General features: G+C 45.6%; 9 protein-coding genes, 11 long non-coding RNA genes, 3 other non-coding genes and 3 pseudogenes across 49 annotated transcripts; 13 read left to right on the top strand and 13 right to left on the bottom strand.

Annotated features, from left to right (window-relative positions):
- Nucleotides 1-453: 453 nt before the first annotated feature.
- Nucleotides 454-19,090, top strand: LOC140616178 (uncharacterized). Of its 5 annotated transcripts, none has more exons than XR_012016706.1 (5): nt 460-956; nt 1,245-1,304; nt 8,153-8,238; nt 16,019-16,178; nt 17,315-19,090. It is a non-coding gene; the product is annotated as an uncharacterized lncRNA (long non-coding RNA). The 5 variants fall into 5 exon arrangements; XR_012016705.1 differs by lacking the exon at nt 17,315-19,090 and adding an exon at nt 17,164-17,308; XR_012016707.1 differs by lacking the exon at nt 17,315-19,090 and having other exon boundaries at nt 454-672; nt 16,019-16,325.
- Nucleotides 19,091-45,693: 26,603 nt separating this feature from the next.
- NCL (nucleolin) lies at nt 45,694-55,316 on the top strand. The gene is made up of 14 exons (XM_072796661.1): nt 45,694-45,972; nt 47,122-47,238; nt 48,421-48,904; nt 49,373-49,579; nt 49,796-49,882; nt 50,075-50,216; nt 50,720-50,844; nt 51,383-51,506; nt 52,185-52,342; nt 52,820-52,943; nt 53,189-53,322; nt 53,909-54,035; nt 54,420-54,643; nt 54,834-55,316. Exons 1-14 carry the CDS (start codon nt 45,955-45,957, stop codon nt 54,908-54,910), a joined length of 2,148 nt encoding a protein of 715 aa, XP_072652762.1. The 5' UTR covers nt 45,694-45,954; the 3' UTR covers nt 54,911-55,316.
- Nucleotides 49,929-49,994, top strand: LOC140616692 (small nucleolar RNA SNORD82). Its single transcript, XR_012017092.1, has one exon. It is a non-coding gene; the product is annotated as a small nucleolar RNA SNORD82 (small nucleolar RNA).
- Nucleotides 53,454-53,532, top strand: LOC140616695 (small nucleolar RNA SNORD20). The gene has a single exon (XR_012017095.1). It is a non-coding gene; the product is annotated as a small nucleolar RNA SNORD20 (small nucleolar RNA).
- Nucleotides 54,107-54,241, top strand: LOC140616688 (small nucleolar RNA SNORA75). The gene has a single exon (XR_012017088.1). It is a non-coding gene; the product is annotated as a small nucleolar RNA SNORA75 (small nucleolar RNA).
- An 11,929-nt stretch (nt 55,317-67,245) lies between the features above and the next one.
- On the bottom strand, nt 67,246-68,099 carry LOC140616375 (protein SET-like; annotated as a pseudogene).
- Nucleotides 68,100-72,730: 4,631 nt separating this feature from the next.
- LOC140616517 (26S proteasome regulatory subunit 4 pseudogene) lies at nt 72,731-74,191 on the bottom strand (annotated as a pseudogene).
- An 18,593-nt stretch (nt 74,192-92,784) lies between these two features.
- Nucleotides 92,785-99,032, bottom strand: B3GNT7 (UDP-GlcNAc:betaGal beta-1,3-N-acetylglucosaminyltransferase 7). The gene is made up of 2 exons (XM_072796660.1): nt 98,941-99,032; nt 92,785-95,272 (listed from the first exon to the last, which is right to left on the bottom strand). Exons 1-2 carry the CDS (start codon nt 98,949-98,951, stop codon nt 94,078-94,080), a joined length of 1,206 nt encoding a protein of 401 aa, XP_072652761.1. The 5' UTR covers nt 98,952-99,032; the 3' UTR covers nt 92,785-94,077.
- A 939-nt stretch (nt 99,033-99,971) lies between these two features.
- LOC140616174 (uncharacterized) lies at nt 99,972-119,929 on the top strand. Of its 3 annotated transcripts, XR_012016700.1 has the most exons (6): nt 99,975-100,330; nt 112,480-112,606; nt 118,902-119,067; nt 119,179-119,291; nt 119,392-119,469; nt 119,592-119,929. It is a non-coding gene; the product is annotated as an uncharacterized lncRNA (long non-coding RNA). The 3 variants fall into 3 exon arrangements; XR_012016699.1 differs by having other exon boundaries at nt 99,972-100,330; nt 118,902-119,291; XR_012016701.1 differs by lacking the exon at nt 118,902-119,067 and having other exon boundaries at nt 99,983-100,330.
- Nucleotides 119,930-122,078: 2,149 nt separating this feature from the next.
- ARMC9 (armadillo repeat containing 9) lies at nt 122,079-269,551 on the bottom strand. 6 transcript variants are annotated; one of them, XM_072796654.1, is made up of 25 exons: nt 269,449-269,551; nt 262,041-262,126; nt 260,497-260,622; nt 255,662-255,832; nt 253,921-254,076; nt 246,706-246,798; nt 244,951-244,975; nt 238,904-239,061; nt 234,894-234,992; nt 223,100-223,134; nt 218,655-218,766; nt 215,860-215,952; nt 211,233-211,323; nt 209,476-209,599; nt 206,407-206,546; nt 204,635-204,711; nt 201,895-201,969; nt 197,642-197,732; nt 192,615-192,670; nt 153,395-153,499; nt 142,340-142,449; nt 136,681-136,817; nt 131,581-131,692; nt 124,162-124,334; nt 122,079-122,878 (listed from the first exon to the last, which is right to left on the bottom strand). In XM_072796654.1, exons 2-25 carry the CDS (start codon nt 262,089-262,091, stop codon nt 122,856-122,858), a joined length of 2,433 nt encoding a protein of 810 aa, XP_072652755.1. In that variant the 5' UTR covers nt 262,092-262,126; nt 269,449-269,551; the 3' UTR covers nt 122,079-122,855. The 6 variants fall into 6 exon arrangements, with proteins under 6 accessions (XP_072652755.1, XP_072652757.1, XP_072652756.1 ...); XM_072796656.1 differs by lacking the exon at nt 255,662-255,832; XM_072796655.1 differs by lacking the exon at nt 262,041-262,126 and having other exon boundaries at nt 269,449-269,525.
- LOC140616175 (uncharacterized) lies at nt 177,321-196,321 on the top strand. The gene is made up of 2 exons (XR_012016702.1): nt 177,321-177,388; nt 191,746-196,321. It is a non-coding gene; the product is annotated as an uncharacterized lncRNA (long non-coding RNA).
- A 32-nt stretch (nt 269,552-269,583) lies between the features above and the next one.
- On the top strand, nt 269,584-272,257 carry LOC140616170 (uncharacterized). 2 transcript variants are annotated; one of them, XR_012016697.1, is made up of 2 exons: nt 269,584-269,667; nt 269,930-272,257. It is a non-coding gene; the product is annotated as an uncharacterized lncRNA (long non-coding RNA). The 2 variants fall into 2 exon arrangements; XR_012016696.1 differs by lacking the exon at nt 269,584-269,667 and adding an exon at nt 269,674-269,855.
- A 382-nt stretch (nt 272,258-272,639) lies between these two features.
- Nucleotides 272,640-279,733, bottom strand: LOC140616168 (uncharacterized). Its single transcript, XR_012016694.1, has 3 exons — nt 277,192-279,733; nt 275,771-275,921; nt 272,640-272,923 (listed from the first exon to the last, which is right to left on the bottom strand). It is a non-coding gene; the product is annotated as an uncharacterized lncRNA (long non-coding RNA).
- Nucleotides 279,409-289,966, top strand: LOC140616166 (uncharacterized). Its single transcript, XR_012016693.1, has 3 exons — nt 279,409-279,567; nt 280,014-280,164; nt 289,590-289,966. It is a non-coding gene; the product is annotated as an uncharacterized lncRNA (long non-coding RNA).
- Nucleotides 289,967-290,134: 168 nt separating this feature from the next.
- On the bottom strand, nt 290,135-383,074 carry PSMD1 (proteasome 26S subunit, non-ATPase 1). Its single transcript, XM_072796652.1, has 25 exons — nt 382,884-383,074; nt 377,745-377,788; nt 377,031-377,104; nt 376,672-376,841; nt 371,330-371,535; nt 368,871-369,014; nt 366,392-366,618; nt 362,218-362,278; nt 360,982-361,110; nt 359,554-359,642; nt 358,795-358,873; nt 358,098-358,271; nt 355,927-356,038; nt 355,186-355,382; nt 353,678-353,773; nt 352,584-352,648; nt 319,724-319,838; nt 315,811-315,927; nt 308,335-308,437; nt 302,336-302,505; nt 301,164-301,256; nt 299,058-299,144; nt 298,401-298,547; nt 291,949-292,104; nt 290,135-290,347 (listed from the first exon to the last, which is right to left on the bottom strand). Exons 1-24 carry the CDS (start codon nt 382,897-382,899, stop codon nt 291,958-291,960), a joined length of 2,862 nt encoding a protein of 953 aa, XP_072652753.1. The 5' UTR covers nt 382,900-383,074; the 3' UTR covers nt 290,135-290,347; nt 291,949-291,957.
- Nucleotides 328,357-344,705, top strand: HTR2B (5-hydroxytryptamine receptor 2B). Its single transcript, XM_072796653.1, is given in 5 exon segments — nt 328,357-328,831; nt 329,792-330,391; nt 339,302-339,502; nt 343,388-344,090; nt 344,092-344,705. Coding segments are annotated over 4 exon segments (1,437 nt in total). The 5' UTR covers nt 328,357-328,831; nt 329,792-330,042; the 3' UTR covers nt 344,276-344,705.
- LOC140616169 (uncharacterized) lies at nt 332,117-348,096 on the bottom strand. The gene is made up of 3 exons (XR_012016695.1): nt 345,301-348,096; nt 338,011-338,126; nt 332,117-335,676 (listed from the first exon to the last, which is right to left on the bottom strand). It is a non-coding gene; the product is annotated as an uncharacterized lncRNA (long non-coding RNA).
- Nucleotides 383,075-391,822: 8,748 nt separating the features above from the next.
- On the bottom strand, nt 391,823-401,809 carry C24H2orf72 (chromosome 24 C2orf72 homolog). The gene is made up of 3 exons (XM_072796651.1): nt 401,164-401,809; nt 398,115-398,228; nt 391,823-394,457 (listed from the first exon to the last, which is right to left on the bottom strand). Exons 1-3 carry the CDS (start codon nt 401,771-401,773, stop codon nt 394,318-394,320), a joined length of 864 nt encoding a protein of 287 aa, XP_072652752.1. The 5' UTR covers nt 401,774-401,809; the 3' UTR covers nt 391,823-394,317.
- Nucleotides 398,101-414,673, top strand: LOC140616163 (uncharacterized). The gene is made up of 4 exons (XR_012016692.1): nt 398,101-398,260; nt 408,427-408,488; nt 410,252-410,376; nt 414,254-414,673. It is a non-coding gene; the product is annotated as an uncharacterized lncRNA (long non-coding RNA).
- On the bottom strand, nt 410,951-411,713 carry LOC140616162 (cofilin-1 pseudogene; annotated as a pseudogene).
- Nucleotides 414,674-423,510: 8,837 nt separating the features above from the next.
- SPATA3 (spermatogenesis associated 3) lies at nt 423,511-451,153 on the bottom strand. Of its 3 annotated transcripts, none has more exons than XM_072796649.1 (4): nt 446,157-446,615; nt 442,481-442,655; nt 439,729-439,874; nt 423,511-423,715 (listed from the first exon to the last, which is right to left on the bottom strand). In XM_072796649.1, exons 1-3 carry the CDS (start codon nt 446,476-446,478, stop codon nt 439,769-439,771), a joined length of 603 nt encoding a protein of 200 aa, XP_072652750.1. In that variant the 5' UTR covers nt 446,479-446,615; the 3' UTR covers nt 423,511-423,715; nt 439,729-439,768. The 3 variants fall into 3 exon arrangements, with proteins under 3 accessions (XP_072652750.1, XP_072652749.1, XP_072652751.1); XM_072796648.1 differs by lacking the exon at nt 423,511-423,715 and adding an exon at nt 432,323-432,437; XM_072796650.1 differs by lacking the exons at nt 423,511-423,715; nt 439,729-439,874; nt 446,157-446,615 and adding an exon at nt 450,784-451,153 and having other exon boundaries at nt 442,516-442,655.
- LOC140616160 (uncharacterized) lies at nt 446,659-450,016 on the top strand. The gene is made up of 3 exons (XR_012016690.1): nt 446,659-446,940; nt 447,288-447,390; nt 448,993-450,016. It is a non-coding gene; the product is annotated as an uncharacterized lncRNA (long non-coding RNA).
- A 1,740-nt stretch (nt 451,154-452,893) lies between the features above and the next one.
- Nucleotides 452,894-521,349, top strand: GPR55 (G protein-coupled receptor 55). 12 transcript variants are annotated; one of them, XR_012016687.1, is made up of 5 exons: nt 452,894-454,384; nt 476,629-477,024; nt 487,395-487,546; nt 491,173-491,231; nt 493,330-493,528. XR_012016687.1 is itself a non-coding variant. In XM_072796646.1 (3 exons), exon 3 carries the CDS (start codon nt 515,838-515,840, stop codon nt 516,801-516,803), a length of 966 nt encoding a protein of 321 aa, XP_072652747.1. In that variant the 5' UTR covers nt 477,100-477,475; nt 515,093-515,183; nt 515,830-515,837; the 3' UTR covers nt 516,804-521,349. The 12 variants fall into 12 exon arrangements, 5 of the variants coding, with proteins under 5 accessions (XP_072652747.1, XP_072652744.1, XP_072652746.1 ...); XR_012016683.1 differs by having other exon boundaries at nt 454,155-454,384; nt 491,102-491,231; XR_012016684.1 differs by lacking the exons at nt 452,894-454,384; nt 476,629-477,024 and adding an exon at nt 477,154-477,475 and having other exon boundaries at nt 491,102-491,231.
- LOC140616516 (uncharacterized) lies at nt 459,721-470,177 on the bottom strand. The gene is made up of 4 exons (XR_012016987.1): nt 469,967-470,177; nt 467,073-467,148; nt 460,558-460,658; nt 459,721-459,790 (listed from the first exon to the last, which is right to left on the bottom strand). It is a non-coding gene; the product is annotated as an uncharacterized lncRNA (long non-coding RNA).
- A 64-nt stretch (nt 521,350-521,413) lies between the features above and the next one.
- LOC140616157 (uncharacterized) lies at nt 521,414-531,918 on the bottom strand. The gene is made up of 3 exons (XR_012016689.1): nt 531,393-531,918; nt 529,204-529,277; nt 521,414-521,721 (listed from the first exon to the last, which is right to left on the bottom strand). It is a non-coding gene; the product is annotated as an uncharacterized lncRNA (long non-coding RNA).
- Nucleotides 531,919-542,635: 10,717 nt separating this feature from the next.
- ITM2C (integral membrane protein 2C) lies at nt 542,636-555,531 on the bottom strand. Of its 2 annotated transcripts, none has more exons than XM_072796640.1 (6): nt 555,302-555,531; nt 547,887-548,027; nt 545,975-546,193; nt 544,885-544,995; nt 544,155-544,305; nt 542,636-543,823 (listed from the first exon to the last, which is right to left on the bottom strand). In XM_072796640.1, exons 1-6 carry the CDS (start codon nt 555,419-555,421, stop codon nt 543,732-543,734), a joined length of 834 nt encoding a protein of 277 aa, XP_072652741.1. In that variant the 5' UTR covers nt 555,422-555,531; the 3' UTR covers nt 542,636-543,731. The 2 variants fall into 2 exon arrangements, with proteins under 2 accessions (XP_072652741.1, XP_072652742.1); XM_072796641.1 differs by having other exon boundaries at nt 546,005-546,193.
- Nucleotides 555,532-573,714: the final 18,183 nt, after the last annotated feature.

The raw sequence follows: 573,714 nt of genomic DNA, 5'->3' as shown, positions 1-573,714 counted from the left end.
GGAGCGGGGCCGACTGCGCACCCCGAGCCCTCCCGCGCCTCCGACTCGGCTAAAAAGGGCGAGAGGACTCCCACCTGCCCCGCCGCGCGGGCTGCGGCCTAACCGCCTCGCCCACGAGCCCGCGATGAGTGGCGGCTTTTATGACCTTTAGTCACGTTTTCCGGACCCACCGCCAGGTGCCTGAACGTAGCAGGAGCCACACCTTGCCCCCACCAACCGAGGAAACGCCGCACACGCCGCACACGAACCCGGACGAACCGACCAACATGTCCGCCCTGCGCGCAGGCGCAGCAGCGGCGGCCGTGACTCGAGGCCCCGCCCCCAGGCGCGCGCCTCTCCGTCCCGGCTCGGGATTGGCCCAGAGGCGGCGCGAGCTCTGATTGGCCGAGGCGGAGTTACTAGGGCAACCGTCTCCTTCCGGAGTGTGCGCCGCCGGGGCCTCCATCCCGGGCCGCCGCTGGGAGGGCGCTCTCGACCTGTCGGCGCCTGCGGGCAGCGGAGGGCGCTTCCGGGGCCTCCCGCCCGGCTCCGCCTCGCGCGGTGGCTCTGGGTGGGCGGGGCCGTGCGCCCGCGGTCGCCTCTCGGGGGAGCGGCGAGACTGTGCGGGTTTCCCCGGGAAGCGCGGTTCTGGGTTCTGGTGTGCGACTCCTAATGTGTGCTGCACGTTTGCATGTGGGTGGGGATGGGCGCTGCTCCACTTCGCCCTGGGTTCTCCGTCTGCAAAGATAAAGACCCTTGAACTGTTGGTGCTGAGTTTTTACCGTCAGGGGGCTTTATTTTGGCCCTCTGTTCCTTCATTTGAGCACCTGGTGGTGGAACCAATTTTTTTAAAAACGAAATTATTTGAAAACGCGTGTTGAAGGGAGCAGAATGAGAGGGAAAAGGGAGGAATTCTTGGAAGCTTGCCTGATAACCTCGAGGAGTTCTCCATTTTCTAGATCGTGGCAAAAGACAAGGTATGGGACCTCTGACCTACAGACATAGGCCAAAAATGATCTTTTTCTCTATATTTTGATGCTCGGTGGCATGGGTAAAAGATTCCGATCGAAAGTAACTCTAGGATGAAGCCTAACGTGTTTATTATAAATAGAAACTTAATCCAGATCCTAGAGGGAAAACATGGATAGTATGGAGTGTTGAAGGCCTCTGATGAGCCTAATAATTGTGTCCATTTTAAGCAGAGGAAAAAAAATCCAGGTGAATTGAAGAAAATGAGTTTTTTTTTTTTTTTTTTTTCTCCAAAGGAGTTAGAAGATGGGGAAGATGAGATGTGGGAAGACAAGGACCGTGGAGGTAGAGATGAGGTAATTGTATATACGGTGCAGAGCACGACTTAACTAAGGTCAACAATCAAAATCCAGAGTAAAACAGTTGGAACTGCCTTGTTTTAATCGCCAAAGTGGTATTGTGAACACTTTCTGACTAGTTTTACAAGCCCACCCTAGACTCTACCAAAATCGGACACCGTCATTTTTATGGGGAAAAAAAAAATTGCAGACCACTGCCATGAAGGTAGATGCAAGAATTCCAAACAGAACGTGAGCAAATTAAATACTAGTATCAAGTAAGAAGAATAATACATTGTGAGAAGTGAGTTTTGTTTGGAGGGAATGCAAAAATATTTTTTTGTTTGAAAAGTCCTTTAAGATCCCTGGGTGGCGCAGCGGTTTGGCGCCTGCCTTTGGCCCAGGGCGCGATCCTGGAGACCGGGGATCGAATCCCACGTTGGGCTCCCGGTGCATGGAGCCTGCTTCTCCCTCTGCCTGTGTCTCTGCCTCTCTCTCTCTCTCTCAATCTCTCTCTGTGTGACTATCATAGAAAAAAAAAGAAAAAAAAAAGTCCTTTTGGTTGCCTGGAAATACTGGTTTGAAAGAAACTCTAGATTCTTAGAATTGCCTCATTAAATTCCATTAGTTTGTGTGCCTGTCAAACATCTGTGTTTCCATATTTATTCTTTTGACAAATATTTAGGTCTCTACTATGTTTTCTGCTTCTGGCTGGGAGCCTTTGTGGTAGTTTTTCTTTTTGTTTTTTTTTTTTTGTTTTTTTTGTTTTTTAATTTTTTATTTATTTATGATAGTCACAGAGAGAGAGAGAGAGAGGCAGAGACACAGGCAGAGGGAGAAGCAGGCTCCATGCACCGGGAGCCCGATGTGGGATTCGATCCCAGGTCTCCAGGATCGCGCCCTGGGCCAAAGGCAGGCGCCAAACCGCTGCGCCACCCAGGGATCCCCCTTTCTTTTTGTTTTTTAAGATTTTATTTGACAGAGACAGAGAGAGAGCACAAGCAGGGGGAGTAGGAGAGGGAGAAGCAGGCTCCTCACTGAACAGGGAGCCCAATCTAGGGCAGGATCCCAGGATCCTAAGATCATGACCTGAGCCAAAGGCGAATGCTTAACCCACTGAGCCACCCAGGCGCCCCTGTGTTAGTATTTGAATATGGATAGGTTTGAGATGAGTCCTAAAAGAACTGGGATGGGTGAGTGGGTACACAGCCTGTGAACAGTGAATGCTTCATGTGTGTAGCCACTGTGGGGGTTTAATGCATCTCATTTCATTTTCCCAGTGACTGTATTAGGCAGGTATCATCAGCTCTGTTTTCTACGTGGGAAAATAGATTTAGCCATTAACTTAATTGCTCATAGTTTTCTTCTTTTTTTTTAAATAAAGATTTTATTTATTTATTCATGAGAGACACACAGAGAGAGGCAGAGACACAGGCAGAGGGAGAAGCAGGCTCCTCCAGGGGAGCCCAATGCGATCCCTGGACCCCAGGATCATTACTTGAGCTAAAGGCAGATGCTCAATCATGGAGCCACCCAGGCGCCCCTTTGCTCATGGTTTTATAATTAATAAGTGACAGAGCTGGGATCATACATAGTTCTGCCAAATCCAAAGTCCCTACCCACTTCCTGATTCACATTTTTGGTTTTCCTCCTGCCTCCACCCGTCCCCTCCCCCGCCCCAAGCAACTTGTTTTGAGAGGCAGCCAGCATGTTATTTATTGTTTGCTTTGAACAGCCAGTTGTATAATAGAAACTTTCTTCAACCCCATTCAATCTAGTAGTTGTAATCAAAAGTAAATTACCCATACATGCCTTCTGATTTCAATTTAAAACATGTTAAATGTGTATTCATTTACCAATATTTTGATGTGGGACTAAGGCCTTGTTTTTTGACTTGGGGTTCAGTGTTGGGAGTAGTTTGTCTTCCCAGTACAGAGTACACTCATAAGTGCATCTTCTGTAATTTGAAGTTTGTCTGTTTTTGAGTTTTTATTTAAGTGATCTCTGCATCCAACTGTGGGGCCGGACTCATGACCCCAAGATCAAGAGCTGAATACTCTGCTGACTCAACCAGGCAGGTGCCCCAAAGTTTGTTTCTTTAAGGCAAAACAAAACTTTAAAAAACTAGTAAAGGGGCAGCCCTGGTGGCACAGCGGTTTAGCGCCACCTCTAGCCAGGGTGTGATCCTGGAGACCCAGGAATCGAGTCCCGCGTCGGGCTCCCTGCATGGAGCCTGCTTCTCCCTCTGCCTGTGTCTCTGCCTCTCTCTGTGTCTCTATGAATGAATAAATAAAATCTTAAAAAAAAAAAAAAAAAAAAAAAACTAGTAAAGCAATTAGAATACTCCAGCATTTTTACTTTTTTCCCCATCTTTTTATGGTTGCTCACCCACACCTAATTTGACTACAGTGGCATTTTTAAGCTTTATCAAATATGTCTGAAACATTCAAAGTGGTTTTCACAGATTAACTTACTTTTTGCATTAATTTGATTGGTTTATATGATTTTATTATGCAGTTGAAACCGCAAATACAACAGTCATGTACAGGTTTGGAACAAACACCACTGATGCTTATTAAGGATATACTTTAGCTTATGGAAACAGAAATGGCCAGGTGTTCTGTGAATACCACAGAAGAACCTGCTAGCCACATGTACTTAGCATTTCACAGACATCAAGTTAGTAAGTCTTGTTTGGAAATGAGACTGTCATTCAGTCTAGCCATAAATGTAGGTTAGTATGAGTTGGTTAGATAGACATAGTTAAGACACAGTTAAGAGAGCATCTACTGTATTGTGATGTTCACAATATGTTGCATTAACTTTTATAACAATCAGAAAATTCTTGGTGAATGCAACTTTTGCTTTGGAATCCAGACTCTGGTTCTTGGAAGAAAACAGGAGTAATCACATTATATTTTCCTTAGGTTGGTATGTATGTGATGTTCTAGACTGTTCACACTGGTTACCTTTGGTCATTCCTCTTTCTTTCTTTCTTTTTTTTTTTTTTTTTTAAAGATTTTACTTATTTATTAATGAGAGACAGAGAGAGGCAGAGACACAGGCAGAAGGAGAAGCAGGCTCATGCAGGGAGCCTGATGTGGGACTCCCATCCCAGGTCTCCAGGATCAGGCACTGGGCTGAAGGTGGCGCTAAACCGCAGAGCCACCGGGGCCGCCCGGTCATTCCTCTTTAAATTGTGATTCCTATAATGGTTTCCTCTGATTGGTGCAGCATAGAAGTACTCCCACAGTTAAATGAACTTTTAGAGTAACCAGACTCTAAAGTTGGCTCATTGAAATTATTTCATTAAAACCCTTGTCTCTTGGGGTGCCTAGCTGCTTCAGTTGGAAGAGCATGCTACTCTTCATCTAGGGGTCATGAGTTTGAGCCCCACATTCAGTGTAGGGATTACTAAAAAAATAAAATAAATAAAACCCTCATCTCTTTCCCATAATATCCCTGATCCCATATCATTCCCATGCCAGATGAACTGGTCCCTCATCTGCTTGCCTGTAAATTGTGTTCATAACCAGTAATGCTAATCACATTGTAGTTACTTATCTCTTCCTGTGATATGGATTGAGAGCTATATATACCAGTTATATTTGTTTGCTAGGGTTGTCTTAGCAAAATTTCACAGACTGGGTGGCTGAAACAACAGAAATTTATTTTCTAACAATTCTGAAGACTGGAAGTTGAAGATGAAGGTATTGGTAGGTTTGGTTTCTTCTGAGGCCTCTCTCCTTGGTTTGTAAATGTCAGCCTTCTTGCTAAGTCTTCACATGGTCATTTGTCATCTGTGGCCTAATCTCTTAAAAGGGCAGCAGCCATATTGTATTAGAGCCTATTCCAATGACCTCATTTTAACTTAATTACTTCTTTAAAGGCCTGTCTTCAAATACAGTAATATTCTTATATACTGTGGATTAAGACTTTGACATATGGATTTTAGTGGGATATCTCTCAGCCCATAACCAGTAATGCCTTCCCTCCATTATGACATTCTGAATTAACACTGGCAAGATAAAGACACTGGTTTTATTTATTGCCCATGTTTCTTCATTTCGTCCTTTTGTGTATGGTGAGACTTCAGTGTTTTGCTAACTTTTTTTTTTTTTTTTTAAGATTTATTTATTTGAGAGAGAGAGAGAGCATGGGGGCAGGCGCAGGGGCAGAGGGAGAAGGAGAAAATCTCAAGCAGACTCTGTGCTGATTGTGGTGAAGCCAGATGCAGGGTTCAATCGCACGACCATGAGATTATGACCTGAGCTGAAACCAAGTTGGATGCTTAATTGACTGTGCCACCCAGGTGCCCCTAAAATTTTTATCTTTAGTTATTTAGTTTTATAATACCATGCCCAGTTATTAATAGCTGTGGGTTGGGAATTGATGATATAATTAGGAAGCATGAGGCCCAATCTTTGGGGCTTGGCCTCTTGTTCCTCTGTATGTTCCAGTTGCCTGTAATGGGGGGCTCTTCACTTTGGTATTTATTTGTATGCAAAGAGTGGGTATAGAGATTACTTAAAAATAAAATCTTTAAAACAAAAACCAGGGGGATCCTTGGGTGGCGCAGTGGTTTAGCACCTGCCTTTGGCCCAGGGCGCGATCCTGGAGACCTGGGATCAAATCCCACATCGGGCTCCCGGTGCATGGAGCCTGCTTCTCCCTCTGCCTATGTCTCTGCCTCTCGCTTTCTCTCTGTGACTATCATAAATAAATAAAAATTAAAAAAAAAAAAAAAAGGAATGAGGCCTGGAACCTCCTTTAAAAATAAAAAAATAAAATAAAATAAAACAAAAACCAGGGGATCCCTGGGTGGCTCAGCGGTTTGGTACCTGCCTCCAGCCCAGGGCATGACCCTGGGGTCCTGGGATCGAGTCCCACTTCGGGCTCCCTGCGTGGAGCCTGCTTCTCCCTCTGTCTGTGTCTCTGCCCCCAGCCCCATGCCTCTTATGAATAAATAAATAAAATCTTAAAAAAACAAAAACAAAAAAAAACCCAAAACCAAACAAAAAAACAACAAAAAAATAAAACAAAAACCAAAGAGCACTCTGATGGTGTGTGGAGCCACCTAAACAGTAATTGACTTGGTATATTTTCCTAGGGCAGTAGCTTGAAAACTTCTAGTAACCTAGTTCTAGTTCCTTCCCTGTAAAGATTCTGATTTGATAGCTCTAAGTGAAGTCTAGGATTTTTTTTTCTTTTTCTTTTTCTTTTTTTTTTTTTTTTTTTTTTTTTTTTTTTTTTTTAATTTTTTTTTTATTTATTCATGATAGGCACACAGTGAGAGAGAGAGAGGCAGAGACACAGGCAGAGGGAGAAGCAGGCTCCATGCACTGGGAGCCTGATGTGGGACTCGATCCCGGATCTCCAGGATCGCGCCCTGGGCCAAAGGCAGGCGCCAAACCGCTGCGCCACCCAGGGATCCCTTCTTTTTCTTTTTCTTTAGGTGAGCATGGCAGGTGGTGCTGGGAGCTCTCTTACTACACATTGAGAAGTTCACCTTAGAGAGAGCAACATAGACATTGACATATGTGCCTGACCAGATCTTGTACTCGCTGACTGTACAATGTGGTTGTAACCCCCGTGGGCACAGGGAAGATGTGCTCTCTGTGTTGCCACTTCTTTCCAGATTGTCATCCCCCAGAAAAGTGGTGGGAAGATTACTACCACTCCAAAAAATAAAGTAGTGGGGGGGAAAGTTTCTGGCTCCCAAGTTTTCTGAGAAACTGTCACCACACAGGAAGACAGCCACCAGGGCCCAATTGCCAAAAGACAGGAGGGGTGCCAAGCTCGAGGACCATGAAAAGAGAATGGGAGCTATGAGGAAGAGGAAGATAAGAACGCTGAGTTGGGCCAGAATACAGAAGGTGATGAATTCTCTTCCAGGGCTGTTCTGGCTAGCAACTGGCAGATGGCAAGGGTCGGCCCTGCTTGCCATTCCATATGCCGTTGGGGGCGGGTTCTGTGAGTATACCCACCCTTCGGAAAGTTGCCTTGGCAATTGCTGGCTGACTTTTCAGGTGTGGCTTCGTCGATGAGGAATCTCAGTGGACCTTTGACCTCTGCTGTCCAAGTGATCAGAATCAGTGTTTTCTCTGAATTTTCTACATTGATTATTTCTGTCCCAGTGCATAGGAGCCATGCCAGTTAATTGTCCCCCAAACTTAGTTGTCAGTGATTTTGTTTTTGTCCTGATGGAGTTGAGTCTCTGTAACATTTTAAATGATACTGCTTCCAAAGAAGTAATTATTAATAGTTTTACTTAAATACAATGGCAGTACCTTTAAAATTATTTCAAAAAAGGAGGTTAAAGTGGCATTGAATTTTTTCCTTAGGTTTGTGTATTATAGTCAGATTTATGAGCAGTTTCTCTGAAAGAATAATTTGTTATTCTCAACAAGTGTGTGGGAGCCATTGGTTAGGTGGGTTTTCATTTAGATTCTGAAAAAGGTGTATGTTCTGCATGGGCCAGAGGGAGAACAGTCCTTCCTGGGGGCGTCAGGGAAGACGAGCAGGACAAGGGCAGTGATGACAAAGGATGTGAGGAGGGAGAGAAAGAGGAAGGCCAGGATGGCCTAAATCAGCTCAATTGAAGGATGGTCCATATCAAGGAATTAGAGTTGTAAGGGAAGCCCTTGGGCAGGGGTTGTTGGATGTCTTTTAGGAACTTGAAGAATGTTCTAATTAATTTATAAATGCTTTTATAAGTACTCTTGTCTAGAGCTAATTTGTATGTCTTGTGAAGAGTAGGTATTACCATAGGTGTGATATTTGTGGATAGAGTAAAAGCTTCCAGTTAACTCATTAGTGATACAGACAGATCATTAAAAATATAATATTCTGACTTTTGCCCACAGAGCCTATCAAAAAAACACCTGATAAACAGAAGAAGGAAATGGCCAAACAGAAGGCTTCCATGAAACCAAAAAACAGAAATTGGAAGGTAACTTCTTTGCTGTGTGTGGTTTTTTTTTAAGATTTTATTTATTTATTTATGAGAGACACAGAGAGAGAGGCAGACACATAGGCAGAGGGAGAAGCAGGCTCCATGCAGGGAGCCCGATGTGGGACTCGATCCCAGGACCCCAGGATCACGCTCTGAGCCAAAGGCAGATGCTCAACTGCTGACCCACCCAGGCGTCCCTTTGCTGTGTTTTAAAGCACAAACAAAACATAGAGAATTTCATATTAACAGAATAGATGTAGTGTAGGTTTGATACTTGTGGACAGAGTAAAAGCCCAAGTGGCAAACAAGGGGATTTTTATTGCAGTTTGGTTATTACAATATGCCAGAATCTTTAATGGAATTTTCTTGTAGCATCATTGTTTCTGAACAGTTTGAGTTCCTTTTTTTCTTTTCTTTTTTTTTAACCTTTCATATGGCAGTTGAACTACCTGTAACTTTCAAACTGTTTGTTGGAAACCTGAATTTCACCAAAACCACTGCCGAACCAAAAAAACTGGTCTCAGTGAATTTTTTGCTAAAAATGATCTCATAGTTGTTGGTGTCAGAGTTGGCTTGTCCAGGTAAATTCCAATAAATTAAGAATATCAAGTTTATCAGCCCAGCATTATTATCCCTGGAAGAATTAGGAGTTCCTGTAACTTTCTGTTTCGTTGTGGGTTGCTAGACTTTTGTGTTGTCAAATCCTTTTGTGACCTGCTCTTTACCCTTTGGAGGGGTTTTACCTCAGCCTCTTGCAGTTCAGAGTGAGTATAGTAGTCTCGTATCCTCGAGGATACATTATAAGACCCCTGGTGGATACCTGAAGCCACAGATAGTACTGAACCCTACATGCACTATGTTGTTTCTTTTACATACATATCAGTGATAAAGTTTAATTTATAAATTGGCCACCATAAGAGATTAATAATAATATAACAAGTAGAATAATTACAGCAATATCCTCTAATAAAAGTTATATGAATGTGGTTTCTCGAACCTCACAAAATATCTCACTGTACCATATTCGCCCTCATTGTGATGATGTGAGATGATAAAACGTCTCTATGATGAGATGAAGTGAGGTCCATGGCATAGGCATCGTGACCTAGCATTAGAGTACTATTGACCTTTTGATGCTGGGTCAGAAAGAGAATCATCTGCTTCCAGACCACACAGTTGACTGTGGGTAACTGAAGCCATGGATAAGACAGACTAATGTATTTAAAACCCTTTGGTGACCCTTAGAAAACCCATTAGATTAAACTCTGCTATCCCATTTTTCCAATTGAAATGTTAACATAATCCTGAGATTTTTCCTTGTCTTCACAGAACCATAGTTTCGTGATTTTCCACTGTGAGCAATGTTATTTGCCCCAAACTACTTTAAAGCGAATCACACCTTTAGTCACAGCCCCCTAGCTCTGGTGGCACATATGGGTCCTGTATCACTCCTCCTTTTTTGCTGATTCGAATTTTATCTTTCTCACTTCTTTTGTATCAGAAGCATATTCTTGGATGTGAGCATATAGTACTCAGACTGTCCTAGGTAAAAACAAAAAGATAATGATAATAGTGAACTCACTGAGCATTCACTATTCCAGGCATTGTTTCTAAATTCCTTACTTAGACCTTCCTTATGACCAGTTCAGAGTGAGTCACTGGATCTGTTAAGACAATCCTCAGTGGTAATCACTGACATTATCCCCATTTCACAGAGGAGAAATTTTAGGCACAGAAAAGTTAAGTAATGTGCCCTGTATCACATGGCTAGACAATGGCCAAGCTAGGATTTAAGTACAGCACTCTGGCTCCAGAGCCTCTGCCACGACTTTTGTCACATTGCCAGTACGGTTTTTGTTAACTATATTTTGTAATACTGTTGCATTTGCAGGAAATACGAATTTCTTTTGCATTAAAAAATATATTTGTAGTAGCCCTTCGGTTTGCTAACACATTCCTCATTACGAGTGATATTTTTGTTCCAATTCGCAAATGTAGATGGCTGTTTCTTAAAACAAAAATTCAAAACCTCATAATTTCAAGCTTCATTTTCTATAGCTTTCGGTTAAATTGGGTCAGTTGGCTAAACAGAAAACTAATAAAGATTTCAACAGGTGAATTTGTACTGACTCTTAGTCCTTGCTCCAGGACAGGGTTTCTCGATTTTGTCACTGTTAACATTTTGGGCCAGATAATTCTTTGTGGCGGGGGACTGTCTAGTGGATTGCAGGCTATGGATTCCACCCACTGCATACTAGCACTCCTGCAGTTGTGACAGCCAGAAATGTCTCTAGCCCTTGTCTAACTTGCCCCAGGGTGAGAACCATTCCTCTCTGGTTTCTTTATGACATTTATATTGCTAGCTGGTGGAGCCTTGGTTTTAAATTGTAATGACTCAGTGCTGACTTCCACTTTCACATCCAGTGTGACTAGCCAACTAGAGTCGTGCCTCTACATCTTACCTAGGTGTTTTTTTTTTCCTTTTTCTTTTACATCTCTGTAGGAAATTTGGTTATGTAAATTTTAAATCTGCTGATGACCAGAGAAAAGCCTTGAAACTTAGTGAGACAAAGGTCCTTGGGTATGAAATTAAATTGAGAAAACCAAAAGGAAAGGAAGTAAAGAAAGGTATACAAATAAGGTAATTGTTTATAGATACTTGTGTATCTAGAAGACTCTGGGTCAGGAAGGAGTCTCGGATTTTTACTCTGTGCAAGTAGTCAGTTACTACCAGGTCACCTACTTGCACAGCACAAACTATCTACATTGCTATCACCCTCTATGCTATAGCTGTATGGCTCACCTTCCCTGTCATAATGTTCTTTGTCTACTGTACCTTACCTTCATTATGTCATTATGTACCTTACCTTCTTTGCCATAATGTTGTCTCTGGGACTCATTCCCTGGCTACCTGAAGCCCATCCATGGAATCACAGCTTAAAGTTCATTTCCTCAAGATCAGAAAAAATTTCCCTTACTACCAGACTAGGTTAAGTCCTTTTGGGGGGCGGGGGGGGCGGTGGTGGAGTCTAGGTGGGACTTTTTTTTTTTTTTTTTTTGAGAGAGAGAACATAAACAAGGACAAGCAGAGGGAGAAGGAGAGAGAGAATCTTTAGCCAGGTTCCATACTGAGCGTGGCGCTCAACATGGAACTCAGTCCCACAACCCTGATGAGATTATGACCTGAGCCGAAATCAAGAGTTAAATGCTTAACTGACTGAGCTGCCCACGCACCCCTGTTTGTTTGTTTGTTTTAACTTTATTTATTTTAAGTAATCTCTTTACCCATCGTGGGGCTCAAACTCACAACCCGGAGATCAAGAATCACATGCTCATCTGACTGAGCCAGCCAGGTGCCCCTAGGTTAAGTCTTTACTAGATGCTCTCATTTCCCTTTTTACTTTTCCTTCTTGGCACTTTCCAGAGTTTGTAATTATGTGACTGTTTGCTTACATAGCCTTTTCCCCCAGTAAGACCACATTCCCGAGAGTAGAGGGTAAGTCTTTTTTCATGTAGCATGTAGCATAGCTGTCGCCCAGATATGTGTCCAAATATTTGTTAAATGAAGGAATATGTATTGCTATTAACGCTCTCTAACTCTTGGAGAAGTGTTTTTTTCTCTTTTAGAGAATTTTCGATGCTTGTTAGATCTGAAACCAGACTAAAAATACTCTTCTGTGTTAATGTAGATCTGAATGCCAAAACACTTTTGATCAAGAACATGCCTGACAGCCACTCAACATGACTCAAAAGATGTGTTTAAGGATGCCTTTCAAATCAGATTGGTGAGGAAGAATAGGACAAGTAAAACATGTGTTTTGTACCTATATTGAAAAAGAGTGTATTTCTACTGAATTCAGACATAACAGAATTACATTGCATTCTCCTATATCACTTAATGCCTGATTTTAGGGAAGGGAAGAGTAGTTATCCAACCTTTCTACCAGCAGGCATAGAAACTGAAGGGAGCATCATAAATGGACAGCCAGAAGCTTCTAGAAAACGGTGGTAGTGTCATTGAGAAATGAACATTTATTCTACAAAGTTTAAGATTGAAGATTAGACGAATTCAGTAATAGATTACCTCCATTCTTCTCTCTCCAGGGTTGACGCTAATGAAACACCATGTTTGCTGACTTGCCTGGACAGATACCAAAACAGCACTGAATTGGTCCATTAGAACTGTGTTGTAACAATCAATGAAACACTAGCACCATGTAGCTAGGCTTTGGTAGAGTAAGAGGTGAATGTGGTAAAATTAGAAAGGATGGAGTGGGGATCCCTGGGTGGCGCAGCGGTTTGGCGCCTGCCTTTGGCCCAGGGCGCTGTCCTGGAGACACGGGATCGAATCCCATGTCGGGCTCTCGGTGCATGGAGCCTGTTTCTCCCTCTGCCTATGTCCCTGCCTCTCTCTCTCTCTGTGACTGTCATAAATAAATAAAAATGTTTAAAAAAAAAAAAAAAAAAAGAAAGAAAGGATGGAGTGGGATGTATTTTGAAGGAATTTTTTTTAAGATTTTATTTTTAAGTAATCTCTACACCCAGTGTGAGGTTTGAACTCACAACCCCAAGATCAAGAGTTGCATGCTCCAACGATTGAGCCAGCCAGGGGCCCCTATTTTGAAGGATTTCTTAATGAGGTGCAGCTTGCATATCAGGATTACAGATACATTTAAGTGAAAATTGTTGGTATAGGTGAACTCTAAAATAGTCTATTTTAGACTAGTCTACCAGTATATTCTGAATAACATAAGCTCTAGAAAAGAATCCTGCCAATTGAGAAAACAAGTCTGAAAGGATAAATCCCATATTGTTAGCAATTTGCAATTGTCAGTGGTTAGTGTGAGGGGATTTGGGGCTCTCTGCCATGCATGTAGTCAGCAATACTGGAAAATGACAAAATGAAAAGTTGCTGCAAAAGCCATAGAATTTCTCTAATGTTAGTTACCTTTTGATTAGATATACTTAAGTCTTTAGAATCATTCCTTTACATAAAGAATTATTACAAAAGGAAGATAGGAGATGCCAGGGAATCCATGACCATATTAAATAAAAGCATAATACCTATGTCAGAAGAGAGTGTGGTGCATTCTTCAAGAATATGCTTACTCAACAGATCCTTACTCCATATCTTTTTTTTTTCTTTTTTTTCTTACTCCATATCTTTCACCAAAGTAAGTTACAGGTTCGTGAAGGATTACAATGAAAATATGAAATGATAAAGTAGTAGAGGGAGATGTGGAGAATGTTTTTGTTTTGTTTGTTTTTAGTAAGCTTCAAGAAGGGGAAGCCTGTTAAGTATGACGCAAATCCTGGAAGTTATAAAAGAACAGATAAATTTGACTGCATAAATATAAAACACTTCTACATGGGGCGGGGTGGAGTAGAGGAAATCCCATAAGCAAAGTCGAAAGACAAGTGACAAACCAGGAAAGAAAATCATGATTTCTTTTAAAACTGAGGGCTAATTTTCTGATAGATAAAATGCATCTCACAAATCAGTAAAAAAAAGACCAACAGGGGCGACTGGATGGTGTAGTCTGTTGAACATTTGACTCTTGGTTTTGGCTCAGGTCATGATCTTGGGCTCATGGGATTGAGCCTCATGTTGGGCTCAGTGCTCAGCCTGGAGTCAGCTTGAGATTCTTTCTCTCCCTCTGCCCCTCCTGCTCATATTCTTTCTGTCTCTCTCTAAAATAAATAAAATCTTTTAAAAAAGAATAACAACCGCGTAAAAATATTAGCAAATTATGAACAGGTAGGTCACAGAAAAGGAATTTTCTTTTGAGCATAAAAAAATACTCATCCTCACACATACTAAAAGAATTGTAAGTTAAAAGGCAATTTTAATTAATTTAATTTAGTTGTAACATTTTACCTATTACTATTAGGTGTTCAGAGATCAAAAAGCATTACCATAGTATTGAGGAGGGTTAGAGAAACTGGCAAACTCAGACTTCGTTGGTAGAAGGAAGATTGGTGAAGTGCCTGTGGAGATGAGTTGGTATTTCTTAGTTATAGTTGCATGTATCATTTTATCCTGCAATTACACTCCTAAGAATTTATCCCACAGATAGACACGTGACATAATGTATTACAAAGTTGGTTGATGCAAAATTAGAATTAACCTGAATATCTATCAATGGAAAACTGGCTGAAATTTTCTGGTACATCCAAAAGATACTGTACTATGCAGTTGAAAAAAGAAGTGAAACAGCACTTTATGTACTGATGGAAAATAATCTCCAATATAAAGGCAAGATATAGAACAGTGTGTTTAATATTCTCTTTCATGTAAAAACATAATGGAGGACTTAACTCTACAAACATTAACTCGAAATCAATCAAAGACCCAAATGTAAGAGCTAAAACAAAACTATGGCGAAAACACAGGAGTAAATCCTTGTGATCCTAGGTTGGGGTGTTGTGCTGATGATAAAACAGAAGATTGACAAGTTGGGCTTTATCAATATTGAAAGCATTTATACTCCAGAGGACACTACACAAAAAGTAAAAAAGAACCCTCTGCAGACTGAGAGAAAATATGGCAAATCATATATCTTCTAAGAGCCTTGGATTTGGAATTTGTGAAGAACTCTCCCAACTCAATAATAAGACTAACTAATTAAAAAATGGGCAAAGAGCTTGAATGGACATTTCTCCAAAGTATATGGATGGCCAATAAGAACATGAAAAGATGCTCGACATGAGTTGTTAAGGAAATGCAAATCAAAACCATGGTGTGATCCCACTTCACGCCCATCTGAGTGGCTGTAATAAGAAAGGCAGGCAATAATAAGTGTTGACAAGGCTACAGGGAAATTGGAACCCTTATTCATTGCCGGTGGGAATGTAAAATAAAATAGTGCAGTTTCTTTGGAAAACTATTTGGCAATTTCTCAAAATGTTAAACAGTTGCCATATGGTGCAGCAGTTCTACTAGGTGTATACCCCCTCCAAAATGAAAACAAATAGCTGCACACTTCTAACCACATGTTCATATCACCTTCAGTCATAATAGCCAAAAAAAGTGGAAACAACCCCAAATATCAACCAGTTGATGAATGGATAAACAAAACATGGCATTTCCACACAAGGTAATAGTATCCTGGCATAACGAGGGATGAAGTACTGACATATGCTATAACTTGGATGAGTCTGGAAAACATTAGGCTAAGTGAAAGAAGCCAGTCACAAAAGATTGCATATTCATATGATCCCATTTCTATGGAATGTCCAGAATAGGCAGGTAGCATAGTAGTTGGGCCAGGGGATGGGAATGAGTTGGAGGGAATAAGGAATGACTGCTAATGGATACTTTGGTGGGGGGATGATAAATATGTTCCAAAATTAGATCATGGTGATGGTTCTAGAATTCTGTAAATATACTAGAAACCATTATACACTTTTTATTTTTTTAAGATTTCATTTTTAAATAATCCCTATACCCAATGTGAGACTTGAACTCATGACCTTGAGATCAAGAGTTGCACACTCCACTGACTGAGCCAGCCACGAGCCCCTCATTGTAAATTTTATGATATGTAAATTATATCCCAATCTTTGAAAAATAGAGTGTGTATATATATATATGTACATTTGCTTTTATATATATGGCATGCTGCCCATAAGGAAAGAAATTGGACAGAAGGCACACTTCATATCCTTTTCTACCTTTTGTATTTTGTCTTGTATGTGTATTACTAAATCAGAAGACAAGAATACTAAATCTTGACTATTCTTTCTTCTCTCCCTGATCCCACCCCCACAATTGCAGGATTGCCTATGTTGACTTCAAGTCACAGGCTGATGCAGAGCAAGCCGTAGAAGAGAAGCAAGGAACAAAGACCGGTGGGCTTGCCATAGTTCTGGACCATGCTGGAGAGAAAAGTCAAAGCTAAGAAGAGAGAGGCAGGAAGAACAGAATGTGTAGAAAAGTAAGGGATGCTAAAGCTCTATAGACTGAGACTTTCCAGGGTTGTTAGCAAGGTTCCCCAGAGAGGCACTAACAGGAGGATAGACACACTTAAATAAAATTTCTTATTCAAAACCTTCTTAAATAAAATTTCTCCCTGTATGAAAAACGTGTAAATCATCCTCCTATCAAGTGAATGAGTATTCTAATTAACTATAACCTTGAAGTCTGCAAAAACATGCGCTTTGAGATACATCAGCTTAGCTCCCCTCTTTGGGTACCTTCTAGGTTTCTGTTTGGACAGGCTTTTAAACCTGTGGTTTCAGAATCAGCTATTTAATTCTCTTTAGACATTTCATTCTCTTCAACTAGAGTTTTTGTCAGGTTTGTTTATTTATTTAAAAGATTTTATTTATTCATGAGAGAGAGAGAGAAAGAGAGAGGCAGAGACACAGGCAGAGGGAGAAGCAGGCTCCCTGCAGGGAGCCCGATGTGGGACCCCATCCCAGGACTCCAGGATCACACTCTGGTCTGAAGGCAGGCGCCAAACTGCTAAGCCACCCAGGGATCCCACTTTTTGTCAGGTTTAAACAAGAGACCCCCAAACCAATGTCCCTACTCTGCCTAATCTGAGGGATAGATGTTGTAGCTTAGATAGTATCTATAGGGGGGAAAAAAGCCCAATTTATTATGAATATTTTTAAGAATCAAGGAATTTCACATAGAAATCTGGATTCCCAGCCTCTTTCGGTACTGCATCAGGAAACCAGTGCCCTAGGGTTGCATTCCTACATGCAACCTACCCAATTCCTAGAGTTGTGTGCACTGGAGAATCAGAGGTTTCTTCTTAGCTGTTTCCTATAATCCCCGTGATTCTCACACTTCTCCACTTCTAAGGAGTAAACACACTTAGACTTTGAAAAAATAGAGCCAATACTTTTCTCTTGCAAAGTAGTACTTTTTGTAAAGGTGACATTTTAATATTATGCGTTTGTGTCTTTCAAAAGTGGGAAAATGAAAGCTAGAACAAGAAAGCCACACGTTTCAAGAAAAATGGGAGCAAGCTTATTTCTTTGTGGAGGTCAAGAATGTTCCTACATGTTTATTTTATTTTATTTTATTTTATTTTTTTCCTACGTGTTTAATATGCAAACAAAGAGTGTGTTGAAGAAATTTAACCTCAGGCGCCATTATGAAACAAACCATAGTAGGAACCACGATGGATATACAGAAAAGATGCGTGATAAAAAAACTTAACGAACTGAAAAAAAGACAGAAATTTCAACATGACTTAATTTTGAACATGAATAAAATAAATGACGCTGCTATGAAATGCAGTTATATATTAAGTGAGAAAATTGCCCCGGCATCAAAACCTTTTACAGATGGCGAGTTTATAAAGGAATGTCTGTTGAGTGCAGTGGAAATTATGTGCCCTGAACAGAGACAAGCATTTGCCAGTCTAAGACTAGGTGCTGATACTATTTCGCAGCATGTGGGCCACATGGCAGAGAACTTACAGGGCAAGCTGCAAGAAAAAGCTAAATCATTTGTGGCTTTCTCCATTGCTGCTCCTGAAAGGGCTGATGGAGGTAATCCCTCCCCACCCCAGTTGGCTGTATTTTTTCGTGGTGTTGATGAGACTTTGGATGTGATGGAAGAACTTTTAGACACAGTTTCCATGACAGGCACTGCATCAGGAAATGATGTCTGTGTTGAGAAAAATCTTAAAAATTTTAATGTAGACTGGTCACAGTAAATGTTAGCACAGATGGCAATTCTACACTGGTTGGGGTTGAACAGCTTGTTACAAAACTTAAATCTAGAGTGTCAGGGCTTTGCAAAGACACAGAGCTCAGGTCCGTGCATGGCCTCATTCTCTAGGAATCACTTTGTGCTTAAAAGTTAAAAATGGATCATGTCATGTACGTAGTGATTCATACCATAACCTGGATATTTTCCCATGGCTCAGACTGCAGCAAGTTCAGTGCTTTGTTCAGTGAGTTAGATGCACAGTATGGAAGCCTGTTCTGCCCCATGGGATGGAAGTGCCCATTTTTTGAACTGTTGGAAGAAATTGATTATTTTCATGTCTTCTAAAGGAAAATCAGCTCCTCAGCTTACTAGCAAAGATTGGGTCAAAGACTTACCCTTTTTGGTTGACATTATGACTTACCTAAAGACACTGGATATTTCTTTGCAAAGGCCTTCACAAGTGGTTACACAGATGTAGGACTCAATTCACTCATTGCTAATGAAACTGTGTCTTTGTGAAACTCATTTGGCAAGGAACAGTCTGGCCCACTTCCCTACGCTGAAATTAGTTTCTGAAAATGAAAGAGATGGCCTGAACTATATTTCCCGAATTAAAGAGTTGAAGACTGAATTCCAAAAACGGTTCTCTGATTTCAAACTTTATGAAAATGAACTGACATTGTTCAGTTCACCTTTCTCAATATTAATAATGTGAGCGAAGAGCTATGGAAGTTCTTGAATTGCAGTGCAACACTATACTGAAAATGAAATATGATGGTGTTGGGATCCCAGAATTCTACAATTATCTTGGGAATGGTTACCCTAAATATAAAAACCACTATGCAAAGATTCTGTCCATGTGTGGAAGTACCTACATTTGTGAGCAGCTCTTTTCTGTTATGAAACAACATAAAACTAAATCTTGCTCCTGGTTAAAGACTCGGAGATGAATTCTCTGCTGCATGTTGCTGTGCAAGATTCACAGCCTGACCTTGATTGACACCTTGGGGCTTGAGAAGGGAATATGAGGTGTTGGATTTCAAATCTAAAGAGAAAGGAATCATGAAACTTTAATTATTTCTACTTCCAAATTCTATTTGTCCAATGTCAAAGTACAATCTCTGGCATCATATGTTTGTGCTTATCACATATAAAATAAAGTTTGATTATATCTTGGTAGTTAATTTTTCCTATTCAGGGCCTTTCTGGCCCTTAGAGTGATTCAGGTTGATAAACCTCTGCCCTAAAAGCAGCCACATTTTTCCTAAAGGCACTCATGAACTAGGGATGTGAACCAGGGTGTGAGCCGGGGGAATGAGATGTTTAACTGCTGAGCACAGCTGTCTCCCCAAGAATGACAGACTTGCCATTGTGATCTTGGGGCTCAGGTCAGAGTAACCCCCCTTCTTGGACAGAGCTGGGACAGCATAGCCAATACTCCCCTCTGGGCTTCTTTTGTTAGTGTTTCCATTTTTTTTTCTTAAAGATTTTATTTATTCATGAGAGACACACAGAGAGAGGCAGAGAGAGACATAGGCACAGGGAGAGGCAGGCTCCCTGGAGGGAACCAGATGCAGGACTCTATCCCAGGACCCCAGGATCATGACTTGAACCAAAGGCAGATGCTCAACCACTGAGCCACCCAGTCGCCCCTCCATTTTGGATTTACACATTTCTTTGAAATTTCAACATTGTTGGTCAGGATTAGAATGAGTTGTTGCTAGCCCCAGAGCCATCCTGCCTCCTACAGGCAGGGAGGGGCATTTTCTTGGCATCAGGGCCACCCCAAGGGGATGCAGAATGAGGTGTCAGTATGTTTAAGAGTTTATGAGCAGGGGATCCCTGGGGGACTCAGGAGTTTGGCGCCTGCCTTTGACCCAGGGCGTGATCGAGTCCTGCTTCGGGCTCCCTGCATGGAGCCTGTTTCTCCCTCTGCCTCTCTCTGTGTCTCTCATAAATAAATAAAATATTAAAAAAAAAGAAAAAAAAGAGCTTATGAGCATTCTTCTAGGGAGCAGGCCCATAGCTACCATCAGTGTCTTAAAGAGGTCTGTGACCCAAAATGGGTTTTTCCACTATGAAATTAGGACATGACTGTCACTGCTACAGAAACTGTATCCTAAAAAAAATCAGTTCAATTATAAAACTGATATATACTTATTGTGGAACATCTGGAAACTATAAAGAAATAGAGGGGAAAATCTATAATCTCAACAATCAGAGGTTACCCCTGTAAATATTTAGGTATATTCGTTTCTTTCAATTTTCTATGTATTATTTTATATGGTTGAGTGTAGTAAGTCTGAATCATTTTGTATTCTGCTCCCCTCTCCCCTCCCCCGTTGAACAGTGAAATCTTGGGGTGCCTGGCTGGCACGGTTGAAACATGCACTTCTTCATCTCCCGGTTGTAAGTTCGAGCCCCACGATGGGTGTAGAGATTACTTAAAAATAAAAAATAAAATCTTAAAAATAAAAAACAAAACTCAAAACAAGAACAGGGAAATCCTAAATATCTGTCAGTCTTCCAAGCTCAAGTTGGGTTTATTTGATTGCATCACGTGTGTACTGATGGACCTTTGCCAGCCAGGGTGAGTCTCTTGGCATCATGTAAGCCATAGGCTTGATTTCCAGGTGTGGGATCCCTTTTCTGTTCTGCCAGGTTCTGAGAAGACCAGAGGAAAACCCTACTGTCCAGGGAAGGAGAGGCAGAGTGCATCTGATGACACTCAGGACAGCCTTTGGGCAGAGGTTCCAGGACCATTAATGAGTGTGAAGAAGCTCGGCTTTTTAGATCTGATGTTAATCTCTGCAGCATTTGACACCACTACCCACCTCCTCCCTCCCCTTCAAATCTCATTCCCATTTTTCTCCTTCCTTTCTGAATGCTGCTTACCAGGCCCTTTCCTTCCTCTGTCCCTTAAATACTCATTTTTCTCCAATGACTTTTTCTCCCTACAACTTACCAGTGACTTTTAACCTTTTTGGGAGGAAGGGGACAAGGGAGGTCAGTCAGGGCTCTCTTAAAGTATCAGTTAAAAATACCAATCCTCTTCCAAGAATCATGCGTGTGTATACCTACATGTGTGGGGTTTTTTTTTTTTTTAAGATTTTATTTATTCATGAGAGACAGAGAGGCAGAGACACAGGCAGAGGGAGAAGCAGGCTCCATGCAGGGGGCCTGATGCAGGACTCGATCCTGGGACTCCAGGATCATGCCCTGGGCCGAAAGCAGGCACTAAATGGCTGAGCCACCCAGGGATCCCCTACATGTGTGTTTTTATTGCACTTTCAGAAAGTCCCCAGACCCTAGAAGCCTTAGGACCATCTAGTCCCATGGATTTAGTTATGTGCAAAGCTTCCAGTGTGGAATCTCCAACCCTGCACTTCCTTTTTTTTTTTTTTTTAAGCTTATTTACTTGAGAGGGAGAGAGAATGAGGAGAGGGGAGGGGCAGAGGGAGAAGGAGAGAGAATCTCAAGCAGATTCCATGCCGAGTGTGGAGCCTAATGCGGGGCTCAATCTGAAAACCCTGAGATCATGACCTGAGCCAAAACCAAGAGTCCTGCTCAACTGACCGAGCCACCTGGGTGCCCCAGCACTTCCTTCTAAATGCCAGCCTGGAAGCTGCTGGACTTCTCCATTGGGATGTCCACAGGCATTTTCAATGTGTGGTGTTGATGATTGAATTAATCATTTCTCTCCCCATCTCCTAAACCAATCTCCCCCAGTTTTCTTTATTTTAGTGAATGGTACCATCATCCACCCAGTTCTGGCTCAAGGCAGAAACCTGGCAGTCGTCTTGGACTCCTACTTACTCATTTCCCGTTTCTATTTAGTTGCTAAATCTTGTTGATTATACTACTTAACTAAGGTTTCAAGTCTTCCCACTTGTCTACAATCCCATTAGTAGTGAACACTCCTCTAGTTGGGACCATCATCTCCTGCTTGAACTTCTACAAACCCCCCAACTGGTCTCCCTGCTTCTAGTGTCTCCGTCTACAACACTTTGCCTTCAAAACATTCTCCACCGGGGGTGAAGGGATGAGGTAACTGGGGGATGGACATTAAGGAGGGCATGTGAGGGCAGCCCCGGTGGCTCAGCTGTTTAGCGCCTCCTTTGGCCCACGGAGTGATCCTGGAGACCCGGGATCGAGTCCCGCGTCGGGCTCCCTGCGTGGAGCCTGCTTCTCCGTCTGCCTGTGTCTCTACCTCTCTCTCTCTCTCTGTGTCTCTCATGAATGAATAAATAAAATCTTAAAAAAAAAAGGAAGGCATGTGATGTAATGAGCACCAGGTATTATATAAGACTGATGAGTCGCTGAACTCTACTTCTGAAACTAATAGTACACTGTATGTTAAGTAATTGAATTTAAATTAAAAACAAACAAAAAACCAAAACATTCTCCACCCAACAGTGACCAAAAAATAGAGTCAAACAACTCAAATTAGGTCACATTACTCCCCTGCTTAACATTCTCCAATACTTCTCTTCATCATTTATAGTAAAACCCAAACTCTTTTAATTCAACAACAAAAAAATCAAAGAACCCAATTTAAAAATGGCCAAAGGACTTGAATAGACATTTCTCCAAAGATGTACAAAAGGCCAATAAACACATGAAAAGATAATCATCACTGATCAATCAGTAGGGATACGCAAGTTGAAACTACAATGAGATGCCACCTCACACTCATTAGATAGCTACTATAACACAAACAACAATGACAACCAACAGAAAACAAGTGTTGGAGAGGCTGTGGAGAAATTGGAACCCATGTGCACTGTTGGTGGAAATGTAAAATAGTACAGCCACTGTGGAGATCAGTATGGTGATTCCTCAAAACTTAAAAATAGAATTACCCTATGATCCAGCAATTCCACTTCTGGGTGTATACCCATAAGAATTGAAAGCAGGGTCTTGAAGAGATATTTGTGTACCTTGTTCACAATAGCCAAAACATGGACACAACCCAAATGTCTCTCAACATATGAGTAGATAAGCAATATGTGATATATACACACAATGGAATATTATTCAGCCTTAAAAAAGAAAATTATACACCTGCTACAACATGGATGAATATAGAGAACATTATGCTAGGTGATATAAGCCAGTCACAAAACAAACAAATACAGGATGTTTGCACTTATATGAAATACTTAGCGTAGTCAGAATCCTAGAAACAGAAAGTAGAATGGTAGTTGCCAGGTCTGTTGGAGGGGGAATGGGAACTTCATGTTGAATGGGTGTAGAGTTTTAGCTTTACAAGATGAAAAGAGTTCTGGAGATGGATGGTGGTAGTAGCACAACATTATGAATATATTTCATACCATTGAACTATATACTTAAAAATAATTAAGATGGTCAATGTTGTTATGTGTAGTTTGCCCAGTTCAAAAACAAAACAAAACAAAACAAAACAAAACAAAAGCCCAAACTCCTCACCTACCATGGGACTACAAAGCCATATATAACAGGGGGGTCTCCTGTCTCCCTGATCTCTTATGCACTTTGTTCTTCACTGTATACTTGATACTTGCCTTCTTTCTGTGCCTTAAGTCCTTGGACAGAGCTGTTCCTGGAATATTCCTCTCCAAGTCTTCTGACCACCCAGGTCAGAGCTTCAGTGTTACCTCCTCAGAGAAACCTCTCCTGACCCACCTTAAAATGACCACCCCTCCCTCTCCTCTTTTGTTTCCACTTATGTTATATCCTTACCCCAAAAGGTTGTATCCTCAGTGTGTCATATCAGGAGGTGTGTGGTGTCCATTTGCCCCATTCCTGGTGATGTTAACTTTGATCATTTATTTAAGATGGTTTCTCTTAGGTTCCTTCACTGTAAATTACTTGTTGATAAGTTACTTCATGGAGATCCTAAGGGACTCTGTAAATATCCTGTTCCTTATTCTACTTTTCCCTAGTAATTTTACCATCTGTTGCTGATTCTTGCCTGAAACAATTATTACTGGGGTATATGCCAAGTGGCAGTTTTCAATTTTCCTCATTCTACATTGATTGGTTGGAGTTCTGTGGGGAAGACTTTTCTCTTCACCGTCATTTATTTAAGTATTTATATCACTATGGACTCACAGATTATATTTTATTCTATAGCTTCTTATATGAGTTATAATCCATAATGATCCTTATTTATGTTGTCTGTCAGATTGTCCCAGATTTAGCATAGGAGCCCATTCAGGTTGCTTCCCATGTCCATTGACATGGTCCACATGTCCCCATTAGTGCTTGAACCCTTCCTTACTTTCTGGCATCATGAGATGTTGGAGGCTCATCTTATAATTTCCTTGCCACAGCCCTGAAGATATGGCTATTCCCCCAACAAGCCTTGGTGCCTTCCATTGCAGAATGGCATGAGACACCAAGACCTGGGTGCTGAGTGAAGTCATTGGTGTTGGGCATTAGGACTTTCTGGCCCTCTGAGTGGACAGTCAGGTAATGTACATGTACATACATGTATCTTCATACATGTAGATACCAAAAGCTATTTTGACACATCTGTCTGTATTTTGAATACCATGAGTTCACAGTGCATCATGTTCATTGATGCCTCTTCTTCCAGTCCCAACACCACAGTGTTTATTCTAGCTGACCCCCTCTCTGTATTTTTTAACAGATTTTTCTGATAGTGAGAAATCTGGCTTCTTTAGTCACAGTATATTTACTTACCTGTTTAATACTAGAATATGCATATTTTCTGATTTTATTTTTTTAAAGATTTTATTTTATTTTTAAAAAAATTTCACCTAGGTGGCTCAGTGGTTGAGCATCGCCTCTGGCTCAGGTCGTAATCCTGGGGTCCTGGGATCGAATTCCCATCAGGCTCCCCGCGAGGAACCAGCTTCTCCCTCTGCTCCTATCTCTGCCTCTCTCTGTGTGTGTCTCTCATGAATAAATAAATAAAATATTTAAAAATAATAAAAGATTTAATTTATAGGAGGAGGGGCAGAGAGGGAGAGAGAGGGACAAGCAGAGCACAGAGCTCAGAGCCTGAGGGGGCTCAATCCCACAGCCCTGAGATCAGGACCTGAGCCAAGATCAAGAGTCAGATGCTTAACTGACTGAGCCACCCAGGTGCCCCTTAAAGATTTTATTTTTAAATAATCTCTATACTCATCATGGGGCTTGAATTTATAATTACAAGATCAAGAGTTGCATGCTCCACCAACTGAGCCTGCCAGGCAGCCCCAGTATTTTCTGAATTTCTAACATACACCTCTCTGAAAAATAAACCTACTACTTAGAGTAAGACACTATACAGTTTTTCTCCTTTAGTCTTAGAGCTTATGGTCAAAATACTCCTTAGTAAAGCAGCTTAAGTGATGCTCCTGGTGTCCCCAGGGCTATTACTCATTTGTGGTACACTTATGGTCGTTTGTTCCTGTTGATATTCCACTTTGGGCCATCTCCTCTCCCCCCTCTTCCCCAATTCAATGTTAATTAAAAACGTGTTCAGGGGGTGCCTGAGTGGCTCAGTCAGTTAAGCTTCTGCCTTCAGCTCAGGTCATGATTCCAGGGTCCTGGGATCAAGCCCTGAGTTGGGCTCCTTGCCTCAGGGGGAGCCTGCTTCTCCTTCTGCCTCTGCCTCTCTCTCTGTCTCTCATGAGTAAATAAAATCTTAAAAAAAAAAAAAAAGGACAAATGTTCAGAACTATGAAACATAGTCCTGATTCTAAAAGTCAGAACTATACAGCTATGTCCAGAGAAGTGTTGCTTCCCCACGCCTTCCACTCCTCCTTCCATTCTCCCAACTTCATACCCGTCCTCTGCTAAGTAACCGATGTCAGTGTCTGCTTTATCTCTACTGTATTTCTTTTTGCACGCATTTATTTTCTGGCTCCCCTTCTTTACACGAGAGAGAGCCTACTATAGATGGCTTTTGCACTTTGCTTTTTACACTTAACAGTTTCTTGTAGGGGCAGCCCCAGTGACTTAGCGGTTTAGCGCCACCTTTGGCCCAGGGTGTGATCCTGGAGACCTGGGATCGAGTGCTGCGTCGGGCTCCCTGTGTGGAGCCTGCTTCTCCCTCTGCCTGTGTCTCTGCCTCTCTTTCTGTGTCTCTCATGGATAAAAAAAAATCTTAAAAAAAAAAAAAAAAGTTTCTTGGAAATCACCAGGAGATGTTTCGAGCTATTATATTGTGCCGCTTAGTCACCAACAGTGTCATTTCAACAAGTTCACTGTCATCATTTGTGAAGTTGTTGAATAGTCTTGCCTCTGGCACATGCAAAACAGCTGGGACCATTTGGGGGAAGCGCAAGGCTCTGAGGGGGGGGAGTAGGAGGCAGAGGGAGGTGAGGCCCAGAGACAGGCAGAGGCCAGGCCAGAGGAGGCGAAGCCCCCTCCCCGCTTGTGGCACCCTGGGGTGGGGTGGAAGCAGGGAGACCAGCCCAGAGGCTCCTGCAGGGGTGTGGGGGAAGGGCCAGAGGAGGGCGACATCTGGATATGGAGGGAGGCCTGACAGAGTCAAAGACGCCTCCCAGACTTCTAGCTTGGTGACCAACGGAGAGAATGAGGGCAGAGGAACCGGTGTGAGGGATGGTGAGGGCCGCAGTGGTAAGCAGTGGGTGTCATCAGTGGAGAGCAGTGCTTTAACCTCTGTGCCGTGGAACGCCAAAAAATATTCAGCAGTCGGAGTGGCCTGATGATGAGTGAATGAAGCCAGGCTCCAGAGGCTACCTACTACATGGTTCCATTCCTGTGACCTTCTGGAAAAGGCAAAACCATAGAGGCAAGATGGATCAGGCGTTGTGGGTGCTGGGAGTGAGGGGGGATGACTGCGAGGGAAGCCTTGGGGGGCTGGCAGTGTTCTGTCTGGATTATACCGTGACTGTACTGTTTACTGAAGCTCGTTGAACTGTACGCCCCAAAAGGTTGAGTTGTACTGTGTGTAAATTACACCTCAGTAGGTGACTTTTTAAAAAGTGGCAGGAAGGACAGCCCTAGTGGCTCAGCGGTTTAGCACCTGTCTTCAGCCCAGGGCATGATCCTGGGGTCCTGGGATCGAGTCCCACGTCGGGCTCCCTGCGTGGAGCCTGCTTCCCCCTCTGCCTGTGTCTCTGCCTCTCTCTCTCTCTCTGTCTCTCATGAATAAATAAAATCTTAAAAAAACAAAAAAACAAAAAAAACAGGTTTCCAGCAGATGTAGCAACCAGGAGGCCACTGATGACCTCACTGACAGATTTATTTTTCCCCCTGTAGGGTCCTTGTCACCCCCTTGTAGGGTCCTCACCCTCGCCCTGTAGGGGCCTCTTCCTTTCTAGGCTTCCCTGTAGACAGTGAGCTGCTGGAGACAAGCATGAGCAGCAGCCCCAGGGAGGCCAAGGAAAGGCCCAACAAAGGGAAGGGCCCAGCACATTTCTGAGAAAGAGCAGTGAGGGGGACCTGAGGCCACATGAGCTTTGCCACCCAGCACCTAATTTGGGGGCCAAGCGCAAGATGAAAACGCAGGGCTCCCCATTCAGCAGTTGCTAATGTTTCAGGACAGCAACAGCAGAGCATGGAACCAACCCCAGGGCCCTTCCAAGTGTGGGTCACACACCCATGAAGCTGGCCCTGCTGCCGCCTGGAAGTCGGGGATCCCAAGAAAGCACAGCAGCTGTAGGATGTGGCAGGAGAAGCCAGTCGCTGCGTCTACCAAGAACAGGTTAGGGGATCCCTGGGGGGCTCAGCAGTCGAGCACCTGCCTTCCGCCCAGGGCGTGATCCTGGAGTCCTGGGATCGAGTCCCAGGTCGGGCTCCCTGCGTAGGGTCTGCTTCTCCCTCTGCCTGTGTCTCTGCCTCTCTCTGTGTGTGTCTCTCATGAATAAATGAATAAAATCTTAAAAAAAAAAAAAAAAAAAAAAAAGAACAGGCTCGCGGGCTTGGCCGGACCAGGAAGTGCCTTGGCGCTGCCACCTGCTGGCCACATCAGGCCACTGCGCCTCGCTTCCGAGGCAGGACCTTGGAGAGTGGGACGCGCCGCTCTGACGACCAGGTGACCTAGCCCTTCCTTTCCCTGAAGAGAAACAGCCCCAGCGGGCGTTCTGCCAAGGTCACTCCAGCCACAGCATCCCACTGATGATGGCAGCACCTGTTACATTTAAACATCTGAGTTCTTTACAATCCCACAAAGTAGAGATTATATCCCGCATAGATGAGTACATGAATTTGAGTTTTCGGCTACTCTGGTTGCCCTCCATGACTCTTCTCTGTTGTCTTAGTCCCCTGATCATTTTTGAGGCTCCCCTTTGGCCCAAGTGCTGACTCACCTGGGCCTGGGCCTGGGGTAAGTGGTCTGGGCCCACACCGATCAGCATTATCCCATTACCTAGCCACAAGGTAGGCCTCAGGCCAGTGGAGATGACTTTTTTTTTGGCTGGGGCTGCTGGAAAAAAATGTTTTCTAGTTCCCACTGGACCCCAGGTTGTAGAGACAGGAGGAGGTTCATTGGTTGGCTGTAGCGAAAGACATTTTTCCACAATGCTGAAAGCTACCACCATGCTGAAAGCTGACATAGAACGATGAGGAAAGAAGGACAAATTAGTGAGTATGGAATGCCATTTTTTAAGGCAGCCCTGGAGTGCTGAGGGTTGGGGCTCCTAGGACTTTGCAGTGCTGAGAACCAATGAATCCCTTGGATATTTATTTATTTTATTTTAAAAGTTTTTTTTTTTTAAAGATTTTATTTATTTATTCATGAGACACACAGAGAGAGAGAGAGGCAGAGACACAGGCAGAGGGAGAAGCAGGCTCCACGCAGGGAGTCCGACGCAGGACTCGATCCTGAGACTCTAGAATCACACCCTAGGCCGAAGGCAAGCGCCAAACCGCTGAGCCACCCAGGAATCCCTCCCTTGGATATTTAAAGGTTTTGAAAAAATAAAAAAAATAAACGGTTTTGAGCAGCTGCTTGTAATGAAAGGCGTCTAATCCCCATCTGCCTCTCTAGCCCCATCTGCTATAGATTTTCTTCCTCTCCTCTTGATCAGGAGTCTCCAAGTCCCTCAGTCTCTCTTGATTCCTCAGCACTGCACCAGCCCTCTCTCTCCAGGGCCTTTGCCATGCTATTGCCTTGCCCAGGGCACCCTCCCCTTACTCACCTGGCTGACAGATCCCACAGGCCCCACTCTGGATGACATCTGCTCAACAAGGCCCTTCCTAACTCCCAATTCACTCTAGAAACATTTGCTGAACTCCCACTCTACCAGGCACGAAGCAAGGCTCAGCACCCCATGGGAGCTCTGGAGATGCTGGTGATCTCAGGGGAGTCAACGTGAATCGAAGGCTCATGCTCATGTCCTCAGACCTAGACCAGGAAATACTGGGAGAATCTGGACATTTCAGAGAAAGCCAGTGGGGCTGGAGAGTAGAACTGGGGACCTAGGAATGGATCTTACTGTCATGGGAGTGCTGATGTGGTGAAGTTAGGATTCTAGATAGATTGTGAAGATTGTCAACTGGCCTCCCATGTTCGGCAAACTCTCTTCTGATTTAGCTTCCATTGTGACTGTAGAAATAATACAGTCCTGGTCCAGTGCGAGGTGTAGTTCTCTTGAAGGTTAATATATTTTTGTGTGGAATTTTTTTTTATTGCAATGTAATCCACATACCATAATATTCACCTTTTTAAAAATTTTTATTTATTAAAAAAATTTTTTTTATTTATTTATGATAGTCACAGAGAGAGAGAGAGAGAGAGGCAGAGACACAGGCAGAGGGAGAAGCAGGCTCCATGCACTGGGAACCCGACGTGGGACTCGATCCTGGGTCTCCAGGATCGCGCCCTGGGCCAAAGGCAGGCGCCAAACCGCTGCACCACCCAGGGATCCCTAATATTCACCTTTTTAAAGTATACAATTCACTGTTTGGTTTGGTTTTGGTTTTTGTATATTCACATTATAACTATCTAATTGTAGAACATTTTCATGATCTCAAAAAGAGACCCCATCCCCATTAGCAGTCACTTCCCATTTCCCCCTTCCCTTAGTCCCTGGAAACCATTAATGTCCTTTCTGTCTTTAAAGATTTGCTGATTTGGGGGGCACCTGGCTGACTCAGTTGGGTGATCATGTAGCTCTTGATTGTTTGAGCCCCACGTTGGGTGTAGAGATTACTTAAATAAATACATGTTAAAAAAAAAAAAAAGATTTGATAGGGCACCTGAGTGGCTTAGTCAGTTGAGCATCCAACTCTTGGTTTTAGCTCAGGTCATGATCTCAGGGTCATGGGATCGAGCCCTGCATTAGCCTCCCTACTCAGTGGGGAGTCCGCTTGAGATTCTCTCTCTCCCTCTCCCTTTGCCTCTCCTCCAGCTGGTATATGCTCACCCTCTCTCTCTCTCTAAAAATGGATAAATAAATCTTACAAAAAAAAATATTTGCTGATTTTGGATATTTCATATAAATGGAATAATAAAATATGTGATATTTTGCATCTGGCTTCTTTCACTTAGCATAATGTTTTCAAAGTTCATCCACATTGTAACATAAGTAAATACTTCATTTCTTTCTTTTCTTATTATTTTTTTAACTTTAGCAATATTTACACCCAATATGGGGGTCAAACTCATGACCCTGAGATCAAGAATCGCCTGCTCTTCTGACTGAGCCAGTCAGGCGCCCCACTTCATTTCTTTTCATCACTGAAAAATATTCCATTGTATGGATATACCACATTTTGTTTTATCCACTCATTAGTTGTTAGACATTTAGGTGGTTTTGCTTTTTTGTCTATTATAAATAATGCTGCTACGAATATTCATGTTCAAGTTTATGCATGGCCGTAAGTTTTCATTTCTCTTGGTTATATACCTAAAAGTGGATTTGCTATGTTATGTGGTAACTCTTTGTTTAGCTATTTGAAGAACTGCCAGACTATTTTCAAAAGCAGCTGCACCATTTCACATTCCGCCCAATAGTGCATGAGGGCTCGTTTCTCCACATCCTCACCAACACCTGTTATGATCTGAACCACCCAGGTGTCCCATGATCTGACCTTTTGTTTGTAGCTGTCCTAGTGCTTGTGAAGATATATCTCATTGTGGTTTCCTTTTGTGTTTCCCTGGTAGTTAATGATGTTGAGCATCTTTTCTTTTTTTTTATTTTTATTTATTTATGATAGTCACACACAGAGAGAGAGGCAGAGACACAGGCAGAGGGAGAAGCAGGCTCCATGCACCGGGACCCCGACGTGGGATTCGATCCCGGGTCTCCAGGATCACGCCCTGGGCCAAAGGCAGGTGCTAAACCATTGCGCCACCCAGGGCTCCCTGAGCATCTTTTCATGTGCTTATTTGCTATTTGTATATCTTTGGAAAAACGTCTATTCAGATCTTTTGCCATTTTTTAATGGGGTATTTGTTTTTGTTGCTCTTGTTAAGTTGCAGAAATTCTTCATATATTCTGGATATTAACCCTGATCAGATATATGATTAGTAAATATTTTTTCTCATTGTGTGGGCTGTCTTTCAACTTTCTTGATAATGTCTTTTGCAACACAAAGGCTTTTTTAAAAAAAATTTTTGCTGAAGTCCCGTTTATCTATTTTTCTTTCGTTGCTTATACCTTTGGTGTTATATCTAGGAAATCATTGCCTCCTGTAAGATCAGGAAGACTTATGCCTATGCTTTCTTGTAAGAGTTTGATAGTTTTAGCCTTATATTTAGGTCATTGATCCATTTTGAGTTAATTTTTGTAAATGGTGTGTGAGGCCCAGTCTCTTTTACATGTGGTTAATTCATCTGTCCTTGCACCATTTGTTGAAGAGACTGTTTCCCTGCCGAGTTGTCTTGGCACCTTTGTCCAGATCAATTGACCATAAATGCATGGGTTTATTTCTGGATTTTCCAATATATTCCATTGATTCCTGTGTCTATCTTGATGCTGGTATCACACAGTCTTGATTACCACAGCTTTGGGCTAAGTTTTGAGGTAAGAAAGTATGTCCTTCAACTTTGTTCTCTTCCAAGGCTGTTGTGGCTATTCTGGGTCTTGCATGTTCACATGAATTTTGGAATCTGCTTGTCAATTTCTGCAAAAATAGTTGGAATTTTTTTAATAGCTGGAATTTAAAAAAAAGATTTTATTTTTTTATTCATGAGAGACACAGAGAGAGAAAGGCAGAGACATAGGCAGAGGGAGAAGCAGGCTCCATGCAGGGAGCCCAATGTGGGACTCGATCTCAGGACTCCAGGATCATGCCTGAGCCGAAGGCAGATGCTCAACCATCTGAGCCATCTGGGCACCCCCACAGCATTCCTTTTAACGTTGTTTTGTGGTTTTCAGTGTACAATCTTACACTACTTTTGTCAAACTTATTCCTGTTTTATTTTTCTTGATGGCAGTGTAAACAGAATTCTTCTTTTTTAAAATATTTTATTTGAAAGAGAGAGAGAGAGAGAGAGATATCATGAGCAGAGGGGAAGGATAGGGGAGAAGCAGGCTCCCCACTGAGCAGGGAGCCCAATGTGGGACTTGAACCCAGGACCCTAGGATCATAACCTGAACTGACAGCAGATGTTTAACAGACTGAGCCACCCGCCACCCCAGAATTATTTTCTTAATTCCGTTTTTGATTGGGGTGACTGGGTGGCTCAGTCAGTTAAGCATCTGACTCTTGATTTCAGCTTAGGTCATTATCTCAGAGTTGTGAGATCGAGCCCCATGTCAGGCTCCTCACTCAGCACAGAGCCTGCTTAAGATCCTTTCCCTTTCCCTCTGCCCCTCCACCCCACCCATGCATATACATTCTCTCTCTCTCTCTCTCTCTCTCACACACACACAAAATGGCTAATTCCATTTTTTATTGTTCATTGCTATTTTATAGAAGTAACCTTGATTTTTACACACATATCCTACAATCTTGCTGAACTTTTCGTTAGCTCTAATAATTTTGGGGGAATCCTGTTGGATTTTCAATATATCAGATAATCTCCTCTGCAAGTAGGGATAGTTTTACTTCTTCCTTTTCATACCAGATGCCTTACCTACTCTCATTATCCTGCATAGAACTCTCCAGTACAATGTTGAATAGAAGTGGTGAGAGTAGACGTCTTTGTCTTGTTTCTGATCTTAAGGAAAAAAGCTTTCAGTCTTTCACCATTGAGCATGATGTTAGCTGTGGAAATTTTGTAGATGCCCTTTATCAGACTGAGGAAGTAACCTTCTACTTCTTTGTTGAGTGTTTTTATCATGAAAGAGGGTTAGATTTTGTAAAATGCTTTTCCTGTGTCTGTTGAAATGAATATATGGTTTTTGTCCTTTATGGTTGACACATTTTAAAAAGCAGTTACCTGTGCAGGGTAGAGGAATAGGAACCAGGAAAATAGGAGACAGGAACGCAAGAGACATTTTTTACTGTCTATCCTTTTAGATTTTTTGGTTTCTTGACTGTATTTCTTTATTCTTTTAAAGATTTTATTTATTTATTCATGAGAGACATGCAGAGAGAAGCAGAGACATAGGCAGAGGGAGAAGCAGGCTTCCTGTGAGGAGCCCGATGCAGGACTTGATCCCAGGACCCCAGGATCATGACCTGAGCCAAAGGCAGATGCTCAACCACTGAGCCACCCAGGCACCCCTTGACTGTATTTCTTACTTTAAAAATTAAATTATCTTGGGGATCCCTGGGTGGCTTAGCGATTTGGCACCTGCCTTTGGCCTGGGGTGCGATCCTGGAGTCCCAGGATCGAGTCCCCGTCGGGCTCCCGGCATGGAGCCTGCTTCTCCCTCCTCCTGTGTCTCTGCCTCTCTCTCTCTCTCTCTGTGTGTGTCTATCATAAATAAATAAATCTTTAAAAAAATTAAAATTAAAATATCTTTTTAAAAATTGTGCTTAAATAAACATGAAATAGAATTTACCATCTTAAACATTTAGTGTACAGTTTAGTAGGGTTAAGTATATTCACACTGTTGTGCAACCAAGCTCTGGAACTTTCTCATCTTGCAAAACTGAAACTCTATACTCATTAAACAATAACTCTTCACACACACACACCCCCCACCTCCCCAGCCTCTGGCAACTGCCATCTTATTTTCTATTTCTATGAGTTTACTCTGGTCAACTCATGTAAGTGAAAGCATACAGTATTTGTCTTTTTGTGACTCTCCTATTTCACTTAATGTCTCCAGGGCTTATCATGTTGTAGCATGTGTTAGAATTTTTTTTCTTTTTTAAGTCTCAGTAATATTCTTGTGTGTGTGTACCACATTTTGTTTATTCATTCACTTAAAAATTTTTTCTTTAACATTTTATTTATTTATTGGAGAGAGAGAGGTGTTGCATGAGCAGGGGGAGGGGCAGAGGGAGAAGGAGAAGCAGGCTCCCCGCTGAGTGGGGAACCTGATGCAGGGCTCAATTCCAAGACCCTGAGATCATGATTTGAGCTGAAGTTAAGACACTTAACTGACTGAGCCACCCAGGCGCCCCTATCCTTGCACTTTTGATGGATATTTGGAAACTTTTGGCTATTGTAATAATAGCCAGGCATGGCTATTGAATATGAGTGTGCAAATATCTTTGAGACTCTGCTTTCAATTCTTTTGGATATACTCCCAGAAGTGGTATTGCTGGATCATATTGCTGGATCATGGTAATTCTAATTTTTTGAGGAATCATCATACTGTTTTCCATAGCAGCTGCACCATTTTACATTTCCACCAACAGTGTATAAGGGTTCCAGCTTTGCCATATCCTCACCAACACTTTTTTTTTTAAGTGTGAGGTATAAATTATCTCTTTAAAGTTGATTCCTGAATCTTCAAAACTGAGGTCTACACCCTCATCTATTTTCAACCTCTGTCCTGCTCTAGACCCAGGAGGACAATTGGAGGACTGGATGGGAATAGAGGCTTAAGCCAAGTGTAAGACAGTCTCCACTGTACTTCAGGAAAGACAGTACTTGGCTAGAAAGGTCTGACAAGGTGGCTGACAAGGTGGCATGGGTTGGGGTTAGACTGTAGAACTTGGAGGCAGGTGCCTGGTTCTCTGGAGTTATCTGGGATCTCCATAGTCTTTAGAATATCCATCAGAGTTCTGGGGATCTCCATGGTTAAAAATGAAGTTCCTCTGGTTGGTTGCTCTAAGGCATGTGGGCATCATTCATAGAATCAGTATTTATTGAGCACCAATAAAAGGATGAATCCTTTTCAGATAAATTCTGCATAACCTCAAGAAGCTCATTGCTGGGATGCCTAGATGGCTCAGTGGTTAAGCATCTGCCTTTGGGTCAGGTCGTGATCCCAGGGTCCTAGGATCAAGTCCCACATGGGGATCCTAAGATCAAGTCCCACACTGGGCTCCCCACAGGGAGCCTGCTTCTCCCTCTGTGTCTCTGCCTCTCTCTCTCTCTCTCTGTGTCTCTCATGAATAAATAAATAAAATATTTTAAAAAAGAAGCTCATTGCTGAGTAGGGAGACAGACATGTAAGCATACTCACCCGTACGTGTTGTGGCAGCTTGTATTTTAGGGGCAAAGAGGGGTAATCAACCCAATTCAGGGATAACAGGAGGACTCCTAGAAGAGATGGTTGAGTCCTGAGGGTTGACCAGGAGGCCAGGGATGGGGAAGGTCATCTCACGCTGGGGGCCTGCTGAGAAAAGGTCAGTAGTTCAATTGGCTGAATCCTGGAGGTCATAGCAGGGTACAGGACCATGACTAGGATGAAGGCAAATGAGGCAGTTCGGTGCAAAATTTAAGACTGAAACCATAGTAATCAACATGATATTTTAATGCAAGATTTAAAAATCAAAATTAATGCAAGAAAATACATGAACAAAATATCATTTTTATTTTTAAAATTTTTTAAAAGTAGGCTCCACCATGGAGCCCAGTGTGGGGCTTGAACTGACAACCCTGAGATCAAGACCTGGGCTGAGATAAGAGTCATATGCTTAACCAACTGAGCCACCCAGGCACCTCCAAAATATCAAATTTTAAATGAAGACGGGATCACTAACAGTGCTGTACCAACCATAGTGGAGCCTAAGGCAAAAGTAGTATCAGTATTACCCAACCTGTTTTCAGTGGTGGGGCTAAGGCACTGGATTTTATCCCGCCTACTCTGAGAAGTCATTGGAATCTTTTAATTAGAATGTATCTTTTATCTATTGATTAAAAGACCAACATGTCTACTGTGTAAGTAGATCAAGATACAGGGCAAGACTGGTGTCAGGGAGGTGTTCATCCAGGCAGAATGTGATGGGACTTGAAGAGAGGAGAGCTATGGGAAGAGTGTGGATTGATTCCAAAGCGACCTGAAGGCCAGGCCTCGGGAAGCATCAGCTGAAGCTGAGGGAGAGGGTCAGGCCAACAACCTGTCTGGCTCCTGGCTGGGAGTGTCATTTCCTGAGGTATGAAAGATGGAAAGCCGAGTTCAGTTTGTGGTGATTTGCATTTGAAGATTTATAGGACACTGAAGGGAGATATCTAGCAGGCCAAAGGATTAACGAGTCTGGAGCCCAGGAGGAAGTTGCTCCTGGAGAGACCCCGGTTTGGACACCATCAGGTGGCAGTCATCCACTGGGAGGTGGAACCATGATGGCAGAGCTGCCGCTGCCACCAGAGAAGGTGCCCCAAGCAGAGGGGCCAGAGGATGGGCTAGACACAGAAGGAAGCTGGGGCCATGGTGGGGACATGAAGGTGATCCCAGGAGAGGATGGAAGGGAGGAGGAAGGGAGGCAGGGGAGAAGGTGTGGTCAGGAGAAAGAACCTGTGGAGTGGTCCAGAAAGATAAGATCTAAAGTGTCCTTGGGGGGTGCCTGGGTGGCTCAGCGGTTGAGCATCTGCCTTCAGCTCAGGGTGTGATCCTGGAGTCCCAGGATCGAGTTCCACATTGTACTCCCTGCGGGGAGCCTGCTTCTCCCTCTGTCTGTGTCTCTGCCTTCCCTTTGTGTCTCTCATGACTAGATAAATAAATCTTTAAATGAATGAATGAATGAATGAATGAATGAATAAATAAATAAATAAATTGTCCTGTGGACCAGCTACCAAGAGGGTGTGTAACCCCAGTGCGCGGGGCTGCAGGGCCTGAGGGGGACTGATGCATCAAGGATTCTAAAAGCTTGCTCCAGTGAAGGATAATAGAAGAGAGGAGGTATTGAAATGGGAGGTGTAGCAGAGGGAGATCATTGCAGTGGGCCCCCAGGAGAGCCGGGAGGGCTCTGGTGAAAGGGTGTTATTTTAGAAAAGATTCCAGCTTCCCTGGAGCCTTGTAGGGGAACTTGGGACTTGGCTGGATGTAAATCAGGCTGGGGGAGGGCCCTGGGGAGGTCTGTTTTCCTCCGTGAAGTAGAGGGTAGGATGACAGTCCAGAGGGAGAGGAGGGGGAAGGGAGGAATCCCTGGAGAGAAGAGGCGAGTAGGTACTAGGGAGGTGGGAATGAGAACCCTGGGAGCTCGGAAGATTTTCTGGGAGCAGGATGATTGTCATACAGGATTTTTCTCCTGGGGAGCAGGCCTGGCTACTGGTGCTGTGGGGAGCTGAGGGCTGGCTCCGGACTATGAGAGAAGACAAAGGCTAGGTGGCTTCCCTGCTCTGGTCGCCTCACACATGGGAACACTGGCCTAAACACCAGGTGAGGCCTGGCGAGGGAGAAAGAGTTCTGGACAGCATCTGAAGGCCCACGGAAGAGAAAAAGAAGCAGGGTTGGGTTGGTAAGGGGAAGTTGGCTCTGCCCATCTTCACCGCCTCACAGCAGACACCCCAGGCCTCTGGGCTCAGGCAAGCTCGGTGCCCTGGAGTTGAGGCTGGGAATTCCTCTCAAGGCCAGTGGGGTGCCCACTGCTGCCTTGCATCTCTCCTTCCCCTGCCCCTGCCCAGAGTGCTGACCCTCTGCTTGGGGCAGCTGCCCTGAAAGCAACCCTAGTCCCTCCACCGTGGCCTTACCTTCAGTGGACCAGCCTTCCACGGGACCCTGGTCTGAGGGGGGCAGCAGCTTCCTGCTGGTGCCTTAGGCCCCATTTGGCTTCTCAGCAATTCTGTCCAGTTCTATCAACCAATTCCCTGCTTTAAACTCCGTTTTAAATACTCAGGCAATTTTTCTCTGCTGGTTGCAGCATAACTGAGGCGTTGGGTTCCTAGAGGCCTGGGAATTGGAGTTTGCCCTTTTGAAGATGCACAGACTTCCTCCAGGGGGCCATGGGGACCGCCCCCCCCCCCAAGCTGATGTGAGGCCCATTGTGGCTGACTGGGTCTCGGGGGTAGAAGTGCCCTCAGATGCCCAGAGTGGGCACCTCAGCACAGACAGGTGCAGTGGGTAGTGGGGGCTGGCAATGGGGCTGTGCCAGGCAGTGGGGAAGAAGAGGTGGCCAGTGGTCGTTCAGAGGCTTGGGCTGGTGCCAAAGCTGCTCAGACTCCCAGCATGAAAATTCAAGGAAAAGTATTAGAGTGATACCCCTGTGGGTGTGGCAATGTCACACCTCTCCCCCATCCCATCCCTTCTCTGCCAAAATGTTCAGCGCTGTCTCAGTCCTGGAGCTCTGGGGGCAGCAGATAACTCCAGCCGGCCAGGGCAGGTGGGATCACCCTTGGCTGGATCTGCCACCAAAACCCCAACCAAAGGCCACTCTTGGGAGAGCATCTGTTGAAATGTGAAGGACCATACCCTGTGACCCCACTATTCTACATTTAAGTATTCTACAGATGTAACTGTATATGTACAAAATAAAGTATGTAAAAAGTGTATTTACTATGGCAGTTTGTAGTAGCAGCACATAGCAAAGAAACCCAAATGTCCAGAAATAAGGACAAATAATTAAATAAAGGATCCTTCCACGTGAGGAACGCTTTGTAGCTATTAAAAAGAATGAGGCAGGGTGGCTCAGTCAGTTAAACATCTGCATCCGGCTCAGGTTGTGATCCCAGGGTTCCTGGGATTGAGCTCCCCATTGGGCTCCCTGCTCAGCAGAGTCTGCTTCTCCCTCTGCCTGCTACTCCCCACTGCTCAGGTTATGATTTCTGAAATAAATAAAATCTTAAAAAAAAAATGAGGCAGCTCTGCACACAGTAATGTGGTTACAAAATAAACCTAGTTAATAAGAAAAAAGGGCGAGTTCAGGTGAGTGTGTACTATGTACATAGCCTTTGTGTTCAATATAGTAAACATACATATGTCTATTTGCAAATACAGTGATTGAATCTGGAAGGATATGCAAGGCATGGTCCTGGGACATGATGGCCAGTGGACAGGGAGGGAGGAGGCCATTTACTGTGTCTTTTTGAACTTTTTGAACTTTATACCATGTATGTGCTTTGCAGTACAACACAGAAGTTTTCGTGTTTAGAAAACTGATAAAAGGGGGCACCCGGGTGACTCAGTGGCTGAGCGTCTGCCTTTGTTCCAGGTCGTGATCCTGGGGTCCTGGGATATCCTGCTGGGAGCCTGCTTCTCTCTCTGCCTATATCTCTGCCTCTCTCTCTCTCTGTGTGTGTCTCTCATGAATAAATAAATAAAATCTTAAAAAAAAAAAAAAGATGCAGGGAGTCCAATGTGGGACTCGATCCTGAGACTCTAGGACCACGCCCTAGGCCGAAGACAGGCACTAAACCGCTGAGCCATCCAGGGATCCCCAATAAATAAAATCTTAAAAAAAAAAAAACTGAAAAAAAAAAAAAAAAAGGTAGCATTTGCAAACAAAAGGCCTATCTTGCTGCCACTCTACTCCGTGTAGACCCTGTGGTCCTGGTTACAGGTTAAGGATAGAGAAGAGCACTGGAATCCTGGCAGCAGAGAATACCATGGAAGGTAGCCTTAGTTAAGTTTCTGGGCCTTTGGGGAGCCACCTATGGTTTCCCTTCCAGAATCTCAGATTTAGAACCCCTGCGGATGTAGAGCTGAGCAATCTTTGCTTTACTCTTACTACTTAGCCACATACTTGGAAAAGGGAAAAATAATTCCTACCTTCATTGACTAGATGAAAAACACAGAGGCTGAAGGTCATGAAGAGGCAATATTTCCTGTTTAGCACCCATTATATGCCAGGGCAGGTTCACACGACAATTTCCCCTCATCCAAGGCCCAGTGCCTTTGGACCTTGCCAAGGAGGTCTACCCTGAAGGGCATCATCCTGTTCAAAGCAATAATCTGGTCTTCCCTGTTCTGACTATAAGCAATTGTTTTCATCTGGTGTTTACTCACCTTTTATTTATTTTTAGATATTCTGTGTTTGTTTTTTAAATTTCAGCTTTGAGGTGTAATGGATATTTAAAATTGTAAGATAGGGCACCTGGGTGGCTCAGTTGGTTAAGCGTCTGCCTTCGGCTGGGTCATGAGCCTGGGGTCTTGGGATGGGGCCACTTCAGGCTCTCTGCTCAGCGGGGAGCCTGCTTCTCTTTCCCCCTCCGCCTGCCGCTCTGCCTACTTGTGCACTCGTTCTCTCGGTGTCAAATAAAAAAATAAAATCTTTAAAAAAATTGTAAGATATTTAAAGTGCACGCATTGTGGTGATTTTATATACGTAGAAACTGAAAGGATTCCCTCGTTAGTTAATTGGCACACCCATCACCTCAGATATTTATCTTTTCTGTTTTGGTGAGAACACTGAAGTTCTACTTTTAGCAAATCTCAATTAGACAATACCGTATTATCAACTGTAGTCACTATGTTTTACATTAGCTCCTCAGTCCTTATTCATCTTATAGCTCAAAGTTTGCACCCTTTTACCAACCTCTCCCTATTTCCCCAATCCCCTAACCCCTGGTAACCACTTTTCTACTCTGTTTCTAGGAGTTTGATTTTCTTTTCTTAGAATTCTACATATGAGGGATAACCTGCAGTATTTGTTTTTCTCGTTTATGTCACTTAGCCTAATGGCCTCAGGTCCATTCACATTGTCCCAAATGGCAGGATATCTTTTTTTTTTTCTTACAGCTGGGTAATATTCCAATTGTGTGTGTGTGTGTGTGTGTGTGTGTGTGTGTGTGTGTGTGTACACCACATCTTTACCCATTCATCCATCAACAGACACTTAGGTTGTTTCTGTATCTTGGGTATTGTGAATAATGCTGCAATGAACATGGGGATGCAGATATCTTTTCGTAAGACCCTGTTTTCATTTCCTTTGGAAATATATACCCAGAAGTGGGATTCCTGGATCATATGGTAGTTCTATTTTTAAAATTTTTTGAGAAACCTTGATATCATTTTCTTTTTCTTTTTTTTTTTTTTTTTTAGTTTTTATTTATGATAGTCACACACAGAGAGGGAGAGAGAGGCAGAGACACAGGCAGAGGGAGAAGCAGGCTCCATGCACCGGGAGCCCGACGTGGGATTCGATCCCGGGTCTCCAGGATCGCGCCCTGGGCCAAAGGCAGGCGCTAAACCGCTGCGCCACCCAGGGATCCCGATATCATTTTCTATAGTGGCTGCACCAATTTACATTCCCTTGCATACCTTTTTTTTAAAAAGATTTTATTTTTAAGCAATCTCTATACCCAACATGGGGCTCAAACTCACAACCCTGAGATCAGTTGTATGCTCCACTAACTGAGTCAGCCAGTTGCCCCAACCTTTGTGTGCCTTTTAATTCCATCCTTGGGCATTCAAGAAAGTGTCCCCTCCTTTTCTCCTACCACTCTGTGCTCAGTAAACTCCCATCCAGACCCCTTCTTTCCTTCCAGAAGACAACCTCCCTTCTTCTCAACAGACTGGAGCTGCCATGATTCTGACGCTCACACTCCATTCAATGAGAGGATGCTTACTGGGCAGCCAGGGTAGCAGTGGCTCAGTGGTTTAGCGCCGCCTTCAGCCCAGGGCATGATCCTTGAGACCTGTGATCGAGTCCCACACTGGGTTCCCTGCATGGAGCCTGCTTCTCCCTCTACCTGTGTCTCTCCCTCTACCTGCCTCTTTCCGCTCTGTGTCACTCATGAGTAAATAAATAAAATCTTAAAAAAAAAAAAAAAAAAAAGAGGATGCAAAAAAGAGGATGCTTACTAAGCACCTTTCGTGCATCAGGCACTGTCCGGGCACTTAGGAGGCACTTACTGAGCCAGACTGACAGGTAAGCCTTGTTGCTGCCGCCCTGTCCCTCCACCCCCTGCCCCAACCACATTCTGGCATCCATTTGCTGGTAACTACACAGGTACCCTTACCTTTAGTCTCAAATTGGCCTGGATCAAGGGGTGACCCCTATATTCAAGAATCCTTCCTTCCTTAATCTTATCCCCCCGTTTCCTTTCTGACCTTCCAACTCTATCTCCACTGACTCCTTCCCCATAGGCTAAACTGTTCATCTTCCCCCTTGAGTAGCATCAGTAGAAAGAACATTCCCTCTCCTAGGGATGCTTCCCACAAGGGCACCCTGCACTCAGTATCGCCAATTTTTCACCACAGCAGTGTGGTATCTACCCCAGCATGATGAAACAAGTCTTGCCAAAATCTACATCATTTCTCAATACTGGATCTAGCAGACCCTCCCAGACCTCACCTTGTGACGTTTTTGTGGCAGTGGACACTGTTCTTTCTTCCCTTTTTCTTGAAACCCTCTTTCCTTGGCTTCTAAAACTATCAGTGGCTTAGTCAGTTAATTGTCTGACTTTGGCTCAGGTCATGATCTCAGGGTCCTGGGATCCGGCCCTGTGTGTAGCCCCACCTTAGTGGTGAGTTAGCTTCTCTCTTTCCCTCTGCCCCTCCCTCCCTGCTTGTGCTCTCTCTCTCAAAGTAATAAAATCTTTTTACAAAAACAAAAAATAAAACTCCCTTCTCTGGCTCTGCTTCTGCCTCTGGGCCTTCTTCTACTCCCAGCTTTTTTCCTCTCCTCATTCTGGCTGCTGTTCTGGGCAGGTTCCTCATACAGCCTGTGTCTGTGGCTCTGTGACCATCTCTTGCAGAACCAACTGCCTGAAGCAATGGATATCCCTCATGCACTCAATATGTCCAACACTGAACTCATTAGCTTCCCTGAAAACCTGCAGCCCTGCTTGTGTCACTCCACTTACATACACACTCAACAGATAATGGAATGGAAATAAGTTGTCCTTTCTCCCTCTCTAGTCAAGTCACCAAGACTGTCAATAGTAACAATGGATAATATTGAGGGCTTAGGGCTTATTATGTGCCCTCAAAAAACACACCCAGCATCTCTCTTAATACAATTAGTGATCCAAGAGGCTGGAACTATTATGACCCCCATTTTATTTTACTTTTTTTAAGATTTTTTTTTATTCATGAGAGACACAGGGAGAGAGAAAGAGAGAGAGAGAGAGGCAGAGACACAGGCAGAGGGAGAAGCAGGGTCCATGCAGGGAGCCTGACGTGGGACTCAATCCTGGGTCTCCAGGATCACGCCCTGGGCTGAAGGCGGCGCTAAACCGCTGAGCCACCCGGGCTGCCCAGACCCCCATTTTAATAAAGAATCTTGAATAAGGGCACTTAGGTGGGTCAGTCTGTTAAGTGTCTGCCTTCTGCTCAGGGTCCTGGGATGGAGTCCCAAGTGGGGCTGCCTTCTCAGTGGGGAGTCTGCTTCTCCCTCTGCCCCTCCCCCCTATTTGTGTGCATTCTCTCTCAAATAAATAAAATCTTAAAAAAAAGAAAGAAAAGAACCTAGAATGATAGAGTAGGGTCCTAGCTCCTCCACTTACTAGGTGTGTGACACCGGACAAATTGATTTACCTCTGTATGCCCTAGTTCTGTAAAACACAGGTAACTTTCTTGTAGAAGTAAATGAATCAATATATAAAGAACTGGAATACTGCTTGGAACTTAGTAAAGCGTTATATAAATATTAAGCATTACTATTTTTCTATCCCAGACTAACTCCACAGCAAGGGACTTGAACACTGAATAATACTGGATCTTCCCACTACCTCTTTTACCTTAATCATTCTTTCATTAACAAATAATTTCCACCTCTATGGGGTCTGCCAATGCTTTAGGTGCCAGGAATACTGCAGAAAACAAAATCCATGTTCTCACGACTGGGGAGGGAGTAAACAGACAATAAACAGCCAAGGAAAATGCCAGGTAGTAATAGGTGCCTGCAGATGACTCAATTAGGGTGATGTGATGGGGAGTCCCTAGGTGGCTTTTCATTCGAGGATCAAGGAAAACCTCTTAAGAGGTGACACAAACAAATCTGAACAAGGAGCCAGCCATGCCAATATTTCTAGAATATTTTCAATTGATCATGCCTACTGCTCATCTCTCCAGCTTCTTCCTACGAGTGCTCTAATCGTGCTCTGTGCCAAATTGCTTGAAAACACCAGGATCGTCTTCTTCCACCATGCCTTGGGCCCAGGCTGTTCTTTCGGTCCCCTATAACCGAGGAAGTGTCCCCTTGGACCTCATCGGAGTTCAAAATGTGAACTTCCTCAAGGGGGATCTCCATATATCAGAAAGCAGGGTGCTGGCCCCAGACTCCTCCCAATTCAGAGCCTCCTTGGGTAGCTGTAGATTTCATACAGGCTCAGTGCCAGGTGTATGACAGTTAAGAATTGCAAAGTAGGGGATTCCTGGGTGGCTCAGTGGTTTAGCGCCTGCCTTTGGCCCAGGGCGTGATCCCGGCGTGGAGCCTGCTTCTCCCTCTGCCTGTGTCTCTGCCTCTCTCTCTCTCTCTCTGTGTGTTTGTGTGTCTATCATGAATAAATAAATTTTAAAAATCTTAAAAAAAAAAAAAAAAGAATTGCAAAGTAACTGGATGGTTCACAAGAATATCCGTGAGCCCCTGTTAAAACACAAAATCCCCGTCCCCAACCCAAACCTCTTGAATTAGAATCTCCACGGAGGAGCCTCTAAACAACAGTTCAATTGTGGAAATATACTGATAGCTGAAGGGATCCTGGTTTTGTAGAAACATGGTAGGTACTGGATGTCCAGGTTATGTCGCAGGCGGGCTCTGTACCGAAGGAAGTGCTCTGGGATGTTCGGCACTAACAAGTTTGCCCACAATGACCCATCAAAATAACTGGCAAAAGCAAAAGGCAAAGGCCCTTCTGTGCCTCCGCCATTGAGGGCACCTTTCCTTTGGCTCTTGGGACCCTTAGGTGACACGGAACCCTCCTCAGTCAGCACACCTTAAGGTATGCTTTAGTCCCAAAAAACAAAAAGGGAACTTGCGCGGCCAATGGGTCGGTGTTTGGCCTGACCAAGTTCCTCCCCCCGCCGCCGTTGTAACACCCGGTGACCACCAGAAAGTTATTCCTCCGGGCCTGTTCCTCGTTGGGACAAAAACCTAGCGCATGAGGTGGCTGGACATTAAATGTGGCGTTTGTGCGGCGCTCACAGACATCCGCGACCGTCTTTATTAACAGCCCTCAGGAGGCAGCTTCGGACACGTGGCCCGAAAGAGAACCACCTGCAGACGGCGCGGGGGGGGGGGGGGGCGGAGGCGGGCCTCCAACCCGGGCGCTTTGAACCTCACGGTCCCCGAATTTCCGGAGGTCTCGGGCTCATCCGCGGAGGGAGAAGCGGGCGAACACTTTCTCCTCGGCCGCCGGGCGGCTCGGCGTGGAGAGCGGGTCGGAGCCGCGCGTAGGGCCGCCTGGCATCTGCAAGGCCTCCGGCGTCGACAGCACCCTGGACACTTTCGGGAACCGGAGACCACCAGTACCCAGCCTCCCGGGGCTCGGGAACAAGCGGCGCCAAAAACGGCCGTCTTACCGCGCAGGCGTCGCGAGCGCGGGCCGCGGAGGGGCACTTCAGGAACCGCGCGCCCACTACCCAATCAGCGCGGGCCCTGCACAAAGCGAGTCCCGCCCCCAGGGCGCCGCCACCGAATCCCCTCCCCCTCCCCTGCCCGCTTCGGCCCGCCCACTCCCGCCTGCGCCCCGCCCCGCGCCGTTCTTGGGTAGAGGCTCGCGATTGGCCCACGGGATGGGCGCAGCCTCTGATTGGTCGAGACGGAGTCACGAGGGCGCCGTCGTCGCCTTTCCAGAGGCGATTACTGGGCAGGCTCAGTCTTTCGCCTCAGTCTCGAGCTCTAGCGAGCAGCCAAGCGTACGCGCTCCGGGAACCTCTCGTACCCGCGGCCGCCATCGACGTCGCTTGGATTCTTCTGGGCTCGTCTGCGCCACTCGCCCGCCACACACTCCGCCGGCATAAGCCGCCATCATGGTGAAGCTCGCAAAGGTAAGAAGACGGCTTGCGCAAGCATGGACGTCGAGGCCTGCTTTCTGAGGAGCGCGCGCGCGGCGCCGCGAGGAGGAGGGCCTGCGCGCCGTCCCGGGCGCGTTCGAGGGCGCCATGCTGCGGGAAATCTCGCGCGATCGGCGGGGAGGTCTCGCGGCTTTTGGCTATTTGGTAGCGAGGTGAAGAGCTTCGGCAGGTTCCGCGGGTGGTTGGTGCGGCGCCGAAAGACTTAGGGACTGAGTGGGGAGGGGGCGCTGGGCCTCGGGGTGGAGGGATGATGCCGAACTCCTGCGACGGGCCCAAGCGGGGCCCCGCCCCCTGACGCACGTGCCTCAGCGCGCTGCCCGCCACGTGGGCCGCGCCGCGTGTGTCCCGGCGTCTGCGGAGGGGACTTGGAGGGGAGGCGGGGGGCTGCGGGATGGTTTCAGATGGAGGCCCCGTGGCCTGTGGGCCCCGGCCAGACAAGCGGGCGCGAGGTGGGCTTCAGGAGGAGGCCTTGCCTCGTGCTTTCTGCGCCCTGCTGCGCGCACATGGTGACTACGGGGTATCCCCACGTGGCTCTGCCGGGTCTGGAAGGGGCGGGGTTTTTTTCCACGGGAAAGAACTTAATGGGGAGACCAAAGGTAGTAAGATTAAGGTCTGATTTTCTTTTATAAAAGTTGTCTTGAAGATCCTGCCCCCAAATTTGGATTCAGGCGACTGTGTAAGATCTGGTGCTAGAATTTACCAAAAGCTTTCCCCCCCCCCCCCAGGTGTGGTTCTCCGCCCCCGGTGAAGGGCTATGAATTGTTGGCCGTTAAAATTGGCCAGTTGTAGTCTATTAAAATCATGCGTGATGTAATGGTCGGTTTTGGAAGTATGGTTTTAAAAACGGATGTGCTTAACGAAGGCAAAAGGAGGAGGGAGATAATATTGTTGTAGTTGCATTTTTATCCTTGAGTTTTTGTAAAACCTGACAGGAGTAATGGGGTGGGGGTTGGCAGTTGCTGTTTTGACGTTGGCTTCGATAGTGTTCATGTTAATTTTTATATCTAGCATTAGGAAATGTGGACTTTATGTAGGGAGACGGCTGCTTTTTACTCTGAAGAATGATGGCATAATATGAACGGTCAGATGTTTTAGGTGTAATGTGCTAAATGTCTATTTTAGGCTGGTAAAAATCAAAGTGACCCCAAGAAAATGGCTCCTCCCCCAAAGGAGGTAGAAGAAGACAGTGAAGATGAGGAAATGTCAGAAGATGAAGATGATGACAGCAGCGGAGAAGAGGTAATTATATACAACTTTATGGAGACGTGTGTTAAACTATGAAATGGAGAGCTGAAATAGCTGATACTGGATGTATGAAAATATTGGCAAAAATAAGATTATATTCATTGAGTATGGCCTGCTGAGACTGTTTTCCAAGCTCTTCATTAACATGTTGATATAGGTAAGTATTTGAATTTGAGAGAAAAAATTGGGAGTCCTCTTTTCATGTGCATTTTTTGTAGGGCTTGGTGTTATATTTGTGTTCAGCCATGACATTTTTCTAGTTTGAGTATGTTAACCCCCACCTTACTAGATAAACAAACAGCCTGGACTATTAACTGTTAAGTAAGTGGCATTCCTGTGCATTTATTCAGGTCTGAGGTTAGCTTTACCAGATTACTTTCCTAGCCTCCAAGCAGGATTGATTTGTCTCTCATTGTATAAGAGCATCGTGATACTGGTTACTGAACATCTTGGTGTGGGTTGAGCGTTGCCACCTCACTTTGTGTTAACCTATTACTGTTTGCTTACTGTAAAGACAACTATTGTATTTGTGTTTAGATTTCTTGTTTAGGATGTAATGAATATTTTACTGATGATATGGTACCCAGTAAAACTAGGAGTGAGCAAAAAAGTATAATTTTAATGTAGATGAACGATGGTTTTTATCAGGTTTAAGGTGCTTACTCTTTACTAAACTTAGGAAGAGCTAACTATCCAGTGTATTTGATACTCATTTACTGGTCTTAAGAACAAGCCTTCAATGAACCACTGCCCACTGTAGGACCTCTGAATGATTCAGTAGCATCTAACAAGTAGAGCTTTCTTTGTGCAAGACTTCTAATTACATATATATGTCAACTCCTAATCTAACAATATGTAAGGTTGGTGCTGTTATCCCTTACAGAGGAGAAAAAAAGTCGAGGCTTAAAATTTTCTTAAAGCCTGTTTTAAAGTTGCAGTTATAATGTGTGAGGTATTTTAGCTGTTAAAAAGGGGCTCTATATGCTTGAGTATTTTACCTGAAGATGAAGGCTGTGATTTCTGGCACATGGTTCTGTAGTTTAGCATGCTAACATAACATCCAGTGCATGTGGGTCTGAAACCAGAACAGTGTTAGAATTTAGTCTCATTCATGGGACCAAGGCTGTCTTTTTGGGTTTGGAAGAAGACTTACCTTTGGTTTTATTTGTTCTTTAGGTTGTTATTCCTCAGAAAAAAGGAAAAAAGGCTACCACAACTCCAGCAAAGAAGGTAATGGTTTCCCCAACAAAAAAAGTCGCAGTTGCCACACCAGCCAAGAAAGCAGTTGTCACCCCTGGCAAAAAGGCAGCAGCTACACCAGCCAAAAAGGCGGTTGCACCAGCCAAAGCAGTAGCAACACCTGGCAAGAAGGGAACCACACCAGGCAAGGCATTGGTAGCAACCCCTGGTAAGAAAGGAGCAGCCACCCCAGCCAAGGGAGCAAAGAACGGTAAGAATGCTAAGAAGGAAGACAGTGATGAGGAAGAAGATGATGACAGTGAAGAGGAGGATGAGGAAGATGAGGATGAAGATGAGGATGAATTCGAGCCAACAGTGATGAAAGCAGCTGCTGCCGCCCCTGCCTCAGATGAAGAGGAGGATGATGAGGAGGACGATGATGAAGACGACGACGAGGAGGATGAGGATGAGGATGAAGATGGTGAGGAGTTCTTTGGCTAGTTTTTAGGCTACTTTTGTAAGATACATCAGGGTAAGGTTTTGGCAGTAATGATACGTATACCATGACAACCTGGGAGTTAGATGAACATCTTTCCAGGGATTTTCCTGAGGTATTCATGGTACACTAAACTCAGGTTCTCTAAAATGATTGCCTGCCCCTGTCCCATGACAACCTGGGAGTTAGATGAACATCTTTCCAGGGATTTTCCTGAGGTATTCATGGTACACTAAACTCAGGTTATCTAAAATGATTGCCTGCTCACTGGATAGTGAGTGTTTTTCATAATGGCAGATTTTGCTTCCAGCTGATCTGTTAATCCTTTCCATAACTGCTAAGCACAGTGGCATTGATAGGATTGTATTTCCTTTAAGTTTTCCTGGACTAATGTTGGTTTTTGGGAGGATTCTCTTGAGTTTTTGACTTTTCAAACTCAGACTTCATTTTCAGACTCCGAAGAAGAAGCTATGGAGACTACACCAGCCAAAGGGAAGAAAGCCCCTGTGAAAGCTGTTCCTGTGAAGGCCAAAAGCACAGCTGAAGATGAAGATGAAGAGGAGGATGATGAGGATGAGGAGGATGACGACGAGGAGGAGGAGGACGAGGATGATGATGAGGAGGAAGATGAGGAGGAGGAGGAAGAAGAAGAAGAGGAAGGTAATCAAGTTTTCATCTGAAGTACACTGTAAAAGTATTATTTAAAGGAGGCACTTGAAGGGGCATCTCTGGCTCAGTTGGCAGAGCATGCGACTCGATCTTGGAGTAATTAGAGCTGCATGTTGGGCATAGTTGAGTTTAAAACCAAAAAAAAAAAAGACACTTCAATGTGTGTGGCTGCTCACTAATAACCAGATTGTTTGAAATCTTGTTCAGAGCCTGTTAAAGAAGCACCTGGAAAACGAAAGAAGGAAATGGCCAAACAGAAAGCAGCTCCTGAAGCCAAGAAACAGAAAGTAGAAGGTAACTTGGAGAATGAGGGATTGGGGAGAGGGTAATGACACCTCACTGCACAAGTGATGAACAACAAAGGGACTTAATACTGAGACCTGATGTGATACGAGGTCTGATGTGCTCTGTGTAGTAATGGCGTATTGGAAGTTGAAGTTCATACCATACTTCACAAATAGACTAATTTGAGTTTGTTTTATACAGCTACAGAACCAACTACGTCATTCAATCTTTTTGTTGGAAACCTGAACTTCAGCAAATCTGCTCCTGAATTAAAAACGGGCATCAGTGACCTTTTCGCTAAAAATGATCTTGCTGTTGTAGATGTCAGAATTGGTGTGTCTAGGTGAGTATGAGGGAGTTCTGCACATTACTCCTGGGTTTGGAAGTCTTCAAATAATTAGACATTAATGTATTAAGTAATGAGATTTGATGTTTATGTTCCTAGAAAGATCTAAAACTGGTGGAATTGAAGAGCTATAATAGTGAATGATTTTATTAGGTTTTTTTCTTGGTGCTTATAAACAGGTTCTTTGTTGGTTAATATCGATGGTTACTAAATAAATAAATAAATAAAAATTAAAAAAGTATCGATGGTTACAAACAGTATGGCTAATAAGACCTCAAAGGTGAACTCAGCATCATTTCCCCGTACTTAGACCTTGCTCTGTAGCAACAGTTTACAGAGCCTTGACTTCTTTTAATACTATAGGTGCATTTTTATTTAATCCTTGTTTGCATCCTGACATTAGTGTAACTGCTCACCCAGTATGTGTTTTCTAGCTTATATTTTTGTGAGTTTTTTCCCCCTAGTCATAATTTTGCCTTTTTCATCTTCTCACTCTATAGGAAGTTTGGCTATGTGGATTTTGAATCTGCTGAAGACCTGGAAAAAGCTTTGGAACTCACTGGTTTAAAAGTCTTTGGCAATGAAATTAAATTAGAAAAACCAAAGGGAAAAGACAGTAAGAAAGGTATGTAAGGCTAGGGTAATTTTGATACTAGTCTCTTACTTGTTAGTAGATATGTATCTAGTTGGGAGCTAGGTGGCTAGTGTAAATAAATAATTTAACTTTTTTCCTTGGTTTCCTTACAAGTTGAGAATTGAATGAGTTCACCTGTTAAATCCACAGCTTGCTGGTGTTATAAATTCCTGAGTTAGGTAAGCAAGAATAGACCCTTTAAAAAAAAAAAATTGGTTGTTATAGAGGGAGCTTTTCCTTGCTGGAACTGGGTTAGATCCCAATTACACTTTTTGTATCCTTTACCTTCTCTGTATTCACTTGCCATATTTAAAAATGTTCATATGTTTAATTCAAAAAAACATTGAGCACCTATTGATTTCAGTTACAGTAACTTGTGTTTTTGCCGTTGTTGCATCTCCATACTAGCAGAGTGCCTTGTATATTGTAGGATCTCAAATTATTTGTTGAACAAAACTTTTCCATTAGTTGATTTTTATGGGGAAGTGTCTTTTAAGCCATACGTTTCCTATTTTGTCTGTTTATCTAGATCGAGATGCAAGAACACTTCTGGCAAAAAATCTGCCTTACAAAGTTACTCAGGATGAATTAAAAGAAGTATTTGAAGACGCTGTGGAGATCAGATTAGTCAGCAAGGATGGAAAGAGTAAAGGGTATGTTTTGTCTATGGATTGTTGAGTTTTATTAAAACCAATGCATTTCCTTGATTTTGTAAAAAATTTTGATCTCACTTTCCAAAGTGTGTGATTTTGGCCAAATTCATCTTCAACCAGTGCCTCAATTTCCTGTCTGCACAGTGGGGCTAGCATACTTAAATCCATAGGGTGATTTTAAAAGACAAGCTAACATGTATAAAGTGCTGTGAAATGTGCCTAGCTTTGTAAATAATAGCAGTTACGCAGTGAAGTGGGGTTACTAGAAACAGTTCTTCGAGGTGTACTTGGCAATCTTGGGTAGTACGGGAGGAAAGTTTTAATTGAAACACAGAACATAGCAGAAAACCAAAACATTTCAGTTTATTTGAAACTTTTTTATTGTACTCTTTGAAATAAGGTTCTGTTGCTCAGATTAAAACATTTGTTAAAAGACTGGTTTTTAAAAATGAGTTCTCGGGACGCCTGGGTGGCTCAGCAGTTAAGCGTTTGCCTTCAGCTCAGGGCATGATACTGGAGACCCTGGATCGAGTCCCACGTTGGGTTCCCTGCGTGGAGCCTGCTTCTTCCTCTGCCTGTGTCTGCTTCTCTGTCTCTCATGAACAAATAAAATCTTTTTAAAAAAATAAAAATAAAAATAAAAATGCGTTGGTTATGCCCCCCCCCCCCTTTTTGCAGGATTGCTTATATTGAATTTAAGACAGAAGCTGATGCAGAGAAAACCTTCGAAGAAAAGCAGGGAACAGAGATAGATGGGCGGTCTATTTCCCTGTACTATACTGGAGAGAAGGGGCAAAGTCAAGATTACAGAGGTGGAAAGAATAGCACTTGGAGTGGTAAGAATTTATAGAATTCCAGGATTGACAGAGGGAAATCTTTGCATCTTTGAACTTTCCTAAGTTAACTAATAAATTAGATGTATGTAGGTATCAAACAAGTTATGCCTCTGTAGTGATGATCATTCAGTTCTTGAGTAAAAGCTATACAAAATCATTTTGTTTTAGAACACAGACAAATCTAGCTTTTGTGTGTTTTATACTTTAGCTTAGATGGTGTGCATTTTTAAATTATAATCTAGATATTCTAGGAGGATGTAGACCAATATTTTTTTACATCTCTAGGTAACAGGGAGGAAACTGCATGACAAATACTTAGTAATAAATACTTAGTAACAGGTGGAAGTCCACCTGCATCGACATTGTCATGTTGATAACTCTTTGCAAGTGTAGAAGTTCTTGAATAAGGTATTCTAGTTGTGTCTAAACTTTAGGACCATTGTTTCAGTCTTCATTTGGCATTTTTTTTCTTTGTAGGTGAATCAAAAACACTGGTTTTAAGCAATCTGTCCTACAGTGCAACAGAAGAAACCCTTCAGGAAGTATTTGAGAAGGCAACTTTTATTAAAGTGCCCCAGAACCAAAATGGCAAATCAAAAGGGTAAAATAATTACATCTTTAGGTTATCAACTATGGGCTCTAAGAATGTTTTGCATAGATCTAAAGAAGGGGGGAAGGTAAATTTTTTCCTGGATGTTACTGGAAGCTGAATCCTATAAGCCTCCACAAGTTGGTTTAAAGAGTATCATTTAGGTATATTCTTGAGGTAAAAGGCTTGGTGGCATTAGATAATATAGGAACCGTGTGCTTGGTAACTTGCTCTGAGTATTGATTATTCTTCCTCAGGTATGCATTTATAGAATTTGCTTCATTTGAAGATGCTAAAGAAGCTTTAAATTCCTGTAATAAAAGGGAAATTGAAGGCAGAGCAATCAGACTGGAGTTGCAAGGACCCAGAGGATCACCTAATGCAAGAAGCCGTAAGTTATATTTATTAGGGTGTGGTGGTGTGGGTCAGCACTCCTTAGTGTGCTATGCTGCATTGGTTGTTTTTTTGTCCAATTTAGAGCTGGACATTTGTGTTTTCCTCTTGTTGCTGAGTGAAGGATACTGGATATGATGACTGATTATCTGAGAAAATAATTGATGAAATCAAGAAAATTCCTCTAGATAGTCAAGTTCTGATCCAGCTATGTCTTCTCTGAGCAGCACATCTGCCTCTGGTTACTGCCTTGTGCGGTGATCATAAAAGCTGTCTGCTTAGAGATTGCCACTTATTTGCATTGCTGCTCCTGCTTTCCATAAAGGATCTGAGACCGGATCTCTGCTGTTTTGGTAATCATTGTAAGCTTAAGATGGTGGTGATCTGTGACTTATATTTTAATTAAGCACTAGTTTGCTAAGTTTCTTTTACCTGTTTTTGTTTCCAAACAGCTTTTGGGTGAAAAGCAAGCTTCTGCTAAGATGAGCATTCTTGGCCTGTAGTTCCATACTGGACATTATTGAAAGCCAGCATCCAGTTAAGAATTGTGGCTTTAGGTAAAATGTACAATTTTTCTTCCGTAGAGCCGTCCAAAACTCTGTTTGTCAAAGGTCTGTCTGAGGATACCACAGAAGAGACATTAAAGGAGTCATTCGACGGCTCTGTTCGGGCAAGGATAGTCACCGACCGGGAGACTGGGTCCTCCAAAGGGTAAGATGATCAAGGAATGAATGTTCAGTGTCTGCCTAAGTAGAGACACCCCCCCACCCCCCATCTAGCGTATCTTCTCATTGAGCTCCTTTCTGTCAATTGGTGGCAGTTTATGGATTCGCACGAGAAGAAGAGACAATTCACAGTTAGCATTATTTTACCTTCTGTCTTCACAGAGGTATATGTTGCTGTTTTGTGAGACATCTCTGAGGTTCAAGCAGTCAATAAAACCAGTTTTGATCTTCTATGGGGAGCTACTATTATTACTTGTGTCTTAGTTGAGCAAGTTTACTTCCTATGGGATCACTATTCAACATGTGAGGTTAATCTTGGCACTTGTTTTGGTATGTGTTGTATAATGGGCAATTTCATTTTGCATTTTAGGTTTGGCTTTGTAGACTTCAACAGTGAGGAAGATGCCAAAGCTGCCAAGGAGGCCATGGAAGATGGTGAAATAGATGGAAACAAAGTTACTTTGGACTGGGCCAAACCTAAGGGTGAAGGTGGCTTTGGAGGCCGTGGTGGAGGCCGGGGTGGCTTTGGAGGCCGAGGTGGTGGCAGAGGAGGCCGAGGTGGATTTGGTGGCAGAGGCCGGGGAGGCTTTGGAGGTAAGGAGGCTGGGGGAGGGACTTCCTTGTAATATGCATTGAACATTGTGTGGCATATGCACTTCAGAATGTGCTCAGAACTCCGGGTTCCCTGGATCAATCTCCCAAGTTCTCATATGATCACTCTGGGGAGGGGAGGACTCCTGGCAGCTTTGTACTCATTCTTTAATGATGTTTTGCTTTCCTATAGGGCGAGGAGGCTTCCGAGGAGGCAGAGGAGGAGGGGGAGACCACAAGCCACAAGGAAAGAAGACGAAGTTTGAATAGTTTCTTCCATCCCTCTGTCTTTTCCTCTTCTGTTTGAAAGAAAAGGACTCTGGGGTTTTTACTCTGTTACCTGATCAATGACAGAGCCTTCTGAGGACATTCCAAGACAGTATGCAGTCCTGTGGTCTACTTGGAAATTCGTATAGATAACATTTCAAGGGAGATACCCTGTTGGTTTTGACTGGATATTCATATAAACTTTTTAAAGAGATGAGTGATAGAGCTAATCCTTATCTGTAAGTTTTGAATTTATATTGTTTCTTCCCATGTACAAAACCATTTTTTTCCTACAAATAGTTTTTGTTTTTTTTTTTTTTTTGCGTTGGGGGGTGTAAAGGAAAGCAGAATGTTTTATCATGATTTTTGCTTCAGCAACTTTGGGACAAATTAAAAGTCCTAAACTCTGGTGCCAGACTTGTACTTCCTCCTGGACTGTCCCTGAAGGTGGAGCATGGCAAAGCCAGCTCTGCCACTCCAGATCCAGCCCACCACCCCTGCTGGAAATAATTAGTTGGTTTCAAGCATCCTGGCTACAAGTTTTGGTGAAATGGCTGGTAAGGTAACATGAAAGGCTTGTATTTTTTGTAAGTCCTCCAACAACTTCAGGTTAAACTAACGAGAAGGGTCTTAGATATTAACACTATGTTCAGTACGCCCTCATTTAAGTACTCCTTGTCCCCTCTGCCTCTACTAATAAAAGTTAGGGGCCACATGAAAAGTCTTTGCCAAGGGATTAACAGGATTACTAAACAGTGCCCCAGATGCTACAGAGCAGAGATTTTTTTTTTTTTTTTTAAGATTTTTATTTATTCAGAGAGAGACTGAGGCAGAGACATAGGCAGAGGGAATAGCAGGCTCCATGCAGGGAGCCCGATGTGGGACTCGATCTGGGGTCTCCAGGATCACACCCCAGGCCATAGGTGGCACCAAACTGCTGCACCACTGGGACTGCCCTCAGAGCAGAGATCTTAAACCTAGCTATCCAAATCCAAAAGCCCGTGGATTGTAACCAACTGTTTTAGAATCATACTAGTCCTTGCCAAATCAAGTTGTAGAAGGGGCACCTGGCCAGTAGAGCATGCAACCCTTGGTTTCAGGGTTGTGAGCTTGAGCCCCACATTGGATATAGAGGTTACTTAAAAAAACTTGAAAATAGTGTAAACACACACTCTACACTGGGAGGATTTGTTCAGCTTAGAAGGCAGTCTAAAGCAAATAAATGGACAGTTGATTTTGTCCTGATTTTCACTACGGGGTGAGGAAATCTAAGCTCCACATACCTGTGACTCAAACCAGTTCTGTTGGAAGTACTGTGGGAGTAGACAGATGGCCTGCTTGGAGGGTGAGAGTGCCAGTGGAAGTTTGCTGCTGGGAAGAAAGGTCAAACTAGCAGAAGGGTATTCTCTGAGCAGTCAAACCTAGGAAAACCTTGGCATCGTGTTTCTCCAGATTCAGAAGTTTGAATTGGAGCATATCAAGGATACTTTAAGTCTGTTAGCTCTTAAATGCTAGCAAAGCTGAATGGAATTCTGACTGCCATAATGACAAAATAATGTCCCACAGCTGAACTTGTTGGAAGGCCTGTGAGGTTGGTGTTAGGATCTCACACCAAGGAAAGGATGACTGTAGGGCTTTCGTGACCCTATAGTCTTTTCTCACATGGGTACTTGCCCCGATAAGCTTGCAGGTTTAAGTAAACCTGAAAAGGTTATTTGGCCAATTAGGAACATGAATTAGGGTTGCCATTACTCCAGGCCCAGCACAGCCAGTGCTCAGGTCTCAAATGCTGTTTGCATAGAATGACCACCCAGAGGTGGGGTTTTTGTGGGTTCCTTGCTAGAGGGAAGGGAAATATACTCCATTCCATTAAACTTGCTCATACCTCTTTCCTTAATGCGAGAGCACGGAGAGGGAGCAGCAGAATGCAATGTGGGACTCAGTCTCAGGACCCTGAGATCATGACCAGAGTAGAAGGGAAATGGTTAACTGAGCCACCCAGGTTTCTCTGTGAATACTTAAAAAAAAAAAAGATTTTGAGGAAAATGAGAGCATGAGCCAGGGGGAGAGGGAGAAACAGGCTCTTCTCTACTGAGTAGGAAGCCAGACATTGGTCTCCATCCCAGAATCCTGGGATCATGACCTGAGCCAAAGGTGCTTAACTGACAGCTGCCCAGGTGCCCCTGTATTTTAATATAAAAGAGCTAATGTGCCTGGGCTATGCCAGGCATTTACCTCATCCCCTCTGTAAACCTGCTATGGACAAGACATTTAAGGTATATTTTCACTTTTCTACTACTTGATTCATCACCATTAAAGAAGGGTGACGGTCAAGCCGTGTTCCTACAGGTTCAGAGGTGGTACCCTGACTTGTGTGGAATGGAGAGGAAGTTGGAGGGTTGTTGGTAACCCCAGAAGGCCAAAGGGGAACATTCAGGCTTTTATTTAGGGACTGGGATCCTGCAAATTTCTTAATCCTAGGCCTCCCTGATGAGTGGCTTGCTGTTGTGGATTTGGTGGGTTGGGTGAAGATGTTGCAGCCATTTTAGAAAAGTTCTCTACCAAATGGTTGTCCCCACTTCTGTCATTCTTCCAGCAGGTGGCAGCACATCCACAAGGATGTGGAAATCTGAGGCTTCGTTTTAGGCCAATGTGTCACTTCAAGCTTAGCCTCAGATTAAGTGCTGGGGCTTGGGAATCTAGAAGCCCACTCAGCACATTTTGGAGAGATTCTGTAGAATCCATGGAGAACTCCATTGTATTGAATGCTTGTCTTGTGCCCTTTCTCAGTTACCCCATTTTTCTGTGGTTAGTTCACTAATAATCTCTTGTATCTCAATGTCTGTTCCTCTCAGCCTAAACAAGTGCCAAAGCTTTTCTCATTAAAAAAAATTGTCCCCTGACCCGACCTCTCTTCTCAGCTGTTGCATTTCCCTTCATTTCCAAACTTTGAGAAGGATCAGCGTCTGCTTCCCCCTCCCATTTTTCCAGCATTGTGGCTTCTGCCTGCTTGCTTCCCTGTAGCATCTAATAGGTGATCCCTCCTTCCAGTCTGAAACTCCCTTTAGAAGATGGGCACAGTAGAGTGGTGGCTTTGTGACACTGGGCTGAGGTGAAGAGGGAAAGAAGAGGACAGCTCTGGGATTAGATCTTTTCAACATGCTCATTCAGGTCAGGTAACACAAAAGTCACTTAGGGTAAAGGCCTGGAGAGTTCCTTTTGCTGGCCTTCCCATGGAAACGTGAACACACATGTCCCTGCCAAGCTCTTAAGTAGAGGGGCTTGGTTTTGTTCATTGTTCTGTCTTTGTGGACCCAAGACAATGCCTGATGTATAGTACTTGGTTAAGTGATGAATGAAGAAACTATGGGGAAACTCCTTCCCTTAAATGTAGGGAAAGCTGTGATAGCAGGAGAGATCTAGGCTCAGAGTTCTTAACATTTGTGTGGAGGGGATTCTGGTAAAGCCTTTGGATCTCAGAATAATGTTCTCAACATTATTTATTTAAAAGGATTACAGGGGTGCCTGGCTGAGCAGGTGACTCAATCTCAGGGTTGTGAGTTGGACCATGTTGGGTGTAGAGATTACTTAAAATCTTGGAAAAAAAGATTGTAAGGGAGACCAATTATATTAAAGTTAGTTTTTATTAAAAAATTTAAGCACAGTATTTGCAATAGAATTCTATGTGTCCACTATGCAATAGATAAAATGTATTTGCATTTAAAATAGGGAATTTGCGGCAGCCCCAGTGGCGCAGCGGTTTGGCGCTGCCCACAGCCTGGGGTGTGATCCTGGAGACCCAGGATTGAGTCCCACATCCGGCTCCCTGCATGGAGCCTGCTTCTCCCTCTGCCTGTGTCTCTGCCTCTCTCAATCTGTGTGACTATCATAAATAAATTTTAAAAATTAAAAAAAAAAATAGGGAGTTTGGTTCCAGTAATGATGAAGTGGCTTAAAACAGACTAACCCTCCTGTCGATCACAACTAAACTGTACAAAATATAAATCAACTTTAAAGGCGTTGGACAAATACTACCAGTTAGAAAGTGGAACAGATGTCTGTCATCCTTCAAAGGAGTACTGTGTGAGATCCATCTTTAACCAGCTTTTCCTCTGGAGGTATACCCCAGTTAGTATGAATCCTCAGAGTTTAAGCAGAAGGGGATGGTGTGTGTCTTACCCCACTGAGGAGTCAGTTTGGAGTTTGAGTCTGGAAATTTTCCTGAAAATACAGGAGATGCAGAGCCATAAAATCTGCACACTTACTTGCCTTCAAATTCTCGGCCAAGTCCTAAGTTATGTATAGGGCAAGTTTCTAATGAGCCCAGGGGAAAACTGGAAAGGTGAAAGAGCTGGGTACAGATGCCAGCAGTTGACTGGTGCTAGGGAGACATTTGGAATTCAACTTCTGTCCAGTTAGAGGGTTTTGTTTTTGTTTTTTTACTTAAGATTTTATTCATGAGAGACAGGCAGAGGGAGAAGCAGGCTCTCCATGGGGAGTCCAATGCAGGACTCCGACTCCATTCCTGGAATCCCAACCTGAGCCAAATGCAGATGCTCCACCACTGAGCCACCCAGGTGCCCCAGTTAGAGTGTTTTGATACGCACTTCAAGCTTTTCTTTGAAACTTAGAAGGGTTATTCTGTAGAAAGAACAACCACGTTCCAGGCATTAGGACTAAGGGCAAAATCAAAATAAGCCCGCCCTAACAAAGCCTAAAGCTTGAAATTGAGCCCCGATATGGTCATGGTGGGGAATTTAGTTGCCTACCAGTACAAAATTGAACAACAAAATTGTTCAGAGGAGAATAGAATTCAAACCCTACAGGACAATAAATGCCATGGCCAGTAAGCAAAAAATTACTAAGGGTGCTTGGCTGGCTTGGTCTGTAGAGCATGTGACTTCATCTTGGGGCCATGAGTTTGAGCCCTATGTTGGCGTACTTTTTAAAAAAACTAAGCATGCAATAAAGTATGAAAATGTAATCCACAATCAAGACAAAAGGCCAATAAATGCAGAACTCACATGTTGAAATTTGTAGGCAAGGACTTCATTACAAGTAGTTAAAGATAGGGATGCCTGGGTGGCTCTGTGGGTGGAGCATCTGCCTTTGGCTCAGGTCAGGATCCCAGTGTCCTGGGATGGAGCCCCTAGTCATCGTGAGCCCTGCTCAGCGCGGAGTCTTCTCCTTCTACCCCTGTCCCCCGCTTGTGCTCTCTTTCTCTCAAATGAATAAAATCTTAAAAAAACCAAACGTTAAATAATTTTCAGGAAGAGACACCTGAGTGGCTCAGCAGTTGAGAACATCTGCCTTTGGCTCGGCATGATGCTGGAGTGCCAGGATTGTGTCCTGCATCGGGTTCCCCGCAGGGAGCCGGCTTCTCTGCCTATGTCTCTGCCTCTATCTCTCATGAATAAATAAAATCTTTTAAAAAATAATTTTCAGGGAAAGATGAATACATTTAATAAAGAAATGGTGAATTTCTGGAGAGATACGGAAACTCAACCAAATGGAAAGCCTAGAATTGAAAAAAATATCTGAAAAAATTTTAAAAGGGCTTAACCACAGAAGGGATCAGTTAACTAGAAGATCAATAGAAAATATTGGCAGAATTCAGGACATGCTACCTCAAAACATAGCATCTTGGCATATTGAATATTTCAAGCTGAAGGAATTTGAGAAGCAGATGTAGGACTCTGACCTTCCTGAAGCAGCTCATAGACCTTCAAGTGTGAGGTGCCCTCCCTATACCCAGAGGAAAGGAGCACCCTTATTTCTGAAGATGAACACTGAGGAATTTGAGGAACAAGCCTCGCTGTCTCCCTGTTTAATGAACTTAGCTCATACCTATGACCTGTTCCCACAATCCTCCACTCTCCTACAAACCTAACAAAGACCCTCAGGTGACACTTTTCCCCCTATGTTATCCAAACTGAAGCTCAAAAAAGATCGAAGAACAAATGAAAAAGAGCCTCAGTGACAATAGTGAATTGCCTTAATGTGTAATTGAGTCCATGAAGGAGAGGAGAGAATAAATGGGGCTGAAAAATAATCCTTGAAAATTTCTAAATTTGGGGATCCCTGGGTGGCTCAGCGATTTAGCACCTGCCTTTGGCCCAGGGCGCAATCCTGGAGTCCTGGGATCGAGTCCCACATCAGGCTTCCTGCATGGAGCCTGCTTCTCCCTCTGCCTGTGTTGTGTCTTTGCCTTCCTCTCTATGTCTATCATAAATAAAATAAATCTTTAAAAAAAAAAGAAGGGATCCCTGGGTGGCGCAGCGGTTTGGTGCCTGCCTTTGGCCCAGGGCGCGATCCTGGAGACCCGGGATCGAATCCCACATCGGGTTCCCGGTGCATGGAGCCTGCTTCTCCCTCTGCCTGTGTCTCTGCCTCTCTCTCTGTCTCTGTGTGTGACTATCATAAATAAATAAAAATTAAAAAAAATAATAAAAAAAATAAAATAAAAAAAAAAGAAAATTTCTAAATTGATGAGAATCCACAGAGCTCAAGAAGAAAGCCAGATTTCTGCACATCATAACTGAATTGTTGAAAAAAAATAATACAGCCAAAAAAAAAAAACAAAAAAACAATCCTATTACATGCAAAGGAACATCTGTAAGAATGATGGCTAAATTGTTATCAGGAAAAATGTAAGACAATGGATGATTATATATATATAATATTTATATATGTATTTCTTTAAAATGTATTCATTTATTTTAGCATGAGTGAGGGGAGGGGCAACAGGAGAGAATCTAAGCAGATTCCATGGTGAGCACGGAGCCTAGAGCCCGATGCCAGGCTCAATGCCATGACCCATAAGATCATGATCTGAATCAAAACCAAGAGTTGGAAGCTTAACTGAGCTACCCAGGCACCCAACAGTGGACAATACCTATAAAATGCTAAATGAAAAAAAGCAATCCAGAATTCTACGTCTACAAAAGTATTCTTAAAAAGCAAAGGAGAAGTAAGTCACTTTCAAATAAGTGAAGATGAGAAAATTCATTAGCACACTTGAAATTCAAAAAAATGCTAAAGAAAAATTTTAGCTGAAGGGAAATGACTGAAGGGAAATGATGTCAGATGGAAAGCTAGATCTACAGGAAGAACTAAAGAGCACTAGAAGTGGTAAATAATACTCTTTGAAAGGCTACTGTCTAAAACAAAAGCAATACATATGGGGTTTCGAATATATGTAAAAGTGAAATATATGACAATAGCACAAACTAAGTGAAATTATATGGTTTTGAGATTCTTGTATTACACTTAAACTAGTATAATGTTAATTCACAGTAAACTGTCATAAGTTAAAGATGCATATTGTAATCCTTAGAGCAGTCATTAAATAATACAAGGAAGAATAGCTGAAAAGCCAGTAGAGGACATGGAATACTAACTTCAGAGAGAGGAAATATAAAAAAAAAAAAACAAAATAAGGCAGGATAGAAGAACAAAGATTAGGTGAAATACTAGAAAACAATAAGATGATAGACTTAAACTCAACCATATAAATAATTACAATAAGTGAAAATGGACTAAGCAATTGAAAGGCAGAGATAATCAAACTGGATGGAAACAACAAGAGCTAACTATAGGCTATTTACAAGAGATGCCTATTAAATAGAAAAAGGCAGAAGTAAAAGGATGGAAAAGCATATACCATGCAAACACTAGACATAAGAAATCTGTTGTGGCTGTTTTTTGTAAGATTTATTATTTATTTACTATTTATTATTTTATTTATTATTTATTTATGAGAGACAGGGAGAGCATGAACAGAGAGGGGGAGAATCAGGCTCCCTGCTCAGCAGGGATATGGGGCTCGATACCAGGACCCTGGGATCATGACCTGAGGCAAAGGCAGACTCTTAACCAACTGAGCCACCCAAGTGCGTGTGTGCATGTGTGCGTGCTTATCTATCTATCTATCTATCTATCTATCTATCTATCTATCTATCTATCTATATCTATCTATCTATCATCTATCTATCTCTCTCTACATCCAACAGGGGGCTTGAACTCATGACTCTGAGATCAAGAGTCACACATTCCTCTGAGCCAGCCAGGTGCCCCTGTTATGGCTATTTTTAATATCAAAGTGATTTCAAGATGAGGGGTATAACCAAAGATAAGGACATTTCATAAAGAAGAAAAAAAAATCAGTTTCAGATAGACATAGCAATCCTAAGCATGTATCCTCCTAATAAAAAAGTTTTATAATATGCAAAACAAAAATTGATAGAACCAAAAATAGAAATAGATACATTGGGCAGCTCCGGTGGCGCAGCGGTTTAGCGCTGCCTGCAGCTTGGGGTGTGATCCTGGAGCCCTGGGATCGAATCCCAAGTGGGACTCACTACGTGGAGCCTGCTTCTCCCTCTGCCTGTGTCTCTGCCTCTCCCTCGCTCTGAATAAATAAATCTTTTTTTAAAAAAAGAAATAGATACATTCACAGAGTTGGAGATTTTTTTTTTTTAATTTTTATTTATTTATGATAGTCACAGAGAGAGAAAGAGAGGCAGAGACACAGGCAGAGGGAGAAGCAGGCTCCATGCACCAGGAGCCCAATGTGGGATTCGATCCCGGGTCTCCAGGATCACGCCCTGAGCCAAAGGCAGGCGCCAAACCGCTGCGCCACCCAGGGATCCCCAGAGTTGGAGATTTTAACATCATTTAGTAATAGATAAAGGAAGTACACAAATATCAGTAATGATAAAGAAGGACTGAACGTTGTCGGCCAATTAGACCTAACAGCTGAAAAATACACATCCAAGTGCACATGGAATATTCACCAAAATATTCTAGGCCACAAAACAAATCTCAAGAAATTTTAAAGATTGATTGAAAAACATGCATAGTATATTCTCATGTTGAAATGACAAAAATAAATTAGAAATCAATAACCATAAGATACCTTAAAAAAAAATCCCTAACAGGGTGCCTGGGTGATTTGGTTAAGGTCCTGACTTTTGGTTTGGGCTTAGGCCATGGGATCCAGCCCATATCTGGCTCTGTACTCAACTCAGCAGGGAGTCTGCTTAAGATTCTCTCTCTCCCTCCGCCCCTCCCCACTGTACTCTCTCTTTTTTTTTTTTGTACCCTCTCTTTCAAGTAAATAAATCTTTAAAAAAAAATCTCTAAATATGTGGATATTAAGTACACTTCTGAAAAAAACATTCTGACTGAGTTAAAGTAGAAACCCCAAGGGAAATTAGATAATATTGCAAAGGGAATGATAAAACATTTTGTGATGCAGCTAAAGCAGTGTGTAGATGGAAATTTATAAATTTCAATACTTTATAAAGGAATGGAAAAAAGCTTTAAAATTAGCTAAGTTTTTAGCTTAAGAAGGTAAAAAAGGAAGAGGAAATTATGCTCAAAATATGCAGAAAAAAGAAATAATAAAAATGAAAATTGCTAATATAGGAAAATCAAGGTAAATGTTAATTCATTAGAAAGACTAAAAGGATGAGTATAATTGATAGCAAGACTGATGAGAAAAAAGAACTGAAGCGCTCCTGGGTGGCTCAGTCGGTTAAGCATCTGCCTTTGGCTTAGGTCATGATCCCAGAGGCCTGGGATTGAGACCCAGTCAGGCTCTCTGCTCAGCAAGGAGCCTACTTCTCCCTCTCCCTCTGTCTGCTGATCCACCTGCTTGTGTGCTGTCTCTGTCGAAAAAAAAAGCATCTGTCTTCAGCTTAAGTCATGATCCTGGAGTCCGAGGATCCAGCCCCATGTTGGTCTCTCTGCTAGGTGGGGAGTCTGCTTCTCCCTCTCCCTCTGCCCCTCTCCCTGCTCCTTCTCTTTCTCTCAAATAGATAAATAAAATCTTAAAAAACAAAAAAAGGGAAAAAGATCTGAAAACACAAATAGCCAATAATAGGAATGAAAGAGGAAATATCACCACAGATTTTACAAATATTAAATATAAGGAGGGATAGTATGGACGGCTCTATTCCAATATGTTTAACAGTTTAGCCAAAATGAGCAAATTCTTTGACAACAAAACTTTGCAAAACTGACACAAGAAGAAATGGAAAATCTGAATAGCTAGTCCTGCAACTATAAAGACACTGAAGTTATCATTTAAAACACTCCCACAAAGAAAACTCCAGGTTCGGACAGCTTTTAAGTCAATTCTATCAAATGTTTAAGGAAGAAATAACACCAATCTTACACAAACTACTTCAGAAAATAGAAAAGGGAATGCTTTCCAATCTGTTTTATGAGCACTGGTTTATGATATGACGAGGACTTTACAAGAAAAAAAAAAAAAACAATATCCCTCATTAGCATAAATAAAAAATTCTTTAGAAATATTAGCAAACTAAATCTATCAATGCGTAAAAATGATAATACATCATGACTAAGTGGGGTTTATCCTCAATTCGAATTTGATTAATATTTAAAAATTGGTATGATTCACATTATAGAATGAAGGAAAAAACACAAATGTCCAAATGAAAGTAGAAAAAGCACCTGTCAACATTCAATGATCAATATTCATAATAAACAAAACTCAACAAACTGTAACAAACTGATGAACACCTATGAAAAACCCACAGCTTGTATCGTACTTCACAGTGAAATGTTGAACGTTTTCCCCCTAAGAGAATGAACACAAAATAGATGTCTGCTCTCACTATTTCTACTTAACACTGTATTGGAAGTCCAGTGCAATAATAAGCCAAGGAAAAGAAATTAAAAATCATAAAGATGAGAAGGAAGAGCTAAATCTTTTTATTCACACATGATACGCTCTGTCTACGTAGCAAAATCCTAAGGAATCTATCAAAATAAGTACTATCGCTAAGAAGCAGAATTATAATGGTTACAAGGATGTAAGATCAATATAAAAATCAGTTCTATTAAAAAAATCAGTTATATTTATGTACAAAGCACCAAGCAATTGGAAAATACAAATTAGCATTTATAACTGCATTAAGAAAAAATAAAAATACAAAAAAAAAAAAAAAAAGAAAGAAAGAAAAAAGAAAAAATACAGACAGCCCTGATGGCCCAATGGTTTAGCACCACCTTCTCCCCAGGTATGATCCTGGAGACCCGGGATCAGGTCCTGCGTCAGGCTCCCTGATAGAGCCTGTTTCTTCTTCTGCCTGTGTCTCTGCCTCTCTCTGTGTCTCTCATGAATAAATAAATAAAATCTTTAAAAAGAAAAAGAAAAAAATACTTAGCAATAAACTTTTTTGTGTATATATGTACACACATTTAGTTTTATTCTAACAAAGAGACTTGTATAATTTTTTTATAAAGTGGGGCTTGAACTCAGAACCCTGAGATCAAGACCTGAACTAAGATGAAGAGTTGGATGTTTAACTGATCAAGCCACCCAGGCCCCCTGCAACACTTGTACTTTAACTTGTAAAACTGAGCAGCCTCTTTCCAGAGCAACAAAAAGAAAAATTTTAAATAAATAGGAACAAAATTACGATCGAGAATGTCAATTCCAAATCCTACAGGTTCTTCTGTTTATTTTACCAAGTGACAGGGCTCAAGTGATCATCTGGAGAAAATTTTATTTTGAAAGTGTCATTTTAAACTGCAAAGACATCCATTAAACATCACCATTAAACATGCCAAAGGAGAAGCCAAATGTCAAAATGCCCACTTAACCCACCCAAACATCTCAAACACATCCTTTGCTAAACTTTCATAGCCCCATTTTTTAAAGTCAAAAAAATTTTTTTAAACTAAAGAAAGATACATGTTGGTAAGATGCCAACTGTCCATATTCACATGGAGATAGAGTGTAATCTCTCAACCCATATACAGACATAGGAGGGAAAAAACTAGAATTCTATGCACTGCTGCACAGGGGCCCAGCACCTTCCAGCCTCCAGGGAGCTAAGGGAGCAGAAGGGCAGGTTTGTTTTGCATCCCCCCTACAGACAACAATGGTGTTCTTTCTATAAAGTTTTTGTTGAGATAGGAAGGGATGGAAATGGATTTGGATCAGAAAGGAGCAGAGATTCCCCCCTCCCCCAATTATTCTGCTTAAGGTTTTTTCCTCTCAAGGTAGTTGAGAACCTTTACTGGTGTTAAAGAGTAAAAAGAGGGTGCCTGGGTGGCTCAGTTGGTTAAGTGTCTGCCTTCAGCTTAGGTGACCATCCCAGAGTCCTGAGTTTGAGCCTCACATTGGGCTCCCTGCTCTGCAGAGAGTCTGCTTCTCCCTCTGCTGCTCCCCCTGCTTGTGCTTTCTCTCTCTGTCAAATAAATAAATCTTTAAAAAAAAAAAAGTGTGAAAAGACACCTCAAAAAACAGGGCGACAGAACACAAGAGGAGGGGGGAAAAAGACTGCAACTTGCTCCCAGGAATTGGAGAAAATTTAGAAAGGAAGGCTGGAATCCATGTATTCCATTACGCAGCTTCTTCTTCATCCTCTTCTTCTTTCTCCTCCCCTACATCTTCTTCATCTTCATCCTCATCCCCGTCTTCATCAATATCTTCCAATTCTTCATCATCATCACCTTCTTCTCCTTCCTCTTCTTCACTACCCACGTGGGGAGCCGTAGAGTGCTGTCATGGATTGGCCACAGACCATCTCGGACAACCTCTCCTCACTCACCTGCTCATGCGTCTGAGTGGTCAGTAAACCAGGCAAAGATGCTCTCTGGCTCCCCACGCTGTGTCCTCCTGCTGGCTTTATTCTTTATTCTGACTTGAACGGTTTGTCAAATCCTTTTCCGATTTCCACTTGACTTCAGTGGACTTTGAGGATGGATCAACACTCAGATAAAATTCTTGGGAAAGCAGTTTATTTTCAAAGTAAGAGTTTTCACCAGACTAAAAATCTATTCTGTAACCTGATTTAATATCTTCAAATTTCTGTCACTTCTACTCTTGGCAAACAATGCAGTGCCTCTTCATCATCCTCCCTAAGCAATGCAGACACTTGTAGATGGTCGTCAAATGTTGTTACCCCCAAAAGGTGAGATTTGGGCCATCGTTTTGAATCTCTTCAGAGAAAATGGTTGGTAGAATTTGTAATACTTCTATTCTCCTTTCAAAGTCTCCTCACTAGCTTGTCCATTAAGTCTGTCTATTGCATTTTGTGCTTTATCGATATGTTCAGTTGTCTCTTGCTCTTCTTTTTCTGAGGCACACCCCAGGTTTGTGGATGTTAAGATGTCATCCTCTCCAAATTTATAGACTCAAACCAATCATCATATCGTCAGCAAACTTTTTAGTAGAATTGACAAGATGGTTTAAAAACTTATATGGAAATGCAAGCCGAATAGCCAAAACAATCTTGAAAAATAAATGATTTCAAGATTTATTATAAAGCTGCAGGAATCAAGGCTGTTTGCTCTTGTAAGGATAACTATATAGATCAATGAAACAGAGGAAGCGTTCTGGGAGTAATTCCTTATATACATAGTTAATTGATTGGTTTATAATGGTAGTAAGGCATTCAATGGGGAAAAGACAATCTTCTCAACAAATAATGTTTAGAATCTAGGTATTCAATGTTTTAAAAAAAATGAACCTTGGGGTGCCTGAGTGGTTCAGTAGGTTAAGAGACTGATTCTTGATTTCGGCTCAGGTCATGATCTCACGGTGGTGAGATCCAGCCACTTGGAGGGCTCTGTGCTGGGTGTGGAACCTGCTTAAGGTTCTCTCTCTCTCTCTTTCTCCATTTGCCGCTCCCCACTCTCATGTGTGCATGTTATCTCTCTCTTTCTTAAAAAAAAAAAAAAAAAAAAAAGAACTTCAACTTTTACTTCACACTACATACAAAAATTAATTCAAGATGGATCACAGATCTAAATACAACATGTAAAACTTCTGGAAGAAGCTAGAAAAAGCTTCTAGTAAAAGATTCCAGAAGAAGATGAAGGAGAATATCTGTATGACTTAAGGGTAGGGAAAGATTTCTTAGGATACACAGGACATTAAGTATAAACGGAGGGGAAAAAAATGCTAAGTTGGACTTCATCAAAATTAAAATGTCTGCTCAGAAGACACTGTTAAGAAAATGAAAAGACAAGCACAAGTTGGGAAAAAATATTCACAAAATGTATTTCCAATAAAGGATTTGCACTCATAAGATATAAAGGATAAATCCATAAGAAAAAAACAACCCAATAAAAAGTCTAGTGTTAAACAGACCCTTTATAAAAAAAAAGAAGGTATCTAGATTTGGAGAAAAAGCACACAAGAAAAAGTGCTCAACATTAGTCAGCAGAGGAATACAAATCAAAACCACAAGAAGATACTACATACCCACCAGGGTGGCTACAATGAAAACTACTGACAGTGCAAATGTCAAGGCTGTAGAACTAGACCTTTTATTTATTGCTCGTAGAATTCAAAATGGTAGGCCATTTTGGAAAATGGCCATCTGTTATATAAAGTTCAATATACAGCTATACCAACAGTTTATAACACTGTAAAGTCAAACATATGCCTACCCTCTGACTCCAATTCCACTCCTAAGTATTTATTCAGGAGAAATTAAAGCATAAAATGTCCACACACACAAAGATTATATGAAAATATTTCTAGCAGCTTTTTTTGTGGTGTAAATCCTGAAAATCTTGATCTGTGTAGATACATATGTCAGCACCCAGGGCTTGCTTTACTAGATGAAGACATGGTTTTCTCAAAGAATACTAGAATTCTTCAAAGCTCCTTTAGTTAAATTCTACTTGTAAAAAATATTTTTGTCCTGCGAACAATGAGCTCATCCTTAGCTGGGTCACAACTCAGAAATACATTATCTCAGAGAGGAAAGAATTGTGGATTTATGGTTCAATTTTGATGCCCTAAAGATTGAAATAACTTTTGATAGAGTTATGAAGTATTTCCAGTTGTTAGCAAATGGCTCTCTGCAAAGAAATTGCTAGAGCATCTTGTGTCTGCACTCTGTCTGGCTAAAACTCTTCCCCAGCTTTTGATCATTTGCAAGGATATTGCTGGCTCCATTTTCTTCTTCTGTATTGGCAGCAACCAAGAAAGCTTGTAAATTTTCTAGGAGCATCACAAATGGTCATTTCAGGACTTTGGATAGGAGGACATCTTCATAAGGTTAAAGATAGCTGCTGAGTAAACCAACCCAAGGATAAAATCTTTTCCTTCAAAGAGTTTCCAGAAGTGGGCTTGCTTTCTCTCATTCAGAAATAGTAAGGGACCCCTGGGTGGTGCAGCGGTTTGGCGCCTGCCTTTGGCCCAGGGCGCGATCCTGGAGACCTGGGATCGAGTCCCACATCGGGCTCCCGGTGCATGGAGCCTGCTTCTCCCTCTGCCTCTCTCTCTCTCTCTCTTTCTCTCTCTCTCTGTGTGTGCATGTGACTATCATAAATAATTGAAAAAAAAAAAAGAAATAGTAAAACTTCTGCAGTTAGTTTGAAGAAATGGTTTAGGAATTGTCCTTTGAAAGCCAGTGAGAAGCGCTTCATATACTCTTTTCCCATTTCCAGGTAAACTCTTTCAAATGCAGTGATGGAGAGGCCTGCTTCTGATAAAGTTAGTGACTTTTATGAATGTTGACAAAACATCTTTTAGGGATGTGGGGCAAGTATTGTCTGCCTGTCTATGTAAAAAGCATTGAACGATGATGACAAAACGGAGAGCTTTCTCTACCACTTAAGTTTGCAAAATCAGCTTTGCAGGAGGTCCATCCGGGCAGAGAATGAAGCGTTTCTTTCCAGGCAAAATTTATTTGCGAAAAGGCCTTTTTACCACTCCCAGAATACTGACAGACTTTGTGGTTTGCAGGGGCGAGTCACAAAGTAAGAAGTGTCAGCACGCCCATAGCGACCCCAAGCAACTCCCTTGAGAGGCGTCTGTGGTTTCATCCAGAATGCAAGTCTGCTGTTTCCTCAACGACCAGCTCCCAATGTTAAAAGAAATGGCATCTATTCTAGAACATAACACACCATTTGACAAAGGAACTGCATCCACTGTTTTCCTCTGATCGAATCCAGAAAGTAGCTCAATCATTTCTGTGTACAAGTCTTTGCCTTCTAAATGTCTAACAGTGTGGGAAATTCCTCTTTGGCTAAGCAATTTCAGAGTGCGCTTCAATAAAAGCTTGTTGTGAAATAGGCCAATCCAAGTGTTGGGACTGTTCCAGCTTTTTTGAATTGAGCTTTCCTTAAACAAAACCTCCTGCATCTTTAAATGCATTTGCAGGAGGGACAGACGTGCTACGCCCTTTCAGTTTTGCTGGTTTCATTGTTCCTTTCACTGGCAAGAATTTTCCAGCACAAAAACACTGGCTCTTGCGTTGTCCTGTTCATTATTAAAAGTGAAACTGGATAATACATAGTCTTTATCACACTTCTCTGTCTTCAATGTTACAACGGCGGCGTGATTTCGTCCAATGACTTTTGATGTGTCCACCTGGCTAAGCTACAGACCTCTGTTTTTTCAAATGCTAACCTAGGTGTTGCCCGGACGATGTTTTGTGGAATGATGCAAGTTCACAGGCAATTGATTTTAAATAAAGGAGATTATCCTACATAATCGGAGCCGGCCTAATTCAAAGAGTTGAAAGGCTTTAAAGAGCAGGGTGGAGGATTCTGTGAAGGATCCCCCAGAGAAAAATTCTGCCTGGGTACTTCAGCTCGGGTCTGTGGAGAGTTCCAGCTCGCCCCTCCTGACCGGCTGCCCTTGGGGATTCTGGGCTTACCAGCCCCACAATCGAGAAAGTCAGTTCTTGATGATACATCTCAATCTATACAGCAATCCTCATTATTGTTGGATTTCATATTTGCAAATTCAGGTATTTGCTAAACTTTAGTATATCCATACAATGAATAGGAAACGAAAAGGAGCTACAGAGTGTGCCAGGCTGGCTCAGTGGAGAGGGCATGTGACTCTTGCTATCCAGGTTGTGAGTTCAAGTTCCGTGTTCAGCGTAGAGCTTATTTAGAGGGGAAAAAAGATGGAAAAGGAGCTATTGATGAAAGGAAGCAGATCAGTGGTTGCCTGAAGAGCAGGGAAGGAGGGGAGAGAGGCAAAGAACGAAGGAAGGGAGAGATTAGATGGGGGTATGAGTGATGGATAAGTCACTCTCCTGATTGTGGTCATGGTTTGACATGAGCGTGCATGTCACCTTTATGACATTATACACTTTCAACATGTGAAATTTATCATATGTCAATATATTTCAATAATGATGTAAAAGACCCTCCCCTCATCTTGGTTAGAATTGTATTAAGGGGCTCCTGGCTGGCCCAGTTGGTAAAGTGTGTGACTCGTGATCTCGGGGTAGTGGGTGTGAGTCCCATATTGGGTGTGGAGATCACTTAAAAAAAAAAAAAAAAGAGTTGCATTAAAACCTGTACATTAGCCTGGAAAGACCAACATGGTTACAATACTTAGTGTTCTACCCTGGAATGCATGTTTCACACCCACTTAGAGAAAGAAAGACATTTACGGGGGCTCCTGAGTGGCTCAGGGGTTGAGTGTCTGCCTTTGGCTCAGATCATGATCCCGGGGTCCTGGGATTGAGTTCTGCATCGGGCTCCCCATGGGGAGCCTGCTTCTCTCTTTGCCTGTGTCTCTGCCTCTCTCTGTGTGTCTCTCATGAATACATAAATAAAATCTTAAAAAAAAAAAAGAAAAACATTTACATTTTTCACACATCTCTTGCATTTATTATTAAGGCTCCTTCTAGCAGTTTTTTGTTTTTTACCCCTTTTTTCCTTTAGTATTTTCCCTCAATTTTTATTTATTTATATTTTTTTTTTGGAGAGGGAGCACGCTTTATTGGGGACAGAGTACTGCACATGACCCACAGATGAAGGCAGGCCAGGGGGTGTCCTACACATCACAAGCAAAAAGGCACATGGGAGGTTTTGCTAAGAAAGATCGACTGGAACATGGTTTCCTCCGGGAGCTTCCCCTACCTCCTCCCTCGGAGGGGTCGGGATATGCCCAACCATCTCCTTGAAGGCAGCTCTGGTCCGCTAGAGATACAGTCCCTCGGGGGTGCCCTCTTGTTTTTTATAAAGAACATTTTCTTTAGATTTCTTGAAGTCTTCATTTGTTACTTTCATCCGATGCTCTCTCAAGGCCATCAGACCAGCCTCTGTGCAGATGGCCTTGATGTCGGCACCAGAGAGGTCATCCTTAGCCATGATCAAGTCCAGGGTCACATCATCGGCCAGCGTCATCCTGCTTGTGTGGATCTGAAAGATGTGCTTCTTAGTCTTTTCGTCGGGCAGGGGAGCTCAATCTTCCTGTCAGTGCAGCCTGGTGTGATAGTGCTGGATCCAGGGTTTTTATCCGGTTTGTGGCCATGATGACCTTCACATCCCCCCTTGAATCAAATCCATCCAGCTGGTTCAACAGTTCCAACATCGTTCGTTGAATTTCCCTCTCCCCACCGGAATTTGAGTCATATCTTCTTGTTCCAATGGCATCAATTTCATCAATAAACACAATGGATGGTGCATGTTCTTCCGCAACTCGAAACGATTCCCGAACGACTTTGGGCCCATCGCCTAGGTACTTCTGAATAAGTTCAGAGCCAGCCACTCTCAAGAAAGTGGCTGAGGTTCGGTTTGCTACTGCTTTGACTAATAAGGTTTAACCTGTGCCAGGTGGACCATAGAGAATGACCCCCTTTGGGGGCTTTATACCCATCTCTTCATAATTTTCAGGATGAGTGAGAGGAAGCTCCAGGGATTCCTTAATTTCTTGGATTTGGTTGTCCAACCCCCTGATATCAGCATAGGTTTCCTGGGGGGCCTTTTCTACCTTTTCTACCTTCATTACTGTGACCAAGGGATCTGTGTCATCCATGAACACCACTATGACAGCATGCAGCTTGTGGTTGAGCAGGTTGGAGCAGCCTGGTTCCAGGAGATCCTTGTCTACAAAGGAGAGAATGCTGACGTAGTGTTCTGAGCCCACAGATGTAGACACAATGACATGATTGCCATCAATGATCTCTTCCAAGGTTACTACTGACATTGAGGTCCCCCTCAGATCATCCACCTTAGATCTTTCCTCCTCTTGCTTTTCTTCTAAAGGCTTCATTTGTTCCTGATTTCTAATGAATTCTTCCACCATGAGAAGATAATCTTTAATTCTCTCTAACTTCAATAATTTTAACCAGCATTGAGTGTGAGGTGTCACCAGTGGAAGCTTGCTCGCAGCATCTGGTCCCTTTGTTTTCTTCTTCTTTTTCTCCACTCTAGTTGATACAGGAGGTTCGTATTTCTTTTTCTTGTCCTTGTCATCCTTGTTGCCACCTCCAGGGCCATGACCACCACTCTGACTTTGACCCATCTTGCTTCGGCTGCTCGAACCACCCCCCTCCCCACAAATTTTTATTTAAATTCTAGTTAGTTAGGGGCACCTGAGTGTCTCATCAGTTGAGCATCCAATTCTTTTTTTTTTTTTTTAAGATTTTATTTTTTTATTTATTCATAAGAGACACAGAGAGAAAGGCAGAGGGAGAAGTAGGGTCCTGTGGAGAGCCCGATGTGAGACTTGATCCCAGGATCCTGGGATCATGCCCTGAGCCAAAAGCAGACACTCAACCACTGAGCCACCCAGGTGCCCCAAGCATCCAATTCTTGGTTTTGGCTCAGGTCATGATCTCAGAGCTGTGGGATCAAGCACTGTGTCAGGCTCCATACTCAGCAGGGGGTCTGTTGGAGATTCTCTCTCTCTCTCCCTCTGTCCCTCCTCCTCTCCTTCTCTCTCAAATAAATATATAAATCTTTTTTTAAAAAAAGATTTTTTAAATGTATTTATGAGAGACACAGAGAGAGAGAGAGATGCAGAGACACAGGCAGAGGGAGAAGCAGGCTCCCTGAGGGGAGCCTGATGCAGGACTCGACCCTGGGACTGTGGGATCACGCCCTGAGCCAAAGGCAGACACTCAACCGCTGAGCCACCCAGGCATCCCTAAATATATAAATCTTAAAAAAAAATTTAAATTCTAGCTAGTTAACATTTTTTTTTACTCCTAATAATTTTTTTCTGGTTATTTTAATAGGATCTTTCCCATCATTTTATAATTTAATCAATTATCAACATATAAGAAAGCATGTCTGTTCTTCCTAATGAGTGCGAGTCTTGCATTCAATCTCTTTGCTACACTGTCATAAATTTGAAATATTGCAGTTGGTTTGGGTTTTTTGGAGTAGTCAGCTCTATAATCTGCAAATCAAATAACATCCTCTTCACTAGTCATACTTCTCATGTCTGTTTACTGTTCTGTGTCTTTTTGTATCATGACCTTCCAGCCCTAGTTAGCACATGATTGTGGGTGTGCATGTATGTTTTGCCTTTGATCATGATGAGAACCACCCTAGTGTTTTATTATTACACAGGATGCCTACTTTTAGGTTGAAATGGATATATTTTAAAAGTCTGATATTAAGGACATTGTCATGTATATATTAAAGTAGAAAGATCAGAATAATGAACCTGCTAGCGTATGACCCCCATTTTTGTCCACCTTTGTTTCATTTGCCCCTCATCCTTCCCCCAACCCTTGGAAAATTTTGAAATATTCCAATTTTCTATTATCTCATCCATATTTCCAATATTCCCAATATTTTGCCCATATATTTCCACCATTATATTAATTTTTTGAGATATTTCAATATGTATCTTTAAAGGGTAATGATTCTTGGGCACCTGGGTGGCTCAGTCAGTTAAGCATCTGCCTTCAGCTCAGGTCATGATCTCAGGGTCCTGGGATTGGGCCCTGCATCATAGGGCTCCCTGCTCAGCGGAGAGTCTGCATCTCTCTCTCCCTCTGCCCCTCTCCCTGCCACTACCTGCTTGTGCTCTCTTCTCACTTTAAAATAAATAAGTAAGTAAGTAAATAAATAAATAAAAGATTTTTTTTTAAGTTAATGATTTTTTTTTCCTAATTGAGTTTTTGTTAGTTGTCCTAAGAGTCAGTACAGACATTTTAATTTGTACACAATTCTTAAGGTACGTACTGAAAAATCTAAAAAGTCATGTAGTTGTGATTCTTTTCTAAATGTCATTCCCATGACCTTTCAACTTAAAATTTGGGGGCAAATTTTCCTTAACAGTATATCAAAGTACCAATATCTTCAAATGTTGATATGCTGTTAACTTTGTCAAGTCTTATTAATTCATAGTTTATTTATTTTTTTTAAAGTTTTTTTTTTAATTTTTATTTATTTATGATAGTCACACAGAGAGAGAGGCAGAGACATAGGCAGAGGGAGAAGCAGGTTCCATGTACCGGGAGCCCGACGTGGGATTCGATCCCAGGTCTCCCGGGTCTCCAGGATCGCGCCCTGGGCCAAAGGCAGGGGCTAAACCGCTGCGCCACCCAGGGATCCCAATTCATAGTTTAATATAATATACACTACGTACTAAAACTAGACCATTACCAAGATGTTACAGAGTGCACAAGAATTCTGACATGGAGAGCCAAGATCTAGGAGTGGCTTTCTTTTCTTTTCTTTTCTTTTCTTTTCTTTTCTTTTCTTTTCTTTTCTTTTCTTTTCTTTTCTTTTCTTTTCTTTTCTTTCTTTTCTTTTCTTTTCTTTTCTTTCTTTTCTTTTCTTTTCTTTCTTTTCTTTTCTTTTTTCTTTTCTTTCTTTTCTTTTCTTTTCTTTTCTTTTCTTTTCTTTTCTTTTCTTTTCTTTTTTCTTTTCTTTCTTTCCTTTCCTTTCCTTTCCTTTCCTTTCCTTTCCTTTCCTTTCCTTTCCTTTCCTTTCCTTTCCTTCCTTTCCTTTTCTTTCCTTTCCTTTTCTCTTTCTTTCTTTCTTTCTTTCTTTCTTTCTTTCTTTCTTTCTTTCTTTCTCTTTCTTTTCCTTTCTTTCTCTACTTTATTTATTTATTTGACAGAGAGTGCACACAAGCAGGGGGCATGGCAGGCAGAGAGAAAGGGAGAAGCAGACTCCCCATTGAGCAGGGAGCCTGATGTGGGGCTCTATTCCAGGACCCCAAGATCATGACCAGAGTGGAAGGCAGATGCTTAACTGACTGAGCCACCCAGGTACCCCCAGGAGTGGTTTTCTTTAGGAAACAATTCTACCAAAACCAACATGGAGATAGAAGTAATTTAAAATGTTCAAGATGTATTAAATACACGACTGACTCCAAATTGTCATTTAGTATGGTTTGTTATTACAGGATATAAAAATTACCCCATCTATGGAATGTTGAGCTGATGCCCAAGACAATCAAAGCCTCCCAAACTCAATATCCCACTATATTCTGGTTGTATAAAAAATAAACGACCGGCAAATGATTTCACCTCTTTATTTTTTTTTAATATTTTATTTATTTATTCATGAGAGACACACAGAGAGAGAGAGAGGCAGAGACACAGGCAGAGGGAGATTGATTCAGGACTCAATCCTGGGACTCCGGATCACGCCCTGGCTGGAAGGCAGGTGCTAAACCACTGAGCCACCCAGGGATCCCCTGATTTCACCTCTTAAAAAAAACCATTTACATTTTAAAAAATGGGCTGAGGTAGGATTCCCTCCTTCTTAAAAATGTTTCTAGAGGGGCACCTGGGTGGCTCAGTTGGGTAAACGTCTGTCTTTGGCTTAGGTCATGATCCCAGGGTCCTGGGATGGAGCCCCTGCTCAGCGGGGAGCCAGCTTCTCCCTCTCCCACTCCCCCTGCTTGTGCTTGCGCTCTCTTCCTTTCTGTCAAATAAATAAATAAATAAAATTAATTTTTTAAAATGTTGCTAGAACTACTAAAAACTTGCATTTACAAAATAGTTGATAAAAATATTCCTCTGGATTGTACAAGAAGGGAGACAGGGACTACTGTTAAGACAAGGTATATGATAATAATCAGACTTGGCTTCTTTCTCTCCTGCTTCATCCAGGGCTGGACTCTCCTTATTTTTAGTTTTCCGTTTTCTGCAGGTAAGTTTTCTTCTATTTCTTGGTTAGCCACTTCAGGGTATTTTCCCTTGGCTTCCCCTTTTCCCCTTTGCACTTTTTGTCTGAAGATTTATCCTTTCCTGCTGCCTTTTTTGGGGTTTGTTTCCACTTTTACAGGAGCAGGTGTAGCTGACAACCCCCCCCCCCACCTCCTCTTGGGCTCCTTCACCTCCCCCTCGAGGGAGCTGACCTTCCTCTTGGGCATCGTGGTAGCGAGGTGGAGATGTGTCAGGTGCTTGCTGGGTGTGTGGGGGCAGCAGTGCACCAGAACTTTCCCGAAGCTGGGCTGCGTGGCTGCTGCTGTTCCATGTTAATGATTCTTTAAAAAAAAAAAAAAAAAAGTAATGCTGTTATCATATCTTACAAATTACAAATTAAATGTTTAATTAATTAATGTTTAATTAATTTAATTACAAATTAAACATTAACCCCTTCATATCATCAAATATTCAGTGTTCAGTTTCCCTTGATTATGCCCTCTTTTTTTTTTTTTTTTCTCCTGACTTGGCTTATCAAATTTGCATTCAGAGGAGCCACACACGGCTTTGGAGTCTCTGTCAATCTGTGAATTTTCCTTCTCACTTTCATTTTTCTTGCTGTTTGTTCCTTGAAGACATCAAGTAATTTGCCCTGCAGAATGAACATCTTGGTTTTGCTGATGACATCCCTGTGGTGGTGTTTACCGTGTTCCTCTGCCCCCTAGTATTTCTAGAGAACAGATCAGATTGAGGTTCAGGTTTGGGGGCAAGTATAGGTGGTGTCACAGGACAGGCAGCCAGGACCCAGCCTCTGGGAGGGAGATTTGCAGAAGGAGGTTTACTGGGCAGGGCTCTCAGGCTCAGAGCCTCTACGGAAGTAGGGGTACGTGGCAGGGGACAGAGGAGCAGCTGGACAGGGATGAGCTGAGAGAGAGGTCTCAGCACCCTTAGGAGCTCTGGAGCTGGGACAACCCCCACATTGTTCCTGATGGAGGCGATGGGCGAGGCTTTTGTACCCTCTCATTGGCCTGTCTCTGGGGGTGGGAGTACAACCTGTGGACACCCCCAGGGAGGGACCCAGGTATAACAGCTGGGGGAGTGCCTGCTGCAGTCCTAAAGGCAGAACCTGAGCAGGGCTTCGATGGATACTTCTAGGGCATCACATGGGGAAACACTCTGTCTGGTTGTCTCTCTTATGTTAAGATTGATCAGGGGGTGTCTGCTGCTAGCCAGCCTGTTCTACCCATTATAGGCTCCCCCATCAGCTTTTCCATAGTAGTTGAAACAGTCACTGATGATGATCATATTCGGTCGTTTTTTTTTTTTTTTTCATGAGTTACAAAATAATGATATTCTAATTCTCCTATTCATTCCTCTTTAATCAGCTGGAAGTCTATAAAGAGTTTTTTCTCCTAAACTCTGGTTATCCTGAGGTACAGTTCATACAGAATGGTCAGAATAAGTGCTTGATTCTTTCCCTTGATTTTCCAATTAAAATGTATCTAGTGACGGTGAGGCTGCTGATCTGTGGACCACACTTTGATGAGCAGGTCAGTATTGCTAGAGATTTTGTTAGAACTGCTGACTCTCTCGGACTCCTGGGTGGCTCAGTTGGTTAAGCATCTGCCTTCAGCTCAGTTCATGATCCCAGGGTCCTGGGATGGAGTCCCACGTAGGGCTCTCTGCTCAGTGGGGAGTCTGTTTCTTCCACCCCTTCCTCTGCTTGTGCTTGCTCCCTCTCTCTCTGGTTCACTCTCTCTCTCTCTCAAATAAGTGAATAAAATTAAAACAAAATAAATCATGTGATTAAAAAAAAGCAAAAAAGAACTGCAGACTCTCAGGCCTATACCAGGGTCTCATTCCACAAAATCCCCCATTATTTGTGTATTTCTATCAAAGGTGGAAAAAGACTGGAATATTCTGCCTTACATAAAGTAATATTCTGCCTTACATAAAGTAATATTAGTACCTTACTCAGTACTGTGTATTAAATTTTGCCAAACGCTTTTTCATTACAAAATCCAGATGATCACTATTGTCTGCTCAGTGTTAAACTATATACACATTTTCTTGTTCTGTGTCTTGGTAGCCTTTTTTTTTTTTTTTTTTATCTCTGGGCACTATATCATGGCATGGATATTCCACACTTTATCCATGGATCTGTTGATCGACACCTGTGTTGTTTCCAGTTTTTGACACTGCAAGTAAAGCTCCATGAGCAAGTGTGTATAAGTTTTGGGTGGACACATGCTTTCATTTTTCTTGGGTTAAGTACTGAGATGTTGAATGAGTGTGCCATGGGTGTATGTTTTTTATTTCTTTTTTTTTAAGATTTTATTTATTTATTTATTCATAAGAGACACAGAAGAGAGGCAGAGACATAGGCAGAGGGAGAGGCAGGCTCCGCACAGGGAGCCCAATGCAGGACTCGATCCCCAGACCCTGGATCACTACCTGAGCCAAGGCAGACACTCAACTGCTGAGCCACCAAGGCTATGTTTAATTTCAAAAGAAACTCTCAATATATTTTTTCAAATTGACCCTCCGAAAAGATTGTTCACATATGAATTTCCACCAGCACTGTATAATGGCGCCCATTTCACTACACTGTTGTCAATACTGGGAATGATTTCTTTTAAAAATTGACAATCTGGGGACACCTGAGTGGCTCAGTGGTTGAGCACCTGCCTTTTGTTCAGGGAGTGATCCTGGAGTCTCGGGATCGAGTCCCATGTCGGGCTCCCTGAATGGAGCCTGCTTCTCTCTCTGCCTGTGTCTCTGCCTCTCTCTCTGTCTCTCTCATGAATAAATAAAATCTTTAAAAAAATTGATAAGCTGTCTATCACCTATTTATCTCTCATCTATCTATTATTGTGGTAAAATATGCATTTCACCAAATGTATCATTTTTTCCTTTTTAAAATGTACAGTCTGGTGGCACTAAATGCATTTACAATATTGTGTGACCATCACCACCATCCATCGCCAGAACTTTTTCATCATTCTTTTTTTTTTTTTCATCATTCTTGATATAAATTCTGTGCCCATTAAACACTCTCTCCCTCCTCTCCTCACCCCCATGGTAACCTCTGCTCTACTCTGTCTCTATGAATTTGACTACTCTATGTACCTCATATAATTGGAATCATACAATATTTGTTCATGTCTGTTTTCTTTCACTTGGCATAATATTTTCAAGGTTCATCCATGTTGCAGTGTGTACCGTGTTATTACAATTCCATTCCTTTATTTGACTGTATGGATAGATCACACTTTGTTTATCAGTTCATGTACTGATGGACATTTGGGCTGCTTCCACCTTTTGGTTATTATGAATAATTATTCATGAACACTCATGTATAAATATCTGTTTGAGTCCCTGCTCTCAGTTCTTTTGGGTATATACCTAGAATTAAAACTGTTGGATCAAATGGTTTCTGAGAGGGATGCCTGGGTGGCTCAGCGGTTGAACATCTGCCTTTGACTCAGGGCGTGATCCCGGGGTCTGGGATCAAGTCCCATATCGGGCTCCTGCAGAAAGCCTGCTTCTCCCTCTGCCTGTGTCTCTGGCTCTTTCTCTTTCTGTCTCTCATGAATAAATAAATAAAATCTTTTTAAAAAATGGTTTCTGAGAAACCACCAGACTGTTTTCCATAGTAGCTACATCATTTTACCTTCCCACCAATGGATGAGGGTTCCAATTGCTCCATCCATATCCTTATCAACACTTATTATTTTCCTTTTTTTAAAAAGTAGGCCCTACGCCCAATGTGGGGCTTGAATTCACGACCCTGAGATCAAGAGTTGCACGTTCTACCAACTGAGCCAGCCAGGCACCCCTTACCCCTCTCTTTCCTTCCTTCCTTCCTTCCTTCCTTCCTTCCTTCCTTCCTTCCTTCTTTCCTTTCTTCTTTTCTTCCTTTCTCTTTAGAGAGAAAATCTTTTTTAAAAAAGATTTTATTTATTTATTTGACAGGGGTGGGGGAGAGCATGAGAAGGGGAGCTGCAGGCAGAGGGAGAGGGACAAGCAGACTCCCCACTGAACAGGGAGCCTGATGTGGAACCCTGGGATCATGACCTGAGCCAAAGGCAGACGTTCAACTGACTGAGCCACCCAGGAACCCCCCCTTCCTTTTTTTAATAGCCATCCTGATGGATAATAGCCATCTTAATGAGATACCTAAGTGATATCTCATTGTGGTTTTAATTTGCATTTCCATAATGACTAGTGATGTTAGATATTTTTTCATGTGCTTATTTTGTTTATCTTCTTTGGAGAAATATCTATTCAAACCCTTTGCCCACTGAACTATATATATATATTTTAAAGATTTTATTTATTTATTCATGAGAGACACACAGAGAAAGGCAGAGACACAGGCAGAGGCAGAAGCAGGCTCCATGCAGGGAGTCCGACATGGGACTCGACTCTGGGTCTCCAGGATCAGGCCCTGGGCGGAAGGCAGGCGCTAAACTGCTGAGCCACCCAGGGATCTCTGAACTATATTTTTAATGTGCTACTAAACTGTATTGCTGGAATGCCTCAGTGGCTCAGTGGTTGAGTGTCTGCCTTTGGCTCAGGGTGTGATCCCGGGGTCCTTGGATCGAGTCCCGCATCAGGCTGCTGCATGGAGCTTGCTTCTCCCTCTGCCTGTGTCTCTGCCTCTCTCTTTGTGTCTCCCATGAATAAATAAATAAAATCTTAAAAAAATAAACTGTATTACCTAATATTTCATTTAAGACTTTTGTGTCCAGTGGACCCAATAATCTACTCCCAAATTGCTGAGGTATTTTTTGTTGTTCTGGGTTGTTAAGGTTTGATATAATTCGTTATGTAGCAATTGGTCACTGCACAGGTTCAGTTCTGGAAAGCAGGCCCCCTTCTTGTGCAAAGATAATGGAAATTCCTGCTTCCTTTTATCTGCCCTGGGTTCCTCTTTCCTTCACTCCAAATCTGGGGTCCAAGCCGCAATTCCAGATTTGCACAGACCCAAAAGCCCCATGGGAAGTTCTGGGAACTTTATTTAAATTGGGGATCAGCCACAAATAATCCTGATGGATTTTGGTGGGTAGAAAATGGAATCCAGACTGCTTGCAAGAAGGATCAGTGCCCAAGGGAGGGATGCCTGGTTAGCTCAGTTGGTAGAGCATGCAACTCTTGATTTCAGGGTCATGAGTTCAAGCCCCATGTTGGACACAGAGATTACTCTTTAAAAAATGCCTGAAAGAAGAACAATCTCATGAGGAAGAGGTTTGGTGGAGGGCCCAGGCTCATCTTGGGGCCAAGGATGGGAAGCATCAGACCCTGAGCAGAGTCTATCATTTTTGTCTTCTCATAACCCCTTCCTGTGGGGAGTCCATCCTTCCTTGAATGCCCCTTTCCATTGTAATCTTCTTTAGGCCATGGATCAAGTAGGAACGACCCTGGGCCCCGCTCCTTGTGATGTCCTGATGAGTGGATTCCATTCTCCTCGCCATAAACACTGCTTCTGGCTTAGACATATGATACATGCGAGCCTAATGGACTCTCTCCTTGAGTTTTTGCCAGAAATATCAGAAAGATACTCATTTTGTAACTGAACGGTGAACTCACTCTTCATTAAGGTACAGATGGACGACACTAGGTGGAGCTGTCCCACAGAAAGGAACATCTATTTGCAGCAAATAAGGAGATGATGGGGGTAACTTCCTGGCCCAGACTCCCTGAGCAGGGGTGAGTGCATTTCTTTTATTTAGGGTTAGGATGAACATTTAGAAAGGGGAGCGTTGTCATCGTGTGTGGAGGCGGGCACAAGGGCGTGCATGCATCTTAAGGAAACATGCCCATACATGATGTGTTATGTTAATGAGGTACGTGTACCTTCTTGGGGGGAACTTGTACATTATAAAGAGGCACAGTTGGATAAGAAGAAGGGGCTGTGGGCATGTTCTAAGATGCAATATCTGGAATAATCTGGATGGGGTCTCCTTACCCAAGAGGATAAGGAATGCAGGCCTTTGCCTACCTTTGAAACAGGACTGGGAGTTTTGCCTCTGATGTATTGTCTCTGGTATGGTTAGGCTATTGCTCAGCTTGGTAGAGACTGTTAGTTGTTTGCATTCCCTTTAAATCCTTAACTACTGAGGTTTTCGCTTTAAAAAATTTATTTATTTATTTATTTATTCATTCATTCATTTATTTTAGGTTTTTGCATTTCTTGCAATTCTGACACCTCCTAGGAAAATGTGTTTGGGCGAGGAGGGCATAAATCTCAGAAAATATCAGGGAATCTAAAATGACTTCTCTTGTGTCATGAAAGCTGTATCTCCTCTTTCTGTTTTGGAGACCCTTACCTCTTTCTGCTGACTTTTTTCTTTTTTTTTTCCCCCTTTTGGAAAAAGATCTCCTAAGTCTGTTGCTGCCTGTTAGAGAATCAAATCAACTCAGAGAAAAGAAAAGCTAACAGGTAAAAGACAATCATTGAAGCATCTGGACCCAGCCATGCCTCAAGGCCCAGAGATTTGTTACATCCAGTAAAAGTTCTTTCTTTTTCTCTTGATCTAGCTGGGAGTTGAGTTTCTGTCAGTTACCAGTGACTGCAACCAGAATAGGGGAAATCTTTGGGGCAAAACGGAATGAAACATATTCCTCCAGGGACTTGAGCGATCTTACTGTGGGACCCACTCCCCTGGTAAGAGAACAAGATATGAGAAGGGGAGATGTGTCTCAGTAAGGTGCAGATATGGAGGTGCTGGTGAGAAAGCTGCGGAGTGGAGAGAGAGGTGGGGGGAGCAGCTTCCCCTGGGGAAGGATGGACACTGTCTAGTCCAATCTCTCTAGCAGAGACCTAACAGAGGCAGCCCTAGCTTGCAAAAGGTCCCGAAGGGGGTCTTACGGTCCACAGCTGAGCAGTACTGCCCATGGGTTGCTAGAGAGTCAGAGGCACTCAGGGGCAGTGTGGGCACAGGTGGGTGAATAGTTAAGCCGTGTCTAAGTCAGTAAGAGTGATGAGGAAGGCAGCAAACAAAACCCAGCCTTGGGGGCACTGGGTGGCTCAGTCAGTTGGGTGGCTGCCTTCAGCTCAGGGCGAGATCCCAGAGTCCTGGGACAGAGCCCCTTGTGAGGCTCTCCGCTCAGCGGGGATTCTGCTTCTCCCTCTCCCTTTGCCCATTGCTGCCCATCTTCTCTGCTCATGCTCCTTCTCTCTCAAATAAATAGAATCTTTTTTTTTTTTTTTAAGATTTCACTTATTTATTTGAGAGAGAGAGAGAGTGAGAAAAAAGAGAGCGCACAAGCAAGAGGAGGGCTGAGAGAGAAGCAGACTCCTTGCTGCATAGGCAGCCCGATTTAAGACAGATCTCCATCCTGGGACTCTGGAATCATGGCAGATGCTTAACCAAATGAGCCACCCAGGTGCCCCCAAATAAAATCTTAAAAAAACACAACACAACACAACAAAACCCCAGCTTTGGTGAGAATTACCCAGAACACAAGCTCCTTGTGGGTCCTGGAGATAGGGTGAAGGCTGGGTCTGCCCTGGACAAAGGGGACTATTGATCAGTGGGATTTAGGGACATATGGGCGAGCAAGTACCTGGTTGCTCAAGGCCTGGAGCTGGGAGGGGGTTCTGGCTGTGTGCAGCCTGCTGGAGTCCTGGGCCATGCGGCGTGCTCTCTCTGCTGGGTTGGGCGCCCAGTTTATATTTATTTCATACAAGGAGCTGGAGAGTTTGTCTTTCTTGTTCACATCAGCAACAGCTTATATTGATTGCAGCGAGTTATTTCTTTGGAGGTTGAAAGATCTTAACTGCCCAAAGGATGTCCAGAGACTTTGGGAAGATGATTCTTTGATAATACTTTCAAATTCTTCCTCACTTATAGGAACATAAGGATTTTCTTTTTTTGAATCTGTTTCTTAATTTGAACCATACTTTTCAATAAGATTTAAAAATCTATTCACATATTCATACGGGAATTGTAATTCTTATAATCTTACGTTATAATCTGCATTAATACCTCAACTTGCTAATTATATTTGTCTTTTCTCTCCTTTTTTAAAAATTTGACATAGATCTAATGCTTTCTTTTCTTTTTTCTTTTTTTGTTAAGATTTTATGTATTTATTTGAAAGAGAGGGAGAGTAATAGTGGGGAGGAGCAGAGGGAGAGAGAGAAGGAGGCTCCCTGCAGAGCAGGGAGCCAGATGCTGGGCTTGATCTCAAGACCCTAGGATCATGACCTGAGCCAAAGGCAGCTGCTTAATTGACTAAGCCATTCAGGTGCCCCTAATGCTTTCTTTTTTTGTTTAAGAATCTACTTTTGGGGCAGCCCCGGTGGCGCAGCGGTTTAGCGCCGCCTGCAGCCTAAGGCGTGATCCTGGAGACCCTGGATCGAGTCCCACGTCGGGCTCCCTGGATGGAGCCTGCTTCTCACTCTGCCTGTGTCTCTGCGCCACCCCCCCCCCATGAATAAATAAATTAAAAAAAAAAAAAAAGAATCTACTTTTGGGGGCACCTGCCTGGCTCAGTTGGTGGAGCAAGTGACTCTTGATCTCGGGGTTGTGAATTCAAGCCCCATGTTTGGTGTAGAGATTACTTAAAAATAAAATTGTAAAAAAATCTACTTTGGGGTTTCTTTTCTTTTCTTTTTTTAAAGATTTTATTTATTTATTCACGAGAGACAGAGAGAGAGAGGCAGAGACACAGGCAGAGGGAGAAGCAGGCCCCATGCAGGGAGCCCGATGTGGGATTCCATCCCAGGTCTCCAGGATCAGGCCCTGGGCTGAAGGCAGTGCTAAACCACTGAGCCACCCGGGCTGCCCTACTTTTGAATTTCTTTATCAATTCTACTGCTTTCATATTCACCAATTTTAACTTTCATTTTTACTATGCCTTTATGATTTCCTTCTTCTGGCTTTGCTTTAGTCTATTTTAAAGTTCTTTCCCTGAAATTCTGAGTTGAAATGTTAGCTCAGTTATTTTTATTATTTTTTAGATTTTATTTTTATTTTTTATTATTTTTTAGATTTTATTTATTTGAGTGAGTGAGTGCCCCTACCCCTGCTCGCTCTTTCTCTCTCTAGAATAAATAAATAAATCTTAAAAAAAAAAAAAAAAAAGCCTTATACAGATAAGCCAAGAGAAAAGAATAAAGCCTAGGGAATCTCACTACCAGGAAACAATTCCTGTTAAACAGTTTGGTGAGGAGCTTTCCAGCGTCTGTGAGGCTCACATGCCCTTAGGTAACTGCGGGGGGAGTTGGGGTTCAGCTAATGCAAGTCACAGATTTCCACAAAACCAGCCCAGGGGAAAAACAAAAAAACAAAAAAAAACAAAACCCAAAACACCGGGCAGCCCCGGTGGCGCAGCGGTTTAGCGCCGCCTGCAGCCCGGGGTGTGATCCTGGAGACCCAGTATCGAGTCCCACGTCGGGCTCCCTGCGTGGAGCCTGCTTCTCGCTCTGCCTCTCTCTCTCTCTCTCTAAGCCTCTCATGAATAAATAAATAAATAAAATAAATAGGATACAAATGTCGATACAGAGATAAACAAACCAATAAACAGAAGAGAAAGCTTAAAAAAAAAAACCAGCTCAGAGCCTCCCCCCCCCTTCCCGTGGTCACGATACCCCACGTGGTCAGTAGGGGGCGCTCCCCGCCCTCTCCCGCGATCGCTCAGGAGCCGGGGCCCCGCCGCTGCGGAGCCGGCTGCCGCCGGCAGGTGCGCCCCGCGGGAAACCGGGGTTCGCCGCGTTGCACCCCCATCACCGCCCTGCTCTCCGCGGCGACCTGTGACCGTCCCCACTAGAGCCCGCGGCGGTTCCGGGATGGCCTGTGGGTGGCCGCCCTCGGAGCCCCGCGCCCTCCAGCACCTCCTTTCGGCCCCGCGATTACGAGCCCCCGGGGGGGCAGCTGCCGAGCCTCGGGGCGGCGGCGAGAATTCCGGGCATTCCTGTGAGATTGGGCCGCAGCGGATTAAAACAAAGCCGGAGGAGGTTCCTAATAGGTCACCTGCTGCGCTGCAGGGTCAGTAAATCCCCGCGCGGGCCCCAGGTCCCCGCCTTGGCGCCCGTCCCAGTCGCCGGGGCCGCGGTTTGAAACCCCAGGACTCGCGGCTCCCGAGCTTCAGGCTCCCGGGCGCGAGCATCTGTCAACGCTCCCTGGGGCTTTGCACACCAGCTGCGGGGCCGAGCTCCGGGCCCCGGCTCACCTGGAAGGGGGGAAATGTGGTCCAAGATGCAAGTTTTGTATTAGAAGTACATGCAAAAGTTGCATTCCGCTCCATAATATGTGTGTTCGGTTTTTTTTTTTTTTTTTTTTAAGATTTTACTTATTTATTCATGAGAGACACAGAGAGAGAGAGAGAGAGAGAGAGAGGCAGAAGCAGGCTCCATGCAGGGAGCCCGACGTCGGACTCGACCCCCGGACTCCAGGATCACGCCCTGGGCCAAAGGCGGGCGCTAAACCGCTGAGCCCCCCGGGGATCCCCTGTGTTCGTTTATAATATAAAAGCAATTGTTAAAAGAATTCTCAGAAAGAGGTACATTTATAATTCGTACAGATAGAAGAGTGACCTTGAAGTATAAACATTTATTTAATTCACCTGAGGGCAAGCAGATGCTACAGCCGGTTCCCAGGAGACGTTAAAAAGCACAAAATTATCTGGAGTGAAGGAATTGAATTGCAAACGGAGGCCAAACTGGTTTTTCCACACGGGGGGAGAGAGAGGAGTCAATGGAAGCTCTGGGGGACGCCTGCTTCCATGAGCCATCAGTACCTGCAATTTAAAAAAAGGTACAAAATAGCTCAAGGACCATGACCTGGGCTAGGAGCGCACAGCTTGGGGGTTGTGCTTTAAAGCTTAGTGTAGTTTTGAAACACGTTTTTCTTCACAATATTTGAAGTTAACTATCTGGAAAAAAAAAATTTTTTTTTCCCTTACAGTGCTAATACTGCTGTGCTCTCCCCCACCCCCACCCCCGACACCAAAAATATCTGATTTCAAATCACTCCTTGGATATAACATTTTCCTACTCTTTGGGCTTTGGGGCAAAAAAAAAAAAAAAAAAAAAAATCCACAAATATACCCAGAAGTGACTACTAAGGGAAAAAGGAGGGATTGAAGGTCTTGGGAGACAGTAGGTTGAGGAGTTAAGGAGCACAGACCGAAAAAGTTCCAGTCGCACCCTGTCACACAGTAGCTGTGAGAACCTTTCCCTGGGAACCTGTTTCTTCACATGACGCTGGTATAATGGGGTTCCAGAAGCTCCCCTGCCCACTCCTTCTCAGCCTAAGTGGACAGAGCAAGTCACTGGGGAACAGGCTTTCTTTGTTCAGGCTCGGGTTCTTTGAGTGGTCTCCTATAGTTATGGAAACGAGGCCCAGTGGGTGCCCGTGGCTCCCCCTTCTCAAGCCTCCGGGGAAGGCAGAGCTGGCGGCCAGGGATGAGGGGAAGCGTGTTGTACTGGAAGCTCAGAGCCTTTGTAGGAGGAAAGGCTTTGAGACCCATCTCTGCAGCCTGCTCCCCAGGATCAGGGCGAGGACAAACACTCCTGTCAGGAGAGGCCTGGAAGTTTGCCTGCCCGGGACAGAGAGCCTGAGAGCAGACTGTGTACGTGACTGGGAGCCACAGGACTCAGCACCCAACTTGCTACCACTCTTTGGGGAAGGATGGCTGTGCTGGTGACGGGGGTGGGGTGGGGTGTGGGGGTGTGGGGGTGGGGGGGTAAGGGGTGCAGCCCGGGGTCCCCCCACAGTTCGTGCAGGGAAGGCAGCATCTACGCGGGGGCCCGACCCTGCAGGCTCCCGTTCCACAGCGCCACCGCGTTGAGGGACAGGCACCAGTGGCAGAGGCCGGCTCCAACTTTCCAGACTCGCTGGACATTTGGACTTTGGACTCAGGAGGTCCTTGAAGTTCTGGACAACCTGGGAGTGAGTGGGCTCCAAAAGGGGGAGAAAAAAATAATTTTTCTGAGATCCCCCTGGGATAAAAGACTGAAAACAAACAGAAGTTTAGTGGCATGTGTACCTCCTGTGTGCATGGGAGATCCCCAGGACCACGGAGTCACACTCTACAAATGGCCAGAGCCATGGCCCTAAATACCATCTTCAGTGGAAGATTAAAGAAAGAGGGCGCCTGGGTGGCTCAGTGGTTGAGCGCCTACCTTTGGCTCAGGGCCCGGGATCGAGTCCTGCATCGGGCTCCTTGCAGGGAGCCTGCTTCTCCCTCTGCCTGTGTCCCTGCCTCTCTCTGTGTGTCTCATGAATAAATAAAATCTAAAAAAAACAAAGAAAGATTAAAGGAGGATGTTGGAGCGAGTTGCCTGTGTGTGTGTGTGTGTGTGTGTGTGTGTGTGATGCGGGGGTGGTAGTGACTTATGGGAGGTCACCAGGAAAAGCACAGCAAACAAGTGTAAGGTTGCTACTCAGATTTGTGTGTGTGTGTGTGTGTGTGTGTGTGTGTGTGTGATGCGGGGGTGGTAGTGACTTATGGGAGGTCACCAGGAAAAGCACAGCAAACAAGTGTAAGGTTGCTACTCAGATTTCAGGCTCTGCCTTCTGCACTGATGCTCCTTGTGACTTAGAGCTGTCTTCCTCTTCTTGGTAGAGAGAGAGGGAGACCCCAAATGGAGATTTCTTTTACAGCTTTGAATGTCCCTTACAAAAGGGTAACCTCTAACTCAGGTTTCAGAGCTTCTCCTGTGTCTGCTGTTCCTTAAAAATAATCAGCTCAAGATAATTCTTATGCGAAAGAGGCATATTTTGGAATGTCCTTTTCCACTTCAATCTTCTGCCAGTAAGGGTACAGGAGGGACTCAGACTCCATCACCCAATGAGAAACATGAAAATATATCTGTGCTTGTGCCGTGAGTAACATACATGTGAAACGTCAGGCAGACTGAATAGGCTCCATAAAATGGTCATTGCCGTCACTGTTAGCGGGAAGCAAGACCGTCAGACTTAAAGGCCTTTGTGTCTGTTTCCCAAAATTGTCAGTAACAGACCTTGGAAGGGCCAAGGTCAACACTCCTTGGAGGCAGCCAGGTCACACTCCCAGGCGGATGGAGGAAACCAGGGCCGGCTGAGCAGAAGGGCCAGAGCCAGGCCAGGAGCTGGCGGAGGGCTGGTCAGCTGGGCCGTTCTTCTCGAAGCTGGCTGAGGGCGGGCAGGGTCTCAGCAACTTTCCCAGTCACCAGCCCCTTCTTTGGTGAAGTCCTGTTCCTGCTGAGGGGACAGAGGAGCCAGGGACAGGCCTTGGGGCCATGTTTCATGTTTCCAGCCTGATGTTCCTGGCCGCCTCCCCATGTGCCCCACAAGGGGGACTGGGGTCAAGAACATGTTGCTAGGGTTCCCATCTGATCTTGCTTGTTCCTGGCTCTGGAAGCCGTGCGCAGTCCTCAGTGCCGGCAGAAAGCATCCTCACCCTTAGCCAGGCGAGTATCTTTACCAGGACACCCCCGGTCCCTCCCAGCTCCAGCCCTGTCCACACCAGGGACCTGGCCGCTCCCCCATGCCCCGCTGTTTGGCGCTTCTGGGCTGTTGCACATGCTCCCACCCTGGGCTGACCTTCCTTCCCCTTCTACCACAGGAATGCCACTCCTCCTTTAAGACACAAGTGGAGCGTCAGGCCCAGGGCTGGAGCCTGCTCCCCACCCTGTGCTGGGGGTGCCTGTTACACTGTTCCCCTTCGGCGGGCTCGCCGACCTTCCTCCTTTCCCGCTGCGGTGTGAATGCCGGCTCTGGCAGCCCAGGCCGGGGCCCCTGAGCTCTGAAATGGGATCGGGCCGTCCGTGGGGCCCACGGAGGAGGAAGTTCCCACGCCAGGAATGTACAGTCTCCACTGAGAGCTCCCAGTGCGCGGGGCCCAGCTGGAGACACCAGTGAACCCAGAGGAAGGGGCTGCACACCCAGGTCCCCTGCTCCTTGCCTCTTGGCTCTCTCAGGATCAAGCCTGAACACATTCCTGAAACCCAGAAGGCTGAACAGGCCTTGCCTGCCTCCCTCACGGGGAGGCAGTCCCTTCTCTCACGGCCCTCGCACCCCCTGTCTCCCACCCCCCACCAGGGAGGCCCTCTTTTCTGCTTCTGGTTAGACGGGAGGCCCCACTGCCCTACTCTGCTTTCTGGAGTCCCTGGCTTCCCAGCGTGAGAGGAACAAACAGGGCTGACAGCTTGGGTCTGTGACCTGTGCTCAGAGGACCGTGTGTTTGGCTGAATTCTCTGTGGGGGCAGTCCTGAAATTCTTAACTTTCTAAACCCAGGGGCGCTGCGTTTTCATTTTGCACTGGGCCCTTCAAAGCCCGCAGCTGGTGCATAGAGAGGGAGACACGGGGCAATCCGTGCTGAGGGGGAAGAGCAGCAAGGTTCCTTTTCCTTCTGAGGGTTTGGACCTGGGCAGCCGGGGCCACAAGGGACACCCATGCAGTCTCGTGCCCCCTTGTGCCCTCTCAGATGTTGCATTATATGAGGACCCAGCCATTCCTTTCACTTCCCCAGAGGAGAGGCCCAGGGTGGACATGTGGGGGCCTCTGACCTACTCTGTGATGGCTTGAGCTGGGTGCAGGGGGAGCCGCTGGCTTGCTCACTATATGGCCCCATGACCCTTCTGGGGCTCGACAGCTGTTCTCCCCACCCTGAGGTCAGCCACTTAGGTTGAGGTTCCCCGTGCACTACATCCTCCGGACCCCCAAGGCTGCCCCACCAAGCCACTGTTTCGGGGCTTCTTGTCAACCCTATCAATGCTTCCAGGATAACTGGAGGGACGTCAGGGAACCCCCCCAGAACCCTTCACACCGCCCGACCCTACCCACTGTAACGTCAGGCAGCCCCCACGGGAACGCACCATTAGCGGGCACATTTCTCCCCCGTACCGCCTCTTCTGGGGGCAGCTGTCTGGACTCCGGCCCTTGTGGCCTCTGCTTTGATCCTGGCACCCGCATCCCCTTTAAGTTGTGCACCCACCAGCCAAGAGCAAGGAACAAGCAGTGTCTTCAGAAATCTGGCAACCCTGGCCCCAGACTCTCTCTGATGGACATGGTGACAGGAAGTTCCACACCAGAAAAAAACAGCCCCCTTTTATTGAGAAAACAGAGTTGGTCCCTCCATCTTTTCCCGGGTGACTCCACCTGGATACGAGGTGGCATCCTTCTGCCCCCATCCCCAAGGACGCCTGAGCCCGGGTGAGGTGGCACACAAGGTTCACTTCATCCCTTCACCGGGGCAAATGCTGGTCTGCTCAGGCCCTGGAGAAGCGGGCAGGCAGGTAGGGCAGGGTTCCAGAGGGGGCCGTGACAGGCATGGGGGTGCCCCGGGAGGGGGGTGAGTGGCTGAGGGAGGTGGTCTCTTGCTGGAATGAGGGTAGGGAAAGGAGAACACCACCAATCTCCCGAGGCCTGGCACTCCCTCCCTCCATAAATAAAAACTTCACAGTAATAGAGGAATGTCCATCTCCAGGGCCAAACCGGCTGGTTTCCGGCCGGGGAGCCAGGCCTCGGTGGGGCTGCGTGAGGGCCCTCGGCGGGTCGGGCAGCACCATGACTGCGTGGGGCTGAGCACTGCTCTCTGGCCCTGTGTCGGGGGAGTGGGGTGGGGAGGGGGCGCAGCCCATCCAGAGGTTCTGAGGATTGCTGAGGTAGTCAGGGCGGCCAGCCGCGCTTCCAGACAGGGGTGGATGGAGCATCGTAGGGACACAGCCAGGAGGGAAGCCACCTGGTTGCAGAGACTGAGCAGCAACTCTAGGCAGGTGTGGGGGTGAGGATGGTGCTGAGGGCCTTCTGAGGTTCCATCTCCTGGAGACCCAGGGGCATGGGCTGCGGGGGGTGGGGGCCTGTGAGCCCGCACAGGGTTGAGCTTCTCCTGAAAGGGCTGCCTGGGCCCATGGGGGGAGACTGAGGCATTTCATGGGGGAAGGAGAATCTTGTCTGTGAAGACAAGAGGGCCGCCACGGACCCATCCAGGGCCAGGCCTAAGCCGGGTACCTGAGTACAGAGTTCCTTCAGAGACCACCAGGGCCTCCCCCCAGGTCACCGGGAGCCAAGCAGGGAACCCAGGTTAGGAGGGCTACCAGTGGCCAACGGCCCCGCTCCCAAGACGGCCTTCAGCAGTCAGGGCAGTTGCAAACGTTCCTGGGCCTCAGCTCCACTTCCTGGGGAATGTGCACACCGGGAGGCCCCCTTCTGGCTAACTGCGCCCCATCACAGCCCGGGGCATGGAAAGCCCGAACCCCCTCCACCTCCCTGCGCGGGGGGACCACGGTCCATGTCCTGGCATTGCCGCTCCAGCCCCTTGACTCCCGGGGCTCAAGGACAGGTGCCCTAGCCTCTCGGGCGGCCTGGCCGGGGTCAGAGCAGCTGCAGCTTGCGGGAGCAGGTGAGGTTGCCGTGCACCAGCCCCCACATGGCCAGCAGCTCGGCGGGCAGCAGCTTGTGCACGACGAGCATGGAGCGGAAGAAGCACGGCTCCTTGTTCATGCGGCTGTTGCGGTTGCGGGAGATGCCGAAAGTCTTGAAGCCCTCGTGGGCCGTGGGCTGCACGCCCAGCACCTCCAGGCACATGCCCAGGAAGACGTCGTCGATGGGGTACAGCTCCAGGGTGTCGCAGGCGTGGTGCAGGCGCCGGGCCAGGCCGCCGGCCATGAGGAAGCCGCCGCCGCCCGCGTACGGGGGGTAGCTGGCCTTGCTGTACAGGACCCCCGGGATGTAGTACTTGTTGTCCTTCTTGCGGATGGGCCGGGCGTGCTGCAGGACGTCGCCCACGAACAGGTCTTCCCGCGGCTGCCAGTCAGCCAGGAACTCCAGCAGGTTGGTGGGGTTGACAAAGACGTCGTCGTCGCCCTTGAAGATGAACTGCACGTTGGGGCAGTAGATGTCAAACCACTTGAGGAAGTGGATCTCCTTGAGGGTCAGGTTGAAGAAGCTGTCGAGAAAGTCCCACTGCAGGATGTCGCCGTAGAGACGGTCCTCGTAGGCCAGCAGCTGCTGGTAGTGGGTCCGCTCCTCCTGCTTGGAGGCCGTGCCCAGCAGGAAGAGGGTGCGGATGGCGCCGCGGCCGCCGCTCACCGACTCCTGCTCGCGGCCCCACGTCTGGCGGATGGCCTCGCGGCGGTCGTGCTGCGTGATGATCGACTTGACCACCACCAGCAGGTGGACGTGGCCGCCGCACTTCTCGGGGTGGTTCAGCAGCATGGGGAAGTACCGGCAGTGACGGTAGGTCAGGAACTGCCGGAAGTGGGGCTCCAGGCCTTGGAACCAGGGCTGGTGGGTCAGGTTGACGTTGGCCGAGCAGTTAGTGGTGCTGACGTCCCAAGTCTGGGGCCCTTGCGGGGCCGCGGGCGTGGGGGCAACCACATCCTTCGGGTTCTTCCAGAAGCTGTTGGGGTTCACCAGGTGTCCACTTGATTTCTGGGCCTTTTGCGGCTCTGGAGTGGGTGGCGGGGGCTCTTGCAGGAACTGGTTGGGGGTCAGGCTACGCTGGAATACTGTTACGGCCACAAGCAGGGCCAGAGACAGGCACACGCTCTTGTAGACGGTTTTCTTCCTGGGGGCGAGGGGATGGAGGGTGGTAGAGAGGGGGGAGGAAAGGATGAGTCGTCCGTGATTCTCACAGTCGCCTTGTTCCGAGCCGCGGCCCCACATGGGCGAGTGGGGCCTGGGCACGGACACAAGTCCTGGGGCCCCCCCCACCCCGAGTGGTTAGAGCTGGGTCCTGCTTCCTCTCCGACCCTGACCTCTCTCTTCCAGGACCAGGGGACCCACGCGGCACAGTTCAAGGACAAGCACTGCAGAGTCCGGCTGCCGGGGTTTAAATCTTGACTCTGCCACTTACAAGCACAATGACTCTCTAAGTGGGTCCCCCTTAACGTCTCCAAACTGTGATTTCTCTTTCCCCCTCAATGAGGATAACGAGGTATCGGAGCACCCACTTGCAGTGGGTATGCAGGAATGCCAAGAGTCTATAAGGACGACCTCTGGTGGAGATTTCTGCTGGTTTCCCAACCCCCCAGCAAGCCACCCCATTTGCTTTCATTTCCTTGTGGAAACCTGGGGAACCACTGGGGTGAACTGTTGTGGGGGGCAGAGATAGCACTTGCTCTACAGCCTGGGGGCTCAGTCGCCTGTGGGTATATTGGGGAGAGGCTCTAACGTGGGACCTGAAGAAGCCTGTCCCTTCCCTTCCTACTCATCCATCTGACCCAATGCAAAACTGCCCACATGGCTGGTGGAGGCTGGAGAATGGGGCAGGGACCTCCTAGCATGACCGCTGCCCTCTATCTATTCCCAGGGACCCTCCTTGCCAGAGTCTCTAACACACCCATTTATGAAGCAGAAATTAAAGCCTTTTGCAGGAGGTGCTCACAGGCCTGGGGCCGGGTGTGTACGTGTGTCTGTCCCAGGACCCTCTCTCCTTAGCTCATCCTCTGGAGGTGGCCAGGCCTCCTGCCCTGGTCTCTCTTGAGGAGACACAGGGGCCGAGGGCTCTTGGGGGAACACGCAGCTAGAAGTGTGGCCTCACAGGGCCGGGCCAAGAGGGAGCCAGCCCGGACCTCAGGAGCGAGCTGCAGGGTCAGGAGGAATGGAAGAAACAGACTAAAGTGTACCCCACTGGGACCCTGAGGTGGCCCTGAGACCCTGGGTCCCTGAGGCCCTGGGACCCTGAAGCCCCGGGGTGGCCCTCAAGACTGGCTGGTTGAAGGTTCAGGCACCCAGGGCAAGTGGATGTTGAGCCCCCCGAAGCACATTTTCCCATGGGGGTCCCAGGGTTTCCTGTGTATAGGGTCGGAGGAAGACTGGGTCAGCCCAGGTGCTGGAGTGTGTGTGTGTGTGTGGGGTGACTCGAGAGTTGACCCTCCCGAGGGAACAACAGAATGTTCCAGATCAGGGTCTCCTGCCCTAGGGAATTCAACGAAGTACCCCTTCCCCTCCCAGCTCGGCAGGTGGGTCCTGGAGGAAGTTCTGCGGGGGTCACCCCAGGGGAGGGGGATGCTTTGGGGTGGTGTGGGGGCCCCAGGCCAGTCCACTTGCACTGTCCCACTCACTTGTAGGCCAAAAGTCCCTCAGGGGAGGAAGGAGAGGGGCGAGGGGGAGAGGTGGGGGACTCCAGCTCCCCGGGAGGGAGGAGAGCCCCTTGGGGGTGGAGGTAGAGGATGGGGGTTGCCCTGGACGCAAGAGGCCCTCGGAATGGCCACGGGACCCAGCTGCCCGGAGAGCCCTGGGGTCCCCAGAGCCCGGGGTCCCGGGGTGGGGTCAGGGTACCTGGCAGCCTGGGCCCAGGGCCCCCTGCGGTCCCACCCTGACCTGCTGCTCCAGGTGCTGGACCCTGCCGGGCATCCCACCGCCACCAAGCCCGTCCGTCCCGGGAAACTGAGGCCAGCCCCCAGGTGCCCCAGCCCCGGGCACCCCAGCCCCGGGCGCCCCATCCCGGGCACCCCAGCCCCGGGTGCCCCAGCCTCCGGCACCCCAGCCCCGGGCACCCCATCCTGGGTGCCCCAGCCTCTGGCACCCCAGCCCTGGGCACCCCAGCCCCTGGCACCCCAGCCCTGGGCACCCCAGCCCCCGGCACCCCAGTCCCGGGCACCCCAGCCCCCGGCGCCCCAGTCCCGGGCACCCCAGCCCCCAGCGCCCCAGCCCCAGCACCCAGCCCCAGCACCCAGCCCCCGGCGCCCCAGTCCCCGGGCGCCCAGCCCTGGCACCCAGCCCCCGGCACCCAGCCCCGGCACCCAGCCCCGGGCACCCCAGCTCCGGGCACCCAGCCCCGGGCACCCCAGCCCCGGCACCCAGTCCCCGGCACCCAGCCCCGGCACCCAGCCTCCGGCACCCCAGCCCCGGGCACCCCATCCTGGGCGCCCCAGCCTCCGGCACCCCAGCCCTGGGCACCCCAGCCCCCGGCACCCCAGCCCCGGGGACCCCAGCCCCCGGCGCCCCAGTCCCGGGCACCCCAGCCCCCGGCGCCCCAGTCCCGGGCATCCCAGCCCCGGCACCCCAGCCCCAGCACCCAGCCCCAGCACCCAGCCCCCGGCGCCCCAGTCCCGGGCACCCCAGCCCCCGGCACCCCAGCCCCGGGCATCCCAGCCCCCGGCGCCCAGCCCCCGGCACCCAGCCCCCGGCACCCAGCCCCCGGCACCCAGTCCCCGGCACCCAGCTCCGGCACCCAGCCCCGGCACCCAGCCCCGGCGCCCAGTCCCCGGCACCCAGCCCCCGGCACCCAGCCCCCGGCACCCAGCCCCGGCACCCAGCCCCCGGCACCCAGCCCCGGCACCCAGCCCCCGGCACCCAGCCCCCGGCACCCAGCCCCGGCACCCAGCCCCCGGCACCCAGCCCCCGGCACCCAGCCCCGGCGCCCAGTCCCCGGCACCCAGCCCCCGGCACCCAGCCCCCGGCACCCAGCCCCGGCGCCCAGCCCCGGCACCCAGCCCCCAGCACCCAGCCCCGGCACCCAGCCCCCGGCACCCAGCTCCAGCACCCAGCCCCAGCACCCAGCCCCCAGCACCCAGCCCCAGCACCCAGCCCCCAGCCCCGGCACCCAGCCCCCAGCACCCAGCCCCCGGCACCCAGCCCCGGCACTCAGCCCCGGGCACCCAGCCCCCGGCACCCAGCCCCAGCACCCAGCCCCGGCACCCAGCCCCCGGCACCCAGCTCCAGCACCCAGCCCCAGCACCCAGCCCCCAGCACCCAGCCCCAGCACCCAGCCCCCAGCCCCGGCACCCAGCCCCCAGCACCCAGCCCCCGGCACCCAGCTCCGGCACCCAGCCCCAGCACCCAGCCCCCAGCACCCAGCCCCGGCACTCAGCCCCGGCACCCCAGCCCCCGGCACCCAGCCCCAGCACCCAGCCCCCAGCACCCAGCCCCGGCACCCAGCCCCCAGCACCCAGCCCCGGCACCCAGCCCCAGCACCCAGCCCCCAGCACCCAGCTCCAGCACCCAGCCCCGGCGCCCAGCCCCAGCACCCAGTCCCCAGCACCCAGCCCCCAGCACCCAGCCCCGGCACCCAGCCCCCAGCACCCAGCCCCCGGCACCCAGCCCCGGCACTCAGCCCCAGCACCCAGCCCCCAGCACCCAGCTCCAGCACCCAGCCCCGGCGCCCAGCCCCAGCACCCAGCCCCCAGCACCCAGCCCCAGCACCCAGCCCGGCGCCCCGCGCGGCATCCTGCTCGCATCCCGGGAGCCGCCCGCGCCCGCGCGCCCCACGGCCCGGCCGGACCCACTCACCACAGGGACATGGCGGCCCGGGCCGGGCGGCGGCGGAGCGGGGCGCGCGGGTCGCAGCTCTGGGCGCCGCGGCTCGGGGACGGCGGGCGGGGACGCGGGCGGGGCGGGCGGGAGCGAAGGCCGGGCCGCGCCCCCGCCGCGACTTTCCTCTTCCCCGCGGCCGGAGGAGGGGCCGGCAGGGGCGGCGGCGGCCCAGGTGCGTTAACCCCTTCGGCCCCGCCCGCCGCCCGCCCATTTCGCGGAGGCGGACCCCGAGGCCGAGGAGGGTGGCCTGGCCCGGCCGCCGCACCCGCGAGGGTCGCTCCCGGTGCCCGCGGACTCGGCTCCCCCCGCGGGGCTCCCTGGGGCCGCGGCCCCCCTGCGCGCGCGCCCCGGGCCGCCACCCGCCACCCGCCACCCTCCGGGGCGCCCCGGGTCCGCACCGTCTCCCGCGGGCCCCATTCGCGACTTTTGGGCGGTGGAGGCGGCAGATGAGCACAGGGCTTCCCTTGCCCCTTTCCCACCTCCCGGGCAGGCCTCCCTGCTCCTCCCGCTGGGCCAGCTACCTAGGGCCGGTCTGCAGAGAAGAGGGAGCCTCTGGGGGAGCAAGGGCCCTGGGATAAGCGCCCCCCCCCCCCAAGGAAGCTGGGCTGCCTGTGTCCGGGGTCCCAGCTCTGGAAGCCTCTGTGCCCCAGAGTGAGGCCCTCACTACTGAGGGAAGGCCTATTTGCAGGGCCGCCCGCCTCCTCCTTTTCAGCCATCGACAACTATTTCACTCAAGACCCTTTTTGTCCTCGATCTTTATTAATCTGTGTGTGTGCCAGACCCAGCGGTTCCTGGGGAGTGGGCTTGAGCAGACGGAGGACACAGAGGGGCATTCCTGGGGTGGTAGGTGACTTCCAGAACCCTCTACCTGGTAAAAAAAAAATCTCTGCCCGTCTGGCTGTTGTCCACATGTCTGTTCCAGTCTGGTTCCATGTTGAGGTCCCGTGGCCGAGCTGACAGTAGGACCTCAAAAATGCCCAGAGAATTGAAATGGAAGCATTTCACGGTCCAGTAAATACCAGCGAACATTCACCAAGAGGCTACAATATGCCAAGCAAGATTCCAGGCTCACACTTGAATCACTTAATCTTAGAGGCCTGTGCCATTCTTATTCCCACCTTACAAAGGAGGAAACGGAGGGGGAAGGCCCAGTGGGTGAGGACTCATAGTTGGTAAACAAAGCCAGAAGGCCTGCCTGGCTCCAGAAGGCAGGCCCTGAGCCCTTGGAGGACAGCAGTGACCCGGAGTTCTTTTCCTGCCAAGTGGTCCCTGGGGAGGCCAAGAGGTCCCTGAGGGCAGAGGCTGGTGGTAGGAAGTCTAATGAGGCTGCTCCTGCTGAGCTGGACCCCAGAACACTGAACCTGAGGTGAGGAGCTTCTTTCAACTCTTTCTCTAAGGCTCAGGGGCCCCTTGGGAGGGAGGAAGAACCCAAGGTATAATAAATAGAATTTGCTAGGATAGGATAAGCTCTAATCCGGGAAAGTCAAAATTCTCCCAAGCAGAATTCCAGAGAAGCAGCCTCGAGTCGGGCTCTCTCTAATGGTCCTTCCCAAGCACCAGAGCAGGAGGAGGGTCTGACTGGCAGCTCAAAGTCCCCCCTTGGCTTGGCTGCCTGCCCCCAAGGGCCCCCCGCAGCCCCACTGGCCACCTGTCCCACAAGGCACCCGGCACTTCACTCCACTGCCCAGGCTGCTGGGTTCTCCTACTTCCCCCTAAAAGTCTGGCCTGGAAAGAGGGCTGGGCTGTCTGACTGAGGACATCCCACCAGGCCTCAGCTCTGACCCCTCTCCAGGAAGCTGTGGGGTTTTCTCAGGTGCCTGGGAGGGGCACCTGAGAAGGGGGGAAGGAGCCCAGGTTGGAGACTATAGAGGGATGGGGGCTGGGTCAGGCCTCTGCCCTTCCGGGCTGTCAGTAGGGGCAGGTGGCTTATCCCCTTGAGACCTCAATTTCCTGCCAGTGCAGGGTTACGTGGGATGACGCATGCAAAGTGCGTAGACTAGTGTGTCCCACACGGTGGCATTATGACACGTTGGCTACTGTGGATATTATTATTGTTATTTGACCTAACCCAAAGGCCCCAGAACCTACCGGGGCTGGGGGAGGTGGCAATGGGGGAAGCTGCTAAAGCGCCAACTGAGTGTTTGCCAGTGGAATCTGGTCGATCAAGAGAAACAGTTTGTCATCATGGATTCATTTGATCTGTGCCTCGGTGGACAGGGGACAGAGGAAATGGATGAAAATTAGATACTCCGTCCCTGGCTGGGGGGTGGGGGTGGGGGATGTGGGAGCTAGGACAGCCCCTGCTCAGTTCTCACGGTCACTCCGGTCACTCCGGTCACTCGGTCAGGCTCCGCTGCAGGTGGCTTGGGCCAGGCCCTATCAGGAAGCACTCTGAGGCTCCTAGAGTCTGGCCCCTTCCACTTGTCCCAGCGCCTGCGGCCCGATTCCTGCTCCTTATCTCAACCACAGCCAGGGTGGTTGAGCAAGGCCCCGAGGAGGGGGAGGTCAGCCTGCAGATGGAATCTGCCCTCCACGGAGGCACCCCGGCGCTGCAGGACCTCAGATCCCAGGGGGTGGGAGTGGGGGCAGGGTGGGGGTGTGGGTGGGGGCGGTCTGTCTCCTAGCCTGGAGGGAGGGCGGAAGATTGGGAAGCGCAGTTGGGTAGGTCACCGGTGTCCCAAGCAGTGGTGGTTTAGCAGTCCCCGTCACCAGGTAGCCCCTCTTCCCCTGAGGCGGATGTGCTGCCCTGGATGAGGGAGCCCAGGTGTGGGCTCAGGTGTGCCTTCTCCACACCTCCTTGGCACCTTTCCTCCTCCTTCCCATCCCTGCTCCCTTGTTCCTCTTCCCTTTCCCTCTCTCCATCCCTGTTCCCACTTTCTTTCCTATCTGCCCCACCAACCCTCTAGAACTGGTTGGAATCCAGAGGCTGCTGGGTTGCTGCAAGTGCCGTGTGGCCTTTCCCTGGGCCAGCCTCCCACCTGGGCCCCAGCGCACCTGAAGGAGGGTGTGAGGAGCCCCGGGCGCCTTTCAGAGGCTGGTGCTGGGAGCGGGGCCACCGCCACCGGGTGGAGAGTCGCCCTGGCTGTAACCACCTCAGTGCAGCAGCGCCGTGTTTGAGAGCGTGGGATGGAATTCATGTTAAAGACCCTGAGGAGAAGCCTACACCCCGGGGCAGCTACACGACTCTGGCAGCCGTGGCCAGTGCTGCAGGTGTGGCCGTCTACACCTGCAGAGGACTTGTTAATTGGCCGTGGGGTGTCAGAAGTCCCTCTTTAGTGAAAAGAGCATCCCTGCAGATAGGTGTGTGCCTGGCAAGAGATGCTGCACAGTCCCCTCTCCCCGCGTCTGGAAAGTCCAGCAACCCAACAGAGCAGTACCCTGTATCCAGAGCTTTCTCTAATTGGTCCTGGATGCCCCACACGATGATCGGACTGGAGGGTTAGCCTGTCTTTGGCCACCCCATCCTTGAATCCACCCAGAGAGAAGCCTTCCTGCACAGGATGGAGAGTGGGGCTCCCCCAGGCTCTTGGGCAGTGGTGGGAGATCTGTTTTGTGCCTCTTGGAAGTAGATGCTTTAAGTGGGGCAGCACTGATTGCACTGTGACGTACCACCTGGGGAGGAGGTGTGGGGTGAGGCTTGCCGTCTTCACCTACCTCTGGTCCTCGGCGGCCACCCATACCCACCGCAGTGAATGACCTGCCCTGCAGGGCACCCTGGGAAGAACTGCCCGGTCAGGAGGACATGGTGCAAAGAAGGAAGGAAAGAGACCAAGAAGCTAGCAGAGAGGTGCAGGGCTGCAGGAAGGGAGGAGGAGTTCAGCGGGGTAGGGAGGGCAAGGTTTTCAAAGCATGACTGGTCCAGTCTGGGGTCTGGAGGTCCCCTCACCCAAGGGAAGGTTGGGCCAAAGAGGAGCTCAGATCACTAGGGGGTTCAGATGAAGATGGAGGTAGGTCTTCAGAGAAGACCTTGCAAGGTCCCCATATAAGCAACACAACAAACATCCTGTTGAGGGGAACCCCGAGATGTCTTTCTGGGGCCAAATGCTGACAAAGCCAAGACTGTCCCAACAACTGAGAGGGCAATGTTGCCAAAACCAGGGAAGGTGTGTTAAAATGATGATTTCAGGGCCTGCCCGCAGAGGATCTGATGGAACCTGGGAAATTGTCTATTTCCAGTTTCCCAGATGATTCTGAGGTACAGGCAGGTTTGGGGTCCACTGGTGCCAAGCTCTCCAGTTCCAGGGATCTGGGTCAGCTGTGGGCAAGGGGGCAGAGGAGGGACACAGAAGGAAGACAGGATGGGGAGGCAGCTCTGGAAGAAAGTCAGGGCAGAGCGGGCAACAGCTGACGGATTCACTTTACCCAGCCAAGCAGGTGGCAGTTGAGGAAGCATAGGTGGGTTTGTGAGTTTGACAAGAGTAGGAAAGGGTGGCCGCGGCCTCTGTGTGGCGTCTGAGGGAGCCAGGGCGAGACTTCGAGGAGTGTTCAGTGCCAGGCGAGGGCGTTCCTGGGCATCCATGGCCGAGGCAAGGATTATCTAGGGCTCTTCTGGGTGTGAGTGACAGAAGCCCAACTCACAGCAGCTCAAGCAAAGGGAATGTATTTGCTCCTATGACAGGAAACCCCTCTCTCTTGTTCTCTCCCCACAACCCACTGCTCCTGGACAGTCGGCCTACCTCTTGGCTCTTCTACATCCGCAGGCTCCTTCCATGAAGAGTAGGAGAAAAGCAGGTGTGCAGATGGCCTCTGGCATTTATCACTCTATCTTGAGGATCCCAGAGGAAAGGGTTATTTTTCCCCCCTCCCAACTTCCCAAATTCCAGGGAAAGGACTCTTATTGGTCTTGCCTCAGTCACATGGCCAAACCTGGGCCAGTGCTCAGGTCTGAGGGCCTGGGTACTATGACTGGCTAGGCCTGGGTGTCCCTTGTGGTGGTTGGGACAGGGCCCTGGGACTCGCAACCCTACAGGAACACCCCAAAGGGGGGCGGATCTCTCAAAGGAAGCTGCTATTTTCAAAAAAGCGGAGGAAGGGATGCTGGGCCAGTCCTCCCACTCGTGTTAAATCCCCTTGGTCCTCCAAATTGCCCTCCAAAACAAACCCCTAAGACTCAGAGCCCCAGAACGAAGAAGGAAGGGGTGGGTGGCCATGTGGGAAATGTTCCCACATAGTTTCTCGACAAATCCTTCTCTCCTGGATGGGAGGAGCCCCCAGGCTGGCCAGTGGAGGTGGACACAGCTCCTTTGAGGCCTGGCCACTCTCTGGCTCCTTTTCTTCACTTGGGCCCCTGCTGGCTGGTCCGGGGGCAGCTGTGGGGTGTGGGACCCAGTCAGGTGAGGGTGGAGCCGGGCTGGAAAAAGCAGCCAGAGTTTAGAAATGCCCAGGAACAAGGATCTGGGCAGGCTTGGGAGCAGTGGGGTGAAGAGGCCCTAGACCAGCTGGGCTGCACCCCAGGCTCCCGTCAGCAGGGTGTGGTGGGCACACGCACATAGACACACGTTCTCTCTCTCTTTCTCTCTCTCACACACACAGACAAGTGAGACAAATGCTCCTAGCAGAGCAACACAGGCATACAGATGACACGCACCCAGGAACTCACATACACACATGGACGTGCATCTAGATACACACACACAGAGCACTGATACACACAGGCCAGATGTACACACACACTCACTCAGAAGCATGCACATTCAGACACACTCACATAGCGCTCACATCCGCAGCCACACGAGATATATGTACACCCAGTAAAAAAGATACATAGACACACAGACACCTGCCCCTGCAGAGATACACATTTCTAGAGCGGTGCGTGTGTGCTCACACACCTAGACATACCCACAGACACACATACACAGGTACTCATCACACACAGAGACACACTTGGAGAGACACATACCTTCACACACATACACACACAGGCCCCGGGTTTCTCCCAGGCGGGAGGGGCCTCCCCTAACCACCTCATGTGCTACCACTGAAACCCTACCTGGCAGGCCCCATAGGAACTGGCTCAGGACCAGGCAGATCCCCTACTCCATCCATGACCAGCCTCTTTTGATCTGCCCCCAGGTCCTCGAGTCTGTGCCCATCCCTACCTCCAGGAGCCTCTGGGCACCGCCCACAGGCCCCAATACCATCCGCATCTACCCCCAACCCCTATTCCAGCCATCCTGGCCTTCTCCCATGTACCACGATCCCAGCCCTTTTCTGCTCAAGTGCATCTCCCACCCCCACTCCCTCGCCTCCTGGATCGAGTGAATTCCTGTTCATCTTTCAAAACCCAGCTCAAATATCCCCTCCCTTGGGCTGGATGCTCCCTCCCTTGGCTGGCATCACATCTGTCTGTCTCTCCTCCATCTGTCCCACCAAACTGGATACAACGAAGCGCAGGGCACGGGCCTGTTTTCCCGGCAGCACAGGGAGGGCCCTGGCGCCTCTCGGGTGAACGGCCCAGGGAACGAATGGCCACCTGGAGGAGACCCTGGCAGGGACGCCGTCTGGCCTTGGTCATATTCAGGGGATGAGAGGGTGTGCCCGCCCCGGGGAGGCTTGGGCATCCCGGACGGTTTTTGCAAGGCCTCAGCCCGGCCCCCAGCGCACACGTTAGAATTCACACTGACGTGCATTCACACGCGGGTGGGCACTGCGCCCCCTTGTCCTGGGCAGCTGGGCTGCCGCTCCCCCGGCCACCGATGACTCACGTCCCCACCCGCCAGGCGGTCGGCTTGGGCACACACAGCCTCCTTTCAGCCCCTCGGCCTCAAACACTAGCTCAGTCTTCCCTCCCGGCGCCGCCCCCTCCCCGGAGCCCGCCTGCCCTCCCAGCCTGGCAGCTCGGCCCCACGGGAGGCCACGCAGAGGCCTCCTTCCTCTCCGGAGCACAGGGCTCCCTGTCTCTCGTCACCCGGCTCCTGTCCAAGCCAGCCTTGAACGGCTGCCTTTCCGTGGCCCAGAGCCTGGCCAGGTGCATTCTGGGCAGCTCTGCTCCCGCCAGTGTCTGCCAGGAAGCTGTAGGGCCTGCTGTGGCTACCACTGAGGCGCGAGAGCCAGAGGGGGCCGGTGAGGCTCCGCTTCGGAAATCTCTCCCAGGCTCCGGGCAAAGGCCTCCTCACACCTACAAAGACTCTTCACACACCTCCCGTCTGCCTCTTCGGCTGCCCTAAGTAGTCCCGCCAGGCACAGCTTACTCTCATGCCCATTCTACTGAGGGAAGAGCTGAGGCCCAGAGAGAGAGGTCAGCCTGCTGGTGAATGGTGGGGCTGGAACCCAGTCTTGGTGAAGAGGGGAGACTAACACATTGTACCTCAGGGGATTGCACTGGACATGATGAGGCAGCCGAGCCAGCACCCTGAGGGGTTCCTCCTATCAGCACCACATGATGATGGTCACAGAAGTGGTTCTGCGTTTTATACCCAGCACACTTCCTTTCATTTGGTAACGGACATCCCCTCTTTAGTTTTGGGGTGGGTTCTCAACCAGGCTGGGCCAGTCCCAGTCCCCGACGCGTCCTCTTGCGCCAAGAGTGGGCTCAGTCCAAGGGATAGGCGCATGACCTGCATTGGGTCAACTAGGGCTTTTCCCTGGGGAGTTTCAAAGTGGAACTAGGAGAGGGACACCCTTTTCCCCTCTGACCATGGGGATTTTGAGGGTGCAACTCATCATATTGGGCATATGTGTCACATGTGCCCCATGCCCCCTTCACTCTGCAGTAGGAGAGAATGAAACAACACACAGAGCAAAACAGAAACAGAGTCTGAATGGGGCCAGAGTCATCAGAAGCCTTGTGGTCAGCAAAGTAGACCCCCTCCCCCAAAGATATCCATGCCCTAATCCCCAGAATTTGTGACTATGGTAGGTTACAGGAAAAAGGATACAGATGTAACTAAGGTTAGAGACCTTGAACTAGGATGGCTAGCCTGGACTACCCAGGTGTGCCCAATCTAATCACAAGAGCCCTTGAACATAGAGAACTTTCTTTAGCCGAAAGCAGAAGAGATAGAGCAGAAAGGAAAATCGGGGAGATTCCGGGCTCAAGAGGGATTTGGCATGCCTTCACTGGCTCTGAAATCTAGGGAGCCATTTGTACCCCAGAGACCAGAGCAAGGTCTCCGGGAGCCAAGGGCAGCCTCCCGCTGACAGCCAGCAAGGATGTGAGCATCTCAGTCCCGCAAACACAAGGAACTACATTCTGCCCCCAGTCTGAATGAGCTTAGAAGCAGATTTCCCCGCAGAACCTCCCAGTAAGAGCCCAACTGGCCGGCACCTTGATTTTGACCTTGTAAGATTCTGAGCAGTGAAACTAGCTGAGCCAACCCGGGCTTCTGATCTCCAGAGAATAAATCTGAGTTGTTTCAAGCCACTAAGTCGGTGGTCATTTTGTTACAGCATAGGGAAGGTAAGGTAGGACCTAAGAACTAGTGCGACACCGCCTCCCCTGATTTGGTTACAGGTGCCAATAATTTTTTGTTGGTGTTTTTGGTCTCCAACTAACTAATGCCATTACTGTTAAACTACTCCTTCACTGTTTCTCCCAATAGCCTGCCCTCACAGGCGGGTAGGAGACATCACCTAGGACTTGAGATCGCCGCCACAGCAAAAGCTTGAGGACAGCAAAGAGGGTGGGAGGGACAGGTCCTCTTGGACCTCACATTCTGTACAGGCTTGAGGAAGTTCTTCTAGAAGGGTGGACTGGCTCTGCCCCTTCCTCTTCCTTACCAAGCTGGATCCCTCCCTTCCCCACGGCAGAGCTGAGGTCAACGAAGAGAAAGCCAATGCATAGGAGCCAGGGAGAAATGACTTGTTTGAATACTTTCTACATGGCTTGGTCAAAGCTTGTAAAGGCTGTCAGGGTCAAAAGACACAGAGGTGGTTCTGGTCCAAGATGGCAACATAGGAGACTCCTGAACTCACCTTCTCCATGGATGAACTGACTCTCCAGCTACACACAAGCAACCTTCTCTGAAGGAAGTTGAGAAACTAGCTGAGCGATTACCTACACGTCAGGAGAATAACAAAATATCTACATTGGAAAGGTAAGAAGGTCTGAGACACACTCTCATCATATACCTGGCCCCCAACCCAGTGACACGCAATTAAGAAGGAACTCACATCTCCAGCTCCTCCCTGAGGAGCCAAGTGGTTTGACCCAATATCTAGCACCCAGCTTTTAAGACTTCTACCTGAAGGATGGAAATACCTAGCTCTGAAAGCCTACAGGGCTTGTGTTCCTGAGACCCACCAGGCCATAGCAAACAAAGAAAGAGTTCTTAACCGGCTATCCTCCCTGCCCCCACCCTAAGGGCTCTACTATCAAAATTCTAATGATGTTTTTCACAGAAATAGGAAAAACAACACCAAAATTTGTATGGAACTATAAAAGACCCTGAAATGCCAAAGCAATCTTGAGAAAGAAGGTCAAAGCTGAAGGCATCACCCTTCCTGATTTCAAACTACACCACAAAGTGATAGTAATCAAAAAAGCATGGTACTGGCATAAAAACAGACACCCAGCTCAATGGAACAAAACAGAGTCCGGAAATAAACCCACATACATATGGTCAATTACTTTATAATAAAAGAACCAAGAATATACAACGAGGAAAGGATAATCTCTTCAATAAATGGTGTTGGGGAAGTTGAATATCCATATGCAAAAGAATGAAACTGGACCCTCATCTTACACTATATCCAAAGTCAACTCAAAATGGATTAAAAGGGCAGCCCACGGGGCTCAGTGGTTTAGCGCCACCTTCGGCCCAGGGCCTGATCCTGGAGACCCGGGATCGAGTTCCACGTTGGGCTCCCTGCGTGGAGCCTGCTTCTCCCTCTGCCTGTGTCTCTGCCTCTCTCTCTTTCTCTCTCTCTGTGTGTTTCTCATGAATAAATAAATAAAATCTTGAAAAAAAAAAACCCCAAAATGGATTAAAGACTTGGATGAATTACAACCTGAAATCATAAAACTTCCAGAAGAAAATGTATGGGGTAACCTTCTCAACATTAGTCTGGGAAATTTTGGGGATTTTTTTGGGACTTAACTCCAAAGAAAAGGCAACAAAACAAAATTAAACAAATCAGGACTACATCTATTGAAGAGCTTCTACACAGCAAAGGAAACCATCAAAAATTTAAAAGGCAACCTACAGAATAGGGGAAAGTATTTGCAAATTATATATCTGATAAGAGGTTAATATCCAAAATATATAAAGAACTCATACAACTCAATAGCAAATAATCTGATTAAAAATTGGGCAAAGGAACTGAATAGACATTTCCCTAATGAAGACATCCAAATGTCCAACAGGTACATGAAGAGGTGGTCAACATCACTAGTCATCAGGGAAGAGAAAATCAAAACCACCTCATACCTGTTAGAATGGCTATCATCAAAAGCAAGAGATAACAAGTACTGGTGAGGATTTGAAGAAAAGGAAACCCTTGTGCAGTTGGGTAGGGATGTAAATTGGCATAGCTACTACGAAAATAATATGGGGGCTCCTGGCTGGCTCAGTAGGTGAAGCATGTGACTCTTGATCTTGGGATCATGAGTTTGAGCCCCATGTAGGGCACAGAGATTAATAAATAAATAAATAAATAAATAAATAAATAAATAAATAAATAAAATAGAAGGTTAAAAAAATAAAACGTGGAACTATGATGTGATTCAGCAATCCCACTTCTGGTTATATATTCAAAGGAAATAAAAATAGGATATCAAAGAGAGAGATGCACGCCCATGTTCATACAGCATTATGTACAATAGCTAAGATATGGAAACAACCTAAGCGTCCATCAGCTGATAAGCGGATAAAGAAGATGTTGTATATGTATACAATGGAATATTATTCAGCCATGATGAAGTAGGACATCCTGCCATTTGTGACAACATGGGTGGAATTTGAGGGTATTGCACTAAGTGAAATAAGTCAGACAGAGAAAGACAAATACTGTATGGTGTCAATAGGTGAATTCTTAGAAAAAAGAAAAAAAAAGTCAAACTCAGAAACAGAAAAGTGGTTTCCAAGGCCTGGGGAGTGGAGGAAACAGGCAGAGGTTGGTAAAGGGGTACAAACTTTGAGCTATAAGATGAATAAGGTCTGAGGATCTAATGTATGACATGGTGATGATTGTAGGTAACACTGTAGTGTGTACTTGAAATTTGCTAAGATAGTAGAATCTAAACATTCTCACCAAAAGAAAGATAAATGTGTGAGCTGATGGATGTGTTAACTCACTAGATGGAGGGGAAGCCTTTCACAATGTCTATCTATATGAAATCACCATTATTTATTGTTAATTAGTTTATTGTAAGATTTTATTTATTCATGAGAGACACACACAGAGAGAGGCAGAGACACAGACAGAGGGAGAAGCAGGCTCCATGCAGGGAGCCCAAAGCGGGACTCGATCCCCAGACCTGGGATCACACCAGCTCAACCACTGAGCCAGTCTATTTATTTTTTATTTAGAGAGAGAGAATGTGAGCTGGGAGGTGGGGTGGGGGCAGAGGGAGAGAGAGGCTCTTAAGCAGGCTCTACGCTCAGCATGGAGCCCAATGCGAGGCTCAATCTTATGATCCTGAGATCATGACCTGAGCTGAAACCAAGAGTTGGATGCTTAACTGACTGAGCCACCCAGGCGCCCCAATGATGTACATTTTAAATATCTTATAATTTTACATGGTCAATTATATCTCGATAAAGCTGAGGGGGAAAACATAGGCAATCATGATTCAGAGGAAGATTTGTAGCAACAGGACAGAAAGGCTGGTGTTTTATTGCATGCAGAGATTACCCAGATAGAAAAAACAGGAAGGCCTAAGGAAAGAAATGAGGCAAAGGAAATACGCAAGGTTTTCTCAACGGTGATGTAAAGCTAACTCACAGACAGATGAGAAAGAAACAAAGAGGAGGAAGAAGGAAGTAGGAAGGAGGAAAGGGAAGGAGTGGAAGAAGGAAAGGAGGCAGGGAAGGAAGGAAGGAATGAGGGTTTTCACTGAATGGTGGGGGGCATTGGCATCTGAGCCTCTAAGTTGCCAGCTTCTCTGCCCCAGGCTGCCCTCCTTTGGCTGCACGTTGCTCCCTCTCAGTTCCTTCTAGAAAAATACCAAGGCACCATCAACATTTTTTTGTTGTTCCCAGTGGGTCCTTAGCAGCTCTCTGGAACCACATTTTCTGGAATCTACCTCTAGGTAGAGGCTCCTCAGCCTGCCGTCCTTCCCCCTCCCTGGCTCTGCTTTTCACAAGCACTGATTGAGCAACAAGGGCATACGGGCTGGCTGCCAGGTGCTGAAACGGGAATGAACATTTCTTAGCTGCACCACCAAAAGCAGGGTCCATAAAAGGAAAAATTTGATAAGTTGACGTCATCAAACTTAACTTCTGCTCTTTGAAAGACATTTGGAAAAGAATTGAACAGACAAGCCATAGACTGGAAACAACTTTTTGCAAAGCTGGTTTCTGATAAAGAGCTTGCATGTGGAGCACAGAGAGAGAACTCTGCAATGTGATTATTAGAAAACAGAGAACTTGGAATCAAAAATGAGCAAAAGATTGGAACGGACTTCTCGCCAGGGGAGGTCTACAGATGGCAAGCGATCACATGAAAGAGGTTCAACACCATCAGTCATCGGGGAGCTGTGAACGAGGGTCACGGAAAGACACATCGAATACGTTGTCTGAATTAGCAAGACTGGCTGTATCGAGTGTTGCGGAGGACGTGAAGCCGCTAGAACTCCCGTACCACGGTGGTGGGAGTGTATGTGGGGGCGTCAACTTTGAACAACAGTTGGACAGTTTCTTTTCTTTTTTTTTTTTTTAATAGGCTCTGTGCCTAGCGTAGAGCCCAATGCAGAGCATGGAGCTCAGTGTGGATCTTGAATTCCTGATCGTGAGATCAAGACCTGAGCTGAGATCAGGAGTTGGATGCTTAATCGACTGAGTCAGCCAGGCCCCCCCCTAGTTGGACAGTTGCTTAATAAGTTAAACATATGCCTACACGTGACCCCGCCGTTCCATTCTCAAGTATTTCCCAAAGTGAGATACGTCCGTGTGAACACTTACACGTGAAAGTTTACAGCATTTATTTGTAGGAGACACCGGGGGTGGCCTATCTATCCAATGCAATTCTACTCAGTAATAAAAAGGGCTAAGTTACTAGATGTTACACAGAGATAATCTCAAACTAATCACGCTGAGTGAAAGAAGCCAGACAAAAAGGGATACGTACTGTGGGATTATATTATATATATATAAAACTCTAGAAAATGCAAACAGATCCACAATGACAGAAACGTAAGTTGCCTGACGATGGGGGCGAGGCACGGGGGGAGATTACAAGAGGGCACGGAGATTGTTGGGGGTGCTGGGTTGCTTACTCTGTTGCCTGTGTTGGTTTTATGGGTGCTCACATCTATCAAAGCTTATCGCCTTGTACCTTTTAGTGATACCTCAGTAAATAGTGCTATCTCAGGAAAGCTGCTGTTTTTTTATTGCTTTTTTTTTTTTTAAGTAGGCTCCATGCCCAACCTGGAGCTTGGAATCACAGCCCTGAGATGGAGAGTTGCACGCTTTATCGACTGAGCCAGCCAGGCGCCCCGAGTGATACCTCAGGAAAGCTGTTGGAAGGAACGAGAAATAAGGTTTGCACAGGCTCCCCGAGGGAATCTGTGGTTTGCAGGAAGGCAGTGGACGCCCAGCAGTGGCTGCAGCCAGGAGTGGGGCGGGGGGGTGGCTGCTCAGGACAGAGGCCTGAATTGAGACCCAAAGCTCTGGTACCCAGGTGACGCCCGCACCGGCCAGGACAGGACACTGTGGGGAGCAGCCCCGGCCCTCCCTACCCTCTCGGAGCTCACGGCCAAGGACCCCAGAGTGTGCCTGTGCTGTGACGGGATGCTGAAGGATCTTGGGAAGCAGGGACAGAGGTGGGACAGGAAAATCGTCCTGGGAGTTAATGTCTCAGCAGGGGTCCAAGGAGGAATGGGTGTGGGGGTGGGGAAGGGCAGGTAAGGGGGCCTAGGCAGGTAAGGGCCACTGCAGACAGGAGCTGTAGCCAGGAGGAACCTGACTGTGTGTTTCCTGGGGGCCACCCTGACGCCCCAGGGGCCTGCAGAGCCTTCCCTGAAGACGTGGGGCCTCCCTGATCTCAGCCTGGGGTCCACTCGGTCCCCACATCCCCCATCCCCTCCATCGCCTGGCTGCTGGTCTTGCTTCCCTCTCCCTGCTCCCCAAGGCAGCATCTCAGAAACCAGAACTCTGCCCAGAAAGTGGTCACCCAGATGCAGGGGGATACAGGCCCCGCTGGGGCCCCCAGGCTGCTCCGGTCACTGTGGAAGGCCATCCGTGGGCCAGGGATAAGGAACCATACGATCCTGTCTGGCGCTGAGAGGTGAGAAGTAGACAGAGTTCAAGGCACCAGGTGAGGCAGTTGAGGGAAGAAGAGTGGGCGAGACGGGCCCTGGGGTGCCTCTCCACCACTCCACCACTCCGGCATTGCCAAGGGAGCTGGGTGCAGACACAGGGGCGCCTGCAACCGAAAAGGTGTCTGGGCTGTGGGCAGCTGCCTACCTGCGGAGCCTCCTGGCTGTCAGGGTGCGAGCTTTGGATTTTGGAAGGGATGAGGCCAGGCCATGTGCAGTCTCTGGACGGGGCAAACCAGGAGTGTGGCGCTGCCTTCCCCGCCCCCTCTGACGTGAGCCTGCTTGGGCAGGTAACATCCCCACATCCAGGCCTGCCTGACCAAGGAAGCTTTCAGTGGGAAAAGGAGAGCTGGCCTTGGGCCCCCTTTCCACCCTATTCCGCATGGGCGGACATCTGTCTGAACAGCCCTGGGCTCCCTGTGGGTCCACTTCCAGAGGAGTCTCAGGGCCAAGGGAGGCCACATCCTCATCCTCCTACCCTGTCCTGCTCTTCCCATCAAAATGGGGAAAGGATACCCTGATGGAATAATTTTTCCTTTGCCTGGAAGCTTCCTTCTGGGTTTGTGTCAAGGCACTTTTGCCCCATCGTGGGCTAGCGTTCTGAAACACAGTGGTCCCAGTCTGAGGCTTACACAGGATGACGTCTCTCTTCCAAGATTTAATGGAGCCAGAGGCACCCAGAGAGGAGGAGAACACAGGCTAGGAGGCCCCCCTCTTCTCTACTTAGACCCTCTTGTCTATGTGCGCAGTCCCTGGGGCCCTCCCTTCGAGAACTGTCATCTGATTGGGGACTGGAGGGGAGCCCTGGGTAGATGGGAGCGGAGGGGCTAGAAGGAAGCAGGTCAGTGAGCAGATGGGGTGAGGGGCAAGGGGCAGAGAGCCAGGGGATCCAGGATTCTGGAGACTGGGCCCCAGGATCTTTCCTTAACCTGGTCACTTCAGGTGGGGAGTCCCTGGTTAGAGGCGTTAAAGAACGACCCCCAAAGGGGGGGTGCCTGGGTGGCTCAGTCGGTTAAGCGTCTGCCTTCGGCTCAGGTCATGATCACGGGGTCCCGGATCGTGTCCTGCATCGGGCACCCTGCTCCGCGGGGAGCCTGCTTCTCCCTCTGCCTCTGCCTGTGGCTCTGCCTGCTAGTGCACACGCTCTCTCTGTCAAATAAATAGATAAGTAAATAAATAAGTAAATTCTTAAAAGAAAGAGAGAGAGAGAGAACCAACAAAGGAGAAAAGAAAACCCAGTCCTGGATCTGATGGCGCAGTAGCTGACCGAACAGGGCTTGAGCGAGGGCAGGGGGTGCAGGGGCGCGGGGCACCCGCTCCAGGGCGCAGGGGGAGAAGCCAGAGCTGTTCCGGGAGGGGCGGATCGCAGCACCTGCCGGCCCCCACTTAGTCAGCAGGCACGGGGGCTCCCATTCTGGCCCTAAGATTTTTTTTTTTATCGGGCTCGCCACTGTGTAGGGAAGAGATGGTGGTATAGTTGGTGCCTGGGCCAGTTTCTGAGAGGTTGTATTTAACTGTGAACCATGACCTTGAAATTCTTGGTCTCATCTGTTTGGCCGGCAGGTGTTCCTGCCTCGTGGTGACCTCAGAATCCTGGCAGGGACCCCGACTCTCATGACACAGGCTGTGGGGGGAGCCAGGGCCCCCAGCAGAGCCCAGGGCGGATCTGACCACCTGTGGGCACTGCAGCAGCGCCCACGTATCCTGCCTCTACTGCCACTTCTCACTCCCCCGCACCCCGACCCGACCTCGAGGTCACCTCCCTTGTCCCCTCTAAGCCTTATTTCACACGCATCACAGAGGGGCCCCTCAGCATTTTGCAGTAACAACCAAGGTGGAAAGTTGTTCTCTCCAAGAGAGGAGGAGGGACGGGTCTGGAACTTCGTGAGGCTCGTGGCTCAAGAATCCGAAGGGATCCAGCGACACAGGGGTTCCCGGGAAGGACCAGAGGCGGAGCCGCTGGCGCTGACGCTTCCTGCTGGCAGGGGGGCTGGGGAGCACGTGGGGTGGGAGGGGGGATTGCGCTGCACACAGGTTCGGAGCTGGAGTACGCTTGTGCTCAGCCGCTGGTTCAGGGGGCTTTGGAAGGAATATCGGCCCGTGTGGCTCACAACCCGAAAGGGAAGCGACGGCCACTGTTTCACCCTCGAATCTTTTGGTGGCTACTGACCTCTAACTTCTTAAGTCATTAGGGGGAAGGGGGAAGGTGGGGATTTATTGGTTCAGATAAGCAGAAAAGGTGAGGGTGTGGCTGGAGAGAAGTGTAACCCCGGACGCCGCCCGGCCAGCGTCGCCTCTGCTCCTTCCTGGGTGGCACCTCATTCTCCGCAGATGGGGACGTGGCCGCTGGCACCAAAATTTCAGCTTCGCCAGCAAGAAGGAAGGGGCTCCTATTTCAGGCTGGAGGCTCAAGTCCACCTCCTGCCCTGCCAGACCCGGGCGGCCTGGGAGGCGGTGCGGGCCGCGGATGGGGCTTTATGCCTCCCTCGGAGGGAGGTCAGCTCGGGCTCCCAGGGCAGCACCCTGGGGTCTGATTGCCGCGGAGTCCCAGGCCCTGCACAGTGGTTCCCATGGATGGGGCCCGTAGGGTGCGGTGGCGCCTTAAAGCCCATCTCCGGGTGGCGGGGTGGCGGGCTTCCTAGGACGTGGCCTCTGCAGCCTCGGGGCTGGGCCCTCCGACCTGCTGCAGCTCCACACCTTTCCTAGTAGTAGATTGTCCCTGAAGTCGGGGTGATGAAAGCACCACCCCACCACTCACCTCCTCCCCTGCAGCCACCTGACAACACCCAGTCATCTGGTCGCCCAGGTGCTGCCTCAGAGGAGGGGCTGGCCCAGCCTGGCTCAGCCTCCTTCGCTGTGAAGGGGGAGCTGGTGTCCTTGGGGTTCCAGGACAGGCAGGGGACAGCCGGGTCCCCGCCTCCCTCACTGTTTTCAGGTGTTCCTTCGGGACGGTCCCACAGAAGCTCAGAAACCCACTCCTCTTTTGCCTGGCTTTTGTGTTTTTCCATCTGCTGGCCACTCCATGTCATTTGCAGAAGGAGGCCTGTGGCCTCCCTGTCCAGGGTTTGTCCCCACTGTCCCCTGAGCCCATTGCTAGTACTCCCCTCGCCTCTGGCCTCTCTGCCTTGGGCCGCCCGGAAGCCTGTTAGTGCTGCTCTGGGCACAGAAGCAGGCTTCCCCCCGAAGTGACCCACCAGGAGACCCCCAATGCCAGCTCCAGCTGGGACCCCCATACCAGGCCATGAATGGATCCTCAGGCCACAGGGCCCGGGAGCTCCTCTGAGGCCCTGCAAACCCTATGATCACGGTGCTCCCCTGGTGGGCCCCCCGAAGACTGGCTTTTGGGAATGGTGCTGGTGCCCCTCACCTCACACCCCAGCCACTGTTACCTCTGCTCTTCCTGCCTTAGACTCAGGCACTGAATCCAGGCTCGATGCCCTGCCTTCTGCTCATAAGCCCAGTGTTCCCAATAAACCCAAGGCTCTGCCCTTCTGGACCTATTAAGTCGCTGGGGCTCTCTGCCTGGCTTTTCCCTAGAAAAGCCTGAGTTCAAGGCCGGCCCGGGCCCTGCCCGGGGACCTGCCAGTGTGAGGAGGGCCCCCTGCTTATCTCTTTTCCGCGTTGTCAGTGCTCCCACCCTGATCAGAACACAAAGTTCTAGGAGTCTAGCTGTCTCCTCGGTGAGGTCTCACTCCCAGGGAGTGGTGACGGCCACTGGTGGCTCATAGACAGAGCCGCGCCGTGTCTAAGCAGGTGGGTGGGCTCACTTCTGGGTATCGCAGGTAGTGGAAGTGTGAGTGGCAGCAGGATACCGAGCGGCACACCCCAGGGTAACCAGATGCCACCCTCACTGATCACCTCACCCAGGAGCAGGCTCTGTCCAGGCTGCTTCAGGTGAGGTGAGGGCCTGGAAGTGAAGTGATGCACGTTGGGCCAACACCAGGGATCCCAGGCTGTCGAAACAGGTGTGGACGGAGGCTTCTGGAGCAGCTGCCACTTGCCCCGCACACATGCCACCCTTTGGGGGCACCCCCTACCCTGTTGTTTCCCAGTCACCTGTACAGTCCTGGGTCCATCCAACATTCTTTTTTTTCTCTAAGATTTTATTTATTTATTCATGAGAGACACAGAGAGAGAGGCAGAGACACAGGCAGAGGGAGACGCAGGGAGCCCGGTGTGGGACTCAGTCCTGAGACTCCAGGATCACGTCTTGGGCCAAAGGCAGATGCTCAACCACTGAGCCCCCAGGCGTCCCTCCATCCAACATTCGGCCTCAGGCTGCACTTCTCTGCACGCTCCTGCCATTGGTGTGCTGGCAAATGCTTAACCACCAGCTCTCTGGGTAGGGGGAGGGGAGAAGCCCTGGGAGGCACTGTTTCTGGTTTCTGGGGTGTAGGTATTCCCAGCACGGCCAGTCCCCAGCGATCAGAATGATATCACTGAAGACAGAGTTGGGAAGAGAGGCCCAGGAGGCACGATTATGTCCTATTTCCCCCACCGAGCTACAACGTGTAAATAACCTCCATGACATAGGCAATAGCCAACGCAGTAAAATAACTCAGAAGGGATGTTTTGGGATCCCTGGGTGGCGCAGCGGTTTGGCGCCTGCCTTTGGCCCAGGGCGCGATCCTGGAGACCTGGGATCGAATCCCACGTCGGGCTTCCAGTGCGTGGAGCCTGCTTCTCCCTCTGCCTATGTCTCTGCCTCTCTCTCTCTCTCTGTGTGACTATCATAAAATAAAAATAAATAAATAAATTAAAAAAAAAGAAGGGATGTTTTGAGTATTTATTACCCTTTAAAAATAGAATTTATTTAATTGTAAGTTTATATATAAATTTAAGGTTTGTTAATGGTTATGTTTAACTTAGGGATCAGCTCTTGTGAGCGGGCACACACTGGCTCGGGGACACCGCCGCCTCCTGCCCAGATGAACCCCTGCTCCCCAGCACCCCTCAAGATCGCTGCCCCGTGGCCTTGGCGGCGGTCTCCCCTCTGGGAGCTTGGGCTGTCATCTTGCCCCCACTTCCCCCTCCAGGTTGTTCTCCACGGGCCCCTGGGGTCTTCACGGCCTCTCCCGGCACCAGGCTGACCTCCAGTCCTCACCTGCGGGGTACAGCTCTCTGGACGGCGGCCTCAGCAGCCAGCCTCTCCCTCGTGTCCTCCAGCTCTGACAGCAGTGACCGCCCGCACGCCCTCCTTTCCTCCCTGGGTCCCGGAGCGCGTGTCGCCTGTCCTCCTCCCAGAGGGTCCCTTGCACCAGCCCCTCTTCTTTCTCTCACCCCTCGCTCTGCCCACAGGTTCTTACTTCTCTTTTTTTTTTTTTTTTAATTTTTTTTATTTATTTATGATAGTCACACAGAGAGAGAGAGAGAGAGAGAGATAGGCAGAGACACAGGCAGAGGGAGAAGCAGGCTCCATGCACCGGGAGCCCGACGTGGGATTCGATCCCGGGTCTCCAGGATCGTGCCCTGGGCCAAAGGCAGGCGTCAAACCACTGCGCCACCCAGGGATCCCTAGGTTCTTACTTCTCAAGTCCTCTCCTCTGAGATCCCAGCCAGACCCTTGGTCCTCCACTGTCACCTTCACCAGGGACCACTCTATGTGGGTTGTGTGAGGCCTGACTTCCTCTCGACCTCACGACCTTCCTCCTGGATGTCTGCCCCTCGCTTCACTCGGGCACCTGGTACGGCCCTTAGAGAGGACCCCTGTTCACCTGTTCATCTCCCGGAGTTCACCGCCCCCTCCCTGCCCCCTGCTCTTTTGGTTTGGACTGACCAGCCCGGCCTTCACCCAGGGACCCTAGAACCACTCGGCCCACCGGCCCTACCAAAGGCAGACGGCCGGGAGCTGCTGCCCACACGCCGCCTGCCGTGGCTCCCCTTGCGGCCTCTCGAGGCGTGAGGGCCGGTGAGTGACGGCCTTCCCTACTTTCCTGCTCCGCTGTGGGAGGCCCCCCCGGAACAAATGTAAATTCAACAGAATCACAACACCCCACATCCCAACACAGAGCAGCCTCGCAGGATGTTTGCCGACCTGAATCAAAATGGAAAAAACAGCCCCGGAAGATCTGGGCCCGAGCCGCGAGGTAAGTTCTGGATGCCTCCTATGTGGCACGTTGTCTGGGTCGTGCCCCGGGCTGGTTGGGTTTCCCTGCTGCCTCACCTCTGCCTCACCTCTGCCTCACCTCTGCCTCACCTCTGCACGCAGACTTTGGCTTCGGTGGTGTGACCTGCTTTGGCTGACGGGAGAAGAGGAAACACGGTGCAGGTAGAAACTCGAGCAGCGCCTGGGCTTCGTGTCTCTTAGAGCAGTTGGGGCCTGGAGACCACTGGGGAAGGAGCCCAGGCGAGCTTGGTGCGGGATGAGAGGCCTCCTGGGGCAGAACTCGGACCCGCCAGCTGCCGGCTGCCAGGCATGAGCCGGGCCCTTACTGCCCTCTGACCACAGACACGCATCCAGGTCCAGCCAAACCCAACAGAACTGCCCGTCCGAGCCCAGCCCCATCGCCGAGCCACTAACTGTAAAGCTAATAAATACTTGTTCCAAGTCGCTACGTTTGGGGGTAGTTTGTTATGTGCAAAGTGAACCACCCCTTAGCCCAAAGCACCACGCAAAGTATCTGGAGAGATGAAGGTGGTCCGGCCACGAGGCTGTGCTACCGGCACCGGGGAGGGCCCAGGAGGATGCCCCAGGTCCCGGGCAGGGATAAGGGTAAAGCAAGTGAGGCGTTCGCCTTGCACACAAAGCGTAAGGTGGCACCCCAAAACTCAGCAACCAAGATAAACAATATTTTAATGCAATAAAAAAAATCAGAAAACTATGGCTTATGAGCTGGCCACCCTTTTCCATAAAAAAAAAAAAAAAAAAAGTTTTGTTGGAATTGGGGCTGGGATCAGGATGTAGCAAGCAAGGGTATGATCATAGAACCCCAGGGTCAGAGCTTGTTTTTATTAAGAAGTCTGATTTTTTTAATCACGGAATTTTTGCATTAATCTTATTTGTGCATTTGTTTTTTATTTTAGTGTTTTTGATGTGGGCTAAATCCTTCCCAAACTACTGCGTGAGTGAGCGTGGTATCTGATTAGATCCCAAACCTCTGTGTCTATTATATTCCCACCAAGGGTCATGATTTAAGCTGTTGTCAGACGTTTACACCGTACTGTGAATGAACCGGAACAAGATCCAGTTTGACTCAGGAGAAATTAGGGGGCCGGGCAGCCAGAGCGCTGGGGTCAGCTTCCGTGGGAAGAAGTAATCTTCCTGAAGGCCTACCAGCCTCAGGATGTCCTCAGCGTCTCCACCGTGGCTCCCTGGGGAGGTTTCATGGGCACATCCCAGGAGCCAGTTGTGTGACCACATGTCCAGGTGACCTTTGAGACCGTCTGGCTTTATCCCTGTCCTGGATTCTTTCCCTCACAGGTCGTGTTCGAGTCCGACCCCAGCCACCCGGGGGAGGCCAGCAGACGGCTGGGATATTTATGAAGGAGTTGTTGGGATCTCACCAAGGCTCCTGCCAGCCAGCAGCTCGGGCTGTGGACGTGTGGGGGGGTGAGGGGAGTCTCCCAGGGCGTGGTGCCCAGGCCGGACGGTGTTTACTTTCCCCAGGGACCCGCCCTGGCTGCACCTGCTGACTTCAGTGTAGTTTCTCCGGATTTGGATACACGTCAAATCTCTCAAAGACTGTCTTTTCTTTTCCCAAATTGTCAGACGTTTACAAACCAGACTTTAGCTCATCTGTGGGTCTGAGGGAGAAACAGCAGTTGCCTTTGCACCGTGGAGAAGGCGGGGGGAGGGGGATCCCGATGACTCTTCTGGATTTCTGGAGATGGGGCTGCTCCCACACCAAGGCAGGGGAAAGGCCGTGCCAGTCAGTGGCATCTGAGGAATCTGAAGGGGAGTGGATTTACTGGGGAGAACGGGAGAGATTTTTCCATTACGCTGCCCTGCCGTTCATCCGCAGCCACTTTCCGAAGTCTCACCGCGCAGTGATCCCGTTTCAGGGACGCAGGCTCTGCTTTTCGTGTCTGTCCTTACCTACAGCACTCGTGATTAACGGCGGTGTTTCCTCCTAATGCCTCCACGTGGGGAGCTGGACGGTCCCTGAGGTGGACATTCCCAAGAGGCGGGTAGAGCCTTGCTCTCCACAGCTTTCTCCCCAGCAGCGCCGAGGGCGCACATCACGAGTCTGGATGTGGCCTCTGGGCCAGTCACGCAATCGCCGAGTTCTAACGTGCCCGGTCTCGAGCCACTGCCAAGAACTCACAAAATGAAGCCAGGACCCCAGCCGGTGACGAGTTTATGGGGAGCTCGGGGATAACCTGGGACTTGCCTGCTCTGACCTTCTGTTTGCCTCCTCTGCTCGCTCTCTTGAGGAGTGAGGGGGCCGATGCTTATCCTCTGTGTAGGTCCAGCTGGACCCCAGAAACGTCTTCACTAAGGGCATAGTCAGGGCGGATGGAGTGCCTGGGGTATACTGCGTGATTTTATCCCCCCCCCCCCCCCCACGTACTATCTATATTGATTACTTTGGGCAGCCCGAGTCGCTCAGCGGTTTAGTGCTGCCTTCAGTCCAGGGCCTGATCGTGGAGTCCCAGGATCGAGTCCCACGTCAGACTCCCTGCATGGAGCCTGCTTCTCTGTCTGGGTCTCCGCCTCTCTCTCTCTCTGTGTCTCTCATGAATAAATAAATAAAAATTTTAAAAAAATTGATTACTTTTATTTCAACAGTCATATTTTAGGAGAGGTCAGATCTTGCTCCTAGCTTGGGTGACATTTGCTGGCTCTGCAGGCAAAGTTCTCACCTTTGTCCTAAGACATGAGCTCTGGTGTCACCCCTCTGCAAGGGGCCAGCACCCCTCCCGGGCAGGGTCCAGTCATTTTGCCAGGGGAACCATTGTGGGTATAGTCTAAAGGCGGGGGGGGGGGGGGTGTCACACTGGTTAACGCTATGAGGTTTTAAAGAAAACACGTGTGCAGAAGATTAGGAACGGCTTTATGTTCCAAGCTATATACGGGACTATATCGTATTCTTACCAGATTTCAAAAAAGGACAAAAATATCAAATTTGTTGCTCGGGAATATGGCTGGAGAATGAGTCTCCCTTGCTATTTATTCTAAATCCCTTCAGTTTTCTCCTAGCTGGACGGAGACGAGCGCTGGTTTCCAGCGAGGCCAGGGCCCCCGCCCCTTCGCACGGGCTCCCGAGACAGGGCCCCGCTGCCTGGGCTCGCCCCGTCCACCCGGCTGCGGTCCCCTGTGCGAGGGGCAGGGACGGAGGCGCGGGGACAGGGGCCCGCGTCGCGGGGGCCGCGCTGGGCCTGCTCCCGGGCCTCGCCTCGGTCCCTGAAGCCACTTGGCGGCTCGCAGACCACGTCTCTCCACATCTGTCACCTGCAGCCGCCGGCGGGCCGAGACGGGGAAGCTGGCGGGTCCTCCGGCAACGGGATGGGGACACTGGCGACGAAGCCACCCTCACTTTCTGTGAGACTGGCTGCCTGGAGAAGAAAAAGCCAGAGCGTGCTGCCAGCCCCGCGGCAGCGCCCGCACAGAGTCCCCTCTGTCCCATACAAGCCCTTCTTTCAATTGGCTCCGTGCGAACAGAACACAGAGGACCTTCCCTCCCGGGTCACCTGCTCCGGGCCGGGGCACGGCTCACGTGGCCATGCTCCTTCCTCACAGGAAGCAGGCCGCTCGGCCTGGGGCCCTCCGTGAGCTTTGCTGGCAACAGCTTTGTTGTTTGTCGAGGCCACAGGACACGAGGCTGCTGCAGGCTGAGCTCTCTCTGCGCGGGCGCGGGGGGCGCGGGGGGCGCGGGGGGCGCGGGGCTGCACCCCTCTCCGCGGCCAGGCCTTCCCGGGGTCAGCCGGGGTTTCCTGTGGGCCCGGCTGAGGAAGCTGCTAGACCTGCGCTGCTGGGGGGACACGGGGCTGGCAGATGGGCCCTGGAGGTGACGGGCCAGCGCGCCTTCCAGCCTCGGCCCATTAACCACATGCCAGCCCCGGGGCCTTGGCTGACCGGAGCGCCCAGGGCCGGCAGGAAGCGAGGGGGCAGGAGTCGCAGAAACGCGTACATCCTGGTAGGGGACGGGTTTTCTGTTGCTTGACATTCTTTTGTCCTGCTTCCCTTTATTTTTCATTTATTTATTTTTAAAGATCTTATTTTTTAAGCAATCTCTGCACCCAACATGGGGCTCCCACCTACAGCCTTGAGATCAAGAGTCACGGGCTCCGCTGACTTTGCCAGCCAGGTGTCCCTCCCTTAGTTTTAGTTAAGCCGCCTTAGAAAGGTCCAGGCTCAGCTGGGGAGGGGAGGGGCGTGGTCAACTGGCCAAGCCTAGCAGGGGATAGAGGGAGGAAGTGGTCTTTACAGTGACCACAATGGCAGGAGGGGGGCACCTTGGGCCCACCCCAGCCTCGGTCCCTCTAGTGGCACCCCCTCCAAGGCACGTGCTTCTGCTTGATTTCCAGGCTGCCTGTGTCGCTGCCTCCCACCAGGAGCCAGGGCCAGGTTTCAGGGCCCACCACACAAGTCCCACAGAAGTGGGGGGATCTTAACTCTGAGCACTGCCTGGCTGGTCTGTCTGCCAGGTTGTGCCTGAGCCCCCGAGGCCCATGGCAGTTGCACAGATAGAAAGATGAGTGAAGAACTGGTCTCTAGGGCAGAAGGGGACACCGGCCGTGGCTCTGGTCCTGCAGGGAGGGGACGCGGCCTTTTCCCTATTTCCCTGCAGCCCGCTGGGCGCAGAGAGCACGATGCTCTTCCCTCTGGGCTGACTTACTCTGTGGGCCCCTCGTGGAGGACATCATGGAGCTGGGGCGGCTGGCCTGCTGGGGGCCGCACGAAGAGAGCTGAGGGGTCAGGGCTGATGCCCTGGCCTTGGGAAGGTTCAGGTCCAGGATCTCCGGGGTGCTGGGGGTCCGGGCCTTGCCGGTGAAGGCCGATGTAAATTCCCTGGAACAAGACATGCAACCTAGGGTCACAGCTACTGCATGGTTAGGAGTCGCAGGAGGAAGGAAAGAATTTCCCTCTGAGCGCAAAGGTGCCTGGCAGGCACTGTCCTTCCTGGGCTCCGGTGGGGCTGGGGTACAGCGGGGTGCCTGGAGGCATGCATCCCTGCCCCCATGGAGCTCACACTCCAGGGGAGGAGGAAGAGAATAAAAAAGAAATAAATGCTAAGGAGGAGCTGAAGCAAAGGGAGACAGGGAGCTTGGGGGGATATCGAAGTGTTAGGATGGCCCAGGGAGGTGTGGCTGGCAGAGGAATGGTCCTCCATTCTGTCCACATCCTACTCCCTGGCACCTTTTATTTTTGTAAAAGATTTTATTTATTTGAGAGAGAGTGAGTGAGCAAGAGATAGAGCGAGCGAGCATGAGTAGGTGGAGGGCAGAGGGAGAAGCAGGCTCTCCACTGAGCAGGGAGCCCGACGCGGGGATTGATCCCGGGACCCTGGGACTCCAGCCCGGTGAGAGCTGTGTGGGACTTCTAACCTACAGGACTGTAAGGTTCTAACACATCTGTGGTGTTCGGGTCACTCCATGTGCGGTAATCTGTTGCAGCAGCGAGAGGACACTAGTTTTAGGTGCGGTGGCCAGGGAAGGCCCAGAGAGTCTGGCAGGCATCACAACCCCATTTCTCAGATGTAGAAACTGAGGCCCCAAGTTTGTGAACTTTGCCACGGTCACATGACAAACAGGTTGTGAGGCCAAGATTTGAGCCCAGGGGAATCTTACAGTCAGACATCCTCCAGATGCCATCTGGACCACAGCCCCAGGGAGCAGCCTCACAGAGAGGTGGTGGAGGAGTCCCAGAGCCAGCACCCTCAGCTCGGGGCTGTTGGACAAGATGTCCTGGGAGTGGGGGGCACCTGAGTGGCTCAGTTGAGTGTCTGCCTTCTGCTCAGGGCGTGATCCCGGGGTCCTGGGATGGAGTCCTGCATCGGGCTCCCCGCAGGCAGCCTGCTTCTCCCTCTGCCTATGACTCTGCCTCTCTCTCAGTGTCTCTCATGAATAAATAAATAAACTCTTAAAAAAAAAAATCCTGGGAGGGGGCCCCTGGCTCTGTGACCTCCCAGCCACCCTGCTGGGTTTGGGGATCCCCCAGTAAACCACCCAGCCATTTGCTGTCTGGCTATCAGAGACCTGTGTACACGTACACACCTTGCTCCTACCTTGACTTCTGGGGTCCTTGCTACCTGTGTACCCATTTTCCTGACCATAACTCTAAAGATCAGAGTCCCAGGCTGTCATCATCACTGAATGAGCTAACGTACAGATCAGCTCAGCTACCAGCCTGGCACATGCTCTGTACGTGGCAGGTCTGTCTTCCCTTCCCTGAGTGGGTGTCTTGGCCTGTGGGCTTCACATGGTCGGTGCACAGCAAACACTGTGTGAGCCTGGAGAGTGAAGCTCCTCTCGATAACCAATGGGGAGAGTGTGCATGTACGTGTGCACACAGGGGTGGGAGCATAGGCAGGTAGGGGTGGGGGAGGCCAGGGGGGTATGCTTCCTGGAAGGGCCCAGGCCCTCCGTCCTGCTCTGCTGCTCTCTAGCTGGTGACTGAACATAAGCAAGTTTGCTGACAGTGGAGGAACCTCAGTTTCCCCACCTGTAAAATATCTACAGGACAGCTGTGATGATTCTGCAAGGGAGGCTGTGCCCTGAGGCCAACTGTGGGCCCCATAAATGGGGGTTCTGGTTCTGGGGAGTGGGACTTGGGAGGAAACTAGAATTTATTTGATTCACTTCTATATTCCCTTAGGCCCCTCTTTCTTTTTCTTTCTTTTTTACAGTGAGAATACTTTAATCTTTAGAAAAATAAAAAACACCGGAAAAATTTTCAAATTCAAATTTAGGAGAAGACTGGCATAAAAACTACCCATACTTTAGGCAAGAAATCTTTGATGGATTGATTGATTATTGTTATAGCGTTGATTATTTTTATATTGTGGTAAAATAGATAAAAAATGACCATCTGTGGTCATATATATATATATATATATATACACACACACACAATGGAATACCACTTAGCATCAAAAAATGAAGTCTTGCCATTTGCAACGATGTGGATGGAACTAGAGGGTATTATGCTAAGTGAAATAAGTTAGAGGAAGACAATTATCATATGATCTCACTCATATGTGGAATTTATGAGACAAAACAGAGGAACCTAGGGGAAGGGAGGGAGAAATAAAACAAGAGAAAATCAGAGATGGACAAACCCCAAGAGACTCTTAACCATAGAAAATGAACTGAGGGTCACTGGAGGGGAGGTGGGTGGGGGGATGGGATTACTGGGGGATGGACTTAAAGGAGGGCACACGATGCCATGAGCACTGGGTGTTATATAAGACTGATGAACCACTGACCTCTACCTCTGAAACTAATAATACATTGTATGTTAATTAATTGAATTTAAATTTTAAAAAGTAATTCTAAGAGAAAAAAAATTATCATCTCAACCATTTAAAATGTAGCCATGCTACATTTTAAGAAGGCACAACCAAGAGAAACTAGTGCAAACTACTCGGAGAACACTGGCAGCTCTTCCTGGGTTACCCGGGGATGTCCATCACGCGGTTGCAGGACAGGGAGGCCAGGATGGCAGGCCAGCTTTGCTGCAGGGGACCTTAAAGTCAAGGCAGCAAGATGAGGTTTCGGGGATGGGGGACGCTGAGGTTAGTTGGTGAGAAGTGAAGGGAGAAAAGGTCTGGGTCCCAGGGCCAGGAATCTGTAATCTCCCAACCCCAGTGCAACCAGAAAAGGGCCCCGTCCTTTGGGAAAGCAATTTGTTAATGGGTATGAAAACTCTTAGGTGTGCGTTCATTTTATGTATCAACTTTGCTGGATGCCTAAATATTTGGTCAAACATTATTCTGGATATTTCTGTGGTGGTTTTTTTTGGATGAGATTAACACTTAAATAGGTGGATTTTGAGCAAAGTAGATTGCCCTCTATAGCCTGGGTGGGCTTCGTCCAGTCAGTTGAAGGCACAAGCAGACAAAGACTGATCTCTGAGCAGGAAGGAACTGTGCCAGCAGACGGCCTTTGGACTCCAACCGCAACTCTCCCCTGGGTCTCTGGCCTGCTGGGCTACCCTGTAGGGGTACCCTCGCCCAGCCTCTGCAATCACGTGAGCCAAATCCTTAAAATAACCCCTCCTGCCCATCCCCACCTCCCCTCCCCCGTTGGTTCTCTTTCTCTGGAGAACCCTAACAGGCCTTACACTAGCCTCCTCTTTGCCCCAGGGCACGAGGGCAAAGGGCACTTGTTTGCCCACAGTAGTGTGGTTGCTGGTGAGAAGAGCATCCTCAGACAAGGGGGCCCCTCCGGCCCCTCCTCCGGCACTGGAGAAGGCCGCCCTTGGCAGGGCACCAAAGAGCCATCGCTTGGCTTGGCCCGGCCCCAACCACACTGGGCGCTGCTGCGGGAGGTGGTGGTGTTGACTGAGGATGCTGGCCGCTGTCACTGAGCTCTGCGGGGGGGATGGCTTCAAGGCCCTGCGGGGGAGGGACACCGTGGGAGGCAGAGGTGGAGGCTCAGCGCGGCCTCCAGGACCCTCGAGTGGGGAGCCCAGCAGTCTGAGCAGCGGGGACCCGGGGCCAAGAAATGATGATGAGGCCAGATTAGGGCAGGGCAGGAGAAGCGCGTGGGCAGGAGAGTCAGGACGCAGCGACCTGTGACTGCGGGAGCGTAAACCGCCACGGGCAGCGTGGTGCCGAGCCCCGGGCAAACTTCACTCTACGAGAGTGGGGGGTGGCCCGCGAGATGGACAATTATCCATTCCCGGGGCCTGCCCACGGAGGTGTCCGGGCTCGTCAATGGGAGCTTTGTGCGGGAGGGAAGAGCCAGCAAAGGCTCCCGGCGATATTTAATCTTTGCTCGTGTTTGGAAAGCTGCTGAGTCATAATCTCACAGCGGCGCCTTCCCGGGGCCGGAGGACCCCGCGTCGCTGTGGGCACGAAGGTCCGATCCCCCTCAGCGGTCTCCGCTCCTCAGGGCCCGCCACGGGCTCTCGGGCACCGCCACGGAGGTTGCACCTGCGCCCTAACAGCGCAGAGGGGGCGAGGCGTGGGGTGACCGGGGAGAGCACACACGGGACGCAGGCAAATGCACAGACTGTCAACTGTGCACGCGAGTGTGTGTGTGTGTGCGTGTGCTCAGGGACACGCAGGGCTCCTGGCCTCATTCCCCTGACGTCCTTGTTCTTAGTGTCTAGTTACTTTGAGCTGGAGGCACCTATGTGTCATCAGGCGCTGCCGCGTGTCCCTTGGGGACAGATGTGAGGGGGATAAAGCGCCCGTGGAGACGGATGTAAACGCTCTCTCTTCTTCACTTTCTAAAAGCCATGAGACTTGCCAAAGAGTCATACCCTGTCTGCGGCGGGACGGGCGCCCCGACACTGCTTCCGATCTGATCTGGCCTGGAGCCCACTCCCCGGGGTCCTCGGCCTGGGGGGCACCGTCCAGCAGATGCGCCGGGTTAACTGTGTGCTCCCCCCGCCCCCCCTCTACCCCCCGCTCCCGAAGCCAAGGACTCTAAGGAGCAGAGAGAAAAGAGAACAGGAACACTTGGGGGTGCGGGGGGGACTTCGGGGTCTGAAGCTTTTTCTCGTGGCTTCCAGGGAGGCAGCTGCACGGCCAGGCGGCGGCTGGAAGCGGGTGCAGCCGCGCTGGGGCCTCGCTATCTTTGAGGCCCCTCCTAGCTGGGGTCAAGCCATGAGAGTATCGCTGGGTCTACCGTTTCCCCAGACCCGCCGCTCCAGAGCCTTCCATGGGAAGCCAGCAGTCAGGCGGCGCCCGCCCGGCAGTCTTCTGGGGCAGGGGGCTGTCCTCTAGGGACGGAGACAGAGGGAGAGGGAGAGAGAGGAGCTGGGGCGAGCCGAGGGACGAATGTTCCCCAGGCCTGAGTCATCGCGGAGCCGCTGTCTCTCCCCTTCTCCCGGCTCATCCACCAGCGACTTCGAGAGCCTGCGTGGGGCCAGGGAGGGACACGGACACCGTCGGCCGAGCCGCCGGCCCTGTTCCCTCAGGACAGTGGGAGCCGGGCCCAGGCCCAGGCCCAGGGACCCCGGCGCTCTGCGCCTCCGTGCCACGGGCCCTTGGGGTCGGGGGCGGGGGAAGGGGTGCTTGGCTGAGACGTGGGGCAGCCGTGAAGAGCAGGCCGGGGGCAGGGGGACAGTGTCACTGGCAGCTGTCACACAGCCGGTGGGGGAGCCAAGAGCCGGGGGTGGGGGGACCAACTGTCTACTTCTCCCTCTTTTCTTCCTCCTCTTCCTCAAACAGAACCCCCCCAGCCCTCGCCCCTACTTCTCCCAGACTTAAGAGATGAATGCACATGACTGACATTAAGGCGACAGTCCCCTGAACTTAATTAACCCCAAAGGGGCATTTGTGCCCTACAGGAGCTTGGGGGGATCCCTGGCTCACCCCACTTGGCATAACCGGGGGTATGTTCCTAAGGAGAGCCAGTGGGGTCCCCTGCCTACTATGAACACACTTATCCTGGCGAGAGACAATTGTTCCTGGTGGCAAGCCTCAGAAATGAATTCCGCCTTCCTGGGAAGGAAGAAGGAACGGTCCCAACCCTGGAGGGCCGGTGTGGCCTGGCTGAGACGTGCACTGTGCCTGGGCCCGGCCCGGGGAGCAGCACCCCCGGATCCCGGGGCCCAGCCCTTTCATGTCGCATCCTCGCTTTAGGAGGGTGCCCAGAGCGGGGGATCCCCTGGCCCCGGGACCAGCCTGTGGGCCTCGGGCACTTCTGACCCAGGCCACATCTTCAGCCAGGAGGGGGAGGTGGGCCCCTGGGTCCCCAGCGGGTCAGGGGCTGGGCCGGAGGAGACCAGAAGCTTGGCCTCCCTACCCCAGTCCAGGCCCAAGTCCTCGGCTCGACCCCACACAGTGCCGCTGCCCCTGGGAGCCCCAACTGTCTTTTTACCCCGTGCCCGCCACAATCTCTGCCTAGTGGCGCAGGTGAGAAAGGTGGGGGGGTGCTGCCCAGTGGGGGTGGGGGGCTGCAGCACCCTTTCAGCCTTGCTGCACGCGCTATGGGAGCCGACTCTGCTAGGCCTTCGGCCCGTGGAGCTCAGCAGGAACTCCCGTTTCTGTGGCTTCCACCCGTGGGACGGCAGCCCGGCCTGAGCCAGGGGAGGGAGGGCCATGGGCTGGATCCTCTGCTCCCTCTGCACCGTGAGGGGTAACGTCTGTAGGGAGGCGGAGGCTTCAGGTCTCAGGGGTCTGAATGTAGCCCCCCTCCCGCCCCAGCTCTGCAAGACCCTGCTGCTCAAAGAGCTCCTGAGGGGGCCAAGGTCAGCCATCCCCACGGCTGGGGTCCCGGCCTGCTCACCGCAGACACGTTGGTGGCAATACTTCCTAAGTCTATAGAAAATTCTATACACAGGTGGAGACACAGGGGGCCTGCGCAGTCACCATAGCAAAATCCCTCCAGTTCAGGGACTCCAAGGGTGTGGTCACGTTAAACACGGCTCTAGGCCAGTGTGGGAGCCCAGGAGGCTGGCTTCTCCGTCTTGAAGTGACTCAGGCTGCAGGGCCCTGCGTGGCCAGGAGGAGCGGCGGTGGTGGCAGCCGGGGTGCCCCGCCGTCGGGTCGGGGCTGAGACCAGGGCTAGGCTCCTCTCCCGGAGCAGACTTCCTCGGATCTGAAAGAAGGGGCCTAGACACCCAGACTTTCTAGACTCTAAAGGACCCCGAGTGACCTATGGGAGGCCCGTCTGTACGCATTTGGTGCAGAGGAAGAGAAAGGACCTTTCTTTCCGTGCAGGATCCAGTTTCTATTTCAGGAAGGTGACATCTGAGCCAAGCCGTTCCACTCATCTCGTTCTCCATCCTTCTGCCCTCCATCCCACCTTGTCCAAAAGCAAACAGCTAAGACAGGAGACAGGAGCAGCTAAGACTGCTCACAGGTCACTCCAAACCACCCCGGCTCACAAACGTGCTCAACTCACAGTTCTCGAAACGAGTCCCCTGGGTACGTTTAGAAGTTTCTTCTCCTTCCGGTCTGACAACCGAGGGTTCCCAGGTGGCAGGTCCCTCCCCTTGGGCTCTGAGGTTAACAGGTGCCATGGCCACATTCCCCCGGGGATCTCGTGGGCTGCTTCAGGCCCAGGTGACACGCTCCTCTGCTATCACAGTCAGAGGCTGGACCGAGAGGAGCCCTCCCAGGACACCTCCCCATTCCTACCTGCTGGGCTCTCCACTGCCTGGGGCCTGGCTGGGGACCCCCGCGGAGGGCAGGCGAGCTTCTCCCTGATGTCCTGCTGGCCACCATTCTCCTGGCTTGATGTCCGCGGTGGCTGGGGAGGAGAGACATTTCAGTTACCTCTGGCTCTGGAACCTCTCTGAGGATGCTCCTTACTGGGCTGGGCCAGAAAGCCAAGGAGAGCACAAGCCCAGGGTCACCCCCAACAGCCCCCTGGAGCCTTTGGATGAGGACCTGTTTACGTAAGCAGCCCGAGAACATTCCAGGCGGCTGCTTGGTGTACTTAGAACCCGCGGCTGCAGCGTGAGCACTCTGGCCAGAACACACACAGCACAGAGAAGCACAGACCTTCAGCCCTGTTGCTTCTGGCCTCCCCCTGCCTCTCAAGGAAAAGCCAGCAAATGTGGAATTGTCTCTCTGGGCCACTGCCTGGCACCACTGATCAGGAGCACGAGGCACACTGAAAAACTACTAGTTGTTCATCTGAAATTCAAATTCAGCTGGGTGTCCTGTATTATTTAAAGAAAAAAAAATTTAAAGTTCTATTTATTTAAGTCATTTCTATGTCCAATGTGGGGCTCGAACTCACAACCCTGAGATCAAGACTGAGCTGAGATCAAGAGTCGGATGCTTAACCGACTGAGCCACCCAGGTGCCCCTGAGTGTCCCGTATTTTTACTTGTCAAATCCAGCAACCCCAGAGGTGGGGCTCTCTCCCCACTGAGCTGCCCCAGACCCTTCAGACCTGAATCTGTCAATCCACCCAGGGGGGTAGTGCTGCCCCAGCTCCCAACCAGCAGTACTCGTGCTGACATCATGGTCAAGGCCCAGGACACCTGCATCATCCCGGGGACCTTCAAAGAGAAGTGACAGTCCCAATGACATTGCCAGCGAGCTCTCCTGACAGCCTATTCTGTGCTTCAAATGACATGACCCCCTCCTTCTCTGACCCCACTTCTCTTCCTGTTCTACAGCCAAGAGGTCCATGCCACCGTCAGAGCAATCCTGTGATAGAGTCAGGATCTGCTGCTGCCTTAAGCCAAGCTCCTTCCAGCTCTTTTTTTCTTTAAGATTTTATTTATTTATTCCTGAGAGACACAGAGAGAGAGGCAGAGACACAGGCAGAGGGAGAAGCAGGCTCCATGCAGGGAACCTGACGTGGGACTTGATCCTGGGACCCCAGGATCACACCCTGGGCCAAAGGCAGATGCCCAACCACCCAGCCACCCAGGCGCCCCTCCTTCCAGCAACTTTTAAAAACCTCCCTGGTGCCTTTGCAACGTGCCCTCTGCTTTATCTTAAATATAAACGTTCTTTGCCCGTGTCTTCAAACCCACAGCGAGAGCTGCAGCTTTGACTTCCTCTGACTTCTTTTGACCCAAACAGGGAATCTGTTTCTGGCATGGAACCCAACGGACGCCTTTATTTATGGTCCACACCAGATGCTCTCCATGTGGTGCTGGGACTAGACCTGGAAATTCAGTCTCCTCTGACCTGTTCTCTGGTGGACGACTGGCCTGCTTGTCTGTGCTCTCTGCTCAACGGGCTTCTCGTAAGGCCCAGGAGATAGAATGTAGGTGCATGACACAAATAACAGTTGTGTGCTGGGCTACACACAGAGAAAGCCCCATTCCAGTGAATGGTGCCCAGGGGAAGGCAATCCTTCCAGATCAGGAGCTTCCTCAGGGGTGGGGAGGTGGGGGGGGGGTGGAGGGACAGGTCGAGGGTGGTGGGAAAGCCCCCTGGCCGGAGGGGAGGAACTCTGCTGTGCTCTCCTGAGACCCTCTGAGGCTTTCTGGTCCTGTCACCAAGTAGCAGCCCCCTCCCCATGCCCCTTCCCATTTCCTCCGCTGAACGTCACAGTGCAGGTTTTCTGAGCTCCCACCACAGAAAGACAGGCCCACTGAAAGCTGAGAACAGTGCACACTCCAGGTGCTCCCTGAGCCCAAGGACTGTTTCCTCGCTTGTGGATCCATTTCTTTTTTTTAAAAGATTTTATTTATTTACTCATGAGAGACACGGAGAGAGAGGCAGAGACACAGGCAGAGGGAGAAGCAGGCTCCATGCAGGGAGCCCGATGCGGGATTCGATCCCGGGACCCCAGGGTCATGATCTGAGTCGAAAGCAGACGCCTAACCTCTGAGCCACCCAGGTGCCCCTGTGATCCATTTCTGACAGGACCAGGCATTTGCGCTCCAGGCCACTGACAAAGTACATGACTTTGATGTCCGAGATAGCCCTGGTTTGATGGGGGAATGGGAATATCTTTCCTTAGGCCCATGTCTTACAAAATTCTAAGGCACATTCTTGGCTTTTTCCTTTGGGAACTATTTCCTTTTGGCTCTGTGGGGCCCAGGCCCTCTGCTTAAGAAGAATGTACCATCTGGGCCCGCGGTCAACTGATCAAGCAGTTGGAGGATCCCAGCTTCCTCAGATTTCACCTTTGCTCTTGACCGAATGCGGAGGTGTGAAGAGCTTTCTAAGCAAAGACGCTGGGGCTGCAGTGGTGGGTTCTCACTGGGTCTGTAGTGGGCATGAGTTCCCGGCATGAGTGAGGCCAGGAGGCCAGACTCAGCCGAAAATCACACATGAGGGGCCTCAGAGGAGTAGCTTCGTGAGGCCGGCCTGGGATGGGGGCCAGGTGGGCGGGAGCACAGAGGCAGGAGAGGGGGCTGCAGAAGGACTGTACGGACAGAGGGGTCCAGAGGAAGTCAGGTCAGGCTTCTGGAAGGGAAGGAATAACACAGAAGACCATGAGGCCAGGTGCCTGGGTGGTTCAGTTGGTTAAGTATCTGCCTTCGACTCAGGTCAGGATCCCAGGAGCCCCACATTGGGCTCCCTGCTCAGCGGGGAGCTTGCTTCTCCCTCTTCCTCTGCTGCTCCCCCCTTCTTGTGTGCGCTGTCAAGTAAATAAATAAAATCTTAAAAAAAAAAAAAAAAAAGACAAGGAGACAGACTACCTGGCTCACCATTGTCCTCTTCCTCTCGGGCCCTCTTATACCTGCCAAGCCCAGATGCAGCCTCAGAACTAGTCTCAACACTGGTTATGTGCATTCTGAGCACATAATAAGCCCAAGCCTACTTGCTATCCATCCTCACGCAGAGGCTGGGTCAGAAGAGGGATTGATGGCGGCGATGAGACCAGCTGGGGGAGCTGACACTGGTCCAGGGACATGGGTCCTGGGGTGGCTGCAGCTGGGCAAGCCTAAAAGAGGGTAGAAGGAAGAAAAGAATCTGTACCAGGAATGTTCCCTACAGTCTCCCTGAGTGACAGAGGGGGAGCCACTAACCCAGAGGGCTGGCTTCTCCAATAGGAGGCCCTTAGTCAAGGATTTTAAGGGAGAAGTAGGAGTGCTGCCCTGAGGCTGAGAGCAGGCTGGGCAGGGCAGGGCAGGGGAGAGTCGTTCCTATGGCTGGTTTCTGGCCTGTGGAGTGAGAGCAGTTAGTTCTGGAGCCCAATGAGGCAGATGGGGCCCAGGTGGGGGTCCTGGGCTCCAGGCAGGCCTGGAGAGCCTCCAGGCAGGGGAGAGTCGTTCCTATGGCTGGTTTCTGGCCTGTGGAGAGCAGTTAGTTCTGGAGCCCAATGAGGCAGATGGGCCAGGTGGGGGTCCAGGCAGGCCTAAGCTGAGAGGTATAGGTCAGAGGAGGGGACATGTGGAACATGGTCTCAGTGTTGAGGGCTAAGGGGGTACACCTGGCAGTATGGCCCAGGCCAAGCAGCTGCCCTGGCTCCAGGGACTGCATTTAGGGACTCCTACTGCTCACCCACCCTGGGTCCCCTGGTGGCTGCCCGCTGTTGTCATGCAAGGAGCCAGCATTTGCCAGGGCCTCACTTTGTTCTCAAAAATCACAGGGACATCAACATCTCTAGGAATATCAGCTGCACGCAGCTACTCCATCAACAGCAGCCTCAAATGCCTCCATCCTAGAGGTGACACATGCTAAATCTTTCCAAACTAGAGGAGGACCGTACTGATAACCAGCACAAGACAGAGGGCCACCCTGGTGGGCACTTTGGCCAAGCAAGGTTGTTCCTGATAAATAAATTATCCTAAATGCCACGTTTTGGAAGTCCAGGTCTCTAGAGCTTGAAATAATTTTTAACTCAATGGCATTAGGTCAGATTGGCAAAACTGGTCAGACCACCTACAACCTCCACCCTGGCAGCAAAAATCTCTGGACAAATGCTGGAGCTAATCACCTTTTAGTGAAGGCATATTCATGTTTACAGCTCCAATAACACATGTAAAATAACACACGATCCCAGCTGGCAGGACCCCTAAAGCTGTGCATCACCAGGAGACCCTCCCCCAGACTCTCAAACAACCTGGCTTTCCTCTGGCTCCGTGACCAGCCTACTGCTTTGAAACCAGGGCTTGGAAACATTGGAATCCAATTGTGAACAGATTATAAAAGTTCTCAGATGTTTCTCATACTGGAATCTGACCTGCTCCTCTGTTGTTTTTCTTCTCTGAATGGATATTACAGTCTTATCTGGCTTGCTCATATCCTTTTAATTTCCTCTTGCAAATTAAAAAAAAGAAAACAACTTTGGACATTTCTGATTCAAAGCATATATATTTTTTTTCTGGCATCTAAAAAATCCTTTTCTCCCCCGTCTGTCTCCGGTGAACCCGACTAGATGTTTCCGAATGCCTTGGCTCTGGTGGCCCTTTCTGCTTCTATCGGCACATTTCTGGCTCAGACCAGCCTTCGAACAGGTGGTCGACCGCCTCGGCACCAGAGTTTGGGGCGCCAAAGTCTTAGTCATAAATCTACATCCTTCTGAGACGACTACTTTGAAATTGCCCAATAAACGCAGATTTCTGCCAGCAGAAATCTTGCCCGACTGGCTTGTGGACATGAGCGGTGCACGCGGTGCTCCGGGAGGAGCCTTAGAGGAGAAGCCTGCGCTCAGGTGCGGCCCTGTGGCTGCAGGCCTGTGCGCCTCCGTGACGCAGGGCCGTGGTGGGGCTCAGGGGTGAGGCCGAGGCCTTTCTGGGGCTCTCATGCTGCGGCTTCCTTAGATTCTAGGCATCGCCAGCCCCAGGGCCTCCGGCCCCCTGCGGCCAGCCTTCTTACCTGAACAGGAGGCACAAGGCTCTGAGGCGTTGGGCTCCCCGCCCTTGTACCCGGGAGGGTGGGTGCTCATCAGCGACGAGACGCTGCCCTTCCTGGCATGTTGGGCCATCTGGGGAGAGATGGGGTGGTCTTCCAGGCTGGAGGAAAAAACCCAAAACAGCAATCAATGCAGATGGCCAGGAGGTATTTGCTGACTACCACGTAGCATCACAAATATGGGAAGTGGAAGTACCTGAAATTCTTTTGTTAAGCTGGTATTTGCAGATATTAAACCTTTTTAAGGGTGTTGGCAGAAACTAGAACGTACTCTGTTAGCTGCTACAGATTCACAGTGATACATGGCTTCGCAGCCTTCTAACACACGGTGATGTCTTCTGGGCCTTGGGGGACAGGGAAGCATGACATTTCATCCAAACGTTAAATTTAAGGGACCCATCTCCTGGCCTTCCCCTCAGAGGGTGAAGCAGATTAACGAAGGGGTGAATGCAGTCGTGCCATCAGGGCGGTGGCAAGAGCCGGGCAGGTGCGGGCCGAGGAGGGGCTGGTGGGCCCCAATGGCCCAGCAGACTCGCACTGGGCACCCCAAGGTGTCAGAGGCCCGGGCAGGCGCCGGACACAGGGGCTCCGGGCAGCAAGGCACCGGGAGGAGGCCGGATGGAGGCGGCTCAGGCCGGACGACAGGCCCCGAGGAAGGGTCTCCAGGCGGCCCGGCAACACAGCACTTGCTTCCCTTCGCCAAGGAGACCCGCCGCCTGCCCAGCAAGGGCTTGGTGGGACACGCCACGCGAGGATGTGGCGCTCGCGGGGGCTGTTCTTGAGGGTCGGGCCCAGGGGCAAAGACAGACACTGAGCCTGCCTGAAGGGCCGGGAAGACTGTGTGTGTGTGTGTGTGTGTGTGGTGGGGGGCATCCGGCTAGTCCTGAACCCTGAACTAGGCCTGCCTGGGCCAAAGAGGGAGAATTTTCCAACAGAGGTAACAGCAAGGCAGATGGAGAGGCAAAAAGGGAAAAAAAAGGTATAACTTATGCTGCATGCATCACAGAAAGATTTAAGGCGTCACAAAAATTGTGGACTGGAAGGGAAGGGAACAGGGTGTCCAGGGGAGCTTCGAGACACGAGGTGGTGGTGGGGGGTGGTCCACTGAGAAGGACCTTGTCAGCCAGGGTTTGATTAGATTTGACCCCTAAGGGAAATAGCTGCAGAAATGACATTCCGTGATGATGTGCTAGAAACATCCTTCTAAGGTGGTGGAGGGTGGACTGTGGCAGGGGCACTGTGGGGAGAAGAGATGGCTCGGGGGGCAGAGGGCAGGGCCTGGGGTGGGGAGAGCAGAGGGAGGAGGGGGCTCGGCCACAAGGTGGGATTCTGGCTCGGGCCTTGGGGGGTGTCAATGCCACTCCCTGAGGCCGGGGGCTCGGGAGACACTGGTGCTCACCTAGGAAGTACTGACACGGGGTGCTGTGGGGAGCCCCTCATGCTCTGGGCTGAGATTTGGGCGTCTGCAGTGTGTAGGGAAGCCCAAGTACACGCAGGATGGGGGGGACCAGAGATGGGGGCATTTGAGAAGAGGGGCGAGTTGGGGACCAAGCCCACACGGCAGCTGGACGTGGGGGTGGGGTGACCAGGAGGGTGGTTAGCAGGGGCAACCGCAAGATGCTGAGGGTGCTCTAGGGTTGGAAACTGCGAGGTCACGGGTGACCCGAAGTCACGGCTGGACCACGGGGGCCGCGGAGGACGGGGCCGGGGCCGGGCAGCCGGGAGACGGCCTGGGGATCTGGGGGCCTGTCGGGAGGCCCGGGAAAGGAGAGCAGTGGAGTCGGGGTGGGTGGTGGTGGCGCAGGTGGAGCATGACGGGGTAAAGGGTTGTTAAATGATGGTGCCAAGTGTGGCCAGTGAGTGCAGGGGAGGGATCCGAAAGCCACAGAGGGGTGAGGCTGGGAGGGATGCGGAGGAAACAGGCCGAGGGAGGGCTGGGGTGACGGAGGGCACAACCCGGAGTTGTGCAGGGTGACTGTCATTTTATTTTCAACCTTTCTTTTCTTGATTAAAAAAACCAGTGTTTATCATGAAAAAGTAGGAAAATACAGACTATAAAGAATGTCCTGCCCTCCCAATGCCTAGATACGACGACCATCATTAACATCTGATATCTTTTCACTTTTGAAAAATGCAAATATATACTTTAAAAAATAAACTTGGGGGCAGCCCGGGTGGCTTAGCGGTTTAGCATCTGCCTTCAGCCCAGGGTGTGATCCCGGGGTCCCAGGATCGAGTCCCATGTTGGGCTCCCTCTATGGAGCCTGCTTCTCCCTCTGCCTGTGTCTCTGCCTCTCTGTCTCTGAGATTTATTCATCTCTCATGAATAAATAAATAAAATCTTTAAAAAATAAATAAATAAACTTGGGATCACTGTGAGTGGCCAGCAGGCTAGATCTATCCTGTTTTATAATTTGCTTTCTCACTTAATATATAGAGGCTCTCCCCTAGTCTTTTTTTTTTTTTAATTTTTATTTATTTATGATAGTCACAGAGAGAGAGGCACAGAGACACAGGCAGAGGGATAAGCAGGCTCCATGCACCGGGAGCCCGATGTGGGATTCGATCCCGGATCTCCGGGATCGCGCCCTGGGCCAAAGGCAAGCGCCAAACCGCTGCGCCACCCAGGGATCCCTCCCCTAGTCTTATATATATTCTAAAACATCACTTTCAGTACTGTTTAGTGTGAATGTATAATTATGTAAACAGTCTCCTGCTTTGGGCATTTAGATTCTTTCTTTTTTTAAATGAATAACTTTTTCTTTATTTTTTGAGAGAGGGGCAGAGGGAGAGAGAGAGAAAGAGAATGTAAAGCAGACTCCTTGCTAAGTGCAGAGCCTGACACAGGGCTCGATCTCACGACCCTGAGATCATGACCTACACTGAAATCAAGAGTAAGATGCTTAACCAACTGAGTCACCCAGATGCCTCCATTTAGATTATTTCTAATGAATACCGCAATAAATACCCTTGTACATGTATCTGTGAATATCTGATTACTTCTCAGCATATAACCCCAGAAATGTGATTACTGACTCCAGGAGTACTGGTACCTCGAATGTGTGCAGTGCATATTGTCAGTGTCTCCAAGATCACCGGGATTCTTGATTCGCACTCCTGGTGACTTTAGGTTATCAGCGCCAGTTGGATTCATGGTGTCACAGAAACTTTTTAAAGAGGCTAAATAAAGATCCTTGAAAGTTACCTTTCTGCCAACCGTGGGGAGCACGCTGCGTCCACCACAGTCCATTGACCACAGTCCATCAATCATTTCTCTCCCCCGCAAGGCGGCCGGGGACAGGAATCACATCTCATTTATTCTGGTTTCCCTGGCAATTAGCACACCATCTGGCACCCAGGAGTGATATGTTTGTAGAATTGGCCCAGGGGAGGCAGTTGGTGATGAGCAATTGTTTCACCAGTGTGGGACGGTCCATAGTCAGGGCAGTGAAATCCTCTCACTCCTTGTAGGGGCTGGTCCCACGAGTCAGGGGACCGTCACCATGCTCCCCAGGCATGGAAAGATGTCCTCTTCTTCCTCTCCACAAGGTAGAACACCTGACCCCAGAATTAACGGAGCCAAGTGGTTAGATCTTATATTTATTAGATTCCTTTTATCCAGGGCAGCCCGGGTGGCTCAGCAGTTTAGCACCGTCTTTGGCCCAGGGCGTGATCCTGGACACCCGGGATCGAGTCCCACGTAGGGCTCCCTGCATGGAGCCTGCTTCTTTGCCTCTCTCTGTATCTCTCATGAGTAAATAAATAAATCTTAAAAAAATATATAATTAAAAGAAGGATTCCTTTTATTATTTCTAACTAAATATCCTTATGCCATTGTTGCCTCTCTGGGTTTCAGTAACTTTAAAAGATAATCTTGTTTTTTAAACATTTTATTTATTTATTTATTAGAGAGAGAGAGAGAGAGAGAGAGAAGCAGACCCCCTGCTGAGCAGGGAGCCTGATGCAGGACTCCATCCCAGGACCCCTAGATCATGAGCTGAGCCAGAAGCAGATGCTCAACCGACTGAGCCACCCAGGTGCCCTTAAAAAGATGTATTTATAAACTAGAATTACTAGTAGTTAACACTTGGCTATATTCTAGATCAAACAAGTAAACACAAAACCTGATATAAATGACATTTTGGGGGCAATTATGGGAATACTGATATACTTTATAATATTACGTGAATGTTAACTTTCTGAGGTGTGATAATGTGGTTAAGTACAAGATGTTCTTACGCAGGGGATACCTGTTGCAAGCCTGCAACCTTCTTTCAAACAGTCCAACAAAACAAAGTATATGTGTGTAAATCATATATTATGCACATAGAAGGAGACCGAGAGAGGAGGCAAAGTGGCAAAATGTTAATAGCTGGAAGCTAAGTTAAAAGTACTGGTAGTGAGGGGCATCTGGGTGGCCCAGTTGGCGTCTGTCTTTGGCTCTGGTAGTGATCCTTGGATCCTAGGATTGAGTCCGGCATCAGGCTCCCTGCAGGGAACCTGCTTCTCCCTCTGCCTGTGTCTCTGCCTCTCTCTGTGTCTCTCATGAAAAAATAAATAAAATCTTTTTAAAAATGCATATTGGTAATTTAAATTAAGAACCTTGAAATATGAAGCACGTGGTGTCTCATTTTGAAATAAAATCTAAGAGACCATCAATCCGTGGTGTGGACCTGGAAATCCTCATAGGTCAAGTCCCACGTGGCAAGAGCACTTGGCAGGATCTGGGTGCCAAGTGCTGGCTCAGCATCCCCAACAGCCACACATGGAGCAACGCCAGGGCAGGCATTTCCGTGTTTGGTTTATGGCTGTATCCCAGGCACCTGGTTATTCATTACAAATTGCTATAGAGTAAAACTGGAAACAAGCGAACTGCTCAGCTATGTGGGTTAACTAAATAAAATACGTCCCGCTCATTTCAAGTATTTTATGGCCAATATTTGTTGAATGAATAAACATAGGTTTTTCTCCTGCTTTCTATAAACCTCTGGCTCGTACCTGTTTCTCTCTGCAATTTTCTCTTGACAGCTGGGCTGCCTGGCCTGGGGCCCCTGAGAGCCCACAGGGGTATAGGCCGCCAGCCCCCCAGGTCGATCAGAGGTTCTGGGTAACCACACTAAAGTTTTGTTCCTGTAAGTGGGGTAGGAGTAAGACTATGAAGAAAGCTAGGCTGCTAAACATGCACAGACTTGCTTTTAAAAGTAAGTTGATTTGGTGCCTTGACCTGTGACCCCCCCCACTCCAACATAAGTCCTGGTACAATGGTGGGGGTGGGTGGGGGCACAGAACAAAAGCAACCAGAGTCCTGTCTGAGTGGACACACTGCTCCTTCTGGTCCTTTCCTTTGAAATTACATTGGCCAATAGTTGGCTTCTTCTGGGCGAAGGCTGGAAGTGCCTGGAGATCCTGAAGGCCAATCACTTCTTTTTTTTGGAAGAAGAAAGCCAGGGTGAAGAAGACAACTTCTTTCCCGGCAAAAAAATCCCCAAGAGATAAACAACGAAGAGGTAAATGCTTTCCAGTGCGAATGTTTTATTTTGAGTTTTTAAATACACGCATCTTACACTGCAGTTAAAACAAAGCTTAAGCATAGATATCCCCGCCTCCGTTAGCCCGGACTTACACTGCGGTCCTGTGGCCGCCGGGGGTGACGGGCCGGCGCAGGGGCTCGTGGGCACTCTGCTGCACACCGACCAGGCCCTTCCGCCTCGTCTTCCCCGTGTTCGTCATAATCTGGTGGAAAGAAAGAGGAGAAAGGGCTGGAGACGCTGTGTACTTGTGAGCTGATCTAGAAGTAGAAGTTCCTGTGTGTAATAAATTAATCTGTCATAATCAAAGGCTTTGCAAATAAATGAGTAAGGATCATGACACAGATTATTCAGATAAACAGAAATTGGGGGAAAATTTCCCGTGGGCTTGCATATTATACTATTTGACAGTATAAAGTAAAAAAATAAAACAGACCATGGAAAAGAGAAGAAAACAGTTGAATACAGTAATAATCACATCTCTGGGAAGACTGAGTTTTGAAAGTGAGAAGGAAAAAAAATTAGCAGATTTGGTTTCATAAAAAAGTAACATTTCCACTTATATATTAGAGATAAACCCAAACTACAGGTAAACAACAAGCCGGGAAGAAATATTTGCACATATTTAATAGATGAAATGTTGAGGTTTTCATTAGATAAGCAGCTCTCACAAATCAAAAAGCAAAACAGTAGATTGTGTTGAGCAAAGAAGTCAAATAGCTAAGTCATAAACAGAAAAGATCACCAGTTAATAAATGATGAAAAAAATGATCAACTTTACAAGTTATTGGAAACTACAACTTCACAAAACAGGTATCATCTTTCAACTATTACATGACCATTAAAGCAATGATCCACCCACTGCCAGCAGGAGTCATAAATGTTAGTGCCACAGGAAGCCGAGTCATTTCTAATTACTCTGGGAAGTAATCTGGTGTTTTATATCAGGAGTCATAAAAATGTTTACATCCTTGGGTGTAAATCCTAGTGAAAGTACTCCAAATATGGAAAATATTAATAAACAAAGTTGTTTGTTACAAAATTGTTATACAGTAAAACTGGAATAATCTGAGTGTCTGGTAATAGAGGAATAATTAAGTGAGATATGGCATGTTCATTTGAAATATTAACTGGTCATTTACAATGATAAAGACTTGGGTTATGAAGAAAAATGTTTCTTTAAAACATTTAATAAAAGGTTATAATACTACATATAAATGATGCTTTCCATTATGTTAAAAGTACACAAAAGACCAGAAGGAAATGAACACTACAATGCATACAGTGGTAAGCAGTATAGTAGAACCAAGGGGGATTTTTTCTCCCCTTTATTTTCCAAGTGTTCTGTAAAATGGTTAGATTATGTTAACAATTAAGAAAAACAGTTTAAAAAATAAATTACTGTAAAACTGGTGCAATCTGAATGGAGTTTCGATTGTGTCAGGACGGACTGCCCATATGACAGGGCACTGCAATCATTTGAAACAGGGCTATTACGGAGACTGGGGGAAGGGTGCACAGGACCTCTCTAGGCTACTCTTCCAAATTCCTATGAATCTAGAGTTATTTGGAAATAAAAATAAAAAAAATTGGCATGTACAGCAGCAAAAACAAACTAGAAATTTTTTAAAAATTGGAATTACATCTTTGATTTCTTGATTTTTGCTGAGAGGTTATTTGGGTTTATCTAGCGTTTGAGGTAGGGAAAAGAAAAAAGGGGCCCCATTGTGTTGTAGGGACAGCTGCCAGCTGGGTGAGTGGACAGGGTGGGCCCAAACCCAGGCTGGTAAAGGTGGGGGTGGAGGGGAGGCAGTGTGAAGGGGAGTGGGGCGGGAGGAGAAAGAAGGTGTGAGGCCTTCAGCATGGGGAGGAAATGGCACAAACTTCTAGGTAAGCACTAAAATGCAGTTCCAACTCCCTTTATATCTCTTGTGTGATGTGCAAAAAAGGGCTGTTTTAACTGCAGTCAATTCTCACACCTGCTGCTTTTACTAGGACTCCCCTGTGGTCACGTTGCCCCGTCCAGTCCAGTATCGAGACTCAAATTTATTGGCTGTGCTACTCATCAGGGGAGCAGGCCCCTTTTGCCCACCCCAGGAACACCCATACTGCTCTTTCTCCCTCCATTATTCCAGACAGAACACCTGAGTCTTGCCAAAAAAGGCCTAGAAGGTGGGGTCTTAAGGTACTAGAAAAGGAGGGAAGGTGAATATATGGCTTCTTGCCTCCTCCTCCTCCACTCACCCTCCCAACTCCTTCCTAGAAGACAGAGAACACTTCACTTACATGTGAGAGTGTTTCAGATTTTGGAAAACCCTGTCAACCATACCATTTCCCTTTTATCCCCCAAAAAAGATTTTAAGTAATCTCTACAACCAACATGGGGCTCGAACTTACAACCCTGAGATCAAGAGTTGCACATTCTACCAACTGAGCCAGCCAGGCACCCCTGCTGTACCATCTTCTTAAAACCTTATAGACTTAAGAAATAACTTAAGGTGGGTGGTATTCATCGTCTCCAGTGGATGAAGAAACGGAGTCTGGCCTGTGGGCTGGAAGTGTCTGGTCTGTTACCCAAAGGCCTGAGGAAAGGTCCTTGGTGGAGGGAAAGTGCAGGACCCAGCACTGTTCTGGGTACACCCAGCGTCTCAGAGCAGCCGCTTTCCCTAGGGCCTGCTTCCTGCTCACCTTACAACCTGCTGTGCTTGTGGGTGAGCCACATGGGAGTCCATGAGGTCTCCAGGCTCCTCTCTGGGCCCCTCAGTTTCAAAGCAGCCTTTTTGGGCTAGAAAGATCTGAAAGGTTATCTAGTCCTGCTGACTATACTGAGTTCCACAGAAATGCCTCAGGGGCTACTGGGAGAGAGCAGAGAAAGGGTTCCTGGCAGCCACCTTACTCAACCAGAGGGACTCAGCCTTCATCTGTGTGACAGATGGGGGTTTGGTTCGAAAGAAGGTTCTGCTACTTAAAAAATGCAGTGGATGATTTAGCAGAATATAATTTATTCAGTAGTAAAAGATGGTCAACACATGTCAATTTAGGTAAAAAAAAAATGTTATTTCCTATTGACTAGTTTTCAAGGACTGGTGAATCACATAAAGAAATTATGACATCTTACTATAAAAAAAAAAGAAATTATGACATGTTAATAAAGCAGTATGAGTTTTTATAAGAAAATATAGGTATTCTTACTATCTATCTTCTATTGGTCCACCCGTTTATCTACCCATCTATCCATCCATCTACCCACTCACCCATCCACCGATCCATCGATCCATCCACCTATCCATCCATCTAGCTACTCATCCATCCATCCATCCATCCATCCATCCATCCATCCATCCATCTATCCATCCATATAGAAAATTACATGCAAGCTAGAGCAGACACTGTTTGCTGGCTACCCAATATTCATTCTCTCTTGACCAATGGTGCTCTAATTTTGTTGGCACATAAATGTTTCTACTTCGGGCCCTAGGTGGCTCAGCGGTTGAGTGTCCACCTTTGGCTCAGGGCATGATCCCGGGGTCCTGGGATCGAGTCCCATATTGGGTTCCCTGCATGGAGCCTGCTTCTCCCTCTGCCTATGTCTCTGCCTCTCTCTCTCTGTGTCTCACATGAATAAATAAAATCTTAAAAAAAGAAAAGAAAAGAAAAGAAAAGAAAAGAAAAGAAAAGAAAAGAAAAGAAAGAAAGAAAGAAAGAAAGAAAGAAAGAAAGAAAGAAAGAAATGTTTCTACTTAAAAATACTCCCTTTCCCAGATTCCCTTGCAGCTAGTAGTTCTGTGACCTGGTCCTGACCAGTAAGAATGGAGTGGAGGTCGCTAGCTGGAGCTTTGGGGAAAAGCACTGTAGACAGGTAGATTTGGCTGGTCTGCCAATTTGGCCTTCTTCCTGACTTTATCGTGGATTTGTGCCAGGAGCTGCATGGGTCACCTCATTACCACGAGGCAACATGCCTGGGAATGAAGGACTGATGTATGGAGGCAGGACTACCATTGAGCTGACGAAACCGGAGCTTCAAGGCCCCAGAAGGGGCCCAAGCAATGTGTTCATGTGGGCATATTTTTTGTAACATTTGCAAAAGTAAGATATTTTAATTGCAAGCACTTTATACTGCTGTTTCTTTCCACTCTGACTTCCCTTCTGCTGTTTCTTCCTACTCTGACTTCCCTTGTCACACTTCCCTTCATGTTGGTGACATGATGCTGGAACAGCCAAAGGCAATTTGGGATTTAGGTAAGGGGATGCTGAGTCCAGGTGACATTTAATTTGGGTTTCCTGAGATGTATTCATATGATTCCCAATCACCTGGGTGCACAGCCAAACAATTGCTGGCTATTCTGGGGCAGGAACGGCTTCTAGGAATTCCCTATGTTGTTGGAGTATTTATGAATAATCCATATGCAAGAAAACTTGAAATATCCCCAAATTTTGCAGCTTATTTGTGGAAGAAACTTGAGGAAGGTGTTCTCAAATTTAGTGACTATCCTAAAAATGTAGCCAGCATCACCAAAAACTAAATGTGAGGCCAAAAAGTTTTCTAATCTTGATCAAATCTGATTAAATTTGATCAAATATGTTATAAGAAGGACTAATTTCCATTTCTCTCTGTAGAAAATATTAGGAACTCATTGTCATATATGTAGAGGCAATCAAAGGCATGAAACAAAACTAGACAAAAAAGCCCCCATGGGGTGTGCAAAGCAGCTAACTAATAAAAACATTATTTTTCTCTTTGTGATATCTGTCAATTCTTTTTTTTTTTTAAGATTTTATTTATTTATTCATGAAAGACACACACACACACACACACACACACACAGAGGCAGAGACACAGGCAGAGGGAGAAGCAGCCTCCAAGCAGGGAGCCCGACCTGGGACTCGATCCTGGGACTCCAGGATCACCCCGGGCCGAAGGCAGGTGTTAAACCACTGAGCCACCCAGGGATTCCCTTGAGCCACCCAGGGATTCGCTGTCAATTCTTAAAATGTGAATTTCACTGTGATTTCTCATTCTCATTCTAAATCAGGTGTTCACTTCCATAACTAACTTTGTATTCCTTTATTTAAAGACCTCCTAAACCCCATAAGCCAGAGGACCCATGCAACCTGGGTCTTTCCTTCATATTGACAGGCAGAGTGTAGAAAGACATGGACAAAAAAAAAAAAAAAAAAAAAATGGATAGAGCCTGGGGTCTGATGTCCCACAGCATCATCAGCAGGACTGATAAGTCAGGACTCTCCGCTATTAGCCGTTAATAAAGCAAAGACACGACACAGAGATAAATGGAAGAGTAACAGAGGGAACGGTGGTTATTATGGTTGTTTGTGCTGTTTTCTTTGGACTTTCGAGTAATACACATGCATTTCTTTTGTAATTAGAAAGAAGAATACAGGGGGTGCCTCACTGACTCAGTCGGTAGAGTGTGTAATGCTTGATCTCGGGATTGTGAGTTCAAGCACCAAGTTTGGAGTAGACATTACTTAAAAACAAATACACATTAAAAAAAAAAAAGAATACAAGAAACAAATTGAAAAAGAAATGCATTTGGAGGGACACCTGGGTAGCTCAGCAGTTAAACGTCTGCCTGGCCCAGGGCATGATCCTGGAGTCCCGGGATCAAGTCCCACATTGGGTTCCTTGCATGGAGCCTGCTTCTCCCTCTGCTTGTGTCTCTGCCTCTTTCTCTGTGTCTCTCATGAATAAATAAATAAAATCTTTGAAAAAAAAAAAAGAAAAAGCATTTGGAATATTTAGGAGTCTGGGATTCCCACTCCCCCTGCTTGTTCAGTTGTTTTCACACAAGGATATGGATTTTTAACTCCAACCCAATTCCTCACTCTGTAGAAGGCACTGAGCCTTCAACCATTAGTCAGGCAGAGCAGGGATAACTGGTTGAAAAGTGATTATAAAAAGGTCCAAAGTGGAGACACATTAAAAAAAAATTTAAAGCAAAAGTTGTAAACCAAGGCTCTTCCTTCTCTGATTTTGGTTTTTGCTGCAAGTAAAGCACAGCCAGCTGCAAGCGCCTCATACTCCCACCAGGGCAGTGGGATGGTAGGGGCCCAGAGCCCTGTCTTTCTCCAAGGGGCTCAGCCCGGCACCCTGGCCAGCTGTGCCCACCACCCAAGTGGCAAAGTTTCCATGGTCCAGACTCTGGTTTCAGGACCACAGGGCGTGTGCGTGTGTGTGTGTGTGTGGGTGGGTGTAATAAAGATGCAGATCCCCTCTTGCACCTCCATACACACATTCTCTGGAGGCAGGGCTGACCAGTCCTTCAGGCGATCTCCAGAAAACTGAGTGAATTTGGGTCTTTGTCGGACAGGGGGAAGAAAGTGTGGAAAGTGAGTAATTAGCTTTTACAATCAGCCTCCCCCCTGCCCCCCAAACTGAGTCTGTGCTTAACACAGACCATATGGAAATTGTGAATATGCCACTCAGTGGGACTTCTCTCAATTTGCAAATACAGCATGCAATTCACTGGAAAATTGACAGCTTTTCCAGAAGGTGGCACAGCTTAGTGGGAAAGAACACAGGCAAGCAGGCTCAAATACACTTGAGAATATTCCTTACCTTCCTTAGTCTCAGCTCTCCTGTCTAGAAAATGCTATACTATCAGAATTTCCCCCATAGCTTGTTGGGAGGACCAAATTTACTGGAGTCAGGTGTGTGAAGCCCTCAGCACAAAGCTTGGCCCGTGACATGTGCTGAACTCATTTAAGACGTGCCTCTTGCTGTTGTTGAGGGTAACTAACGATACATTTAAACTGTGAAATAAAAACAAAAAACTGAGATCCTATGGTAAATATCTATACCCCTTTAACCAAGGTGACAAAGCTATTTAAATCTGGGCATTCTTTTTAGGAAGAATTAAGTGATTATTCAGCATAGTATGGATGACACAAACAAATTCAGAAATAACCAAGCGAGGAGAAGTTGGCAAATCATCAGTCTTGACCTGCTGACGGTCACGGCCTAAGGAAGAAACGAAGCATGCTGCTTTCCACCAGAATTACGAGTAAGCAACACATTTCATGTGACCACTGCCACTCTCATGCAAGCTTAGGAAAAGTGACTTGTTCTTTTGTCACCAGCTTTCTGAGTTCTCTGTGGTCTGCAGCATTTCTTGCGGCCAGGACTCTGCAGTGCACGGGGTCTGTATGCTTTCAGTTGGGAGGAAGAGGACCAGCAAGGGGGCCTCGTGTGGGTGTGGCTACAAATGCCCAGCTGGAGGCGAGCTTCGGGTGGTGGTGCTATGTGTCCAGGAATCCTGGTAATGGCTTCCTTCCATCCTCGAATACCTTGGTGGGCTGCCCCTACTGTACCTCCACCCTCACCCCAAGCCAGTAGTTTCCAGATCATTGGTGTGTACAAGAACCGATTCCTAAAAAAAAAAAGAACCGATTCCTGGGATTATGGTAAGGAGGTCTGGCGTGGGTCCCAGATTCTATCTTTAAGCCACATTCCACGTTCTGGGGCTTTGAGAGACCCTGGGCAGCTCTGTTGTGCAGGATGTGCAGGACAGTCTCTGCCAACCCACTCACCACCCCTTGCTGTTATCTGCAGTCCTCACCAATGGCACACTTTTGTCTGCTCTGTGTCTTCTTTTGTAAACTTCTCGAAGGTGACAGCTAGGTCTTAAACTTTTTGGCATTCTGCTATGTGTTAGGCAAATGCCCCGAGTTCAAGAAAAGCATTTTGCATGATCTAATCCAATGTTTCAAAAAGTCAGTATCTTCAAGGGATTTTGAAAAACCTACAACCTATGTAGGATGTCAGAATAGGATGTAGGAATCCTGACTTTTGGGCACATACTCCCCAGTGAGAAAAATCTACCTGTAGCAGGTTCCCTCGTCTGCCATAAACTGTTGCGACAATGTGAACTGAAAGCCCCTGCTCGTACTGGAGCCAAAGCACAGCAAGTAAGACTCCTTGTTGAAGTCAATGACCCTGACAGAGAGGCTGGCTGGCTGTCAACTTCAAATCAAGACCAGGGGATGGAGGGCAGCTTAGCATGGGTGACGGACAAAGACAGGAATGCTGGGAGTGTGCACACCACCTCTGTGACTACTGCTCCACATACCGTTTTCTAGTGAGACTGTAAAATCCCTTCTATTATGAGATCCTACAGTGACCTGTTGCAGTGGGCTGAGGGGCATTGGCCCCAGATAGACATGTCCATGTTCTAACCCCAAGAACCCGTGAATGTGACATTTGGAAAAGCAGTCTTGGCAAATGTGATTAAGTTATGGATCCTGAGATGAAAAGATCATTCTAGATTATCTTAGATCCAATGATAAGTGTGCTTATATGATATGAAAGAAAGAAAAGGGGGAGAAGACCCCATGGAGATGGAGGCAGAGTTCAGGAGAGACGCAGCCACAAGCTGAGGAAAACATGGAACCATCAGAAGCTGGGGAGCATGAAAGCTTCCCCTGCAGGGCCTTTGGAGGGGACGTGGCTGTGTGGACATCTTGATGTTAGACCTCTGGCCTCCAGAACTGTGAGAGAATAAATTTCTGGTGTTTTAAGCCATTCGGTTTATGCTCATTTATTACTCTGGTCCTAGGAAGCTAATACGCTTGGTCTTCACATTTATATAATGAATTCTTTCTGGATGTCATTTGTATTACTCATGTCTCCACCAACGACACAAGCAAACATGCAGGGAACTTTCCTGTTGGATTCAAAATCTCTCCTAGTACATAGGATAGTATGTACATCCTAGGATAGTACATAGACATTCAGGAGATTTAGAACTGCATGCTACGAGAAAATGATACCATTTCCAGATGCCATGACACTGGGTGACCCGTCGATCTGCAAGCTCTGCCATTTTGTGCCTCAGTGAAGCTGCATGAGGAAGCTGGGAGTCCCAGATATTCTGCATCTGGGACTTTTTTTTGGTGTTGTTAGAAATCTTCACCACTATCAACATAAGATCTCACCCACACCATTGGACTGTGTCGCGGTACTGCAAGTCATTCAGCTGGGGGCTGCATTTAGGTTTCTTATTCACCAAGCTGCGTGACATCCTTGCTGACCCTCATGTGCCTGCGTGGTTGTGTCTGTGGGCTGTGTGCCCGATGGCTGGTGCTTCCATCCTCCAAAGAAGCACCACCGACTGCCTCTTCTGTCCTCCTCATCTCCCACCCCTGAAGCAGGAGTCTTGCTTTTAAACAACGCACAGCCTATCAAATGGAGCCCCGTCCTTCCCTGACAAAGCCAGCACTCTTCCAAAGGGAAACAGAGCCTCGTCAGGGCTCCAGACTCCCATCAACAACTTGGAACCTGGCTCCCTCACTTCCAACCTTACTTGACCTAATATAAACAGAGCCTCCACAGTCAGACTCCTTTGATCCTTGAGGCATTCTAAGGACTGTGGCAGGCTATTGGCCTTGATGGTGGCCAGATGCAAGGGGCGGGGGTGTAAAGGTGGCACCCTGGCCCAGCCTCCTTGGGTCATCTCCCTTCTGTCACTTTTCCTCCTTACAGTCTATTCTCCATTATGCAGCCAGAGTGAAAATAGAAGGTCGTATATTAAAACAAGTCAAGGGATGCCCGGGTGGCTCAGTGGTTGAGCATCTGCCTTTGGCTCAGGGCATGACCCCGATCTGGGGATCGAGTCCCAGGTCAGGCTCCCTGTGAGGGGCCTGCTTCTCTCTCTGCCTGTGTCTTTGCCTCTCTCTCTGTGTCTCTCATGAATAAATAAATAAAATCTTTTAAAAATAATAAATTAAAACAAGTCAAACGGAGTCACTCCCCAACTCCAGGATGCTCCCAGCTCATGTAGGATAAAATCCCAAACCCTTGCCTAGGAAGCTCCCACAGCTGGCTGCCTCTAACCTCAAGTTCCACCAGCAGATTCTGTACTCTGGCCTGGGGCCCTGGAAATTCCTCAAAAAGTGAGGATGACCGGGGCAGGTGACTGGGGAGACCAGTGCCCAGGATGAGATGAGAAGGGCCGGGACGGGGGTGGCGCTGGAAAGGCACTTTCTGCTTCTAGCCACTCCTACAAGGCTCATGTCACCTGCATCCACATCCTTCTCCTTCTGAAGTCACTGTCCCTGCTGGCCGACTGTTGAGAGACTGGCTCCCGGCTTTCTGCTCCAACAATAACCTGACTCATTTGAGGAGAGGTCAGACTCTGTGTGACCGACTCAGTCAACCACCAGCTTCAAAATTCCAGGAGCTCCTCTTGATGCCATGGCCATTGCTGCTGTGCACTCTGCTGTCCGTCTTGGAGCTCCAGTCCCCACTGGCTCCCAAACCCTTGCAGTTGCTCCTCCCTTCGGAAACCTCACATTCCACCACTCCCCCTGTCCACTGACGTGCCTTCTGCTCATGGTTTCATGAGAAACCTGTGGGTCCGTGGCGCTGCCACCCTCTCCTGACCAATCGGCAGCTCCCTCCTGGCTAATACCCTTCCCTGTTTAGCTAGAGGAGCTAAGCATGGGCGCCCAGAGCTGGCCGGGCATCAGAGTCAGCAGGGAGTTTTTAGGGCTTAGATTATGGCCTGATCTAGGACGTGTGACTCCACAGGCCTCTTGGACGCTTGGACTGACCACTCAGTCCATTCTGAACCACTCCTCCCTTCAGTTAGCATGCTACATTCTCCTGGTTCTCTGCAATCCTGATTATCCACTTTTCTGCCTTTCTCAGAGGCTCCTCTTCTTGCTTCCCGTCCTGACACATCTGGTCTTCCCATCTGGCCTCAGCCCACCACCCTCTCCCCCCGGCCCTCCACTTCAGTGAGCAATCACACCTGCTTTGATGGTTTCAGCCATCACCTGTGTGCTAGTGACTTCCCTCTTCCCCTCTACTAGATAAGGTGCACAAAAATTCAGAAGCTGGGCATGTAGATGATTACTACTAAAGATGGGCACAATGTTAGACATTAGGAAGGCTTCTGGCATGTGCCCTCTGGTTATATTCTAATCTTTTCCTGTTCACCCACAGCCCTGGGGCAGGTAGCTGGGACCACAGTGCAATGCACTTCAGGACCATTGCAGGCAAACAGGCCAGCAAAGAGTTTCTCACAAACACGGTATTGTAGCAGACCATTATGTGTCACTGCAAAAGCTCAATGCATCAATGGCCCATCTCTCCTTTCCCCTTTTCCCCCGCACCCTCATGTGGTACTTACTCCCAAGTACTCCGTGGTCAGAAGCTTCTCGCCTGAGAGCTCTCCAAGCTGGGGCTGGATCAGCTCATCTTTGTCCAGATCAGCTTCCATAGTGTCATGGTCCTCCTGTTTCAAAGGACACATGGGATGAGTGCTGTGAACCCCCAGCCATGCATTCTCAAAGAGGCTGCTGTTCCCTAAGTGGGCACCTACCATATAATGACAAGGTCTGTGCCCAACCCTGACAACTGGTGGGTTTGCATGTCAAAGGGCTTTGGGGGCAGTCTGTCCTCTGCTTATAACCTCTGCATGAAGATGGAAGGGAAGATGCCAGCCTCCTCTTTCGGAAGCTGGGCACCTAGGGAGCACTTCCACGGCCACAGAGTGAAGAGGTTCAACAGGACACCCAGCAGTCTCTCTTAGTCAGTTCTCTAAATTTCCCTCTGTGAGTTTCAGGTGCCATGTGAACAGCCAAGTCAGTCTACCAACAACTATTAAGCATCTTCATATGCACATATGCCTTCCAGGGAACACAAAACTTGTTCTCTCTAGTAGTTTACAGCCAGTAAGTAAGGAGACTCCTCAAAAAGAGAAGAGCTGTTTTGCTTTTGGGAAGATGGAGTAGATATAATTTTCACTATTCCTCCCACTAAATACAACCCAAACACTGGATGTTATGTATAAAATAAACATAAGAGACCCTGAAAGATGGAGAGAAGGAGGCAGACTGGCTAGGTCTCTGAAGATGCAAGGAATGAAAAGTGTTGAGTTCCCTGGGTTTCCTTTGTTCTTATAGATTCCACACTTGGAGCAAAAGAAGCCAGCAACCTGGCAATGTGAATGGTGAAGGCAAAAAATCCCCCCCAAAGCCTCTAGCCAAAGGACCAGGAAAGGGATAGCTTAGCATGACAGAAGTTTTAGAAAATAACCAAACACTACAGAAAATATCATGGCCCTGTCCCAACCACACCAGCAAGGGCCTCAGGGAGGGGGCCAGACTTCTACTCATTAGGTATCATCAGGCACCCCTACATCCCCAGCTGGGGTGCATGAGAAAAGAGCAAGTAGAGAGGGGGAGCTTCATCCCTGCTGGGCAGTAATGAGGTCCTCATCCCCAGGTGAGAGTGGAGACCATGTGGAGAGCCTAGCCTCCACTTGGCAGTAATAAGATATCTCCCTCTTCATGTTCTGAGGGTGTCAGAGGAGCCTGGTAGAGAGAGAATCAAGGGCTTCACCACTACCCACCATGTCCCTGTGGCATCAGGGGAGGCAATGTGGGCAACACTAATGAGGTGCTCCTACCTGTTCTGGTTAGGGAGATACTAGTGGAGGCCTAGAAGGTATCTGGGGAATTCCCATCCCTGCCCTGCAGTAACAAGGAGTCTCCTCCTCCCCAACCTCCACCAATAGGTGTCAACAGAGGCTGAGTGTAAATCCTGAACTTTTATTCACACCTGGCAGTAATAAGGAGGAGCCCCTGCTCCCTCAGCCAGAGCAGGGTCAGGAGCAGCTGGCTAAAACAGGTTTAAATTAGATCAAAAGTCTTATAATACTCAAAATATCTGGGTTTAAATAAAAAAAAAAAAAATCACTCATCAGGGGCACCTGGGTGGCTCAGTCGGTTAAGCGTCTGCCTTTGGCTCAGGTTGTGATCCCAGGGTCCTGAAATGGAGAACACATTGGGCTCTCTACTCATCAGGGAACCTGCTTCTCCCTCTCCCTCTGTTTGCTGCTCTGCCTACTTGTATGCTCTCTCTCTGTGTCAAATAAACAAAATATTTTTTTTTAAAGATTAAAAAAATTTTTTTTTTTTTTTAAATTCATGAGAGACACACACACACACACACACAGAGGCAGAGACATAGGTAGAGAGAGAAGCAGACTCCATGTAAGGAGTCCAATGTGGGACTCAATCCCAGGACTCCAGGATCACGCCCTGAGCCAAAGCCAGATGCTCAACCACTGAGCCACCCAGGCGTCCCAATAAATAAAATCTTTTAAAAAAATCACTCGTCATACCAGGAGTCAGGGAGCTCTCAAACTGAACAAAAAGAGACAATCAGTAGATGCCAATATCAAGATAACAGAGTTGCTAGAATTATCTGCCATTGATTTTTAAAGCAGTCATCACAAAAAGGCTTCCATGAGCAATGCACATTCTTGAAACAAATGAAAAAAAAAAGAAAGTCTCCAGAACACAAAAAAAGACTAGACAAACCGAAAGCAAGCAAAAGGAAGGAAATAATAAAGAGCAGATATCAATGAAAAGGAAAGTAGAAAACAGTAGAGAAAATTAGTCAAAAAGCTGATTCTTTGAAAAGATTAATAAAAATGCCAAGTCTCAAGCAAGACCAACAAAGAAAAAGGTAGAAGACAGAAATTACCAATGTTGGGAATGAAACAGAAGATATTACTACAGATCCTACAGATAAAAAAAAGATAAGGGATTATTATGAATAACTCTACACATACAGGTTTGACAACTTAGATAAAAACACAAATCATGGGGCGCCTGGGTGGTTCAGTTGGCTAAGTGTCTGCGTTCAGTTCAGGTTATGATTCTGGGGTCCTGGGACTGAGCCTTGTATTGGGCTCCTTGCTCACTGGGGGGCCTGCTTCTCCTCCCTCTGCCTGCTGCTCCCCTTGCTTGAGCTCTCTCTCTGTTAAATAAATAAAATCTTAAAAAAACCCACAAATCATCACAAGCCTGTCAATATGAAACTGTGATATAAGACTATTCAAGTAACCTTAGAATTATGACTATGAGGGAAATTGCTTCATAATTTATTTTATTTTTTAAAGATTTATTTACTTATTCATGATAGACATAGAGAGAGAGAGAGGCAGAGACACAGGCAGAGGGAGAAGCAGGCTCCATGCTAGGAGCCCGACGCGGGACTCGATCCCAGGACTCCAGGATCGCCAAAGACAGGCGCTAAACCGCTGAGCCACCCAGGGATCCCCTGCTTCATAATTTAAAAGTTCCCTGAAAAGAAATCTTCAGGCCTACATGGTCTCCCTGAAGATTTCTATCAGGCTTTTAAAAAAGTAACACCAATTCTGTCTTCAAGAAAACAAAACAGGGGATGCCTGTGTGGCTCAGTGGTTTAGCGCCTGCCTTTGGCCCAGGGCATGATCCTGGAGTCCCAGGATAGAGTCCCATGTCAGGCTCCCTGCATGGAGCCTGCTTCTCCCTCTGCCTGTGTCTCTGCCTCTCTCTCTCTCTGTGTCTTTCATGAATAAATAAATGAAATCTTTAAAAAAAAGAAAGAAAGAAAGAAAACAAAACAGGAAGGAACACTTCTTAATTCATTTTATAAAGCTTTTATGTTACCAAAACCAGATAAAGACAGTACCACAAAAAAAAAAAAAACAAAACAAAGACAAATGTCCTTCATGAATAAAGATGCAAAAATCCTTAACAATCAAGTCAAAAGAAAAGGGAAAAAAATCCTTAACAAAATCTTAACAAACAGAATAGAGCAATAGATCAATATGTTAAAAGAATTATATGCCATGGCAAGTGGGGTTTGTTCTGTCAATGCAAGTCTGGTTCAATATCTAAAATTTAAACATTGTAGTCCACAAGATTAACAGGTTTGTGAAGAAAAAAGTTACATGATCATATAAATGGATGAAAAAAAAAAGACCAAACTCAACAACATTCATGATAAAAACTCTAAAAAAAAAAAAAAAGAAAAAAAGGAACAGAGGGGTACTTGATAAAGAACCAATAGCTAATATTGCACTTAATGATGAAAGACTGGATGCTTTCCCCCTAAGACTGGGAACAAGGCAAGGATTCCTGCTTTCACCATTCTTTTCAACATAGTGCTAGAAATTCTAGGCAGAGCAATAAAGCAAGAGGGAAAAAAAAAGGAAGTAAAAAGCATATAGATCAGAGAGGAAGAAACAGAACTATCTCTGTTTGCAGATGCCGTGATTGTCTATATAGAAAATCCCAAGGAATCAACCCCTCGAAAATCCTAGAACTAAGAGAGTTCAGAGAGTACACGAGATACAAGATAAATTCATGAAAATCAATTTCTATATACTAGTGATGAGCTTAAATTAAGACACTGAAATAAAAATACATCATTTATAATTGGTCAGAAAAAATAAAAATGAAAAATACTTAGGTGTCAATCTAGGAAGACATGGATGGGACTTGCATGCTGAGAGCTATGAAATGCTAATGAAAGAAACTGAAGATCATATAAATGGAAAGATATATCTTGTTCATGAATTGGAAGACTCAACATAGTTAAGATGTCAATTCTATTCAAATTGCTAGATGAATTTAATGTAATTTCTATCAAATACCAGCAAGATTTTCTGTAAATACATACAAGATTATTCTAAAATGTAGAAAGGGTAAAGGGACTAGAGGAGCTAAGAATATTTTGAAAAAGAATACGGTGGGAAGAATTAATACACCCAATTTCAGGAATTACTATATAGCAACAGGTTTCAAGACTGGGTAGGCTTTCAGAGGGCCAGAATTGAGAACCTCAAAACAGATGTACACAAACAGAGTAACTGGATCACTCCCACACTGAGAACACAAAACTGGTATAGCCACTGTGGAAAACAGTCTGGCAGTTTCTTCAAAAGCTAAACCTACAACTACATGTGGCTCAGCGATTACACTCTTGGGCATTTATCCCAGAGAGAGGGAAACTTATCGTCATATAAAAATCTGTACATGAATGCTTACAGCAGCTTTACTTGTCACAACTCAACACCGGGAATGTCGGCTGTCCTTCCACAGGGGAACCATTCAACAAACCATGGTACATCCGTACCAGGAACTACTGATACACAAACCTGGATGACTCTTCAGTGAATTATGCTGTGCGAAACAAGTCATTTCTCATGGTTATAAACTGTACAATTCTATTTACATGACATGCTTGAAGTGACAAAATGGTGGAAATGGAGAACAGATTAGTGGTTGCCAGGGGTTATGGAGGAAGTGTGGGGGGAGGGGAAGTGGGTGTGGCTATTAAAGATATCCCAGTGGTAATGGAAATCCTCAATGTTAATATCCTGACTGTGATATTATACTATAGTTTTGCAAGATGTCATCACTGGATGGAACTGGGTAACGGCAGGGGGTGGGAGGGTGTCCTGCAGTACTCTTTCCCACTCCCTGCCAAGACTTCAGAGATCATGTTGTCCTTTGCGGTTTAAATTATAAAGATAACACCAAAACAGAGCAGACCTTCACCTGACAGGTACTAAGGAAAGACTGTGTCTATGATGGGAGCTGGCTGGCTATGGGAGTGAGAAAGGGGGAGGACAGGGGCCTGAGGAAGCTGGCAGTTCAAGTGCTGGTCCAGCCCTCAGGGTGTAGGGGTGCCTCAGGCCTGGTGACAATGGTCCCTGAGATCACCTAACCAATCCTTCCCCTGATTCCTTGCCCACTCAACAACCTGTCATTTGGCTCCTCTAAACTTCCCAACAGGAAGAGAGGCCCTATTCTGCAAATAGGTGTTCCCTGCCCCTATTCATTCTGGGTACCCCAGTCTTCTGTGAATTTGATTTATGAGTCAGTGTCCAAGGGATCTGAGGGCTCACATTCCTGTGGGGCCCGCGTCTGGGCAGGGCTGTTTCAGGGAGGACAGGCCGTCTAAGCTCTCTTTAGCACACAGATGGGTAACGCCATCTGCCATCACTAGACAGTGCCACCCAGGATGGGATGTCTTAAGGCGGTCTCCAAAGGCAGACTAAGAGGCAGGTCCCAGACCAGCACAGAGCCTTCTCTAACCATCAGGACTGTCTTCTTTGGGGCACGGGCAAGCTGAGCAGATCCTCCTCTGCCAGCTTACATGTAAGAGCATCACATGGTGCCTTCTGATCACAGGATCACTGAGGAACCCACCTTACATGGATTTCCATGGCACTTTGTGTCTTAGCTGGGGGTTCCCTTTACTTTACCTATTGTGTCCGGTGTGGACTGAGCCCGAGAGAAGTGGCCAGCCCACAGTGACAGGTGGGTCTGGAGGCCAGGAGTCCAGACTTAAAGCTGGAAGCAGCCCTCTTCTGCCCAAATCTTTGTGATTCAGCCACTTGGGACCTGCAGAGAACCTATTTCTGAGGAGGCTGGGGCTGAACTGTCTTCGAGGCCCAAGGATCCCCACATCTGGCTAAGGTAGAGCTCAACAGGCCAGAGAGGGAAGAGCAGGGCTGCAGCGGCATTCCAGAACTCTCCGTCTCCTCTTTCTCCTTCCCGTCCCATCTAATTCCAAACAGAGGATCCACTCTTGTGCTGCTGGTGCACCAGGTTCAAAGGCAATCTAACCCCCAGTCCTGACTCATCACCACGGTCAGGGCAGCTGCCTTCTCCTGCTGTTCACCGGAGGCTGTAGCTCGGCTGGCCAAGGGCTAGTGTACCCACCATCCTGAAATTTCACTCGGGGCTCCTTAAAGGTAATGCTATCTGCGAGGCCCTACTTGAGGTCAGCTACCTGAGGTCAGCTCTGGGACAGCTAGGAGGAGTTACAGTGCCACCATGGCTTAGAGTTTAGTTTACTTAAAGCCCAACATCTTAGTGATCAAGTATAGTGTGTACATTATGGATTATTTTAGGAAAACAACTGTTCAGTGAACAAAAGCAGCAGGCTCTGTGGTAAGAGTGAGTGGCAGGGAGCTCTGGGCAACGGGGTAGTATTTCAATTCTTTTCCAGGGGCCGAAGCCTTGGAGGCACGGGCGGGAAATGGGCTTATGAATCACAGTTTCACGGAGGGATTGGTGATACACCACGTCCCTGCCAGGGTGGAATATAAAACGTTAAGAAACTAAACAAACGTCCACATTCCATTTCGATGAAAAATAAATGGTCCATGGCTAACCTCAGCCAGTGCTAGCCAGAGTATTTCTTTACCCTGGACAACAAGCACCTCTGTAAGACACTCACAAATCAACCTGTACACACGCTAGCAAATACTTTTCATTGCAAGTTAAAGCTTGATTTAATTTGTTCCAAAACTAGTAAGGGATTCACTGAAATATTTAGCCAATATTCTTTTTTAGTTAAAACAAGTTGAAGATTTTTTTTTCCTTTTTTTATTACAACTACTTTATAGTTAAATTCGTTGGTAATGGATAGGCCCTCCCTAACCTCCAAAAACACAGGACACTTCCTGCATTTGGTCTCTAACATATACAACTGTTAATGAAAGATAACTTGAATTGCAGTGTAGTATGGGAATGTGGGGCCAGAGAAAGAACCAGGGAACTATGCCCCATCTACCCACCACCTGAAGAATTTGCTTCCTCTGTCATTGCTTCTCTAGTGGCAGCATGTGGACAGACACTCTCGGTGCTTTCAGGATATTATGTTAGTGTAAATGCACAAAGGCAGGAAAATGGACGTGAAAAATCATTATTAAATTGATAGTTCTTGGTTAAGCAAGTTTTGAACTGAGGCTGTAATTTGGAAAAACAGGACTCTTGCCAGTAGGTCTCAGTTTCTCCAGCCAGCAGACGGGATCCTCTTGCTTCCTCGTTGGAAATCATGACTTACCAACACAGGAAATTTCTTAAGTTCTCTGATTTTGAAAAGCCATATGCTGGAGAGACATAGACAAGTCATAGTCATGGTTTTCCTAAGAAACACTAGTATCAGTGGAAAGGAAATGGAGGCATGTTGGGACTTCTGAAATGTAAAGAGCAAAAGTAAAATGAGCTGTACTAGCTGAGTTGGAAAATGCAATGTAACAAAGAGGAGCAAGAGCTTAATTCAATACTATTCAATCCGCTTCCAGCAGCACTTGGGAAACTATGTGCAGAGAGAGGACTGGGAAGGCAGAGGAAAGCACTAGATGCGGTGGGAAATGTAAGCAGAGAGCCTACCAGAAATGATGCTTGCTGATAGCGGGGCACTTGCTCTACTTTTTCAGTTGGGGCCAAGTGGATTAAAACAACTGAGGACGTATAAGAACTTTCTGAAATGGATGAATGTGGGAGGCATTCCGCGACAATCAGAGTTGATGCCGTCGATTGGGGAGAGAGGCATCTACTTTTCCTTACTTTCCCCCAGTTTAGATGGGAAGGATTTTACTTGCCCCGCTCAAGTGCAAGTGGCTGAGCACAGTGGCGCCCTGGGGCCAGAAGGCACCGTGTGAAAACAGCACCAGCCACCCTGCTAACTTTCCCCAGCTGCTTCTGAATTCCAAATGAAACATATTTTGAAATCTACTTTGTGAAGCAAGGAGGTGATGGATAAGAAAATGGTTCAACAATAAATGCCTCATAAGGGTGGGTTTTAAATACCATTGTTGGGAGGAATTTTACTAAAATTACTGGTCTTTATGTGCTTGAGCAGAATGTATCAAATTACTAAAGGAACAGCTCCGTGATAACTGATTACTTCCAGAAATTAAGAATGCCTCCTAAAAAAGGCACTTGAGCTGAGATGAATTTAGATGTTCTAGTACGAAGCTTCCCCACAGCAGCTCGGTGATCTTATGACACTACAAGATTCTTAACTGGAGGCTTTAGATACATAATACTCCAGACAAACCAGATTCGAAGCAATTGGCCTGAAAACAAAACTAAGGTTGACCACTAAATGCATTTGAAAACTCAGATTCTTCCAGATATAATGTGGAGAGCAGAATGTATTCGAGTGGTTTTACATACGACAAGTGAAAGTATCAAATGTGTTTTCCACTTGAAATAATTACAAGACTTCTACCAGCAGTTTAAATTTGAGACACATTCTCAGAACACTGAATTGTAAAACTCACTCTTTGTAAAAATAAGGGAAAAACACTCCACATGGGAGAGAAAGGGTGGACCGAGGTGACCAGGCAGGCAGTATAATCAACAGATTTCCCGCTAGTAGAATGGATCCTTTCCACTTCTGTAGCTCTGAGTGTGTGTCCAGGACTGTGGATGCAGACAGGTCCTGGATCCTGGAGGATTCATCGTGATGCTGAGTTGTTCTAGACAGCAACTTCTTCATTCACAGAATGCGTCCAGGGGTAATGACAGCTGGTCTAACCAACCCGGTTCATAACTAACCACATGATAGAAACCAGAAAAAACTCTTATAACCTTTACTTCCTCGATTCTTTTAATTCATTGCTTTAGTTGCTCAACCTGTTTGCTTCAACTTTTTCTGACATCTAAGTGAATATGGAGAAGGTGGCACAGTTGCTCTGTCGAAAGTGAGCTTACTACAACATGGAATACATAGTACCAGAAGAGACTTGGAGGCTTTATAGGACCAGAAGCCAAAGACAGTAGCCAACAGCACAGCAGGGTCCAGAGACCATGCCTTACACAGACAATAGGATTCTGGTAACCCAAATCGTGGTTCCTTCTAAACAGGGGTTCCTATGAGTATGCTCAGGAGACAGCGGGGGGGTGCCTCAGGGGACCAGACAGACCCTGGGACCAAACCTGGATGTGATGCTCAACCGGGAATGAGCAGAATTAGGGCTAGCTAACAAGAAACCACCACCTGAGAAGTGGGAGCCATGCCCCTGACGTAATGAAGGTATTTTCTTACGTGTCAGCAAGAATATCATAAGGGAAAACTATTATTCAATAAAGCACAAATGCTCTAAACACTTAGAGGAACCTCAATGTTCTCACAGAATCTAGATAAAGATTTGAAAAGTAAGACTTGGGGCACCTGGGTGGCTCAGCTGGTTAAGTGTCTGCCTTTGGCTTGGGTTGCGATCCCAGGGTCTTGGGATTGAGCCCCGCATTGGGCTATCTGCTCAGCAGGGAGCCTGCTTCTCCCTCTCCTCCCCACTTGTTGCCTCTTTCTCTCTCTCTCTTGAATAAATAAATAAATCTTAAAAGAAAAAAAAAGACAAACAAAACTCTGTGTTTCTCAAGTCCCCAGGGTAGGGTAGGGATGGAGGGCAGGAATCTGAATTCATTGGGTTTTTCAGGGAAACTCTCATAGGCCTGTTGTTACTGGAATTTGCACTGGCAATAGCTTCCTTCCCTTCCTTTACCCCTTTACCCGCTAAGGGTGTCCAACTTCTCTTCTCCTTGCTCTCCACCCCCAACCCCACCCTGGCCACCCACTTACTGGCCTCAGTTCTAGCTCTAGCCAGACAACCTGGGATGTACCTCTACTCTAGAAGACTCTGGATTGCTCCGGTCTAGGCTGACTCTGGATTACGAATTAAATTATTAAATTCGTAATTAATAAATTCGTATTTAATAATTAAATTATTAAAACCAGCTAACATGCAGGTGCCTGGGTGACTCAGTCAGTTAAGTGTCTGCCTTCAGCTCGGGTCATGATCTCAGGGTCCTGGGATTGAGCCTCATGTTGGGATCCCTGCTCAGTGGAGAGTTTACTCCACCCTCTCCCTGTGCCTCTCCCTATTGCTCATGAATGCTTGTGTGTGCATGGGCCTGTGCACACTCTCTCTCCCAAATAAATAAATAAATAAAACCTTATACAAAACAAACCCCCCCCCCCCAATGCAGCTAACATGTATTGAATCTGTGCTAGCATTTTATAGGTATTATGTCATCCGATCCTTGCAACCACCTGATGAAATGGGTATTTATATTCTTACTTTTTTTAAGATAAGGACACTGAGGCCTAGAGAGGTTAACCAACTTAGCCGAGGCCACACAGCTGGTTAAGTGTGGGGCAGGACTCAAACCCAAGCAGTCTGATTCCTGAACTCCTTTCTTGGGGTTTAGGTTCAGCCAATCACTATCCAATAATCATCAGGTGTTGTCAATTCTCAGGGCCTCTGCAGGAGTAGAGAGAGGCTTCTGTGCTTAACCCCATGTCACCTTGGGCTTGGAATGAGGATATGGGCAGCACACATGACATGAGACAAGAATTTGATCCAAGACCCCAGTGAGATGCAACAATAAACCGACTTGCCAAGAAGATGTCTATTGGGGAGCAAGATAGCATCCTAGCCTTGGCTTTAACACCCAACCCTTCCCCAGCATTTCTAGATTAGATTTACTCTAAGTGCATCCTTCTTTAGAAGGAGGAGCAAGCAGATACTAACTGGACAAAAGGAAGAAAAGGAATGATCATTTTTGTGTGTGTCCATTATGTGCCATAGATTGACTCCCTAATCTCACAATGGTTCCGTAATGATAATTTATCCTTATTTTTATGGATGAAGAAATAAAGCTAACAATGTGAGCTCCAACCCTTGGTTTCGATTCAGGTTGTGACCTTGTCATTGTGAGATTGAGCCCTGGGTCAGCCTCCATGCTCAGCACAGAGTCTGTTTCAGATTCTCTCTCCCTCTGTCCCTTCCCTCACTTACACACATCCTCCCTCTCAAATACATAAGTAAATAAAATCTTAAAAAAAAGATAAAGGTAGATTGGGGTCTCACTGAGTGGGGCTTTGAATGTCATTAATCACTTAATTTTATTAGGTGATGGAAAGCATAGCAATGTTTTTTTTAAAGGGAAAGTGTATGAGAATCCTTGGGTGGCTCAGCGGTTCAGCGCCTGCCTTTGGCCCAGGGCATGATCCTGGAGTCCCGGGATCAAGTCCTGCATCGGGCTCCTGGCATGGAGCCTGCTTCTCCCTCTGCCTGTGTCCCTCTCTCTCTCTCTCTATGTCTATCATGAATTTTAAAAATTTAAAAAATAAAAGAGAAACTGTAAATTAATCCAGCCACTCTGAAGAGCAGCAGGACAGGATCTAGAGTAAGGATAAGACCCTTCTGTGCATTCTGTGATACAGCAAGCCCAGGTCTAGGTGTGTACCTGAATCATTTACACATGTGAGGAAGCTCGTCCCTGCAATGTGGAAAATATAGGACCAACCTGCTGTCCCTTGAGTGAGAATGGATAACAGCATATAGTGGAATGCCATATAGCAATTAAATGGATGAGCTAGGGCAGCATGCACTGGTGTGAATAAACCTCTTAACACATAATGTTAAACGGAAAAAGCAAGTTGGTAAATGATTCAGAGAGTGCTATGCCATTTAAATAAAATTAAAAGCTGTAAAACAATCGTGTATTTGTTTATGGAAACATAATGGTATTATAAAAGTATAGAATCTTCCATGAAACTTTACACACCAGCTACAGGACAGCGGTTGATTCTAAGGAGGAAGTGGGGAGGGATGGAGGCTGAAGGGATAGAGCCACAGCTGTTATATTATTTTCTGTACTTTCTGGAAAGATTAAAATGTTCCCCAATTTGAAATTAAGTGCTCATGTCCCTGCATGCCCCAAGCCCTGCTGGGGGAGGATGGTCTGGTGGCCACATGCAAGACAGGCTGGGAAGGAAAGAGACCGGGCAATCGGCAGGGCATGGAGACAAGCCTTAAGTGAGGATGTGGAGCAGAAAAGGAAATGAACAGGAAGATGAAAGTGACTTTCAGAAGGATGAGCCACAGTTTCTGGAAGATGATGACAAAGTATGAGTGGTAAGGAATGATCACAGGTCACTTAGCAGTTTAAAGAGCACCGGGCAGGGGCGGGGGGGGTGGTGCCTGGACAAGCAGGCACTTTGCAAACCTCACAGTTTGTTGGTGCCCATATGCGACTCAGATCTACTTACTATGTATCACATGAGTGAGACACTGGGTTGAGTACTGCTCTCATTCAGGGCACTTAGCAACTGGCCCAAGAAACCGACTCTTGTATGCGGCACAGTCAGGACCCCAACAAGGGCCCCTGGTTCTAAGCTGGGTGATGGTTTTTTAAGGCCAAATGCCTCCTCAGCCCAGAATTCATGAGGCCCACGGGCTATCTGGTCTTAGTTCAAGTACAGGAATGTCAAGCCCCATCAATGACTGACTGAATTCCCGGGGCAGTTTTCTTTCTCATTGGGAAGCTGTAAGTGGGCACTCCTTGCACTTAATGCAAGAGGAGTGATAGTGTCCCTTCTCATAAAATCCCTTCTGACAGCTTCCTTTTTTTCCCAGAATAAAAGCTAATGTTCTTCTCAGAGCCCTGGGTGATCTGAACATCCCTCCCCATTTCTCCTTGCTCCCAGAACACCCAATATGCTTCTACCTCAGGGACGAGACATCTGCTGTCCCCACTGTCATGGGGCTCGCTCCCTTGCGCTTGTCCCACTTGCCTGCTCTTCAAGGCACTCACCATCATTTGACATATTATAGTTCAAGTTGCTTATTTGTTTAAGGTCTGATTTCTCCCAATACAGTGTCTATTTTACTTACTGTTCTACCCCCAAGGCCTAGAATAGTGCCTGGTGATGTCTGGTAATAGGAACACAACTTAGGCAATTCCCTTCTATAAAAATCAAGTACAAAATGTGACACATTTATTAAAAACAATCATTTCAGAACACTGGAGAGTGACCAACGGCAGGCAGCAACTCAAGAAGTGTTTGCTCACTGGGGAGGCCCTCCTGCAGCTGGGCAAGAATGGTACATTTATGGTCCACTTGCCTGGGGGAGTTTCCATCTATTTTCAGGCAGTGAAAACCCACAGCTTTACCAGCTAAAGGTGGACCTGGTAGCACACAGGAGAGCAGCCAGGAGCGGAAGGGGGGATATTGGGAAATAAGGGAGCCACAAAAAGACTGAGGTAATAGAATCTCCATGCATCCCTGACCGCCTGCTAAACTGTAGATCCAGGCAGAAAACCCCAGGGGGCCCAGAGAAAATGGAAAGTTTGAGGTGGAACTTGCACATTTTTTTTATACTTTTAAATGTATTTCTCAACCTACACACGGTTCAAGTGGCAGCAGGTGGAAATCTTACTGAACTGAGGTATGTAAACATAATCTCTGACTGGCAGTCAAACTATGCAGGGAGGCCTCCAGAAGGGGTAATAATAAGCAGAGGCGCCACTGGCTGTATACCACAGGGGAGAGAGATTGTATAGCCAGAGACCAGGCAGGTTAACTGTTTACTAAGACAAACAAAACAACAATCAGGAGAACAAAACATAATCCAAAATCACCGCAACATACTACATACAATTTATAGTTTTCAACCAAAGGTATTACTAGACATGGCAAATAAAGAGAAAAGCCTGGCCAGTACTCAGGAAAAATAAAGTCACCAGTAGAAGGATCTTTGAGTAGGCTCAGATGTTGGACTTAGCAGACAAAGAACCCAAAGCGGCTCTTATAAAAATGCTTAAAGAGTTCAAGAAAAGCAAGGTTAAGAGTTAAAGGCAAAATGAGTTTAAAAACCCAGGAAATTTGGGAAATGGGCATTATAAAAAAGAAACAAATGGAATTCTAGAACTGAAAAGCATAATAACTGAAATGGAAAACATAGTGCAAGGCCTCAAGATCAGATACAAGATGGCAGAAGAATCACTTAACTAGAAGATGGAGCAACAGAGACATCTGGCTCAAAGAGAGGAAATAAGAACAATGAAGAAGAATGAGGAAAGCCTCAGGGATCTGTCAGATAGTATCAAGAATTCCTATACATGTGTCATTGGATTTCTAGGAGGGGAGGAGAGAAAGGGGCAGAGAATACTTGAATAAATAATGGCTGAACACTCCCCAAATTCCAAATTTGGTGAAAAACTGTAACTTATAGACCCAAGAAACCCAATGGACCCTAACAAAGAGACACACAAAGAAAATCACACCCAGACACATCACAATCAAATTGCTTAGAGCCAAAATCAAAGAGAAAATCTCAAGTAGCAAGGGAAGAAGAACCCCTCTGGATAGGAAAACCATGATCAATAAAACAATCAAGAGCTGGTTTTTCATCAGAAACCATGGAAACCAGAAGACAAAGAATGACGAATTCAAAGTGATAGAGAAAAGCCTGCTGGCCAAGACATGCGCATCCAATGAAAGGAGCCTTTAGAATGAAGGTGAAAAAAAGGCAATTCCAGGTATTAAAAACAGAGAGAATTTGTTAATAGACCTGAACTACCAGAAATGCTAAAGGCAGAGCATCAGATGAAAGGGAACCTGTTAGATGGTAACTTCACCAGCAGGAAGGAATGAAGAGCTCTGGAAATGGTAAACATGTGGGTGGAGACACAGATAGATTCTTTCCCGGAATTTCTTTCAAAGATGTGTGACTATTTAAAGCAAAGAGTTACACCACTGTGTTGATAATAAATATAGATGTAGTATATATGGCAACAGAGCACAAAAGAGGAACAGAAATGGAGCCATACTGGTGTAAAGTTCTCCTATTTTACCAGAAACAGACCTGTATTGACCAGAAGTAGATTGTGTTAAGTAAAACATGTATATTGTAATCCCTAGAACCAACTTAAAAGGAAAAAGGCAATTACAGCAGAAAAGCTAATGGTCACTAAGACGGTACACTAAAAATTACTTTAATACAAAAGGCGACACACATAAAGAGGGCGAGAAGAACAGAGGAATAAAAAGATGATGTAACTAGAAAACAGCAAGTAGCAGAATTAAACCTAAGTAGATTGGTAATTACATTAAATGTGAATGAATATTAAACACATTAAAAAATTTTTGAAAAAGAGCAAAGCTGGAGGACTCCCATTTCACAATCTACTGTAGAACCACAGTAACTAAAATCATGTGGTGTCGGCACAAAGACAGACAGACATCAAGTGAACAGAAATGAGAGTCCAGAAATAAATGCCCATGTTTAGGTCAATTGATTTTTTTTTTTTTTTTTCTTAACAGAGGTACAATTTGATAAAGTAATTCAATGGGTCAAAGCATCATCTTTTCAAAAAATGATACTGGGCCAACTGGATATTCATATGCAAAACGATAAATTTAGATCTTTATCTCATACCAAACATAAAAATGAACTAAAAATGGTCCTAGATCTAAGTGTAAGAGCTAAAGTTAGAAAACTCATAGAGGGAAACACGGGAGAAAATCTTTGCAATGTTGGTTTAGGCCACTGGTTTTCAACCAGGGTCATTTTGTCCCCTCCCAGGGGACATTTAGCAATGTTTGGAAACATTTTTAGTTGTGACAACTCTGGAGTGGGGTGGATACTATTAGCATCTAAGGAACAGAGGCCAAGGATGCTGTGCAACATCTCGTAACACACAGTACAGCCCCACAACAAAGTGTTAGCTTTCCCAAAATGTCTACAGCGCCAAAGTTGATAAACTCTGAGTAGGGCCAAGACTCTTTAGGGGCAACAATAAAAACACAGACACAAAAAAAAGGCAGGGTGCCTGGGTGGCTCAGTGAAGTGTCTGCCTTTGGCTCAGGTCATGATCCCAGGGTCCTAGGATGGAGCCCCTGTTCGGTGCGGAGTCCGCTTCTCCCTCTCCTTCTGCCCCTCACCCCTGCTTGTGTTCTCTTTCTCTTTCTCAAATAAGTAGACAAAATCTTTTTAAAAAAAAGAAAGGTAAATTTGACCTTATCAGGGTAAAAAACTTCTGTGCTTCTAAAGATGACATTAAGGAGAGGAAAAGACAGGACACCTGAAACTAATTTAACACTGTATGTTAACAATACTGGAATTAAAATAAAAAAATAAAAATAAAATGAAAAGAGAAGCCACACATTGGGAGAAGATACTTGCAAATCATGTATTAAAAAAAGGACTTGGGGCAGCCGGTGGCGCAGAGGTTTGGCGCTGCCTGTAGCCTGGGGTGTGATCCTGGAGACCCGGGATCGAGTCCCTCATCGGGTTCCCTGCATGGAGCCTGCTTCTCCCTCTGCCTGTATCTCTGCCTCTCTCTCTCTGTGTCTATGAATAAATAAAATCTTTAAAAAAAAAGGACTTGTATCCAGAATATATAAAGAGTTCTCACAACTCAGTAATAAGAGAAACGATCGGGTTTTAAAAATGGGCAAAATGTTTCAACAGATATCTCACCAAAGATCACATACGAATGGCTAGTGTTATGGGCTGAATTGTGTATCTCTAAAAGATATGTGGTGGTCCTAACCCCTAATACCCCAGAGTGATGAGAAAAACGTTTGTTTTTCTGAATTGCTGCCTATGCATCTTATAGTATAATAGCCCTACTCACACCCAGAGTGTGGAGATTTAGATAAGGACGCAAGTTTAGGACTACTGCAATAAATTCCTGCTTTGCTTTTCCTAGACACCTTTAAAAATAGCCACTTAGAATTAAGTCTGAGAAAAGTTAGTGACCTCTGCCCCAACTACCTTACAAGTAATAGGTGTTTATCACCCTGCCCTCTACCCCTGCCCTCTCATGACCTGGGACATAGAACTGCCCTTCCCCGGCTCACTGTCCAACTTAACCCCACCCTCCCACCTCTCCCCCCTCAACAATGTCTGGAATCTGTAAGCAATAAATCTTGTGACTCTACTTCCTTGGTATGTGTGCCTTAAAACAGTGCCTTCAATCAAAACAACCTTGTGGGTTTCACCTCCCCAAAGTGGGAGTTTGGATGCTGAGGGAGCTTCCTGTGTGCGGCTCGTGTCCCTTCATTCAGCAGGCTATAATATGCATATTCTTCATTCAAGACACCAGTTCCAGCTTCTCACCACATTCAGAGGGTGACCTTCATTTGAAATAGGGTGGTTGTAGATTTCGTTAGTTAAGATGAGGTCATCCTGGAGCAGGACGGGGTCCTTGACTCAATATGACCGGTGTTAAGAGGACGATGTGGAGATAGGGTAGGTGTGAGTGCCATAGGACAGGGGAGGCAGAGACTGGAGGCACGCGGCTACAAGCCAAGGACTGCCCAAGACTTCCAGCCAAACCAGGAACTGAGAGAAAGGCCTAGAATAGATTCTCCCCTAGAGCCCTGGGGGAGTACAGCCCTGCTGACCCCTTAGCTCGGGACTCCTAGCCTCCAGAACTGTGAGACAACACATTTGTATTGTTGTTTGAAGCCACCTAGTTTGTGGTACTTTTGTCACAGCAGCCTTGGCCGGCTGATACAGCTGGCAGGGACATGAAAAGATGCTCAACATCATTACTTATTTGGAAAATACAAATTAAAAAACACAGTGTAGTATCAGTTCACAGCCACTAGTGTGGCTCTAAGTAAAATAACAGACGATAACAAATACTGGGGCTGATGTGGAGAAATCGAACACTTGTACGCTGCTGGTGGGAATATGAACACGGGCACAGCCACTTCGTGTTGAAGAAGTTTGTTCAGTCCATCAAAAGGTCAACATAGGGCAGCCCGGGTGGCTCAGTGGTTTAGCGCTGCCTTCAGCCCAGGGCCTGATCCTGGAGTCCCGGGATCGAGTCCCACGTCAGGCTCCCTGCATGAAGCCTGCTTCTCCCTCTGCCTGTGTCTCTGTCTCTCTTTTCTCTCTGTGTATCTCATAAATAAATAAAATCTTAAAAAAAAAAAATCAACATAAATTTGTCAGATGACCCAGGAAACATAAGACAACACAAAGACTTGTTCACAAATGTTCATAGCAGCTATGAAAATTTATTTATAATAGCTAAAAAAAAAATGGAAACAATGAAAACATCTAGCAAAGCAACCAATGAACAGGCTAAAAAGAAGTATTTTTATATAGCTCAATACTAGTCAGCCACAGAAAGGAATGAATTACTGCTGCCTTCTATAATAGGGTTAAACCTCAGAAGCATACTAAATGAAAGCCACCAGATGCAAGACTATATACCATAAGAAACGTCCAGGGGTGCCTGGGTGGCTCAGTTGGTTAAGCATCCGACTCTTGATTTTGGCTCAGATCATGATCTCAGGGTCATGAGATCAAGCCTGCTGGGTGTGGAGCCTGCTTGAGATTCTCTCTCTTTCCTTCACCCTCTGCCTCTCCCTTCAGCTCTCTCTCTCTAAAAAACAAACAAAAAACCTACTACTACTACTACTACTACTACTACTACTACTAATAATAATAATAATAATAATAATTAGGAGAGAAAGAAAGGGAAAGATCCAAAAAGGCAAATCTATACACACAGGAAGACTTGGTAGTTGCTTTGGGCTAGGGGGGAGAAGGAAGGTGGAGAGAAATTCTACATTTGGGGATGATGGAAATGTTCTAAAACTGCATTGTGGGGATAGTAGTGCAACTCTGTAAATTTATTAAAAATCATTGAGTTGCACACTTAGAAAAGATGAATTTTATGATTTGTAAATTATACCTCAATAAAACTGTTCAAGTGTTTAAGGATGCAACAATCTAATCAAAGGCAGAGATTGTCAGACTGGATAAAGAAGCAGAATCCAGCTCTATCCTGTCTACAGAGAAGTATTTTATTATTATTTTTAAATTTTATTTATTTGACACAGAGAGAGACTGCATGCACAAGCAGGGGGAGGAGCAGAAGAGCAGAGGGAGAGGGAGAAGCAGGCTCCCCACTGAGCAAAGAGCTCAGTGTGGGGCTCAATCCCAGGACCCTGGGATCATGATCTGAGCCTAAGGCAGATGCTTAACTGATGGAGCCACCCAGGCACCCTGAGAAGTCCTTTATTATCAAAAAAGTTTTTCTTAAGTTTATTTAAGTAATCTCTATATCTAACATGGAGCTCAAACTCACAACCTCGAGATCAAGAGCTGCCTGCTAGTCAGGCACTCCTAAAAAAATTTTTCTGATTGAAGTATAGTTGACATAGAATGTCATATTAGTTTCAGGTGTACAACACAGTGATTCAACAATTAGACACCTTATGAAATGCCCACCATGATAACTATATTACAGTATTAGTGACTGTATTCCGTATGCTGTACTTTTCATCCCTGTGACCTATGAGAAGCCCTTTAAGTTCAAAGACTCAGCTAGGTTGCAGTAGAAGAATGGAAAAAGCTATATACCAGTAAACCATGCATAAGAGAACTGGAGTGGCTACATTAATATTAGACAAAACAGTTTAGGGATGCTAAGAGAGATAAGGAGGATATTTTATAATGATAAAAGGGTTAAGGCTATGGGATGATACAACAGGTACACATAAATATGCTTAAAACAAAAGATCTCAAATAGATGACAATGAGTGGCTCAGTCGGTTGGGTATCTGCCTTGCTGAGTCTGTCTCTGTGTGGTTTCCAGAGCATGAACAACTGGGATGACGCAGGAGAAAACAGAAGAGCTACCACTCCCTGACCACAGACGGTATGGGCCAGGCACTTGGCTCAGACTACACACAGATACTCATTTACTCCTCATGGCACTGCTCTCTGGTTGTTAGAAAAAAATTAAGTTTCTGAAATTAAAAGCCGAAGGTGAACCCCAGCAAGACTGGAAAAGTGTGAGATTTAGACTGTCACAGGCGGCTGGATTTTCCCATGTGGGGTTAAGGTTTCAATGGTAATAAATGTCAATTTATTTTGTTAAAACTCTTAACCTCATCTGGAAAGAACTTCTTGGTTTATTGTCTTTTGTTTTAGGGTTGTTTTGTGAAACCACAAAAGGTTATTTTGTTTAGTACACAAAGGCTATCTTAAAATGCTTTGTTCTGAGATGAATCTCACTATGGTGGATTGTTCAACACACAGAAGCTCCCCCCTCCAGCAAGCACCCCTTTGCAACGTGCTTTGCAAACCCTGTCTCTTGCAGGTGGAGTGTGTGTCTCTGGTGGCGTCTGCCTTCGACCTCTGGGAATTTGGCAACAGTAGGCTGGGAAGATGCCAGGCAGGCTCACTGGATGGGAGGCCACATGACGAAGGACAGGCCCCTCTGCCAGCGCCAACTGTCAGACTGTGGGACTACCTCCAGCCAGACACAGCCATGCGAGTGAGCCCAAGTGAAACCAGCTAAGGACCTGCCCAGCCAACAAAGTATTATGAGCAAAAGACTGTGGCTTTTTTAGGCCACTCAGGTTTGGGGTGCTTTGTATCAGGTAGCAAAGCCTAACTGGTGCACCCACACATATAACATTGAGCAAAGGAGCCAGACTCAGTGTGTCATACTATATGATTCCATTTAGATAGATTTCAAAAATCAAACCAGATGCTGAGGGGGCCTATGGGATGTGGGTTCTAATGAGCTGAGTGGTTCTGACAGGCTTGTGTACTCTGTGAAAATTCTCCAGGGCCTGGAGCAGGTGCCTGGTTACATTCCTCTGGAGGATCCTCTGCAGCCAGAGACTATCAGCACTCTTGCACAATTATCTCTGCTGTGAGCACTTACTCACTCAGTGAATCCCTGTCCAGGAACCTGCATGTACCATGTATTGTGGTAAGGGGTGGGGGGTGTCCTGAGAACCAAGCTGACACTGTCCCTGCCTTGGTAGCACTTACAGTTTATTACCGGAGAATAAAAGGCAGTGCAAATAAATAGCAGTTAAACAAATATGATTAAAAAAAGAAAGATGACTTAAGCACGAAAGATAATATCAAAATAAATGCCAAAAAATAGCACACAGGGGCGCCTGGCTGACTCAATCAATGGAGCATGTGACGCTTGATCTCAGGGTTGTGAGTCTGAGCCCCATGTCAGGTGTAAGGTTTCTTAAAAATCTTAAAAAAGAAAAAGTAGCACACGGTTGGCTGCTAAGTGAATTGCATAACTAATTCTCTGTAGTGTGGCTTCTACAGAACAACAAAGACTTTCACTTTGTTTCTGTTTTTTTTCGATTGCAGGTGAACTTGCCTGCCTTTTCCTTTTAAAGATTTGACTGACATCTGCTTGACTCCTCTTAGCAGCACATCATTAATACACCATGCCCAGCAACCACATAATGACTGTCAGTTCTGTAACTCTTGTCATTCTACGAAATTGAGTAGGGTGCACTGCTCATTTTACTCACTATACCAGAAAATTGCCTCTATGTTTTACAGAGCAGCCATTGTCAATATTTTATGTAACATTTGTGGTACATAGCATAGAATTTAGATACCAACTGACTCAACTGGAATCAAACAGATCCTGAGCCCTTACGACCAAGCCACAGTGATGCAAGCAGAGGCCTCAATTACCACTTGGGCCACAGAAGACTAGAATTGTGAAGCTAGAAGCAACGGCAGGATCAGGCACTATTTCTTCTTCGGTCACATTCCCAGACCTAAAACATTTGTGTTTCTTGAATGTCGAGTGATAGTGATTTGATGGGGTAAGTAGAAACACGTTCATTTACTGAATAAAAATTATAAAATGGAATAATGTGGAGCAGTATTTCAGCACAAGGATTTATCCAAAGGTCACGATTAGAGATACACAGGCCTCATTATGGATAATGTACTGCTATTCCAAAACTCTGTGATAATAGGAAAAAGCCATGCACGGGTTTCATTATTTGAAAAAATTAGATAAGAGGAGGAAAAAGTCTATTGTGGAGCACTGGTTGATCTTCTCTGCATCTGTTTCCATGGAAACAACATTGGACAAATAGGGTTTGTGAAAGCCCAAGAATCATGAGGTGTCTCCGAGCCCTCACCTTGTTTTGAGCCTTCTGATGTCTATTTCCATAGAAACCAGAGTGGAAATGAGGGCAGGAGCCATGAGTCAGCCTGTTGGGTGGTTCATCCTGGCCAAAGTCTGAGCGCACAGGAGGCGTGGTATAGAAATAAACGAATTTAGAACCAGAAAAAAGCAAAATCCTTAATTGGGAAACACTGGTTTCTTTCTTGACTTGGTTAAATAATGGAAAGACCCTGCCACTAATACAGACATAGACATTTCTCTGCTAATTAGGTAACAAGGAATTAAAAGCATATCTGCACCATGCCCAGCAAGCTGACCACAGCGGGTGAGCCATCAGAGGTGATTTGTGGAGAGTGGCTTGCTCTTGGCTCTTTGAATGCATATGGCTTCAGTTGGGTCGGCCATCTCACACATTATATATGAAGGTGGCAGAAGAGAAAGGAGGTTGTGGCCCAAGCACTCAACAGTATGCCTCTGTCTGTGGAATACAAGGTCACTTGAGGGAAACCTGTGTAGAAATTGAGTGGTTCTAGGTCCCATCACTTTCTATTGTAGCTACATCATGGTATGTACCTCTCCGTTTGAAGTCAAGTTTTACCCTGCATTGATATGCCTCCCCAAGCCTGTGTGCCCCATTTTTGTTAAAGGCATCACCATCCTCCCAAAGTCACCTCAGTCTTCAGTTCCTGATGACACACCCTGGTAGTGAGCTCCACTCAGAAGATACTGCCTGTTAAGTAATTCTAAGCTTTCTGGATCTTCAGTTAACTTGAACACTGAGGCCAGATGAATCTTCTTGGAGCACAGCTCTGTTCATACCCCTCCTGGGCATATGACAATTCAGTGGTCCTCCATTTCCCGTAGCCTGGCCGCAGAGCACCATTGCAGCTTAGTCTCCCACGCTCCTGCTTGCACTGCCCATACCAACCCAAAGTGACCCATCCTTGGCTGGGTCAGGCCTGGGTTCTGGGCTTACACCACTTCTCAGCCTGATGTCCACATCTCTGCAATGGAGCTCTGCACCCTAACGGCTCTAATACCTCTCTTATTTGCTAAGTTTCTTCCTCTGGTTTTAAATAAAAGTTCTTTTTGAAAGACTCTGGCCTTTATTAGTTGGGGTGAATACTAAGTTGGGGTGTCAGTATGAATCTGACAACCAGATATGATGATGGTGGTAACTGTCCCAAGCCTGGAACCTGGGTGGCAGCAATGGTGGGTTGATGGAAGTGGGAAAGGTTAAGGGGTAAGGTTTGAGACCATGTTAGGTCCCTGGAGCTCCTGTACTTAAAGAACCCATTTCAGGGAGAACAGGGAGGTGGGGACAGAAGTTCAGAGGAGCCGGCCTGTGGAAGCCTCCTGTATCAACCACATCTCCTGGTTTCTCTATCGCATGCTCTGACATCTGGGGCCTTGCTGGCCCTCGGAGGACTGCCTCTCCCACAGCTAGCCAATTCCTAGAGACAGTGAACAACTCCCTTACAAGCACACCTTTCAAAGGCAAGCTAACCAATCCAGAGCCCACACCCCAACCACCTCCTGTATCAGACTGTCATGCTCAGGGCCATAATCCACCTACCCTCATCACCCCAGGACCAGGTGCCAGACAACCAGGGACAGCCCCTAGGCCCCGGAGCCCAGTGAAACTATTCAAACCAGCCAATCCTAAACCTGCTTACCCTGCCTCACTGGATCCTTCCTGCGGAAACCACAATAAATGTTCTTGGCCACATTTCCTTTCTCTTCCTCTGCCTCCTGACTGACTCTGGTGCTCCCTGTATAGCTCCCCAGGTTGCAGCTGCCCTTGCCTCTTGGGAACTGTGAGTAACTTTGTTAAAGTTAACTTTCTTTTTTTTTTTAATTTAGTTTTTTAAAATTTAAATTCAATTAACATATAGTGTATTATTAGTTCCAGAGGCAGAGTCGAGTGATAGATCATCACGCGCCCTCCTTAATGCCCATCACCCAGTTATTCCATCCCGCATCCCCCTCCTATCCATCAACCATGTTTCCTATAGAGTCTCTTATGGTTTGTCTCCCTCTGATTTTGTCTTATTTTTCCCTCCCTTCCCCTATGATCCTCTGCTTTGTTTTGTAAATTCCACATATGAATGAGATCATATGATAATTCTTTCTGATTGACTTATTTTGCTTAGCATAATATCTAGTTTTATCCATGTCATTGCAAATGGCAAGATTTCATTTTTTGATAGCTGAATAGTATTCCAGTATATGTGTGTGTGTGTGTGTGTGTGTGTGTGTGTGTGTGTATACCTCATCTTTTTTTATCCATTCTTCTATCAATGGACATCTGGGCTCCTTCCATAGTTTGGCTATTGTGGACATTACAAGCTATCTTTTCAAAGACACTTGTCTTCTGTTAGCCTTACTGAACCTCAAATTTTCTACTAATACACTATATTTTAAAACACCTGAGGCTAGGGGTACCTGGGTGGCTCAGTGGTTGAGCGTCTGCCTTTGACTCAGGGCATGATCCTGGGGTCCCGGGATCGAGTCCCACATCGGGCTCCCCGCAGGGAGCCTCCGTCTCCTTCTGCCTGTGTCTCTGCCTCTCTCTATGGGTCTCTCATGAATAAATAAAAACTAAAATCTTTAAAAACAAACAAACAAAAAAATAAAACACCTGAAGCTATATCTTTATCTAGGATTCCTCTATGGCATCCATCTGCCACCAGAGTCAGAGACGGAATGCCAGGTGCAGAAATACCAATATAGGGCAGCCTGGGTGGCTCAGCAGTTTAGCGCCGCCTTCAGGCCAGAGCGCAATCCTGGAGACCTGGGATTGAGTCCCACGTCAGGCTCTCTGCATGGAGCCTGCTTCTCCTTCTGCCTGTGTTTCTGCCTCTCTCTCTCTCTCTCATGAATAAAAAAATAAAATATTAAAAAAAAAAAGAAATACCAGTATATGTGGTTCTCTGTAGCCAGGTGTGGTGGGCCCTGGGGTTATGCTGAGGGCTGAGGTGATATTGATGTTGTTGATCATAATTATCACGCCAATAATAATGAGAGCTAACATTCACCAAATGCGTAGAATGTTGCAGAAACTGTGAAAAGTGATTTGATGTTAATTATTCCCTAGTGATGCCAGAACATACAGGGATGTTATAAAAGCTACTGATTCAATTTTACTGCCTGCTACCTTTCTTTGGATACTCATGTTTCTACCCAAGGCCTTGTTTTGGTAAAATGCATCTAAAGAGAGTATCATATTGAGGTCTATGTTGAAAATTATATGAATTTTTATTTTAAAGGAACAAGACCCGATTTTCTGCTTTCTGCATTGATGCTGCAGAAATATGGTTTCAAAAACAGAAAAAGAAAAAAAAAACAACAGAAAAAGTCTAGCTCTTCTGTGTCACAGTCAACCACATGAGATGGTCACTGGGTCTGAGTTGACTGCAGCTATCTGGGGGTGGGAGAGGTCAACTGCAGACCCGCCCACCAGCCATCTTCCTTCCTGTACCTGACCAGCTTCATTTCCTCAGGAGAGTATGTGCATATGTCACTGGGCCACAAGGAATGGGTTGGGGCAGAAGAACTGATAAGATAAAATAAAACAGAATTAACTCCAGTCCTTAGGAAAAGATGAAAAAACCCTCTTACTGATTTTATGAAGTCAGAGTATAAATTGTAATACTTAAAGTCATAAAGACTGTACAAAACCTGTAAACCAGTGGTTCTCAAAGTGTAATCTGGGGAAACTTTGGAAGCCTTAAGACCTCAGAGGGTCTATTAAGTCTAAACCATATTCACAACTACAATATACTTCTACATCAAAATACATAAAATATAAATAATATATCATCATTTTAATAGTAATAATACTTGCCTTTTTTACTCTCATTCTCTTATGATACAGTGAAGCTTTCTAGAGGCCACATGATATGCGATGGCATCACTCTGATAGCTAATATAATGTATATTTGAGTATTCTTGGATTTTCTAGAAACTTCTAAGGCTTAGGGTATAAATACGTGTTCTCTGTTCTCTTGTGCTTTTGCTAGCTGTCTTAGTTGCATCTACTATAACTGATATAACTTCATTATCACTCAATATATCATTATTTTGAAATCAGATCTTTCCTTGCTCCTATGTGGAAACAGTCTATGAGTACACTTACGGTTTTATTTTGGAATAGTATTTTTATAATTTTTCAAGAACTTTTCTAAGATTTCTCTAAAATTGTTACCTTAGGGGTGTCTGGGTGGCTCAGTCAGTTGAATGCCTGCCTTTGGTTCAGGTCATGATCCCAGGGTCCTGGGATCAAGCCCTTCATCGAGCTCCCTGTTTAGTGGAGAGCCTGCTTCTGTCTCTGGCCCTCCTCCTTGTTTGTGCACTCTCTCAAATAAATAAAAATCACTTATTCTAAAATAAAAGATAACTTGTTTATAGTATTATTTTCTTATATTTGTAAGGATGGATGATTGGCTTAAAAAGAGAGATCAGAGGATCCCCTTTCTCAGCTCAAAGCTGTACCATTTAGATGAAAAGATGCTGAGAAAAATGAAACTGACTTATCAGGAAGTTCTCTGACTCATGGAAGGGAAGGATGTATTCCAAAAAAGCTGAGCAGACTGCAAATAAACGGAATTACACGGAAGCTATCTTTCCCACAGTTTTATAGATGTCAACAGTTTGCCTTATTGTATTTTATGGAACAAAACTTTTTTGGATAATATTATTATGCCACTTAAGCTGAGGTATAATTTTGAGACTAATCAATGAGAATTGAAAAAGGATTTGAAAATTTTAAACATAGATGCAATGAGTTGTTTTTTAAGATTTTATTTATTTGAGAGAAAGAGAGTGAGTGGTGGGGACGGGCAGAGGGAGAGGGAGAGAGGGAGAGGGAGAAAGAGAGAGAGAGAGAAAGAGAGAGAGAGAGGCAGACTCCCTGTTGAGCAGGAAGCCAGATGTAGGGCTCAATCCCAGGACCTGGAGATTATTACTTGAACCAAAGGCAGATGCTTAACCACCTGAGCCACCCAGGCACCCTGCTATGATTCTTTAAAAGTCAAAAATTGAACATTTGTTTTGACTTTTTTTCAAACTAGAATTAAAAAGCCTCTGCAGCTGTGTGATGAGTATATGGGAACTCTGTATTATTTTTTTCTGTAAGTCTAAAATTATCTCCCCACCCAAATTATTAAGAAAAACAGAGCCACTGAGGAACCCTGAAGGGTAATTATTGTCTTGGTTGAAGAAACATACACAATAGCCTTGTAGAGGTTATACTGCTGAATGCCTGCTGAATGGAAAGTTAACAAAAGAAATTATAGCATGCTACATTCCAATGAAACAGTAACTTGTTGAAGCAAAGATTAAGTTGCAAACATGAAGCTTGAATTAATTAATATCTCATCTGCAGAAGTATACCTGGACTTGCTATTTGACTTGTATTCATCCGGTATCAACAGTTAACTACTCATCAAAGATTGTTTGCATAGAGATCTTTTTTGTTGCTTGGCAACAAAACATAAGTGCTGCTAGATGAAATATTAATGTATTGACTTTCATGGTTTGTCCTGTGATAACTATACTGATATTTACATTGATGGTACAGATGCAACAGAGGGTAAAACCACTGGTGTTCTAGTGTCAATCAGGCAGTGCTAACAAACATAAGTAGCAGTCATTGTATTCTCCATTGCCACTACAGGTAGACAGATAGGTAGATGGATGGATAGGCAGATGGTAAATAGATGGACAGATAAAAAAAAATGACAGATAAATCAATGATAGAAAGATGCTGCATAGAGTTTCATTTAAGAAGGTCTTTGATGATGACCACCTTGAATGGATTAGTAGGCTAAGCATCCAACTCTTGACTTCAGCTCAGGTCATGATCTCAGGGTGTGGAACTGAGCCTCGTGTTGAGCTCTGTGCTGAGCATGGAGCCTGCTTAAGATTCTCTCCCTCTCCCTCTGTCCCCCGCATCCCATCCCCAGCTCATGTATGCATGTACTCTATCTAAAGAAAAAAAAATGTCCTGTTGAAGCAGCAGGAATTTGATTAAGTCTTGACTCTTGTGGTCTGCCTTTTTACCATTCTGTGTAACAACGTGGGATATACATGATGATCATCTTGAAAAACATTTGTGAGATAATCTGAGTTACAAGTCTAAGCAGGCAATTTTTTCAAGGAGCACCATTTTTAATTGAAAGAATGATAAACTATGGTTTTTCAGACTTGGGTGTTTAGTAGGTATTTTCTCAAAAATTAATGAGGTGAGCTTGTCATGTCAAAGAAAACAACTGATAGTATCTATTATCAATAATAAAATTTGAACTCTCAAGAGAAAACAAAAATTAAAAAAAAAATTTGTTCCTGCCACTGTGAGCTTAATAGCTTTCTAATACTTAAAGACTTTTCTGATGAGATCAGTGGGGATATTAACTAATGCAATATTTGGATGTTTTATAATGAAATATGGCAATACATGGAAGAACTGCAAAGCTGAAAAACCATTATTTCTCAAATGATTTATGCACAAAAATACAAAATCATGCATGGGTAAAAGAGCTATTGAAAGTATAAAACAGAAAAAAAGTATAAAATAGGATGTCAGCAAGAATGGTGAAGTGACTTCTGAAAATCCATTCCTCCATAAAAGCAAGGAAAATACTGGCAAAAATTGTCCAAATCAAATTTTCCAGAACTCTGGAAATTAACCAATGGCCTGTGACAATCTGAAGGGTACTTATTCAAGAAAAAAAAAAAAAAAAAAAAAAAAAGGCTAATTGTCAGTATGAACAGCAAATGTTGTGGCATTTAAACTTCCCTATTCCTCTCTGTCCCTAGCTCATTGAAAATTACCAGCCCTGCAATCAAAGTGAAAACCAGCAGCCAAGCAGTCACTGAAGGGAGCAGATGGGCTTTGAGCTCTCCCCAAACCCCATTCTGAGAGAACTGTCATTATTTAACCTATCTGTCAAGACCCTGGGATACACCCCTCTTACAGGGCTTCTATTTATTTGATCTGAGAGCTTGCTCAGTTGTCAACAGCCTTGTCCTCAAAGGCTTATTGAAAGCACACACATAATAAGCCAATGGGCTAAAGAAAAAATCACAAAGAAATGCAGAAAATATTTTGAGATAAATGAAAATTAAAACGCAACTTTCCAAAACCTATGGGATACTGCAAAATCACCACTCCGAGGGAAATTTATAGGGTTGGTTGAGGCTATGACAGTCCATGTTAGGTGAGCCTGGCACACACCTCTGTCAGGTAGGTCTCCTTTTGTTTTTATTTATTTATTTTTTTTTTGTTTTTTTCCTTTTGTTTTTATTTAAATTCCAGTTAGTTAACATACACTGTAATATTAGTTTCAGGTGTACAATATACTGATTCAACAATTCCATATATAACCCAGTGCTCATCACAGCAAGTGCACTCCTTAACTCCAATCACCTGTGTCCCCCATCCCACCCCCTCCCCTTCTAATAATCATCACTTTGTTCTCTCTAGTTAAGAGTCTGGGGGATCCCTGGGTGGCTCAATGGTTGACTATCTGCCTTTGGCTCAGGCTGTGATCTCGGAGTCCCAGGATTGAGTCCCGCATCAGGCTTCCTGCATGGAGCCTGCTTCTCCCTCTGTGTCTCTGCCCCTGTCTCTCTCATGAATAAATGGGTTAAATCTTTAAAAAAAAAAAAAAAAAGAGTCTGTTTCTTGGTTTATCTTTTTTTTTTTCTTCTTTGCTCATTTGTTTTGTTTCTTCAATCCGAAATAATGAGTGAAATCATAAGGTATTTGTCTTTGGCTTATTTCACTTAGTATGACATTTTCTAGCTCCATCCATGTCATTGTAAATGGCAAGATTCCATTCTTTTTTATGGCTGAGTAATATTTCATTATCTTCTTTATCCATTCATCAATTGATGGACAGTTGGGCTGCTTCCATATCTTGGCTATTGTGAATAATGCTGCAATAAACATAGGAGTGCATATATCCCTTCAAATTAGTGTTTCTATATTCTTCGGGTAAATAACCAGTACTGTGATTACTGGATCATATGGTAGTTCTATTTTTAAGATTTTGAGGAACCTCCATACTGTTCTCCACACTGGTTCCACCATGTTGCATTCCCACCAACAGTGCAAACCTACCACATCCTTGCCCACTATAGTATATATATTTAATGCCTACATTAGAAAAAAAGAAGGCATTCAAGGCAATAACCTAACTTTACACCTTAAGGAACCAGGAAAAGAAAAGCAAAAGGAAGGAAATAATAAAGATTAGAGCAGAGAATAGAAAAAAAAAAACAGAGAAAATCAAAACAACAATATGAAAAGTTGGTTCTTGTAAAGATCAACAAAATTGATAAACCTTCAGCCAGACTGGCTGTCTTAGTCAGGTTGGACTGTAATAACAAAATACCACAGACTGAGTGGCTTAACCAATAGCAATGTATTTCTCACAGCTCTGGAGGCTGGGAAGTTCAAGATCAAAGTGTGGGCTGTTTTGCTTTTTGATGAGAGCAGAACTCTCTTCCTGGCTTGCAGACAGCCATGTTCTCTGTGTTCTCACATAGTAGTGAAAATGTTCTGTTGTGTCTCTTCTCATAAGGGAACTATTCCCATCTGATCAGAAGCCCACCCCTATGGCTTCCTTTAATCTGAAGTACTTCCTTGGAGGCCCTGTTTCCAAATTCACCCACACTGCAGGTCAGGGCTTTAGTATAAGAATATGAGAGGACACCATTCAGTCCATAGAGCTGACCAAGCAAAAGAGACAAGACTCAAATTACTAAAATCAGGAATGAAAGGCAGAATGCTTCTGATCTTACAGAAAGAAAAAGGACCATAAGGTAATACTATGAACAACTGTATACAAATCAACAAATTAGATGTCTTAGATAGAATGGACAAATTCCCAGAAAGACACAGATTATAGAAACTGACCCAAGAAGAAATTTTAAAAATTTGGATAGATTTATAACAAGTGAAGAGATCAAGTCAGTAATTTAAAAAACTTCCTGCAAAGAGAAGCCCAGGTCCAGAAGGTTACACTGGTGAAATCTAACATATGTTTAAAGAAGAATTAACATAAATCCTTCACAAACTCTTCCAAAAAAATAGGAGAACATGTTCTAACTCACATTATGAGGACAGTATTATACTGATATAGAACTAGAGCAGGAGATGTATATAATTGTTGATCACTATGCTATACACCTAAAACTAATATAATATTGTATGTCAACTATATTTCAAGTGAAAATAAAAAAAAACTAAAGATATCATAAGAGAAGTCACACTGCAGTCTGATATCTATTATGAGTACACATACAAAAATTCTCAACAAAATACTGGCAAATCAAATCCAGTAACATATAAAATTATAAATCATGATAAAGCAAGATTTTTCTCAGAAACTCAAGGGTGGTTTAAAATATGAAAATCAATGTCATACACTTTATTAACAGAATGAAAGTAAAAAAACCTCACACGATCATCTCAACTAATGTGGAAAAACGTCTGGCAAAATCCAATACTTAAATTCTGGAAAGAATGGCAGTGTCTCAGCCTGATAATGAGCCTCTATGAGAAACCCACAGCTAATATCACACTGGATGGTAAAAGACAGAAATCTTTCCCCTACAATCAGGAAACTGACAAAGGTGTCCACTCTTAACCACTTGTATTCAACACTGTACTAGAAATTGTAGCCAGAGTAATTAAGCAAGAAAAGGATATAAAAGACATCTAGATTGGAAAGGAAAAAATAAAATTATCTGTATTCACAGATAACATGGCATTGTGTACAGAAAATCCTAAGGAACCCATGACAAAACAAAAGAAACAAAAACTCTCCAGAGTTAATAAATGAGTTCAGTAAGGTTTTGGGATACAAGATTGAAATACTAAAATCAATTGTATTTCTATACAGTAGCAATGAACAATCAGAAAATATGATTAACAAAATACAAAAGAGAAAAAAATACAAAAGAGACTAACAGATTTTAACAGAATAAAAAAAGATTTGTTGGTATGGTGTTTATGTTGCAACTAACCTTTAATAAACGATCACTTGTCCAATTTTGAAGTAGTATCAAAGAAAAAAATCTCTATCCAAAAAGGCTATTAAAATACTCCACCCCTTTCAACTACAATGTATTACAACAGATGGAATCCAGAAGAGGATTTGAGAATCCAACTATTTTCTAATTCAGACATAAAAGAGATCTGCAAATAAAAAATACAATGCTATCCTCTTAACACTTTTTTTAGGAAAGTAATTTTTTTTTTATAAAAAATATCTTGTATTAACAAATAATGGGTTGCTTACTGTCTTTTAAAAAGTAATAAATACATTTCATCAGTTTTGTTCTTTCTAATTTAGTAAATGTTGATAGGCAAAATACACATAAGCAAAAGCTCTTTAGAATCTTCAGTAATTTTTAAGAGTGTAAAAATGTTCTGAAACCAAATTAACTTCAAACCTTATGTAAATATTATATATATTTTTCTATGTATAAAATATTTAATAATTGGCTCAGAAGGGCATGAAACTCTTGATCTCAGTGTCATGAGTTTGAGCCCTACACTGGAAGTATAGTTAGTTTACTTAAAAACAAAACAGGACATGAAGACTCCTAACTCTGGGAAACGAACTAGGGGTGGTGGAAGAGGAGGAGGGCGGGGAGTGGGGGTGACTGGGTGGTGGGCACTGAGGGCTCAGGGTACTTGATGGGATGAGCACTGGGTGTTATTCTGTATGTTGGCAAATTGAACACCAATAAAAAATAAGTTTATTATTAAAAACAAAACAAAATGAAACAAAACAAAACAGGGTAGTCCGGGTGGCTCAGGGGTTTAGCGCCACCTTCGGCCCAGGGCATGATCCCGGAGACCTGGGATCGAGTCCCATGTCAGGCTCCCTGCATGGAGCCTGCTTCTCCCTCTGCCTGTGCCTCTGCCTCTGTGTGTGTGTGTGTGTGTGCGTGTGTGTGTGTGTCTCATGATTAAATAAATAAAATCTTTAAGAAAAAAACAAAAAACAAAAAACCAACAACAGGGGTGCAGTTGGCTAAGCATCTGACCCTTGCTTGATCTTGGCTCAGGTCACGATCTCAGGATCATGGGATGGAGCCCTGTGCTGTTGTCAGGCTCTGCGCTCAGTGAAGAGTCTTCTGGAGACTGGAGACTCTCTCTCTCTCCCTCCAATCCTCCCCCTGCTCGTGCTCGCTCTCTAAATAAAATCTTTTAAAAAACCAAACCAAAACAAAAAAAATTTAATAATTAAAATTTAAATGAAAAAATAAAGTCTTAGGAGTAAATCTAGGAGACTACACATCAAATTCAATGTTCAGGGAAACCTTAATCAGGATAGAAACCCAGAAACTGTGAAAGAGTCAATTTGTTTAGCTTTTAAAAAATTTTTAGGATTTTTGGCAAAAGATATTAAAATAAGTCAATGAATAAAAGATATCTTTCAGTTTTTTGCAATGAAGGTGAAAAATGGTCTATATCTGTAATGTACAGAGAATTCACATGAAGTGACATGGAAAGACAAACACAATTTTAAAAATAGGGAAAGGCCATGAATAGGAAATTACAACATATCAAATTCAAATATCCAATAAAATAAACATAAAAGACACTCATACTACGCAATGGAGATGAAAATTAAGATAACAATGAGATAGCACTTTATCAAGAGATTGGCAAAAAACAAAGAGTGATTGCACCTATGGCTGTGGAGATGGAGGGAAAAGTTTCCTCCTCTGCTCTGCTAGTGCAATCTGAATTGTACAGCCTTTTTGAAGAGCAATCTGGAAAAATCTTTTACAATCAAAAACACACATACACTTTTCTTGCAACCTAGCAACAAAAGCCCATTAAATAAAAGTACCAGTAAATAAGGATCTACTTACAAAGATATTTACTGCAGCATTGTTTGACAAAGCAAAAATCTGGAAAACTGTACATCTATGTATGGCATTAAAAAAGAATCAGTTTGGCCCCTGGCTGACCTAGAGGGCTTTTCAGAAATTAACAAGAAAAAAAAGGCAACAATGTATATGTGTGTGTCTATATCTATATCTATGCTATCTCATTTTGTAAAACCAGTATTGATGAAAAGATACGTGGATATGTGTACATATATGTGTATTGTGTGTATGTATCTTACAAGAAAAATGTGAAAGCACATACACATACTGATGTGGGTCAGGGGAGCAGCAAAGGATAAGCTTATAAGCTTATGCTCTCTCCTCTGGAAGACATCTCGCCTGCTTTCCTGACCACACCTTTCTCTTCATCAAGCCAGTCCTCTTACCTTTCGCCTAGGCTAGGGAAGTCCTGTCAAGACAGGTATGTTCCAATATTCTTGCTGTACTTGGAATTCGTATAGCACTTGCCGTTTCTATCATACCCATGAATCTATAATCATATATTTGTTTTCTATTATTGGTTAACTGTATGTTTGTCTACATCTGTCTCATGAGAGACAAAATCGTGCAGTGGTTAATGGCATGGACTGGGGAATCAGACCACTGGGTTTGATTCCAAGGTTACTTCTTACTTACCACTTACTTAGTTCTTAGCTGTGTGAACTCAGCAAGTGCTGTATTTTCTCTGTTACCCCATCTGTGAAATAGGACTAATAACAGTACCTTTCACAGGCCTGGTATGAGCAAATGAGTGAGCACATGTATGGCACCTAGAACACTAGAACAGTGCCTGGCACGTGGTGGTGCTACAACCGGGAGCCGCTGTTATCAGAATCACAATGATCTCACCTATCCAAATTTTAAACTCTGGGAGGTATCTTAAGCCACAGAAACTCTTTTAGATTTCTTTTGTATCCCTTCGTCATTATTTCCTAGAATAAATGTTATTTCAAAGCGCTCAAATATTTGTTGAATAAATAAATAAAGGACTCATATTTGAGAAATCTCTAGAGAAGGAAATTGCTGAGCATTTGATTGTCACTTACGTGGCAACCAGCAAGTAAATGTCTGTGGCTGATCTCACCTAGCACTTAAGTCTGTTTTGTCAAGAGGAGAGAATATTTGTCTTCAAACCCGTCTTCTCAAACAGCACAGGAAGGCCTTTCTTCTCCACTTACGAGCTGCACACCTCACCTTAAACTGTCATAAGGAAACAGGCCATTTGCGGTAGAAACCCAGGCCTCAGGGTTTCCTGGGGCCTGTGATTTACTGGCAGCTCTTTGGGAACATATGACATATGCTTAATACAAAAATAAATTGTATTAGATGATACGTTTGTTTCAAGTCCCTGGTGGGATGCATTCAAATGCTTACACTGCAGTGGTCATCTCCCTGTTCTTGTGTCTGTACTGGCCAAGCTTATCTAATGATGCTTGTATGTCTTTGGAGGTTTAAATGGGTCTAAGGGCTTGTGGGCCAGGAGAGCAGAGGAAGCAATTGTGAAAATAATGAAAATGCTGGTCCTTCTGATGCCGCCCTTTCTCTCTGCCTCTCGGCCGGATTCTTCCCAGCAGCATTGTAACATGCTTAGGCTTCTCCCCCATCAGAACACAGGAGAACGAGAATGCCCTGCTTAGCTGCTATCTATCTGCCCTCTTGCTCTTGCTCACATCAGATTTGTAGGAAGAGCTGCATATACTTGCCAGCTCCGTTATCCCACTTCCCACCTGCTCCCCAACTACTCAGTTTGGCTTTCGCCCCATTAGTCTTCAGAAGGGCTCAGCAACTGCCCTCTGCCCAGCACCCTCTCACTTCTCATTTCACGGGTCACTCTGCAGCTCTCTACGGCTGACCAAGGCCTCTCCACGGCACCCCCACCCCACTTCCTCCCCCTGACCTCCAGGTAGCTTTTAGTGTCAAAAAAGAGGGCGTAACTTTCCATGCCTTTCTGCTACCTGTACATTGAAGCATATACATTATTCATCAGGATGCGTATTTATGTTTGTTTTTTTCTGAAATTGAATTGTAGTGTTCACAGAACTTTGCGAGTTCCTTTTCCTATTTGACTTTGTACCCTAGACAGTCTTGGAAGTCAAAAAAGCAATTTTTAAATTTTTGTAGGTAAATGTATATATGTCACACATGTCCAGCACATCAGGACAAGTTGTCATACTTTTAGAAATTAGAAAAATAAGATTTTGCATCTGGAAGTTCTCTTGAGTTTCCAGGGGACTAGGACCAGAGGCCACAATCACAAATGCACAGATATTAACTTGATTTAGGGCAAAATGAACATAATTTCCCTTGGCTTCTGCCCACACCCTGATAGAGCCATTTTATCTTTGGAAGAACGGAGCAGGTCACTAAAAACACTGGCTCTGTCACCTGTGTTTTGGGTTTAAATATTAAATTAAGAAAATATTTTACATAGCTAAGCAAAATGACATATGATCATTTTATATGATCATATAAAATAATTTTACTTGGGAGGTGGTAGCCACATTCCAACATCTTGGATGGACTTGCTCAGATGATCTCTGGAAGTTTCTTTTAGTCCAAGTCTAGGCATCTTTCACTTTCCTTTTTCTTTCCAATTTAAAAAGTCATATCTGCCCTTGGAGAAGGGTGAGTGTAACACAGACAGCTTAGCCTTTCCCATGTTGCCCTTGCTAACAGTGTGGTAGGCCATCAGGGTCACGAGGGCGGGAGAGTCCAGGACCTGCTCACCAGAGTTCAGCCCAAAAAGTCCTGTTTTGGCCCCAAATGCCGGGTCCTTTCCTTACAATTTCCCAATTAAACGCCATCTAAGAATCCTCTGAAAATTCTAATGATCACAACCAATATCTTCAAACACTACCCTTTTAAAATAAAAATCTGCACAAGATAGCCAAAAGTCCAGAAAATTAAAAGATCTTTATAGGGGTGCCTGGCTGGCTCAGCTAGTGGAGCGTGTCACTCTTGATCTCTGGGTTGTGAGTTTGAGCTCCACACTGGGTATAGAGACTACTTAAAAATCAAATCTTAAAGTACATAAATAAATAAAAGATCTTGATCGTCCTTCATTTTTAGTAGACTATAATTGCTTCCACAGGTATAGTTCACAAAGTTGGAATTCCCATCGTTAACAGAACAGTTAAATCAAATGAATTTCCCCCTGTGATACAAAGGGGTTGACAGCAACAGAACAAAACAAAAAATCCAAAGCAAACAAAAGGCCAAAGAGGTAACACACAAGGGGAGGAAAGATAGATCTCAAGAGGGGGACTTGTGGACATGATGACAAAAACTCACTGGAATCAAGATATTAACTTAAAATATAATTTAAAACAGAACTGAAGGGCCAGGCACAGAGCAGGTGTCTTACCACAGTCCTGAGAAGACAGAGTCAGGGAGCTGGGTTCCCTCTGGCAGCTGGCAAATAATGGCCCAGAGGCCAAGATGCTTGCTTTTGAAAGGCCAGCAAGCTGAGAGTAAGTTTTACATCTTTAAACATTTGAAAAAAAAAAGTTTAGTGACCCACAGAAATCAAATGAAATTCAAATTTTAGTGTTCATAAATAAATTTTACAAGAACACAGCCACATTCATCCATTTACGTATTGCTGGCAGCTCCTTTGTGTTACAGTGGCAGATCTGAGTGGCTAAAACAGAGATGGGGTGCCCTACAATATTTACTACTTTTTACTACTTTCCTCTTTACAGAAAAGTCTGCCAATCTCTGTTCTTTTTTTTTTTTTTTTTCAATCTCTGTTCTAAAGCAGATTTTACTGCCATCGACTTTGTGTGACCTTAGGCTGGTCTCCTCCCCTCTCTGGACCCACTTTCCCAAAGGAAGGGGCCTAGAGAAGGTGCTGGCCAGGCTCCCCAGCAGAGGTCCAGAATTGCACTTGCCCGAGAAGGTGGACGCAGCAAGAGCACCCGCTGGTGCCACCTACAGCTCAGGAAGAAGGTGGCAGGTGGAAGGCTGTCCGTGGGAGGGACAGTCACCGGCAGACCTCAGGGCTATGGGTGGGTGGGGGCAGGGGTAGAGGGGGCGGCTTCGGTAGAGGGCTCATGAATGACCTATCTCCCCCAACTGGTGCCATCAGTGGACAAGATCCTGACTTCTACACACCTTTGAAACCCAGAGGTCACAGCTCCAAGTGGAAACCTATCCTCCACATTCATTTCGGGAGTCATTGCTCCCCACAACCCAGAAGGCACGCAAACCAATTATTACTACTGAGAACTGAAGAGGATAATGTGTATGTTTTTTCTAGGTCTGAAGGAAAAACAAGGAAAAAGCTTATCACCTGAGAAATCCCTCTACAGCCAGTGAGTCACCATTCTCTATACTACTTCATGAGACTCACCCACATTCATTCTGAACCTTCACGCTTTAAAAAAACCAGGTAAGCAGATTTTTCACAACTGAGGAAACCCGTATGAAAACAATGCAAATAAAGGAGTCAAGCAGTTGCTTCTGTCTGCCCTGAAGCAAGACTTTCACTTTAGAGATTCTCACAGGGAGCCTTGGTGCCCAATCTTCCCAACCAGGGGAGGCTCGTGCCCCTTCAAAGCAGAAGATTCATGTTGAAGAACTGCTGTCTTTGAACCTCCCATAAAATCCAGGTGCTGTGAAACGTGGCACCTGTGTGCTGGCTGTAGCAAATCCACCCATGGTGTGGCTGGTGGTCTTCAGAGGTGGCCACCCACAAGTCCTCCCACCTGGAGCCCTCCTGTTGATGGAGTCTAACTGCCACCCCCACAGTCTGGGCTAGTCTTGTGATGTGCCCTGAGCAGAACCCAGCAGAAGACATGCTCTGATACTTCTGAGACTGGAAAAGAAGACTGGAAGCTTTGCCACCAACTGGTAAGGAAGTGTAGGCTAGACGGCTGAGTGATTAGAGGCCACATGGAGAGGCCATGGAGGATGTGAGGCCAACTTGGACACAGAAGGCAGCCACATGACATCCCATGTGAGACCAGCAGACACCCACCCAGCTGAGCTCTAGCCAACTCTCAGAACTGTGTGAAATAAAGCAGCAGGGATTGAAATATCCATTTCTGGACTACCTCTTCAAGGCAGGGAAGAGACGCAATAGTTTCACGCAAGTTTTTTATGTGGTGTCAAGAGCCTCCAACTTACTTCATCATCTTCATCTTCATCATCGTCAGACTCAAGAACACCATCCAGTAGCTCTTCTATAAAGAAAAAAATAAATGAATAACTGAGAATACAGCAGGGAACCTTGGCCAACAAAATCCTTCAGCTGCTGCAGAGACATGTGAACAGGCTAATGAGGATTAGGTGGCACCAGAACATTCAGGTTTCTGGTGCCCGTGCAGCCACAGACTGAGATCATCCTAAGCAGTTTAAACCTCTTTCCCTGTTTTTACCAGAATGCAGTGTTAGTGGCATGGGAAAAGTTAAAAGTCACCATACAATTTGAGAGGAATTTTTTTTAAAATTTTTATTTATTTATGATAGTCACACAGAGAGAGAGAGAAAGAGAGGCAGAGACACAGGCAGAGGGAGAAGCAGGCTCCATGAACCGGGAGCCCGACGTGGGATTCGATCCCGGGTCTCCAGGATCGTGCCCTGGGCCAAAGACAGGCGCTAAACCACTGCGCCACCCAGGGATCCCCAATTTGAGAGGAATTTAGAGGAAAGAAAGTAAGTGAGTATTGCTAGGCACCATGATGAATACTGTCCCACATGTTATTTATTTATTCCTTACCACGATTTTGTTGACTCTTATCCCCATTCTATAGCAAATAGCAAATGGAGGCATAAGGGACTTGTTTATGGTCGCACTCCCATAAGTGACAGAGTTGAGATTCAACTCAAGTCTATTTCTAAATCTCATGATTTTTCCACGGAGACTGAGGTAGGGGCCATGGCAGGTTGGGTTCCTGAAGGCTCCTGTGGTGCACCATTAGATTGTAAAAGAGTTCATAAAGGAGGGATAATAGCAAAATGGAATCAGAGAAAGAATGAGCCTCTGTTTCTTCATCAGTGAAAGGGGTATCAGAGCATCTACTTCCTAGGGTGGTTGAGGGGATTTTTACAACACACCAAAACTAAACCACCTGGCCCAGGGCCAGGGACATAGCAGGTTTGTTTACTTTCTCCTCTATGAAGCCTTCCCTGATCCCTTACTGAACAGTTACCTCTCTCTCCACTGAACATACTCAGCATTTTCTCTAGTTAGCACTGTACTAGAGTAGTACTAGACAGCACTGTAGTAGATAATAGTACTAGACAGGCACTACGGTAGATAGTAGTACTAGATAGTACTATAGACAGAGGTACTAGATAGCACTGTAGTAAATAGAAACCCCAGGACACCCATCATCCTTGACACGACCGTCATTTTAAAGGAAAGGACTCCATTGACTTGGCTGGATCAAGGCCAGTAGGACACCACCATCTGGCCCCACCTCAGAGGGGCCTGCACGCTTCCGTGCATATCATGGCCCCACTGCTGTCAAGAAAACTACACTGCAGGCAGGGGGAAATGATGTCATCCTGCATTTGAGCTGAAGCTCCGTTACCTGGCTTCTATCACTTCCTGGCACACGAGAAGCACTACTCCATGCCACCTGCAGCAAATGCCTATCAAACAAGTGGCTTTCAGAATGAGGTAGCTGCTATATTCATCAATTACAAGCATTTCTTTTTCAAATATGGAATGCCCTCTCTCACTTTTTTAAAAAAAATCTTATATGTTTTGTGAGGCCCTAGGTTGGTCCAGCCACATCCTTTCCCCCGAGCCCACTGGCTTGGATTCATCCTCTTCCCCGAACAATCCAGTCCTGTGAACTGACGTACCTTATAAATCTCAGCTCCAAACAAAAACAAAAACAAAAACCAAACCCCAAAACAAACCAAAACAAAAAAACCTCAGCTTCTCCTCTAGAGCATGATGGGGCCATCATCAGCCCTGTTTCCCATAGATCCCTGGGTTGCAGCACAACCAGCCACCCTCATTCCAGTAACTGACAGCACCTAGTGCTGGAGCTGCCAGTATCCTTCCTTCCCTGAGGACCCAGCTGGTGAAGCTGGCTCTGCCCTGCTCCTATCCTCTCTTCAGTGCCTGGCTAGGATCTGCTGGGCCCCCCTCGCTGGGGGCCACCATCATGGATATACCTCCCTATTGTTGCCGGTCGTCTCTGCTCGTCATGTCACCAGCTTTCCCTTAAGTTTCCCGGAGTAGTTCTTCCCCACCTGTGGGGTTAGGTTCCCAAAATACTAGAATTTTTCCATTTGGAGACCTTAAAACTTTGTAAGAAAAATAGTGCTAGAGAACTGATATGTTTGAATGTATGGAAACCCATATACATGTTTTAAGTGTATACTAAAACAAGAAAGTCAATCAATAAAGACTGGCAATGCCATTTTTGTCTCTTAAACCAGTAAACTGCTACTAATTCAGACTCTCCTGTTAATATCCATTTGAGGATGAAGCCTGGACTGGGTGGAAACTCCAGCTCTCTCCTCTCTGGCTTTCATCACCATGCTGGTACATTCATTCATTCTGAGTCCATGCTCATGACACATATCCTTAGGTATTTGTGTGTGTATGTCTGGTCCTCCATCCAAACATTCAATGACTTTCTAATTTTGTTTCAAAGTAGCAGACTCCTAAGGAATCGGCTCTGGGGACCTACCACTTTCCCATGGATCCAGAATAACTTAAGTGCTTGAGATGAAAAAAGAAATGCTTTTGACACTCTTTATTTAAACAGGAACGTACTGAGAGAGGCAGGTATATCTGAAGCCTTTCCTGGATACACAAGGTTATAAAGCTTGAGCTCTGCCCATGATAACTTCTTGGCAAGCATATCCCTCACGTAAATGTCAACTGACCCTCCCTCTTCACATTCTTCAGCATGCTGGCTCAAGGACCAGTTTTAAATAAGAGAAAGATGGTTTTGGACAGAATGCAAGACAGAACCTCCCTCTGTGTCTTGGCTCCCAGAAAGGAGGGAAGACTGACAAGGAAATGGAGGTGGGTGTGTCTCAATAGACTGAAACACAGAGTTAGCTCTGAAGAAGATTCACAGCCCAAATGTGCCCCTGAAGCTGCAGGGGACCCCTGGCCTGAGAGGGAGGTCTCAGCATGGCTGATGAGCATGAAGCAGATAGGGACAATGGTACTGCATTCCCCCTCTTCCCAAACTGTTGCCTACTCAAAAAAGGTTAAGGAGCAAGCTCAGCCCCAACTGAGGCTAAGTATTTATTTAGTGTTATTTTGTAAATACGCTTGCCCAGCAGAATTGCTGGGCAATTGGGCTCAAAGTCAGAAATGAAGCTGTTGCAGGGGCACCTGGGTGGCTGTCAGTCAAGCATCTGCCTTGGGCCCAGATCATGACCCCAGAGTTGGGCCCAGGTCATGACCCCAGGGTTCTAGGACCAAGCCCTGTGGGTCTAGAACCTCCCCACTTCTCCCTCTGCCTCTGCACCCCCCCCAACTCCTGCTCTTTCTCTCTACTGCATGCATGCTGTCTCAATAAATAAGTAAGTAAGTAAATAAATAAATAAATAAATAAAATCTATAAAGAAAAGAAAAAAGAAATGAAGCTGTTGCATAGGCTCAGTCAGTTAAGCATCTGTCCCTTGATCTCTGCTCAGGTTACGATCTTGGGGTCCTGGGATGGAGCCCTGTGTCAGGCTCTGTGTTCAGTGGAAGGGTGGGGTCTATTTGAGATTCTCTCTCTCTCTCCCTCCCTCCCTCCACTCATGTGCTTTCTCTCTCGCTCTCTCTCTCAAATAAATAAATTTTAAAAAAGAAAGAAAGAAAGAAAGAAAGAAAGAGAAAAAAGAAAAGAAAAGAAAAGAAAAGAAATGAAGATGTTGCAGAAAATAAAGTTCTATTCCTTGCTTCCCTGAGTTTGGGATGAATCATTTTTGCTCTGTAAGAGCCAAGGGAGAAGATGCTCATATGGAAACTGGCCCCAGGCTGAAGGAAGCCGGGTTTCCCACCTCACTGGCTGCTCTCCCAGCTGCTTCCAGTTGATTAGGAACCTCTGATGTCCTCTCTCTGCCTCTCCATTTCTGCGAAAGTCAGAGGCAGGGATATGCCACTTTGGCTGCATGTGGGGATTATCTGGGAGTTTTAAACACTATTCACACCTGGAGTGTGAATCCAGTTTTACTAGCATGGGGTGCTGCCCTGGGGATTTAAAAATCTCCTCAGGTGACTGCTACATGTGGCTCAGGCTTCTTTGAGTGAATGGCTTCTGGCCACTACCTATTTCTTGGCCTTGCTTAAGCTGCTGACTTGGGAGTAGAGATCAGGAGACTCATTTTTCACCTTTGCTCATGTGCTGAGTGGGACCTGAGCACCTGGACTTATAGTGATGTGGACTGCAGAGTGTCGGGAAAGGGCATGTAGAAAGACAGAAGTGACAACCTTAGCCCGGGATGCTGGCAGTGCTCATGCCTCTGACATGTGAGCATGTGACATGTGAGCATGTGAGCATGAGTGACATGTATGAATCAGGACCAAGATGTCAGGAGTCCACAGAAGAGCCAGAGCTCCCCGTCTATCCTGGTCCCATCCAAGGTTTCCTGCACCTTCTTTTCCTGCTTACTATGGGATGTAGATTACCAATGTGATGGATCAAAGCCAGAGAGAAAGAGGATCATATTCTCCCGTGGAGCCAGTAGGCAATATAAATTTTTCTTTTTTTTTTTTATTTTTTTTTAATTTTTATTTTTATTTTTATTTATTTTTTATTTTTTTTTATTTTTTTTATATAAATTTTTCTTGAAGGAATGAACACATGCAGGAGAATGATGTTTTATGTAGTGGTACTAGGGAGACCGGCATTTGTTTTCCTTATCCGACCCTAGGACTCCAGGGAAGCCTTATGAGGTGAGGAAAGAATTAGGAGGGGGAGGCCCACACAAAGAGAATATAAGGTTAGAGCAGGTTGTTTGTGATTGCTTTTGAATTATTTTTGTTGACTATAAGCCTAACGTGTGATGAGAGATAGCTGGTCTTGGGACAGACTGGTCTTGACTACCTGGTCAAACTTTTGTTGGTGGGTTCACTTGGATCTCCCACCTCCCTTAAAACCTCTTGAATGAATTCCAAGGCATGACAAGCCCATGTATCTTTCTGGCACATGTGAAAGATGCAAAAGATAGATTATAGATGAACGAACCTGAATTAAGTTGCTTGATGATAAATTCAATCTGGCGGACCATTTCAGCATTGCCTTCTTTGATGAAGCAGCGAAGGATGTCCTCCATTCCCTAGGGGCATTGGAGAGAGTAAAAGTCAATATTTCAGGGTTATTTTGTTTGTTTGTTTACAAGAGAAATTAGTTTCCAGTGGAATACTCTCACTGAAACAACACAAAAAATCCTTTTTTTGGGGGGAGGGGGGGTATATACAATAAAAATTCCTCTGCTCAGTTCTAAATATTTTTTTAAAATTTATTTATTCATGAATGAATGAATGAATGAGAGACAGAGAGAGAGAGGCAAAGACACAGGCAGAGGGGGAAGCAGGCTCCCTGTGGGGAGCCCAATGTGGGACTTGATCCCGGGACCCCGGATCGTGACCTGAGTCAAAGGCAGATGCTCCAGCAATGCACCACCCAGGCATCCCAGTATTACATATTCTGTTTATTCTTTTTATAATTCACAGTTAAATTATTTTACTCTTGGTTGAGTATCTGACCTAATTATAAAACATTTAGCAAACAAAAAAACCTATTGTACAGAGAACTGGGGATTGCCAGAGGGTGGTGGAGGGGGGATGGGTGAAATAGGTGAAGGGAAATTAAGGGGCATGAACTTCCAGTTAGAAAATAAATAAGCAGCATGGAGATAAAAAGTACAGCATTGGGAATATAGTCAATAATGCTGTGATAATGTTGTATGGTGACAGATGGTGACTGTACTTATCTTGATGAGCACTGGCTCTTGTACAGATTTGCTGAATCACTATATTGTACATCTGAAACTAACACAACACTGTATGTCAACTACACTAAGATAATAAGTGAAAAAGAAACTATTGTAAAATTTTACTCCATACGTAAGTATTCCCTTTAGTTTGGGCAGTATGTTGTTTTGGGAGGTGGCTTCTTTCTTTTGATTTCTTTATACTCTTCCTTCTGGATTTAAGCACAAAATGAAGAGTGAAACCATATCTGTAGAGAAGTTAGTAAGTGGAACCTCTTTTTAAACAGCTATCATTCTTTTTTTTAAATATTTATTTATTCAGAAAGAGAGAGAGAGAGAGAGAGGCAGGCAGAGACACAGGCAGAGGGAGAAGCAGGCTCCATGCAGGGAGCCCGATGTGGGACTGGATCCCGGGTCTCCAGGATCATACCCCTGGCTGCAGGTGGCACTAAACCGCTGTGCCACCGGGGCTGCCCTATTATTCTTTTTCTATCAAAAGAATTACAAAGTTACTACACTGTGCATTATTTATTTTGTTACAAACCACTAGCATCAGAACTTTCAGTACTAACAGAAGGACAAGGAAATGTAGAGGTAAGATACTGACTCAAGCACAGATGTCTGTTTCCCGTCTTCCCTCTTCCTCTTCCCTCTTTCCGGGAGAGAGATGTGGATGAGCATGGATGGCAGGAGCTGATGAGGCTTCTTGCCACCACAATGAATCCAAAACAGAGGAAGCAGAGAGAAATGGATCTAGTGACATGTGAACCCTGATCAAGCTCTGCCTGAATCTTATGCCTGAACTTTTCAGTGGAATGAGCCAGTATTTCCCTCTTTTAATGTAGGCCTGTTTGGAATCAATAGCAGAATCTGAATCAAAGACAGGCCAAGTACAGTTTTGAACATGGTGAATTCCTATCGTCTAGAACAGAGCATTACCTCCTAGAGGGTTAAGTTTGGATTGTATCCGAGCTCCCTCAGGAAACTGTGTGACCTTGGTCAAACTGCTTAGTTCCTCCCAGCCTGTGACTTCAACTCTAAAATAAGGATGTTAACTCGAGTTAACAGGAAATTTTTAAAAGATAAAGAATGTAAATTGGGTACCGGTTATGTTGATGCATGTTTGTTAGATGCACTGAATTGTATACGTAAGGCCTGTGCATTTCACTGCTCATAAATTATACCTAAAAAAGTCCTATCTAGTCCAGCTGCTGGCATATAACACATGCTCAATAAATAGTGCTTGCTATTCTCAGAAGAATTTGGTGGCTCAGAAGAGAGATCTGGTAGCTGAAGCCGAGGGAGTAAACAACATTCAGAAGAGTGAGAGGCTTAGGACTGCATCTTGAAGAACAGGAGCATTAACTGATAGGCAGAGCTAGGTAAGCGCACAGAGAACCTGAAGGACAGCTCTGGATGGTCCTTGGATCAAGGAAGAGGGTGCCAAGAGGGCTGCAGTCTCCTCTAGCTCAGGGCAGAGTGTTTGGCTGGTGTTTAAATTTTAAGAAAGAGCTTTGTGGCCGACAACTGCTCCAGCCCTAGATGCAGGAGGCTTTGGAGGAGGCCTGAGGGCAGCCCTACTGACCGAACTGCTCCCCTGCCCCAGACCTTGGCAGTCTCTTCAAGTTCAAATGAGGCTCAGTGCACTCATTTATTATTTCCTCCACTTTGGGAACTATTATTTAAGACCACCACAATAGCATTCGGTACTGATATAATTTTTATGTATTCTTTGTCATCTTCCACAAGCACACAAATGTTTCACACAGTTGCAAACACACAGTTCTTATTATGCCATATACTCCTTTCCTTGGACTCCAGGTACATAAGTGTGAGACCTCTGGGTATCGTTCCCCCAGGTCTCTGAGGCACGGTCCCTTTCCTCCATATTTTTTCTCTATGGCCTGGATGATCTCTAAGGGTCACACTCTCACATCCTACAACCGTGAGTCTTTCCTCCCCACCCACGCCCTGTCCCTTTACTGCTGTTCCCTCCTCTCTTTTCCGCCCCTTGCCCTGGATGTCCTTCCTCCATGCTGCCTTTCATGCTACTTGATCCATACCACCTCTGCTCATTCTTTCTCTTCAGCCTACATGTCTTTTTCCTTGTTTCTGCTTTGGTTGACAATTCCTCTCACTGGAATGACCATAATGCAGAGGTTAATCAAGTTTAGTTCCTCCATTCTGTATTAAAATAGCAGATTTTATTTTATTTTTTAAAGACATAGGCAATTAAGTTCTATTGTTTACTATGACCACACAGAGTGGCTCCTAATTAAGTTTTTATCTTTGGCATAACTGCTGATACAATTTTAGATGATTAATTAGGAGATTTAGCAATTCTTCTAAGGAAGCAAAATTAAGTGGAGAAACATGTTTCTTTCATTGGTCTCAAACTGAACTTGGCCAGTTTTTGACTGGAAATATTTAATCTCTTCATCATAGCATTTAATATGTACACTGTTAACCTAGTTTCATGTTACAGGAAAAAGGACAAAACTTCAGAGCTTTTGCTGATTAGATCTAGAAACACTTGTCTCAAAAGATGCTAATCACCTGGAGCTTGTTTTACACTCCCAATACAAACACTAAACACATTAAATATTGCATTTACTCTTTGCCAGCCAAACCAGGTACCAGTTTTGTCATCTTTAGGAGAGTTTCTGGCTCCTTTGGCTGCTGAGCACCTGCAGGCTGTGTCTGGTCTGCATCAGTTCTCACTGTACCACAGGCCCTCTGGGAATCCTGGGAGTGCATTTCAGTGGTGGCTTTTTCCATTTCACCATTTAAGCTCCCCCTACTATGAAATCCATAGGCTTTCTCAAAAGCCTCCAAATTAAAATAAACCATTACAAAAAAATGTCTCTAGGGGATCCCTGGGTGTCTCAGTGGTTTAGCTTCTGCCTTTGGCCCAGGGCATGATCCTGGAGTCCCGGTACGGAGTTCCACATTGGGTTCCCTGCATGGAGCCTGCTCCTCCCTCTGCCTGTGTCTCTGCCTCTCTCTGTCTCTGTCTCTCATAAATAAATAAAATCTTAAAAAAATATCTCTAACTTTCTAAAAATAAGCCTGCTGGGAACTTTCTAACATTAGTTTTTTTCTTTTTGTTGTTAGAGAGAGAGCATAAGCGAAGGGGAGAGGGGAGAGAGAATCCCCACACCCAGTGTGGAGCCCAATGTGGAGCTCAGTCTCACAACCCTGAGATCATGACCTGAGCCGACATCAAGAGTCAGATGCTCAACTGCCTGAGCCACTTGGGTATCCCTCTAACACTGAAGTTCTTAAGATTTAGGAGTTAGGGATCCTTTGAGAATCTGATAAAAGCTACAGATTCTCTCCCCAGAAAACTGCAAATGTGTGCTTGGCATACAATTTCAGGGAGTTCACATGTGCAAGCCATGGAGCCCAAGGTGTACGGAGCACAGTCTGAGAGCTCCTTGCTCTAATAGCTTCTGAACCGTGGCACTGACGGAAGCTTATAAATTTCTCAAGCACATTTTCTTACCATTGCTCTTGCTTCCTCACGAATGGATGGAATAGAGAGGATGCTGTACAGAGCTCCATTCACATACGGCTGTATCTTTAAGGGGAGAAAGAACAGTCATGTGCAAGTTCTCAAATACTGTACAACTCAACGATCAAACACCCTACTCAAGAATAACCTGGCTACCGAGGAGAGTGAGTGCCATCTTCCTGAGCTCCAGGATGCGTGTTTCCAAATGACAGATATCTCTACTCACATGTCCTAGTGACAGCTACACTACAACTAAGAGTTCAAAGCCAAGTTCATTATTGGCTCCTAAAGCTCACTCCTGTGTTTCACTGCTTAACTAATGTTGTGCTGATCATCAGACTAGAACCACTGAAGTCGTTATTGAATGCTCTTGCTTTTGCTTTCCAGTGATGAGCTGCTAAGCTGCTTTTGATAGGAACTCTTCTTTCCCACACATACTGTCACTGTCCTTGTTCAGATATGGTCTCTGACCTGGGTGACACTGAATCTCCAAAAGGGTCTCTGTCTTTGATGTTCACTCTTTAGTTCAATAATCATATCATTGCCAAAATTCTGCAACATGGGCCAAATCATCCCTCTTCCTACCTTGGAAATCTTCTCTAGAGCCTACCTGGAAAGTCCTAACTCCTTGGAACAGCACACATGGCCCTTCAAGGTTTGGCCTCACTATCATGTCCCCCTGCTCCTTCCTGCCTGCCACCATGTAGGCTACACTGTACAGATCAATCCCACAGTACTTACGGGGCCCCTCGCCACACACCACACTCTGCTCTGCTCCCTGTATATCCCTCCACTACCACACTGGATTCAGTATATATTTTTTATTTATACTTAAGTCTCCTCTGTTGTGAGCTCTTCAAGAACTGGGCCCATGTTTTATGTACATAGGTAACCCCAACATCAAGCCACCCAGGACATGGTATATGGCAGGTACTTGATAAATGAGAGCTCCCTTTGGAGCACACTTTATGCTCCACTTTCCATGGCAATGGAGGAGGGCCCATTCCCACCGTTCTTTCCCAGCACTGGACTTTATTACCCTTTAATTTTTGCCAATCTGATGGGTAAAGAAAAAGTCATCTTATTGTTGTTCTTACTTTAATTTTCTGGACTACTGGCAAAACTAAACATCTTGCCTTTGTCTACAGGTCATCAGGATTTACTGTTCTGTAAACTGCCCACGTGTACTTTATCCTTTTCTTCTTTCACTTATTAATTAATAGGAGCTCTTCATATATAAAGAGTATTACACCTTTATCCTGTGATGCAAATTTTTTTCTCAGGGTATCATTTGTCCACTGACTCTCATTCCTCTTTCTACATAAAAAGAAATTTAATGTTCACAGAGTTAAATATGTGCATCTTTCCGTTTATGGCTCCTGGGTTTCATCCTTCAAGACCACGATTATCTCACACAAGACTGATGTATGTAGCATTTATTTATGTAGTGAATGCATTTCTAGGTTCTAACATGTGTACAGGTAGATTTTCTAGCTCACCTTCAAGGCAAATATATTTGTAACAATTATAACAAGATTTAAGTCCTCTGGTCTAGTCTGTAACATACTGGTTCCAACACCTGAAACCAACATTTACTATTAGAGACAGAATATATTTCCTACAGGCTTCAACTGCCTTAATTGAATAAAATGGAGAACAGAGTCTAGAAGTTAAGAGCTCTTGATTTTAAAATATAAAAAGCATGCACACACTGTACTAACCACCAACTCTTCAACTGCTGAAGCAGCCCGGGGCACTCAGCTGGTGGGGCCAGAGGGATGGAAGATGTGAGAGAAATGAACAGAAGGGGAGCTGCTTGAAATGGGACCGGATGCAGGAATACTAAGTGCCTCACTCTGACCCAGCAGTACTCAGTCCTGTCCTGCTAAGATACCTCTGCACCTGATCTGGCTAACGAGATCAGGTTTTGTTTGGGGTTTTGGCTTCAGGTGCAAAGTGATGCCATGGTTTTTGTGTAAGCATCTGTAGAAAACCGGGGAAAGGATACTCACACTGTTTAGAAGTTTCTGTTAGTTTATCAAGACCTCTACTTTATTTTAAAAGGGCTTGCAGCCCATAGGTTAGATGACAGAAAATCACACCAGTGTTGGGGAGGCCACAGAGTAGGAGCTGGTACAGCCATGCTGTAGGACAGAGTGGCAGGACTCCGACCTGAGACTGAAACACGGGGTGAGCCAGCAGTGACGAGTATGTCTGTACCCCAGGGACCATTAGGGGGCCAATATGGTGGTGTCCTGAGGCCTGCTGTGGCGACTGAGAGCTGGAGGCACTGAGGTGGACAGGCCTGGGGATCTGGGTGGGAGGGCTGCAAACATGGGCTGTTCTGCAGTAGCGAGAGTTAAGGAATGAGATGTATACAAAGCAACACAGAAAAGTTCTAATAGGATAGTGAAAAGGCAAGAAAAGAATGAGATCTAGAGTGCAATACAACTTACACAATTATACATGCAACCCAAAATGTTAACTAAATTTTCAGGCTACGTACCACCATGGTGAGAGTGGATGTGGGGGAAGAATGAAGAAGGGTGAGTGACAAGGAGGAGAAGGCCTGGGAGGGAGCTGGCACAGACCCATGGAGGCAGGGCAGTAGGAAATGAGGAGTCGGGGATCAACTCCAGCTTCCCAGTTCCAGTATTTGGAGGAGTGAACTTCACTCACCAGCTGGGCCAGCCCTCCCCCAAGCCCAAGGCTAGCAGCGCTGGCCCAGTACCTCATGGTTCTCATGGCCAAGTAGGTCCGAAAGAACTTTCAACACCAGGCCTGCCACCTTGGCACACATGTTCTTCCCTTGAGAAAAAACAACAAAACAAAATGTGACATGTTTAAACTCCGAAGCACACAGTTTCAAGTCGGGCAGACCTGAATGCAAATCTTGGCTCCTCTGCTTATGAACTGCGTGACCCTGGGTGAGTCACTTAACCAATCTGGGCCCCAGTTTCCTCCTCCTGGGGTTCCTTAAGGACTATTAACACCTATTTCAAAAGGTGATGCAGAATGAAGTAACTCAGTATAGGTTGTGCACTCCAGGTACTCAGTAAATGATGGTGCAGAGAACAGAGCTATTCATGACAGCAAAAACACAATAGATTAGAGAGTTATGTTCTGCCTCCCAGGTGTGCAGACCATCATCATAAAAATCATACAGATGTTTTCGCCATCCAAACATCATAACAATCACAGCAAATACATTGATGATATTAAGAAAAGCTGATTAGAATCTGATAAATGTTTTAAAGTTAGGATATTTGCTTTGCATATGCTGTTTTTTAAGAGAAGACTGGAATCACATTTGCTCAGTAAACAGCACATGAGTGGTTCAGATTACAAAGCATCCAAGGGCAAAAAAGCTTCTAACTTATACCCCTGAGCTATTTATTCATAGAACCTTCTCCCAAAACTGGGGCTGCTCAGACTGGTATCAGCCACAGGCTGCACTTGGCACCTCTTCTAAAGACACTTCTTGGGCAGCCCTGGTGGCTCAAGTGGTTTAGCGCCACCTTTGGCCCAGGGCCTGACCCTAGAGACCCGGGATCGAGTCCCACGTCAGGCTCCTTGCATGGCACCTGCTTCTCCCTCTGCCTGTGTCTCTGCTTCTCTCTCTCCTCTCTGTGTATTCTCAGAAATAAATAAATAAATAATCTTAAAAAAATAAATAAAATAAAGACACTTCTTCCAGTCTAGGTAACAGATCATTTAAATGGGATGAAATCTATAGAAAAGCTGCTATCACTACCTTTATTGATCAAATGAGATGTGCACATGAGTATCTCATCTCCAGGGAGTGAAGTGGGAGAGACTGCTGTGGTTAGGAGAAGGGAGCACAGTCTAACATCCTTGCTCTGCCACCAACTTACTTATCCCTGTAGAATTTTGGAAACATATTTCTCTGTCTTTGGACAGAATGGATCGTAATTCTTCCTAACTTCGAAGATGAAGATGAAGAAAAATGTAAACTGTTTTAATTTCCTCTTAATTCAGACACTGCATACATATAAAATGCTCTTTCCAAGGCCAGAATGGTATCTGGCTTCAGGGATTCAACAACTGTATTACTAGTTGGAAATGTTTTACACTCTACTTCTGTTTCAGTTTTCTTTCTTCTTTCTTTCTTTCTTTCTTTCTTTCTTTCTTTCTTTCTTTCTTTCTTTCTTTCTTTCTTTCTTTCTTCTTTCTTTTTTTTTTGTTAAAGATTTTATTTATTTATTCATAAAGACACAGAGAGAGAGAGAGAGGCAGAGAGAGAAGCAGGCTCCACACAGGGAGCCCGACGTGGCACTCGATCCCAGGTCTCCAGGACCACACCCTGGGCTGCAGGCAGCGCCAAACCGCTGTGCCACCGGGGCTGCCCCTGTTTCAGTTTTCTATGAGAAAGACTAAAGGCAAACCATGTCAGGCTGGGTGGTCATCAAGGCTTGAGGACCAGGCTCTCTTTCCCTCCCCCACACCAAAACCTGAGGGCACGGGGACAGGGGATTCTGAGACCTGCGCTCCTGAGGCAGAGGTTCATGAGCAAAGCCACCGAGTACTCCAGCGTATAGTCTGACAGGCAGTCAGGGTCCTTCAGAATATCAATCAGCCAGAAGATGAGGCCGTCTCGAATCATTGCCGTCTGCAGCGGGCGCCTAGGAGGCAAAAGCCTACAGGTTAACAAATCTGGCAAGAAACCTTCCCTGTAAGAGTACATGGTGATGTACATGCTGATCAGAAAAGACAAATTGATGGGGTGCTTGGGTGGCTCAGTTGGATGAGCATACAACTCTTGGGTTTAGGCTTAGACCATGATCTCAGGGTCCTGGGATCAAGCACCCCCATCGGGCTCTGTGCTCAGCGGGGAGTCTGCTTGAGGACTCTCTCCCTCTCCTTCTGCTCTCTCTCAAATAAATAAATAAATCTTAAGAAAAAAAGACAAGACAAACTGTGCAGAAGGTACAGACTCTGAAGAATATTTTGTTGTTAGACTCACACAATTGAAATAACAAATTCTTTACCTTTTGCGGGTATCCCTAAGGATTTAGAGGGAGATAAGGCAGTCAGGAGGCCTTCTACTTTGAAAGTTTCTTTTTCAATATTTAAAGTTAGCAGAGAATTACATCAAATATTTAATAAATATTTACTGATAGCTTTTGGTTCACTTCACCCAGGAGACAGCCATAGAAATAGTTCATCGACAAATAGATTTTTAGTAAACTCTAGTCTGGCTAGGCACTTTTGAGCTGTGTAAAAATGAAGAAAAGCCAAAAACCAGCTCAATTTCATTTTGATTCAGGTCTCTGTAAAGTACGGATAGTTTAATGATGTGGGCAATACAATTTATACAGAATTATATTCCATCAAAGTCCAGGTATAATTCTTACAAAATCTAACACTCATCAAAATGTGTTATGGTGAATGTCTTCATGCCAGCTTTAAGAATTGATGAGATTAGGGGCATTTGGGTGGCTCAGTTCAGTGCAGCATCTGACTCTTGATTTCAGCTCAGGTCATGATCTCGGGATTGTGAGATCAAGTCTCATGTCTGGCTCTACACACAGCGTGGAGTCTATTTAAGATTCTCTCTCCTTCTCTATCTGCTCCTCCCTGCCCTGCAAGAATTGATAAGATTAGGCATGATGATATCACCAGAGAAGAATTCTTTGAACATCAAAACATCATGGGGGAACCATCACTCACATCTCCTAATCAACAGGTTATGGTAGGACTCCCACCCAGGACAGTATCTGTTTATGCTATATATATATATATATATATATAGCATATATGTATATATATGTTTTAAGATTTTATATTTTTAAGTAATCTCTACACATATCATGGGGCTCAGACTCACACAACCTGAGATCAAGAATCATATGCTCTATTCACCGAGCCAGCCAGGTGCTAGTTTGTGCTTTTCTGAAATACCACACTCACCTATTCAGTTAAATTTACTAGAATACAATGAAGGCTACATTCTCTTGGTAATCCTAACTATTTTCTACATTCATTGTACAGACCCTAGCAAATGGTGAAAACATTAAGCATATTTCCAGAACAGAATAGCTTATTACTATTTGAAGCACAGAAAAAACTGGCAGTAAATATCTGTATTACCAGGAGGAAGCATGTCTTCATTATATCTTACTACAGTTACCAAGTTTCCAAAAATTTTCCAAATATGGTCAACATCAAGGTAAATTATAAACAGAAACCAAGTGTTCATATGATCTGAGGAAAAATAACTCTGGAATTTACTATTTACAGTTCACATAGTTAGAACAAGAACTTTTCATTGGCAGGGACTCAGCAAAAAACAGGAACCAAACACCTACCACTTTCCTTCACTAAAAGTGCACACTTAGAGTAAGTCACTTTGCAGGCTTTGGGTTATCGAGAGTCAATCGAATGTTAACCACATTGGACAGGAAGAAAAGTATGTCCAGACGAGGACTGATGGTCAGAAAAAGCTGAGGACTCAAGGTACTAGAATTCTTATTAATGCAAAAAGAAAGTGAAGTGCTCCAGAAGGAACCCACATGCTGGAAGAATGTCATATGACTCAGCTATTCTACTCCTAGACACGGACCGACTCCAGGTCCACACAAAGACTTGTAGGCAAATGTTCAGAACACAATTATCTGTGATAGCCCCAAAGTAGAAACAATCCAGATGTCCATCAACTGATGAACAGATAAACCAAACATAGTCTATCCATAGAATGGTGCATTCTTTAGCATTATGAAGGAACAAAGTCCTGACACAGGCTACAACTTGAATGAACCTCAAAAACACTATGCTAGGCGAGAGAAGCCAGTCACAACAGAACACATATTATATGATTGCATTTATCTAAAAATGTCCATTATGGGTAACACTACGAAAAGCAAATCCGTGGTTACTTGGGACTGGAATGAGGACAGGAAATGGGCATGAGGCTTCTTTGTGTGCGGATGGAAACGTTCTAAAATTAGCTTGTGGTGATGGTTGTACAACTCTGTAAATCTACTAAAAAAATCACTGAACGGCACACTTAAAAGGGGTGCATTTTGTGCTATGAGCATACACTTCAATAAAGCTATTAATGAAAACAAAGCTCTAGGTGGATACAAGATCCAAGTCCTGACATGGTCCAGATGGAGACCACGAACCACAGGGTGGACAAAGAAGCAGGAGTCCCCCACCCTGTTTTCCACAGAGCTACCCACCACACCCATTGTGGCCATTTATTTACAGGCAGTGAGCCAATTGCAGGCAGTGAGCTCTATCAGGTTTTATTCACGCGCTCGTCTCTATACCATGCACGTGGCCTGAAACACAATCCAGCCTCTGGCCAGCACCAGCTGTGTTCATGAGAAGACCATGACAGAGCTTCCTCCTTCCGCAGCAGCTGGAGCAGGAGGGTGTCGAGGATTCAAGATAAGCTTTCTAGTTCTATCTTGGAAAATTACCCAACCTCTCCTAAACATTAACAGAAAATGTCATCTGGATCTTGGACTGCCACAGGGACTAAGCGGTTCTCACAGAAGCCTTATTTGGTTTCACAGGAGCCACTGTGACCTCCTGCCTGGTCAGCACCTGAGGCTGAACTTCTGCAAGGCCCCAAGAACGTTCTCACGGGTGACGATGTCCTCATCCTCCTCCTTCAGCCTTTCCTCCAGCATCCGTAGCACCTTTGTGCTCTGGGCCAGGTAGAGGCGACCTAGTAATATAACCAGAGATGCACAAGTGAAAGAATTTATCTTGTTAGGTGTATGTTCCAAAACCACTTTCTTTTTTTTTTTTAAATATTTTATTTATTTATTCATGAGAGATACAGAGAGAGAGAGAGGCAGAGACACAGGCAGAGGGAGAAGCAGGCTCCATGCAAGGAGCCCGACGTGGGACTTGATCCCGGGTCTCCAGAATCACGCCCTGGGCTGAAGGCGGCGCTAAACCGCTGAGCCACCCGGGCTACCCCAAAACCACTTTCTAGGAAAACTTTGCATGTAACACATGTAGAGACTGGGTAATTTTAGGTTCTAAAAAACTTAAAACATATTTCTTCTGCAAAGTTGGTTTTATTCAATCAACTATCTAATGAAGAGAAAACCACTCTACTTATAATAAAAACATAATTCATCATGGGGCACCGGGGTGGCTCAGCTGGTTACATCTCCGGCTCTTGATTTCAGTGCAGGTCATGATCTCAAAGTTGTGAGATCGAGCCCAGAGTTGGGCTCTGCACTTAGGAGAGAGTCTGCTTCTCTCTCTCTCGCCCTATGCCCCATCCCTGCTCACATATATACACACTCGCTCTAAAATAAATAAACAAAAAATATTTAAACATAATTCATCACTATGCTTTTGTGGGGAGCCTTGCCAGATCTACCAGGAGAAAGAGAATAAGGAATCTCTAATGTTTTGGGTCCCTTAGTCTTTATAATAGAGGCAGCCAAGCAGTAGTGCTTTCTGGCCACACTCCTTGCTCCTTCTAGACACACCCTGTGGCTTAGAGGAGTTGGGAACCATAGCTGCGACCCTACAAGAAGCCCTGAGTTATCACTAGCCTGTTGTGGACGTGTGTCTTGATAATGTTAATGCATGCACCGTCACTCATAATAAATGTCTGCTAAATGGATGGAAGAATAAGCACATGAATGGGTGAACCAACTTTTGGAGTATCGTATATTCATAATTTGAAAACTCCCTTTATTTACATTTAAAAAGCTGAAACAAAGTAGAACTTATAGAAGATAATGATGCTCCATAAAATCATTTTGAATTCAGCTTTGGTATGTATTATCTTTGGAATTCAGATCTTCTTGGTTATCTACTTTTTGTTTGAGATTTTATTTTTAAGTAATTTCTATACCCACTGTGGGGCTTAAACTCACAATCCCAAGAGATCAAGAGTCACACATTCCACCAACCTGACCAGCCAAGTGTCCCAAGAGGTTGTACTCTTTTGAAGGAAATGGTGCAGTGCTTTGGGGATCAGCTTTGATTATTTCACTAACCTTATTTTGCCTTAAGCAAAAAAATATAGAAAATGCATCACCTGTTATATACTTGAAAACAATCTAACTAGTACTGTTAAAAAAACCAGAAAGCTTTAAAATAAAATAAGAAGGCTTATGGAATAAACTCTAAAACCATCAAAATTTGCTCTGACTAAACTAAGCAATATGACAACAACCAATTTGCAAAAGACCCCTTCGATGCACTGCACAGGGATCTCTTGAAGAAATATACAGTGTCTTTAAGAAACCTGAAGAAGAATGTCTGCTTTCAGAGGAACAAAATGCCTTAAATAAGACCTAGCTGTTCTCTTTGAAGAAAAGCTAATGATTTACCTCCTGCCAGGGATGCAAAAGCATTGATGAGCCGGGCCATGTACTGCCGTACTACCTCGCTCTTTGAATGCAGCAGCTGGAGCACAGTCCTCTGGGGAGACACATCCAAAGAGGAAAATGATGAGGTTAAAGAAAACAGCCAAACATACATTTCCTCTATGGGTCTGCTGTTCTCTGCCTCTGTGCGAATTTATTAGAGGTGAAATAAACAGACTAAAGTCAACACTTCATTTGGAAGTCTCAATTTCCAACGGATTTTTTATGAGAGTTGACAAAAATCAGTTATTCAGACTTCTAAACTGAAAGACTGAATTATACTGAGCACCTAGCCAGTGGCTGGCACAAGGGAGGCAATGCTGTTTGCTATTATTGTTGCTCATGTTTTTCCAGGTTAATGATAGGTCCAATAGACGCATCTAATTTTGCTCCCTGCAAACCACAGTAAAACTACAGTGAATGGATTTTTTTTAAAAAAAGATTTAAATTCTGAAGGACAGAGAGACAGCAGAAGAAATGTAACAACATAATTTTGGAATCAGGAATATAGGGTAAAAGACTTAGCAGAACCAAGAATGCCAAGTCTCAAAGGCAGCAACAGGCAATGAGAAATTACCCAATTTGCGGCACTTAATCCTCAAAAGGAAAAAAAAATAAAGAATGAATACAAGCTGTTAAAGCAGCAGCTGGATTCCACTCTTGTTGTTCCTCCACAACTGTCCTCCTGCATATTCCCACCATCGGTCTGGGGGTGTTTCCTTGCGAGGGTAACACAAAAGGTCTCTGGATGTGTTAGTAGTTGGACAGGTAGGTGGTCAGGGCCAGGGTCCCCAACAAGAAAATATGGAAGCAGGACGGCTAAAACAGCACTAACATCCTGTTTTACAGCTTAGATAGGACCACACTTGCATTCTGTTTTGCAGCCTTTGCAAAAACGACTTCTGCAAAATGTCCCAAAATAAGATGATTAACCACAAACCATTTGTCTCTATCCTGGGCAAGGGGCAGCGAAGACATAAGCCCCCAAGTGTCAGCAAAAAAAAAGACCATCAGCACAGAGGCATTAACCCTAATAGGCAGACAGATACATGATCAAAGCTCTGACTGGTGTGACTCAGCACACCCTGATTGCTTAAGAGAGTTCTGTAAAAGAGCTCATAAAACCCTTTAAATTTAGAAACTCTGGGGGCAACCCACTTGGGCCCCCCTCCCCTCTCTGGGAGGTTTATACTCCTGCTCAATAGACTTTGCTGCCCACTACTCTTGGTCTGATCTACCTCTTCATTCTTTGAAGTGGCGTGACCAAGAACCACGGGCGCTAAGGGGACACAGATCCTGTAACAGAGGGGATACCTGGCACAAGTGAGCAGAGCTTCCACGCCCAAATGGGGAAAGGGAGCAGTGCCTGAAGGTAGAATGAACACTGCACAGAGAGTACCCCCTCCTCTTCTCCTACTTGGCTCCCAGATCCTCATCCTCTAGGGAGGAGATAAGACTCTTCTCAGAGGAAAATGACCAACCCAAGAGAAAAGAACCAGAGTCCTCCACATCAGAGGTTCCTACTCAAGAGCCTACTTGGATCACCCTCAGTGGAGCTCTGCGTGGACAGGCCCTACCCTCATAGTCAGAATTTCTAACTAGCTTTCATTCCCGCCCCCTCAGAACATTATGAGATAACCATGGTCTACCGGAAACCTGAGGCAAGTTCCCAATATGGGAGATAAGTTCAAAACAAATGTGGGGGAGGGAGGGCAACCTGAAGGAAACAGGCCTGTGCAGGGAGAAGAAGACCAAAGATAAGCAAAAACATGTCATTCATAGCAGCTCAGAGACTCAAGAGGCTATACTGTATCCATGAAATACCAGGTTACCATAAAAAGGGGGAGTGAAAAACTGGACAGGAAGGTTGGAAAATAAAGATAAGGAGATCTCCCAGAAAGTAGAGCAAGAAGAAAAATATGGAAAATATGAGAGAAAAGACAGAATTGGAGAACCAGTTCAAGAGGTCCGACATTCAGAGAGAAACGAGAACACAGAGAGGAAATTATTAACAAAATAAAATCAAGGAAAGTTCCCAGAACTGCACTTGTCAGACGGAAAGGGCTCACAATGCACTCAAAATGGTGAATCAAGGGGCACCCAAGTGGATCAGTGAGGTAGGAGCCTGCCCTCAGCTCATGTCGTGATTTCGAGGTCCTGGGATAGAGCTCCAAAGTCAGGCTGTCTGCTCAGTGGGGAGTCAGCTTCTCTCTCTTCCTCTCCCCCTCCCCCTGCTTGTGCATGCTCTTTCTCTCAAATAAATAAATAAATAAAATATTTAAAAAAAAAAAAGAAAAGAAAAGAGAAGACTCAACAGGCTTCTAGGGAGAAAACACCAGGCCATATACAAAAGCTCAGGAATTAGAATGGGTTTGGACTTCTCAACAGCAACTCTGGAACCTAAAAGGCAATGGAGCAAGGTCTTCCAAATAATAAAGGAAAATTATGTACAACCCAGAATTCTGTACAAAACATAAAGACATTTTCAGACATACATAATTTCAAAAAATCTACTTCTCACCCATCCTTTCTCTGAAAGCTATTAACTATAAGACATGTTCCACCAACAAGAGAAGGAAAAACAGTAATGCTCAAAAGTGTGGTTCTGGACCACCAGCAGTAGCATCACATGAAAACTTGTTGCAAATGCAAATTCTCAGGCCCCATTCCAGATTTACTAAACAGAAAGCACAAGGGCCCAGTAATCTGTGTTTTAATGAGCTTTCCAAGTGATAAGACTGTTGCACGCTAAACTCTGAGAACAGCTCAGCTAGGAGAACTCACTAAACAACCAGTCCAATTTCTTGGCTGAAAGAGCCATTTTATCTTGGTGTCATGGTGACAGGGCATCCATGTTGTATGAGGAGATTTCCTGCTCTGCAGGTTCTCTGACCTTTTTTTTTTAAAGATTTAATTTATTTATTCATAAGAGACATAGAGAGAGAGGCAGAGACACAGGCAGAGGGAGAAGCAGACTCCCCACGGGGAGCCTGATGCAGGACTCGATCCAGGACCCCAGGATCACACCCTGAGCCCAAGGCAGACACTCAACCACTGAGCCACCCAGGAGTCTCAGATTCTCTGACATCTTAAGATAGCTCCAGCTCATTCCTTACTTAAAATAAATCACAGCAATTAAATATAATGACATGGGGAAGAAATAACATGTCTTCAGTGGCTACAGAGATCACAGCATTGTGACAAAACCGAAGATGTCTTTCATTAGAGGACACGTTATTTTTTTTTTTAACGTTATTTTTTATATATACAACCAAGAAAGAAAAGAAGCCAAATAAACTACAACAGGCCATCAACTATTACATATGCTCTAATTTCCCAGAATCCTAAAATAGGGGAGAAAAATGCATCTCAGATGAAATGAAATAAGATAGTTTCAGAAAGATTCAATATAGAATTTACTCTTTGAATTTGAGTTTGTAAAGTCACAATATATTTTTCAGCTGCTTCATGCCTGATAAGTCGGTTTCTGTGCCATGACAAATATAAGCAGAAACAAAAGTAAAAGGAAATAAGTAAAAAATTTGAGAGACCATTTTGCAAACTTAACACACAACTGTCTCATGGGGACAGTAAGACTACTTTCAAAGAATAAACTGGCAACCCCAAATTCTTGAACGTTACTACTTATGTGCATGATAGGTTAACATGTTGGGTCACTGTTGGGTGCTGTTTCATCAATGATCCTAAGGGGTATTGATATTTCACCCAATGTACATACTGTGAAGCTTAAGAATAGGGGAGCAAATGATCTAAATAAGATCATTTTAGATAAATATTGAGTGGAGATAATGAAATGCAGTGTCAATATATGTGCCACGTTCAAGATCTTGCTCCTCCTCCTATCTAGCAAAGCCTGGTACTGATAACAGGTAAGGCGGGGCAGGAGTGGGGAGGGGAACCACCATGTATTGGCTACTCTGTGCTAGGCACTGGGTTAAGTACTTCCCACATGTGGCCAAACACAATCATCCCCACAACCTCAGGAGGTAGGTAACGGCTCCTTCTCAGACATGGGAAACACCCTGAGACCCAGTAACTTACTTAAGGTTATCTGGCTCACAGGCAGTAGTGTAGAGTTTTGAAAACTATTAATCTCATTCCAAATCTCATACTTTTCCCACTGCATCATCAGACCTATCTGGTCCAAAGCTGTATATAAATATAGTGTTAACATATCTTAATTCAGATGAAAAATAGAGCCAAGATGAAAAATAATTGAATTAGTTCACCTGCCTTGCCTGTCATAAGTCATGCTGAACTCATATAGGACCTCATATAGTCCTATATAGTCATATAGGACTCATGGTTAAGCAGTGGAGTGAGGGAAAGAGTTGGGATTTGGGGGAAAGGAAAGATGACAGCAAAGAGCGCCAGAGTTCAATCAAGCAGTTCTAATCTGTTTAGGACTCTATTAGAGGTGAAAAGGGGGCCAATGTCTGGGGCAAATAGCAGATCTCACCAGCTAACAGAAGGTCAAGGCTGATATACGGTTGCTAGGCTGAAAATACCATATAAGATCATCCCCTTGAAATGAAGGCCGTGGCTGGGCTCTGGCCCATTTCTCACAGACCTGGCTGTGGCTGTGACAATCCAGGAGGTCGTTGCCAATGTAGGCTTCCAGAACGGTCTCCCTCTGCTCTCCAGGATGGGATGTGGTCAAGCGCTAAAACGAAGAAAAAGAAAATAGACCCACATCTTAATATGGAGAAAAATGTTCATATAGCAGTATCTTTTAAATGACAGTAGCAGTAACTACACATTTAACCAAAGTAAATAATATACCGTTGGGTGGTGGGGGTTGGGAGGAAATGGTTACCCAGGCAACCAGTCAACTAACAAAAAGTTACGATGTCATACTTCCTAATGGGTGATGTAGGAGTCAACTTACACACATGAAATCTCCAGAGAAGTGGTAAAATGCCCAGACTGTAAGTGTACAGATAAGGGAGAGGCCGGTCACCAACATCTAGTGAGGTTTTCTCACAGGAAAGGGCTTAAGAGCTGGCCGCTGAAGGATGAGCAGACTATTAGCCAGCATAGGGGAATACGAGCATAGTGGGGAGTGGGGGGGGGGGGGCGGGAGCAGCAGTGTGTTATGGGTCAGGAAGGCATGAAAATACATGGTGCATGTGGTGGAGCTCAATGGGGCGTGGAAACAAGGCAGGTTGTGGAAGACTTGGAGCAAATGCACTGCCAATAAATTAGACTTTATACGTCAGGGCCTGATGCAGCAATACTGTGTGTGTGTGTGTGTGTGTGTGTAAGGAGTAGGTGAAGTTGTATTTTATAGATTTTGAAAGTCCTACGTCTCTTGTGTTAAGGAAGAATTTACTTAATGTCCCTAGAGCTAGGAAAAAAATTTTGTATGGGGAGTGTGTAAAATGTGTGTGTGTATATGAGTGTGCACAGGTGTGAATTATGAGAAAGTGACATAACTAAAGCGAGCAAATGTCCTTGCTTTTCCAGGAAAATCCTACTAACGATGCCTGAGATGGCAGGCCCCGCTTCTGGCCGAGGAGGAGCTGGAGGTGTAAAGAACAACATGGCAAGAAGACAAGAGCAGCAGACCACCCCCAGAGTGAAAGGTGGTGGCCTCCAGAGGCGGGGTGTCGCTGACAGACTGGATCCCCAGCGGCCAAGCAGGGAGCCCTGAGGGGAGAGGGTGTGTCAAGAGTGCCACATGTGGGGGCTGCCACCCTTCTGTCCAGTTCACTGAAGCTGGGGCCCGGATGCTAGAATGAGGTGGAGGCGTGAGAAGCTGGAGGGGGATACAGACAAGATCTTTGGACACCTGTTTATTTTTTCTGGTGATTCTGTGACAACATCATTCACTCAGCAAAGGAATAGCCTGTCTCACCAAGATGCTCAGTAGCACGGGCTGAGAGGAAGTGCTGGGCGGACAAACTGGGAGCCAGAGAATGAGTCGGCTAACCTGAGCAGAGACAGGCCAGGTGCGGGGCTGGGATGGTCCCTCGAGATGACTCATGCTGCCCACTCAGCCTAGTTAACTGAGGCAGGCATCACCAACTGACCCCAGGACTCTTTCTGCTGATGTGAGATGCATCCCCAGGGTATTCCTTGGGACCATATTCCAGGAAGCCTATCAACCATCAGAAATGCAAGCAAGGAGACCTTTTTCTACAGAGATGGGGAAATTGCTCAAAGGCATTTTGACGCCAACATACCCTGAAATTCAGGGATCCGTGAAGGGCTCTGACACTATTACAAGCTACGTTGGAATGGATCATCCAGTAAAAGAGCCAACTAGTGTTGGCCTAGCCCTGTAGGTCACAAAGTGTAGTCTGGGGAATTCTAGGGGTCCCCAACTCCTTTTCAGGGAGTCTGCAAGATCATGATTATTTTCATAATAATACTAAGATATGATTTATCTTGTTTTTTAAGATTTTATTTTTTTTTTAAGTAATTTCTATGCCCAGCATGGGGCTCGAGCTCATGACCCTGAGATCAAGAGTTGTATGCTCTGTCAATTGAGTCAGCCAGGAGGCCCTGATTTATCTTTTCCTTGGTCAACTTCTCAGAGGCTATACAAAGTGTTACACTGTGACGAATCAAATGGGGAAGCAGATGTGAGAATCCAGCTGTCCTCCATCAGGCCAGACATTAAAGAAATTTGCCAATATGTAAAACAACGTTGCTTTTCTTACTAAGTTTGTTTGGAAAATAGTTATTTTTTATATCTTAAAAAATATATATTTATGCTATATATGTTCTAGCTTCATGACTATTTATCTCACATGAATTAATATTTAAAATGTTCTCAGTTTTCATTTCTAATACTGGTAGATAAATATTGGTAGATAAAATTCACATAAAGCCTCTATGGTTCTCAGTAATTTCTGAGTGTAAACAGGTCTGAGAACTAAAAATCTTGAGAACCACTGGCTTAACTGGGACCAGTCTGAAGAGTTGGAAGAAAAGCAATAATTCAGATGAGGTTTTATTTCCCTCAAAGACTGGTTTGTCATGCCCACCCTTGCTATCTGCTCAAGTGGCCCCATTGTCACACCTGAATGCAGATGTCTTCATGAAGCTGTCATGTGGGGATGACTCTGGGCTATCACACACCAGCCCTGCTGGCTGGGAGTGTAGCTCACAACTGACCACAGGGATGGGCTTGAAATGGCACAATATCAAACGACCAAGGGAAGGCAGTGGCAACACAGGGGTTTTTATAAAGAGGCCAGGGCTGCTTTAGAAGCTTTTTTTTTTAACTTTAGCTCTTGGTGTTGGCAGGCAGCACGAAGAAGGATTTTGTAGATAGGTTACAAGATACAAGCAAGGTAGCCAGCCAAAAAGACCAACATGGCCTTTTTTGCCCCTTAACTTCAAGAGAAAGGTACGTACCCAGCGCAGAGCCTGCAACAAGAAGGCTTTCAAGCGGTCACTCCCCAAAATCAAATCCTTCTTCAGCTTCTCATAATCCAAGGAAGGCAGCAATGGGACATCCTTCAGTTTCCTATTCAGCAACACAAGTTCAAAGAGAGAGAAAGGGCAAAAGGGCACGTCCATTAGACCTCCTGAGTCCTGGGACACCAGCAGCAGCTCCGCTGTTTTCTCTACTCCTAGAACTAAGTACAGGCTTCCACAGAGAGGGCTTTCCAGGCTGCCCACCCCCTAGCGTTAGTGAGCTCCGCTGTGCCTTTCCTGCGGAGGTACTGGGGTTTTGTTTAACACCTTTCCCAAAATCAGGAGCCCATGCCTAACCAGGTTTAGAAAGCGCTGTGCTCACATTGGGCCAGAGCTCCATCCAACGGGAATGGAATCACCTTGGAGGCACCAGGACTTGCCATATGGCCAAAGTCCTATTTAGAACCTGGAGCAAAGCCTGAAGACCAGCAGTAGCAGCAGGCAGCAAGAGTTCTTCCCCAAAACCTGAAGCTGCTGGCCCTCTTAAGTCCGAGGGACCAACTGAGGGGATGCTAAGGGCAGACCAGGGTTAGGAAACCATGAAGAGGAGGTGCACAGTTGATCCCCCCCCCCAGGACAGTAAAGGATGTATCAGGAAGTAGGGAGGGTTCAAACTCTGGAGAGAGTAGCAAGAAGAAAATTTGCAAACTCTCCTCAAGAGGGGAATCCCTGGGTGGCTCAGCGGTTTAGTGCCTTCAGCTCAGGATGTCATCCTGGAGACCCGGGATCGAGTCCCACGTCGGGCTCCCTGCATGGAGCCTGCTTCTCCCTCTGCCTGTGTCTCTGCCTCTCTCTTTCTCTCTGTATCTCTCATGAATAAATAAATAAAAACTTAAAAAAAAAAAAAACCCTCCTCAAGAGGACTTGAGTGGAGCCCTCCAGGGATGCCTTACATAACTCGTAACTCACACACACACACACACACACAGCCTCACATATATACCTCACATCACACACACACATACCACACTCATGCATCTATCCCACACATGTATTCCCACAACTGTGGTGTGGTGTATGTGTTTGGGATATGGTTATGATTAGTGACTGAGGACTTGCTTTCATGTTTGGAATTGCAGGTTTGTGGACTGGACTGCTCCCTCATGGGGCAGCACTGAACTGCCTGGTCTTCACAGTTTGTTTTGTTCAACAGGAGGGAACTGGAGTGCATGGGAGAATCAATGAAAAGGGAGCAAGTCCTGTGGTCTAGTTAACAGCGCTGTCCCCATGTTAACTTCTTCGTCATGGAAGATGTGCTGGGGGTTTAACTTCCTGTGAATCTATAGTCATTTCAGCATAAAACAAGTAAAAAACAAAAGCAAAACAACAATCTGGTTTTTTTGACACTCTGCAGGGAATATTAATGTTAAGATCAATACTCCTGGCACAATACTAAATAGGGGCTCATGAGGACATGGGTGAAACGATGCAAGATAAAGGGTTCCTGGGGCACCGAGGTGGCTCAGTGGGTAGAGCATTTGACTCTTGATCTCAGGGTTCTGAGTTTGAGGCCCATATTGGAGGTACAGATTACCTTAAAAAATAAAATCTTAAAAAAAATGATGAAAGGTTCTTTTGTTTTTCATTGACGTGTAACTGAGACATATTACATTAGTCACAGGTGTACAGCATAATGACTTGACACCTGTATGCAGTGTGAAGTGGTCACTGCACTGAGTCTCTTTACCCTCTGTCACCATACAAAGTTTCCACGTTTTCTTTCTTGGGAGGACAATTTAAGATTTACTTTCCCACCAACTTTTGAATTTGTAATACAGTGCTATCGACTATAGCTCCCATGCTGTCCACTGCATCCCAGAGTTTTTATTTTACAAGTGGAAATTTGTACCTCCCAGTCTCCTTCACTCATTTCACTTATGTCATTAGTTTTAAAGGGTGGAAGAGAGATGGAGGTGAGACCTCTGGGGAGCAGCAGTGAGGATACTGAAAATTTTCTTCGTATGTGCCTATAGCATTCAACTTTTCTGTAATAAGCATGTTTTACATTATAAAGAAATATTACATGCTAATTTTCTTAATGTTAGTTTTTAAAAGACAAAATGAGATCTTCTCAGAAGGCCCAGGAAAAAAGGCTAGAGACAGGGCATCAGATGAGATCTCAGTAAACACTACTGGGAGGCAGTTCACCTGTCCTGTACGTTAAACAGCAGTGCCTCAAACATGTGCACACTGATTATTTTGAGACTTATTTCCCTGAGGTAGATACTACTGTTTTTGAAAACGAACACAGATACCTTAAAAATTCCAATTCCAAATAACTGGCCAATATTCTTCAAAAGCATCAAGGCCATGAAAGACAGAGACTGAAGAATGATTTCATATAAAAGGAAACATAGACACGACAACTATGTCAACATGTGATCCTGCACTGAATGCTGGACCAGATAAAGGACACAATGGAACAACTGGGAAAATGTGAGGAAGGCCTGTACATTATGTGATATGATATCAGCACTGATTTTCTGATTTTGATAACTGTACCAGGCTTACACAAAATATCAACACCAGGCATCTGGGTGAAGGGCATAGGAGAATCCTGTGTTCAATATTTGCAGCTCTGAAATTATTTCAATGAAAAAAAAGATTTTTCAATTTAAAATTTAATAATCTATTTTTTTAAGATTTTATTTATTCATGAGAGACAGAGAGAGAGAGATAGAGAGAGGCAGAGACACAGGCAGAGGAAGAAGCAGGCTCCATGCAGGGAGCCCAATGTGGGACTCGATCCTGAACCCCGGAATCACATCCCGGGCTGAAGGTGGTGCTAAACCGCTGAGCCATGCGGGCTGCCCGAGAGATAATCTATTTCAATTTAAAATCTAAACCAGGGATCCCTGGGTGGCGCAGCGGTTTGGCGCCTGCCTTTTGCCCAGGGCGCGATCCCGGAGACCCGGGATCGAATCCCACATCGGGCTCCCGGTGCATGGAGCCTGCTTCTCCCTCTGCCTGTGTCTCTGCCTCCCTCTCTCTCTCTCTGTAACTATCATAAAAAAAATAAATAAATAAATAAAAAAAATAAAATAAAATCTAAACCAGGTCTTATTCTAGATAAGAAAGTTCTGGGACGCCTGGGTGGCTCAGTGGTTTGGCGCCTGCCTTTGGCCCAGGCCATGATCCTGGAGTCCTCGGATCGAATCCCACGTCGGGCTCCCTGCACGGAGCCTGCTTCTCCCTCTGCCTGTGCCTCTGCCTCTCTCTCTGGGTCTCTCATGAATAAATAAATAAAATCTTAAAAAAAAAAAAAAAAAAAAAAAAAGAGCTCCATTTGGAAAGCCAAGTCTGAAATTGTTCTATAGCTGGGATGCTTCTTCTGGAGGAAAGAAAAGCTATCAAACGTGGGCCATAGTTTCTTGTCCATAATGGCAACATGAGCAGCTAACCTTACTGCCAGCTGAGTTGCTGAGCAGCCCCACGTTTCTGTGGCCCAGCCACTCTCCCATTTTCCAAAAAGACTGAGTCATACCTTCTCCTTTGTCCTCTGAAGCCCCTTCACTGACTACCCACCCCCTCACTCTTGGCAGGGGACCTTGCCTCTTATACCCCTGGGAATAACATTAGCAAACACTCAGAGAGTTTATCAAGCCCCCAGCACTGCCCTAAGTGCTTTGGACACATTAACTCATTTTTATCCTCACAACAATCCTATAAGAAAGTTATTATTGTCTTTATAAGTGAAGGAGCTGAGACAGAGAAGTTACATAAGTGGCCCAGGTCACAGAGCTGGCAGCAGAGGTGGGATTTTAACCCAGGCAGTCTGTGCTCATGGGTCAGTGTCAGACTTAGGCAGGACTGAGGAAGGAAGTAGGCCGTGAGTAATCTAACAGCATCCAGTGAACCCCACAGAGGGTCACCAGAATGCACCCTGTCCTCATGCCTCTGCCGAAGGTCCTCAGCTTCCTTGTTATTGCAACATATTCACCTGAAGTTCCTGAACATCAGACATCCACAAAGGTGACAACCTCATTGATTAGGATAGGAATGCTCAGGCATGCACAAAGCTACTCTGTGGCCCTGCTCACATGTGAGCCAGCAGAGAACATAACATTTAGACACTGCAACACTCTGTTGACTGCCCTACGATGGAAGATTAATCTCTAGAGAATAGAACACACAGGTACAATTTAACATTTTTTTCCTTTTGATGCTATCTCTCCAAAATAAATAGAATTAATACTAAAAGATACTTCTAATTTAACAGTGTCACTTATAATGACTGGTCTTTCCTTTAATATCCACGTGGAGCTCCAGTAAATCAAAGGTACTACTCTAAGCTAGGCTGTTAAGTGTTTATGAAAGTTACTTTGAATTCTAGTTTTACCTAGAGCTGTTCCACATAACAAATCCTAAGAGCAAGTACTTACCCAGGTGCCAAGGAGGCTCTTAACATGGTTGAAGCCTGGAGATGGAGGAGGGGAACAGAAGAAGAGACACCGTGTTAAACAGTGGAAGCAGTGCATTAATCTTAAATCATTGTGCTCACACAAAATCAACAGATTTGTAAAGTTTTTTATCCAGCAGTATTCTCTTATCATAATCATATATGATTTAAAAATTAGTTCAAACAGGGGTGCCTAGGTGGCTCAGTCAGTTAAGCATCTACTTTCAGCTCAGGTCATGATCCTGAGTCCTGGTATCAAGCCCATCCGGCTCCCTGTCCCTCTCCCTCCTACCCCTCTCCCCATTCATGCTCTCTCTCAAATAAATAAAATTTAAAAAATAAAAATAAATAAATTAAAATAAATAAACAAGTAAAAATTAGCCCAAATAGGGGTGCCTGCATGGCTCAGTTGGTTAAGCATCCAACTCTTGATTTTAGCTCAGTCCCTCGTCTCAGGGTCCTGAGATGAGCCCTGTGCTGGACTCTGTGTGAAGTCTGCTTGTCCCCTCTGCTCTACCCTCTCCCCACCCCAGGCTCAAAGGCACACTCTCTCTAAAACAAATAAATAAATAAAATTTAAAATAAAATAAAATTAAAAAATAAAATAAAATAAAGTTAGCCCAAACTGAAGTTAAGCAACACACTACTCAAGTATTTCCCAAGCTGCCCACCACCCTTCTTGGTTCATTGCAACTCTGCTCCAAGGAATACTCCATGAAAAAATGAGTGGGCTCTCCCCAAACTCCCAGGGGCACTTAAAGCTGCCTAGTCAGATGTTACAGAGAACAAAAGCAATGAAAATCACTTTATTATCCTGATTTTTTTCTTTATTAAGATTTTCTCTTTGAATATAAAAATAATATGCACTTTGTACCAAGCCAAACACTATAGAGGTGTTTATAGAAAAATCCCCCTCCAATCCCACTCTCTTTTAATCTCACTTAGAGGCTTTTAATCCTACTTACAGGTCAAATCACTGCCAACTTTATGGATATTCAATGTTCCACTTATTGTTTGTTTTGTTTTTGTCACTACAAACAATGCCATATTAAATATGTATTAAAATAGACTTGAGAAACAAAAAACCAAATGCTGTAACACTTGGTTAGACCAACTCAAACCAACTGTAAAAAATATCTTGAGAAGATAAGCAAAATCTAAGTATGGGCGGCACTGGTACTATATGATACTAAGAATCTGTGTCACTTGTATTTGGCATTGTGGTTATGTTTGGTTACTGTTCTGTAAAGCCTTTATCTGTTAGATGAATATAGTGAATTACTTACAGGTAAAGTGATATGTTTGGGATAGGTTTTAAGGAACTCCAGGAAAATAAAGTAAGGAGAGGAGAAGGAAGAGATCTCAGCCCTCTGTGGAACCCTTCCTGGAGGGGCAGGCAGTGGTTCTCAGTCTGCTGTGTGTCACCACAGCTCTTGAATGGTCATTATCCACACATTGATTGCTATTATCCACACATTATCACATTGATTGTGATTATTTTGCAATTATTTTTGTGCCTTTCTCCTTCAGCAGACATTGAGTTCCATAATGAGTGGAGATGTAGTACCCTCAATATATGCACCCAGCACCTGGTACAGTGCCTGGGCAGAGACATGTGATCAACACTTAATAAATGAATGAATGAATGAATGAATGAATGAGGATTGACTTCCCAAGATGGGCTCTCCAGAATCCTTGACTGATCCTAGTTGATGATTCCATTCTCTACTGCTTCCATCTGCAGTATTTATGGGTCACACAGATTCCCACCTTGGAGACAGCAAACTGTACTTTTAAATGGCTCATGATCATGTGTGTTCTTATATTTTTTAATCCTTGACTTTTTTTTTAAATTAGAGGCAATGCCTATTCCTGTTATTGGCTTAAATAGCAAGAAGTTCAGAAAATAAATTTGAAATGTATCTAAATTACTCATCTAACACATTAAGAAGGCCAAGATAGTAAGTCAAATGAGTCAAATAAGGGTATTAGTCATATTAAAATATTAGCCTAATATAAACATAAAATAAAAATATTTTTAAATTAGTGTTATTGGCTAATTCATATATCCACAAATAAAATTCATCAACACCTTCCTTTTTTTTCAATTAAAAAAACGTTTCCTGGGATCCCTGGGTGGCGCAGCGGTTTGGCGCCTGCCTTTGGCCCAGGGCGCGATCCTGGAGACCCGGGATCGAATCCCACGTCGGGCTCCCGGTGCATGGAGCCTGCTTCTCCCTCTGCCTGTGTCTCTGCCTCTCTCTCTCTCTCTCTCTGTGACTATCATAAATAAATAAAAATTAAAAAAAAAGTTTCCTATCATTTACTTATAATCTTAAAAATAAATAAAATTTTAAAAATATCTTTTTTAAAAAAAGTTTATTTATTTTAGAGCATGGGGGTCGGGGGGGTGGGCAGATGGAGAGAGAGAATCTCAAGCTGACTTCCGGCTCAGCTCAGAGCTCAATGCAGGGCTCGATCCCAAGACCCTGAATAATCTCTACACCCAACGTGGAGCTCAAATTTACAATCCCGAGATCAAAAGTCCACGCTCCACCAACTGAGCCAGCCAGATGCCCCTTTCGATCTTTTAAAACACTGCCTCTGTTTTGCTAAACTTTGTATCATTCTATCTACTCTGTAAGAAATTAATTAAAAAACACTAATAACTAACCCTTTTATAAGAAGAGGCAGCGTATTAAACATTACTGAGCTTTTATTATCCAATCAAGTAAAAAAAAAAAAAAACCAGAACACTAGAGCTGAGCTGTGGGAAGAATGGGCCAGCATGCTCAAAAGAGAGGAGCGTGTGCTATTTCATTCCTTCAGTACGTACCTACTGATTGTCTCCTATCTGCCGGGTCTCTATGAGGCACAGTGATACCAGAGTGACCAACGCAAAGCCCCTTTCTCAAAGAGCTTACAACTCAGTGGGGGAGAATCAGTAATCAGATAACTCTCTGTGCCTCATCTGCAAATGGTGGCAATAGCAGTACCAGGGGTGTGGACCCCTCTGAGAGCACCCAGAAAGTCAGCCGCTTCCCCTTCTTTTCTGCCTATCCACGCTGAGCTCCCCTCCCCTGATGGGGCTGCTGGAGCTGAAAAGTCCCGAGCTCCATTCTAAGTTATGAATTTGATGTTGACTTTAACCCTGATACTTGAGTATAAATTTGCTCAGAGAATAGAGAACTCACAACAGGCACTTCCTACCCACTGCATGAAGGCAGTTAATAGTAGTCAAACTAATAGGCAAATGTTAATAGTAACATTTGAACAGTCAGGGGGCTGCTCCGATCTTTTGGCCAAACCTTACTTTGGACTAGATTTCTTTCTTTTTTTTTTTTTTTTAAGATTTTATTTGAAAAAGAGAAAGCACAAAAAGGGAGCAGCAGAGGGAGAGGGAGGAGCAGGCTTCCCACTGAGCAGGGAACAGGACAAGGGGCTTAATCCCAGGATCCCAAGACCACAGCCTGAGCCCAAGGCAGACACTCAACCGACTAAGTCACCCAGCCATCCAACTTTGGACTAGACTTCTAAAGGTCATTGCTACCAGCTGCAGGTGCTGTTCTGTGTATGGGCAAGTGGACAGAGCTACAACATGCTGGCAAAGAGTAACTCAAGAGGAGAAAGATGGGAGAAGTTCCAAAATCATCAGTCACAGTCAGAATAATAATTTCCCTGCAAAAATAAATAAATAAATAAATAAATAAATAAATAAATAATAAAAATTTCTCTCATGAGCTAACAATGAATTTTGAACATGAATGGACCAGCCCCAGACTGGATCCCCTTGCTAAGGAGCCACCAAAGAGGCCCTGACTACGGCCCCATAGGGCACTGAGTGATTCCCAGATTTTATGCTGGGAGCTCAGGCAAAGGTCTCCATGGAAGCCATGTGCTTCACTGTGGATATGTAAATGGACAAGTGCTTTCCTGAGAGGCACAGTGAACGCAGGGCAACCTTTCAAAGTGCCAGTAGAAGACAGAACAATGAACATAGTGACCCATCAATTATTCATTGAGCACCTACACGGTGCTGGGCTCAGGGCAAGGCTCTCTGGACCACTTGGATACCGAGAAGTGAATTTCTACCTGAGCAGAGAGTGAAATGGAAGCAAATGCCTCCATCACTGCTCAGCTACAGGCAAGAAACCTGAGCTTGGCCCTCGGCTGTTACTGCTCCCCAAAGCCAGTAGTCATGGGGTGGGGACAAGGATGAACAGGGTCCACATGAGTGGGCCAACAGCGAAATGAGGAGCTTTGCCTATGATACGTGAAACATCAGAAAGTGTTTTAAGAAATTGGTTTAAGGTGTCACGTGACAAAGTATCCCTGACCAAAAGCATCTGCAGATGTACCGGGTTGGACTCTTCAAGAGTCTTTAGCACTGCTGAGTGTTGTGAATCTCAGAATATGACATGTCTCAAACTTCATACATCAGCGGTTGGTTTTGGGGATGGGGAACCCCTCTAGGATTAGTGTCCGTAGGTACTGGGTTTGGAAAAAGCTGCTGTATAGGAAGGCAGCCAGGTGTGTGCAGCCCAGGAGGGTCAGAGAACAGCAGCTGTCACGTCCTGAGGTCGTGGAAGGCGCTGTTTGGGGCTGGAAACCTAGGACTAGGCCTACTTGTTATCAGCCTCCCTCCCTGGCCTTGGGACTAATGCTGAACCTCTGTGGCCACCTGTGCTGCGTAGGAGAAGAGATGAACAGTGAAGGCAGGCCCCCTCGGCAAGCGAGCTCAAGGGGAGAGATGACCTAGAAGAGGTTAAATAACCACAGTGGGAGGAAATGTGCCTTAGCCATGGGACAGAAGAGGCCACAGCAACTGGGAATCAGAGGAACAGCCCCACCACGTAGAGAAGGGACGTTGCTACAGCCAAGTCTGTAACAGGGAGGGGTAGTTGCATAGCAGACTGCCGGGGTAAATGCAGGAGGGGAGGGCGGAAATAGAACCCTGTGCACATGGCATTTGGAACTGAAGCTAAGTTAAGTGGAGGGGGAATACCGAGTTCCTGAATGTGCTTCTCGGGCTTCCTGGGCCACCAAGGGCACCACTCGTGGCCCTGCCTCCACCCTGTAGCCTGTGGGCACGTGAGAGCCTGGGGCTTGGCAAGGTACACAACAACATGGCCACCTGGGGAAGTGCTGAGGCCTCCTGGGCTTTCTGTGACCAGAGCTGAGCGTAGAGAGACAGATGGGCATTAGATCACAAAAGGCTGTGGACTTCAAGCTGAGTACTCCAGACCTAGAGTAATGACAGGTATTAAGCAAGACAGTAATGTAGCCGATGCCTGTATGTACCTCCATCCCTCCCCAAACTCGAGGGCATAAATGAACATGACCCAACCAGAAAAGTCACCACTGCTCCCATGTGCATGAAAAATCAGACAGGTAAGAGCTTTGAGACCGAGATCAATTAGAAAATGTTGCTTTAGCCAGGACAGAAAGAGGAAGAGCCTGAACAAACACAAAGGAACAAAGACGTGGGGCAAGAGGGAGGAAGCCACTCAGATCCCTAGGGCTGCCTGAATGTAGGGCCCCAAAGAGGGAAGAGGCTCAAATGACTTGCAGGTGTTCTCTGGAGGATCATTCACCAAGACAGGAAGTACAGGATGGGAGACCACCTGTTTGGAGGAGGAGAGTAGCCTGTTTTGGGACATAGAAATGATGTGCGTATCAGACATTCACAGGGAGAAGGCTTATAAGTCTGGGTCTGGAAGTCAGCAGAGAAATCTGAACTAATGGTACAGTCACTCTCTGCCAGTCATGGTCTCACCAACTGGTTGAGATCAAAGGTAGTCAAGCCTCAAATCTCAGTGTAAGTTCAGGTATATGATGGGTGCGGGGGTAGCAGGCGTAACAGGGAGAGACAAGCTAGGTGTGCAACTCCTCCTCAGTACATAGAGCACGAGGCCCAAAAAGGCTGCCTTGAGATGTAGTGGCAAGGCAGACAAAGAGCAGGCCTCTTGCCGAGACTTAAGAAAGTGACATAATGGACAATGTAAGGACTGAAGGCATTGAACTTCAACCCAGAGCCATGGTCCACACAACAGCAAGCTCTAGGAAGAATCCTCCTTAGCAGAACAATGCCACGGCAGTAGTCTCTTGAGCAACTGCATGAAGCCATCCCGAGAAAGGGCTGCCACCATCAGCCCCAGCCCACTGCAGGTTTTTACTGCTAAGAAAGATGGCTGATTTTGAAGTAAATGCTTTCTAAGGTTCACATGTTCTGAGCCTTAAATGTATATAATACAATCACACCTGGCAGTATTTTAACTTATTCCCAATGGGGTCTACTTGGGAGTTGCTGAAAAGAGTTAATTCCCAAATGGATAATTTTCCCAAATAAGGATGCATTTAAATGGAAACTTCCCCAGCCAATGAACCCCCAAACCACAGGTCCCACTAGGTGGGACTTGGGAATCACCTAAGGAGCTATGTTTGGGTTTCCACTTTTAGAGTCAGCACTGGACTCTGTTTTTTTGTTTTTAAGGTTTTATTTATTAATTTTTTTCTTGAGAGACATAGAGAGACAGGCAGAGACACAGGCAGAGCAAGAAGCAGGCTCCCTGTGGTGAGCCCGAAGCAGGACTCGATCCCAGGACTCCGGGATCATGACCTGAGCCAAAAGCAGATGCTCAACCACTGAGCCACCCAGGTGTCCCAGCACTGGACTTTGTATCACAGTCAGCCTGCCTCCTCCCCACTCCTGCCCTAGGATGGACGCTCTCCATGGGTAAAAATGGTCACTCTCCTCCATCAGGCTCTCCTTTCCTGGGGTTTCTCTGCATTGTGCTTGCCCAGTACAAACAGAGAGCTAAGAAGACAGACAGACCATGGTGCTTTCACATGCTATCTGTAGCATACAAATATGTGTGCTGCATGATTATTAGAAATAGCAAAATACTGAAAAGCAACCTAAAGGTTTGCTAGAGGAATGGTTAAATGTACCATACTGCTCTTAACTTAAAATTCTAAAAGATAGGGCAGCCTGATGGCTCAGTGGTTTAGCGCCGCCTTCGGCCCAGAGTGTGATCCTGGGGACCCGGGATGGAGTCCCACGTCGGACTCCCTGCACAGAGCCTGCTTCTCCCTCTGCCTGTGTCTCTCATGAATAAATAAATAAAATCTTTAAAAAAATTCTAAAAGATAAGGAAAATATGAATAAATCCAGAAGGACACAGAAAACTCTTTAAAATGTACTAAGTTCAAAGAGACAGTTGCAGGGTGATGTGTATAATAAAAACCTTAATTCTACCTGATCTTTAAAGTCTGGAGGGATGAATGTGAAATAGTCAACAGGGTTACCTTTGGAGGGAGAGGAGATGGGGTAAATGTGAGGGAGAGAAGGGATTTGTGTTTACCACTAGTCTCTTACATATTTTCCAGTGAGAAAATATTTGTGTATTACTTGTACAATCTTAGAAAACAAAAAAATCCCCATCTCTTCTGCCCTGAGGGAGAAGCCTCTCTTCTTACAATTATCAGATTGCCAATAATATAAAATCAGATTTATCTTGTATCCCAGTAGATACTAAATCCCATGGTTTGGAACTTGAGTTGGTAAGGACTAAAGAATGACAAACCAGGGGTTAGGGTGGCAACAGGCAATCAAACTGTAAGAGGCTACCTGAAAGAATTCTCTTTTCAAAAAAATCAATCCCATCACCATTAATCTTTCTGGGAACATCCAAATTTGACCATCAGCTCTGCTAAGGGGAGTGGAGTTTTGGACATAGTTACCTGGGAATGAACTAGGCCCCACTCATGGCATTTCTTCTGCAGGGCCCTGTACCAGCATAATTCCCCTGCTCCAGATAGTAAATTCCTGAATTTGTAGGTTTGGGAGAGATCTGGACACACATAGCCCTGCTCCCTGTTTCCTGGGAGGGAACGAGTGCTCCCAGGGAGCAGAATCAGTCCTGCATGCAGCCCTTTGTCCCTGGCTGCTAGTGGTGCTGGTCAGGGGAGGGGTTTGGCCAGAGCTGGCTGTGACTGGGTGGCCACATTTCTTTAATCCCAGGATTTAAATGTAGGAAACCCACTTGTCTACAAATGAAATCCATACCTCAATATAAGTTTCAACAGAGTTGATGGCAATATTGTCAGCTCCTTTTTCCTTTATTCTTTTGTCCTATTTTTCAATTGACTCAGAACTCAGGCTCAGAACTCAGAAGTGTGTTATTTACTGAGTTCTTCTGAACTTTCAACAGTGAGGGTGCAGAAGGCCAGATTCTTCTTATCAGCCAGTTTTAAAAACCAGTATCAAACATAAAAACTTTATGGATACCAGCAGCATTTTGATGGGCCCGGCCCAGGTCCTTTATAGGGTACAATGAATGGAAACACTCAAGGTCAACCAAATAGAAAGTTCCTGATCAAAGGATCACACTGAAAAGGAAACTGGTCTATGCCCATTTTTTTATCTTGAAACTGATGGCGTTCTGTTTGGACCTAGCATTGACTTTAAACCCCTGGCAAATAGGAAAGCGGCCCTCCTCTCCTTCTAAATCCTAAATATAAATAAATAAATAAATAAATAAATAAATAAATAAATAAATAAATAAATAAATAAATAAATAAATAAATAAAATAAATCCTAAATCCTACTGTTCAACCACTAGATATCCCAACTAAATTATACCCTAATTTCCTCTTCACACATCATAAATCCAATGTCATACATTGACCGTAGGCATGCCCAATCAACTACGTTCTGTTATAGTTTTACAAGGGTGTTACAGTGACTCATATCCACTTTTTATCATCTTGCAGAGAAATCTATGGGACTAATGCAGCTTTTATTGCCTGTTCCTAAGTCAGTGACTCACAAGAAAAAAAAAATGGTTAGGAACTAAGATAAACAGAGCTCATCCTCTCTCCTCTGGTTTCTAAGGCCTAGAATATGTACCTTAATGCCACCATAATAGGGAAAGATGGTAGCACTAGCCTCTTAACAAAAAACATTAATGTCTAATGGGACAAAATACCAGATATGTTATGCCCCCCTCCCTTTTAAACTGCTCCTTATTAACATATCCATTGTAAATAAGCTGGATGCATCACTCTGCCAATAGAAAGTGGAAATATAAGGATGCTTATATATGCAATATAGGATGGGGTTTTATAATACAGACCTTAGAAAACACTAAGTATTTGCTGAACTAATAAATAAGTGGAAGGGAGGAAGGGAGTGTCCTATTAGACATAGATCCAGCAACGCTAATTACTGCTAGAAAGCCATCATTTTTGGTAAACACTCCTTAACAGACTTCTAGCTAAAGGTACAGTGTACACAGAGGATCAACTCAGCCAGTCCTCAGGGATGTGGCTTGAAGCCCCTCATCCTGGAGGGCCCATGAGGAAGTTAATTTTCTGAAACTCAGATGTCTCTGTGTGCTTTCCTGACATTTCAAAATAGCTGATTCCCTAAGATTTCTGCACGCTAAAACTACGGTGGCCACATTCTAAAGCACAGACCCTACAGCTTTTATTATCCACGTGTCCATGTGCGGCAAGGCCACCACCACCAACAGCTCTATAATGCTTCTGCGAGCAGCTGGGTGATAGGGTCAAGGACATTTGCTTTCCGTCACATTGCTATGTCCTTTCTGTGAAGATCCACAAAAGAAACTGGAAGTCTAAAGGGCCCAGAGAGAGTGTCCGTGGCCCAGGAATGGTCTGTGGGAATGTGTGGTGGGCACCGGGGCATTTACCTCACTGCAGTGCTTCCTAGGCTGTGTGTGTAGCATGATGTTTCAGACAGATGCAGCAAAACTTAGATAATAAACATTATGTAACCATCTCTCTTTCCCTGGAAGCAATTCATGCACCTGCTCACTTGTCCCTGTAGCATAGGCTGTGATGAAGATCAGAACCGGGTCCCTGCCTCCTTCTGTAGGTGTACGTACAGCAGCTCTGACATGCATGTTTGGTACTAGCTTAGCCATGGCTTCCTTGTATTGTCCTACCTTCATTTTCCTTTAACTACAATTTCTTCCCCTCTCCCCAGCATTATTGAGATGTACTTGACACAGGACACTGTGTACATTTAAGGTGTATGAAGTGCTGCATTAACACACGTATATATTGTGAAATGATCATCGCCTAATAAGGTTAGTTAACACGTCCATCACCTCACAGTTCCTTTGGGGGATAGGTGAGAGCATTTAAGATCTGAGTAACCTTCAAGTATATAATATTGTTAACATTAGCCACCACGCTATGCCTTAGATCCCCAGAACTTATTTATCTTATAATCAGAAATTACACCCTTTCACCAACATCTCCACTTCCCCCACCTCCCAGCCCCAGCGAACCAACACTCTACTTTCTGTTTCTATGAGTTCTAACCACAATTTTGTTCTTTCCATTTTCTATTTTTATCTCATATTTTGTGTTTTCTCATAAGCTGCTTCAAACCTACTTGAGAATGAAGTAGGGTATAAATTTTTGAATATTAAAAAAGGCCTCTGTTGATGAAGATCCTAATATTAATGTGCAGACCCTCCCCCTTAATCAAAGCCATGGCTCTGACCTATGGGGTTACCTCAGGATCCCCTGGTGCTTCCTTCTGAGCTGAATATGCTTGGCTCTACCATTTAGCCTGTCGCCCAGGTGGTACATTGGGGTGAGCTCCAGGGACATGGGTTCAAGAACTTTGAAAATGTCCTTAGGAGACACTGGTGTATTTGCTCCCCTGGTTAAGAACCCCAACCCAGGGGCACCAGGGTGGCTCAATGGCTGTCTGCTTTCAGCTCAGGGCATGATCCCGGGGTCCTGGGATCAAGTCATCAAGTCCTGCATCGGGCTCCCCCATACGGAGTCTGCTTCTCCCTCTGCCTATGTCTCTGCCTCTCTCTGTGTGTCTTTCATGAACAAATAAATAAAATCTTAAAAAAAAAAAAGAACCCCAACTCAACACCACATCCCTTTGGATGAGCTATCCTTAGAAGGACGCAGTATCACCTACATAATATTTTGCCCTGGGATGCAAACCCTGAATCTAATCACGAGAACGTAAGAAAGACAAACAGAGAAATGCTCTGTTTTCTTAAATGACGGAACAACTATAAAGGACATGGCTCAACTGACAAATTGGAAAATGCCCAGATTAGATAAGAGTATCATAAAGATATTAAACTTACTGAAGTTGATCACTGTATGGTTACATAAGAGAACACTCCTATTAAGAAGTGAACTCTACATGGGAGTAAAAGGCCATAACATATGTAATTTATTCTCAAATGGCTCAGAAAACAGACGTGTATGTGTGTGTGTATGTGTGTGTCTGTGTGTGTGTAGAGAAAGTAAACACATGAGTAAAATGCCAATAGTCACTGAATCTGGATTAAGGGTATACAAGTGTCCTTTGTGCTATTTTTACGATTTCTTTGTAAGTTTGCAATTATTCTGAGTAAAAAGTTAAAAAAAGAAAAAAGAGAGCACCTGCCTTTGACTGTACAGCTTCCAATATGGCAGTTATTTTAAAGAAGAGAATGAAGTTTCCTTCCTTTCCTACTGATTTGCTAATTGTTACCAGTTCTTGGCACCAAACAGCTCCAACTGGCACCTCTCTCCCACCACCCCCAGGACGCCAGCTCCCAGCTGCTCACTGTTCAAAAACAGCTTTCTTTTCCTTCTGGGACTTTACAGACTTCTGAAGCCAGCTGAAATGCAGACTCCTGAATGTTATTTGCCCATGCTCTTTTATTTTTTTTAGTTAGGCTACTTTTAAATTTGGGGGGCAGCCCCAGCCCTAGGGCACAGAGCCTCACCGTCCCAGGTCTCGTGAAGTCCACACTGTGCGCCAGGCTCTGTCGCATCTGATCACTGAAGAGGCGGACACACACGCTCTGGAGGTACTCCGGGGTGATCTGCAAAGAGGACACGAGGATGGCTGGTGCAAGGCACAAAATGCCCCCTGTGACATTAGGGCCCCAGAAATTATCAGAGCTCTCAGCAGTTTTTCTGGGAGGTATGCAGATGGAATTTTGCTTTAACATAGGACCTTTGGGAGCTAAAGCACTGAGTCTGACAGAAAAAAAACTGCTAACATTACTGCAGGTATGATAGTGGGGAATCATGTTTTAAATTATGTAATTCCACTAGATATACTCCCAGTCATATAAAATAAACTGATTTTAAACCATTTGTGTTGTGTGTGTGTGTGTGTGTGTATGTGTGCATGTGTATGTGTGAATTCAAGCAATAAAGTCAATTGGGTAGCCAATGTGTGGTGGAAAGAATAGTGGGCTTAAAATCTGAAAATCTAACCTCAAGCCCTGGACTCAAGAAAACCAACAGCTTTGCCCCTTGCCTTCTGACCTGCTGAATGAAATGAACAATGTCTGCCTCTGTGGTTCACAGTGACAGAGTGAATGAGATCACACATATGCCTGGCACAGGCCAGCTCATTACGGAATGAATGATGGAGGCATTTTTTATTGCATGCCTGCCAGCGTGAGGCTGCATTGCTGTGCCCACCAAAGCTGTTCAATTCTTGCCTTTTTTTAGTGCCTTCTCACCCTCTTGTTAAGCAACTGCAACTCAGGACTGGTATATAGCATCTCAGGTGGTAGTCTCTGAATGTTGTCTTTTCATTTTACATCTTTTCTTTTTATACAAAGAATGAACATTTAAATTTTACAAGTGCCCCAACCTCTCTCCAGTCCCATCCTTTTCCATACATCAATCTCTGGAGGTAACTATTAACCATTCTTCACCCACCCAACCTTTTTTTTTTTTTTCTATGCCTGATTGCTGGAAGAGAACCTCCCTTTCCTCAGCCTCATGATTCCATGTGGTGAACTCCCACGTGGTCATATAACGGGCCCCTCTCCACATCCTTACTCAGTTGTCCCCATGTGAAGACTACTCAACTGATTCATAAGTTAGAAAGAGATGCACCATCTCCTCTCCTTGGAGGACTCCATCAACCCACTGGAAATTTCTGGTCTGCTTCAGACATGTGAAAGGCTATGCATCCATGGCAGATGTCTGTGCTCATCCCTTGACACTCAGCTCTATGTGAAGTGACTCAGACAAGTAAGTGCCCCATCTCAGGGCTGCACTTCCCACATGATTCTGCATCCTCTTCCTCTGAATTGTGATAGTATCAAAATGTAAACATTCCTTTCTCATCCTGTATTTTTAACCTTTCTTTACATCTTTTCATTGTCTATAACATAAAAACACAATTATAGTTCGTATTAAAAAAGCACCTTCCCCTTCCTCTACCCTAGGTCCTCATCTTTCGACCACCCACTCAGGATTCTTCTGTCACAGCCAAAGTCCTTGAGAGAACTGCCTCCATTTGCTGTCTCACCTCTCCTGGATCTCTCTACCTGCTACAGTTAGGCTTCCAGCTGCATCACTCCATAGTTCCCATGGCAAAGGCCACCACCACTGATCTCAATGTCAAAAATCATTGGACACTGTTCAGTTCTAGCATTTTAAAGTTTTCTGTGGCTTCTGAGACTCTACATCAACCTCTTACTCCTCAAACTGTTTCCTCCTTTGACTTCTGGAACTGCTACCAGAACCATATCTTTAACAAGCATATTTGATTGTGTCACTTTCTTGCTTAAAACAGGTGAATGAGGAAAGGACACACATAATCAGTAGACTAAAAAGCAAAATATAAATGGCCAACAAACATGAAAACATATTCAGCCTCATACATAATTAAAGAAATGCAAATTGAAACATTTAGAACACCAAGTTTTACTTACCAAGCCAGGAAAGGGTTCAAAGTATAATGAGTTCAAAATATAATAGTGTCTGATGTTGGCAAGTGTGTGGAGAAATAAACACCTTGATATGGGTAAACTCCTGGGGGGTTTGGGTAAACAATTTTGAAATCTTGGGAGAAATGATTTGTCAACATCTATCAAAATGTTAATGCCTATAACCTCTGACCTAGCAAGTCCACTCTTAGGATCTTACCTTACTTGTTTTCAAAAGTATACACTATATACAAGAATGTTCATTGCAACATTTTTTTTGTTCTAGCAAACAAAAAATCTAAATGTTCACCATCAGAGATCTAAAAAATTATGGTTCACCCTTAGAATGGCATAATGTATAAGCCTAGAAAAGAACGAAGGTAGTATGGTCATGTGGAAAGATTTCCAAGATATACTGAGAGTAAAATAGCAAGTTTCAGAAGAATAGTGGGTCATAGGATCCCAAGTATATGTAAGCTGCATGCAGACACATGCATATGCATAGAAATTTTTGGAAATAATATGCAAGAAAAGTTAATCTTGAATGCTATTAAAGAAGAGACACTAACAAACTGTACGGGAAGGGGCTTTTGCTCTTCACTATACATTACTCAGACTTGTTCTAATTTGTTACCACAAATATGTATTTTTTTACATTAAAAACAAGCCAGTTAGGGGCACCTGGGTGGCTCAGTGGCTGAGTGTCTTCGGCTCAGGTTGTGATTCTGGACTCCTGGGATCGAGTCCTGTATCAGGCTCCCTGAGAGGAGCCTGCTTCTCCCTCTGCCTGTGTGTGTGTGTCTCTCTCTCTGTCTCTCATGAATAAATAAACAAAATCTTAAAAAAAAAAAATTAGAAAATTTTGGGTGAAATAGAGTCAATTTTTGTAAAACAGGTATATTCAAGCACTGAAAAAAACACAGAATGTTAACAAGTGTTATTACTAGGTAACACAATTACAGGTAATTTTATTTTTGCATAGTTCTCTATTTCTAAAATTTTCTATAATACATATTATTTCATAATCATATTTTAAGTCATTTAAAAAATTATTTTATTTAAGTGATGTCTATGCCAAACATGAGGCTCAAACCCACGACCCTGAGATCAAGAGTCACATACTCTACCCCCCTGAGCCAGCTAGGAACCCCACTAAAAACAATTTTAAATACACTACCTCTCATTTGTGATAATATAATACAGAACTTAATATATGTACATGAGTAAAGAACTGGAGAAATCAGAATAAGATCAATAGACTGGGTCAATGTCAATGTTCTGGTTGTGTGATATTGTACTATATAGTTATGCAAAATGTTACTATTCGGGGAAACTGTGCAAGGTGTGCAAAGACTCTTTGCATTATTCCTTAGAATTGCATGTCAACCTATAATTATTCCATTTTTAAAGAAAATGTATATTTCCACAGAGAAATTTTATTATAATTTCTAATTTTTTAGTAAGTGAAACACTAGAGTCATTCTCATTAAAGTCAGGAATAAGTCAAGGAGGCCCATGACCATATTTTTCAACAATGTTCCACAGTCTTAGCCAGTATGCTAAGAAAAAAAGAAAAGTCATTATAAATAATGAAACAAAACAAAAATATCATTATTTGAGGATATTATGACTGCCAATCTAGAATACAGGAGAATCAATCAAAAGAATCTATCAGATTAAGAGTTCAGAAGAGTAGTTGTATCAATATGTGAAAATCTGTAACTTCCTTTATACCAGTAGCTTATTTCCCCCTCATTTTTATGCCACTCCATATTATTTTTTCCTGTTGCCAGACAATTTATTCTTCGCTAATGTTAAGAATAAGGTAGAGAAATAAAGATGTGGTCAATAGTATGTGAGGAAAAATGGATAAAATACTGTAAGCAGCACCATAACTGGGGTGGAATGTCAGTGTGGTCTTCTTTCTGCACTAGGCTTTGTGAAGTACAGGGGCAGGTGTCACTGGCTGTGAGCAGCCAGGAATCCCATTATCAACACACCCCATGCTCTTAACACTTCTTTAGCTCCAGACACACGGGCAACTGGGGAATCTTCCTTACCATCTTGCCACTGACTGTGGCCTCCAGAGAATCCACCAGCTCTGCTGTGACCCCAATGAGATTGTGGTAGTCCGCCTGGATCTTATTGTACCGCTTCAGGTATGTCATTGACCTTCGCTCAGCTTCTACCAGCTGCTGGTGGAGCTGCTGTGACGTTTCTAGGAAGACAATTTATATTAAAACAAAACAACAGTAAGAAAACCCCATAAAAAAATAATGATGTTCTTCCCAAGCAAGGATCATTGTCTCCTTTCAGAAGATTTTGCTATGACGATGAGCTTGACATTATTTGTGTTTAACACTTGGCTGCTATTTCTTGACACATTTAATTTTTTAAATATATATATAGAAGCTTGATTTGCCAACATATAGCATAACACCCAGTGCTCATCCTATCAAGTGCCTCCCTCAGTGCCTGTCACCCAGTCACCCCATCCCCCCCACCTCCCCTTTCACTACCCCTCGTTCGTTTCCCAGAATTAGGAGTCTCGTGTAATAAATGGTGCTGGGAAAATTGGACAGCCACATGCAGAAGAATGAAACTAGACCACTCTCTTGCACCATACACAAAGATAAACTCAAAATGGATGAAAGATCTAAATGTGAGATAAGAATCAATCAAAATCCTAGAGGAGAACACAGGCAACACCCTTTTTGAACTTGACACATTTAATTACCAAGTGCTTAATGACCACTGATTTTCAATTTCTTGTCTCTGGTTGTTCAACTGAACCATCATTGGTTTTCCTCACACAATCTATTTTCTTGACTGAGCTCCACACAATTTCTTTCAGTTTGTTCTATGTACAACAAACAAACTCAGTGTTTCTACAGTCAGCCCACAGACTGGATGAACCACACCTGCATCTTTTCCTGTTTTTTTTGTTTTTTGTTTTTTGTTTTGTTTTGTTCGTTTTTTTTGCCGTGTGAAGTTATCTGGGGAACTGTAAGTACCTGCAGGACAGTTCCTCGTGAAGATCATGCACAAATTAGATTTAAAAACCTGTTTCATGATTATGTGTAGAAAAGTAAAATATTTTAATTATTAAGACCCCAAATATCACATTATAATGAACTAAAATTATTGGTTAGCATCCTTCAAATTTCAGTATTGAAAGTTAACTTTAAAAACTCTTCTGGCATGGGGGCAGCTCGGGTGGCTCAGCGGTTTGGCACCGCCTTCAGCCCAGAGCGTGATCCTGGAGTCCCAGGCTCGAGTCCCACATCGGGCTCCCTGCATGGAGCCTGCTTCTCCCTCTGCCTGTGTCTCTGCCTCTCTCTCTGTGTGTCTCTCATGAATAAATAAATAATCTTAAAAAAATAAAAATAAAAAAAATAAAAACTCTTCTGGCATGAACTTATATCCAGTACTTAAAGCTTTGGAGAACATCTCTGGAAATCATTTATTGAATTTTTTCTTAAATACCATTAGAGAGAAGGAGTCACTACCATATTCCTATGTTAAATATTATTTTTTTTAAGATTTTATTTATTTATTATCCATGAGAGCCACAGAGAAACAGGCAGAGGCATAGGCAGAGGAAGAAGCAGGGAGGTCACAATGCAGGACTCGATCCCAGAACCCTGGGATCATGACCTGAGCCAAAGGCAGAAGCTTAACCACTGAGCCCCATAGGGTGCTCCCCATGCTAAATATTAAAGCTTTTTATATGTACAAAACTCTAAATTACCTAACTAGAACTTCCAATGATGAAAATTCTACAGGATGGTTCATAATTTCATTTTGTGGTAATGAATATTAAAGAGCATCTGTATGGACTTTCTCAATGTGTATCGAGTGCCAGATGATGCATGAAGTACCGAAACCCATTAACTGGGGCAAATGACCTCAGAAATCATCAATATAAAAGTCACCAAAGTAGTCCCTCTTGAAAGGAGACTGCACCAAGGAACATATCCCCTCAGAAACTCACTGTACAATTAACTAAATGTAAGGGACTACTGGTGGCACCTCGGCCTCAGGAACCCAGAATTGGAATTTATGACAATTTCAAAGTATGGTACACCTGAGGGAAAAGAGGCCTCATTGCCAGCAGCCACAGGAAGGAGAGAAGTGGGCAGTTGGGGTGGAATACTTGCCACCAGTTCAAATACACCATTTAGCAGAACAGCCTGCTGTATAAAGACACATCACCTTGTAAACACCTTAGCTGGCTACAAACAGGACTTGACCATTACTGGAATCTTTTGGGGTCTCAGCTCCAAGATCTCAACTTTATTTCTGAGCGTTAAAAAGGATTTTGACTCTTCTTTCCTTCTCAAACATTTTATGAGACAAGGACAACTGAGCCAAAATCCCTTGCTGTGCAAGAGCTCAACCTTTCTTTCCTTATATTTTTAAAAGATTTTATTTATTTATTTGAGAGAGCATGGGGAGGGACCTGGGCCCAAGCCTTTGGTACCAGTGTGCCCCCCGGTGCTAATCTCTGGTCTCCATGGCAATTCTGCATTGCTGGGGGGGAGGGGTGTTTATTCAGCCACAGACACACGCTGTGCCTGCCAGCCTCAGTTCCACAGACATTCTGCTTGGCTTCCTCGGAAAACTCAATTAAAATCAAACCTAAAGAAGGCTCAAACACCGTGGTCTCCTTGGTCTCCTTGGTGAAATCCAAAGGAAAGATACATAAAAAACCACAGGCTCTTCCCTTTGTACTACCCCTCCCAGATTTATTTTATCTGTAAAGTTGGGCCACTTCTCAGAGACATGACTGGATCCTAGCAGAAAGTTATCCTTAAAAGCCGCAGGGTATGTTGGGGTGACAAGGACTGGCTGAGACTCAGGAATCAGGGAGGTTTCCACCACTTTCTCTCTGCCAGCACCAAGATCAAAAAGCGAATCTGAACAGGGACTACACAGATTCAGTCAAAAACTAAGGTGATTTTCTGAGACTCAAAGGATGCGGGTGGGATAGTGGTTTTAAAATGACTGCCACATCTTTGACACTCCTTCCTATCAAGAGGTAGAAGGTCACTCTCCTTCCTTTGAATGTAAGTTGGCCTTAGGAATAGCTTCTAATGAAGAGAATGTAGCAAAAATGACAGTGAGTTACTTAAGAGGCTGGCTTAGGAAAGGTGACACAGCTTCCACTGGCTCTATGTGGGGACATTCACCCTTGGAACCCAGCCACCAGGCCATGAGGAAGCCCAGGCCACATAAGTGTTCCTGTCAAGGGCCTCAGCACTGGCCACCAGACTTGTGCAGGTGGGCAAGGAAGCCTCGAAGATGGCTCCACCAGGCTCCATGTGCCTCCACGAGACACCGAGGGAGAACATGAGCACATGATCCCCACACCATGCAAGATGATGGCAAGAATAATAAATGGACATTGTTGCTTTATGCCACTGAGCTGAGACACTAGACTAGGTTGTAAAAGAAATAGAAATAGTGGCACAAAGGTGCATTTCCAGGAGTTGCAGTGCAGGACCCAAATGCCTAGCACAGTTTATGAATTCCCATTGGGGAATTCTGGAGTGCCTGGGTGGCTCAGTCGGGCAAGCAATGACTCTTGGTTTCAGCTCAGGTCATGATCTCAGGGGGCTGGGATTAAGCCCCATGTTGGGCTCGGTGCTCAGTGCAGGGTCTGCTTGAGGATTCTCTCCCTCTGCCTCTATCCTTCCCCCTGCTGTGATCGTTCTCTCTCAAAATGGATAAATAAATTGCTTTTAAAAAAAAATTGCCACTGTTCTGAATATGAGAACACTGGCACAGGACCTACCCCAGCCAAGGCCCAAGAATTATACTTGAGGAGCTGAAGAAATCTGCTCAGACTTATCCTCAGACATAACTATAGTGGGGGCAGAGCAGCCTCAGCAAGCTCCAAGGCTATAGCCTGGTGACCCTTGGAGCATTCCACGTGGACCCCATGAAACCACACCTATAGCCCAGCTCCTCCACATTCAGGCAAGGACTGATGCTTCCCCATGAAGGCTCAGTGGGGCCGGTCCCTCTGAGCTACGGGGGTGGGACAGCCGGCAGAGCCATTCACACACTTAGAACTGCTGGGTTGGGGAAATGCAAGGTTATACAAGGCGGAAACATTCAGACTTTCTGCATCTGAAGCTATTGCCTCTGTCCTTGCATGTCAAATCTAAAGCATCGCTCCTCTGTCAACATCCTGGAAAGCAAAGAGCTAAAGAATTTACTAACGCTTCCATTCTTTACAAAACTTTAACTCTCTTAAAAAAAAAAACAACACCCCAAAAAACAGGGGATCCCTGGGTGGCTCAGCGGTTTAGCGCCTGCCTTTGGCCCAGGGTGTGATCCCGGAGTCCCTCCTCGGGTTCCCTGCATGGAGCCTGCTTCTCCCTCTGCCTGTGTCTCTGCCTCTCTCTCTCTGTGTCTCTCATGAATAAATAAAGAAATCTTAAAAACAACAACAACAACAAAAAAAAACAGAAAAACAATGGCAGGAACTTTTGAGATCCTCTCTAACATTACCCTGCCGTGGGAAGGGCAACTGTGCTGTTTCATGTGATAAAACTCCACCTGCTGGGGACTGAGGATTACGCCACCAGAATCTACAGAAGGCTAAGGCTTCAGAGGTTTCATAATAGAGCATCAAAGCCAAAACTCAGACAAAGAATCACAATTGACTTGACAGTAACTAAAGTTTTTCTCACCTGACTGAAAAATGAACAGTTCTGGTAGAAAATGGTTAATAATGGAAAACCATAATTTTATTCTAAAAACTTAATGTTGGAATTCCTGCTTTGAATGCAAAAAAACAGAAATGCTTCTAAGATGGGTGCTCCAAATTGCTACGGAAATTAGACCGCCCTAGACTAATGCAGGGTAAAAGTGAAAGATACTAAAATGCTTCTTGCCCCACCCACCCTGACGGTGTCCCCTGGCTGTGCTGCTGCAGTTACATCCCCTTGGGACATGGTTTCGATTCCCATCATCGCTCCACAGGCTGGTTACCTGATCTGCAAGACGAAGCTAACGCCAGCCCTTCTGCAGGGTGGGCCTCAAGGAGTCACAAATCTGATTGCAAAGTGCTTCATAAATACTTATTCTGGTTTTTAATTTTTGAAAAAAAAATTTAGACTTTTAGAGCCTTCGTTCACCAAGTGCACCAATTCTCTCCGTTTCTTTTTCTTTTTCTTTTTTTTTAAAGATTTTATTTATTTATTCATGAGAGACACAGAGAGAGAGAGAGGCAGAGACACAGGCAGAGGGAGAAGCAGGCTCCATGCAGGGAGCCCAACGTGAGACTCGATCCCAGGACTCTAGGATCACGCCCTGGGCCGAAGGCAGGTGCTAAACCACTGAGCCACCCAGGCATCCCCTCCATCTCTGTTTCTATCTCACTACTCAAAACTTGAGTTGGCAAAATTGTTCTTTAAAAAATGTTAATCTAGGGATGCCTGAGTGGCTCAGCGGTTGAGCATCTGCCTTTGGCTCAGGGCATGATCCCGGGGTCCTGGGATTGAGTCCCACATCGGGCTCCCTGGGTGGAGCCTGCTTCTCCCTCTGCCTGTGTCTCTGCCTCTCTCCCCATGTCTCTCATGAATAAACAAATAAGACCTTTTAAAAAATAAATAAATAAAAAATAAATAAATAAATAAAAAATGTTAATTTAGGGCAACCTGGGTGGCTTGGCGGTTTAGTGCCGCCTTCAGCCCAGGGCGTGATCCTGGAGACCAGCGATCGAGTCCCACGTCAGGTTCCCAGCATGGAGCCTGCTTCTGTCTCTGCCTGTGTCTCTGCCTCTCTCTCTCTGTCTCTCATGAAGAAATAAATAAAATCTTTAAAAAAAAAATGTTAATCTAGGGGTGCCTGGGTGGCGTAGTCGGTTAAATGACTGACTCTTGGTTTCGGCTCAGGTTGTGATCTCAGGGTCTATGAGATTGAGCCCCACATCAAGCTCCGTGCTTAGCTCGTCGGAATCTGCTTTGAGATTTTCTCTCTCTCCCTCTCCTTCGGTCCTTCCCACCTGCTTGCTCTCTCCTCCTCCTCCTAGTCCCACTGAAATAAATAAATCATTTTTTTAAATAAAAAAAAAATGTTAATCTGGATGATTTACCTTTGTTACTTTGTCCATTCTCCTTCTGGGATGAGAAAGAAGTTGAGGAAAACAGGCATTGAGGATAAAGCCCTCAGGGTCCCTCACATTGTGGGACCAATCTGAGAAAGGTACAAAAGAGACTTCTCAGGGCAATAAAAGCCTCTTCTTAATGTTGCTATCAAGAGCTGAGACTATTACTGACTTCTCAGTAGTTGGATGGTTCACTCTCAAGTGAATCCTCTCCTCTCCAGCTCAATTACTCCGGCATGTGTGCAACTCTTACACTATTTCAACAGGCCTCTATGTGGCCTCCTGAGCCCCTTCCAAAGACCTTCTCCACTGCTGCCAAATGTTCTACTAAAAATGCAAACTGAACTCATGCCTTTCATTGAAGGTATTCATTGAAGTGAATTGTCACCTCAATTTTAAAGCTCTATCCTAAGGAAATTGAGGTTGGAATGGTGACAACAAAGCACAGTAGCTAAGACCATAGACTCTAGAGCCAGACTGCCTGAGTTTAAATCTCAGCTCCTACACATCTGGCCACATGACTAAAGGCAAAATACTTAACTTGGTTGATTTGGGTTTTCTTAATTTTTTTTTTTTTTTGGTAACAGTCTTACTGAGATATAATTCACATATAACTCACTCATCTCAATCTTATATTTCAGTGGTTTTCAGTATATTCAGAGTTGTGCAACCATCACTACAATCGATTCTAGAACATTCTTATCACCCCAAAAAAGAAACTCTATACCCATTAGGAGTCATCCTCATTTTCCCTACCCTCCCTGGGCCTAGGCAACAACTAATCCACTGATTAGTCTCTACTGATTTACCCATTCTAGACCTTTCATTCAAATAAAATGATATCATAAGCAGCCTGTCATGTCTGGCTTCTTTCACTCAGCATGACATCTTCAACATTCGTCCACGTTGCAGCATGTGTTAGGACTTCATTCCTTTACATGCCCAAGTAATATCCTATTTTATGGATATGCTGCATCCTATCTCTCCATTCATCCCTTGGTGGACATTTGGGTTGTTTTCACTTTCTGGATGTTTTGAAATAATGCTGTTGTGTGGACATATGGCTCCAGTTCCCTTGGTATATAGCTAGGAGTGGAATCCTGGGTCATATGGTAACTCTATGTTTAAACTTTTGAGTTCAAAAAATTATTTTTGAAGCATATTTAATGGTATGGGAAATGCTCCCTCCATTTGATAAAAAATATTAAAAAATACACAATGTACAGGTATCTGTTTAAACATTACATACTTTTGGGTATATGTATGTATACATACACAGAAAGTGCATTTCTATGCTTTCCAAATTTTCTATGAGGAATATGATCAATTTTAAAATCACAAATAAAAAGGAGTGATTTTTTTTTAATGTAAAGAGCACGGTATTAAAATGCTTAAAATGTGCTTAAAATGTGCTTAAAATGCTTAAAATGTGTCACAGGCTGCTCCTGACTTACAAGACCTCACGCAAACCTTTTTGTCCAGGCCTTGCCTAGTCTCTGACTCTCTCTATTCTTCTGTTCCAGCAATATTGAATTCCCAAATATGCTGTCTCAGTCCTTTTGCATGACCTGTCCCCTCTACCTGGAATTCTCTTTTTGGACCTTGACACACCCTCCTATTAATGCTTAATTTATCTCATCAATATGAAGGCAACACTAACAATCATCCTCTATCCATGAGGCAGCCCAAGCCAGGGTGCTACTCCAGCACCACAGGTGGTCTCCATCTGCTTCAAAAGGATACGTATAATGTTAAAAGCTTTGGCGTGTTACTAGCTTTAAAAATTAAAGCCAAAAACTTTTCCAACTTCAACTTTAATTCTGGAGTCCAAGAATCCTGAAATAAAAAAAGAAAAGTAATAAAAGCTCTAGATCATTAAATGCCAACAGCATTGTCAAATTGTGGTCTTTGGTTTAAATAACCCTATCTAACACAGTTATTGAAATCAAAAGCAAGATGCCTTGCCTGTGGTGTGATGCTGTGAAAAATAGGTTTTAGGACATCTGACCAATTCATTTATAAAAGATTCAAATAACCACAGCAGGAGGAAAGAACAGAGTTCTTTCATAAACAAGGAAAAAAGAATCTTGTACATGATTTGAATATTTCATGTGATTTAAACACAAGCATAACAAATAACCTTATTAGGTTGAATGCCAAAAAGAATTCAGCAGCGTTGAAGCATACATGGTACTGGCAGGCATACATAGTTATCACTAAGTTACTGAAAGTTTCCCAAAGAGAAAGACTCATTTCCATAATCCTCATCTAGATAAGAAAAAAAAAAAAGACAGAAGCTGTTATCTGCTTTAAAAACTCCATCATATCAAGAATTATGATATACTTTCAGTTTGATTTGTCCCTTAATAAAACATTACTTATCTCAAATAATGCTTATTGAAAGGAAAAAATAAGACTTAAGTAGTAAAAAAAAAAAAAAAAAAAAAAAGTAACAAGCAATTATCTTTCACAGGACAATTTTCCTCACAGACTTCATATAAAAATATCTACCATCCAAACCAAGCAGTTTCTCAAGATCAGCAAGATCAGCAAGATCTCTAATATTCCTGCCTACTTACCTCTTAGGTCCTGCCCCACCCCAACAGGCCCCCATCCTTCCCCTGTCCTTCCCTGATTCCCCTCCCCAGTTCTGTGTCCTTATCCACACCTCCCACTCCACCCATTCTATCCAGTGCATCATCTGGCTTTTGGAAAAAATACTGTCTTATATTTTTAAAAGATTGTGTAATTCCCTGACATGGCATGACAGCTTTAGTTATAATGTGTGTGTTATGGGTTGAATTGTGTCCCCTAAAAAGATATGCTTAAGTCCTAGCCTCCTTGAAATGTGAGGTCATCGGAACAGGGTTGCTATAGATGTAATTAGTTAAGATGAGGTCATACTGGAGAAAGACGGATCCTTAACCAACATGACTGGTGTCCTTAGAAGAAACAAAATTTAGACACAGACACAGAGAGAAGGTGGGCCTGTAAAGACGGGGAATTAGAGTGATGCTGCCACAAGCCAAGGTACACCTGAGGCTACCAGAAGCCAGAAGAGGCAAGGAAGGATCCTCCCCTAGAGGCTTGGCAGGAAGCATGGCCCTGCCAACATCTTGATTTCAGACCTCTGGGCTCATGAGCTAAACGAGACAGTAAGTTCCTCTTATTTAAGCCACCCGGTCTGTGGCCTTTTGTTAACAGCAGCCCTGGGAAACACTACAGCTCAAGTATTCTACGCTCAGCCATATTAAAAAAAAAATTGCAGGGAAGGACTACTATGTTGGCCAATATAAAGGAAGACATCTTAAAAAACAAACCAAAATATTTGGGACATGTAGACTTCCAGTTAAATTGCTGTTGCTGATTACTATTTTGTATAACCAGCAAGTATTTATTTTTCAATTTAACTGTTTACCTTATGATGTTCTGCTAATAACAAGAATAAGACTGGGATAAAACCTCTCTGGGCAATGAATCCCTTATATTTTTCTTGACTGCTCTTATTTTTCTGTGCTTTCAGCTTTAGAACAAGAACATTTCCCAAGTCTGAAAGACACATGACTGCCCAGATCCCATGGGATAGGGGAAGCACTGGGCTGGTCCTGCTGTACTGCCTGCATGAAGTCACTCACCCTCTTTATATCATAGTCTCTCCACTTGTGGAACATGACTTTCCATGAGTGATTGTCTGACTTGTTTTTCCAACAGCAAAACCTTGCTCAGAACCCTAATAGATGAAATGAATAAAAGCAGGGTATTCTTGTTATGTGGTATATATGTACGTATACACAGCGATAACATTTAGTAAATGGTGCTGCTATACAGAATATAATCATTTTTGTGTATTGAGTTGGTATCTGGAAACTTTTGTTAAGCTCATAATCATCAAAAATGTAGTGGTTAGGCATCTGTCTTTGGCTAAGGTCAAGTCCCAGGGTCCTGGGATTGAGTCCTGTATTAGCCTGCTTCTCCCTCTGCCTATGTCTCTGCCTCTCTCTCTGTGTTTCTCATGAATAAATAAAATCTTTTTAAAATGAAAAAAAAAACAAAAACAGGGTATTCTTGTGGAGGAAGGGGAGAGCTCCATGCTTGACTCCCCTGCCTCCTCTCTCTCTCTTGCAGAACCCACGAGAATTCCTTCTTTCAATTTTCACTAATTAAGCTTGGCTTGGTCCTTGGCACCTAAGCACCCAAAAGTTTTTCTGGAAGTAACCAACTAGAGAAGTATCTAAACATTTCTGCAAGAAGATATTCACTGACAAACACTTTGCTGAAAAGAGCTCATTACTATCTCTACAAAGAAATTTCCTTTCCTGACACCTCAGCAGAAAAGATAACCTGAAAGAGCAATGAAAACAACTAAAAAAGCTGGATAAGTTAACCATCTTTTAAAACACATCCCCAAGAAAGGAAAAGCAGAGACTAAAAATGACAGTTTTTCCTCTAAGGACAAGTTGGAGACTAGAAGACCTCACACCTCCTAAGCTCTAAGAGTTGTTGTGGTGCAGACGACAGAAAGCAACAGGATCTACTCACAGTGAACAGTCTAATAGGGGACCTTAGCACAGAACTGGGAGCCCTAAGGGCTATACTATCAGGAAAAAGTCAAAGACAAACCAATTCACTGCCTAGAAGGTGACAGCAAGGATATTGACCTGTCTTGACCTTAACATTAGGTAGAGGAGAGGAAAAATCTCATTTAAAACTTCATAACCTGGGGATCCCAGGCTGGCTCAGCGTATTTAGCACCTGCCTTCAGTCCAGGGCGTGATACTGGAGTCCTGAGATCGAGTCCCACATCGGGCTCCCTGCATGGAGCCTGCTTCTCCCTTTGCCTGTGTCTCTGCCTCTCTCTCTCTCTCTCTGTCTCATGAATAAATAAATAAAATCTTAAAAAAAAAAACTTCATAACCCAAACTAGTCCCATTAAAGACTGTAACTGAAACTGACACTATCTGTGTGCTTCCCAAAGCCTTGAGCAAAGATACTTAATTTAAAATTATCGTGGGCTGGTAATGCCCTAGAGAGATGCAAATGAGGATCTTCTCTGAAAGAACCAAACTCCACTCGGGCCTCAAAAAACTCTCACAGGTCCCAAGTAAAATAAACTCATTGTCAAAACTCAAAGTAACAAATTAAAAAAAAAGATATAAGGCACCGTGAATGAGAACCAGCAGAAGTAAAACACAGCAGGATCAAATCTACAAAGGCCCTGATATTAAAATTAATAGATAAAGAATATAACACAAATGTTTAATATGGTAAAGAAATTTTAAAAGAGGCTTGAAAATATGAGCAAAGAATAAGAGACTATAAAAATGACCCAGTAAATTTTTGTTTTGTTTTTTTTTAAGATTTTATTTCTTTATTCATGAGGGACACAGAGAGAGAGAGAGAGAGGCAGAGACACAGGCAGAGGGAAAAGCAGGCTCCATGCAGGGAGCCCAACATGGGACTCGATCCCGGGTCTCCAGGAACATGCCCTGGGCCGAAGGCAGCGCTAAACCACTGAGCCACCCAGGGATCCTCCTGACCCAGTAAATTTGAATGAAAAACAAAAAGAACTTCCCTCAACAAAAGCTAATAAATGAAATTATAAATTCAATGAGGAGATTAAAGAACAGATTAGACATAGTTTGACAGGTGAACTTGAGAACTAGAAAATAAGTATGAATAAATCACTCAGAATACAGCTGAGGCAGAGATCACAAGATGGAAAATACAGGATGGCAAGAGACATGGAGGGCACAACACTGTGAACATTCCTGACTCTACAAAACTGTATAGTTCATGATGGTTAAGATGGTATATTTTATTTTATCACAAATTTTTTAAATTAAAAAAAATGGACAAAATAGAAGAAACAAATCTAATGTAGATTTAATCAGATATATAGATTAAATGTAGATTTAATCAGACATTTATAAAAAGATAATAAAGAGGATGGGGGAGAGGCAATATATGAAGAGAAAACAGAATCTTCCAGAGTTGTTGAAAGACACAAGAAGTCACAGTCAGAAGCCCAACAAATCTCTAGTAAAAACAGAAATCTAGGGGCACCTGGGTGGCTCAGTGGTTGAACGTCTGCCTTTGACTCAGCTTGTGATCCCCGGGTCCTGGATGGAGTCCTTATCAGGCTCCCTGCAGGGAGCTGCTTCTCCCTCTGTCTATGTCTCTGCCTCTCTGTGTCGCTCATGAATAAATAAATCAAATATTTTTTAAAAAGAAAAGGAAAGAAAAGAAATCTATCCCTAGACACACCAGAGTGAAATGACACAACCTCAAAGGTCAGAGAAACAAGACAGATCACCTACATGGGAACGGTGATTAGACTCATGGCTGACCTCCAACAACAACAATGGGAGTAAGGTGATAACATCACCTTCAATGTCATAAAACAAAATAGCTGTCTGGGACGCCTGGACAGCTCAGTCGGTTGAGCGTCCAAAACTTGGTTTCAGCTCAGGTCAGGATCTCAGGGTTGTGAGATCCAGCCCATACTGTGGGGTCCGAGCTCAGCATGGAGTCTCCTTGAGATGCTCTCTCTCTCCCTGTCCTCTGCCCCTTCCCACACATGCATGTATGCTCGATCGCTCTCGCAAAATAAATAAATAAATCTTTAAAAAGAAGGAAAGAGAAAGAAACAGGAAAGAAAGAAAGAAAGAAAGAAAGAAAGAAAGAAAGAAAGAAAGAAAGAAAGAAAGAAAATGGGTATAAATCTATCACTTTGGACCCGTCTGAGAAAGCGACAGACACATTTCAGACGGGTGAGGACAGAAAGAAGAGATCTTCAGCTACAGGAGGCTCGGCTCTAAAGGATGTATGTGAAGCAGAGGAGAAAATGATTACAGATGGAAGGTCCTTAATGCAAGATAGAACAGCAAGCACAGTTATGGGTACATAGAAGAGTAAATCCATACATACACAGATTGCATAAAATAGTAAGAATCAGTAACATGTGGGGTTAAAGTATATAACTGAATACTTGACAAGAACAGCAGGTGAGCTGGGAAGGGGATGAAGGAGGTGAATGCATTCTATGGTCCTTGTGATGGTCAGGAAGAGGAGGAAGACACGAACTTTATTTTTTTTTTTTTAAATGTTTATTTACTTATGATAGTCACACACACAGAGAGAGAGAGAGGCAGAGACACAGGCAGAGGGAGAAGCAGGCTCCATGCACCGGGAGCCCGACGTGGGACTCGATCCCGGGTCTCCAGGATCGCGCCCCGGGCCAAAGGCAGGCGCCAAACCACTGCGCCACCCAGGGATCCCAAGACACGAACTTTAGATCTTATTTTGCACACATACTCAAGTATCTATCATGTCCACTGAAAGGACATAATGTAGAGTAGCAAAAAGGGGAAAAAATGGAATAAAAGGACTCCCCATGAGTACTGAGCTCTGCAGACTTGGAATGCCAAGCCAGAGCAGGCGAGTTGCCTGCTGCAACCTGGGTCGGACCGTCCCTGGCACCTGCACCCCGCCTGACCTCAGCTGCAGCCACACTGCTGTGCCATCATCTTCATAAACAGAAGCCATCACGATGAGAAAATCCAACATTTCTTTTCAAGTTTCACCGCCTTCCTTAACCATGATGTATTTTCAACCTTCTCAGAGAGGAAGGGAGCAAAACTAAATTTGGATGGGCAAAAAAATCAAGCATAGAATTCAACTTAGGCGGGACGCCTGGGTGGTTCAGCAGTTGAGCGTCTGCCTTTGGCCCAGGGCGTGATCCTGGAGACCCAGGATCGAGTCTCATGTCAGTCTCCCTGCGTGGAGCCTGCTTCTCCTTCTGCCTGTGTCTCTGCCTCTCTCTCTCTGTGTCTCTCATGAATAAATAAATAAAATCTTCAAAAAAAAAAAAAAAGAATTCAACTTAGGCTAATCTACAACAAACCTGCTGTGATGAAATCAGCCAACTCCCTGGACTTCAATTTAGTGGCTACTATTCAGGAGTGCTGACAGGTGTTTGACTAAATTATAACGGAATAGGGGACGGAGATATACCGGGTCTGGAAAGATAAGTGCATCTGTTGTTCAGTGGCACAGGAGTACTCTCCAAACATGCTTGGAAACAGTGTGAGATCTTTCTTTAGAAAAAGCCACTGCATCACAATTATTTCAGTCTCTTAAACACATTTTCATAAACTTCTCAGGGGACATCTTAATTTTATTAAGTCCACAAAAATTACCAGAATGGATAAACACTGATAACAAATAGTATGCTGAAATGTCAATGATGGTGAAATGTAACAATTAAAGGAGCTCCAGGCAAGCAGTCTGAAGGAAGTAATAATAGTACACAACCAGATCATCAGACATATGCCAAGTGAGATTCTGAATACAAAATAAAATGTGCATGGCCAGCAAGTCTGTAAAATAATCTAGTTTTTTTTCAGGCTACCAATTTTCTTCCCTTTTTTTGTTTTTAAGATTTTATTTATTTATTTATCTATTTATTTATTTATTTATTTGAGAGAGAGAGAGAGAGAGAGAGAGAGAGCGCGCACATGAGTGGGAGGCAGAGGGAGAAGCAATGCTTCCTGCTGATCAGGGAACCCAACGTAGGCTTGATCCTAGGACCCCAAGATCATGACCTGTGCCAAAGGTAGATGCCTATAACCAACTGAGCCACCCAGGTTCCCCCAGGCTACCAATTTTCAATGAAACTGAATAAAAATTATCCTTTCGATAATGAAAAAGTATGCATGGAATGGTTTTAAGAAGTAAGGACATTTAAAAATAGTTACATTAGTCTGGATTAACAAGTCTTAATACAACCCCAAAAAATCATATTTTATGGCACAAGCAAAGTTAGTCAAAGAAAATTATCTGAAAACAGAAGCAATTTTTCATTTTTTTCACAGCATCATTCAGAAACGACTAGCATTGACAAGGTGAAACCGCAATGCCGCCCAGGGTCCGATCCAAGATTCAGAGGCCATCACTCACCTGGAAGAGCTCTTTAAATGAGGGGTGTACCATGGGATTGGGAACAAAAGGCAGAGCATAGAAAGGAAGAAACTCCGTAGTCTGGCTCAACGCTGCCCCTTTGGTCTCCAGGTAGGTTCTGAAATAAGAAATCCTCTCATCCAGGTCCTCTTTGTCCTGCAAAGAAGGAAAGATGCTCACTTGGGGTCTCCTGCTGGATGCCCAGTCCCCTGTCTATCCACCCTCTCTCCGAGGCTCCTTCAGTTCCAACCACGTGCCTGGTATCCTCCCCACCTGGCTGAGCAAGCACGCTATCTCCAGTCATTCTAACACCGCCCCTGATTTCACCCCAAATTTTGTCAGGAATTTCAGAGAACTAGATAAATTGTTCGATCTGTGTCCTTTTACTTTATAATTGGCATGGCCTCATGTCCTTAAAATTCTTCATAAACATCATTTCTACTGGCAGGACAAAATCTCACCTTGTGGGTCTATCACAATTCACTAAACCAATTCCCCCAGTACTAGACATGTGCATTGTTTCCACTTGGCACAGGTCATGAACATAAGCCTGCATTCCCAGGACTCCCTCAGGAGAAGTGTCTACGGGTGAACAGGTGGACCTTTATAGTTTTTTGAAACAGAAGCTTCCATAGCATTCCTCCTTTCCTTTGCAAAGCTAACTAAGGACTGATCTTGCAGGCTTCACTGGTTCCACGTGTGATCTGAGGCCACTCAACCCCTCTCAGGTTTTGATTGCCTCCTGTGCCTCAGTGAGGTCGGAGGACTTGAGCTGCTCAGCCTGGAATCAGGCACTCTCCCTCCCTGACTACCTGGCTGCACCAGATATGGGCACCCTGTGTATGTATGCTCTTCTAATCAACACAGCTCACCCCGTCTACAATGTGAAGCCCTCTTCTGGACACCAGGCTTAAAAAATACATGATGTTCATTGACTTTTTTTAATCTTACATCAAAATAAAATAATTAGAAAACAGAAATAAATAAAGTGAAAATCCCCCATGATCTCACTCCTCATGACCGCTGTCTTGAAGAACAGGAATGGCTACCATGACATACTGTGAAGCTGCTCTGTCCACCACTGACCTATTCTGAGGCACCACCCCCCAACATCTTACTAAGTGAAAACAGGTGCTTGGGGGCAGTAGCTAATGCCAGTAGAAGCCACTAAAGAAATGTACGTGGTCAAATGTCAACATGGCCCTGTTCCCTTCTCTCATTTGCTCTGCTCCTGGAGGCTCAGCGGCCACAGCAGCAGGTGCTCTCAGCCGTGCCTGCTGCACCTCTGTGGAAGGACTGCAGAGGCTACGTTCAGCCCACCGTCAGACAGACCTTCACAAACAGGCACATCTCCACAGCTTAAGCCTACATTTCTCTTCTAACAGACTAATATGTGGTCTCAGTGGGTGTTCTCTTAGACATGTATTTATGTTAATACATGTACATGTATTTATGTTAAGTTGCCAAATAAGGAAACTATTTTGCTGGGTTTTCAAAAATTTGAGGCATTGAGGAAAACCATATAGTTTTCAGTACAGAAATTATTAACTTTCCATATAAATGAGAAAATAAATTTCTGGGAATGAGACAGAAAATCATGCACAGAACACAAGACGTCTACTCCTTGGATACAATATGATAAAATGGCCACAAAACTAAATTAATGCTCATTTACAAAACAAAGCTAACATTTCCCTTGAACACACCACTCAGACCCACCCAAATCACAAAGGGAACCTACAGGTCTCCCTATGGAGTGTTTCAGAAGATAGATGGCAAAATGGATATGAAGATAGAATTCCAACTTCTGGGCAAGGGAGTCATGATCTCGGATGGAACTGGGAACGTGCTCCTCCCACAAACTGAAGAACACCTTCTGGTCTCCATTGTCAAATGCAGTAACGAGGTTCTTCTGTGGAGAAGATATCAGTCTGAGCCCCAGTCATAAGAGATGCCCATTCTCCCAACACCCCAAATTCTCACAGTCTACCCAATACCCTGGATACCCCACACACTCCATGCATGGTTCCAGTGTGATGAAAACTCAGTTTCCTTCTCAAGACAAGAGACAGAAAAACATAGAGCTCAATGGCTTCAAGTATCTTAGGCTGAGATTCCCACAAACCAACCCTGGTTGCAAAAACAAGTCTCGGCTTTACAAGGAAGAGATAAAACATTTAAGTCTCTGAAGTGGAAGGTGCCAGGCATAGGCCAAGGACTTGAGGCCAGAAAACTCAAAGGCACATAAACACACTGAAGTCCCCCAATAGACTTGCTGACCCACAGCCTGTGATCGATAAAAACCAGGCCAGACCCAAAGCACAGCCAGGCCTCAGCAGAACTCACCTCACATACAGAAGCTTGCTGACGCCCAGCTGAGTCCTGGAGTGACAGCTCCAGTCAATCCCAGGCCTGGGTGGTGGGTGCTGCCATTTGCTCCCTGTCGTTAAAGCATGTCCCATCAAGATGGCACTTGGGAAATGATTACAGATCCCAACACACCCATACAGGACTGTCTATGTCCACCAATTACAGAAACAGGGACACATAGGCTGGAGATGGAGGAAGGAGCAAAGGCCTGGTACTCTTCCAACCTCAGGGCTCTGTGAGCCTGACTATGCAGGGCAGTTTCCAAACTTACTATGCAAACGCTGAAATAGAGAATTCTGGGGAAAGGAGGGGGCAACTGTCATGCCACCAGCCTCACAACAAGAATGATAAGTGACCCACTGAAAATACCTGCTGCATAATTTTGCAGATTTAGGTGTTAAGGCAAAATGGACAGAACATCCTAACAATCCCAAACCATGTGATCCATATTATTTTCCTTACTGTATCATATGCCCAAGATACTAAGACCTACATTTTGTGTTCATTTGCAAAAGCTTTTCTTGGACTGGATTTTCTGTAGAACCTCCAATCCACACCCACCCCCCACACACACACAAGGCCATTATGCATCACCACTAATTGGTCATTGTTCTTTTATACTTTTTTTAGATGTCTTTATAGTTTTCCTCCTTTTTTTTAGGTTTTTTAGAAATAAGCTTGTTAATATTATAAAATGGGAACGTACCGCACAAAGTTGTAGTGTCTGGTTATGCTTAAAAACATTCATTAATAAAGAATCTTCGGGGGAATGCCTGGGTGGCTCAGCAGTTGAGCGTCTGCCTTCAACTCAGGTCGTGATCCCGAGGTGCCAGAATCAAGTCCCACATCAGGCTTCCTGCATGGAGCCTGCTTCTCCCTCTGCCTGTGTCTCTGCCTCTCTCTCTCTCTCTGTCTCTCATGAATAAATACATAAAATCTTTTTTAAAAAAAATCTTCAAGGTGCCTGGGTGGCACAGTCAGTTGTCGACCAACTCTTGGTTTTGGCTTGGGTCATGATCTCAGAGTCAAGAATCTTTAACTGTGATTATTACAGAAATGTTTTCTACCATGTGATCAAGAACAACTGAATATTACCCTACTCTGGAAGGTCTTGGCTCCTCAGTCTTGGAAGAAGTAAAGGACAGCCTGTCAACAACCATGGGAAGGGAGGTGCCCAAATAAAGTACAAACAGTCAAGCACTGCCACCTCTGAAGAACTAGGAGAAACCCCATTACTGACTGATACAAAGGTGAAGGGGATCTTCCCAAGTGGCAGTGCTGCTGGGGCCTGACCCCACTCCAGGCTCACCTCTGCTGAACTCTAAGCAAACCCTGCCATCCCTGCAAGCCACTCTCCCCAGAGAGGGCTAGTGACCAAGAGTTCTTTGTGTGAATGAGTTGAGTATTAAGTATTTTAAGGCTTCGAGTCAAGGTATTTTCTTATGTGGCTTGGCAAAGTCCACATGTTCAAATGGACCATGTAGAGTTTGTTCTGAATTCTTCATTTGTAGACCTGGGACCACAAACCTTCCCTGTATCATTATAATCACATCTAAAAGCCGTCCTACGGGCAGCGGTGGCTGCCTGCTCAGCGGCAGGGTGGCTCAGCGGTTTAGTGCCGCCTGCAGCCCAGGGCATGATCCTGGAGACCCAGGATCGAGTCCCACGTCAGGCTCCCTGCATGGAGCCTGCTTCTCCCTCTGCCTGTGTCTCTGCCTCTCTCTCTCTCTCTCTCTCTCTCTGTCTCTCATGAATAAATAAAATCTTTTTAAAAAATTAAAAATTAAAAAATAAAAGTCATCCTAACTTATGATTCATATTCTGTACCTGAAAAATCACTGCATTTAAAATAATATCGACATACAAAGCAATCCAGTGTTATAACTCATACAGTCAGAAATATTAGTGATCTTCTCTAATATAAAACATGATCCCAGCCAGAGTCACCAAGATTAGAATATTTACACACTATCAAAAATAACTTATAAACACACACACACACATCTTACAGAACTGTGCTTAGGGAAATTCTCCATTTGTTGAGTGCCACTGACACGATATTTTGCTAAGCTGCTGTTTCAGGTATTTTTGTTCAGAAGAGCTATCATAGTAGGCACAGCTATTTATTGAATGAGCAGAAAACATATGTTTGTGGCAATCAGAAAGTTTCGAGGTCTTTAAAGTTATAGAAAAACAGACCCAGGGCAGCCCCGGTGGCGCAGCGGTTTGGCGCCGCCTGCAGCCCAGGGCGTGATCCTGAAGACCCTGGATCGAGTCCCACGTCGGGCTCTCTATATGATGCCTGCTTCTCCCTCTGCCTGTGTCTCTGCCTCTCTATCTCTCTCTCTCATGAATGAATAAATAAAAAATCTTTAAAAAAAAAAAAAAAAAAGAAAAACAGACCTGAATACATCTGAGAAATGTAAACCCAAGCCACAAGATATCACTTCACATCCATTAGGATGACTACTATCAAAAAAAAACAAAACAGAAAACAACAAGTATTGGTAAGGATGTGGAGAACTTATAATCCCTGTGCATTGTTGAAGGAAATGTAAAATGGAATCACTGTGGAAAATAGTATGAAGTTTCCTCAGAAAATTAAAAATAGAAGTACCATATGATCCAGTAATACACTTCTGAATATATATCCAAAATAACTGAAAGCAGAATCTCAAAGAGGCATTTGTACACCTACATTCACAGCAGCACTATTCATAATAGCCAAGAGGTGGAAGCAACTCAAATGTCCATTGGTGGAGGAATGGATAAACATAATGTGGTATAGACAGATAATGAAATATCCTTCAGCTTTAAAAAGAAACACTGTCACATGCAACAACATGGATAAACCTTGAGGACATTATGTTAAATGAAATAAGCCAGTCACAAAAAGAAAAATACTGTATGATCCCACTTAATATGAAGTATCTTAAGCAGTCAAATTCATAGAAACAGAGGTAGAATGATGATCATTAAGAGCTAGGGTTGAGGGCAGCCCCGGTGGCTTAGCGGTTTAGTGCCGCCTTTGGCTCAGGGCGTGATCCTGGAGACCCAGGATCGAGTCCCACATCGGGCTCCCTGCATGGAGCCTGCTTCTCCCTCTGCCTGTGTCTCTGCCTCGCTCTCTCTCTGTGTGTCTCTCATAAATAAATAAGTAAAATCTTTTTTTAAAAATAAATAAAATCTTGAAAAATAAATAAAATAAAAAATTAAAATAAGTAAAATAAACAGAAATGCATGTATGTTAAAGATACTATGTCACAACACATTTCCTAGGGAAGGTACTCAGATTAAAGATGACATTACTGGGGCGCCTAGGTGGTTCAGTTGGTTGAATCTGACTCTTTTTTTTTTAAGATTTTATTTATTTATTCATAGAGACAGAGAGAGAGAGAGAGGCAGAGACACAGGCAGAGGGAGAAGCAGGCATCATCATACAGAGAGCCCGACATGGGACCCGATCCAGGGTCTCCAGGATCATACCCTGGGCTGCAGGCGGCGCTAAACCTCTGCGCCACGGGGGCTGCCCTGAATCTGACTCTTGATTTCAACTCAGGCCATGGTCTCAGGGTCGTGAGATAGAGCCCCTAGGCAGGCTCCTTGGTCAGTAGGGAGTCTGCCTCTCCCTCTTCCTCTGCCCCTCCCCCTGCTTGCACACTCTCCCTCTCTCTAATGTAAATAAATAAATCTTTAAAAAAAAAAAAAAAGAATGACATTACCAATTCACACAAAAACACCTGAGTATCTAAAAGTCACTCTGGGGGTGCCTGGGAGGGTGCCTGGCTGGCTCACAGTTGGTAGAGCATGTGACTCTTGATCTCAGAGTTGTGAGTTCTAGCCCCACATTGGGCATAGAGCTTATTTTAAAAATAAATCAATTAATAAAACAAATAAGGGCAGCCCGGGTGGCTCAGCGGTTTAGTGCCACCTGCAGCCCAGGGCGTGATCCTGGAGACCAGGGATCGAGTCCCACGTCGGGCTCCCTGCATGGAGCCTGCTTCTCCCTCTGCCTGTGTCTCTGCCTCTCTCTCTCTCTGTTGCACATGAATAAATAAATAAAATCTTAAAAAAAAAATAAAACAAATAAAATAAAAGTCACTCTGACCAAGTTACCAGAAACAATTCCAATATTCTGTAATAGCATTTCTTACAAGTTGGGAACATCTCGATTATTGACAGAGATCAAAAAAAGCAAAATGTTACCTGGATGATCAATGATTTGGAGTCCTTTAAAGAGCCACCTGCTGTTTTAGATAATGGCTTTCCTTTCATTTTGCATTCTTTTGAAAATGTTTTCAAGGTGTCTTCAAATTCGGCAAAATCTAAGTACTATAAAAAAAGAACATAAATGTATATACATTTCTCTATTTTAACATCAACAAAGCAACTGTCTTTGATGTAATTGTACAGGCTCAGTGTTATCACCAATTTATAATGGGGTTAATGAACTGTCATCTTTGGGAGAACCTGGGATCCAGCTTATAATTTACTTAATTGACACACATACCAAAAGCCTAGAAAGGCAATCACAGAAAATGCTTATTTACAGAAAATAAATTTGTTTTCAGAAAGAAAATGTGAAAAAAAAAAGAAAAGAAAGAAAATGTGAGCTGCATGACTCATTTATCAATGGAAATAAACTGATGTCTTCAGCAGTCTGGAAAAGGCAGAAGTGATCCTCAGAAGGCCGGCTTTGGGTCTGCTAGGTCTCTGGGAATTTGCTGCTGAAACAGGCACTGGAAAGAATTCCTGTCCTTAAGGACAGAAGCCACGCCACATTAAGAGACAGGTACCATCATTGGTGATCCTTAAGCACAGCACTCATGCTCACCACCTGTCCCGGGAAGACCCTCTCCCTGGCTTTCCCTACCATGCACTCTACTTATGCTCCCCATGCTCTCCCGCCCTCCTTCTGTTTGTGGTAGGCCCATCTTTTGGTTTCCACCTCCTCCGAGTGGCCTATGTCCCCAGGCCCTGTCCCCAACCCTTTGCAGTGATGGCTTTAAGGATTTATTCACGATCACAACAATGAACTCCAAAGCTGCGTTTCCAGGGTAGATGCCTCACTCCACTGCCACGGCTCACAGTGCCTGGTGAATGGTCTAGTCACAGACTAAAAAACAGCACCAGCAGTTTCTTTAGCACCAACTATGTGCTAAAAAGTACGTAGAGAATATAAACAAGCATAAGGTGTGGGTCCTGTCCTTTAAAAGCTTTCAGCGTAGGAAACCTAAATGTCCACCAGGCAACAAGTTAAGTAGATACGGCCACTCAATGAAAATTCTAAAGCATTGAAGAGTATGAGGCAGATCACAGGAAGATATTCACACTGTACTATTGATAGAGAAAAGCCAAGTTTTGGAACAATGTGTGCAGCATTGTTCCATTTTGTAAAACAAATTATAGATGTGTAAATATATTTTAAATATTCATGGGGAAAAAAAAGTCTGGAAAAATAGATTAACCCACTAATGGTGGTCACTGCAGGAGTGGAACAGGGAAATGAACTTTTCATACTTCCACATTGTTTGAATCTTTACCATGAGCATATGTTACTATTACAATTTTCTTTAAAGAAATTTTTACAAGGGGCTTTAAGATTTCAATTAAGTTAAAATTTTTTAAAAAGTATCATGCTATATGATAAGGATAGAAAACACGTTATAAGGCACTATAAAATTTGTTGTATTTTAAAACACAAGTTTTCAAGATCTCTTTTTCTGCAACCTGTGTTTTGTAGAACATACCTCTTTCACAAGTCCAAGTAATTCTGATTCATGAGCCAGGATATCCCCCATATTGAACTGTTACTGTTAATTCTCACAGCAGAAATCTGAACAAGGCAAAAGTATAAGAGAAAAGCTTTCATTTCAACCATCTGTGAAATCATAAAAAGGTGGCTGTGGTGGGCTGAATGGCCGCCATCCTAATCCCCAAAACCTGTGAATATGTTACGTTGAATGGCAAGAGGGGATTAATGTTGCACGTGGAATTAAGGTTGCTAATCAGCTGACCTTAAAATAGGGAGAGTGAGTATCTAGGATTATCTGGTGGACCCAGCATAATCACGGGGATCCTTATAAGGAGGCGAGAAGGTCACTATCTGAGTGGATGCACTGCTTGCCCTAAAGGTAGAGGAAGGGTCCCAAGCCAAGAAATGAATGCAGACAGCCTCTAGAAGCTCAGAAAGACAAGGAACAGATTCTCCTCTGGAGCCTTCCCAAATGAACAAGCCCTGTGAACACCTTGATTTTTAGCTCAGAGAGACCCATTTTGGACTTCTGACCTCCAGAACTATAAGATAATAAATCTGTGTTGTTTTGGGGCACCTGGGTGGCTCAGTGGTTGAGCTTCTGCCTTTGGCTCAGGGGGTGATCCCGGGATCCTGGGCTCAAGTCCTGCATCAGGCTCCCCAGAGGGAGCTGCTTCTCCCTCTGCCTATGTCTCTGCCTCTCTCTCCGTGTCTCTCATGAATAAAGGGATAAAAATCTTAAAAAAAAAAAAATCTGTGTTGTTTTAGGTCACTTATCTGATGGTAATTTATCACAGCAGCACTAGGAAAGATGGAGGCTAATGTCCAAAGTAATTCCTTCTTCCTTGACAACTACTTAAAATGAATATGAAAAAAAAATGAATATGAACATGGCTAGAAGGTGGTGTCAATGAGAATCGAGGATTGTAGTGAGACCGGGAAAGATTATTCTTCTTATTTGGTTTTCTAATATGCCATAACATGTTATGCGTAATTCAAACAGTCAAGACCACAAAGTGCATTTTAGAACAAAACAGAATTTGATAGGGTTCAATCGTTTACCTTAAAGAAGGATATGCATTAAAATTAATCTGATAGAAATGAAAAGAACCTCCAAGTAAAAAAATAGTAACCATTCAGGGGATCCCTGGGTGGCACAGCGGTTTGGCGCCTGCCTTTGGCCCAGGGCGGGATCCTGGAGACCCAGGATCGAATCCCACGTCAGGCTCCCGGTGCATGGAGCCTGCTTCTCCCTCTGCCTATGTCTCTGCCTCTCTCTCTCTCTGTGACTATCATAAATAAAAAAAAAAAAAAAAAATAGTAACCATTCACAAAAAGATATGAGATACTACTTTTTTGCAAGAAATCTTTAATGTTTTCCAAAGACCACAATCATTTAGCCTTACAATAATGGGGGAGGAAGTGGTGTCCATTTACACAAGTGTTAACATACATACGGTCATGCAACAGAGAATGCATTATGTCAGTTTTTGTTTTTTGTTTAGAGAGAGAGCGTGTGCACACAAGCTGTGCAGGGGGGGGTGGAGGGGGCAGTGGAGGAGGAGGGCAGGGGGACAGAGAGAATCTCAAGCAAGCTCCACACTGGGCATTCAATCTCATGACCCTGAGACCATGACCTGACCGAAAACTTAGAGTCGGATGCTTAATTGACTGAGCCACCCAGGAGCCCCACAGTCAAGTTTTTTAAAGTTATATTTATGGATGGACAACATCTATATACATTTCCAAACATTTAAATAGATAAAATATCACGAACTGGAGATCCCCGGGTGGCTTAGCAGTTTAGCGCCTGCCTTCGGCCCAGGGCGTGATCCTGGGATCCCGGGATGGAATCCCACGTCGGGCTCCCTGCATGGAGCCTGCTTCTGCCTCTGCCTGTGTCTCTGCCCCTCTGTGTCTCTCATGAATAAATAAAATCTTAAAAAAATATATCGCGAACCTTTTTATTTTTTTTAATTTTTTTAAATTTATTCATGATAGACATAGAGAGAGAGAGAGAGGCAGAGACACAGGCAGAGGGAGAAGCAGGCTCTACGCAGGGAGCCCGACGTGGGACTCGATCCTGGGACTCCAGGATTGTGCCCTGGGCCAAAGGCAGGTGCTAAACCGCTGAGCCACCCAGGGATCCCTCGCGAACCTTTTTAAAAAGCATTTCCTACTTTTTCTGTCCCCAGGTGTGCCCAAAGCAGCTACTCCTGGTGCCCCACTCCCAGGCTCTTCACCCACACTAGCTGCCCATCACACCAGAGGAATGAAAAGGTCTGGGCACTAATACTAACCTTCCCATTCACTGGCACCTGGTCTGGGGCAAGTCACTAAAACTTGGGGCCTCTTTCACATGCAAAAAGTGGAGAATCATCAGATCTCTTATGGTTACAGGAACATGATTCTGTAACATTACATTTGATCTGCCCATTAGAGTCCATTGACTTATTTGAGCACAAGTCAGGGAGATTAAAAGTAGTAATTTCCTCCTTTTCATTCTCTTTGTCTCACTATCATTTGTGGCTTCATCTCCCCCAAGGTTCGGGGACACAGTCTTCCATCCCTTCTATCTCCACTTGAATTTCTATCCTATTACCAAGTGATCCTTCCCTTCCACACTTTCTCCTCTGCTCTGTTAACTTGAGCCACAGTGGCTGCCATGTGGCTGCACTCACTGGATGTCCACAGCACATGCCTGTCCTCTCTCTCTCGAGGACTTTGCACTTACTGCAGACACCCTCCTGACACCCTCATCTCATTCAGGTCACTTAAATGTCACCTCCTCAGAGAGACTTGCCCTGACTACCCTTTGTAAGGGGTCAGCCCCATCACCTCCTAGTCTTTTGTCCAGCATTATTTTTCTCAACAGCACTAACCACTACCTGACTGAACATCCCTACATTAAGTAGTGCTCCCTGTGGATTTAGGAGGAACCTCCATTTCCCTGGCATGGCCAGTGCCTGGCATGCTATAGTTGCTCAAAAATACTTACTGGATGGAAGTAATATCAGATACGGGGAAAATAAAGCAAGGAAGGGGACAGTTTGGAGAAGAATGGCATAGGGTCACTTTAGATGACGTGGGTGAAGGCCTCCTTGAGACCACATGGGCAGAGACATGAGGACCTGAGCACTTCTGGGTCTGGGGGAGAGGGAGCTGCAAGTACTCAGGCGGTGGAGTGCTGAGGGACAGAGGTGTGGTGAGGGAAGCCAGGCATGGAGGCCATGAGGGCCCAGAGCAGGTCAGATAGGCCTTCTGTGAGCTAGCAGCTTCAGGGTGACAGGAAGCCTGGAGAGGGGACTGGGAGGGGCCTGCCACCATCAGATCTACGGTTCTTAACAGCAGGGTCTGCTGCATGGGGAAGCCTGAGGGAACACGGTGGTAAGGAGGCCACTGCAAAGCCCAAGCTGGTGATGAGGGAAGTTTGGAGGAGCAACAGGAACTCTGTGAAGGGTTTTAGGGTTCCAAATGCAAAAGGGAGGTGGTGTGACCCACTGATGGACCAGAGGTGGATGATGTGAGGGGGAAAAGTGAAGGGCGATGCTAGGGCTGAGACAGATACCGTTTGCTGAGGTGGGAAAAATGGGGGGGGGGTGCATCTGAGAGGCCAGTGCAAGAGTCCTGGGCCAGTCACAAGAGTCCCAGGCCCATGAGGCATCTGAGCTGGGTACTGAGAAGGTCGGGGCATGTGAGTCCAGAGTAAAGGGAAAGGCAGGAGCTGGAGGCAAGCATTTGGGAACTGTCAGCATAAAGATGGCATTTCAGGAGACAAGGATCCCAAACAGGACTCCTAAGGAGAAGGCCTGGGCCTGAGCATTGGACCATTCAGGGACCGAAGAGAAGCAGCCAGCAAGAGACGAAGCAAGAGCAGTGACCCGTTGGTGGGACACAACCAGGAGACTGTAGCACCTGGAAGCCAAGGAAGGTGGTCCCCACATCAACTGCGACTACTTGTGGTCAAGTAACACGAAGGCAGAAGACTGAAGCCCTGGATTTGGCAACACAGAGGTACGAGCAGTGATGAGAGGTGCCTACCTTGAAAGGACTAAAGAGAGCAAGAGAAGTAACAAAGGACAGACAGGGAGATCTGTCACAAAAAGGAGAGGAAAGGAGGGGGAGTGGTGGCTGGAAAGAGATGGGAGGTTTTTTAAGGTGGAGGATGTTACAGCAGCAGGTTTTTAAAGTGATGGGAATGACCCAGTTAGAGAAGGACAAATTGAGGCAGAGGAGGGGAGATGGGTAAGGAAGCTAGGTCCTTGCCGCATCCAGAGTCCCACTGGAGGGCCAGGCTCTAGATAGGGCAGGGATGGTCCACCCCCCAAATACAGAGGGAGGGCAGAGGACATGGGTACTGACCAAAGACACAGACAGACTCAGTGATGAGGAAAACAAGAAACAATGTCATGAGCTGACAGTCAGAAGCATGTGACAGCCGAAAGAGAAGAGAAGGGAGGAACCAAAGTGCCTACGGACACGTGGCAGGATTTCTGGTATTGAGAGTCTGCTTAAGACTCATGGACTAAAATCCAAAATGGAACCAGTCTGCATGATTTTGTAGTCTTTCTCCAGCCACTCTCAGCTCTCTGAGTTAGGCTAGCCAGGGTGAGGTTTTTCCAGAAGACAAGGGAAAGAGAAGACAAGTGCAACAGTTATAGAGCAGCAAAGGGAGAGGAGGGGAAGCACATGGGGGGTTGTTGGGCAGTGAAAAAGCAACAGTGTCAAACTCCTGCCTAAGAGGGCACTGGGCCTAAGATCTGCTTCAGAGGCACATCCACGGGCGCTTGAAAGATAAAAAGCATGATCAGAGTGGAATGGGTGCTTGATTTAGGGGGTGATCCAGTAATAAAACATTCATGATCATGGGAGTGAGTAAAGAGAATGGGACAAAAAAGATGCCTAAAAGATGAAGAAACTGGAGCCAGGATGGTGAAATCCCTAAAAATGAAGTAGAGGAGGTGGAGAGGTAGACAGCAAGCCAGGCAGCCAGGCGCTATAGCCTTCGCGGGGTGACAACTGCACTCCCAGGAGGTGTCGGCCTCAAGGTGGGGCAGCAAGTGGTCAAGACTGGGGTATGCACTTCAATGGAGCTGGGAGTTTTGAAGAAGGAAGGCAGTGATCTGCAAGTAGCAGGGAGGACACCTACCCTTCTGGCACCTGCAGACCTGCCAGATACAGAAGAAGAAAGGCCGCCTGCTGTTAAGGACCACCATCTCTGCAGCCCTTCTCTGGATCCACACCACCCCTGCCCCTCTCACTGCTGCCCCTACCCCTTCCCCACATGAGGCCCACCAGTGGTAAACCCCCAGCATTCCTCTGTACCGCATGCTCTTTCACAAATCCCAAAACTTCTGTTTGATGTACTCGCCCCACCACAAACTTCACTCATTGTGCTAACTTAACCCAGAACTGACCTCCTTCAGGTCTTCCACGAACCCCTTCCCTTCCTTCCCTATCAAGGCAATTCTCCTCCTCCTCTCTGAACTCTACGTTTACTTCTACTGCTACACTTATTACCCTGTTTACAAATGCAGGGAGGTAGATTTAAATGTGATCCCTCCCGGGGTACCTGAGTGGCTCAGTTGATTAAGCTACCGGAGTGGCTCAGTTGATTAAGCCGACGTGATTTTGGCTCAGGTCATGATATGAGGGTCGTGAAACTGAGCCCTTCCTTGGGCTCCACACTGGGTGTGGCATGTGCTTAAGATTCTGACTCTCCCTCTCCCTCTTCCCCTCCCCAAGCAGCCCCCTACTCATGCACTCTCTCTCTCTAAAATAAATACAATTAAATAAGTAAATTTATTTAACTAACCACCTGGAAGGCATGATAGACACCCAAGATATTTACAAATAGATCAAGTCCAAGCAGAAAGAACAGCATTTCTGAAGACCCTAGAACAAGAAAACTTTGTTGTTTTTTGAGAACTCAAGCTCCTTCCTACCTCAGGGCCTTTGCACATACTCTTCTCTCTGCACCATTTTCCTTCTCTTTTTTTCACGTGGCTAACCCTGGTGCTTAATAAACATCAATTCCTTGGAGAAGTTCTTCAAGACCTTCATTTGAATAAGAGTCTGCCCTTATCAGTGAATGTGAGCCACTGTTGGGTATCCCATTACTCTGACATTCTCAGAAATCAGAATTCTCTCTAAACCTTTATATCATAAAAGTTCATTTATTAAGATTTTTTAAAGATTTTATTTATTTATTCATGAGAGACAGGGGCGGGGGGCAGAGACACAGGCAGAGGGAGAAGCGGGCTCCACGCAGGGAGCCCAACGGGAGACTCGATCCTGGGTCTCCAGGGTCACATCCTGGGCTGAAGGCGGCGCTAAACCACTGAGCCACTCGGGCTGCCCCCTTTATTAAGAATTTATTGTATGCCAGGCAACGTGCAAAATGCTTCACATTTGATTTTCACAATAAACCTGAGAGGTGAATATGATTTATATTCTTTTATAGATGAGGTAACTGAGGCTCAAGAAGACCTTGATGCTCCCAATAATCCAGCCAGTAAGGGCCAAAAGCCGGAATTTAAATCCAGACCGCTGTTAACCACTACACACCATTACTCCAAATGCGGGCACCACCTCAATCGGAATCACCCGGGATGCTTGTGCAAATGAAATTCCTAGAACCACCGTGATCTTACTCAACACCAGGGTGGCATGATGCCCAGAAACTGTTTTAAACAAGCTGCTCGGCTGATTTTTTTTTTTTTAAGATAATACTTCTTTATTCATGAGAGACAGAGAGCGAGAGGCAGAGACACAGGCAGAGGGAGAAGCAGGCTCCATGCGGGGAGCCGGACGTGGGACTCGATCCCAGGACCCCGGGGGTCACGACCTGGGCCAAAGGCAGATGCTCAACCACTGAGCCACCCAGGTGGCCCCCCGGGGGTGATTTCTATGCACACGCAAGTTTGCGAAGCACTGCTCTACTGCTTGATGCAGGAACTAGAGAAAACTTCAGCCACTCTTGGGGGGTTGCAGTGTGGCGGCTTCGTTTCTACACGAGGGGCTCTAGGACCGACGAGCTGGCGGGGAAGGGGAAGGCTATGGGATTTGCCTGGAGGACGAGCATGCATGGCTGGCATCCTACTTTGGCTCAGGTGGGATGAAGTCTGGGGAGGCGGCGCTGATGCGGGTAACGGAGGCCACCCGCTCGCCCCGCGGGGAGACGCGGCCCCTCACGTTTGGCCCACTGAGGCACAGATCCGGGTCGGCTTGCGGGAAGCCGCGGGCCGCTCCTCCGTCGGTCCAGGAGGCGGCCTCGGGCCCAGGGCGGCGGACCAGACACGGGGGTGTCGGGGGGCGGCTGCCACGCCGGCTTTCCTGCGGCCCTCGGGCCCCCCACACTGCTGCTTCCCGCCCGGAGCTGCGGATTCTGCGGCCGCGCTTACCTGCTGCACCGCCGCGGGCATCCGCGCCGAACCCGCTCGGCCGCCACCTCTCGGGCCGTCGCCCCGGCAACCGCCGCCGCCGCCGGCGCAGCGTCACGTGGGGGCGGCGCAGCCAATCGCGGGACGCGCCGGCGCGGAGCATGCTGGGAGGAAAGGCGGGCGCTCGGGGCGCTGGGGCCGCGGCGCTTCCTGGGCGCGGAAGTGAAGCTGCGGTTTGCGGTTCGGTGGCCGCTGCGGGCCGCGTCCTGGGCGGGGGAGGCGACCCTGGCTTCCTCACCGCGACTTCCCCGTCGTTCATGCCCCGAACGACGCGCCTGGCGCCGTGCCCGGCTCTGGGGATGAGCCGAGGGCGGCAGGAGGCCAGCGTACAGGCTGGTGGTCGTGGAAACGCCTAGCTGTTGTTCTCGGTTCGATTGATTGATTGATTGATTGATTGATTTATATTTATTTATTTATTTATTTTGTTATTCTCATTTTACAGGAGCGACCCAGAGCTACCTTAGAACGAGCGATGTCGCCCAGAATCTGCCCGAAGGCCTCAGACGTCCACCCTGGTGCAGCTAGCAGTTTCCTGGAATTTTACAGAAATTTCGTTCTCCGAAACACCCGAGATTTTGGTTTTCAAAAATGATTAAGGAATGCAGATCCTCCCTCTCCTTGCACGCGGTGCTTGGGAGCTCAAGTCCAACGGCACTGAAAGAGGACTTGCCAGTCCTCCCCCCCAATTCAGCGGGAGGTCGGAGAGGTGGTTAGAGACCACACCTTCCCTCGAGGCGGTACCTTAGAGACCGAGGCTCTTGAGTGGCAATCTCTGTGTTACCACCTCGTGCTTCCAAAAAGATGACCCAAAACAAACAAACAAACAAACAAAAAAAAAACAAAAAGATGACCCGAGGCCAGAGTCAGGGAAGAGAGCATGGAGAAAGTAGGTGAGCTTTACCCTGAAGCAGCCCTAAGATGGTCTGTGGCCACCATCTCCCTAGCTCCCAGCGCTGCCAGTACTCTTCTGGGACTTGAGATTGTCTTCAAAAAAAGAAAACAAACAAAAAAACCCTGCCATTTAGCAGGAAGAGAAATCCTGTCTTTGTGATATATATTGAAAATGAAAAAAAAAAAAATGAAGCTCCCCAATTCCAATAAGTTAACATTTGTGACCTCACTGTGTGCCAAAAGTTGCCAGACAAAATATAGAACATTTAAATTTGTGGGTTTTTTTACTTTTTCTTTTTTAAGATTTTATTTATTCATGAGAGGCACAGAGAGAGAGAGAGAGGCAGAGACATAGGCAGAGGGAGAAGCAGGCTCCATGCAGGGAGCCCGATGTGGGACTCGATTCCAGAACTCTGAGATCATGCCCTGAGCTGAAAGCAGATTCAACCGCTGAGCCACCCAGGCTTCCCTAGAATATTTAAATTTGAATTTCACATAAGTTTTTAATATAAGGACATCCTGAGATCCCTGGGTGGCGCAGCGGTTTAGCACCTGCCTTTGGCCCAGGGCGCGATCCTGGAGACCCGGGATTGAATCCCACATCGGGCTCCTGGTGCATGGAGCCTGCTTCTCCCTCTGCCTATGTCTCTGCCTATCTCTCTCTCTCTCTCTGTGTGACTATCATAAATAAATAAAAATTAAAAATATATATAAGGACATCCCAAATATTGCCTTATTGTATGGCGAATACAGAACATTATATTGTCCTGTATTTTTATTTGCTGAATATGACAACCCTGTATGTGCCTAGCACTGTGCTAAGTGATAACATAGATTATTTAACTCACATCACATCTATGAGATGGGTATTTTCAGCATTTTATAGATTAACAATGTTGTGCTTTACCTGAGGTAATGTGCACGTTGATGTCTGAACTGGGATGCTCTCCCTATTGCTGTAACCTGAATGAAATCAATCTCCTTACCCGTCCAGGTTTTGTCTTTGACAAGGTAAATAACATGAAGTACAGCAAGGTTAAGAACTCAGAGTTCACACAGCTGGGGAGTGGTTGTGGCATCAGATTTGAATCTAGGCCCTGGTGCCTTTGGGCCCTGGGCTCTTAGCTATGACAAAAACTACAACTGGGGCACCTGGGTGGCTCATTCGTTTAAGCATCAGACTCTTGGTTTCAGCTTAGGTCATGCATGATCTCAAGGTGGTGAGATTGAGTCCCACATTGGGCTCCAAGCTCAGCACAGTGCTTGAGATTCTCTCTCCCTCTTCCCCCTTCCTCTGCCCCTCTCAGTTGTTCTGTCTCTCTAAAAAAACAAAACAAAACCATTCCTGCTCTGCTTTGCCTTCTGAGGGCATTTGCCTGACTGCCAGGATTATGGTCATTGTGCTGGTGATTATCTTTGCCCATCACCTCTCTCCTGGTGATAAACCTGACCATAGGGCTAGGCACCCAGCCCAGAATGGACTAATCTTACCCTATCTCTCTCACCACAGTGATTGGCCCAGGATGGGCATGTGATTCAGGCTGAGCCAGTGAGTCTTACCTTGGGATTGTTCTGTTGAAGTACAGATTATTGTAAAATGAAACTCCAGGGCAGCCTTGTAACCATGTCCTTTATCACCTAAAAAAAGCCTAAGAGGGGATCCCTTGGTGGCGCAGCGGTTTGGCGCCTGCCTTTGGCCGGGGGCGCGATCCTGGAGACCCGGGATCGAATCCCACGTCAGGCTCCTTGCATGGAGCCTGCTTCTCCCTCTGCCTGTGTCTCTGCCTCTCTGTCTCTCTCTGTGTGACTATCATGAATAAATAAATAAAATCTTTAAAAAAAAAAAAACCTAAGAAAATGAAGCTGTCACTCAGAGAGATGCAAAGAGAGCCTGTTAGGGGTATCAAATCCTTGGGCCCAGATTCTGAGTTCCATGGAGCTGCTCTCATTTCTGCAGCAGCTCTGTCCTTTGTGTAAACCATACCTCCCTCCAATCAACCATCTTTTTTATCTAAGTTGATTCACGTTGGGTTTCTGTCACTTGCACCCCAGAGAATTATTAATTGTATACATAATTTCTATATATGTCATATCAACTAAAAGTAGCTTCAACAATGGAGTTTAGGGCAGCCCGGGTGGCTCAGCGGTTGAGTGCCTGCCTTCAGCCCAGGGCATGATCCTGGAGTCCTGGGATCGAGTCCCACATCGGGCTCCCTGCATGGAGCCTGCTTCTCTCTCCGCCTGTGTCTCTGCCTCTCTGTGTGTGTCTCATGAATAAATAAACAAAACCTTTTTTAAAAATGGAGTTTATTATTAATTTAAAATGTTACGTTAATTTTATAATCCAGAGGTAGCTTCTTACCAGTACTTTAAGTTGTCAAACACTTAGGTTGGTTTCTGACATGTAACATCTTTGTGATTGTGGCTGATGCTGGGACAAGTAGATATTTCTTGATAAAGTTAGTAAATAAACTGCCATCATTCTTTAATTATAGTGTAAAAATTCCTTCAAATCCTTGAACATTTGTGGGATACAAGCATTAAACTGGAAAAAAATATATCAGATTCAGTATATTTAACCCATTTGATATGTCATGATAGGTACAAAGATTACTTTTGTCACAAACGCAAACTGCTTCTATCTGAAGCTTCATCTTGGCCCTACCTAGCTGACTCTGCTCTGTAGATTCGTAAGTTCAGAGCAGCACACTGAACCAACTGCCTCGCCTTCCCATCTCTTAGGCTTACCAAAGCACCCCATTGGTTTTTGCTTGGCAAGTCCAGTTTTCCCAGAGACAAGATGGACCCAAAATGACTTTCTAAAACGTTTAAGCATGAAAATTTCAAACACAAATCTCCATAAACCCATCACTCAGATTTTAGGATTATGAAAATCTTGCTGCTGGGGAAAACTCAACCTCAAATTCAATTTTTGGAATATGCACAATACTTCAGAGGATCTAACCAGGCTTTCCCTGGAAATAAAAGGGACTGGCTGAGTTCCAGGTTCAAGGGACAAATCTGAATCTTATGAAGTCAACAGCCCTCTCTGGGCCTCAGTCCTTGAGCACCTTGATGGTGGGAGGCCATGCATCTCTGTGGCATGCTATGTAGTTCTCTCTCTCTCTCTCTTTTTTTTTTTTTCAGTTTCAAACATTTTATTTTTTATTGATTTATAATTGATATGCAAGATAGTGATTTGATATTTTTATACATTACAAAATGCTCACCACAGTAAGTCTAGTTACTCATACAAAGTTATTACATTATACTTTTTTTAAAATTTTAAGTAAGATTGAGTCCCACATCAGGGTCCCCTTAGGGAGCCTGCTTCTCCCTCTGCCTGTGTCTCTGCCTTTCTCTCTGTGTCTCTCATGAGCAAATAAATAAAATCTAAAAATAAAACTAAATAATTTTAAGTAATCTCTATACCCAATGTGGGGTTCAAACTCATGACCCTGAGATCAAGAGTCACATGCCCTACTGACTGAGCCAGCCAGCAGCCCCAAAGTTACTACAATATTATTGACTATATTCTTCATGCTATACATTATATCCCTCTTACTTACTTCATAACTGGAATTTTGTACCTCTTAATGCTTCACCTGTTTGGCCCATCTCCCCACCTGCCTCCCCTCTGGCCACCACCAGTTTGTTCTCTGTATCTATGAGTCTGTTTCTGTTTTGTTTTGTTTCTTCATTTATTTTGTTTTTTAGACTCCACATATGAGTGAAATCATAAATCATGAATATTTGTCTTTCTCTGAGTTATTTATTTTGCATAATACCCTCCAGGTCCATCAGTGTTGTCACAAATGGCAAGATTTCATTCTTTTATGGCTGAGTAATATTCCATTGGCTGATATATATATATATGTGTGTGTATATATATATATATATATATATATATATATATATAGTCACTTCCTTATCACTTCCTTATCCTTTCATCTGTCAATGAAAACTTAGGTTGCTTCTATAAAAAATGCTGCAATAAACATAGGGGTACATATGTCTCTTTAAATTAGTGTTTGCATTTTCTTCAGATAAATATGCAGAAGTAGACTTGCTGGGTCATATGACAGTTCTTTTTTCAATTTTGGAGGGAACCTCCAACATACAGTTTTCCACAGTGGCTGCACTAACTTTTACATTCCCACCAATGATGCACCTGGGTTTCCTTTTCTCCCTGCCAATACTTGATATTTCTTGTTTTTTTTTTTTTATAATAACCATTTTGACATATGAGGCAGTATCTCATCTCATCATAACTTCGATTTGCATTTCCCTGATGATGAGTGATGTTGAACATCTTTTCCTGTGCCTATTAACCATCTGTATGTCTTCTTTGAAAAAATCCTATTCAGGTCCTCTGCCCATTTTTTAAAAATATTTTTTAAATTTATTTATTTGAAAGAGAGAGAGAGCATGAGTGGGGGCGGGAGGTGGAGGCAGAGGGAGACAGAGAGAGAGAACCTCAAGCAGATTCTGCTGAGAGTGGAGCCTGACATGGGCCTGATCTCACCACTCTGAAATCATGACCTGAGCCGAAATCAAGAGTCATATACTGGGATCCCTGGGTGGCGCAGCGGTTTGGCGCCTGCCTTTGGCCCAGGGTGCGATCCCGAAGACCCGGGATCGAATCCCACATTGGGCTCCCGGTGCATGGAGCCTGCTTCTCCCTCTGCCTTTGTCTCTGTGCCTCTCTCTCTCTGTGACTATCATAAATAAATAAATAAATAAAAAGAGTCATATACTTAACCAACTGAGTCACCCACGGACCTCTCAGCCTATTTTTTAATAGGGTTGTTTGCCCTTTTGTTATTGATTTGTAAAAGTTCTTTATATATTTTGGATATCCACCCCTTGTCAAGTTTGTAAGTATCTTCTCCCATTCCATAGGTTGCCATTTTGTCTTGTTAATGGTTTCCTTTGCTGTGCAGAAGCTTTTTATTTTTACACAGTCCCATCTGTTTATTCTTGCTTTTGTTGCCCTTGCCTGGGGAAACAGATCCAAAAGGGAAACAGCTCTCAAATGAAGTCATCCTTGCCGCCGTAGCAGGCAACTGTCTGGCCACTATCTCTACTGAAGGACGAAGAGCTGAGACCACACAGAAAGAACACTGTAAAAATCCTGCAGAAGAATGAGTTGGATGAGAGGGTAAAGCCCTTAAGGCCGACCCACTCAGACAAAGCTGGCAGCCAGCTAGACTGAGCTTATCGCTAGAGCTCCTACAGGAGTTCAGACCAAGAGCATGTCTCTGAGGAAGCACAGGGCCTGGATCTAATCAGCAGGTAGGAGGAGGAACATACTGGAATACTAGGCACAAATCAAAAGAAGGACTGCTGCAAGACGCTGCCTAGACAAAAAAAAAAAAAAAAAAAGTCCTACCAGGAAAGTTGGGTTCTGGTCACTGTCCAAATCTCATGTTGTGTGAGGGATTCAGATCCATCTGTTTTCCCAATTCAGAGTCCATGCAGAGGTGAAAGCACTGGATTTTGGTCTCCCAGGGGCTGCTTGATTTCATGAAAAGAGAGCATACCTGGGTGGGAAGACACATCCCCCAGGGGAGCTATCATTGAGCAGGAAAGCAGGGGAGGCCTGAAAATGGGGGAGGCCAGAGTCTCAGAGTCCATCTTGGCCTCAAGTGCCATCCTTCTTTACCTTATCCTGGAGATGTGAGTCACATCACAGCCCCCAATTGTTCTGTGGCCTGAATGAAGTTGCCAAAAAGATCCAGGCCTTAAAATGGACTTCCAGAAGAGCAAATTTGGAACTAAAAATCTTTTTTTTTTTTTTTAGTTAGGTTCTGTACCCAACATGAGGCTTGAATTCACAACCCCAAGATCAAAATTCATGTACTCTACCAACTGAGCCAGCCAGGTGCTTCATGGAACTGAGATCTTTCCAAACCAAGTATACTTCTGCAAGAGACTGGTGGGACTCTCCACTGGTCATGTTCATAGATACAGAGATACAGACACTTAAGGTTTTTAGTGAGGAATATCACCAGCTTCTAAGCAAGCTTAAAAATGCACATTGAGGGGATCCCTGGGTGGCTCAGTGGTTTAGCGCCTGCCTTTGGCCCAGGGCATGATCCTGGAGTCCCAGGATAGAGTCCCATGTCAGGCTCCCTGCATGGAGCCTGCTTCTCCCTCTGCCTGTGTCTCTGCCCCTCTCTCTCTCTCTCTCTCTGTATATCTCATGAATAAGTAAATAAAAAAAAAAAAAAAGAAATGCACATTCTCAGAGCCCCACCCCCACCCCCCCGCTGAATGAGCTGCGGGTGGGGGGCGGCGCGAGGTCCTGCCCTGCGGAACTGGGGCGGGGGGCGCCCCTGGGTGGCCAGCAGGGGGCGCAGGGGGCGGGGCGGAGCGAAGAGCGCCCGGGGGTGCGAGGGGGGGCATGCGGGGTGCAGCGGTCCCCTCCACCCCCCGACCTGCGCCGGGCGGGGCGGAAAGCTGGCTCCCGCCGGGCCGCCGCCTCCCCGCCCGCGGGCGGTCACTTCCAGGCCCCCGGAGTCCGGCGGTGCCAGCGCCGCGGAGGTTCCCAGAAATTGCCCGCGCTCGGGAGGCGGGGGGGGGGGGGGAGGCGCACCCGGGGGGGAGGCGCACCCCCGCCCGCGCAGCCCGGGAAGGAGTGGGGCAAAGCTGGAACTGCCTCTGCACCGCGCCAGGCCCGCCTCGCTGCGAGCTGCCCGGGTGCCCTTGCAAACTCTTTCTCCCTCCTGCCTCGGCTCCCTCCCTCCCTCCCAAGTCAGACGGGGCCCGCCTTCAAATCCGGTGCCGGGAACCTCTCTCAAAATAGCTTACCTAAGGGGCGCCGGGCCGGCGGGGTCGGTGGAGCGTGCGCCTCTCTGGGTCCTGAGTTTGAGCCCCACGTAGGGTGGAGCGCTTACTCAAAAATAAATAAATAAATAAGTGAAATATTAAACAGTTTAAGGCAAAGGGACTTCGTTGGCTCACATCACAGGTTAAGGCAGAGGAGGAGCTGGCTTCGCCCAGAGCTGCAGGACTCCAGCGATGAAACCCTTCAGCTCCGCACTTGGGGCTCTTTTCCTCTGGGCTCTGCCCTGTGGCTCTGAGTGGGAGCGACTGGAAGTCAGTTCCCTCAGTGGCCAGGCCTGGAATGGGTGGCCTGCAGAGAGCTAAGCCCCAGGGCAGGGTGCCCCCTGAGGGTCTGATTCCAGTCCTCCCAGGGTGGCTACACGCTGCCCTGGGCTTTCTAAAATACCTCTGCGAGTATAGAGTAAAGGCCCCTTCTTTGCTGAGCATGTGCACGCTGGTCGCTTTGCTAGCATCGAAGAGTCTGGGCTCACACAGGCTCGCTGGGCAGTGAGTGAGGGCTCAATCCCAGGCCTCCGGGCCTGCCCATGAGAGAGAACTCTCCAGCAAGGAGGAGAGGTGGAGGGGCACAGATACGTGCCCCAGCTTCTGGCTCTGTGACCCCCCTCTTCCCTCGTTCAGCATGTCAGGGGAATGGCCTGGGTCTCTGACTCCCTGGGCCAGGTCCCAGGATCCTGCCAAGATCCTGGGGGGAGGTGTCAAAGCAGGCAGAGATGTGGAGTATGGTGCAGTGTGTACATATCTTGTCTGGGCTCAGAAGTTTCTGGTAAATAGAGTTAAGTCACCCCTCCCCCTGAGTATTTGCAGCGCCTAGGGGCTGAAAAGCTGTCCAGGAAAAGTGACATGAACCTTGTCCATCCCCTGGGCTCAGGCAAATATGGCCCAAACAAGGAGTCAGGGCAGAGCTGGCAGTGGTAGTTCCAGGAAGCTGAGGCCAGGACACTGGGTGCACACAGTAGGGGCCTGGACAGCTGCTCTCTGGAGCTGCTCCCCTCCCCTCCATATCCCAGCAGCCGAGACTAACATGTCAAGATTGTGCTCTCCACTTTGCAGGTGACACTTGGCAACCTACAGAATACAGCAGGCCCCAGCTCCGAGAGGGGCTTTTAACAGCAGAGTCCCAGAGTCTTGGAGCCAGAGCTCTCCAGGACTGCTGAGTAGGGGCTCGGGAGTCAATGAAACCACATGAAAAACACATGGAGAGTGAGAGGGGGACCTCCTGCTGCCAAGGGACCCTTCAATCCAACCCCTCTGGACACCAGGCCTATTGGCTAGTGGCCTGGAGGGGTAGATGTTCTGAATTTGGAGGTTTTCCACCTGGGCCATGTGTGGTGACATCCAACGAACCACAGCCAGGCTGGAAATTTGACACAGTCCCGTTTGTATGGAGACGAAGGAAATTTCTTTCTGTAGGTTTTCTGGTAGGCTGAGCACTGGACTGGTTTGGAAGAAATACTTGGATAAGTCCTTCAGCACACTGGTGGGGTGAGGAGCAGACAGGAGCCCCCGGTCTCAGTGTGCACCTTCCCAGGAATCTGGGGGCTGGCCCCAGGGCCTTTGCGTCTGAGTACCGAAGTGGGTGTGGGCTGTGCCGTTCAAGGGGGAGCTGCGGCTGACCTGAAGTGCCCTGGCAGAGAAGCGTATTTGGAGCCGGGAAGGAAGGGAGCCAGCAGGGCAGGGTGCTGCTCCGGGAAAGGACGGTGGTCTGGCTTCATCAATGGGGCATCTGGGGGCCAGAAACATGTAATGGAGGCAAAGGGAGACAGATTGTGTGTCCTGAAATGAGCAGTATTGTGCCCGATTACCCTTCTCGTCTTTTCCCACAGCAATAAAAGCATTCTTAGCTGGCCGCATGCTCCTCGGTACTTCATCTACAGCCCAAGGGGATGAGGGCAGAAACGATGGCCCGACATCTGGGATGTGTCAGTCAGGGGAAAGTTGTGTCTTTGTTTTCTTCTTCCTTCCTCCTTCTTTGTGGCTGGAATGCAGATGGTTCGTCTGAAGCGCAGGCACCACGTGAGACCCGGAGGTGACCTTGGGAAAGGAGTCCAGCCATCGAAGCCGTATTAGTTTGGTGGAGCCACCATAACACGTTATCACGCACTGGACAGCTTAACACAACAGAAACGTATTCTCTCTCTCTCAGAAGCGCATTCTCTCAGGAAGTTCCGGAAGCCAGAAGTCTGACTGGTTCCTTCTGGAACCGTCCTCCTAGCTTCTGGTGGTTGCCGGCCATCCCTGGTACACCTCAGCTTGTAGAAGCTTCCCTCACTCCACCTCTGCCTCCGTCATCACATGGTCTTCCCTCTGTGGCTGTGTCTCTGTGTGCCCTCTCCTCCTCTTGTAAGGACACCGCTGGGTTTGAGGCCTCCCAATACTCCACTTTGATCTTGTCTTAACTAGTTACATCTGCAAGGATCTTATTTCCAAATAAGGTTACATTCTGAGGTTCTGGGTGGGCGTGAATGTTGTGGGGACACCCTTCAGCCCAATACAGGGCGCAACAAGATAGAAGGAGCACGGGGCCCTGATGCCGCGGTGTCCCAGGCCGGCCCTGCACTAACTAGCTACAGACATGGTGAACTGAGGGAAAGGGGCTTCTCCTTATTGAAGCCACTGTCACTTTGATCATTCAGAGATCTGTGGTCAAATCTAATTCATGCTAATTCAAATTTAATTCCCTCTAATTCTGAGGGAGCCCCTCAGAACCCCTTGTGCCATCTACACATCTCTCTGAGGGGGGATCCATGGGTGGGGCACTTGAAGGGACGCTGAGTTCTTACAATCAGGGACAAGGTGAAAAACTGAGAGAGCCTGGTTGCTGGAGCCTGAGGAGGAGGAGCGCTGACACTTGCCTGGATGACATATGTGCTGAGCAGCACTTCCTGTGCTGAGCGCTCTGGTGTGAGAGGACTAGCAAAGGAGTCAAGCATCCAGGGGGTGAGTGCCAGGGGTGGCATCTGGGGAGGGGTTGTCCTGGGAGCTGGGAGCATCAGGAGGTTGGCGCTGCTCAGGGACCTGGCTGCCCTGGAGATGGTGGGGCTCTGGGGTCTCTTAGCTCTGTCTCTGCTGCCCACTCCAGTCCACATGGCCCCACAATGTTCTTTGACCTTCTCCATGCATGACCCTGGGGGAGACATAGGTTCAAGGTCTCTGTCCTCATCCCAGGCTCTCAGGGAGCCCAGTGGGCAGCAGTGTGTGCCCTGCCTGTCTAGTCACACAGACCAGCTCACCTAGAGGTGAGTGGGCCCACACAGCCTGTCCACTGCACTCTACCTACAGCAGGTGCTAGAGCGTTGTCCGGGGGCAGCTCTGCATCTGAGCTGTAAGGATGGAATTGGAAGTCTGACCTTGCCTGTCCTGTCAGTCTTGACCAAGGTCAAGGCATATCCAGAGGTGGTCCAGCAAAGACTCCTAGATCCCTAGTTCTCTGGTGGCTGCAAGAGCAGCATCTTCAGAGGTGCTTAGCAGGGGTTGGAGAGTGAGCAGGGCCCAACTGACTTCTGGAAGTGAGGCTCACTTTGACATGATCTGGACCTGGGCTTCCACACATGGTCGGACTGGGTAAGGAGGTGCAGGATGACCTGTGATGAATCACCACCCTGTCCTGTGCCTCTATTTCCCCTTTAGCCTGCCCATGAAGACCCCTCCTTGGAGGAACTACCAAAAGGCTGGGAAATAAGCATTTTTGGTTCTGAGAACAGCTGGAGAAAAAGGGGGCAGGGGTAGCTCCTTCTCAGCCTTCTCCCTGGAGCTAGCCCAGAAGTGCCCCGATAGAATGCTGGGGCCTGGGGAGTGGCCTCCCTCTGGGAAGGTAGGGGTGCTGGGTAACCCACCACTGAATCCAGGGGTACTCCTGGATGATGGTGCACTATGGCAGCCCTCCTCTGCAGTGTGCCTTTGTCTGGTCCCCAAAACCCCTCCAGTCTAAGCTGTTCAGGTCTTTGGAAGGCCAGGTCTGAGGCCAAGCCAGCTGCGGCCACACAACTTCCTAAGCAGGAATTTTGCATGTCCACCATGGCACCAAACCCAAAACACAGGTCTTGGGAAGGAGCCAAGACAGGGATAGACTTCCCTCCTTGCCCCAACCCCCCACCCCATTCCACCATCTTGGCCCCAAGAGCCCTTAGGGCTCTGGTTTGTCCTAACTCATATTTCCTAGAACCATCTGTGTCCTGGAAATGTGTGTGCATCTGTCTGGAGGTAAGTAACAGGGGCTGTAGACACGCAATGTTCTTTACTTGCACTTGAAGTCTGGTTTGCTCTGGATCCTCTAATTAGAGGCTCCCAGAGCCAGGGGCACAGTGGAGCCCAAGCTCTGGGAGGGGCCTTCTCTTGGGAGGCTGCATGGCCCCTCAACCTCCATAGCCCCCACTCCCTCCTTCTGGGAAGCTGTGAGAGCTGCAGGCGCCAGCCAGAAGGGCCCATTCATTTTCTCTGCCTGCTCAGCCCTCACATGTCCTTATAGGGTAGAGGCTGCAGCCAATGCAGCCAGCGGCGGAGGCCAGGCTGCTGGGAGTAACAGACAGGGAGGCCTCAGAGGGGCTCCCTGCTGAGGGTGCCCAGCTGCCCTGGGTGATGAGTCTTCATCTTCCCAGACTCCCTCTTTAATCACATGTTTTGTAATACCTTCTTTCTTTTTTTTTTTTTTAATTTTTTTAATTTTTATTTCTCTACAATAGTCACAGATAGAGAGAGAGAGAGAGAGAGGCAGAGACACAGGCAGAGGGAGAAGCAGGCTCCATGCACCGGAAGCCCGATGTGTGATTCGATCCCGGGTCTCCAGGATCGTGCCCTGGGCCAAAGGCAGGCGCCAAACCACTGCACCACCCAGGGATCCTTCCCCCCCTCCTTTTTTTTTAATACTTTCTTTTCTATCCTAAAATGAAATTTCCAGATAATATAACCTACTTACCCACATGATTTTAAAATAATCGTTATAATGCCCTAACTGTAATAAAAAGAAGAGATCAAAGGGAAGGAATTTATAAAAAAATAAATCTATTTCCATATGTAAGCACTTGGGTTGGCTACACCAGGAGACATTAAAAGTTGGATGGGTGTGGCCTTAAGGCAGCCACTGTGACTGGCCCAGGTGTGCCACGCTAGCAACTTAGTATTGCTGGTGGTGGTGGGGCCATCTTTGATGTGAGTTTTCAAAATGATGAGCAGTTTTTGGTCAAGTTCTGAACTGGACCAAGACCAGTCTTATCCCAGACACACACTGCAGGACATCCAGTGTGGCATGGTCCCACCAGGAATGCCTCTTGGGTTCCCCAACCATTATGGAAATGCCAGATGCCCCCACCAATGTGTGAAATGCCTCCTTCCTTGGGGCAATTGTGCCCCTACTCTGAAAACCATGGCTCTAGGCCATGGAAGTAGACAGCATATGAATGTGAATTGACCAAGTCCAGTCCCAGGAGCTAAAACCTGCTGTGACAAGAACATATCTCCTCTTGAAGTACTCTTTTGGTGTCATATGCCCCAAATTCAACTCCAAGTGGCTTGCTTTTTGCTTACACACAAGAAGAAAACTTGTTGCTCATGGAACTTCAAAATCTGGAGCTGCCTCTTAGCTTGGCTTTCTCTGGGTTGACATCATCTTCAGGCCACATGAGGAGTGGAAGGGAGAGCAGTTCCCAGTAGCTGGAGCAAATGTCCCAGAACTGGGTCTTATTGGCTGGGATTGGCCTGATGTGAGTCATGGCTTTTTCCCTGACCCAGTCACCATGGCCATGGGTGGAGGGTGCTGCCTGATGTCTGGGCTGAGCCCTAGCCTCAAGGAGAAATGAAGACAAAGGCACCAGTTACCAGAAGGAATGCAAGTGGTGGCTGGGCTGCAAAGTTTATAGAAGTTCTCTAGAGGATGGGTGATAAATGAGTGGATGGGCTTCTCCGATCTTCTCTCATGTGGTGTAGAAGTATGAGCTAAATCTGGTCATTTACAGATTTAATTTCCACAGTTTGGTTTGGTCACACTGGCCTCCTCTCAAATGCAGTGCTTTTCTGTATTCCTTATTAGTATCAGCTCCACCACTAGAGCATGACAATTTTGAAGCAGAGGCTTGAGAATATGAAGGGACCAAGCACAAAGTACATGCTCCCATTTGGGCCTGGATTAGACCTTTACAGACTCCAAGCACTAAAAAGGTTGTGGTGCTTTCACCCACCACTTTCCTTGCCCTCATTAAAAATAAAAAAACATTTCTAAGCCACAATATAAATGGAAGGAAGTTTAACAACTTACTAATTTTTCCCGTGAGACTGCTTCAACTACATGTTGATCGAATTATTTTAAGAAAAATGGAATTATTTTGTCCTGGGCCTCTGCTAGGCTGGCTCTAGCATGTGATGGGAAATCTGGTGCTGCCGGTCTCCCCTGACCCTGGAGCATGATCCTCTTGCTTTCCCCCTGGCCACTGGTTGAGGTGCTAGAGCACTGAATGATCACAGGGCCCCTGAGAGCACTCGAGAGAGGAGAGGCTGAGGTACCTGTGTTCAGGCCACTGTGGGTCTGGCCTGCAGCCTGGAGAATCCAGGGTCAGGATCGCCTGGATGGCATCTACTCATAGGCACTGTCTGTTCAGGTACTGTCAGGTCATGCGATGTCACCACAAGCCACTGTCTCAGGCTGGGGGCCACAGTGGGGTATTTCCCAGGGTAAGTGGCCTCTTGGCTCCTCAATATGCTCATCTCAAAAGTTTCTAGGAAAGAGAGCAAGAAGGATCTCATAAAAATGGACTACTACCAGTTAGACAAATCCCAAGTCGTTTTTGATGGTGAATAGCAATTGCAATAGTGCGTGTAGGAGAGCTGGAGATAGGAAGCCAGTGGGCCTGGTACTATATAGCACTTGTACTACAAAGAGAGACCCATCCAAGGGACCATTGCAGGAAAGCATTACTGCTTTCTGCCACTTGGTCCATTGGTTTGGTTTCTGAGGACTTTTCCTTTGGGGAGTACATTCTGTCTCTAGGTATATTCACACTCTATCGATAACAAGGTCCTGCATTACCCTTGGAGACTTCCATCTCCTCAGGATGGCTTTTGCTGATGGCTATGCTGCTGGGAGGGGTCCACACTATCCCCGTATCCAAACTCCTTTGAAATGGCAAGGGGATGCTGGTCTTCCCCTTGGGGGGCAGCTTTGTACAGGACAATGTTTCTCAATGTGGTCCCATATCCACCTGTATCACAGTCATCTGAGTCTGAGCTAAACTTGCTGGATTCTTAGTTGGACTCCAGATCTACTGAATCATTGCCATAGTGATGAAAATATAAGCAAAAGCAAAAGCAAAAGAAAAGACAAACTCTGTTGTCACCCAGATCTGGGTTTGAGTTCCATCTCATAACGTATGATGTATCCTTATCCTCTCTAGGCCCCATTCCCTGGGGATAGTAATATATTTACCTCACAATATAGCAGTGAGGATTAAAAAAATGGCAAGGTGAATAAAGTGCTAAATATAGTGCCTAGCCCATAGGAGAAAAATACAGGTTTGCCACCATCTGTCCGTCTATCCAATCATCCAATACTTACGGAGTGCCTTCAATGAACTAGGAACTGCTCTCGGCAGCAAGAATACAGCAATCAGAAAAAATAAGCCCCTTGTCCTCATCAAGTTTACATGCTAATCGTGTAAGTGCCATGGAGAAAAATTAGTATCACCAGACTCCCCAAGCTAAAGCAATTATAATTGAAGAATTATTATTTTTAAAGATTTTATTTATTCATGAGAGACACAGAGACATGGGCGGAGGGAGAAGCAGGCTCCCTGTAGGGAACCCAATGCAGAAGTCGATCCAGGACCCCAGGATCACGACCTGAGCCAAAGGCAGATGTTCAACCACTGAGCCACCCAGGCGCCCTATAATGAAAGAATTATTCAATCAGAAACAAATACGCTTTATTTATCAAACACTGTAACAGGGACTTTGGGAGATACTTTGAGGCTTGCCCTTAAGGGGCTTATTTATAGACTGGCTGGGAAACAAACATCCTACAAACCACTGAAAAACAAATCGCCTTGCTAACCCTGTGGTGTACATGCCCGAGAGCTGATTACTGGGACTGGCAGTGAGGTGTAAGTGAATAACCTCTCCTCCCACCCCACAATCTTCTAATCCAAGAACGAAGGAAGGACTTTGCTTAGGGATGCATCAGCAGCCCTTATTTCAGACAGGCTGATTTATACTCAACATAAGCAGAAAGCTTTTGATGCTTGTAAACCTCTTAAATCTTTAGAACATGAATCAGGGCTTCCGAGAGAATGGCACAAGAGTCAGAGGCTGCTCACTCCAGGTCATGGGAATGTGACTTGGTGGGAAACTATCTCTGTTCAACTTTTGGCCAAGTCCCAGCTCTATGTTAATGCCTGAGATCTTTGAAGGTAATTATCTCCTGGATGCAATTTTATTATAAATACATAGCCTACTGATTTGGAAAACACTGAATGCATGCACCAAAGCTGCTGCCTGGATCCAAGCAAATGGATGGGAAATGTCTATCAATAGTGGGCTGTGTTGTAGAGTCTCTGGGTATTAGAAAATACTGCTTTTGGAAGACATCCAAATGGCCAACAGACACATGAAAAGATGCTTAACATCACTCATCATCAGGGAAAAAGAAATAAAAACTACAATGAATTATCACCTCCCACTTATCAGAATAGCTAAAATTAATAACACAGGAAACAACAAATGTTGGTGAGGATGTGGAGAAAGAAGAACCCTCTAGCACTGTTTGTGGGACTGCAAACTGGTGCAGCCACTCTGGAAAACAGTATGGAGTTTCCTCAAAAAGTTAAAAACAGAAGTATCCTATGGCCCAGAAATTGCACTGCTAGGTATATAACCAGAGAAATGAAAACATGAATTCAAAGGGATACCAGCACCTTGATGTTCATACATTGTAGCACTATCTACGACAGTCAAATTATGGAAGCCCAAGTGTCCATCAACTGATGAATGCATAAAGTAGATGTGGTGTATACACACAATAGAATATTACTTAGCCATAAAAAAACAAAATCTTGCTATTTGCACTGACATGGATGGAGCTACAGTATTATGCTAAGTGAGATAAGTCAGAGAAAGACAAATACTATATGATCTCACTTATATGTGGATTTTAAGAAACAAAACAAATGAACAAAGGGAGAAAAAAGAAAGACAAACCAAGAAACCGGCTCTTAGTTATAGAGAACAATCTGATGGTTACCAGGGGGGAATTGGGTGGGGAAATGGGGGGGAAAGAGGTGATCGGAGTTAAAAATGATCTTGTGTTGATAACTGGGTGTTGTATGGAAATGCTGAATCACTATATTATACACGTAAAACTAATATTACACTATATGTTAACTGGCACTTAAATAAAAACTTAAAAGAAGAAAATATTGCTTTTGTTGACAAAAGTACACCAGCCAGTAAAACAACCTTTCTGAAAAGGTGTATTAGCTTAAGAATGTGGAGGACACAAACTAGGAACAGAATCTGAGTATAGGATAGGCATAAAAAAAAAAAAAAGGCTATTTGCCATCTGTCTGTTGCCCCTTTGGATCAAATAAGGTAAGGCCAGAAAATTAATAGGCTGGAGACTAGCTTAGTGGAAAGGTGAACTGGAGACATAACTATACAAATGGGTCTTGATGTTGAACAGGTCATGTCACTGTTACAAGTGTCCTCATGTGTGAAATAAAGGGTTAGGCCATACTGTTCTAATTCAACTAAAATTTAGTTAAGGCCTACTTAAATAGGCTCTAGGGGATCCCTGGGTGGCTCAGCAGTTTAGCGCCCGCCTTCGGCCCAGGGCGTGACCCTGGAGTCCCAGGATCTAGTCTCACATCAGGCTCCCTGCACGGAGCCTGCTTCTCCCTCTGCTTGTATCTCTGCCTCTCTCTCTCTCTCTCTCTCTCTCATGAATAAATCAAATCTTTAAAAAAAAAAGTGCTAGGCTCTTTAATATAGATCTACATTTAAGATCTATGTTTAATATAGATAATAGCATCTATCTCCGAGGGTGGTGGTGAGGAATGAGTACATCAATACTTGTGATTCTTAAGTGTCTGGTGCCTAGTAAGGATGTAATAGTTAGCCATTATCATTTAATCCCTGTAACAACCTTGAGGTGAACGTTATTTCTTCTGTACAGATAAGAAAACCACTAAGGGATAAGATCAGGATACGAACCAGCCTGAAGCCAGAGCCCAAGATCTTCCTGTTACGCAGTTTGGCTCAGAAGGGCCCCTATGGCTTTTAATTGTAACAAAGGAGAGAATAGAAAAGGAATTTGAACTTTAGAAAATATCATGCTAAGCACCTTCTAAAGAATTTTCTGTGGACAGTGGAAGTGTTGTCTCATTTATGATAAAGATAAGGAGGTTGGGGAGTGGTTTGGGACAAAGCTACAAAAGCTTCTTTGCCCTGGCGCATGAGCCCAGGCTCATTTCTTCTTGTCTCATGGCAATGATAGATTTCAGACACGATCTTCCCTATACACCCAAAGCCTGGGTTTTCCAAGAATAAAACAATTGAAAAATGGTCCTTAGTAGAAATGCTTTGTCACTGCAGAAGAGGAATGAGAAGAGACAATTATAGATCCCCAGAGAAAGCAGCTCTGAGACAGATAATCACCAATCACTCCAATGAATTAATCACCTCTGATGTGCTCATGGACTCTGTCCCAATTGTTGTTAGTGCTCTCATCTCACCATTCCCAACACAGGCAGTCAATGAATATATGATCATTCTGTATGTGCTAAGGTTATAAAAGTAAGCAGTACGAATGAGGGGGAAAATAAGTCAACTCGGCAGTGTATGATTAGTGTGAGGAGGACAGCAGGGGGCAACGCAGGGCACTGGGGAAGCAGAAGGAACCAGTCCTGTTCGGGTAAGGGAGGGTAGATGAACTGGAGATACTTGAGGCTAAACATCCAGTCAAGGGTGAAGCGTGAGTTTCTGGTGTAAATTATCAGACGGAGGGGTTGTCATTAGCTCCAAGTAGAGGAGGCTGGATGTACGTTGGATATACTGTTTCAAGCACCTGTGAGGCACCCGAATGGGGATGCCCAGGTTGTGGCTGGATGTGCCTGCCTGCCAGGAGCTCAGATGAAAGGATGTGGATCAGGGAGTCGCGTGGATCAAGTGGATGAAGGTGTGGGATGGATAGGGCTGCTTGAAGAGTGGGCTGACTGAGAAGACCAGAGACCCAATTCTGAGGAAGGCTGAAGCTCCAAAGCAGTCAGAGGGAGTGGGACCTGCCAAAAACCCAAGAATCCCTGCATGGAGAAATGCTCAAATTAACTATTTTTTTCAATTTATGGTCTCATCATAATCTGATCCAAGTGGCCATTTTACTTCATAGCTTACATTTTTTTTAGAGTTATAACCTCAGTATTTCAGACCCATTTACAAATCCTAAATTGCACTGCTTACCAGGAACTAGGGCCGACTGCTCCCTGAAGTTCAATATGCTAGTTTGGAAGGAATTTAACCACTTTGGCCAGAGGCCCGTGAATGTACCACCTCTCCTGAACTGCTCAATTTTGGACAGTGACATCATTGAGAGACTTCTGTTTTATCAACATTTCATATATTAAGGGAAATGTTAGAGATAACTGTCTGAAATGCAAGCAATGTTAAGAGCTTGAACAGGAAGGACATAGCTAATGAGAAACTAGGAAATGAGATAATCTCTTTTATAGAATCATCTGATACTGAGGAAACAGGAATTTGCAAAGGAGGGGATACAATGAAATTAACCAATGAATGGAACCATCTTTTGGGATCAGTAACCTTTGGACCTGAACCTAGCAAAAAAGTTGTGGTGGATGATTATAGTAGGGCTAATCTATCTGGGCGCTGGTTTCCTTTAACGATAGTTCTTCCCCCACAGACTCAGAAGGCTATAGCCTAAATTAAAAAGTATAAGGATTAAGGCTAGAGCAAAGAACCATTCATGTATAAATGCTGGAAATAACCTACCTTTATTTTACATGAAGACCAAAACACACACAAAAAACCCCCCAAACTCCTCAAATTTAGCTCTTATTGCTATGTCCTAGTACATGAGAGATCTACTTTCATATGCCAAGAACAAGAGATGGGGTGGTTGTCAGAATAATGACCTGGTCTGCTTATTTCAAAAGCCCAACATTTAAGTAAGGCCTAATAATACAGAAATCAAAATTGTATTTGTCAAAACTCATCAAATTGTATACTCTTCAAGCCTCTGCATTATTATATTTAAGTTATAACTCAAATTAAGAAGCACATGGCAAAAAGAGATAGAAGGAGAGAGAGAAAAAAAGGGCACATTATCAAATGCTGTAGCTAAACAATTTTGTATCTCTTGTCCTCCACAGGGTCAAAAGCAGGAAATAATAGGCAAAGCTGACTTCTAAATAATGCTTCCGAGCTGCCTAAACAGACATCTCCCTTGGGCACTACAGGGACTTCTTCAGTAAATGATGGCACCCTGTGCCCTCAGTCCAATTTTAAAAACTGCAGAGAACTCTTGGAGTGAAGAACAAGGGAGGGGTACCTCGGTGGCTCAGTGGTTGAGCATCTGCCTTGGGCTGAGGTCATGATCCTGAGGTCCTGGAATCGAGACCTGCATTGGGCTCCCCGCAGGAAGCCTGATTCTCCCTCTGCCTATGTCTCTGCGACTCATGAATTAAAAAAAAAAAAAAAAAAAAAAAAGTGTTGATTTTTATTTTTTCCCATTATTTTTCAAATAATTGACAAACTATTTTTTTTTCATTAATATAAAAATCATGTCCACTCATCCTAGCCATCAAGGATTTAGCTCCTTGGGTTTAGGCATTTCATGGTGAAGGAGAAAGGGTATTAGGTCCATTTATTTAAAATCAAGGCTGAAAAGCAAATGAAAAAGTCCTTGTCCATCTGGTGATTTTAATATATTTATTTGAAAACCAAGTTCTGTGAAAGAGCACACTAAATAATCATATATCTTCTCTTCACCAAAGACTTGGAGACAAGGTTCTTCGGGTCAGCGCAGAGGCAATGGTACATGCAGTGAGTAGCAGGTCTCAGCATGGATTTCTTCACAAGCATCTCCAGTACAGGCCTGGACAATCTTCTTCAGATGAGCAATGAGATCCTTGGGAAGGAAATAGGGGGGACAGCTAGGGTCATTCTTTGTTAAAAAAAATTTTTTTTTCTTCTATCACTAGCTGTTGAAATCTAAAACTAGCTCCTAACCCTGCCTATGCAGTCCTAATATGCCAGTCTTTGCTAAGACAAATTATAGTTTTTACACTCCTACTAAACTGAATATTTTATCCTTTTGAAAATTAATCAGAATCCAATTTCTGGGGTGTCTGGCTGGCTCAGTTGGAGAGCATGTGACTCTTAATCTCAGGGTTGAGAATAGAAGTCCCCGATGGATGTAGAGTTTACTTAAAAAAGAAATCCAATTTCTACTTCTAAGCCATCTTGTAGTTAGTTGCCTTGAAAGACTTAATCAGGGGGTTTGCAGTAAGGAATGGTGAAAGGTTTGGGGGGCCAATGTGAGTCTGTTCAGTTGCACATAGAGACTGAGTGCTTATGTATCGATACCACCATGTACTGGTTGGGTAAGGCTTAGGAAATCATCAAAGGCCTAAAGATAATTCTCAAAAGCAATTTTACATAGAGAGAAAGTTAGTATAAATCTCCCTCTCTCAAAGGTCCAAACACTTTCAGAGGCTTGAATACATTTTCCTACTAATGGCAAGGTTTCTGCCTGAATACTTATCTGAGATTTCTGTAAAAGCTTTCATTAATTGCTAATCAGTATGTAACACTCAAGGTGCTAGATTTTCAGCCCAGCATTTAAATGTATTTTTCTTTTGTCATAATGTAATAAATGATACTATTCTTATTTTCTTTAAAGAGTAGAAGAGTAAATTCTTTTTTGTTTATATTTGTAAAAGGGTGGAATAAGAAAACCTTGCTTATATAGTTTATATGCATCTTCAAATATGTGATGACTATTCAAAAAATGGGTGAAAATAAGAACGACAATTTTATGACATTAGATTATTCCAATCTTTTGCATCGAAAGACCTACTTGAACACTGTTAGAACACTGGCATAAAATTTTTTTTCAACTGGACAAAGCTTTATAGTCTAACTGACTCCAAAGTACCTTTAAGCACCGTGTCTTACACACATTACATGTTCAATAGCTACAGTGAATAAATGGCTATTAAGGCTTTTAGTGCCAAAAGCCTTTGCCACCAAAGGGAAAGGAGAGAGAGATGAGTCAGTGATCCATAAACTAGTACTGGCCATAAAGGTAACTGATCTATAATAAGGGGCTCATGTCAAAGTGTAAATCAACTCTATCATGAGCAAACTGTCAGTTCAGTTGAGTTTTTTTTACGGTGAGGGAGTAAGCCAGTTTTTTCAACGAAAGAAGCATTGAAAAAGTAGACTAACATTTTGGAGCAAGCTCCCTACCTCTTCAAGGACTCAGGAGAACAGTTTTTAGCTACTTTGAATAGCACTGGTCAAACACTAGAGGGTAGAGAGAGAGTCAAAGGAGAAAAGAAAAAGGAATTGAAGGTTATATATGCAGGAAGAAGTCAAAAAGAGGGGAAATTTTAATACCATTTAGGTACACAGGGTTTAAGCACAAAGAATGGAAAAAGTAACACAAGGCCATTTATGATGTATTGACAGATTTCCCTTGATAATACAATTTCATTCCACACATACCTCTGGTTCTTAATCATCGATATACTCAAATGGTTCTGGAGGTTCTGGCTCTTGTTCTTCTTCCTCGATTTTTGGGCCATGGGCTGCCACAGGTTCCACCAGCTCTTCAATGTCTTCACTGGTATCCTTCAGGATGATGATGCCTCCAATGGAAAGCTGTAAATACAGAGCAGGGAATGAAGAAGCACAAATTCCCCTCATATTTTCAGACTGCTCCAGAATCTAGAGTACATATTTATTAAATGATACCTTAATACTACTTAAATGATTTGGAAGGAAACAACTGAAATAGAACTACACCTCACTAGACAAGGAAACCTGGGCATGTGTTCCTGTGTGACGCTACACCCATGACCAACTGTTCAACTGTGAGAAGCGGCTAGTAAGATCTTCCTCTTCCACTCCTTCAGGTTAGTCTGAGGACTAGATGACGAAAGCAACACCAGTATACATTACAAAAGATAAAGAAAATTGTAATCTATAAGAAATATTTATAAACTTAACCCAGTGGCTCTGGATGGTGGAACATGTGGTGCTGTTCTATTTAGATGATGCATCCCAAATGGGGAATAGTATGTCCAGCACTGCCTTGGTCTGACTGTAGGGAGAATGTTTACTGTCCAAATATGGCATTTTAATGTCTTGCTACTCAACACGTGTTCCTGGATCACTAGCATCATTATAACCTGGGAGTTTGTTAGAAATGCAGAAAACATAGCAGGACCTAGATCTACAGAATCTGCACTTTAACAAGATCCACAGGTGATATGTATGCACATTAAAGTTTGAGAAGCAGGGCAGCCTGGGTAACTCAGTGGTTTAGCACCACCTTCAGCCCAGGACGTGATCCTGTAGACCTGGGATTGAGTCCCACGTCAGGCTCCCTGCATGGAGCCTACTTCTCCCTCTGCCTGTTGTCTCTGCCTCTCTCTGTGTGTGTCTCTCATGAATAAATAAAATCTTAAAAAAAATTTTTGAGAAGCACACTACTCTAATGGATACTTTATTACTTGTGAGATAACTATCATTTTGGACACAAAAGATAATCTACAAATGAAAAGCCAATTTCTCTCCAGTGAATTCAGAATGACAGAGTGAACAATATAAATATCACAGATATACCCAATGTTTTCTACTTTAATCTACAAATCCTTGTGATACAAGATGAGGTAGTAGATGAGAGCCAAAAAAGAACTAGACTGTAGAAGCAATTTTTGTAAGCCCTCTCCCAAACATGTTAGCAGGAATTCACACACCAAACTATTCACCCATCTCTGTGTGCTAATCTTATTCTATTTGCTTGCCTGTGTCAAAGGAAATGGAAAGCTGCTCTTTGTAATTAAATCAGTCAACAGTGGCAGGGCACATCTGGAAAAACATTATTTCTACCAAAGCAAATTACTGGGAAGGAAAAGAAGCATAAGCACATTAGTCAAATGATTCACATATATACAAATAGCTCTGCAGTAAACCTAATCTGATTTTTACTCATTGGAACTCTGTCCTGCCATGCTATAGAACTGCTATGCCTGCATGAATTTCTGCGCTATTTCCCTTCTCTCAACACACACATATCCATACACATTAATTTCTAACTCTTTCCTGCTTTCTTTGAAGAGAGCCATTTTATGAATGGACCCGCCTTTCCTACCAATATTCACTCAAGAGCAATCACAGTAGAAGGCCACTGTCCTAATCCTCCATGGCCTAAAAGTTTACCTGAGCCTATAAAAGACCAAACGGAGATGAATGATCTACCAGAACAGAAGATATACCTATGTACACAAAAAGGACTTCCTATATTTTTGGAAACAGATGGTTCCAGGTTGTAACAAGTGGAATGAAATAATACAACTCAAATCCTGCAATATAAACAACATAAGGAAAGAGCCTTATAGCTACATAGTTCAGTTTTTGTTTTTTTATAAGTAATCTCTATACCCAACATAGGGCTTGAATTTACAACCCAGAGATCAGGAGTTGCATGATTGACTGAGCCAGTCAGGTGCTCATGACCTTTTTACCATCGTAAAATGTTTTCTTTGTCTCCAGCAACAATTTTTCTCTTAAAGTATATTTTGTCTGATGTTAGTACAGCTTGCTCTAGCTCTCTTTTAGTTACTTGTTTGTATGGAATATCTTCCCATCGTTTTGCTTTTAATCTACTTCAATCTTTGAATCTAAGGGGTGTGTGTGTGTGTGTGTGTGTGTGTGTGTGTGTTAAGATTTTACTTTTTAAGTAATCTGTTGAACTTACAACCTGGAGATCAGGGGTTGCATGCTCTGCTGACTAAACTAGCCAGGTGTCCCATAAAGTGTGTCTCTGGTTGAGAGCATATAGTTGGATCATTTTCTTTTTTATCCATTTGACTCATCTCTGCCCTTTAAGTGGTGTGGTTAGTTCATTTACATCTCATGTGATTAAGGGCCTCTGGTGGCTCAGTTGGTAGAGTATGAGACTCTTCTCTTGGGGTCGTGAGTTCTAGGCCCATGGTGGGCCTAGAGCTTATTCCAGAAAAGACATCTCATGTGATTACTAAGATTTACTCCTGCCATTTTGCTCTTGATTTTTCATGTCTTATATTTTTGTTCCTCAATTTGTCCACTGCTGGCTTCTTTGGTATTAAATAGATATTTTCTAGTGTACTAGTTTAATTTCCTTATGGTTTCTTTTAGCCTGTTTTTTGAATTATTTTGTCGGGTGGTTACCTTTGGGTAACAATTAACATCATCTTAATTTCACTGAAAAATAGCAACTTAATTTCAACAGTATACAAAAACCACACTTTAAGATAGCTGTGTTTCCCTACTCCTTTGTGTTGTTCTGGATTGAATGTTTGTGTCTCTCCACCTTGCCATTCATATGTAGAAATCCTAACCCCTAAAGAGGTAGTATTAGGAAGTGGGCCTTTAGGAAACAATTAGGTCATGTGGGTAAAGACCTCATTAATAATGAAATTAGTGCCCTTATAAGGAGAGATGCAAAAACAGCTTGTTTTTTTTTCTCTCTCTCCCTCTCCTCTCTGCCACATGAAGATACAATGAGAAGGCCATCCCTAAAGTAGGATGAAGGCCTTTACGAAGAACCGAATTGTGTTGGCACCCTAACCTTGGGACTTCTAGCCTCCAGAACTGTGAGAAATGTCTTCTGTTTAAGCCGTTCAGTTTTATTTTCTTAAAGATTTTATTTATTCATGAGAGACACATAGAGAGAGGCAGAAACAGGTAGAGGAAGTAGGCTCCCCATGGGAAACTCGATAAGGGACTTGATCCCAGGACCTTGGGTTCATGCCTTGAGAGCAGAAGGCAAATGTCCAACTGCTAAGCCACCCAGGTGTCCCTAAGTCCTTAATTTTTTTTTTTTTTTTTTTTTTTTTTTAGTCCTTCAGTTTTAAATGGTAGGTGGCAATCTGCTACAGCAGCCAGAACTTTGACATTATTTAATGCATATTTTAACTTTACATTTTTATACAGTGTGTCACATCAATTTATGATTTATACACTTTATACACTTGTCTTTTAAACCAGACAGAAAAGTTACAAACAAAAATACATTTATACTATCTTTCACATAGTTTACTTACATAGTTATATTTGTCACAAGTGCTCTTTGTTTTTTCATTGTGGACTCAAATTATTGTCTAGTGTTTTTTCATTCCAACTTGAAACATTCACTTTAGTATTTCTTGTATGGCAGATTGGCTAGCAAAAAATTCTGATTTTTTTTATCTGGAAAGGTCTTAATTTCACCCTCATTTTTGAAGGATAGTTTTGCTGGATAGAGAAGTTTTGGCTGAAGAGTCTTTTCTTTCAGCACTACAAATAATGTCATCCTACTGTCTTTGGCCTCCACGGTTTCTGGCAATAAATCAGCTGTTAATCAGTGAGCATTTTTGATATGTAGATTACTATTATTCATAAAATCTGTTAAGTTTCCAGCCATTATTTCTTCAAATATTTTTCTACACTTTTCTCTTTTTTTCTCAGTTACCCACCATCCCATTTTAGGTGGCTTGGTATGCCTAATATTGTTCTACATGTCTCTGAGGCTCTGTTCATTTCTCCTCACCCTTTCTTTAAGTTGTTCCTCAATTGACCTATCTTCAGGGTTGCCCAAGTCTGCTCAGAACAGCTGCTGAGCTCCTTTAACAATTTTCATTTCAGTTACTGGATTTTTTTAACTCTACAGTCTCTACTTGATCATTTTTTATGATTTCTATCTCTTTGCTGATATTATTTGTTGATACAACATTCTCATACTTTCCTTTAGGTCTTTAGACATAGTTCCTTTAGGCCTATGAACATATTTTACATGGGTGATTTAGTCTGCCTATGAAGTCAAGGTTTTTATTTCTTTGGATGTCTTGTAATTTTCTGTTGAAACTGGACATTAAATTAATATAGTGTGGCAACTCTGGAAATCAGGTTTTCTCCCTTCCCCACCTTTGTTGTTGTTGGTTTGTTTTGTGACTTTTCTGAACTTCTTGTATAAAGTCAGTATTTTCTCCTATTTGTGTCCATGGAAGTCGCTACTCAACTGAGTGGTCAACTATGATTGGACAGGGATTTCCTTGAACACCTGGAACCAAAAGGTCTCTCAGTCTTTGCTGAGGGGCTGTGTGTGTATTAGGGAAGCACACATTCAACAGTTAGCCAGGGAGCTGGCAACTCTTCCTTAGCCTTTACTTCTTGTTGCACAAAGGCAGTCTTTTGACTTATAGAGAGATAACTGTTACAGTGTCTCCTTATTCTGAGCAAAGGCTTAACATTTAATTTCCAACCAAAACATACCAGTCTCATATGGCCTCATGATATGTAGCATATACTCTGCTGTCTTTAATTCTTCATAATTGTCAAAAACATCAGGTATCTTGTACACTTAAAGTATTCACTAGTTGTGCACTAACATATCTATTCTCAATATACCCCACTTCAGTTGGCAAAAGCAGTTTCTAGACACTGTTAGGATACATTCTCTGTAAACATTCCCACTTGGATGAACTAGGCTCCAGAGAAGACACTGACTACATTTAAGGTATCCATTGGTGATTCTATCAATTCATTCATTAAACACTACAGATGAAGCAGTATTAGGTCCTTGCAACAACAGAATTAATAGGAGGTGAGAAAAGATCTTCAAGCTGTTCTTGCCTTCCTGGCCTAGTTGTCTTGCTACCTACAGATGTGTGGTGACTTGCCATCACCATCAAGAAATATTTATTGAGGATTTCCCATGTGCCAGACATTGTTTTAGGTATTTTACATATAATGACCTATTTTATCTTTACAACATTCCTAGGATGTGGGTAGTACAATGGCTCATTTAATAGATGAGAAAATTGAAATATGAAAAGATTAAATGACTTGCCTCAATAATATAGCTAAGAAATGGTAGAGCTGGGATATAAACTCAGTTCCACCTAACTCTAGCTTTTCACCACTAAATACAGCCATATTCCATCTCTGTCCTTGTCTTCTCTAGCTGATAATCTAGTCAGGTAAGATCCTGGCTCGCAAGTATAGGTGAGAGATGCCTTCCACTCGCCACCATCAGGGACCACTTTCTGATAAGAATAGTTTACTTTTTAAAGAAATCTCATCTATGACATTTTAGGCAGGTCCAAGATCTGGATGTATTAAATGTGCTTACTAATGGCTTTTTAGTTTTCCAGTTTCAAGAACATAGAAATTACTGATTTCTCAAATTACTGATCAGCATTTGTTTCTAACCTTAAACATTCTTCCTTAGAAAAAAATTAAATGTCAGGAAGATTCAAATTGTAAAATTCAATACTCCAAGTACTTGTGTATTAACTGTATTACCTTGTTCACTCTTTGTCACATTCTTTTTTTTTTTTTTTTTTTTAATTTTTATTGATTTATGATAGTCACACAGAGAGAGAGAGAGAGGCAGAGACACAGGCAGAGGGAGAAGCAGGCTCCATGCTGGGAGCCCAACGTGGGATTCGATCCCGGGTCTCCAGGATCACGCCCTGGGCCAAAGGCAGGCGCCAAACCGCTGCGCCACCCAGGGATCCCTCTTTGTCACATTCCTGAGTTAGGTATAATTCTTATTTTACAGTAGAGGAAACTGAGGTGGAGAAAGGTTTAGTACCAGACCTAAGATTATGAAGGCTGTAAGTGGTAGAATCAGGATTCAAACTCAGGATGTCTGGTCCCAGAGTCTATGCTCCTAATCATGATGCTCTATTAGGAACTTCTATAGTGTAAGCTTCTGGTAGATAAAAGGATGTTTGTAGGGTTACCCACAGGAAAAAAAAATCTCTTCCAAATCTATATGAAATAGAAGGGAATAATACTCTTTTGCTAAGAGATTTATTTGTACTAAAGAGCTTTCTCCACTGCTTTGGATATTTATCCTCTGTCAATATACCACTGTCCCATGAATTAATATCCCACTAGTATATAGCTAAGGGCCATTGATAACTTACTGGTTTGAAAGGCTGGTATCTACAGGTCTCTGGCATGGTCAGGACCTTAAGCTGGGCAGGCATAACTCGGGCTGGATTATCCAATAACTGGAAGTTTGGCTCAGGTTCTTTTTTCTTCTCTTTTTCTTCCTTTTTCTCTGCTTCATCCTGGAAAATATTTTAAAATGGCCCAACAAAGGTTCACTTCTCTTCCATATCACTGAATAATGTTTTACAAGTTTACTAAGCAACTCGTAGGTACAAAAGGTAGCTAGGATTAGATATAATGAAAGTACAACCAAAGTCATACTAGATTCAGAGGATGGAGAGGATAACTGTGCTTAGGGATGAGAATGTTATATAACTAACTTGGTTTTAAAGCATGAGGTTTTTCTAACCAGAAGAGACCAGAAAAAGAGGATATTCTCTTTGCTTGAAAGGGCCTTTTTTCCTCCCACCATTATCTTACTATCTGAAAATTCTACACTGCCCTTTAGTTGTCATTTGCTCCAAGAACTCAAGTATCTTCCCATTAAAACTAGAGGAATCTCTACGCTTGCAATGGGATACTTATTTAAAGGAAGCCAAGAGCAAGGTATGGTAATGTTCACTTCAGGAAGAATCTGGACCATGACAGTATAGATATATCAACCCACATGGCCACCAAATTATACCTACCACTTCCATTTTCTCCTCCTCTTTTTTCTCTTTTTCTTTTTCCTTCTTTTTAGCCTTGGCAGTAATAGATAACACAGCAGTGGAAACCTAGAGGAAGTGAACAGAGTATATCATAATCCCTTACCTATATATGAAGGTACAAGCCCAAAAAGAACTCAGTTCTACAGTACTGCTTTGTTTCCTGGCATAAGTATCATAAAAAATAAAATTATTAGGGAATAAATGGGAAAAGCAAGTAGCACACTTATTTACATTATTTACTACTATGGTCCTCAGGTGACTCTTGAGTTCCTAGAGGCTTGAGTCAGCATATCACTATATATATAATTTTTTTTTTTTTTTTTTTTAATTTGTAGCCTACCTTGGATGTGAGTTTGCGATCATGAGATTCTGATATATATAGGTGCTGCACCCTTTTTTACTTCATAGGGAAAGTACTAGAGAACATAAAACTTTTCTCCAAACCTGGTCATAAATACATTCTTACTGAATTAGATGTCCTACAGTTGTAACACACAGTGAGTGAGTGGTTAGTGTAGAATTACCTTTCCAGATGGGTCTCACTGAAATTGAGGGTGAAAAGGGACTCTGAAAGACTGGTAGTATTGATTTTGTTTCTGATCCAAAAGCTGAGAGTTTGTAACAGAGCTGATGAAATGAGATGTTGTCACAGGATATTCATCATCCACCACCCTCAAATTTGGTCAATTATATAAATTTCCCCATTTACAAAGTTTATAGCAAAAAATCAACAACTGGCTAATATGGAACACTACCTTGAGGGAAAAAAAAAGCATTTTTCTAAATATACAGTATCAGAAAGGATAATTTTACTGAGAAAACATTGGGGGGAGTGCGGCTAATTCACTATGGTTTGATTTAACATACACTGATGAGTGTTCTCATACATTGCTGATAGAGGAGTAGAAGTTGTTAAATGTATTTTGAAAGGAAATTTAGTTAATACCTATGAAAATAAATAATGTACATTATTTTTTATCATATCTAATATTTAACCTATAGATATACTTGCACAAGTTCACAAATATACATGTATAAAAAAGCCTTTTACTGTAGTCTCATTTGTAATAATAATTAATAGAAATCACTTAAAATGTCTATCAGATGAAGGAGGAATTGAGAAGAAAAATAATGGTATATATACATAGAGGGATTGCTCTGCAGCAAAAAACGAGATCCATATACACTGACATTTTAAAAATTTTATTTATTTAAGATTTTAATTTATTTATTCATGAGACAGAGAGAGAGAGAGGCAGAGACATAGGCAGAGGGTGTCCCTACATCGACATTTTTAAAGACCATTATTTTGTTTGTTTTATATTAAGTAGGCTCCATGCCCAATGTAGAGCTTGAACTCATAACCTTGAGATCAAGAGTTGTATATTCCACTGGCTGAGCCAGCCAGATGTCCCTTAAAGATTAATTAAAAAAAAAAAAAAAAGATTTTATTTATTCATGAGACACACAGAAGCAGAGACACAGGCAGAGGGAGAACGCCCTGACCCAAAGGCAGATGTTCAACCACTGAGCTATCCAGGTGCCCTAAAGATTAACTGTTAAAGTAAAAACAATAAGCTGCAGAATAGTACACCAAAAGTAATTCTATCTGTGGTATAAACAGTATTGATATGTGTGGAGAAAACATCGGGGGAGGGGGGATGTTCACAAATTATGATTCCTGCAACATGGGACTTGGATGACCAGGAGAGAAAAAAGGCTTTTACTTTATATTCTTGTATAATGTTAGATTTTACCATAAGAAGTATTACTTTGAAAATACCTAATTTAGGGCAGCCCAGGTGGCTCAGCAGTTTAGCGCCACCTTCAGCCCAGGGTGTGATCCTGGAGACCCAGGATCGAGTCCCACATCAGGCTCCCTGTATGGAGCCTGCTTCTCCCTCTGCCTGTGTCTCTGCCTCTCTGCCTCTCTCTCTCTCTCATGAATAAATAAAATCTTAAAAAAAAAAAGAAAGAAGAAAATATCTAATTTAAAACACAAAAATATTTAAAACAAACCCAAGTAAAACACTAAGTAGCTTCTATGTGTAAGTATAAATGCTGCTCAAGAGAACACAAACCTACCTTTTCCTTTTCTTTTTCTTTTGGTACTTCCAGAGGGGCAGGATATGCAAATGTAGATGGTTTACAGTTTGATTTATACTGAACTTTTGGCATCTGAAGAAATAAAAGAATTTTTCTCCTTAGGTTAAAAGAAGCCAAATAAAGATTTAAGAATTCTATGGTCTTAAAAAAAAAAAAAAAAAAAAAAAAAAGGAATTCTATGGTCTTTGACAATGCAAAGGAATGTCAGAAGTTTCAATCCAGGCTAAATGTTCTCTTACAGTACTCCCTTATGAGTATCTCTCTTCTTACTCTGAATTTGTTATGAGGTGTTTTACAGAACTACCTGCAGCACCCTAAACCTTCCTAAAGCTCTGTGTTTGTTCACAGGCACCCCTTGATCTCATCTTTACTGGCCGTGCACCTTGCTTCAGTGGATTAAGTCCCACTCATGTGTGAGTATCTGATCAACTGTTACGTCCTTTATAAAGTGTTATTTATCTAACCTCAATACCTAACTTTATGCCACTCCAACCAACCTACACAAGTCTGTACAGTTTCTACACCACATCATGATTCCTCCATATTAAGAGTCTAACATGAGCCTAATGAAAAAGTCGGTTTCATATTACTTAATTGACTAGGTGTTAAATACACTAGTCTGAATTCTTCTCTATTTATCCAATTCACACTGATAGAGAATGGTAACAGGCATCACATTTACTAGGATAAGGAATCTTGTCTCTTTCATCCCACTTTCCTTGTAAAGAATATAAATAGAGATCAGAAAATTATGTGCTATAGGAAAAAGTCCCTATAGATCACATAGGACATTTAACCACAATGTTAAAGGTTAGGGATTGGGAAATCTAAAGATTCTTGTTTTGAACTTCAGTATTAAATAAAATTGGTGAGAGTGGTATATAAAGCCTTTTCGTATTTTTGTATTTGCCCTCTCTCTTACCATTCCCTCTCAATTGCTTCATCCAAGGTTACAGTTAGTAAGGAGATTTAATTTTCAAAACTTCCACTGACACACCCCATTCAACAAGGTGATGACTCAGTTTAAAGGGGAAACACAAAACTGGTAAAATGCCAACTCATCTTTAAAATTTCATGAAAAATCCTTGTGAGTGGGTGTTTAGGATACAGTGAAGAAGATACACTATAAAACTAAGGTGTCACAAACATACCTTTAAGTCCTTGTTAAGGCCAATGACACAGGTAGGGGTATAAGCCAATGACAGGAAGTGTGAAAGAGGAAACCAGAACCAGAACTGGGTAAAGACAAGAACACCAACTACAGAAGGCATATGGGTGTGCCCAGTCCTGGACTGTAAGGAGATTGTGACATTATGACCACCTGTAGAAAAAGAGAAATCATGAACATGAATCCAGTAGGGCAGTATAAAGATTCCTAAGTATTACACTAAGGAAACATTTGGTGATTATTTTAAGCATACAGTTCATAAAACTGATACGGAGTAGATGGAATTTGTTAGCCAGTGAACTAAATAGAGTCTCCAAGAATGGAAGTGCTGTATTTTAATTGGAATCAGTAAATCTAGACTTCTTCCTACATAAGTAGGAATTTTCCAAAAACAAAGCCTAGAGGATATCAAAACTGAACACTGAATTAAATATTAATCTATATTATACAGCGGGGTTTTTAATGTGCTAACAAAAAGTAAAATTTCAGTACACATCATATTTGCAAACAACAGCAAAGAGGCAAGAGGTAGATACTATTTGCTTAGTTTACTCTTTGTGCTTTAGTTATGTCCAAATGCAGGCAGCTCCAACATTAACTAGCCTTGTGGACTTGGACAAATCACTTTACCAGTAAAAAAGTCTCTTTTCCTATTGATAAAATGAGGGTTTAGGCTTGAGCACTTGAACTAGAACACTACTAACAAAAGAAAACTTTTAATCTCCGATCTTTGATTCAAATGACTTTTTTTTTTTTAAAGAAGCACAATATGTGAAACAATGAAATCAGAGCTAATTCGATTTAATTTTAAGTTTGGGCTGTTGGCTGAATGGCTCAGCTTGTCTTGTTCACCCACCTCCTGCCACATCCCCTCGACTATCCCTTTTGGGAGTGCAGAGAAACACAGTTTGAGAACTAGTTGAATAAGAGCTAAGATCTAAGCATCAGTTAGACAACTGGATCTTTACTGGGCCCAAGAAAAGCTGAGTTTCTAGGAGGCTATTAGGGGTTGCAAACTTGAATGCCTTTAGGCACCAGTCAGGCAAACAAATGAGAACATTTGGTCTGGAGGCAGTGGGGAATTGAAGCAACTGGAAAGTTCATGCTGTTTTTAAAGAGAACATGCTACTAAGGGTGTAGGTAGATTCAGTGTCACTAGGTAATTTTGTTTTTAAAAGCAGACTCTAAACTGGATTTTGTCCAAAATTTTGCACAATTTGTGAGGCAGGCAAACATGTTTAAATCTGATTTGGCACATGGGCTGCTCTATTGCACCCTCTGGTCTATTTAAGTGTTAATGCAGGAGCCCAGAACTCAAAGACACCAATCTTTTAGTTTATACAAGACAGCCTATAAAAACGGGGCTTGTCTGTGCCTCGTTGCCATCCTAATTTGTTTTTTTTTTTTTCCACCATCCTAATTTGAATTCCAATTCTGGATCCCTATTGCTCACATTTCACTGCTTTTTTTTTTTTTTTAAAGATTTTATACACACACACACACACACACATATATATATATAGAGAGAGAGAGAGAGAAAGAGAGTGAGCGTGTGTGTGCACACAAGTACAAGCAGGAAGGGGGAATAGCGGAGGGAGAGGAAGAAGCAGGTTCCCCACTGAGCAGGGAGCCCAATGTGGGGCTCGATTCCAGGACCCTGGGATCATGACCTGAGCTGAGGATAGACGTTTATTTTTTTTATTTTTTTTAAAGATTTTATTTATTTATTCATGAGAGACACAGAAAGAGAAAGAGTGAGTCAGAGACACAGGCAGAGGGAGAAGCAGGCTCCATGCAGAGAGCCCGATGTGGGACTTGATCCCGGGACTCCAGGACCATGCCCTGGACTAAAGGCACACACCAAACTGCTGAGCCACCCAGGGATCCCTGAGGATAGACGTTTAACCAACTAAGTCACCCAGGCGCCCCACATTTTACTTCTTTTAACTTTAATCTCTCCTAGGTGCCTCTACATTAGTCACGGAGTACTAATTTCACTAAACTAAAAAAGCACTTTAATTTTTTGTAAGAATCAGGGTTCTACTGTTTAACCAAATAATCTAGATTTTATTTGGAAAAATTCAGGTATACTTTGTTTTTGCAACAGGTCTGAGTTATATATGCATTTATTGTCTGCTTGTACTCTAACCTCCACATTCACTGAGTGCTTACTATATATTGAATTTTGAACAAAATACTGAAAGGGATCCCAAGAAGCCTCTAATCTAGTGGAGAAAACAGATAACTAGATAATTAAACTAGGGCATACACAAGCATTATGAGAATGGAAACCCGGGCACTGGTGAGAACATACAGCTAAGCAGGGCACTAACCCGGGGCGAGGCGGGGTGGGCAGGAGAGAGGGAAGGCTGCTCAGAGAACGTGATACTTGATTTAAGTTTTGAAGCTGAATTCCCTTTAATTCCAATGAAATCCATTTTCTTCAGACTTAGAAACTAAACTAGCCTTTTGTTCCAACAGTCTGTGATTTAATACAAAACAAGAAAGAGTTTATCCTATTGATAGTGTTTACACAGTTTTACAAACCTCGATCATAAACCTTAATCTTTGGCTCTTCTCCCTGAAGAGAACAAATCACTGAATGAATTTTCATAAACTTCAACTTCACTCACTCCTTTGAAGTTGCCCTCCAGATTTCCTCCATTAACACTAACTTCTGGGAGCCAGACTGCAGGACTACATATTTTTTCTAATGCAGTTACAGCAGTTTGTAGGAGGACAGGATACTGACAAAGTGAAAACGAGTGAGAGAAAAATTATGCCTATAATAGTGAACACGACAGTACAGAACTTTTATGTACTATAATAACACTAAAATAAGGCAAAAAAGATTATAAATAAAAAAAGAAATGGAAAGAAGCATCAAAACTTGATTAGTCCACAGCAATTCAAAGAGATAACTTCCAAAAGGAAGTGAAGGGAGAAAGGGGCTGAAAGGGGAAGGAAGGGAGAGAGAGGACTTCTCATGATGATGGTAGAATAAAGCTGAAACAGAGAAGGATCCTCCTCCCCTAATTCTTAACAAATAACTAATATAGCAGAAACCAGCAAAAAACTGTAGTAATACTGAATGAACAAGTAAAGTGTTGTACGTAAAACTACAAACTTAAAACTGGCAGCTAAAAGAAATAAACAGAAGATCATGGAATAGTAAAATGTTACTCCTAAATCCTATTTAAAAACCAATTACCCAAAGTAGCCAATCTAAAATGACTACATACTGTATGATTTCAGCTGTATAATACTCTGGAAAGGAGAAAACTAAAGCCATGGAGACAGTAAAAAAACATCAGTGGTTACCAGGGGATTGTGGGGAAGGAGGGAGATGAAAAGGTGGCACACAGAGGATATTTAGGGCAGCGAAACTAGTGCCTATGATGTATTGTGGGTATATATTTAAGCATTTGTCAAAATCCATAGCAAGTGAACCTGAATATAAACTAGGGACTGATCAAATCCTTCCAATTCAGTGTCAGGTCTTAGTACAGATACTCAAGAAAAATAAGCAGCAATAAAAGAAATGGTGATGAGCACTGAATCCATTTAAAAATGAAATGAAGACTAAACTGTGAGAGGATTTCACAAAAGAATGTAAAGGTCATAAATCATGACAACGTAATATAAAAATATTGGAAGGTGGGGGCACCTGGATGGCTCAGCCAGTTAAGCATCTTGCCTTCAGCTCAGGTCATGATCTGAGGGTCCAGGAATGGAGCCCTAGCTCATGCTCTCTTTCTCTCAAATAAATAAATAAATAAAATCTTAAAAAAAAAATGTATACAAAAATACTAGAAGGTGGTGTAGAATGAGGAAGGAGAAACTATGACATGTGAATATCTGTACTGTTTATATACAGGAGAGACTCAATATCACTGAGAACTGAAATGTTTTATTCAAGTACCTGTGGAGTATTTACCTTATTTATACACAGCTTACAGGGAATGTCTTTATTTATTTAAAGTTTTTGGGGCACCTGGGTTGCTCAATTAGTTAAGTGTCTGCCTTCGACACAGGTCATGATCCCAGAGTCCAGAGATCGAGTCAGGCTCTCTGCTCAGCAAGACATCTGTTTTTCCCTTTCCTTCTGCCCCCTGTCACCCCTGACTTGTGCTCTCTCTCTTGAATAAACAAAATCTTAAAAAAAAAAAAAAAAGCAATTAAATTGCATCTTAACTCTAAAAATTTAAGCAAAAAACTCAATCTCTTGAAAATGAAAACAAAAGAAAAACCCCCACTAGACAATGGATTAAAAGAGAAGACTATGGGAGCACCCAAGTGGCTCAGTGATTGAGCATCTGCCTTTGGTTCAGGGCGTGATCCCAGGGTCCTGGGATCGAGTTCTGCATCAGGCTTCCCGCGAGGAGCCTGCTTCTCCCTCTGCCTAGGTCTCTGCTTCTCTCTTGATGTCTCTCATGAATAAATAATAAAATCTTTAAAAAGAGAGAGAAGACTATGTGCTTCAAAAATTTAAGGAAAAAAAAGCCAACATCCTAAGAAAAGAGAGAAATAGGCAGAAAAAGATTCCAGCAAGATGAAAGAATTTAGAGAGAAAAAAAAGCATCAGCATATAAACAAGAGAAATCTCTAATATACTCAAGGAAAACATACAATAAATCAAATTAGAAAGATGATAGAGATTAAAAAAAAAAAAAGCCACAAAGGAGATTATCTGAAACTAAGAAGACAAAGACACTGAAAACCTCAATATGGTTAAAAAAACCCCCCTCTTAGCAAGAAGAACTTTAAAGATATAAAAAAAATACAGTTTCTTTTCCTGATCTCCTTCACTAGAAACGGACATACATTTCTAGTTGACCAAGAAAAGAATGCGATAAATATGGCTAGGAGTATTTTTATTAGAAGAAATCAGATGGCTAATAAATTTGAGAAAATGCTCACTGAATAATAGAGCTATTATGAAAAGCTTGAGATATTATTCTTCACATCTTTCAAATTAGCAAAGATTAACATAAAAAGATTATATTCTATATGGCTAGGGTAAACAGAGAAAATACATGAAAAATGAAATAAATATGCTTGCTTTCTTCTACCTATTGGGATGTCACCAATAATACCAGTTAAAGAATATGTCTAATGAGCCCAGGTTCAAGGCAGTAAGAGCACACCCTTTCAACTTGGAAAGGCAGCCTGTCTCAAAAATAAATCACAATGTAGTGGTGAGTAGTGTGAATTCAGAAGCTAAACGGCAGGCAGTGTATACTATGTATTTATTAGGTAAATATTCCATATATCTTATTTTTAAGATGATTTGGTTGCTTGAAATTATCTAAAAAACTATTTTTTGCTTCAAAATATTTTCAATGTCAACCTGTTTAAAATTGATATATACTAAGAAAACTAAAGAAAAAAAATCAGCCAGCATTCACTGAGCACTTTTATTTAGTGGCAGGCACTGTTCTCACAGCTTTACATACATACATGTATTTATTTATTTATTTAAGATTTTTATTTATTTATTCATGAGAGACAGAGAGAGGGAGGCAGAGACACAGGCAGAAGGAGAAGCAGGTTCCATGCAGGGAGCCCGACACGGGACTCCATCCCGGGTCTCCAGGAACATACCCTGGACCGAAGGCAGCAGTAAACCACTGAGCCACCTAGGCTGCCCTTTACATGCCTTTATAACTGTTCAAAAACCACAACGTAGACTTTAGAAGAAAATAAATACCGAGAGGGGAAAACTTCTCAAAGTTCTATAGTTAGTACTATAAAGGGACTGGGACTCAAAACTTAACAGTCTGCACACTTAACAACTCTACTAAATTATTTTTCTACGAACTGTAGGTCCCACATTTTCTCCCAGAAATAATCTCCCCCCAGAAAATTTCCCCAACAATTCCCCAAATAATTTCTTCAATTTCTACTATGTCATATAGTTAAAGCAGAATAGTTACTTCATTAGTTTAGGTAGATAAATGCATCTAGAAGTATAACATTTACCTGCATCCAGGATGCCCTGTGCCAAGATAGCACCAAACTTGGCCATGACATCATCATGTTTATCATTGATGACTTTGGAATACAGCTGTCTGAACTGATTCACCTGAAGGAACAAGCAAAAGAATTACAGACATATCATATTTATCTGTGGTGTCATTTCAGATCAGGGAACAGATTGTTCAAATTATAATGAAACTTGAGCTCTGAATTTCACAACATTCAAAAAGAGAGCGATATAAACCAGATTTGAAGGCAGAAAAGTTCCATGGTTGAAATCATGGGTGTTATGACTTTTCTGATGTGGGAGTGAGCACCAGTTCTGTTTTCAATCTTCATTCCACGGTGGATGATTCAGACTCTTGGGAATGTTGAATGCGATTTCATATCGCACTACTGTTAGTCAGTAGGCGTAAACAGTCCAAGCAAATGCTGAGGCTTTCATTGTACTGTGAATAACATCTCTTTTGCTTACCACCACCTTTACGGATTTCCTAGCAGACGTAATCCTTCAATTCTATCTTCAAGTAACTATCCTTTACTGAAGATGTGTGAGGCATATTTTGGATTTAATGTATATTCACATCAAGATTTTCCTTATGCACATGTATTAATGTTTTGAGAACATGTGATGATAATCACTTGTCAAAAAAACATACCAAAATGGAACATGTCCTAACTTACATGTACCAGCCTGGGATGACTGGTAATTTTTGCTTGCTTCTTTATTCTTTTCTGTATTCCTAAAACTAATATGTATTCCTTTTATAATTAGAAAATAAAACTTAGGGCAGCCTGGGTGACTCAGCAGTTTAGTGCCGCCTTCAGCCCAGGGTGTGATCCTGGAGACCCAGGATCGAGTCCCATGTCAGGCTCCCTGTATGGAGCCTGCTTCTCCCTCTGCCTGTGTCTCTGCCTCTCTCTCTGTGTGTCTCTCATGAATAAATAAATAAAATCTTTAAAAAAAAAAAAAAAAAAAAGGAAAGGAAACTTATAAAATACACGTTATCAAGATATCTGTGACTCCTTTAAAACTATTTGAGAGACAATAAGGGAACTATTGTACGCTTCTTCCATGTCTTACACTTCTCAGTTTCCCCAACAGCGCTTTTTCAAGTGAGAAGTACCCAGGAATAATTCTGCTTGTTCAAGAGGCACATGACCATGGAGCTCCCCAAATCTGCCAAAAGCAGAAAATATCGAATTTGAGTTTCCTCATATAATGACCTTATTTGCATGACATACTCTTTCAGAATCTCTTCCCCTCTTCACCTGTCTTGGTCTTGGAGGCCACGCTGTACAGTGCAGGATAATAAAGAATCAGACAACCCTGGCTTACAAATATCTCTGCTCCAATAATCTGTTTAGGGAAATTACTTAGCTTTTATGAGCTTCAGTTTCTTCATCCCTACAGGAATTGCAGCACCTATCTTATGGAGCTGCTGTAATATGATGCAGTGTATGTGTAATGTAATGTACAAAAGACATTTTATAGTTCAACAGGCATGGCTATCCTACCATACTATGGCAGAACCCCACCTGTCCCCCTTGACTATTATCTCTGTAACTTAACGCTGCTAATAAAATGTGATGGGGAAACCAATGAACTCACTCTGCCATTACCTAGCATATAACCAACCATTAGTGAGCCACTTCTCTAAGTCTTACTTTCTCTAACTATAAAACCAGCATGACTAGATCATCATAAAATTCCCTTCTAGGTTTAAAAATCCTAAGGTTTAATGCTTTAACTGGTTCAACAGGTCAAATTCCTTTGATTCTGAACTTATTTTAGATGAACACTTACATTACCTTATATAGGATGGAAATTTTATGTGCTTAAAGGTTTGTGAAATATGTCATGAACTTATAAAAAGAAAACAGTGGACAAAGCAGTGTATGTACATTATGAGGAAGAATTTAAATATAAAATTGTGCCCAGAACAACAGGAAAACATTCAGTGAAACTGAAAGATGGGATTTAAAAAAATCAGTACAAATATGTAATAGGATTATCCAACTACTATTAATTAAACTACTTTAGAGAGCTATTTCTTGTTTATCATTTAAAAATTCTTTTTTGGGGCAGCCCGGGTGGCTCAGTGGTTTAGTGCCACCTTTGGCCCAGGGCGTGATCCTGGAGTAGTGGGATCAAGTCCTATGTTAGGCTCCCTGCATAGAGCCTACTTCTCCCTCTGCCTGTGTCTCTGCCTCTCTCTTTCTCTCTGTGTCTCTCATGAATAACTAAATAAAATCTTTTTAAAAAAATAATTCTTTTCCTCACATTTTATTACTTATGCAGCAGTAACTTAATTCTCATGTTTATGATTCTTTGTAAAGAATCATTATTTTTGTAGGTTAGGATAGTATCTTATATTTGAAGGCAAGTTTGAGATCACGTACTCCCTGTATTTTACAGAAGTGAAACTGAAGTAGGACAGGTGAAATGAGTGGCTTGTTTGTGTCCATAAACAACTAACTGCAATCATGGTGAGGATCATGATTTCCTGATTCAATTTCAGTTATGAACAGTAAGGCACCCTCATATAAAGCACAATTTGTTGGAAAAACTATTTCCCATTTTGTATTATGATAGTCTCACAGAAAAGACAATTAAATTTGAGGCAATCCTGTAATCCATGGATTCATTCTGCTGTGCATTATTATTATCTAAAAACCTACTTTCCCAAATTCATGCATTTTTAACATTCATACTTTTAACTCTACCCCTTATACTGCTGGGGGGGAAAAAACCACTCTCGGAAAAAAAAAAAAGAGGGCAGCCCCGGTGGCACAGCAGTTTAGCGCCGCCTGCAGCCCAGGGCATGATCCTGGAGACCCTGGATCGAGTCCCACATCAGGCTCTCTGTATGATGCCTGCTTCTCCCCCTGCCTGTGTCTCTGATCTCTCTCTCTCTGTCTCTATGAATAAATAAATAAAATCTATAAAAAAAAAAAAGAAAAAAAATAAGAAGGGAATAAAGTTCTTTGGGGTCATTTCTGTTGGTATTTATCACCTAAGTGTATCTCCTTTAAATTTTCTATTTTCCTGCATATAGAGCACACTTTAAGTTGTCTTTCTTTTTCTCTTTCTCTGCCATTACAAATCTGCTCTTATAACTTCAACTAAAGGCCTACAACTCCTACCACGAAATCTTTGAGGTCAGATGAATTTTGGAATTCAGAATTTATAAAGATAACACGGTCCATATACCATACATTATGCAATATTCTCAATGAAGTATGGGGGCAATAACCTATAATCAAACAAATTAATATTTCAGAGGCAGCAAAATGACTGAATATTAACACTAACTGGGATACAGATTATAAATGAGCTCATATTATAATGGTCAAGTTTTATAGCCAAGTGAGTACTTAAAAATAAACAAATCTCTTTTTAGTTTTCACAGGTTTTTGGATTTGGAACTGCAGATAAGAGGCTATGGACTTATACAATTTCTTTGTGGTTCGTTCCCAAAGCTCCATCTTCAGTTCTGACTTTTTTTCCCTATGCACTCATCTGATTTCCAGCTGACTTGCTATCATCTCAAACTCAACATGGCTTAAAAAAAATTATCTTTCTTCTTCTTTTAAAATATTGTCAATGTTATCATGATTTCCCCATTATCAATATACCAAATGATATTTTTAGCTTCCTTTCAGTTTTGAGTATTATTTTGTTTATGGTAGTTGCCTGCAGCCCTTTCTTATATTATCACTGGCACAAAGTTCCTACCTCAAGGCAATAGTATGGAAATATAGATTACCATTTATAAATGTGTTATACTATAAACTATCACCTTATAATATAAAATTTCATTCTTAGTAATTTCATCTTATAGAAGTTCAAAGATTTCTCCACAGAAATACTTCTAGATCACCATGATGGCTCACAAAAGCCTAATCTACTCAAATTGTGATTTTAAAACTAGAAAAGCTTATCAAGCTTGGCCAAACATGATCCTTTTGCCAAAAGAGCACCTGTCAGTTGTGGTTACCTACCTACAGCAGGTAAATTTAAGCCAGATGATATCAGGCAAGGAGGAGCATCAGAGATTTTATTTTTACACTGTAATATTTTTATCCGATTCTATATATAATTATGTACATGTTCAAAAATGCTAAAGGTGGATTTCATTTAACAAGGAAACAAAAGACAGACCCTTCATAAAGGATCTTGAGAGGGTTCTTGAGAGAAAGTAGTTCCAAGTAACTACAAAAAGTACATTATTCTAGTTAAATGGTTCTGAATCTCTGGTATAAGGGTTTTCTAAATTGGGTTTGTAATCACCCAGGGACATATACATGTTCCTGGATCTACGTTGTTGAGACTGAGTGAGCAAAACTTGGCATAATAAAAAAACAAAGATGCAATGGAATTACTTAAACCAAGACCATAGTGTATAGAACTAAGCATTAAGACAGCATTCTGTAAAAGGATGTGACATACATCATGCTTATTTAAATATTTCCTTTGGAACTTTCTACTGTGAGTTTTACAAACTATCTGAGAAATGTCCCTTTTGGATTCCTCTGAGGAGTGGCTATAGTCTTAATGAAATGAGCACTTCATTTCCATTTTATTTCCACTTGATTTCATGTACCAGTTTGCAACCTTGTGACTAGGACTCTGCAGTCTTGCAAACTTCTCTCTCTCTTTTTTAAAGATTTTACTTATTTATTTGAGAAAGAGAGAGAGAGAGAGAGCGAGAGTGAGCATGTGCACAGAGAGGGGCACAGGGGGAGGGAGAATCTAAGGCAGACTCCACACTCGATCCCATGACTGCTCAGGACCTGAGCTGAAACCAAGAATCAGACGCTTACTTAATGGACTGAGCCACCCAGGTGCCCCTCTTCAGCCTGTTAATAGCTTTTTCTTTTCAGCAAAATGTCACATACCATTCCAAAAGAATATCTTGTCTTTAGCAATTATCAGATAAAAGACAAAGGATATAAATGACAGTCCACAGAAGTCTTTACTGCATGCTTAACAGCAGAAAACAATGAAACAGAACTCAAACTTTTAAGAATTCATGAGCTGAGTAACAATTTCCCTCTAAGGAATAGTGTTTCCTAAAAAAAATACCAGAACTTTACACACTGGTACACAGTGTTAGTCTCATAGTTGGTAAGATATACATTTAAGTCTCTCCATGGAGTTTATGTTAATGGCAATGGCTAGCAGCAATAACTGCATTTCAACATTTTAAATTAATACTCAAGATTCTGATATAACCTGAAGATGGAAGTGCAACCCATGAATTCACATCAGCTAGGACTTGGTTCAACAGCATTTTATGGAATGATTAAAAAATAATAATTCTTTAAATTCTGTATTTTTTCACTTTTTCTAAATGTGAAAAAGTTTTATTTATTAGAATAAAGAGTTGAGGGGATCCCTGGGTGGCGCAGCGGTTTGGCGCCTGCCTTTGGCCCAGGGCGCGATCCTGAAGACCCGGGATCGAATCCCACATCGGGCTCCCGGTGCATGGAGCCTGCTTCTCCCTCTGCCTGTGTCTCTGCCTCTCTCTCTCTCTCTGTGACTATCATAAAATAAAAAATAAATTAAAAAAAAAAAAAAAAGAATAAAGAGTTGACTGTTTTTTTCAAACTACACAGCCTACCCTACTCCACTCCCATTCCAAAGGACCCTGCCATTGTTGGTGCAGAGTTCATGCTTGAAAAAAAAAAATCAACAAAATCCTACAGCAGAGGGATGGAAAGATAGTAATTTATCTTATTCACAATACAAATAATATGAAAGCAACATGTGAGGTCTAAGTGAGTAAATATCTATATATTATTGTTAGAAGAGGTGCATTCCATGGCCTAAACATCCTTCTTTAATGACATTACTCAAGTGGATAACCTCCAGCTGATAAAGCTCAGAAGATCAAAAGCAGAAATAAATGCAAAAGCTATTCATATTACAACTGCTATATTTAAAAACAAAGGCCAAAAAGAAATGTGGACTCTCTGAAAAGATGTTTATGTTCTAGAAGATATAATATATGAATATATTATTAAAACAGAATGAGAAGCTAGGCTTCTATTTTTGGCAATAATCCAATTTTTGGAAGTCTTACAGATGATTCTGACAGAGTGAGCAGCACTGGATTAATGAAATAAAAATGATAGCGACTATTTAGAAATGGGACTCTATTAAACAAAATTCCATAAAATGAGAATGAATAATCAATGAGTTCTGGAAATTCTTCTCTTCTCCACCCTCCCATCAATCTACTTTGCTGAAAATGAGGATGTTCTACATTTGTTTGATGAGGCAAAAGACAGTATGCTAATGGTTTTTCCAACTGTCAATTTTTTGACTGTTTCTCAAACAGAAGCAAAATCAATACAAAACTATTAAATGCCCCAATTTCAAGTTAAGAATAAAAAAGTTCTGAAATTACTGCCTTAGCTACACACATCTACTTAATATAGCAAAACTGGTAATTTTTAGTACATGTGAATAAGATCTATGCATTTTCTGTTTCTCAACAAAATGAGAAATTTTGGCTGAGATGCCAAGATACATTAGATATCATACTCTAACATGATGTCTGGGAGACTGTCACAAGGAAATTTTAAAATAGATTATCTCAAAATCTGTGCTGGGAGTCATCCACAGGGCATCTGTGAGAAGTGGACTTGCAGAAGGATGTGTGAAGGGGATTTCTGTGGGGGAAATCTGGGCTTCAGAGGGACCACGTAGAGAAGTTAATATGATCGATTGTCACTGTGCACTGACATCTGACACGAAGAGTTAAGAGGCATTAGATATCCACTGCAGGACTAGCAGAGAAGCAGAGGGAGATGGAGGAGAGTAGGGAGAAGACAGGAAAAGGGAGAGGGACGGGGCCAATAAAGCTGCATTGAGAACCACATATTATATACTCCTAGCTACAAGGGCAAAATATGCAGGACCACTTTTGTGAACAGATGTGGGCTAGAAAGGAAAGAAAGCTGTCCATGAGCCATGTGAAACCCTGCCCAAAAGATCACCCCCGAGGGCAGTGACATTCTAACAGAGAATCTGGATACACTCATTTCTAAACTGAGAATGTATATACCATGTAAAGTGAACGTAGGACATTTTATTACCTCAGAATGATGGATCAAAAAAGTCGCGAACTGCCTGAGTTCACATCCTGTAGCATGGGAACAAGTTATCCTACTAAATGCATTTTAAGAGGACAGCAAGAGGCAAAAATTAAAGTTCATTTTTATGATCCCATCAACCTGTAAGTTCTAATTTTTCAAGAATGGCTAAATAGCTGAATTAACAAAGTGACTAAAAATCTGTAAAAAAAAATGCACTTAAAGAGTATTATAAAGTTATCTCTTTCTCCCACTTTTTTGCTTCCTGTGAGTTTAATGCCCACCACATTTGGGGTAAAAATGTCCTTAAAAGAAGATAAGTTACTAAAGAAAAGCCTAAACTAGCTCTTTTGGAGAATTTTTTTATTTGCTCACCTTTGGACAAGTGATTTCAGTCTGCTGGATCATGATGAGAGCTGAAGCTATCAGAGCTCCTTGCCTCACATAGTTCACAGGGTCATTTGTCATCGGTTCTAACAAATTGATTGCTTCCTGAAAGCATTAAAAAAAAAAACAAAACTTTAAGCTGTTATAGCTGGATTTTCAAATTAGTTACTATCATTCTAAGTCAGTATTTTCATTTAACTTTGTAGTAAGTTCATTAAAGACTACTTGCAACTGAGTATGTCTTGTTTCAATATAATTGATGGTAAGTGAGAAGGAAGCTTGTAGAAGGAGTGCTCCTGTCTTGAGATAAAAGTAAGTAACAGAAAATGAGATTAATGTTTGATAACAACTATTATTTTCCAGGCACAGCATGTATTTTATACGTTATATCCCATATATTTCTATTAATCCTAAAACAAAAACAAAAATAACAATATAAAACAATCTTTATAAACAAAGAAACAGGTTAAGAAATTCATCCAAAGTCAGACAAGTAGAGAACTCAGGCCAATCTGACCCTAAAACCTGGATTAATTATCCAACTTCCTTCAAATACTAGGGTAAAGTAATGGCTTCAATGATTTTATAAGACCTAACATAAAAAAAAAAAAATTAAATCGACATTTAACAGGATTTTCCCAGTAACACATTCTTCAGAATAATCAGTTCTATGAAAAAAGGATTCCTTGATGAAATAAGTATGGTAGTTCCTATGTACTATGTAACACCTTGTTTCAGAGATTCAAAATATATATAGAATTTGATAAGCTATACATCATTGATAATGATATACATTATGGCAAAAGATCCAGAAAGCCTTATTAAAGAAATCACTCAAACTCTGCTTAACCCACCACCTGTTCACTGTATTTGACCAAGAACTCTTTGGTCCTATATAACTTCTGTTAAGGACATACAGGAACTTTCTTAAGTGCCACTTTGTAACATTCCTTATAAGGTCTTTGGTACATATAAATCCAGAGGAACAGAGAATGGGCTTACAAGATTATCAAATTTCTTTCTTTTTTTTAAGATTTTATTTATTCATTCATGAGAGACACACAGAGAGAGGCAGAGACATAGGCAGAGGGAGAAGCAGACACCCTGTGGGGAGCCCAATGTGGGACTTGATCCCCGGACCATGGGATCCTGACCTGAGCCAAAGGCAGATGCTCAACCACTGAGCCACTCAGGTACCCCTCAAATTTATTTCTTAACACGATATGCCATTTCTTAAATATCCTATGTTTCAAGGACAAGGAAAGACAAAGTTGCATCCTTTTTTAAAGAAAACAGCTTCAGATTGCTTTACATGAGGATTTATTTATTTTAAAAATCAGAGCTGGTAACAGATAATATACATACCAGATAAGTGTATTCTTTCTCCCCATTTCACTGAAAAATGCCATGACATTGTGCAGAGTTTTCAAACACTATTCATAGTATTGTCAATATTGTTTATGAGGTAGTCATGATAAAAAATATAACCAAATTTCCAAGTTATAAGTTAAAAGACACTAACTGGGACGCCTGGGTGGCTCAGTGGTTGAGCATCTGCCTTTGGCTCAGGGCGTGATCCTGGAGTTCCAGGATCGAGTCCCACATCGGGCTCCCTGCATGGAGTCTGCTTCTCCCTCTGCCTGTGTCTCTGCCTCTCACTGTGTTTCTCATGAGTAAATAAATAAAATCTTAAAAAAAAAAAAGACACTAACTTGGTCTTTGAAGTATGTGATATAACCTCAACCTTAAGATAAATTTCAGAATAAAAAAAAAGTTTTAGGTTTTTAAGAAATAAAAATAAAGCACCGGGATCCCTGGGTGGCGCAGCGGTTTGGAGCCTGCCTTTGGCCCAGGGCGCGATCCTGGAGACCCGGGATCGAATCCCACGTCGGGCTCCCGGTGCATGGAGCCTGCTTCTCCCTCTGCCTGTGTCTCTGCCCCCCTCTCTCTCTCTCTCTCTCTGTGACTATCATAAATAAATTTTAAAAAATTAAAAAAAAAAATAAAGCACCAAACCTTGGTCAGATAGGTATTGTTATGTAGATCACACAAACTGTCTAGAAATTAAGCAGATTTGCTTAGTATGAGTAACAAAAATTTTTTACTGAATTAACTTTTCAAATGCTGTGTCTCAAAGAACACTTGCTCCTAGATATCATATTAAGTTTACAATAATCTGGAAGGAAAAAAAAATCTAATGTACATTTAACTTATGAGGCTTGACATAAATGTCTACTGAAGACCTGAGGGGAAAATACCTCATAAGACATTCAACTATAATTTACCTTTGTTTACAGAACAGATGTGTTCCAGAAAAAAATGGACAGCCAATTTCTACATAAACTGTATTTTATATACCCAATGATATTCCTAACAAAACTAAAGATACAGTCTCATGTTAAGAAATTCCCTCCAAAAGAAAACACTTTAAAAACAAATCTCTGTGAGAACAGAGAGTATGCCCAACTTGTTCACTATCATATCTTTCAATGATCTTCCCCCGCCACCATTGAGTTGACAAATATTTACTGAATGCCTACTATGTGGCAGTCCTGACACAGGTTCTAGCAGTGAACATTCTGTTCTTAGGGACCTTACATTTCAGGGCAGAGGAGACAGACAATAAATAAATAGGTATAAAAATATGTCAGGTGGTGATAAGTCCTATGAAGAAAAAAAAAAAGCAGGGTAGGGAAACAAATGAGAATATTGAAAGGGGATGTCTCTATAAATTTTTATGCACTTTTTATCACAAATAGTGAAAATGTCTATTTTAATTCCTAGCTTCAGTAACATTTTATGTGACTAGAAAAAATTAAGCAAATTAAAATTTAATTCCTGGACTCAAGCAATAAATGTTTTATTTTATTTTGGATGAGAGGTTAAAAAAATTACTCTTCTGATGAAAAAACACTGGGAGCAAAACTTAGTTATGCTCTTGTTCTTTATGTTCTCATTCTCATTATGTTTGTGTTCTCTCTCTCTCACACATACATACAACCATGCACACATGCACTATTAAAAGAAAAGTTCATATTTTGGGGGGTGGTCAAAGTGGTGTGCATTTGTGCCATGAAAGGCAAAAACGTGATGATTATGTCATTGTTGTGAATCAAGAATACTTGTTTAAGCAACAGAACATTTCATTATGAATCTCATGATGAACTGTATTTTCCAATCATCTATTTGGAACCCAACTCTTCGTCATTTTTTTTTTAGATTATTTATTTGAGATAGAGAATGACAGCAAGCACAAGTCAGGGGGCAGAGGGAGAGGGAGAAGCAGGTTCCCCACTGAGCAGGGAACCCAAATGGGACTCCATCCCAGGACCCTGAGATCATGACCTGAGCTGAAGGCAGACACTTAACCAATTTAGACCCTCAAGTGCCCCTGTTTTGTCACTTTTGAGGACTTAACAAATATCAGGTTGTCTATTACGTTTATGAGGAGAGATCAGGCAAATAGCAGGCGATTTGCTTAAAACAAAACAATCAAAGTTAATTGATTTTGGTGGTCTCATATGAGAATCTTGATTTCCACAATACTAATCATGTCAATTAAACATGTAAATTACCATGTAAAGGGAACAGAGTAATTCTTTAAAGAAAAAAGAATATTTTATCTTTTTTTTTTAAAGAAATCAACGCTTTCAAAGAAAAATTCAACAGCATTGTTTTCATTAGAATCACCCATGTAATGTGGTAGTTCGTTCTTCTTAACTGGCTTTGAGCAACCCAGCACAGTAAAATGAGGAAGTTAGTTCTGAGAAGCTTTGTGAGGCAAGTTAACTCTTATAGATCACACCATACTTGCATTTTTACAGTGGTTGTATAAACTTTCCCACAAAGGAAAACAGTGTGGTGCCAGGAAAGAACGGACCCCACTGGCTTTGGGCTTTACCTTGTTTCCTGTACCAGCACAGCAGATGCCCAGGGCCATAGCAGCTCCATAACGCACATGAGGATTGTAACTCTCTGACAACAATGAAACAACGCTGGGGCACTGTTCAGGGGTCCTGATAAGAAATAGAGAAAGTGAAGACAGTGTTATAGGTAAAATATTTTAAATCAAGATGGAAGAATTTTAACTATTTTCTTAAACTTATGGGAAATAACAGATATATTCACACAGAAGTTGGAGAATTATTATTATTTTTTAAAGATTTTATTTATTTATTTATTCATGAGAGACAGAGAGAAAGAGAGATCGAGGTGGGGAGGGCAAAGACACAGGCAGAGGGAGAAGCAGGCTCCATGCAGGGAGCCTGCGGGACTTGATCCCGGGACTCCAGGATCACGCCCTGAGCCAATGGCAGGCGCTAAACCGCTGAGCCACCAGGGATCCCCAGAAGTTGGAGAATTAAAAATCGCCCATGGAATTCTAATTATTGATATTAAAACTCTATCTTCAATATTCAGAGAATATACACAAAGCAGAATATATCAGTAATTCCTCAACCACAGCTTTGCATTATAGTCCTTCCCTCGTGCCTCCTCCATAGTGAGTAATAACCATGACGGTGTGGGAGGCACACAATACCCTACATCAATTCTTATCTTTCTTACTTACTTTGTGTTTTGTGTCAGAAGACAGAAACTGACGTACATCTCTAAATCTACTGATGTAGAGACTCCGGCATGTTTCCAAAGCTACATAAAAGATTTGAATCACCCAGTATAACTCTGATTCAATATCAAATTGGTAAATATGCCTTGATAATAAAAAAATTCTGGTTTTTTTCTTTAGCAATTATTGGTGTTGATAAGAACAGAAATTGTTCTTTTTTAAAAAAGATTTTATTTATTTGAGAGAGAGAGAGAGAGTGCGAATGTGGGGAAAAGCAGAGGGAGTGGGACAGACTCCATGCTGAGCACAGAACCCAAGATGGGGCTCAATCTCATGACCCCGAGACCATCACTCCAGCTCAAATCAAGAGTAGGATGCTCAACCAACTGAACAGGAAGGTACCCAAGAAATTGTTATTTTCTCAACCTCTTCATATTTCAGCAAAGACAAAAACCAGGGCAATGTTGACTAATGAAGTACCTGACCTCATCTTTATAGTGGTTACTCCTTAGGGGCAGCAGAATGGGGGCAGAAACTAGAAGAGAATGTAGAGGAGTGTGAGGGTGGCTGACAAAGATCTCAAACTGGGTTGCTGGTTACACAGTGTGTGTTTAGTTGTGAAAATTCATCAAGCTGTAGGTTAATTATGTGCATGTTTTTGTTTTTGTTTTTTTTTTTTATGTGCATGTTTTTGGATGTATATTACGCTTCAATAAAAACTTAAAGGAAAAAACTAGCTATTGACTACATTTATTCTTTTCTTTCTTTTTTTTTTTTTAAGATTTGTTTATTTATTTATGGTAGACATAGAGAGAGAGAGAGGCAGAGACACAGGAGGAGGAAGAAGCAGGCTCCATGCCCAGAGCCCGCCGCAGGACTCGATCCCGGGACTCTAGGACCACACCCTGGGCCAAAGGCAGGCACTAAACTGCTGAGCCACCCAGGGATCCCCCTGACTACATTTAATTTAAAAAAATTTTAAAGACTTTCTTGTTGTGAATGAAAGCAGTTATTACCTACAGACCAATTTAAATCTGTAGCTCTTTGTTGGAATTGTCCTCTAGCCTCAAACTCTAGTAAGTAGTAAATTCAAATTTCAAATGGAGTAGAGCCAAATTTATGAAAATTGTCCTGAAAAATGGAATTTTGCTACAAGAGAAGGTTGGATTTCCTCCTTACAACAGAGTCCATCATTCTTTCTTGAAAATATTCTCAGTTTGACTAAGCTTCCTAATAACTTTTCTTGACTCTTTTGCTGGAATATAAAAAACAAAATGAGCAAATAACTGAAAATGTAGTAATAATATACACCTTCTGTTAATGCACACTGACATAACTATACATTATATAAGAGGAAGCCATGAAGTCATAAACACATGTTCCAGTTCTTGTTTTGTGTCTAAATAGCTGGGATAATTTAGACAAGATTCAATGAAGCAAAGACTTTGGGATCCCTTTCTATGTATGAAAAAAGAAGGAATGGGACTAGAAGTTCTGTAATATCTTTCCCACTTTACAATTCTATGGCTTTTATTATATTTTATTTTTTAAAGATTTTATTTATTTATTCATGAGAGACAGACGGGGGGTGGGAGGAGAGAGACGCAGAGACATAGGCAGAAGGAGAAGCAGGCTCCCCATAAGAGTCTGATGTGGGACTTGATCCCGGATCCCAGGATCAGGACCTGAACCGAAGGCAGACGCTCAACTACTAAGCCACCCAGGCAGACATACCTGGGTTCTTTGTAAAAAAGGAAAGGTAACTCATGCCCAAACATTCATTTAAAATAATATAAAGTGAGTTGGATATTAAACCTAGAAAGTTGGCTATAATCAGGGTCCTGACCTCCAGATCTCCTCACCAACTTTTTAAGAAGCTAATGGCACACAGAACACTTACCCACTTGTCCCTCAGCAGCAGCAAGGGCAGGACATTCTAGGGAAAACTGACTCACACCAAAAAGCTTTTTCTAAATATATCTTAAAGCTTCATTTATTTTATGATGCTCACTTATTAAAAAAGTATTATACTTCAAATAGGATTAATAGTTTCATGAGATTCAGCGAAAATTTTGCCAGGGAACATAAATACTGGGAGCTTAATGCAGAGCTTTACCTAGCTGATTACCATAAAGACTAAAATAGGTTGTGAGGGCTCTAAACTCAAAGGACATAAAAAAAATTCTTGTTAAGTTTCTTAGTCTATAACAGTTCCAATGCTGACACATTCTTCAGTAAAGTGTTAAGACAAGAAATGATAAATTATTTAATAAATTAGCTTAGACATTCAGCTTCTTCAAGAGTACAATAAAACCAGAATATTCTATGTTTACTCTAATTCTTAGCAAGTAGCTCTAAAAGGACAAAAGAGTCCTTCTAAGCAATGACTGGAATGTAAATATTCACTGAAAGCAAAGCTTCTGCACATTAATCTTTGTCTAAACATGTAACACACATAAAATGTATGCATAAATATAAAAATTTTAAAGTAACAGTTATTAATAAGTGAATAAATGGCAAAACAATTATCGCCATCACTTGGAGGCTTGAAGTGAATTAATAGACCTCAGCATAATTGTTACAATGGCTGCTAACATAATAAAAATAGAAACAAGTAGACCTTATATGCACTGCCAACCCTGCCTCTCCATAAAACAGAGACAGAAAGAGAGAAATTGAACCTCAACGTGACCAAGCCTCAAGATCCAACTATCAATTTACAGGAAATACAGAAGACCAAAAACATATTATACTACACATAGGGATATAGCACGCAATTAGTAAAATCCATACTGTGCAAACTAGACAGTAGTAATGACCCGGTTTCTTCAACAAATAAACTGCAAGGTGGAAACAAACAGAGGTGAAGAAAAAGAGAGATTAAAAGAAAATACACCAAATCTTTAATAATAGCCCATAAAGCTTCCTTTCACTTATTTTAGATAATTCTAACACTACTTGAATCTTAGCTTTTCTATGCAAACATTTATCTCTTAGATAATATCGCAAAAATAATTCATCATTTGATATAACTCCCTTAGATTAGCATTTATAACAAAGTACTTAAATGACTAATCCCTGATCTGCAATAAATGATCTTTGCACCTGCATGAACATATTTTTTTTTTAAAGATTTTATTTATTTATTCATGAGAGACACAGAGACATAGGCAGAGGGAGCCGGATGCGGGACTCGATCCCAGGACTCCAGATCACGCCCTGGGCCGAAGGCAGATGCTCAACCACTGAGCCACCCAGGCATCCCATATTTATTTATTTATAAATATATTTTATTTATTTGTTTATTTATTGGGGAGGGTAGAGCATGTGTGAATGAGGGGAGGCGCAGGGAGAGAGACAAGGAGACCCCTCCTGAGCATGGGGCCAATGATGTAGGGCTGGATTCCCCCTACCCCTACCCCATGACCCAAGACAACAAATGGAGCCAAAATCAAGAGTTGGACACTCAACAAACTGAGCCACCCAAGCACCCCTCCATGAACATGTTTAGAAAAAATAAATGTCTAAAATGATCAAGTCACAGGAAAATAGTATGCTTTGTTTTATTTAATAGGGAGAGGTAGTAAGCAAGGAATTCAATAGTTTGGAAACCACTGTATTAGCATAAAATGCGTTACATATGACAACTTTTTCCATGTATTTATATTTTGGTATGTTAAATTTAAAAGTATATTTTCTCGGACAATTATAAATGTGCTAGCCACATTTGTTTTAACAATGGAGCTACTACATGTGGTGAGAACTGTACCAACTTTCTTATTCATTTTTTGGCTAGTTTGTAAAACTAAAAAAGTGAATATCATTAGGTTAAAAAGTGAGAGATATATTTTCTGAATGTTATTTTCATTACAATATAAATGAGATGCATCAAATATTCATCATTAGGAAAATAACTGAAAAAGAAGACAGGTTTGTTTCCCCAGCGTACTTTCTTTAAAAAAAAAAAAAAAATTTATTTATTTATTCATGAGGGGGAGGGGATAGAGAGAGAGAGAGAGAGAGAGGCAGAGACATAGGCAGAGGAGGAGAAGCAGGCTCCATGTAGGAAGCTCGATGCAGGACTCGATCCCAGGATTCCGGGATCACACCCTGAGCCAAAGGCAGATAACCACTGAGCCACCCAGGCATCCCAGCCCAGTGTACTTTCATCCCACGAGCCTCTGTATCCCAAGCTGCTGCTACATATGAATTTTCACTTGCTCAATTTAGATCTATCAACTACATGTAAGGTACCATTAAGAAAACAAAACAAAATTACACAGATCCTGCCCTAAATTGTACAAATTTAGTCCTACCTTTAATATAAATATACATACATATATATATTTTAAAGATTTTATTTATTTACTCATAGAGACAGAGAGAGGCAGAGGCAGAGGGAGAAGCAGGCATCATACAGAGAGCCTGACGCGGGACTCGATCCAGGGTCTCCAGGATCATGCCCTGGGCTGCAGGCGGCGCTAAACCGCTGCGCCACCGGGGCTGCCCTAATATAAATATTTTGAAGTCATTTTACTAGACTTCATAGAACTAAAAATAGCCAGTTTTAGATAAGTTTTTGCTTTATTTCCAAACAGATTGTTTCTTTTAGATGTTACCAAAATAGGGTGAAAATATGTCAAAAGGTGAGAAGAAAGTAGATTCGTAAGATTTATATAAAGAACTCTACTTCACCCTAATAAAAAACATAGCTCTTAAAAATATCAAATTGGGGCAGCCCCAGTGGTGCAGCGGTTTAGCGCCACCTGCAGCCTAGGGCATGATCCTGGAGACCCTGGATCGAGTCCCGCGTCAGGCTCTCTGCATGGTGCCTGCTTCTCCCTCTGCCTGTGTGTCTCTGCCTCTCTCTCTCTGTGTCTCTATGAATAAATAAATAAATAATCTTTAAAAAAATATATCAAATTGCATTCCTGGATCTAGAGAAATCTGTAATATTCAAATTTGTAAATTTCAAAAAATAATAGTATTATTAGCATGTTCCTTCCCATCATTCCTTAAAATGAGCAAACAAAGGAAAGACTTATAGTATGAGTGCGATGCTATCAACTTGTAGATTATTAAAGTATCAATATTTCCTTGATTTTATAAAATGAACATAAATATACTTCAATTCTCAGAAAGTTCAATTCATTTCTGATATTTAAATAAGTATCCTGATAATAGAAGTTTACCTTTAAAGCTGATTACAGTAATTACTGAAGACTTGCAGAGCTGAGCAAATTTACATCAAATATTTGCATCTTTGAATCAACTTTTATAGAAGTCTGTAATCTAGACAAAAACTCACAACAACCAGGGGACAGCTTAATGAAGCATTGTAAGAGAGTGCTGTGATGTTTTAAACTGCCCATCTACCACCTCTCTACTCCTGAGACTGGTGGTGTCAGTGGAGAGGGCAGTCTGTGTCCTAAACACTTGTTAATGAGCAGGAGCAAAACAGACTTTATTCTCACAGTACTGAGAATAAATTGGGCTTCAGCCTATCTGGTGGTTCCCTGAAGCACCAGTGCAATAGTCTGCCCTTGTTTCACCAAACTTAGAGTACTCCCAGGGTTGGAGCAACTTCCCAAGTGACATTTGTCAAAAACACTTAGAAGCAAAAAAAGTAGGGGTAGCCTGGGTGGTTCAGCCATTTAGCGCCTGCCTTCGGCCCAGGGCGTGATCCTGGAGACCCAGGAACAAGTGCCACGTCCAGCTCCCTGCATGGAGCCTGCTTCTCCCTCTGCCTGTGTCTCTGCCTCTCTGTGTGTCTCTCATAAATAAATAAATAAAATCTTAAAAAAAAAAAAAAGGCAAAAAAGTACTGGCCATGGGAGCCTGGGGCAAGGATTAATTAATTGGCTAGGCAATAAGCAGACCGAGAAGCACGGGAGTCTGGGTGGCTAAGTCAGTAGGACAGACAGAGAAGCTTGGAAAAAAAGAGACTAGGAAAGGAGATATGTGTAGTTAATAAGGGTTTTAAAAGCTGCTGCATATACTGGGGGAATTAAGAATACCACATGAATACTCAGGTTGGACACACGCTCAGGAAAGCCTTAAGAAGACTAAACTTTCACTTCAGCCTCAGCACACGCAAGAAGTGAAGGCTAAAGCACAGTGATAAACGACCTGGCTGAGCGCTAATGGAGTGTTCCAACACAATTTGCAAAGACGGAGAGAGTCTTTTTCCTTTTCCCTTTCCTTGGCTCCAGGCATTTAAGGAAACTCTTGTCACTAGCTAACCACTAGGCTAATGTAACACAGACTTCAGTGGCCATTCATGAGAAAGAATACAGACTTTATAAAGCTTCTTTTAAAAAGTCACCAAAGGGCGGCCCCGGTGGCGCAGTGGTTTAGTGCTGCCTGCAGCCCAGGGCGTGATCCTGGGGACCCGGGATCGAGTCCCACGTCAGGCTGTCTGCATGATGCCTGCTTCTCCCTCTGCCTGTGTCTCTGCCTCTCTCTCTCTATGTGTCTCTATGAGTGAATAAATAAAATCTTAAAATAAAATAAAATAAAATAAAATAAAATAAAATAAAATAAAATAAAATAAAATAAAAATAAAAACAAAAAGTCACCAAACAACCATAACAAGCAGCAATATAAATCCCTGGAAGCAGGAGGGGGCAGAGAATCTGATTTCCTTTGTTTCTCACATTGTAATATTCAAAACATCCAGTTTTCAACAAAAAATTATGAATCATGCAAAGAAAAAAATGAAGTATAGCCTATTCACAGGAAAAAAGAAATAGAATCAGTCCCTGAGTAAGCCCAGGTATTGAACTTAAACTATCTTAAATATATTCAAAGTGAAAAAAAAGAAAGGCAAATAACTAAAGAAAACAGAACAATGCCTTATCAACTCAAGAAAATCAAGAGATAGAAATGATAGATAGATAGATAGATAGATAGATAGATAGATAGACAGACAGACAGACAGATATAAATAAAACCAAACAAATTCTGGAACTGAAAAACATAAATGAAATGAGAAATTCAGTAGAGTGTGTTCAATAGCAGAACTGGGCATGCAGAAGAAAGAATCACATTAGGTAAACTGACAATATGTTTGAAGCTGTGGAAAAGAGTAATGTCAACAAAGGGTAGGATGGATGAAAAGAAAGACATTTTGAGAAGGCAAAAGGTGGTAGCATTTTCAGATTGGTCTAAATCTTTCATTAAAATAGAGGTAAAAATCAGTCATGGGAGAGTGAGTGGAGTCTAAGATTAAGTTTGGAAGAGCTATTTTTAGAATTTTAACTCTTTCACTGATCTTGTCAAAAAGAATGAGTAAGAAAGGAATAAAAAAAAAAAAAGCCAAGAAATATTTGAGCTGGGCTGTGGGACCTGTTAAAAGTGAGCTAGTTTGGGCAGCCCGGGTGACTCAGCAGTTTAGCGCAGGCTTCGGCCCAGGGTGTGATCCTGGAGACCCAGAATCAGAGTCCCATGTTGGGCTCCCTGCATGGAGCCTGCTTCTCCCTCTGCCTGTGTCTCTGCCTCTCTCTCTTTCTCTCTCATGAATAAATGAAAAATCTTAAAAAAAAGAAAAAAAAAAGAAAAAGAAAAATCTAAAAAAAAAAAAGTGATCTACGATCTTTCAAAAAGGACATTTTAGAAATGATGTTCTAATGCCAAGCTAGTCTTACAATTTAGGAAAAAACTTAGCATAGCTGTTAAAATTTTTATACCAACTTTCTGAAGTAAGGCAGAAATATATTTTCATTACATCCTGTATACTTTTCCCAATATATCTGTGAAACAAAACAAAACAAAACAAAACAAAACTGCTAATGAACCAACCCCCCTCAATCCCAGAAGCCATCTGTTTAAAAATGAGCAATGAAAGTTTCTGCTAAAACCTATGTATACATGTAGAATTCAGACCTTTCTGTGCTCTTCTATATAAGGTTGCAACCAGAGGGAATTAATTGTGCTCCACAGCAAACACATAAAAGCTGAGTAAGAATCTTGTTCTGAAATTAAATTCTGGGAATCACCATAAGGCTCACTGGGCACATTCTTCACAGAATGAAAACTCTAGAATCTCTAGATTATATCTTATTTTTTTCAAGTGGGAGAAACAGCTCAGTGTTAATCCAAAGCAAAACTATCTTAAGCTAAAAATGGCAGAGTTTATTTCAGTCCCTCAAATATCAAAGAGAGCTCTTAAGAATACAACAAAATAGGGTCATGAACTAGTTCAACATACTTAACTGGTAGTTTTATGAATTATAATGAATGCTGCTACTCTTTAAAAATGAATGTATCAAAGAGGAAATAACCTCATTGGCATGCTTGCAGCTATACGACACATTTGTTTCATTGCTTTCAAGCAACAGAGCAGGAGACTGAATAAGTCAATGGGAGGACTTCTTCAGTCAGAGCAGCAAGCAGGTCTACTGAGCATACAAAATCACATGCTTGGGAGATTAACAATAAGAGGTAAGTGTTTAACAAATAAATATAAAGTAAATCTCATTTTTTTTCCTTCAAAAAAACTGCTACCATAATCTTTTATTTCTATTCAGTAGTTTAAAGATCAAAACAAAAATTTTACCAATGTTAAAGGAGTGATACTTAATATGGGATTTATAGATTTTATGATTAAATGGTTTAATCTTCCTCTTAGCTTATACTCTTTCCCCACCAAACTGGGCAGGTTAAGGAAAAAAATGATTATTACTTAAAGCAAAACAAGGAACTGTTTCAAATTTGGCATAAAGTGATAAATTTAGAAAATATCTGTGGCGGTATAGGCTTTCTTTGAAAGATGAAATTACCAAAAAACAATTATTTGGATCCTACTAATACCTATTTTTTTCCTTATCTCAAACTAAAAGAATTTTAAAATGTTGTATAAAAATGGCAATTATATCAGTATTAAGATAAACCTGATCAGACAAAACCCAATTACAAATAAAGATTCCTAGCTGGTAAATAATTTATTTGGACCTTAGCTGGGCTTGAAGAATTTCTAAGTGGGTAACCAGCATGTACCAAAATGTTCTATTCACAACTATTTAGTGCTTTGATGTTTCTATTCTTCTATACATATTCTAAGGTAAAGGTAAAAAGACATTCGAGGGTCAGGAAATACCTAGACTTTTTTTTTTAAATAACCACTGAAAAAATAAATATATCTCGTTTCGTAACCTGAGACATATCAGGAATATGATTGCGGAAATAGGTTGCATTGCCACAAATGCAAAAGAGATCTATTGAGATGGGAAGGGCTACTCTAAGTTCAAGTGTTTTTTTCTGTTTCTTGAAAATAACAAAATAAAATAATGTAATCTACATATTTTATATCTAGGGGGAACTCTTGGGACTCATTGGCATTCAAATTCAAACATGAATCTACCACTACAGCAGAGAAACTAATAAACAGTTTTTCTTTCACAGCTACCAGTTTCTTTCACTAAACATTCTGAAATCAGAGCGTCTGCAGAAGGCTAAACCCTTGGGCCTTACCTACAGAAAAGAACAGATGCATGCACGCTCTCATTTTAGAGAACCTGAAAATTTTTTTAAAAGAAGGAGTCAACTTTGGTTTTGAGTGTTTGGCCTGGGTACAATGTCTTTAAAAAGCAGATGACCAGCTTAGCTATCGACCATGCTGACCAGAAGTGGATCATATCACACAAAAACAGCGAATGGCCATCTCTTATAGAATATCAGAACAGAGCACAATTCCTGAGCACATTTTGCAGAGCTCCTTTCATCACTTAATCTTTGCTAACTGGTCTGGATTACAAACAGAATCGATACCAGAGGAAATGAAACAGACTGGTGAGCAACAGGGAAAGAAACCACAGTGGGCAGCTCTTCTGATACTCACGGTGATAATACCCACAATTGGTGGGAACATCCTGGTTATTCTGGCTATTTCACTGGAAAAAAAGCTGCAGTATGCTATCAATTATTTTCTAATGTCCCTAGCAGTGGCTGATCTGCTAGTTGGATTGTTTGTGATGCCGATTGCCCTTTTGACAATAATGTTTGGTAAGTATTTCACTTTGTTCCTGATATCAAACCAGAGAACTAAAATATACTATTAGAGAAATGAATACTCAGTCTTTAAAGATGGACCATTTAAAGATACAGTGAGTGAACAGTCCTTTGTTTCCATCATTTTCTATAGTTAATAATGTATTAAAGAACAAAAAATAATTTCTTAGAAACAATTCTACTCCTTCCCTACTCATCTAATGAAAGTCTAATCAGTCATCTAACCATTTAAAAAGTTATCCAGGTTAACATTATTCATAGATTCTGTGTTCGTCACTTAAAAATTATAGTGAAGAATGGACTTATACTTTAACTTTCCCATTATTAATACTTTTTCCCCTTGATAAAGCAACAACTAGGACACTCCCATGACAGGTATGCTCTGGGTTATTTATTAACGAAAAAAATCTTTGAAATCACTCAATTCCAATTTGAATCACTAAACTCCAATTTAAAATTGGAATTGTTCTAAAAATGTGTTATATTCCTTTATTGTTTGTGTACTTTAAACTTAAACCTAATTCTTACATATGTGTCATATTAAGAAAATATTATGTTTAGTTGCTAAAGGAAATGGTCTGGTTCACAGTGTCCTAAGAGATGATTCATCTATTTAATTTTTATGATTTCTAACCATTCACGTCCTTGATACAAGAAAACTGACCTAAAAAAAATTATTAAAAATAATTTATTAAAAATTATTAAAACAAGTGACCGAAACCAGAGTTATAATAATGTAGCTTGATATACAATATCAAGATATATATAGCTTTGTTATAATAAAAAAGATAATGAAAAAAAAGATAATATTAAAATTAAGTAGTTTTCATTTATGTGTATTCTTGCTAGTTATAGAATTTGGGTAAATACAAATAATTGCTGATAAATTATGAGGGTTTCTAAGAATAAGCAGTAAGAGGATACTTAGTCAATGCTCGGCAAAAATTGATATTCTATTCTTTAACTGCTTAAGAAAAATGATTATTTGCAGAAGATAGGGCTTCTTGAAATTTATACGGTGAGGAAAAAAATATTTCAGGTTACAGAAATAAAGTTTATTTAACTAGAATACATATTAGAAGGAAAACAAAAACTCCAATAAAAATATTATATTTAGGTTTAAATCTTAGATTTTTAAGTGTAGAATGATATCTAAAATTAAGTATTTGAATCCCCAAATATCAGATGGTGACAGGCTGAAACTTTCCATTCTAAATTAACATCTAACCCAGGCTTTAAATTCTGTAGCAAAAAATAAAAAATAATAATAAATAAATAAATAAATAAATAAATAAATAAATAAATTTTGTAGCAGAACAAGCAGTAAGGATCTATAGTTTTAATGGTCTCTTTAATAGTACTATTTATCCTCTTCTCTTTTATAAATTTATAACTTTTTGAATAATTTGGTACAACATGATATGACCTAATAAAACACAAAAACAGGTAAGAGAGATAATTCCTGTAGTCCACAGGAAAAGAGTAGGTATTTGGAGCTGACAACTAAGCTTATATTTAAGCTGGGAGTCTGGGGCCAGGGGGTCCCTGGGTGGCTTAGTGGTTTAGTGCCTGCCTTCGTCCCAGGGCGTGATCCTGGGGTACTGGGATCGAGTCCCACGTCGGGCTCCAGGCATGAAGCCAGCTTCTCCCTCCTCTGGTGTCTCTGCCTCTCTCTCTCTCCCTCCCTCCCTCCCTCTCTCTCTCTCTCTGTGTGTCTCTCATGAAAAAATAAATAAAATCTTAAAAATAAAATAAAATAAAATAAAATAAAATCCTTTATAATCCCAAACACTTTTACTATCAGTAACTAAGCTCTACAGGGGGATTCAATTTTTAAAAAATAACCTGGGAACTTAACCACTATTTAAAAATTATTGCATTAAATTCATTATTAAAAACATTATCCTATTTCTATGAAAAACTGCATACTCTGCCCTCTAAAAAGGTCCAAAGGAAGCATTCATAAACTAGAACTGCATATATTATAAATTCATACTAACTTCAAATACTAAGGTTTAAAGCCCTTTACATGTTAACAAATACAAAGACTTTCTAAATTAATGCATTTATAAGAATTTCTGATAACTTTAAAAGGCAGGAGATTTTATATCTTTTTATCTCATTATAGAAATAATCTTATGAACTTCTGAAGTCTATACAAACAAACAAAAGTGTCCCTGATTCTGTAAACATAAAAAATTAACTACCACTGAGTGGTATGAGTGATTTTAATGATCTCAGGGAAATTTAATGAAAGGAATAAAAGAAACTTTACATAAGCTAATGTTTTAATAAAGTTAAGTTTTAAAAAAAGAGCAGTATAACTTTAAAAACAGAATTTCCACTTTTTACCAAGATTATGATAAGAGGCCTAACATGGTCTCTCAAATGAACTCTGATATCTGTGTCAGTTTTTCTGTCCCTTCTTTCACTCTGGGAGCACTAGACCTAACCTTTATTCATAGGTCTAGTTTTAACTGTCTTATGTATAATTTCGAAAATTCACAAGTTAGTAGCTTATAACATAAGGCTCGAAAATGCCTACTCAGAAGGCATTGAGAAATACTTGAGTAGGATGCAAAGGAAAACAGAACAGCATATGCCAATATAAAAAAGACAGGATGTTCACAGTTTAAGAACTTCTCTGAACTTTCCCTTCTCTCATTAAATAAATGATTAAAATGTGAAAGGAGAAAATATAGTGTTTGGTCATTACTGGTTTATTTATAACTTAAGTTTTAATCCATGTTTCAGGATTAAAGTTGAAACAGCATCTGTGGTAGCGCTGGCAGAGGGTGTATAAAATAAAGTGGCTGAAAGATAGAGGTCTGAATCAAGACACTGCAGGCATTGAATCCTGGTTCTCCTGTGCTGGCTTAGACAAGTCACTTAACACATCAGGTTCAATCACCTTGTCTGTAAAACAGGTATGATGAATCTTACACATTGCAGGCTATGCAATGTGAAATGGTCAACTAAGGCCCAATACATAATAGGCACTAATGACTGGCAAGTATTAGTAGAGTATAAAAAGAGTATATATGATTTAGTTTTTTTTTTTTTAATTTTTATTTATTTATGATAGTCACAGAGAGAGAGAGAGAGAGAGGCAGAGACATAGGCAGAGGGAGAAGCAGGCTCCAAGCACCGGGAGCCCGACGTGGGACTCGATCCCGGGTCTCCAGGATCGCGCCCTGGGACAAAGGCAGGTGCCAAACCGCTGCGCCATCCAGGGATCCCTATGATTTAGTTTAGATGTGAGTCTGACCAGAGATGAAACATGTACAGCAGTAAAAGAAAAAAAAATCAGTTATTTAAGCAGTGAAATGCTGCTCTACAATTCTTAAATAAGGGAGAAAAGCAATTAAAGGCACTTCTTTTTGGAAAGTAGAAATTTAAAAAATCAAGAAAACAATTTCTTAAGTATTAATCACTTGAAACATTTAAAACACTATCATATTAGACATTTACTCCCAAAATATTTTATATGCTCAAATGTAATGGGAAAACGACAACAAAAAGAAAACAGAAGCTTGATAATAAAAACCGAAGCACTGATGGGTCTCTTTTTCTGGAAGATAAAGATGAAAAGAAATGGGCATGGGACGGACGCCTGGGTGGCTCAGCAGTTGAGCGTCTGTCTGCCTTCAGCTCAGGTTGTGATCCTGGAGTCCTGGGATTGAGTTCCGCATCAGGCTCCCTGTATGGATGGAGCCTGCTTCTCCCTCTGCCTGTGTCTCTGCCTCTCTCTCTGTGTCTCTCATGAATAAATAAATAAAATCTTAAAAAAAAAAGGGGGGGGGGCGGTTTGAGAACTATGTCCTTTTTGGATATTAAGCTATTTAGGATTTGTCCTACTCTAATATATTCATTTACCTTGGTAAACTCCAGGCACAACTCTCTTAGGATAGCTAAAAATACAGTCATTTAAATCCTCAAAAGGCAAATATCTTAGGTCTCAGATTTACAGACCAATTTTAATTATTTTCTGAACTAATCACATTACTCAGCTTTCAAACTAAAAACTTGCCCAAGAGAAAGCAGGTTTCAGATCACATGAGTCCATCTCACTAAGAAATGGGAGTTTCTGGTTAAAAAAACTCAGGTTTTTATATCAGTTAAAAAGACAGCAAAATAAATAATTAAAAAGTAAAAAGACAAGCATGGCAATACATACAGATATTTATGTTTGCTATTTATGTGTATATATATAAAGAAAGAGAGTAAAAGGCATACTTTCATGACAAATTAAAAGATAAACATGTTTTCATGCCTTTTTAAAAAGAGTACAACTTCAAGTTCAACTGGATACATGCATTCTTGCTACAGTGGGCAGGAGGTCAAACATACTGATTTTGCAGTGATAATATGACTTAACATTTCTAAGTAGGAGTGTTTTAATGGGTCGGCTAGTTGGCCAGTTTCTGTCAAACAATATTAGTAATAAGAACTAACATTTATTGAGTGCTTTCTCTATGCCAGACATTGTTCTAAACACTTTATATTATTGCATTTAATCTTCAAAGCAATCCTATAAAATTGGTTATCATCATCATTATTCCTAGTTTACAAGAGAGGACATCGGAATGAGAAATTATATCAACCAAAACAGTCATATTTGGCAAAGAGCCAACATTTACCTCAAAATAACTCTACCTAACAAGACAGCCATAGAGTTTTCTCTTGGGACAAGGCAGAACAAAATATTTTTTAAAGTTATATTTCATATTAAATGATACAGAATACTCGGTTCTTAACCAGTACTTGTATGACTCTTTGAGATGATTGCAAGATCTCTTTGCTGAGAAAGATATTGGACCTAGGCCCATGCCTATGAAGTTGCTGAACCCTGTCTGGAGACAAACAGAAAGTGATGTAACTGAATGGCAAAATTACCACTTTTTATGTATGGTGGTACCTGAAGCATGCAAGTTTTCATTTTAACAACAAAACATTTGTGCTATTAATTTTTTTGGATAAATAATGATCTATAACCCAAGACTCACAAGATTTGTTTTCCTCCTATAATTACTGATCTGTCATTATTTCAGGCAGTCATAGAAGTGCTATTATTCAAATCTTATTGAAATTAAATTCCTCTTTAATTTGGGAGGGACTTATGGGTGGCTCAGTGGTTGAGCGTCTATCTGCCTTCGGCTCAGAGCGTGATCCTGGAGTCCCGGGATTGAGTCCTGTATCGGGCTCCTTGCATGGAACCTGCTTCTCCTGTCTCTGCCTCTCTCTCTCTCTGGTGTCTCTTCTGAATGAATAAATAAAATCTTAAAAAAAAAAAAAAAAGATTAATTTGGGAGAAGGTAAAGGAAGAAGTAGGTTTTTCTTTTTTTTTTCATTTTTTAAAAATTTATTTATTCATAGAGAGAGAGAGAGAGAAAGAGAGAGAGAGAGAGAGAGAGATAGGCAGAGACACAGGCAGAGGGAGAAGCAGGCTCCATGCAGGGAGCCCGACATGGGACTCGATCCCATGTCTCCAGGACTGCACCCTGGGCTGCAGGCAGCGCTAAATCGCTGCGCCACTGGGGCTGCCCTGAAGTAGGTTTTTCAAAGAAATTTTGTGTACTTTCTGTGAGACAACAAATACTATGTATAATTTAATAGTTTTCCCTTTTTTTGTCTTAGCTTTTATGAAAAAAACAAAACAAAACAAAAAACAAAACTCAGAGCCCCAGAACAGCAGTAATTAATTTAGTTCACGTACCTGATAACTTATTTCTTATACTGACTCTCATATATATGAGAAAGGTATATACTTTTCTTTTTATATAAATTTGTAACTGGTCCATTTTAAATAGTATAGTAAACTCTTATGGAAATAAGCTGGACATAATACATTACAACAAATAAATGAAATTTTAAATCCTTAAAACAATTAAAACTCCTAATAAAAGGGATGCCTGGGTGGCTCAGTGGTTGGGCATCTGCCTTCAGCCCAGGGCATGATCCTGGGGTCCCAGGATTGAGTCCCACATCGGGCTCCCGGCATGGAGCCTGCTTCTCCCTCTGCCTGTGTCTCTGCCTCTCTCTGTGTTTCTGTCATGAACAAACAAATAAAATCTTAAAAGAAAAAAAAACTCCTAATAAAAATAACAAAGTTTTGGAAAGTTACCCTACTCACACCAAACCAACTAAACCTTTTTTAGTTATTCTGAATAGTAAGAAACTTTTCTGACCTTGAGCCTATCAAATTAATACTAACTGAAAAGAATTATAGAAATGAAAGTATCTGGACTAGGGAAAATCCCTTTATAACCTGAGAATGTCTAGAACTGTTTTTAATTTGTATAAATTCTTAGATTACCTCAATCTATTTAGGCAGACAAGCTTTTTGTTTTGTTTTGTTTTATAGAAAAGGTTTCTATAAATTTAATGCAGTTATATTACTTTTATGTTCTTTTCATAAAAAGTCTATTGACTAGTATCTTCACGAAATTTGCAATTATAAAGGTTAATCATGAAGATCCATCTCTCTCAATCCTAAACCTCATACCACAGTCTCCTTACTTAAAGATCAAGTCCCATGTCAGGCTCCCTGTATGGAGCCTGCTTCTCCCTCTGCCTGTGTCTCTGCCTCTCTCTCTCTCTCTCTGTGCGTCTCTCATGAATAAATAAATAAAATCTTAAAAAAAAAAAAAGAAGAAAGAAAAGAAAATTCTCTATCATGTCTCAGTATTTCTACTGTTAGCAGTAAGTACTGACCAAAATAATACAATTCTAGTAATCTGCATTAATTTCAGAATCTACTTTGCATCCCAAAATTGGGAGTTTATAAACTAAACTGATTCTGTTGGAAAGTAAGCCTAATCAAGCTTCACAGGCTTAAAGAGCACTAAAGAGCTTTCTCTATTAGCCCACAATTAGGAATATATAAGTCATACTATTTTCCAAAGACATGTACTTCTTACATGAGAGTTCTATTGTGGCTTCCTGCTCATGGCTACTAGATTTATAACTAAAATTTTTGAGATCTTAATTTAAAAACAAACATAGTTAGAAAAGCTAAATATGCCAGTTTAAAACTATAATCAGTATCTCTTGTAGCTCTAGAGATGAGTATTTTTCTATCTTCTGCTCAGTCCTAAATGTAGAACTGCAGGACAGTTAGAAATGTAGTCTCATTTCAAGTAGTTTCCACTGCGAAATGCTATCATGTGTTTTTTTTTTTCACTCTACTTGAACTGTTAGTTTGCTTAAGCTGAGGTCCATTGTTGCCTTTCACTGTCCAAAGTCCTTTTCTACTTATCAACAGAGACTCTGAAAACTATGACTAAGAGGAAGAAAAATCTAATTGATTAGATTCTTTCTGGTTTTTTTTTTTTTTTTTTTGGATTAGATTCTTTCTAAAGATTTCTCTGCCATAGATTTATTTTGAGATGTCTCTCATATATTCCTTTCTATGAGGCTTTCTAAGTGCTTATCCTACACCAGTGAACAAATGTAGGTGTATCTTTTAAGACCCAAGACACAATGTTTCCCAGTCTTCTAAAACAATACTCCTCATTTATTTGCATACTTTGGAAAAAAACATATTCAAGTCAATCTCAAAACTCTCTAAGTGATAGTCTTTTTTTTGTGGGGGAGGGGTCTGGGATGCTAACCTCTCTCCACCCCCAGGCTTCTTGAATTCGAACAGTTTACAACTGGAGTTTCTTGGTGTTCTGAAATCCTAAAATGACATCTTGATCTTTCTTCAATCAACCCAATGATTTTATACCTGTCAAAGTCAGATAACCATGCAAAAACCAGGAAAAGTAGTTTATACTTTGTCAGTGAACATACAATTAAACTGTAAAAAGGATTTAGATAATCTCACATATATAGCATTTGTTCTATACAGAGGTAATTTGCTTTTATAGCAAGGTCTAAAATTGTGTGTGTGTGTGTGTGTGTGTGTGTGTTAGTAAAGTGGATTCTAACTGAAATATTCTAGGGCAAACCCTAAAATAAATTTTAGCTGTTTTAGAACTGCAATATGTATATCCTGGGTTATGAATAATATACAATATATTAACCCATATGTATATAGATACTTGTCTAAATAAATTTATTGGAAAGCTATGTAGGATAGTATCATATCCAAAATCTTAAATTTTTCAAAGTCAGTATTTCTCAAGTACTTAATAAGACTGTATGAAGTATAAATACTTTCTTTTTATAAGAGTTTGTTACATAAAGTAAGTAGTATGTTTAATCTTGAGACTTGCTCTTTAAACTGGGTCCCCAGTGACAGGACTGAATTATGGAATATGAAAGGATAACAATCCATTTGTCTTCAGAATAATCTGAAGCCATTCCTTTTGCAAACTTTATTTTGGAACTACTTCTGTCAAAAAGAAAAGTCAAATCATTCCACTTAATTATTTCACCAAATGAGAGTCTGCTATAAATAAAGATCATGCTGCCAGTTATTGGTAGAAATGAGCCAAATCCTAGGTTTCACTAAAACTCTCATTCTAATACTTTTTGCCACATTACACTGCTTCCTCTATATGGTAAAATATATTCTTTTCATACAAAAGCAGCTTAAAAATTAATTTTATTTGACTAGCAAGGTTAAGTTCCAGTTGCAACTATGTGAAAAATTTTAAAAGATCACAAAAGAAACAGACAAAAGAGCAACAATCAAATTAATGCTAAAAATGCTAAACTGATTTTGAAAAAGGGCACTGTGATTATTATACAAAATAGAAAATGTATTTAAAAGGTATCATTTACAGAAATATACTTAATATTACTAACTCCATTACCTTAAGTTGGATGTCTTGTGGAGGCTAAGTCATAAAATTTCAGGTAAACAACAACAATAATAAAAATATGTATCACTTTAAAAATAAAGTGCAGATTGAAGACTGTCATTTTGCAGGAGAATGTTTTTGTTTTGTTTTTCAGAGACTATATGGCCCCTCCCACTTGTTCTATGCCCTGCCTGGTTATTTCTTGATGTTCTTTTCTCTACTGCATCCATCATGCATCTCTGTGCCATTTCTGTGGATCGTTATATAGCCATCAAAAAGCCAATCCAGGCCAATCAAAGTAACTCACGAGCTACAGCATTCATCAAGATTACAGTGGTATGGTTAATTTCAATAGGTATGTGGGGAACAGCAGGGTGTGGAGTGGGGTAAATAAATAGCTTTTGGTTTCTTTTGGGTAAGAAAAATACCAGGCTTGGTAGTCTGTGAAACTCAACAAGAGAGGTCAAGGCAGATTACTGATATACCAACACAAGCTCCTTATGCCACGTCATCACATAGCTTCTAAACCATACTATCAGCAACACATGCAAAAAAGCAAAAAGCTCATGTCCTCAGAAAGAACCATCTTCACAATGTTTACTGAGATATCTTCTTGCTTTGATCTTGACATGCAAAAAGACTAAGCCTAAAAACACTTTTCATTTTTGTCAACAGATCATTAAGGTCTAGGCAGCATCCAAAATCTCAAAACTATATTAAAGTAACAATAAAATAAAATCTTTGGTCACACTTAAGAAGATAGGAAAAGAGTAAAAAAAAAAAAAAACCCAAACATTTTGTATGCAGGTATTAAAGATCATAAATTCATCTTGGAGGCCAATATGTGTATAGAATAAAGGCAGTAAGTGTCTACATAAGTGTTTTAGATAGATGTTTAATCAGAGGTTTTAAGGGAGATGCAAGTGATACTCAGAAATGATTTACAGAAGAAAAATACTATTTCTTCTAAACTGTCTTATGCCCCTGTGCCCATCTTTAATGCTCAAAGATAGCTGCTATAATAGAGTATCTTAGCATGAAATACAGCGTAAGTAACCCAAACTTCTTATAAGCTAATATTAGAAAAACAGATTCACAATTACTATGATCATTAATAGTGTGACTAGCAGATTAATTTCTTCCAAAAAAAAAAAAATTAAGAGAGATCTGGAATACAAAAGGAAAACAAGGAAAGCAAGATAATGAGTGATTTTTATATTGCTGAAATAATACCAGGGAGGTAAAAATAAGGAGTGTTACTACTCTGGCTTGGGAAGAAAGTAGGGTCAAGGAAAAGTCTATTTAAAATGAACAGATTTGCAGTGAGATAGGCTAGTTTTGGGGGTAGACACTGACAGAGCAGAAGTCCCCCCCCAAAAGAAGCCAGACAAAGAGCTTGGGAGATAATGGCTAATAGTCACCAAAACGTAGAGTGGAAAGGAGGGAAACTAGAATAGCTCATGCCAAAAGTCCCATATCTTTGGTAAGTTCACTGACATAAGGGAGAGGACAGGGTAGATAGTATGAGGTGTGGGTGTGAGTGTGTGTTTTGGGGTAGGGTGGGAGAAATGAGGAAAAGGCAGAGAGAAGACAGGAGAAATGATCCTTAAGAACTAAGACATTTGAAACCATGAATATGTTCAAGCCAATAAACAGTCTTAGAAGGGATGCCTCAATTAAGGCTAGATCCCATGAATTCATAAACAGATCAAGCCTTTGTTGATTACCTATGATATACTAAGAAACAGGAATATAAAGATAAATAAAGAGTTTTTATGTTCAAGGAAGGCAGATAATAAATTAGATTAATATAAAGTGTTAGTATGCAGAAGGAAAAGAATAAAAAGAAGACCTCAGATTTATAGCTTTGGAAGGGATTTTATAAATTCACTTTTTCCTTTTTCCTTTTATAGATAAGAAACCTAGAGGTTTTAAATAGTTGGCTTAAAGATTATTAACAACTTTTTGGCACCAAGGTCAAGATCAACACTGTTCCTTTCATCACATTTGTTTTGTAGGACCAGAGACAATTTAGTAACTTTGTAAAAGAAAAAGCAGATGTTAGGGTTAGTTCGGTTTTTAAATTCTGCAAAGTGCTAAAAAAAAGCTCACTTCTTCTGGACTTAGTTATCCTAGGTAAGCCCTGGCAAATAGTAAAGAATGAAAGATTAAGGGGATAAGGGTATAAAAAGTACCAGTGAAAACTTGATATACTAACTATACTTATGTTATATATAACTAATACTTATGTTATTTACGGACCACCAAGCTGGTTGAGAAGGTAATGTGAGTCTTGAAAGAGATTAATGGAATGTGAAAATAGAGAAGGAAGAATGGACTAAAGGTCAAGATAGTAAAAAGAAGTCTCACAGTAATGGAGAGCAGCAGGACAAGAAAGGGAAAAATCAAAGTTCATGGTTTTAGATATGGGACAGTTTTAAGAGGGCTTATGGATGGCTTCACGAATACAAAAAATAATGAGGGCTGATACACCCGAAACTAATAACACTGTATTTTAATTACACTGGAATTAAAATTTTAAAAATAATAAGAGAAATTAGAGTGGAGTTCAACAGACATAAAATGAAGGTGTCAGAAGGGTCATCAATGAGATCAAGTCAAGGAAGGTAAGAGCAGTGGAACAGTGCAAAGGAAGGCTATATAGCAAGGTGCTGAATCCATTGAGGAAGATGAACAGATGTCCTGGATGGAAAACAGAGTGGTGTAAGCAGATTAAACAGACCTCAAAAGGGAAGGGCTCTGGGGGGAAAGAACAGCATAACGATCTCTTAGAAATAACAAGGTAGGGATCCCTGGGTGGCTCAGCGGTTTATTGCCTGCCCCTCTGGCCCAGGGCATGATCCTGGACTCCCAGGATCGAGTCCCACGTCGGGCTCCCTGAATGGAGCCTGCTTCTCCCTCTGCCTGTTCTCTGCCTCTCTGTGTCTCTTATGAATAAATAAATAAAATCTTAAAAAGAAAGAAAGAAAGAAAGAAAGAAAGAAAGAAAGAAAGAAAGAAAGACAGAAAGAAAGAAATAACAGGGTAGTCCAGGGGTCAGCCAACTTTTCTTGTAAAGGGCAAGATAGTAAATATTTTGGGCTTGCAAGCTCTTAATGATTTCAGTCACAACTACCCAACACTGCAGCAGTGGAGTAAAAGCAGTCATAAACAATTTGTTAACAAATGGGTATGGCTGTGTTCCAACAAAATTTACAAAACCAGAATTCAGGCCAGGTTCGGCCCTCAAGCTATAATGTGCTAACCTCTAGCATAGAACAGTAAGTATACAGAATCCTCTTTCTGGTGGTGGTCTTGAGGAAAAGTAGAAAAGGCAGTAACCTCCCTGTTAGAAAGGATCTGAGGAAATTATTTCTGTCAAAGGTTATTCAGCTACCATAAAAAGGCTGTAGTGCTATGAGATTCATAAAAAACTCAAGGATTCTAAAAGTTTTTAAAGATCAGTCAATTCAGACTTCTTTTTAAGAATTTGCTGTTTCAAAGGGAAAGGATTTAGGATGACACTTGTGTGCTTGTCTTTCTAATAAGCTAACTCACTACGCAAGATCATATTTAAGTACCCACTTCATGATATTTAAAGTATTAGAAAATTAGCACAAGATACATTTCTTTCATATCTGTTACAGGAACCTTCAATTTGAAAATTAATTTTATTAATTTTTAAGTAGCATTTTTAAAAAAAACAATGAACTCCCCTTAGTTTTCCCTAAGTCATCAGAGGAAAAGATTAAGACATTCATAAACTTCAAAAACTAAAAATGTCTGTCAAATGAAACTCTGTAGCCTCAAAGATAATAGATATATATCTAGAATTAAGATACTGCATGAATGTACTCCCTTTAAATCAACTACATTCGATTATAAAAATAAAGCAAATTCTCTCCTGAATTCCTTTCCCTTAACCTGGGATAGAGCAACAAACACAGAGTATGAGAAATGAGAATAAGTGAAGACATTCTGTCTTATTTCATGGATATACTACAGCTTTAGGGAAGCTTAAATTATAAACTTAAAATGACCAATCAATCTGTTTAAAAACAGCAGGTCTGCTTACTTAGCTTTCATTTGTTGTTAAATCTTCCCTTGATTAAATGCTTTGAGATTCCACATTGTGTGTACTAGGAATGACAATACAGTAACCACAAAAAGTCACTAAGATAAACTCTAAGAGTCAAAGGTCATAAAATTAACTTCATTTATATTATTTTCTCTTCCTTAGGCATTGCCATTCCAGTCCCTATTAGAGGGATAGAAACTGATCGGAGTAACCCAAGCAACATCACCTGTGTGCTGACAAAGGATCGTTTTGGCAACTTCATGCTGTATGGCTCACTGGCTGCCTTTTTTACACCTCTGGCAATCATGATTGTCACCTACTTTCTCACTATCCGTGCTTTACAGAAGAAAGCTTCCTTGGTCAAAAACAAGCCACCTCCATGCCTAACATGGCTGACTGTGTCTACAGCTTTCCGAAGGAATGAAACACCTTGCTCGTCACCTGAAAAGGTGGCAATGCTGGATGGTTCCCACAAAGACAGAACTCTGCCCAGCTCAAGTGATGACCTACTTATGCGAAGAATGTCCACAGCTGGAAAAAAGTCCATGCAGACCATTTCCAACGAACAGAGAGCCTCCAAGGTTCTAGGGATTGTTTTTTTTCTCTTTTTGCTTATGTGGTGTCCCTTTTTTATTACAAATGTAACTTTAGTTTTGTGTGATTCCTGCAACCAGACTACTCTCAATATGCTTCTGGAGGTATTTGTGTGGATAGGCTATGTTTCCTCAGGAGTAAATCCTTTGGTTTACACCCTCTTCAATAAAACATTTCGGAATGCATTTGGCCGATATATTACCTGCAATTACCAGGCCATGAAATCAGTAAAAACTGTCAGAAAATGCTCCAGCAATAACTACTTCCGAAATGGCAGAGAACTCAAAGTTTTTCATGAAACGTGGAATGCGAAATGGTATTAATCCTGCCACGTACCAGAGCCCAATGAGGCTCTGCAGTTCAACCATTCACGCTTCCTCAATCATTCTACTAGATACACTTCTCATCACAGAAAATGAAGGTGACAAAACTGAAGAGCAAGTCAGTTATGTATAGAAAGAATAGAGGTATTCACCTAATTAATATAACGATGAGTAGGGTGACAAAGCAGATAGAAATGTACCAAGAATTATATAAAAAGCTTTAAGTCATCTATCAAGTAATCTCTTTAATATAAGAGTTATATATTAAGATTATGCAATTTTCTTTATTTGGACAAAACTACTCCATTTCTGGAGTACAAAATTGCAGCTGTTCAAAATCATTTTGTACAGCCACAAAAAAAAAAAAAAAAAAAAATCCAGCACTCTGGGTAAATGTTAAGGTATTCAATGAAATAAAATTAATCAACCAAATTTTAGTTTTAAAAACAAACAATGTCATTATAAGAATTTGTTTTGGCACTTGGCGGGATGAGCACTGGGTGTTATGCTATATGTTGGCAAATTGAACTCCAATAAAAATAAATAAAATAACATAAAATGAATTGTTTTGTTTCTAATGGTATGCAAATCTGTGCTAAGAATGAAACAGAACAAGACAAAAAAAAGCATTAACCTCTTCAAAACCTGGGGATCCCTGGGTGGCGCAGCGGTTTGGTGCCTGCCTTTGGCCCAGGGCGCGATCCTGGAGACCCGGGATCGAGTCACACATCGGGCTCCCTGCATGGAGCCTGCTTCTCCCTCTGCCTGTGTCTCTGCCTCTCTCTCTCTCTCTCTGTGTGACTATCATAAATAAATAAAAATTAAAAAAAAAAACACCTCTTCAAAACCTTAAGAACAAAAAACAAACAAAACAAAACAAAACAAAATAAAAAACCTTAAGAACATAATGCATAACACAGAACAACAGTTACAGGCACAGAAGACTTAAAGTGAGTGCGTAAAATTACACCATCTGGAGGTAAACCAAGATTGTCATTTACAGTCTGGCTCAGTTAAACATAGTCATGATTTTGCTTTCATCAGGAAACTTGTCTTGATGGAAGGGGAAGGGAGGATAGTTGTTGGCTACCACACAAAGTAACAGGATCTCAGAACAAGAGCTATTTGTTAAGTGGCTGATACCAAGTATCTACTCACCAGAAGCGAGTCTAAACTTAGAGAAGGAGGAGGAAGCAAATGACATTACTCCGGGGTACCTCAACCTCATTTTGTTCTGTAAAGAACATGTGCAAACTGGAACCATGGGATCTTGATTCAGAAATCTAAACTTCAATGACCTCATAATGACCCCAAAACTTGGTTAACTTCTGGCATTTTTTATTCACCCTTTCCTTATTTCATTTTGTATTGCTGGATCTAGGAATAAGTCCAAACTCTGTCACTAGCTGACTAAATACATGAAAGTTATTTAATTTCTCTGAGCCTCAATTTTCTCATCGACATTTCATAGGGTTCTTATGAGAATGAGTACACGTGGGCAGTCTGTCCATAGTAGCCAATTCTAATTATATCAGATATTTAATAGTTACACTATTCTCATAAATGGTGAACAAATTTAGGGTGAGGGTCTGCAGTGAAAACAGCAAATATCTTTCTTTATAGGCTGAACCATTCTTATGTCTTATGTCTCAACCTATTGTTCTAGTGCTATCCTTCTCCAAATGATTAAGTTTAAGAAAATTACTTTGAGGGACACCTGGGTGGCTCAGCGGTTGAGCTTCTGCCTTTGGCTCAGGGCATGATCTCACATCGGGATCGAATCCCACATTGGATTGCAATAGCCTGCCTCTCTGTCTGTGTCTCTGCCTCTCTCTCTCTGTGTCTCTCATGAATAAATAAATAAAATATATATTAAAAAAAAAGAAAAAAAGAAAATTACTTCGAGAAATGTGTTGGCTATGGAGAGGCTCAGCAAAAGTGAACCAGGTATATATTCTTGTGCAAATGGGAGAATTCTTCCCTAGAACATAGAAAATAGATATTATGGGCTCTATGTCATCTGCCACAGAGTATATCTTACAAATTTAATCCCTAAATCTCAAAGTTTTAGGCACTTTCCCCCATCAGTCTAAGATTTCTTAAGAGCATGAAGGGTGGCCCATTTCAGATAGGCAAAATAATTTACATTCCTAAAAAAATTATTATCTATTTTGGTTCTAGTTTCTAATATGATGAAGTATGACATATATTAAGATTTATATTCTTGCCAAGTCACATAAGATTAAGTTTTCTGAAGTTACTTTAACAGTATTCCAAACTGCATCATATATATCTGAAGGTATATGTAACTGTTTCAGGACATCTAAATACTAGAGATGGCACTCACAATGCCAAGGCTCTACCTCGAGACAAACTAGATTAAATGGACCACCTTCTCACATGCTCTATACTGTCTCCAAATTTTGTATATGCTTAAACCTACAGATACCTACAAAATAAACTATATGACCCTTAAACTAGTTAGCTTCAATTCCTGGAAAAAAAAAAAATCTTTGCTTATAATCAGCTGAGAGATCTTTCTCTAGCTAACGAGAAATTCTACTATTGCTACTTCTAGAAAATAAAAACTCCAACATAAACTATTTCTGAAAAAGTACAACAGAGCACAAACTTTTACCATTCTGATCTGATTCTTTGATTTCAGAATACTTTAAAGAAATCTATAATTTAAAAAAAAATAAAAAAAGAAATCTATAATTTTAAAGCAAATTTCAGAAGTTAACCACACCTATGACAACAAAGGCTAGTTTTCCCTTCAAAGAGTAGACTGTACCTCTTTAGAAAAATAATTTTGAAAAAAACCTTTCATTTGTTTTCATATTTATTATTAATTAATGAAGGGGAAAACCAAAGTAAAGAAAGAGTAAAAAAAAAAAGACAAAAATTAAGGAAGTTATAACATCAAGAACATAAACACAAGGACATTGAGGCAGAATACAGAGTATATACCAAACATACAAAATTGTGAATGGAGATACTGTAAAGATGATTCTTGCATTTGGTAGTAACTAGCTGACTAATGGGGTTCTTTCAAATTCTAAGGATCCATGATGGCACAATTTTTATACTCAAGGACCATTTTTTTATAGTCTAAAAAAATGTACCAGGAATCTCCCTCACATCTTGCAAGATCCATCAATATCTGAAAGCATATTAATACATACACTGAGAAATATCCAATTTTATATTTTAATAGCTTAAGTCAGAGCAAAGATGATCTGGGACCTCCAGGATTATCTAATTTTAAGAAAAGTCTATAACAAGGGCACCTGGGTGACTCAGTTAAGAGTCTGACTCTTGATTTTGGCTCAGGTCGTGATTTTTTTTTCCTAGATTATTTATTTATTCATGAAAGTCAGAGAGAGAGAGAGAGAGGCAGAGAGAGAAGCAGGCTCCTTGCAGGAAGCCAGGTGCGGGACTCGATCCCCAGACCCGAGATCGTACCCTGAGCCAAAGGCAGACACCCAACCACTGAGCCACCTAGGTGTTTTAGGTCATGATTTCAGGGTCATAAGATCTAGCTCCACATTGGGCTCTGCACTCAGCACGGAGTCTGCTTGAGATTCTCTCTCTTTTTCCCTCTAGCCCTCCCTCTGCTCATGTTTCCATGCTCTCTCTCTAAATAAAATCTTAAAAAAAAAAAAAAAAGATCTATATCAGATCATTATAGCATTTTAATTTCAACAAATATGTAAAGATCAATGCTTCTTTTGACTTTTTTCTTCACTTTTCTTTCCAATGTCAAGTTAAAATAATTCAGATTACTTTCAGTTCCAACTGAATTTCAGTCAATGCCAAGCACAGTACTGTACAAAGAATTGTTATAATAAAAACTGCTTACTGGACAGATAACAATGGGCCTGATAATCACCTATGTATTACACAAAAAAATGTACTCAGTAAATAAAAAAGGAAAAGCAAAAAAAAAAAAAAAAAAAGTACTCAGTTCATTTCACCTTGACAAAAATGTTTTTCAACTTAATTCTCAATATTTATCATATAACACACAAATATCAAGAGAAAATAACAGAGTGAAAATACTGTAACTCCCTGGACTACCTGCGAGTAAAGAAGATAATACATGTGAGAATTTTTAGTTTCCCACAAGACAATTTCATCTTAGTTGAAGTACAAATATATGTTTATGCATGTTTTCAGTATCCATAGCTAGTAAGTACACTTAAAAAAAAGATTTAAAAAATTAAGAAGAAATAAGTTCTTAAAATATGGTTCAAGAAGGTCAAATGTCTGCAGTTATTTTAAAGGTGACATGTAACATCTAAAAGGGAAGAAATGATAAAATGGAGCACATTCTAAGAAAGTAAATAATGGCACACCAGAAAACATTTACTATTCTTAGGAGATAGGATAGAAACTTTCCAAATATTAAAAGTAATGAGGAAATTTGAAAATCACTTAGGAAAATAGTACTGATGGAAAGGCATGTTGTAAAAAGCTTTGATCTATAATGAGATCTGTTTTGAATTTCAGTTCTACTTTTTAGTTCTATGACAATGAAAAATTGTATTAACTATTTTGGAATTCAATTTCCTTCTCTTTAAAAAAAATATTTCTAAGTTTCTTTCACTTTTAAAAATTCTCACTCCAGGAAAATTGTACTAGTCTAAAATTTAAAGAATTTGGTCTCAACTGCAATTCCTTCGACAAGTTGATTACATTTAATTTTCTTCATCTATAAAGTAACTTTCAGACAAATCATCTCAAGTCTTTTCCAGTTTCTTCTGTTTATAAAGAGTCACACTATGAAAACAAAATTCAGAATGGTCCCTTAGAAATAAAAAGCACACAGTACCATTCATTAGCTGGGTATGACTATCCTAGGTAGCAGAGATCTCAGCAAAGCCTAAAAGCAGCTCACAGGAGACATCTGCTGCTGAAACTGGGAAATTAGCATGAGAGTGAGCCCCAGGAAATGCAAAGGCAGAAATGAATGTTAATTGAAGAGCAAAGCGCTGTCAGGTTAAAGGGTAGAAAAACAGTTCATGAAGCTCAACTTCCTATGTAGTAGAATTTACACACTAGGCCACTGATTCATAGGATACAAAATATAAAATCACCAGGAAGAATTAACAACTGACAACAAAGAAACAAAGAGAGGATCATGAATAGGATTGTTTATATAAACCAACAGTTACTAAAAGTATCCTTAGAAAAATATACTTTCCTATCAAAATTATCTAGTTCTCTGATAAGAATTAAAATAAAACAAAAAGCCCCCTCTGGATGGCAATAATACCCACTCCCCTCCCCACAATCTAAACTCTAGAGTTAAACCAGTGAAAGGTTAGGGTCACAGCTTGGCTAATATAATAACCCAAAAATGGACAGGGAGAAAATAAAACTATTGAACTTCTATTTGCTTCCATTTTTCCCCCCAGGAGAATGATTTTTGAAACAGAAAGATAAAAAGTAATGTTGTAAAGACTGATCAAAATGTAAAACAGGTAAGGGGCACCTGGGTGGCAGAGTTAAGGTAATGACTCTTTTCAGGTCAAGTCGTGACTCAGGATGGTGAGATCAAGCCCCAGACTGGACTCTGCACTTGGCACAGAGTCTACTTCAGATTCTCTCTCTGTGCTCCTCCCGTTTGTGCTCTCTCTCAAATAAATATTTTTTTAAAATGTAAAATAGGTGAAAAGACTGGCTGCATTAAATGAGTTCAACTCTGTAAGCTAAATGAATCACTTCCTTTAAATAGAAATTGTGGTTCTAATTATGGAACCACTGCTGACAAATTTGAGAAAAAAAAAAAAAAAGAAAATGGCAAAGATACAAAAAGACTCTAAGTGGCTAAATATTCTGATGTTCAAAAAGAGAAAAGAGAGGACTCAAGAAATTAAGTGTGAAGTCTATTCCAGATTTTTTAAAAATACAAAGAATAGCTTAATGCACATAAGTTTTGTCATACCTTAGAAAAAGAATCAATGAGTATCTGACACTTCTATGAATTACTAAAAACAATAACAACTAATCATGTATCCTATTTTGGAGGTACCAGACTAATAGGTCTATGTAAATATTATGTCTTTAGATTTAGTGAAGGCTCTCTAGCATCTTTGTGAACAAGTTGAACAAATGAGTGTTAGAGGACAACACAATGAAGGAACTTAGTATGCGGCTGAACAACCTTATTCAACAAAACTGGTGTAAGGAGAAACCTAATTAGTATGTTATATGGGTCTGTACTCTGCTGTTTTATTCAGCATATTAATCCACAGAGGAGTAAAGTAGTCTACAGCCTATCTGGATAAGTTTTTGATAAATGGATTAACTTCCTATCTAAAATGTTATGAAGATGTTCCTATAACCAGTTCACGGTGGATGTTCAGTATTTGTTGAATTATGTTATGACCTTTACAACAAAGGTTCACTCCCAGGAACCTGGGAGAAAATCTATTCCAGAGATTAAAAGGGCATGAGTGAGACTCATCTAACTGACTCATCTAACATGTACCTTGAAAACTTTTTTTTTTGTATAATTTCATCACAAATAAGGTATGATAAGCAGTGTCCAAAGAAGCTAAAAGAAGTACTTTTAATTTGCCTTTGCTGGATTTTAATATAAAGTATCTTAGCCAAAAGAAACAATGATTCTTAAGATTAGAGATAAGTAGGTAGAAGAACTGCAAGAAAAGTACTACTGCATCTGCCACCGTTATAGTTGCTCCTACTATCATATGCTTAAATAGCTTAAATAACACTTAGTAGTAGTGCCAGATGCTGTTCTAAGAGCTTTAGATTTTTTTTAAAAGATTTCATTTATTTATTCATGAAAGACACAAAGAGAGGCAGAGACTCAGGCAGAGGGAAAAGCAGCCCCCCCACGGGGAGCCTGAGGCAGGACTCAATCCCAGGATCATGACCTGAGCCAAAGGCAGACACTCAACCACTGAGCCACCCAGGTGCCCCTAAGAGCTTTAGATATTAATTCAGTTACTTATCCAAAAATGCACTTCTTTTTAAAAAAGATTTATTTTGGGGGTGGTTTAGGAAAATAGAGTGAACAAGGGCAGAGGGAGAGGGAGAAACAGGCTCCCTGCTGAGCTGGGAGCCCTGGTTGAGGCTCAATCCCAGGACCCAGGGATCATGACCTGAGTTGAAATTAAGAGTCTGCCATTTAAAAAAAAAAAAAAAAAAAAGAGTCTGCCATTTAATCAACTGAGTCATCCAGGCACCACAAAAACACATTTTTTTTAAATTTTTATTTATTTATGATAGTCACACACACACAGAGAGAGGCAGAGACACAGGCAGAGGGAGAAGCGGGCTCCACACACCGGGAGCCCGACGTGGGATTCGATCCCGGGTCTCCAGGATCACGCCCTGGGCCAAAGGCAGGCGCCAAACTGCTGCGCCACCCAGGGATCCCCAAAAAACACATTTCTTAAATTGGTACTATTATTATATCAATCTTACAGATGAGAAATTGGAAGCTCGAAAAGGCTAATAATAATAAACCCAAAGTCACTCAGTTTGTAAGTGGCAGAGCCTGGATTTAATCCTGGCAGACTGGTTTCAGAGTATGTACTCTTAATAACAGCTATCATATGCCAAGGGCATTTCCAAATCTCAAGTCCAAAAATATTTTCTTAAATCTGTAAATTTTTCACGCTTCTACCTTTTATTCTCATTTTTTTTAATTTTTTTTTTTTTTTAAATGATAGTCACAGAGAAAGAGAGAGGCAGAGACATAGGCAGAGAGAGAAGCAGGCTCCATGCACCAGGAGCCCGATGTGGGATTCGATCCCAGGTCTCCAGGATCGCGCCCTGGGCCAAAGGCAGGCACCAAACGGCTGCGCCACCCAGGGATCCCTTTTATTCTCATTTTTTTTTTTTTTTCCCTTTTATTCTCATTAAAGAGCTTCAACCCTATGTAAGAAACAGCATCCCATCTGAATTACCAATATGTATGGAAAGAGGACTACTAAAGATGCTATTTGGATTTTTTTTTTTTATAATTTTTATTTATTTATTTATTTATGATAGTCACAGAGAGAGAGAGAGAGAGAGAGACACAGGCAGAGGGAGAAGCAGGCTCCATGCACCGGGAGCCCGACGTGGGATTCGATCCCGGGTCTCTGGGATCGCGCCCTGGGCCAAAGGCAGGTGCTAAACCGCTGCGCCACCCAGGGATCCCTGCTATTTGGATTTAAAAACTTAAGCAAATACACAGAATGTTATGAAAAAATAAACAAATAATAAAGTCATTTTACTACTTTTCAAATAGATTCTTGGATTTTCAAGACACACTTTTTTTTTTTTTCAGATCAACAGTACTGATCTTATTGTTAAATGGTCTTCACCCTGAACCTAGATGTATTCCTCAGATATTTAGTTTCTGTTTAGTGACTATTAAAAAAAAAGGACTATAAAGAGAACCAGAAATTAGAAATTATTACCTGAACAGAATGAACCCAAGTGATTCTACTGCTGCCCTCCGGACATCGTCATTAACATCACTTACCTAGGAAAAATTTTAAAGGATGATTATATTATACTATGCATTCTATTACTAGAGTTAACTAATGAGAGACTCACATCATTCAAAAGTAAATTAGATCTCATTAATCAGAATGTCTTCCCTTAATTTAGGAAAAACGCATCTGAAATACCTTTTATTTCAAGGCTTAAAAGCCTCTTAAGCTTGGTGAAGTTTAAGATTCAGGACTGCTTCTAAAGATTATTTCAGCTGCACTATAGCTTTTGCAGGCTACACTGAAAATCTAACATTCTTTCAATGTTGTTTTAAAAAAAAGTACATCCTAAATTCAAGCAAAATACAAACATTTACAATTTTTAACATACTACATGCTACATTGATAAAAAAAAATTAATAATAAATACTGTGGGATGTATCTCTGGGAAGAAAATAATAATTGTTCTAAACTAAACCCTTTCTGCATCAGAGGATGACCTGAAGTTTACCTTCTCCTGGCATCAAGATGGTGGAAACCTACTAAATGCATGTATGTGCAATCTCCACTGTGTTACCATGCAACATTATTGTTCATAAACTCTATCTGGATTTGGAAAACTATAGTGGGAACACCCTATTGGAAAACATGGGCACTGGCTTTCCTGTGCAAGGGATCTCTTGAAATAGAGCATGTCCCCTAGGGGCTATCTGGAAGCTAACTTCACGGGCTGTAAGAAGTGTTTTTTATTGTTCATGAGATTTCCCTATCCTAAGGTGGCTGCACACACTCACATGGTCTTAACCCTTACAAATGAGGGTGCCGCTTGGAGTAGGTTTTCAGAAGTTGCCACTGAATGATTTTAAGGATTTCTATTTGTCCTGACATACTGTTACCCTGCTCTACACCTGGTGCTAAGGTTATAGCTGACTGAGAATCTGTCAATTTGAGATCTGTTGAGAATCTGAATCTAAGATCACTCGTGGTGGTCATGCAATGTGGGTGCTGTTGCAACCTAGACATTTAGTGTTCATCTGCAAACTTCCCTTTCCACCTCTATCCAAGAAAAGAGTACTTACAGCAACGTGTAGCAGGCGTCGAATAGCTTTGTTGTTACCCGAGCCACAATAAGCCATGGCTACAGTGTACATCCCAGATCGTCGAAGAATTGGGTCCTAAAAAGAACAATCTACATCAACTGAAAGTTATCATTTCAAACAGTGATTTCTATAGTCTCACTGGCACAGCTGTATCCAGTAGGAGAGGAGTTGGTTTTAGGTAAGAAATGAGAAACTTAAAGAGAACTATTTTGTGGTTGGTAGTTTTCTAAATGAATGTGGAAATACAGACTTTAATACAGGAAGAATTAACTCCTTTTTAATTCCCAATGCTCTAAGCAATGTGTCTGTACTGCTTTACAATCACTAGGATGTTAAGTTCAATACCAACACTCACTACCCTCTACACTCAACTTCCATTTATTAAACAAAGAAGCTTGCTTCTACTTTTGCATTGTAACTTGCTTATTTAATTATCAGGCACTGAGCATTGAGTGGAACAGATATGGAGTCTGAGAGCTGAGCAAATAATTAGCATCTTTATTACTTAACTATTAACAGTGGTTCTTTGTATCAGACTACAGAGAACAGCATTAGTTACCACTGACTACCCACCATACACAATACCATTGTCAAAATAAAACAAAACGAAACAATGGGGATCCCTGGGTGGCTCAGCAGTTTAGTGCCTGCCTTTGGTTCGGGGCATGATCCTGGAGTCCCAGGATTGAGTCTTGTGTCAGGCTCCCAGCATGGAGCCTGCTTCTCCCCCTGCCTGTGTCTCTGCCCCCCCCACCCATGTCTATCATGAATAAATAAATAAAATCTTAATAAATAAGCAAAACAAAAGGCATTTAAAAAATCACACTCAAATAAATAAGCATAGAGACTTCACTGGTTTTTGATGAAAAAACAATGAAGTAAACTTCGTATCTTATTAAATGATTACGAAGTGATTCCAAAAATATTTCCAAAAGAAATTAACTTGTAAATTTCTAAAGAACTTTTCTGGATCTCCTCATTTGAAAATTACTCATCTGAAGTCTAATGATTAAATTTAAAATTCTCAAATTAGTCCTGTTCGCCTGGTCTAATCAGTGGTCTCCCTTCCTACATTCCATTAGGCTTTATATATATATATATATATATTTTAAAAGATTTTATTTATTATTTAATTTTAATATAATATAATTTTATTTTATTTAATTTATTCATGAGACACAGAGAGGGGGGTGGGGGCAGAGACATAGGCAGAGGGAGAAGCAGGCTCTATGCAAGGAGCCCAATGTGGAACTCAATCCCAGGACTTCGGGATCACTTACTGAGCCAAAGAAAGGCACTCAACCACTGAGCCACCCAGGCGTCTCAGGCTTTATATATCTTGCAAGAAGTTGTTTTATCAGCAAGTGTAGCTAGGCGTTTTGATGGGAACACAGATAATTTCTAATGGACGTGTTTCTGTAAATGTTGGTGATAACCAGGGTGAGAGGGAGTGCAGGGAGAAAAAGATAAATAATGTATCATCTCACCTTATCACGGCAGAGAGATTCAATGAGAGCATCAGCTTCCTCCATCCTCCCATACATCACTAATGCAATGCCAACTGCAAGACCACGCAGAATCTTCTCATGCTGAGTTTCCTGTGCATAGCCAACCATATCCTCAATAGCCTGGGCATTTTTAGAGCCCAACATAACCAAACCTAAGGCCAGGCCAGCTGCTTCACCTAGTGAGTAAAAAGTAGAAATTTAAAAATGATGTGTGTAAAGTCAATAAAACCTATCCTATTGGAAGTGGCACTTATTATAATCAACTATTAAAACAACTATGACTTCTAACAGAATTTTTCAAACCATTGGATAAAAAGTATATCCATTGAATTATAGCTATTTTCCTTTTAAATCTTGACAGAATGTACCAATAAATCCTACAGTGATTTCAAAGGAGACATGATGACACTTTTCTATGTTATCACCAAGCAGTACAGATAGCTGAGCCACAATTAGGTCACTCTAATAAATTTCTACTTACGAAAATCAGTTATACAGACAGATACATAGGGTATATCATTCTTAAAACCTATGTATCACAAAACCTATTTTTATGAGTTTGACAAATAGGGCAAAATCCACTCCCTGGATTATCTAATAATCGAATCTATCTAATAAGTAACCTATTAGATTTTTAAGAGACTACAAAATATAAATAGAAAATAAATATTAGTTACATTAGTTAATCCTGGTTTATTGTCTTTGGAAAGAATCGTTTACCTGTCACAGCATCATCCTGATAAAGGTTTGTTTTTAGCAAATCATACACGTCTTGGCGCGCAGTCCCCATGGCAGCTAAACCAAGGCCCAGACTGCCACCATGTCGAACGATCTAGGGAAAAAGCATAGGCTCTGCTGATTTGAAACACAGTACTTAAAATTCCAAGCTTTTGGGCAGCCCCGGTGGCTCAGCGGTTTAGCGCCACCTGCAGCCCGGGGTGTGATCCTGAAGACCCTGGATGGAGTCCCACATCAGGCTCCCTGCGTGAAGCCTGCTTCTCCCTCTGCCTGTTTCTCTGCCTCTCTCTCTCTCCTCTCTGTGTATACTCATGAATAAATAAATAAAATCTTAAAAAAAAAAAAAAAAAAATAAATAAATAAAAATAATAAAATTCCAAGCTTTTATTCTAATTTTTAAATTTTATTCTAATTTAAAAATATATTGTGATATTAAACATGCAGAGCAGTTGACCCAGTAAGAATGATCAACATATTTGAGAACTAGACAGCCAGTGATAACCTTAGCACTTTCAGTTTCAAAAGAAACGTACGTGCAGATGCAAAACAACAGTAAGCCAAGAAACGAATGAAAGATAAGAAAGTGGAGATAGAGAGTACAGCTCTCTTTCAATAAGTTTACATGAGAAGGGGAGAATTATAGTAACTAAGAGGAAGAAGCATGGGTCAAAGAAAGATTTTAAGATAAGTGAGACCTAACTATGCTTCTGGGCTGAGGGGAAGGAGGCTGAAGAGAGATGAAAGGGTATCTAATAGAACATGGACATAAAGAAGTGGGAAAAAATGAGGTCAAGGGCAAAAGCTGTGTTTTATTTCAAAAGGGACACTTAGTGGTCATGTGCCATTTTTGAGTGCACAGTCTCCTTTCAAGGTGACAGCACCCCAATCTTGCTTGGAAAATACTCTTCTCCCATTGTTAGTCTTGGTGGGACTGCCATTTAATAAGCACCCACCTTCTCCTACCCAAAGTGTGGGACTGTGACTCAAAACAGACCACTCAGATGGTCTGTTTCTCTGAAATTTTAATCTTTCTACAGTGAAATGACCCAAGGACCAAAAACATTTCAAGTTCATTCATCCTGGCAGGAGGGCTGTAGAGAGATGATTCCATTAGTTTCTGTTATCTAGATCCCTAGAACTGTCCTAGCTCTTAACTCTTACGAGAGCTAGTTTATCAACTTCTCCTTTAATTACATAAGCTACTTCCGGTAAACTCCTTGTTTTAAGTCAATTAGTGGAAGTTTCTAATGCTGGTAACCAAACAGCTTTGTTAAGAAAATTTTTACCCAAGACCATAGGAAATGAGGCAAAGATGTAAATAAATGTACATCATATTTGTAGATGAGAAGCTTATTAACTAAGACAGATCATCCTACCTAGGGCCTCAATATTTTCATTGAAATAGGAGGACAAAGTTGTCTGGCTTACTTAGCTACTCTCCTAATAGCCTTCTAAAAAAGAATCTAACATAAAAGCTGAAGTCTAAAATCCTACTTCAAGGTTCCATAAAATAAGAACAATTTGTTTAATAAATTTTTATGAAAGAATTACATTTAAAAAATTATAAAATATCAAATAACCAGGAATTCCAATTCCTGAGAGTTATGCATTTTTTTGGGACTTAGTTCTTAGTTTCCTATAACAAAATTTGACTAAATGATCACTAAAGTCACTTATAACATTCCAAAACTTTTTGTTTTAAGATTTTATTCATTTATTCATGAGAGACACACAAAGAGAGAGAAGCAGAGACACAGGCTGAGGGAGAAGCAGGCTCCCCGCAAGGAGCCCTATGTGGGACTTGATCCCGGATCCTGGGATCACGCCCTGAGCTGAAGGCAGACACTCAAATGCCGAGCCACCCAGGTGTCCCAACATTCCAAAACTCTTAAGTGTGGAAATATGATATGTATTTTACAAATATATGGTACTTTATTTTGTTTGTCACATAGAAAGTTTAAAAGACTGAGAAGTATAATTTAAGTTTATAAAGAAGGAAGCAAAGTTACTTTAAAAAAATAATTCTGTAAGAAGTTGCTATTTTTAGAATTTCAAAATCCTACAAAATTTCTATTCACTAAAAGAATTTGGCAAATATAATGCTTTCCTGGACTCTTAAGAAACAGAAATTAGTTTTTCATTCAAATACTTACATCATTGCTGGCATTCTTAAGCTGGTTAAGCAAATAGTCTATTATATCACCTCCATGATTGGCATGAATAAGACCTAATGCATAGAGACCTCCACCTTCCTGATAGGCTGATCCTGGAGAAGTGTCCTTGGGAAGATATGTCGCCATTAACTGTAATGCTTCCTTCTCATGACCCTGTAAATTTGAGCCACAACAAAGGTGTAGTAACAGAAAGTCAGAGAAAAAAGATATATTTTCTAGGATTATTATCTTTTCTCTAGAATGCTCACTTTCTAAAAAGAGAAGAAAATAGGTCTCTATCCTAGACAACTTCGTAACTTAAATGACGGAATTTTAAGAGACCCAATCGCATTCTTATTTGAAACAAATGCTTCAGTTTTTTTTCCCGTTTTATAACATTTCCCCAAGTTAGACTTAGACTAACTTAGACTTAGTTTCCTTGGTTAGACTTAGACTATGCAAATAACTTATTTCAATTCATCCTTTGAGAAATGGCTTAGTTTTCATGGGAAAAGGATTTCTACCTTTTATTAAAAACAAATATATATACAAATGTATTTTAATTTCTTATTTACTTCATTCTTTCCTGTAAGGACTCATGTGATTTAACAAAATCTACTCGGAAATGAATTACAGTAACTTTTATTTTTTACCTTCAGAAAATCTGTTTCTGTTCATACTAATTAGTATATATTACCTTATGAATTACACCCAAACTGGCTGTAGCTGTAAATTTTGCCCAGTTAGTAGCTCTGGCCAACCATTCCAAATTATCTCTGTAAGAAAAGAAAATTCAACAGTACTACTGAAATGCATTCCACAAAGCTTTTTATAACACTGAAGTCAAAGCATTAAGATTTTACTTTGAACTATTACAAATCATTTTACTTTACAGAGCTCGAGTTACTACTGATTCTCTTTACCTCATAAGTTCTTAGTATTTTGAAGATTTTTAAAAATGCATGATACATGATTTCATTATGAACAAAAGCAGAATTATATTAATATATTTTATGTAAAAGCCTAAATTCAAGCCAATTAATAAAGGGAATTAATTTTACCTTAAAACAAGCAGGCTTATGCAATAAAAAACGTATAGGGGAGCCTGTGTGGCTCAGTCAGTTGAGTGTCCAGCTTTTGATTTTGGCTCTCAGGTCATGATCTCAGGGTTGTGGGATTGAGCTCCCATATTGGGGTCCATGCTCAGTGGGGAGTCTACTTGGGATTCTCTCTCTCTCCCTCTGCACCCTCTGCCCCTTGCACTTTCATTCTCTCTCTCTCTCTAAAATAATAAGTAAATACATCTTTGAAAAACAAAATGTATAAGGTAACAAAATAGAATTTAAAATTCAGGATTAGCAGGCAAGGGAAGCTCTCCATGTCCATGTAACAATGTCAACAGAGTCCCTATTAAAGATGATTTTAAATCAAAGTGGTAACCTTCAAGTGTATTTACCGAAGAAATTGGTCACTGGTAGTCCCACAGTGCATAAAAGAGTTTGCTATAACAGTTGCTGTATGACATACAGAATTCCGTACTGCATCCTGCAAAAACAAACCAATTTTTATCACTGACAAAGTGTTTATATATATGCAAGGTTACATGCAGACACACAATCAGAGGCCCTGTTTTGTGGTGAAAATATTAATAAACTGAACTGCTATTTAAACCATGAATCTTGGATATTTCTTTACAAAAAATTAAACAGGTAGTTTATAAAACTAAGCAAGACAGTTTATATGTGGTCTTAACTTGACATCAGTAGATTTTAGGCAGGAATTTAGGTAGTAGATTTCCTATTTGGGATTTCTTTCTTTCTTTTTTTTTTTGGGGGGGGGTTTATGAATAGTTTCATTTGCTATTTCCTTTCAGCATCTTGTCTACAATCTCCAAGGTGTTAGGGTAACCTGAAGAGCAGCACTGCACCTCTTCTCACTCTGCACCTCTGGCAGTCACCAAAGTGATCTTATTTTTAATGAAACTATATTATAAAGATCAGCTTCAAATAACTATTATAAATAAAAATTATGTAATTCTGTGTCTATTTGTCATTTGTAATTATTAGAAGTTTGAGAAGTACATGTGTCAGTCAAACAACTATGTAGTAATGAAATAATATACAGTTCTGGAATGCCTTGGTGGCTCAGCAGTTGAGCATCTGCCTCTGGCTCGGGGCGTGATCCTGGAGTCTCAGGATCGAGTCCCACATTGGGCTCCCTGCATGGAGCCTGCTTCTCCCTCTGCCTATGTCTCTGCCTCTCTCTGTGTGTCTCGCATGAATAAATAAATAAAATCTTAAAAAAAAAAAGAATATATAGTTCTAAAAGAAGAATAAATGACTTTGACACAGGGTACTGGGTAGTTAAGACAAAAAAGTGAAGATTTTTCATATTATAAATTTTTTCATAATAAAAATTTTTTTGAACCAAATGAGTATATTACCTAGTAAAAGATCAAAATTAATACTAGTAATTAGGATCAATATCTCAACAAAGGTTACATAATATCAAGGTAGAAACTGCTGCACTCACAGAGTTTATAGTTCATTGGGAAAAAAGACACATAAACTGTATTAATGTTCTGATCCGTGCCATTTGTCCAAGTGCTACATATATATATTAAAATAAAAAGTTAACTAAAAAAAAAAAATGAAAAATACCACTAAACCTCCCAGCGAAGGTAAACACAAAAACAGGAGCTCAATCGCTATTAATTCTTTCTTCTCAACAAGTTCAAGGGTTTTCTTTTTTATTTTTTTAAGAACTTATTTTCTTAATCAAAATAAAATACAACAAAGTAGTCAATAAGAAATAAGTATACATATTAATATTCAACAAAGAAATAAATACAAAAGAAAGCCTCCATTAGAGATGAATTTCCTACCTTTGTGTTTTTTAGAATCATGAGATCTGTGTTATTGTTTCGTATTAAAAACTGTAGATGTAACTCAATAGCCATTTCACCACTTAAAATTTTAATCATTTTCAAAGTCTGGTCCTTGGGCTCTGGACTCTGCCAAAACAAACAAGAATGAAAATTCATATATTATTGAAAATCACTAAGCCAACTCTATTTAAACATTCCTAGATCAGTGAAATTCATAGTCCATATACACAATAAAATTTGTATTTTAATAGTAGGATCTAGAAAACTCATATATCATTTATTTGAGAGAAAGAATCATTTCTTTAAAAGCTACTATCAAGATACTCCAGTTTCATGAAAGAATGCAATTCATTCTGAACAAGCTTCCAATAGAAAATATTTTAATATTTAAAAAGAAAACCCAAAATGTAAAAGAATAACTGATTACTGATGATCTGCAAGGAAAGCTTTTATACAGAACCAATTCATACTTAAGGTGAAAAACTCCCTACTCAAACTAGAAAATCAAAATCACACTTCATCAACACATATATATGATTTCATAAAGTACCAAGTCATCCAGGTAAAGACAGCTGAAGTTTATATACCTGAGTATATCAAAAGTCAAAATTCTTGGTGGAAGAAACATTTACATCCAACAATCTACTGTTCAAATACTTACTCCATTTCTTCCATACACCATAAATATTAAAAACAACAAAGACAACTAAAGTGCACCCTTCTATGATAACTCGCCATTTATTTGTTAGAGGCCATACTTTTTTCCCACCTAGCAACAAGCAAAACAGTTATTCTAGACAGAGTTTAATCTTTTGTAAGCATCTAAGGATTTGATTGTTTTTTAAGATTTATTTATTTATTTATTCATGAGAGAGAGAGAGATAGAAAGAAAGAAAGGCAGAGACACAGGCAGAGGGAGAAGCAGGTTCCATGCTGGGAGCCCGAGGCGGGGACTCGATCCGGGACTCCAGGATTGCGCCCCGGGCCAAAGACAGGCGCTAAACTGCTGAGCCACCCAGGGATCTCCGGATTTGATTTTTTTTAAGTTAAGTGCTTTCTAGGGTCAGTCCTTAAAATTTTACTTTACAGATCTATTTTTATAAAATGATTTTGCTATTAAACTTAATATTAAACCTCCATAAAGGCAGATATATAACATATTAAAATAACTTACAATATATACTGTGGGAATATATGTTAAATGGTAACCTCAACTTCAAAAAACATACTTACCACTTCTGGTGTCTTTCCTACAAGTACGCTACCTGTCTTTTCTTCTGTTTCCATTGACTCACTAAAATGAAGAGAACCAACAATTATTAATCTGATAAATCTTTTCTAAATAGTATGTATAGGTAACTTGTTACCAAATTGAAGGTGTGAATCATGTTCAAATTAAGTATTTTGCAAGGAAAAAATATTTAATTACTTAAGTATTTCCCTTAAGAAACACAAGATTCTATAAGATGGAGAAAGCCCAGGGATTTAATTTCTTCCAAATAAATTCATAAAAACACACAAAGCAACTAACCAGGTTAGGATGGACAACAAATACAACAAAACCAGATGACAAAGCATCCCTCAAACTCCCAAAACAGGTAGAAATACACCATCAGCAGCTACAAAATGCTAGTTTAAGTGAAGCAGTTGGGACCCCAACAGCTCTTAAAACCAACCAGTCAATGCTTCCTTCTAGGTCAAAGCACTCTACTGAGAAGAAAATGCTGGGCACAGAATACAAATTAACAGGGCAGAAACAAAGGAAAAAGGAAGCCCAAATAAAAGTGAGAATGTAAACAGTTAGGCAATCTCAGATCATAAGACACCATTTTGTTTAAAACTCCGTAACATAATAGCCTTCTTGCAAAAAGTCAGGAAAACAACTTTCAGTAAACATAAGCTATAGACAAGGAGCAAAGTAAAATCCCATACAGTATTAGAAAAGAAAAATTATGGGGCGTTGGAGCGCCTCAGTCTGTTAAGCTTGTGGTTTCAGCTCAGGTCATGATCTCAGTGTTGTGAGATCAAGCCTGCCCTGGGTTCTGCACTGAGCATGGAGCCTGCTTAGGATTCTTTCTCCCTCTCCCTCTGCCCCTCCCTCACAACCCCCCTATCCCCCCACCCTGCTCTCTTAAAAAAAATTTATTTCAAAAGAAGTAAAAAAAAAAAAAAAAGAAAAGAAAATTATACAGAATATAAAAGAATAAAACATATCAGAATTAGAAAACTCAGAAATGAAATAAAACTAGGGGAAAATTAGAAATGAAGAAAAATAATTTCAGAACATTAACTGAGATAGTACATAAAAGCAAATAAACACAACACAAATAAAGGAGAAAGTAAGAAAGAAAAAATTTAAATTAACAAATAAACCAAATGCTACTCCCCTAAGATCAGCAATGAAGGATGTTCACTCTTAGGTCTGCCCAATAACACTGAAAATCCTAGCCAATGCAGAAAAACAAGAGGGGGAAAAAGGTATGAAAATTATAAAGGAAGAAGTAAAACTGTTTCCATTCAGATGACATTTTCTATGTAGAAAATTCTATAAAAAGATCTATAAAAAAATTTACTAGACCTAATAAGTGATTTTTAGAAATTGAAATTTAACATACCACTTAGCAATAGCATCAAAAAAACATACTTAAGAATGAATTTAAGAAAAAAATGTATAAAATCTCTGAACTAAAATCTACAGAATGCTGCTGAGAAATATTAAAGAAAATCTAAATAGGGCAGCCCGGGTGGCTCAGCAGTTTAGCGCTGCCTTCAGCCTAGGGTGTGATCCTGGAGACCCAGGACCAAGTCCCATGTTGGGCTCCCAGCATGGAGCCTGCCTCTCCATCTGCCTGTGTCTCTGCCTCTCTCTCTCTCTCTCTCTCATGAATAAATAAAATCTTAAAAAAAAAAAAAGAAATCTAAATAAATGAAGAACAATAGTATGCTTATGGATTATAAAATCAATAGTTAGAGGATTTTAATTTGCCCCAAATTGAAGAGATTCAATACAATTACAATGAGAATACCCCAGAGTTGTAAGAAATGGAAGAGACCCAAAACTTGGCAGTGAGAGGGAGAAAAAAGGGAGATTGTAACTACAGGACTTCCACTAACTTAAGCTTTAGTAATAAAGATACTGTGGTACTGGTATAAGGAAAGATGAATAGATAAATGGAAAAGAATAGAGAAATCTATCAACATTATCGCATGTCAAAAGCTCCAAAGAAATTCAAAAGGGAAAGCAGTCTTTTAAACAAATGGTAATGGGATGCCTAGGTGGCTCAGCGGTTGAGCGGCTGCCTTTGGCTCAGGGCGTGCTCCCAAGTCCTGGGGTCCAGTCCCACATGGGGCTCCCTGCACGAAGCCTGCTTCTCTCCCTTTGCCTGTGTCTCTCTCTCTCTCTCTCTGTGTCTCTCATGAATAAATAAATAAAATCTTTTAAAAATAATAAACAAATGGTAATGAAACTGCTAGACATCCATGCATCTAAACAAACTCTACTCCTACCTCACACCACATATGAAGGGTTAAGCTGAGTTCTACCACAGACCTAAACACAAAACTAAAACTATATAGCTTACAGAAAAAAGTGTAGCAGAATATCTTTACAATTATGAAGTTGGCAAAGAATTTCTTAGATTGGGATAACAAAATGGAAAATTGGATTATCAAAAATAAAAACTTCTGTTCATCAAAAAATACCAATAAAATGAAAAGATAAGCCAAAGACTAGAGGAATATATTCATAACAATATATCTGACAAATTACTTGTATTAAAATTACAGCAAAACATCACTTTTTACCACTTGAATGAGTAATATTAAAGAGATAACATCTACTGTTGGCAAACAAACAAATGGAATGCTAATACATTGTTGCTGGGAGGGTAAAATGGGCAACCATGATGAATATAGTTTGGCAGATTCTTACCAAGTTAAATATATACCTTGTGACCCAGCTATTCTAATCCTACATATTTACCCAAAAGAAAACATTTGTCCACAAAAAGACTTATACAGGAATGTTCCTAATAGTCATGTTCTGAAACAATCCAAATGTCCATCAATGTAAGAATGAATAAACAAACCTGGTATATACAATGAAATGTTGCTCAACACTGAAAAGGAATCAGTTACTGATTCATCCAAAAAACAGATACACATCACAAATGTGTTGAGTGAAAGCAGCAGAAACAAAAGACATGCTATCTGACCCAGTTTTATGAACTTCAGAACTGGCAAAACTACCTATGCTGACAGAAAGCAAACCAGTGTTTGCTTCAGGGGGAATGGGTTGACCTCAAAGGGCACAGGAAAAATTTCTGGGATGATAACAGAGGTGATGGTTATATGGGTGTTTATATTGTCAGAACTCCTTCAACTGTAGCATCAGGATATGTGCATTTTATAATATCTAAAATATTATTCAATTAAAAGAAATGAAGAGCTGAAAAGAATTCAAAAGGAAGTGAGAAATATAGAAGACTAGGAAAAGAAAATCCAACTTACATTTAACAATAGGTCCCCAAAAAGAAAAATAAGGGAAGAAAACAAATACTAAAAACTAAAATTAAAAAAAAAAAAATTTAATTAAATAAAAAATAAAAACTAAAATTCAAGAAAACCTTACTGAGGCAGGACTATTTCTGGTGTTTTGAGGGCAAGTTAGAAGGCCAGTGAAATCTGAAGACAGAGAGAATCTTAAGCAGGCTCCACACCGAGCAGGAGCCCAACACAGGGCTTGATTTCACAACCAAGATTATTACCTGAGCAGAAATCAAGATTTGGACGCTTAGCCAACTGAGCCACCCAGGCGCTCCATTGCAAAGACACATTTAAATATTTTTAATAAATGGTCTAAATACATAAGAAATTACAAAAAAATAAAATCTAATACTGTATGGGCCTAAGATAAATACATATTTAGTTTTAATAAAAGCACAAAAAGCCGGAAATGTTTCTTACTTTCCAAATATCTAAATTCTAGCACACTTAACCAATCTGAAGTTTTTTTTTAAGTAGGCCCCATGCTGGGTATGGAGCCCAACACGGGCTTGAACTCATGATTATGATATCAAGACCTGAGCTGAAATCAAGAGTCGGATACTCAACCAACTGAACAACCAAGGTGCTCTACCCACCTGAAATTTTATTTACTTGCTTAGCTAGCAATACGCAATTGGCCCTATCAATCACTTCCATTTCTTTCTAGAAGGGTCCCTTTCTTTGGTCTTTAATGTACCCAACAGAGTGCAAAACAGAGCAATAGCCTTAGTAAGACTTTACAATCTATGAAAGCTAATTTTGAAATTCTTCATAGACTATGCAGTCTATGAATATTCCAACTATTTGCAAAAAGAAATAAAGATTGTTCAATTAGCTCTGATGCAGAAAAAGATACTTATACCTGTCTTTCTCTGATCCTGGAACAGTACCCGTATTGGTGGATCCAGGCACAGAAGCAATAGGGGTGCCAACAGTTCGAAGATTCTGGATTACAGATGACAAAAACTGCTGGCTAGCACTTTCATACAAATCAAAACAAATCTGATAAGCCATCAGGAGGTTGTCTTCCTTTACCAGTTTTTCTAAGATATCACTCACAGCCTGAGGGTCATCTAAGAAAATTAAGCACTGAAATGCAGATAAAGGGACAATTACATAATAATTGAAAACTTTGCCAATAAAATATTTAGACAATGACAATTAATAATACAGAAAACCTTAAAATATAAGTACAGGCAAACTGGAGATAAGATATTCTAATACTCCATTTCTTTCTTAAAAAAAAAAAAAACTGATTAATTTTAAATTTGAATTCCAGCTCTAGCATTCCATTTCTGATCCTGGCACTAGGCAGTTTTCCTAAAATGGCATCTTCTTTCCATAAGAAAAGCAACAGTTTATATTCATAGCTCCTAATATTGTGCCTGGCAATTAGCAGTACTTGATAATTAGTAGGTGAATGAATCTTGGCTTCTTCAAATCTTACCTGTATTTTATTATCAAGTGCTCCTTAATTTGAATTTTCTGCTTAACCGTATATTATAGGAGTCATTCATTTAACACACATTGTATCATGCTAGGCCAGAATAAAAGGCACTAAAATAACCATTTTGAAGTATTTCTCTTATTATTCTTATAATCCGTCATATTTCAACAAAACTATCCAGTAAGTTTAGGATTTTTATTTTTTAAGAATTCAAATTAAATTTTGTTTCCTCAAAGCAGCAAACAGTTAATTTCAAAATGAACACATTAATCAAAGTTATTACAAATTAAGAATAGGAAATAATGGAAACAAAATAAATGATCAATAACAAGAGAATGGTTAAGGCAAAGTGCATCCACTAAATGATTATCACACAGTCAAGAAATAGTTGAAACAATAGTCTGTGAAAACTTAGAACATGGAAAAATGTTAAAACTGGAAGGATACATATAATTGATACTGTTTGCCATCAGAGAAAGGAACTTAGGAGTCAAAGGAAGGAGTGGAAAGACTTCACTGTATTCCCTTTGGTTCTTTTTAAATTTTGAATCATGCAACTGTACTATTACTTGTTCAAAAAAATGTATTTTAAAAATGTAAAAGTGTTAAAAAATTTTGAAGGAACAAGGAATAAAACAGCTTAAAAAAAACAAAACAAAACAAAACAAAACCTGCCTCTGAGGAATAAAACTGAAATACACAGGTGAGCAGAGGACTACTGATTTCATATAAGTTTTAAAACACTTATATTTTAAAAAACTATTGGGATCCCTGGGTGGCGCAGCGGTTTAGTGCCTGCCTTTGGCCCAGGGCGCGATCCTGGAGACCCGGGATCGAATCCCCACATCGGGCTCCCGGTGCATGGAGCCTGCTTCTCCCTCTGCCTATGTCTCTGCCTCTCTCCCTCTCTCTCTGTGTGTGACTATCATAAATAAATTTAAAAAAATAAAATAAAAAATAAAAAACAAAAAACTATTAAAAACTAAAAGCAAACAAAACTCCAAAAAGCTATATAGAGAAAACTGACAAGAAATACACTAAAATGTTGGTTTTCAGTGATATGATTTTTCTTCCAGGCTTTTCTATGTTTCAAACTTGCTTCAAAAGCATATAAAAAAGATGCATTACTCTAAATTTTAAAAATGTATACAGGATGAAAATATATGAGAACACATTATAGTGATAAAGTAACAAAACCCATGACAAAGTGCTATGCTCTAAGCAGAATACAAAATTTCATATAGTATGATATTGTTAAAAAGAAAACTCATGCACTTCCAGTCAACAAAATACAATGCAGCCATTAAAGATGTGCTAATAAATGGGGGAAAAAAATGTAAGCATTATCTTTGAGAAAAGGCCTAGGGAAAGGGAAAGATACACTTTTCATTTTCTGGATGATCTTAAGTTTTAAAAATGTACAAGCAAATTCATACATGGAAAGAGATAAAATATACCCAAATGTTTTGGCTGTGTCTGGGTATTAAAGCCAACGATCATTTTTACACCTGAAATTCATTTTAGAATGACATAGCATAAGTACTGTTTTTATCTCTTCTTCTACCTTTTACTTTTTTTGACCTAGTTTCCAAAATTTCCTTAAATATTTGGAATACTTTCCAAATATAAAAAGAATACACAGGATGCATTATAACAGAACAGGTTTTTAGCTTTGTAAGATTGTTTCTTACCACTAAAAAATATAAGTGTACACCTTAATCTTCACAGGGCTGTTGTGAAAATCAACTGAGATACACATATGAAAGCATGAGAGTAACTTAACGTAACGTAAAGTAGTGAGGCGCAGCCCAGCAGTGCAGCATAAAGTAGTGTGATGTAAGTTAAGGTAACATAACATAACATAACATAACATAACATAACATAACATAAGTACCTGACAAACATTGATGAAATCGGGTTTCTCCAAGTTCATGTAGATTTTAACTAGAACCCTTAGTACCTTATTCCGAAACTGTTTATTCTGCATTAAAGACATGCAGAGCTTGAGGCTATAAGCTAGCATTCCTGGGACATCATTCTGAAAGAGAAATTTCAAGACACATCATTATCTGGTTACTGAAGCATTATTTTATTTAGAAATCAAATGGGGGGATGGATCCCTGGGTGGCTCAGCGGTTTAGCGCCTGCCTTTGGCCCAGGGCATGATCCTGGAGTCCCAGGATCAAGTCCCAAATAGGGCTCCCTGCAGGGAGCCTGCTTCTCCCTCTGCCTGTGTCTCTGCCTCTCTCTTTCTCTGGGTCTCTCATGAATAAATGAATAAAATCTTAAAAAAAAAAACAAATCAAATTACTTTAATCTATGTTCTTTAGTTATTTTAAGCAGCCAAAGCTTTATCTCCTACTTGAAAAACAGAACTTAAAAATAAACATTTTAGATAAAAATCTTAAAATGACCTATTTCCTCTTTTCATAAAAAATGGGTTGAAAACAATATTTAGTGATCACCCTGAATTCTCACTATGTGAACACAGAATACTATAAGAGTGATGCTGTTAATTATTAAAAAAAGATATATACAACTGTCCATACACCAAATGGCTATGTTTTTCAAGTATGTCTACTGAAGTCCTTTATCCTTCTGCCCCCAATCTTGTTAGTCCCCAAGTCTTACTGCTTTGTCTACACTTGATAGCCAGGAACACAGTACGATAGAGCTATTCTCCAGCTCTGAGTGATTCAAGTTTTGAGTGCTGTTGCAGAGAGCTGGTGCTCTCCTTGAGGAAATTTTTAGTCTATGTATATCTTATCCTTGAGGAAATTTTTAGTCTATGTATATCTTATAGTTCTCCAAAGCATATTCAACATCTGAGATACCAACTTATAAAATCCTTCAACATACAAGCATATTGAAGAGCTATGGGAGTACTTCTCAAAAAGCAAGTTGTGACCCATCACTGTATAATGAAATCAACTTAATGGGACCCACATTTTTGGTGAAATACAATTTTAAAATATCAGAGTTATCACAAGTAGCAAAAGTAGGTACTGTTTCATAAAACTTAAGTCATATGCATATACATGCCCTAGGATGCAAAGTAAGAGGCATTTTTTACTCTGTTCTTTTTTTGAACATTTGTCACCCCTTTACTTTATATTTTTATTTGCTCAATTACCTATTCCCCCAATGGATTGCTCCATCTGGGCAGGAACTTTGTTGTTGGTCTCATTTGCCACTATTCCAATGCCTAGAACAGTGTCTGACATACAGCAAACATTCAAAAAACATTTGTTGAGTGAATGAAAATAAATATTTTAATTCTATAACATGAAGACAAGGAAAAATTGCCCCAAAATAAAACAGAATAGAACAAGATCCAATTCTATCATATTAGGTCGCTCATTCATTTACTCATTTAACTCTTATCACTGCTGCTAAACACAAATGTTACCTACCACTAATTAGTTACTATAGTGGTAGACTCTATAAGAAAAAAAAACACAAGGCTCTCGGAAATTAACAAGAGAATTGGACCTAATCTTTGCAGTAGGGGGTAGTGGACAGTATGGGTGCTGGGAATCAATGGATCTGTAAGCAAGTGACTGTTAAAGTGAACTCTCAATCTTGAACAGGAATAAAGGAGGTAAAGAAAAGAATATTTTCAGCACAGACATTATTTCTGGTAAGAGGAATGGGGCAGGGTACATGTAGGAACTGAGGTGAGGCTGGAGTACAGAGAGCCAGCTCACGAAGACAGGTGGTAAGGCAGGCAAAGTGGGCATGAAGATTAATGTCCATTTAACTCAGTCTTGCACCTTCCTGACCACTTTCTTACACAGAATTACTACCACTGTCATAATTATTGCAAAACATCCTCAAACCAAGAAGCAAGTCTGTAGGTTTAGCCATAATAAATGCATTAAAATAATCAGTACAGTATTCTTAAAAAGGGCAGGAGAGGGATGCCTGGATGGCTCTGCGGTTGAGCGTCTGTCTTCAGCTCAGGTACTGATCCTAGGATCTGGGATGGAGTCCCACATCAGTCTCCCTGCAGGGAGCCTGCTTCTCCCTCTGCCTGTGTCTCTGCCTCTCTCTCTCTCTGTGGCTCTCATGAATAAATAAATAAAATCTTGGAAAAAAAGGAGGGGGCAGGATATTTAAAACATCTTCCCCGTGCAAGATTTAAAGGAATGAATGTGGTAAGATAAAAGCAGGTATTTGATGACCAAAAAACACAGCCACAGTTCATATGTAAATGTAAAAATAAAACATCTGGCAAAAGAGCACCTTATTATTTCTAAATTAGATTTTCTTTTCATTATCCATGGTTTTTAAATAACTTGCTTTGCTGATTCCCCATCAATAACAATCTTTAAAATCACATTATCTACCTACCGACTCCAGTATAGTCTTCTCAAAGACATCCAGTCTTCGTGTCTCTAGAGCAATACCAATGGCCTGCTTATACTTGTGATCATCTAGACATCGCTGGAACATTTTATTTACAATGCCTTCCAATCTCTGGTCAATTGGTTTTTTTTCTCCTTCTGGCAAATCTGCATTTTCCACACATTGTTTGGTGTAGTGGTCAATGCATTTTGCTATAAAGAAAATAAAACAATGAATCACCTTGTAAACAGGACTAAACTACTAGAAAAGACAAATGCCCACATTCTGTAATCATAACTTCTGGGAAAACTATAGAGTAATAAACAAATTTCAGGCTTTTTAAATTCTAGAAGTTATACTTTCAAACTAATATTGTTCCCTTCATAACAGTTACACTGGGAGGCTTATATACTAATTCTAATGAAGCTGACATTATTCAAAACATTTCTATCTTGCTATGATACTTTGACCAAAATCATATTACTCAACTTGACTGTATTGCTTATCAGAGTTGGCTACAAATAGCTACTGTTTCACTTTCAAAAACAAGTATTTGGGGGTAGCCTGGGTGGCTCAGTGGTTTAGCGCCACCTTCAGCCCAGGGCCTGATCCTGGAGACCTGGGATGGAGTCCCAGGTTGAGTTCCCTGCATGAAGCCTGCTTCTCCCTCTGCCTGTCTCTGTCTCTCTCTCTCTCTCTCTCTCTCTCTCTGTCTCTCATGAATAAATAAATAAAATCTTTAAAAACAAACAAAAATTTGCTATTACTGAGGATATTTAAAAAGACCACTTATAACAATTATCACAGAGCAATAAATTAGACTTCTTCAAATTAGTGAAACTATTAGCTCATTGACAGTAAAGACCATGTCTAATCATCTTTGTAAAATAATAGTGAGATCTGAAATGTACCACAGGTTCTAAAGACAATTCCAAAGATTTCCAAAAACCTTTCCAGCAATTGTCACATATCTGTTGACATGCTGTTCCAAAGTAAGGTGGGTGAAACCTACACAATCCCCAGTCTCAGCCCCCCACCCCCACCTCACTGCCAGTGTTAAAATCCAGTGGTATACATAGGCACAATTTGGCTTTCACATTACACAATGATTTGGGTGGATGGAGAGAATAGGGCAACATACTGAAAGGTACCAATAGCATACTTGATGAGAAATATTTGTTTACAACTCACACTACTTTACAACCACATTTTAAATTTATTAGGAATAACCAATAAAAGGAATTTTCCTAAGTCTTCTTCCACCTTCATAAGGAAGATGAGTAAATACCCAAGTGAATGACATACAATAGTTATATTCTCTATAACTCATTGACTTGTCATTCTCCCTTTCAAAAAGAAGAAAGGGTACAAGGGCAAGATTAATTAGCTGCAAACTATAGCCCTGAGAAACAAATGATTTGAATTAGCATAAAGAATTACTGGCCCAGGGATGCTTGGGTGGCGCAGCAGTTAAGTGTTTGCTTTCCGCTCAGGGTGTGATCCTGGAGTCCTGGGATGGAGTCCCACATCAGGCTCCCTGCATGGAGCCTGCTCTCCCTCTGTCTATGCTTTGCCTCTCTCTCTGTCTCTGTCTCTCTCTCTCTCTGTCTCTCATGAATAAATAAATAAAATCTTAAAAAAAAAAAAAAAAAGAATTACTGGCCCACTAGATGGCTCAAGTTAAATGGATCTATATTGGGAGAAGCAGTCCTTTAGTAATTTGGAATATATCACATACAGGGTCCATCCAGGCAGAACCATGCACATTTACTTACAGTTAATAAGAATAAAATCGCACTCAAAAAGCAGACCTTAAAACAATTCTGGTTGCAGAAAATCTTTACCAGTTCCTAATATGAGTTTTTTGAACCAAATATAGTTAAGTGATGAAACATTACACCTATCTTATCAGAAAGTAACAGAATTGAACAACTGGGGGATTTTCCTTAAATTATAACTGAAGGGAAAAAATATACCTCTAAGGTTTCAAATAAGATTCACGCTTTTACTTACCAGGTTTATATCACAACTATATCCCAGAATCTAGTCTCATTCCCATCTAAAGTCTTCTTATAACAGCAAGAAAATTTACTAGTTTTGAATTTTCTGGATGTATAATATTCAATAAGATCCTAGGAAGTTCTTCCCAAATTCTATTTTGTGTATCCCCTCACAAATTTCACTGATGTTCAAAACAATCCATTCTTGGGATGCCTGGGTGGTTCAGCAGATGAGCATCTGCCTTTGGCTCCGGGCATGATCCCGGAGTCCTGGGATCGAGTCCCACATTGGGCTCCCTGCATGGAGCCTGCTTCTCCCTCTGCCATGTCTCTGCCTCTCTGTGTCTCTCATGAATAAAAAAATAAAATCTTAAAAATACAATAAACAAAACAAACAAAAAACAATCCATTCCTTTTTTTTTTTTTATTTGAGAGAAAGCATGTGTGCATAGAGGGGAAGAGTATATCTCAAGCAGACTCTGTGCTGAGCACAGAGCCCAACATGTGGCTTCATCCCATGACCTTCAGTTGAAACTAAGAGTCAGATACTCAACGGACTACACAACCCAAGCACCCTCAAAATGATCCATTTTAACAGTGCCTAAAAAACTAGAAATCCCCAGGGACACCTGGGTGGCTCAGTGGTTGAGCATCTGCCTTTGGCTCAGGGCATGACCCTGGCGTCCCATACCAGGCTCCCTGCAGGGAGCCTGCTTCTCCCTCTGCTTGTGTCTCTGTCTCTCTGTGTCTCTCATGAATAAATAAATAAAAATCTTAAAAACAAAAAACCCTAGAAGTTCCCCCACTTTCATACAAAGAAAAAAGCAAAGAGGATTGGTTGATTTATCAACAATTGCCTTCTACAAGCTAAGAGGACAGCATTTAGAGAGGGAAGGCATCTACCACCTCATAGCCACTTACAGACCAACAGTTCTGTTTAAAACATGTTTTGTAAAATAGTAGCAATGCAAGCACTTGCACATCATTGTTGAAAAAATTATCAGTATTCGTTAAAAAAAAAAAATCCTTGAAATAAAAGAAGAGAGGCTATGTGTTTTTAACTCCCCATTTCTAACTCAATAGAGAAAGCGCTCCATGTTTCAAATGTTATGGTCTATTCTTTAAAACCACTTGTTCTTTCCATAGAATTATAGATGAAAATTCCAATTCAATGACCCCCCTCCCAACAGGATTAAGTTACTTGCAACAGCAAAAACTTTAAAATCATAAATGCAGAATTCTAGTTAGAACGTCACAGACATTTGAAAGTATCCTTTGAAGCAGCTTGTGCAGCACTTCCCAATTTCTGAAAGAGAAGGCCAAATTTCTCCTTTTAAGGGTTCAGGTGAATAAGCCAGACCTCTTTTGAATCAGCAATTCAGGGGCGCTTGGATGGCTCAGCCAATTAAGCGGCTGCCTTCAGCTAGGGTCATGACCCCAGGTTTCTAGAATCATAACCCCAGGTTTTGAGAACAGAGGCCCGCCACATTGGGCTCCCTGCTCAGCGCAGCGCTTGCTTTTTTCTCCTTCTCAGTCTGCTACTCCCCCTGCTTGTCCTCTCTCTCTATGTCAAATAAATAAAATCTTAGGGATCCCTGGGTGGCGCAGCGGTTTGGCGCCTGCCTTTGGCCCAGAGCGCAATCCTGGAGACCCGGGATCGAATCCCACGTCAGGCTTCTGGTGCATGGAGCCTGCTTCTCCCTCTCCCTATGTCTCTGCCTCTCTCTCTCTGTGTGTGACTATCATAAAAAAAATTAAAAAAATTAAAAAAAAATAAAATCTTAAAAAAAAAAAAAAAAAATCAGGGCAGCCCTGGTGGCTCAGCAGTTTGGCGCCGCCTTCAGCCCAGGGCGTGATCCTGCACACCTGGGATCGAGTCCCATATCGGGCTCCCTGCATGGAGCCTGCTTCTCCCTTTGCCTGTGTCTCTGCCTCTCTCTCTGTGTGTGTCTCTCTCATGAATAAATAAAATCTTTAAAAAAAAATAAAAAAATCAGCTATTCAAAAAAATATACTACACTACTGAAAGAATATACCCTTGTGCTCTCTGTAACTATGATTGAAAGCTTGATATTCCTATAGAACTGTCTGAAGGGTATGCAGTCTATTCTTTCATCTATTAGATCAGGAGTTTTCAAAAATTTTTTTAAAGCTACAAATTGCTGGGCAGCCTGGGTGGCCCAGCAGTTTAGCGCCTCCTTCAGTCCAGGGCATGATCCTGGAGACCCAGGATCAAGTCCCACATTGGGTTCCATGTATGGAGCCTGCTTCTCCCTCTGCCTCTGTCTCTACCTTTCTCTCTCTCTCTCTCTCTGTTTCTCATGAATGAATAAATAAATAAAATCTTAAAAAAAAAAAAGCTATAAATCGCTGAACAAAACCTTAGTTATAGTTTAATTTACAAGATAAAGAGCCCAAAGTCTTGCCAGTATACTACCCCCACTTCTAAAATAAAGAAACAAATGAAAAAAAATGATGGTTGCTAGTAGAAATAATATGGATTTTGAAGTAAGCCTACTTAATAGCCATGTGTCTCTATCATCTCAAAACTCAAGTTTTTTCATTTGTAAAATGGATATGGCCTTCCTCACAGGGCAGCTGTGGAATAAACCATGCCATGAAAAATGAGTAGCAAAGTGCCTAGCAGAATGAAGACAGTCAATAATGGTTTCTGGTATTAGAAATAACTCTATATATACTTCTATTTAAAAAAAAAGGAAAAAAAATAACTCTATAAACAGCTGTCATTTAGTTACTCATAATAATCTAACTTTTTCATATAACAGAATGCTCATTGGAGTAGCAATAACTATAATCTAAGATAACTATCTTTAGGTTGATTAGACCTTTTCTGAATAATTTCTTAGATTCTTCCATAAAATGTTTTGTGAGGTAAGTTTCTTCATTATTACTATTATTAATGTTACTGTTCATTATGTCAAAAAATAATAAATCACAAAATTGGAAGGCAGATCTAAAAACTCGGCTTGCATAATATTATAGGATTATGAACTTCCAATTAAAATTAAATTTGGCGGGCAGCCCGGGTGGCTCAGTGGTTTAGCGCCATCTTCAGCCCAGAGCATGATCCTGGAGACCCGGGATCGAGTTCCACGTTGGGCTACTTGCATAGAGCCTGCTTCTTCCTCTGCCTGTGCCTGTGCCTTTCTCTCTCTCTCTCTGTCTCTAATGAATAAATAAATAAATAAAATCTTAGAAAATAAAAATAAAAAATAATTAAATTAAATTTGGCAACAGCAAGTAGTAATTCAAAACAAAAATTTTATATGCACCACAGCAAGAAAGAAGCTGACAAGATAAAGCTTTACCAGGATGGAAAATAATTACCTATAATAGTCTCCACGTATTCAGAGTTATCATTGACATTGAAGAGGTCACCAGCTCCAAGTGCATAATTCAGAGACTCCTCAAAAGCTCCAAGGTGATAAAATACTTTAGATGCCACTAAGGCTGCAAACTGCCGACTCCGGAAACCTTCATCTTCATACAAAACTTCTCTGAAAGAAATCAGAAGTGTAAGTCTAGCTCAAACTGGTTCTCCTTAAAAATCCCATCTAAACATATTTAGTAGCGGCAAAATCCTAAACGAATTAATAAGCCATATGACCCACATCCACAATTTTTTTTTCTCAGAAAATTAGTTGATCTACTTTAATCCAATTTATAGAAATAAAATAATTTCTTACATTTTATCTACAGACTCAGAAATTTCTGCCCAGAAGTCATTGACAACTGCATTCAATTTATGTAGTGCAAATTCCTGTAGAAGATAAAAATAAAATTCAACATTGAGAGACTTACCATTACAATTTTTTACCAAAAAAAGAAAAAAAACCTTCTGGCAAATCAATGGCCAATTTTTCAGTTATATTTACTAAAACGTTTAACCTATGAAAAATACAAAAATTTACTGACTTCTGTTTTCTCTTGGGTTTATACATTTCCTTTCCGTTTTCAATCATAAAACATCAGACTAGACATAGGTTATTCCATATAACGAACATCTTTCTTCTCTGTATATACAAAATTGATTGTGAGTCTGGATATAAATGAATTCAGGTTTGTAGAGCCACTTTAAGTATGTTCCAAAGTTTAGTCAAATAAAAATAATTTAAAAATATGTGACACAGAAGAACAATTTTTTGTGCTTTCCTCTGATAAAGAAACAAGGGTGGGTGGGGAGTGTTCTGGTGCCATACTGAGAATTTTTTACCTTAACCTTGTTAAACTCTAGGGAAAACCAATTGCTACTGCCAAAATATCGTCCTTTGGGGCTAGATTTGAATGGGTATAGACTGTTTAAGATGGTGTTTTTAAATGATGGAAAATATACAAATATCATTAAATTCAGAGTTTCCAGTGTTCATATTAACCCTAGTTAATTTTTCTTCAACTCATACCTTAAGCTGTGGTTCTTCCTCATCCAGAAGAGAAATTATTCCAGCTATAAGACAAAAAGTATATCATGATTATGAAGTATATGCTAAGATAGAAGCTATTACTTAGTTAAAAAATATCACAATTAGGGCAGCCCAGGTGGCTCAGCGGTTTAGCACCACCTTCAGCCTAGGGTGTGATCCTGGAGACCTGGGATCAAGTCCCACGTCGGGCTCACTGCATGGAAGCCTGCTTCTCCCTCTGCCTTTGTCTCTGCCTCTCTCTGTGTGTGTTTCTCATGCATAAATAGATAAAATCTTTAAAAAAGAAATATCACAATTAGAAAAGTAGTTTTTGAGGAGTGACTGAGGAGTGACTTCACTAGAAGAATGATTATTTTTCTTTATAACTGTAACTGTTTCTATTTTGAAGTTTAAGAATTATGTTATCGAATCACCATGACACCACAAAAATTACATTTGCCAAGTTCACTGGTTTTCAAAGTATAGTCCTTGAACACACAGGATTAGCATTACCTCGGAACTTACTAAAAATGGAAATTCTTGGGCAGCCCAGGTGGCTCAGCAGTTTAGCGCTGCCTTCAGCCCAGGGCGTGATCCTGGAAACCCAGGATCGAGTCCCTTGTCGGGCTCCCTGCATGGAGCCTGCTTCTCCCTCTACTTGTATCTCTGCCCCCTCTCTTTCTTCTGTGTATTTTCATGAATAAATAAATAAAATCTTAAAAAAGGGAAATTCTTGGCCCTCTCCTAGATCTATACTATATCAGAAATTGTGGGGATAGGGTCCAGTTATAGGGCCATGAGTTTTCCATGTAATACTGATAATACAGTTTGAGCAAATCTCTGGCCAAACTGACCAAAATGGGAAACCTCCACAGACAACTTTAGAATAAATTTATTCACACGAAATAAATCAACAGTTATGAAATTATTTACAGAAAAAGGTGAAGTCATCAACTCAACAGAGTAAAATATACCAATTACTTCAAGATGCCTCTATTAAGGCACCTCCTTTGTATCACAAGTAACCGAGAAGGTATGTTAAATGATGAGCAATCTTACTTGTTCTGACTTCAAATGACCCAAGTACAGCGTTCTCCACATGACCTTGAGGTGTTAGCATTAACACTGGAAAGTAAACTATCCTCTCCAAAAGAATATACCTTGAAATATAGTCATATGTCAAAGGGATTATTAGAAAACATATGGGGAATTACTGTCCTTAGATCTCAAAGAAACAAAACACACAAAACTAAACTGTCTCTCGGATGTTTTCCATATGGATCTTAAAATCATTCTGGAACACTGAACTGAAACTATGAGTTGATTAAAAAGTGTCAAGATAAGTTTACTTAGGAGATGTAGCCATTTTGATTGATAAGTATAGGTTTGCCAAGTAGTTCCAGCAGTCTTTAGAGAGCCATACAGGAAAGGATACAACACTTAGCCAACAAAACGAACCATTGTGCTGGCTAGGGCATACTACTATTCTAAAAGCATAAGAGCAGATAAAAAGAACTTCTTGGTACTCTAGCTTGGTATGAGAAGTCCAGAACAGAAAGGCTAAACTGAAAGAACAGAGAAGACAAATTAAAAATGTAATGGGGGAGTGGGGTGGATTATGAACTAGTGATGTGGGATAGCTGATAGATAAGAATCCTTTAAATGTGGAACAGATTGGGATCCCTGGGTAGTTCAGCGGTTTAGCCCCTGTCTTCCACCCAGGGCATGATCCTGGAGTCCTGGGATCGAATCCCACGTCAGGCTCCCTGCATGGGGCCTGCTTCTCTCTCTGCCTGTGTCTCTGCCATTCTCTCTATCTGTGTGTCATAAATAAATAAATAAATAAATAAATAAATAAATAAATAAATAAATAAATAAAATCTTTTAAAAAAACTGTGGAACAGATCATGAACAGCAGAACACTTCATAAACATACTAAAAATGCTACTCATTGCCTATCATCAATCAGTGGTGTGTTTGAACTGCTTCAAAAGAGGTGATGAATCTCTTACACCCTCCTGTTTTGTATTATTTATGACTAATTTGTTGTCCTTATGACTAATTTGTTGTCCTGGCTTAGAAATGCAGCCTTTGTTCATGGAACACAATTAAATCAAATACTCTACACTCCTACACAATTACTTCCCATCTTAAAAACAAAACAGAACTTCTCTTCAGATGGGGGGAGAGGGAGATACACAAGGAATGTGAAAAGTTTAGGATGCTAGAAAAATCTCTTCTGCCATGATAAAAAGTAGCAGATATTACCTAAACTTCTTCAATCAGGTTATAGCAATATTTGGATGTTATTTATAAATATGGAAGTACGTTCCAGAAGAAACAGCTTAAAAGTTGAAAATGAATGTTTTGGGATGCCTGGGTGGCTCGGTGGTTTAGCATCTGCCTTTGGCCCAAGGTGTAATCCTGGAGTCCTGGGATCAAGTCCCGCATTGGGCTCCTTGCAGGGAGCCTGCTTCTCCCTCTGCCTATGTCTCTGCCTCTCTCTCTCTCTCTCTCTCTCTCTCTCGTCTCTCTCATGAATAAATAAAATCTTAAAAAGACAATGGCTGTCTCCAGGGATGAGGAAGAGAAAAGAGGAGTGGGAGATTACTGCTTTAAGGCTTTTTAGCATAATTTCCCTTTATGTGCCTATATTATGTTAAAAAAAACCACTCAATCTCATACCTCTCTCCTGTAACCACCTATCTCTACCTCTCCACTCCCTTTTGCTGCTGAATCTTTTGAAAAATTTAACAATACGTGTTCATCTCTTATTCACCACTGTTCTTACTGCTTAGCTAGTGACTAGAGAAAAAAATGAATGAATAACTTGATGAATCCATACCAGAACCATGAGGCTAGTCTTTAAGCACCTGGGACAGATCCTAAGACACTGTGAGCAGAAAGAACGTGGAAACAAGGTGACAAAAGGTTCTGAGCAAAGGCTGGTAAGTGATCCACTAAATGTAACAAATGATAGTAACAAATACGCCTCACCACCAATATACTGTATCACCACGGAGTCTCAGAGTAGGACCTCAAAGATCATTACTAGTCACCTGGAATAGGTTTAAATTCTATTATATTCCCATCAAGTGCTTTTTCAGCCTCTACTTAAAATACTCTAGGGATTAATTTATAGATTTGATTAGCTGACTGATTTCTTCATTCAAAATACACTTTTGGGGGGAATCCATGGATGGCTCAATGGTTCAGTGCCTGCCTTCGACCCAGGGTGTGATCCTGGAGTCCTGGGATCCAGTACCACAACAGGCTCCCTGCATGGAGCCTGCTTCTCCCTCTGCCTCAGTCTCTTCCTCTCTTTGTCTGTCATGAATAAATAAATAAAATCTTTAAAAAAAATACACTTTTGAACATCTGCCATCTATCTGTTTGGCAGTGCTCTAAGAATTAACAAGTTTTGCTGCCCAAAATTGTACCAGATAGTAAATGAGGTAAGTAAACAAAGTAATCACAGAACTATGAGTTGGACAGCTGAGGGGAAGAGAGGTAGGCAGCGTATTTTAACAAAATGATCAGGAAAGACTAACATTCAAACTGAGACTAAAGATTGAGAAGCTAAGGGAAAACTTGAGGAAAAAGACTCTAGATAGAGGGAACAGAAGGTGCTAGGGTCCTGAGGTTAAGATAGAACCTGACATACTCAGGAACAGAAAGAGCAGTAGGATGTAGTGAGTGAAAAAGAGAGTAGTAGACAAAGCAGAAATCAAATCATTTAAGTCTTTGGTTAAAAGTCTGGATTTTATTCTAAACACAATGGAAATGATCAGAGATTTTAAGCAAAAAAAAAAAAAAGACCTGTGATTAAAGTTTGAAAAAAAAATTACTCTGCCTACATACAGCAAGAAGAACGGACTATATGAAGATAACGGTGGAAAAACAAAATCTTAAGGCTGTCACAGTAACCCAGACAAAAGATAAAAGATGGCTTGGGATAAGAAGCAGCCGTGGCATTGGATGGATGTGAAACAGAAGGACGCCTACATTTACAAGTGGCAAGAAACGTTACCTTTCGGGAGCAATGACTGGAAAAACTCTGTCCTCTTTGAGCTAAAATTCACTTCATTTGCATCGCTTGGGGACAAAAGTCTAATTCCAGGTACAGGTGACAGCTCTCGGAAATCTCTGAAGGTAACTTCTAGGTTTCTAGGGTCAAGCAATCCTCCACAGATATATGGGTTTGAGCTCCTCCTTAACAAGTCAGTTTGACCGCTAGCCTGTTTACAGCAAAACACTTGTGGACAAACCTAGATAACACAGGACGAGGAAAGGATGTGTGTGTGTGTGTGTGTGTGTGAGAGAGAGAGAGAGAGAGAGAGAGCAGGTAAGAAAAAAAAAATCAAACCACCAAGGCTGTGGACAGCTATATGCAAATGACTCTGCGGTGGGTGGTGGGTGGTGGGTGGGTGGGTGGGGGCCTATCTTCACAGCTCCTGGCATTTCAAGGCCATCACCCGAGCCTACAGAGGCAACGGTGAAGCGTTGCAACTTGCACCGCACGCCCAAGAATTCTTCCCTCAATGCAGAAGTCTTTACCGAGTACCTAGTCTCCGATCCACAGACAGGTTATCAGTATCAAGCAGGCTCCGGGGGGCTGTCTGGGCGCTCGAGCTGAACACTAGCGGAGCACCCCGAGAAACACCCCGCCTCGAGTGCGCTTCAGACTGGACCCCAAGGAGAACGGAGCTGGGGTTAGGTCCGGGCGCCTACAGAGTAGTGAGGCTGCCGCCCCCCCCCCCACCCCCCCAACCACCTGCGGGGAAGCGCTGGGATCACACGATCCCCCGGCGCCAAACTCGGAAGCGACAGGATCGAGGGAGCCCCCCCACCCCCCGGGGGCGGAAAAGGGCCCAGGAGCCCCTCGGGCGCGGGCGCGGGGGTGTGACCGCGGGTGGGACGCGCTGCGGGTGGGCGGCACGTCCCGGCCGGAGGTGACCGCCGGGGCCCTCGGGGAGGCCGGCCCACACAGGCAGCCCCCGGGCCCGGGGGTGCGCGGCGGGCAGCGAGGGGCCGCGCAGGCCGGCGCTCCGCCGGGAGGTGCCCAGTCACCGGCCCTGACTCAGCTAAAAGCCGGCGTGGCGGCTCCTCCCTTTGGGCGCCGGCGGCGGGCGCACTCACCAGCTGAAGTGATCATGGCTGCGTCCCGCACGAGCCCGCCCGCTCGCTCGCCGTCCCGGCCGCGCCGTGTGTCTGTCAGCTCCCGGCCCGTGGGCTCCGCCGCGCCTCCCGCTCCCCGGTGCGCTGCTCAGTCAGTCGCCTCCTCAGGCCGCCGGCTCGCGTCTCTCCCAGGACCCCGCCCGCCGCGGGGCTGCCCGCCGCTCCGCCTGCCGCTCGGCGCGAACTCTCCCCGCCGCGGCCTGCGGTTTTCCGCGCCGCCGCCGCCGCCGCCCCGGCCCTCGCCGCGGGGTGCGCGGAGAGCGTCATGTTTTCTCTTACCCTCCTCGAGGTTCAGCGCTCCCGCTGCGGCGCGAACACTGCTGGGCACCTGCGATCGGGCTTCAGAATAGCCACCCCCAGAGAGAGGACCCCATTATCACCCGCCATTGCTCAGAGCGAGGGTGTTGCGGGCAGGGGCTCGCGGTGCTCGCAGCGCCACCTGCTGCTTGGGCGGACTCTCCGTAGTTATGCCCCCGCCCTCCCCGGCCCTCATCCCCCTCCCTCTCCCAGCTCCGGCCAAACTTTTGGGGGTAGGAACAATGCAAAGGGCATTTTGTTAGAAAAGTGTGTTTTGGGAGATCCCTGGGTGGTTCGGCGGTTTAGGGCCGCCTTTGGCCCAGGGCGTGACCCTGGAGACCCGGGATCGAGTCCCGCTTTGGGCTCCCTGCATGGAGCCTGCTTCCCTCTCTGCCTCTCTCTGTTTCTTCTTGAATACATAAATAAAATCTTTACAAAAAAAAAGAAAAGAAAAATGAGTTTCGACGTTTTTAAAAAAGCAGAACACACTTTCAAAAGAAATCCTCAAATGTTTTATCATAATGAATCGCTAAGTAATCACTGATTTATAATAAAATTGAAAGAATTTATTTTTATTTATTTTTATTTTTTGTTTGTTTTAGAATTTTTTTTTAACATTTGGAATAGTTAGTACTGAATTAGTATTGTATGTTGTTTGAAAGAGGTGTGGGCACTGAGGGGGGCACTTGATGGGATGAGCACTGGGTGTTATTCTATTTGTTGGCAAATTGAACACCAATAAAAAAATAAATTTATTTAAAAAAAAGAAGAAGAAAAAGAAAAAAAGGTGTGGGGCAGGGACACCTGGGTGGCTCAGCGGTCTAGCGCCGCCTTCAGCCCAAGGAGTGATCCTGGGGACTGAGGATGGAGTCCCACATCCAGCTCCCTGCATGAAGCCTGCTTCTGCCTCTCTCTCTCTCTCTAGTGTCTTGTGAATAAATAAGTAAAACCCTTTAAAAATAAATAAAAAAAGAAGTGTGAAAAGATACACAGTGAAAGTGTTCCAAAGGAAAAAGAAAAGCTTCCCATTCTTGTCTTCCACCAGTCTAGTTCTTTCCCCCCAGAGCAACAGGTTTTTGTTTTTTTTCTTTTCTTTTTCTATTTCAAGATTTTATTTATTTGAGAGAGTGAGCACAGTGGGGGAAAGGGTAGCGAGAGGGGGGGAGCCTGACATGGGACTTAACCCCAAGACCCCAGGATCCTGATCTGAGCTGAAGGCAGACACCCCACCAACTGAGCCACCCAGGCGCCCCTCTTGATTTTTCCTATGTCTAATTTGAAATGGCAGGTGTGATGGCCATTTGCAGTCATGCACCAGCTTCAAAAGCCAATTTAGTTTAATAGTCCTGCGAAAGCCTTAACAAAGATTAGAGACAGATGGTGGCATTTTTAAGCTACTAGCCTTGCAACATCAAGCTACTCATCAATTGGATAGCAATTACTGAAGATTATTTCTGAAAGGAAAAAAAAAGATTATTTCTGAGGCCTTGTCAAAACAATGTAACCTACTGGCGCAAGCAGTATTTTGCGGTTGAATTAAAATTTGGTTGATGACACATTGGAGTGTACATGTGAATGTGTTTAAATTAGTATTCTAAAGCTAAGGTTGTTAAAATATATCAAATATAATTCTTAAACACTTCTGATGAACCTATAGCTCAGATTGAAAGGCCCTGCCCTGGGAGGTGTGTACATAAAATAAACAAATACTGGGAGTATGACTTTACAGAGGCACTTTGGCCAGTCCCTCATAGGAAGACACCTGCATGCCTGAAACTTCTAGAGGAATCACACATGATAAAAGGTGATGGAAATGAGTGGAGCAGGCAGTGTGTATAGAGATACTAGATCAGCAGGATAGTGAGTGCCAACTAAGTGTCAGGGAGGCAGGAGAGGGTGGTGGTGACTGTGCCAAAATGAAAAATGAGGGCAGCCTGGGTGGCTCAGATGTTTGGCGCTGCCTTCGGTCCACGGCATGATCCTGGAGACCTGGGATCGAGTCCCACATCGGGCTCCCTGCATGGAGTCTGCTTCTTCCTCTGCCTGTACCTCTGCCTCTGTCTCTCTGCCTCTCATGAATAAATAAATAATCTTTTTTAAAAAATGAAGAATGAGTGCCCCACTGAAAGAGTGGTGGCTACTCCTCTTCTGCAGCGTTGCTGTGCAAGACTTCTAGGGCTACTAGGTCGCGTGGATGGCCCAGTCAGTTAAGCATCTCACTCTTGGTTTTGGCTGAGGTCATGATGTCTGGGTTATGAGGTCAAACCCTACATCAGGCTCCACTCTGAGCATGGAGCCCCCTTGAGACTCTCTCCCTCTGCTTCCCCGACCGCCAGCTCACTAACAACAACAACAAAAAGTAGGACTATGTTGTGAAAGCTTATGGTTTTTCTAGAAAAGCCAGAAATCAGAATTTCATGTGAAATCTTCTGAATTTTAAATGGTGGTAACTTGGGTGAAATGGGTGAAGGTAGTCAAAAGGTATAAACTTCCAGTTGTAAGATAAATAGTTCTGTTCATCTAATACTAATGTATAATTGTGTTTCAACTATACTCCAATTAAAAAAAAAAAAAAGGTCCTGGGGATGTAATGTGATTACAGGTAATAATATTGTATTGTATACATGAAAGTTGCCAAGCGAGAAAGTTTAAAAGTTCTTTTTTTTTTTAAGATTTATTTGATGACCCAAGACCATGACCTGAGCCAAAATCAAGAGTTGGATGCTTAACTGACTAACTCACCCAGGCGCCCCCAGTCTTAAAAGTTCTAATCACGGGGGATCCCTGGGTGGCTCAGCAGTTTAGCACCTGCCTTTGGCCCAGGGCACAATCCTGGAGTCCCAGGATCGAGTCCCGTATCGGGCTCCCTGCATGGAGCCTGCTTCTCCCTCTGCCTGTGTCTCTGCCTCTCTCTCTCTCTCTCTCTATGTCTATAATGAATAAATAAATAAAATTCTTTAAAAAAAAAAGTTCTAATCACAAGAAAAAAAATTGTGATGATGAGTGATGGATGTTAACTAAACTTACTGTGGTAATCATTTTCCAATATATACATATACCCAAGTCACCATGTCATACACCTAAAACCAACACAATGTTATGTATCAATTAGATCTCAATTTTAAAAAGGTGGGGGGGGGGGGGTTGGGTGGCTCAGTTGCTTGTGTCCGACTCTTGATTTTGGCTCAGGTCATGATCTCAGGGTCATGGGACCAAGCCCTGCATCAGGCTCTGTCCTGGGCATGGAGCCTGCTTAAAATTCTCTCTCCCTTTCCCTCTCCCCCTCCCCACCTAAACAAACAAACAAACAAACAAACAAACAAACAAATAGTGTTGACAATTAATTCAAAATGTTTTAAAGCAAGAGAAAGCCAGTTGCCACATCTGCTCTTCAAAGAGAAGGCCTTCTCTATGAGAGGCCGATCATGTCTCTGGCTTGGAGATTATGCTTTTAATTTCCACAAAGCCCCATGGGAACCCTGGGAGGGGGCTCCTCTCTTCTTGAGGATTCTGCTCTTCCACTTGGATGGATGTTTCGGGCCTGAGGTCTCTTCCTCTCTGTGTAATTTTGTACTCTGTAGTTACAGTGATCTTTTCAACACTCAACTCTCACCATTGCCTCTGCTCCTTGAAACTCTCAGCCCTTGTCTTGGGCTCTATTCTTTTTTTTTTTTAAGATTTATTTATTCATCAGAGACAGGGACTCAATCCCAGGACCCCAAGATCAAGACCTGAGTCTAAAAAAAAAAAAGACCTGAGTCTAAGGCAGATGCTCAACCACTGAGCCACGCAGGTGTCCCCTGGGCTCTATTCCTATGCTTTATTCTTCTGATTTTCTGTCCAAAGCCTTTGTCTCACTCCGAATTCTCCCTGTGAGAGATCAATGCCTCCCATTGCTACAGACAAAGTAGTGTCTCCTAAAACATATCCTTGTGGCCCCATCCTCTCTCTGGAGCACCAGACTCACACACTTACCATATGTCCCTGTTTGATACTCCTTAACTCGACAACCTCAAAGCTCCATACATGTCTCCTTCTTTGATCTGGGTGTGGTGAAGGGTACCCAACAGCTATGACACAGAGCCCTGGGGCAGGGGGCAGGGAAGCACACCTGACAGTTCATTCCCACTCACCCTGTCTGTACTAGATCTGGTCTACCTGATGTCTCCCGCATCAGCCCGGCTCCATTTTCCAGCAGTCTCGGCTCCCCCTTTTCTTTCCTGGCTGAAACAGCTTTGACTTCCTGCTCACCATCTCATGATTCTCCAGTCCATCCTTCACAGCCAGCCAGAGGCACCATCAAAACCAAGGGAGAGGGGATCCCTGGGTGGCTCAGCGGTTTAGTGCCTGCCTTTGGCCCAGGGCATGATCCTGGAATCCTAGGATCGAGTCCTGTATCAGGCTCCCTGCATGGAGCCTGCTTCTCCCTCTGCCTGTGTCTCTGCCTCTGTGTCTCTCATGAATAAATAAATAAATATTTAAGCACACACACACATACACACACACACACACACACACACACAAACAAAAACAAAAAAACCCAAGGAAGACAAGGACTCTCTCCTCCAAGACTTTCACCCAACCCAGCTTATGCCCAATCTTTATGTCCCAGCACTCTGTCTTGGCATGCCAGGCTCCAGGCACCTGGAACTGCTGTGGCTCCCAGAGTGGCCATGCAGCATAAACCTTATCTCTGACCTTGGGACTTGCTCTTCCCTTTGTCTGTCTCTCCATCTCCTCCTCAGCTAACAAGCAGTTCCTCTTCCAGATAGGCCTTTCTTAACCACCCCACTACGTGTTGCCTTATAGCTGTTAGCCCCACACAGTTATTATCCAGTCTCCCTGCCCATGTCCCAGCTAGACCAGGAACTTCTCAAGGGCGTGAGCCACATCTTATTCATCTCATTATCCCCCATAGTAACTAGCACAGTGTTAGGCACACAGTAGGTGCTCAATAAATGTTTGTTGGATGAATGCAGGGTCAGTTTTTGTCGCAATGCCAGAACTCGCGCCTATCTCTAAAACCCTTGCCCTCTCCAAGATTTTATCATGAGATATTTGTAGCTTCAAAGAAGATGGAGGAGCACCTGGATGGCTCAGTGGTTGAGCACTGCCTTTGGCTCAGGGCGTGATCCCGGAGTCCCGGGATCGAGTCCTGCATCGGGGTCCCCGTGGGGAGCCTGCTTCTCCCTCTGCCTGTGTCTCTGCCTTTCTCTCTCTCTGTGCCTCTCATGAATAAATAAAATCTTAAAAAAAAAAAAAAAAAAAACCACCAAGACTGAGGACATACCAAAATCACCAAAACAATTCCTACGCAGTGCTCTGTTCATCAACAACTCTCTCCCTCCAAATTTAGGAGTGACACAAAAGCCCTCAAAGCCCAAGCAAGGTCATGCGTGGGCTCACACAGGTACTGGCCGGGCCGGGCCTCGGGCAGGGTGGACGGAGGAAACCCCCGCCGAGCTTTCTCCACCTTCTCCGCGTTCCCCGCCGGGCAGCCCGCGAGGGCTAAGCTCTGCCCGAGCAGCGCCCTCCCCCGCCCGCACTCCCACCCGCAAAGGCCGGCCTCCTGGCGTTTGAATCCTGGGTCTGAGGACCGCTCGCTTCCGCCGAGAATCCGGCTTGACTGCTTTTGGAGCTGCAGCGTTATCAGTTGATAAGGGCAGGCGGCGTCGGAGCCGGGAAACACGGGATCAAGCCCCTGCTTTGCCACTAGGCGGCGCTGTGCGGTCGCCCGAGCCCGGGCGTGGAGGACGCGCAGGTGAGGCGAGGTGCTCTAACCGGGGTTTGGCTTAGAGCCGCGCTCCATAAACCGCAGATCTTACGTCCCGGGGCCTGGCCCCGAGGCAGGTGGCTGCTTCACGTACACCAAGCAGGACACCTGCTATTAGAGTGAAAGCATTTGCTTTCATTTGCAGAAACGCAAAGGCAGCAGGTGACGCGGGCCTGCGGCGGGGGGCCTGGTGGAGGGGAGCTTGGTGGGAGGGAAACGCCTGGGTGGGGCCAGAATCGCCCTGGGTGGACTGAGGCACAAAAGGACCCTCAAAGCCATCTGAGATGCTGGACTCACTTCTTTCTAGGGTTCATGTCCAGGAGGACAGCTCCTGCGGTGGGCAACCGCAAAGCTGACAAGCGGATGCTGGAAGCCACTGCCCTTTCCTTGCTGGGGGCCTGGGGGGTGGGAAGAGCCACATGGAACCCTCAAGACAGGTCTCCCCCACTTTTCCACTGTTACAGACTCATTCTTTCACGTCTGGTACCCACTAACAACAGGTGCTACTGAACACTCGAAGTGTGGCTATTGCACCCCTGGGACTGATTTTTAAATTCGGAGCACCTGGGTGGCTCAATGGTTGGGCGTCTGCCGTTGGCTCAGGTAGTGACCCTGGGGGCCTGGGATGGAGTCCCGCATGGGGGTCCCCGCAGGGAGCCTTTTTCTCCCTCCATGTCTCTGCCTCTTTCTATGTGTCTCTCAGGAATAAATAAATAAAATCTTTCCAAAAAAATTTTTTTTATTTCATTGAAATTTAAAGACTGGCCCCCAATTCAGCTATGGGAAGCTTTTCAAGTATATTTGGAACAACTCGACATATGAATGTTTTAACAACTATGAATTTCATGGAATCTAAATACAGATCAAGTATTTTGGGTAAAAATGTAGTGTCTGAATTAGGCTGTTATGGTAAAAGTCTCACAGGATTTCAAAGATGCAAAATGTCTCATTAAAAATTTTTTTAAAAGATTTTATTTATTTATTCATGAGAGACAGAGAGAGAGAGAGAGAGAGAGAGAGAGAGAGGCAGAGACACAGGCAGAGGGAGAAGCAGGCTCCATGCAGGGAGCCTGACATGGGACTCGATCACGCGTCTCCAGGATCCCACCCTGGGCTGAAGGCGGCGCTAAAACTCTGAGCCACCCGGGCTGCCCACATTAAAAATTTTTGTATATTTAAGTTGAAGTATTATCTATTTTGGACATACTGGGCTAAATAAAATAATTACATTTCATTGGTTTTATTATTTTTTTCTAATGTGGCTACTAGAAAATTTAAACCTACATATATGCCTGATGTTAGATTTCTCATAAACAGGACCGGTCTAGACCTACCCAGAGGCCTTGTTCCCTCTGACCTCCCCATTCAGGTCTGGCCCTGCTCTTTGGTGCTGGCACATGAAGAACTGAAGAACCAGATGAGACTGAGGGGCAGAGGCTAACAGTGAGACCCCCTCCTGCCAGGAAGCAAGGGGCTTGAAGTGGCTGCTCTGGTAGCCAGGGGCCCTGGAGTGGGCAGTATACATGGGATGGCAGGTGGTTAGGGTAGTCTGGAGTTGAGGTAATGATCTGAGAAGGCCTCATTAACCAGTGAAGGAAAGAAGAAACACAGGGCAGCCAGACAAGAGACCTGGTAATCAGGACTCAAAATGAGGGCTTGGTCACAAGGACTAAGCTCCAAATATGTGTAGAGCAGAACAAGCCTGACTTATGACTGATCATCTGAACTCCTACCTGAGGGTCTCTGAATTTCACCAGTCAGGCTTGGGTCTGCACCCGCAGCAGGAATGCTGGCTGGGGAGCTCAGGGAGGAAGCCAGACAGGGCTCTTGCCCTTGCCAAAGCCCTGGACCCACAGCGACCCTAGTGCCCAGGGCCGACTCTGGACCTGACCAATTCCACACCGTGGTCCCTTTGGACCATGAACCACAGCATAGCCCAGTGGGGAGCCTCTGTTTTTGCTCCCAATTAGGCAACCCCAGGTACAACACAACCAGAGGACTCTGGCTCAGGGGCCGAAGGCATCTGAGGAATTCATGCAGGATCCTGGTCAGCCACCCTGCCTAGAACCTGGTTTCCTTTGAACTCTAAGATTACACAAGCTAAGGTCTGTCCCAATCCTTGATCCACTAACACACAAAACCAGGTCAGAAGGGGGTTGTGCAGCCCTTGGGTACAAAACAAAAGACTCTCTTCACCACCCTGGTTATGTTTGCCATTCAAACAGGACAAAGTGCAGGCCTCCCAGGACAGGGAACCAGCACCGCGGCGTGGTACCTTTGAAGGGTAGACTGCCGTCAGATTAATAAGGCGGTCATCACCTTTTCCGAGCTTGCATCCTGGGTTCTTTGTCTGGGACAAGGGGGGCTGGTTTAGAACACACAGGTTTGGGGGCCTTGGCACTTGGCCCTTTTGCAGGTTTGCCCTGTTCCTGGTTTGACAACCAAGGGACTCCTCTTGTGTGGTCAATCTTGGAGACAAATACTTTGAGAGGAGAGACATGAGACAAATATTATTAAGGGCCCTCTGAGACTTAGGCAAGGCCATTTTATCTCGTTAAACGTGCTCGTCCGTGTGCGCACAAACACACACATCCTCTTAAACACCAAGTTAAAAGCTATCTTTGAAAAAAATCTCTTTTCAAACATTTACTTTTGAGCTACATGTTTTCCCATTCCAGCCAATAGAGTTGTGGAGATGTCACCCAGGGCAGGACTGGAAGTCCTTTAGGCCAAACTATTCCAGAAGTTCCTGCTTTTTGCCCAGGTGTCCTGTTCCCAAGGACCCCTGCAGGTTACACTTTATGGGAATAAAGGGGAAGATCCATTCTGGTTTTGATTTGACAGCAATGAGGTACTATTCGGTTTTATTAGACACAAGGAATTATTGATCCAAGTCAGAAGCAGCACAACTACTGCCATGTTAGAAGGATTAATATGCACCAGCCCCGACTGTGACTTGCCTGGAGGCCCTCGCCTGGCCCACCCCAATCTTCATGCCTTCTGAGAGTCCTTGGGGAAGAGACCTACCACCAAGGTCATCCCTTCCAGCACCTAACTCTTCTGTCTGCTAAAAAAATATCAACCAGATTATTCCTAAAAAGATCATGCTTATCTTTGCCATGTGTCGAAAAAGCCAACCTGGGTCCCAAAGTATCTCAGTCCCATGTTTCCTGGTTGGGAAGCAGAACACAAATCCCAGTAAAGACCTTCTCTCTTCAACTAGTCACCAGAGGAACTGAAAGTAATGAAAAATATGTATACCACCCTTTATGCCACAGGTTTGTAAACTCAAATGTCCACCAGGACCAGGCAGGTGGCATAGATGAGTGAAGTACAGTGGTGGGGTGGATTAGATGGGTGGGAGGAGGGTTCCAGGGCAGGGGGATTACAGCAAACCAGATTTAATGGCATGCCCCATCCTCCACCCAGAAAACCAGCTTTTTAAACAGGCAATCTCTCAAGTTTCAAATACTGGCAACAAATACAAAAGGATTTTAAACACAGCAGAGACTGTGCCTTGTAACTTCTGCCTTATATAATTTCCTACCTTAATAAAAGCTCCCTCCCCCCACCAAATAATAAGACTCCAACCCAATTATTACAAAGAAATTAACAGAGAAATAGAAAAATATAGCAGCTTCAAAAATACCAGCTTCCCCATTTTTAAAACAAAATCAGTGGTAATTGAGTTCATTCATGTGTAGGAGGTCAGCCAGGTCTACCTATTGGTAAGAAAGCCTTGCATTATTAGAATGACACCTGCTACTAACCAACCCCAAATAAGATGTCACCCTGCCTGCCTTCACACTATTCCCACCAGGCAGAGAAAGGATAGAACCTGGCTGCATATTATGAAGAATAGATTGAAGCACAGAGCCAGGAGGGACCCTCCTTGATATCACATGGCCCCTCAGCCACAAGTTTCCAATTCCACATTTTGGTATCAGAGATGAAAGCCAACATAACTACTAGAAGGTATGCGGCACCTTATAGAATCCTGGGTAGATAGTAGCCCAACTGCATGTCTGCTGAGCAAATCATGCACGAATGAATGAATCTAGCTATTTCCCTTAGACAGTGCTTCCTACCAAGGAAAATCAGGAGCTGCTCTTGCCATTCCAAAGACCGCATTTCTCCAGGGGCAGGAGAGGAAGGCAAGGGAGGTAATGCAGAGTTCCTTCTATAAGTGAACAGATGGCTTTCCTGGTTTTTAAGGGAATATCATCGACCCTGTCTGACTCATAAACAGAGAAAAAAGGATTCAGGAACTTGGCACTTCTAGGTTGGGTCTGCTTTGACCTTGGACAAGGGCCTGAGATTGAGATAAAGGCCCACATCCTTATAATCCATACCCCTACCTTTCTTGTTTGGTGCCGGAGGCAGTTCCCAGGATCCTTATTCTCAAAGGATTTGGCACAGAAAGTCAATGTCAACATGAGAAAGAAAGAGGCCATGCAGAGCATGTGGATGTCTTGGCTTTGACCCAATAGGTCCCCAGGGCAGCAGTGCAGTCTTTTATTCCAGCTTGCTCTGGCAGCCAAGATCTCAGGAAGCCCAACCCTCTCTGCTGGGGTGGGGGATGGGGACTTCCTAGAATTTCAGAGAGAAGAGATTGGCTCATCCAGAGTTTCTCAAAGGTGCCATGATGAGCAATTTGGGTGGAATAAGTCTTTGCTGTTGGAGTCTGTCCTGTACGTTGTGAGAAGCTCACTAAGTTCCAGGGGCACCTCACAGTCACAGTAACCCTCCTCCCAATACACACACACACACACACACACACACACACACTTATACTTTCAAACTCACACATGCATACACAAGCTTCCAGTGCTACCTGGAGCGGCAGTCTGGCCCTGGGTTGAGAGAGAGCCCCTGGGCTCATAGTCCCTCAAGTGTATGAAACAGAAGCCCCAAAGGTTCAATGACAGGTCTAAGCTCCCCACCCTTTCCTGATCTGATGACAGCTGATCCAGAGTTCTTTCCAGTTGCACTTGAAATGATGGATGCTCATGCCAACACACCATGGGCTGCCACAGCACCACAAAACCTCAAAGTAGACAGCCATCTGTCCCAATGGTGTAGAAAGACCGAGGTCCAGAAAGACCAAATAACCTCACTGTGATCAGAAAGTGAGCAAATTTGAGGTGGGGGGCAGGTTCCAGGAAAATAAGTTTCCCTAGCTGGTTCAATGCAGCAGCCCCTGACAGGTGGGGCCTCTGTGTAGTTACAACATTCCAAGGTCAACATAGAGGCAAGGGAACTCGGTGAGAAAGAGCCAGTCCCCAGTGTGCAGGTTAGAGTGCGGGTAGCCCAGGAGCCCAGCCTTCATCTCGGGTCTCCAGTGGGCTCAGCAGGAGTATGGACAAGTCCATCACAGGCTCTCGACCCCTTCCCGGGGTCCTCACAGTCTCCGTTGGGACATATAGCTGTCAGTGACAGCTCCTCCTCAGGATCCTGGAGGTGATCTGAAACACAAGGGAAGGAATCGCTCAATCAGAAGTCAAGTTCATGAGGGAGTAAGCTAGGAATGAAAGGGAGGAAGTTGGCCCCAGTCAATATCTACTGAAAAACCACAGTAAAATACAAATCAAAAACCTTAAAAATGTACATACCCTTTGACCCACCAATTCCACTTCTAGGATTTTATCCTAAGGAAATAATTAGGAATAATTAGTGGAACTGCTACAGCCACCTGGCTTCCAGCCCAGATGAAACGACACTAAGGGTGGCCCAGCAGAGAGAACCTGGGTCCCCGATGGGGTCACTGGGCTCCTGAATCAATCAGCTCTGAAGCTGACTCTTCCTCTAGACTATCTTTTAGGTGAGATACTGAATGCTTTTGCCTCTATGCCAGCTGGAGTCATGGTTTCTCCACCTGCAGCTAGAAGCATCCTAACCAATTTAGTGTCCAATGAAGGGACTGAATGACTCACCCACATGGTGGGAGTCAAGCATTAAAAATGATGCATAATCCCTGCTCAGTGGAGAGTCAGCTTCTCCCTCTCCTTCTGCCCCCAGCCTCTACTCATTCACACTCTCTCTCTCAAATAAATAAAATATATTTTTTTAAAAAGACACACAAAATTCTGTAGGACTAAACACACACACACACACACAAATTCAAGTAAAACTGGGGGAATCTTAACAAGATCTGTGGGTTGTTTCAATGTCAATATCCCAGTTGTGATATTATCCTACAGTTTTGCAAGATGCTACTATTGGAGGAAACTGGGGCAAATGTACACAGGATCTCTTGGTATGATTTCCTACAACTGCATGCAAATCTACAATTACCTACCATTCCCCCCAAAGAGTAAAGATGTTATTGGTATGTAATTACTGCCGTGGAGTATTGCACACTCACAATGTTATGTGAAGGAAGTAGATTCCAAAACAGTATATATAAAAAAAGAAGAAAAAAAACAACAGTATATATAAATGTCTGTACGTATGATCCTATTATTTATTATATGTTATGGATACATATGCATAGTCCATGAATGCAATTTTAATACATTCACTTCTACTGGAGAGTAAATAATTTGTTACATGCTACAGGGGCACCTAGCTGTATTGGTCCAAAGAGCATACAACTCTTGATCTCAGGGTTGGGAGTTTGAGTCCCACCTGGGGACTCAAAGTAGAGATTACTTAAATAAATAAAACCTTTGAAAAATTGGGTATATACTACAGAGAGGGAAGTTATCCAAGATTTATGCAAAATTTTTTATGATTCTGGGGAGTCTGGGTGGCTCAGCTGTTAGGCGGCTGCCTTCAGCTCAGTTCTTGGGGTTCTGGGATGGAGCCCTACCTCAGGCTCCCAGCTCAGTAGAGCCTACTTCTCCCTCTCCTTCTGCCACTCCCCCTGCTTGTGCCTGCTCTCTCTCTCTGTCTCTCTCTGTGTGGAATAAATAAATACAATCTTTTTTAAAAATTGTTTAAGATTCCTTTACTTTATTATTTTTTCCCTTCGGTTTCCAGAAATATCCAAAATGATGATGGAGAGATTGAAGTTAACATTTTTGCAATTGAATGTTTTAAATATCTGACACATTTCACAGATGACTCATGCATTATATAGAAGTGTATTTATTTATTTATTAAAGATTCTTATTTATTTATTTATGAGAGACAGAGATAGAGGCAGAGACATAGGCAGAGAGGGAGAAGCAGGCTTCCTGCAAGGAACCCAATGTAAGACTCGATCCCAGGACCCTGGCATCACAACCTGAGTCAACGGCAGATGCTCAACTGCTGAGCCACCCAGGTGCCCCTAGAAGTGTATTTATTACAATTTAAGTAGCACAAGGAGCTACATGGACAGAGGGACAGAATGATCTGTGCCAAAATACATATGATAGTTTTTTGAGTGACGGAATTAAGCAAATGATTTTTTTTTTTAATTTTTATTTATGATAGTCACACAAAGAGAGAGAGAGAGGCAGAGACATAGGCAGAGGGAGAAGCAGGCTCCATGCACCGGGAGCCCGACATGGGATTCGATCCCGGGTCTCCAGGATCGTGCCCTGGGCCAAAGGCAGGCGCTAAACCACTGCACCACCCAGGGATCCCTAAGCAAATGATTTTAATATTTGTTCTCCTTTTTCAAATTTCTTGAGCTTTCACCTGTGATAGGCTGAATTCTAAGATGACCCCTAAGATTTCCACCCCTTGGCGTGCTCATCCTGTATAATCGCCTCCTTTCAGTGTGGATGGGACCTGTGAATATGATGGGATAGTCACTCCCTTGATTCGGGTACCATATATGACAAAAGTGAGTCACTCCTGTGGCTGACACTGTAGGTGACCACCAAGTCTCCCGCTAATTGAAGAAGCCGTTGCTGTGTTGAGAGCCATGCGGAGGGCTGGCCATGAGAGCGGGCACAGGCCCAGCTGACAGCCACCGGGAAGGCAGCGAAGAAGCGGACTCTGCCCACAGCCACGTGAGCCTGCAGGACTCGCTCCAGGAAGGAATGAGGCCTTGGGAGCCCCCGAACAGAAGGCCCGGCTAAGCCCTGCCCGGACTCCTGACCCACGGAAATCCAGAGGAATTAACGGGTGTTGTTTTAAGCCACTGAGTTTGTAGTAACGTGTTCTGTGCCGAGGGAAGGCTGACACCTCGCCTAATGATTTTTGTAAACATAAGGGACACAATAAAGGTTTGTTTTAAAACACTGCCCGTTGTTTCTGTGACAGAGCTGTACTGTTCCGTACACTTTGGGGGTGTGGGCCACACACGTTTAGCGGGTTACAACTTACTCCCCCAGGGATCCCTATCTCTGTCACAACAGCTTCAATGCCTACTGGGTGCTCCTGTGGACTTCGAACAACTGTCTTTCCCCTGCTTCTCCCTTTAGTAGCCTGACGATCCTCCCCTAAAAATGGTTTCCGGCTAAGTTCCTGCCTCTCTGTTTCCAGACTGCCAGCGTTGGGTCCAGGCTGCCTGCTGTTCCTCCTGGGACTACACAGTGCCCTCCTCACCGGCTCTGCCTCTTGTCTCTCCCTGCCTTGTCACCTCTCCAAAATGCTCCCAATCTGGTCACCCCTGCTCAGAAATGGCCAACAGCTCACTATTCTGGAAAGACTTGGATCCAGGGTCCTGGTTTGGTCCCAACTCTCCTCAGCCCTACCAGTCTCCTGTACCTCAACCCCAGCACTCCCAACAGGGGCTCCTTCTCTGAGTGTGACATCATGCCACTGCCAAGCCTTCGTTCATACCACTTCCTCTCCAAGTCTTCCCATTTTCCAGCCCCTAGCTCCAATGTCACTTGTCCCTGATACTCCCTGGATCCTCACAAGAGGATGGAATGAGTCTGGCGCCAAGCACCCCACCGTGCTTGGGGCATGCATGGGGCGGACACCTGCATTCCAGACCTACCCACACCAGCTGCCTTCATTGGTGAGAGACACATGGGGCTAGAGCCCTGCTGGGGGGCTGTGTGCCCTTTGCCTGGTACAAGAGCACCTCACATCACTCACCTCCACACCCTGTACACGATAAGTGTTCCACCTTGGATATTGGTCAACTCTATCTCTTAGATCCCTGTGTACACATGACCATTCCCAGAATCCCAAGCACCTAGTCCCAAGGGTCCAGTAAGCCAGGAAGGCAGCACACTCACCCTGAGCTGGGTCACTAGGGGAGCTGGCATCTGGATCCTTCCCCCGGCTCCAGGGACCCCAGGAAAAGCATGCCAGCAGTGCTGGGAGGCCCGGTCTCTCCCCGGGTCCTGCTGCTAGAAAGAACACAAAGTCCCAGACGCAGCAGGTGAGCATGTTTGACAGGACTGGGAGATTTTCTGTTCAGCAATCCAAGAGCTTCAATTATCAACTGCCCTAGTTTCAACTGTCTGGGTCAAAAAACAAAGATTCTGATTTGTGAAGGGGGTGGAGTTTTTGTATTTCCAAAATTGACCCCCGCCCTGAAAAAAGATTGCTATACTTTATCCTCACAAAACCCTATGATATACGTACCATGTTGGGGAAGCTGTAGTGACAAAAATGACAGGAAACCAGTAATAATTACACAGGACCAAAGATTATACTCAAAGAGCAGAAATTTCCCCAAGTTTTAGTTCAAACTGTTTCTCAATGGGAACAGATTTAATCTTTCTGATAATTACTATAAAACAATCACATGTTCAGTCTAGTTTCCTTATTATAGTACCACTCAGCATCTGAGAGCCCCAACTCTGGAATAAGGCCAACTGGAACACAAAATGTCCTGTTCATAAATCCTCACTCAGGACCTATTTACTCTTTCTTTGCACCCACTCCTAATAAAACTGGATCCTTTGTTGGATTAGGATTAGGATCCTCAACCGGATTAAGCACATAAACTAGGTAAAAGGTCACTGCCAAGGATCGGCAACCTAAAAGAACAGCCAGCAGGCAGTGAGGAAAGAGATTGGAAAACTTTAAAAAGCCAGATGCAGTTGCTAGCAAAACCTTAGCAACATGAATCCATGGCGCTGTCCACTCTGCAAAAGTCCCGAGGAAACCAGTGGACAGTGAGTTATGATTACACTCATGACTTTTGGTCATTAATGGAAGGTTTCACGTTGTTAAGGATGTTTTTATAAAAGTAGAAACGAGTTTAAAAAGTAGAGAATGATTCCTCTGCAAAGTGTTAAGATTTCCTAAGTGTTAGTATTTAAAAGGAGGCAAGGAGGGGAGCCCTGGGTGGTTCAGTGGTTTGGAGCCTGCCTTCAGCCTGGGGCATGATCCTGGAGTCCCAGGATCGAGTCCCGCATCGGGCTCCCTGCGTGGAGCCTGCTTCTCCCTCTGCCTGTGTCTCTGCTTCTCTCTCTCTGTGTCTCTCATGAATGAATAGATAGAAATCTTTTAAAAATAAAAATATAAAAGGAGGCAAGGATTCTGCATGCAGGGCAAGGTGTTGGGAAATGGGTATAATGATTAAACACACAAAAGGGAAGTGACAAAACCAGGTGGTTAAGAGTTCTGGGATTTCCCTCGCAAATTTACAAGTGGGAGTGGGGAGGGCCAGGGAAGACTTCCTGGAGGAGGAAGTTCAGTCCCAAATCTCTTGATGGGATTGGTCAGGTGAAGAGGGAGAAGCAGGTTGTTATTCAAGGCAACTGCAAGGTGTACAAGGAGGCTAGGGCACACTTGGCTCTGGGGAATTAAAAGTTGTTCCTAGAGGAACGCCTAGGTGGCTCAGCGGTTGAGCAGCTGCTTTTGGCTCAGGGCGTGATCCCAGATTTCGGGGATTGAGTCCCACATGGGGCTCCTTGCATGGAGCCTGCTTATCCTCCCTCTGCCTGCGTCTCTGCCTCTTTCTGTGTCTCTCATAAATAAATAAGTAAATAAATAAATAAAGAAAATCTTAAAAAAAAAAAAATGTTCCTAGAGAATGGGAGAGGACTAAGAGACTAAGAACTCAATCTTCTAGGTTCCAGCTCATTAGGAGCAGAAAATCTGGTTGTATTAAAGTCCCTCCTTTCCCTCATAGGGCGGGGTCAGTGAAAGGGCTGGCAACAATCACAATAACAATCCACCTCAGGACATGCCCTATGTCTTTCAGGATACTGGTTATAGAGTTTCAAGTTTAGCTCCTACCACAGACTCAACAGAAAGTTGTAGGCATGGGGCGGGGTTGGGGGGTCGTGCATAGGTTGGGGCAAGCTCTAGGGCTGAGATGCATGGTCTTCACCCAGGCAGGCCAAGCTAGCTGGTAGCTCTGGAACGTTTGTGACATCAGAGGTACCAAGTCTCCTTGCTGGAAAAGGCCCCCTGAAAGCCTCGGCATCTCTCAGTTTCTGGTTAACACACCAATGCTCAGAGGAGCAGAACACAGTCTCTGCCTTCCTTAACTCTTTAGCTGTTAGAAGGGGAGGCTGGAGAGCTTGGGCGGAGGGCAGCAGGTGCTGGGAAGGTGGGGTCGGGAAGACATCCGGGAGAGCAACAACAATCCTGCTCCTCTCAGCTTTGCCAGATCCAGCTGTACTCAATGTCAGTATTTTAATCCTAAAATCCGGAAAGGCTCTTGTGAAACCTTCTGCACCAGGGTGGAAGAGTTCTGACACTTCTGCTGATGACAGCCCCTCACTCTCCTCTTCCACGCTTCAGAAGGTGGAGAGCAGCAGTGGGTGCACGACCAGAGTGGGTGGCCAAGAAGGATTCTGGGCCTTCAGTCGCCCACACCCTTTCCCCACACCTCCAAGTCCTGGCATCTATTCCTTATCTTCTCCCTCTGACCCTGTGTGGTGCTTCCACGCTGAGCCTCCAGCGCCGCATCCCTGGCTGCACAGCGTCTAGCAGCTCCAGGCACCGCCAAACCCCTGGTCCCTGTTCTGTTCCCCTTCCCACCTTGGAACTCGGACCTCCAGAGGCTTTCTCACCTGCTCTGCCTCCCTCCAGCTCCCAGCACGGTCCCACCCTCTCTCCATCAACTTTCCTGCCCTGAGCTGGTCGGCTCGGCTTTCCCAAGCCCCTGCGTCTCTGAGGCTCTCTGGATCCTTCCGGAACAGAGCGGACCCCGTGCCCAGGCCCCGCTCGGCTCTAGCTGGGAGGCCGCGTGTGAGGCACCTCCCCTCCCGGGGCCTCAGTTTCCCGTGGTGCGCGAGGAGGGAAGCTGGCCTAAGGAGTTCCAGCCTGGGGGGCCTCCCCCAGCCGCCGCCCGCCCGCGCCCTCGGGGCCCCGGGGTCTCACCTGGTCGCGCGGGCCCGGCGGCTTGCAGCGCCCTGCAGGCGGCCGCCTGGACGGCCAGGCTGGAGGCCGGGTGGCCGGGGCAGTAGGCGGCCGCCTGCACGGGGCCCCCCGCCTGGCGGCCGAACACCGCGCGCAGCAGCGCCTCCAGGAGCCGCAAGCCGGGCGCCGCCGCGTCCTCCGGGCCGGCCTCGGCCACCAGCACCCCGACCAGCGCCGCGCCCGCCCGCCGGCGGCCGCGCACGTCCCGCAGCATCTCCCGCAGGCGGCGCCGCGGCTCCCGGGCGGTCAGCGAGGACGCGCGGCACAGCACGAAGACGAGCGGCGAGCGGATGGCGCGCGCCCCCGCCGTCCCGGGCGCCCCCTGCGCCCCCCGCGCCCCCGGCGCCCCCGGCGCCCCGGCCCCCGCGCCGCCCGGCTTGCCCGCGGCTGGCTCGGGCGGGAACACGGCCCGGGCGAAGTCCCGCAGCAGCGCGCGGCTCTGCTCGCGCTCCCACAGCTCGCCCACCAGCAGCACCTGCCCGCGGCCGCCCGCCGCCTCCACCAGCGCCTGGAAGGGCGGCCCGGCCGGGAGCGCGGGCCGCGCCGCCAGCTCCTCCAGCTCGCGCTCCATGCTCGCCGCCGCCCGCCCTCCGCGGCCGCCCGGGCCCTGCGGCGCCAGCAGCGCGCCTCTCGGGGCGCCGGCGCCGGGCCCGGAGGACACGCCCCCGAGGGCCCAGCCCCGCCCGCCCCCCGGCCCGCGGGCCGCGCGGGGGCCTGGGGGCGGCTGCTCCCGCGGCCCGGGTGGCCGCCGCGGGGCGCCGAGCCGTCCATCCGGTCGTCGGTCTGTGCGTCCGTCCGCGCACCGGTTCATCCATACATTTAACGAACACTTCCTGAGCACCCACTAGGTGCAGGGCCGCCAAAGGTGAAGGAGGACAGAAAATTATCGTGGGAACAAAGACGTAGATCGTTTGGACACGCGGAGCAGACACTGCCGTGAATCCGTGTAGTTTGGGCACTGGAGCTTCTGCAGCTGTGCCGCTTTGGCGTGTTGGTGGGGGCCCCAGGAAAGGGAGTGCGGGGAGGGGGGAGGGTGGTGAGAAAAGAGGGGAAGCAGGGAGGTCTTCTCTCCTGTCACTGACTTCACCTCTTGGGCCTTAAGCATTTAGCAAAAGCTAATCGAGGGCTCCTTACTTCAACAAATACTTACTACCCACAGGGCGCTGTGGGGTGAAAACCAGGAGGACAGTATCACTTCCTGTAGAGCAGAAAGCTCAGGAAGGCAGATGGGGGCGCTGATGGTACCGGGACCTGGGGGGCGGGGGTCTGTAGAGGGTGACAAGAGGATGTCAGTAGGCCAGGTTAGAAGCAGAGATGAAGTTCTGTTAATTCCAAGGATCTAGGTCAGCTTTGTCCAATGCAACATTCTTTGATGATGACACGTTATATGTTATCTATACTGTCCAATGCAGTAGCCAGGAGCTCCCTGTGGCTATTATTACTTGAAATCTGGTTAGTGCAACTGAGAAGCTAAATTTTACATTTGATTTAATTTTAATTAAGAGTAAATAGCTGCATGCAGTTCGTGGCTGCAGCACTGAACAGTGCTGGTCAAAGCTCTTTACTTGTGCCCTGTTACACTGGATAGACCAATGACCCCTTTGGGTCAAGAGCATGTTCATGCTCAGCTCTCTCCTCCATATCACCCCCAATCTGCTCTTCAGTTACCCTATTTCCTTTCCTCTATAATTATGCTGAAATATCTCCTCCTGGAGAATTTGTATGTCTATTCAATAAAACACACCTTTTTTTGAGCACTAACTGTGTGCAAACAGTGGGGATTTAAAGATATACAGGCAGCCCTGCTTTAAGCCTAATTATCCAGCAGTTGTTTTAGCCAATGTTTGGAGTGAAGACACCATATCCTTGTTGCAGGTCTAGTTAATATAAACCTCTTCCCTCTATGTATCGTCTTCGCTCGGGGCAGAGATCCAGGGGCTTGGGTGGGGAAAAACCCAAGATTTGAAGCAAGAAGCCCTGGGCCAGAATCAGGGTGATTCACTCAACCTGTATTTATTTTTTTTTAACTTTTTTTTTAAGATTTTATTTATTTATTCATGAGAGACACAGAGAGAGAGAGAGAGATGCAGAGACACAGGGAGAGGGAGAAGCAGGCTCCACGCAGGGAGCCGGATGTGGGACTTGATCGGGGTCTCCAGGATCAGGCCCTGGGCTGAAGGCGCTAAACCGCTGAGCCACCGCGCTGCCCCCAACCTGTATTTCTTGAGCATCTCTGCTGTGTACTGTGCCCAGTGCTAGGGAGACAGCTGGGAACAGGCCAGATTCCTACCTTCATGGAGGGGCTGGTCTAGTGAGGGCTGGTAGAGAGAGAGAGAAACAAATAAACACATAAACAACAGCTTCAATGGGTGATCAGTGCTATGAGAAAAGTAATGTAGGCTGACAATCCAGCCTCTAGAGATGCTGGCCTCTTCCTGGGGGTATAATCCTGAAGATGCCACAGAAGCACATCTTTTTTTTTTTTCTTCACAGAAGCACATCTTGATGAGGATTAAGAAAGGAATGTAAAAACCTTGAGAACCTGCACCCCTCCCCCCATTCCTACCTCCTCAGAGGCAGCAGGTGGTTGAGTCATGGAATGTGGGAACCAACAACAGCCCCTTGCACACGAGAGCTGGGTGCTATAGAGGGGAATAGGCTCAGTGAATGTCTTATAACAAACGTGCTTTTTTCTGCCTACATTGGCTTGGATAGATCATTGCCTAGTCCCAGCCCCAGCCTTATCACCATCACTGCCACGGTGCTCCGAGGCAGGAAAGAGTTGCGCTAGCCAGGAATGGTAACATCAGCCTGGGGTTAGAAGCTTAGAACAACCAGACCTGGCAGCCCCAAGCAGTCCTGGCCCTTCTTCCCCCTGCCTGGGTCAGGACATTCCAACCACATGACCCAGCTCATGAGAAGAGTAGTGGCCAGGGGAGAGTGCCCAGAAGTTTCCTGAGAAAGGTGCCTGGTAAATATTGGGGGGGTCAGAGGCACTTGGGGGGTAGCCAAATTTGCATTGTAATGCCAGAGGCAATTCCCCTGTCCTCACTGCCTCTCCTCCACTTCTTTAAACTCCCCAGGAGGGAGGATACTAGGTAAAATTTAGGCTTAAGCCTCTTTCTAGGTAGCCAAGGTAGCTGATATCCAAGACAATATCGATCATTGGGAAAACTGACCAGACTTTGGAAAGTTTAAGACAAAGCAGATTTACATAATACATGAATTAAGATTCATTTCTGATGCTAATAGCACAGACTCCAAATAATAGCTACTAATAAATAGCAGAGACTCACAAACACAGTGTAAGTTTATTTTAACCTTTTGGAGAAGTGTGGAAGTGGACCGTTCATGGCATGGCCATTAGTGTAGCTTTGTATCACTAGTTCTTTGAGGACTCAGGTTTCTTTCTTTCTTTTTTTTTTTTTAAGACTTTATTTATTCATGAGAGGTACAGAAGGAGAGGCAGAGACATAGGCAGAGGGAGAAGCAGGCTCTCTGTGGGGAGCCTGATGCGGGACTCCATCCCAGAACCGCGGGATCACGACCTGAGCCAAAGGCAGACGCTCGACCACTGAGCCACCTAGGCACCCTGAGGACTCTAGTTTCAATCCAGTCATGCCCCCCCACCCCAATTCATCTTCATAATCCAAACTGGCTATGAAAGCACCAGCCATCACATCTGTATTCCAGGCATCTAGATAGCAAAAGGTTGAGGAATGAACAAAAATCAGATTGACTTCAGATTTCTTAACAGCAATGCTGGATTTAAGATGATAGTTGCATAATATTTTTCGAGTATTACAGAGAAAGAACTTTGAACCTAGATTTTGATTTCTGGCTGATTTATCAGGTATTTAAAGGATCAGGTTTCTCACATAGAGCCCGTCTTTGAAAACACCATTAGAGGAAACACTCCAACAAGAAAAGAAATAAATACAGGTGTGCTCAACAATAGTAGGAGAGATTCAATCACTTGTTTAAATCATTTTTGTCTAAGTAAATGGTGCCTTGCGATGCCAGCAATACACAGCCCGGGTACATACATATAAGCTGCAGCTGTGACAAAGCCGGTGGGAGTCCTACCAAGTGGATGGAAAGGGCATTGACCCCATCAAGGTCACCTCTCTGAGGACAGAGGGGAAGACACAGCAGCTGTCCAGAGAACTGCTCTTAGTTTTGGACTGTCTTACAAGGCTTGTCTAAAACCAATGTGCGGGCAGCCTGGGTGGCTCAGGGGTTTAGTGCCGCCTTTGGCCCAGGGCGTGATCCTGGAGTCCGAGGATCGAGTCCCACATCAGGTACCCTACATGGAGCCTGCTTCTCCTTCTGCCTGTGTCTCTGCCTCTCTCTGTGTGTGTCTCTCGTAAATAAATAAATAAAATCTTTAAAAAATAAAAATAAAACCAATGTGCTCTGCCTCAAGCTATTGATTCTTGGGCATTAAATTTACAGGTAACAATTCCCAACCTTCCAGAGATGGGATGGAGGATTAATCAGAGAGAGGGTGGATGTTAAACAAAGGTCGGAGTCCAGGGCCGGTGAAGTTGATCTTTACCTGTGTTATTTACATGTCAAAGGTTCAGGTATTAAATTAACAGGAAACTACGAAAACCTTAAAAAAAAAAAAAAAAAAAAAGGCGGGAGGCCAAGATCATTTTTCCTCCTCTCTGTCCACACCCTCGAAAATATCATAAAAAAACAGGCTTTTTCTGATTTCTCTGTTTTTCAGTGAAGATGCAAAGTGCAAATGGGGTTTCTGAAACTATTTACTTCCCTGGGGTCCCGCAAACAGAACTTGGTGGGAAGAGTTATGAGAAAGTGATGATTTGAAAAAGGAGTGATCTTGGTCTGGTTTTGGGTGGTACCTCCTTTGTCCTCCTCTCTGTCTCTCTTGCGGTCCTTCCTTCCTCCCTCCCCCCTTCCTCCTCCCTCCCCCATCTCCCCTGCACCTCCCTCCCCTCCTCTTCTCCCTTGTCCTGTCCAATCACTTTTTTTCCCTTCCCCATCCGTCTTTCTTCACATCTTTCCTTGCTCTCCCTTCTCCCCTAAAACAATTGTTTTCAGAGCTATGAGGACGGTGGGACCTGGGGAGAGTGTATGGGCTCCTGAGGAAGCCCAATAGAGAGAGAAAGATCTTACATGTGAGGAAGACCATGAAAAGGGTTAGGAAGTTGGGGGAGTCCCCAGGACCCAGAGGCAGGGGCAGGAGGAGGTTTCGAGACTTGGGTCTGATAGTGGAGCACCACCTGTGCTGTGTCCTGGCTGTGGGATGACCACGAGGGGACCACTGGACCAGGACTTCATTTCCTTGTTGTCAAGGTGGAACATCTTCCTTTCTTCCCTTCTAGGTTCTTTGGCTGGTCTAATAATTAAATTAACATAAGGCAGATTAACAGGAGCAAATGCATTTAATTACATCTATACTGACACCCACAAAGACGTAAGACTCAAAGGCAGTGGGACAATTGAGGCTCACATGCCATCCTGAGCTAAGGAAGGGGGGCACTTGGGTGGCTCAGTGGTTGAGCATCTGCCTTTGGCTTCGGTCATGATCCCGGGGTCCTGGGATCGAGTTCCACATCGGGTTCCCCTTAGGGAGCCTCCTTCTGCCTCTGCCTATGTCTCTGCCTCTCTCTGTGTGTCTCTCATGAATAAATAGATAAAATCTTAAAAGGAAAAAAAAAAAAAAAAAGGAATGGACAGGGGCCTGGGGCTCCAGAGGGAGGAGGACAAGTCACAGGAAGATGAGAAGAGCAGATGTTTGGTAATCAGATATTGGTGTGGCCATGCAGGTAAGTCTCTCTGACTGAAAAAAAAAAAAAAAAAAAAAAAAATCTCTGGTAACAGCTCTCTCTCTCCCTATCTCAATTCTTCTAGTCCATTAAAGAAGTAAAAAGCTTTTCCTGAGCCTTTTGGGTCTTGATTGCTTTCCCCTCAAATAATCTACATGCCAAAGTGGCACATTTCTGAGTGATGTATTCTGCTGCCTTTCATCGCCCACCGGGCCAGGGCTGGTTCCTGGTACTGGGAATGCAGATCTCCGTGGCAGCTGGTGTTCTTATGAGGGTCAGGCATCTCAGTTTCGTCTGAGCTTTAGGTAAATGAAGGTCTGATGGAGGTCTGTTAAGATGGCCAGGCAGAAAGGCCCTAGCTCTAATCCCTACTATACCCTTGCTGGGCCCAGGATGGGTTCCTGGTGTCAGGAGGAGAGGTGGGCAGGCCCTCCAGGGCACACCTGCACTGGCTGAGGCAGTTGGGCAGGCAGGCAATCCTCCATCTGCAGAAATGTGCACTGAGCCTGTGCTTGAGCATCTGACCCCATCACCCCCCCCCCGCGAGGGGCGCACGTGGGAGACCTGGGAGTAACAGATAAAAGAGCATCCAGGCAAAGGCAGGGACACCAGCCAGCTCTGCCTGGCATCCAGGAGCAGGTGACAAGCTCGCCTGAGCATTGCCAGCATGTCTGAAGCTTCAGCCCAGAGTAGTGTTGGTGAAATGCAGCTTCAGCAGGCAACCCTGGCGAGGCTGTCTGCACCTGCTGCCCTGGCCTTGGCCTCAAGGTGACTTTATGAGGATCTGCTGGCATCTGAGCCTCGGGCCCAGAAGGGAGGGAAACAGCAGCTGACCCAGGCTGCAATGACATAGGGTGACCTCAAATCCACTCAACTTGGTCCTCCTTTAAAATTTCCCTGTCCACGTCAAGTTAGAGTGTGAGCATGAGTCTCCCAAGACCCAGCCTTGCAGGAGAATGGCACTGGCAGAGAGTGGCCAGGAAGTGGTCTCTAAGAGCTGAGTGGGGCCTTTGCCTCTCTGAGGATCCGAATATACCAACTTCACTCAAGGTGACACCTTAATTGTCAGTCCTCTTGAGGTTAGAGTGGATCAGAAGAGGGTTATCACAGGATAACCTTTCCTCAGCCAGGGCTCAGCACGTACACCCCTTGACAGACAATCAAGTAGCACATTGGCTGTGCCCATGGGGTGGACCTGAGGGGCAGTGCTCACCATGGACTCCCTGCCCTGTACCTATATGTCTCGTCTGTATACTCTCTGCCACCCCTTAGTCCCTTAGAGAGGCTGATGAGATACAGAAAGAATGTGTGTTTTGGGGATGCGTGCCGTGGGTGACTTCATGATCATTCTTCAGAGGACGCCCACCTGGTGTAGGACAAAGTAACCATTAAATATTAACCTTATGATAACATTATTTGCTCAAACCAGCTCCTGGCCAGCATGTCTCCTGCCCAGAGAGATTAATGGAAGATTCAGTCAGGATGGGTCTGGTAAGTGCCCCAAAATGCAGGGTTTCGTTGCCAGACCTGTATGTTGAATGTGGCTCACCAGGTCAGAAAGCTTCTGGGATTACTGGCTTCAAGGCTGCTCAGCTTCCCATTCTCAGGTTGTGCTGGGCAAAGGCAAGGGGGCCTCTAGCAGTAGCCACTAGCCACTGGTGACTATTGAGCACTTGCCATGTGGCTAGTGTGACCGAGGCACTGTATTTAAATTTTTATTTAATTTTAAATAATTCTAAGTTAAATTTAAATAGCCCCAGATAGCTAGTAGCTATCATATTGGGGAGCACAAATCTAGAAGCTATGCTACCGTTCCCTTACAAGGATGATTTCTGTGCCTTCATTGACAATTTTGTTTAGATTTGTTTTCAACTGGACAGTGACAGGACAAGGGTACTGGCTGTGACAGACATTAGTTAGTTCCCTCCTTACTGCCACTCCATGCTCACTGAGCCCTGATTTTTTTCTTCTTTCCTTTTTCTTTCCTTCTTTCCTTTTCTTTCCTTCTTTCCTTTTTCTTCTTTTCCTTTTTCCTTCTTCCTTCCTTCCTTCCTTCCTTCCTTCCTTCCTTCCTTCCTTCCTCTTTCTTTCTTTCTTTCTTTCTTTCTTTCTTTCTTTCTTTCTTTCTTTCTTTCTTTCTTTCTTTCTTTCTTTCTTTCTTTCTTTCTTTCTTTCTTTTTTATAGAGGGCCAGGGGTTGAATCACTAGTAAATTAAGCCACCTATGACACTCCTGCCTCTCTTTGTTGGTGATTGGTTTTGGAGTGGGTATGTGACTCAATTCTAGCCAATCCGACTAGAGGAAGTCCCCTGGAGAGACTTCTGGGAAAGATTTTCTTGCCTGACTAGGGAAGGTGCCTTTTTAGACCATCATCTTCCTTCTTGTTCGGGACAGTGTTGTGTGGATTTGATATTTGGACCTGCAGCAGCTATCTTGCCACGATGAGGGAAAGGCCCAGGAATCAATATCTTTCTACGAATTGTTGATAATATTTGGGGAAACTCAGTGAACCCGTGAACCATGAGAGCATCTGAGGCACCTCACCAAGTCTAAGCACAATGTCATCAATGCAGTGAACCAGCATGATGCCCTGTAGGGCAGCGAGATGGTCAAGGCCCATCCAGCACAAAGTCTAGAAGCAAAATGGAGGAGACTTACTGCTGTTCATTCCCTCCCTATGCTTCTGATCAGAGAGGAGAGTTATGTAGGATGGTAAGAGGTGTCATCCCCCCATACACACACACACACGCACACACATGCACACACACATGCACACACACACGCACACCCCTTCAACTCATTCACAGTGATACTAATAGCTATGTTCCCTTCTGGGCCTTGATTTCCCTTCAAGTTTACTGTTTGTTGGGGAGGGAGACTCCTGGGGCTTCTCCTTTGCCCTTCCCATAATAGCCCTTACTTTTGGATCATAGAACCAATGTGTGGATTCTGCTTAGGTTTAGGATATCTATTCCAAGCTTATACTGAGGCACTGGAGAAGTAACAGGTTCAGGATTCCAGCAGTCCTCCTATGAGCAGGACTCCCACCAAAGCTCCATTTATCACTCAGCCTGGCAGTGTTCTGGTTCCCCTAGGATTACTGTTGGTCTGTGCTGTATTCCAAAACCCCTGAAAGTTCTGGTTCATTCCTTTCCCCAGGGCACAGTTTCCCTGATGTGTGGTCAAATCCCCTGTAGGAAAAGCAGGAGCAAGATAAGCAGAATACATTTTTGATGTTATTTTTTTTTCCCAAGGGGGACCCAGTCTCCATTCAATTCAAGGGGCTGCGAACTGACATATCAGAGAAGCCACCCTGGGACCTTCTGCTGAAATCAGAGACTATTTCAATGGCAGTATCCTCCCCAAAACAGTCTGCCCGGTATGCTGGCTTTGGCATTATTTCTGCTGGCCCCTCAGGATTATGCTGTTAAACTCTTTTTTTTTTTTTTAATTGTTGTGTGTGTTGTTGTTGTTGTTGTTTTTTAATTGAAGGTCCCTTACTGGTCCTGTTTCCATAAGTGCCAAGACCAGGGGAAAAGGGGAGGCAGCGCAAGGAAGGGTCATCTCCACAACATTCCATTTATACACAGAACTAAACAGATAAGCCCAGAGTCACTATTGCAGTTAGAAGTTGGCAGCATAGGAAAAGGGAGGAACAGGTGGGGAACTGGGGTGTCATTAAAAAAATACAGGCTCCCGCCAAACTGGGGTGCCTGGGGGGAACTTGGTCTGCTTCAACCCAAGAGGAATCAGAAGATCAAAAATGGTTTGAGAGGGCAGCCCAGGTGGCTCAGGGGTTTAATGCCGCGTTCAGCCCAGGGCCTGATCCTGGGGACCTGGGATCGAGTCCCACATTGGGCTCCCTGCATGGAGCCTGCTTCTCCCTCTGCCTGTGTCTCTGCCTCTTTCTCTCTCTCCTCTCTGCTGTGTTGCTCATAAATAAATAAAATCTTTTAAAAAAATGGTTTGAGAAAGACAGAACTGTCAGGGATAGAGGGCGGAGGAAGGTCCAGGGGGTGAGGGGGCTGTTTGGCAACTGGGGTGAAGGGATTGCCTTCCCGCTGCTGGGATCCCCCCAGCCCCTCCAGTCTGGCAGGAAGGGGGCAGGCTACAACCCCCATGGACAGGTCTGGGGCTGCCAGATGCTCCAGGCAGGGGGCTGGAGGGGGCTCACAAAGGCTTGCCCTCCAGAGAGATGACAGCACTGCCCCCCAGTTTCTCTGCCAGGGTGCAGCGGTCCTTGACCTCCTCATAACAGTTTGCTTGTAATTAATGCTTGATCCCAGTCAGCTTTTTCTTGATGGCATCCTTGGAGCTGGCATAAATATTTTGCTCTTAAGGGGTGCAGACTTGGGTGCTCAGAAGATAAACACCAGGTCCTCCTTCTTGCTCTCCCTGGTCTCATAGGTTGCGTCATAGAGGGCATAGCGGCAGTCCTTGTCTGGTAGATAGCATCTTGACAAAAGTGGCGTAGGGGTCATTTACAGTCTGGCCCACATCACCTACCAGGATCTCCTTGCCCTCCTCAAGGATGATGTTCTTGTCCTCGCTCAGGCAGAAAAGTACTGCCTTCTTGCGCTTCTTCACCTCTTCTGGTGTTGAAGGCTTATGCACCTTCATGTCATTAAACACTTTGATGACACCGTCAGAAACCGCCACGCCAGAGGCCGTGTTTCCGGAAGCGAAAGGGAGATAGCAAAAAGGGTCAGAAGAGATGAGAGCCACTGCAGGTGCTGCTGGGATCTGACTGAACCCATGCTGTTAAACTCTTAACTCTGCTGCAGCCACTGTATTACCTGGCTGACCACAGGACCTTTGCATCACTCCTTCACAATTCAAAGTCCTTAGCAGGAGTACCTAATTGGCTAAGTTTATGTTACATGACAATGTCCTAGTTATAAAGAAGCTGAATGAGAGAGTAATTGATTCACCTTTGACTTCCACAGAGAGGAATAGAGGCTGGGCTGCCAAAATATTGGTGATTTTTATCTTTGCTCATTGCTTATCTATGTAGTTGGGTCTCTCTCTCTCTCTCTCTTTAAAGATTTTATTTATTTATTCATGAGAGGCAGAGACATAGGTGGAGGGAGAAGCAGGCTCCATGCAGGGAGCCCCTGAGACTCCAGGATCATGCCCTGAGTCGAAGGCAGATGCTTAATTGCTAAGCCACCCAGGGGCCCTTCTCTCTTTCTTCTTTATTGAGGTATGGTCGACACATAACATACTAGTTTCAGATATACAACATAATAATTCAACATTTGTATATATTTCAAAATAATAATTCTAGTTAATATCAGTTACCATACATAGTTACAATTATTTTCTACAATGAACATTTATTATATGCATAATTTTAAAAAGGAGTCTGTCATTTTATATATTTTTGACTCAGCCTGTTCCAAAGTTATAATTATTATACATGTTTGGTGGGGGGGAGCCTTAAAAATAGTTCTTGGACCTGAAAAGATCTGGAACACTAGCCTTAGAATTTGAGGTGTTTGTCATTTGTATGTGAGGGTGAAACCAAAGTGGCCCTGCCTGGTCCTACCTAGCCCCCCTCTGTGGGGGGACATCTGGAGATCTCTGTTCAGGCTCCTTGACTTTCAGAAGAGGTTGTTAACTGTGCCCTCAGCTCAGCTGCCTGTTTAAACATGAGGTCTGCTCTTAACTGGCAACACAGAACATTAAGGGTCCTTGTCATATCACAGCCGCAACCTCAAACTCACTCTTGTTTGATACTTAGCAAACATTTGGTTGAATTAAACAACATTTAGGAAGACTTGTCTGAATGGGAGTCACACATTCAGTCATGCGTGAGGGCTCTAGCCCTTGTTAGCATTTATTTGAGATTGAATATTACATCTTGGATGATCACATGCTCTCTGCCCTGAGGTGCCTGGGATTGTTTTGTTTGAACCTACATGGAGTCATGCCGTTGACTTAAAGAAAGGCAGCTGTCGATGCCAACCCTATGGTACTCATTGTTTTATTTATAATAAGGATATTTTTAGGGCCTTGTTCTCTGTATTACAAAGCCCCTCCCCCTTTTTTGAGATTTTATTTATTTGTTCATGAGAGACAGAGAGAGAGAGGCAGAGAGAGAAGCAGATTCCATGCAGGGAGCCCGATGTGGGACTTGATCCCCGGACACCAGGATCACACTCTGGGCCGAAGGCAGGTGCTCAACCACTGAGCTACCCAGGCATTCCTATGAAAGCCCATTGTATGAAAGCATATAGAAGAAATTCCTTTCTGGTCTTGGAATTAAGCACCTGATTTGTTTATATCTAATGAACATTGTGAGTAATATGGCTGGCCTTGTTTCTTTCTTTGAGTGGGCTGCAAGGAAGCTCAGAGTCAAATCGTGGCCCATATCTAGCAAGTGTAGAGGATTTTCATGATAAACATTTTATGTATTAATCTTATCTCTCGCTCCACATTATTTCACCTAATCTAATTTTCCCTTCTTACTAATGACTTAAAATAAAAAAAGATTATTTGAGAGAGAGAGAGAGAGAGAGAGAGCGCGTGCATATGAATGGAGGGGAGGGGCAAAGAGAGAGGAAGATGTGGGCTCCTCACTCCTCAAGAGCCTGATGAGATGTGGGCTTGGTCCCAAGACCCTGAGATCCTGACCTGGGCTGAAGGCAGATGCTTAATCAACTGAGCCACCCAGCACCCGTTTCCTGTGATTTTTTTTTTTTAAGTATTTTATTGGAACATTTTGTAAGCAAGCTTAAATGTTTTTTTCTTTATTTTTTAGTCAGAGAAAGGTAAAAACAAAGATACATATAAAATATTTATAGTGTTATATTTTCACTTGGATCCTTGTACTGAACTCTGTGATATCCTCTAATCTGGGAAGCTCAGGGATTTTATTGGGTTTGCAGTTTTCATTTCAGTCTTTGAGAATAATCATTTTGTCACCACTCCTGTGATCACTGTGTTGGAAAGAATTTTCATCCTTTTGCATTCTTGCTAAACTCCTCTTCTTCCACCTGATGTTTACTTAATACCTAACACAATTATTATGAACTTCTCTTTATTCTCTGAGTAGTGGAATGGGATTCAGAAGCTCATGTCCTCATTAAGTTTTATAATCCTCTAACAAGAATTCCAAGCATTTTGAGTCTTTAGAATTTTTTTTTCTTTTTTCTTTGCTATAGATCTGGGACAAATGAACACCCAAAGTCACTGGTTTGTCTTTCTTTTAAAGTTTTTTATTTTTTTTTATTTTTATTTTTTATTTATGATAGTCACACACAGAGAGAGAGAGAGAGGCAGAGACACAGGCAGAGAGAGAAGCAGGCTCCATGCACCGGGAGCCCGACGTGGGACTCGATCCCGGGTCTCCAGGATCGCGCCCTGAGCCAAAGGCAAGCGCCAAACCGCTGCGCCACCCAGGGATCCCTGGTTTGTCTTTCTTGAGGCAAACTTGAGAAGACCAATCTGTAGTCAAGGAAATGCTAACTCTCTCAGCCACCAACGCATATAACAAAAACCTAAAAACAGTATGTTTGCAAGGCACCTGGGTGGCTCAGTCAGTCAAGTGTTTGACTCTTGGTTTCGGTTCAGGTCCTCATGGCCCCACATTGGGCCCCACGTGGAGACTCCTTGAGATTCTCTTTCTTCCTCTCCCTCTGCCCCTCCCCCCTCTAAAAAATAAATAAAAATAAAATAAAATAAAAAAACCCAGTGTGTACAGAGGAATTTATGTATTCATTCTGGGATAATTCTGAGGCAGTGGTTATAATCCTCTATTCAACCCGTTTCTTGTAGGAAAAAAAAAGCAGAAAATCAGGACAATAAAAAGAAAATATTGCCCAGTTTTTTATTATTAGCAACTAGAAGATCAGCTTTCCAAGTTTTAAACAAAGTGCTTGCTTTATTCCATGAATATATATTGAGAGCCTACTATGTGCAAGTCTCTGTGTTATATCCTGGAATATAGCATTGTTTAAAACTAGACACAGTCTCTACTCTGTGCTTCCTATTATATATCTCACAGCCCATAACACATTTATGCAAATGATACCACACTGTACATTGTGTCCTGATACTTGCTTTTTCTCACCGGACCATATATTTTGGATATCTCCCCATGTCAACATCTATAGACAGACATCATTTCAAAAGGCCAAATAGTTTTATATATATGATTAACCATACTTTATTTTAATCAGTGCCCTCATGTTGCAAACTTTTCTACAATTATAAGAAGTACTTCTGGATGCCTGGGTGGCTCGGTTGGTTAAGCGTCTGCTTTTGGCTCAGGTCATAATCTCAGGGTCCTAAGATCTAGTTCTGATTCCAGCTCTATGCTCAGCAGGGAGTCTGCTTTTCCCTTTCCCCCTGCTCATCCTCTCTCTGTCACTGTCTCTCAAATAAATAAGTAAAATCTTAAAAAAAAAAAAAAAGGGGTTCTTCTGTCCACAACCTTACACTGAACCTGTGCACCAATGCTTTCAAGATGCTCTTAAGTCATCCTCAGATGCACCAATGTGGAAAATTGACTCCACATCACTGGTAATCTTTCTGGCTTTTCTAGTTCAATGACTTTGGCTGTGCCTTTTGTGCAGGTAGCCCAACTTGCTCAGATCTAGCTGACCAGAACTGCTTGGGAGATGACTGAAGAAAGTGTCTGGCTTTATCCTTATAAGGACTCCCTTTCTACAGTGACAGCATCATCTTATGTTGGTCTTAATGATTACATTGCCTTGTCACTTCTGGGGGTGAAAGGGGCCAACTCTCTTTCTATTCATGCCTTGCTTGAGACCTGGCACCCTATTCCTGCTTTATCCTGCTGCTCATGAAGTGTGTATCTGATAGATGAATGCATGAATAAACAGATTCCAGGCTGAGAGGCAGTCCACAGGGAGTAAGTGATGTTGGGGGCCATGGCAGGCAGGCTTAAATACAACACCATGGATAAGTTAAAGATGCATGTTTCAGTTTCTAGAAAAAAAAATTAAGGATAGAAACACCACCAAGAAACTTAGCTAAAAAGCTAATAGATGAGGGACACCTGGGTGGCTCAGGGTTGAGTGTCTGCCTTCAGCTCAGGGTGTGATTCCAGGGTCCTGGGATCTAGTCCCGCATCTGGCTCCCTGTGGGGAGCCTGCTTCTCCCTCTGTCTGTGTCTCTACCTCTCTCTGTGTGTCTGTCATGAATAAATAAATAAAATCTTTAAAGAAAAATTTTAAAAAGCTAATAGATGAGATAGATGGCATAGTAAATGATATTCAGTTTACCCAAAGAATGGCAAAGAAGGATAAAGAGAGGAAAAATAAACTTTGAGGACAAAGAATAAACTAAACCAAGATGGTAGACTTAAACCCAACCCTATTAATAGCTATTTAATATTAATTAACTAAATGCTTATGTAAAAAAACATACATAACATTCCCCAAGATAGACCATATTCTGGGCCAGAAAACAAGTCTCAATAAATTTCAAAGGATTGGGGCACCCAGGTGGATCAGATGGTTAGGCATCTGCCTTTGGCTCAGATCATGATCCTGCAGTCCCAGGATGGAACCCCCCTATTGGGCTCCCTGCTCAGCGGGGAGTCTGTCTGCTTCTCCCTCTGCCCCTCACCTATTGATGCTTTTTCTCTCCCTCTCTCTCAGATTAATGAATAAAATCTTTAAAATTTTTTTGAATAATAGAAAACATGCCCAGTATATTATCTGAGGTATTAAATTAGTCACCAATCACAGAGGTATTAAGATTAATAATCTATAACAATATGATAACCAAAAGTTCTCAGATATATGGGAATTAAACAACACAATCCTACATAATATCTCAAAACATCACCTATGAAATTAGGAAATATTTTTACTTGAATTAAAGTGAAAATAGGGACGCCTGGGTGGCTTAGTGGCTGAGCGCCTGCCCTTGGCTCAGAATGTGATCCTGGAGCCCTGGGATCAAGTCCCACATCAGGCTCCCTGCATGAAGCCTGCTTCTCCTCCCTCTGCCTATGTCTGTGCCTCTCTCTGTGTGTCTCTTGTGAATAAATGAGTAAAATTTAAAAAAAAAAGCAAAAATAAAACCCCCAAATTTATGAGATGCAACTAAATGAGTATGTGGAAATATTTTTTTTTTGTTATAGCTATGGGCTAGTCATTATTATGTGTCTTCCTTTCTCCTCAACTTTTGAATGAGAGACTATCTATTATATTTTCCTGTCTCTGTCTTGCCTTGATTTGTCAGGTGTATGTTGGGGTGATAACTGGTCTTTGTAGTTCACAGGTCTCTGCACCTAAGAAACCAAACATAAGGAGCCGTACTCAAGAAATCACACTTTCAAAGTATCATCCCCACCTGGATCTAATATTCATGGTGAGATCCTGGACCTCAGGCCTGAGTGTGGTGCCAGAATGGAAAGTTACTCTGGAAGTTTTACTTTGTTTTATTTTCAGAGGTGACTCTATTTGGCAAGTGGATACGAATTATGAGGAGTTGGAGGGCAGATTGGGATAGGTTGTGACACTGGTGGCCCCTGGTGAACTGGGCCTTCTTCAGGCCTTCCCATCCTCATATCATTCCATATTGACTCAGGCAGGGCTAATGCGACCTGAGCAGGAATGATGCAAGTAGAGACTTGATCAGTGCCTGCACGGTGGGGCTTGTGCTCTTGGAACACTCCTTGAAATTCAGTCGCCATGTGTAAAGAAGCCCTTATTAGGCTACTGACTGAGGAAGCCAATGTGGAGAGGACCCTGCAGGATAAGAGACAAATGTGAGTGTTCCAGCTCCCACCAAGATGCAGCTGTATGAGTGACCTCAGCTATACCACAAACCACCTAGTTGAGCCCCATCAACCCACAGAAACATGAGAAATAACAAGTCATCGTTTTAAGCCACTAAGTTTTGGGGTGGTTTGTTGTGTGGCAGTAGACCTCTGGAACATGTAGGGAGCTTTGGAGCTGGGACTCTTTTAGAGTTGTCTCAAAGTGAGACATGAAGCCAGGCCTTTTAACCCCCATATAGACCTGAAGGGGAGCAGAATATGCCCCCCAAAACATGCCCCTTCAGCTTGTGGATTATTTTGAGCCGAAGCCAATCAAGTCCCAGCAAACTCCAGAAAAGCTTTTTATTTCTCCCTTAACTGTCTAAAATAATTTACATAGGGGGGCCCAGCCCAGAAAGAGAGCTATCAGAGATAACTTCTTTTTATGTGAAAGACATCTGCATGGCAGGACATTTGATTACTAAACATCTGCTCTTCTCATCTTCCTGTGAATTTCCTCTCTCCTCTCTGAAGCCCCAGGCTCCCATCCCTTTTCTTAGCTCAAGATGGCACATAAGCCTCAATTGCCTGACTGCCTTTGAGTCTCATATTTTTATGGGGCTCCCGTACATGTGTAATTAAATTTTTTTTCTCCTGTTAATCTGTCTTATGCCAATTTAATTATTAGACCAGCGAAAGAACCTAGAAGGCAAGAAGGGAACATTTTTCTGTCTCTGCAGACCTGTCATTAGGTTCATTGTGCCTCTGGGAAGGCAGCATGATCTTGGGTGAAGCAATATATATATATATATTTTTTTTTTAGCCAAGGGCAATTCCCAGAGTTGGGTACAACTGTGAGCACTCAGCAGCCAACACTTCTGGAATCTACCGGAATGAGTGCCTTGATCTGGTGGCGCAGTACAGCATTCACTAGTCAGATTTCTACAGACTTCCACTGTTTTCCCATTGGTAGGATAGAGGAAGGGGGCTACAGATGCTTTATCTGATGCCAGGTCAGCGTTCTGGCAAGATGTGACTGGCTTAAAGGAAGAGTAATGAATTAGTCTAAAAACACATGCTAGATGGGCCCTTGGGGGTATCTTTCCTGGGTTTCTGGTTCTAGGGAAATACTTCCGTCTCCATAACTGGCGGCTGAGGAGTGAGAACTGAACATCACATGTCCCAACGGTAGAAGGCCACCCTGACTCGTTTCTGTGCTCATTGCTCAGGCTATGGAAGTCATAATCATGAAGTCTGATCTTGGGGTGGCTAGCTCTCAGAGACAGGAATAGGGCAAGTCTGAAGAGGGTATGGCGGTGGGAGCAGGGGTGTCTGGTAATTAGAGGAGGGTGGCTTTGAGAAGGAATCTTATGCAAAAAGTAGGTATCTTGGGATGCCTGGGTGGCTCAGTGGTTGAGCATCTATCGCCTTTGGCTTGGGTCATGGTCCCAGGGTCCTGGAGTCCTGGGATAGAGTCCTACATAGGGCTCCCCACAGGGAGCCTACTTCTCCCTCTGCCAATGTTTCTGCCCCTCTCTCTGTCTCTCATGAATAAATAAATAAAATATTTTTTTAAATTTAATTTTATTTTTTATTCATGAGAGACAGAGAAAGAGAGAGAGAGAGGCAGAGACACAGGCAAAGGGAGAAGCAGGCTCCATGCAGGGAGCCTGATGTGAGACTTGATCCTGGGACTCCAGGGCCATGCCCTGGGCCAAAGGCAGGCACTAAACCGCTGAGCCATCCACGCCTCCCCTAAATAAAAAAATCTTAAAAACAAAACAAAACAAAAACAAATTAGAGGCGGAGCAGCGCTGCATATCCCGAGGCTTCACACCTGCCTAGTTCCAGGCAGCTCTAGAGGAGTATGAGGAGTTAAACGTCTGGCGGGTTGAGAGACCTCATGATGCCTTTGAAGGGAAAGGAAGACTCTCTTCTTTTCTCCTGAGCTGCACTTGTTTCATTCTTCCTGTTTGTAGATTGCTATATTCTAAAAAAAAGATGAATGAATCTTGAAAGATTGGTGAAACTCGTATATCCATCAGCAGGTGAACTGGTACAAAAAGAAAAACAATATTGAGCACCCGGACGCCTGGGTGGCTCAGTGGTTGAGCGTCTGCCTTCAGCCCAGGTCGTGACCCCCGGGGTCCTGGGATCGCGTCCCGCGTCGGGCTCCCTGCATGGAGCCTGCTTCTCCCTCTGCCTGTGTCTCTGCCCCTCTCTGTCTCTGTGTGTCTCTCATGAATAAATAAGTTAAATATTAAGAAAAAAAAAAAACACCTAGGGTTTCCCTAGGTGGCTCAGCGGTTTAGCGCCTGCCTTCGGCCCAGGGCGCGATCCTGGAGTCCCGGGATCGAGTCCCACATCGGGCTCCCTGCATGGAGCCTGCTTCTCCCTCTGCCTGTGTCTCTGCCTCTCTCTATCACAAATAAATAAATAAATAAATCTTAAAAAAAAAACACACCCACAAAACAATACTGAGCACACACGTGTATTGATCACCTTCCCAGCATTCCAGGCTTCCTTAATTAAAATAACCTATTTAAAAAAATAATAATAATAACCTAATTTTCATTCAGACATTCTGCTTCCGGGCACAGCCTTATCCACCCAAAGTTAACCTCAGCCCGCCCCTAGGCGGGGCCCACGGTGGCCTAAGCCAATCAGCACACTCCTCTGGATCGCCAGTGGTCATGTGACCCAAGGCGGTCCAATTAGAGTGAATCATAGGACTGTCCCTTGGAATGCTGGGAAAGGGGCGGGCTGGTGGGCGCTCTGGGAGAGGTCGGTCACCAGCCTGAGGCCGCTATAGGCGAGGCGTCCTTTCTCCTATTTTCTCTTGAGGTGTTTTTTTTAATTTTTATTTTTATTTTGTCTGAGACTGAGAATTAGACACATCGGGCTGGCGAGCAGGAGAAAGGCATACAAATCTATATAAGTTTTATGTGACATGGGAACTCTTCAAAGGAAGTGAAGACCCAGAGAGAGGGTGACAACCACTTACTTTTCCTCCCGGTTGAACAAAGAGAGACGACTGTGGGAAATTTTTTTTTTAAAGATTTTATTTATTTATTCATGAGAGACACAGAGAGAGAGAGGGGCAGAGACACAGGCAGAGGGAGAAGCAGGCTCCATGCAGGGAGCCTGACGTGGGACTCGATCCCGGGTCTCCAGGATCAGGCCCTGGGCTGAAGGCGGCGCTAAACCGCTGAGCCACCTGGGCTGCCCCCCCCCCCTTTTTTTTAAGATTTTATTTATTTATTGGGAAAATTATTAAACTAGCGTGAGGAGGCCTCAGGAAGATAGAAAGTACCTAGACGAGCGAGGCCTGTGTGCACGGCATTCTCTAGGTCTCGACTACCTGCCCTTGGCGCTGAGGGTGCTACTTTCCCCTGGGGTAGAGGGAGGGCATCTTTCGCGTGTGAGCTTTAAACCTCCTGCTTTCTGAGAGAAAAGAGGTGGTCAGACTGCCCTTCCTGGAGCTGCTCTTCTTTGAGTGCTTTTAGCTCCAAAGAATCCGTAGGCCAAAGGGGCATATTTTGGGGTGACCTAACCTGCCATCCTTCAGAGTCTTGTTTGACCAGTGGTGAGACAGTCACGGGATGCGACATCGTGCAGCCGCTGAAAATGACTTATTGGAACGATTTCCAGGAGAAATGAGAAGAACGGGTCATGAATACATGGTGTGAGATCTTATATAATGAGGGGACAAAACGTCCATTTTAACCAAGTGATCTCTTGGTGGGAGGTAGGATAGGTGGTGGGGGGGGGAGCCTGTCTTCCTCCATTAACTTGGCTTGAATCCTGTCTGATGCCCTAGGGAGGAGAGGGCACCCCCTTGCCCAGAGACAGCCTCTTTGCGAGGGAGAGGCACCCCATGAGAGCCGGCCAGAGGTTGAGTCCGAAGCACTGGAGAAGGGGCCTCCTCTACAAATACAAGACTCAACATACCCAATCCTATTGACACTACAGTCACCCCACTGGGGATCTGCTCCCCTGGAGAAGGGCTGAGACCAGAACCTCTGGGTTCTATGGAGTGAAAGGCGCAGGCAGGCACAGGGCCCCAGGAGAGGGGAAAGTTTGCTCCTCTAGAGGCTTGTCCAGCTCACTGCACTTCAGCTTCCGGTGGGCAACAATTCTGTCTTGTTGTTGGGTCCCAGTCACCCAGGACTAACGTGGGCACTGGCACAAGGCCGCAGGGAAGGAGGCCAGGCTGAGGTGGGGGGGGCACAGACAACAAAAGCTGGGGGCTTCCCACCTGTGCGCCCCCCAGTGAGGTGAGGTCCAGAGACCCCAGGCTCCCGCCCTTTGTCGTCTGGCCTGACTTCAGAGCTGCAAGTTCTGCTTTCTGGCTGTTTCAGACATTCCTCCTTTATGCGTAAATATTAGTTTTAAGGAGCCTCCTGCTCAGGGAGGTCTTGGTCGGCTTAACTGCTCTCAGTGGGAATATGCAACTTTAAAGCCTTTGGAAAGAATCTCCTTCTGAGGAATTTGCATTTTCAGAAAGCTTTCAATAGAGGGCCTAAGCGGTGGAGCCTGTGAATAAGGTCTTTCTGTGTTTGCTGCTCCAGGCGAGCAGTACCGGAGGAGTAAGAGGAAGGAGGCAAACTGCACTCCCCCGGCAGCTGCGGCGGAGGGGGTGTAGGGGATGGTGCATTTGCCGAGAGTCAGTGAGGATTCTGGGATGTGTGTGTTGAGTCATCTCTTCCCCGCAGGTTTCCAGGGAGCTAGTTTGCATGAGGTAAACTCGCGACCTGATTCCCAATTCCGAGGGCCACTGTTTCTTGCTTTGCAGCTTTCTCTTGCCTCAAGGATCTGGCCTAGTGGCGGAGGGGGCGGGTAGTCCACTGGGTAGGGGAGGGGCGTTGGAGGCAGAGCCTGGCTCATACAGAATTCAGCCCCACACTCGGATGGGCTCCCCTTCCCTCCCTCCTCCCTCGGTTGGGACCAGGGCTGCTATGGCTGTCAGAAGACCTCACTGTGTGGTTTGCTAATAATGCTCCCCTTGGCTCTTTGGCCCTTTGGCCCCACCCCTGGTTCATCTTCATTCTCTGAGGAAGCAGAGAGAGAAAACCTAGAGAAAGAAGGTAATTTAAAAGCCCCACCCATCAATAGTGAGGCAAAGGCTTTCTGCCGCAGGGTGGGAGTCCATCCTGGGTCATTGGCTCACTCCAGGAAGCTCCCCCTGGAGGTCACGGTGACAAAGAAGGGGTGTTTGCCAGTACTCCTCCCCCCAGGAGTCCTTCCCCTCCAGTGGCCTGGGGTCTGCCTGTTGGAGGTGTCCTCTTGGAAGGATACAGACCAGCAGGGGCCCCTGGACACCATGACGCTGCCCCAATCCCTCCTGCAGAGCCTTAGTGTACCTGGGATCAAACAACTGAGGGGTCCGGATTTGTCACTCTGAAGCCCTTTGAGGTCACTGACATCGGTGACCTTGTCCTAAGACCAGCCTATACACTAGAGCAAGCAATTGCTCTTGCTTTTATTTCTGAGATTAATCAACAAGATATTAAAACAGACAACAAACCTGTAGAACCAGAGGGCCTCCAGATGCGGCCCTGTCCCCCTAGAAAAATATGCCATACTGCACTCTTTCTTCCCCTAACCTCCCTCCCTGCTTCTGTCTCTCTCTTTCTTTCAATTCAAAATATTATTGATTCTTTCTGTATGCCAGCTATTGTTACAGGAGCTGGCAATATATTTGCGGACAACAAATAAAGAGATCCCTGGCTGGTAGATCTTACAGGCTAGAAGAAGGAGACAGGCAATAAATAATCACCATAAGCAGTAAGTAAATTTTATAGCACTTCCGAGAGTACTGAGGGCTATGGGAATAGAGACAAGTGGGAGTTTGCAGTTCTAAGCAGGTGGTCAGGGTGGACCTCATTGAGAAAATGGCATTTGAGCAAAGGCTTGGAGGCAAATGTAGAGGACGAAAAATATCTGTCCTTCTATCCCTCTAAGTTCTTGGCTGGGGAGTCTGTAACAAAAAAACAGATTAATAGAAACTTATTTAATATGTTATGCAATATGGGAGCCTTTATCAGGAAATATAGACTTGAAGCAGTGAAACCTGAGCCTTTCAATGCTAGGTTTGAGGAAGAAGGAAGAGGTGTAAGAAAATGTGGTGGGACATCTGTGTCTTGGAGATAAGGTTGCTCCTTTCCTGTGGGTATAGAGAGGCCACCTCTCACCTGAGGGTCTATGACCTGCTTCAGGGGAAGGTCACAGAGTCCTTCCTGCACCTGCTGTTTTTCTAATTCCTACAGCTCCACACAGCCGTGGGCTATGAGGAAGAGTGTGCCAGACACAGGGACCAGCCAGCACAAAGGCTAGTGCGGGATGATGCCTGGTACTGGTGAGAAACAGCAGGGAGGTCGTCACAGCCAGAGCACAGCAGGTGGGCAGAGCAGGAGATGCTGTCAAAGAGGGAGGGGCCTTGTCAGGCCCACTGGCCACTGGAGGATTTTTAAAATTAAAATGTCAAGAATTGGGGCACCTGGGTGGCTCAGTCAGTTAAGCGTCTGCCTTTGGCCCAGGTCATGAACTCAGGATCCTGGAATAGAGCCGCGCATTAGGCTCCCTGCTGGGGACAGAGGGATCTGCTTGTCCCTTTCCCTCTGCTCATGTTCTCTCTCTCTCTCTCTCTCTCAAATAAATAAAATCTTTTAAAAAATTAAGTCAAGAATACACTGGCAAGGACTCTCTTCTTAACATAATTAGAACCAAGCTCCTCTGGCCCAGACCTTGGCCTGTTTAGTCCAGTTTTAGCGGGAATCCTGCTGGCTCAGTTTACAGAATCCTCTACCCTTGGTATCTGAACTCCCTTGATACCTGGTCAAATTCCTCACCCATCCCTCTCAACATTTTTTACTCTGGCCTGTCTTTAGCAAGAATCCTATCCAGTTGGTTCAGCCAGAATTTCCCCTTTCCCCATGTTCCTTCTTCGTAATTTCCCATTCATTGACCCCACCCTGCTCCTTTGCCTATAAATCTCTACTTGTCCTTTTATTCAGAATGGAGTTCAGTTCTCTACTGAGGTCCCTTCCCCTCCTGCCCCCTCACAGCAATATTTCCAGAATAAAATATGCCTTCACTGCTTTAACTTCTGTCTGGCTCTGGTCTTCTTTCAACATAGAAGTAGAGAGAAGCATGTGATGAACTCAGCATGTACCAATCACACAGGTTCCACAGTGACCCATTCATGGCCACCCTGTGTCATCTTTTTTTTTATATATATATATAAAATATTTTATTTATTGGGCAGCCCAGGTGGCTCAGCGGTTTAGCGCTGCCTTCAGCCCAGGGCCTGATCCTGGAGACCCGGGATCGAGTCCCGTGTCAGGCTCCCTGCATGGAGTCTGCTTCTCTCTCTGCCTGTGTCTCTGCCTCTCTCTCTGTCTCTCTCTCTCTCTGTCTCTGTCTCTGTGTGTGTCTCTCACAAATAAATAATAAAATCTTTAAAAAAATATATTTTATTTATTTATTCGTGAGACACACAGAGGCAGAGGGAGAAGCAGGCCCCATGCAGGAAGCCCGATGTGGGACTCGATCCCTGGTCTCCAGGATCAGGCCCTGGGCTGAATGCGGTGCTACACTGCTGAGCCACCTGGGCTGCCCCACCTTGTGTCATCTGTTCCTTATTTCTCATCTCCCTGATATTCATAGTATTTCATCCATAAGTATTTCTATGTGTATCTCTGATGAGGACTCCTTTTTTTAAGGACTTCTTTTAAGCTGAACATAAAGTCATTTTCACATCTAAAAATTTACAATAGGGCGTCCCCAGTGGCTCAGTGGTTTGGTGTCACCTTCAACCTAGAGCGTGATCCTGGAGACCCTGGATTGAGTCCCACATCGGGCTCCTTGAGTGAAGCCTGTTTCTCCCTCTGCCTGTGTCTCTGCCTCTCTCTCTCTCTGTATCCCTCATGAGTAAATAAATAAAATCTTTAAAAAAAAATAAAAATTTACAACAGGGGGACACCTGGCTGGCTCAGTGGTTGAGCATCTGCCTTTGGCTCAGGGTGTGATCCTGGGATCTAGGATCAGGTCTCACATCGGGTTCCATGAGAGGGGCCTGCTTCTCCCTCTGTCTGTGTCTCTGCCTCTCTCTCTCTCTTTCATGAATAAACAAATAAAATCTTAAAAAAATAATAAAAATTTACAATAGGGACATCTAGGTGACTCAATGGTTGAGCGTCTGCCTTTGGCTCAGGTTAATCCCGGGATCCTGGAATCGAGTCCTGTGTCAGGCTCTCCTCAGCAAGCCTGCTTCTCCCTCTGCCTATGTCTCTGCCTTTCTCTCTGTGTCTCTCATGAATTAAAAAAAAAATCTTTTACAAAATAAAAATAAAAAAATAAAAATTTAGAATAATTCCTTATTATAATTAAGTATCCTGTCATTAGGTCATCAGAGAGTGTTTTGCACAGTAGTAACATGCTTTGATTCACTTCTTTTTTAAATTTCATTTATCTATGATAGCCACAGAGAGAGAGAGAGAGAGGCAGAGATATAGGCAGAGGGAGAAGCAGGCTCCATGCACCAGGAGCCCGATGTGGGATTTGATCCCGGGTCTCCAGGATCGCTCCCTGGGCCAAAGGCAGGTGCCAAACCGCTGCGCCACCCAGGGATCCCCTGATTCACTTCTTTAATGGTCAGATTGTGTGGTGCACCCAGATTTCTCATACTCTGGTACAGGAGGGTGAGATGGTGGAGCCAAAGAGAAATGAAAACTTTTAGTCCACCAAAAAGAATCATACAAACATATTCATAGCAACTTTAAAATTCCAAATTGGAAACCATCTCAATGTCCATAATAGGCAAGTAGATAAGCACATTGTGGCATGGTCAAAGATGGAGATACTCAGAAAAAGGAGTAAATTATTGATATGTATGAGAGTATAAATCAGGTTCAGAACATTGTTGAGAGGCACCTGGATGGCTCAGTTGGGTAAGCATCTGCATTTGGCTCACATCATGATCTCCAGGTCCTGGGATGAAGCACCTTGTCAGGCTCCCTGATCACTGAGGAGGGAGCTTTTCCCTCTCCCTCTCCCTCTCCCTCTCCCTTTGCCCTTTCCCCCAACTTGTGCTTGCTCACTCTCTCTCAAATAAACGAAATCTTTAAAAAAAAAAAACTCTTGAGCAAAAGAAGCCAGATACAAGAATGCATGCTGGTTGATTCCACTTAACCTTATTAGTTTCCAGAGTGGGGAAAACAATAGATCTATCTCTGTGGTGACAGAAATCAAATGTCTGGTGGTCTTGGGTGAAGGGGACATGGATATTGACTAGAGAGGGGCTGGTAGGTGGGGAGACTTGGTGGTGTAGTTTGAAGGCAGAAGAGTATCAGGGAAATGTGAGGTAATTCAATCCCTGCCAGCACTGAGGCCTCCTTGGAGTATGAGGTCGTGAATGTACTAATTCCAGTGGCATGGTTGCGTTTGCCCAAGTTCCTCTGGATGTGCACAGGAGACAGCAAATTTTTGTTGTTGTTGTTGTTTTAACGATTTTATTTATTCATGAGAGACACATAGAGAGAGGCAGAGACATAGAGAAGTAGGCTCCCCACAGGGAGCCCCATGCAGGACTTGATGCCTGGGCCCAGGATCACGCCCTGAGATGAAGGCAGACACTCAAAACCGCTGAGCCACTCAGGTGTCCCCGGACAGAGAATTAGATTGAACCAGGGCACCTGGTTTTGCTAAGTGAGTAAGATGAAGAGAGATGGGCAAATCAATTCCTAATCCCACCAGAACGAAAAGACTTTCTTTTTGCTTGTTCCCACAGAGAAAGCAATGTCCCTAAATATGTACGAAATGCAAATCACCAAAAATGCAAAGTAGACCCCAAACAATCCTCCATCCCACTTTTCCTCATCAGCTCTATCCAGCTCCAGGGGCTCACCCAGGGACCTGCTAAGAGCTCTTTGAGCAATTCTGTATTTTTGGGATTTTTACACACACAGAACTCCTTGAAGATGCATTATCAGCTCATGAAAAGCACCTCCTACCACACCTGTAGAATAGAGCACCAGTAGATGAAACTAAATCCCAGTGCCATCCTGCAGCAGACTGCAGTCCAAACACCAGTGTCTCTGGTGTAATCAGAGTTCCCAGGACCTGGTACAAGCAGTTCACCCTTGACCACTGGAGGTGGGCAGCCGAGAGAAAGACAGAAAAAGTGGAGGGGAAGGAAGAGAAAGGTATAAAGGAGAATATAATCCTAGAAGTTCAGCATCTTTATGAGGTTGGCTCACCCAGACCCTTTATCCTGAGTCTAATGGAAGACAAGCAAACTTTCCCATTCATCTATTTTATGAACTTTTTTTAAAAGAAAGATTTTATTTATTTATTCATGAGAGACACACAGAGAGGCAGAGACACAGGCAGAGGGAGAAGCAGGCTCCTCGAAGAAAGCCTGACACGGGACTCGATCCTGGGTCTCTAGGGTCACACCCTGTGCTGAAGGCGGTGCTAAACTGCTAAGCCACCCGGGTTGTCCTATTTTATGACCTTCTTAACGGGGATCAGTCTCCCCAGACTTGAACAGAACTCTAGCTCTCAATCTCCCAGAGGGGTCTGAGCCTGGATCCCCCACTTTAGCCCAGCAGCTGAGACCAACTGGCCCTCTTCTTTGGATACTTCCCTCCTTGGCAGCCTCCTAGCAAGGAGGTGTCTCAAGACCTCTCAGCCTCAGTCCTTTTGCCAGCTCATGGCTCAGGTCCTGGCTTTGGTCAGGAATGTATCATGGATTTTTCACGAGGGCACTTTGCCAATTCACATTCCTGCTCTGAGTCTCCGTGACTGGCTGTGTGAGTGTGTGTCTAGTATCTGTGTATTATTAAGGTATATACTGTCCCTGCATACACTGAGGAGGAGGTGCCTGGGGCTCTCCTGGAAGAAACGTTCTTTCAGATTCTCCTAGTGAAGCTGGAACTTGCAGCAGCAGCAGCAGCAGCAGCAGCACGAAGAGCTACCCTCCCTCTGATGGGCTACCAGCAGCCACAGGCCTGATTTACTGCCCTGCCAAACATGGTAGGGAGCCTGGGACCCCAGAGGAGATGGAAGAGGCTGCCCTTATGTACTCCACCTCAGTTTTGTTTTTTGTTTTTAACATATAGCTTTTTTTTTTTTTTTAACTTTTATTTATGATAGTCACACACACACACACACACACACACACACACAGAGAGGCAGAGACAGAGGCAGAGGCAGAGGGAGAAGCAGGTCCATGCACCGGGAGCCCGAAGCGGGATTCAATCCCGGGTCTCCAGGATCGCGCCCTGGGCCAAAGGCAGGCGCTAAACCGCTGCGCCACCCAGGGATCCCTCCACCTCAGTTTTATGATTGGATTTGCCAGTTTAGTTCCCTTGATCCTGGCTACTCATTATCTAACCTGTAAGCCACCAGGCTTCATGGCCAATGGAAGAGTCATTGTCCTCTGGAGGTAGTAGGGTGGGAAGGATGAAGACCAGAGTAGTATCTGAAAAGCTCAGGACCTTTCAATTGGTCTAGGACCAGGCACCAATGAGCTGGGTGGGCCGGATGGGCAACTGCAGGAAGATAGGGCACCCTGGACTTGGCTCTGCCTTTGCCTCTTGTACCCTCTTCCTGTGTACCTCTTCCACCCTTGGAAGGACTACTTCAGTGGGACAGACCCGACTTTCTCATGAATAGCCAGTCTGGTCTAGAGACTTTCAGAGTCAAGGTCTGACTCCAGTCTGGGGAAGATGCTAGACCCACAGGCCTAGACTTAGCCAGGCTGACCCCAAACCCACAGCCACAGTAGCCTTAGTTATTACCTCTGTTCAGAAATATGCTTGGTCACGCTTCTTTCTAGCTTTAAACTTCCCTCTTCAAAGCACCTGTTGGGGGAACGCCTGGGGGGCTCAGTGGTTGAGCGTCTGCCTTTGGCTCAGGGCCTCATCCCGGATTCCTAGGATCCGGTCCTGCATTGGGCTCCTTGCATGGATCCTGCTTCTCCTCCCTCTGCCTGTGTCTCTGCCTCTCTTTCTGTGTCTCTCATGGATAGATAAAATCTTTTTTTTTTTTTTCAAAGCACCTGTTGGGGCTATTGCTTGAAATTGGTGGTAATTAATATTTCAATCCAATGATCACATTTATAAACCACTCTGAATACAGCGGTCCAACCCAAATCTCAGCTTATAAAAAAATTGTCCCAGTCAGGGCAGCCTTATTCATTCATTCTATTATTCTATTCTCTTATGTGTCAGGAAGGATTCAAGAGAGGCAAAACACCCGGTGTCCTGCCCTAGGACCTAACAACAGAGGAAGAGGTGGAAATGCCAACAGAACTGTAGGATGAAGAGTAATGGGGGATGCTTGGCATGTGGCCATCTATTACGCATGGTTTCCACTCTTCAATGCCTATGGTCCATGACAAGTACTAGGAGACCCAATGCAAGGCCAGTGTAGGAGAGCATCTACAGATGAGCCCCAATGGTAGGGATGGTCAATAAGAATGCCATTGGCATTTTGGGTGGGATAACTCTTTGTTGTGTGGGGCTGTCCTGTGCTTTGCATTCTCAGCCTTCATCACTAGCAACCCATGGTATCTCCCTGTCACTGTGACAACCAGTCACATTTCCCAGGGATGGGAGGGTCGGACTGCCCAGGTGACCACTGCCCTGAGGAATCCAAACATCAGGGGTCTGTGGGTCAAGGCAACTGTGAATTCTTGGCTCCTAGCTACTCAGGCATTCACTCTGGTGAAATAGTGGGAGTGGAGGAAAAGAGGGCAGGAGTGGAGGCCAGCACTGGGGCTCTGATTGTAGGGCCAAAGCCACCTGAAATGCATATCTGTGCTACCTAGCATCTATTCCCATTTCTTTTGGTAACATGTTACCAAAACTACAATATGGCCTTTTCCCTGCACTCTGCACTCAATCCTCAGACTCTCCATGGAGCTGACCCTCAATTCCAGAAGTGGTTCTATCCTGGCCAGTGAGAGCATTGCATTCCCCTGGGCAGAACATGGGTTCCAGGATGGATGCAGGACCTAATGAGAGGCCAATCAGAGCCCTTTGCTGCTGGGAAACAGACCACCTTACCTGCCAGATTTGACCTTCAGAGGCTACTGGGCTGTTGCTGCTGCAGCCATCTGGCCCCTTTGTGGGAAGAGCCTGTCTGAGAATGGAAGTGACTCTGCTAAAGCAGATAGAAACAGGTTTGGGGGCATGGCCTAGGTCCCTGAACAAGCCACCTCTGAGCTGGAATTCTCTCTCCACTTTTATTGGAGTCAATACATCCCCACTTTGTTGAGGCCAGTTTGGGTTAGGTTGTCTGACATTTATGAAAAGGGATCAATGAATAGGCTAGGTGAGAAGGAGCTAAAGGTCTTCAGTCAGAGGAGCCAGGCTGACCAGAGGCAGAAGCCATGGGCCCCAGTCCTCTCCACCATGTCTATGGCCTGCAGGACCGGCCTGCAGCATGACTCTCCCTGACCCGCGAAGTCTGCATTCTTCTTAGGGAGGCTGCTCCCTAGAGGTGGTGTACCCTCTCCCCACCTACCAGTGCCTGTTTAGGAAAGAAAATCCTGGGATTGGGAGGTGATGAATGGGCTCTGGGCTTCCTGGGACCTGGCCCGGCTCACCTTGCCAATCCCATCTTCCCTGTTGCAAGTAAGCCGGTTCCCTGCCTCCTCTAGGGCTGTCCTGCTGGTTCCCAGCTGTCCTCACCAGCTCTTAGAGGTACAGCGGGTCCCTCAGGCATGGCTCTGCGCATGGCTTACTTGAGTTCAGAGCTCTCCTCCCCATTAACCACCCCCTCCCATCCCCTGGCCATTACTGAGGCTTCAGGGCATTCTGGACTCCACACTGCCGCCATCTACCTTTCTTTGCCATGGAGCTCCATCTCTGGAGTGGATGAGAAAGTCCTGGGGGGAATTAAACACCTCCATTCCAGCAGCCCTTTATTGAGGACCAATGGGATGGGTACAGAAACATCCAGCTTTCCCACCTCTACTGGGATTACTCTGAGGTATATGGTCCCTTTCCACCCCCAGCTGCCCCAGCAGAACTAAGCTTCCATTGTCCCCAGTGGTCACTGCACCTGACTTGACTGTCATCCCTTCCCTGTTTCACACCCCTCTCCCCTCCTGGTGTTTCCTGGGATCACTTTGAACTGAGATCTCTGCCTCAGTGGCTCAAGACCCACCAGGCTCTGGCGGGGTGCAGCTAAGTCACAGGACAGACCACAAGGCTGGAAGTGGTGCCTAGTCCTATCCCTGCGCTGCTCCCATTACACATGAAGCTAAATAAAGCCATTTCCTAGAGACAGTGTTCCTTGGCACAGAGCCTCTGTTCCCCCAGGTGCAAGCCTGGAAAGGGGCCACCATGTTGCTCCTATTCCCACCAACTGGGATCACCCCTGGATGGAAGTGCAGTTGACCGTTATGTTAGGTATTGGATTGTGTTGTACAATTCTTGCTTTTAGAGTGGGAAAATCAGGAACAGTTTGTTTGGTGAGCATGTGCAGAAGAAGCCAACCCCTCTCGGGTCTGTGGTCCCCAAACCGCAGGGTCCCTCCCTCGTTTGCCTGGGGCTCACAAAGTCATTCCATCCCATTGCCAAGTCCAACTTTGTGTCTATGGGTAAAACACACTAATGAAACAGAGATCTTTTTTTTTTGTTGTTGTTGTTCTATTTGGTGACAAGAGAGATCCTTGATGGAAACTGGATCTGTAAGAAAAATAAGGACAGAGCCATTAGCTTAGATGATATTCCACGACCTTGGAGTTTTGGTGGCTTTCCAATTTTGCAACCCCGTGGGTTGAAGGTTCAGCAGCTAAGATCCTCTGTGGAAAAATAAATTTATTTAGGATTCAAATTTCTTCCATTCTCCTGTCCACTCTCCTTTTCATCCAAACACAGCCAGTTAGAGCTTGGTGTTTCTCTTCAGGCTGTAACGCGCTTATGCCAAGTGCCTGGCAAGCACTTGGTTCAGTCATCATTGGCGCCTTCTTTTCCTCTCCCCGCCCCCAGGTCTCCAGTGGCAGTGATAGAGCCTCACTCCACCAAAATTGAGCTGTGGGGGGTGAATTTTACTATGCTCAGTGCCCAAAAAAGAAGAGGGAAGCAGCCCCTTGCTGTTAGTGCCTCGTCATAATTGGTGGGATGCTAAGAGAGGGGCTTACTAAGCTTTAAGAAAGAAGATTCTAGAAACACTTTTTCCCAGAGAGGAGGCTTTACCACTGCCCTTCGATGGTTCTTTAGTCTCTGGGCTGAGAAGGACACCAAATGGTTTCCTTTCCACAGGGTCTAGTTGCTGAGCCTAAGGAATTCAGGATGACTCAGTGTAGCTCTACCACACACGGCACACACTGACTTGCACATACCCTCAGGGTGGCTCTCAGTGGCTAAAGCACTTGCCCGAGACAACAGGTCTGGGCATTGGAGTTCATCCTACACTCTGCTTCTGTATCACTCTTGCCTATCGTAGTGGGTGCTGCTGGCAGGGGGTCCCATCTAGTTTGGATGGTCTACTTCTTTGCTTAACAGCAAAGGGAAACAGCCTCAGCCCCAGACCTGGGGTAGAATGTAGGCGTAGCTCTGGATTCATGCAATCCAGTCATGATAATTCAACTCCCTGTGCTATTAATTTAAGAAGAGGCATGAGACCCAATTCAGGGGCATGTCACCCCAATTAGAGGGCAAGTATGCCAGGGGCAAGGGTTTCTGGGAAAAACTTAATTCAAGAAAAGACATAAGCAGGAGGTGCCCTTTTTCTTGCTTCTGGCTGTCAGGGTATGAGGCTACGGTTCTGGGAACTCTTCCAGCTGTCTGCCCGTGAGGGGAACTAGCCCCTTCTCTGCTGGGGGGTGTCAGAGCTGAAAGCTGGATAAGTCCTCAGGTCTCTGATGACACTGTTCAGTTAACCATTCCTGACCCCTGATGCTTCCTAATTGTTCCCTGAGATAATCTCCTTTTTACCATTTTGGGGTTTTTGTTGTTGTTGTTCTTTAAAGATTTTTAGTTATTCATGAGAGACATACAGAGAGAGGCAGAGACACAGGCAGAGGGAGAAGCAGGCTCCTCACAGGGAGCCCGATGTGGGGCTTGATCCCCCAACTGGAATCACACCCTGAGCCAAAGACGCTCAACAACTGAGCCACCCAGGCCTCCCTCCTTTTTACCATCTTGAATAAGGTTTTCTGAAATTTGTGGCATCAAATGATCTAACGCACATTCCACTTATCAAATCAAGTCTTAAAATGCCTCGTGGCATTTGGAAACCTACCTATTCACACGTTCAATTTTACAGCTGAATTAAAAAGAGAGAAGTCAGAGCAGAACACTTTACAGTTGACAAAGCGCCATAACTCTTAGAGGTAGGTAAATTTCATTCAACTGTCAAGCTAAGGAATTCTTCTCATGAAGCAGGGAAAACTTTTTGCACCAGAAAGGATCAGCACTGAGAGCAGAGGGTTGAACATGCAGGATGCCTGGGAAGGGCGAGTCCAGTAAGCGCCTGGGTCACCTCATCCAGCCAAGAAACAATGAGGCTGTGAACCTGAGTGCTGGGGCAGGGCCCTCCCTTTGTTCACTTGTTTACAGAGGGGGGTGGGTCCCTGCATCAGGATAGGGAAGCACATGTCTGTCTGTCCACACTGTGAGGGACAGAATAATAAGCAGAAATGTAGCAGCAGGATCCTTACCAGCAGAGGTCACAGCCCTGATAACCAGCCCCTTCCCCTGAGATTCTTGTCTCTTTGCTGCCTTTCCCTACCTGTGGATGCCACTCTTTGACCTAAACCTATCTGCTCTCTTTATCTCTGAGAACTTCCTGGGACCCGGCGTGCTTGCCTAGAACCTGAGCAGACCCACAGCAGGTGTCTTCCCCATTGGCACCTTCCTTCCCTACCAGCCTTCTAAATGGCATCTTCCTGGCTTGGGTTCCTGACTGGCTTTCTGCACTATTTTTGTCTTCTCCCTGAGTCATCTTAGCCACTGCCTGGGGCTATATATCTCAGCTCTTACTCCTACACTTAGAGCTAAGACCCCGCTTTTCCTGTGACTTCCATATAACCACCTGCCTCCGTGACATGTCCATTTGGTAGTCCAACAACTCAATAGTAACAACAAAACAGAACTCTTGATCTCCATTCCCTCCTGTGCCCTGTGCCTCTGGCAATGGCACCCCAAGGAGTCCTCCATGAGGCTTCCCTTTCCCTCATCATATCATCCAATCTATATCAGCAAGACTTGGCTGATTCCTTCCCCACCATGTCCCTGGTCACTTTGCCCTCCGCAGCTATCCCCCTGGTCCAAGCACCATCTTTGCCTGCCTAGGCCAGTACAGATGATTCCCCCCTGGTCCTCCTCCCCCTTCCCCATCCTCTATCCAACAGGCACTGTGATTGTTTTGAAGTTAAAACCAGCAGCTTGAGAGACTCCCCTTTGAGGGGAGGATGAAATGAGTTACTATATGTGAAGCACCCAGCACAGTGCTTGCACACAGGAAGTGCCATGAAGAATTTGCTATTGCTCTGCTTCTGGGGGGCTTCCAACCCATCTAGAACACAACAGAAATCCTCGAGGCCCTGTCTGACCTTGGTCTCCCCTCCAGTGGCATCCTGACCTGCAGAGCTCCAGCCATATTGGCCTTTTCTCTGGCACCCAAACATGTTAAACTCCTCCTTCCTGCCTAACTATTGGATCTGCTAGTCTGTCTGCAGGAACACTCTTCCCTCGGATTTCCATCTTCTGGCTCCTTCCGCCATATGCATCTCAGTTCAGAGAAACCTCCACAGACCAGCCTATGTCCAGCAGCAACCCCTCCTGCTCACCCGCCCTTCTCTGCCCTTTATCAGATCAACTGTATATCTTCATTTCCTTGATGACACTAGCCACTAAATCAAGTGATCTTGTTTATTCATTAACTTGTCCATTGTCTCTCTGTGCCCATGGGAATGCAGGCTCCCTGGGTGGGTGATGGGGGGACCTCTTGTGTCTCTTGTTTTACTCCTATAGCACAGGGTAGGTACATAAGAAATCTTTAATGAATGAATGCATAATTTAATTAACACTCTTTTTCCTCATCTGGACTCTGCCTTTTAGCTTGGATGTCAGATAAGAATTTGTGCTCCCATGTGGATTATTATCGCCTGCCCCTTTTGTCTGGGTGCCTTGGCCAGCCTAGATCCACAGACTTTACCAGACTTTAGAGTCCCAAACCTAGGCTTGGCCTGTTGGTGGACCTGGGCCGTCCATGGCCTACTGTGTTGTCATGTCTCATAGTACCCAGTGTGGTGCAGGGCACATGGTCGGTGCTGATATGTGATGGTTGTGCTGACCCACTTGCTCGTTTACATAATTTGCAGGGTTTCATGTGGGGGACAGTGGGGAGTCTGGGTGGGAGACACTATGGATGACTAATGTCTAGGAAATGTCACTGCAACTTCTAGGCTTCTAGAAAGTCCTCTCCTGACCCCTGCTGGTGGTACCAAATTCAGACCTCAGACTCCCCATGTCCACTGATTGGGCTAGGACACTGTAGCACAGTCTCTGGCAGAAGCAAATCTGCAAGAAGCCAGGCCCTGCAGAAGTCAGTTAAAACACATTTCAAGTGCCCCAATGCCAATTAGCATTCCATCCCAGTGCTGGAACAGTAATTTGACAAAAGCAGTGGGTCACATGGGGGAAAGCCACCTCACCAGAATTGCCAGGAAAGGACCCTGCCTCAGGCCACTCAAGGTGGGTGGCACAGTCTCCCTCTCCCTCAAGGGAAACCAGAGTGGTCACAGGACAGCTCTGTAAGGGGGGATGAAGTTTGTCCCTGGGAGGACTAGCCCGTCAGGTTGGAGTTCTGGCCCTGGACTGGTTGCATCTGGCCCTGAGAACTCGGCACCCCCACCCTGCATCAGGCAAGAGGCACTCCCTAAGAAGACATAAGGAGTCACCCCTTGGAGCAGAAGAAAGAGGTGAGCTGTGTGAAGCTCATGCACAGCATGCATTTGTAAGTTTGTTAAGTGATGTCAGTGATGCAAAGCCCCACCGGCCACTTGAACCCCCGGGACCCCCAACACACAGCCTCAGTCTCTGGGGAGTCTTGCTGGCTTTGCCACCGATTCACTCTCAGTTAGTGCCAGGGGGCACTAACCTGCTCCAGGCCCTGGGTGGGGTTCCATGACACTCCCTTTCTCTCGTCTTCCCCCTTTGCTATCAACATTGCTATCAACGATATCCCCCTTCCCCTCCCTGGGCCCCTCCACGCAGGGCTCAGGGCGGTGTGAACTAATGCGATGCTTCAGGTGGCACCTGACACCACGTTAAGCAACCAGATCCCTGCCGTTCCTGTCACCTTTCAACCTTGGTTAAAGTGGAAGACAGCACCGGGAGCTGCCTGCCTCAAGGTCCAACGCATGTCCTTGGAACCCCCAGGGCACCGCCTTGAAAGCTGAGCCTTTCTTAGGCACCCTCATCAGCTGTAATTCCACGGCATTTGGGGTTTATATTTACCGTGAGTCTTTTTATGGCAAGCGATTGGATTTTTCCATTTATGGCCAGACTGAAATTTCCCTTGAAAAAGAAAGCTAATTTTAAAAGGAGTTAAGTGATATTGCAGGTGTTGAAGTCGGCCAAATTGGGGGAATGCTGAGTTTAAGAAGCGATGTTGATGATGATGATGATGGGGTGGCGGCCGTCTTGAATGCATCATCTATGCCAGGCCCTAAGTGTTCGATGTGCGTATTTTTCACCCACTCCTCCCAACAACCTAGTGAGAGGGGTACTGTTATTACCACCATTACACAAGAAGAAGAAGATGTCTAGAGTTTAGGAACTTGCCCCAGGTCCCAGAGATACTGGATGTGGGAGGGGATCTGACCTCAAGCTTGCCTGTCTCCAGGGGCAGAACGCAAGGGGACACCGTGGGCCCAGATGTAAGGAGCCTCTAGGACAAAACACTTTAGTTCGGGGCAATCTTTAGACTGCCAGTCACCACCATCTACTCAACCCCTGTGACTGGGCCTGGCTGTCTGAATGTCCCCTCATTTAATCCTCAAAACCATCATCCTTGGAGGTAGTTACCATTCTTCCTACTTTAGCAAAGACATTCCCCTCACAGAAGTTAAGCAATGCATCCCCTAGGACCCAGCTACCAGGGGACCCCTGGGTGGCTCAGTGGTTGAGCGTCTTGCCTTTGTCTCAGGTCATGATCCTGGAGTCCTGGGATGAGTCCCACATCGAGCTCCCTGCAGGGAGCCTGCTTCTCCATCTGCCTGTGTCTCTGCCTCTCCCTCTGTGTCTCTCATGAATAAATAAAATCTTAAAAAAAGAAAAAAAAAAAAAAAAAGACCCAGCTACCAGGTAGCAGAGCCAAGACCAGAACCTACAGCTCTGACTGGTTCTCTCCACTCCCACAATGGTAACAGTAACAAAACCTGCCAGCTGGCCAGACCTGTCCTCTGAGCTCCTTATCTCATACTCCAACAATCTCAAGACATAGGTATCATGATCTTCCCTATTTATAGATGGGGAAAGTGAGGCTCTCAGCTGCTGTGGTATATCAGGAACTTGGGGTGCTTCCATTCTTCCATGGATGTCCCTTGATTTCCAGACAGCAGAGGCCCTGAGCAGATGGTGAGTCTACTTTTGGGGCTGGGCTGTTGAGATACTTTGAGCATCTGTTTCTACCTAGTGCCCCACTATGGCCATTCCCTGTGCATTCCTGTGGCTGGTGGAGTTCTGGAGGTGGGATGAAAAGCTGCCATTACCATCTGACCACTCCCCATTATCAGGCATTCGCTGCAGATGGACTTGACTATGGGGACAACTGTGGGCACTCTTGGAACCCACCCAGATCCTCTTTCTGGGCCGGTGCATCCATTCCCCAGCTCTTGTGAGATCCACTTTTCCACAAAGACATACACTCCCCAACCCCACCCCTGTTGCCAATGACTCAGTGATGGAAGGGCACAGAAGGCCAATCTTCTCACTCCAAGGTGAGACCAGCTTGGTGAGACCATTCATGCCCCAGAGTTCCCCTGGGGTCAGGCTGAGGCTGAACTCCAACTGAGACCTCCTCCTTGCTCCACTCTTTCCTCTGTCCTCTCTTACCTTCCTCACTCCCATTTTCCCTTATAAATCCTGTGCACCCAAATCCCTGCCTCAGGCTCTGCATCTAGGAGCCTGGCTTGCAAAGGGGAGGATTGGAGATGTTGTGTAATGCATGCTCCCTGCCCTCCAGGATCTCGCAATAGGTATAGTTGCAGAGACAGGCCACACGTGTGCCAAAAAACCATCCACAATATGAGATGGAATAGGCTGGAGAAAACAGTGTTAAAAAGATGGAAGAAGGGATCCCTGGGTGGTGCAGCGGTTTAGCGCCTGCCTTTGGCCCAGGGCGTGATCCTGGAGACCCAGGATCGAATCCCACGTCGGGCTCCCAGTGCATGGAGCCTGCTTCTCCCTCTGCCTGTGTCTCTGCCTCTCTCTCTCTCTCTCTCTCTGTGTGACTATCATAAATAAATAAAAATTAAAAAAAAAAGATGGAAGAAATCACTAGAGCTGCAGTGGAGTGGGGTTGAAGCTTATGGAAGAAATGGGACCAGGTCATAAAGGACAAGTAGCACTTCAGAAGGGAAAGTTTTCTTGGCAGGGAGAAAGTTCCAAGGAAAGTCCCTAAGAGGGGTAAGAACCTCTGTGCCAGCTCTCCTGCCTCTTCCTGTCTGGTATCTGTGACCAGAGGGGTTGGGGGAACTCTGATTTGACAATCCCAATAATGGGACCAGCATTATCCAAGAGTGTCAGGGCTGCTTGAGGGAGCATTGCCAGATGACCCTGAGGCCAGGAAGTCACTCATTTCTTAAGCTTCCCCTGAGAGCCTGGGGACTTGGTCCACCCATAAATTCCACCTCTATTCAGAGAAGGGACAGACACGCCCTGAGCCCTGTGCTGCTGGCGAGGTGACCCAGTGGGCCTGGGGTTCCCTCTGCAAGGGCGAGAGTGGGCACAGAGGCCATCCACGTACCTGCTGGACTACGGGCCTGGGGGGGTGTATTCACAAGGATTCAATGATGTAATACGCAGCTCCTAGGGCCCCCAGAGCCACAGCAGCAGTCCTGAGAGCTCGGAGCACGCGAATTACGATGACTTGAGTGTTTTCTTGTAGGTTTTCTGTAGAGCAAAATAGAAAGCCCACAGGTTGGAGGAAGTTGGGACTCTGGTGCCTGTCTACAGACAGAGGAGGCAGAAATGGGAGGGTCCCCTCAGGATTCCAGGAATGCCCATCTCCCCAGGTACTGATCCTCCTCTCAAGGGAATACAGCTCTGCCCATCCCATCCAATAAATCCCTGCCACAAGGCCCCCTGCACTTGAAAATGGGCAAGCCTGGGATGCCAGCTTCCTCGGACGCTCAGGGAGCAGAGCTGGGAAGTGGTGAAGGCCGAGGTGTGCCAGGCCCCGTGCTCGACATCTCACACCCTGCGTCTCCCTCAAGCCTTACAACTACCCTGAGAAGTAGGTTCTATCGTGTGGCTCCATTCTGGAGATGAAGAGCTGAGGACACCACATGTGACACTCACCACACAGGCAAGGAAAACGTACCATCATGCTAAAAATTGTGAGGAAGGCTTTCCCAAAACGCAATGTCCATTTTGACAACGATCCTGCTAAACTAGGGCATCGTACTTAATGTGAATGTGTATTTAAAGTCAAGATCCCACATTCCACGCCACTGGGAAATGGAAAGATTATGGAAGCTGGTGCTACGATTTGAGCAGAATGAAGACTACAGGGCTTCCCTGGCCAGACGGCATCTCTGCTCTTTCCCCTCACTTCCCGAATTCCGAGCCTCCTTGCTTTTACCTTTCCCTCCACCTAGAATGCTCTTTTTTATTTTAAGCCACGAAAGATCCCAAGATACCTTTAGACTCACCGCAGTACCCAAAGTCTCCCTGGGCCCCGACTTGGGAGTGAGCACTCTATTTCTGCAGCTCATTGAACATCTATGGGATAGAGGTCACTTTCGGGCTTCCATCCTAATTTCTTTCTTTCTTTCTTTCTTTCTTTCTTTCTTTCTTTCTTTCTTTCTTTCTTTCTTTCTTTCTTTCGGTTTTATTTATTTATTTATTTATTTATTTATTTATTTATTTATTTAAATTCTTTCTTATTTAAAGGTTTATTTATTCATGAGAGACACACACACACAGAGAGAAAGAGAGGCAGAGACACAGGCAGAGGGAGAAGCAGGCTCCATGCAGGGAGCCTGATGTGGGACCCGATCCTGGGTCTCCTGGGCTGAAGGCTGCGCTAAACCGCTGAGCCACCCGGGCTGCCCTCCACCCTAGTTTCTAAATGCACATGCCTCCGCTAACCACGTAGACTGTATGATTTTAAGGGGTCAAGTTCCGTGTTCTGGTTTTCCTCACAGCGCCTAGTATTCTATGCAGAATAGGTGTTCCCACCTGTTGGTCTTTAGGTGATATGAATCCGTGGCCTGGCTCGACACCAGATGGACAGAAATACTAAGCGTGTGGGAGGAAAGTCAGTAAAGGTGAGTGGCAGGCAGGTTGTTCCTTGATGGCACTTACCGGATTGTGCTTTTAGCTCTACACATGTCCTCCTAACACACCTGGGTATCTGTTTGCCTCTCTTATGTCTGAGAGATGGTGCTTTTCAAGGATGGGGAGGGGGTGTGGTGGGGGGAGAGACCTAGGAAGAGGAGCAGGATGAGGGTGAGGGGTGGGTGGGCTCTGCTCCTGGGTTAGGGGTATGAGATGCCCAAGTGGGAAGTCTCTTCGTGGACACTGGTGAGACCCTGAGTACAGGTGCAGGTACTCTGGGGCCTGGGGCTGGGGGTCTGCAGGCACATAGCACTGCATCACTGGGAAAGCCGACTGGCATCTTTGGTCTGGTTTTCTGCACGGGTGTCTTCCTGTGAGTGGAAGCAGCCACCGCCAGGTGGCTTTCACCTGATGGCTTCATGGGAGAGGAAAGGGTGGGTGAGTGCTGCGGATGATGCTGTGGGAGCCTGCCCTGCTACACACAGGCCAGCCCGGGGGTCATGTCCCCTGTGGAGACTGCCAGAAAGAGGGTGAAACCCTCAGAAGGGCGGTCTTGTTATTACCAATGGGCCATGTGAGCTGCAATCAGTGTTTATCACTAAATTCTGAGGGAAAGGGACACCTGAGTGGCTCAGTGGTTGAACGTCTGCCTTTGGCTCAGGTCATGATCCCAGGGTCCTGGGATCGAGTCCCGCATCAGTCTCCTCGCAGGGAGCCTACTTCTCCCTCTGCCTGTGTCTCTGCCTCTCTCTCTCTGTGACTCTCATGAATAAATAAAATAAAATCTTTAAAAAAATTCTGAGGGAAATTCATAGGCAGGTCAAGAACCTGAGGCTCTCAGCTCTGGTATGGGTCATGAGAGGAGGCTGGTGGCCAAACAGAGCATTCGATCACAAAGCCCTGAGTGACAGGGACTTGTCCAAGCACTGGGAGTGAAGAAGGAGTATGACTATGGAGAAGAGATACATGAGCCTCCTAACCAAGCAATTCCCAGGTAAGGAAGAAACCTGGCACCTCCCTGTGCAGGTGGGGAACCCTGGGGCATGGGCCTGGTCAGAAAGGGCAGGGCGCCAAACCCCAGGAAGTGGCCACCCCGGAGAGGCTTCCTTCCCGCCTGGGAGTCCCAGGGAGAAGTGGCTGCTAATATGGTCCAGGGCAGAGCCGGGCCCCGGGAACTGAGCAGCCCTGAGGGCCCAGCCCCCCACGTGCTCCAGAACCTGTAGAAAGTGAGGAGGCTTGGGGATCCTCTCCCTGGCATGGTCGGCCAGGCCCGAGGAAGGAGGACATCAAAGATGCGGCTGTGACACAGGCCCAGGCGACGCCAGCAAGCAGAGCTGCCAGGGCAAGAGGAACAGGAACAGAAGGCTCGTGGGCCCGCACGAGTCAGAGACCCTGGATGGACAGAGAAGGAGAGACGTGAGGGACGCCCTGCCTCCGGGAGCCCCTCGGGAGGCTCGGGGGAGAAGGCTAGCAGCACGGGGACCTGCTTGTTTCAGAGACTGGAGGGCATTTCAGAAAGCTGGCCCTCGCGGCGTGCACCTGCTCGCTGTCTGTCCCTCACATCCTTCTCCGCCTCAGGACAGTCCTGCCGAGGGGAACACGGTTATTCTCAGTTTACAAATGAGGAACCCGAGGCTCATAGAACCTCGGATGTGCCCTTAGAACAAAGAGATTAAAGAAGTGGGGCTTCAGCTTCACCCCAAGTTAGGGGTTCTAACTCATCTGGTGCTCCCCCCGTTGGAATTCCCAAACAAGGACAGTGGTGCGACAGGCGGCCTGCAGCTGGAACATGTTCCATTTTTCTGGATTTATTTTAGTTGATTTCGTTATTTTCATTGATTTATCTAGCAGATGGCTGCTGCTCCGATTTACAGTCCTTGAACCCCTTTCCTAAACTTCTCTCCCCTTTGTCCTCTGCTGAGGACCCCAGTGGGACTCAGAGGTGGTGCCGGAACAGGCGACTTCTGGCCGGGTAGTGCCCTCCTCCTGGAACGATTTCAGTCCTGGCTTCTTGACACAGGTACACGTTCTTCCAGCGTCAGCTCCATGAGGCCAGTGACTGACCTGGCCGCTGCTGCACGCTTCCTCTGTAGACCTGCCCACCACAGATACTTCTGGAATATGGGGAAGGAAGGGATTCTAAAAGGCCAAGACTTATATTTTTGTTGTTGTTGTTGTTAAAACAATTGTTTTAAATAGACATTTAACTCCTGTATCATAAAATTTACCCTTTAAAATGGTTTTTGGTATATTAACAAAGGTGTAAAAACCATCATTACTGTCTAATTCCAGAATATTCTCATCTCTCCTCCCCTACACAAGGAAATCCCATGGCCCTTTAGAGGTCACTGGCTTTCTCCACCCTTCCCCAGTTCCTGGCAATGGATTTGCCTCTTCTGCACATTTTATACATGGAATCATATGCAATATGTGGTCTTTGGAGGGGGGTGAGCTTCTTTCACTTAGCCTAATGTGTCTGAGGCTCACTGGCGTTGTAGCATGTGTCACTATTGCCAGATGGTATTTCATTGCACGGACACACCACACGTTTATCCATTCATCGGGTGGTTGACAGGGAGTTTATTCCGCCTCTTGGCTATCACTACTAACGCCACTGTGAACGTACAAGGTTTTGTATGGATGTTTGCTTCTAATTCTCTCGGTAAGTCCCCAGCAGTGGAATTGCTGGATCATATGGTAACCTCACGTGTGACCCTCTGAGGAACTGCCAGATCGTTTCCCACAGCGGCTGCGCCATTCCACATTGTCTCCAGCCTTGAATGCGGGTTCCAGTTTCCCCATAGCTTCCCCTAACACTTGTTATCGTCCATCTTTTGATTACAGTCATTTTAGGCCAAGGGTTGTACTTTCCGAACTACAGTGTTTTCTGCGTACAAAAAGATTTGGATTTTAGGAGCACGTGGGTGGCTCAGTCGGTTAAGCGTCCAACTCTTGATTTCAGCTCAGGTCATGATCTCGGGGTCGTGGGATTGAGGCCCACGTCACGCTTGGTGTGGAGTTTGCTTGAGATTCTCCCTCTGTCCCTCCCCAATTCAAACAAACAAACAAACAAACAAACAAGCAAATAAGTAAGTAAGTAAATAAATAAATAAATAAAATCTTGAGGAATAAAAGATTTGAATTTTAGAAAATGGTGTCCTTACGTACAGGCCTTCATTCCTTATCACCAACATTTTTTCCCCCAGTCTGGCTCTAAAGGAGAAGATTCCTCTGGCAGAAATGCAGGGTGTCCATGGTCGCCATGGGCAGGCCATCACTGTCTTCTGCTTAGCCTTCCCAATAAGCAGAATTCCTCACCAGGAGTGAGCCACACGCGTTCCTCAACAGATGTGGGGGTGGAGCATTTTGCTTTCTACAGATATCAGTTCTGAAGGCCGTAATCCAGAAATGTTTACCCCAGTGGTTGATGATCACAATATATGCAATATGTAACACTCAAAACTGTTTCTACATGTTAAGAACGAATTGATTCTTAGCCACGGAGATTCCATTGTCCCAGCGACTGCTTGGAGCTAGCTCTCTCACTCACACCTCACATTCAGTTTCTATCCACACCATCCCTGAGGAATTTGCTGTGGCTCAGAGAGTGTGGCCTGCTTAGGACCATAGAGCCATTGGTACTGGCTCATGGTGAAGCCAAGAGAAGCTTGGAGAAGGGTGTTCTTCCTCTTGGGGAAACCACTGGACTCTTGGGACAAGAAGATCAATGCTGCAGTTAAGAATGAGGATTATGGAGTCAGAATAGATGGAAGTCCCCCTTTCGGGGTTACCAGTGTCTGCTTGAGAGTGTATTGTTTGATTTCTTTGAGCCTCAGTTTCCCCATCTATAAAAGGGAGAGCATGATGATAACACCTCCTTTGTAGGACTGTTAAGAAAGGTTCACACAGCTGAGCTGAATGCTAGGTATGTGGTAAGTGCTCAGTGATAACTGTTAGTTACTACCATTATTATTATTAGTAGTAATAGTAATATTACCCAGCCCATCTCCCGAACTCGACTTGAATTCATTCCCTCTACACAATCCAATGCTCATTCAGACTCTGGCTACCCGAGAAGATGGAGGACCACATTCCCTAGACAGCCATTCCATTTTCAGACAGAGTTAATTGTTGGAAATGTCTTCATGTTGAGCAGAAACCTGCCTGTCTATAGTGTCTTCCATGGGTAAGGCTGCCAGAATTAGCGATAAAGATACAGACTGCCCAGGCAATATTTGGGACACAGTTACACTAAAAAAGTATTTGTTGCTTATCTGAAATTCAAATTTTTACTGAGTGTCCTATATTTTATCTGGCAACCCTTAGACATCTGAGGGCAACATGCCACGAGTCTACTCACATCTGTTACTTGACAGATTTCCTCCAGTTCCTTCAACCAAATCTTATACATCAAATGGTTCTTGCTTTCTCACCCCTTCATCCCCCATTATCTTCTTGGGATTATCTACTTTGGACTGAGTTGCTAGGCATCTTTTACAGGACGCAAGGATAGCCTAATGAGGACAGAGTATGATCACCTCCCTTGTCCTAAACCATATAACTTCTATTAATACATCCTTGGTTTTTATTTTTGAGCAGCCACATGGCACTTCTGACTCCTAATAAGCAAGTATCACCACTGAGCCAAGTGAAATGTCAATATGTATGTGCAGCTGCCTTCTTCATTGGGCCTCAGGGTGGTGAGGAATGGCAAAGCCCAGGAATCCTGGTCTCCTGGGTAAAAACAAACCCCCAAACCGTCACACGTCAACAAGCACCGTTCCAGAATACACGCCAACCATGGACTACTACCCGAAATGACTCTGCTTCTAGGGGACCCTGGGGGTCCATCAGCAGGAAGGCCAGAAGTTCTTGAGTTAGAAGTTTGCCCACCTGTTTTCCTGGATCGAGAGGATGCTTTTGTGTTAGTGTCCTGAGGCACCAGGCTCCGGGTGAGGGGGTTGGTTTCGGGAGCTGGGACAGCCTGGGGTGCAGGCGGTTGGGGGGTGGATTCAGAGCTGGGCTGCGGGGTGGATCCCGGGCTGGGCTGCTGCGAGGTGGACTCAGAGCTGGTGTGCAGTGGGATGGCCTCAGAGCTGGCCTGCTGTGGGGTGGCCTCAGAATTGGCCTGCTGTGGGGTGGCCTCGGAGCTGGCCTGCTGTGGGGTGGAGCCACGGCGTCTGGACTCTGGCTTCTTCCTTTTGCCCTTCCTCATGGTGGGTTCTCTTCACCTAAACGTGGACCTACATGGAGCTGCCTAAACTTCCGGCTCCCTCCTGGAGGGGCCGTTTGCCCCTGCCCTGGGGGAAGGCTCTGGCCACGGGATGGACCTACAGAGAATAGTCACCTCCACCCCTCCTGTGAGGTCACAATAAGCCAGGTGGTTCCTATGGCAGGGCTCTTCTCAGCCCACAGCAGCCTGCCAGTCCTGCCTCCCCCCAAGTTACTGGGATGGGCGGAAGGCAGCCACGGGGCCCTCAGGGACCTGGTTCAGCGTGGCCACGGGGCCTGTGACACCCTGGCACCCGGCGATTCTGCGACCAGAGTGCCTCTGCTGCTGTGTTCCTGGGTCCCTATGCGCTCTCTGTGTGGCTCTCAGACACCCTGGCTGGGACGCTCAGCAATATCACCAGGCTCCACATACCAAAAGCAAACAAACTACTTCACCATGCAGTCTGTGAGTTTTTGGTAATTTTACTGAAGATTCGGGGGTCCATGGGACGTCCACAGGCTTCTCCCATCTCAGCTTTGCCCCCATTCAGATGATCTTAAAGTGGCTTCTCCCTTTCTCCAAAATCTGCCCTCCTCACCCCGGGAAGGGGCTAGGGACCCCCACCTTGATAAGAACCCTTGCTTTTGGCCAAAGAATTCCCCCTATAAAACATAACGGTTTTGTTTGGAAAACTGCACTTTCTTTGAACTCATTCGCTGGCAACAACCAATTACCTCTCAAACCTCAAACTCTGTCAGGTCAATGAGGGGACTGTGAATATTCCTGGAAGGTAAACATGATTTTCCTTTTAGGATGGAAGCGGTAAGGCATTTTAAAAAGACAACCCTAAACGTCACACTGTGACTACAATGCAGAATGTGTAGAAGACTACACCTGCCATTAACGCATCACGAGGTGGGTGAATGTTTAGCTGTTAACCCCATGCTCCTGGGGGGCGATGCTCTTGCCCCTGGATAGGGTTTAGGGCAGATATAGCTAGAAGACACTTCCACACGAGGCCAGATCTGATATGAGATGTGAAAAGACAGAAAAATATATTAGGGATTCTAGAGTCTGAAAAGACCTTAATGATTCTCTTTTTGCAGAAGAGAAACTGGGGTTTAGAGAAGTTAAGTCACCTTCCAAGATCACAGGGCTGGGTGGAAGCATTGACAGGGCTACATTCCCATTCAAGGCTCCTTCATTTCATGATTCCAGAAGGCAAGAGGGAATCAGATCATTACACAGGCCTTACAAATCAATGGGAAAAAAAAAATTCCCTTGAGTGAGAAGATTGAATAAAAAAAAGAGGCACCAAGATAGAAGTGGAAGACAGCTCAGATCAATAAAAGCTGTAAATTTGGTTCAAGGAACAGGTGAGTCTAACGAAGGTGGTAATTCTCTAAAGTCAAGAGCAATGGGTCCCTCTGGGTGATTCGACTTAGAATCAGAGAGACTGGAAACCCAGGTCAGGGACCCTGTCCAGATTTAGCAGACAGGTCAGGAACTCCTCAGGCATGTATCTCTGCAAAATTAGATTTTCAAACACCAGTGGGTTTTTGCCTGGGGCTTCAACCTGATTTAAACCAGAGGTTCTAAACCTCAGCTCTGTCGACATTTGGGGCCAGATAAATCTTTGCCGTTTGAGCCAGATAATTCTCCTGTGCATTTTAGGAAGTTTAGCAGCATCCCTGGCCTTTGCCATGAGATGCCAGTAGCAATTACCCGGCCCCCTCCCCCATTTGTGGCAACCAGTGCTAAATGTCTCTGGGGTGTGTGTGAGGGTGTGTGTGTGTGTGTGTGTGTATGTGTGAAAATTGCCCCTGGCTGAGAATCATTGGTTTAGATGAATTAGATAAAGGGTGAACACACATGGGTAGTATTTCCTGGTAGCGATGAAAGAAATGTGCCATTTTCACAACAAGGAGCCAAATGGCACAGAAAGCAGGTCCCTGTGTCTGGGGAGGGCGATGGGAGAAACATAGAAGGTCAGGCTTCGAGAGGAGCGGGGAGTCTTTCTATGGCAGTGAAGAAAATATGGGTGGGTTCTTTAGAAGGGTGGTCCCAAGAAGCTAGGAGAGGGCACCCGTGAAGTGAGAGGTTGCCCCAGAGGGATGAGGAAGAATGGGACTGCAATACTTTACTAGAAGGTTTTCCATGGCCTTCCAGCTGGAGCGCAAGTCCCTAGCTGGAAGTCCGACTCATGTGTAACATAGTCACAGACCGGTGTCCCAGGCCCACTGACCACCTCGCTGCCACCTGTCCGGTTCCTGCCAGCCATGAGCATGGAAGTCTGCTTTCCTGCATTTGTGAAAGCCCTTCCTCCCTATCAGGCCCATCTCCCTCTCTGTCAAAACACGTCTATCATCAAGATCCATCTCAAGTGAACCCACCTCCTCATACACCTTTCTCGAGATCCCCAACTGGAAGTGACCCCTCCCTCTCTGAGCCCCAGGTCATAGGCTGCATGGTGTTAAAGCCCTGTTTCTTCTCTCCTCCCGACTTCCCTACTTCCAGGCTGGGAAGACCCTGGAGGGCGAAAGTCCAGAGAAGAGGCTCCGTAGATGCTTCTCGAAGTTGAGGGTAAGAGGACAAAGGCAGCAGGAAACCACGGAAGGCAGACTGAGCATGGATCATGAAGGCCAAGGCACCTCACAGACGGCATCCCGAAGGGGTTATTTTCCAAAAGGGCCTGTGGTTTTCTGGCCCAGGCTGAGGATTACAGAACAGTCCAGGGGCAAGGGGCTCTCCTACTCGGCATGGCAGCCATGGGACAACCTCAAGCGCCATTTGGGAAAGTGAGAAGATGGAGTCTAAGGGGATGCGAAGTCAGGGATGCGAAGTCAGGGTAAGGTTCTGAGGGTGTGAAAATGCACACTCAGTGGTTCTGGCCCTCTGGCACCACAGCAAGCCTGCCGACATTGGTACGGAAGCCCGCATCTTATAGCTGGAGGACACCTCACACACCAATTGGCTCTTGTCATGTCAGGAAGGGTAACTAGCCCTCAGAGGGGACAGCCTGCTCTGGTCACCAGTAAGGTGACCAACCGGGTGTTGGAACTCCCTGCCTGGAGCACTTCCTTCTTCCCTGCTGCCGCCTCTGGAGGGGACTTCCAAGTACCTGGTGCTCATCCCAGGGCCCACTGTCCAGGGCCCTGGACTCACACACCAACCCTCTGGGCCCACAGGCCTGGATTCCTTGATAGGAAAGCTCTCAAGGGCTGAGTAAGAATTTTGCATTTGGCCAGCTACTCTGACACAGCACCTCCTCCAGAGCATGGCTGCGAGGATCAGACCTGAAAAGCCCTCAAAACAGTGCCTGCCTCACAACAGGCAGGTCTTTATTGTAAATTCTGATTCCCTTGGAGGAGGAGCCTACAGAACCACGCAAGGGATAAGTGGATGGGGAGAGGGCCTGGGTCCCTCAACCTCCCAAATCCATAGCTTGCCAGAGTGTGATGGAGGGGAAAGGAGCTAGCTAGGTGGATGGGTGGGAAGTGTAACTGTACCCACTAAATAAATGTGAACACTTGTGACCAGAGGTTGCCGCAGTGAGCACACCTGGGGTGAGAACTCTAATTAGTCTTCACCCCACACGGGGTAAAGTGGGAGCGCGAGGAGAGGGACGGTGGCCTGGGGGATCTGTCCCCGAGACCCTGGACCAGCCCAGCACCCCCTCCGTCCTTGCAGTGTCTCACCCGCCCGCCCTCGGGCCCCTCACCAGCCGTCTGCGTCTCCTGATCCACTAGGGCGCCGCAGCCCCGCGCCCGGGCCTGGTGCGCTCGGCTGGGGGCGCGCTGGACGTCCAGGGTGCCCTGGGAGCGGCTGGGGCGGAACAGGGCGGTGTGCACCTCCACCGAGGGGCTGTGCGGCGCGAAGGCGCTGCAGAGCAGGGTCTCCATGCGGCGGCGCGCCTCGGCCTCCTCCTCGGGCCGCGGCTGCACCACGATCCCCACGAGCGCGGCGGGCGCTGGGCGGCGCCGCGCGTGCACCTGCTGCAGGAGCAGCTGCAGCCGGGGCAGGTCGGAGCGCAGCGCGGACGCGCGGCACAGCACCAGGAGCAGCCGCGAGGGGCGCGAGGGGCGCGAGGGGCGCGAGGGGCGCGAGGGGCGCGCGGGCGGCGGGCGGGGACCCCTGCAGCAGCCCGACGCCGCCGCCTCCGCCTCCTCTGCCGCCTCCGCCGCCTCCGCCTCCTCCGCCTCCTCCGCCTCCTCCGCCTCCTCCGCCTCCTCCGCCTCCCCCGCCGCCTCCGCCTCCCCCGCCTCCCCCGCCTCCTCGGGGTCCGAGCGCGCGCCCGCAGCCTTGCACCTGTCGCCGGGCGTCGTCTGGGCGCAGCGCCGGGACTTGGCGGCCGGGCAGTGGGCGCTGTTCCGCAGGCTGTCGCCCGGGCGCTTGGGCCGCCGCGGGGCGCGGTTGCTGGAGCTGCTGTGGCCGCTCGAGGCTCGGGTGGACGAGGGCCTGGCGCAAAGATGGGCCGGGGCCTGCTCCAGAACGTCCTGCAGGCCGCACTCCTGCTTCCAGAGCTCCCCGAACAGCAGCATCTGGCCGTGGCCCTCGAGGCACTGGGCCCGGGCCTGTTGCGGCGACTCGGCCCCGGAGGACCCGTCCCCAGGCTCCATGTCGGGTCCGGCTCTCTTGCCCCTCTGGGCCCGGGCCTCGGTGGGCCCTGGGACCGGCTGCCCTTCCCTGGGGCATGTCACAATACCCCCCCCCCGCGCCCTACCCCTTCCTGCCTTGACCAAGGGCCTCCGCCCTCTATTTTTTGGAAATCTTCCAATTTAGGGAAGTCGCTGCTGCGCGTCGCTGTAACGCCCCCCTGTGTTTAGGTTCTCTGTCATTTCGTATGTCTTTGGTGTCAAAAGGGCAAATCCTTTTTTCCCCCCTAAAGACTTTATTTATTCATTCATGAGAGACACACAGAGAGAGGCAGAGACGCAGGCAGAGGGAGAAGCGGGAGCCCGCTGCGGGACTCGATTCCAGGATCTGGGATCACCATCGGAGCCAAAGGTAGATGCTCAACCACTGCGCCCCCTGAGCGGCCCAGGCACCTCAAGGGCAAATCCGTCTATCTCAGGGATGGACCCTTGTGCCCAAGCCTCCAAGTAAAACAGCTCTTCCTGCACCTCGCGGGTATTTAAAACACAGTGAGGGGAGAAAAAAGCAAAGCAAAGCAGTGGATCCAGATGTTCACTGCACCTGGGACGTTTGAAAAGCAGAGAGGAACAACGAGAGGGGTTCTGAATGGCTGAGCCTGGGAGGCAGGCCCTACCCGGGGTCGGCTTAGCTGCTGTTCTCTGGGTGATCTGGGAGCCAGGGTCCTGGTTCCAGTCTGAACTGCTGGAGCTGCAGGAGATGGCTCAGGGTCCCCTCCGGTCTTCTGTGGGTATGTATTTGAAAAATCCAGTCTTTCCCTTCTGTAATTTTCCTTTGCTACTCACACAGAACTGCACTCTGACACTTCTGGTCACCAAATATATGTTTTTTCCTCACACGGAGCAATTCGGGGACACCAGCTGGGAGTCCTACAATTTAATTCAATTCTGACACAATCTCTCTAGACATAGCTTTAGATCCTACAGATCAAGGGTGGTGTCCCTCAAGACTGCCCCTCCACCTTCACATGCCAGTTCTAAGTCCAGGTTGGTACTTGTGCTTCTGACCAATTGGCTGTAAATCTGAGGTTTCCACAGTGCCCTCCACTAGTGCAACTGATTTGTTAGAATGGCTCACAGAACTCAGGAAAACAGTTACTTACTGTTACTAGTTTATCATAAAAGGATATAGCAAGGGCACTTGGGTGGCTCAGTCAGTTAAGCATCTGACTTTGGTTCAGATCATGATCCCGGGGTCCTGGGATTGAGGCCCACATTGGGCTCTCTGCTCAGTGGGGAGTCTGCTGCTCCCTGTCCCTCCCTACCTGGTTGTGCACGTGTTCTCTCTTTCTCAAAATATATTTTTTTTAATTTTAAATTTATTTATGATAGTCACACACACACACACAGAGAGAGAGAGGCTGAGACACAGGCAGAGGGAGAAGCAGGCTCCCTGCACCGGGAGCCCGACGTGGGATTCGATCCCGGGTCTCCAGGATCGCGCCCTGGGCCAAAGGCAAGCGCCAAACCGCTGCTCCACCCAGGGATCCCTCTCTCAAAATATTTGAAAAAAAAAAAAAAAAAAAGGATATAGAAGACACAGATGAGCATTCAGATAGAAGAGCAAGGTGTGTGGGAAGGGGCATGGAGCTTTCATCCCACTTCTGGGCAGGGCACAACCACTCTCCCTGAACTTCCACATGTTTGTCCACCTGGAAGCTCTCTGAACCCCAGCACTATTGGGATTTTATGGAGCCTTCCTCATGTAGGCATGATCATTTATTTTATTTTATTTTATTTTTTTATTTTTATTTTTTTTTGGCATGATCATTTATTAACTGCATCTCCAGCACCTCTCTTCTCTCTAGAGGATGGGGCTGAAAATCCCAAACTTTTTTTTTTTTTTTTTAAGATTTTATTTAGTTATTCATGAGACACACAGAGAGAGGCAGAGACATAGGCCAAGGGAGAAACAGGTTCCCTTTAGGGAGCCCAAAGTGGGACTCATCCCAGGATCCCAGAATCATGACCTGCGCCAAAGGCAGACGTTCAACCACTGAGCCAACCAGGTGCCTGCAAACTTTTATTTATTTTTTAAAAGATTTTATTTATTCAGGAGAGACAGAGAAAGCAGGAGAAACAGGCTCTTTGTGGAGCAGGGAGCCTGATGCGGGACTCGATCTTAGGGCTCTGCGATCATGACCTGAACCAAAGGCAGACGGTTAACTGAATGAGCCACCCAAGCACTCCCCCAAATCCCAAACTTAATCATGGCTTGGTCTTTCTGGTGATCAGCCCCCACCCAGGAGCCCATTCAGAGTCACCTCATTAGAACAAAAGCCACCTCATCATCCAGGAAATTCCACAGGATTTAGGAGCTCTGTGCAGGGACAGGGTCAATGACCAACTAGTAGTACAAAAAATGCTCCTAGTGCTCGGATCACTTAAGAAATTACAAGAGTCTTACAAACTGGAGGCAGAGACCAATCAGTACCTCAGAAGTCACCAGAGGCTTGTAAACATACCAGAAAGATCTTTAGCAAAACCAAATTAAAAAAGCATAAAAACTCCTTATCTGCCCTGGGGAAATGGGACAGAGGTATTCAAGGCTGCCACAATGACTGGAATTCAATGGTGGGGAAAATTTTTCCCCAGTTAATTTTTTTTAATAAGCTTTATTAGATTGTTTACAATTTTTAAAAATATAAAAATGAGCGGCACTTGGGTGGCTCAGTTGGTTAACTGTCTGCCTTCAGCTCAGGTTATGATCCCAGGGTCCTGGGATCGAGCTCCACATCGGACACCCTGCTCAGTGGGGAGCCTGCTTCTCCCTCTCCCTCTGCTGCTCCTCCTGCTTGTGCTCATGCTCTCTCTGTCAGACTAATCTTTTAAAAAATATATAAAAATCGGGCAGTCCCGGTGGCTCAGCGGTTTAGGGCCGCCTTCAGTCCAGGGCCTGATCCTGGAGACCTGGGATCGTGTCCCATGTCAGGCTCCCTGCATGGGGTCTGCTTCTCCCTCTGTCTGTGTCTCTGCCCCTCTCGCTCTCTCATGAATAAATAAAATATTTAAAAAAAAGTATATAAAAATTAAAAAATCTGAAAAGCAAGGTGTCAACCAGAAAAGCCAGAGCTGGGATCCTGCTGAAAGCTGCAGGTCCCCCTCAGGCCAGGGAATTTGAGAAGACCAAGTAAAAGCAGAAGACTTGCCCGCAGCTCTGCAGAAGCAGGATGGACAGTGGTGGGGGACCCTTTCCCTGTCCTGGTTTTTCCGCCTTGGACCAGAGACTCCGTTCACCTTCCATCTGCCTTGTGTTGGTAAGAACACCTCCCGCCCCCTCCCCCTTTCCTCAGCAAACCCAAAAGGTCATGGGTGCCCTTCCTTAGGGGGCCAGATGCCAGGTTACTGTGTTATAAAGTGATGCTAGTTTCATCTGGGATAAATCAGACCTGCCCACCTGGCCACTTGGGCCCGTCTGCCTTTCCACAGGCAGACCTGGGTGTGGGAGTCTTTAAGATTTGATTACCGTGGGAGGAAGGAGGCCCTGCCTGCACTTGACCTGCACTCTTCTCTCTTTTCTTTTCTTTTCTTTTCTTTTCTTTTCTTTTCTTTTCTTTTCTTTTCTTTTCTTTTCTTTTCTTTCTTTTTCTTTTTTTTCTTTTCTTTTCTTTCTTTTTTTAAAGATTTTATTTATTCATTCATGAGAAACACACAGAGGCAGAGACACAGGCAGAGGGAGAAGCAGGCTCCCTGCAGGGAACCCAGTATGGGACTTGATCCCAGGACTCTGGGATCTCACCCTGAGCCAAAGGCAGATGCTCAACCGCTAAGCCACCTAGGAGTCCCTTGACCTGCACTTTCTAAACCAGCTGTTCTCAACAACTGGGGAGGACCAGTCACAAAGGACTAGAGGTCCCAGGCTCCCAAAACATAGATTTGAACTGAGCTGTAAGGAGGGAAGAGCGCTCTCCTCCCCTTGCTCTTCCCCCTCGACTGAGGGCAAAGGCAGGCAAGGCTGCTGGGAGGGGTGATACCGTGCTCCTCACCCTCAGTGAGTCAGACAGTGATCAGACCGTCCGCCAGGGTGGACTGCCCTTCATTGGAAGGTTAAACCTTGAGTGCCACTGACAAAGGGTCCCACCTAGGCCATGCCCTTGGGGACAGTGAAGACACTATGTAGGAAATGTAGCGGGGATGTGGCAGGGCCACCAGCTTTAGTGTGACCTTACAGAGTAGGAGGATGGGGCTGATGGCCTGGCATTCCTGGCAGCCCTTCTGTTTTTTTTTTTTTTTCTGGAGGGAGAGAGACATATGGCAGGGGTGGCACTAAAGTCGGGTACTGTATGTGCTGGTGTTAAAAAGTGAATTCTAAGACTCCAGAGCATACACTCTGAAGGGGAACAGAATATACCACCCCGAAATGTGTTACTTTGGTGTGTGGATTATTTTGAGCTGAAGGCAATCAAGACCTAAAAGACTCAGGAAAAGCTTTTTACCTCTCTCTTAACTGCCTAAAAGCATCTATAAAGGGGTCTGGCCCAGAAAGCAAGTTTTTTTTTTTTTTTTTTTTAAATCTAAGAGACTTACCTGCATGGCAAGGCCAACGTCTGATTACTGAACCTATTCTCATCATCTTATAAATTGTCCTCCTTCTCTTTGGAGCCCCAGGCCCCTTGTCCCATTCCTTAGCACAGGATGGCATGTGAGCCTTAATTGCCCCATTGCCTTTGAGTCTCCTATTTTTATGGGGCTCCCATATGTACAAAATTAAATTTGTTTTTCTCCTGTTAATCTGTTTTATGTCAATTTAATCGTTAGACCAACTAAAGAACCCAGAAGGGAAGGAGGGAAAATTTTTCCTTCTCAACAACTTTGTACTCCTTCGTGATTCATCTAAGTTGATGTAACAGATCCAAGGATATATTGGCTTAGAAACGACATTACTTCTAAGGTCAATGATCCAGGGGTGGTGGAGAGGCTCTGCTCCCTCAACAGGTGGCTGCCTTTCCTGCCTCCAGGCAGCTGGCCCAGGACTCTTTATCTCCCAGACAGAGGATACAAAGACAGGAAGGAGGGAGAGGTAGTATCCTTTCTAGGGCATGATTCAGAAGTTGAGTGTGTTTCCACTCATATTCCATTGGCCAGAACTAGCCATGTGATCAACTTGGCTTCAGGAGAGGCCAGGAGATATGGCCTCTGCTTGGGTGGCCAGGTACCCAGTTAATCCTTCTATTACAAAAAGGAAGAAGGAAGAAGGGAAGATGTTGAGGGATATTTAACAGACTCTCCTTTGTGTTTAGTAATAATAATTGCCCCGATTAATTGAGGTCCTTCTGTGTGCTGGGTATACACATACATCATCTTTACTGCAACCCAGCAATGGATAGGGTACCAAACTCTAGATGCAGAAACCAAGGCCAGAGGGATTAAGTAGCTTGGCCAAATTCAATCAGCTAGTGAGTGGCAGGTCTGGGATCTAAACCCAGGCCTGACTGGCTGCAAATTGCTGGGATACCGTAAGTACCACAGCATTCTAAGGCCGAGGTGGGGCTACCCTCTGTCATAGTGGCTTCTGGAGACTAATCCTGATTGATATGGTGTGGGGGGATTGGAAGGGAAATGGAAGGCTGGGTGAGGAAGGAGGTAAAGGGGATCACTTGGAACAAGCAAACCCTCTCCAATTGTTTTATGCTCTCATGTGGTAAAGCCTCCTGGGCACACAGTTTTAAGGGCACAGTGAGGAAAGGTTAGGAATTTCTGTTCCAACCAAATGACTAATTCTTCCTTCCTTCCTTTGAAGATGGGTAACTTTCTGACTAAAATATTTATAAAATAAAATGTTTTCATAATGAGGGATATTGAGAAAAGAGGATTTACTATTTCAAATGTCATAAAAGCTCTTATTTCCAACTTTGAAAAGTCAGGAAGGTCCTGCTCAGATAGAACGCTGAATCCAGAGATTTGTAAACTGAGATGTGAGAGGTGGGTGTCAGGCCTTGCACCTGTTTGGGTCATTTGCCCTCGTGTCTGGTTCCGTCTTGGGATTTCCCTGTAAAATTTCATTTGAGGAAAGGAGTCTCTGAATAATACTTGGAAACTTCTGAACTAGGCCAAATAGAATAATCTTATACATGATTCTTATTTATTTTGAAAGATCATTTAATTGTTTTAAATAGATAATACATGTATATGGCTAGGTTAAAAAAAAACCCACATTGTAGCTTCTGTTTGGCTCTCTTGGATTGTTCTCTCTGGGGAGCTGCTGCTGCATTGTGAAGACACTCAAGAAGCCCTATGGAGGGGTCCATATGAGAGGAAACGAGAGGCCTCTTGGCAACAGCCACAGAAGGAGCCATCTTGGAAGCTTCCAGTCCTTGGCAACCTTTCAAATGACTGGACCCTTGGTTGATACTTTGACTGCAACCTTGTGAAAGACCCATCCTAGACTGTTCAGCTAAACTGCTTATTCCTGACCCTCAGAAGGGTGTGAGATAATAATATTGTCTTATGCCACTAAATTTTGGGGTAATTTGTTATGCAGTAATAGATGAGTCATATGGGATCCCTGGGTGGCGCAGCGGTTTAGCACCTGCCTTTGGCCCAGGGCGCGATCCTGGAGACCCGGGATCGAATCCCACATCGGGCTCCCGGTGCATGGAGCCTGCTTCTCCCTCTGCCTGTGTCTCTGCCTCTCTCTCTCTCTCTCTCTCTCTGTGACTATCATAAATAAATAAAAATTAAAAAAAAAATAGATGAGTCATATAATCACTATCCCTAAGCTCCGCTCCAATCATCATAGGAACTCCATTTTATGAAGAAATGGAGTTGCTACCAACACATGAAAAAATGCTCAACATCACTCAGCATCAGGGAAATACAAATCAAACCCACAATGAGATACCACTTTATACCAGTGAGAATGGCTAAAATCAACAAGACAGGAAGCAACAAATGTTGGGGAAGATGTGGAGAAAGGGGAACCCTCTTACACTGTTGGTGGGAATGCAAGCTGGTGCAACCACTCTGGAAAATAGTATGAGAGTTCTTCAAGAAGTAAAAATAGAGCTACCCTATGACCCAGCAATTGCGCTACTGGGTATTTAACCCCAAAGATACATCTGTAGTGATCTGAAGGGGCACCTGCACCCCAGTGTTTATAGCAGCAATGTCTACAATAGCCAAACTATGGAAAGAGCCCAGATGTCTGTTGACAGATGAATGGATAAAGAAAATGTGGGATATATATACAATGGAATATTACTCAGCCATCAAAAAAGAAATCTTGCCATTTGTAATGATGTGGGTGGAACTAGAGGATATTATGCTAAGCGAAATAAGTCACTCAGAGAAAGACAACTGTCATATGATCTCATAGGCAGAATTTAAGAAACAAAACCGAGGAGCACAGGAGAAGAGAAGAAAAGAAAAAACAAGATGAAATCAGAGGGGGAGACAAACCATAAGAGATTCTTAACCATAGGAAATGAACTGAAGGTCGCAGGGGAGGGAGATGCAAGGATGGGGTAACTGGGTGATGGGCATGAAGGAGGGCACGAGATTTAATGAGCACCAGGTACTCCACCTCTGAAACTTGAAACTCATAATATACTATATGTGAATTAGCTGAATTTAAGTTTTAAAAAAGGAAAAGAAACAGAGTCTTGGAGGTTATATAATTACTATAGGTCATGGTAGGCAGCAGAATGTCCCTCAAAGGTGCGTCCCATGTCCTAATCCTATAACCTGTGATTTTGTTAGGTTACCTGACAAAGGTGAATTAAAGTTCCAGATGGAATTGTGGTTGCTAGTCCCTCACTTTAAAATAGGGAGATTATTTTGGATTATCTAGGTAGGCCCAATGGTTCTAAAAGGGAGGCGGAAAGGATGAGTCAGAGGGAGATGTGGCTATAGAGGAACACCAAGAGTGTTGGCTTTAAGGATGGAGGAGAGAGGCCAGGTGCCAAGGAATGCGGAGGCTGGAAAAGGCGAGAGAACTGTCTTAGTCGTCTTGGGCTGCTATGACAAAATATCACACACCAGGGTGCTTATAAGCAACGGAAATGTAATTCTCATAGTTCTGGAGGCTGGGAAGTCTAAGATTAAGGTGCCAGCAGATTTAGTGTCTGGCAAGAACCCATTTCCTGGTTCATAGATAGTCCTCTTCTTGCTGTGTCCTTGCATGGTAGAAAGGGTCGGGAAGCTCCCTGGGATCTCTTTTGGAAGGGCACTAATCCCATCCACCCTCAAGACCTAATCACCTCCAAAGGCCCCAGTTCTAAATACCATCACGTTAGGGTTTGGGATTTCAACATGTGAATTTTTGAGACAAGCATTCGGTCTAGAGCAGAAATGGATTTTCAGAGATTTCAGAAAGGAACATAGTTCAACGCAGCCAACACCTGGGTTTTCATCCAGTGAGAGCTGTGTTGGACTTCCAACCTGTAGAACTGTAGGTTAGCCAGTTTGCGCTGTGTTAAGATGCTAAGAGTGTGGTCATTTGCAGCAATAAGAAACTACTACGAGGTCACGTAGCCAGAAAGGGACAGAGCAAGGATTCCAGTCTGGTCTGTCTAACCTGAAGCCCACCCGGAGACTGGACAGACTTAACCTTTTCTGCTGCAGAAGGAGCTCACCAAGCTACTGGTTGGATTACCTGAGCCAGAAGTGTGGGAGCTGTGTCGTTTGGGGAGAGGCCAGGTAGGTGAAGCTCGCTGCTCAGGACCCTGTGGTTAGAACGCAGGTCAGAGCTGTTGCATGAATTCAACAAGGAAGCCATTAGACTGATGTGTGTCTGGTGATGCGGTGGCCTGTGTCAGCAAACCAAAATCTAAGCCCGTAAATGCCTCAGGGTTAAGAAATTAAAATGCTAAGGCCCACCAATCACGAACAGCCAACGAAGCTTTCAACTACACTCAATCAAATAATTTCCTATCTTTGCTTCTGCACTTTCTCTGCCTTTCCCATGGCCCTGACCAGTTAAGGGCCCCTAATCACTTTTGGTTTGGTGCTGCTGGATTTGAGTTGAGTTTTGCTCACATACATGCTTACAATTTTTAATATGCCTCAGTTTATCTTCTAACAGATCCTGACAGCCCTGCATGATCCCTCCAACCCAAAGTGGACGGTCACACCTTTTCCTCTTGTGGGAGAGCATCTGAATATTGCTCATTTGGGTCAATATATTTTTTGGAGTGCCTGAGGATGTGCAAGCATTAAGTGTATCCTATAAGGATAGGACGGTGACCGTGACAGACATGGAAGTTTCTTGCCCACCTGGAGGTTGCCATCTCTTGAGGAAGAGAAAGACTAATCCTCCCAATAACCCTACCATGATCACCAGCCCCACTCTGCAATCAAGGAGGCTACACTGAGCAGCTCCAGGCCATGTCCATGGCCTCCCGGCCTCCCGTGCTGTCGAGTGCAGAGTAGCAGGGAGGCTCTGACTCCAGAGTCTAATTCCTGAGGAAAGGTGCACTTGTTTGTTGCTTACCTGTGTTGCAGAATTCAGACTGGTTCCCACAGCAAGGGCAGAGGAGAGCAAGCCCAGTGGTGCAGTCCTGGGACCCAAGGGAGGACCAGAGCAGTTGGGCCCTTGAAAAAAAGAAGGAAATCAGGAAACTATAATTATATCCAGATGTCTTATTTTATGCCGCCATAAAAAACGAGGCTATAAGAAAACATTTGCTGCTATTAAAAGATGTTCATGGGATGTAGTTATATGGAAAAATTAGGTTGCAAACCAGCCTACCTTATGAGTCTCTTTCTGCTTTTGGGGTAAAAATACTGTACATATAGGGATTTTAAAAATTTTGTGTAAATACACTTCAATGTGTTAACTGAGTGTAATTAGGTTATGGATATAGAGGTGCCAGGTTTAGCAAATAAAAATATAGGACACCCAGTTAAATTTGAATTTCAGATAAGCTGCAAATAATTTTTTAGAACAAGCAAGTCCCACGCAATCATTCATTGTTTATCCAAAATCCAAATTTAACAGGAGGCCCTGTTTGTGGGTTGTTTTTTTTTTTTTTTTTTGTCTTTTTATCCAGCAACCGTCTATGTGGGATTTTGTTTGTTTACCAGTGTTTTTTTTATAATGAATATACACTACTCTTGAAATAAAAAGGGAAATCAACGGGAGTTCTGCCTTGGAAAGAAGGATGAGTTATAGAGGTGTGCCCCCAGGTAGTCTGGATTCCCCGGGGCCAGGTCACCCGCCCCATAAACTCTGCCCTCCCGCGCGGTGAGGACGCCGACCACCAGGTGGCGCTGCCGGGCTGCGATCCGGGAGGCCCGGGATCCGAGCGTCGGGGGAGAGGGAAAGACCTACTACATACGGTGCCTCCTCTCGGAATCCAGGTGCCTTTTGGATCCAAGTGGCACTGAGGATTCCCCAGGGGCAGAGCTAGGGGTTCAGGAAGAGCTGGGTGCAAAGTAAGAGCTCCATCTCCAAAGCGCACCTGTCGCCCCTTTCTATTGACTGCTGGTGACTGGGTGCGTCCGTGGCTGAAGGGAGATGCAGCCACCTGCTGCGTCCTGAGGGTCCTGCTCCCTTTCCTCCGACTTCACCCCAGGCATCTCCTCATTGACTCAGCTCAGATGCCTCCGGGGACTCAGTCCTTGCCCCGGGACACTCAACTGTGGGCAGACTCAAGAGAGAGAGGAGGGGAGGCCCACTCCTTGGCTCCGGGATGGAAGGGTCTAATTCCCAACGAGGGAGAAATGAATACATTCAACCTGTGTGTGATGCTCGGAGATTTAAACTGCTGGCCAGTTGAGCTTAGTCCACACCTTGGCATAGCATGTGTTAAACAAAAAGGTTTAGTAAATATTTTTCATTCAATCAACAAATACTCTAAGACCCTCTCTGTGCCAGGTGCTGGGTTGGACTCTGGGGATAAGATCCCTGCCCTCCAGCTTATATTCTGGAAGAAGAGAGAAAAAAAAAAAAAAAAAGAGAAAGAGAGACAAACGACAAACAGGTTGAACAATACTATAATTAATTATAATACTATAATTTCACATGGTGTTAAGCAGGTGTTGGGGAGTGTGATGGTTTATTTTAAGTGTCAACTTGGCTGGGCCGTGGCACCCATATATTTGGTCAAAAATTCTAGATGTTTTAGGATACTTGGGTGGCTCAATGGTTGAGTGTCTGCCTTTGGCTCAGGTCGTGATCCCGGGGTCCTGGGATTGAGTCGCACATCAGGCTCCCCTCAGGAAGCCTGTTTCTCCCTCTGCCTGTGTCTCTGCCTCTCTCTGTGTGTCTGTCATGAGCAAGTAAATAAAAATCTTTAGAAAAAATTCTAGATGTTTCTATAAATGTATTTTTTGATAGGTTTAACATTTAAATCAGTAGGCTTGGATAAAGCAGACTTTGGATGGCCTCATCCAATCAGTTGAAGGCCTTAAGACTGACCTCCCCCGAGAGAGAGTAGCTCATCGGGAAGAAAAATACACAGTGAGTTGCCATGCACATGCCCATAATGTAGGAAAGGCAACTATGAAATCTGGAAATGAAAAAATAAAAGAGAAAAAAAATCCCCCTTCCCTCCCCCTCACCTCCATTTTCAAACTAGATCTGCTCCAGGGCAAGGAATGTCCTACCTAACAGTGCAAGTGAACAAACTGATTTTTGCTTTAGAGCCTCAAGATCTGACTCTCAGTGATTTAAAGGTGATCTCTGAGAGTGATTTTGGCTACAGGGATTTTAGCTTCTTGTAGTGACCTTTGAATTTCCTGTTCACCCCCAGGAAATCTGGGACTTCACAGAGCAGAGTCCAAGGCTAGTAAGCCAAAGCCATGATCAGGGTTAATTGCCAAATGGATTTTCTCAGAAGCCTGGGTCCAGCATAAAGTGGGCAGGTAGCAAATCCTTGTCCAGGGGGTCAAACAAGGTCAAGGTCCAAGGTCACGGAGTCCACTGAAGGATGTGCTAGTCAGGGTCTGCAGTGGCCAGCAAAAGGGAGATACTTGGAAATGGGCCCTGACTAGGGGATATCATTTTCATAGCTGGGAAGGGGTTTGGGGCCTAGCAGCATTTCCCAGAATGCCTTCTATTTTCTTCTTGAGAAGTGGCGAGAGCCGAGGGAGTGATGGGTTTCTTAGCGCAGTTCTATTATGAGTGGACTTGACCACAATCTACCAGCACCACGACAGAAAGAAAGCAAGTGTAACTGCTGCCTCCCACCCCACCCCGTGTCCTGTGAGAGTCTCATCCTGTAATGGGTTGAATGGTGGCTCCAAACAATATGTCCACATTATAGTTCATGGGACTTGCAAATGTGACCTAATTTGAGACAAGGCTCTTTGCATGGGATGCCTGGGTGGCTTAGCAGTTGAGTATCTACCTTGGCTCAGGTCGTGATCCTGCAGTCTTGGGATCGAGTCCCACATCGGGCTTCCTGCAGGGAGCCTGCTTCTCCCTCTGCCTGTGTCCCTGTGTCTCTGCCTCTCTCTTTCTGGTCTCTCATGAATAAATAAACAAAATCTAAAAAAAAAAAAAAAAATGAAAAAGGAAAAAGAAAAGGCTCTTTGCAGACATAGTTGAAGATCTTGAGATGAGATCTGTCTGGGGGATCATTATCCAGATGGGACCTAAATCCAATGACAAGTGTCCTTACAAGAGACACACAGAGGAGAGACACCCAGACAGAAGAGGAGAAGACTGTTTGACTATGGAAGCAAAGAGCTGAGTAATGGAGCCACAAGCCAGGAAACTCCTGGAGCCGCCCGAAGCTGGAAGACAGGAACAGAATCTCCCCCAGAGCTTCCGGAGGGAGTGTGGCCCTGCTGACACCTTGACTCTGGACTTGTAGCCTTGAGAGAAGCAAGACAATCAGTTGCTGTTGTGTGAGGCACCCGGTTTATGGTAATTTGTTGCAGGAGCCCTAGGAGATGAATACACATCCCAACCCACATTTTCTTTCTTTCTTTTCTTTTTTTTTTTTTTTTCTTCTTCTTCTTCTTCTTCTTCTTCTTCTTCTTCTTCTTCTTCTTCTTCTTCTTCTTCCTCTTCCTCTTCCTCCTCCTCCTCTTCTTCTTCTTCTTCTTCTTCTTCTTCTTCTTCTTCTTCTTCTTCTTCTTCTTCTTCTTCAAGATTATTTACTCATGAGAGACACACAGAGAGAGGCAGAGACACAGGCAGAGGGAGAAGCAGGCTCCCTGCTGGGCGCCCGATGGAGGACTGGATCCCAGGACCCTGAGGCAAAAGCAGACGCTCAACCACTAAGCCACCCAGGCGTCCCCCAAACCACATTCTCTACCAATTCCTGGGGGTTTACTCTTCTTCTACACTTGCCCGATTTTGCCCCATTGTGCTCCATGTCCACCTGGAAGTGAGACGGTTCTCTCATTTTGTTCCACGTGAAAAGTATTTGCACTAAGAATTTCCTGTTCTTAGGAGAACCGTGGGGCAGGAGAGTAGCAGAGAAGGGTTCTGTTCTCCGGCACAAATACTAAGTTTTCCCTCATCCAAATGTGAGTAAATAAAATGGTCCCCAACCTTTACATAGTTAATCAAACACCTGTGAGAGAGCAAATCCTGAGAAACAGAATCGTGCATAAGAGTGTGTGTGTGTGTGTGTGTGTGAGAGAGACAGAGAGTGTCAGTGCGGGTGTCCCCAAGCTGTTCCCCTCCTCCACCCCTCCACCACCCCTGCTTCTAGAGAAGCCTTGCCATTGGGATACAGGATGCTCCCCAGAGCCTCCTTCTGAGACCACAGAAGGGCGAAATGAAAGAGGACTGCCCAGGACCAAAGACCTTCATGGGTGTCCTGGCAGGGGTGGAGGAGCAGCCGTGGTTTCTCTTCTCAAGGCAAATTGCAACCATGACAAGCAGGAAAAACAACCGCTTGTCACTGAAATGCCACCTCAGCAGTTCGCCCCTCACTGGCTGTGGGCACCTTGTTGTTCCTCCCCCACCCCCCACCTCCCGTGGCCCTTGTCGTGGTTGCAATTTGCCTCGAGAAGAGAAACTACGGCTGCTGTTTTTCTGGGGGGGTCCCTAGTGCCCCAAACAGTGCCTGGGTGCTCAAGAAATACTTGTCAAATATCAGAATAAATGAGTGATTGCATAAGCAAATGCTGTTTTGAGCCAGGGTGGTTCTGGAAAGAAATAGAAAGGCTTCTCCAGGGTGCCTGGGTGGCTCAGTTAAGCCTTTGGCTGGGGACATGATCCCAGGATCCTAGGATCCAGTCCCATTTTGGGTTCCCTGCTGAGCGGGGAGATGCTTTTCCTTCTCACTCTGCCCCTCCCCTTGCTCATGCTCATTGTCTCTCACAAGTAAGTAAATAAAATCTTTTTTTTTTTTTTTTTTTTAAAGAGAAAGGCTTCCCCAACAGAGTCTGAGGTCCACTTAGGAAGAGCCCCAGGTGACCTAGATGATAAGAAAGGGGAGCCCCTGGTATGGTAGGTAGACCCCCCTCCCCACCTGAGCACAGGGCTGGAACCCCCCAGAAGCCTCACAGGTCCTGGGGCCTGGCACGGGCGTGGAATCCCCATCATGCTTGGGGCGTTGGGAAACTCTTCTTCTGCACCTGTTTGCCAGCTGTGTTTTCCATTCATTAAACTTTTCCAGGGGCCCCTGGGTGGCTCAGCTGGATAGGTGTGTCTGCCTTCGGCTCAGGTCATGATCCCAGGGAGCTGGGATTGAGCCCTGCATCATAGGGCTCCCTGCTCGGTTGAGAGCCTGCTTCTCCCTCTCCCTCTCTTTTTGCTCATGTTCTCTCTCTCTCTCAAATAAATAAAATCTCTAAAAAACCCCAAGTTTTCCAAAGCATGTTGGGTTCAAAGTGTCTGTAACGGGTGGGTGCTGAATGGGGCCAAGGGGTTCCCGGAACGTGAAATGCACACCCTTCCCGCTGCCTGCAGGCCGACTTCAAAGGATAGGGTTAGTCCAGTGTAATTTAGGGAGCCCTTCGACACTTCCTGTGTGGGTGGCAGCCTGCGTGGGTCTGGCAGCAAGCTCTACTGCCCTGCTCCGTCCGGCCCCCATCGCCCCCCCACCCTGACATTTTGTTTTGAAATCATCAAACCTGCAGGTAAGTTGAAAAAAGACTATATTAAATACCACCCCCCCACACACCTTTCCCTAGATTCTCCAACTGTTAACATTTTTCCGTATTTGCTTTCTCTTTCTCTTCCCCTTTCTCTGTATATTTTACATAATTTTATTTTGCTGAACAATTGGCAAGCAACTTGCTGACATCTTGGTGCTTCGCTTTTGAGTATCTCAGCATCTCCGAATAAGGATGTTCTGCGGCAAAACCACAATACCATTTTTGACAACCGTACCAGCATCCCCTACACCATTTGTATTCAATTCTCTACAAGTGTCCCCCAAATGTCTTTTAAACCTGGATTTTTTCTCTGCTATTGGGAATCCGGCCGAGGTTCCTGTATGATATCTGGTTATGTCCCTTTCGTCTCTTGGGACCCAGAACGGTCGGCCACCTTTCCATTGTTGCTGTTGCTCTTGGTTTGTTTTCCAGACACTGGCTCCTTTGAAGAGTCTTTGCCACTTGGCTCGGAGGTTGTCACCCAGGCAGGATTAATCTGCTGATTGACTCATGGCTACTGTCCGGCCTAGTGTGTCGGGCACGAGCACTATGGACGTGTGGTGTGTACGCCCCTGGTAACCAACCCATCAGAGGGCAGATAACATCAGGCTGTGCCTTCTTGGTGATGCTGAGCCATGTTCTCCGTTTCCTCCTTGGTGATTAGGAAGTAGCCCATGCGGATGCTGCAGTGGCTCAGTTGGCTGAGTGTCTGCCTTTGGCTCATATCATGATCCCGGAGGCTTGGGATCGAGTCCCGCAGGGAGCCTGCTTCTCCCTCTGCCTATGTCTCTGCCTTTCTCTGTGTGTCTCTCATGAATAAATAAATAAAAAATATATTTTTTTTAAAGAAAAGTAGGAAGTAGTTTGTGGGATCCTCATATGGCCCTGGGGTCAACTGAATATCCCACTCACCTGAGAGTTTTAGCCATCAGAGACGAGGCTTACCTGATTGCAAGCGGTGGTGGTTCATTCTTTGATTCCTTCCACATTTACGAGCTGGAATTTACCCCATCTTTTTCCCCTAAAAAAAAAAAAAAAAAAAAATCACTGTGGATTCATGGATTTAAAAAAAATGTGAGGCAGCCTGGGTGGCTCAGCGGTTTAGCGCCACCTTCAGCCCAGGGCCTGGTCCTGGAGACCGGGGATCGAGTCCCACATCGGGCTCCCTGCATGGAGCCTGCTTCTCCCTCTGCCTGTGTCTCTGCCTCTCTCTCTTTCTGTGTTTCTCATGAATAAATAAATAAAATCTTTAACAAAATGTGTTCGAAGTGGACACTCTCATTATCCCTTTTGGTGTTCATGTGGTCCCACAGCGAGCCATGGAGGTCTTTCAGGTAAGCTCCCGCATCCCTTGGCACCACAGGATACTCTGCAGAGGACTCATGCTGTATGTTTTTAGCCCCAGACCCAGAAATAACCATGTCTTCAAGGAGTCCTGGCTCCCTTAGTGGGGAACGACGGCTAGAAAAGAAGAGCACACAGTGTGATGTGTGTTCACTGCTACAGGAATGTTTTTGCTTCTAGATCTGTCAGCGAACAGAAACTGGAAACTCATTTTTAAAACAATCATGAGTTCAAACTGATCTTTCCACCTCAAATTTAACATCGTAGGGTTTTTCTTTAACTGCTTTTACTTATTACTAGTGTTCTTTTTCTCTTACAGTAAAATATGTATTTCCTTAATATTATATTATGCATAAAAGAGTTTCAGAATTACAAGACCAATAGTATTACTAATAATACATCTACTAAGTAAAACATAAGTTTTTTGGTTTTTTTTTTTTTTCAGTTGATTTTGTTCTTAGAACAGATCCTATTAGGGATGTACAGTCCGAGTACTCGAGTTCATTCCCTGCTCTGTGTGGTTATCAGTCAGATATATAATCCATTTGTTTTGTTCCTGTTTGAACTCTGTGGTGGGATTTACCTTATCCCATCCTTGCAAAATTTTGTTTTTTGCACACACGAAACATTTATATGGTTCAAAATTAAAATGATATAGAAAGGTATACAAGCGAAGTCTCACCACCTTCCCATTCCCTCCACGTTGTTTCCTCTCCCCAACATGGTTAATCCTTTTCATAGGACGCCTGGGTGGCCCAGCGGTTGAGTGCCTGCCTTTGGCCCAGGGTGTGGATCCTTGAGTCCCCGGATTGAGTCCCACAACGGGCTCCCTGCATGGAGCCTGCTTCTCCCTCTGCCTGTGTCTCTGCCTCTCTCTCTGTGTCTCTCATGAATAAATAAATAAAATCTTAAGAAAAATATCCTTTTCATTAGTATCTGTTTTAACTTCTTGTGTTTCTTTTCATGAAAATAATGCATGCATTCTCATTTTCTCTCTCTTTCTCTTCTTCTTTTATTTTTTATTTTTTATTTTTTTTAAATATTTTTTTTTAATTTTTATTTATTTATGATAGTCACAGAGAGAGAAAGAGAGGCAGAGACACAGGCAGAGAGAAGCAGGCTCCATGTACCGGGAGCCCGACGTGGGAATCGATCCTGGGTCTCCAGGATCGTGCCCTAGGCCAAAGGCAGGCGCCAAACCGCTGCGCCACCCAGGGATCCCTCTTCTTCTTTTTTTAAAAAAGATTTTATTTCTTCATGAGAGACACAGAGAGAGGCAGAGATATAGGCAGATGGAGAGGCAGGCTCCTTGAAGGAAGCCCAATGCAGGACTCGGTCCCAGATCCAGGATCACACCCTGAGATGAAGGCAGATGCTCAACTGCTGAGCACCCAGGCTTCCCTCATTGTCTCCTCTTGCTTATACAATGAGAGTAGAGTTTTTCATATCACCCTGAACTTTGCTACCCATTTAATTTAGACCTCCAGTTCTCACTTTCATTTCCTCCTGTTTGAGAACGCTCTGACCACATGGAATCCATTCAGTGTTGGCTTTTGTTGGCACCAGCTATGGTGCTGAGTATTAGGGAAGCCCCGTGACACCTTTGATGCCAGGGCATTGGGAATACCCAGGTCCTCCCGGGGCTTGCATGACCCCCAGACTCTGAGAGTGATGAGAAAGCAGTAGGATGAAAACCCAAAGTAGGGTGAAGGTCATGCAGCAGGCTGAGTTCTCTGGTCCTGGACTCCAGTCCTCGGGCAACTCTTGGGATGTGGGTAGCTTTGGAGATGGGGTGCTGATCCTGGAGGATTAAGAAATATCACAAGGAGATGGGGCACCTGGGTGGCTCCATCTGTTAAGCATCTGCCTTTGGCTCAGGTCATGATCCCAGGGTTCTGGAATCGAGCCCTGCATCGGGCTCTCTGCTCAGCGGGGCATCAGGGAGCCTGATGTGTCTCTGTGTGTCTCTCGTGAATGAATAAATAACCCCCCCCTTTTTTTTAAGAAAGAAAGGAAGTAGTTCGTGGGATCCTCATATGGCCCTGGCATCAACTGAATATCCTGCTCATCGGTTAGTTTTAACCATCAGCTAAAACTATCTCCCTCTCCCTCTGCCCCTCTGCCCATTTGTGTGCTCTCTCTCTCTCTCCCTGTCAAATAAAGCAAATCTTCTTTTTTAAAAAAGAGATATTGCAAGGAGAGAAGCAGTTTCTGTGACAAACACTTGCCTCAGTCAAAACACACACTTAAAAAAATTGAGATAAAATTCACATTACAGAAAACTCAACACTAAGCATTTTAAAGTGTATATTTAGTGGCTTTCAACACATTCACGATGCTGTATAACCACATTTTCACCACCCTAGAAGGAAACCTCATACCCATTAAGCAGTCACCCACCCCCACTTCCCCTTCCCCCAGTCCCTGGCCATCACCAAGCTGCTTTATGTCTTTATGGATTTCTAGACGTTTCATATAAATGGAATCATACGTACGTGCCCTTGATGCGTGGCTTCCATCACTTGCCTTAATGTTTTCAAGGTTCACCTGTGTTGCAAATGCCTGGGGACTTCATTCCTTCCCATGACCAGATAGCTCACGGCAGGCACAGCTGCGCTGCAGCCCGTTTAACCATTTCTCGGCTGGTTGCACAGCTGGGCTGCTTCCACTTCGGGCCGCCGCGGACAGTGTTGCTATGAGCCTTCTTACAGAAATCTTATACCCATCCGAGCACCTGTTTTCTATTCTCTTGGGCGCGCACCTAGGAGTGGGCCGGCTGGGCCATAGGGTGACTCTACGATTAACCCTTTGAGGGGCCCCCAGACTGTTTCCAGGGTTCTTACCAGCGATGTGTGAGGGTTCCGATTCCTCCACGTCCTTGCCGACACTTATTTTCTGTGTCTTTGATCCTAGCCATCCTGGTGGTTAAGTGGCCAAAGCCCATGCTTTCGTCACGAGCTTGCGATGGACCTTGTATGCTCTAGTGTCGCCCTTTGGTTTCATGAGGCTAGCTAGTGCTTCCGTTTCCCTGGAAGATTTGTCTTTGTTGTCTTTTAAGTTGGTGATCCCTGGGATTCATGGCTCTAGGAGAGGAATCCTGGTGTCTATGAAGCATGATGTTGGCTGAGTTTGCAGGAAACCTCAAATGGAAACTTTCCTGCATATAGTCCCACACAGGAGTACAGAAACACAGAGGTGACATTATGAACTTGGGGGGAAGGGTGTGAAATTCTTAATGAGACAGGTGACCTTTAGGACGGTTTTCAATCTACAACCATCTGTATGATTAAGACAACCTGGCCCAGGCCTGAGGGGTCCAGGCATCCTGACAAAACCACATGAAAAGGAAGAGTAGCATTTCTCAGGACCAGTGTTGGCCCCCACCAGGGGAGCTTTTTCCCCCACCAGGGGAGCCAGACACCTTACTGCCCCGCCTGGGGCCTTTAGCGGCAAGGAGACCAGGCCCTGGGGACTGGGGAACCCAGTGAGTCAGAGGCCAAGACCAGGGAGGGTGAGAATTACCACTTCCTGCATATGAAAAAACAGTCAGAGGAATGTCTGTTCCCGCTGTACCCAAGAATCAAATTGGATTCTTTCTACAAGCCTAAGCCCCAAGCCCCCCACAAACTTCTGTAAACCCAAGGAGTTTTTTTTTTTTTTTAAGATTTTTTACTTATTCATGAAAGACATAGAGAGAGAGAGGCAGAGACACAGGCAGAGGAAGAAGCAGGCTCCTTGCAGGCAGCCCGATGTGGGACTCGATCCCAGAACTCCAGGATCACACCCTGAGCCAAAGGCAGATGCTCAACCACTGAGCCACCCAGGCGTCCCTAAACCCAAGGAGTTTAAAGAAGGGAGGCCCAGCTAGTCTTCCTTATGGCTATTAATGATTTTAATCATGGCTGTTTTCAGGGGTTGGCAGCCAAGCCAGATGTTAATTACATTCATTCAATAATTGAGGTCTTATCTCGTGTAATCCTTATGCCAAATAAAGCGAGGTGTGAAAAGTGGGGGAATCCCATTTCATGGATCAGGTAAGCCTGGACAGATGAGGGGGTCATTTGTGGGGGAGCTGCTTTAAAGGAAGGATGCAACTGAGATAGCATGGAGGGGAGGAAGGAAAGGTGTGTCCCACATACGTGTACTGACCAAAGGTGAGAGTCCCAAAGTAGAAGGGACTTGTAGGCTAGAACCACAAATCATAAATATATCTGAAAATTACTGTGGCAAGTATGTTTTAAAAGGTTAATGGCCACGGGTGCCTGGGTGGCTCAGTTGGTTAAGCATCTGCCTCTTGCTTTCAGGTCAGGTCATTATCCAGTGGAGCATGAGTGGGGCTCCATGCTTAGTGCTCAGTGGGGAGTCTGCTTGAGGATTTCTCTCCCTTCCCTCTCCCCTCCCTCTGCTTGCACACACGCACACACACACACTCTCTCTCTCAAAAAAAAAAAAAATCTTTAAAAATAAAAGTGTCATGGCCAAATTTTAAAAGTTTGAGGTTATGAAACACGAATAATCATTTCTTGGCATTGTTAATTGTGAGAGCCCTAGTTACCCTACAGAACATTTGCCAGACTCAAAAGACACTCTCTTTCAACTGAGATGGGTAGATATGTTTCAACTGAGGTTGGAGCAGGATATGTCGGGAGAACCTGAGCTTCCCAGGTCAGGTTACCCCTGCGGGTCCAGATCTAGTTGTTAAAAGCATCTACTACCACAATCCAAGTGTCCCAGTTTGGACAATAATTTACCAGGCTGCCCTGGTTACTCTCTTTATCGTGAATTGTCACTATTATTTATTTTTAAAATTGTGATAGAATATACATAACAACATTTACCGCTTTAGCCATTTTTAAGAGGATAGTTTTATGGCATTAAATTCATTTTCAGGGCAGCTCTGGTGGTGCAACGGTTTAGTGCCACCTGCGGCCTGGGGTGTGATCCTGGAGACCCGGGATCGAGTCCCACATTGGGCTCCCTGCATGGAGCCTGCTTCTCCCTCTGCCTGTGTGTGTGTCTCTCTCTCTGAATAAATAAAATCTAAAAAAAAAAAAAATTCATTTTCATTGTTGTGAACCGTCACTACCATCCACGTCCAAAATTTTTTTTATCTTGTAAAACTGAAACTCCATACTCATGAAACATGAACGCCCATTCCTTCCTCCAGCCCAGACCCTGGCAACCATCATTTTCGATCCTGGGTCTGTGAATTTGACCACTCTAGGTACCTCATATAACTGTAATCATACAGTGTTTGTCTTTGTGTGACTTCTTTATTTCACTCAGCATAATATTTTCAAGATTTATCTCTGTTGTAGTGTATGTCAGAATTTCCTCTTTTAAAGCTGAATTATATTTCACTGTATATATATATATACACTCACTTTGTTTCTCCACTCCTCTATAGATGTTTGTCAACTTTCTTCTACCCTTTGGCTATTATGAGTAATGCTGCTATAAACATGGGTATACAAATATCTACTGTGTCTCTGCTTTCAGCTCTTTTCAATTCCAGAAATATAATTGTTGGATCACAAGGAAATTCTATTTTCTTTAAAGATTTTATTTATTTATTCATTAGAGACAGAGAGAGAGGCAGAGACGCAGGCAGAGAAGCGGGCTCCTCGCAGGGAGCCCAATGCAGGACTCAATCCCAGGACCCCAGGATCACTCCCTGAGCCAAAGGCAGACGCTCAACCACCTAAGCCACCCAGGTGTCCCTGGAAATTCTATTTTTAACTCTTTGAGGAATTGCCATACTGTTTCCAATAGTGGTGGCACCATGTTACATTCCACCAGTAGTGCACGAGGGGTTCCAATTTCTCTGCATCCTCACCAACACTTGTTATTTCCCATTAATTAATTAATTAATCAATCAATCTATAATAGCCATTCTAATGGTTTCTCACTGTGATTTTTTCCCTCTTTTTAAAAAGTTTTGGGCAGCCCGGGTTGCTCAGCGGTTTGGCACCGCCTTCAACTCAGGGCGTGATCCTGGAGACCCAGGATCGAGTCCCACGTCAGGCTCCCTGCATGGAGCCTGCTTCTCCCTCTGCCTGTGTCTCTGCCTCTCTCTGTGTGTCTCTCATGAATAAATAAATAAAATCCTTTTTAAAAAAGTTTAAAAATTTTAATTCTAGTATAGTTAACATGCAGTGTTATATTAGTTTCAGGTGTACAATATAGTGATTCAACAAATTTGTACATTACTCTGCTCATCATGGTAAGTGTTCTCTTAATCCCCTTCACCTATTTCATCCTTCCCCTAATCCACCAGCCCTCCGGTAGTCATTTGTTTGTTCTCTATAGTTGAGAGTCTGTTTCTTGTTTTTTTTCTCTCTTTCTCTCTCCTTTTCCTTTGCTCATTTGTTTGTTTCTTAAATTCCACATATAAGTGAAATCATATGGCATTTGTCTTTCTCTGACTGACTTATTTCACTTAGCATAATACACTAGCTCTGTCCATGTTGTTGCAAAAGGCAAGATCTCATTTTTCTTCTTCTTTTTTTTTTAAAGATTTTATTTATTTATTCATAAGCAACAGAGAGAGAGAGAAAGAGAGAGAGAGGCAGAGGGAGAAGCAGGCTCCATGCAGGGGGCCTGACGTGGGATTCTATCCCAGGTCCCCAGGATCACACCCTGGGCTGCAGGCGGCGCTAAACCGCTGCGCCACCGGGGCTGCCCTCATTCTTCTTTTGTGGCTGGATAATATTCCGTTGTGATACATACCACATCTTTTCTATCCATTCATCTATCTATGGATATTTAGGCTGCTTCCATAATTTGCCTATTGTAAATAATGCTGCAATAAACATAGGGATGCATATATCTTTTGGAATTAGTGTTTTTGTCTTCTTTGGGTAAATACCCAGTAGTGCGATTACTGGATCATAGGGTAGTTCCAGTTTTAATGTTTGGAGGAAACGCTATACTATTTTCCACAGTGGCTGTACCAGTTTGCATTCCCACCAATAATGCAAGAGAGTTCCTTTTGCTCCACATCCTTAGCAACATTTGTTTTTTGTGTTTTTGATTTTAGCCATTCTGACAGGCATGAAGTAATATCTCACTGTAGCTTTGATTTGCATTTCCTTGATGATGAGTGATGCTGAGCATCTTTTCATGTCTACTAGGCATCTGTATGTCTTCTTTGGACTCTGTTTAAGATTTTATTTTTAAGCAATCTCTACATGCAACATGGGGCTTTAACTCACAACCCTGAGATCAAGAGTTACGTGCTCCGCCTACTGAGCCACCAGGTGCCCCTGAGCTCACTGTGATTTTGATTGCATTTTCTTAGTGATGAGTGATACAGAACATCTTTCCATGGGCTTAGTGGCCATTTGTGTATCTTTTTCTGAGAAATATCTATGCAAGTTGTTTGCCCATTTTTGAATCAGGTTGTTTATTTTTTTGTTTTTGAGTTTTAGGAAGTCTGTATATATTCTGAGTATCAATCCCTTATCAAATATGTCATGGATTTTATTTTACTTGGCTTTGGAACTTTTCAAACTTCCAAAATTTTGAGATATAAAGAATCCCCAAACTAGGCTCTTATTTGAACGACTCATAGTGTAAATGTATAATTGAATTATATAACTAAAAATTGGATAGCCCACCTTCGTAGTTATTTAGTTTAATGTTACAAATGCAAGTACATCAAACAATTTTATGAAGACTAAAATTGTAATAAAATCTAATCTCTGCTATTCTGCTTCTGCTTAGTATTCTCATTTAAATCCACATTATGTGCTGCACTATAAAGGATAAGTTGTTTATTTTATTTAAAATTTTTATTTAAAAAAATAAAATTTTTATTTTTATTTATTATTTTATTTTTTTTTAAAGGTACAACGGCCCTTGGTGAAATCTTTCCTTTTTTTTTTTTTTTTTTTTTTTTTAAGATTTTATTTATTTGGGATGACTGGGTGGCTCAGTAGTTGAGCATCTGCCTTTGGCCCCAGGCAGATCCTGGAGTGTCGAGATCAAGTTCTGCATGAGGCTCCCCGCAGAGAGCCTGTCTCTCCCTCTGCCTGTGTCTCTGCCTCTCTTTCTCTCTTTCATGAATAAATAAATAAAATCTTTAAAAAAATCTATTTGTCTCCAGATCAGTAGTGACTGCCTTTCTTTCTTTTCTGATATTAGTAATTTGTGTCTTCTCTCTTTGGTTAGCTTGACTAGAGGTTTATCAATTTTATTGCCTTTTTTTTTTCTTGAGAACAGGTTTTTGGTTTTATTAATTTTCTCTATAAATTTCCTGTTTTCAATTTTATTGACTTCTACTTCATTTTTTTGCCATTGTTTTCTTCCTCTTGTTTTAGGTTTCTATTACTCTTCTTTCTCTGGTTTGTGGTCTAGGTAGAAGTTTAGATCATTAATTTTAGGTCTTTGTTTCTAGTATATGTATTCAATGCTATAAATTTTTCTCTACGTACTGCTTTTGCTGCATCCCACAAATTTTGATGTTTTTGTTTCATTTTCATTTATGATAGTTTCAAAATAATTTTTTGAGACTTCTCTGATTCATATGTCACTTAAAAATATGTTGTTTTGGATGCCTGAGTGGCTCAGTGGTTGAGCATCTGCCTTTGGCTCAGGTCGTAATCCTGGGGTCCTGGGTTTGAGTCCCGCATCGAGCTCCCTGCTTTTCCCTCTATGTCTCTGCCTCTCTCTGTGTCTCTCATGAATAAATCAATAAAATCTTAAAAAAATTTTTAAAAATGTGTTAATCTCCAAATATTTTGGGATTTTGCAGCTATCTTTCTGTTACTGATTACTAGTATTCCATTGTGATCTGAGAACATAATTTATGTGATTTCTATTCTTTTAAACTTGTTTAGATCTGTTTTACAGCCCAAAATGTGGTCTCTTTTGGTGACTGTCCCATGTGAGCTTGAGGAGAATATGTATCATGCTGTGGTTGGGTGAAGTCTTCTGTAAATGCCGTTGAGATCCAGTTGATTGATGGAGCTATTCAGTTCAACAGTATCTTTATTGTTTTTCTTTTCTGTGTGTATCCCTGTGTGCTCTCTTCTTATGAAGACATCAATCATTAGATTTAGGGGCTACCCTAATCAGGCATGACCTCATGTTAACGTAACTACTTACATCTGCAAAAGATCCTATTTCCAACTAATGTCTCATTCTGTGATTCCAGGTGAACATGTCTTTTTTGGGGGACATCATTCTACCTACTACACTTACTACCACATCAACAGACTCCAGTGTAATAAAAGTGGATTATGACTGACAGACCTACAAGACACAGATTATTTAAGATAGAGTTATTAGGGAAACCCAAAACAACAGAAGAGAAAAAAAATAAAACCAGGCCTCTAGAGGACACTGAAGTCTGTGGCACCAACAACTACAGCAAATGTTCAACACAGCCTCGATCCTCACCAGATTATCAGAGAACCTCACACTAAAGCCTGATTTGCTCACGTCCTATTTTCACATGCATCACACCCAACCTTCAACCAAAAATGACAAGCCATGCTATAGGCGACTATGTAGTCTGAAGAGACAAAGCAAGCATCAGAACCAGACCCAGGTAGGACAACGATTTTGGGGGTGTCAGGGAGTTTAAAATGACTATGGTTAATGTGTCAAGGGAGGGGTTGACAGCCTGCAAGAACAAATGGGTAGTGAAAGCAGAGACTAGAAGGCTGGAGGAGTTGGAGTTGTCTCCTGGTCCTGCCCCCAGGGCAGATAAGGCTCTGGTAAAGCAGATTCTCTGGATTTACCCCTTTATTAAAGAGAACAAAATGCTCTGGCCTTTCAAAATGGTTACATTGTCCCTGAGCCTGTTTAAAAATGGTTACTTTTCCCTCTCCTTGCTTGACGCCTGGGGATTTTTCCAGAACCTTCACAGTGAGAGGCTGGTGGGACTCCTGGAAGTAAATCCCAGGGAAGGGTGGGACTCCAGGGGTTTTAACTGTCAGCTTCGGGAGAGTCATCAGATTGTATGGGATTGCTGGCTCTGATGGCTGCTTCCATTCCTGGTAAGTCACAGGTTTTTTCTGTATTGCCCCCTTCCGCCCCCCCACCCCAGATTTCAACCTGGTGGTTTTGCCTATGACCTCAGTTTTCGGTTTGCTCAGGTTTTTATCTCGTGAGGATGGAAGTAACCGACTTCCAAGCTCTTTACATCTAAGACTTGTCTTGTGGTGGCTTTTTGTTATTCAGAGTGATACAGTTTTGTATTATGATTTTGTCTTCCTCCTAAGTCTTCTTTTTTCCTCCTTAAAGGCATTTCGCTCCCCCTCCTCCCCCCCCTCCCCCGCTCCTGCACCTGCTGAGGACTATAGGGAAACAGACATGCAGTAACAAAAATAAGAAACATGAGGAAGCTATAAGGGCCCAGAATCTTACAAACGCTCTTAAGAGTGATGACTTTCTGGCCTGTGATTCTGACTTTCCTTCTAGAAGTTTATTGAAGCCTCAGTAACTTCTGTATCCGACCTTTGGGGATGATGGCCGCTCCTGCCATTCTGCTGCCAAGTATTTCTTATCTTGTCCTGCAAAAAGTGTATCTGCTGTGTTTCCTTGTATTGCCGTTACTTTGTAAACAGTTCCAGCTCCAAGGCTCAGTCTTCTCCGTCCTTGATGGCTGCTGCAGTCTTGTACAAAGCCAGCCCGAGATTAGGACTCTGGGAAGATGGGCCGTCAGTTGAATTGGATCCTTTCCCCCAGTTGGTGTGGGGTAGAATGAATCACATATGTCACTAACAGGCCACTTACTAGCACATCAGCCCAGGCATGTATCCACGAGGCCCCGACAGGGACAGATGGCTCCTGGGAAGAGCCTTTCTGAATCTGACAACTGGAAATTTGACCAAACCATCCATGCATGTTCCTTGTAGAAAATTTAGGAAATACAGATAAGTATAAAGAGGAAAATAAAAATGATCCATAATCCCACGGTCCCTATTTTTATTCCCCTGGCCTTTTTGCTGTGCACTGCTAATAACTCAAGGAGGAAGGATGAAGAGTTCTCTAGGAATCAACAAAAACCAAGGACTGCTACTGCCTGAATTGTTATGTATGCCTACAAAAAGGGATAACACAGGGGTTTGTTCCTGCTGGGCAGGAATATAGCCTTTTTGGCCAAATGTGTCTGGGTTCCAAATCTGTCCCTTACTAGATGACCGCGGGCAAGTTGCTTCTGTTTCAGTGTCCTCCCCCGCCAGATGAGCCTGCTACCACCTAGCCCCCAGGGTGGTTGGGAATTAATTAAGTGACCCAGTGTGCCTAAAGCACTTTCTACAGTGCTGAGTGCAAAGCATTCAATGAGTGGAGCAGTTGGAGGAAAAGAAGCAATGACAGAAGGAACTGGAGACCACGTAGTACATTGTGCTTAATTGTACTTCCAGCAGAGGATTTCCTGCTGTTTTAAATGGGATTTATGACAGAGACCCAGGTTTCAGCTTGTCTTCACAGAGGAATGCCAGCTAATAAATAAAGAAGGAATAATATTAGAATTGGATAATCGCCATTCTGCAGACTCCCATAATAACGGATTCGGTCAACATCATCAGATGCTAAAGCCATGGAGCAAAGCGCTGTCAGATGTGAGGTGTTCACACAGTATCAAAGTCTCCTTTGACAGATTATGTATTAATGACAGGAGAGGCCTGTCAGACCTCACCTTAACGAAATGGTCAAAATCAGATTCAGAAATAGTGAGACAGACTAACATTATGTGCTCCCTGATGTGATCTATTAAGGAGGACACAACATCACCTCCAGTAGCATCTTGTCCAAAATAGTTCATCTGAATTACATCACGAGGAAGCAATTATGCAAACTGAATTTGGGAGTATAGTCCGTAAAACTCTTAAAGAATGTCAGGGTCATGAAAAAAGGTGCAGGGACACCTCTACGTGAAAGTACATTAAACAGTGTGTGAACCTTGATTGGATGAAAGTGAGTATTTTTTTTGAAAAAGACATAAAGGACATTTAGGATATAATTGGAGAAATTTGAATAAGGACTATCTATTACATAATATTATTGTGTCCCTGCTAAATTTCTTGCCTGTGATGATGCTATTTTGGTTATATATGAGAATTGCCCACCTTCTTTTTGTAGAAGCCCGTGAGGTATTTAGGGGTGAAAGTGATCTTAGGTCTGCAACTTGCTTTCGAAGCGTTCAGCAGCAAAAAAAAAAAAAAAAAAAAAAAAAGAAGGTGTGGGTATACACAGATGTGTATCTAGAAAAAAGCGGTGAAGGATAAACGAGTATTTGTATGTTGACTTTTTTTTTCAAAGTTGGTATTTAAAAAAAAGTTCATAAGAAAACCCAGCTTCCAGATGAATGCTAGGACAAGACTTCTGACCAGCCTAGGCATTGAGACTCCCTCTTAAAAGAAAATTAGAGTGTCTGGCTTGAAGACACAGGCCTCATCTTTTCTGGCTGTGTTTCTGGTGTGTCTTCCTTATGGACATCTGGTCTGTAAAAGGTAAGTATAATCACTCTGTACACTTGAATTATATTTGGTTTTGCTTTACAGTTCCCAGAAGATTTCCATTGAGCTAATGTTTACGAGGTCCCTGAGTAGTGATACGACTAATGTGCTGCTGTATTTGGACACTAGGACTGCCTCCAACAGGCTCAAGAAAGTGTGTTGAAAAAAAGCCTATGTTTATGTTGTGATTTCACAATTATGTGGGAAGAACAAGGAGTCTGGGTGAAAGCCACTTTCCTTCCCAAGAACATCCGATCCCCTGTCACATATGCCCATAACCGTGACTCAGACCTGTTGTCACATCAGGGAAACATAGAAAGTAGGAAGTTAAGATCTTCTTACTGGGTGATCCATAAAGAAATAACATAATATTTAGACAACGAACAGCGTAGGTTGGTTTATGTTGTCTTACATAATGTCAATAGTGGACCACGAATTATTCTTTTCTTTGCCACTCAAAGCGGTTGGAGATGATCATTTCACAGGAAAGATGAATGAGATGGAATTCCAGCTCTTGGTGACAGAGATACTGTTATGCAGTAAATGGATAAGGATAGTGGGGAGAGTTCAAAAGATGAATCAGTCCCTAGCTGTAGCTCCTGCATCAAGGGATGGCACGTTAGTTTCTTTTCGCCTGCCAATTCCAGCTGTTTGATGAGGACTGGTTCTGGAGGACTATATTAAGATGGATTCTTGACGCAGGGAGGCAGAGTGCAGTAGCTGAGTAGTGATGTCTGTGTTACGGTTTTTGAAAGACTGTCTTGGCTTGCATGTCATGCTGCCATCTTTGAATTCCCAACACAAACCAAATTGAACACTTGAAAAACACTAAAGTCTTCAAAAAGGCATTCATTAATGATCATAACAATAGCTAATATTAGTGAAGCACTTACAATGGGCCAGGCAGTAACCTGAATGGTTTGTGTTGACTTAATTGATCCACATGACGATTGGTGAGGTAAATGCCATTATTAATCTACTCATGTTACGAACAAGGGACTGAAGCCAGCTTCCTCAGGTCTTTGCTTACCTTCTCAGGAAGTCTTTTCTGGCTATTGTATTTCAAATTTCAACCCCCATCACTCTTCTCCGCTTTAACTGTCTCCTTGGCACCTGTCAATGGCCTGACCTTGTATATATGTTAGTTTTCAGTTATCATCTGTCACCTCTTACTGGAGCAATGTAAGCTCCTAGAAGGCTGAAATTTTTGTTTGGTTACTGCTCTCTCTCTCTTTTTTTTTTTTAAGATTTTATTTATTTATTCATGATAGTCATAGAGAGAGAGAGAGAGGCAGAGACACAGGCAGAGGGAGAAGCAGGCTCCATGCCAGGAGCCTGACTTGAGACTCGATCCTGGGACTCCAGGACCGCACCCTGGGCCAAAGGCAGGCGCCAAACCGCTGAGCCACCCAGGGATCCCTTACTGCTCTATCTCTAACAACTCTTCTAAGTCCCCGCTTGACACTTAATTGTGCTCAAAAAATAGTGGTGAAATGAAGGAAGGAGCTTAAAGTAGTTAAATACCTTCCCTCAAAGGTTATACAGCCACTTAGTGGGGAAACGTGAGTGGGCAAGGGGAATCTCAGGTTGGCTTTCTGTTGGGATGTTGAAAATGATGCCAAACATGACAGAGTCCCAGAAACTACAGAGACTCTAAGGTTTACAGATTTTGGGAGGAAAATAGAGAAGGAGGGACTGGTCTGCAAGCCAAAAAGGCTTCTAAACTGACAAAGCAGGAGCAACTTGTTTATGAGGTGCTAGATTGCCCTCACTGTGGGGCTTCTACTGAAGAGAGGGGAGGCTGGTATTTGCAGCCTGCTGGGATGGAGACAAAGGTCGCTTCTGTGGGTGGTGGGTGGTGGGGCCCCTAGAGCTGTGTGGTTGCCTAGGCTGTTCACAGTCACACCCCTGCCTCTGAAGATTTTTTGTTTTTGTTTTTGTCTCAAGAACAAATAAATTGGGAGATGTTGACAGTGTACAGAAACTACTGTACAGAAACTAGGTTTCTGCCAATGGCATGGAAAGAATGGAAATAAGTCTGTTGTCTGAAAGCTAAAATCCACAGATAATGGTCTGTGAGAGCACTAAGCCAAGTCCCCTTCAGGAGACAATGGCTCCTGGGCCAGAACAAGGGCTTGGTTGTCATTGTCAGAATATTGCAAAAGGACTGTCAGGGATGTGCCACTGGCAGCTTCATCTACACACTCTGCAGGGGGTGGGCTTGGGGGGGCGGTACCAGGTCCAAGAGTGTGCACAGTGGACCTGGTGCTAGGGGCAGCTATTATGATCATGATTGTCGGGCTGTGTGGCAACGGCTGTGAAATATTCAAGTCAGAGAACTTGCTCAGAAGCCTTTTGGTTATGAGTTTGCTTCCTGGGGATCTTGGCTCAAACGAGACAAGGGCTGGTCATCAGAAGCCCTCAGGCCTGCAGCCTTGGGAGCCCTGGTTCTCAGAATGGGCTTGACTAATGTGAGCTCCATGAGGTCCACCCATCAGATCTCTGAGCCTCCAAGACTGAGGACCTGCCTTGGGAATCCTCCGAGAGCAGGTGGCTCTGAGACACCTTGCAGATCGCCAGCCCTCTCTTCTGGTCTTGCGTAGATTCAAACTTACTCATGTTCGTGGGCTTTGATGGGGTCTACACTGGGCATATGTAACCTGGATGTTCCTCATCTCTGTAGCTTCCTGAGTGGTCCTGCCTTTAGTGCCCTCATTACAGTCCCAGAGACCCAAGCAAGATACATAGATTTCCACCAGGTTCTCTTTCCTGATAGTCTCTGTGAGCTGTGGCAGTTTCCTCTGGCTGCTCTAACAAATGGCCACATATTCAGTGGCTTAAACCACCACAAATTTCTTATCTTACAGCTCTAGGTTAGGAGTTCAACACGGTCTCATTGGGTAGAAATCAAGATGTTAGAAGGGCCACATTCCTTCTGGAGGCTCCAGGGGGAGAACATATCTTCTTGTCTCTTCCAGCTTCCAGAGGCTGCTATGCCTGTCATCCTCGGCTCATGGCCCCTTCCTCCACCTTCAAAGCCAGCAACAAAGGGTTGGGTCCTTCTCGCATTGTACCCTTCTGACTTTCTCCCTGTCTCCTTCTTTTGCCTTTTTTTAAAAAAGATTTTGTTTATTTATTTGAGAGAGTGCATGAGAGAGAGTGTGTGAGCAGGGGGCAGGGAGAATTAGACTCCATGGTGAGCAGGGAGCCCGACGCTAGAGCTCAATCCTAGGACCCTGGGATCATCCTGAGCCTAAGGTAGACACTTAACTGATTGAGCCACCCAGGCGTCCCTGCCTCTTCTTCTTTTAAAGATTTTATTTATTCATGAGAGACACAGGCAGAGGGAGAAGCAGGCTCCATGCCGGGACCCCGACGTGGGACTTGATCCTGGGACCCCAGGATCATGCCCTGGGCTGAAGGCAGGCGCTAAACCGCTGAGCCACCCCAGCCTCTTCTGCTTCTAAGGACTCTTGTGATTATATTGGGCCCACCTGGTTAATACAGGCTACTCTCCCTATTTTTTAGGGCAGCTGATTAGCAACTTGAATTTCATCTGTAACCTTGGTTCTCTTTGCCATGTGACTTAACACCATCACAGGTTCTGGGAATTAGTATGAGGATATCTCTGTGGGCAGGGCGTTATTGTGCCCGCCTCAGAATCCCTGAGGAATATTCCATGATCCACAAAATCTTCCCAGTTGTTGTGGGTCATTTTGGCTGGTGTCTCTCCTTCCTCACCTCTGGCCACCACAGAACTAGCTTCTCTGGGGTGTCCATTTCCCTGAGATCCTGCAACCCAAGAGTGGGCCCAGGCATCACCCAGATCCCCCAAGGCTCAGTTAAAACAGGATGAAAAAGTCACTGTAAGTCTGCTTAGCCAGGGAAACATGTTGACAAGTGTTAGGGTAGAAGGTGGAACCTGAGATTAGAGGTGTCAGGATGAACCTGGATCACAACTTGGGGGCTCGAGAGAGAGAGAGAGAGAAGGGTCAGAAAAGCAGTGGCATGAGAGGAGCCTGCTGGAAAGGTGCTGCAACCCCTGTGGAAGCAGGCCTGAGGCCGTCCCCCAGGGACAGAATGGCCATGGCCATTTTAGCTTGGGAAATGCTTGACTGAGAAGCCAACATTTGTATTTCTGTGACATAAATCCTCCGCATCTTCATGTGGCCCCCAAATTTCAGAAATACCTAGGACCCTGATGACTGCTTGTGGGCAGGGAGTCTTGGGGGAACTCTGGGAAGAGGCTAACAAGTGTGGTAGCCAAAGAGGGGTCATGGAGGTGTCAGCCACTCCTGCCTGGGGAACTTGCAGAAAAGCTGGAAGGGCTTTGGTCATCTCCAGTCCATGGAGCAGGACCTCCCAGGGAGGGTTTTGTCCCTTCCCTAGACTCTTTAGGGAAGAGCCAATCTCATCTAGAACTCAAGGGATGGCGAAAGTCCAACTGACCCTCAGATCTCACAGCTAAAGCCAGGCTGTACTCATTAATTGCATGTTCCTGAAGGCGTGGGGATAACAGGATGACATTCCAACATGAACACCAAAAGTGGCCAGCAGGTTTTCAGGCTCCTGGCACCCAAGGTGCTCTCCCCCAGGTTTCCCCCCTCTGTAGACTTACTGCTTCATAGAGGATTCACCTTTGACCATGTGGTGTCTACCTGAAGTCCAGTAACTCCCTCCATCCCCAGTTTAATCTTCTCAGGGCGGCGGGGGGGTGGGGGTGACTAGGTGTCAGGCATTGAGGGGGGCACTTGACGGGATGAGCACTGGGTGTTGTTCTGTATGTTGGCAAATTGAACACCAATAAAAAATAAAGTTATTAAAAAAAATCTTCTCAGGGCCCAAAGAAAGGGGGAAATGTTCTTTCTAATCCTCACCTCTCAGCTTCCAGGCCATTCCAAGCTGCATCTGGCACAAGTGGAACTGATAGATGTTTATGTTCCTCGGGGGTCGAAGGGTAGGCTATTTTTAAGGCTCTTGATACATGTTGCCAAATTGCCTTCTAGAAACCTCCTAGGAAGGTCCTTCTCCCTAGATGTCTGCCAGCACTAAGAATGGCCATTTATAACAAATCTCTGCCAATTTGATATGAAAAAGAAATCTCATTTTCATTTTCAGTTCTTTGATTACAAGCGAAGATATGTTTTTAAAATATACACATTTCTTCTTTTGAATGGGATGAGTAATAATGAAAAGCCTATTTCAATTGTCAAGTTCAAAATTTCAACTCACACGAAGAAGGGAAGGTGGTGTTATCTGTGCCACTTTTGTTATGAGAGTTTTGGCTAGGGGAGGGGAAAAGAGAAACACGAGAGAAAAGTGAGGAAGAGGCATGGGAGAAGCAGAGGAAATAAACTTGGGAAAAGAAGAGCTAAATAGGACACAACTCAGAATTGAAAAACATTTTCTCTCTTGAATGGGGTACAGAAAAGGGAGAGCAGGAAAAAAGTCTGAATTGATCTTTCTATGAGATTCTTCAAATAAATTGTAAATAGTACAATGAACTAAAAAAAAAAAAAAGAAAAAAGAAAAAAATAAGCACTGAAGACCATCAAATCCAGCAACAGACTCTGTGTGAGTAGGAAAGGGGGAGGGGAGATGGAATGGATCCTGTTCCCCTGAGCTGAAAATACAAGAAAATCCCTAATTTACATCTTGGAACTTAGATGTGCTCTTCCAGGATTGTGCTCAAGCTCTGGGATTGTGTTCTTGTCCTACACACCGGAGCACGCCTGGCTCACGTCCCAGGTCAAAACTACAGTGGTGCCGACCAGAGGGGCAGATGTACTATCCGCTGTTGGCTGCCAGGCAGGTGCTCCAGGTGACAGTTCAGAATGGCACCTGGACAGCTAATGGCTCTCTGTGGATTGGGTGTGAAAGGGGTGAGGGTGTTGGTCTGTGTTGTGGCCAAGGGTGATGGGGCTGTTGGGAAGGTGAATATACCAAAATCAGCTATGGGAAAGTTGGCAGTAGATTAGCTCAACCACAGTTCAGCATCAACCTACGTCAATTCTAATTTACCTTGTGGGGTTCACTAAAATAGGTGACTCAGGTGTTGAGCTTGGGAGCGTATCTCAAAGGACTTGAGTAGAGTTCTACTAAAGAACCACACTGAACACCCACCTGCCATGGCCCTGACTGACCCAGGAGGTCCCCAAGGGTGGACCAGTCCTGTTTGTGTCAACACCAGGGCAGACAGTCCCCCGGCTGCAGCCTGGTCTTGCCCGGGACACCGTGCCCAGTTGCCAGGAGTCAGCTCCAGCCAACTTTCTTCCATGGATTTCTTCCCTTCGCCCACTCCCACTGACCTCGTGACATCTCAGCCCAATCCTTCAGGATGCATCTCTGCTGTCAAGGACACTTTTTATTTTTTTTAAGGATACTTTTTGAAAACCAGATTTATTTTAGAGAGTGAGTGAGTGAGCGAGCATGGGACCAGGGAGACGGAGAGAGAATCTCAGGCAGACTCCCTGCTGTACACGTGGCCCGACTTGGGGCCCAGTCTCAGGACCCTGAGGTGGTGACCTGAGCCGAAGTCAAGAGTCGCTGGGTGCTTAACAGACTCTAGCCACCCAGGCCCCCCTGTTAAGGACACTTTTTTTAAAAAAAGATTTTATTTATTCATGAGAGGCAGAGAGAGAGAGAGAGAGGGAGGGAGAGAGAGAGACAGAGACACAGGCAGAGGGAGAAGCAGGCTCCATGCAGGGAGCCCGACGTGGGACTCGATCCCGGGACTCCAGGGTCACACCCTGGGCCAAAGGCAGGTGCTAAACCGCTGAGCCACCCAGGATCCCCTGTTAAAGACACTTTTTGATGCAACTGTGTGCCATCATTGTAGGAACCAAAATCAGAAGGTCAGCCTTTGCTATCATCCACCACCCAGTTCATACTCAGATTTCCCGCTGATTGTCTCAAAAGTGTCTTTTTTTTTTTTTTTTTACAGCTGGTTTATTCGAATCAGGTCAGGACTCAAATGAGGGCACCTTTGGGGGGAGATGGGTTGCATTCTCTAACATCCATCCCCCCCTGCCTTTCTTTCCATGTCCTTGGTTTGTTGAGGAAACCGAGTCATTGGTCTGGAGGTACCTGTTCCACGCACAGCAGATAATGGAATCCCCTCCCCGCCATGCCCCCCGGAACCCGCTCCATCCGCAGGTGGCTGCCCCCCTGCACCCCCTCCCTCCCTACCTCTCCCTCTCAAGTCCCGGCCACCCCATCGCGCCTCCCCCTAACGTGTTCTGCAGGGCTTTCCTCTCTACCCACGCTGTGTTTTGCACAGGTCACCTGAGCCTCTGGCTCTTCTAGAGTGTTCTCTCTGCTTGCCATTGACCAGGCTCAGCGACCACAGAGCAGAACCCGGGCCTGGGCCAGCAGGCCCCGTCCCTCCCTTAGAGGTCGCCGAGGGCGCAGTGCAGGCTCCCTGGGGAGAACAGGTATCTGCCTTCTGCACTAGGTAGCGCCAGTGGTCGGGATGGAGTCTTCATTCAGCGCTGCACTGCATCTCAAGGGCATCTAGAAGATTCCTCGTGTGACCACAGGCCGTGGGCCTTCTGTGTCATCTTTGAGACACTGGCCTGTGCCTGAGGAGTCGTGGGAGCGCCCCACGTGAGTCTGTGACGAACGCGCAGGTGTATTCCCCTTACTCCCGGGAGATGGTCTGAGCCTCTTGGCTGACATCAGGCGGCGCTGAGTCATTCTTGGGGCTCCCTCTCACGCACGGCGTTCTCACTCTCGCTCTGAGGAGTAGCTCTCGTGCCGTGGCACAGTCATCTCGGCTGTGGGCTGTGGATGTTTCCCTCTGAACTAACCGCAGTGGTTACTGGAACCGTGTCCCCTCCAATCTCCTCTGTGAGCTTCCCCCCTGCACCTCCAGACTTGTGGGGTTTCCCTGGGGATCCGCGTCTTCACACTCAGGAGGCCGGACACATCCCTGTGCAAAGACTCGGAGGGGGGGATGGGACCCTCGTGTCTTCACTCTTTTCCCAGGACTTAACTTCCGGTGTGAGGACCCCACTCTTGGTTAACTCTGGATTCTCCTCTTTCCCCAGGGTTGCATGGGTGTGGGGGTGAGGCTGCGTAGGGAGTGTGGGCCCAGTCAGCCTCCTGTCCTTGGGATTTTTGATCCGTGTTGAGTGACATCCACAGAGGTGCCCTGGCCACACGAGGCCTGGCCTATCAGGTCCCACAGGCTACATCAACCTGTCCCCATTCCTTCTAGGCTTGAATGCTCAATGACTTCCTCCCAGCTCACGAACTCAGGGTTCAGCTGCAGTCCCTGATCTAGAACCCCCAGGCTGACAGGATGAGGCTCCTCATGGTTTCCCACCTCGTTGGGTGTGCGGGGGGTCAGACAGGTGCTCCCCTGCCAGGCTGGGTCGCTGAGATCTCTGGGAGGCTCCACAGCTGCCCCTGTCTCTGTCTGGGCTGGAGAAGCGATGCCACCACCATCCTCTCTTTGGGGTCTTCACACCCTACTGGGGGCCCCGTCCTGGCCTCCCCTTGGGGCTCCGCTCCCTCCGTGGGCATGGAGGAGGCAGGCACAGGGCTTCCTCTCAATGACCCGCCAGCATCTTGGGGTGTTTGCAAGGGGCCATTGTAATGAGGTCGGTGAGGCCAGGAGGGGCAGGGTGGCCAGTGAAGAGCTGCCAGAGGAAAGATGGCGGCCCAGGGGCCTTGACAGTTGTTGGAGGGCAGCTCAGAGCCGTGCGGGTGGAGCAGCACGTGACCTGGGGGTGGCCAGAGGGGTTCAGGATTCCTTGGGCATTTGCTGAGAGATGATGAAGGACCTAGAGAAGAGGCTTGAGGGCCAGCTGCTCTTGTGAGGAGAGTCCACTAGATCCCCCAAGCAAGGTTCTCTCATCCCAGAGGGATGTTGTTAAGCTCACAGAAGTTCTAGGAAAAACCATTCAGTCACAGGTGGGAGAGAAGTTGATTCCCCCCTTTCCACATTGGTAAGCTGTGGCCTGGTGTCCAGCCTCAGGTAATTTCTCTCACTGTCCTGGGAAGGCTTCTCGAGGTCCCTCCTGGGACCCTGGTGGTGCACGGATGTCACTGTGTGAGTGATGAATGACAGAAGGGTCCTAGGGGAGAGGTTTCCTTCCTGACTCTCCTCAGTTGTTCTGACTACTGGGCCTGGCGGAGGAAGCCTGGGGCACCCCTGCCTGGCTCAGCACATCCTAGTGCAGAGGCCCAGGGGCACTCAGCTCTCCAGCTTCTTGCTTCTTGGCACCATTGTCACCTCTGCTGCCCAGACCCCCACCTCCCTGGTCCAGGGATGCCCAGAGATAAACATGGGTCCCTTGTTCCTCCTAGAGAATTCCCGAGTCCAGATATCTTAGAGACACCCGAGCTCAGGGACTGGCCGAGTTCTTGATCCTCCCATGGAGGCCAGCCCCATGGAGGGGCTCCTGGGGGAGGGAGGATGTGCACAGGAAGGTGGGCCATGCCAGGGCACCAGCTGGCCAGGCTCTCAGGCAGTGTCCCTGGGAGAACCAGCTAGGATGCTGTTCCCTGGTCCCCTGGATGGGGCCCAACATGGGCTGGCCTAGGTCATGGAGAAGCTCTGCCCCAGGACAAGCACCCCTGGTTCCAGCCTGAGCGCTGCCTCCCATGGCCTCCCACGGGGCCTCGGCTTCCTCATCCCCACAGTGGGCACAGCTGTGCTGCAGGCACGGCCTCCGGCTCTCCTCTCTCTCTCTCTCTCCCTCTCTCTCTCTCAAGAATCCTCTGCCTGTGAGGTCACAAGGACAAATCCTCAAGGAACAGAGGCAGGCAGACCTTAGGTTCCGGAACCCTGGTTGGACTCTCACCTGTTCCCATGCAGCGATGAGGAGAAGGCAGCTCTACTACTCTCCTGCTGCCCCCAGCCCTCCCCCCTCCCCTCCCCCTCCCCCGGCCCCCTCCCCGCTCCCTGCTGCTCTCCAGACCTGCCTCCTGCAGGCCCCCACCCTGGGCGCCCGGCCTGGCCCTCCTCCTGCTGGCCCAGCTCACCCGGCCAAGCTCCCGCCTCTCACCAGCTGGCCCCCTCCTCACCTGGAAGCCCACAGGGCCCCCTGGCCCCACAGCTCCCCTGGGGTCCCCTGCCGCCCCCGCCCTGCCAGGCCCCCTTCCCTGCCCTGCCTGTCCCCTTTCTTCCTGGCCTCCCTGTCTGCTCTTCGCTCTGCCTTTGCCCTGCGCCTCCCTTCTGGCCCTGGGCTGGCCTCCAGCCACCTGGCCAGACTGCTCAGCTGCCCCTCCTCCCCTCCCACCCAGTCACCTCCTCCCACCCCCGCCCCACCCTCGGGCCATCCTGCAAGCCGGCCCAGGGGCCTGGCACCCCTGCCAGGGGGCACCTGCCTCTCTCGCAGCAGCCTGGTGAGGCGGGCACCTGCCGGGCACGGGGAGCAGCAGGGACCTGGCAGCTGCAGGGCAGCCCCGGGGGCCCTCGGGTGCTCCAGGGAGGCCCCACCTCCCCAGTGAGTTCTCAGCCCCGTGGGGGATCCGTCCTGGGTCACCCGGCAGGGGCCCCTCCTCGGGATTGGTCCGCGGGCCCAAGAAAACGTGACAAACTGCTCTGTGTCCACACTCGGGCCCCTCCAGGCTTTCAGATTGCCCACTGGGAGGGGGCGGCTGGGCTCGGTGGACTCAGGGTACCTTGCCCCGCAGGGCTGATCCCCTCCCTGGGGCCAAGGGCAGCCCCCCTCGTTCAGAAGGAACAGCGGTACCCGGTGCCTGCTGTATGCCCCATTCCCCAGGCCGGCCTCCCCAGGAGACAGCGGTCAGGGCTGCCCTTGGCGGAGGGGGGCTGTGGCAGAGGGAGGAGGGGTGAGGCCCGGCTAGAAGGTGCTGGGGCCTGGAGGCCGGGGTGGGGCTGGGACCCTTCACCGAGCAAAGCACCCTGCGCACTGTGAGTCCTGGGCACTCATAGGGCGACTGCTTAGCTCTGCAGTCGTAGCTCGCCTGTCAGGGTCCTGCTGGGTCTGGACCGTGTTCCTGCAGCCTCCCTGGGGGCAGCTGTAGGCTCCTGGGTGCCGTGGGAGAGAGTTCCAGCTAGAGGGGAAGGCTGTCTGGAGGGGCTTCTCTGAGCCTCCTGGGCCTCAGGGTCTCCACACCCTCCTTAATTCCCTTCCCTGCAGGCCCCAGGGCCATCAGGGCTACTCCCGTTTCCCCCCCTTCCCCCAGGACAGAAGCAAGAAAATGCTGGACCAGCCAGAAATGGGGGGACCCATGTTTATACTCTTCTGTCTGCCCAGGTGGGCCAGACAGCCTGAATGGGGATGGCCAAAAAGCAGCAGTGCGTCCTGCTAGGAAGGTGAGTACTGGCCAAGCACGGGGAGGGAGGACCTCCCAGGACCCTGCAGAGCACAAGCTCCCTGGCCTCCCCAAGCAGGACGCAGCCTGGGGTGCTCAGGGCCCAGAATTATACTTCCTTTTGCTTCCTGTAGACCTCTTAGTCTTGATAATGACCTTCCTGGGAGGGTGAAAGTTCATGCTCTAAAAATCAATCCTCTGACTGGTGCCTCTTCTCTAGGATTTATGGGCCAGGGGAGCCCAGATTCCTCTCACTGATGGCCTCGAGTTTGTAGACAATCATAAAGTGAATGCGGTCTGCCAGGAAACCCCAACCTTGAGCTGTAAATTCTAATGCCTAGGGCCAATGGGGAGATGGCGGAGAAGGAGGGCACCCCTCAATAAGATCCTGAGCCCACAGTCTTCTCTGGGGCTGTGGTTCCACCCTGAGTGGAACCTCTGCTGGGCCTTGGTCCAGGCACAGGCCAAAGAACCTGCTCCATCTGCATCCTCCAGGCCCAGTGTGGCAGGAATCTGGGGTGTCACCCAGATCAAGTGTCAGGGGGATTGGCTCTTTCTGGAGCCCAGCAGGGCCAGTTTGACCCTGGGCCCACTGGACATAGCTCTGAGTGCTGCTGGGTGGGGATGGCACCCAGAATCACCGTAGTGACCCTGTTTCCAGAATAAGAACCTGCCCTCCCCAGTGTGTATAACTTCCATACTTACTTACTCTACCTGACTTTTTACCTCTGTTCTGTCTTTATATACAGACACACACACACAGACACACACACATGCACACACACATGCACACACACCTCTCCAAAGAGCAGGGTTCTCTTTTTTCACTTCCGACCACACACAGATTTGTTGTCCTTCCCTCTTAATGGATCTTCAGACACTTTACTTTGGGGTCAAGGGGCCCTCTGGCCTCCTGCTCAGCCGCCATAAAGATACGCTTATGAACATCTAGGGAACCAGTGGGCATGAGGCCCAGATTTCTGTGGCCCTGGGGACCTGGGTAGCCTTCAGGATACAGTCTTCATAAGACAACAGAAGTGGAACGACTCCTATGAAGATCACCTCAGAGCTCTCTCGCTCTTTTTGGTTTGGAAGCTTCTCTGGGAAACGTCTGGTGTTTGTCGTTCCCAGGACCCTCCCCTGGGGCCATGATACCTTGTGCTCCCCTGGGCACCAGCATCTCAGACAGGGCTGACAAGGACAGAGCTGTGCAATGTCCTCCCAAGTAAGGAAACCAATGACCCGACAACTCCTTGGATCCATGAGAAAGGAGCCCTGTTGCCTAGAGCACCCCAGCCTCCTGCCCTGGGTGGTAGCAAGCACTGGGTTCTCAGACGCTCAGCCAGGCCCCACTGCTAAGAAGGGCTGAATGTTAGCTCATCCATCGCTGTCCATCTTGCACACTTGTCCTCTTAAGACAAGCTTCCAAGATGCATGATGCTTCCAGCCTCAGGTGGTGAGATGGGAGTCATGTTGTAGCCGGCTTTCCTTGCCAAGTGCTACTTGGGGGCAACATTTAATGAGCTCTGAAGAGAGGTCAGGCCCTCCTGCTTTAACTGGAAGTTGTGTACTGAGACCTGGAATAGATAGATGTAGGTGGAATCAGGGTTCTCATGAACAGACGATTGGACTTGGAGGTCTTATTTCCTCCCAAAATGATGTCCTTCAATGGCTCAAGAGGAACGGAAAGAAACAAGGTCATGAGATTCTATGGAGAGCTTATGGCTGCCCCAGGGTGTGGAGGGCGGCTTGGTATAAGGGCCCAGAGCCGCCTCCAAGCCCGGCCCTTTGCCTACTGCTTGGGATTCTGATAGTCACCAAAGCAGGTAGAATTAAGCCAAAAGAGTCCCTGGAATCTTCCCTTACTCTCCTCCTGATTCCAGTATCCCCAGCACCAGCTAAGCTGCCCCAGCCTTTTCTTCCTTCAGATGAGATGCCCTCAGGAAGTAGCAAATATTTTCCAAAGCAATATAAAATAGTTGTTAAAACCACTTCATAGAAAATCAGGGCAAAAGGCTAAGGTATGCAGGGCCGGCTCAACTGTCTTCTTCATCTGGTTATAGAAAGAGAACGTTGATTGTGCTTCTTATATATTTTAGGAGTAAACAGCATTGCATGGTCTATTGTAAAGAAACGGATCCTGTATGAAGCCCATCCTGACAGCTTTACCTCAAGTGGCAGTTCAAGAGGCTGGCTTGCTTGGCCAGCTTTTTATGTGAAGTGTTACATGAACCTCCTTCCCCCCCAATTATTAATGTGAGAATGACTAACCAAATTTTAAAGGATTCAAACATCTTGCTCTCCTTGGTCAATTCTCTATTTTATTTGATTTCGACAGCACCTACTTTACATAGTTTATAGATTTTGAGAAATTCACATTAATGTTCTAGATGAAGACTTTTGCCACATGGCGTTTTTTTGAGCAAGCCAGGACAAGACTCTTCAATGACTCGCATTTTTACCCGGAACCACACAGAGAAAATTACAAATTATTATATACTACCTTCCCGTTTAATGTTTCTGGCAAATGACATAAGGCCCAACCTAGAATCAGGGCCATCTTATTCAAGGAAACCAATTTAAAATTTGTTACATTTGTGTTTAATTATTAACATGTATTTTAAAATTTAATAAGCTTGGGAGACTAGGGAGGCAAAAGGAAAATCAGGGAAATATTTTTCTTTGGCATAGGATATCTGGCTCAATTTAGACTAAAGAGTTATTACTTATATAAGAGGAGTCATCATAAATATTGATTACTTACCACTTTGTACAAACCACCTAATAAGCCCGTGGCAGCTTGGCTGATAAAGTTCTAGTAATTCGTTTTTGTTTTTTTGTTTTTTGTTTTTGTTATGACAAGCTTTGAAAGCCAGTTTATCTTTAGGGATCATGCCGGACTCAAAAGTTTTTATAGACAATTGATTTTCATAAACTAAACCTACTTCTTGATGCTTTCCTTGGTGATCTGAGTGGGTAGGACCTCTAAAGACATCCCTGCCAATACATGTTCTCGATTTCCCCTCTCAAGAGTTAGTACTGGCCCCTCCCTCACCTTCAAGGCTCTTTCGAATGTTGGCTAGCCTTTTGCCTTGATTCTTCTTTTTGTGATTTTTGTGACTTGTAGTTCTACCTCTGACCAGCTCCTTTCTGTCTTCATGGGTTCCAGTCTTTCCACCAAGCCTGTTACTAGTTCTCTTACTTGGAGTCAGCTCCTTGCTTATTTTCTTACACTATGAATTATTTCCTACAAACCCGCAAGCCTCCTCCACTCTCCGTACCTTGATCACTCCCCCCTTCTGTATCTCCATGGAGAGTGGGTGGCATTTTGGGGTATCCCAAATCCTTGACTCTAAAGTGGAACTGCTTTCCTTTCAGCCTTGTCCTGATGCCCCAACCTGATGCATCTTCTTTTGAGTTCTCTATGAGTCACCTAGTCCCTGTGTCAGAAACCTCAGAGCCAAGCAAACACCCTTGCTTCGTTTTGGTCCCCTGGTCTCCGAACCGTTACTGGAATCCACATTCCCTTCCATCTCTGCTCCACCCTCAGTTGTGTGAGGGTACATGCCCATGTGCATGTGTGTCTGTGGGATTCAGTTCAGGTACCATCTCCTTCAAGAAGCCTTAGAGTATAAAGAAAGTTTTATTTATCTATGTATCCCCAATGGCATGCACATGGCAGGTCCCCATCAGTGCTTTACCAATGAACTGAAACATCATATGTGAAGCTGGATCTTTCCAAAGTGGTAATTAAGGGCGGTGCCTGGGTAGCTCAGTCGGTTTTAAACTTGACCTTTGACTCAAGTCATGGTCCCAGGGTCCTGGGATGGAGCGCAGCTCTGGGCTCCTTGCTCAGTGGGGACCTGAGTGGGGAGTCTGCTTCCCCCTCTCCCTCTGCCTGCTGCTCCACTTGCTTGTGCTTTGTCAAATTAAGTAAAATTTAAAAAAATGGCAAATTAGCAACAGTGTGTCCTCCGTATTCCTCCAGATTCCTCTTGCTTCTACAGAGAAGGTATCTTAAGCTCTGGAGACAGTGACCTTATTCTCTGTGGCTAGCTAGATTTAATTTTTATTTGCCCATTTTGCAGAAGTCTAGGAAAAGAGAATTTCCTCCCATCGGTTGCATTTTCTTTCCTGATTCCCATAAATTGTGAACTGGTTGTTTATGCGAATCATTGTAATCCCCTTAAAAAATTCCATTCAAGTTTATTTTCTTAACGCTATGGTATAGCTTATGTACTATCCCATGTAGCTAAAAATCAAATGCAATTTTTTTCATGAAAGATACATCATAATTAACCAAATGTGTCACTTTTGTAAGCACTGTGTTGCTCATTTCTCATCTATGATTCTCCATAAGATTCATTCTTTGTTTTTATTGGGTTGGGGACTCTTTGAAAACCAAATGACCTTTGGAAGGGAGCCTGCAGGAATATTTTCAATTTCTCCAACTGCATCCTGGGGCGGTCAGGAAGTCTGGGGGTTTTCCCCTGGCCTGTGGCTGCCTTGAGTAGATTGGATTGTGCCATAGGGCAGGAAGGCGCCTCTTTATGTCACTGTCACTGGCTCAGGCCAAATTTGCTAGTCCCCTGGCTCTGTCCCCTCTGTCTCTTGAATGATCTGCCCCTTTTCTCCTGTTAAGGGCTCTGGGCATGGGGTGCTTGGGACACCAGGACTGTGGTCGTGGGGAGGGACAGGAGACCGTGGGTCAGCTGTGTGGTGATAGAGCTGCATAGGATCTACGTGTGGTTCAGGGCTGTGCCATCTGAGAGTGTAAGCCTTGTGTGTGTGAGCATGCGTAGTTTTCTGACTTTAGATCTCCTTACACATTTGCATGATTTGTCTGAGTATTTTGTGTGATTTGACAAATATGTATATTTGAATGTGAGTGTGTCTAGGAGGGAATAAATGTGTGTGTGTGTGTGTGTGTGTGTGTGTCCTTGAGGATGTGTGAGAGGGAGCTTGGTCCTTGTGTCTCTGTACATGTGTATTTGAACGAGTTTGTGTGTGTGTGTGTGTGTGTGTGTGTGTATCTAGGTTGGGGTATGTCTCTGGGTGTGTACATGTGTGGGGGTACATGCCCATGTGCATGTGTGTCTGTGGGTGTGCGTGCATCTCAGGGTGGGTGTGCGTAATTCTGGCTGCAAGCCCCTGAAGGTCTGAGGGAAGACCACACAACACAGCACGATAATTCTAGACTCGGGGACTGAACTCACTGGGCAAAGCCCCCTTTATGCAAAGTGGCGTGCTACCCGTGGGAGGCCCGCTAGGAGCCGGTTAAGGAGGACAGACTTCGTGACAGAGAAAACAATGAGCAGACATGTGGAGTCCCGTCATCCCTCACCTCCTGGGCCCTCATCCGCACCGGAGCCTGGGCTGGGGCTGGGGCTGGGGGCGGCTGCGGGCCCAGGGACCACACACTCTGGTTTCATGTAACCCAAAGCTGCTTGTCCGAAGGTTCCAGACATTCCCACGTGCTGACAACCAAGTGCAGCCCAAGTAACACGCAGCCCCTTTGTCTCCCCCCTGGCCCTGGGGGCCTTTTCTCAGAAATGTGGCTCACGGGGGTGTTGAAACGGGGGCCTGCTAGCCATCTGTGAGGGCAGGAGGGAAAGTACCCCCCCCCCCCAGTCGTCCAGACACAGGAGTCTCTACAGGGAAGCCTCCTGCCGGTGCTCATTTGTCCAGGCAGAGAAAAGGAGGGACCCGAGTGCATCCTGGGAGCCCAAGAGCATCAGGGCCTCCTGGCCAGGGAGAGGGGACCCTGTTGACAGAGAAACCCGTAGACTGATAGAGGGCCGGTTCCCGAAGCTTCCTCACTGGCCTGAGGTGGCCAGCTAAGCCATGTTTGTCAGGGACCGTAGGCCCAGGGCATCCAGGTGGTCACCCTCACCCCACCCCAGGTAGCACTGGGGTCTCCTGAGGAGAAGCCGCCTCTTGCCGAGGAAGTATCCTCACTGGGTGCATTGTGTGGGGTCTAAGGATTGGGGCAAGTCTGGGGATTTTGCTCACCCCCCTCAGACTGGCCGAGCCCAGGTTTTCCTGCTGCGCCTGGCCTGTGTCCACTTTCCCCACCACCAGGAGCTGGGGCTGGGGCTTTCCGTGGAAGATTCAGGCTGATAACAGCTGTTGATCACTTCTGATTGGTCTCCGGACCTACCTCCCCGAGGTCCTGTGGCAGAAAAAGCCAGTGGAGGCCAGGTGTGTGGGTGTGTGGGTGTTTGGTTGGTTGGGTCGGGGAGGAGGTGCTGAGACAGTGGTTGGGTACCAAACACTGAACTTGAGATTGTTGCACGGTTGGCTTCTGATGTGAGAAGTGCAAAGAGGGCCTGGGCCTTTTGAAAACAGAGGTTTTGTGATGCCAGAGCCAGGGCTGGGTTAAAAGCCACTAAGTTCTGTCACTGGGGAGGAAGGCGGTCGGCCTTTTGTGCAAAAAAGGTTCAGAGGAGCAACAGCCGGGGTAGTGAAGAGTCCCCCCCTTACAGGCAGCACAAGTGCCAAGGCCCCGTCAGGGCAAAGGAGCTGTTGACACTGAAAGGGAGTTTATAGGGTGGACAAGGAAAGCGTCTGAGCCCGGGGGGCAACGTGGACAGATAAGGGTGTGGGGGCAGGACGAGGTGACCACAGCCTCTTGAGGGTGGTGGGATGCTTTAGGTGGCTGCGGGCATCACCTGGGAAGCCTGAGTCAGGGACTTCTGAGGCCAAGCCTGGCTAGGGAAGACCTGGGACTGCCTCTCCTGAAGTACCCAGACATCCCTTCCTCCCTGTCCCTGCAAGCCTCCAGGCCCCAGCACCTTCTAGCCGGGCCTCACCCCTCCTCCCTCTGCCACAGCCCCCCTCCGCCAAGGGCAGCCCTGACCGCTGTCTCCTGGGGAGGCCGGCCTGGGGAATGGGGCATACAGCAGGCACCGGGCACCGCTGTTCCTTCTGAACGAGGGGGGCCGCCCTTGCCCCAGGGAGGGGATCAGCCCAGCGGGGCAAGGTACCCTGAGTCCACCGAGCCCAGCCGCCCCCTCCCAGTGGGCACTCTGAGAGCCTGGAGGGGCCCGAGTGTGGACACAGAGCAGTTTGTCACGTTTTCTTGGGCCCGCGGACCAATCCCGAGGAGGGGCCCCTGCCGGGTGACCCAGGACGGACCCCCCACGGGGCTGAGAACTCACTGGGGAGGTGGGGCCTCCCTGGAGCACCCGAGGGCCCCCGGGGCTGCCCTGCAGCTGCCAGGTCCCTGCTGCTCCCCGTGTCTGGCAGGTGCCCGCCTCACCAGGCTGCTGCGAGAGAGGCAGGTGCCCCCTGGCAGGGGTGCCAGGCCCCTGGGCCGGCTTGCAGGATGGCCCGAGGGTGGGGCGGGGGTGGGAGGAGGTGACTGGGTGGGAGGGGAGGAGGGGCAGCTGAGCAGTCTGGCCAGGTGGCTGGAGGCCAGCCCAGGGCCAGAAGAGAGGCGCAGGGCAAAGGCAGAGCGAAGTGCAGACAGGGAGGCCAGGAAGAAAGGGGGCAGGCAGGGCGGGGGCGGCAGGGGACCCCAGGGGAGCTGTGGGGCCAGGGGGCCCTGTGGGCTTCCAGGTGAGGAGGGGGCCAGCTGGTGAGAGGCGGGAGCTTGGCCGGGTGAGCTGGGCCAGCAGGAGGAGGGCCAGGCCGGGCGCCCAGGGTGGGGGCCTGCAGGAGGCAGGTCTGGAGAGCAGCAGGGAGCGGGGAGGGGGCCAGGGGAGGGGGAGGGGAGGGGGGAGGGCTGGGGGCAGCAGGAGAGTAGTAGAGCTGCCTTCTCCTCATCGCTGCATGGGAACAGGTGAGAGTCCAACCAGGGTTCCGGAACCTAAGGTCTGCCTGCCTCTGTTCCTTGAGGATTTGTCCTTGTGACCTCACAGGCAGAGGATTCTTGAGAGAGAGAGAGGGAGAGAGAGAGAGAGAGAGAGAGAGAGGAGAGCCGGAGGCCGTGCCTGCAGCACAGCTGTGCCCACTGTGGGATGAGGAAGCCGAGGCCCCGTGGGAGGCAGCACTCGGGCTGGAACCAGGGGTGCTTTGTGGGATCAGGGAACGGGGTGTGGAGCCCTGGATCAGGCTGGAGGGCAGGAGTCAGCAAGAGAGGCGGGCTGCAGACACCTCTGGGCAGCTGGAAGATGCTGGACCTTCGGCCCTCGGTAGGGACTGTCCTCATCGGGGCCATCTTCTTGAGTCGGGAACCCTGAGGGTGTTTACATGAGGCCTGGGCGCCTTTCACGTCGTGTACATTCATTTTCACATGCTCTTCATTTAGAAGAGGTGTAGATCCCATTATTTAATCAATGCTGATCACCTTCCCTTCCATAGTCGCTTTCTCTTCGTACAACATTACGTGCCTCATGTAACAGAATTTAATGGGCTTTTGCTGAAGTCTCTGATTTATGCACAAATGAAGACTTCTGGTCACCTCAGGACAAGTGCCTACTCCGTTCATGAATAATATTGTAGCTTCAAAATCAACAAGTGGGGCATGGATTTCTGTTCTCGTGACAGCGGCTACTGTCCTCTGTGCCCTGCAGACGCCCCTCATCAGCAGCAGTGACAGCTACAGGGAGGACATCCCCCTGAGGGGACAGGTGGGATGGGCTGCCGGTGGGGGTGAGGTCCCCTAAGCCGCAGAAACACCTCGTGCTTGTTGGCGGGGTGGGGACCGCACTGGTTTGAGGCCAGGGAGCCCGAGGTTCAGGCCTGACTGGCCAGATTTTCTGTTTAGTTGGAGGCAAAATGGTCATGGATGTGGGGACCTGGGGGAGGACTGAACTCCTACCAGGAAATGGGGTCTTGGAGCTCCACTACTGCTATTTCGAATGCCACCCTTTCCAACCCCAGCTCTGCTCGGTGCTCCTGGGACATCTGTAGGCTTATGATTTGGCCATGCTGTACCTCAGTTTCCCCATCTGTAAATGAGGCTAATAATGGTCTATACCTCATAGGTCATCTGGAGAATGAACTGATTCTTATTTATAAAGTGTGTCACCCGCTGACTGATCCTTAGGACCCTCCATATAAACGGTGGAAGGTGCTGTGGCCGTCATTAATGAAGCCTCCTTGCAGGGGTGCGGTGTAGCAGTGGACACTGAGCCCAGCTGGGAGGCAAGGGCAGGTATTCCATGCCCATGAGTCAGCAGAGGTAGAGGACTCCCTGTCTGGGGGCAGGAGGTTCTCCGGGATAAAAGAGGAGTGGATCAACTCCACTCCTGGGACAGGAGTTGGAGAGGGGCCTGGCCCCCCCCTGCTACTGCTCTGACCTGCCAGGTGCTCTGTATTGGAAAATATATTTTTTTTATCCTCAAATGTAGTTTTTAAAAAATTAATTCAAAGATTTCCAGGAAGGGGGCTGCCTGGGTGGCTCCGTGGTTGAGCATCTGCTTCTGGCTCAGATCGTGATCCCGGGGTGCAGGGATCGAGTCCCACATTGGGCTTCCTGCGGGGAGCCTGCTTCTCCCTCTGCTGTGTCTCTCTGCCTCTCTCTCTCTCTCTGTGTCGCTCATGAATAAATAAATAAAATCTTAAAAAAAAATTTCCAGGAAGGAAATGAATACCATACTTTAACTGTGGAGGAGTGAAGAAGATACACACGGTATTAAAGTGCCCAAGACAGTTTATGGGAACAAAAGGACACACTATTACACCCAAATCGACAATTTCCTTGCAGCAAAACAAATATAAAAACGTGTGCACGTGGGGGAGGGTGGAGTGGGGAGAAACCGCTCACAAAAAATCAGCTAGACCTCTAACAGCGGCAGTGTGAAGAATATTACACTCCCGATGGACACGTGGGCTAGGGACTTAGTACACTATGTGCAAAAGGAAACACGAAGAGAGAAACATTTCAAAAGGATCCACCATCCCCCCGGCCCCCCCAGGTCCCTAGAAAACAGACAAGTGCAGCTTGGTAGGTGTGCCTGTGACAGGTGCCAAGGAGCCCGGGCCCAGGCAGGGGCGGCAGGGGGGCCCCGGTTGCCAGGCGGGAGCAGAGGAAAGTCCTGGAAGCTCCTTCGACCCTCACAGGGCATCGGAGAGTCTAGACTAGAGGAGCCCTTGTGTTAACCCTGGCTTGCTGGGGCCCATCTACCTATACTTTTAAGAAGTTCTGTTCGTAGAGGCTCCCTGGAAGTGGGAGGGCTTTTTTACATAAATCACAGACCCTCTCCTCCCCTGAATTCAGCAGGAGGGGAAGCTTTGGATGTCTGTCTTTTCCAGAACACTGTGGTCTTGATAACCTTCATGGTGATGCCCCCCTCTGCATGCTGCGAAATTTCAGCCTCTGGCTTAAGATCACCTTTGCTCAGGGGGACTTTGGGCCCAATTAGGGCCAGAAATGACTGCAGCAGGACAATCTGGGGAGCGAGGAGCTCTGAAAAAATTACTACAGTCATCGCGGCGTGGCAGGAACGTAAGGAAAGCCCACAGCCTGCTGCCTGAGTCCAGAACTTTATCCCTTAACCTGGCTGCTAGCTGCTACGTTTCCAGTGAGAGCCGAGGGGTGTGTGGGAAGGGAAGGGACGAATTCCAAAGGCTTGAGGCCCCCCTGTGTGCTTCACTCCACCTCACCTTGATGTCAAGGGCTGTGACCTGGATGCTGTCAGCTGCCTCATGCCCACTTCCAAGGAGGCTGACCGTTTTCGGTCTCTGGGGTGGGGAATAAGTAGTTACGAGGGCCAATTGCCTTTTTTTGAGCAACTGGGGGGCAGCATGGGGGAAGGGTCGTCAGAGACTTGGTTCGCACCCCAGGAAAGTGCCTCATTTCTGCTTCAGTGGAGTCCTGCAGGCTGAATGCATAGGGCGAGCTTGGGGAGAGCCTGGAGGTCTGGATCAGAGGGTGGGAGGGGGTGGGAGGGCACCCAGGGGCCGGACCCATCTCACTCTCCCTGCCTTTCGGTGCTCAGTTTCTCTGTTGAGGTCTCCCCTTATTTCTGGGAGCTGTGATGCTCGGTGATGAGGAAGGGCCTGTTCTTTATGTTGCTCTTTTTCAAAGACCCTCGAGGCAGACATAAAGTCCCTGGGGGCTGGGGCACCCAGTGTCATCAGTACCAGATACTTGCTGGCTGCCTTCACGCCCCCTGTCTTGGCAGCTCCTGAAGAGTTGTTTTGTTCTGTTTTAAAAAGACTTTATTTATTTTTTTGGCACGCAGAGAGATAGCACAAGTAGAGGAACGGGAGGAAGAGGAAGAGGGAGAAGCAGACTCCCCGCCAAGCAGGGAGCCCCATGCAGGGCTCCATCCCAGGACCCTGAGATCATGGCCTGAGAGCCTAAGGCAGATGCTCATTCGACTGAGCCACCCGGGTGCCCCCGGTGAAAAGAGGGGTGAAAAGAGTTTTCAGGGGGTGAAAAGTTTTTGAGACAGGTGCTACTGTCTTGATCACCACGGCCTGGTAGAGACTAGTGATCAAAAGATGCTTGTTAATTGAGTGACTCTGGCCGCTGTTTACAGAAGTCAGACCATGAGCCAGGTTTCCAGAGCAGCTCCCTGAGGGCATGGCTCTCCCTGGAATCAGGCTGCCGCAGATGACGGGGAGCCTCCTCCCAGACACCCCCTTCCCATCCCGATTCCTTCCTGTCACTGCTGCTGCCCTGAGCCCACCCTGGCCCTGCTGCCCGAGGGCGTCTGTCCTGTGTCCAGTCCCTGGACTGCCCGCCCTCCCGTAGCTGGTCCTGATTGGATGGCTGTTACCCGTGCCAGAGCTTTCTCTTTCATGGGATGGCTTCGTGTCCCTTGCATGTGTTCCCTGGGTCCTCTGAGCACCCCTGTCCTTATCCTGTCTGGCCAGCCGTCCAGCCTCAGCGCCTTCCAGTCCCCACGTCCCCAGGCTTCGGCTGCACAGTCTCCTGGCCCTCACCCGAAACATCAAGTGTCCCTCTCTTCCTGTCTGCACTTGGGCTGCTCTCTGTGCTTCTGGCATCTTCTGTCCCTACTTTATCCCTTGTCCCTGGTACCTGAGCCGCTCCTCCCCAGTGGGATCAGTTGGTGGGGGAGGCACCCTGCAGGGCTCTGGCTCTGTGATGCCCCTAATGGGCCCGGCTTTGCCTCTGGAGGAGATGCTCGGTGCGGTGTGTGCAGAGAGAACTTTTATCACTAAAGGGGCAAATGTAAATGGCATCAGGAGAGGGTGTGGTGAGTCCCCCCCCAGGTGCTGGGGAGCTGCTCTGAGGCAAACCCAGACAGAGTGGCTTGTTCCTCACCCTACACGGAAGTGGCTTGTGGAGCTCAGTTGCTGCCCAGGACACTGGCAAAATTGGAGGTATGAGTCCCCCTACTCTGGGCTTCCCAGCTGGCGGGTGGGCAGGACCCCCTCTCCCCCACCCGCTCAGGCTCCCAGAGCCTCTGGTTTGGAAGATGAGAGGATGGGCAAGACCAAGGGGGCTGGCTCTAGGAGGTTTGAGGAACCTCTGAGAAAAAAAGCCTTGATATTTGTGACTCCTCAGGGCTGGGGCTGGGGTGGTGGGGAGGAGGGAGGCCGAGAAGCTAGACAGGCTGGGGCAGTGGATGGGGCCTTGGGCAAGTCCCCGCCTGGCCTGCCCCCTAGGAGAGTCTCTCTGGCCCACACCTTCTCCTGCCAGGGGTCCACCATGATGCGATGATGAGGGTCACTAGCCAAGGTGTTCAAGAGCAGGAGGGGGAGAGATGATTGTATGCAGAACAGCCCACGTAGGACTCACTCAATCTTTTGTGTTAAAAGAAGAAAATAAGAACACAGAAGTGTGTATGTTGGTACAGACACCCTCAAAGAAGCTGGGGTCGCTGGTACCCTGAGGGGTAGGTGGATGCGGGCCTGGGGGGCACGGTGGGGGGCAGAGAGAGCCTACTGTATGTGTCCACGGAGGCATTGGGATCATGTGCATATACGCAAAATCTTAGATGAGAAGCGACAGCAATAAAGCAAATGTTCATTAAAAAGGAGAAGCTAGCCAGAACCGAGGTGGACGAGGCTCCCCTTGAGGAGGGGCCGAGTGCTCCGCGCTCCGCGGGTCCCTCGGCGACCCCTTCCCAGGGCCCCCACCCCGCAGGCCCTGGACACCGCCCAGCTCCTCCCTGTCGCCCTCCCGATAGGGTCCCCGCCTCCTGCGCCCCGGAGTCCCGGCCTGGCCCACTCACAGTGCCTGGGTTGGCCGGGGGCGCCTAGGACGAGGGCCCTGCTTGGGGACGCACTGCCCGGAGCCCTGTCTTCACTCGCAGGCCAGTGGCCCGAGCGGAGCACGAACCTGGTTCCGCCCCGAGCACAAGAGCCGTACAATGACAACTTACAAGGGTGTCACGGTTGGTTCTGCTAGCCCCTTCCCCCACTCCATGCCTGGACAGCCAGCTGGCCTCCCCACAGTCGCACACAGCTGTTATTTCCACAGGGATGACCATGTGCTGGGAAGAGTTACCCCGACCCGCTTTGGGGAGTTTCTATTCCTGTAGACACCTGAAAGTCACAGCACGCCCGGCCTGTAAAAATAACCTATGCTTTGGTCTCTAATGGGATCTCCCGGTCCGTACACCCCTCCTGTGTGGGCAGCAGTCCTGCACCCTAAACCCTGGAAGGGCTGGAAGTCAGGACAGCCTTTTTCGGACTCTGGCTGTGCCCGTGTGATGCCAGGCTCCCCCACAGGCTTCTTGTACCCCACCACCCCTGCCCTCGTTTTGGAAGCTGAGTGAGCATGAGAGGTGGCAAGAAGGAGCCCCTCGTCCTGGAAACATGCTCCCCATGCCCCATCCTGGTTCTGCTTGGCGGGGACGGACCCCCACAGGGCCCCTCTGGAGACCCAAGAGGGAGCCCCTTGGCCCAACAAGCCATCAGCGTGTTCGTCCCACCCCCACGTCTCACTGGTGAGGAACCCCGGAGAGGGAAGTGGTTTTCTCCAGAGCAGGCTGGAGACCAAGCTGGGAGGACAAATGACATCCCGTGGCTCACTCGGCTGCCCGGGACCCCCAACAGGTAACAGCACCCCCCTCCTCCCCGGGGCCACTTAGAGAAAACGAAGCACAGAGCCATAGACTGACCTTGCATTCGAGGATGGCAGGTGACTTCCCGGAGGCCCCCCGGGGCCCCGTGGTCTGGATCCCGTCCACGCCTGGCCAGACTCCGTGTCCCAGGTGGCCGGGGCACCAGCAGCCCCCACGAGTCTCCCGGTGACAATAGTAACAGCAGGCAGACGGCCCGTTTGCTCCTGTTACTAGTGACATTTCCTACGAACCCTCAGCTCACTCCTGATTTGACTCAGGGTTGCAGCATCTCGCTGGGTGGGGAAGCCTCACGGAAGGTAGCCCCGGAGCCTTCCCCGGGCGAGCCGGGCTTGCGTGCCACCACCTGCCTGCTCTCCAGAACCCGCCTGGAAAGCACCAAGAGCCCAAGATGACACACTCGCAGGAATGTCCCGGCAGCCCCTGAGCAGGGTGCTCAAGGCAGCCCACGGCTGTGCTTGGGAGCCCAGGCCAGCCACTTGCCAATCACGTCAACGTCTCTGGCCTCGGTGTAGCTCTCCGGAGAATGGGAGCAAGGATGGTTTTTCTTCCTCGTGGGGGCTCGGGCGAGCAGTAAGCGATGGAAGTGCTTGATCGCGCAGTACGCACATGGGAAGCTTTGACTGCTGCCATATATTGAAACTGGATTAGTCCCGAGTGGGTCCCTGGGGTACAGTGATGACTGGCCCCTCTCGGCCACAGTAGGGAAAGCACATCAGGAGGGGCAGGTGGATCAGGAAAGTGGGCATCTGAAGGAAGGGATGAGGTTTTTAGCAGGGCTGAGGGGAAAGAAGAGCTGTTAAGTGGAACCAGGAAGGGGGACCTGGGGGGCTCCTGGGTATATTGGATCTTTGGCTGGTGATGCTGGTGGGAGCGGGGATGGGGGTGGGCCAGATAAAGGAGACACTCCCTGCGAGTGCTAGCGAGGCCCCTCACCACCTGTTTGATCTTGGGTCCACTCTAGCTTCTCTGAGCCTCACTGTCCTCATCTGCAAGATGGACACAATTATAAGAACGTTCCAGAAATGGACCGAGTTCCCATCACAAAGCACTTAGCACAGGGACGGCCACATCTCAAGTCCCTGAAATGACCCCCGTCCCCAACTCCCCCAACCCCATTCCAACCCCTGAGGCTCAGGGTACAGCTCTAGCTAAATTTTGGAGTGAGGGAGACTCTGTGCCTTTTGTGTCCTGCTCCTTTTCACATCGTGTCCCCCAGAAGCCCGGCTCAGGTGTAGACAGATGGATTTATTTACACTACGGTGTCAGTGGCAGATGACTGCATCCAAGTACATATTTGTATTCTAACTGTGGGATTCAGCGCTGCACCCCCGGAGGAGATGGGGATTGCACTGGTCCCGGGGAGTGTTCCTCCTCAACCTACATCCCTCCGGCTGCACCAACTCTGCTGGCACGGGGCAGGCCCTCCCATCCCTTAGATGGCTCACACCACGGTGCTCCGTTCAGATGAGTTCGACAGCAAAAATGATGGGGGAGTGAGGACCTTCGTCAGCCCACAAACCTCCTAAAGTTCCATTCTTACTGTTGCTGGTGTTTCTGGAAAGCCGGTCAGCTGCTGGGAGGAGGGCTGGCTTGGTTCGAGCCTCACAGCTGGGTTTGGATGCTGCAGCTGTGCATCACACGTCTGGGGCTGCCCCCAGCGGGCCCCCCGGGGTCCAGGCAGCCGCAGGAATCACAGTGCAGAGCCACTCGGTGAGGCCCCGGCTCCCCACTCCCTGTTCCGTGTTCTGTTTGGATGAGAGAACCCGGAACCCAGACGGAGGCCCCGCAGCCAGAGAGAGCCAGGCACAGAGCTGAGGCCTCTGGACTCCCAGGCCGGTTCCTCTTCACACACATGCTGTTTTCTCTCCTCTTCCCTAAACATTAGAAAACTTTAACCTAGGGGCAGTAGATTCCATTTCAGAGTTGGGGGAAAAAAAAAACCTCCCATATGCGAGAATTCCCCTGATAACATTCCAGATAAATGGATCTCCTGCCCTCCTGCTTACATACCTCTGGTGACAGATAGCTCATTACTTAGAGGTCCATTTCTATGGCACCTGGAGCCCATTCTATGGAGTCATATAGTGGAACATGTCTTAAGCATTGGGAAATGCTAAAATGACTATTCTTTGATAGACCATCAGCAACTCTAGTCCTTTCCTCATGTTCTCCTGGGCTGGGGCTTCCTGGCCTCTCCCTATGCAGCTCGAGCACAGAGACAGCCCCCAGTGCACAGGTGACCAGAGCAGTGCAAGGGCCACTGTCACCTCAAGTTCCTCTTCTAGATTCCCTAAGCGAAGCCTGGTTCCCCTCATTTCTCATCGTATTTCTTATTTACAAAAATATTTAAGAACTCCCATTTCCCTATGAGTTGTGACTGCCCCTGTGTCTTGTGTACAAATATTTGTTCTCTTCCAATACTTGGGTAATGTAGTTCTGATTTTACCCCCGGCTCACACATTATTTAAGAGACCACTTAAGAGAGTGCATAAAAGTCCCTATTATATCATGTTAATATCCTGGTGCTCAGCAATAGCTGTGCTTTCTTGGTGGTCTGAGACAGAAGGGTAGACTTGCCATTACCTTGGGGTGCTTGGCTGGGCCCAGGAATGGGATCAATTTGGTGAAAGATCCTTGTCTTCTCCCAAAGAAAGTGTATTCCCTTGATTTATGATATAGCCCTCACTGATCTGCCTTTTTAATTGGGCTATTCGGAGCTCAAAATTTCTCTGTCTACTTGATCGATGATCCTCCGAGAGGAGAGCATTAAGGTCTCTACCTACAATTATATTTCTGTTTCTACCTCTTTTTGCATTTCTGGCATGTTCCCATTCTGTATTTCTTTGCTATGCGTATTGGAACAGAAATTAAGTGTTTTTTGTTTTAAGTATTCATTGTAACTTTTACCTCTCTGTAAAGTCTCTGTGTCATTTTCTAAATTCTTTCTACGAAAAAGACAATTACTTCGCCATATGCTCTTTTTTCCTAGCGTTCCGTGTGCCTGATAAACTAGAGACTGTCCTATCATTTTACTCTGTCCATGCCTTTTTAGTTTTCTCCGTGTCTCTTATCAACAAAAGAGGATTGGGCTTGGGCTTTTTTAATGAATGTGCCCTTTGAGAGGCAGTATGATCAGTGTTAGGGAGTATTGTAATTCTATTATAATTGTTACATTTGTGCAAACCTCTGCGGGGTTACCCCTCTGCTGTCTACATGGAGACGTGGCAGGTTTTTCACGTTTAGTTCCTATTGTTGATTTTCTCTTCCTTGTGTCCCTTTACAGTAGACAAGATAATTTACCCCAAATATCCAATTTAGAACATATTTAAGTTTTAACTCTGACATTTGCTTCTATTAACAGTTGTCCATGCTTTGGGAGGATTTAATGTGCATTTTGAGGGTCTTTTGTGTCAGTCTTCACACCTTATGTTATAAACAATCTTTATGAGGTGATGGCTGGCCTGTGGACAGATGAAACTTTTCTTTTTTTTTAAGTCACAGATCAGGTTCTTGCTCCCATTGTTCCTCCCTGAGATGTCACCTGCTGTCTCATCTGTCACTTTCCATTCTCAGATGCATCGTCCCCACGCCGCTTGGATGCTGCATGTTGAAATGCTCATCTTTGACCCGGCAAGACTGATGCTTCATCAGCTGAGCAGGGTTTAGTTCAATGCATTCCTTTAAATTCTGTGTGACCTCACTCCTGCCCCCACTGTGCCTCAAACACACACCCAGACTTTTTTTTTTTTTTAAGGGAAAGTCAAAAGCTGTTCTTATTTTTCTCCTTTTCTCCCAGCATTTACTTACTACAACTTAAAAAAATTAAATTGCTTTCATATCATTATTAATTAAGCAGAAAAATATATACAGAGAGAGAGAGAGTTAAAAGATTGGATAAGCACTCATTATCTAACTGTTAGAACGTAACCAGTGTTTGGCATATGGAAATTTTTTTCTAGGTTTTTTTTTTCCCCCAGGCGTGGGGTTTTTTAAAATCATAATTAAAGTCATTCTGAATGTATCTGTAGTTTGTGGGTTTTTGACTTAACATAGTCAGCATAAACATAACATAATCAGACAGAAAAATTTTCCATTGAGATTTATCATCGTGAAATTAAGCTCTGCTTGGCATTTAAATGCATGTGTGTGTTTTTTGCTATCAGAAAAAAATGTTAAACACATTTTCTGTACACAACTTCACCTTCTTTTTCATGATTTACTTAAGGTAAATTTTTTGATCACTGGGTGAAAGATGGATAAGCTTTCTATGACTTGTACTCTAGGTTATCAAATCTAGAAGCTGCATACACTCAAGCATATCGATGACTGTTTCACAGAACACTTACCGGCTTCTTTGTTGAAATGATGAGCAAAAATTTTATCTCTTTGTAAATCCTCTTCTGGGAACTGCTCATTCTTTGCCTGTTTGTCTACTGAGGGTCTTGATGTTATATATTTTTTATACGCTTCATAAAGAAAGACCATCATTCATCTGATGTATCTGTTTATTTTCTTTCCGTGGTCTATTATTTGATAAAATTTTTTTTAAACACATTTGCCTAGGTTTCTAAATATTGTGGTCGGAATATAACCAACATCATTTCTGTTTTTTGTTTGTTTGTTTTTAATGGAAGACTTTGTTCTTTGTAGGCAGATCATTCATTTTGGTAACTATTTCTTAGATACTTGAGAAAAAAGTGGATTACCTCTCTGTTTAAAACCAACTTCAAGGGGACCCCTGGGTGGCTCAGCGGTTTAGCACCTGCCTTTGGCCCAGGGTGTGATCCTGGAGTTCTGGGATCGGGTCCTGCATCGGGCTCCCTGCATGGAGCCTGCTTCTGTCTCTGCCTCTCTCTCTCTCTGTGTCTCTCATGAATAAATAAATAAAATCTTTAAAAAAAAAAAAAGAACCAACTTCAAGAGCTATTAATAATATTGTATTCATTCTATTGTTCCAATAACTCTACATCTTAATTTCTAATTTGCCTGCTTGATCTATTCAAATTTACAGTATTTGAGAGTCGGCTGCTACAGGGGTGTCTTTGCCAACGGCTTCTCAAATTCTAGCAATTATATTTCACGTGTTTTTACAGGATGTCATTCAGTGCATAAGATAACTGCATTGGCCTTCATAATTTTTCCTTACTAATGTAAAATACCTTAGCACTGATGTGTGGCTTTGTTATTAAATTCTATAATGCTGGGTATGAATATTGTCACTCTGTCTTTTCATCTTATCTGCCATATATATCACCATGGGCTTTTGCTTTGAACATTTCTCCATCATTCTCTATGTCCTTCAACATAAGTAACAAAGAGTTGTGTTTCATAATTGAACTAAAAACGTTAGTGAATAAAAGAAAGTGTAACTTTTTCGTGTGTATTATAATTTCTGTGCTCCCGTTCCTTTTTCCAATCTATTTACTCCTTTGCTATAGAGTCCGATTTGTTTGTTTTTAATCTTCTTTGGTGATTTTGAAGATAGGCATCCTGTTTTTAATAGGCAGTGGTGAGTTACTCAAGGTCTAAAAAAAAAATTCTTACACTCTCTGTAATTATCAAAGTGAAAAAAAAAAAAAAAACAAACCCAGAACAAGAACTTTAATTTCCTTTTATGGAATATCTTATTTTGCCTGTGTCCTATTACTCACCACCACTCCTACCCCCTACACCCCCAGGATATTCTTCCTTCTTTGAGAATCGATCGAAGGTACTAATTCTTGTCTTTTTTAAGTGATCTCTTTTGGGGTGTTTTTCTTTTAATTTCACATTTGCAACTATCTTCATCTTTCTTTTTTTTAAAGATATTATTCATTTATTCATGAGGGACACACAGAGAGAGGCAGAGACACAGGCAGAGGGAGAAGCAGGCTCCCTGCGGGGAGCCCTATGTGGGACTCCATCCCAGGACCCCAGGATCACGACCTGGGCCGAAGGCAGACGCTCAACCACTGAGCCACCCAGGTGCCCAATACATAAAATCTTAAAAAAAAAAACAAAACAAAAGGGCAGCCCGGGTGGCTCAAGTGGTTTAGCGCCTGCCTTTGGCCCAGGGCGTGATCCCGGAGACCCGGGATTGAGTCCCACGTCAGGCTCCCTGCGTGGAGCCTGCTTCTCCCTCTACCTGTGTCTCTGCCCCGCTCTCTCTCTCTCTCTCTTTCTCTGTCTCTCATTAATAAATAAATAAAATCTTTAAAAAAACAAAACAAAAAAACCCAACACTCCTTGTGATGCAATAGGACTCACCACCTTCTGAAGAAAGAAAACACATATCGATGGTCCTGTGGGGAATGGTAATTGGGACTGTCCCCACTCCTACCTGTCACATAATGAGCAGCTTCTGATGTAAATGGAAGCGTGAGGACAGCCTCCCTTCAGGTGAACCGGCTGCCTGGGAGCACTGCTGCCCCATGGCCCAGCTCTGCCCCTTCGGCTCCGCAGCCACGTGGACGCTGTGGCCACACCGTCCTTGGGCTGTTTCCAGCCAACCCTTGAGCCTGGCAGAGGTACTCGTCCTGGGTGCCTCCTGCTTGACCTGGGTCTCTCTACCGGCAGCCTGTGCGTGGGGCCTCCCCAGAGGCCTGGCCTGTACCTTCTCAGAGCCGCGCTGCCCTCTCCCCACTGAAACCTTCCTTCCCTGTCTCCTTCACAGATGTCAGACCCGCTCTCCCCTCTCTCCTACACAGGCATTGGCCCTAAGAAATCTCTCCAGGGTCTGCTCCTGGCTTGGCACCTGCTTCCCAGCCTCCCACCACCCACCTGACGGGGCCACAGGTGGCTGGGTGCGGACCCCCCACCTGTCTGCTGCAACAGGAGCTCTGGGTGGCCCCCCTGGCCACGGGTCGGGTGTGGGGAGGTTGCTGGCTCCCCCACAGAGGGGCTGGCTTTTCCTGGCAGCCCACCTTTGAGAGAAAAATGACTGTTTTATCTCTCGCTGCGGCCTGGAGCCTTTTTATCTTATTCCAGAGAAGTTCCTGATCTTTTTTTAAAAGAAGATTTTTCAAAAAGATGCCTTCCTTGAACTTTCAGAGGGAATTCGGACGATTAATTTTTCAGATTCTCTTCTCAGTCTGCCATTAGCTGGAAGTAGTTTTTTTCTTCAAGCTAATTTCTTTTTGCTGGCCCATAGCGCGCTTTCTCTCACTTCAAAGACCACTGTTTGAAAAGCTCCCGTTTGAAGTCTGTCAGTAATTCAAATGTGACCTTTGGGATTGTCCTGTTGGAGAACAGCCGGTAGAGCTGAGGTGTGCTTCCTGCACACACACCTGGTGCCATCGAGTCAGACAAGCCCCAGCATCCGTCAGACCATTTTCTCTCTTCCTTTTCCCTTGGTTTGCTCAGCTCAGCTGTGTGTTGGGGCTGGGCTTGGTTTTGAGCATCACTGATTTTTTTTTTTTTAATTGTTGGCCACGTTAGTTCTAGTCTCTGAGCCACCAGAAATGTGGTAGATCGGTCCATACTATTTCTGGAAAAAGTATGCGCTCCTTTTTATCGCAGTCACGTTGAATCTTTTAAACACAAAGCGATGGTTTGTGGCTCCTGGTTTACTGCTGTTTCTGCTGCTGAAGACGGCTTCTCTGAACCCACTGAACCTTCTTGTTTGGCGTTGCGGGACTTTCCGGGGAGAACTGGATGGAGTTTTTGGCTGCTTTTGTCTTCCCTGCTAAAGATGCCAGAAGATCCTATAGATGGGCCTCCTTCCAAAAAAAAAAAAAAAAAAGAAAAAAAAAGAAAAAAAAAACCTAGAATAACTCAGAGCCAGCAAAAGAAATTTCAATAATGATGAGTTTAAAACCCAGCCTCGGGGACGAAAGCTTTGAGTGTGAGGACATACACTTTCCTAGATCTTTTGTGACACACACCACTGAGAACAGTTAACACAGAGGAAAGCCATCAAATCAAGTAATGTGTGCTGAATGTTTAGCACATAGCTCTCCATGGAGGATAGAAAAATACATTCCTTTTTTGTTGTTGTTGCCTAGCTGTTAGGGAGGGCTGGGAATGGCATTATAGGGTCTTAAAAATACCCAAATATAGGGTCTTGGAAATGCCCAAATCTTTCCTCCCCAAAGGCTTTCAAGGGAGCTCTACTGATGAGAAACAAAAGCAGAATGGGGATTCTCTTAATGACATCTGCGTAGCAAAGAACTCAGTCACCAGGGTGTTCACTGTGGAAGCCGTGTTCCCTGGTAAAACCTCACGAAACCTGAATGTTCGTCAATAGGGCTGTTGGCTAAATGGGTTGTGGCATCTCCACACAACAGGATGTAAGGGTTCCATTAAGAAGAAAAAGCCAATTCAGAGATGCTGATGTGGAACAATTTCCAAGAAATATTACAAAGTGAAAAAGCAAGGGACAGAGCTGTGGGTGTCATCTTTTCCAAATTTAAAGAGGCATCATACATATATATGTATGTATGTATATGTGTCTATATATGCGTATCCTTGGAAAATTTCTGGAAAAAGTGTGCACAAAACTGTTAACCGTGGTTGTCTCTAGGAAGGACAACCCAGGCCCTGGGGTACAATGGAAGCCTCTGTCCTTTTTTTTTTTTTCCTCCCTTCTTTTTTTTCTTTTTTCTTTCTTTTTTTATTTTTTGTACTGTCTATATATCTTATTGAATGCTGTTTCAATTAAAAATAACAATAACTAGCAGAGGGACACCTGGGTGGGTCAGTGGTTGAGCATCTGCCTTTGGCTCAGGTTGTGAACCATGGGGTCCTGGGATCAAGTCTCACATGGGGGTCCCTGCAGGGAGCCTGCTTCTCCCTCTGCCTATGTAATCTGCCTCTTTCTGTGTCTCTCATGAATAAATAAATAAAATCTTAAAAACAAACAAACAAACAAACCAGCAGAATAACAGAGCTCAGCAGATAAGCGTGTTGGTCACTAGTGCAGGATTCTCGGGGGGAAAAGACTATTATGTTGCCACCTTCTCCCTGCCACGTCTATGTTTTGGGCCCCAGTGCCTGCTGGCAGGAAGTCACTGAGGGTGGGAGAGGCGCACCCAGCAGGCTGTGGGCCAGTGTGACTGGCCTCTCCTCTGCAGCAACCCTGCATGCTCATGGACCCGGCACACCCAGTGCTGCAGACCAACCAAGTCAGCAGATCTGCATCGTGAGTGGTGGAGGGTGGGGGCATGGATTTTGGGTCACATTTGAATTCTCTGTTTAGCAGCACTGGTTCTGGAGGCCTGAGTCAAAGGTCTTCTGGGTTTGATCTGCTCCAGGGCTGCTGTTATAAATTGAATATTTGTGTCCCCTCCACCTTCCCAAATTCATATGCAGAAATCCAACTGGCCAAGGTGGTGGTATTATGAGATGAGGCCTTTGGGAGGTGATTCAGTCATGAGCGGGGAGTCCTTGTGAATGGGAAAGCCCCCTGGTTCTCTTTCTGCCACGTGAGGATGCAAAGAGAAGTTGGCAGTCTGCACCCTGAATGAGGGCCCTCCCCCAACCGTGCTGGCACCCTGCTCTCAGACCTCCAGCCTCCAGGGCTGTGAGAAACAAATTTCTGTTGTTTATGAGTTACACAGTCCAACATATTCTGTTACGGCAGCCTGACTCAAGACAGCTACCCACGACAGAATAGAGATCTCGAGAGGCATGCAGCCGCCCTGCACACCCCCAGACTGGCTAGCTCTTAAGTGAGACCTGGTCAGGGCCCGCCTTGGACCCTGATGGAAAGCCCTGACCTATGATCCCCTATGATCCCGCCTTGTCCGCTCGCAACCGGCTTCCCTGTGCAGCCACACCTGCAGCCCCGGCCCTCTTATCCTTGAGACGAGTTCTAATTGTCCACCTGCCCCAAGGCCTTTCTCTGCCCTGTGGAGGCCTCCAGCCCTCATTTCATTCCCTCTGGGAATGTCCTTTCTTCTGCTTTTCTCCATTTTCTGTCTGGTTTTCTCCCCAGGGTAGCAAGAGGCTGCAGCATCTCCAGACCTTTTGTCTTTCCAGCTTCAGATGCCATTGAGACAGCCCCAGTCCCCTTTCTAGAAACCCAAGTAAGAGTTGCCATTGTTCTTCAATGCCTCCAGCTGGGTCAAATGTCCATCCCTGAATCAATGAACAACTAGTCACCGCATCCAAGGGAATGTGACATGCTGACTGCGACCAGCCCTTTGGGCAGGGGTGGAGGCAACTCTATCCCACCTTCCTGGATGTGGGTGGTGGAGAGCAGAGGGACAGTGTGCAAGGAGGGTCTGGGTCCCCAAAACAGCATTTGAATTCCTGATCAAGCTGTAGCTTGGGTCAACCCTGCCCTAGTTGTGTTTTCAGTTGTATAAAATTCTGTCCTTTGCTTAAGCCATTTTGGGTCAGGGCTTGTGTCATTGTTACTACTCTCAACAGGAGTTCTGATTGTAAGAAGAGGGACAGATGTTCACACACAATTCCATTTTTGTAAAAGAAAAAGGCACGTGCGAGCGCATGTGTGCAATAGTATGTGTGTAAGAGAGAGAGAGTCTGGAATGATATCCATAAAAAGGTAACAGCGGTTATATCTGGGCAGCAGGATTGGAGGCAATCATCTTTCTTGCATTTTCTAATTGTTACTTAGTGGGCACGAATGACTGTATGATAAAGTCATCTGGGCCTGTCACTTGCGGAGAGCAAGAGGAAGCCTATCTAATCTTGTCTTTGGTGTTGTAGGAGACAACATGAGCTGGCAGCTAAACAGAAGCCAGAACTGCTCCTTCAGTGACGTCGATGAGCTGATGAAGACGGTGCAGTTGGCTGTCCACATCCCCACCTTCCTCCTGGGCCTCCTCCTCAACCTGCTGGCCATCCGAGGCTTCAGCACCTTCCTGAGGAAGAGGAGGTGGCCGGATTATGCCGCCACCGCCATCTACATGATCAACCTGGCCATCTTTGACCTGCTCCTGGTGCTGTCCCTTCCGTTCAAGATGGCTCTGGCCAACGTGCGGGCCCCCCTTCCTTCCCTCTGTACCTTGGTGGAGTGCTTCTACTTCATCAGCATGTACGGGAGTGTCTTCACCATCTGCTTCATCAGTCTGGATAGATTCTTGGCCATCCGGTTCCCGTTCCTGGTCAGCCACCTCCGGTCGCCCAGGAAGATCTTCGGGATCTGTTGCACCATCTGGGTCCTGGTGTGGGCCGGGAGCATCCCTATCTACAGCTTCCATGGGAAGATGGAAAAATACACGTGCTTCCACAACATGTCCGATGGCACCTGGAGCGCCCAGGTCTTCTTTCCCCTTGAGGTGTTTGGCTTCCTCCTTCCCATGGCTGTCATGGGTTTCTGTTCCTCCAGGAGCATTCACATTCTGGTAGGTCGCCGGGGCCTCACCCAGGACTGGGTCCAGCAGAAGGCCTGCATCTGGACAATTGCAGCCAGTCTGGCTGTCTTTGTGGTCTCCTTTCTTCCGGTCCACCTGGGTTTCTTCTTGCAGTTCCTGGTACGGAATGGCTTCATCGTGGAGTGCAGAGCTAAGCAGAACATTAGCTTGTTTTTGCAATTGTCCATGTGTTTCTCCAACGTCAACTGCTGCCTAGATGTCTTCTGCTACTACTTTGTCATCAAAGAATTCCGCATGGACATCATGGCCCACCGGCCCTCCAGGGTCCAGCTGGTGCCCCAGGACACCATGACCAGCAGGGCCTAAGGAGAGAAAGACCCTCCAGGGGAAGGAAACCCCAGCCCCAAATCCTAGTAGCAGATATCCTGTTCCGAGGTTTCTGATGTAGTGGATGAATGTGGCACATCTCCTGGTGTGCTTTTCCTTTTGGTGCTCCCAGAACACCATCTTGCTCCCAAGACCATTCCCCAGCACCCAGGCAACTGGACATAAATCACTTGGTATTTGGGAATCTCTGAAGGACCCAAGAACCAGGTGAATTCTTTATTACTAGGTTCAAAAAGCATGAGGCAAAAGAATTGAAGAAAAGAGTGAGGCCATCTGAGCAAGACTGTTTCCCAGCTCCCCTCATCCTTCTAGTTAGACTAAAAGATTCTGGAAAGGAAGAAAGAGGAATGAGGAGAGAGAACCAAGAGGGTTGGTCATGGTACGTGGAGGTTTGGGCAGAGATGGAGCAGTAGGGATGTATCAAGCTCCTATTTTAGTTTGGGAATCCCAGGGTAGAGTAGACTGGCACCTCCCAGTCCCTTCTCTGGCTCTGGTGGCCATTAACCTCATAGCTAGTGGGGGTGATTGGAGCCGAGCAAGATTATACAGAGAGCCCCAAGTTTCCTATGGGAAAGAAAGGCACAGAAGGCCAGCCAAACCTTCTTGTGTTCACGAGGAGGCTGCAGAAGGATGAGGGAAGCTGGTGTGAGTCAGGCCGTGGCAAAGATATAGATGCTTCGTGGAAGCAGTGGGGACAGAGTGGAAGGGCATTGGTGACACCTGGGGCCACAAGGGACTAGGACACACCTGGGGAAGGAAAGAAACAGGCCAAGGGCTGGAAGTGGACAGCCACCCCCCCCCCCCCCGCTGCTATCATGGTGTCCATTACATGGAGCTCTAGCACTGGCCTTGGGGGGAGAGAGGCCGTGGAGACAAGGCTAGGAGAGGGGGAAATTCCTGAACGTGACCAACTTGCTATCTTGAATAGACTGGGAGATGGTCCATTAGACTGTTTCACTGAGAACGATGAGAAAGAATCAGGCTTGATTTGGTTCAGCCAGAGGAGGATAAAGACCATGTGCTCGTCTTGCCCGCCTGAGTCCTGTCTGAGCGCTGGCCTGGTGACACTGGCCACAGAACTGTCCCTCTCCAGGGACCGGGAGGGAGAGAATGAGCCAGCCAGGGTTTGGAGGAACCATCTCGATGACACAGAGCTCCTGGCAGTTCCTCGTTGGAGACTGTAAACAATTGAATCACGGTTTGGTCTGGGCTTCTCTGATGATCTTGAGGAGGAGCTGTGGTGACAGCTGAAAAGCCTTCTGATGACTCAAGCTGCTCCAGAGAGTAAAATGATTACAAGGATCAATTGTGGGGTGGTTTTGCAAGACGGAGTGAGTGGGATGACATGTAAGAGATAAGACTTCATGTGAAAAGAAGCGGGGGGGGATGGTCTTTGGGAAGAAAAGAACCACTGTCTACCTGTAGGGAGGGAGGCTTCCACCCCCATGTCATGGACAGAAGGTAGGGTGGCTGCGTGGTGGGGAACGGGGTGGTTTAGATAAAACCCTGACGGAGGAGGAGGAGGAGATTGGGCGATTACCCCAGGCTTGCAGCCACAGGGCCCTGTGAAGCGGTGGGCGGATGGGGAGGAAGGATGGAGGGCAGAGCTGCTTCCTGCTTGAGAATCCCCAGCTCCACCCAGAGCCATCCAAGGGCAGGAGCCCCTCTACCTCTGTTTCTGCCACAGCCAACTCAGCGGTCGGGTGGAGGTGAGGGTGAGGAAGCAAGTGTCGATGCAGGGGTGGAAATGGGTGCGGAGGAGTGATCCCAACCAGGATCAGAGGCTCCCACCCCACAGACTGGGCCTTCAAGGAGCCAGCAGCCTTCTGGCCCCTAGAACAGTGAGAAAGTCCTGTTGTTAAAGTCTATGGTATTTGTCACGACAGCCCACGAAGACCAATATGACAGCCATCTCCTGCTGACCCAGGAGCCACCTCCCATCTGGGCTGTGTCCTTAGAGGGGCAGGACTGACCTTACTTTGGGACAGCGCCTCCCCACCCCCAACCCCGGGGACAAGCTAGTGCACAAGCTGCGCCTTCCTCTTGAATCCCTCTCTGGGACCCTGTGAGGCTGAAAGTCAGTATATTAATGCTTTACATTGGCTATGGGTTCTGATGACATTTGCAATAGGAAGACAACAGCCTTGTCGCAAGTTGCCACAAATAAACACTAATTGCAAAGATGCTTGAAGTGGCTGAGGGCTGGCAGGTAACTGTGGAGACCAGAGGCTAAAGGGGAGCCTGCTATGCGGGGCGGTCTCCAGGTAAGGACACAGGCAGGAGATGGTGGAGACCCCCCACGGAGCCGCCGACCCTAGTGATGTGGACAGTGCCCTCGGGGCCAAGGGAAGGCAGCTGAGGCCACCATGAGAGCCCCGCTGCTGAGGGCAAGCAGGGGACCTCAAGACCCATAAGAGTGGAACTTTGGGGGGGAAGCACCCCCTGCAACTACCATCGTGGCCCCCTCTCGCTTTTCTCCACCCGCAGCCGGCCTCCCTCGTGCATCTCCCCGGGATGCACAACCATGAAGAGGCGTTTGAGGGGATGTGGGTGGCAGGGCAAGGAGGACCCGTGGAGCTTGAAGTGGAAGGACAAATGGATGCCCCTCTGCCCAGCGTGAGCCTGAGCATCCTGTCCCGGCCAGGAGCCTGCAAGATGCGTCCTCCTCACAAGGCCACTGCGGGAGGGCCACGTGGCACGTTGATGGGGAGCACAGGTGACCCGCTGCCCCTTGCAGCCTGGTGAGATGTGAAGCACTGTCACTTCAGAGCCCGACATTGGTTCTGCTTGGTGGAGGGGCCCTGAGCTCACCCAGAGCCTCCACCAGCCTTTGTTCTGGGGGCCATCACTGGAGCCAGCAACCCAGACACCCCACTGTGAGGTTGGGGGGGTGGGGGGCGCCTATTGTCACGCAAACCCTGCAAAGTGCATCTGTTCCCCTGCAAGAGACCTCTTCACTGGGGACAGCGGGGATGAGGCAACCGTGCAGGTGATGGCGCACAGATAAGTGTGTGCCCGCTGGCGGCCTGCAGAACTGAGGACAGGGACCCGGCACTCGGCTTGGGCTGAATGTTGGTGGTCCAGGATTCAGAGATGCGGGGTCCAAGCCGATTCCCATGGATGGGGCATCTGAGACGGAATGACTCTGCCTTGGGGAACAGACCGTGTCCAGGAACTCCATGATCGTGTGGGAGGTCCAGGGTCAAACCACAGCCCCATCAGGGGATGGTGGGGCTTCCCCCGAGAGCAGAGAGAGGCCCTATGAACTACAGGGCGGCACCAGATCGGTGGGGAGACCTCGCCCTCCCCCCGGCGTGCTGGGCTCTGGGCTCTGGGAACGGCCCCCTCCAGAGGCGGGTTCGAACCCCCTTGCTGTGCTTCACCCCCCCCCCCCCCGCCGGGTTTGTAAGTCTCAGGCATGGACTTGAAGTGGCAGCCGGAGCTCTGCTCTCCCTGAGGGAGTCCAGTGTGTGCAGCAGAGCGGAGCGTGGCACGAGGGCAGGATGGGGGCGCATGCGGGGAACCCGGCAGGAGGAGACCAGGGAACACCTGGGGAGGAGAACCCGGAAGGAGGAGAACCCAGGCCTGCGCTGAGGACCTCAGAACCACCAGGCAGTAGGTCCCCATCGGAGAGGGCTTGGGTGCACCTCACCCAGAGGCCCACCCAGAGGACAGTGGCCATAACGCTGGGTCAGCGGCTCACACCAGCTACTCGGCTGGATCTGCTCTGGGAGGAGAGGTCGGGGATGCGTATGTGGCTGGCCCCAAGAAGGAGAGGCCAAGCCTGTGGCAGGGCGGCGAGCCAGAGGGCAGAGGGCATTGCCTTGCTCTGGGAAGGAATGCAAAACGGGCAGGTAGAGAAAGTCCCTGGGAGCAGAGGCAGCTGGGGACGGTGGTCCCTAAGTGTGGAGCCTCTCGAGAAGCCAGACCCAGTGTCTTTGCCTCAAAGTGTCTTGGAGATGTCCAAGCGCTGTGCTCAGGGCAGAGCCCCACCTCGAGGGGGCAGGCCGATGGGGGTGGGCTTGGGTGGTGGGCTTTCTCAGCGCTCAACTCCTGGTCCACAGCTTCGGGGAGCTGGACGGTACAGGGGACCAGCCAAAAAGCCACAGTGCCAGTGACGCGTGAATGAGCGACACTGATTCCAAGAAGGAGTGCATGCAGGGCCTCCCAGGGCTCCCACCTCCCTCAGGTAGGGGACTTGGGGCCTGTTATGGACTCCATCAATGTTCACATCCTCCCCAAATTTACATGTTGAGATCCTCACCTCCAGTAGGATGGTATTAGGAAGTGGGGCCTTTTGGGGGTGATTAGGTCATGAAGGTGGAGCTCCCGGGAGTGGGATCAGGGCTTGTATAAAAAAAGACACCCCAGAGAGCTCCTTGCACGTCCTGCCACGTGACAACACAGCGAGGAATCACAGTCTGTGAACAGAGTGAGGGCTCTCCCCAGAACCCGACCGTGCGGGCACCCTGATCTCGGACCTCCAGCCTCCAGAACTGTGGAGAAATAAATGCTTGTTGTTGAATCCCCTGTCTATGGTGTTATGTAATAGCAGCCAGAACTAAGACGGGACCCAATTTAGCAATGAGTTGTTTGAGAAATTGAAGAAATGTTATTTACCAAAATCCCCCTTCAAAAAGGAAAGTATTTGGGAAAGTCCCTGGGGCTCAAAGTGGGAGCAGCTGTTCCAAGAAAGAATCGATTACTTCAGAAAGGGAGGAAGGAGGAAGGGAGACCAGAGGGTCAGGGAGCAGGAAAGACCTAGAAGGATGGCAGAGGGCATGTGTGACCTGGAAAATCTTCCCTGGAAGTGATGGGGTGTCGTGCAGGGCCCAGCATGAGCAGATGTGCAAACGGGGGGACAGGAGGCTTGGCAGCCGGCAGCCTGGGGCAGCACCTGGGAAAGAAAGGTGGAAGCTTGTCAGCCATGGAGCATGTGGTCATCACGGCAGGGGGAGGGGTGCTCTGTTCTCCCTGCAAGGCTGTGACACTGGGGTCCCAGTCAGGCTTATCCAAGGGGTCACCCTGTGGGGGTTGAAGGTGGCTTGGTGCCTGTGGGATCAGAGCAGGGCACGGCCACCCCCATGGGCTGAAGGCTGGACTCCCCAGCACTACCTCCTTCCCGTGGCTGAAACTGGCCACAGCCCTGAGCCACACTCAACCCCGGGCTCCCAAGGCTGGGAGAAGGAGGAAAGCTCAGGAGCTGGGTCAAAAGGTCAAGGCTGACTGCTTGCTTCAACCCTGACCCTATAGGCCCATGGCCCAGTCACCCCGCGCAGTGTGCCATGCTCCTGCTGTGCCTAGGACGCAACAACCCATGGGAAATGTCCGGCACTGGCAAGGACTCCATAAGTAGAATCAATTTAGAATTATAATTGAAGGGGATCCCTGGGTGGCTCAGTGGTTTAGCGCCTGCCTTTGGCCTGGGGTGCGATCCTGGAGTCCCGGGATCGAGTCCCACATCAGGCTCCCGGCATGGAGCCTGCTTCTCCCTCCTCCTGTCTCTGTGCCCCCCTCTCTCTCTGTCTATCATAAATAAATAAATAAATCTTTAAAAAAAAAAAAGAATTATAATTGAAATTACTTTGAATTAGAATGAAATTAGAATTGTGGTGAGTTCCCTTAAAAAAGAAAAAAGGAAAGAAAGAAAAAGAAGTTGTGGCTAGTTGCTGTCTATGTAGGTCACAGGTCTCTGATCAACTTTGTGTCATGGGTTCCTCCTGCAGTCTGGAGAGGTTTGTGGGCTTCCCCCAGGATAACAGATTTGTGGGTTTTTTGTTTTTTGTTGTTTTTCAGATTTATTTATTTATTTTAGAGAGAGAGAGAGAGAGAGAGCACGCCAGCAGGGGGAGGAGCAGAAGGCGTGAGAAAGAATCTCAAGCCAACTCCCTGCTGAGCGCAGAGCCCCCCATGTGGGGCTGGATCCCAGGAGCCTGAGGTTAGGACTGGAGCAAAAATCAAGACTCCGATACCCAACGAACTGAGCCACCCAGGAGCCCCCGCAACATAGCAGTTTTATTTTATTTTATTTAAAGATTCTATTTATTTATTCATGAGAGACACAGAGAGAGAGGCAGAGACATAGGCAGAGGGAGAAGCAGGCTCCGTGCAGGGAGCCCGACGTGGGACTCGATCCCGGGACCCCAGAATCACTCCCTGGGCTGAAGGCAGCGCTAAACCGCTGAGCCACCCAGACTGCCCAACATAGCAATTTTAAATGCACAAAGTAAAACACGTAGGATCATAAAGGAAACCTAAAATATTGAAATACAGTTACTGAAATTTAAAAATTGTGATACGGCAGCAAGCGTGCTTCTGTATTCAGGCCTCGCATGAGAGGTTCTGTTACTTGCTTAACAACTATCATAATTTCGAATTAGTGATGAGCTGAGCTGAAACAATATTTGGAAATTTCTGCAGCAGCTGTGGTGTGATGTGAAATTTGCTGTGACTTCTGCTGATGGCCAGGTCCCAGGGACTGTCTCCACTGCTGTGGTGTGATACCCACTCACGCAATAGAAGGAAATACTGGTTTCGACTAACGATCAGTGAAAATAAATAGGCAATGGTTTTCCCCAGCCAGTTCACGACTCCTCTGAGTTCCACTCCTGACCTCCAGGTTAGGAACCCAGGTTTGGGCAGACCTAAGGATACCTGGAGACAGGTGTTCTTCCTCCGGAGAAGGAGCATCTGTGTGCCCTCTTGGTTATGCAAACTGGGGGCCACCAGGGTGCCATCCTTTTCCTCATGGGGTTGTGGGCAGCGGGGCTCAGCAGAAGCTGGTGTGCCCCCGGCTGGGGTGCGGCACTCTAGGGTGAGGCTCTCTGGGGCGTTCTGAAAGCAGAGACACCCACATCCCCACTCCTGATCTCTGAGATGCAGAGTCGGGCTGGCTTGTTCAGGTGTGCTATGGTGAGGCCCTCAAAGTGAGTCACCCTGAGTAAAGCGGGGAGCCTGACAGGCTGTTCTCATTTCAAAGGGGGAGGGCTGAGGCCGGCAGGGAATGGGAATGTGGCTGATGCTTGGTCTCTTCCCATCCTGCCACCCTGCCCCCACTGCCAATCCCCGCCCCCCCCCCCCCCCCCCCCCCGTGATGCTTTAGGAACTGAAGGCAGGTTGTGGGGAAGTGGACTATAAAGGGCCATAAACCTGAACCTAGATCCCGAAGGGCATCCCAGCCTTGGGGCAGCAGCGTCCTCTGTGCCTCAAGCTTCAACAGTGACCCCTGGTGACAGCAGGGAGCAACAGCAGCCGTGGGCTCCTGGGACCCCGCTTCTCCCGGGGTCAGGAGGCCAAGCTGACCTCCTCTTTGGGCTAAGAAGGACCCTTGGGTTTGGGAAACTCGGGGCGACCCTCCTTACTCCGCCCAGTGAATTTGGGTGAAAAAAGAAAGGTAAACACATTTGTAATCTAAGTTGGTGAAGCGAGTCATACCAGTTACATCACTGTCCTCCTGTTGTGTATATTTTATTACGATTACCATTCCTCCGATGTGTTGACATAATGAGTTCCACTCTCAGGGAATGACTTTGCCTAAACTTCTGTAAAAGTTCTCGAGGGCACATTACTGTCGTGCCATAAAGCACCTCCAAGTTCCCATCACACCAGCAGATTTAGTCTTTGGCACGATTGTGAATTGTTTCCCTACCTCTCACTCCCAACTCCAGCGCCCCGCTCCCCCCCCCCCCGCTGCTCCCCCCCCCCCCCCAGGCCATCCGTCCTCATTCTGCTCTTCATCATCTGCCCTCGGGAGTCATTACTCCTGGTATAAGTACTTGGCCATATGGTTTTTCTGTCTTGGGACATTTGCAATGACACTGGGAGAAAGCTGTAATTCAAACAAGAAAGCAGGGGTGGGGGAGACACTTTTGGACATAGCCACCCACCCACCCCCCAAGCATCTAAAGTTGCAACCAAGAACCTACACAGGTGAGGCTGACTCCCAAGGCTCTGGGGTATCTGGAATCAGGAAACCTGGAGAGGAGGCTCCACAAGGCAAATGAGCGATCCCTTGGCAGAGGATGGGGCTTGGGTGCATTTTAAATTTCTGCGTATTGGGGTGCCTGGGTTGCTCAGTGGTTGAGCATCTGCTTTTGGCTCAAGTCATGATCCCGGGGTCCTGGGATCAAGTCCCACATCAGGCTCCCTGCAGGGAGCTTGCCCCTCCTTCTGCCTATGTCTCTGCCTCTCTGTGTGTCTCTTGTGAATAAATAAATTAAATCTTTAAAAAAATAATAAATTTCTGTGTATTGTGATCTGTGTCCTTTACCCTTGGCTTTCCATAAAGTTCCGCACACTCAGTAGCCTTGTGACAGTCGTCCTTTGTGGGAGGAAGGAAGCGGGGAGATTTCCCATGTGGGCTCAGCCCCACTGAACTTGTAGGACCAGGGCTAAGAGGGAGAATCATGCAGTTTCCCCGGAGACTTCTAGGAGTGTGGTGGGGAGTGCCAGGGTCACAAGCCCTTCTGTTTGGAGAGCAAAGGGAGGGCGACATCACCCCCATAATGCTGAGGACCTGGGACTAGTGATAGGTATGTCCAGGACCTGCCTGCAAAGGGAGCTGCTTCACAGTGTGGAAACATGTAAAACGGAGGTACGAGGTATGAGGGGCTCCTGCTTCCTGATTCCCAGGTGAGTGCTCTTTCCACAGCAGCGCTCTGGGTCTCAGTGCCCTAACCTGTCCTCTGGAGGCCCCCCCAGGGCTCTCCACAGACCCTGTGCCCTCAGAGCATGACCCCTCTGCCTCCCAGCAGAGGTAAGTGCAAGCCCACCTGCCCGCCTCTGCCTCATTGGTCCCTCCAGGAGCTCTAAATAGAACAGGTCCTTCCTAATCGGGGCTCACAGCGAGGGCTCACGTCATCTTTCCACTCTCGTGTGCCTGGCACAGGCTGGGCACACAGCAGAGCCCGTAAATGCCTGGCGATTGACAGCTGCAGACACCACCACGGCCCCAGCCCTTGCTTCAACCCAGAGGCAATTGGAAGCTTGGCTCTCCCTGCATCCGGGGCCCTATAGCAGCCACCTGCTGGAGACAACAGAAAGCTGGAGTCCTGCCCCAAGCCCCTCCTCCCCAGCTGGGTGAGGGAGCCTCGGCTGCCCTTGCTGGAGGTGATAGTAATGCTGGGGCAACTGGTATGTCTCATATCACCACTGACAAATAAGGTCCCATTTCTCCTAAAGTTCAGATAACAACTCTAAACCCCCAACGCGATGGGAAAGGGCGCTTGTGGCTTGGGATAAAATTTCTGGTGAGAGCATCACACGGAGATTCAAAAAAATGCTGAACTTGAGTAACTGAGACTTGAGGGTAGGTCATGTGCCCTGGAAATCCCTGGTGACCTAAACTGTGGCCCAAGGGATGAGGAAGACAAAGACACCTGATGTCCTGGTGAGAAGTTGAGATAAAAATGTTCCATAGGGCAGCCCCGGGTGGCTCAGTGGCTTAGCGCCACCTTCAGCCCAGGGCCTGATCCTGGAGTCCTGGGATCGAGTCCTGTGTCGGGCTCCCTGCATGGAGCCTGCTTCTCCCTCTGCCTGTGTCTCTGCCTCTCTCTCTCTCTCTCTCTCTCTCTCTCTCTGTGTCTATCATGAATAAATAAAGAAAATCTTAAAAAAAAAAAGTTCCATAAAAGGTGAAAGCAGAAATGAGCAACATTTCCAAATTAATGTATTACTTACCTCTTCCCATGGAATCCAAATAGATATTTAAAAACAAACACACATGAACCACTACAAGAGACATTTGAATAGTTGCCTGCATATCCTCAGAGTTGGGATATTCAAGTGAATCTTCTCATTTGGAAGAATGATTTATTTTTATTGTACATTTTTTTTAAGATTTTATTTATTTATTTGAGAGAGAGCACGAGCAGTAGGAGGAGCAGAGAGAGAAGGGCAAGCAGACTCTCTGCTGAGCGGGGAGCCCAAAGATGCGGGGCTCACTCCAGGACCCCAAGATCAAGACCTGAGCCGAAACCAGATGCTTAACTGAATGAATCACCCAGGCAACCCATGTGCATCTTCTTAATGGCCAAGTGGGAGATGCCTCATACTCAGGGTTGCCTTGGGTTTGGGCACAGATGGCATGAGCCCACGATTCCTGGAGAAATCCAGGTCTGGGTAGATGGAGCAAATCCAGATTCTTCTAATGGGATATGGAAGCAAATGGAATGTGGAAGCAGATGTCTGGGCTAATGCCTGCTTCCCTGCCACAGCTGAGTGCCCCAAGGGCCTATCCCTTGCTAGGGATCATCACCAGCTGCCATCAGCTCTCTATCCTGGAGGGAGGCTAGAGGGAGGCCTCATGTGGGTACAGCCACCCACAGGGGTGCCCTCAGCAACTCATCTGCAGCTTGGAGCTGCACCTATTTACTTGGGTTAGCTCAGGTTGGTTTCTCTTGCAGGCAACGAAGAACCCTTCTGTTAGGGAAATGAGCTTTCCTGCTCCAGAAGAAGAAAGGCTGATGGTGGGGAGTGGGGATGGGGGTGCTCTGGGTGCAAGTGGGACGAGGAGGTTCCCTCTCTGATGCGGGATGGGAAAGAGGTATCTTTGGACACACCCCTCCCACAAGCCTTAGGGCTACAAGGGTAAGCCCTTTGGGATAATCTCACCTTTATTCCCATTTCCTTGGGAAACACTGGATCAGGATTTTTTTTTTTTTTTTTTTTTTTTGGCAAAAAACCCTCTGGGGTGGTGGAAACCGCACAGTGACCATGGATTGCCCGGGAGGGACAGGCACAGATTCTTCCCTTTTCTGGGGTCCGGGAAGCAGAAGTCTGACGTGGGGGTGAGGAGACCTCCAACGGCCCGGTCCCCAGAGACCAGGGTGGTCTCCACAGGAAGAAGTGTAGGAACAGGAAGCTGCTGAGTTCACCGGGTGCTTGCCAGCAGCATCGGCAGTGTTCCGGCTATGCTATGACCCCATAGGCGGCCCGGGTCCGCATTTGGCACCTGGCAGCTGCCCTCTGAAGGTCAAAGAAGTGACAGGAATCTCCCCCTTCCCCACGACTTCCAGGGATTCTCACTGTCCTCAGGTCTCGGCTTAGACACACATTTCTCTGGGTGCCTGACCCAGACCTGACCCCCCCAGCTCCCGTGAGGCCCCTTCCTATGTGTCCCCATGAATTTCTAGCTTCTCACATGGAACTGAGGCCTATGAGGGTCTTTGGCTGCAGGGAACTCACTTGGATCCCTTCGAGAAAAGCAGATGATGATGCTAAGTACACAATTTTATAAATTGACTAAAAATTATTGCGTTGTTGAATAAGGAAGGAGGGAAGGAGGGTGAGAGGGAAGGAAAGCAAAGCATGTCTGGATGTGTGTGGAAATAAAGGCAACAGGACTCTCAGCTCCATTGCAAGGCCACCGAGAGCCCTGGACAGACGTACCACAAGGCCTCCCTGGGTGGGCCTCACAGGGCCTGGAACAGGGCTCAGTGCTTGAAAGGGTTGGAAATTTCTAGAAAGTTTACTGACTCTGATCTCTCCTTCCAGCCTTTCAGCTCTGTCTCCTGCTACCACCGCCCCTCCCAATGGCCACTGTCTCTGTTGGCCAGTCCATGTGTGTTGATGGCTGGCATCCTGAGGATGGGCCGCCTGGGGGGTCAGGCACTCCCCACTGATAGGGTCAACCAGGGCAGGGGCGCCATGGGGCCACCCAAGCGCATGACACGGCCCCCTATGGAGCCGCTCCCTCCAGCGGGGGCCTGTCTTATTGGAACAGTCACTCCCGTCTGTACTCTGTGGCTGCTTTCGAGCTACAGCCACAGAGTCGAGTAGTTACAACAGAGCCTGTAGGGTCTGTGAAGCCACAATATTTCCAATTTTGCCTTTTGCAAAAAACATTTCCTGACCTCTGCACAGAGTTATAAACCTTGAAAACAGAACTTTGGTCTTATTCACACTTGGATTCCCAAAACTTAGCCGAGTGCCCACATATAGTAGGAGCTCAGTAAATGGTGTTACATGAATAAATGAATGGCTCTTTGCTGAATCTGTACACTCGGAGCCCCTTGCTTTAGAAGGAGCACCCTTCTTAGACTCCTGCCCATTGGGCAGGGTGCCCAGCTGTGCCAGTTCGCTCAGGCCTGTGGGCTTCCCAGGACCTGGGATGCTCAGTGCAGAAGCTGGAAAGTCTTGGGCAAAGGTGGACAATTCTTTCACGTTATGTTGAACAGCTTTTTCTAAGGAGAAGGATTTTGGCCAATTAATCCACCATGGGTGGCTGTGTGGAGCTGCGCGCCCAACAGAAACACTCACACGTATAAGAGCCTACGTAAGAGCAACAGATTCAGACAACCGGGTACAAGAGCAAGGCAGTGCCCGATGATGGTAGCCAGGGGGCCGGAGAGGCCAGTGCGGTAGGGATGCTGGATGTTACCGAATGGAGCAGTGGAGATCTCTTCGGGCTGATGAAGAAAGGCTTCCTGGGAGCCGGAGTCCAGCTGGTCTGCCCTGAAAGAGAAGGAACCCATCGCTGGTAGGGAAGAAGGAAGGCAGTGATTTTATTGGTGTACGAGGTCCCTAGGGTCCAAATGTCAATACCGGTGAAAACTCAGAGGCGGTCACAAAGCTATTCCTGAGCCAGTTTCGGTGGCGGGGGATGAGGTGTGATCAGCCAGCCTGGGGCCTGTGCCCACCTCAGAGGGGGCACGTGGGGAGCCCATCGTGGCACCAAGCAGCCTGTGGAGTGGAAGAGGAACTCTGGACAGGAAATCAAGATGACTTGGTTTGGGCTCCTTGGAAAGCAGAGCAGGAACAAAGGCTCAAGTGACACTCCTTTGTTAGGGAGGGTGGCCCCTTGGAGCAGGAGAGAGGGAAAGGGGGTGCTGCAGGGAGGAGGACAAGCCAGTTCCAGAGAGCAGCATGGAGCTGGCCGTGGCTTGGTAACAAACCTGAGGGGTTGCTCAGTCTCATGGGGCCATCCTGAGAAGCCATACAAATCACTGATTCTCAGCATAGTCCTTCAGAGGAGAGAAGGAGAATTTGTTCACAGCCTCCATCTCACGTTGGTTCCCTGGCAGTTGTTAACTGCCTGGACTTCCCCGTGGAGATGGGTGGATGCAACGTCTCCTTCCCTAATGTCCAGGGAAACCCCAGAAGCAGGAGGTGCATGGCCTGAGCCAGAGGCTGCTGAATTGTGCGTGGGTGAGGCCACCCGAGTGCACACACAGGTGTGGTCTCAGCAGTGGCTGCAGCTGGTGGCCAATGGCCCGAAGATAAGTGAGCGAGGTCCAAAGTGGCACACGGATGGGTCTGATGCAGAGGGGACTTGAGAGTGTGGGGTTGGATCAACTAGAGCCACCAGGGTCCTTCTCCAGGCCAGCAAGGCTCCAGCCTCCCACTGAAGCAGAGACCAGGGCTGACCACCATTTGCACAAAGAGATGACCGGGGCTGGGGCGGTCACTGGGTTGAGGAAGGTCCACTGTGACAAGTGAGAACCAAGTCCTTAGCTCCCACAAAAGCAAAGGGCAAAATGAGCTCCTCTCCGTGGAACCCAGAGTGGTCTTAGAAGGTCGCACAGCAAATGCGGAGTTAAGCTAAAAGAAGGCATGAAATCTCAGTTGCTTATTTTCTTGCCTGGAGCAGATAAATCCTAAAACAGAGCACTTAGGTGTGGCGCTGGGGGTCCGAAGACTAAACAGCTAGGTTTGAAATTTTGCCAAAGGATCTGCAGGGTTGGGAAGCAGATGGATGCCAGGACATCTGGAGAGACCCAGGATCTGCCCAGGCCCAGCCCACAGCTGGAGGGAGGCAGGAGGACTTGTTCTCACCCGGTGCTCTGCTCATCCCACCGCATCCTGCTCAAACCCCAGCCTTCCTCTCCGTGCCGGAGCCAGAAGTCGTGATGCCCAAGTACTGGGTTCCATCCCTTTGGCCTCAAGGCCGGGTGAGGAGAAGGTGACCCTTGGTGGCTGTTTGTGGGCCTTGGTCACCATCTCCCTGTGCAGGATGGTCAAGGCTTCTGTAGTCTGATGGGAAGTTGGCCAAGGTGAAAAAGAGAGGTGGAAAGAGGGACACTGGGTGGGGGTGGGGGGGTGGTCACGACACTATGAGACATTGAGCCTTAGTGGCGCTCTGTGACTTTGAATATAAGCCCAACACATAGCTCCCCCGCGGCACCCCGGGCTTCCCCCTCGCGGCTCGGCGCACTGTCCCATCACTTCTCGATTGTTCCCTCCCGCTAGACGTGAGCTCTGGGAGGCAAAGCCTCCTCTTGTTCACGGCCTCCCACCCCCGTGTCCCCGTGCGTGCTCCCAGAGGGCAGGGCCCGTGTCCCGCTCGTCTCTCCCCATCCCCTGGACGGGGCCCAGCACGCAGCTGGCCTCCAAACCATTTGCTGCGTGAAGGACTGACCTCACCTCCTGACCTCACCTCCTCACATCTCCTTTTCGGTTCCATCCCAGCCTGTAGCCGGGGAAAGCTGAATGCCGTGCAAAGAAACTTCTCTTAACAGCTAGGAACACTGTGATGACCCTGTCTGTGCCGAGCCGGGGGTGGAGGTGGTGGGGGGGGGGGCTCCTCGGGGCTCTGGCCTCCCCAGGACAGCCAGCCAGGAGTGTTCTCACCTGCGGTCCCCTCGTCCGCCCTCACCCCCGGGCGGGGTGGCCATGTGGCTGCCCTGTGAAGCTGGTGGAAAACAGCTCTCCTGAGTGCCCTCGGGCTCTGGGCTGTCCCAGGGGGGCCACCGAAGCCCTGGGACTTGGGGCAAGTCACCCAAATACTGTTCTTTCCACCTCGTTTGGCCCAGTTCTGGTAAATGCAAGTTTTATTACCAGCAACGGCAACAGGCTAGAGCGTCGGAGAAGATCCAGCTGGAATCTTTCCTGGTCTCAGAGGCGCACAGTCCCTGTTCAGCAAAGCCTGGCCCGGGGATCCTCGGTGACAGCAGTCTCCCGGGTAACCATGGGTCAGAATGGGGAGCCCGGGCCCTGCTGGGGGGGTCTCTGGAGCCAGCTGGGCAGGCTGTGTGGGGCAGCTCTTTTGTGAGGGGTTCGCGTGGGGTAGAAACGACCTGGGTGGGCACCGGGCTCCATCCACATGGCAGGCCTGGAAGGTGGGTGCACCCGGGGGGCCAGGGGCCAGGACGCCCTGTGACATCTGGGAGAAGGGGGTGCTCCTGAAACAGGCTGCATCTCACTCCCTCCACCTCCAGACGACAGCCCCCCCCACCCCGCCAGTCTCCATAGCCCAGGCCTGCCCTGCCCCCCCATGACCTGGACATTTCTGAACACCCAGAGAATCAGGTTTTTCCATCTCTTGTGAAATGGGAAGAAAGGACTCTTGCTTCCCGAACTGGTAACTGGTTACGGCTGCCCCGCTTCCAAATTACAATTCCCCGGTTTCCATCACATTGCTGCCCACTGCTTCCAACGCCCTCAATCCAGACAGGCCAGAGGGTCCCCCAGGATGGGTCACTGCGGCACCCGCTGCTTCCCACAGGAAGTTCCCAGCCAGGACTCCTGCACACCTGCCCTGGCTGTGCTAAAGAGCTTCTTCCTTTGCCCAGCTGCCCAGGCAGAGGGCCAGTGGGGGCTGGTCTCTCCCCTCAGAGCCACGTGTCACCACTTCTTTCTCTCCTCCCGACTGTCTCATACTCACCCCAAATTCCCTTGAGCTCTCAGCTCTTCTGATACATTCCTCCAACCGTTATGAGCTCAACTGAGAACTTCTTAAGCCTACCAACAGCCAAGTGGGGATAGATATTATCCCCAGTTTCCAGACGGGGAAACTGAGATGAGGAGAGATGAAGTAACTTGCTCAAGTTCCCTGTTACCACAGTAGCTGGTATCTGAAGATGGCCCCAAACAATTGTGCCCCTCCCTGTCCGTGCTTGCCATCCCTCGCCTCGAGAGGTGGAGCTCGTGCCCTCTCTTTCTGAATCTGGGTTAAGCCCATAACCGCTTTGACCAATAGAATGAAAAAATGGTGTGCCGGGGCCTCCAAGCCCAGGCATTAAGAAGGTCTGGCAGCTTTTGCTTCCTCTGCTGGTTGGAGCCCAGCCCCTGTGATGTGGGGAAGCCCAAGCAGTCAAGGGGAGAGGCCCATCTGGAGGAAATGGACTGGCCCTGCCATGCTCTGAACTGATAAGAAGTTCTCTAAGCGGTGGATCTTCTTGCCTCCCTAAAGACCACTCAGCTGATGACACATAAAGCGAAAACAAGCTGTCCCCACTGAGCCCTGCCCAAACTGCAAAAACTTGAGCAAATGCTTGCTATTTTCAGCCACAGGCTTTGGAGCATTTATTATGCAGCAACAGAGAACCAAAGCAATCACACAGCCAGTAAGTGGCAGCAGTGGGATTCAAACCCAGCTCTGGTAGCCCAGGCTCCTCTCTCTTACGGCCAGCCCCCAGGGCTGCATTATTGCCCATGTTGATGTCATCTGGGGCTCTGAGCTTGAGGCTCAGACGGGGCTGCTCAGACCTCCTTTCACGCCTGGGATGCAATTTGGTTCTCAGTTCCCAGTAGCCCAGGGCATGAGAACATTCCTCCTCCCTTGCTCCCGGAACCCCCAGCCCAGCCCGGGGGTGCAAGGAACTGGCCTCGGGTCAGATCCATTGTCCCAGCCCTCCTCAGCTAGAGAGCCCACTGCCTGGGATGCCCACAGGGGAGCCTGCAAGGTCTGAGGGCTAAGTAAACCAAGGAGGTTTTATCAGCTCCCCCCTCCCACGCATGCCATCCAAGTGTAGATGAAGATCCCATAAGGTGAGGCAGGAAAAACAGTCAGAGGGATGTTAACGTAACCTTAACGTAAGGTCATCCAGGGGGTCTGGGTCCTCTGGCCCCCCTCCCCCCCATCATGGGAGGTTAGCTCCACGGAGACCTGTTAGCAGCCCTTGGGGACCTGAGCAGAGACGGATTGTGCCCACTGGCACACATACTGAAAAAAAGGACTTGCAGAGGAGGTGACCCCAAACCGATCCTGCACCTTGCGCCTATCCCCCACTGTGGCTTTGCTAATTGAGCAGAACACTTCTAGAGAGAGAATGGTCAGAGTCCTGGAGCTAGGCCTCTGTCTTTTGCCTGGGTGGGGGCTGGGGAGGGCTTCCATAAGATTCCTGGAGAGCTTGATAGGGGTGCCCCGCTATTTGCAGGTGGCCGGAGGGGGAAGGGCTTGCCCTGAGGACCCAGTGTGTGACAGGCTCCTGAGGGAGCTCTGGTGACAGGCTGTGGCTGGAGCTGAGGGCTCGGAGCACAGAGCCAGCAGGGATGCTGTGCCAGGAAAGGCCCACACTGTGGGAGCCGGTGGCATCAAAGGATGTGGGAAAGTTCTGGTAGCTGGTCGGGGTTGCTTAGCTCCAGCCCGAGGAGACCTGAGCTGGCGGTGCGTTCACCTGCACTGAGTTGCAGTGAGACGTGAGATGGGGGTGGGGCCGAAGACTCCCACAGGTGCCCCTGCCCCAAGCCCTCACCCCTGGGCGGCCTGCGAGGGAGGGGCAGCGTGGGAGCACCAGGCAGCCGGTGGAGCCGGAGCTGGCCAAGCTCTCCTCCCCGGCTGCAGGCTGCCCAGATGGCAGAAGGAGCAGCTTCAGCTTCAAATGAACTTTGGAATCTGGGTTCTTTTTCAGAACTAGACACCGTAATTACCGGAATCGGATTTTTGTCGTAAAAATGACCCAAGGAATTTTTCTTATCTTGGATTGACCCAAAAAAACCATGAAATCTTCCTTAGATGTCACCCAAGGTGGGGGGAGAGCCAACCCCACTGAGCAGGTTTGAGAAGGAAGTGGGGAGGAAAGAATGAAATTGTTTTCTTTCCTTTTTTAAAAAAGATTTTATTTAGGGGATCCCTGGGTGGCTCAGCGGTTTAGCACCTGCCTTTGGCCCAGGGTGGGATCCTGGGGTCCAGAGATCGAGTCCCATGTCGGGCTTCTTGCATGGAGCCTGTTTCTCCCTCTGCCTGTATCTCTGCCTCTCTCTCTCTCTGTGTCCCTCATGAATAAATAAATAAAATCTTAAAAAAAAAAAGATTTTATTTATTTGGCAGAGAGAGAATGACCCAGAGACCACAAGCAGAGGGAGCAGGAGAAGCAGGCTCCAGCCTGAGCAGGGAGCCCAAGGTGGGGCTCCATCCCAGGACCCCAGGATGAAGGCAGAGGCTTAACCACCTGAGCCACCCAGGCGTCCTGAAGTCATTCTCTGACAATATCCCCCAAGGCTCTCTTGCTCAACCACCCTGGCTCACAAGCAGCAGGAAGGGCTCTAGCTAACTGAGCCAGAAAGGGATTTATTGACAGGGCCCTGGGTGGCCCAGAGAATGCCTGGGGGGCTGGAGAAACTGCTGCAGTCATCGGTGATTGGGAGGTGACACGGTGTCCGGGGTGGAAGGTAGGCTACGGGGCCTTGGGGAGGATGCCATCACCTCTCTGCCCCCCGATGCTGGGCGACGTGATCTTCGCTGTCCCCATCCCGCACAGTTGCCACTCTAGCAATTAGACAAGGAGAGAGCTGCGGTCTCCAGCTGACCGTGTTGGTGGGAAGACCTCAAATACAGGAACATGGTTCTATTGCTGGGCCCTGGGGGGCGGGGGTAGGGTGTGGGGCCAAAATTAATATTTTACAAAGAGAGTGAACTCTTCATTGAAAGTGAACTAATAATGGCTGAGCTTACCCCCAAAGTTACAAGATTACATCTTCTGCCACCAGGACAAATTTGAAAACTAGATTGTTGTACAAAGTAGCTTATTATGGGGCGCCTGGGTGGCTCAGTCAGTTAAGCAACTGCCTTCAGCTTGGTTTATGATCTCAGGGTCCTGGGATGAGCCCCATGTCGGGCTCCCTGCTCAGCGGGGTGTCTGCTTCTCCTTCTCCCTCTGCCCCTCCCCACCACTGGAGCTGTCTCTGTCTCAAATAAAATATTTTTAAAAAACAAAACAAAATAGATTTTTATAGAAAAATAGAAATACCTTTTTGCAGGCCTGAGTTTTGGGCTATGGAATTCAAACTCACCCAGAGATAATGCAGGAAATGAGCCAAGTAAATCAGTGAGCCCTAGGCGTACCCTTGAACATAGGGGGCCCTTACTCAGTATGTGTTGGATGAGGGTGCTGGTTAAAGTCACAGTCCTCCCCCGGCCCCAGAAGGGCCAAAAGCTGTATCCCACTACACTGAGTCTTCTGGCCCATGGAGGGTGGACTTCCCTTCCCTACTGCCTTTTCCCTCACCTGGCCTTCCCTCCTCACTGTTCAAAGCTCAGAGGAATCCCCAGGAAGGCTGACTGGTCATTGCTTGGTTGCCGTCCTCTGAGCCCCATGCTGCCAGGCCACATGCAAAGCATGTCTGTAAGCTGGAAAAGACCTTCGGAATGACTTAGTTCAAACTCTGCATTCTACAGAGGGGTAGGTTGGAGCCCCAAGATAGTATTAGCCTCTGTCCAGCCCCACCAGTGGCCACTAGAGGAGTCCAGATGCCCTGGCCCTCCAGACACAGACCCCATTTCCATCTGGGGACACAGCATACACTGCCTGGGGTGCCATATGTGCTATGCCTTGCCTCCACATAAGAGCACTCCCCTGGGCGATGGCCTCGGTGTCTTTCTTGGGCAGGCAGCTTAGTGGTACCCAGAGCCCACCAGACATCCCTGGGCTGGGCAGGGACCTGTCCATCGGTTCCTCCCTAAGCATTTGCTGAAGCTCTGAGGTCCCTGCTAAGTAAGACTTCAACACCAGTGGGTGGTAACTTCTTCAGGCAGAAGGCTGAGAAGGGTTTCCATGGAGACCGCCCAGGCTCTGTTTCCATAGTGACACTTGCGCGAGGTTACAGAGCTTCCTATATGTGTCAACTTAACATTTCCAGCCACTCTGTTCTTCAGGCCAAACCTGGGCCTAATACAGGGATTGCTTTCTAGGAGGGGTGACAGGCCTTGAGAGCCAGAGGGGAGACGGGTGAAACTGTGTGCAGTTGGCTGACCATGAGGGTCTCTCCTCGACCAGCGGGCCCATCCCCATCCCAGCTGTAGGGTGTGTGTATATATATACACACTCACACATGCTTAAATTATAAAAAGAATACATCTTCCTGACATGGAAGGATATAAAGTCCTACACCTCCCTGCTGTCCAGAGGTAACTGGTGTTACTTGGCTTTGAATATCCTTCCGGAAATAGGATATGCACATCCATAGAGCCATCTTTTAGAAAATTCACTAATGGGATATATATTCTCACTCTGCCATCTGCTTTACCCTAATTATAGATCTTGGAGAACTTTACACATCAGCACAAATAGATCTACCTCACTCTTTATAATGGCAAAAAAAAAAAAATACTTCATTTAAAAAAAAGTAAGTCCCTAATCGAGGGACTTTTGTTTTCAGTTTCTTGCTATTACAACAATAAGTGTCCTGCACATGTATTTTTTCTGTATACTTTTTTGAGTATATCCATATGGTAGATTCCTAGCAGTGAAGTTTCTGGAATTTTAAAATTTGATTCTTATCAAATTCTTCCATTATTGATACAAGAGGGCTTGTTCACACTTAAAAAGGTGGGGTATTATTAAACTGAAACAACACAAAATCATAAAACCAATCTCCCCAACTCGTTCTATGAGACCAGTGAATGATCAACGCTAGAGCCTGACAAGAAGAGCATGAGAAAGGAAAATTATACATCAGCCTTACTGGTAAACATATATCAATACCTCCTAAATGAAATATTAGCAAACAGAATCCAATAGTGTAGAAAGAGGATAGTACATCATGACTAAATCAGTTATTAATGTTATACAGCACATTAACAGAAGAGGAAAAATATATGATCATATTGGTAAGCACAGGAAAAAACATTTGATAAAAGAATTTAACATGCATCTTGATTAAAAATGTGAAGTAGGAATTGAGGACCACTTCTTCAATTAACTTCAAAAAGAGTATTCTCCCAATATCGATAGCAAAAATGGTATTCAAGGTGAATTCCCTTTAAGAATCAAGGACAAGGGACCCCTGGATGGCTCAGCGGTTTAGTGCCTGCCTTTGGCTTAGGGCATGATCCTGAAGTCCAGGGTTTGAGTCCTGAATTGGGCTCCCTGTGGGGAGCCTGCTTCTCCCTCTGCCCGTGTCTCTGCTTCTCTCTATGTGTCTCTCATGAATCAATAAATAAAATCTCAAAAAAAAGATTTATGACTATTACTATGATATGAGCACTCCTATACAGTGAGGCAAGATAAGAAAAAGAAATTGGGCAGCCAATTTCTCTCTCTCTGTGTGTGTGTCTCTCATGAATAAATAAATAAAATCTTTAAAAAAGAAAAAAAAGAAATGTTTCAATTCTCTGAATGGAAGAAACAAAATCTGTCCATAATCAATACACTGGCCCAGGTAGAAAACACAGAAGAATCCTCAGATAATGTCTTAATAAGGAAGACATCTCGGCAAGTTCATTGAATCAATACTCAAAAACAAATTACATTTCTGTACATAAGTGACAAAGAGGTATAATTACTATAACAACAAATATAAGAGACCCAGGAATCAACCTAATGAAAGATTTGTGAGACTTCTGAGAAAAGTATAAAATTGTGTTGTATTGGAAGAGATTGAAGATCCAAATAAGTTTTTGAAATACCATATTCATAGAGTAAGACACTCAGTATAACTATCTTAGTTCTCCTCCAGTGGATATATAGATTCAACACAAGTCCATTAAAACCTCAACAGAAGGGCAGCCCTGGTGGTGCAGCAGTTTAGTGCCACTTGCAGCTTGGGGTGTGATGCTGGAGACCCTGGATTGAGTCCCACGTCAGGTTCCCTACATGGAGTCCACTTCTCTCTCTGCCTGTCTCTGCCTCTCTCTCTCTCTGTGTCTCTATGAATAAATAAATAAAATCTTTAAAAAAAAAACCCTCAACAGAACATTTCATAGAACTTGATACATTGTTCCTAAAATGCATATGAAAACAAAGGGCCAGGAATAGGCATTGGCAGGCACCACTGCAGGAGGAAAGATAGGAGACTCACACTACCAGATATCTGGGCTTTTTACAAGTGTAATTATGATCCAAAGGATAGACCTAATAGGACAGAATGGAAAGCCCGGAATAGACCTTACACGTATGGAAACTTGATTATTGTAGACACATACTGCTGCTCAGTGGGAAAAGCAAAAAAAGAAAAGAAAAGAAAAGAAAAAACCTCAGAACATATGGTTATCCCTACCTCACACCATACCAGGGAATAACTTCCAGGGCATGTTTGAATGTAACATACAACACATGAGAAGAATTGTAAAAATAATCCTTGAGGATTAGAAGAAAAATATAAGGGCAGCCTGGGTGGCTCAGCGGTTTAGCACCAACTTCAGCCCAGGGCGTGATCCTGGAGTCCTGGGATTGAGTCCCACGTCAGGTTCCCTGCATGGAGCCTGCTTCTTCCTCTGCCTGTGTCTCTACCTCTCTCTGTGTCTCTCATGAATAAATAAATAAAATCTTAAAAAAAAGATGCAAAAAGCCATAATCATGAAGAAAAACATGGATGACTGTGATGACATTAAAATCCATAGTTTCTGTTCATCAAAGACATAACAAAGAAAGTAAGAAAGACAAGTCAAAAACTTGAATAAGATATTTGCCAGCCACCAATGGCAAAATACATAAAGATTATACAAATATATAAAGAACTCGTACAAGTCAATAAAAAGAAAACAAAACATCCAATAAAAAACAGGCCAAAGAACACATAAAAGCATTTTATTTTCTTTTAAAAGATTTATTTATTTATTTGAGAGGGAAAGAGAAAGTAAGTGTATGGGTTGGGGGGAGACAGAGGGAGAGGATCCTCAAACAGACTCCCTGCTGAGCCAGAGCCTCCATCCCAGGACCCTGAGATCATGACCTGAACCAAAATCAAGAGTCAGATGCTTAACTGACTGAGCTACTCAGGTGCCCCAAGAACACAAACAGGCATTTAATAGAAAAGGAAACTTGAGGGTACAATACGCATAATGAAACTTGTCCCACTTTCCCAGTAATCAGGAGAGTGAAAATGAAAACCATCACGAAATACCATTTAACCCTCAGTCCATTGGCAAAAAAAAGGAAAAGAAAAAAAATTCCAAAGGGCTTTTTTTCCCCTTTAGGTTTTATTTAAGAGGGAAACAGAGATAGAGATGGGGCCCGATCCCAGGATCCTGGGGCCATGACTTGTGTTGAAGGCAGATGCTTAGCCCACTGAGCCACACAGGTGCCCCAGCCGCAGCTTGTTAATACTAAGTGTTGGCAAGGATGTGGAACGTGGAGCATGCCTATGCAGCACAGGTGGGAATGTAAATTGGTTCACTCGGCAGAATTTTGTGAGTAGAACATTTGCTTCCCCGTGACCTAATAATTCCACTTTTAGGGATCTATAGCAGAGGAACGCTTGCACAGGTGCACAACACGCCTTGTAAGAAAGATGTTTGTTAAAGCATTGTTGTAATGGTGAAAAGTTGGAAAGGATCCACATACTCATTGTTAGGAGGATGGGTAGGTAATTAAATTGCATAATCACACAATAGACTGATATACGTACGGCCTTTAAAATGAATTAAATAATGTAGGCATTAATATGGATGAATTTTAGAAATGAAAGGTTGTGGGAGAAAACACGTCAGAGAATAAAACATGTATTTTAGGACTATTTTTATAATGTTCAAATCCAAGCAAAACTATACTAGAAGTTCATAGGTACATGATAGAATTATAAAGCAAAGCAGAGAAACTCAGGATCGGTGTTATTGATTAGCCTGGATTGGCTAATCGATATAAAGAGAATGGCTCATATATGAAAAGTTGACAGATTTTCATAGTTGTCTTTAGACCTAAGAATAGAGGGGTCTTTAATGTCCCTCACAGGATACGAAGGTGAGGGACATTACAGAGTAGGGGCTGGGGTGATGGGTGTGTGTGTGTGTGTGTCTGAACAAGCCAACCTTGCCTGCATCCCTGACCGTGAATGCTTCTCCCTGCCATCTAGGGCCATTTAAATGGACTTAAATGCCCCTCCATTCAAGTCGGGGCTGGTTTTGTGACTTGCTTTGACCAACAATGCAATGAAGGAATGATCTGGAACTTCGGATTCCAGGCCTTTAGAGGCCTCTGGCTTCCTCTCGCTTGTAGCTCAGCTGCCAAGCTCTAAGGAAGGCCGGGGTATTGACTGGAGGCCATGCTGAGAGAGGCCAGGGAGGGGAGGGGCACCTTGGATGGGGAGCCTAGTCAGGCTCCCAGCTGAGTGCGCTCCAGAGAGCTGGCCAAGCTCCGCCATCCCTGGGAACCAGGAAAAATAGTGAACTGCTGCGTTAGGCCGTTCAATGCTGGGGTGGTTTGTTAGCAGCACAGGGAGAGATGCACGCAGGCGTGCACACAGGCGATACTGGCCGCCTTGTTTCATGAGTTAGTTGGCTGGTGCGTCTCCAGATACACACTGGTCACGATGCTTCCTCGCATACCTGCGATTCACGTACAGCATTTTGTATGGAGTAAATGCTTCAGTGTAAAACATCTATAGAAACAAAACTCTGAAAAGAACCCAAAACCCCGTCCTGCAAAAATGCAGCTTCCCAATTTTGTTTCGCAATTTCTGTGTAACTGCAACTACACATCTTTTCACGTTTAAGCAATGCTCCACTCGTATTCCCCTCACTGTGCTCATAGTCTTTGCCTAGCTACGTACTGGCTTGGCCATGCTTGGTTCATGATTTATAGGAATGTTACATGGAGGAAGAGTCCTTTTATGTCCTACTTTCAAAAACCTCTCCCCGTTTGCCCCTGGTAAGCCCTTTGACTTCATAGTGTGTTTGGCTGGACGTAAATTCCACTTTTCCATGGTCCAAGTCGTAAGTGGTGGGTATCATGCTTAGGTTTTCCCTTCTCTAAGATTCTCTTAAATCATTTCTGAAGTACTTTTATGGCTTCATTTCATACCTCAAATCTGTGGTCTATCCAGAATTAATTTTGTTATAGGGAAGCAGGATCCAGGTTTTTCTGTCAAAATGGCTAGCCAGCTGTTCCATTAAAAAGAACCCACATGCGCCCCATTAAATTTCCTTGTATTTACAATTTCCAGGCCCTCCACTGCCCTATTGTCCTTCTCCTTTTGCTAAATCACGATAGTTTATAATGCTTCATACCTGGAGGCCGTTGTTTCCTCTTCTGAGGATTTACCAGATCATTCCCCGTGTTGACTTTGCCAAAAGAACTGTGTCGAGTTAAACAATAAATCCTATCAGTGTTTTAATTGTGATTGCATTGCAGGAAGGCTGACGTCTGGACAACATTGCCTTAGGAGAACAAGGTGTGTCTGCAATAACTTGAGTCATTTCTGTCCCTCGCAGGATTATTGAACCCGACCAGCAGCAAGGGTGTGGCCACCCACCCTCACCCCAGATCCCGCCTCTGGAGTCCACCCGGCCAAGGCTCTGGGCTGGCTCTCCCACTGCCTCCTTCTCTGCTGAATGCGACCCTGTGACTCACACCAACCTCAGCTCAGATCCACCGGGATGGTTACTAATTGCCCCGAAATCGTGGAGAACACTCCACCGTCCTTGTGCTTAAGGACAAGCAATAGTGATGTCATCTTCCGTGTGGAACTAAATGGGGTGGTTTATGGGCACTTGAAAGCAGTGTGACCTTGGGCCAGTTGCTTCTGGTCTCCAACCCCCTTCTTCCTCCTTCCTGTAAAATGCGATCTCCCTGACTCAGGGAGGTGAGGGACCCTCCAGGCCTTCCCCCAGGCACCTGCGCCCCTTCCCCCAGGCACTTGCACAGCCAGCCTGCAGCATGGGGTGCCCACCCTGCAGCATGGGGCGCCCACCCTGCCCCGCCACTCCCAAATCCAAGTCAGAAGTCAAAGATTTTTATTGTTCTACCGACACTTCTGAAAAGGGATCTAATTGAGAAAATAACAAAGCATTTAAGAGTTTCATCTCCAGAGAGCACCTAAGTCTGACAGGAGGTGTCGAAACCTCCTCTTCTAGGCTCAGGGCTGAGAACGGTTAGCATATCGAATGATCAGTAAAAACATGCAAAAGTGAGAAGGAAAAGGAAAAAAAGGCTGCATTCCCCCAAAGCCGAGGGGGACGGAATTTCAGAACGAGGGGGAGGCAGGGTGTACAAGTACCAGGTGGCTCTCCCTTCCCCCCACATTATCTTCCAAAACAGCTCCAAGCTCGGAGAAGGCAACGAGCCCACCCCTCGTCTCTGCTCAGCGCTCCCCCATCCTGTACCTGTGGCCAGGGCCGCAGGACCCTGTCCTTGTGCTCCCGGGGGGCCAGGACCCGGCCCCGGCTCCTCCCCTCTTTGGTTCCACTCGGAGAACAATTGTGCTTGACAGACTCATCCCCTGCCCTCATTCCAGGCTCCCACTGGTGGGCTCAAGGCACTCACAGGAGTCCAGGGGAGCCCCAGGACACCCACCTGCCCTTGTGCTCTGGGTGGGCCCATCCGTGGGCACATTCCCCCATCCTCAGCCCGGATCTGGGCATCCGGATGTGGGACCGTCCAAGGAACAAGCCTTTTAGGACTTCACCAACTGTGCAGACATTTCTGAACCCCGCACCACATCCCTCCCTGTCCCCTCTCCCGGGCCCCACCCCCCCAGCCCGGCCCCTCCATCCAGTCCTTCTCCCGGGCTGCCATCGCAGCTGTGGGCGGCCCGTGGGCGGCCCCTGGACGGCCTGACTTCAGGGTGGCAGTCACGGACTCCACCCTGGGTGCCCCCCTGCTCCCCCGGCCCCGGGAGCTCAGCGGAGGTGGGGCCTCGAGAGGTCACGGCTCTGGTACAGGGAGGCGGGCAGGGCCGGAAAGGAACAGGAGACACGTCACATCTAGGGAAAGGTGTCCAAAGTACAAGCGAAGCGAGGGGAAGGAGGAGGGCCGGAGTGGCCAGAAGAGAAAAAAGGAAGAGGGCAGGGGCGAGGCCTGGAGGGGGAGGCCCTCACACCACCCCGCAGATGAGCGTCTCCACCACGAAGGTGTTCTCGAAGTGGCGGATGGCGTTGCAGCTCTTCGCTCCTCGCTTGTTGATCCCTGGGAGGGAAGGGAGAATCTCAGTGAGGACCGTGCCCTGGCCCAGGGCTGGCGGGGTCACGGAGGCCACCTGGCCCAGAGGCCGCCCAGACTCACCCGGCCACCTTCCCTGCTGTGTGGCCTCAGGGGGGTCACTTAACCTCTCTGTCCCTCGCTTCCTCATCTTTCGAGGGGCAGCGAGAATGCTGACGAGGATAACTTACACGCTCTTAGCGTGGGCACCAGGGCCTGGCGCACGGGGCGCGCGGAGTTACCGGGCGCTGCTGCTGGGGGGTGGCCGTGGCTTAGGGCTCGGGGCAGGGGCCCCGGACGGGAGGGGCCGGCCACTCACGCCTCCGGGTAGCCCGGCGCCGCAGCCGGTACGTGTCCTTCCCACTGCACAGGTGGTAGATGAAGGAGCCCAGGGCCTCTTTGTCGCTGACGTGCTCGGTCACCACCATCTCCTCCTGGATGATGTACGTCTGCGGGAGGTAGGTCCCTCTCTGCGAAGGGAGAGGCCGCAGCGCTGGGTCAGTACCCGGGGTGGGAGTGGGGGGCTCTCCTGCCCCAGACTCCACCTGTCCACACCACCCACTCCCCTTGTTGCCATCCTGCCCACTCAGAGCACCCCCCGCCACACACACACCTGAAATGCCTGTCCACACCCTCCTGGGCCCCCCTCACCCAGAGGCCCCGTGGCTTGCCCTCTGGATGCCCCCAGGCATTTTCTGGTTGTGCCAAGTGCTTGCACCCACAGTACTGCGTGTGGGAGCCTGGTCTCCCACCCCAAGGGGGAGTGCTGCTCGTAGGACATGGCCTGGGGGGCCAAGGAAGCTGGTCTCAGGGCTCTTCATGAGAGAGGAAGGCAGAAGAATGGCAGGGAGAAGAAAAGGAGGCGTTGACTCTGGGTGTGGGAGAAGGAAGATGGAGGAGGGGTACCAATCTGGGGCGCTGGGCCCAGCTGACAGCAACATCCCTGGGCACCTGTCCCCCACCCCCGATCCTCACCGCAGGAACCTCCTTGACGCAGGCCTGGCCTCCACGGGGAAGCAGGGCAAGGTGCCACAAGAGCCTCTGCTCACCTTCACATTCATGAGGAGCTCCCAGAAGTTTCGAGGGGGCAGCACGATGGTGGTGTTGAGCTCGATCACATAGCACTTGTCCAGGGAGATGTCATGGTAGGCAGTGAGCCCCTGAGCAGGAGGGGGGTCTGTGTCAGGCTCTGCAGGCAAGGGCCTGGCCCTGGGGGGCTAGGATGTGTCCAGCCAGCAGAGGGCTGAGCCCTACTGTGCCAGCATGATGTGCCCCTGATTCCTATAGACCTGGAGACGACCTGGACCCTCAGCAGGAGGACCCCTAGGAAGCTCTGGGAAGCGAGCATGGGGGACACACACCAGGGAATCCTGTGTTTCTCTGGCCTCAAAACTGTCACTGGTGAGAGAAGTGAGAAGGATGGGGTGTCTGGGTGGCTCAGTCAGTGAGGCGTCTGCCTTCGGCTCAGGCCATGATCCCGAGGTCCTGGGATCGAGCCCCATGTCGGGCTCCCTGTTCAGTGGGGAGTCTGCTCCTCCCTCTCCCTCTCCCTGGCCCCACTCATGCTCTCTCTAGTACATAAATGAAATATTAAAAAAAAAAAAAAAAAAAAAAAAGAAGTGCAAAGGATAGTTACATCTGGGTAGGGTGAGACTGGCTGGGGGGGGGTGGAGCGAGGGCACACAGGAGAACCTTCTGGAATGCTGGCAAGATTCCAACACTTGGCCTGGATGGTGTCACATGTGGGTCTCTGGGAAAATCCACTAAGCCACGCACTTCGTGCCCTCGGTGGTAAGTGTGCCTGCCACACCTCAGTAAAATGTCAACACAAAATACCCAATTACAAGGCACAGTGGCCTTGCCCACGAAGGCCAGTGTCTGCAAGCTGTCGGGGGCAGAGGAGAAAATCCACCACGGCTAGGTCACATTGGGTGGTAAACACTACCGACGTAACAACAGCAATGTGTGTAAAATCCTGACGAGCCTGGCTCGTGGACGTCCCGTACACATACTTGCCATCGCACAGCACATGCTCAAAGGAGGGACTAGGGGCAGTGGCATTCATTCTCCTTTGGTTCCTGTTCTCCTTTCTCGTGACCCTTGCTGGAAGAGGGGGCTCTGGGCCGTCAGGACACCCACCGCTCCTGCCCCAGCCCCGGCCGGCCTCACCCGCTGGAAGTCATGGATGATGTCTGCAGGGTCACCGCCGCCAAACTGGGGCACGGGCACATTGATGCGCTCGTAGTTCTCTTCGAGGTAGATCTTCACGTCCTCCTCCAGCTCCATCCGAGTGCGGGCCTGGGAGGACAGGGAGTCCTCGTAGAGAACCCCACAGTGGAAGAAGTTGTCTCGGGCCAGCTGAGCAACGTGGGGAGAGAGACAAACTGGTCACGCGGCGCCTTGGGGACAGCCACCCTGCCCACCCCACCGTGCCACGACCCCAAGGCCCCGGCAAGCAGGCAGGTTGGGACCATGAGACCCATTTCACAGATGGAGAAACTGAGAAATGTGGGGGCCCAGGGAGGGCGAGCCGGACGCACCAGGTCCTAGGAGGACAGCCTCCGTGGCTCTCGGGGGCAAGCACAGGAGCCCAGATCGAGCCGGCTGGGCCCTGCAGGAAGAGCGGCTGAGAGGCAGGCAGCAGTGGGAAGATTCTGGAAGCACCGCTACAGCCAGCTCCATGTCCAGCCTCACACGAATCCCACCACCTTCCCCGGACCCCGTGAGCGACCCTGACGAACACTGTGTCCCTATCTGAAAGCCAGCCGAGTCCCCCCATCATCCAGGGCAGGGAGGCAGCGAGATGACCGGGGCCAAGCGGCTGAGCACGGGGACCAGCGTGGCCACCTGTCCTGCTCCAGGGGCTCCTCTAGGTCCGCGCACAGACACTGGCCTGTCGTGGGCAGAATTTCCCTCTCTCGGAGTGTACGCTGTCCCAGGGGGGTGAGTCATCACACATGAATCACACTGTCCAGGGCACAGACACAGAGGATGCTCTGAGGTGCCCCCACCCCCCAGCAGCTGGGGCGGGGTGAGGAACCCCAAGAGAGCACTGGCTGGGGAGGCGAGAACCAGGAACAAGTGGGGAGCTGGTCATGGAGGGGGAAGGCGGGGGGCAGGGGGGGCGAACAAAAGGGAAGTCGGCAGTTGTGTGGGAGCTGAGGTTTCCAGGGGAAAGTCACACGGAATACAAAAACTCTTCAGTAATTTCCATCACGAAAAAACTAAGTAACGAAGCTAAAAACCATTGCTCGAGGCGGGGAGGAGGTCACTCAGGTCCTAAATGACTGGCGAGCCTCGGCTGCTTTGTCACTCCGAAATTCCCGGCTTGTGGCACTTACAGGTATTCTTTTGGGCTTTAACAGAACTACTTTGGGGGCACCGTCCCCCCCCCCCCCAGGTCTGGACTGACGATGATGTCACTGTGACCATGACCAGCTCGGGCCCAGCCTCGTGCCCTGAGCGGCGGCTGTGTGAGCACATAACCGGGTGCTATCACGGGTGGAGGCCACCGCTTGCAGGAGGCGGTGGTGGGGATTCTGGCCATTAACCCGCTTGCCACCTCGTTTTGTAATCCACTCCGTGTCCAAGGAATGGAAGTCCCTAAAGCATGACCCCTGGGCACAGGGTCTGGCTCTGAGAGGGTCACAAGAGCTCCAATTTCTGCCGGATCTGAGCTTCTGGTGCTAACACTCCAGGGTGACACTGTGGGAAGGGGCCATGGATGCCCATCCCAGCTCCCCCACTGTTGCCTGTGCTCCTGGGAGTTCCCTGTTGGCCCTCAGGTGTGTCTGAGGCCAGAGGTAAGGACGGTCCATCAGGGTCTGTGGGAGTCAGGGGGTGGGGCTCCAGCACCAGGCAAGGGCCTGGGCGGGCTGGCTCGTGCCCAAGGAGGCCCCAGGGAGGGAGGATGCGGGTCTTCTGGGCTTGGCTGGTCACTCACTCCCACCTGGAGGCAGGTCACCCGGCTGCCACACCTGCCGCCTCCCCGAAGTCCTCTCTAATCACTACCTGTCCCTGAGCCCCAGGCCTCCCTCCCGCCTGGCCTCACCTGTGCGAGGAAGAAGTATCTGTAGATGTAGACGGAGGCGAACACGAGGCCCATGAGCAGCACGACCATGCCCATCGACAGGTAGCACACGCCGCCCACGGAGCCCCCCTTCTTGTAGCGCTGTGGGGGGGCCCGCTCCTCCTGTGGATTGCAGTGCCGGGTCAGCCCGATGCTGGTTCTGCTCCTCTGGGAATCCTCCCACCCCTTTCCCAAAGTGAGACGTCCCCCTGCAGCTGGGTAGCGCGAGCCCTGGGACAAGTGGCGGGGGGGTGGGGGGCAGTGCTGAGGCTACATGGAGCATTATCTGGAAGGAATGCCTTGCCGGGGCCTCCCCGGTTTCCTCCCAGGTAAAGATAAACTGAGACCCGCATCAAAGCCACACAGAATGACCCACTGGGATCAAGCAGGTCCATGTGGCTCACCCACTAGTTCCCTTTATTATACCGGCCGTAACGACAGTCTATTCTCTTAAATATAGAACAGGGGAAGCACAGACATGGCCTTAGTAATTGCAGCAGACCTAGGACCTTGTAGGAACTGGAGGTGCACTGGGCAGGCTGGGAGCTGCTGCCCTGGGCACGGGGGAGCCAGGGAAGGCTTCGGATCTGCCCACAGGCTACAGTGCACACGGTGGCCTGGAACTGGGGCCACAGGAGGTGGCTTCTGGGCTCCACCAGGAAGGCTGTGGCAGGGAGTGGTCACTAGCTGAGAGACGCAGAGGCTCCAGGAAGCTCACGGGGTCTGGGGGGTCTGGGCACAGTGCTTGTCCCCCTCCAGCCAGGCAGCCCTGGGCACCGCTCAGCCTGGGCGGGGGGACAGCCACGGCCCCTCACAGGTGCACAGGTGCTGGCCAGCAGGAGTGGAACCTCAGGGCTGAAGTCTGGAAGTTTCTGGAGGCCAGGGCATTTCTGCCAGGAGGGAAACGTGGCTACGGTGGCAACAGGTGCCATCAGGGAGGCCAGAGCGGGAGGCTTCTTGGAGAAAACCTGCTCTGGGATGCCAGTCGGGCTCCGGACAGCAGCTGCAGGGCTGCCAAGTCACAGCAAACTGCTCCAGGGCACACGGGTCTGGAGCGGTGGATGCAGGGCTGTGTGTGCAGATCTTAGGAACCTGCTTGACCCGGAGCACCAGCCCCAGAGCTGGTGATTCAGGCTCTTAACGACCTGCGTGACCTTGGCCGTCTCTCAGGATTGTGCGTGTCCTCCCTCACCTGCCCTGGGACATGTGGCAAAAGCCCAGGCCTGTCTCTGTCTCTGCTGTCTGCCGTTCCGTCCCTCCTGCATGGTGTCCACATACAGTCAGGGTGAAGTCAGAGTCCAATCCCAGAGACACCCTCCCACTCCCCCAGCCTCCAGGAGCTGAGGCAGGTGGGAGAAGGGAAGGAGCTCCCGCCTGGAAGCCCGAAGCCTCTCAAGAACTGCACGTGTGCCATGAACCTCCTGCTTAGCCCCCTTTGTGCCATGTGTCCTCACTCCCTTTAACCTGGGGGCTGGCCTGGTGTGGTGCTCTGGTCCCTGTCCCTGAGGCCCCTTGGCTTAGAGAAAACAGGGTATGGGGCCCAGGCCTCAGGAAGCAAGGGGAGCACCATCAGAGGGCAAATGCCCCCCAGCCTGGGGCTCTCCCACTCACCCAGGAAGAGGACAAAAACACCCAGAGGACCCTCCCCCTCACTGGGCACATCCATCCCTAGACCAGTTAGCTCCCAGCCTCTGCACCACGGGACAGAGGTACCCCGGCCCATCCCACTCCCCAAAACCCCTGTCTGCTGTCCTCCAGGGAGCTCACCCAGCAGGCTGGGAGGTCAAACCCATTGCTCCAAACTCACTAGCTGACTGCTGGGGCTCTCACCACCCCAGCCCTGCTGCGGGGCTCCTGCGATCAAGACCAGGGAGGCAAGTTTGTGAGACCACCACCCGGCTGGCATCTGCTCAGCACCCTGGGGTGCCCTAACCAAGGTCCCACAGGGACAGGTGCTGCCACAGGGGACAAGCCACCCGGGGGCTCCTGGAGATGAGGTGCTGGCTTTTCTGCTCCTCCAGAGGCCTGAGTGGGTCCCAAAGTGCGACGGCTGCCCTGGGATCGACCAGCTGTGAATCCTGCCCGTGGGGTGGGGACACTCATACGCCGTGGGGGGAGTGGTGACCCCAGGTTGAGAGGGGCTCCAGCAGGGACAGGGATCCCCTTGAGGACAGGATTGCAAGCTCCCCCCACAGCTTCTCTTTTGAGAAGTGAAGACACGGGGATTAAAGGAGAAGGAGAACCTGAGAGCCCTTTGTCAGGATGAAGTGCTAGATAAAAATAGCCGAGCTGTCTCCGCTGAACCTATTCTTTGCAGGGCCAAGGCCCCGGACAGCTGTTGAGGCTGCACACTGGCCATGCTTTTGCTCCTGCATTCAGGAAAACTGGAGAAGTAGGCTTGTGAGAACTGCTTTTCAAAAGAACAAAACAAAACAAGTCAATGGGCCACAAGCACGAGAGCCCGAGGGCCTGCTCCGGCTCCAGGAATAAGTCCACAAACAGGGAGCACCAATGGTTTAAAGCAGCCTTTCTGCTCCGGGCTGGGTCAGGTGTGGGCACCTGTGGTGGCTATGTGGCCGAGGATCCCCTCACCTTTCCTAGCTGTGCAGCAGACACACCTCTCACGCGTCCGGGGCTCACACACAGCTCCCTATCCTACCACTACTGACACCCCTCCCGCCTACAGGGCCCAGACCCCAGAAGCATCATGAGCAGTGCGCTGGAAGGGAAAGCAGGACCTGAGCTTGCCAGGAGGCAGACCGGAGCCATAGATGTCCCTGCTTTGAGACAAAAGGCACTTCAGGCACCAAGCCCCACACCAGAGGGAGGGCCCCTGAATTCTGCCCCGAAGCTGCCATCGCTTACAGGGCCCCACACAACACGACAGGGAACCTAGGGGTTCCTGGCTGCCCAGGACCGCGGAGAAGCCTGCTTCCTGAGCCCCCCACGCTGCTTCACTTGTGCTGGAGACCCAGGAAAATGTCAGCCCCCCCATGGAGCAGCCAGGCATTTGGGGGGGCTTCCATTTAGAAAGGAGGAAAACACAGCCTACTGTTTCCAAGGCAACGGGGCTTTCTGAGCAAAGCGCCTCGCTGTGCACTCGTGTGGGGTGCGTGAGCCGCCGGCCGGGGACCACGAGGGGCCTGGGCCTCCCCTGCCCGCTGCACCGAGGCCCCCGACGGTGCTCATTAAATGGTTTAGCAAAGCCAGGGCTACGGCGGTCAAGGGGAGCCCAGCCAACTGGAGCATTAGCTGGGCGGACTCCCATGACTCCTGGAGGGCCCCCCCCAGCTACAGTTCCTCGGTAACAATGTCCAAATTAACTGCAAGCAGATTAAACTACAATTGCAGGCTGCTGGGCGGAGGCTGGCAGGGAGCCAGCAATGCACTTGCTGCCGCCCTGGTGGGGGAGGGGCGCTCGCCGGGCCCTCCTGGGCTTCATTCGCCCTCAGCATCTTTCCCAGGCTGCGGATCAGATTCAAGGTCACCAAGGCCCGTGTGTGTGTGTGTGTGTGTGTGTGTGTGTGTGTGTGTGTGTGTGTGTGTGTGAGCACCAGCCAGCCAGACCTAGTGGGGGTGGGAGCAGCGGGCAGAGGCCCACCATCCACCAGCACACAGCTGTGCTCCCCGTACAGACAGCTGGGTGAACGGCGACAGGGAGTCCGGGGACCCCAGTCCCGTCACGTGGCTGGAGGCCTGGGCACCCACTGGGTGAAGAACAGCACGGACCCCTGAGGACTCCTGCACCACCCACTCCCCTGCATCTACTGGCTTCCTGGCAGGCAAGATGAGAGACTCCGGGGGACAAAGGCTCCATCCATGGATGAGAAGCAAAGCTGGCTGCTGGAAGAGCCCTCCCGGGGGAGAGAGAAAACTTGGGAGAGGGTGTGTGTTTGGGGGGAAGTGGGGAGCCAGGCTGCACATCCGTGATTTTACCATAAATGATTTTTTTCCCCTAAGGGGAACTCATCCTCCCCGGGAGTCCGCTCACAGCCTTGAAACAGGCAAGGTCCGGCGAACAGAAAAGAGAGGGAAACAGAAGAGAAAAGCCGTCGAGATGTGTTCAGAAGCCGAAGCCCCTCTGGGAAGGCCCCGGGCAGGCCAGGCGTGGGCCGGCCGAAGCCCCCAGCCCGCCACCGGGGCACGATCTGGAGCAGGGCTACCTTTCCAGAAGGTCCTTCAGCCCGGCCGTCAGGGCCGGCGGGTACTGGGGCACTGGGGCAGGAGCACTCCCGGCTGGCAGGGGACCCTCCCCCAACCGGCTCCCCCACGCCCAGGGCCCGAGGCCGGGACTCGGAAAGTGAAATCTGATCCCCAGGTATGCAGGCTGGGGGAGGGGGCGACGCAGGAGCCATTAATCAAAGGCAAAGCCAAGGAGAAAATGAGCCGGTGCTGAGAGGATGGTATTGAACCTGTCTCCCGCCCCGGGCAGCCCCACCCCCGCCGTCTGCAGCCCCCAGCCCAGCCCAGTCTGTGCAGGCCCACACCTGGCTGCGCGCGTGCGTGTGCCCACTCAGGCCCCGGCTGGCCCGCAGGCCCCCAAGGGGAAGACCGGCCTAGCTGGTGCGTGCTAGGAGGGGGTGCTTCCCGGCCAGCCCACTTTCCAGGCTGGCTTCCCGCCAGTCGGCCTTCAGCGCAGGCTTCTCAGTACCTCCGAGGCGCGCGCCAAGGGGAGGGTGGGCAGCTGGAAGCCCAGCTGGGCCCCCGCCCCCATCCCTTCGCGGCCCACTGAGGCACTTCCTTCCATCAGCAGGTCTGGGGACAGAATCTTCCTTGTGTTGGGGTTTTTGCTCAGAAGCAGGGGGAGCCCCGCTGTGAGGGTGCTGCAAAGGCCTTACCCTGGCCCCTCAGGGCCTGCAAGCAGGTGGACATTTGCATCTAACAGCCACAGGGGAGCTCACTGCCGAGGGGAGGGCGTTCATGGACTCCTCTGTTCATCAGCAGGTCCTTCCAGGGCTTTATAACTAATTTTTGAGTCCAGGTCAGTAGCCAAGGAGGGTTCTTGGGTCACCCTCAGCCAGAAGAAACCTTCGAATAAGCTTTCCTCTGCGTCCCCATGGGCATGGGGCAAACCTCAGATGCTCTGTCTCAATAACGGAGAAGGCTGGGCCTCCCAGTCGGCCTACCTGTCCCACCCACCTTCTCCTTCAGTGCCCTAATAGATGGTGGCACTCTGTCTGGAGCCCGGCAACCTGCTGTGCTCACTGCCAGAGGCAGGAGAGGGGGGCTCCATCCATGCCCTAGTTACTGGACAACGGGAACGTGCCCCTTGGCCAGGTGAGGGCACAACAGGCTCAGAGCAGTGAACAATTCCCGCTCTTTCCCGCTCCAATTCCAGCAGGCAATTGGCAGAAACGACATGTAACATCCAAAGCCCCCTCCGTTTATCACCTCAGGGCCTCGGGGAACCATGATCATTTACTGCTATGCAGTTCTGTCCTAGGTGGTGCCAGGATTTTAATCCTCCTCCTGGGCCCCCAGCGCTCCTCCGTGCCAATTAAGACAGCTAGGGGCCTTGCCCAAACTAACGAGGTTTGGGAGAGGAGGCCCGCTCAGCAGGCTCAAGGCCATTACAAACAGCCCCGGGAAGATGGGGAAGATGTTGATATTTCCATTTCACGCTGGGTGAGGGGGAAGAGAGGATGCTGGCTGGGTTTCAGTGCCAGAAACTGGATGTCAGTTACTGCCAAGGTGATGCTGGCATCTGCCATCCGGCCCGACACCATCAGCAGGCTGCTGCTGGAGAATGTGCCACTCCTGTGAAATTTGGTGGACCTTCTCAGAGTTTGAATTCCATCCCCCTACTGTCTTCTGCTTGAATCCTATAGTCCTCAGAGGCAGGGTCCTGAATTCCAGGCCTGAGCAGGGCAGCAGGCCCTGGGAGTAGGCTGGTTCTTTGGTGGAGGGAGGAAGGAAGCTTGAAGAGACCCTTGCAAACTTTTAAAGACCATGGTCTTCAAACATGGAATGCCCCCTGCCCATGTAAACATGGGATGAAGATGGAGCTGTTTTGGTTGGGGGTACATTGCAACCCCCACCCCCCACCCCCTGACCTAGCCCAGGTGGTCCTAGGTGATGCAGTGACCACACCAGGGCAGGAGAGCTGGCCTGCAGCTCCTTGGTGCATTGCTCACTCAGGGTCTTTGCTAGAGATGTGACACCCACCTCTGAGGCCCCTTTCCAGAGTCCCCTCTTTGGTGGCCCCAGGCCCAAGTCTTCCCCTGCAGCCCTGGTTAATACTCCGGGCAAGGTTGAATCTGAGCCACAAAACTTGGGGAGGGACCTCCGCGCTGAGGAAGACTCATGGGAAGCAAGGGGAGCAGACAAAGACTTTGGAAGTCCAGTCTTATGGGACGGCTGGGGGCACCCCAAGACCGCCGGAGACCACGGCTACGTGGGCAGCTTTGCCGGAGCACAGGGCAGCCTGGCTGGACCAGCCCTCGCTCCCCTCCCCTCGCCTCCCTGCCGCCACGCGTCCTGCCCTCTCCGGGTCAGACTCCACGCAGCTCAGACAGTTTTCCACCGGCGGAAATGCCTTCTCTCCCCCCGGCCGGAGGGCAGGGGGAGGCGGGGGAGGACGCCGGAGGGGGCGGGGTGCACCGAGGAGGCCCGCCCCCACAAAGAGCCTCCGGGATGCGGGAGGGCACCGGGGCAGCGGGGGAGCCTCCCCGCGGGATGCAGGGAGCTGCCCGGAGCCGGAGAGGAAGGAAGAGCGGGGCAGGGAGGCCCAGATGGGCGCCCGGCCTCATAACCTGCAACCCCGAACCTCAGACCTTGAATGCTGGACGTGCAGCCGGGCGGTTCTGGTCGCTTTCCATCTCCTCACCTTCTGGTCCACCAATTCAGGTGGGCCTTTCAGCAGCACAGTCCCAGCCCCTCGTTTGGGACGAAGTCACCGGCGCCTCCTCCATCGCTGGCACCGGACTCGATGCCCCCCAACCCCCCGCCATTCCCCACCGATCCTGACCCACCTCCCTACTTCGGGGAAACGCAGTCCGAACCTCCTCCCATCCCCCAGCTGGGGCTCGACTCTCGGCCCCTCCCCCTTGATTAGAAACAGACGCAACCCCCCCACCAGCATTCTTCCAACTTCTTCCTACCGGCCCCGTCCGCTGTCTTGGGGCCGGCCGCCTGCGGCCCCTCCGGTTTTGGAAGAGACCTCGAGCGCTTCCCCACCCGGGGACCTGCGCCCCGGACCCCTCCCGCTCTTTGGACCTCTGCTTTCGGCGGCCCCAAGCCCCCTCCCACAGGGGATGGAGGCCCCATTCCAGCCGCTCGGTCCCTCCGGTCACGGCTCCGGGCCCCCGATGCGCCTCGAACGGTTCCCGGGGCCCGCGGGGCGCGCGTCGCCCCCAAGAAGTCCAGCCCAAGCGCCCCCCACCCCCGGCCCCTCTTACCCGAGCCGGCGTCAGCAGGATCTCAGCGGCCGGAGCCGGGGCCGCAGCCGCGGCCGCCGCCTTGTCGGCCTTGTCGCCCTTGATGCCGGCCACGGCGGGCTGGAAGCTGATCTTCACCATGGCTGCGGCCGGCCGCGCGTCCGCCCTGCAGCCTCTGCCCGGGCAGCCTCGGGCTGTGCAGCCGCCGCTCCGCGCTCCGCAGGCACCGGAAGTTTGGCTGGTGCTCGAGTCCCTTTCCCTAGCCCCGCCCCGCCCCGCCTCCAGCCAGCCCCGCCTCCAGCCAGCCCCGCCCCCAGCCAGCCCCGCCCCCGGCTCGCCCCGCCCCTAGTCAGCCCCGCCCCCGGCTCGCCCCGTCCCGTCAGCCCCGCCCCCAGTTCGCCCCGCCCCCGCCGTCACTCCGCCCCGCCCCCCCGCGGGAGGGGCTTGGCACTCGCTGCGCCTGCGCCGCCTTCCCGCCCCCGGGGCGCTCAGTGACCCCTGCCGGGCGCGAACCTCCAACCCCGGAGGGCTGAGGTTTGCTCACATGCTCAGTCACTCACCCAGGCAGTCGCTCGCTCGCTCACTCGCTCGCTCATTCACCCCATCCATGCATCCATCCATGCATCCATCCATGCATCCATCCATCCAATCACACATGGACTCAGCCTCTTTCGCAGCCTTACCCCTTCCAGCTTCCTCTCCAAGACCAGTGTCCCCATAACATGATCTTTGTTGAAAGAATGTTTGCCAGGCAGGCAAATGCAGCTTCTAGACAAATTCTCCATCCCCTCTCCCTCCCTTCATACCCTCCTCTTTGGAAACGCTGCTGCCTTCACTGATCCTGCTCTCCTCATGGCTCGCTCCTCCCACCTGTCCTGGGCCCTGGAGGAGGCTTCAAGGCCAGGTGCCGAACTGCTTGCCTGTATCCTGCATCCATCCACATCCTTCATATTCCGTCATCCTTTTTCCTTCATTTTTCATTCCTGTAGAACCTTCCTGAGGGTCTCTGGGGATGCATGCTAAGGATGCTGAGAGTAGAGAAATGAGGGCAGCCTGCGGCCTCGTTAGTGAGTGACAAGCTCTGTTGCCAGTTTCCCGCCTATCAGGAGGGTCTAGTGTGGTGGGAGGACCTGCCAGGGGGTGACTGGCGGCTTGGGTTCTAGTCAAGACTCTGCCCCTGCAAAGCATCACTGATACTGTGCAGGGCCAGGGGCTGGTGTTACTGGAGTGTCTCTTGGCACCCAAACCCTGGATCTTTCCTTACTGTCCCTGGTCCAGACTGGACTGGGGACAACACCCAGCAATCCACACAGAGCCTTGGGCTGAACACCAGCTTTTGGCTCTGCAGCTGAGTTGACTGCAGAAGGGAGGGGAGTCTAAAAGTTTGTTGAGGACAGCCCGAAGTCCTCCATTGACCCTTCCTACCCGTCAGGTCTTGGGTGGTTGCCTTGAGCCCTAGGTGCTCTCATCCTAGACTCCAACATCCTGGTTCAGATCTTGGATGAACCTATCAGCCTTGAGGACAGATAGCTTGAGAAGGAAGATTTAACAGATGCTAAGGTTCCCACTCTGGGAAACTGAGAAGGACAGGGAAGGTGGAAGAGGGTGGTTTGGAGGCGGACGAGTTTGGTTTGGGCAACAGCCAGAGACAAAGGGGCTATGGACTCCTATTTCTATTTATTGACTCCAAGAATTCCTAGTTGACTCTTGGTGTTTGGAGAAGTGAAGTCCCAGCCTTGGGTTAGATTCCCATCCAGCATCCCCAATATACATTCCTCCCTGCATGTCAAGCATTGTGTTAATCCCTGTAGCAAAAGATAGAAAGCCTTAAGATGCAACCCAGCAACCAAGGACCTATTCACATTCAACCTTCTGCTTGCCAAATTCCCATAATGTTTATGAAATTTACCCACAATGCTTTGTTCTTTTTTTATTGCTGAGTAATATTCCATTTTGTTAATATACTGCAATTGTCTATCCATTCTCTTGGTTGTGCACATCGGGGTTGCTTTTGGTCTTTGGCTATAATGAATAAAGCTGCTGTGACCATATCTGTACATAGCATTTTTTGTTGACATTTGTTGTCATTTTTCTTGAGTGTCACAAAGGGTGAGGTGGGAATGGTCCACTCCAGCAGATAGGCATATTTTATCACATGACACTGTTTTGAACACATGGTGATAATATAATGTGAACCAGTGCTTAGTTGATTTGGATTTATTATTGTTTTTAAATTCTCCACAGATGCTGCACCCCCTTGCTGCCTGACCTGGGGGACACCACTCCCACCACCCTTTCCCCTACCTCAGTATACTCCAGCCTAGGAGGGGAATTTTACCATTTTCTGCTCCCACTGGCAATGTAGGAGAGTTCCAGTTGCTTCACAACTTCACCAACATTTAGTGCTGTCAGTCTAAAGTTAGTAATCTTAGCTGATATAACAAGTTGTACTTTGTTATGGGTTTTTGTTTTTTTCTTTTTTGTTTTGTTTTGTTTTGTGTTTTTGTTTTTAGTGAGGGAACGGGGAGAGGCAGAGGGAAAGAGGGAGAGAAAATCTTAAGCAGGCTCCTCACCCAGTGTAGAGCCCAACACGGGGCTCGATCTCATGACCCTGAGATCATGACCTGAGCCAAAATCAAGACTTGGTCGCTTAACTGACTGAGCCACCCAGCTGCCCCCTTATTTTGGTTTTAATTTGCATTTCCCTGGTGACTAATGATGTTGAGTACCTTTTCTTTTGGTATTGACCATTTGTATATCTTCTTTTGTGTAATGTCTGTTCAAGTCTTTTGGTCATTTTAGAGGTTAGATTGTCTTTTTTATTATTGCTTTGTAGGAGTTCATTGTACATTCTGGATACAAGTCCTCTGTCATACATATTTATTATGAATATTTCCTCTCAGATTGTGGCTGGTCTTTTCATTTCCTTAATTTTGTCTTATGATGAGCAGAATTTTATAGTTTTTTTTTTGAAATTTTTTTGAATTTTATAGTTTTAATACAGTTTAATGTATCAATCTCTAATTTTACGGTTAGCACTTTCAGTGTTTTATCTAAAACATCTTTGCTCACCCTGAAATTGTGAAGAGATGTTAGTATGTTTTCTTCTAGAAGCTTTGTAATTTTAGGCCTTACATATAGGTCTATGATTTATTTTTAGTTGTTTTTCTTAATGTATAGTGTAAGGTAGGAGTTAAGGTTTTGTTTTGTTTTGTTTCCTATATGATTATCTAGATGTTCCAGGATCATTTGTTTAATGAAATAGAAACTCCATTTTCCATTGAATTGCCTTGGCACTTTTGTCAAAAGTTTGGCAGTTTCTATGTTGGCTTATTTCTGGACTCTATTCTGTTACATTCTTCTATTTTTTTTCTATCCTTTGCCAATTCACTCTATCTTGACTGCTGTAGATTTCTAGTAAGCCTTGACATCGGGCAGTGTAAAACTTTTTCTTCTTTTGCAAGATAATTTTGTCCCTTGTAGATCCATATAACCTTTAGAATTGGCTTGTCAATTTCTACAAAACAAAACTTGTTAAATATAAATTGGGTCTGAGTTGAATCTAGAGATCAATTTGGGGAAAACTGATGTCTTAACAGTATTGAATTTAAATCCAGGAACATGGCATATCTCTCTGTTTGGCTCTTTAATTCTTCTCACTAATGTTTTGTAGATTTCAGTGCAGAGGTCTCATGTATCTCTTGTTAAATTTATGCCTAAATGTTTTATGTTTTTGATGTCATTGCATTTATTATTTTTGTCATCTTCCAATTCTTTACTGGTAGTATATAGACATACAATTGATTTCAAAAAAATGACTGTGTATTTTGTAAATTTAATAATATTTATCTGTCCTGGTATTTTTTATAGATTCCTTGGGCTTTCTAATATATATTCATGCCATCTGAGAACAAAGACAGTTTTACTCCTTTTTCTCTTTATGCTTTTTATTTTTTTTTTTTCCCAGCCTTATTGGTTAGGACTCTAGGACAGTGTCAAATAAAAGTGTTAAGGGTAGATATCTTCATTTTGTTTCTCAAGAGGGAAAATGTTCAGTATTTTGCCATGAATGGAATTTGGTTGTAGGTTTTTCATAGATGCCCTGTGTATTAGTTTCCCAGAGGAAACTCTGTGGTGACATCACAACTTGGGTGGCTGAAAATAAGAATGTGATTATTTCAAAGCTCTGGAAGCTCTAAGTCTAGAATCAAGGTTTCAGGGGTGCCTGGGTGGCTCAGTCGGTTAAGCATTTGACTCTTGGTGTCAGCTGAGTTCATGATCTCATGGGTTGTGGGTTGTGAGATTGAGCCCCATGTTGGGCTCTGAGCTCAGTTTGCTCGGAGATTCTATCCCTCTGCCCCTCCCTCCACTCATGTCTATGCACACTTGTGCTCTCTCTCCCAAATAAACAAAAAGATCTATATAAATAAAATAAAGGCTTCAGTATGGTTATGCTTGCTTTTATACCTGTAGGGGATAATACTTCTTTTCTTCTAGTTTCTGGTATTGTTGGCAACCCTGGCATTACTTGACTTATAGACACATCACTCCAATCTTTGCCTCCATCATCACATGACTTTCTTCTGCCTGGGTCTCCGTTTTCACATGACACTTTCTTCCTCTTATAAGAACAATAGTCATATTGGATTAGGGCCCACCATGATGACTTCATATTAACTTGATTATATCTGAGAAGACCCTATTTCCAAATATAGTCACATAGGTTGTTAGAATTTCAACATCTTTCTAGCGGACACAATTCAATCTGTAACATCCTTAATCATATTGAGGAAATTCTCTCTTTTCCTAGTTTGCTGAGAGTTTTAATCATGAATGGGCATTACATTAGATCAAATACATTTTCTTCAGCTAAAGTGACCATATGAATTTCATCTTTTATTAGAAACTGTATTAATTGACCTTTGAATATTAAAAGAGCCTTGTGTTCCTGGCATAAACCTTACTTGGTCATAATATGTTGACCTTTTCATATATTATTGGAGTCAACTGGTTGATATCTTGTTAAGCTTTGTTGTTGTTGTTGTTGTTGTTGTTGTTTTTTCTTATCTATGTTCATGAGAGCCATTACGCTCTCTTTCCTTGTGATACCAGTTTTTGGTATCAGGGTTATGCTGACTTCATACAATGAATTAGGGAGTCTTTCCTCCTCCTTTTTTTTCTGAGAAAGTTTAAGTGAGATTGGTGTTATTTTTTCCTTAAGATATTTGATATAATTTACCAATAAAGACATGGGGATCTGGAATTGTTATTCCAAGCTTATGGGTAAGCTTGTAACTATGAATTCAATTTCTTTAACAAATATAAAGCTATTCAGATTTTCTATTTCTTCCTATGTCAGTTTTGGTAAGTTGCATCTTTGAAGAATTTATCCATGTCATCTAAATTGTCAGGATGGTGCTATTTTAAGTGGAGAGATGGGTGTGCAAGGTCAGGACCCTCAGTAGACCAGAAGAGAGAACCCTAGACCAAGATCTTTGCCTGGGATCTTTCAGCATACTAAGGAGCGTATACCGTATACCGATACACCTGGCCTGGTGACCATTGTGCCATCTATGAAGGAAGAACAGGTGAAACAGTCTTGGGAGTTTATTCACCACCAGAAAGTTCTCATAAGGGAGCAATGATGTGCACATGAGTTTGGCTTAAATTTGTAAGAGCTTGGGCCCCTTCCCCCTTTAAAAAAAAAAATTTAACCTATTTAGATCAGTGGTTCTCAAAGTGTGTTTTGGGGAACCCTGGACATCCCCACAACTCTTTCTGAGAATTTGGAGGTCAAAGCTATTTGTCTAATAATATTAGGCTTATTTCCATTTTTAAATTTCATTCTCTCATGAGAATTCAGTGGAGTAATTGAGAAGTTACATGACATGTAGTATCATAATAGGTTGGAAGCAGAGAAAATAGAAGAATCCAGCTCTCTTCTATTAAGCTAGATATTAAAGATATTTGCAAAAATATAAAATGCCTCCACTGTTCTTATGAGTTTTTTGCTTTGTAAAGTACTGTTTTTCAAAATAAAAATGTTATTATATTAACATGTAATAGGTTTATACTGTTATTTTTGTATGACTTAATAAATAGCCCATAGATGTCTCAGTTTTAATTTTCAATATGGTTAATATCATTGAGTGTATTTTCCACATAAACAAAATATCTTTAGGCTCCTTGATGTTTTTAAGAGTTTAAAGGGACCCTGAGTCTAAAAAATTTGAGGACTGCTGATTCAGATAGTTTTTTGCGGGATGGGAGGGAGGTGGGGGGGTGATACATTTTATTGAGATATAACATATACAGAGAAATATTCTTTTTTTAAAAAGATTTTATTTATTTATTCATGAGAGATGAGAGAGAGAGAGAGAGAGAGAGAGAGAGAGAGGCAGAGACATATGCAGAGGGAGAAGCAGGCTCCATGCAGGGAGCCCGATGTGGGACTCGATCCCGGGACTCCAGGATCACAACCTGAGCCAAACGCAGACGTTCAACTGCTGAGCCACACAGGCGTCCCGACACAAAAATATTCTTAAATTATAAGTGTGCAGCTCCATGAATATTCACAAAACAAAATAAAATATTCACATAGATGTAACTAGCACACAGATCAAGAAACAGAACATTAGCATTCACCTTTGTCCCCACTCCTGACCCAAGAGTAAACATTATCCTCATTTCCTGCCCCATGAAGAGCTTTGCCTGTTTTAAAAATGGTATCTATAGGGATCTCACAGTATGTACTCTTTCCTGTCCCCATCCTGAACATCACGATTGTGAGGGCCATCCATGCGGAGGGTACTGGGGGCTGCTTCATTCCTGAGTGCGTGGTGTTCAGCTGTGCACCACCATCCATTCTGCTGTTGGTAGGCACTTTGGCTGTTTCCAGTTGGGGGCTCTTAGGAACAGTGCTTCTGTTCCTGACATGTGTCCTCAGCAAATGTGCACACCCATTACTGCTGGGTACATACTGGGGACTGGTTTCCTTTTCAGTGCCACAGACCGGAAGGTGAGGCTTTCACAGCAGCAAGCATGTTCCACAAGAGCCACCCTGACAAAGGTGTGGAAAACAAAGCTCTTTGTTTTTAACTCAGAATCTTCCACCCAGTCCTTTCATTTATCACCGTGCCACACACATGGTCTTAGGTATGGCCCTCCAAGCTGGATTTGTGCTGTGAAAAAATATATATTTTAAAAATATTTTATTTATTTATTTGAGGGGGGAGGGACAGGGAGAAGCAGCCCCCCTGCTGAGTGGGGAGCCAGACATGGGGCTGGATCCCAGGCCCCTGGGATCATGGGATCATGACCTGAGCCGAAGGCAGACGCTTAACTGACTGAGACATCCAGGCACCCCACGTGCTGTGAAAATATTTTGATGGGAAGTGTTTTTTTTTTTTTTTTTACGGGAAGTGTTTTTTGGAGAGAGGTGGTATAGTGTCTGGGCTGTGGCAATACACCCGTTGGGACTGGATCTCCATCCCCACCACTTCCTAGTTCCAGGACCTCCTCAAATGAGCTTCTCACTTGCTCCCAGGAAGTGGAGACTGGCCTGCAATGACCCCACTGAAAGGCCTCCTGCAAACCGTCACACCAACCTACCCGCTTTGGCACATGCCATCAGCAATATAATGGGTAAGACATTCCCTTCAAGAGAGCAACTACACGTGGAACATTCTTGCCAATAGACTTTATGACCTATGTAAGACACAATATTTTATTGAAAGCATAAAGCTTAAGTAAAATGGAGAAACAAACGTATTCTTGGATGGGAAGATGATGAAAATGTTGATTCTCCTCCAAATCAAAGCAAATCCAATTATAATCCTAATAGGTTTTTGCAGACAAGCAGAAATACTATTCTAAAATTCGTCATTGCAATTGCCAAGAACTTTAAAAGAAAAAAGAATGATGAGTACAGCTTCCAGCCTAACAACATACTATACCGAAATGTAGCAGATGAAGATACTGGTGACTATAGAGTGGAGACTTTCTAACTGTACCAGGCAAGAAGTCATGAGGGAAAATTTGATATGTTTACACATCTGAAAATACCATATATGAAATAAAGAGGCAAATGTCAAATAAGAAAAATGCTAGTTATTTCTGATAGAGGGAAGGCTGAGAAATGTAGTCCTTTTAATTGGGCAGCAATGAGCTCAGTAAATTTCTATTCTTAAAGTAGAAAGAGAGAGAAAAGCAGAGAATCAGCAGTTCCTGCAGAAAGAATTCATAATAAAACAGTAAGAGTCCAGAGTATTGAAAGAAAGAACTCAGGGGTGCCTGGCAGTCAGAGGAACATGTGACTCCTGATCTTGGGGTGGTCAGTTTGAGCCCCATGCTGGGTGTAGAGATTACCAAAAAACAAAACAAAACAAAAACTTAAAACAAAAGAATTCATAATATAAAAAAATAACGAGAAAGTAAATGACTTAAGGATTGATACCAAGAATCTAGGGAGAGAACAACAAAAAAACCCGAAGAAAAGAGAAGGAAATAAATTAATGGAAAAATGGAGGACCTGATAAATATGTATATATTTCTCTTTTTTCCACAATATCTTTTTTCTCCTTGCCAGCTTTATTGAGGTATAATTGACTAGCGAAAATTGTATGTACTTCAGGTGTACAACGTAATGATTTGAGATATGTATGCATTGTGAGATGCACGCTACAATCAAGTTAATTAATACATCCACCACTTGTTGCCATTTTGTGTCTATGTGATAACATTTAAGATCTACTCTATTAGCAAATTTAATGTATACAGCACAGTATTGTTAACTAGTCACCACGCTCCACATTAGATCCCTAAGACTTATTCATCTTATAACTGAAAGTTTGTACCTTTGACCAGCATCTCCCCATTTCCCCATTTCCCCATTTCCCAGCCTGTGGTAACCACCATTCTACTCTTTGTTTTAGATTCCACGGATAGGGACACCTGGGTGACTCGGCAGTTCAGCGTCTGCCTTCGGCTCATGGCATGACCCTGGAGTCCCAGGATCGAGTCCCACATCAGGCTCCCTGCGTGGAGCCTGCTTCTCTCTCTGCCTACGTCTTTGCCTCTCTCTCTCTCTGTGTCTCTCATGAATAAATAAATAAAATTTTTAAGAAAAAAAGAAAATCTAAATAATAAATAAGAGAAAAATATTAATTCAGTGAGAAAGATATAGATAAGGTGGATACTATAAATTATACATTATTTTATATACAATAATATCTAGTAGATATAAATATTTTAAGTGGATGAATTTATAGGAAAGTAAATGGTCAACATGAACCAGAGAAGAAATAGAATATCATAATGCCCTACATTCAAGGAAACTACTGAAGAAAGTCCTCAAATCAATTATCTTAAAAAATGGTCTGAACAGCCAGACCACTTAACTAGATAGTTCTTTCATTTTGAAGGAACCACTAATTCTATGCATGCTTCCATTAATTTTAGGCATAGATGATATAGTCTGACACAAAAATCTGACAAATGAGAAAAATATGAATCGAGATACAAATATTCAATACTACACAAAAAGAGCAGAGAAGTGCCAGCCAGGAGAACTTCTCCCAAGAATAAAGACTCAGATTTCATGTTTGAAAATCCACAGGAGGAGAAATTGCTTCATAAAATTATGTGTAAAAGCAATAGCTATTCAAACTTGATAAGCATAGAAAATAATAAGAAAATAAAACAACTATTATGACAAACCCCACAGTAACCACTGTTAATACTTTGTTATTTTTCATCCAGTGTTTTTTACTCTCTCTTAATATATGTGTTTGCTGTGTTTTCTGCAGAATTAAGACCACATTTTGTGTATTCATGTGTATATTCATGAATATATTTGTGCATATTCATATGTATATGTGTTCCTTTTAATTTTTTAAAAGATTTTATTAATTCTTTAAATAAATCTTTTAAAGATGTATTTATTTATTTGAGAGAGAGAGAGAGAGCACGAGCCAAGGGAGAGAGAGAATCTCAAGCAGACTCCACACTCAGCACAGATCTCACGATTCTGAGATCATGATCTGAGCTTAAATAGAGAGTTGGACACTTAACCAACTGAGCCACCCAGGTGCCCCAAGAATTTTTTTTATATAGTCTCTGGCTCCAAAGTGGGGCTCAAACACCCCCCAGATCGAGTTGCACGCTCCACTGACTAAGCCGGCCAGCCGCCCCAGTATGTGAGTGTTCTCAACTGGGGGCAATTTTGACCTTTGGGAAACATCTGGCAATGTTTGCAGACATTTTCAGCTGTGCTATTGGTCTCTGATGGGTAGAGGCCAGGATTGCTGCTGAACCTAATTGCCCAGTCTAAACTGTCAATAGTGCCAAAGTTGAGAAACCCTGATTAACATCTTGCTTTTTTTTTCTCTTTAAAATAACTTCAGCATTTTCTCACTAAGTCTCAGAATCCACCATGTCGCCCACCTTCCCTATGTGATTTTGTCACCTTACGTGATGAAAGGGATTTTGCAGAAAAAACTGAGGTCCCAAGCCCAACCTGGATTCTCTGTGTGGTCCCAATATCATTGCATGAGTCCTTAGAAGCAGAGAACTTTCTCTGGCTGGAGCAAGACAGGTGTGGCAGGAGGAGAACTTCGAGTTGAAGCTTGGAAGGATAGGAGTGGTGTTGCTGGGTGAAGAGGGGGAAGAGCCAATGTGACAAGGAATGCAGGAGTGACTCCCAGCTGAGGGCAGGAAGACAGAGACCTCGGTCCAAACACCACACCGAATTGGATTTTCCGACAACCGAATGAGCCCGGAAGTGTGTTCCCCGCCCCACCCCCCAGGTGTTTTAGATTTGGAGCTCACCCTGGTCCGCTGGTCCGCACCTTGCTTTTGACCTTGTGAACCCTGAGCAGAGGAACCAGCAGAGCCCACCTGGACTGTTGACCCACAGAGCTCCGAGATGATGAATTGTAATGCTACTAAATCTACGATGCTGTTCCTGCAGTAATATAAGATAAATAGGTACGGCACGATGAACAATTCTCTCCTATTCAGAAACATCTCTGTGTGCATAGATCTTTGGCCCCCTCATAGGCTTTCTACAAACCTTGCCTGGCCCCTCTCTGGAAATGTTCTTTTTGATTTATCATCAGCTGTACTTGAGAGAAGTGGCTACACCTTGCTCTTACTCCCATTTAGTGAAATCTTGCGAAACGTATCCTTTAATTTGATAAGTAAAAACATACACCTTGATGCTCTATATATCTTGCCATTTTTTCCATTAAAATAATTTAAAGCACCAGATATTTGCTAATTATGTATTTTTTTAAAAAAGAACTATTTCTTGGATTTATCAGTTCTATTTTTTCCTGTTTTCTAGTTACTTTATTCTGCCTTTATTTTTTTTTTAAGATTTATTTTTTTAGAGAGAAAGAGAGAAATCACACACACAAGTGGTAGGGGGCAGAGGGGAGAGAGAGTCTTAGAGGCCCCACTGAGCATGGAGCCTGACTCAGGCCCCATCTCACAACTCAGAAATCATGACCTGAGCCGAAATCAGGAGTGGATGCTCAACTGACTGAGCCACCCAGGTGCCCCTATTTCTGCCTTTTTTTTCCCTCCTATATCTGCCTTTTAAAAAGTTTATTTCCTTCTCTTTTCTTCATGTGTATTCTATTTTTTCTTTTATTGCTATTGCTATGAACTTTCCTTTTCTCATGTTCAAATTAGAGGAGATTATTTCATAGGTAATGATGACTAAATCATTATATTAAGGCTTAAAAGAGATAACAAACAGCACAGAACCTGGAGACACTTAGTGTAACTCAAACAATTTTGTGCCGCTGGCTGCTTGGGTTGCTTCCAGTTTTTCCCTATTATAAACAATGCCGTGGCGGACATCCTCATTACTCTTCACAAAGGCATCCTGCTTCCGACCCACCAGCACTGCTACTACTGCTGCTTCCTTCCTACAGCCTCCGCAGCAAGGAGGACATTTTTTTTCAATTTAAATCATTAAAAAAAAAAAAAAAAAAAAAAGAATCACATTGCTTTATCTGCATTTTCCAGAACACAGCTCAAAAAATAGAAATATCAACAGGAATACACATTTTAAAAAAAAGATTTATTTATTTCAGGCAGGGGAAGAGCAGAGAGAGGGAGAGAGTCAACAGGAACACAAATCTGAAGTATATTTAGAAGCAAGTTGTTTTTATTACCCATTATATCAGAGACTTAGTTTTTTTTTTTAAAGGATTTTATTTATTTATTCATGAGACACACACACACACACACAGAGGCAGAGACAGAGACACAGACAGAGGCATGAAGCAGGCTCCATGCAGGGAGCCCGATGTGGGACTCCATCCTGGGACTCCAGGATCACTCCCTGAGCTGAAGGTGGCGCTAAACCGCTGAGCCACCCGGGCTGTCCAGAGACTTAGTTTTTAATAAAAAGTTTATTTAAAATGGAAATACTTTGCTTTTCTGAGGATAAATTACATCAGTGCATATTGCAGAAATTTCAGACCATATAGACAGACAGCTATATTAGGGTGCCTGGGTGGCTCAGTTGTTTAAGTGATCAACTCTTGATTTTTGGCTCAGGTCATGATCTCAGGGTGGTGAGATCGAGCCTTGTTTTGGGCTCCACACTGAGTGTGGCCTGCTTAAGATTCTGTCTCCCAAAGGGAACCCTCTTACACTGTTGGTGGGAATGTGAACTGGTGCAGCCACTCTGGAAAACTGTGTGGAGGTTCCTCAAAGAGTTAAAAATAGACCTGCCAGCAATTGACCCAGCAATTGCACTGTTGGGGATTTACCCCAATGATTCAGATGCAATGAAACGCCGGGACACCTGCACCCCAATGTTTCTAGCAGCAATGTCCACAATAGCCAAACTGTGGAAGGAGCCTCGGTGTCCATCGAAAGATGAATGGATGAAGAAGATGTGGTCTATGTATACGATGGAATATTACTCAGCTATTAGAAATGACAAATACCCACCATTTGCTTCAACGTGGATGGAACTGGAGGGTATTATGCTGAGTGAAATGAGTCAATCAGAGAAGGACAAACATTATATGGTCTCATTCATTTGGGGAATATAAATAATAGTGAAAGGGAAGAGAAGGGAGAAGAAATGGGTAGGAAATATCAGAAAGGGAGACAGAACATAAAGACTCCTAACTCTGGGAAACGAACCAGGGGAGGTGGAAGGGGAGGAGGGCGGGGGGTGGGGGTGAATGGGTGACGGGCACTGAGGGGGACACTTGACGGGATGAGCCCTGGGTGTTATTCTGTATGTTGGTAAATTGAACACCAATAAAAATTATTTTATTAAAAAAAAAAAAAGATTCTGTCTCCCTCTCTCTGCCCCTCCCTTCCCACTCATGCTTTCTCTTTATCTCTAAAAAAAAAAAAAAAAAAAAGAAAGAAAGAAAGAAAGAAAGAAAGAAAGAAAAAGAAAAAGAAAAAGCCAGCCATGTTAGGTAGCTGCCATAACAAAGACCCACAGACTGAGTGGCCCAAAAACCCAGAAATTTTTGGTCTCACCATTCTTGGGGCTAGAAGCTCAGATCATGGTGCTGTCATGGATAGTTCTCTCTGAGGCTGTGAGGGGCAGCCTGTCCCAGGCCTGTCCCCTGGCTTCTGCTGGTTAACTGGTCAGCTTTGGTGCTCCCTGGTGTGTGGAAGCATCACTCCGATCTCTGCCTTCATCTTCATATGGTGTTCTCCGGGTGTGTGTGTGTGTGTGTGTGTGTGTCCAAATTTCCCCTTTTAAGAAGGATCCCTATTATATTGGATTAGGGCCCCTCCTAATGACCTCATCTAATTACATCAGCAGTGACTATTTTCAAAAAAAGTCAAATTCTAAGGTACCAGAAGGCATAGGACTTCAAATATGAATTTTAGGGGGACACACTGTGACCCACAACAGCCACCTTGTTCATAATTACACTTCCCTCGGAGAACAGCTGTCACCGCCGTCAATATGCAATCGGTGGATATTGTCCCAGCTCCCAGCTCCACGCAGCTGTACACTCACAAAGTTTATTTTGTCAAAAATGGAATTATACACTTTTCGAACCTGCCTTTTTTTCACTGAACTAAATGCTCTGAACGCTTTTCCGTGTCACCAAATACAGATTATATTTTAATGGGTGTAAAGAACTCTATTCTACGATGTGCCACGTTTTATTGATTGAAGAATATTTGTTTTTCCAAATGTTTGCTCCCACGAGCAGAGCAGCCCCAAGGTACCTGCATGCAGTGTGCCCTCTTGATTCCTAGCTTGCTGTTTCCCCAAGATGAATTGCCACAGGTGGGTCCGCTGCTTTAAAACGGCCTGTGCCTTGCAAAACATTTTGACACATGGACAGCCCTCCCTCCAGACACGCTGTGACTCTACGCTCCTGCCACCAGGGCGCTTCCTCTGCCCAACGGGCCTGTCTGCAGCCTCCCACCCTTCGGGGAAGCCAGCTCCCTTCTAGCAGCTGAGGTCAGATCTCCAAGTCATCCTTGTGGCCTTGTGGCCTCACACCTCACACTGAATCTTTTTTTTTTTTTTTAAAGATTTTATTTATTTATTCATGAGAGACACAGAGAGAGGGTCTCTGTGTCTCTGCCTCTCTCTGTGTCTCTCATGAATAAATAAATAAAATCTTAAAAAAACAACAACAGAAGAAGCCCCTTTGTATATTTAGAATATCAGCTCCGTCCACCCCAAGTCACTGGTATTTTTCCATCTTGACATCTGCCTCTTTATTGAATTCATGGACCGTTCTGACATGTAAACCCATCACATTCCCCACTCTGATGTCTCCCTTGCCTGTACACTTAGAAATACTCCTCTTTTTTTTTTTTAAGACTCCTCTTTAAACTTATATTCACTGGTGTTTCCTTCCAGCATCGTTATATATAGAGAACAGAAAAATGAGTCATTAACTTAAAAAAAAAAAAAAGTTCTGGACAATTGTATTGGCCTCTCAAGACCCATTTTATTTTATTTTTGTTTATTTTTATTTTTTTCAAGACCTATTTTATCTTTTTTTAAAGATTTTATTTATTCACTCATGAGAGACAGAGAGAGAGAGAGAGAGAGAGAGAGTGAGGCAGAGACACAGGCAGAGGGAGAAGCAGGCTCCACGCAGGGAGCTGGGACCTCAGAATCATGATGACCTGAGCCTCCCAGGAGCCCACTACCACTCCCCCACCCCATGCCCCAAACCTGTCAGACTTTTTTGAGTCCCCCTCCCCTGAAGGAAGGGAAACGATTTTCAACATTTTGGATTCAGCAAAAATACGCTTTGGAAGATGAGTTATGAAAAAATCGCTCGAGAGCGAAATCAACTCTTGAAAATGTGGCCCCCATTTACTTATTCATTCATAACCTGCCGATGCGAGATACCTTATGGGTCAGGCTGCCCGGTTCAGACAGGAGGGAACCAAGACTGCCAAGGGCCCTACTGTTCCCTTGCATTGCGCATTCTAGTGGAGGGAGACAAAAATAATCGAGTAAAAAAAATGTGATGAGCTCTAAGAGAAAGAAATAATATGAAGAAAATAAAGCAGGAAGAGAGGAGGGAGTGGGGGTGGCCAGCATTGGCTAGAGGTCAGGGCAGGCTTCCCGGAGGAGGGGCCATGGAGGTGCCAGTGAAGATGGGTGTGTTAGATATTACCCACTGTTGTCAAATCCAGAGCCTGTATTTTTTTAAAATTTTATTTATTTATTCATGAGAGACACAGAGAGAGAGAGAGGCAGAGACACAGGCAGAGGGAGAAGCAGGCTCCATGCAGGGAGCCCGATATGGGACCCGATCCCGGGTCTCCAGGATCATGCCCTGGACCGAAGGCAGATGCTCAACCGTTGAGCCACCCAGGTCCCCAGAGGCCGTATTTTTTAATAGAGGTGGACGTTCAATTAGGGGAAAGCGGCATACGTGCGGCCTTGCGGCCCTGGGCTTGCCTTCACATCCACAGCTCCCGTGCTCTGACGTTTCACCCGCCAGGAAGAGTGAAGGTCCTGCTTGTCTCGGGGAGAAGTGGGCTCTGCGGGCCCAGAAATCTGTTCCTGTTTAGGCCTGCGCGCGGGAGGCCTTCTCTTCTGGCCTGGAGCTGCTGTCCTTCCGCTGGTTTAATGACATCCCTTCGGCCGTGATTATTGCTGTCGATACAAGAGAGCAAGTCCAGGAATCAATAACACGTCGGATTCCGGGCTAAATCGTGCCCCCCCGCACAGGTTGAAAGCCTAACCCCCAGCACCTCAGAATGTGATGGTATTTGCAAATAGGACTTTTGCAGAGGTAATTAAGTTAGTGCAGTCAATTGGGGTGGGTCCTAATCCCGTATTAGGACTCCCAAGGAGTCCTCCTGGGAAGGGGTCCTTAGGACACGGGCCCACAGAGGGAAGGCCACAAGAAGACAGGGGAGGCGACGGCCCTCTGCAAGCCCCGGTGAGAGGCTTCAGGTGGGAGCAACCCCGACAACAGCCTGATCTTGGATTTCTGGGCTCCTGCATCGTGAGAAAGTCATTTTCTGTTTTTTTTTTTTTTTTTTTTTTAATGATTTTATTTATTTATTCATGAGAGACATAAGAGAGAGAGACACACACAGGCAGAGGGAGAAGCAGGCTCCATGCAGGGAGCCCGATGTGGGACTGGATCCTGGGACTCCAGGATCAGGCCCTGGGCTAAAGGCAGATGCTCAACCACTGAGCCACCCGGGCTGCCCCATTTTCTGTTGTTTAAGGGAGACAGTCTGGGGTCCTTGTAATGGCAGCCCGAGCGAACTCCTACAGGGAGATTCAGGGTATCCTTAGGACGAAATTGAAAAGAATGAAAGTGTGGTGGTGGAAACAGATGACTTACTGCAAGAAATGTTTGTGGATGGGACACCTGGGGGGCTCAGTGCTTGAGCATCTGCCTTTGGCCCAGGGTGTGATCCTGGGGTCCGGGGATTGAGTCATTGGGTTCCCCACAGGGAGCCTGCGTCTCCCTCTGCCTATGTCTCTGCCTCTCTCTCTGTGTCTCTCATGAATAAATAAAATCTTAAAAAAAAAAAAAAGGAAATGTTTATAAATACGGGCTTTATATTCTGGGATAGAAAGAGAAGTGGGTGGATTCAAGGTGGGTTGGAAGTAGAATCCGAAGAATTCGGAGAGAGACCAGACCTGTGGGGAAGGGGGGAAGGAAAGATGATTCCTGGTTTGGGGCCTAAGGACCCGGATGGATAGTGAGGAAATGGGGAATGAGTCGAGAGTTTTCTTAGCTATCTGGCATTTGAGATGCTCTTTCAGCATCCAGGAGACATCCAATAGCAGCTTGAGCTGTGAACTCTGCAAGCAGGTTGGGCTGGAGATAAAAATGTGGGATTCAGCCCTTACAGACAGAATTTGAAGTCGTGGGGCTAGATCAAGTCACCAGGATGAAGAAGCCAGAGGTTGGGATGACGTCTGATTTGTTAGGTTTTTATTTATATTAAAATATTTTATTTCCCTTGTGATTCCCTTTTTTTTCCACATGGTTATTGAGAAAAGTGTTCTTCCACTCCCACATATTTGGGGATTTGAGAGCTATCTTTACGTAATTGACTTCTAATTTATTTCCATTGTGTTCAGAGAACGTTACTCTAAATAGTTTAAATCCCTTTCCTTTCAGATTTGTTGAGCCTCTCACTTGGTGGTCCCACCTATAGTTGATCTTGACAAACATTTCCTGTGCACTGAAAAAAAAAAAACCTGCCTATTTTGTGCAGTTTGGGGTTTTCAATTCTACGAATGTCAATTGCGGCAGGTTGGTTGGTAATGTTACTTGCATCTCCTGTGCCCTGGGAAACTTTTAAGCAAATTAACTTCATTTTTTTGAGAATAGTTTAAATTTGCAGAAAAACTGCAAATATAGGACAGAGGAGTTCCCTTATGCCCCGTACCCAATTTCCCTCACAATTAACATCTTACCCGTGGATGGTGCTCTTAGTCCCATCATGAATCTTATTATTAACTAACGGCTCATGCTTCCTTGTTCAGATTTCCTTCGTTTTTACCCAATGTGCCTTTTCTGTTCCAGGATCTCACCCACGATCCCACATGACATTTAGTCATTCAATTTCCTTAGGCTCCTCTTGACTGTGACAGTTTCTTAGATTTTTTCCCCGTTTTTGGTGACCTTGGCGGTTTTGAGATATTCTGTAGAGTGTCCTGCTAAGGGATTTTCTTGTTATGATCAGATGGGGGTTTGGGGTTTGGGGGAGGAAGGCCAGAGGTAAAGTGACCGACATGATTCACCCCCCTGGATGCCGATGATCAATCACCAGACTGGGATGCCCGGGTAGCTCAGCAGTTGAGCACATCTGCCTTTGGCCCAGGGCCTGAGCCCAGGGTCCAGGATCGAGTCCCACATCGGGCTCCTTGTGGGGAGCCTGCTTCTCCCTCTGCCTGTATCTCTGCCTCTCATGAAAAATAAATAAAATCT

The sequence above is a fragment of the Canis lupus genome, chromosome 24 (genome assembly GCF_048164855.1).
Source record: "Canis lupus baileyi chromosome 24, mCanLup2.hap1, whole genome shotgun sequence".
NCBI classification, from domain to species: Eukaryota; Metazoa; Chordata; class Mammalia; order Carnivora; family Canidae; genus Canis; species Canis lupus.
The sequence above is the reverse complement of the archived record's forward strand: the minus strand, read 5'-3'. Positions and strand labels throughout refer to the sequence as shown.

Bases quoted from the DNA above. Each gene is read 5' to 3' on its own strand.
- NCL (XM_072796661.1), top strand. The intron at 52,343-52,819 runs GTAAGAATTTAT...TTTTCTTTGTAG, and splicing joins AAAGAATAGCACTTGGAGTG to GTGAATCAAAAACACTGGTT. The intron at 52,944-53,188 runs GTAAAATAATTA...ATTCTTCCTCAG, and splicing joins CAAAATGGCAAATCAAAAGG to GTATGCATTTATAGAATTTG.
- ARMC9 (XM_072796654.1), bottom strand. From the start codon at position 262,091: ATGGGGGATATCCTGGCTCATGAATCAGAATTACTTGGACTTGTGAAA. The intron at 206,547-209,475 runs GTGCTGACCAGG...TTTGCCTCCTAG, and splicing joins TTGCAGAAGTTCAGCCTCAG to GCGCCCGCTGCAGACGGCAA. The intron at 136,818-142,339 runs GTAAGTCCGGGC...TTTTTCCTCCAG, and splicing joins GGCGGCCACAGGACCGCAGT to CCTGGAAGACCACCCCATCT.
- PSMD1 (XM_072796652.1), bottom strand. The intron at 361,111-362,217 runs GTAAGTATGTTT...TTGTTTTGGCAG, and splicing joins TAGGAAAGACACCAGAAGTG to AGTCCAGAGCCCAAGGACCA. The intron at 355,383-355,926 runs GTAAACGATTCT...TTTACTCACTAG, and splicing joins TCAGGATGATGCTGTGACAG to GTGAAGCAGCTGGCCTGGCC.
- C24H2orf72 (XM_072796651.1), bottom strand. From the start codon at position 401,773: ATGGAGCGCGAGCTGGAGGAGCTGGCGGCGCGGCCCGCGCTCCCGGCC. The intron at 398,229-401,163 runs GTGAGACCCCGG...TGTTCTTTCTAG, and splicing joins CGCCGGGCCCGCGCGACCAG to CAGCAGGACCCGGGGAGAGA. The intron at 394,458-398,114 runs GTGAGTGTGCTG...CTTGTGTTTCAG, and splicing joins CCCTAGTGACCCAGCTCAGG to ATCACCTCCAGGATCCTGAG.
- SPATA3 (XM_072796649.1), bottom strand. From the start codon at position 446,478: ATGAGGAAGGGCAAAAGGAAGAAGCCAGAGTCCAGACGCCGTGGCTCC. The intron at 442,656-446,156 runs GTGGGCAAACTT...CTGTCCATCCAG, and splicing joins CTCTCGATCCAGGAAAACAG to GGTCTCTGACTCGTGCGGGC. The intron at 439,875-442,480 runs GTTCTGGAGCAC...TTTGCTCTACAG, and splicing joins AGCCTCCTCACTTTCTACAG to AAAACCTACAAGAAAACACT.
- GPR55 (XM_072796642.1), top strand. From the start codon at position 505,108: ATGACATCCCGTGGCTCACTCGGCTGCCCGGGACCCCCAACAG. The intron at 505,151-515,829 runs GTAACAGCACCC...TTGGTGTTGTAG, and splicing joins CTGCCCGGGACCCCCAACAG to GAGACAACATGAGCTGGCAG.
- ITM2C (XM_072796640.1), bottom strand. From the start codon at position 555,421: ATGGTGAAGATCAGCTTCCAGCCCGCCGTGGCCGGCATCAAGGGCGAC. The intron at 544,306-544,884 runs GTGAGCAGAGGC...CTCCCTTCGCAG, and splicing joins AGCTCCTCATGAATGTGAAG to AGAGGGACCTACCTCCCGCA. The intron at 543,824-544,154 runs GTGAGTGGCCGG...CTTCCCTCCCAG, and splicing joins GCGCCGGGCTACCCGGAGGC to GGATCAACAAGCGAGGAGCG.